Source organism: Sus scrofa, chromosome X (genome assembly GCF_000003025.6).
Source record: "Sus scrofa isolate TJ Tabasco breed Duroc chromosome X, Sscrofa11.1, whole genome shotgun sequence".
NCBI classification, from domain to species: Eukaryota; Metazoa; Chordata; class Mammalia; order Artiodactyla; family Suidae; genus Sus; species Sus scrofa.
Window position 1 is genome coordinate 12,183,404 of NC_010461.5, and position 576,716 is coordinate 12,760,119.

Below are 576,716 nucleotides of genomic sequence, written 5' to 3' on the forward strand. Positions count from 1 at the left end.
TGTCTGCCACACTTGCCTTCCTCACTTCTCACACATGTATCTCCTGAGACCACGCCCAGTAAACCTCCATGCAAATACCGTCTGAGAGTCCATGTCCACGGGAGGCAGGGATGTGACTCAGAAATTACAAGCTGTTAGACGAACTGTGGGAGACTGAACAGCAAATGTTCTTCCTATTAATACATGTATAATAATTATTACTAGAATTTAGGAAGACACGTAACCTATATGGAAGTAATAGCAAGTCTAAAAACTACAAGGTGTCTTCAAGCGGGAAACACACAAGAATAATTAGTTTCTAGGGCTGGAGAGCACATTAAACATAACAAAAAAATTAGGTTTACTATGTTCCACAGTGTGAGAATAAATCTCAGACCACAATCAGTCACTTAATCAAAAAGAGATGAGAAAGAGCACTTTATTAAATTAGCATAGATTGTACTTTCACAAATTGCAGAAATAATCAATGAATAGACTGTCCTATTAGAGACTGAGTCACAAAATATATATAAGCAACTGTTGGTATGATAACAGGATCAAATTCCACCTTGTATACCAACGATTTTTACCTGTCCCACTGACAATAATTACTTGTCGTTCTTGCTTATTTAGTCATCAACAGAGTGATATAAGTGATATTCAAAAAGGATCCATTGTCAACAATTTGGACTCCATTGTATAGGCATTCTCCAATGGAAAAATAGTTTTTCTTCAGTCTTCAAAGTATATATATATGCTGGCCTGACCTTATATCTGGAAATGCTTAAATACTAATGCATTTTAAAATCAACAACTACAAATAACTACAAACACCACATGAGTACACTCACGCAGTGTTGTCAGAGAAATATTTTAGAAAATTCTGGATAGTCAACAGCTTATGATTCCAATGGTCTTCATGAGTATAATTCATTGCCTTTCAATGTCATGCACATGCAAAATTTCTTAGAAAAGAAGAATGGTGAAACAAAATATATAATCTGCCCTTGACAAACTGGATGTTCAGCAGTTGCACAGAAATAAGTGTTGTGTTTCACGGGAAAGCAAAACAGTAGCCATTCAGAGAGGGGTGAGCCGCTCATCCTCTGTTCCAAAGGCATCATTAATGTGTCCTCCCTTCATGTCCAGGGGATCACAGGGGATGCCATTTTCAATTGTGACTGTGTTTTCACACTTATCTTCCGTATTTTCCATTTCAGACGGTCCTTCGTTCTTCCTAAGAGCACATAAAAAGAATGATTGGGATCTAGGAAGAGAAAGCATGGGCTTCTGTACAAACATGGAGATCAGGCAAGGGAGAAGGAACCTTAGAATAATGGAGAAAATGGATGACATTGTGCATTTTCAAATAAATTTCAAAGATTATAAAGAGGTGATGAGGTGAAAAGATGCTATTAAGATCAGAAGTCTGCATAGATCATATGTATATCATATACATATATATGTACATATATATAGATAGGTAGATCAGAACGAGTGCTCTTTGGAAGTGGAGGATAAATGTATAAGAATATGTATATGAATGAATATATAGGCATATTTATAGGAGTGAACATGTTTATATTCACACAGATATACACGTGTACATTCACACGCACAAACTGCATGAAAAATGTGAGGAACATGTATGGTAAACAGGAAAGTTAAAAAAATTAGCTCTAGGAAAATTTAACAAAAATTGAATTTTAAAAAGTAATAAATTCCTCTCACAAGATATGACAAATTAACGGTCTGCAAATTTTAAGTAAAAATCAGATGGAAATGAGTTTTCAAGAAGCAAACTCACATTACTTTGTAGAAAGGATATAACCATTGTAAACTGCAGATATCACTGCTTGGCTCTACTCATTACAAAATAGCTGCATTCATTTGTAAGTCGGGTTTTGGGAACTCAGAACAGATTTTACTAATTACATTACAACTCATAGCTATAACTCTAGGTCGTTTCAAAAAAACCTCTATATAACAGGATAAATGATTAAGTTATCCATTCGCAGATCCTTTGTAGACCCTGCTACCTCAACCCATGTGGTAACCAGACCCTTAACATTTCCTTGGAGTGTGGAAAGATGTAGCCTTGAATTCAAAGATTCTTCCTGTCTTTTGTGAAAGGCCAAGACACTGAGCCGATTGTGCTTGATATGATAGAGGTAGGGGGAGAAGAGATGTGAGTGCCTCTAGGCAAGCAGAGCCAAGAAGAGTGTGCCCTAGGATTATCCCAAGTTAGATGCTGGGGCACCATGGAGCCATGATGTTAGACATGAGGCTCCCAGACTTATCAAAGGTTCTCCTGTCCCAGAAATCTGTGGACACTCCAAAGAGGCAGAACTAAATTGATCCCAGGGCTAGGATGGTGGACATTGCTGTGGTAATCAGGATGGACTCCCACCACTATGAAAGTCCCTTAGAACCTCAGTGAGTCTCTAGTGAGTGAGGAGGTGGTGAAGATGCCCCAGTGATGATTAGAATTTCCTAGAGTCCTACATGAGAGTTCATTTCAAAGTGCTTTAAAGACTACGGTGAAGGAAGGCAGAGAATAGAGAGAGCTCATGCTTACAAAAGAATGAAAAGTAACATAGAAAGTATAACAAAAATAGAAGATCACCATATAATCATAATTGATTCTGATGAGGCTCATCGATGGATATGAAAGCAGTAAGATGGTTTGGGAACAGGATATTCAGAGGGTCTCAATATAACACCCCTACAAGCAATGTACTAATTATAAAGAGACATTTGTATTTTGTAAAGGGAGAAATCTGGTGAACATCACCAACAATAAGACAAACTTACAAGTGCCTCCAGATGTTATGCACGGAAAAGACATATATTTTTAAAATAAAATTCTGTGTTTTGTGTTCTTGTCCCACTCCATCACCAAATATTTTTTGACTTGAATCTCTCAGGAGGAACTTATCAGACAACTCCAAATTAAAGGATGTTTTGTGGAAGAGCTGAACTGGACTCAGTACAGAATAGGCATTCAACTAATGTGCTTAGAGCTGGATAGACAGACATGAGTGGCTGGCTAGCTAGTTAGACGAGCTAGAAAGATCACCAAATGTAGATCAATTACTGGTTGGCTGGATGATAAATTAATAGGTGGCTGGATGAATGGGTAGATGGATAGATGACTGGATGGTGGTTACTGATGGAACAAATAACTGGGTGAATGGATGGACTAATGCTGTAAAGAAAGTTACTCCGACAGTAGCCCAAGGTAGATTGTGAATGGGATTCCTCAAAAGAAAGAGAAAGAAAGACGGAAGGAAAGGAAAGGAAAGAAATATACACATGTGATATTTCTTATATCTCTTGCATAGTTATTTTTTCAAATGGATAGAGGAAGATACTTGTTTTCATAACTTAGGAATTAGGAGTTAGTATAGATTTTTTCAGGCTTCACTGACGGTTTATTAAGTAATTTCAAATATGCAGATTTCATTAAAAAAAGTAGCATTCCAATACTGTAGATCTCACTGTTATCACTTGAAAGTATTTTGCCATTGTACATGCCACTGTCAAATGTCACAATGTGTCACTACAGGCCCCATACTGGGAGTGGAAGTTGGGGGATTGTAGTCCCAGAGACCTAGGCAAGGATAGGCTGCTGTGTTTTTCCTGCCTCAGGGTGAAGATACTGCACTGTCCATTCTAAGCATTGGTGATCAATGACCAGTGACTGTTGGGTTGGGTGTGCAGTTTCCTGTGATGAGGTCATCCTCCAGCCAGGTGAAATCACCTACCAGAGGATTAGAATTCTTTGGCCCCTTCTCCTGTAGACAGGATTACCATCACTTTCCATGTTGTTCAGAAAGCAAAGGCAACTGACATTCTATAACCATCAAATACATCACTTCCATTCATAGTATGCAACATTCATTCAATAACTATGTTTGAGTGCCTACTGAGTTTTGGAAGAGACACTTTAGTTCTTGTCCTAAGGTGAAAAGAAAGGGCTCAATAAAAAAGAAAAACTTCAGGAGTTAACTCAAGCCTCAGTGGGTTAAGGATCTGCAGTTGTCACTACTGTGGCTCAGGTTCAATCCCTGGCCTAGGAACTTCTGAATGCGCAGGCATGGCCAAAAGAAGGAAAAAGAAAAACTTCAAATTTCATTCATCCTCCCTGCAATCTTTTTTTCCATAGGTTTTAAACAATCAAGTTTTACCCTGAAATCTGTGTACGTAAATATACAATCCATATTACAAGGATCTTAGTCGAGGGAGCATTCTGAGGTAGGTGGCAATGCAACAGCAGTCTTAGAAATAATGGTTACCAAGTGTTCATTTGCCAGTTCCTGCAATTTAAAAAAAATGTTTTTACTGAGTTAGGAGAAAATTACAGGAGTTCCCACTGTGGCACAGTAGAAACAAATCCTACTAGTATCCATGAGGATGTGGGTTCAATCCCTGGCCTCTGTCAGTGGGTTGGGGATCCAGTGTTGCCATGAGCTGTGGTGTAGGTCACAGACATGGCTTGGATCTGGTGTGGCCATGGCTGTGGCACAGGCCAGCAGCTGCAGCTCCAACTTGACCTCTAGCCTGGGAACCTCCATATGCCATGGGTGTGGCCCCAAAAAGAAAAAAAAAATATTGCGGAGAGCTGGACACTTGCAGATCATGGCAAGAAATCTTGCCTCCTCCTGCCCAATCACAAAGGAAAAAAAATAATCCAGCAGCCATCATAAAGGAATAGGGAAGAATGAACAAGGCAGATGCAAATCGATGAGGACAAGTTTCTCTCCTTTAGAAGGATTTCTCAACCAAAAAGAGCGAAATCACGGTGGAAATTTATCAAACCAAGCTATGGCCAAGGCAAATTAGGCACATGTGATTCTTCTGTGACCTTAGATCCAGTTGTTCAGAGTCTTGGCATTGCCGGCCTTTCACAAACTGCAGTGTCAGGAGCTTGCTGGTTGGTGGGCATGATAAGAAGCTCAAAGGTTATCTAATAGCAACGCAGCCCTTTGTCACATTTCATAGTGTGTCCTGTAATAAACTGATTCACTGCCTGTGCATTGCTCTAAGTATAATGAAACTTAACTATCTTTCCGGATCATTCTGACTTGAGGTTCTGCTAAAAACATGAATTCTTTTTCCTGAAAAATGAAATTAAGTGTGAATGACTTCTGCTGTTCTTGCATCATCAGGAGGCTCAGGAAGAGGGTTTTTCTTTTTAAGTGACTGAAACACCTGAAACTAGCTCCTAGAAGCCTTGAGAGTGGCTATTTCTCACAAATCCAGAGAGAATATGGACAAAAGAGGGGACAAATCAAGTACAGGTGTACCTCAGAGATATGGCAGGTTTGGTTCGACTGCACTAAAGCAAGCGACACAAATTTTTTGGTTTCCCAGTGCATATAAAAGTTCTGTTTACATTATACTGTAGTCTATTAAATGTGCAATAGCATTATGTCTAAAAAAATCACTGTACATGCCTTAATTTTAAAATATTTTAGAGGTTTTAAAATGCTAACCATCATCTGAGCCTTCAGTGAATTTTAACCTTTTTGTTAGTGGAGGGTCTTGCCTCAGTGTCAATGGCTGCTGACGAATCAGGGTGGCGGCTGCCGAAGGCTGGGGTAGCTGTCGCAATTTCTAAAAATAAGACAATGAAGTTTTCTGCTCTGATTGACTCTTTTTTCGTGACCCCTTTCTCTGTATATACTGTGCAATGCTGTTTGGATTTTACTCACTGTAGACCTTCTTTCAAAATTGGGAGTCAATCCTCCCAAATCCTGCCGCTGCTTTATCAACTAAGATTAAGTCATATCCTTTGCTGCCATTTCAATCATCTTCACAGCAGCTTCACCAGGAGTAGATTCCACCTCACGAAACCACTTTTTTGTTTCAACCATAAAAGCAATTTCTCATCTGTTAAGTTTTATCATGGGATTGCAGCAATACAGTCACATCTTCAGGCTCGATTTCTAATTCTAGTTCTCTTGCTTTTTCCATCACATCCACTGAAGCCTTGAACCCCAAGTCACCCATGAGGGTTGGAACCAACTTCTTCTAAACGCCTGTGAAATGTCGATATTTGCACCTCTACCCGTGAATCACAAATATTCTTAATGGCATCCAGAATGGTGAATCCTCTTCAGAAGGTTTTCAACAGACTTTGCCCAGGTCCATCAGAGGAACCACTGTCTATGGCACCATAGCCTTATGAAATGTATTTCTTAAATAATAAGACTTAAAAGTCTAAATTACTCCTTGATCCATGGGCTGAGAATGGATGTTGTGTTAGCAGGCATGAAGGCAACATTAGTCTTGTTACATAGCTCCATCAGAGCTCTCAGGTGACCAGGTGCACGGTCACCGGGCAGTAATATTTTGAAAGGAATCTTTTTTGGAACAGGAGGTCTCAACAGTGGGCTTAAAATATCCAGTGATCCATGTTGCAAACAGATATGCTGTCGTCCAGGCTTTGGTATTCCATTTGCAGAGCACAGGCAGAGTAGATTTAGCACAATTATTAAGGGCCCTGAGATTTTCAGAATGGTAAATGAGCACTGGCTTCAAGTTAAAGTCACCAACTGCATTAACCCCTAGCAAGAGCGTCAGCCTGTCCTTTGAAGACTGGAAGCCAGGCATTGACTTCTCTCCAGCTATGGACGTCCCAGATGGTAGCTTCTTCCAATATAAGACTGTTCTGTCTACATTGAAAATCTGTTATTTAGTGTAGCCACCTTCATGAATTATCCTCTGGTAACTTCCTTCAGCTTCTACCTTCGCACCTGCTGCTTCCCCTTGCGTTTTTATATCATGTACACAGCTTCTTTCCTCAAAACTCTGCTGGTTTCAAATTTTTCTTCTGCAGCTTCCTCACCTCTCTCAGCCTTCAAAGGATTGAAGAGAGTTACGGCCTTGCTCTGGATGAGGCCTTTGCTTAAGGGAATGCTTTAGCTGGTTTAATCTTCTATCCAGACCACTAAAACTTTCTCCACATCAGCAATAAAGCTGTTTCACTTTCTTATCATTTGTGTGTTCAGGGAAGAAGCACTTTCTATTTCCTTTGGGAATTCTCCCCTTGCATTCACAAGTGGGCTGTTCAGTGCAAGAGGCCTGGCTTTCATCCTGTCCCAGTTTTCAACGTGCGTTCCTCGCTAAGCTTAATCATTTCTAGCTTTTCATTTAAAGTGACAGACTTCTGTCTCTTCCTTTCACCCGAACACTTAGAGGCCATTGTAGGGTTATGAATTGGCCTGATTTCAATACTGCCGTGTCTCAGGGAAGAGGGAGAAAGATGGGGAATAGCAGGTTGGTGGAGCAGTCAGAACACACAATATTCATCATTAACTCTGCCATCTTATATGGGCGCGATCTGTGGAGCCCACGGTCCCCCCACTCCCCCCGCCAAATTCCAATAGTAACATCAGAGATCACTGATCACAGATCATCATGATACATATAACAATAGTGAGAAATAGTGCAAGACATAGTTTGAAATATTGCAAGAATTATCAAAATGTGACACAGAGACAGCAAGTCAGCAAATGTTGGGAAAATACTGCCAAAAGACTTGGTTGACACAGGGTTGCCACAAACTTTCAATTTATATATATAAAAAAAAATTACCTGCAAAGTACAATAAAGTGAAGTACAATAAGATGAGGTCTGCCTGTATCAGGGAGCCCACGCGCCTAGAGGGTGTTGAGGAACAGGGTTTGCTCAAGGTAAAGCAGTGACAGCTAAAGGCAGAAAGAGTATTTCTGCTCCCTTCAAACAAGATAGGGCTGAAAAGCCAAGGCCCAAGAAACAGCCAGAAAAACAACGAAGGACAGACAAATATGATTTCAAAACGGGAGAGAATTAATTATTGGGGAATTGGAACTGTCATCATAATCAGTATGGACGATTCCAGGGAGAAACAGCAGTGATGCTAGAAGGATTTTAGTGGATGTTGCAGCACAGTGAGCCTGGGGGGCTCGGGCATCAAGGACATCTGGTTTAAATCCAGGTACCGCTACTTTCTAACCATATGGCAACTGTGGACAGGTTCGTTTTTATTGGCCATGTTATAGCAAAAACAATGATAATTAGTATCTATGACAGTGTAGAAACCAGACTAAGGGCTTTGTACCTATCATCTCATCTAAATTCTATTGCAATACTATTCAGATTTTATTACTGTCCCTGTTGTTCAAATGAAGAAGCTGAGACTCAAATATGCAGAGCAACTTGTTTTCCACAATAGGACAAGACTGGTGAAAGGAAGGGACCTAGAACCCTATGCAGGCTTTGCTCAAAACACATATTTGGAGTTCCCATCGTGGCTCAGCAGTTAATGAACCTGACTAGTAGCCATGAGGACTAGGGTTCGATCCCTGGCGTTGCTCAGTGGGTTAAGGATCCGGCATTGCCGTGAGCTGTGGTGTAGGTCGCAGACATGGCTCGGATGTGCCGTTGCTGTGGCTGTGGCATAGGCTGGGAGCTGCAGCTCCAATTGGACCCCTAGCCCGGGAACCTCCATATGCCACAGGTATGGCCCTAAAAAGATAAAAACAAAAAGAACACATATGTGATTCCTATTGATGTATATGTTTTTTAATGATTTTTATTTCTTCCATTATAGTTGGTTTAGTGTTCTGTCAATATTCTACTGCACAGCAAAGTGACCCAGTCACACATATGTATGTACATTCTTTTTCTCGCATTGTCCTCCATCACGCGCCATCACAAGTGACTAGACAGAGTTCCCTGTGCTAGACAGCAGGATCTCATTGCTTATCCACTCCAAAGGTAATAGTGTGCAGAAGAACCACAAAGTGAACCAATTATTAGCTCTGACATTTCTGATTTCATTTACATTTCTATTTTCAAGATTATAATACTCATTTAGTTGAGACTTTATGAAAATGTAAAGTTTCAGCATATGGAAATGTTGCCTGAGTCCCAGTCCCTTCTGTTTACTGCTGACTTTATGGGAAGAGAAATACAACCAGAAATAAACCACATGAATTTACTAGTGACTCTGCTTAACAGTGAGCATTAGCTGGGGCTCTATGTCGTGCGTCCCTGACCTGGCCTTGTTATCAACGGCAGGATTACAACACCCTTGTAGGCAAGGACCGCACACGTTATGTATGTACATCTCTTCCGCAGTACCTTCTACAGCTACTATCACAGAACGGAGGGTCAATAACAGAGTAAGATATTTTATCTCTCCGGGCCTTGGCTTTCGGAGAGGTGGATTTAGATCATTGCTCAGGCCCCTTCCTAAAATCCTAACATTAGAACAATCTATTTATACAAGATTCATGAATCAATTCTAAGATATACATGCAATTCTGAAATTGCACTGTGACTCATCTTTTATAGCACAAAGCCCCAGGTTATACAGAATTAGCACTTTGTAACTGCTTTTTGATGATGACGCTTCTTTACAGGGACGCTGCGCTCTCCAGGGTTTAAAGCGCTTGCGCTTGTTCTCCAACTTTGTCTTCCCATCATCAGACCTTTTTAAGAAAATATCATCCTCATTTGCCACATGTGACTGGATCAAGGTCATTCAGTTAATACAGCCAGGGCCTGAGACTGCAACCCAAAGCCAAGAGGATGAATCCAGCACTCTTTCAGCTAAACCACGCAGCACAGCACCAAGGTCACCACCATGACCAGGGTCACATCACCCTCACCATTTCAACCATCACCGTCACCATCACTGTCCGCCATCGCAGTCATCATCGTCACCATGGTCATGAGGCTGACCAGGGAACTGAAATGTCTACTTCCAGGCTGGGCCTAGAGCAGATCCAGCACAGACCTAACAGTGAAGCATTTGTAGTTCATCTTAGTTGCCTTCCCACCTACTCCACTCCTTAATTGTTCCTCAAAAGATTAAAAAAAAAATCACTTTTCCAACTTTTTTCCTTCAACAAATCTCTCCTTTCCACAAACTGCTGTTCTTGACTAGATGGGAACAGAGAAGCAATCTTCTCAAATTATTTCGCAAGGAAGTGGCAGTCGTAATGGTGTGGTGAAACCCACTGGTACAGGCTTGCAAAAGGTGACTGTTAAATATTCAGAAACTTCAGACTGGGTGAGAAGTCGGCAAATGCTACAAATCGGGGTATTTTTTTTTTTTCAGAGAGCACTAGTTAGTCATTTCACTACAGTCATGGTCAACAGCAGATCTAATAAGATAATTTGCCTTTTAAAATAGGTGGGGTTTTTTGTTTGTTTGTTTTTTGTCTTTTTAGGGCAACACCCATGGCATCTGGAGGTTCCCAGGCTAGGGGTCAAATTGGAGCTATAGCCACCAGCCTACACCACAGCCATGGCCACGCCAGATCCTTAACCCAATGAGCAGGGCCAGGGATCGAAAGCACATCCTCACGAATACTAGTCAGGGACATGCCTGCTGAGCCATGACGGGAACCTCTAGGTGTTTGTTAACTAATAAAATCTCAAGCACCGAGCCACTGAACTTGAACCTTTTCTATAGTATGGTGGCAATATGTGGATGGAAAGAGATCATTTTTCAGCATTTCTTGATCACAGAATCAGGGTAAGCTCATCTTGGATAATCAAAATGGATAATACTAATCATTACTATTTTTTTCGTGCATACTAGATCCTAGGTACTTCATACACATTTAGCTCAGCCAATCCTACTGGAAGCCCTGTGAGACATTATCTCCCTATTACAGATGGAGAAACAGATCCATGGAAATTAGATGATTCAACCAAGGTCATTCAGCGAAAGGGTAAAGCTAGTATTTGAGTTCACCTAGTTTGGGCCCCAGGGACCACATACTTTCCACCCAGCGGTTCTGAATAATCAATGCAATGCTGTCATTGACACAGCTATCAAAATAGTTAAAGCTTTACTTGAGAAATGTCCTTAACAGTAAGTTTAAACATGCATATGTCTTCAATGACCCTGGAACTCCTCTGTAGAAGCAGAATGGTGATTTGGATGTGACCCTATGGTCCCTCGTGATCTTCAAGGTTTAAGATTTTGTATCACACAAACTAAGTTCATTATCACCTAAAGTATGGATCGGACTCTTGAGCAAATCTTTGGCTTCCTCAACACTAAAGGCTTTGGGGGGCAACACCAATCTTTTCCACCATTAGAAAAGGCTTTCATCACAATTATCAGGGCTCTCCTCACCTCAAACTGCACCCTCTCCTCACCTAGGAAGCAATACTTTGGCCAAGAGAAACTCACCACAGATTGTATCAAACGTAAAACCCAACAAATCAGTTTATCTTCAAAAGGTTGTCATAAGGTTGCTAATGACTGATGCTCTCCAGGTTTACAAAGGATTTGTCCATCTGTTTTCCTAGTTGGAGCATGAAATAAATTTGTGAAGGTGAGGTCGTGACAACAGCCTCACTTCTCCCAGGCAACAGATTATCATGCCACACACCCAATTATTATATTACTGCAGAATTTGCTCAGAAGGAAAGAGACAGCTCATCCCAGCACAAACCAACTGAAAGGCCAGCGACTGGTAGGATAATCAAATAACAGCAACAGCTAGCAGTTATCGAGTGCTCAATGCGTGCCAGGCACTACTTCAAGCACTCTATTAACCCCTTTGATCCCAGCAAATTAATTACTTCTAATACACCTCCCTGTCACTCTAGTGAAATCATCTATGCATAGGCAGCAAAGAAAAATTTAACTTGACTCCAGCACCACAAACCATATTCTCTTAAGCTTCATTTCCCTGACTCATTGCCTGTGCTTCCTGATATCCATACAGTTAATGGATTATATATAAGAGCAGAGTCTGGGCAATAAATACTTTGAATCTAAGCAGTCTATCTCAAGAGTCCATCCTTCTAACTCCCACACCATATCATTCTGGTGAGGAAATTGGGAAGCAAGGAGATGAGGTGAATTCACAAAGGTTACACTTGTTAGAAATCATAGAATCATAGCATTTCAGGATTAATATAAAACTTAAAGATATTAAACATAGGCATTTGGGGGGAGGACTAGATTAGCAGGTTGGGATTAATATATACACACACTACTCTATATCTATAAAGTAGATAACCAACAAGGACCTACTGTACAGCACAGGGAACTACATTCAATGTCCTATAATAACCTATAATGGAAAAGAATCTGAAAAAAGATACACGCACGCGCACACACACACACACACACACACACACACACACATATATCCATGCCCATATAGAAAGAGAGATATAACTGACTTTGCGGTACACCTAAAACTAACACAAGGTGATTGTAAATCTACTATACTTACACAAAAAAATATTAAAATAAACACAGGCATTCAAGTACTGCAGGAGAATATTTCTTAACAAAACCAGTTAATAATTTGACCCAAGTCTCTCAGCATTATGTGTCATGCCAGGATCAAGAAAATCAAGCAAGTCCAACTTGATCTTAGTCTTTGAGCTTAATCTGAGGACTAGCCATGAATCACACTTATTCTACTCCATTTCATTTAACATTTGTGAAAGAAATCACAGAGCCCCAAATTAGAAATGATTACCTCTGCTAGTAATTAGGGTGAAACATATGGAAAGTAGACAATCTCAGGAGAAACATTTAGCTGAACACACACTTGGCCAAACACAACCTGCATGTCCCACAAGGGTGGGCACCAACCCTTCTGAAAACCAGTGCATGTATCTGTGACCCCCCACTTACCAGAATTCATCCTCCTCAATATCAGAAGGGAAGGTTTAAAAGCATCAAAGGGTCTAGTGAAGGGGTAAGGACTCTCTCCACTTTCCCTCTGGATCAGAGGCACTTAGAAACAAAATTCTTTTCTCCTTTCATTGTGTGGAAGACTCTTATCTCTTCTCTACCTTAGTAACCCTGCCAATGGTCTGAAATTCTCTCTTGAAGCGATATCAATAATTTAGGCAGCAAAGTTTTCACGTGCCCCAGAATCCAGGTAAATGAACTTCCGGGGTAGGAATCTATATATAAGTAGTGAAATTGGAAGTTCTCAAATTAAGCAAATTAGACTAGCCTAGATATTCATTAAAACATATCTCCTTCAATTATATATCAACTATACTTCAATTTAAAAAATGCATCCCCTTCAGAGAAGTGCCTCGAGTGGTTTATAGCAGGGCAAAGGAATCTACATTTTCAACAAGTGTTCTAAGTGATTCTAATGCAGAGAGTTGATTCAAAGGGCACTTTGAAGAACATGGGTTATACAAAATCATAGGCACTAGACGGATGAGCATTCATCAAAGGGAGGGAATATGAAACTTCACAAAATTATCTGGTACAAGACGGCAGCTGCAGGCACTGGAAGACGCAGAGCAAGGCGGGGAGGCATGAAAAGAACTGGAGAACTATCCGCATTTGGAGGTGGATGACTACAAAAGATTAACTCTGCCTACCCAAAAAGTCTACTTAGGTCTGTATATCCAGTTTACAAAATCATAACACATATTAAAATCAACTCTAGATAAAAGATACTAATGGAAGGAGTTATAGTTAAGTAAGGGACAATGGACTCCAAAAAGTCTCTAATAACAAGCGTGTAAGTGACAGTTTGAAAATCACCAAGTTTTTCAGTTTCAGATATAAGGTATTATCTTCAGCTAGAGGAAAATCCTCTCCTAAATTTTCCAAGTTATGATGAGGAAGTAGGAAAACGCTCTTCAAATCACTCCCTTTAAATATCTTACCTTCTGCGCTCCCGGATTCCAGATAAAATCAACAGCATGGTTGCAACTACAGTGATGGAAAATATCACACCAAATATAATAATCCAGGTGGGCACAGATGGCTCAGTAGGTGGTGCAAGAGTGGAAGGAATCCTTAAAAATTCCAGAGTCTGGTCATTTAAAAAGAAGGCATTGTTGATCCGGTTCCTATTCATTCTAAAATACAATGATGTTTAAAAACAAAACAAGACAGGAGAAGCATTAGAAACAGAAGGTATAGTCCTATCTCCCCATGATTCTAACTATCTCTATAAAGAGAGCATCTCCCTAGCAGGAGACCTCAAGCTGAACAGACAGTCTGGTGAGGGCAATTGTGCTGTGGTTTTCTGTTCATAAATGGCAGCGCCGGCTGCCAAAGAGACACCTGTCTCTGCACTACTGCCCTCCATTGCTGTGACCCTCCTAGAAGTAACCAGTAGTCCTGAGCTTTGAGCTCTGCCCACCACACTGTACTCCTGAAAGGCAGCAGCTAGGATAAAATGACAGAACTCTATTTAAGGTGGTGTAGATGTATATAAATACCAACACCCCGAAAGATAAAATAATATGTAAAAAGTGGGGGGTAAACATGAGAAGAAAAGAAAACCAAGTGCAGATAAGAAAATATGAAGCCGGGGCAGCTGAAGAGCTGTGAATCCATCAATTTGATCTTTTTTTTTTTTCCATTCAATTTAACAAACATTTGCTGAAAACTTACTAAGTACCATATCATGTGACAGGTGCTGGAGATACAAAGTGAAATAAAAATACCCAAGGAGCTTACAGTCTAGAAGAATGGCCAATCAGTCCCTCCACAATCACAGGGCAGTAGTGAAAGCAGTAAATATGGCCTCGGTGAGAGCGGAGGGGTAAGTACACTACAGGAAGAAGTCAGGGCTGCTTTCCTAAGATGGTAACTTTCAAGCTGTGTTTTGAGGGACAAGTAGAAGTCCTTTAAACCAAAATGTGTAGTGAGCACAGGGACTGGAGACATGGTACAGTAGGACTGTTCCATCAACTGCCAGGTAGTTGCATATGGCTAAAGTACATAGTGCTTTAGGAGTCCAAAAGTCTAGAAAAAATGAAGGTAAATGCATTACTTTTCTGGGGGGAAAATTTGCATTCCTGGTGGTGGTGGCAACTGGGGAGGCAATTAAAAACTTTTTCAACAGAAACAAAATAAGTGATTTCTAACTGAAATGTGCAAATTAGGTAAGGAGAGTTCTTGGAGATACTGTTTAGCCTTTACTGAATTCACACCTGACAAGCTGACCTCATCCACCTCTAGAGCAGCACTGAAAAGCAGAAATACAATGTCAAGCTCACATGCGATATCCAATTTTCTAGGAGCTACATTAAGAAATATATGTAACAGGAGAAATTAATTTTAATAATATATGCTTTGCCCAATATACCCATGAAAATATAATTTCAACATGTAATCAATACCGAGTTGGTTCACATTTTATTTTGTGCTAAGTCCTTGAAATGTGGCATGTACTTTACACTCTGAGCATGTCTAATCTTGGACTACCTACATTTCAACATCTGGAGAACCACATGTGGCTGGTGGCTGCTATACTGGGCAATGCAGGTCTTCAATCTGAGAGTAACAGCTTGAACATCTGTGCAGACCAGCACCAGGCTATAAGGAAATACCTCCTTTAAGCAAATGAAAATCTGGGTGGAGGCATGATTTTTCATGAATGTAAAGGAGAATCCCAGCCAGGAAATCTACGGCTTGAAAATCCATGTGCTGGACCATCACACAATAGTGCTGTGCAAAGGGTTCCTAACCGTCTGAGCTAACATTTAAAATTAGGGTTTCTTAGTCACAGTACAACTGACATTTGGGGTTGAATAGTTCCTTGCTGTCCTGGACACAGTTGGATGTTGACCAGCAACCCGAACTTCCACACTTGATGCTGGTGGCCTCCTGTGCACAACCAGCACTGAACAACGAAGACGTCTCCAGATGCTGCCAAATGTCTCCGTGGAGGCAAAACTGCCCCTGGATGAGAACCACTGATCTATATCAATCTCTATTACAAACCAACAGAAGAGTATCTTTGACATATTAATAAGTCATTGTAAAGCAGAGAGCAAAGTCTCCGAATCTATGAAAAGAGCGGAATTAATCAACAAGTCGATTAATTAGTAGAATGCATATTTAGTGGTGATTACCTTATGGCCGTCTGTACTTCAGCAGCAGGAAGAGTGTGACTTTTTGAAGGATCTGTAACCACAAACCAGAATGACACTCGCTGGGTTACATTGCAAAGTAGGACTTGGGAAATACTGCAGATGACGACAAGAAAAAAAATACATTGTAAGCAAATAATACCAAATGGCATTAGATATTCCACTCTGGTGTTATTACCATATTAAAAGGTGTCTCAGCTACGAATGAAGTCATTTCTAGCAATATAAAGATACGTCTTATTAAGAACAAAATAATGTGGAGTTCCCGTTGTGGCGCAGTGGTTAACGAATCCGACTAGGAACCATGAGGTTGCGGGTTCGGTCCCTGCCCTTGCTCAGTGGCTTAACGATCCGGCATTGCTGTGAGCTGTGGTGTAGGTTGCAGACACGGCTCGGATCCCGCGTTGCTGTGGCTGTGGTGTAGGTCGGAGGCTACGGATCCGATTTGACCCCTAGCCTGGGAATCTCCATAGGCTGCTGGAGTGGCCCAAGAAATAGCAAAAAGACAAAAAAAAAAAAAAAGAATAAAATAATGTTAGAAAGTTGCTTTATTTAAAAATCATATACTTGGGATCATTCCTTAAATAAGGAATCTAATAAAAAAGAAACAACAAAGAGAATGACTCCGTAGAGATCACTGGGTATCTCATTCTCCATCACCTATGAGCTGACAGCATTCTCGATTTTTCAACACTTGGCCTCTCTCTGATACAGAAATCTTTTGTTTCCTCATCAAGAACTATTAGTTTTCTCCTCATTCAGCTTTTGACCACTCAGAACCCGACAAATATGCTGACCCCTACTTGCCTGCTCTCTTGGCCACAATTTCTGCACTTCTACCACTCCAATACTGGGGCCGGTCCAATAACAGACCTCCAGACTGGAGTGCAATTATAACATTTACCAACAGGCTTTAAACAGTTTTTGCAGGTACCTCCTTCCAATAGTAAATTGGAAATGTGCCTCACTCTAGTCTGTATACCTGAATCACCAGAGAAAAGCCAAGAAGGAAAAGGCATTAGTGTTCAGAAAAGAGACAATCTGTAAATCAATGCATTAAATATATGAAGATAGAAAATAGGAGAATCCACACTAAACCATGGTTGTCATGGCTAAAACATACATCCTGAATGGCTTTCACCGTGTCCTTCAGAATCAAATTGCGAAAAGTGACATTACCGACCAATCCAGAAGAATGAAACACGCAGATCTTTAGGAACACAGGCAAATGCACTCTTTTTCCTTAAATGAGCATTCAAGCGTACTACGCTCACTTTTACACTAATGAGAAAGACGCCCTTATTTTCTGTAATTTTCATGACTTGGCAGAAATGACTCCACTTTCCCCCTTTAAATGTGAAGTGCACGGGGGTCCCGTCCTGGCTCGGGGTAACAAACCCGACTGGCATCCATAAGGACGCGGGTTCACTCCCTGGCCTCACGCAGGGGGTTAAGGATTCTGCGTTGCCTGAGCTGTGGTGTAGGCCGCAGACGCGACCGGGATCCCACATTGCTGTGGCTGTGGAGCAGGCCGGCAGCTGCGCTCCCAAAAGACCCCTAGCTGGGAACTTCCATGCGCTGCGGGTGCGGCCCTAACCAAGAGAAGACCGGGGGGAAGAAAAGTGCACAAAGCCTAGGAGCGCCTAGGCCCCTCTGCCAGGAGCCAAGCGCCCGGGCCACAGGGGAGGCGGGCGGTCCCCGAGCTCAGAGGGCAGGGGTGCCCCGCGAGGCCGCGCGCGCGCGTGCGCAGGGCCTGAACCCTCAGGCCGCCCAGGCACCCACGCCCCTGCTTGCCGCCGAAGCCAACGGTCGCCTGGCCCGGTAGTGGCTTCTCCTCCGCCTGCCGACTTCGACTTCGACTTCGGGGAGCCCCGGACGCCCTAGTCCCGCCAAGCCCCCGCCAAGCCCCCGCCCCGCCGCCCGCGATCATGGGCAGCTACCTGAGCAGGTACCTGAGCAGGTACCGGGCAGGGCGCCTGGCCGAGGCCAGGGTCAGGCGGCCGCGCCCCGCCTGGCAGCGCCTGTGCCCAGGGTCCCCGCCACCTCCGAGGGCCAAGCCGGCCCGCCACAGCAGACTCCAGCCCAGGGACCTGGGCCCAGGCCTGCGCCTCCGCCCGCCCGGCAGGGACTCCGCCCGCGGCCCCGGGGCCTCGGGGCCCCAGGCCCAGCGGCGCGGCTGGCCCGGCAGGCCGCCCCTCCGCCCGTCCACGGGGCTGCGCCTGTGCAGCCCTCGCAGGGCTCTCCTCAAGGGCTTCATGTGGACCACCCGCACCCCCTGCCGCGTGGGCAGAACCGTCACCATCCACGTCGCCCCGCCGCTTCGCAGAGGCAGCTTCTACAGGTACCCGCCCAGGCAGGAGCGCCCGGACCCCTGTGCCCGGGAGACCGTGCTGGAGGCCCTCCGACGATGCCAGAAAGGGAAGAGGAGGTTCGACGGGCCTCTCTGGTTCGAGACCCCCGAGCCCAAGCGGAGGGGGCAGAGCCCGGCGCCCAGGCCCTCGGCCTTCCAGCCCGTGCGCAGAAATGCAGCGGCCCCCGCCTTCGTGCCCAGGCCCGGGCCTCTGACAAGCAGCCTCTGCTCCAGGGGCGACTGCCTGTGAGAGGCGCACACGGACCGGCCTGCCCCCCAGGCCTGCCTGAGCCTTCCTGTCTGCACACTGGGCAAGCCTCCCGACAGACGACAGACGACAGACGCGCCGCTGGACTCACCCTCCTGCCCCCGCACCCCTCCTGCCGGCCCTCCCCCAGAACGCCCTCGTCAGGAGGCCCTGCTTCTCCCCTCCGCCCCGATGATGGAGTTGAAAGGCTGCTCTGGTTTTATTTTATCGCAGCGATGACTTGTCCCACATTTATTAGGACAGTGACTGATGGGATGGGTGCCACGGGGAGAGCACTGACTTTACAACCCTTTGAAGAGAACTGACTTCTTGAACAAGTACTGAGTCCTCCCGTTCCTAACTGTGGTTTACCTGCCTTTTCACTTAGGTTGTCTTGAATTATTCTCAAAAATACCTGACGGTTTTCTGAATGTGTTCGTATTTCAAGTAATAGTAAAAATCGCCTTATGATCTTAGACTGTCAAGGCCTTTCTTTCCAAGATTCAAATCCTAGGATTCCCTCCACACCACAGTTTCTCCTCCCTGGCTCTCTTGGGGCCAGACAGTCCTGTGTGTTGGGCACAGACCCCTGCGTGGCAGGGTTTCCGCAGAACCCCTGGTCTCTAGGCTCCAGGTGTCAGGAGACACCCACGCTGAGAAAATAAAACCTGGCTCCAGTCACTGCCAGGTCACTGGGGGCTGGGGCGGGGGGGGCACAGCATGCCAGGGGTGGAGAACCGCTGAGGGACAGTGACCTCTGCTGGCAGAAACAGTCACGCCTGGTCTCCCAAAGCGGGCCTTTTTCAGACACAGAGATGACCCCCACGAGGTGCTGCATGGTTGGCAAAAACATTTCCCCCGTTCTGCAGAATGCGGTGGGGTGTGAATGACTCAGGTTTGGGCCTTATGAACAGTCAGACAATGCTTTTTTTCTTTTTGTCTTTTTAGGGTCGCACCCGCGGCATATGGAGGCTTCCGGGCTGGGGTGGAATCGCGGCTGTAGCCTCTGGCCTACACCACAGCCTCAGCAACGCCAGGTCCAAACCGCGTCTGTGACCTACACCACAGATCATGGCAACGCCGGATCCTTAACCCACTGAGAGAGGCCAGGGATCGAACCTGCGTCCTCGTGGATACTAGTTAGACTCGCTTCCTCTGAGCCATGACGGGAACTCCAGACAAGGCATTTCTGAAAAACAAGCTACTCGGTTCACGCCTTCAGGTTGGCAAAAATGACCAAGTTAAAGAACATCCAATGCCGGTAAAGGTGCAGAGAACTGGAATCCCAGGCAGGGCTTGGTGTTCTATGAATATCAACGACAGAAACAGAGACATGCTTACATTTTGTTCCGATACCGGCAACTGAACTAGTCACGAGCAAGCCCACTTCCTAAAGCAGCAAGGTTGGGGAAAGGGCCGGGGAAGCACAGCCCTGCTTCTGGGGACGGCGGCAAGGCAAAGGCTGCCTGAGAAGGCACCCTCGGGGGCTGGGCCTCCCTCCTTGTTCGGAGGATGCTCTGAGAAACTACCTGAGGTCTTGGCTTCCACAAGAGTAAGAAACTGAGGTCCAACGAGAGGTAAGGCCCAGGCGGTGGGGGGCCACTCCCACCACACTCACTGTGGGAGTATATCGCCCAGGGCACCAAGGGGCAACACGAGGGACAAGTGGGGGGTGGGCACTGTCTGCTTGTGTCCACTGTGGCCCCGTGGACAGGCCCCTGGTTTACGAGGCACCATGTGAAGCACGCGGCATTCGCTCACGGATGTTTGCCAAGAACGAACTGTGACCGGCCAACACGGCGAGCGATGGTTAGGAACCGAGTTCTGCTGCCAGGGCACTGAGATGCCACGACTCTGCCCCTACGTGACAGGCCTAGGAGGTCAGGGCTATTGAGACTCCTGAAGATGCAAACGACTGCGTTTGGAGTGGATAAGCAATGACACCCTGCGGTACAGCACAGGGAACCACATCTACTCACCTGGGATGCAGCAGGATGGAGGATGGTGTGAGATAAAGACTGTGCACGAGCGTGTAACCGGGTCACTTTGCTGTACAGCAGAAATTGACAGAACACGGCCAATCGGCGAGCATAGAAAGTTTTTTAAAAAGAGGCTCTTGAAGATCAAGGTCACGGTGGTAGCTCACCAGAAGATTCAAACCAAAGGGGAAGCCAAAAGTCCCGAGATGCCAGATCTGCCCACAGGACTCCACGCTCCATGTGAGGAGAGACCCAGGACAGTGGGGAGGGCAAAGGGCTTCTGGATTTCATGTGGGTGGTCCACAGCCCTTGTCGGGAGGGGCTCTAACCCCTGCCCTGATGAGAACTCCAGAGTCTCCAAGCTTAGGACACGCTTTCCACTTTATCAGCTGAGCATCACCTGGGAGCCCGTCAAACACTCTGTCCATCTGCAACACAAGACTCCTCTGGGCCCTGGGGCGTGGGGACGAGGCCCAAGCCTGCCCTGCAGCGTGTGCCCCCGCCTTCCTGAGAGAGAAACGGAGCTACCGAATCGGGCCTGCACTGCGATCACAGAAAGGGGAGGAAGGAAAGGAGGGAGACTGCTCCCCCAGAACTTTCTTTCCCCCAACCACAAAGAGCCAGACAACATCAAAACACAGAGAACTCTCTCGTATAAGAAGACTCCTGCATGTGGTGTACACAGAGGTAGCCAAGAGGAAATGTACATTAAGGAAAGCTGGGGCTGGTGCTACAGGCAGTACCGTGAAGACCGGATGGCACGGGTTTCAGGAGAAGATCTGGGACCCAAAGATGCCAATTCCTTCCATTCAGAGATTGTGTCCAACCAGTGTGACTTCTTCCATGCCCTTTCTTCCAAATATGACCACACCGAATGTCCTCTAAGGTTTGCACAAAGGGAAAAATCCACCAGCCAACAGCACTTATTGAGCTAAACATACCTGCGGCATATGGAGGTTCCCAGGCGAAGGGTGGAATTGGAGCTGTAGCCGCCAGCCTATACCAGAGCCACGGCAACACCAGATCTGAGCCACGTCTGCAACCTACACCACAGCTCGCGGCAACGCCGGATCCTCAACCCACTGAGCAAGGCCAGGGATGGAACCTGTGTCCTCATGGGTGCTAGTCAGCTTCATTTCCACTGAGCCACGACGGGAAACGCCTAGATCTTAAAAGTTCTCATCACAAGAACAAAATTCTATCACACCGTGTGGTAAGGGATGTTAACGAGACTCACTGTGGTGAGCATTTCACAATATATACGAATATCAAATTATTACACGGCACACCGGAAACTAAAATAGTGTCATCTGTCAAGTCTACCTCAAGAATAATAAACTGAGGGAGTTCCCTTCATGGCCCAGTGGTTAATGAACCCGACTAGTATCCATGAGGATGCGGGTTCGATGCCTGGCATCAATCAGTGGGTGAAGGATCCAGCGCTGCTGGGGCTGTGATGCAGGCCAGCAGTTGTAGCTCCCATTCGACCCCTGGCCTGGAAACTTCCACATGATGCAGGTGTGGCCCTGAAAAGCTAAAAAAAAAAGAAAGAAAGAAACGGAAATGCCATTAGCTGAGCTAAATAGAAAACCTACATTTTCAAGATTTTTAAATACAGATGGGTCTTGATGGACCTCTTTGCTGGACTAAAAAGTTTGTCTGACTGTTTCACAAGCCAATGACATTTAAACATACACAAATTGCTTCCATCAGCAAATCACTAACAAGGTGAAAGGGTCCACTCCTTTGCGCCAGTGTGGGGAGCCCGGTGCGAAGGCGATTGTCTAAGAACTGGCCCCGCTGCCATTTCTCGCCAACGGCCCCCGCCAGGACCAACTCCGTCCAAGCGGAGGGAAGAATCGGGCTCCTGTTTCCGGAATCAAAGGACTACACAGGAGCTGGGCTGCTCTTTTACAGGCACAAGACCGTTAATCCCCTCGCCAGGGCTACAACAGCATGCTGTTCTTTCGTAGGTCACAAGGCTTCTCCTTGAATGATCAGGCGGAGGGAGAAATCCCTTCCGTGACCTACATCGTTTTCCGCAGAAGGAGAAAAGCTACGCCTCAGCTACACGTCGACCTCTCTCGCTCAGGTTGATCAATTATCCCAAAAGACAATACTTGAGGAAAGCAGGCAGATACCTCTCCCAGCTTACCTGGAAAACAGACTACAGTTTAGCCCTGGGGAGAGAATCCTCTCAACATTTCGAGACTCCTGCGCTGCGATGCACGCGCTGGAACCCCTCCCCGCCCTGTCCTGGGGATGGCAGTGGACCCCGCGCCCCTCCCCGCAGGCCCCCGCCCGCTGCCTCCGCTCCTTCGACCTTCCCTTCCACTGCCCGAGGAGGCGGCTCTTGGTGACTGGACCCCTTCTGCTCTCCTCCAAGTCCTGCACGGGTGCGGCCAGGACCTCGCTTTAGAGAGAACACCCTCTGGCAGAGGCCATCCAGGTTACGCTGGATCGCGGGTATGCCCGCTGTAGGTTTCCAGTCATGCAGAGGAGACACCGCGCCCGGGTCCCTGGGTGAGATCACGTGGGACAGAGGAGACCCTCTAGCAAAGACTGGGGGAAAGGCGGCATGGAAACGGCATTAGTCGGCGCGCTGTCCATCACTTGACTATCTTTAGGGAGTTACTCTTGACACTTTCCATCCAGCACGGCTCAAGATCTTCAGGTTCTCTGCAACAGCCACAGAACAAGCAACGAGGAGGAAAAAACAAAGAAAGAAAAAGCTAATAACCTCCAAGATCTGGATCCCTGAAGCCTCCCTGGAAAGGGATATTTGCTATCGTGTCAGTGACAGCAAACAGCAACATTTGCTATTGTGTTAGTGTGTATTGTATTAGGGCTGCTGTGACAGCCTAAATCTGAAAGGCAGATTTTACATCTGATCCATTTGCCAAGCTAGTGGTGCCTTTCTATGACCTCGCACACTCGAGAGAGGCAGCCTGTCTGCAAAGGTGTTTTCCATCCCATCTTCACCGTGAGGTGCCCTTTCCCGTAGGGGAAACCTGTGGGCGTAAAGATGCAGCCACCGTGAGAGCAGCGCTCGGCGGATCGGGCCCAGCACTTGTAGAGCATCCTAAACACAGGCCCTTTCACGAGGCAGCCCTCACCACTCAGCCTCCTGACAGCAGTATTGCTGAGATTCATACTGCCTGAGCATTTACAGGAAAAAAATTGGTGATCCTCAATCTAATTTTGCACTTTTCAAATTTTGTAACTGACAGTGACAACAAAAGCCTCTATATATCTTATGCACCCAATTCCAATTAAAACGCCTTTGCAAATAAACCATATGATATCTTTATAGAATCCTCCAATGCCCAGTTTCCAGGAAAAAAAAATTTCAAAAGTGAAGTCCTCAAAATTAATCTGAACTGTTACTTATTTAAATTAACTTTTCCTAAGAATGGAAATGTTATTTAACATAATCATATTCAAGGTAAAATTTAGGCACTCATAGGAAATGATATTAAAATGAACACAGCATCAAGAACAAGAAGATGACAGCAGTTAAGGAACCCAACTAGTATCCATGAAGACGCCTGTTCGATCCCTGGCCTCGCTCACTGGGTTAAGGATCTGGTGTTGCCATGAACTGTGGTGTAGGTCACAGACACAGCTCAGATCTGGCATTGCTGTGGCTGTGGCAGAGGCCAGCGGCCACAGCTCCAACTGGATCCCTAGTCTGGGAACCTCCATGTGCTGTGGGTGTGGCCCTAATAAGACAAAAGACAAAAAAAAAAAAAAACAAGAAAATTAAAAGAGACTAGTTGAGGGGTTAGTATTGTGAGATGACCAGTAGCTTTTTTCCTTATATTTTTCTTTTTGTCTATTTTTTTGATTAGGGTACAATTGATATACAGTATTATATAAGCTTCTCTGTACAACATAGTGATTCAAAATTTTAAAGGCTATACTCCATTTATCGTTGTTATAGAATATTGGCTATATTTCCTATGCTGTACAATATATACTTGTAGCTTATTCATTTTATATATTGTATCTCTTACTCCCCTGCCCTTATCTTGCTCCTCCCCCTTCCCCCTCTCACCTGGTAACCCCTAGTTTGTTTTCTAGATCTGAATATGTTTCTTATTTGTTATATTCACTAGTTGGTTTTATTTTTTAGATCTGCCTATAAATTATAAAGTATTTATCTTTCTCTGTCTGATTTCTTTTACTAAGCATAACACCATCCAAGTCCATCCATGTTGCTATAGATGGCATTATGTCATTCTTTTTTATGGCTAAGTTATATTCTTAGGAGCAATTGTGTGTATACACTGTATCTTCTTGATCCATTCACCTGTTGACAGCACTTCAGATGCATCCATATCTTGGCTATTGTCAGTAGTGCTGCTAGGAACATAGAGGTGCATCATCTTTCCAAATTAGTGTTTTTGCTTTTCTTGTATATATGCCCAGGAGTGAAACTGCTGGGTCATATGATAGTTCTAGTTTTAGGTTTTTTTGAGAAACCTCCATACTGTTTTCCCCAGTGGCTGCATCAATTTACATCCCCAACAAGTGTACGAGGGTTCCCTTTTCTCCTTACATTTGTCCTTTTTGATTTCCTAGAAAGTAATCTTCTAATTTTTATTGGGAAAAAATGTTATTATAAATTGTTTTGGAAAGAAGGCTTCCGTTTAGGAGTTCCTGTTGTGGCTCAGTGGGTTATGAACCCTATTAGTATCCATGAGGATGCGGGTTTGATCCCTGGCCTTGCTCAGTGGGTTAAGGATCTGGTGTTGCTGTGACCTGTGGTGTAGGTCACAGACATGGCTCGGATCTGGCATTGCTGTGGCTGTGGTGTAGGACGGCAGCTATAGCTCTGATTCCACCCCTAGCCTGGGAACTTCCATAAGTGCTGCTCTTAAAAAAAAAAAAAGCTTCAGTTTAAAAGCGTTATGTTTTAGCAAATGCATCTTGTCTTAGAGTCTATAAAATAGGAATAGAATTCACTTAGGGCATAATTTTGTTTTACCTTACACCTCCTTCTTTTAATTTTTTGAATCATATGAATATATTACATAGTCTTTTTTTCTCTTTTTGGGCTGCCCCTCGGTGCATGGAGTTCCCAGGCCAGTGATCAGATCCAAGCTGCAGTTGTGAACTATGCAGTAACTGCAGCAACACCAGATCCTTTAACCTACTTTGCCAGTCTGGGAACTGAACCTGCGTCCTGGTGCTACAGAGACGCTGCCATTCCATTGCACCACAGCAAGAACTCATATATTATGTATTTTTAAACACATAGGGGCGTGTGTGTGTATTTGTGTGTACACACACAAATCCATGTATCATGTTTATTTTGCTCCTCCAAATCCTACTTTTCTGTTTTATCCCTTGTATTCACAGTCCATGCATAATACACTGTGGGTTTGAGGAAGACCGATAAATAGAAACTGTCTTTGCCAGATTCTGAATAAAATTAAGACAAAAGAATGAAGCGGACAGGAGACCAAAATAAAAGGCTGGTTGGAGGGTATGACTTTTATCAGCCGGCAAATTTCCTTCCTAATTAAAAAAAAAAATTCTCAGATGAGACAAATTCATCTATAGTGACCCAGGTAGCAGTGAAGTGAAGCAGGTATCAGCACATCCTAAAGTACTGTGCAAGACACTTAACACCTCAGGATTCTGCTCCTGCCAATCTTAACAGTCCACAGCTGTAGACAGGATGAACAGCTGGGCAGAGGTGTGGGCCTGCCCGAGCAGGACTGGATTCTGTACTCAGTGTGGGGAGCAGCACAGAAAAACACCTGCTGTCTGAGGGCAGGCCGGCTCCTCAAGAGAAGGGAAGCTATGCCCACTTTCTCCTTCCAGCTCACCGATCAGATGAGTCATTTCACCTCTCAAGGAGTGGAGTGAAGGAAGGGAGTAGAAAGAGAGCAGGAGCGTTACCCTAATCACAAATAAAGATGGAAGGAAACATCACAAATAAGGAAGATGCCTCTGGAAGAATGGATAAAGACGTCAAACTGTTAAAAATTGTACTAAAGCTTTTAGGAAAATAAAAAAAGGTGCTATGATAGATGCCAACCGTGGGAAAAACCTGTATACATTTATTTTCAAAATGAATCCTATGGACTTATTTATCCCCTTCCCCCCAAAATTCATATGTTGAAGCCCTAAGCTCAAACATGACTGAATTTGGAGATAGGGCCTATAGAGAGAGATTTACAGTTAAATGAGGCCATCATGGTGGGGCCCTAATGGGATTAGTGCTCTCATCTGAAAAAACACCAAAATGCGCACTCTCTTCCCTGCCACCTCCCCCTCAACAAAGGAGAGGTCATGTGAGCATACAAAGATTTGGTGGCACCTGCAAGTTGAAAGCAAAGGCCTCAGGATGAAACTTACCTTGTTAGCACCCTGATCTTCAACTTTCCAGTCTCCGGAACTGTGAGAAATAAACTTCTGCTATTTAAGCCACCCCATCTGTGGTATTTTGTTAGGGCAGCCAGAGCAGACCAACACGATGAGAAAAGAAATCTTTTCTTTCTATTTTATCTATCTATCCATCTATCTACAAGAGAAGGTATTTGGATAGACAGAAACACAGAATGCTTATGATATATAACTACGATTTCTTATATTTATCTTCATAGTGCCTAGTGAGCAGAGAGCTTTGTTAGGACGTGATATAACCTACAAGCTGAGCTAGATTATAAAGGATTAAAATGTAGATCTCTTAAAATTAGATCTGTAAATTATTTTCTTTTCCTTTTTTTTTCTTTTTTTTTTTCTTTTTAGGGTCACACCCACAGCATATGGAGGCTCCCAGGCTAGGGGTCAAATTGGAGCTGCAGCTGCCGGCCTACACCAGAGCCACAGCAACACGGGATCCAAGCCACGTCTGCGACCTACACCACAGCTCATGGCAACGCCGGATCCTTAACCCACTGAGCAAGGCCAGGGATCGAACCCACAACCTCATGGGTCCTAGTGGGGTTCGTTAACTGTTGAGCCATGAAGGGAACTCCAGATCTATAAATTATTTTCAAGATTGAGTTTTGAATTACTGTCTCAAATAATATTGCAAATAATCAATTGAGACTTTTCATGGTTTACTTACTCAGTTGTTTCTCTGTTGGGAACTTTTCTCATAGAGAAAGCCAGCATCGCTTTGAAGAGATATTCTTCATTTGTATCCCAGGCATACTGAAAGCAAAGTAAAACAGAGAATGTAAAGTGAAGAGGCATGGGGTAAAAATTGGTCCATTGGGTTCTAACTGTGGTCACAGTTGCGTTGGTGTGTGTGTGTCTGTCTGTCTGTCTGTCTGTCTCTCTCTCTCTTCCATCTTTTTCATATAATAAAGACTGGAAATCATGATCAATCCTGTCACCATGCTGTTCAGGATAGAGTTTCCTGGCTGTGCTAGCATTCCAAGCGTGGTGTATTTCCCACGGCGTTATCCTCTTGAAACCTGCATTATGAGTAGCCGGTCAACAGATAGGACATTTGGACATGCCATGCTAGACATAAATAGGTGGTTTCTTTTCTTCCTTTCTCTCTTCCCTTGTAAGCTGACTCCTCATCTCAGCTTCCTTTCCTTTATTAACACCAGCACAACTTTTCTTTTTATTTCCTTGGCTGAAAACTTGAGTGTATGTGCCTATCATGGGCTGAACTGTGCCCCCCACAAAGAAACTCATACATTAAAGTCCAAACATCCCAACACAGGGAGAAGACCGCCATCTAGAAGCCAGGGAGAGAGGCCTGGAACACATCCTTCCCTCACAGAACTCAGAAGGAACCAGACCTGCTGACACTTGGGTCTTGGATTTCTAGCCTCTGGAACCGAGAAAAAGTTAATGCCTGTGGTTTGAGCCACCCAATCTGTGGTACTGTGTTACAGCAGCAGCCCTCGCAAACTAAAGTGGATGACCCCACGTTTTAGGTGAGCAATCAAGTATAACTGGAGAAAAGCACAGGGTTTGTTGGCTTAACTCTACCTTCATTACCTGCTCCCACACTGCCCGGGGTCCCCTTAGGATTCTCCATCCGTTTTTTCTCTCTCATGGTTCACAATGACCATTTCAAACCTCCTTCAGCCCCCCCAAATCTCAGTGCTTTCGCTCACACCTCGCCCCTACTAGGTGCGCGTTTCGTGGGTCACAGGTGTATCTTGAGTCATCCCTTTAAACTCCCCCATCCTCCTGACGCCAAGAACAAAACTTCCTCCAGAGGAGCCCATCTTTTATCCCCATCTTCGCCAAAGGCCAGATCTGGTGTTTCTCCTCCAGTCAATGGCTGTTCCATCCACCTCTAGGAGGAATGCCCCCATTCTGGCTTTCGAAGGGTCCAAACAGCATGAGTCTCTCCCCCTCTTCCATGTTCACTGACTGTGAACTATGCTCGAGTCTCTCCCACTAAAACAACCGCACATCCAAATCCCTTTACCCATCCTCCTCCTTCGATCTCTGCTGTCTCCCTGCTGCCCTCACAGCCCCGATTCTTACAGAAGATGTCCACCCTTCCGTCTCGACGTGGTCACGGCCGCGTAATCTTCGCCGCCTCCACTATCCGCCTGCCAGCCCCACCACTGCACAGAGCGGCTCTCGCAAGTTACCCATGGCCTTCACGTTCTCAGCGCAGAGAGCATTTCTCAGTCTGCCCTCACTTGGCCTCTCAACACCATGTGATGCTCGTGAACACTCTGCTCATCTGAAAGCCCTTTCTTCCCCCCGGTGACACGGCCTTCTCCTGGTCTTCCTCACCCCTCTGCCTCCTTTGCCGGTTCGCTCCCTTCTCCGAGGCTCAAGTTTTCGAGAATCACAAAGCTCGAGGCCAGACCCTCTCCTCTGGTCACCCTCCACTCCCTCCCCCAGCACCGCCATCTCCTCCAGGGTTCCAGGGCCACCTCAGTGCAAGTGACGCAGGAATGTACATATCAAGCCAGCTGTGTCCTTGCCTCTTTGTCAATAATACCTCCAACTCAGTAAGTCCAAAATGAACGCCAACGTTTTCTTGTCTGTTCTTGGCTCCCTGACTCCGAAACGGGCCATCATCCATCCGGCTGCATAATTAGAAACAAGAGCTTCTCCTTGACGATCCCCCCCCCCGCCCCCGGTTCCTTGTCATCCCAACCCTGTGGCTCTCACATCCCTTCACTGCTCCAGCTCTCCAGCAACACACTGTACTCCGAACGGCCAGCCCCTCTCACCCACACGACTCGAGCACCTCCCAACTGGATCCTCCCCTCTCTCCTAGTGCCCTCGGGTCTGTCTTCCACACTGCGGCCTAGGTGTCTTCCCAACACGAAATCTACCATGACACCTCTTGCATAAAACTCCCCCTTGCTTCAAACTCCCCGACATGGGCCACACATTCCTTGGCCTGACTCCTCCTTTCTCTCGAAGCTCGTCAGGCGCCACGCTCCTCCTCGCTGCTCCCGTTCCAGACGCCCCCGCCTTCCTTCCACCCCTCGCTCTCCCCAGGTTTCCTCCTGTGATAAGGCTTTCCACGTGCTGTTGTTCCCTCTTTGCTTTTAACCCCCCGTGTACTTCTACTCGTACTTTAGACCTCACAGTAAATGCCAGTTCCTGAGGCCCTGATGAGGCCAAATCCCTCTGGACTTCTCTTTCCTGGTAATGCTTTCAAGGCTGCACATTTGCATTTGGCTCAGTGAATATTTAATGGACAGCCAACTGTCCCAGTACTGTAAGCTCCACAAGGGCATGGATAAGCCTGGATTTTGCTGCACTGCATCCAGTGCATCCCAGCATCCAGCATGCTGCCTGCCCTCAGAAGATGCTGGGATGAGCAACCCTACCCAATGGAAGAGACAGTGGATTCTGCAGTCACACTGCCTGGGTTCAGACCTCACCTCTACCCCTTGCTGACGTGAGATCTTGAGACGTTCACTTAGTGTCTTTGCACTTCAGTTTTCTCATCCATCTAAAGAGAATGGGAACACCTGTGCCCCCTTCCTCAAAGGGTTGTTATGAGGGCTAAATGAGAAGATGTGAACAAAGTGATGAGAAGGGCCCCAGAAAGAAAGCAAACTAAGTTCTCAATGAAAGCTCACTGTCGGAATGATTATTACTCATTAAGTGAACAAAATAATACACTGGTGGACTGGCCTACAAACCGAATACTTCTAAGTTTCTTTTAGCACTTTTATCATTTCTAGCCTGAGGCATCTTACTATCACCTTCTATCAGGGAAAATGTTCACAAACCACAGCAGAAAACTGAAATTAGAATTACACAAAGTCATCTTATCAATTCGACAGTCTTTACTGTTCCTAGAGCCACCGGAGCCCCATGACTATTTTTTTAACTTCAATTTCATATATTCAACAACATATATTTCATGTTGTTACTCTGATATTTGAGAAGAACTTTAGAAACTTCACATTAGAATCAGAAAAACTTTGTGCTCTCAAAGATCTTAGGTGGGTGACTCTTGCCCTCTTTTCCATGACGGTGACTGACAAAATTCAAACGACCACACAGTGAAGAGCAGAGCTGAACCCAGACCTGAGTGCCTGACTCAGGCCCCTGTGCGCCACTGTTCTGGGCTGAAACGCTCAGGCTCATGAAATTGTCTTGGGCAAGGCAGAACTTTAATCTATAGTATATGCTAGAGAATAATTTAAAGACTAGGCAAAATCAGCTTATTAACAATTTCTATTTTACTATGAATGTTCTTGCTTTAAGAAAATATCAGATTTGGAGTTTCCATCGTAGTGCGGTGGAAACGAGTATGACTAAGAACCATGAGGTTGCGGGTTCCATCCCTGGCCTCGCTCAGTGGGTTAAGGATCCGGCGTTGCCGTGAGCTGTGGTGCAGGTCGCAGACGCAGATGCGGCTGGGATCTGGCGTGGCTGTGGCTGTGGTGTAGGCCAGCAGCTGAGGCTCCGATTGGACCCCTAGCCTGGGAACCCTCACAGGCCGTGGGTGCGGCCCTCAAAAGACAAAAAAAAAGAAAACAAAAAGACAAAAAAAAATCAGATTTGAGGTCTATATAAGTTTAAGATAAGCAAACACAGAGGCTCATTATTAGAGAAAGGAGTGTTCTTAGCAAACAAGATGTTAAATGAACACGCAAGTTCTTCACTTACTGCTTTATCTCCCAGAGCTGTTCTGATACTAAGTCTCACTTTAAAAGCATTTTCGGCATCTGCCAGAGAGAAAAAAAGAGAGCAGGATGTGATAATAAAAATCTGCCAAAATGGAGCCTGATAGATCCTAATATTTAATGCAACTCAAAACAACAGAACAAAGAACGGCAATTAAACTGCCCCAAATACTCCTGAAAGTTGAACTGCAAGCATCTTAGACGGTTGAAATTTTTCCTTCAAACTCATAAAACATTCACAGCCTCAACTATCAAACCACAACACAATGGCAGATTTAGAAAAATAAAGAAGTCTTTCAGTCAAAGACGTGTCAATCATTTAGAAAACTATTGATCTGTTTTTAAGTTTCAAGGCTCACGTACCTGGTTGACAAAGTTCAGCACGAACAGAAGTCACCAGAAAAAAGAGCAGCCACAACATTCTTTCAGAGTGGAAAACACAAGGCAAGCAGAGGGAAAAAAAATTCCACCCTCCACTTAAAGCTACTTTAGCCATTCTGTGATCCGGATTAGAATAGCAAACAAGCAAGCCACCACCTGAAAGATTTAATGATTAACCGCCATCGTTTGGGTTAATACTTTGATAGAAACAGCCCATCTCCTGTCAGTTATTTACAAAAACCTGTTTGGAAACAGATTGTTAGTTGTCCTTTCCAAACTCTACCTACAAGAATGTTTTCTCTGCTGACTCAAAAGTAGTTATTCTCCCCCACCCCTTTTTCTGTTCTTGTTTGGCTAAATGCACAGGAGAAAGAAGGAGTCCTTTCTGGAGGTTTATCTTGGCATGAACTTCCCATCTCTTCAGGGCTGACATATCTGGCTTAGAGATAAACGACCTTAATTTGGAGAACAAACATCACTCCTTTCCACCTCTGGTGAACAAAGGACGACACCCTTTCAAGGCTGGCCGCATCTGACGCTCACCTCCGCAGGTAAATATCCAGGAGAGCTTCCAAGTCAAAGAGAATGGCTTTGGTCCGCCCTGAGGTCTGGCAGTGGAGTAAAACCAAAGGCAGTGACATAGAGCAGTGCCGCCCGAGGGGCCGTTCCTCTCCACGCTGTTCAGGACGTACCCGCTACGCACCGCACGCCAGCCGCTGGGCACAGGCGGCTGTCCAGTAGGTGATGCGGAGCTGGTGCTGCTGGAGACTGAATGTTGCTTAGCTTTATACGGAACGATGTGGCTGGAGACTACATTAGCCAGTGCAGCAGGAACGGTCAACAGGCGCTACCTCCTGCCACGACCCAGCTTTGCTGGATTATTTCTCTAATCCTCACAACAGCGCCACACGGTGGCTGTGTGTAATCCTGTTACAGACGAGGAAACCGAGGATCCAGGGTTTAAGGCCCTGGCGGCAACAGGAAGAGTGGAATGAGCGTCACCCGAACCCCATCTCCACCACACCGAACCCCACTGTGTCTCACGTCGTCCTTGGTCAAAACTGAAACTCTACCAGAACCTGAGATGCTCTGAGGACTGCCCTTCCCCTAGTGGCACTCTGCAGACGCCCATCAAGCCCCCTGCGGGTGGGTGTCAGGGCCTTGCTCTCTACCACACCACCCTTCCTGAATTCAGGCCCCAGATTCCACCTCTCTGCTTGTAAACCAAGCATGGAAAAATGAGGCGTTCCCCGGTGGCACAGTGGCTAAGGATTCAGCAGCTGTCACTGCTGTGGTGCAAGTTCAGTCCCTGGCTGGGGAACTTCTGCATGCTGGGGGACGTGGCCAAAAAATAAATAAATACCTAAGAGAGCCAGAATCAAAACATACATACACACACACATACATACGTACATAAAAAGAACGGAGAAACTAGATCCGGTGGCCCTCCTGCTGAAGAGAAAACCTGGATTTTTAAAGCAACAACGAGGAAAATATCAACAACCACACTTCTGCAACACAGCCTCTTATTTGAGAGGCTATCATTTCCCCCACCTAGTAAGGGTGACAGTCTATCACAGAGGACCCACTGCTGTCGTCTGACTCCACTTAGGGAAGCTTTTCCTCGCCGCCTGCCCCTTGGTTGCCAGGGCAGAGTCAGGAAAAGCCCTCCTCGAGGCAGAGGCGGCCACAAGTGAGGAGGCCAGCCATCCCAACAAGCTCGCTCTTAGGTGACATGGAAATTTCCTAGAAGGAAGCAAGCGCTCGCGTAACCAACTCCCGAAAACAAAGTCAGGCTAGGTGAAGTTATCTTAGGAAATGGTAGACTAGATAAAGGCATCATGGGGCGAAAAAAGCCGACAGGTAGAGATTGTGACAAAGCTGATTGTTGGCACCAAGGAAGAACGCTGTGTTAGAGAGAGGCATCTGATTCAGCTTTTCTTTAGCCTTAAAACTTCAGAAAAGTATCGAAAGTCTCTTGCTTTTGACTAGGACTAAAGACAATAAAAGAGTGAATTATAGTGTAAGCCACCCATTTGAAAAGAGACGAAAAATCGCTCTTTGGAATTGCGATTTCTCAATGTTTGTTATCCCATTTTGAAATACAATAGAAGAAAGAGCAATAGAAGTCCTGCAGAGAGCAGACAGAGGCAAAGAGAGAAAAGTACAAAATACCCGTAATACCACAGGCATGGGCAGCCAGTGTTAACAGCTTTTGAGAGTTGAACACTGCAAATCCATTATACTTCAATAAATAAATAAATAATGGGAAAATGAGGGGAAAATATTTTCGAAATGCACCTCCCTTAGCCCTGAATCTCCCTGTGTGTTCCCATGCCATGCTGCTTTGTCTCACTGCAGTGGCCCTATGAGAACAGCGAGACATCTTGGTGGGAATCCCAAGGACCCCTGTCTTCCTCGCCCTTCCTCACGCTGCTCCCTCGGCGGGGAGCTGCTGAGTCACCTTCAATTTGACGCGTCATGAGAGAAAAGTATCCATGTAGTCCTACTACTGAAAATTCCTTTTATCAATAACTGATGGTGGCAGTTCCCACCGGGGCACGGGTTCGATTCCTGGCCCAGTGTAGTGGGTTAAAGGACCCAGCATTGCCTCAGGTGTTGCATAGGCCACAGCTGCGGCTTGCATTCAATCCCTGGCCCAGGAACTTACATATGCCATGAGTGCTGCCATAAAGAAAAACTGGTAAACAATAAATTAATTGATGGTAAAATTTATCACCTGCCTTTTCAGTATCTATTAATTTGATTCTAAAGTTTTTACTATTTAGTGCATTGTATTAAAAAAATTTTTTACATTGATGATGTGACCCTTAGATGAGCTCAGTCTGATGTTTTTTACCACGCTTCTGCACTTAGCTGCTGTGTTTTTTCTTTAGGTTTTTAAACCCATTTTTGTAGAAGAATATTATTTAGGTTTCTGTCAAGTGCTCATTCTTTCTCCTGGCCTTTTTATTAACATCTTAAAAATGGTACAGAAAGATTTCTAACATTGCCTATGTTTACAATTACTTGAAAATGCAGAAGAAACAAAATATTCAGAGTTGAAGAATCAGAATCATACACAATTTGGGGAAGAGTTCTTTCAAAACTTTCATTTCTTATATTGTCATTAGTTGCAGGTTTCATATTTCTTTCTGAGTCCATATTTTCTGTTTATAATTTCCAGGAAAAGCATTCATTTCGTTAAGATTTTCCAGTTTTTTCTAGGACTTTATACAAGAGTTCCCATAAAATACTCCATTTTTATATTACCTATATATTTTTTAGTGTATATATTAATTTTTCTAATTTTTTTCATTGTTCTTTCCAGACGTTCATCCGTCTTTGCTGTCATTTGATCAACGAACAAGATCTTGGATTTAATTTTCAATTCCTTTCTTTGGCTTTCTGATTCATCCATCTCTTATTCTTATTCATCCATCTCTTATTCTTGCTGTCATTACACTGGTTTACTTGTTCTTTTTTATAACTCGTGAGTTGGCTAATCAGCTTATTTTTCATCTTTCTCAGTTAATATGAAAATATCTATTGCAATGAATTTTACTTAGGGTACTGTTCCTGCCCCCTGACATAAGTACAGATGTACAGTGATTTCATTCCTATTTTCTAAATAGCCTATAATTAGTTTTAACTTTTTTACCCCTGTATTTACTTAGAAAAAAAAATTTGTCTTTTTTTTTTTTTTTGTCTTTATGCATGTGCAATATATGGAAGTTCCCAGGCTAGGAGTCAAATCAGAGCTGCCGTCCTACGCCACAGCCACAGCCACACCAGATCCGAACCACGTCTGCGACCTATACCACAGCTCACAGCAATAGCAGATCCTTAACCCACTGAGTGAAGCCTGGGGTGGAATTTGCGTCCTCATGGACACTGGTTAGGTTCTTTACCACTGAGCCACAACAGGAACTCCCTGTTTAGAAAAGCTTTACTTGTCAGCAAAAGAAAAAGCAGCCAAAAACGGAACAATTAAACATACTGACTTTTATAGGTCCTACCAGGTGAATAGAAAAAGAAGATGTATAATGATTAAAAAAAAACATTGTCAATAATTTGACTTAAAATATGAAGACTCTTACAAGGTATGAGGCACTTGGAACGTGCTAAAAATGATTTAATAACTAAAGAGCTTGAGGGTTTAATAGTTGGAACACAGAACTAGATGCTATTGTTCTTGCCTCTCAATATACTGGGTTTTTTAAATTTCACTTTTCAAAATCCGACTCAAACTTTATTTTCATGTACAATATTAGGTATTAAACCTCCAGAGAATTCCTATCAAACTTGCTTCACATAATGCTTACATCAGCAACTCCACATATAGGAGCCTAATAACTTACTAGTAACAGGGGTGATGATGACAAATAGAGCCGTTTCAAACATTCTGAATATGCTTCTATTTACTCCCAGTGTTTAGAGTTTAGAGAACGCAGGTAAAAAGTTGAGACTACTACTGCCACGAGCCATGCAGAAGGCACTGAGTCTCCTGGGACCGGAAAGAGAAATTGATTTCTCCATGTCTTTCATACTCCACATCACTACTGGAAAGCAGTTTCTCGGCACATAACTATTGATCTGCTGCTCTGGAGGGTAAATTAAATATGAGAAAACACGTGCGTCATTCTTCTGATTCATGGAAGATGCCTTTTAAAGTTCATCAGAGTTGTAAACGCATGTGGGGAATAAGTGTGCTCCATTTACGTGCAATAAAACAAGAGCTAGTAGGGGCCAATGTCCCTTCTGAATTTTGACCCTCGCTATTCTGTTTCATTGTCACAAACGGGTATTTTGTAAACCTACAACATCTTGAATACCGTGAGCTTTTTCATTTGTCATCTTTAACCATCTTAACCATCCTTACAGGTCCATCTCAATGATCACCTACTTTGAGAAATCTTTCTTTTGTTTTTGTTATAGATTTTTAGCTGTTATTATTTGTTGTAGACTTGTCCAATCTCCTAACTTTTTATTCTCTCCTTATCCTGTGTTCCCATAGCATCTTGTTCACATCGGTACATGTATCTACTGCCAACATGATTTGCTTTGGGGTCCCACAAATTTTAAGGTGGGTTCCATTTGTACTTCTCATGGCCCATGAATACTTAATAATTTAACAAGACTGAACTGACTTATCTGAATCATAAAATGGCATTCTAAGGACCTCAAGACTGTATAAATGAAGTATTATAAGGTACATTGCCATTTTTTTGACATTCCCAGCCAGAGAAAAACAACTCCCAGTATTCTTCATAAACAATGAAGCCCGGGCTATGGAAAATTTTTGCCTCCACTCCCATACTTTGATGCCCTTTTTAAAATGAGGGGGAAAAAAAGTGAAGCTACAATACACGAAGGCTCATCAAATTTTGCAGGTTAATCAATAGCCATAACCATCATGAACCTTGTCTTTTTTTCCACAGGGTAACATTTTTCTGCTTCAGAGAAAGTTAATCACTACTGTTGGGAAATAAAAATTAATTCAGACAAACTGAGTTAGTGTAATTTTGCCAACTTTATATTCCTAAGGCAGAAATGTAAAGGATAGTTTTGTAAGCAGAATGCATGTGTGCCTGTCTGCGTGTCTCACCATGTGCATGAATACCAATACATTGCCATGAGTCCCACAGTGGGAACTCAACCATTACTCTTTATGACACTTGTTTCCTACTTAGTTCATAGCGTCACTATGATGAAGAATCGGGATTTCCCTTGGGGCCAAAAGTCAAGAAAAACTAGGCTTGTCAAAAACAAACACATTAACGTGGAGGGTGTTATGCTAAGTGAAATAAGCCAGACACAGAAAGATAAATACCATATGATCGCCCTTATATGTGGAATCTAAAAAACACACAAACAAGAACAAAAAACCTAACCCACACATACAGAGAACTGATTGGTGGTTGCCAGAGGCAAGCGGTGGGGGTGGGGGAAATGGGTGAAAGTAGTCAAAAGGTACAAACTTCCTGTTATAAAATAAATAAGTCATGAGGATGTTATATACAGAAAGGTGACTACAGTTAATGTGTTGTATGTTTGAAAGTGGCAAAGAGAGTAAATCTTAAAAGAGCTCATCACAAGAAAAAAGCTTGTAACTATGTGTGTGTGTTAACTATACTTACTATGGTGACCGTTTCACAATATATAAAAATATTGAATCATTATGTGTACCCCTGAAACCAATATAATGTAATATGTCAATTATATCTCAATTTTTTAAAAAAGAGACCAGCATTTACCAAGTCCTTTTCCATCTATAACCAACCCCCTTACCACATCTTCCCTTTCTAATCATTTCTTGTCGCATCCAAAACCAAGCTGAGGAATTTCAAGCTAAAGCTCCTTGAGGCATGTAAATCAATGAAACTGGAACACACCCTCCCGCCATGCACAAAAATAAACTCAAAATGGCTTAAGGACTCAAACATAAGATAAGACACCATCAAATTCGTAGAAGAGAACATAGGCAAGACATTCTCTGACATCAACCTTACAAATGTGTTTTTAGGTCTCCCAAGGCAACAGAAATAAAAGTAAAAATAAACCAATGGGACCTAATCAAATGGACAAGCTTTTGCACAGCAAAGGAAACCATAAAAAACAACAACAAAAAGACAACCTATGGAATGGGAGAAAATAGTTTCAAACGATGCAACAGACAAGGGCTTAATGTCTAAAATATACAAACAACTTATACAACTCAACAGCAAAAAAGCCAACAACCCAATGGAAAAATGGTCAAAAGATCTGAATAGACATTTCTTCAGAGAAGATATACAGACAGCCAACAAGCACATGAAAAAATGCTCAACAGCACTGATTATTAGAGAACTGCGAATCAAAACTACTATAAGGTACCACACCTCACATCTGTCAGAATGGCCATTGTTAATAAGTCCACAAGTAACAAATGCTGGAGAGGGTGTGGAGAAAAGGGAACCCTCCTACACTGTTGGTGGGAATATAAATTGGCACAACCTCTATGGAAAACAGGATGGAGGTACTTCAGAAAACTAAATCTAGAACTATGACCCAGCAATCCCATTCTTGGGCATATACCCAGAAAAAACTTTCTTTAAGAAAGATACATGCACCTGTATATTCACTGCAGCACTATTCACAACAGCCAAGACATGGAAACAACCCAAATGTCCATCGCCAGATGAATGGATTAAGAAGATGTGGTGTATATATACACAATGGAATACTACTCGGCCATAAAAAAGAACAAAATAATGCCAGCAACATGAATGGAGCTAGAGACTCATATGAAGTGAATTAAGTCAGAAAGAGAAAGACAAATACCATATGATATCACTCATATCCGGAATCTAATACACAGCACAAATGACCTTTCCACAGAAAAGAAACTCATGGACATGGAAAACAGATTTGTGGTTGTCAAGGGGGAGGGAGTGGGATGGACCAGGAATATGGGGTTCACACATGCAAACTATTGCCTTTGGAATGGATAAACAATGAGATCCTGCTGTATAGCACTGGGAACTCTATCTAATCACTTATGATGGAGCATGATAATATGACAAAAAGAATGTATACATGTATGTGTGACTGGGTCACCTTGCTGTACAGTAAGTAGAAAATTGACAGAACACTGTAAATCAGCTATGATGGAAAAAATTAAAATCATTAAACAAATTTTAAAAATAAAATAGAAAAAAACAAAAAAGTTTCCTTGGTAAATATTCTTTACTAATTCTGTCAGATTTAGCTACTATTTTCTAAGAGGGGAGGATTAAAGTATTATGGATTTTAAGGAAAAATTGTGAATTTGTCCCTGCGAGTCTGAACATGTTTGTTACATATTTGTTTTACATATTATATTTACATATTTTAGGCAATGTTTTTGGTACATACATGTTGACGCTTTTTCTTCTGTCGGATTGTTTATCAGTAGATAGTCTTTTTCTTTTAATGCTTATTCTTTTATTTGTCTGATATGAATATTAATATACCAGCTTTCTTTCAGTGAATATTTACTTTTTTTTCTTTTGCTTCATTTTTAACTTTTCCAGGAGTTTTTGTTTTGGCATTTCTTTTTTTGTGTTTGAGAATAAAGATGATTTAAAAAAAACAAAACTCCTTTAGGTTTGCTCTGTCACTGGAACACAGTACTCCATAAACAGGATTTCAATGAATAACTAAATGGCTCATGGAAAGGGCCCTTTCCCTAGGAGTGCCATTCAGAGACTTTTGGACAGGAAAAAAAAGCTGGTAATAATAACCTCCTCACATTTTTCCTGTGGACCCAGAATTGTAAATGAAGTAAAGAAGATTAATCTCGGAGCAAGGGGCAGAGATCTTAAGTGTGGTGTTGTTGTCTCCACAGGCCCTAGACTGCAGGAGGGCACTAGGTGCCTAGGAAAAGTCGTGTGAAGGCGACATCAGGAAGTAGAAGGGTGTGCTTACTGCGTGCAGCCAGCTAGCATTTAAAGTCAGCTGAGGAGCTGGTAGGAACACAGTTCCAGTTGGTCCTCAGTTATGTTTCCTATCTGGTTTCTGCTCCTAGAGATGTGGTGTTTGGAACTGGGAAAAATATGAAGAAAGACTGTTTTTAGACGGGGATCAGATATATGCAGGCTTGTTTCACTCTATAAATGGCTCTGACATCTAGCTCTGAGACCTGGGCGACTTAGTTCGGGAAATTCGTGGGCCCTGGCTGTTCCACTCCGGCTTCCCAGGACCAGGCTCCGCCTGCAGAGGGAGAGCAGGAGGCGTGGACCTGGCCAGTGTGCAACTACAAGTGGATGGTCTGAGAATGCGGTGAGCAGCCGTGACGGAAGTGTAGGGAAATGCGCACGCGCGGAGTGAGGGTGCCCAACAAGGATCTCAAGATCTTAAGGTGGGGTGTGCGCTGAGCGCTGGGATTGGCCAAGACAAAGGAGAGGAGAACTTAGAAGAGAAAAAATGGGGCCCAGGACTGAGGGGCGGGGCCTGGACACCGTGGGAAGGAGCGTCAGCGACGGCAAACGTCGAGAGGGGCGTGGCCTAGGCCGAGCCAAGCGGTAAGCCCTGAAATTGTGGGACTTAGGCCGTGAAGAGCGTGGCGCAGCTGCCCGTAAGGGCAAGGCAGATTCGGTCGAGATTGCGGGAGCGGGGAGCTCTGGCAGAGAACGGAGGAATTACCAGAGTGGAAAGCCAAGAGAGGGACACAAGGGAGGAGCTTGGGGTCTGCGCAAGGAGTGTGGCCCGGAGGATAAGGGGAAAGCGCAAGGAAGAAGGGTCCAGGGGCGTGGACGCCGATGGAAAGGCGGTCCCAGGGGTAGTGTAGGGGACGCGAGTGACGTAACAAAAAGGACGGCCCTGTGTAGGTGCAGCGTAAGAACGTACCTTGAACGTGGGGACGCGGCGCGTCCCTGGGGGTGTGGCTTTGCTGCACTCAGGGGGTTCGACAAAGATGGCCCAGCTCCAAGTAGGGATGGGCCTGAGCGGAGGCCAGGGGCGGGACCAAGTTAGCGCGCAGGCGCTTGAGTGGAGCGGGATGCCCGCAGCCATGGCAGCACAGACGTAGTTGGGGCGGAGGGCAGGCGCAGACCCGGACCCTGGCTCGTCGGAAAACAAGTTCGGGTTCCGACGCGGGGAGTTTTGCCGGAGCAGTACTTCAGGCTTTGTCAGGACGTGGGCCGGGCGAACGAAGGCGTGACGTGATTGCGTATATGACGTGTGACGTAAGGGGCGGGACGAGGGGCGTGTTCAATATGGCCGCGCACATTAGCCGCTTCTGGTAGCTAACAGAGGGGTTTACGGTCAGCTAAACATTCTGGTAAGGTCGGATCGCGATATGGAGCGTGGACAGCAGGGGAACCTAGCCTAGCAAAGAGAACAGGCACCCTCCTGCACACGACCAGGTGCTGCACTGGGCCCTGGAACGAGGACAGGTGTTGGTCCCGCCAGGATGTGGGGGAAGAGGCAGGGAATTGCTCCTTTCCTACTCTCAACCCTTTTCCTCCGCTATGAGGTCTTCAGAAAACCACACCGCGTCCGGGTTTTGTGCATTTAACGGTAGAGCAGCTGTTAGAGAATTTTGGAAGTGGGGGACTTGCGGTTTTAGAAACCGGGGCACAGCAAGCTGGCATTCACTACGATCTGCATTGTTGACCTTTTCCCTGGCTATGCCAAGGGCTACGGACGGACTCGCAACCAACCCCAGGGCAAGGGATCAGCGCCGTGTCGTGTGGACACATCTGAGCCTTCTCTCCTCCTCGGTTATTTTTCCTTTCCTTTTCCTTTTGTACCCCAGCCCAGAACTAGAGGGGGGAAGAACTTACAAAATAACGTTGTTAGTGGTTGTGATTCTTTCTGGCATGAATTAAAAAATAAAAGTTACAGCTTTGAGGATGCTGGGAAGTCGTTATTATTAATGTGTAGTTCCCTAGCATTTATTTTTGCTGAGGAAGCTTGAAAAATATGGGGAGATAATGAAGATGTGTACATTTTATTTTGGTTAGAACTCAATTCTTTGTCAACCACTGTAAACCCCATTGCTTTCTCTTTCTTCTTCATCCTTTTGCTGACAGTGTGGCCATCACTCTGCTGTTTGAAGGTCTTGCTGGAATAGGAGAGAAGTCAGAAATTTCTGGTGAAAGAAGCTGCTCCACACACTACCATAAGCTAACCCTGCACATCCGTCAGAGGGGTCTGTGTTCTCAGCCTGCACTGAGGACCGCAGTGCACCATAGTTCACCCTGATAAGGAACTACACTGTTCTTGAATATTTTGGAAATGAAAACTTTTCAACTTTATAAGGCTTTCCTACTTAGCTCAGAAATTGTAAATGCAATACCAGGTCTGAAATTCACATAAAGACCAAATGCAGCAAGGGCATCATTTCTGGGCCTGTACACACCTGCTCTGTTAGCCCTGGAGCAAGGTAAAACCCTCCACTCAGGGTTGAAACACAATAAATCTTGAGCAAATTTTGACTGAATATGAATATTGAGGAAATCTGATGGAAAGAGGGAAATGCTTTTCATATCATTGCAGCAGAGCAGTTAGTTGCAGCACACTAAGCAATTATAGAAATGGAACACTTGGCAGCCCCAGACTGGCATGAGACTCCCAGAGATGTGGGTGACAGTAGGGAGCTGAGCTTTCTCAGTCGAGATACAGAGCTATAACTTCTAATTTAAACTCCAGAGAATTGCAAAAAGTTGTCTTCTTTTCTAAATCAGAAGGTGAGAAAGTCAGTCTGATAAGAATAAAGGACTTTTTTTCCCTATGTAGTTGTAGAAATGAAAACAACCTTCAGTAGCTTTTGTTTGGGGTTTTTTTTTTTTTTTTTTTTTTTTTTGGTGTTCTGCATAAGTATAAGTGACTTAATTGGGTGGGGTTTAAGAGCCAAGGCATTTAACAAATGCACAATCTCTGAATGATTTTAAAAGGCTTTTAGGAGTTCCTGTCATGGCTCAGTGGTTAACGAATCCAACTGGGAACCGCGAGGTTTTGGTTCAATCCCTAGCCTCATCCAGTGGGTGAAGGATCCCGCGTTGCTGTGGCTGTGGTGTAGGCCAGCGGCTACAGCTCTGATTAGACCCCTAGCCTAGAAACCTCCATATGCCACGGATGCTGCCCTAGAAAACACACACACACAAAAAAAGTCTTTTAGAATCTATTCTTTCTGAAAAACTGTAAATAAGGAAAGTGTAAGTAAAATCCAAGGACATAAATAATCAGTGATAGCAAAGGGCACAGGGCAAAGAAAGATTACCTACCCTGGAACCCAGCCAGCACATGGTCACATCTTTCCTGTGCCTGTACTACAAAATACAACTTAATGAGAAAATGTAGTCTACATTCATACATTCCAGGATTCACCTGGAGCCTATTTAATAGTCAGTATTAGTATGTTTTGAATGCTAAATTTTATAATCCTAAGGACCCCAGGTAGGGAGTTAGGCCTAGAGGTGAGGACCCTCTGTGGGATCCACACAGCTCCTGGCGGTCCTCTACTGTGGCAGCCGGGTTTTACATACTGAGTGTTTGTGTCTTACCCCCATGCCCAGTCCATAGGTTGAGGCCCTAACCCGAGTGTCACAGTATTAGGAAGTCGTCTTTGTGAGGAGATTAGGGTTAGGTTATGAGTTTGTGCCCATGATGTGATTCGTGTCCATATATGGCACAGAGCAGAGCCAGCTCCCTCTCGGGCATGTGAGAAGGCAGCCCTCTGCACGTGGGAAGATACCTCTCACCAGGAGTCCGGTGGGCCAGAGCCCGGATCATGGACTTCCACCTTCCGGAACTGTGAGAAATAAATGTATTTAAGCCACCCACTCTGGGGTTTTGACAGCACAGCCCAAGTTAGCCAGGCCACCATGCATCTCCTCTCACTGAGTTCTTTGTGCGCGCTCTCTGGCAGAGTGATGCCTACAACACAAAACCAGGAACAACGGCGAGCTTGTCATCACATGTCCTTCATGTTGCAGTACTTGTCCCAGCACAGGGCTTGTGTGGAGCCGGCGATAAAGAGATCTGCCCCAGGCCTCCGTGGTGCCTTGCGGGGTAGTGATAGGCACTACTGCTTTCAGTGGACACACCGCGAGACTGTGCGCCCCCTTGCTCAGCATCGCTGGAAGTCACATGCTTTTTTTGTATCTAGACTCTTTGGGAAGGACGGTGTGAAGAAATAAAGTTCAAGTCCGTAAGTGACGTGTGTCTTGTCCCCTCCGTGACCCTTTTTGCACATCTGCACCCCAGTCAAGGCCAGATCGCTGAGAGGCCTCCTTTGGCAGGAGAAGGCAGACTCTGAGGAGGCACTAACGCCCGCTGAGAACTGGTTTGGTGTGTGTTTTCCTTCCCATACCACGTGCATTATTTGATTATTGAGATCCAATTCCCATAACATAACATCAGCCATTTTATTTTATTTTATTTGTCTTTTTGCCTTTTCTAGGGCCGTGCCCGTGGCATATGGAAGTTCCCAGGCCAGGGGTCGAGTCGGAGCTGTTGCCGCCGACCTACACCACAGCCACAGCAACGCCAGAGAGACCTGCATCTTCGACCTACAGCACAGCTCATGGCAACGCAGGATCTTTAACCCGGCGAGCGAGGCCAGGGATCGAACCCGCAACCCCATGGTTCCTAGTCGGACTCGTTAACCACTGAGCCACGCCGGGAACTCCAGCATTAGCCATTTTGAAGTGCACAATTCAGGGGCAGTTAGTACATTCACCCTGTCATGCAAGTCGCCTCCTCCATCTAGTTCTAAAACACCCCCCAAACCTGTACCCATTAATCAGTTGCTCCTCGTTTGCTTCTCCTCCAGCCCCTGGCAACCACCTGGCTTCCTGTCTCTACAGATTCCCCTATTCCGAGGATTTCCTATGACTGGAACCTTTTCTGTCTAGCTTCCTTCGCTTAGCATTATGGCTTGAATTCCTCACATTATAGCATGTCCCAGAACTTCATGCCTTTTTACGATCTACTTCCTCTACACATCACAACACGCAACCTAATGTCTAGTGCAAAGAAATGACAATAAATGTTGAAATGCAAGTGCACGCTGGCAGAATTCCCACCCTGTGAAACTAGGGTAGGTTCAAATTCAGGTAGGTTCCTTTCTCAGAACAGGCAGGACTCTGGGGGTGCTTCAGGTCTTACACGGAGGGATGGGAGACCCACCTCTTAAAGGACTAGCATTTAAAAGTGTTTCAGGCGTTCCTGTCATGGCTCAGCGGGTTAAGAACCCGATTAGTATCATGGGAATGCGGGTTCCCTCCCTGGCCTCGCTCAGTGGGTTAAGGATGTGGTGTCGCCAGGAAGGAGCTGTGGTGTAGGTGGCAGATGCTGTTCGGACCCCGTGTGTGGCTGTGGCGTAGGCTGGCGGCTGCAGCTCCAATTGGACCTCTAGCCTGGGAACACGCTGGCAGTCACTTCACGGTTCTGGGTTCCTGCGACTGGGATCGACGTCTGCTCCATCACCAAGGAATCCTCCTGGGCTCATTCCCTCACACTCATCCAGCAGCCATCACATGCCAGGCCCTGTGTCCCTAGGAGATGCAGCCACGCCTGACATAGGCATGGTCCCTACCACCATGGGGCTTCGGAGCTGGGGAGATGGACACTTAAGCTCATTCCTGATCAGTTATTTAACTCAACTGCCATAAGCACCAGGACCAAGAAGACGGCGCTGGGCTCAGCAAGACAGGGCCTGGGCAAGGGAGGCTTCTAGGAAGTGAGACTGGATGTGATCATGAAAGGGTGGATAGGAATTCCCAGGCACAGATGGAGGAAGAGTGGTTCAGGGAAGGAGGAGCAGCTGCAGGGAGCGTGGGGAGGTGGGAGAGCCGGGCTGCACATGGCAGGGGTGCAGTCGAGAGCCCAAAGCACACAGGGAGGGAGGCCACGTCAGTCTGTCGTCCTGGGATGACCAGTGAGGAACCAGAGCGGACAGACGATTGATTCTCGCCTCCCCTCCCCCATACTCATCATCTGAACGATGCTGTCTAATGGGCCGCCTCTCTTGTTTAGGGCTTTTCCTTCTCTGTCCTTTTGCCTCTAGGTCATTAGGTTCCTGCAAGGTGCTTGGGAGCTGATCAAGACTTCAAGCTAAAGATGGTGATGCTGAGTCGCCTGAGGGTCATTCTTCAAGCCTCTCCGTGCAGGGCACTGTGGAGAAGGTTCCAGATTCCGAGGTCCATGTCAGCGAGACCTTGCAGCCTCTACACCTGCACTTACAAAACCCGGAACCGAGACTGTGAGTACACGGCCGCCCTGGGACAGTGGAAGGCTGGTTGTTTCCTGACGGTGTCCTGGGTTGAGTGTTGGCACCTCTGATGTCAGTGGCATCCCAGACTGGGGTTGGAGGTCTTGAGAACTGTGACAAGAAGCCAAAATTTCTCTGTTTGTCTTCTACAACAAGCGTGCAAAGTTCTTTTGTCCCCCTAGCTTTACTGAGATAAACCCATATGGGATGCGGTAACAGCTTAGTAAGACGGACATCGTGATGATTTGATACACGCATATGTTGCAAAGTGATCATCACAATAAGGTGTGGAAAGCAGGTTCACTGACCAACTTTAACTTGTGAAACGGATGTCACACAGAAGTGGGTCAAGGGAGATGTCGCAGCTTCAGATACTTTGAACCTGACCTTTATTGTCTCTTTCTGTTAGCAACCATCTTTTTACTAAGGTCGATCCATAGACTGCAAGGCATTTCCATGAGTCTGAACATTCTGGAAGTTGCATACAAATGTGTGCAAATAGTTCAGTAGCTTCTTGCTGCGGACTAAGCCATCCTTCGTTACAAACCGTGGAAGGGTAACTTCTCGCTGACCAGCTTGCCTAGCGTGTAGGGCACTGGGAATGTTTCCTGGAATTTGGCCTCTGTCTGCCAGTGCCGAATTGAAATGCAGAGACAGAGTTTTGGGTAAAGGAGAAAAAAAAATAGCTTCATTGCTTTGCCAGACAAAGGAGGGTCACAGCAGGCTAATGCCTTAAAGACTCTGCCTCCCATTAGAAAGAACTGCAGGGAGTTTTATAGCAAGAAGGAGAGAAACAGGATTTCAGATAGGAATCAGGATTAAGACAAACACGCATTCATCTTTCTTCGGGGGAATCGTACTCATCAAAGCTGGAGTCCGGAGATCTCAGCATGATCACGATGGTGGGCTTCGGGGTCATTGCCTAGAATAACAGCACCTTCCAAAAGGGCACAGTGATCAGAGATCAGAACAAACTAGGAAAGTTCACCATGAAAAACATCATGTGCTAATCGTCTTTAACCCACAGGCAAGTATGATCAGGGTGCCTAATCTTTAACTCACGGGGGACTGTGCTTGGGACGCAGTTAAGACTCTAAGCTGTTCGGTTGTGAAGTACCCCTTTCAAAAAGAAGCTTTTCTCTCAGGGGTATGAGGCGCCTGCATCATGAACACAGCAGAGCAAGTGAGACAGCAGGTGGTCCTCCCTGAACCTTGGCTCTGCTGCCATGGGGGCGGGTCCTTCTGTGCCCTCGGGGCTGGACTGTGCACTGCAGATGCTGCATATCCTCCCTACAAGTCCCAGGACCTCCCTAAAAGTCCCCTGGGCGGTACAGTATCCCTGGTACGGAACCACTGAGTTGACAGGGGAGGATGATGGGTGTGGTAGCGGACACATGACTTGAGTGGCACCGTTAAGTATATCTGCCAAATAGCTATCTTCGCTATTTTCCACCGTTCACTGTGAATTCACACAGTTTTCAAATGTTGCTTTCTTTCCAGATTCCGGGTTTCTCAACTTTTCCTCCTTGAGTTTACGCTCTCTGACCCTATTTTCACATAAAAAAGGAATGTATTAGTAATTCTAACCTAGCTAAATCCATTGCCTTGACTGCATCATAAACATAGTTTTATTGTAAGTTTATTTTGTTTCCGCCAGCACTGACTGTGTTGTCGTTAAACCGAACTGGCCTGAGTCATAATAAATGTCTGGTTGTTGGGTGTGGCTTCCTACCAGCAGGCCCACATCCTACCCAGATGGGCTTATTCTCAACACTGGCACTTTGTGGTCTAAGGCTTAAAATGGAAAAAAAAAAAAAAAGTCATATTTATGTAGTTCTTAACAGCAAGGTTTTTTTAACAGAGAGTTGAAAGTTACGGGTCTGAGATCCAATGTGCTCCTGTCTTTAGGGTAGTGTCCTTTCAGCACTGACAAAAACACAACGGGGGAGCGGAGCAGGGATCAGGGGCTTCCCTTGATCAATCTCCCACATCAGATGTTCTTGTTTGTAGGCTTCTAAGCAAGACAGGAGACGGGTTCTGGCGTTTAGACCGTCCCTCCCTGTTTCACCGGCGAGAACACTTGGTCTTTGCTGCCCTGGACCACTGAGCATGTCCTGTTCGGATACCCTGGCCCCTCCTCTGTTAGGCGGTCAAGGCAATAGTCGCTGCTTCCGGAGGCGCAGAACCCCAGCAGAAGGCCCAGTGTGCCCTTGTGAACAGGAATGACCCGGTGGGTGGAGGGTTAGAGAGGAGACCGCGCAAAGCCCGGGGCCAGTGCCTGCGGCGCAGAGCGAAGCCGCGCTGGCAGCCACCCTGCTACCATGGCTGTTGTCCTCCTCACCATCGCTCCTGTTGTCCTGCGCTCAGCACCCCCTCAGACGTCTGACTGTTTCGAATGCCGGGTGAAGCAGAGTAAGGGGTGACTGAGGAGGTTGTTGGGGCGAGTTCCGGAGCAGCCTTTCACCGGGGCCTGTGCCCTGTGCTCAGCCTTCCCTCCCCACCCCAAGTAATCCCGAGTGCCAACTCCAACTGCCTCCTTTGTGCCTGGTCGCAAGTCTGGCCCTGGCTTGTAGGAAAGCGTAGGACGCAGGTCCGTTGAGCAGGTAAAGCAAACACACATTACATGAGGAAGGGGGGGGGGCGCTCAGTGATGTGAGCGAGGCTAGTGTGAGTTCTGAAGCAGGAAAGACCACAGGGGTTGGAGAAGATGTGGAGACCAGTTTGGGAAGATGGAGCAGAGAAGAGGGAGGGAGGAGGAGGAGAACAACCCAGAGGTGTGGTGTGACGGGTGGGGCGCAGCGGCCTAAAACCTAGGCTGGTGGTCATGGCAGGGCAAGGAAGAGACGAAGCTGAAAGATGCCTACGGGAAAGTAATGCGGTGCTGAGTAGGGAGCCGGGAAATAAAGATGAGAGGGGACTGGGCCCTTTCCAGTGACGCTCTTTAGCTCACACATTCAACTGGCAGGTGACGGAAGGGCAGCGCAATTCCAGACTGCGTATCAGTGGGGACGCAGGTCGTTGGGTGTACACGCGCAGGGGAGGAGAACCGACTTTCCCTCTGCTCTTCCGGGGTCTCGGCTCAGACCTCTGCAGTAAGACAGAGTAACAGGCGAAAGACAGATAGCACTCCCCTGGATAGGTCCTGTACACAGGGCAGAGCCCCAGGACACCTAACCCCCCAACGTGGCCCCGCGCGCCACCTGCAGTACCATCTCCGGCTCAAGACAAAGGACATGTGGGTGGGGAGGTGAGTTACCCGAGGTCACCAGGAAAAGCCCCGTGAACAGGGGGAGGCTGTTGTGCAGATCCGAGTCCTGAGATGGCCCCTGACGACCTTCTGGGGCTTTGGTCATCCTCCTCTCCCTGGAAGAGGGGAGGAGACACCCTCACAAAGGGAGCATTTCCCCTGTAAATGTAAATTTCCCTTCCCAAAGGGTCATTTCCACTCTCTTTCCCAAGCTTCCCCAAACGATCTGCTCTGAATCATCTTTGTGCCAAGCGGATGTATCTGGGGGTGGCAGAGTCGGCTCCCCCTCACCACCCTCCAATATGCCTCTCTGACATATGGATTATTTGAGGCAGTGCAGACACTGGAGACGCTCTGGAAACAGAGCATGAGGTCCTGGTCTGTTGTAGGCGACGCGGACGTTAGAAGGGAGGCCTGCACCAGGAGGCAGGCGAGCTGCTACCAGCATGAATTCCCTCTTCTCCCCTCTGAAGTCCCAGACCCAGTCCTGGTCCTCAGAGCAAGACGGCCCAGCTGCCTTTTGGGTCCCACATCTTGGTCGGGGCTCCAGTAAACAAGTAGGTGGTTCGTTTTGCTGTCTCCTGGTAATCTGTCATTTTTGATGGGGGCTGGGGTCTCAGCTAAGGACCTAGAGGCTGAGGGAAAATGATTTGTACTCCCCTACGGTGGTGTACTGTGATACTCTTCACACGCCTATAATTATGACTATACTTATGTAATAAATATTGGAAAGAGAAGATCGGAGTGCTAAGATTCAAAAAGAAGAAGAAAAGGACCATGTTACGGGACGGAAGTCAGAGAAAATTTTCCTGAGGAGATACGAGCCCAAATCTAAATGTAATAGTCAACCCTGAGCTCAGGGAGGGGAAACTGATATCCGAGGTGGCTGAGGAGCAGGAACTGGGCCACTAAGGCAGGAATGAGCTTTCCCTGTTTCAAGTGCTGAAAAGGACACCCCGGTGGTAGGAGCACCAAGTACATCAAGCCAGGAGCAGTCATGTAAAGGAGAAGCAGAACCAGCACCTCCTCACCATGCAAACTAAAGGGCTTTCATTAGTGACACTTGCCTAAGGACAGTGTGGTATCGCTCCCTTAAACCAGGGTTGATAGAAGCACTTTTTTTTTCTTTCCATTTTTGGCCGCCCCGGTATATGGAGTTCCCTGGCCAGTGCCCCACAGTGGGAGCTCCAAATCACTCTTCTATTATTGTCATTATTATTTTGCATTTTAGGGTTGCACCCATGGCATATGGAAGTTCCCAGGCTAGGGTGGAATCAGAGCCACAGCTGCTGGCCTACGCCACAGCCACAGCAATGCAGGATCCGAGCCAAGTCTGTGACCTATACCACAGCTCACACCAATGTGGATGCTTAACCCACTGCGCGGGGACAGGGATTGAACCTGTGTCCTCACAGATACTAGTCTGATTCATCTCCGCCGCAGCACAACAGGAACTCTCACACTTTTATTATGACAAGTATAGTTAGTTTAGTTGATTTACCATATTGTGCCAATTTCACAGATGGCCAGTAGGCACATGAAAAGATGCTTAACTTCACTATCAAAGAAATACAAATCAAAACTACAATGAGGAGTTCCCGTCATGCCGCAGCAGAAACGAATCTGACGAGGAACCATGAGGTTGTGGGTTCCATCCCTGGCCTCACTCAGTGGGTTAAGGATCCAGCATTGCTGTGAGTTGTGGTGTAGGTTGCAGACGCGGCTTGGATCTCACGTTGCTGTGGCTGTGCTCATGTGGTGTAGGCCGGCAGCTGTAGCTCCGATTAGACCCCTAGCCTGGGAACCTCCATATGCCGCAAGTGCGGCCGTAGAAAAAAAAAAAGACCAAAAAAAAAAAAAGAAAGTCTACAAATAACAAATGCTGCAGAGGGTGTGGGAGAGAGAGAAGCCTCCTACACTATTGATGGGAACGGAAGTTGATGCAATCACTATGGAAAACAGTATGGAGGTTCCCCAGAAAAGAAGACAGAATTACCACTCCCTTTATTTCATTTTCCCCACAGAAGGAAAAGCCGGAAACTTCCTGTTAGAACACTTAATCACCTTCCTACTTTGAGGGGAAGTATAAGCAACGATCAAAAAGACATTCCTGGAGTTCCCTGGTGGCGTAGCGGGTTAAGGACCTGGCATCACTGCTATGGCATGCATTTGATCCACATGGCTGGCTTGGGCACGTCCACATGCCATGGGCGCGGCCAAAAAAATAAAAGAAAGAAAGAAAGATTTCAATCCCTGTTTGGTTAACCTGGAGGAAGAGGAAGGGGGGGGGAGAGAACAAAAATGTGAGTTTATCTCTTGGCAAAAGCTGGCTTTGCTGTGGGACAGTGAGCAAAGGCCCCTTGGTGGGGGATGCTTTGCTTTCCTGAAGGAGGAGGGCTGCGGCAAAGGACGCCTGGAAGCTGACCTTGACAACTGAGGGGCCTCAACTCATGGTCATAAAAGAAACTGAAGGAACAGGCCCCGGTTCCTTGGGCTGGTGTTTGTGTGGCTGAGAGTGGATTCCAGGCATTTCCTGAATGGAGTGGGGACGACTAAGGGGGAGAGAGGGTATCGTCTTAGGGGTCTGCTCGTCATTCCCTTCTCCGCTTTGCTTCACGGGCGACCCTCGTGAGCTGGTTGTGAGGCGCATGCTCGACACCTCAGCCTGGGTCTCAGCATCGCAGAGGGGACAGTGTGGCCGGGTCTCTGGAGGCAGCTTTGAAACTGAATCAGGACTGTTCCAGGGGTTTCTTATTGGCAGTTGAGTCAGACTGTGATATTAAGGTACTGTACCAGGAGTTCCCGTCGTGGCGCAGTGGTGAACAAGTCCGACTAGGAACCATGAGGTTGCGGGTTCGGTCCCTGCCCTTGCTCAGTGGGTTAAGGATCCGGCGTTGCCGTGAGCTGTGGTGTCGGTCGCAGACGCGGCTCGGATCCCGCGTTGCTGTGGCTCTGGTGTAGGCCGGTGGCTACAGCTCCGATTCGACCCCTAGCCTGAGAACGTCCATATGCCGCGGGAGCGGCCCAAGAAATAGCTAAAAAGACCAAAAAAAAAAAAAAAATACTGTACCAGTTCAAATGGTGAGTCTGTTGTCGATTCTGAAACATTACATTCTTACTCTTCTCTAAGGAACGAGTTTTTTTATACTAAGTAAAACCTTTGGGTTCAGATCTCTCTAATCTACCTGAAAAAGTAATGTTCTTAAAAGAAGAATGCCCTGAGTCTGCAGAGACCGCGGTTTCTCCACTTTGGCATTACTGTGACATTTGGCAGTATTTGGCGTTCTCTGCACTTTAGGATGCTTAGCTGCATGCCTGGTTTCTGCCCACTAGATGTCAGGAGCACCCTCCTCCGGCCGTGGTAACTAACACAAAAGCAAAAACAAGAACAAAACCAACTCTAAACACTGCCCCACGTCTTCTAGGGGCAGAACTGCTCCCTTTGTTGACAACCACTGGTCTACTTTCGGGAGAGCGCGTGCCTATGTTTGCCCAAAGAAACGCAAAGCAAAACCAAGGTTAGCATTTTGAATGTCTAGCTTTCAGGAGCTACGCACCCAAGCAAAAGAAATGTCTCCTGTGTAGGAGGAAACCAGAGGCAAGCTTGCTTTGTAGAAAGAGTGGAGTGCCGGTGACCCTGCCACGCACAGGGGGGTTCGACTGAGCAGCAGCTGCCTTGGCACTTTCTCAAGTCCTCAGACTCATTCTGGGTGCTGGGCTGAGGTGCAGAGGGTCCCTGGTAATGCTTTATCCTTTTATTTTTCTTTGTACAGCCACACCCACGGCATACGGAAGTTCCCAGGCTAAGGGTGAAATGGGAGATGCAGCTGCGGACTCCGCCACAGCCAGGATAACACGGGATCCATGCCGCATCTGCGAAACACGCTGCAGCTTGCGCCAACGCCAGATCCTTAATGCACTGGATCGAACCTGCATCTTCACAGAGATAGCGTCTGGTCCCTAACCTGCTGAGCCATGATGGGAACTCCAGTAGTGATTTATCTGGATTCATACTCCATCTAGTTTTCCTCTTGGTCTGGGTGCCTCCCTTGGTCCACGCTGCTTCTAAAGGGCAGGGAGCTGGACCTGGCCACCCCAGTTCTACACGTGGGCCTGTCCATCATGCGTGGGTGTCTCAACAGCGCCCTCTGTATTATAAGAAGCTTGCTGAGATGTATCAGGGACTTGCCACAAACACCTGCTGCTTGACTCTTGGGTAGAAAAATCACCATCAGTGATGTCATCCGTGCCCGTGTGGGACAGAGAGTGTGTGGACACCTTAAAACACAAAGCCATAGCTATTCAGGTGACAGAAAGTACCGCAGGGACCTGAGCAACGCTAATATTCTACCCAGGCTTTGCAGGATGGCTGCCTAATCCTCACAGCTGCTCACACGGGACACAAACTCAGCATACACGCCTCCGTGGGGCCAGGTCGCCCCTGCGGTGGGGTTCCAGCTAGTGGGCCTCTGGGTGACAGGCGCAGTGTGCTTTCTCCTAGTGCACCCTCTCTGGGAGAGCGCGGACCTGGTCCCGGCGGGCGAGCGCCAGTCGCCCATCAACATCCGCTGGAGGGACAGTGTCTATGATCCTGGCTTAAAACCGCTCACCATCTCTTACGACCCGACCACCTGCCTCCACGTCTGGAATAACGGGTACTCGTTCCTCGTGGAATTTGAAGATTCTACAGATAAATCAGGTGAGAGACAGACCTGTGCGCTCATGTGGCGTTTAAGGGGCAGTCTGATGTCAGCACAGGCCACGTCACAAGGCCTCCATGGGAGCGTGGTCTGCTTTTGTCAGCAGTAGCCTGGGCTTCATTGGACTCACTTTTCCAATATCCCCTCTGGTTTCAATGAATGTTTTCTTCTAGTATAGGTAGTATTTTTTATTAGTGAGTATATATCTCTATATAACCGATTCTAAAAGTAATAAAGAAAGGCTGTGAAATTAAAAGTTTTGCTGTTAATTTCTTTTGTACATGTGTATTGCATATGTACAAATTTTTTCTACTTGCTGACTTTATAAGACATTTTTTATTTAGACAGTAACATTGCTTAATCAGATTGAACTGATGAGATTACACCTTTGAAATGGGGCACAAAGCATATTCATGTGTGCATGAGGTTACATCTTAACTAATTAACACTAGTGGTATGAAAGAAAAATGGAAACTCGTGTTCTGGTAATTCTGTTAAACAATGTTACCTAGTTTAAATGAAACAACATAAAAGCTACTTTTAAATACAAACATTATATTGCTTTTTTGTTTTTTTTGTCTTTCTGCTATTTCTTGGGCCTCTCCCGTGGCATATGGAGGTTCCCAGGCTAGGGGTCTAATCGGAGCTATAGCCACCGGCCTACGCCAGAGCCACAGCAACACGGGATCTGAGCCGTGTCTGCGACCTACACCACAGCTCACGGCAACGCCGAATCGTTAACCCACTGAGCAAGGCCAGGCACCGAACCTGCAACCTCATGGTTCCTAGTTGGATTCGTTAACCACTGCGCCACAACGGGAACTCCTAACTTCTTTTTTAATTGTGAAATACACATAACATGAAATTTACTTTCTCAGCGATTTTAAGTGTACAGTTCAGAAGCATTAAGCACATTCACTCTGTGTGCAACTGTCATCACCATCCATCTCCATAGCTCTTTTTATCTTGTGAAATTGAAACTCTGTACCCATTAAATAAGAACTTATTTTTCCTTTCTCCAGACCCTGGCGATGACCATTTTACTTTCCGTTTCTATGAATTTGACTATTAGGTGCTCCTATAAGTAGAATCATATAATATATACTTGTCTTTTTATGACTGGATGATTTAATTGAACATAATGTTTCAAGGTTCATCTATATTGTAACATGTGTTAGAATGTCCTTCCTTTGTAAAGCTGAATAATATTCCATTGTATGTGCAGTTAACCCTTAGCCAACACAGAGGTCGGGGCACCAACCCTCCACAAAGTTGAGAATCCAAGTATACCTTACAGCCAGCCCTCCGAATCCACAGTTCCTCCATATCCGTGGATTCAACCCGCTGCAGATCATGTAGTACTGGATTATCTACTTTGAAAATAACCCACGTTTAAGTGGACCTCCACAGTTCAAACCCGTGTTGTTCAAGGGTCAGCTGTATACACCACAATTTGTTTATCCCTTCATCTGTTCGTGGATATTTGAGATTCAACTGTCTTTTGGCTGTTGCAAATAATGCTGCTATGAACATGGGTATACAAACATCCTTTCAGGATGCCATTTTCAGTTCTTTTGGCTGTATACCCAGAGGCAGGATTGCTGGACCCTCCTTGGACCTTGTGGAGTGTATGAAAAATGTCTCCTGGAGTTCCCATTGTGGCTTAGCAGTAACAAATCCAACTAGTATCCATGAGGATGCAGGTTCGATTCCCTGGCCTCTCTCAATGGGTTAAGGATCTGGCAGTGCCATGAGCTACAATGTAGGTTGCAGATGCGGCTCAGATCTCATGTTGCTGTGGCTGTGGTGTAGGCCAGCAGCTACAACTCCAGTTCAGCCCCTAGCCTGGAAACTTCCATATGCTGCAGGTGGGGCCCTGAAAAGAAAAAAGTCTCTTTTCATTTGTATGCACGTTTCCTTCTGCTAGTATAAATAATATTTTCTGTTAAAACATATATCTCTGTCTATAGATGCTATAACTGATCTAGAAGGCAGGGCATGAAATTAAAACTTTGCTAGAAATTTATTTTCTGTGTGTGTTGAATATGTGCTAGTCTTCCTCTGCTTGATGACTTTGCAAATAAATTTTATGCTAAACAGAAATACTATTTAATTAGATTTTATTTTTATTTTATTTTATTTTTTTTGTCTTTTGTCTTTTTGTTGTTGTTGTTGTTGTTGCTATTTCTTGGGCCGCTCCCGCGGCATATGGAGGTTCCCAGGCTAGGGGTTGAATAGGAGCTGTAGCCACTGCCTACGCCAGAGCCACAGCAACGCGGGATCCAAGCTGCGTCTGCAACCTACACCACAGCTCACGGCAATGCCGGATCGTTAACCCACTGAGCAAGGGCAGGGACGGAACCCGCAACCTCATGGTTCCTAGTCGGATTTGTTAACCACTGCGCCACGACGGGAACTCCCTTAATTAGATTTTAAATGATAAAACTGTGATACAGCTTTAAACAACATGGGTTTGAAATGCTTAGGTCAACATACACACGGATTTTTTTTTTTTTTTTTGTCTTTTTTGTCGTTTTAGGGCTGCACCTGAGGCATACGGAAGTTCCCAGGCTAGAGGTCGAATCAGAGCTGTAGCCACCAGCCTACGCCAGAGCCACAGCAACACCCCATCTGAGCCACATCTGTGACCTACACCACAGCTCATGGCAACACCAGATCCTTAACCCACTGAGCAAGGCCAGGGATTGAACCTGCAACCTCATGGTTCCCAGTCAGATTTGTTTCCTCTGCACTACAATGGGAACTCTAACTTATACACAGATTTTTAAAAAAATAAACACATACTATAGTACTACACCAATCCCTGTTGGTTGAATCTGGAGATGCAGAACCGAGGATAAGGAGGGCCAACAGTAAAGTTAAATATGCTGATTTTTGACTGTGAGGTAGTCAGGACCCCTAACCCTTGCATTGTTCTCTGGTCACCTGTACAAAACAAAAAGCTAGTTAGGTAAGACTTTTTTTTTTTTTTTGGCCATGCCTATGACATGCAGAAGTTTCTGGGCCAGGGGTTGAACCTCCACCACCGCAGAAACCAGAGCCAGTGACAACACTGGGTCCTTAATACACTGAGCCACCAGGAAACTCTAGCAAAAGCCATTTTATATTTGTGGTCACCCAATAACATACATATATTTTGTCATTCATTAATTTATTCATTCATTCAACATTTACTGAGTGCCAACCATGTGCCAGACATTGCACTAAGTGCTAGGAATAATAACTCAATTCTTGACCTCCCAGAGTTCAAAATCTAGTGAGAGAAGCACACATCAAATTAGAATTATAAAGAAAGTATGATTTGACAAAGGATTTCTAAAGTGCTGTGGGACCACAGAGGAATCTATGATGATTTCACTAAGAAGGGGACATTTATGGTGGGTATTGAAGGATGAATAGGAGTTTGCCAAGGAGATTAGAAGGGCATTCCAGACTGAAGGAAAAATCATGTGCAAAAGCAGACGTTCAGAAAGTGGCCCAAAACCAACGTGGCCAGAATGAGAAGGTGTGTTGTGGGGAGAAGCAGGCATAGTGGTGATCATTGAAGCTTAGGAGGGTAGATGGAAAGCAGACTCATGAGACTGGTTTTGTTTTTTTCTTTTTGCCCACACCTACAGCATGTGGAAGTTCCTGGGTCAGGGATAGAACCCCCTACCACAGCAGCGACCCAAGCTGCAGTAGTGACAACACCAGATCCTTAATCTGCTGAGCCACAAGGGAACTCCTGGTTATTTTTAAACAAGAGAGTGTCATAGCATGACTTCATCTAAATAATAAATTGCTTCGTTTTTTGAGATTAACCCAGGCAACAGTGCAGGAACACAAGGTCTGATTGATCTACAAGGGAGACAGGTGGAAGCCTATATGAAGGCCATGGCAGTCAAAACAGAGAGAAAGCAAGTTCTAACAAGTACTTTTAAAATAAAAGCAGTAGGACTTGGAGATGGAGTCCTCTTCAAGTGAGGAGAAGGCAAGGTTAATCATGACCTTGAAGTGTCCATGTGGGAGGCTGGGGGGATGGTAATGCCTAAAAGTTCATGATTGATGGGCAAAGGACCATGTGCGGGGAACTATAGGAATCCCTTAAGGAAAGAAAATTTCGTCTTACAACTCTTCACCTAATTTAATTTTAAATGTTACATTAAAAATAGAGATACATTTTGAGTGGTTATCTCTCAAAAAAGAAATGGGTCTTCAACTCCTGTCCAATTCCCGTTAGAAGATCTATTTCTCTCAAGATAAATATCTTCTCTCCTTTTGATGCAAATGGATTTTGGATTTTAGTATTTCCTGCAAATCAAGATGGGAATGAAGAAATATTGATCCCTTCACTGAAATGTTACTCACTTTACTATATAGTTTAAAATTTTTTCCCCAGATAAATCCCCTTATTCCAAAGTAATAGCAACTGCTGCTCTTGCATAAGTTTCTTCTTATTCTTCATTTCTATCTCATTTTGCATCAGATTGTCATCTGTTTTTCTCAGTGACTTTATTTTAGGTGAGGAAACATGTTTAAATATTAGACTGAATAAAGCTGCTGATTTATTTTGGAGCAATCCTATATGGTCAGGCACTAATTCTTTCATGGTGTTTTAGCTGCACTTGGTGCATCAGAACTCAGTCCAACTCGAAAGCTTTGAACATGCAGCAACTAAAGGAAGATGGTTTGGCTATGGTAAGAATATTTTTAAAGGTAAAAAAATCTTTTAAAAAGTTTAAATGATGTGTTCTATTCGAAAATGAAAAGATGGAACATTAGAATGTTGTTATTTAAGAACACTGGAATCCTGGGAACTATATCTAGCCACTTATGATGGAGCATGATAATGTGAGAAAAAAGAATGTATACACATATGTGTAACTGGGTCACCATGCTGTCCAGTAGAAAATTGACAGAACACTGTAAACCAGCTATAATGAAAAAAATTAAAATCATTATATAAAAATTTTAAAAATAGAAAAAGAATACTGGAATCAATACATTGGTAAGATAAACAATGCTTAAAAAGATTGTAAAGAGGAGTTCCCGTCGTGGCTCAGTGGTTAACAAATCCAACTAGGAACCATGAGGTTGCGGGTTCGATCCCTGCCCTTGCTCAGTGGGTTAAGGATCTGGCGCTGCTGTGAGCTGTGGTGTAGGTTGCAGACATGGCTCGGATCCAGCATTGCTGTGGCTCTGGTGTAGGCCGGTGGCTGCAGCTCCGATTCAACCCCTAGCCTGGGAACCTCCATATGCCGCAGGAGCGGCCCAAGAAATAGCAAAAAGACAAAAATAAATAAATAAATAAATAAATAAATAAATAAAATTTTTAAAAAAGCAAACAATTATGGAAAATGATCAGGAAAGGAAATAATATCTATGAGTATGATGTGACTATACACTGGCTGAGTGCTTCATTTATCTCCCATTGAAGTCTCTGATGATGAACTATCATCTCTGTGTTTTAGATGAAGAAAGTGAAGCTCAACAAGGTTAAGTGCTTTCCTGCCAGGTCACGCAGCTAGCAACTGGAGGACTGGATTGGAAATCTGTGGGCTACACTCTGCACAATGCCTCTGAGCTCCCATAGGTTCTACAGGTATAGGCCTCCTGCAAACTCCCTGCTTTAGTCCACTCTGGAAGCTGTGTTTTAAGGGTACCTAGGTTTTATTTTAATCAGGTATGGTTAGACACACAGACATGAAAATGGCTATCAAAGGAGTTCCCATCATGGCTCAGTGGTTAACGAATCCGACTGGGAACCATAAAGTTGCGGGTTCAATCCCTGGCCTTGCTCAGTGGGTTAAGGATCTGGTGTTGCCATGAGCTGTGGTGTAGGTTGCAGATGTGGCTCGGATCTGGCATTGCTGTGGCTGTGGCATAAGCTGGTGGCTACAGCTCCGATTAGACCCCTAGCCTGGGAACCTCCATATGCCGTGGGAGCGGCCCAAGAAAAAAGGCAAAAAGACAAAAAAAAAAAAAAAAGGAAAATGGCTATCAAGAAGAATTTTCTTATACTTAAAAAGAGGATACATGGCATGACATGCAGGGCCACATGGGGAAGCACCAGGGGTGGTCCCAATGCAGGGGAAAACATGGATAGAACCTTTGCTGTGGTTTCGATGGGAAGGACTGGGTGAGGCAATATAGGCAGGCTCAGGCTTGGCCAGTTTGGATCATTTCAGCAGGCTCTGGGCATAGAAGCTTTTCCTAGTTGTCTGGTATGTGGTCCTGGGCTGATTAGGGCAGAGGGTCAGTGGCTCAGAATGTAAGAACCCTATAAGGGAGGTATTTGGGGTCTGAGCTCTGGATTGGTAGGTTTGCATATGAAAGGCATGCTCCCTGCTGTCTGTTATCTTCTGAAATTGACTGACCCTAGGAGAGGCAATCTCACTAGTGTCAGCAAGGCCTCAGCTATCAAAGCATCAAATATAGAAACTGGAAAACATGGTTATTACACTGAGGCTTGGGCTCTTCAGGACTCAAGGGTCTGAACCGAAAGCTGGGCCTTAGTGCACTCTGGCTTGCCCAGAGAGCTTCAGCCTTCAGAGCCGCTGCGGGCCAAGCACCAGTGAGACCCAGTGTAGGGAGGTGGATGGAGCAAGACACCTTTTCCTGCAGACTGGTTTCCAGCCTGTCAGCAAAGAGTCTGCTCATTTGTTTTGTATCTCCTTTCATTCAGTGATGTTTATAACATTCTACATCATCAATTTAAGTGCAGTTTCAATATGGTGGATTCTTTTTAGGTAATCACCATGTGTCTCTTTTAATTCACATTCTATTACAATTCTAGAGTAAGACGGCAATTGTTGTTAATATTTTCTCATTTATCGTTCTTTAGCTAGGCAAGCCATCATAAAGAGGTACAGATTGGTTGATACTGTGGCATCAATTATTCATAAGGTGATTTTTTTTCTAAATCACTTGCAATATAGTTTATGTCTCAATCAGAGTGGAGGCACTAACATGTCACTTCGAATTGGGAAATATATATATATATATACATATATATATATATATCGAATTGGGAAATATTGAAAGCTGCCCTTTAAGACCGCTTGCTATTTAGGATGCTTGTGTTGAGAGCCTCTCGCCTTGGGACACCCCGCAGGGGACAGAAGTGGTTCTGTTGGTGGCCACGGACCACTCTGTTTGGCTGCCCTGACACTGAGCACTCAGAGAGACTCAGGAACATAACGAGTCCCCTCCTCTACTCCTGACCCCGGCTCTGCCTTCTAGTCCTTGTGCAAACACTCAGGGCACCTTCTGGACTGGAGCTACCCTCCCACAGGCAGAGAGCAGAGAACAGTTTGATACAAACTTGCCTTGTCCAGCTTTACCCAACAACTACCCACATCCTTCAGGGCAGATACTTCTGTCCAGCCCCCAAGAGTAATCATTCACTATTGAGAATCCCAGAGGAGCTGCTCTCTGAAAGTATCTGTTCTTTCTCTTTTCTCTTCCCTTCCCCACCTCTGTCTCTCTCTCTGCCACCTCTTTCCCTCTCTTTCTCCATATTCTCTCTCTCTCTCTCTCTCTCCCCCTCCTTTTAGTCCAGGATCTTGTCTTCTAATTTGTGTTGCACGTTAGAAAGGAGAATTCTATTAGTCTCTCTTGAAAAAGAACAGCCTTCTTGTTCATGCACCAGCTATCACCTAATGCCTCCAAAAAAGTTCAGAGAAAACCACCTGCTGTAAGCGCACTAGAATGGAGGGAGACAATGTGTTTTGCTGTGTTCCCACTGAGGACTATCAGAAACACATCGCTGACTGCAGTAACAAAGCATGGGTGGGATTCTGTCCTAAGTCGCCCAGAAGTACCCGGAACTCTTCTGGACCACTGCTGGTCCCCAGGCTCCCCTAGAACTGTCAACTCATCATCTGATTCCTGAGTGGTTTTCACCATCAAACGATGACTCAATGGCCCCTTCTCTTGGGCAGGATACGCTTGTGGAATTTGGGTCATTCGACCCTTCCTGCCTGATGCCCACCTGCCCAGATTACTGGACCTATTCGGGGTCCCTGACTACCCCGCCACTCTCTGAGTCTGTCACCTGGATCATTAAGAAGCAGCCCATAGAGGTTGCTCATGATCAGGTACGTGCTTCCCACATTTCTGCATTGGGAAATTCTAGTCTGCCCCTTTATAACAAGGCTGGGCTCAAACTTTGGCATTGGTTTTTAACATCTTGTACTGCTTATTATATATGTTTACTAAAATGTGCTAACATTTTGTCTCAGTTTAGATATGGATTTGGAGATACTTCAAAGTAACCAGAGAGAGGAGTTAAAACATAGACAAACATAAGTTTTTACTTTAAATTCTTGACAATAACATATATTTTACTGTATATGCATTGTGTAGAATCACTATAAAAGGTAAGACACTTTTTTTATGGCTGCACCCACAGCATATGGAAGTTTCCAGGCCAGGAAATTAATTCAATCCACAGCTGCAACCTATACCAAGGTTGCAGGAATATCGGATCCTTAACCCACTGCGCCACAGCAGGAACTCTGTAAGACACTTTTAAATGGAATAATGAACACTGGAAATGGCTGTGTTCAAAACCCTTCAATTTCCTTAAGAGAATTTTACTGTAGAATCTCAGGCTAAAGACAGAACCCAACAATATCTCTACAAAAATTGTATTCTAAGAAGTTTTTACTTTAGCAACTAAGATTAACTAATGGTTAGTACTAACCATCAACAAAGAAAATCTTGTTTAATTCATAAACTAACTGGACTATAAGAATAACTGCTTTTACTTGTACATATTGGATTTTTATTGATTAAAAATTTTTCACTAGAACAAAAGCTTCCAAATTCTTTTTTATGAAGCCAAGATAATAATGAAACCAAATCTACTAAAGATTGGACCCGCCCCCCAAAGTAAACAATAGGCTAATATTACTAAAGAATATTTAGGAGAAAAAAGGAAGCTAAGTAAAATATTAGAAATAGAATCCAGGAGTCCCCTTTGTGACACAACAAAAACAAATCTGACTAGGAACCTTGAGGTTGCAGGTTCGATCCCTGGCCTCGCTCAGTGGGTTAAGGATCCGGTGCTGCCATGAGCTATGGCATAGGTTGCAGACGCAGTTCAGATCCCACATTGCTGTGGCTGTGGTGTAAGCCTGCAGCTGTAGCTCTGATTTGACCCCTAGCCTGGGAACCTGCATATGCCATGGGTGTGGCTCTAAAAAGAAAAAAAAAAAGTAAAGAAAGAAAAACAAAAACAATCCAGCAGTACATCAGAAGAAATATGCACCTTATCCAAGTAGAATTCTTTTCAGTAATGCAAGAATGGTTAAATATTAGGAATGATATTGTTATGATTAATGTATTTCATCCCATTAGTAAATCTAAAGGGAAACATATTTTCATTTTCGTAGCTTCCTAAAACACATTTGATAAAAATTCACCATCTATTTAAAAAATTTTATTTTGTTTGTCTTTCTAGGGCCGCACCCACGGCATATGGAGGTTCCCAGGCTAGGGGTCAAATCAGAGCTACAGCTGCAGGCTTACACCACAGCCACAGCAACGTGGGATCCGAGCTGAGTCTGTGACCTACACCCCAGCTCACAGCAATGCCGGATCCTTAACCCACTGAGCGAGGCCAGGGATCGAACCTGCAACCTCATAGTTCCCAGTCGGATTCATTTCCACTGCACCACGACGGGAACTCCGTATTTAAAAAAATTTTTTAATAAGACAGAAATTAAAGAATTCCCTAACCTGATAAAATACACTAGTATCAGCTCAAAAGTATGCCTTGTGTGGAAAGGGTATCTAGTAACTCCACTACCATTAGCATACTAAATTCTAAATTAAATTCAATTAAATTTTGGTAGTAGCCAATAAAGTTAGACCAAAAAACATAAAGGAAATTAGGAAAACAATTAGTGGAGTACCATATTAACTTATAGAAATGAATTCCTTTGACATACAAAAGTCACACATAGGTAGAAGATATAATGGAAGAAAGAACCCTACTTAGAATGGCAACTAAAAAACCAAAATACCTTGGCAGGAACTTAAAATGTTATCAAGAAAACTGTAAAACATTCCTAAGGGACACAATAAAACTTGAACTAATAAAATTTGTACCATGTTATTGAATAGGAAGACACCGTGAAGATGCCTTTGATATCAATTCTCCATAAGTAGTTATTCTCCATGAATTATTTATTCTCTATAAATTTTATGTGGTCCCTATACATATACCCACAGTTCTGTTGTGGGAGGCTGCCCTGTGCATAACAGAATGTCTAGCAGCATCCTTGGCCTCTACTCACTGGATGCCCCTCAAGTACTGACAGCCAAAAATGTCTCCAGACAGGAGTTCCCATTGTGGCTCAGTGGGTTAAGAACCCAACTAGTATCCATGAGGATGCAAGTTCAATCCCTGGCCTCCCTCAATGGGTTAAAGGATCTGGTGTTGTCATGAGCTGTGGTGTAGGTCACAGATGAGGCTTGGATCCCAAATTGCTGTGGATGTGGCATAGGCTGGCAGCTGCAGCTCTGATTCAACCCCTAGTCTGGGAACTTAAATATGCAGCAGTTGTGGCCCCAAAAAAAAGAAGGGAAAAAAATGTCTCCAGATATTCTCTAATATCCATGGCAAACTCACCCCCAGCTGAACACTGTTGATACATGCTAATCATCCAATATTAACTAACCAATGAAATCCTTTACCTTTTGGTGCATGAGAAAAAAGACATGTACAAAGTCTATGAAAATGTCTATCAAATAATCAACATGTTGATTTATTACCAGTAAAGGCATATGGGTGATTCACTTATAACTGCCTGTAGCTCACCAGCAGAAGACTGGTGAGCGGATGTGGTTTGTGGGAGAGTCTTTTTTCTTTTTTTTTTTTTTTTGGTCTTTTTGTCGTTTTAGGGCTACATCTGCGGCATATGGAGGTTCCCAGGCTAGGGGTCTAATCAGAGCTACAGCTGCCAGACACAGCCACAGCCACAGCCATGCCAGATCCAAGCCACGTCTGCAATCTACACCACAGCTCACGGCAATGCTGGATCCTTAACCCACTGAGCTAGGCCAGGGATCGAACCCGCAACCTCATGCTTCCTAGTCAGATTGGTTTCTGCTGTGCCATGAAGGGAACTCCTGTTGGAGGGTCTTTAGCCACAAACCAGATTGATATCCACTGGGTTACACTGCACATAGAATGTGAGAAATTCTGTCGACATTGAAAAGAAAAATACATTATAAGAAAGTGGCATTAGACTATTCAATCTTATGCTATTAACACTTTAAGAGATATGTTAGATATCTATGAAGAATCATTCTATCATGAAAAATGTTTTTTAATAATTATACTGTAGGACTTTCTCTATTTACAAATCATATACCTAGGGAATCACTTTGTGTGTGTGTGTGTGTGTGTGTGTGAGTGTGTGTGTGTGTTTTTAGGGCCACACCCACACCATATGGAGGTTCCCAGGCTAGGAGGCCAATCAGAGGTGTCGCTACTGGCCTATGCCACAGCTCATGGCAGTGCTGGATCCTTAACCCACTGATCGAGGCCAGGGGTCAAACCCGCAACCTCATGGATGCCAGTCGGGTTCCTTAACCTCTAAGTCAAGATAGGAATTCCAGGGATCACTCTTAAATAAGGAATCAGACTAAAACAACAATAACAACAGGAATTCATCAGTGAGTGAAGAGTGTTAGGGATCTCGCTCCCCACCACAGATCACATCCCAGGGTCCCAAAATATTGGGCCGCTGACCTCAGAAAACATCTGGTACTTCCTCATTAAACACTATCTCACCATTCAGCCGCCCACATATCAGATGTTGACAGACTCTGTTGGCTGCTCTTGGATGCACTGCATGCTTCTATTTCTATCTCCCATCCCAGCCATGGGCCTGGCCTAAAAGGTGCCTTCTGCGTATGCCTGTAGGGGCAATTTTCACGAGATTGATTCATATCACCCTGAACACACCACGAAACCTAACCACTATAAGCAATTATGCAACAGCCCTCGGACACTTCGTTTTTGAAGTCAGATGTTTTCAACTATTCATTATCAGTAGAAGTGGAAGAAGAGAAATGGAATTAGCGTTCAGACCGAACACAAACTATGTGTATGAACGAAGACTGAAAATTTTAGAAGTGTGTACACTGAATCAATGTTGTTGTGGTTAAAACATACATCCCGAATGGCTTTCACCGTGTCCTTCAGAATCAAATTGCGAAAAGTCAATCCAGAAGAATGAAACACGCAGATCTTTAGGAATACAAGCAAATGCACTCTTTTTCCTTAAATGAGCATTCAAGTGTACTACGCTCACTTTTACACTAATGAGAAAGACGCCCTTATTTCCTGTAATTTTCATGACTTGGCAGAAATGACTCCACTTTCCCCCTTTAAATGTGAAGTGCACGGGGGTCCCGTCCTGGCTCCGGGGTAACAAACCCGACTGGCATCCATAAGGACTCGGGTTCACTCCCTGGCCTCACGCAGGGGGTTAAGGATTCTGCGTTGCCTGAGCTGTGGTGTAGGCCGCAGACGCGACTGGGATCCCACATTGCTGTGGCTGTGGAGCAGGCCGGCAGCTGCGCTCCCAAAAGACCCCTAGCTGGGAACTTCCATGCGCTGCGGGTGCGGCCCTAACCAAGAGAAGACCGGGGGGAAGAAAAGTGCACAAAGCCTAGGAGCGCCTAGGCCCCTCTGCCAGGAGCCAAGCGCCCGGGCCACAGGGGAGGCGGGCGGTCCCCGAGCTCAGAGGGCAGGGGTGCCCCGCGAGGCCGCGCGCGCGCGTGCGCAGGGCCTGAACCCTCAGGCCGCCCAGGCACCCACGCCCCTGCTTGCCGCCGAAGCCAACGGTCGCCTGGCCCGGTAGTGGCTTCTCCTCCGCCTGCCGACTTCGACTTCGACTTCGGGGAGCCCCGGACGCCCTAGTCCCGCCAAGCCCCCGCCAAGCCCCCGCCCCGCCGCCCGCGATCATGGGCAGCTACCTGAGCAGGTACCTGAGCAGGTACCGGGCAGGGCGCCTGGCCGAGGCCAGGGTCAGGCGGCCGCGCCCCGCCTGGCAGCGCCTGTGCCCAGGGTCCCCGCCACCTCCGAGGGCCAAGCCGGCCCGCCACAGCAGACTCCAGCCCAGGGACCTGGGCCCAGGCCTGCGCCTCCGCCCGCCCGGCAGGGACTCCGCCCGCGGCCCCGGGGCCTCGGGGCCCCAGGCCCGGCGGCGCGGCTGGCCCGGCAGGCCGCCCCTCCGCCCGTCCACGGGGCTGCGCCTGTGCAGCCCTCGCAGGGCTCTCCTCAAGGGCTTCATGTGGACCACCCGCACCCCCTGCCGCGTGGGCAGAACCGTCACCATCCACGTCGCCCCGCCGCTTCGCAGAGGCAGCTTCTACAGGTACCCGCCCAGGCAGGAGCGCCCGGACCCCTGTGCCCGGGAGACCGTGCTGGAGGCCCTCCGACGATGCCAGAAAGGGAAGAGGAGGTTCGACGGGCCTCTCTGGTTCGAGACCCCCGAGCCCAAGCGGAGGGGGCAGAGCCCGGCGCCCAGGCCCTCGGCCTTCCAGCCCGTGCGCAGAAATGCAGCGGCCCCCGCCTTCGTGCCCAGGCCCGGGCCTCTGACAAGCAGCCTCTGCTCCAGGGGCGACTGCCTGTGAGAGGCGCACACGGACCGGCCTGCCCCCCAGGCCTGCCTGAGCCTTCCTGTCTGCACACTGGGCAAGCCTCCCGACAGACGACAGACGACAGACGCGCCGCTGGACTCACCCTCCTGCCCCCGCACCCCTCCTGCCGGCCCTCCCCCCAGAACGCCCTCGTCAGGAGGCCCTGCTTCTCCCCTCCGCCCCGATGATGGAGTTGAAAGGCTGCTCTGGTTTTATTTTATCGCAGCGATGACTTGTCCCACATTTATTAGGACAGTGACTGATGGGATGGGTGCCACGGGGAGAGCACTGACTTTACAACCCTTTGAAGAGAACTGACTTCTTGAACAAGTACTGAGTCCTCCCGTTCCTAACTGTGGTTTACCTGCCTTTTCACTTAGGTTGTCTTGAATTATTCTCAAAAATACCTGACGGTTTTCTGAATGTGTTCGTATTTCAAGTAATAGTAAAAATCGCCTTATGATCTTAGACTGTCAAGGCCTTTCTTTCCAAGATTCAAATCCTAGGATTCCCTCCACACCACAGTTTCTCCTCCCTGGCTCTCTTGGGGCCAGACAGTCCTGTGTGTTGGGCACAGACCCCTGCGTGGCAGGGTTTCCGCAGAACCCCTGGTCTCTAGGCTCCAGGTGTCAGGAGACACCCACGCTGAGAAAATAAAACCTGGCTCCAGTCACTGCCAGGTCACTGGGGGCTGGGGCGGGGGGGGCACAGCATGCCAGGGGTGGAGAACCGCTGAGGGACAGTGACCTCTGCTGGCAGAAACAGTCACGCCTGGTCTCCCAAAGCGGGCCTTTTTCAGACACAGAGATGACCCCCACGAGGTGCTGCATGGTTGGCAAAAACATTTCCCCCGTTCTGCAGAATGCGGTGGGGTGTGAATGACTCAGGTTTGGGCCTTATGAACAGTCAGACAATGCTTTTTTTCTTTTTGTCTTTTTAGGGTCGCACCCGCGGCATATGGAGGCTTCCGGGCTGGGGTGGAATCGCGGCTGTAGCCTCTGGCCTACACCACAGCCTCAGCAACGCCAGGTCCAAACCGCGTCTGTGACCTACACCACAGATCATGGCAACGCCGGATCCTTAACCCACTGAGAGAGGCCAGGGATCGAACCTGCGTCCTCGTGGATACTAGTTAGACTCGCTTCCTCTGAGCCATGACGGGAACTCCAGACAAGGCATTTCTGAAAAACAAGCTACTCGGTTCACGCCTTCAGGTTGGCAAAAATGACCAAGTTAAAGAACATCCAATGCCGGTAAAGGTGCAGAGAACTGGAATCCCAGGCAGGGCTTGGTGTTCTATGAATATCAACGACAGAAACAGAGACATGCTTACATTTTGTTCCGATACCGGCAACTGAACTAGTCACGAGCAAGCCCACTTCCTAAAGCAGCAAGGTTGGGGAAAGGGCCGGGGAAGCACAGCCCTGCTTCTGGGGACGGCGGCAAGGCAAAGGCTGCCTGAGAAGGCACCCTCGGGGGCTGGGCCTCCCTCCTTGTTCGGAGGATGCTCTGAGAAACTACCTGAGGTCTTGGCTTCCACAAGAGTAAGAAACTGAGGTCCAACGAGAGGTAAGGCCCAGGCGGTGGGGGGCCACTCCCACCACACTCACTGTGGGAGTATATCGCCCAGGGCACCAAGGGGCAACACGAGGGACAAGTGGGGGGTGGGCACTGTCTGCTTGTGTCCACTGTGGCCCCGTGGACAGGCCCCTGGTTTACGAGGCACCATGTGAAGCACGCGGCATTCGCTCACGGATGTTTGCCAAGAACGAACTGTGACCGGCCAACACGGCGAGCGATGGTTAGGAACCGAGTTCTGCTGCCAGGGCACTGAGATGCCACGACTCTGCCCCTACGTGACAGGCCTAGGAGGTCAGGGCTATTGAGACTCCTGAAGATGCAAACGACTGCGTTTGGAGTGGATAAGCAATGACACCCTGCGGTACAGCACAGGGAACCACATCTACTCACCTGGGATGCAGCAGGATGGAGGATGGTGTGAGATAAAGACTGTGCACGAGCGTGTAACCGGGTCACTTTGCTGTACAGCAGAAATTGACAGAACACGGCCAATCGGCGAGCATAGAAAGTTTTTTAAAAAGAGGCTCTTGAAGATCAAGGTCACGGTGGTAGCTCACCAGAAGATTCAAACCAAAGGGGAAGCCAAAAGTCCCGAGATGCCAGATCTGCCCACAGGACTCCACGCTCCATGTGAGGAGAGACCCAGGACAGTGGGGAGGGCAAAGGGCTTCTGGATTTCATGTGGGTGGTCCACAGCCCTTGTCGGGAGGGGCTCTAACCCCTGCCCTGATGAGAACTCCAGAGTCTCCAAGCTTAGGACACGCTTTCCACTTTATCAGCTGAGCATCACCTGGGAGCCCGTCAAACACTCTGTCCATCTGCAACACAAGACTCCTCTGGGCCCTGGGGCGTGGGGACGAGGCCCAAGCCTGCCCTGCAGCGTGTGCCCCCGCCTTCCTGAGAGAGAAACGGAGCAACTGAATCGGGCCTGCACTGCGATCACAGAAAGGGGAGGAAGGAAAGGAGGGAGACTGCTCCCCCAGAACTTTCTTTCCCCCAACCGCAAAGAGCCAGACAACATCAAAACACAGAGAACTCTCTCGTATAAGAAGACTCCTGCATGTGGTGTAGACAGAGGTAGCCAAGAGGAAATGTACATTAAGGAAAGCTGGGGCTGGTGCTACAGGCAGTACCGTGAAGACCGGATGGCACGGGTTTCAGGAGAAGATCTGGGACCCAAAGATGCCAATTCCTTCCATTCAGAGATTGTGTCCAACCAGTGTGACTTCTTCCATGCCCTTTCATCCAAATATGACCACACCGAATGTCCTCTAAGGTTTGCACAAAGGGAAAAATCCACCAGCCAACAGCACTTATTGAGCTAAACATACCTGCGGCATATGGAGGTTCCCAGGCGAAGGGTGGAATTGGAGCTGTAGCCGCCAGCCTATACCAGAGCCACGGCAACGCCAGATCTGAGCCACGTCTGCAACCTACACCACAGCTCACGGCAACGCCGGATCCTCAACCCACTGAGCAAGGCCAGGGATGGAACCTGTGTCCTCATGGGTGCTAGTCAGCTTCATTTCCACTGAGCCACGACGGGAAACGCCTAGATCTTAAAAGTTCTCATCACAAGAACAAAATTCTATCACACCGTGTGGTAAGGGATGTTAACGAGACTCACTGTGGTGAGCATTTCACAATATATACGAATATCAAATTATTACACGGCACACCGGAAACTAAAATAGTGTCATCTGTCAAGTCTACCTCAAGAATAATAAACTGAGGGAGTTCCCTTCATGGCCCAGTGGTTAATGAACCCGACTAGTATCCATGAGGATGCGGGTTCGATGCCTGGCATCAATCAGTGGGTGAAGGATCCAGCGCTGCTGGGGCTGTGATGCAGGCCAGCAGTTGTAGCTCCCATTCGACCCCTGGCCTGGAAACTTCCACATGATGCAGGTGTGGCCCTGAAAAGCTAAAAAAAAAAGAAAGAAAGAAACGGAAATGCCATTAGCTGAGCTAAATAGAAAACCTACATTTTCAAGATTTTTAAATACAGATGGGTCTTGATGGACCTCTTTGCTGGACTAAAAAGTTTGTCTGACTGTTTCACAAGCCAATGACATTTAAACATACACAAATTGCTTCCATCAGCAAATCACTAACAAGGTGAAAGGGTCCACTCCTTTGCGCCAGTGTGAGGAGCCCGGTGCGAAGGCGATTGTCTAAGAACTGGCCCCGCTGCCATTTCTCGCCAACGGCCCCCGCCAGGACCAACTCCGTCCAAGCGGAGGGAAGAATCGGGCTCCTGTTTCCGGAATCAAAGGACTACACAGGAGCTGGGCTGCTCTTTTACAGGCACAAGACCGTTAATCCCCTCGCCAGGGCTACAACAGCATGCTGTTCTTTCGTAGGTCACAAGGCTTCTCCTTGAATGATCAGGCGGAGGGAGAAATCCCTTCCGTGACCTACATCGTTTTCCGCAGAAGGAGAAAAGCTACGCCTCAGCTACACGTCGACCTCTCTCGCTCAGGTTGATCAATTATCCCAAAAGACAATACTTGAGGAAAGCAGGCAGATACCTTTCCCAGCTTACCTGGAAAACAGACTACAGTTTAGCCCTGGGGAGAGAATCCTCTCAACATTTCGAGACTCCTGCGCTGCGATGCACGCGCTGGAACCCCTCCCCGCCCTGTCCTGGGGATGGCAGTGGACCCCGCGCCCCTCCCCGCAGGCCCCCGCCCGCTGCCTCCGGCTCCTTCGACCTTCCCTTCCACTGCCCGAGGAGGCGGCTCTTGGTGACTGGACCCGTCCTGCTCTCCTCCAAGTCCTGCACGGGTGCGGCCAGGACCTCGCTTTAGAGAGAACACCCTCTGGCAGAGGCCATCCAGGTTACGCTGGACCGCGGGTATGCCCGCTGTAGGTTTCCAGTCATGCAGAGGAGACACCGCGCCCGGGTCCCTGGGTGAGATCACGTGGGACAGAGGAGACCCTCTAGCAAAGACTGGGGGAAAGGCAGCATGGAAACGGCAATAGTCGGCGCGCTGTCCATCACTTGACTATCTTTAGGGAGTTACTCTTGACACTTTCCATCCAGCACGGCTCAAGATCTTCAGGTTCTCTGCAACAGCCACAGAACAAGCAACGAGGAGGAAAAAACAAAGAAAGAAAAAGCTAATAACCTCCAAGATCTGGATCCCTGAAGCCTCCCTGGAAAGGGATATTTGCTATCGTGTCAGTGACAGCAAACAGCAACATTTGCTATTGTGTTAGTGTGTATTGTATTAGGGCTGCTGTGACAGCCTAAATCTGAAAGGCAGATTTTACATCTGATCCATTTGCCAAGCTAGTGGTGCCTTTCTATGACCTCGCACACTCGAGAGAGGCAGCCTGTCTGCAAAGGTGTTTTCCATCCCATCTTCACCGTGAGGTGCCCTTTCCCGTAGGGGAAACCTGTGGGCGTAAAGATGCAGCCACCGTGAGAGCAGCGCTCGGTGGATCGGGCCCAGCACTTGTAGAGCATCCTAAACACAGGCCCTTTCAGGAGGCAGCCCTCACCACTCAGCCTCCTGACAGCAGTATTCCTGGAACTCAAGCTGCCTGGCAGCAAGAACAGCAGGTCCCTCCATCTAGGGCATCCTGCCAAGAGCTAACTTCGACTGCCCAGAATATTTTTTCAATAGCAGGCTCCTTCTTGTTAATCCAGTCTTGGCTTAAATGTCATCTCTTCAGGGAGGCCTTCCCTTTACCACTCAACATAAGGAAGTCCCCATCCTACCCTAGTGTTATCAAGGTAGTTAGAGCTTTTCCTTCATAATTCATGTTTACTACCAATCGCGCCATTGGTCTAGAGACACCATGAAGACCATTTCCTGCAATGAGATCCTGCTACATTGCACTGCGAACTCTATCTAGTCACTTGTGATGGAGCAAGATGGAGGAAAATGTGAGAAAAAGAATGTATATACGTGTGACTGGGTCACTTTTCTGTACAGTAGAATATTGACAGGACACTGTAACCCAACTATCATGGAAAAAATAAAAATCATGTAAAAAAAGACCGTTTTCTAAGGACACTCGGTAGTCAACCATGTTGCCCAATTTGAGTTTGGGCAATTTTGTGTACCATAGGCCTAGCAATAGCTGTCAGCTCTGTCACTTGTGACCTACAAATTCTTGCTCCTTTTTCATGCAACTTTATACAAGTAATGGTGTCAGTATGGCCGACAGTAGTGGCCCCAGGGGATCATCTACTGGGAGTTTAGCCTATGATAATTTCCACCACTACCTTTCTCACAGCCACTCTTCAGTGAAAGGGGAGTTTGCTGTCAAAATGAAATTTCAAGACAAGTCCCTTATAAGCCTCCTCACCCATCAGTAGACAAAATATGAAGCCACCACTGTGTCTGAGGCATTCTCATTGACTGAAAACCAGAGGGAAACTCTCAGATGTCAGTAATGGCTATTTTGCTCAGAGGATGGATTTTTAAAATGAATGTACATTGCAGTTAGACAATTTTCTGAGCATGACATAAGAACTGGCTTTAGATAAGCTCCCTTGTATATTTAGGATAACAAAGGACAGGAGAAGACTGATTTGCTGAAATTAAAATAAATCTAAATATTCATTTTAGTGAATAATTTTAAGATCCTCTTTCCTCAAAGTGACTTTCATACACATAAGGAAAAACGAGTTAGAGTTTCATTCTGCTCTTGGTTTCCTTCCCTGCTTAAAGAGCTAAAGTATAGAGATTTCATGTCCATGAGCTTAAAAATCAAGAAAGACCACTGTTGTTCAGGGACCAACACAATGCTGTTCAGACAGGAAAGGCTTGCTGACAGAAGGCTGAGATGGGGATAAGGCTGCCCAAGAACGGGTGAAGACGATAAGTTCAGTGCAGCAGGTGAAACTGAAGATGCTCGCCAGCTCTCCTCACAGCATGAAAGTTCTTTTTAAGATGTTAGGTATAATTTGACCTGATTTCCTGTCCTTTCATTGCTTCCTCTTAATTCTAAAAGCAGGAGCTGGCTGGTGATAAGTAGGAGTTGAGTTTTGATTACAGAACAAAGCCTCAAGCTATTTAGATCAGAACAAGATTGACACAGTTCTAGATGAAGTATCCTGGCAATGGAACCATTTGTCTTGGGTAAGTGTTAAAACATTGAAAGCTTGGGAGTTCCCGTCGTGGCTCAGTGGTTAGTGAACCTGACTGGGATCCATGAGGATGCAGGTTCAATCCCTGGCCTCACTCAGTGGTTAAGGATCTGGCGTTGCTATGAACTGTGGTGTAGGCTGGCGGCTGCAGTTCCGATTCGACCCCTAGTCTGGGAACTTCCACATGCCATGGGTGCAGCCCCAGAAGACAAAAAGACCAAAAAAAAAAAAAAAAAAAAAAAAAAGATTGAAAACTTGTATATTGGATGTAATATATTTCTACTAGGGCATTCAAAATATTTCAGAGAGATAGGCTCCATTCATAAAAGGAATCAAAATATACAACTTAAGAGAGGATTAGGAAAGAGTTGCTAAAGCTAATTATATGTATACTCTATGACCTACAATTTCTCTTATTGGTAAATGCCTAGGAAAAAGAAAGTGAATGTTCCTGGAGGCTTAGCTGACTGCTATACATATATGTGACATATAATAGGTGCTCAATAAATCTGTGAAAGTGAATTGAACACATCTTTATATCTCACATGTGGCTTCACAGATCAAGCAATGCATACTAGTTGCATTACTTATCCATCAGTTTAGATTTCTACCCTATACTATAGGGTAAAAAGTATAAGCAAAATAAGTTTATTAACAATTTATATTTGAAGCCATTATTACTTTAATAAAACATCAGATTGAGGTCTTTGGAATAAGTAATTCAAGCTTAAGGTAACTCCGCAGAAAGGCCTCTTACCAAAGAAAGCACAGTGTCAGCAGAAAATAAAATTTAAATGAACATGTAGATGTTTCACTTACTGCTCTATCTCCCAAGGTGATTTTATACTAAGTTGGTTTTTTTTTTTTTTTTTTTTCGGTCTTTTTAGAGCTGTACCTGTGGCATATGGAGGTTCCCAGGCTAGGGCTCCAATTGGAGCTGCCAGCCTACACCACAGCCACAGCAACGCCAGATCTGAGCCGCGTCTGTAACCTACACCACAACCCATGGCAACGCTGGATCCTTAACCCACTGAGCGAGGCCAGGGATCAAATCTGCAGCCTCACGGTTCCTAGTCAAATTTGTTTCCACTGTGTCAGGACGGGAACTCCCAATATACTAAGTTCATTTTTAAAGTATTTTCTTGCAAAGGAAATGGTTTTGGTCTGCCATAAGGTCTGGGAGCTGTATGAAATCAAAGTAAATGATACAGAACAGTATGGTCCAATGTAATTTTCTGTAACGATGGGAATGTTCTCTACCTGTGCTGTCCAATATGACAGTCACTAGACATAGGTGGCTACTGAGCACTTGAAAGAGCAGCATAGGATGACAAAATGTGTCAAACAGAGCCTGATAAGTCCTAATACTTAATGCAACTGGAATGACCTGAAAACAGAGCTAAAAAAATATTCAGTCTCAAATAATCCCAAAAGGAAAGTTCCATTGTGGTGCAGTGAGTTAAGGATCCAGCGATGCCGCAGCTGTGGCATAGGTTCCAACTGCAGCGCAGTTTCCATCCCTGGCCCGGGAACTTCCACATGGAGCAGATGCAGCCAAATATATATATTCACAAAAGTTTAACCTCATTCATCATATGCTTTAAGAGGTTTTTCCCAAACTCATAAAATAGTCAGAGGCTTGACTTTCGAGCCCTGATACATGTAAATACAAATTTAGAATAACATGGAGTAAAGTCAAAGACTTGCCAATCACAACAGAAAACTTAATCTATGCTTAATTTCCAAAGTGACATACCTGATTCACAGAGTTCAAAATGATTAATAGTCACCAGGGAAAGAAGACCACAACATAGTTTCAGAATGGAAAACCAGAGGCAAACAGAAAAAGGAAAAAAGAAGAAGAAAACAAGCCCTGCCCTTCACTTAAAGCTGCCTTAGCCGTTCTGTGACCTGGATTAGTATATCAGGCAAAGAAGCAAGCCACCACCTGGAAAGTTTAGTGATTAACCGCCATCCTTTGGGTTAATACTTTGATAGAAACAGCCCATCTCCTGTCAGTTATTTACGAAAACCTGTTTGGAAACAGATTGTTAGTTGTCCTTTCCAAACTCTACCTACAAGAATGTTTTCTCTGCTGACTCAAAAGTAGTTATTCTCCCCCACCCCTTTTTCTGTTCTTGTTTGGCTAAATGCACAGGAGAAAGAAGGAGCCCTTTCTGGAGGTTTATCTTGGCATGAACTTCCCATTTCTTCAGGGCTGACATATCTGGCTTAGAGATAAACGACCTTAATTTGGAGAACAAACATCACTCCTTTCCACCTCTGGTGAACAAAGGACGACACCCTTTCAAGGCTGGCCGCATCTGACGCTCACCTCCGCAGGTAAATATCCAGGAGAGCTTCCAAGTCAAAGAGAATGGCTTTGGTCCGCCCTGAGGTCTGGCAGTGGAGTAAAACCAAAGGCAGTGACATAGAGCAGTGCCGCCCGAGGGACCGTTCCTCTCCACGCTGTTCAGGACGTACCCGCTACGCACCCCACGCCAGCCGCTGGGCACAGGCGGCTGTCCAGTAGGTGACGCGGAGCTGGTGCTGCTGGAGACTGAATGTTGCTTAGCTTTATACGGAACGATGTGGCTGGAGACTACATTAGCCAGTGCAGCAGGAACGGTCAACAGGCGCTACCTCCTGCCACGACCCAGCTTTGCTGGATTATTTCTCTAATCCTCACAACAGCGCCACACGGTGGCTGTGTGTAATCCTGTTACAGACGAGGAAACCGAGGATCCAGGGTTTAAGGCCCTGGCGGCAACAGGAAGAGTGGAATGAGCGTCACCCGAACCCCATCTCCACCACACCGAACCCCACTGTGTCTCACGTCGTCCTTGGTCAAAACTGAAACTCTACCAGAACCGGAGATGCTCTGAGGACTGCCCTTCCCCTAGTGGCACTCTGCAGACGCCCATCAAGCCCCCTGCGGGTGGGTGTCAGGGCCTTGCTCTCTACCACACCGCCCCTTCCTGAATTCAGGCCCCAGATTCCACCTCTCTGCTTGTAAACCAAGCATGGAAAAATGAGGCGTTCCCCGGTGGCACAGTGGCTAAGGATTCAGCAGCTGTCACTGCTGTGGTGCAAGTTCAGTCCCTGGCTGGGGAACTTCTGCATGCTGGGGGACGTGGCCAAAAAATAAATAAATACCTAAGAGAGCCAGAATCAAAACATACATACACACACACATACATACGTACATAAAAAGAACGGAGAAACTAGATCCGGTGGCCCTCCTGCTGAAGAGAAAACCTGGATTTTTAAAGCAACAACGAGGAAAATATCAACAACCACACTTCTGCAACACAGCCTCTTATTTGAGAGGCTATCATTTCCCCCACCTAGTAAGGGTGACAGTCTATCACAGAGGACCCACTGCTGTCGTCTGACTCCACTTAGGGAAGCTTTTCCTCGCCGCCTGCCCCTTGGTTGCCAGGGCAGAGTCAGGAAAAGCCCTCCTCGAGGCAGAGGCGGCCACAAGTGAGGAGGCCAGCCATCCCAACAAGCTCGCTCTTAGGTGACATGGAAATTTCCTAGAAGGAAGCAAGCGCTCGCGTAACTAACTCCCGAAAACAAAGTCAGGCTAGGTGAAGTTATCTTAGGAAATGGTAGACTAGATAAAGGCATCATGGGGCGAAAAAAGCCGACAGGTAGAGATTGTGACAAAGCTGATTGTTGGCACCAAGGAAGAACGCTGTGTTAGAGAGAGGCATCTGATTCAGCTTTTCTTTAGCCTTAAAACTTCATAAAAGTATTGAGAGTCTCTCTTTTGCTTTTACTTAGTCATTTATGTGACTAGGGCTGAAGACAGTAAAATGCTGTTTGTGTCAATGTAAGCCATTTTTTGAAAAGAGAAGAAAAGCTCCCCTCTTTTGAAGTATAATGTATAACTGAATCACCTTGCTTTACAGCAGAAATTAACAGAATATTGTAAATTTACTATACTTCAATTTCTTAAAAAAGGAAAAAAAAGAGAGGCTAAAAGAGAAAAGATGAAATCATCTGTATTTCCATCAGCATCAGTAACCATTATTAATATTTTCTAAATTTTTGGAACATCTTTCTTAACTTTGGATCTTCCTCTGTGTGTGTGTGTGTGTGTGTGTGTGCACACGCGCGCGCGCGCGCGTGTAAATACAGATAGATTTCTTCTTTAAAACAAAACTGGGAGTAGAATGGGGGTTTCCAGGAGGTAGGGGTGGGGGAATGGGGAGATGTAGTTTAAGGGTACAAAGTTGCAACTAGTAGATAAATAAGTTCTGGAGATCTAATGCACAATACTGGTTACTGTCAATAATACTGCTATAAACTTCAAAGTTGCTGAGAGATTAGATCTTAATTCTTCAAAAAAGAAATGATGATCATGTGATTATTGGGAGACATGTTTCTACAATATTTTCTTAGCCTCTTTGCTGAAAACTCCATCTTGTCCTGCTTTATCCTACCTTCCTGCTTTACTTTACCCCACCTTCCTGCTTGAAAAACAGTCACAGTGATGGTAAATGACTTAAGCTTAAGAACAAAGACCTAAAGGCATAATTCATAGGGTCTGCTGAATGAGGACAAAATGAGTTGGTCTAGGCACATCGGACCTGTGCAGACTGGCATGCCGTTTGCACAAGCACGATATGTCCTCTAAAGAATAAGAGAAAGAGGAACCTCGTGGACAAGTGGTTTACGAGCAGTCGTTAGCAGAATATGCATTAGCAAAGAGAACCAAGTTGCAAACCTAGGCACACCGGGTTGCCGCAAATAGGCATGCTGTTTGCACAGTGAGGATTCTCTGAAAGGCTATGCATAGATAGCTCACTCAAATGCTAATGATTGTTAAATACCTGAAGGTCAGAGTAAAAGCTTAACCATCTACCAGCTATGTGATTTTTAAAATAATAAAAGAACTTATAGAATAATAAAAAAAACCCCTAACATCCTCCACCTATAGCCCCCTCCTCACTTGACGTAATCCTCAAGAGCACAATAAAAGCAGTGTGGTTTCTTGAGGGGTGCTCTTGGTCCCTGAGTCCCTTGGTTCCCACCTTTACTTAAGATAAATGTCTCTGTGTTTTGTTTTATGTTAACTTTTTTCCTTTTTTCCGTACGTTTCACAGCACCCGTTCTTTGGCCCCATCCTGCTGAGCTGGTCTCAGCAGTGTGACAATATAGAGGTATTAGCTAATGTGACATTGTAGTATATAAATGTATCAAATCATCATATTGTACACCTTATACTTACAGGTTGTTATATGTTAACTATATCTCAAAAAAACCCTGGCATTATAATATTATAAAGTATTGTCACCTTCTTTCTTGAATTCAACTGTATTTTGAATGTATTTCGATATCATTAAATACTTCTCTTTAATATAATTTTTAATGATGGTCTAATACTGCATTCATTTTTTTGGATGTATCATACACTTTTAAATCTGACTTATTTTCCTTTTTTTAGTATAATAAAAATGCTGTAATAAATATTCTGGAGGCTAACAATTTTTTGCTTGTTTGTAATAATATCTTTGGCATAAATTTGTAAAATTTAGATTTTGAGATCAAACATTATGCAAAAATAAACTAATACTATAAATCAACTATACTCTTATTTTAAAATGATACAATTATGTGTAAAATAAGTGATCAACAAAGATATTTGTATAGTACAGAGAATTATAGATATTATCCTGTAATAACTTTTAATGGAGTATAAACTATAAAAATACTGAATCATTATACTGTACACCCCAACCTAATATAATCCTGTAAATCTACTATACTTCAATTTTTTTTATTACTCAAATGAATTTATTACATCTGTAGTTGTATAATGATCATAACAATCCAGTTTCACAGGATTTCCATCTCACAACCCAAGCACATCCCCCACCCCCCAAACTGTCTCCTCCAGAGACCATAAGTTTTTCAACGTCTGTAAGTCAGCATCTGTTCTGCAAAGAAGTTCAGTCTGTACTTTTTTTAGATTCCACATGTCAGTGATAGCATTTGATGTTGATGTCTCATTGTAGGCTGACTTCACTTAGCATGATAATTTCTAGGTCCATCCATGTTGCTGAAAATGCTGGTATTTTGTTCCTTTTAATGGCTGAGTAATATTCCATTATGTATATGTACCACATCTTCTTGATCCACTCCTCTGTAGATGGACATTGAAGTTGTTTCCATGTCTTGGCTATTGTAAACAGTGCTGCAATGAACATCGGAGTACATGTGTCTTTGCGAGTCATGGTTTTCTCTAGATAGATGCCCAGGAGTGGGATTGCTGGATCAAATGGGAGTTGTATTTTTAGTTTTCTGAGGCATCTCCATACTGTTTTCCACAGTGGTTGCACCAATTGACAATCCCACCAACAGTGTACTAGGGTTCCTTTTTCTCCACACCCTCTCCAGCACTTATTGTTTGTAAACTTTTTGATGATGGCCATTCTGGCTGGTGTAAGGTGGTACCTCACAGTGGTTTTGATTTGCATCTCTCTAATAATGAGTGATGTTGAACATCTTTTCATGTGTTTTATACTTCAATTTTTTGTTATACAAAAATGTAATGTTTTGATAAAATTTCCTTTCAAAAGTGTTATATCAGTGTACATATTTTTTGGCAATATATGCATGTTCATTTTCCAGTATCCTGAACTGGATATTATGATCCTCAAAACTCTTGACAAAAGAAATGCTGGAGTTCCCGTCGTGGCGCAGTGGTTAACGAATCTGACCAGGAACCATGAGGTTGCGGGTTCAGTCCCTGCCCTTGCTCAGTGGGTTAACGATCTGGCGTTGCCCTGAGCTGTGGTGTAGGTGTAGGCTCGGATCCCGAGTTGCTGTGGCTCTGCTGTAGGCCAGTGGCTACAGCTCCGATTAGACCCCTAGCCTGGGAACCTCCATATGCCGTGGGAGCGGCCCAAGAAATAGCAGAAAGACAAAAAAAACAAGAAAAAAAAAGAAATGCTAGAGCAGTATATAAATGCTGGTTTGATTTGCAATTCTTGTTTCATAGTAAAGATGAACATCTTACATGTTTTGCTTTTTGTCTTTTTTTTTTCCTAGGGCTGCACCTGTGGCATATGGAGGTTCCCAGGATAGGGGTTTAATAGGAGCTGTAGCCACCGGCCTACTCCAGAGCCTACGCCAGCACCCTACATCACAGCTCACGGCAGTGCCAGATCCTTAACCCACTGAGTGAGGCCAGGGGTTGAACCCGAAACCTCATGGTTCCTAGTTGGATTCGTTAACCACTGAGCCACAACGGGAAGTCTGAACATCATTCATGTTGAATGGCCACTTGTATTTCTTTTTTGTGAATTTCTTATTAGGTCCTTTGTCCTTTTTTCTTTTCTTTTTTTTACCTGAATGAGTTTACATTTCTTTTTTTTATTTTTATTTTTTTCATTGTAGTTGGTTTACAGTGTTCTGTCAATATCACAGCAATGTGACCCTGTCACACATACATATATACATTATTTTTCTCACATTATCCTCCGTCATGCTCCATCATAAGTGACTAGATACAGTTCCCAATGCTATACAGTGGGATCTCATTGCTTATCCATTCCAAAGGCAATAGTTTACATCTATTAACTTCAGATTCCCAGTGCATTCCACTCCCTCCCCCACCCCCTTGGCAACCACAAATCTGTTCTCCAAGTCCATGAGTTACTTTTCTGTGGAAAGGTTTATTTGTGCTATATATTAGATTCCAGATATAAGTGATATCATACGGTATTTGTCTTTCTCTTTCTGACTTGCTTCACTTCGTATGAAAGTCTCTAGTTCCATCCATGTTGCTGCAAATGGCATTATTTTGTCCTTTTTTATGGCTGAGTAGTATCCCATTGTGTATATATGCCACATCTTCTTAACATCCATTCATCTGGCGATGGACATTTAGCTTGTTTCCATGTCTTGGCTTTTGTGAATAGTACTGCAATGAACATACAATGCATGTGTCTTTAAAAAAATTTTTTTTTATTACTCAAATGAATTTATCACATCTGTAGTTGTATAATGATCATAACAATCCAGTTTCACAGGATTTCCATGCATGTGTCTTTTTCAAGGAGAGTTCTGTCTGGATAAGCCCCAAGAGTGGGATTCCTGGGTCATATGGCTTTGTCCTTTTTTCTGACAAAATGTTCTTTTTTCTCAAAATTTTTTGCAGGAATTTATATGTGCACAGATATTCTTTGTTAGTTGTTAATTCCCCTTTTCAACCTGATATATGCTTATTCTCTTGCATTTTCCTGGAAAGCAAGCCTATATTTCATATCATCTATACATGACTTAAAAGTTTCCCCTACTTTTCAACAGTAATAGCTAGCCGTTGATGCTCTTTTGTCTCACTGCAGCAGCCCTATGAGAACAGGGAGACATCTTGGTGGGAATTCCAGGGACCCCTGTCTTCCTCACCCTAACGGGAATGCCGCTCTTCCACTGGGGCTGGTGAGTCACTTTCAATTTGACGTGTCATGACATAAAAGTATCCGCGTATTCTTCGTTTACCGAAAATTCCTTGTATCAGTAACTGATGTTGAATTTTATTAGCAGCCTTTTCAGCATTTATTACCATGGCCACTGGGTTTCTACCACTTGCTGCATGATACTAATAAATCTCCTCACATTAATCCAACCCTTAGATAAACTCAGTTTGATTATATTTAACATGATACTGGACTTATTTTACTACTTTCCCCCTTGGATTTTCAGACCTATTTTCATAAGAACAATAGCATGTGAGTTCCTTTTCAGGTGCTAATCCTCAAAGAGCCTTTTTTTTTTTTAAATCATTAAAATATCACCTTGAAAATAATACAGAAATATTTCCAACATTTCCTATGTATAGAAATATTTTGAAACCAAAAGAAATAAAAACTTTACAGGTAAATAATACAGACCATGCATACATATTTGGGGTAAAGAGTTCTCTGAAAACTTTACATTAGATTTCATACTTTTTTCTTTTATTTATTTATTTTTTATTTTTTTATTTTATTTTTATTTTATTTATTTATTTTTTTGCTATTTCTTGGGCCGCTCCCGCGGCATATGGAGGTTCCCAGGCTAGGGGTCCAATCGGAGCTGTAGCCGCCGGCCTACACCACAGCCACAGCAACGCGGGATCCGAGCTGTGTCTGCAACCTACACCACAGCTCACGGCAACGCCAGATCGTCAACCCACTGAGCAAGGGCAGGGACCGAACCCGCAACCTCATGGTTCCTAGTCGGATTCGTTAACCACTGCGCCACAAAGGGAACTCCTAGATTTCATACTTTTTTCTGACTCCATTTAGGTTCCTTACAATTTCTAAGAAAATCATTTTATTCATTCATTTTCCAATAGCTCTCTTGAGCTTTATAGGAAATTTCCCACAAAATACCTTTATTTGTTACTATGTTCCCTACATATTTGCTAAAGAATACATTAAATTTTTTCTGATTTTTTTTCCATTAGACTTGCCAGAAGTTTTGCAGTTTTTTCAAAGAACATGCTCTTGGATTAACTTTTACTTCTATTCTGTTTTCTGATTTATCTGTCTTATTTACATTTATTAGGTCCTTCCTCTAATAACTATATTTGTTTTGCTGTTTTTTAATAATTCTTGAATTGACTAATAAGCTCATTTATTTTTAGTCTTAGTTAATAATGAAAACATCTCTGGCTATGAACTTTACTCTGAGTACTGCTCTGGCCACATGACACAAGAAGTGCATATGTACAGTGATTTCATAATGATTAATTTTCAAAATATTTATAATTATAGTGTTCATGTATTCTATAACCCAGTAATTACTTACAAAAGTGTTTTCTAAATTCCTAAGTCCTTTTCAGATTTAACTATAAGTATGCAAGCATATGTCATACTCAAAATAGTATTCTTATTAATCTCAAGTACATCAATTCATTTTTAATCTTAGAATTTATAAAAGGAAGTCTTACAACTGATCCATTACTATCCATAGATATTTCACTAAGGACATAAAATAAACATCTAACAATATTTTTAAAGGAGTTGTGAATAAACACTGAGCTATTAAATTTCCTTTGTTACATGGAGTTCCCGTCGTGGCGCAGTGGTTAATGAATCCGACTAGGAACCATGAGGTTGCGGGTTCGATCCCTGCCCTTGCTCAGTGGGTTAACGATCCGGCGTTGCCATGAGCTGTGGTGTAGGTTGCAGATGCGGCTCGGATCCTGCGTTGCTGTGGCTCTGGCATAGGCCGGTGGCTACAGCTCCGATTGGACCCCTAGCCTGGGAACCTCCATATGCCGCGGGAGCGGCCCAAGAAATAGCAACAACAACAACAACAACAACAAAATTTCCTTTGTTACAATAAAAGCATTATATGTGATTATTTCATCTTATTTTAAAGCAGATATATCATAATATAAAAGAGCTATGGAATGAAAAATTTCTTAATAAGATTTTTTTTTTTTGGTCTTTTCAGAGCCGCACCCGAGGCATATGGAGGTTCCCAGGCTAGGGGTCTAATCGGAGCTGTAGCCACCAGCCTACACCACAGCCACAGCAACGCCAGATCCGAGCCACGTTTGCGACCTACACTACAGCTCACGGCAATGCCAGATCCTTAATCCACTGAGCAAGGCCATGGATTGAACCCGCCACCTCATGGTTCCTAGTCGGATTCATTTCCCCTGTGCCAGGATGGGAACTCCAAGGTAATAAGATTTTTATATCGGGATAAAGCAAATCGCTATGAGGTGATGTGCTCATATGTTTGGATTCAACATCAGCAAAAGGAATTATTATGTGTGGCCCAAAATGACATGGTTCAAAATATCAACTTTCATAGATCCTGTCAGGTGACTAGAAAGACAAAATCTCAAGTGACATTTATGAAACACTGTCAATAACTCGACTTCAAATCTGAAGATACCACGTTACATATCACATAGAAAATACTAAAAATAATAAATTATTAAATGCCCTGATGAAGATCTCGGTAAAATAGGTGGGAAACAGAACTAGATACTAGAACTCTTGCCTCTTAATATAGTGTCTTTACTTTCTTCCCTTTTTCAAAAATCTTACACAAATTTTGTATTTGTTTTGATGTACAAGTTTAAGTAATGAACTTCCAGAGGACTCATATTTTATGTAACTTGCTTCATTCAATGCTTTATGTCAGCAACTCCACATATAGGAGCCTAATAACTTACTAGTAACAGGGGTGATGATGACAAATAGAGCCATTTCGAACATTCTGAATATGCTTCTATTTACTCCCAGTGTTTAGAGTTTAGAGAACGCAGGTAAAAAGTTGAGACTACTACTGCCACGAGCCATGCAGAAGGCACTGAGTCTCCTGGGACCGGAAAGAGAAATTGATTTCTCCATGTCTTTCATACTCCACATCACTACTGGAAAGCAGTTTCTCGGCACATAACTATTGATCTGCTGCTCTGGAGGGTAAATTAAATATGAGAAAACACGTGCGTCATTCTTCTGATTCATGGAAGATGCCTTTTAAAGTTCATCAGGGTTGTAAACGCATGTGGGGAATAAGTGTGCTCCATTTACGTGCAATAAAACAAGAGCTAGTAGGGGCCAATGTCCCTTCTGAATTTTGACCCTCATTATTCTATTTCATTGTCATAAACAAATTTGCTAAACCTAGAGCAACTAAATCTACTACAGTAAACTGTAAAACCATTTAAAATATGTTACTCTGTACATTTTTAATGATTTTTGGATAATGCATCTGGCTGTGATGCATTAAAAGAAATCAAATGAAGCCTTTAATCACTGAATATGGAAACCTTTGGTAAGAAAAAACTCTGAACTTTTTAAAATAGCGCCTCAAATACTTCAGCACTACTCATTTTCTAGACTAGAAGTTACAGATTTTTAATCAAATGTGACCCTTCATAGTTTAATTAGCATGAAATTGATTATCTATATAACAATTTCAAGAAGTTTGTAATAATCACCCAAATATTTTCAGAATAATTAGAGAGATAACAAAATGATTCTACTTGCTCTCAGCTATCAGCAGGTTCAGAAACATACGGAAGTGAAAGATTTTTGCCTCTGCGCAAACCTATTTTATTTATTTATTTATTTATTTTGTCTTTTTGCCTTTTCTAGGGCCGCTCCCGTGGCATATGGAGGTTCCCAGGCTAGGGGTCTAATTGGAGCTGTAGCCGCCAGCCTACACCACAGCCACAGCAGCGCTGGATCCGAGCCGCGTCTGCAACCTACACCACAGCTCAGGGCAATGCCAGATCCTTAACCCACTGAGCAAGGGCAGGGATCGAACCCACAACCTCATGGTTCCTAGTCGGATTCGTTAACAACTGCTCCACGATGGGAACTCCAAATCTATTATATTTTAATCCAGTGTTTCCCAGTCGGGGTGATTTTGTCCCCCAGAGAACATATGGCAATGTTTGGAGACACTTTCAGTTGTTACAATTGCAAGGGACAGGGACAGAGAGTTCCATGGCATCTAATGGTAGGTAGAGAACAGGAATGCTGCTAAACATCCTGCGATGAACAGGCCAGTCCCCTACAACAAAGAGTTATCCGGCCCCAAGTATCAATAGCGCCGAGTCTGAGGAACCCTATTTCCACCTAATGGTGCCACTTTCATGTGCAGATGCTTTTGAGTAATGACCGTGTGTTCCTTCCTAGTTTCCCAATATCAGAAACAGCAACTTAGGATTTAGTATAATGGAAGCAATTTTTTGCACTGACCTCTTGGTAAACTGGCATCATTCCTCAGCATGCCAATGGAAAACCTCCTACCTGTACAGAGTCAGTTTTCTCATTATCTGCTTAGGTACCAATGACCGGCTTCAGCCTTGACCGCTGTGTAGAAGCTGCTTCTTAGCGATGCACACTCCACCTTAGAGAGCTCTCAACTTGGACACGTCGTTCTTATGTGGAAAAGAATGCAGAGCAGAGTTTGCTTTTAGCCTTTTACACTGCTTGTGCAAGTGAGCTTGTACTTAAACTTGAGTCTTTCCTCTTTCTAAACTCTAATGAAGGCTCCTTTCCCTTCCATATTATCACCACAGCTTGATTTATCAATTTATGAATTTCCTCCATCTTTGTTTCGCTTTTTTAACCCTTATTCTTTTTATTTGGGGTTATTCCACGAACATAACTAATAAGGAGAAAGAAAGGACCAGTTAAAGGCCTAAATAATGCTTCTCTAAAAATTACCAGAGTTCCTGTTGCAGCTCAGTGGGTTAAGACCCCAAGATAGTATCCGTGAGGATGTGGGTTCAATCCCTGGCCTCACTCGGTGGGTGAAGTATCTGGCATTGCCGTGAGCTGTAGTGTAGGTCACAGATGCAGCTCAGATCTGGCGTTGCTGTGGCTGTGGTGTAGGCCAGCAGCTGCAGCTCTGATTCGACCCCTAGCCCAGGAACCTCCATATGCTGCAGGTGTAGCTGTAAAAAGAAAAAACAAAAACATAAAGATTACCATTTAACGAACTTATGGATACTGGTTAAAATGAGAGATCAGTCTAATATAGAAAAAATATGTAGTTTTTTCATCATATGTACTTATAATTTATCATTTGCTTTATATTCTGAATATACTATCATAATAAGCTCATTTATCTTATTAATATAGCTAATGAGAAAGTAGAATAGTTAAACCTATTATCCTTATTTCTAATTAAATCTCAATATCACTGTTACTATAAGTGATTAATTCTACCCTCCCTCATCTACTTTACCTGGCTTGCCTAATTAAAATTTCATTTTATTTTTCTGCTTAAGGCTTGTGGGAAAAGATCTTGTTTCAATTTTTAATATGAATTCTATACTTAGACTGTATCCTTTTTAAACATCCCCTTCTTGAATAAACATTTAACTATTAGTATTAAGTAACAAGACTGAAAATACCGTATAAGAAGGGATCACCTGTTGGGACCACTGGGATGGTTCCCATGCATGCTGTCTGAGGAGGCAGCCACCTCTCCCTCCTTGCGTCCCCACTGGTCCTGCAGGCCATCACTTTCCACAACATCCTCCAGTTTATTACCTTGGGGCTGGTTGAAAGTGCCTTTAACTTAAACGCATGTGCACTGCCAGCGTCCCTGTGCATCCCTCACACCATCTTGCACTTGCACCTAGTGCTTGGCCCTTGCATTTAGTAAGTACTCAGATAAAAACTAACCACCTCTACTGCAGGGCTGCTCTCACCTTTTGAGACGGACCACAGTTCGTCTGTGGGATGTGTATCCCTGCTTTCACTTGACTTTGGCTCCCTCTTGAAATTTTTCCTTTATGAAGCCAAGGACCCTCGCCTGGTGGCCTGTCCCAGGAATTCACCTGAGACGTGGGACATGACCATCCTCTTGTGCCTCATTTTCCTACAACATCTTTTTTTTTTTTGGCTGCACCCATGGCATATGGAAATTCCTGCAACATTTTTACAAAGGATATTAATCTAATTTTTACCTTTAAAAAAAGCACTCAACTAACTACATATTTCTTTTTTTTTTTTCTTGATTTTTTTTTCCTGATTTTTTTTTTTTTTTTTTTTTTGTCTTTTTGTTTTTTGTTGTTGTTGCTATTTCTTGGGCCGCTCCCGCGGCATATGGAGGTTCCCAGGCTAGGGGTTGAATCGGAGCTGTAGCCACCGGCCTACGCCAGAGCCACAGCAACGCGGGATCCGAGCCGCGTCTGCAACCTACACCACAGCTCACGGCAACGCCGGATCGTTAACCCACTGAGCAAGGGCAGGGACCGAACCCGCAACCTCATGGTTCCTAGTCGGATTCATTAACCACTGCGCCACGACGGGAACTCCCTAACTACATATTTCTGATGGAAGTTGGAGTTTGTGTAGCTTGGGATATATCAAATGGTTCTAAAAGATCTAGCTAGAAAATAAGAATACTGGATAATGGGATTTTTTTTTTTTTATGGCTGCACCTGAGGCATATGGAAGTTCCCAGGCACAGCAGCTGTGGCAGTGCTGGACCCTTTAACCCACTGCACTGGGCTGGGGATCAAACCCACACACACCTCTGCAGCGATCTGAGCCACTGCAGTTGGAGTCTTTTTTTTCCCTTTAGGGCCACACCTATGGCATGTGGAAGTTCCCAGGGTAGGGGTTGAATCGGAGCTGTAGCCACCGGCCTACGCCAGAGCCACAGCAACGCAGGATCCGAGCCGCATCTGCAACCTACACCACAGCTCACGGCAACGCCGGATCGTTAACCCACTGAGCACGGGCAGGGACCGAACCCGCAACCTCATGGTTCCTAGTCGGATTCGTTAACCACTGCGCCACGACGGGAACTCCCAAAGTTAGATTCTTAACCCACTGCACCACAATGGGAAGTCGCCCAAATTCTTAACAAGAGAAGAGTTAGGGGAGTTCCCATCATGGCTCAGCTTGGTGTTGCCGTGAGCTGTGGTGTAGGTTGCAGATGCGGCTCCAATCCCACATTACTATGGCTCTGGCGTAGGCCGGTGGCTGTAGCTGCGATTGACCCCTACCCTGGGACCCTCCATATGCTGCGGGTACAGCCCTAAAAAAGATAAATAATAATAATAACAATAATAATAATATAAGAGTTAGGGATTTCCTCTGTGGCTCAGCAGGTTAAGGACCCAGCATTGCTGCTGCAGCAGCTTGAGTTGTTGCTGTGGTATGGGTTTGATCTCTGGCCCAGGAACTTTCACATGCCTTGGGTGCAGTCAAAAAGAAAAAAAATAGGAGTTGGGGTCTTCTTATCACTTTTTATTTTAAGCAAGATATGAGCAGTGGCAACTTTTGTTAAATTTATTAAAGACTGGGTAACATATGATCTAAATCTAAGGAATGGACTTGCCATCAGGAAAACCTCATGGGTTAGTTGCATCTGGACATAGGACTCTTCACTTTGGCCTCATCCAAGTAAGCTGAGGACTAGCCCTTCTTGGAAAATTGCACTTAATGTTACTTAACAGTAGCAACCTCTAAGATTTTGTATCAAAGGAGATCTACATGCTTTATGCTTAAACAGTTCCTGTCACATAGCAGTCATTCAATAAATGCTAACTGTAATACTATTACCAATAAATCATATAACATGTTCATAGCTTGAGAAAAAAATAGAGCAAATGTTGATGAAGAGCAGAAATCAAAGGCAAATGATGCAAGAGAAAATTTCCAATCAGCATTTAAAATATCAAGGTAGAAGAACTGGGGGTAAAGATAAGAATACATGTAAGAAACCAGCCCAAAACATGACCCCCAACCAGCAGACTCCTGTTACAACACGCCAGATAGCGTACTTTTCCCTTCTTCCCAGCTGCTTCGAGCTTGGTTTCTTCAATAAGGGGAGGGAGCTATTAGTAATGCAAGAACTACTTTTCCACATGTGGGAGGAAATGTCCAGAGTTATGAACTAAGTACAGCACATAGAGGTAGGCTTCTCCTCACATAAACTGTCATGATGAAGCTTGACCTGTTCATCATATCCTTAAGCATTTACTACTTTAGGATTCAGTGCAAAGCAAATAGGCTCTCACCGAGCTTCCATTATTAACTGTCTGCCATGGTGTCTGGCACCAGCAGGTACTCTACACAAGTTAACTGCATCTGATCTGAAGCAAATATTCACTGAGCGTCAGCTATATGGTCAGCAGCACTGTAGCCAGGGATGATGAGTGTACTTGAGAAGTATGAAACGGACAGGGAAGGACAATATTATTTTCCACTTTAAAAAAAAAAATCTGTAAAGCAACAAAGGAAGACACAAAAATATGGTGCTATAGTGATTTTTGGAGCACTAGTGAAAATATCTGGAGGAGGTGATGTTCAGGCAGAGTCTTGTGCAAGAGACCAGCACTGGAGAGGAGAAAGAACCCAGACACAGAAAACCCTGTGTGGAGATGGGAAGGAGAATGTTTGGCATGTGCGTTGGTGATGGTTACAGCATGGCACCGTGCGGAGGTACTGGGGGAAGCTGGAGGGGGTTGTTGGGACCAGGTGATAAGTGCTTTGACAGACACTGCCAAGGAGCTTGGACTTCATCTGGTGCCACTGAAGGCCCAGTTAATGTTTGTGAGTTAGTAGAGACACACTCAGATATGCTTGTAGGAGTAGCCCAGTGCATGGTATGGGAGAGACTGTTGCCAAGATGCCAGCCATAAGTCCATCGTAAGGATTCAGGGAGGAAGTGGCGGTATATCAGTGATGACAGTGGCACTGGGTGTGTGGAGAAGTGGGGACAGATGCAAGAGACCTTTAGGAGGCAGAATCTCAGGGCCTCCTGGCACTGAGAACGGAGAGTGTGGATGTGAAGGACCGCATCGATGTCTAGCCTGATAAGGGAGTGGAAAGAAACACTGTTATTCTGTTTGCGGAATCAGGGAGGGAAAGGAGTGCGATCGGGGCACGCTGAGGTTGAGAGACCCCCAGGACAGTGAGAGGAAGGAGGCAGTTGACGTGCTCTCCTCTTCTGTTCCTGTGCTTCTGGAATCCATTCACCTGTTTCGAGTCAAAACTTGTTCCAGAGTCCCCTGGTTTAAGACCCTGTAGATCCGGTATTCCACCAGTGCCACCACTCCTCCCCGCTCCCATCCCAAGAAAGTCTTCTTTCTCAGGGATTTTTCAGTTGCTTCACTCTTGAAGTTTTATTTTTTTCCCCCAAATCTGTTAGTTCAGGAACTGCTTTCCAGATTACCTAGCACCCACCTCAACCCTCTTGGCTTCTTTTCTCACATCGCTCACAATTTGAAACTTTACAGAACAATGTAGAATCAGCAAATCTGAACGAAAGCTAATATTCCCTTTGGTCCAGGGTGTCACTTTTTACATGGAAACACTGAGGTCCAGAAAGGGTAGCATAAAGTCCATGTTCCCTATTATTTCCAAACTCTCCCTCTCCTGCTTCCCCCTTTTAAGTCATTTGTTCTACTAACTCCTGTCCCCTCTCTTCCTGCCTCCAGAGCCTCACTGCCGCCCCCTGGTGGTTGGAGGCACCAAGGGCTGCCAGTCCAACAGGCACACTGAAAACTCCCAGTCCTCAGTATTGTTCTACCTTCCTCGGCCTTGTCGGCATTTGCATTGACGACATTTCTATATTGAAATCAGCATTAGCACCCCAGGACCTATGTCAGAGAATCCAAACTCTTTGGCCTCTAAGACCCAAACCCAATAGTCAGATGCATCTACACTCTTGCCCCCTCCCCATCTCCTCTGAGCCCTTCTAGCAGCGAGTCCAGGCTACCTCTGTTCTTTGTGTGGCTTTATTTCCACCACCACCCCCTGGGGGGGCATATGGGAGTTCCCAGGTCAGGGATTGAATCCTAGCAGCATATGCAACCTAGGTCACAGCTGCAGCATTGCCAGATCCTTAACGCACTGTGCCAGACCGGGGATGAAATGGGTGCCTCCACAGAGACAAGCTGGATCATTAAGCCACTATGCCACAATCATACCATCCTGAATGCGTCCAATCTCAACTCTGTGTGGGTTTTTACATTATTTCCTTAACTTGCATACTGCGAGCTTTCATTTTTTACCTTTAAATGTTTTTAGCCATTCAGGGCTATCTCAATTATCAATTCCTTTGAGAAACTTTTCTTTCACTTTTTCTAAAAAAAAATTTTACAGCTGCACCTGAGGCACATGGAAGTTTCCGGGCCAGGGTGGAATTGGAGGGGCAGTTGTGGCCTAATCCACAGCCTCTGTGGATTAGGAGCCTCTGTAGATTAGAAGCCTCTGTGGATTAGATCTGGCAATACCAGATTGGAACTGCATCTGCAACCTACAGGGCAGCAACCACAGATCCTTAACCCACTGAGCCAGGCCAGGGATCAAACTCATATCCTCACAGAGACAATGGCAGGTCCTTAACCTGCTGAGCCCCAATGGGAACTCCTCTTTTACTTTTTTGATAAAGTTTTATAATTGTCCAATATATAACCTGTGTACTCTCTCCTCCTGTATTCTCAAAGTATTTTTGTTCACATTCCTACATGCAGCCTTTGCCAACATGATTTACTTTTATATGCTGCAAAACCGGAACTCTCTGGAGGGCAAGGAATATATTTGGTTCTTTTTTTTTTTTTCTTTTGCTTTCCTCATGGCCCATGAATATTTGATTGCTGAAGTGACTAATTCTTATCATAAACTGGATTTCTAAGATGCCCCAAACTCTTGGGAATGAAGAGTCTAGCGTTGCATTACATTTTTTTCTCATTTCTAGACAGAAAAGAAAAAACTTCCTAGACTGGAAAACATATTCTTTACAATACGATCTATCATAAACAAGGCTTTGGAATGTCTTTATCTTGATATTTTATGCCCTATTTTAAGAAGAGACAATCTTGAGAAACTAGGATAATCAAAGGCTCATCATATTTTGTAGGTTAACAGCCATAATCATTATGAACTTGACTTATTTTTCACAGGCTAACATTGTTTTATCTCCGTGAAAGTTAATCACTACTTCTTGGAAACAAAAACTAGACAATCTGAGTGAATGTAATTTTGCCAAGGTTATATTCCCAAAGTGGAAATCAAGTCCTCTTGTGGTTCAGTGGGTTAAGGATCTGGCATTGCCACTAGAGATGCCTGGGTCACTGCTGTGGTGCAGGTTCCATCCCTGGCACAGGAAATTCCAGATGCCTGGGGTGCAGGCCCCCCCAAAATAATAAAGTTGGAGTCTGAAGGACATTTTCCTAAAAAGGATGCAAATGTGCCTCTCTGTGTGTCTCACTAAAACCAATAAATTATAATGAGTGAATTAAATTAAAACCAATAAATTATAATGAATTAAAACCAATAAATTATGAGTCCCATGTAGTAAAAACAAGGCTATACTGAGTCTTCTGATAATTCTTCCTAGATGTTTAATTATTTACACTGCTTCGTGGATGTTATACTGAAAGTTTTTCACAGTGTTGGCACACAATGCTTGATTTTCTAGACCAAAATTTCTGCAACCATGCATGCAGTAGGATTTTCAGTATGTAATTGCCTATTGAGCTGCCTGTTGGATTTTAGCCAGGTGTTTGGTGCTACCCACACGTACTTCCTTTACCAGCTTTCATATAGGGATGGAGGGGGCATCAGGCCATGTACCACTTTGCTTAGATGCTCTCATTTTCATAACAGAACCTTAAACTACCCCTTCTTGATATAGGAAGCTTATGAATTAAGCACAATCTCAAAGTTTCTGCCCTTAAGTTTTGTCCAGCAACAGTGACCTTGTACATTCTGCCATATAATAGTTATCAACAGCCTATAATGAGAAACGTTGTTTTTGAAAGACTGTAAAAGACCTGCATGCAAGACCTCTATTCCTGCAAATCAGAAATGTGGACAGGTTGTTGCTTGCAGCCACTCACCCATCCTGCAATGTTAATCACAAAACTTTTTCTGAACAGGGACTTGGCCACAATCCCAGCAAAGTTATTCAGGCAGCTCCTATGAATGGATCAGAGCTGAAATGGGAATTGAAGGCTACTTGCTATCCTAGGGAACAGTAATCTCAATGCCACCCTGGATTAGGCCAGACCATTCAGGACCTGTATACTTTACTCTGTTGAACAGGAAAGTTTGGATAGGTCATAGCATTGGTTTCATGCATTGTGCTTTGTGGTTGCAGCTATGGTTTACATTGAGGGGAACTGTGTGTGATTTCTTATGACACTTATTTCCCACTTTCACTCACACCATCATCTTTGCGAGAAATTCAGATTTCTCTTGGTACTAAAAATAAAGAGAAACTGTACTTCTCAAAATCAATCAAACAAAACCTGTAGCTTTTGTCCTATACACACTGGAACACCTTTAAATGATTGTCCTTTTGTCTTCTGATGGGAATTCAGAAGCTTACAGTCAAATTTCTGACTCACATTTAACAAGGACATTTTCCTATGTGCTCACAAAAGAAGTTTCAAATCCAATGGCTTGCCTACTGATTTATCTTATCATTGGCTGCATCATTTTCTTGCTCTAAGTTCCCCTTTCCTTGATTCCTTCAACTATTTCTTTCATCCAGTATTGTCTATATTTTCATAAGTTGCCTCAAACATAAGCTATTGCTTAACTACATAAAATTAACGCAGTAGCTAACACAGTCTGTACTTGGTCTCATTTCTTGTTATTTTTTAAGGCAAAAATGAATGCCATTTGAAACATTTTGTATAAATGAAGCAAAATTTTCAGGGTCTAAGTAAGCTTAATAAAAGCATTCTATTGAAAATTGTTATTCTCTCTGTTCCTTCTAGCTTAACATTGTAAATGTTCTCACTATCTTCAAGGCAGAAATGGAATGAAGGGTAGGAAGGGAAGAGATGGGAACTAATATGTGATCTAAAATCTTTACTGCTGGCACATATGAAGAATTATATGTAGCAAATCTTGTTACTGTGGAGAGAAAAAAATGGAGTTCTCCACCGGAGTTAAAAGGGCGTATGTTTATTTTTTAGACAAGGACCATAGGTCCATAGCCTCATTTCATTATACAAATGCCACTGGATCAGGCTCTGAGGCCTGAGCCAGTTTCTCAGGAGACCTGGACACCCCCCACAGGCATCCCCCTGAGGTTCTAGGGAATGGGTCTCCCAGGTGGGAGAGCGAAGAGGGCATGCACAGCGGGGTGGGACTGAGACAGAGTGCACCTAGATTTCCTGGGAAGAGATGGGCATGACCATGCGGACTGCAAAAATGTGGTATGAGTAGAGAGCAGGGGGACAGCCCAGTCAAGAGGGGCACAGTGGGACATGAGGGACATGACCAGTGGGCAGGAATGGGGCCTGGCTATGGTGGGAGGGGAGTGACCACTGACAGGCACAGAAGCTAGACAGGGGAGCGGCCTTGGAGGGAAAGGAATGGTGGATACAGGAGGGAAGAGGGTTAGCAGTGAGTTGATTTGCCACGGCCCAGCTAGCAGGAGGGAGCACAACGGCTTGGGTTTTACTGAAGAGGCAGTCGAAAGGGGACTTGTTTATGACAGAGCAGAGGGGCAAGGCCCAAGGGGTAGAGGTGAGCTCACAGCTGAGCTTGGAGAACACAGCCTGGCCAAAATAAGAATGTATTAGGACTACCCCAAGCAATCTACGGATTCAATGCAATACTTGTCAAATTACCCATGAGATTTTTCACAGAACTACAACAAAAAACCCAAAATTTATATGGAACCATAAAAGACTCAGGATTGCCAAAGCAATCCTGAGGAACAAAAACCAAGCAGGAGGCAAAACTCTCCCAGCATTCAGACAATGTTATAAAGCTACAGTCATCAAGACAGTGTGGTACTGGTACCAAAACAGACATACAGACCAATGGAACAGAATAGAGTCCAGAAGTAAACCCAGACACCTCCAGTCAATTAATCTTCAACAAAGGAGGCAACAACATAAAATGGGGAAAAGACAGTCTTTTCAGCAAATGGTGCTGGGGAAACTGGACAGCTGCATGTAAATCAATGAAACTGGAACACACTCTCCTGCCATGCACAAAAATAAACTCAAAATGGCTTAAAGACTCAAACCTAAGACCAGACACCATCAAACTCCTAGAAGAGAACATAGGCAAAACGTTCTCTGACATTAACCTCACAAATGTGTTTTTAGGTCAGTCTCCCAAAGCAACAGAAATAAGAGCAAAAAGAAACCAATGCGGGAGTTCCTGTCATGGCGCAATGGTTAGCGAATCCGACTAGGAACCATGAGGTTGCGGGTTCGGTCCCTGCCCTTGCTCAGTGGGTTACCGGCGTTGCCGTGAGCTGTGGTGTAGGTTGCAGACACGGCTCGGATCCCGCGTTGCTGTGGCTCTGGCGTAGGCCGGTGGCTACAGCTCCGATTGGACCCCTAGCCTGGGAACCTCCATATGCCGCGGGAGCGGCCCAAGAAATAGCAACAACAACAACAACAACAAAGACAAAAGACAAAAAAAAAAAAAGACAAAAAAAAGAAACCAATGGGACCTAATCAAACTGACAAGCTTTTGCACAGCAAAGGAAACCACAAAAAAAAAAAAAAAAAAAAAAAAAAAAACAAACAAAAAGACAACCTATGGAATGGGAGAAAATAGTTTCAAATGATGCAACTGACAAGGGCTTAATGTCTAAAATATACAAACAACTTATACAACTCAACAGCAAAAAAGCCAACAACCCAATGGAAAAATGGGCAAAAGACCTGTACAGACATTTCTCCAAAGAAGCTATACAGACAGCCAACAAGCACATGAAAAAAATGCTCAACAGCACTGATTTTTAGAGACATGCAAATCAAAACTAGTATGAGATACCATCTCACACCAGTCAGAATGGCCATCATTAATAAGTCCACCAGTAACAAATGCTGGAGAGGGTGTGGAGAAAAGGGAACCCTCCTACACTGTTTGTGGGAATGGAAACTGGTACAACCACTATGGAAAACAGGATGGAGGTTCCTCAGAAAACTAAATATAGAACTACCTACCTTATGACCCAGCAATCCCACTCTTGGGCATATATCCAGACAATACTTACCTTGAAAAAGACACATGCACCTGTATGTTCATTGCAGTACTATTCACAAGAGCCAAGACGTGGAAACAACCTAAATGTCCATCGCCAGATGAATGGATGTTAAGAAGATGTGGCATATATACACAATGGGATACTACTCAGCCATAAAAAAGGACAAAATAATGCCATTTGCAGCAACATGGATGGAACTAGAGACTTTCATACGAAGTGAAGTAAGGCAGAAAGAGAAAGACAAATACCATATGATATGACATATCTGGAATCTAATATATGACACAAATGAACCTTTCCACAGAAAAGTAACTCATGGACTTGGAGAACAGACTTGTGGTTGCCAAGGGGGTGGGGGAAGGAGTGGGATGGACTGGGAGTGTGGGATTAATAGATGCAAACTAATGCATTTGGAAGAACTATATCTAGTCACTTGTGATGGAGCATGACAATGTGAGAAAAAGAATATGTATGACAGGATCACTTTGGCTGTACAGTTGAAACTGACAGACCACTGTAAACCAACTATAATGGAAAAAATAAAAAATCAAAAAATTTTAAAAAGGGTGTATCAGGAGATGGGAAGGGGTGAGGAGAGAACTTTGCCATTTAGTAGTAGGAGTGTGTCCTGAATAAGACCTGCAAGGCCAAGTGGAGCTGAGGGGTGTGGCTTTGAACTGAGGGGCCTTGTCATAAGGATTACAGAAATTTGTGGCAATAGCCAGAGGCCAGAGAGATTTGAGGCAGCCATGAAGGTGGGTGGCCCAGACAAAGTACAAGAGCATTTGGGAGGGATACTGCTATGAGTAAGAGGGTCAGGAGAAGCACAAGGGACCATTTACCTATACATCCCCTGCAATACCTTGCCTTTCCCACAATTTCTTTTCTCTCCCCAAAGTCTCTGCATCTCCCACAATTCTTTGTTCTCAACCACAGTCCTCCACTGTCATCCACAATCCTGCATTCCCTCCCACTCAATGCTCTCTTCTCTCCCTTTAGTGCTCCTTTCTCTCTCACAATTTCTGTTTCTTCCACATCTTTATTCCCACCCATAATCCCATATCTCTTGTAATTCATTTTTTAATGATCTTTTAGAAAAATTAAGGCATGACTGACATATTATTTTACTTTCAGGGACAGACATAATGATTTGATATTTGTATGTATTGTGAAATGATGGACACAATAAGTCTAGTTAACACCCATCCCCATATATAGGTACAAAATGTTTTTTTCTTGTGATAAGACCTACTCTCAGCAACTTTCAAATACATAATACAGTATTATTAACTATAGCCACCATGTTGTACATTACATCCACATGACTTAATTATTTATAATTGGAAGTTTGTACCTTTTGACCCTCTTTGCCCTTTTTGTCCACCCCCCCCCCCCAATGGCCTGCCTTCAGCAAACACTAGTCTTCTCTAGATCTATGAGACTGGGTTATTTGTTAGTTGGGGGTTTTTAGATTTCAAATATAAGTGAGATCATACAATATTTGTCTTTCTCTGACTTCTTTTACTTAGCATGATGCCTTCAAGATCCATTTATTTTGTTGAAAATGGCAAGATTTCATTCTTTTTATGGCTGAGTAGTATTCCATTGTGCATATATACACCACATTTTCTTTTTTTTTAATTATTGACTTTTTAAAATCAATTTTCTTTGGCTGTACCCATGACACATGGAAGTTCCTGGGTCAGGGAATGAACCCATGCCACAGCAGCAACCCAAGCCACTGCAATGACAACACCAGATCCTTAACCCACTGTGCCACAAGAGAACTCCTGTACCACATTTTCTTTATCCATTCATCCACTGATGGACACTTAGGTTGTTTCTATATCTTAGCTATTGTTAATAATGCTACAATGAACATGGGGGTGTATTTATCTTTTCAAATTAATCTTTTCATTTTCTTCAAATAAATACATAGAAGTGGAATTGCTGGATCATATGGTAGCTCTGTTTTTAATTTTTTGAGGAACCTCCATACTGTTTTTCTACAGTAGCTGCACCAATTTATATCCTCACATGAGTTCTATTTTCTCTACATCCCAGCCAACATTTGTTTGTTGTCTTTTTGACGACAGCCATGCTAACAAGTACAAGGTGATACCTCATTGTGGTTTCGATTTGCATGTCCCTGATGATTAGCAATGATAAGCATCTTTTCATGTACCAGTTGACCATTTGTTTATCTTCCCTGGGAAAATGTCTATTCAGAGCCTCTGCCCATTTTTTAATCACATATTTTTTTTGCTACTGAGTTACATGAGTTCTTGATGTATTTTGTATATTAATGCATTATCAGATATATGATTTGTCAATAATTTCTCCCAATCCGTAGGCTGCCTTTTCATTTTGTTGATGATTTCCTTTGCTGTGCAGAAGCTTTTTAGCTTGATGTAGTCCCACTTGTTTATTTTTGCTTTTGTTGCCTCTGCTTTTGGAGACAGATCTGAAAAATCATTGCCAACACCTATGTTAAGGCATTGACCACTATATTTTCTTCTGGTTGTTTCATGGTTTCATGTCTTACATTCAAGTCTTTAATCCATTTTGAATTAATTTTTGTGTATAGTATGAGACAGCAGTTCAGTATCATTCTTTGCATGTGAATGTCCAATTTTCCCAACACAATTATTGAAGACTGTCCCTTCCTCATTTTATATTCTTGGCTCCTTTGTTGTAAATTAATTGACCATATGTGTGTGGGTTTATTTCTGGGCCTTCTTCCTGTTCCACTGATCTATGTGTCTGCTTTTATGCCAATACCATACTGTTTTTTTAAATTTAATTTTTATTTTATATTGGAGTATCACTGATTTACAAAGTTGTGTTAGTTTCAGGTGTAGAGCAAAGTGATTCAGCTATCTATCTCTCTGTCTGTCCGTCTATCTATCTATCTATCTATCTATCTACATATCCATTCCTTTTCAGATTCTTTTCCCATTTATGTTATTACAGACTATTCAGTAGAATTCCTTGTAATATATAGTAGCATTATTCCATTGTAGATTATCTATTTTATATATAGTAGTGTGGTCCTTCTTGATTATCTATTTTATGTATTGTAGTATGTATATGTTAATGTCAAACTCCTAATTTATCCCTCCCCCATTTCTCCCCATACCATACTCTTTCAATTACTCTGTCTTTGTAATATAGTTTGCTGTCAGAGAGTGTGATGCCTCAAGCTTTGCTCTTTCTCAAGATTGTTTTGGGGGAGTTCTCATCATGGCTGAGCAGAAACAGATCTGACTAGCATCCATGAGGATGCAGGTTTGATCCCTGGCCCCCCTCAGGGGGTTAAGGATTCAGTGTTGCTGTGAGCTGTGGTGTGGTGTAGGTCACAGACACAGCTTGGATCTGGCACTGTTGTGGCCGTGGTGTAGGCCAGTGGCTACAGCTCTGATTCGACCCCTAACCTGAGAACCTCCATATGCTGCAGAGGTGGCCCTAAAAAGAAAAAAATAAAAAAAAAAGAAAAAAGATTGATTTGCGTATTTGGAGTCTTTTGTGGTTTCACACAAATTTTAGGATTATTCAACATCTGTGAAAAATGCCATTGGTATTTTGATAGGGATTCCACTGAATGTGTAGATTGCTTTGGATAGTATGAACATTGTAACAATTTTAATTCTTCCAATCCATGAGCACACTATCTTTTTATTTATTTGTGTCTTTACCCATTTCTTTCATCAGTGTTTTATAGTTTTCAATGTACTGGTATTTCACTTCCTTGCTTAAATTTATTCCTAAGTATTTTATTCTTTTTGATGTAACTGTAAATGGGAATGTTTTTCTGTATTTCTCTTTCTGATAGCTTGTTATTAGTGTATCAAAACACAACAGATTTTGTATATTGATTTCGTATCCAGCAACTTTATTGAATTCATTTATTAGTTTTGTTTGTTTGTTTGTTTGTTTTTGTCTTTTTTAGGGCCGCACCCACTGCATATGGAGGTTCCCAGGCTAGGAGTCTAATCGGAGTTGTTGCTGCCAGCCTGTGCCAGAGCCACAGCAACACAGGATCTGACCCGCATCTGCAACCTACACCACAGCCCACGGCAATGCTGGATCCTTAACCCAATGAGCAAGACCAGGGATCAAACCTGCAACCTCATGGTTCCTAGTCGGATTCATTTCCGCTGCACCATGATGGGAACTCGGAATTCATTTATTAGTTTTAATGGGGTTTTGGCCCTAACTTTCTTTTTTTGTTGTGTCCTTGCCTGGTTTTGGTATCAGGATAATACTAGCCTCATAAAATGAGTTTGGAAGTGTTCCCTTCTATGTTTTTGGAATAGGTTAAGGAAGACTGGTATAAATTTCTCCTTGAATGTTTGGTAAACTTTACCAATGAAGCCATCTTGTCCTGGACTTTTTTTTGTTGGGAGGTATTTGATTACTGATTCAATGTCCTTACCATTAAACAGTCAATTCAGATTTTCTCTTTCTTCATGATTCAGTCTTAGAAGGTTGGATGTATCTAGGAATTCAACCATTTCTTACAGGTTGTACAATTTGTTGGTATATAAATGTTTACCATAGTCTCTTACAATCCTTTGTATTTCTGTGGCATCATTTGTAATATCTCCTCTTTCACTTCTGCTTTGAGCCCTTTTTCTTTTTTCTTGGTAAGTCTAGAGCTAATGGTTTGTCAATTTTGTTTATCTTTTCAAAGAATCAGCTCTTAGTTTTAGTGACTGATTCTATTGTCTTTTTAGTTTACATTTCATTTATTTCACTCTGCTTTTTGCTATCTTCTTCCTCTACCAACTTTGGGCTTTGCTTTTTCTTCTTTTTCTACTTCCTTGAGGCATAAAGTTAGGTTGTTTATTTGAGATTTTTCTTATTTCTTGACATAAGCATTTATTGCTATGAGCTTCCTCTTTAGAACTGCTTTTACTATATCCCATAAGTTTACTGTATCCCATAAATTTTAATATGTTGTATCTCCATTTTCACTTATCTCAGGGTATTTTTTAATTTATCTTTTGATTTCTTCATTTACCCTTTGGTTGTTCTGTCCCCCAGTTTCCTAGTATCAGGTACTAAGAGGCTTAGTTATGACAGAGCATGAGGGTGGGGCCATGGGCAACCACTGCATGTGGCCCCAGGCACTGTGGAGCAGGAGGTAGTGTGGCCTGGGAGGGAGGAATATGATGCAATGAAGGTATGACCAGAATGTGAGGGGCACAGGCCCTGAGGACAAGACTGGGAGAAAAGTGAAGTGAATTGCCTTTCTCCCACAATTCCATTTTCTATCTCAAATTTTCTGACTCTCTGATAACTCCCCATACTATTCCACAAATACCTTTCCCCCCCAGAATCCTCTTGCTCTTCCACAATTCTGTTTTCTTGAACTATCCTCCTCTGTGCCCTCCCATAATGCTACTTCTTCCCCCACAGTCCTCCATATACCCCCACAGTCCACCTGCTCACCCACAATGCCCCATGTGTTCCCACAATCCTTGGTGCTCTGCCCAAACCCCCATGTTCTCCCATAATCCTGTGCTCTCCTACAACCCTCCAGTGCTTTCCCACAATACTCTCTCCCCCAGTCCTCCAGCTCACACAACCTTCCTACTCCCCCACAATTCCCCAAGCTTTCCCACAACCTTGTGCCCTCCCATAATCTTCTGCTGCTTTTCCATAACCCTCTCTCTCCCACAATGCTACCTCTTTCCCATAATCCTCTGAGATTTCCCACAATTCTCCATACTATCCCATGGTCCTATGCTTTCCCTCATCCTCTGTGCTATTCCATAATTCTGGGCTGTCCCACAATCCCCTGTGCTCTCCCACAATTCTGTTTTCTCTCATAATTCTTTTTTTTTTCCCAGAATACTCCATGCCCTCCCACAATCCTTCAATATCTCCCACAAGTCTCTATTCTCCCATAATTTCATGTCTCTTCTACAACTCTCCCTTGTGGATTGATAAGGGTCTTGGCTATAAGTGCCAGAGAATGGATATGGATAACTGGTGTGTGGCCCTAACAGGACGGGAATGCTGTATCGAGATGTGTGCTCATGCAGGAGCAAAACTGCCATGACCTAGAAGAGATGGTCATAGCAAGAGGGCATGGCCAGAAGGTGAGAAGCGATCCAGCAGGAAGGAGATGGGTAGAGTAGGGGTTAATTCTTTTTCTTGATCTCCAATAATACCTTGTTTTTACCACAATTCTGTTTTCTTCCACAATCCTCCTGCTCCTCCACAATTCCCCATGCTGTCCCACAGTGCTATGATTTCCTCACAATCCTTCCATTAGGTCTCCAAATTCTGTTTTCCAGAGTTCTCTGTTTTCTCCTAAAATGCTCCATTCTCTCCCACCATTACCTATCTCTCCCAGAATTCTCTCCCACAGTTTTACCTCTCCTCTAACTCTTTTTGACACCTAGATAGAGAACATGAGTATAATGCATCACAGAGTGGCCCTGAATGGAGAGTAAGGTGTCCAGGAAACATCTGGGGAAGTGGCCATAGAGGGAGAGGTAGGTTGTTAGTTTAAGTGGCATGGTAGTTTTGAAGGAGCAAAGATGGCAAAGCAGAAGAGGCAGGGCAAATGCAAAGGGAGAATTCTCAGTCTCTCCCACAATACCTTGCCTTTCCCACAATTCCTTCTCTCTCCCCAAATTCCCTGCTTCTTATCTATCTTTGTTCTCATCCACTATTGTCTGTCTTAACCCACAGTCCTCCATGCTGTCACACAACTGCTAGTTCTCTCCCACAATTCTCTCTCTTTCAGATCTTCTATTTCCTCCTATAATGCGCCTTTCCCAAAATTCCCTGTTCTCTCCCATAATTGTATGTTTCCCTCTTTGTGGTGCTTTAATAGTGGCCATGTTTATTAAGGTATGCAGGGGGTGTGGCTCTGGCAGTAGTTGCATAGTCACAGCACTGAGCAGAGGATTTAGCCTGCTGCAATAAAAGGGAAAAGGTCACGCCTAGATGAAATGTTAGAAGCTTGCCCAGGCTATTTGGCTAATGTGAAGTGCAAAGACTGTCTCAGAAAAGTAGGAATATGGGGTGTTCCTGCTGTGGTGCAGCGGGTTGAGGATCCAGCATTGCCACAGCTGTGGCATAGGCTGCAGCTGCAGCTCTGATTTGATCCCTGGCTTGGGATCTTCCATATGCTGAGGGTGCAGGCAAAAAAGAAAAAAGAGAAAAAAGAAAAAAAAATGTCAGCACATGGAAGGGAGGAGGGAGAGGAAGTGGCTCGGATAAGAAAAGTTTGATCAGACAGAGTGAAGGGGTGAGACTCTAGAGGGATGGGAATGGCCATGAAGGAGCCTAAGAGCAACCAAGGGAATGTCCTAAGACTGAGAGGCATGGCGGGCAGTATTTGGGACTGAGCTCAGGTGGCAAGGCCAAGGTAAGGCATAAGGGCCTATTCTCTGTCTTTCTCACAACATGTTGTGCATTAGGGTTCTCTAGAGAAACAGAATCAAAGGGAGATACACACATATACAGAGAGAGAGAGATTGAGATGGTGGAGGCTTGATAACTCCATAATCAGCAGGGAAGGCTGGCAGGCCAGAGACCCAGGGAAGAGTTGAGTTCAAACACAGTTGGTTGACAGAATTCCTCCAGGAGTGGTCAGTCTTTGTCCTATGAAGGCTTTCAGCTGATTGGATAAGGACCATCCACATTATGGAGGGTATTATGCTTTACTCAAAGTCCACTGATTTAAATGTTAATCTCATTGCCCCCCAAACTCCACCTTCACAGAAGCATCCAGAATAGTGTTTGACCAATGCTGAGCACTGAGCACTGTGGTCCAAGCTGACACATAAAATTAATCATCACACCTAGTCTCCCAAAATTCTTTGTCTCTCCCACAATTCTCTGTTCTTGCCCACAATCTTTCATTCCCTCCCAGAATTCCTTCCCCCCTCATTCTTTCCTATCCCAAAATTATTTTTCTTCCACAATTCTTCCTTTACTCACAAAATTCCTGATTCTCTCCTAGACTTCTCCATTCCCTTCTACAATTCCATTTTCTCCCACAATTTTCTGTCCTATCCCACAATTTCCCATTTTCTCCCACAATTCTTTCTCTCAAAAAACTGTCCATTCTCTCTCACAAGTTTCTGGTCTTTCACACAATTATTTATTATAGTAAGTGACTAAAAATCTTGTAACTTTAAATGTGATTTATACCTGTCTATGAGTTTTCTGAAGATGGAAAAATTATAAATTTGTAAGTTTTATGTAATATACTATATATTTCTCTCCTATATCAATGCTACTCAACATGTGTCCCAACAGTAGGTGCCAATTCTCACAGTATTAACAGTCTAGGATTAGGAGATGAACTTGCCCCAGAGGCGAAAACAACTCATTGCTTCCTTCATCAAGAAAGCCCTGGAGTTCCCGTGATGGCTCAGTGGTAACAAACTCAACTAGTATCCATGAGGACCTAGGTTCAATCCCTGGTCCTGTTCAATGGGCTAAGGATCTGGCATTGCCAAGAGCTGTGATGTAGGTCACAGACATGGCTTGGATCTGACATTGCTGTGGCTGTGATGTAGGCCAGCACTTCCAGCTCCAATTTGACCCCTAGCCCAGGAACTCCCATATGCTGCAGGTGTGGCCTTAAAAAAGACACACACACACACACACACACACACACAAAGGAAAGAAAGCCTTGTTATGAAAAAAAAAAAAAAAAGGCATCCTAACTAAACAATATGCTTAGTGACATATCAGATTTACTTTCTAGTTCAAGTTTTTTATCTCAGCTTGGACGACCAGTAACTAGCAATTCCTGGACTGGCACCTGAACAGTATTGCCTTTTTTGATTCTTTTTTCTTTTCTTTTTTTGTCTTTCTGCCATTTCTTGGGCCGTTCCCATGGCATATGGAGGTTCCCAGGTTAGGGGTCGAATCGGAGCTGTAGCCGCCGGCCTACACCAGAGCCACAGCAACTAGGGAACTGAGCTGCGTCTGCAACCTACACCACAGCTCACAGCAATGCCAGATCCTTAACCCACTGAGCAAGGCCAGGGATCAAACCCGCAACCTCATGGTTCTTGGATTCGTTAACCACTGCGCCATGACGGGAACGCCTGCCTTTTTTGATTTATATTCCAGTTCCTGGTATATAAATGAGCAGTCATTGAAGTAGTCAATAAGCAGGCGCTGAAGGGATTAAGGAATGAATAAATCTTCAACAACATCATTCCTTCAGCAATATTTACGGAGCACCCACCGATGTGCCAGGTACTATGTTAAGTGCTGGTGATACAAAGTTGAACAAACTTAGCAAAGTTTTTGCTCTCATGGGATTTCTACTCTAGTAAACAACTAACCAACAAACAAGGCAATATATAAACAGATAAATAATTTCAAACTGTGAGATATAACATGAAGAAAATGAGGTAGATTATGTGACCAAGACAAAGAGGTGGGGCTGCTTCTCAAAGTGTCTTTTATGGAACATTGGGTTTATATCTACTGGCAGATTGCTTCAAAGGCAGAGTCTCAGCCCAGAACCACTTAGTCAGAATCTGCATTATAATGTGATCTCCAGGTGATTCCCATACCCAGGACAGAGTGAGAGGCTCTGGATACAGCTTCAGATATAGTTGTCAAGAAAGACATCTCTAAAGAGATGGCGTTTTAGCTGAGAACTGAATGATGAGACAAAGCCAGCCATGTAAATCTAGGAAAAGAGTGGTCCAAACAATGGAAACAGCAAAGGAAAATGTTCTGAGATAGAATGGACAGAAGAAGATCAATGTGGGTGGGACAGAATGAGAGGAAGACCTTGGACTCCCTACTGTCAGATTTTTTTTTTTTTTTGTCTTTTTGCCATTTCTTGGGCCACTCCCGCGGCGTATGGCGTTTCCCAGGCTAGGAATCTAATCAGAGCTATAGCCACTGGCCTACACCAGAGCCACAGCAACGCGGGATCCGAGCCGTGTCTGCAACCTACACCACAGCTCATGGCAATGCCAGATCCTTAACCCACTGAGCAAGGCCAGGGACCAAACCCGCAACCTCATGGTTCCTAGTCGGATTCGTTAACCACTGCGCCACGACGGGAACTCCTACTGTCAGATATTTATCAAAACTCCTATTAACAAGAATTGTTGGAGTTCCTGTCGTGGCTCAATGGTTAACGAATCCGACTAGGAACCATGAGGTTGAGGGTTCGATCCCTGGCCTCAATCAGTGGGTTAAGGATCTGGCGTTGCCGTGAGCTGTGGTGTAGGTCACAGATGTGGCTTGGATTTGGCCTTGCTGTGGCTCTGGTGTAGGTCGGCAGCTACAGCTCTGATGAGACCCCTAGCCTGGGAACCTCCATATGCCATGGGAGCAGCCCTAGAAAAGGCAAAAAGACAAAAACAAACAAATGAAACAAAACAAAAAACAAGAATTGTTGATTTAGAGTGACTACACAAGAGCCCTGGATACAAGATCTCTTTTCTATAAGTCAGGGATACCAAATGAGGTTTTGTGTGCAGCCACTCATCCACTCAGCACCCATGACAGACAATGTTAATCAATCATAGAGCTTTTTCCTTCTGAGCCTAGACAAAACCACAAAAATCAACATAGTTATTCAAGCATCCACTGCAAATAGCTCAGAGTAGACACATGAGTTGAAACCTATGTGCCATTCTGGAGAAAGATTATCAAAATGCTACCCTGGATTAAGGCAGACCATTGAGGATCTATGTACCTGTATAAACAGAAAAGTGTTTGTTTGTTTGTCTTTTTTTTTTGCCATTTCTTGGGCCGCTCCCGCGGCATATGGAGGTTCCCAGGCTAGGGGTCGAATCGGAGCTGTAAACACCGGCCTATGCCAGAGCCACAGCAACGCTGGATCTGAGCCGCGTCTGCGACCTACACCACAGCTCACGGCAATGCCGGATCGTTAACCCACTGAGCAAGGGCAGGGATCGAACCCACAACCTTATGGTTCCTAGTCAGATTCGTTAACCACTGCGCCATGACGGGAACTTCCTAAACAGAAAAGTTTTGATGGCTCACAGAACTGATTTAATGCACTGTGCCAACTGTTTACATTGAGGGGACCCGTGTTTAACTCTTTATGATACTATTCCCCACTTAGGTCACTACATCATCTAAAGGAAGATACTAGATTTCTCCCAGGACTAAAATTCAAGAAAAACTGTTTCAAAAAATAAATAAATAAATAAAAGGTTGATTTTTATCTTACGAAGAACACTGGAAGACCTTAAAATGATAGCCATTTCCTCTTTTCTACTGCCATTCAAAAGCGTAGGGGCAAGTCTCTGGCCACCTTAAACAACCATTTTGTTTTTGGTTTTTTTTTGTCTTTTGTCTTTTTAGGGCCGCACCCGTGGCATATGGAGGTCCCCAAGCTAGGGGTCCAATCGGAGCTACAGCTGCCAGCCTACACCACAACCACAGCAACGCCAAATCCAAGCCACATCTGTGACCTACATCACAGCTCACAGCGACACTAGATCCTTAACCCACTGAGTGAGGCCAGGGATCGAACCTACAACTTCATGGTTCCTAGTTGGATTCGTTTCCGCTGAGCCACAACAGGAACTCCTTAATCATTTTGGATCTGATGGCCTATACACTTAAATGGTAATCTTATCACTAGCTGCAGTATTCTCCTTTCAATAAATTCCCCTTTTCCTGGCCCTATCAACTATTTTGTTTATCCAGCAACATCTATATTTTAGTAAGCTCCTTCAAACCATTTGTGGAAGGAGTTGAAGTAGAACTAATTGTATAAAAATCAACTCATTAGGAGTTCCCATCGTGGCGCAGTGGTTAACCGAATCCGACTAGGAACCATAAGGTTGCAGGTTCGGTCCCTGCCCTGGCTCAGTGGGTTAACAATCCGGCGTTGCCGTGAGCTGTGGTGTAGGTTGCAGACACAGCTTGGATCTCGCGTTGCTGTGGCTCTGGCATAGGCCGGTGTTTACAGCTCCAATTAGACCCCTAGCCTGGGAACCTCCATATGCCGTGGGAGGGGCCCAAGAAATGGCAATAAGACAAAAAAAAAAAAAATCAACTCATTAGATTGGGCCCCTACCCTGGGAACCTCCATATGCCGCAGGTGTGGCCCTAAAAAGACAAAAAAGTTCAAAAAAAAATCAACTCACTAATTTATACAGATTGTATTTGGACAAACTTCTGTGAGTTCATTTTTCAGGCAAAAATGACTGACAGTTGAAACATTTTATAAATGAGGCAGAATTCTTAGGGTCACGGTGAACTTCATAAAAGCATTATGTTGAAATGTTCTTTTCTCTGTGTTCCTTCTAGTGCAACATTTTGAATATTCCCACTGTCTTCAAGCCAAAAAAGATTGGAGGGTGGGAAAAGAAGACAAGATAACTTAATATGCTATCATAAAAACTTTATTGTTGGCATATGAAGAAATAAAAGCAGCAAATCTTACTGCTAAGAAGATAACTGCCATCTTTCTACACATGCCAAAAGGGTTTCAATGAAGAATTATTGAGAATTCATTGTGTAAAGAAGAGTACTAAGTGCAATAAAAGTGGCTTCCTATGTTTGCTATCCAAAAATATTCCTACTAATCAAATCAGGAAGACCTGTGATTACCAAATCCTTTTCTACCTATCAACCCTTGCCAAATCTTTCTCTTTCTCATGATTTCTTGTCACATCCCAACCCAAGTTGGGGCTGTAAGCTCCCTGAGGCTTGTCAGGTGAGCATGTACTCAATAAATATGACTTGAAATAATGAATCAGAGATTTCTGTACAGGGATAGGAAAGCTGGTTATAACCTCTATACATTTTCCTTGTGGACCCACGGTTAAAAGTGGAGAGAGTAAAGCTAGCAGAATAATGTCAGCGCACTGAGGGTGGCAATCAGAGTTTCAACTTTAAGTGTTTCAATTTAAGTCTCAAAGGGCCCTAGATGCAAAAGCTCAGGGGGAAGGTCATTAGCCAGAGACATCAGGAAATACAATAATTCTGCTTCCTCCATTCATCTGCCTAGCATTTAAGGTCCGATGAGCGATTAGAAGCAACACAGGTCCCCAGCTCTGGTTTAAAAGACATGAAAACTGGCTGGAAAAAGCACAGGCTCATATTTCCAGTTCAGAGGACATGAAACCTGAGTCAAAGAAACTCGGGTAAAGTGGACTTGAAAACTAGAGGGAAAAACACGGCTGAAACACCTACCCAGAGTCTGCGCTTCCCTGAACCACCCGCTCTCAGTATACCTAGTCTTGATGTTTGGAAATGGGAGAAACCTGAGGAAACTAATTTTTTAAACGAGGCTCTTAAGCCTGGGGTCTGATTTCACCAGAAAAAAACTTTGCCAGACCTCAGTTCCCAAGGCCCTGGAGAACTTCTGTAGAGACAAGGGGGGTGCCACCCACGCAACTTCGAATTCTGGCAACAAAGTTCCGCCGCAAGGTGGGAGCGTGATGTCCTAAGCAGGGCTTGAGGGACAGGACCAGAGCGGAACTTGGGGGCGAGGCCGGGGAGGGACACAGCTTTGGCACGAGGGGCGTGGCCATGCCAAAGCGCTGGGGCTCAGCCTGGAGGGGCGTGACTATTTCCTACGGGGCGTGGCCTGGAGGGGTACAGGCGAGGCGTGGTCTGGGCTGCGGGGCGTGACTACGATGGCCACTCGCTTCTGCTGCCGACGGGAGCAAGCCGCAAGGTTCGTGAGCTGGGGAGAGGCTCAGGTAAGGGCGACCAGCCGAGTGGAGTCGGGCCTATAGCGGGGCAGACGGGGTCTCAGGGCCGGGACAGCTGTTAAGTCTTGCGAGTAGCTGCGGGGGGAACGCAGAGGCGAGTAGGGCATCGCCTCCGCCTGCCCTCTCCCACCCGGCAGCCTTCTTCTACAGGGGGAGCCACCAACCAGATGGCTGCACCTCCTTTAGGATTATCTGCACTCGACGGGAAAACAGCCGTCTCAGGGAATTTTTGGGGTGCGTGAGGGCAGTTCCTTAAGAGGGAGTTTTGCTAGGGGTGGTTGGATTTGAACAACTCAACCAAGTCCAACCCGCTGTGAAATAGCAGGAGGCCAGAATAAGGGCTGCAGATATGCGAGTGCAGTTCCAAAAACCGAGGCGCAGCAAGGTGGGACTGACTTGGGTCCTAACCGTACTATTCTCCACACCCCCACCCCCCGCCCCCGCAACGCACGCAATAGGCCAGAGTCTGAGGATGGAGTCACCACCACCACCCTCAGGGCAGGGCATCCGCATCACAGCTGTGTCACGTGGACAACTCTGAGCCCTCTCCATTCCGCAATTCCCTCTAGCCTTTTTGTTTGGTGCCCCGCCCCAAAGCTAGAGGAGACGCTCCGAAGTACAAACACTGCTGATGCCTGTGAGTCTTTGTGGCATTCGGTGTTAAATGCTACTGCCTTGAGGTTGATGGCAACTTGTTAATATTAACGTAAGTGCCCTCCCCTCTGGTGTATTTTCACTGGGAAAGTTTGAGAAGATACAAGAAGTTAATGTGTACACCTTAATTTGGATAGAACTTGATCTCACTCAGCCACTGAAAACCACATTGCTTTCTGCTTCCCCTTTTCCTTCCTTTACTGCTAATCTGGCCATCTCTGCTCTGCTATTAAAAACCTTGACGGAATATGGAAAAGGAACTGCCAGATTTCTCTGGTGAGGGAAACTGCCCCAGACCTTACCCTCCTCTGCTCCTGTACATCCCTCAGAGCGATCTTGCAAATTTGGGGAATGGAAAACTTTTCCACTATCTAGGGCCTTCCTCCTTTACTTGGACAATTTTTACATAGTACCAGGACTGAAATTCATCAAAAGGCAGGGCACCATTCTCTCTGCCTGTACACACCTGCTCTGTTGTCCCTGGAACCAGGCAAGATGCTGTGACTGCTCACAGTCAGAACTCAATAAAGACTGAGTGAATTATGAATGAATATGAACATTTTGGAAATCTGATGGAAGGAGGGAAATACATTTCATATCATTGGCTGCACTGGGGTAGTTAACCACAGCACACAAAGCAGTTATTACAAATGGATGTTGAAACTTTTGGCAATCCCAGATTGGGATCCTGATCTCAAAGAAGTGGGTGAAAGGAAGAGATTCAGCTTTCTCAGTCAAGACATAGCGACATAACCTTTAATTTCCATTTCAGGGAACTGCAAGTCTTGCTTCCTTTGGAAATCAGGAGGTGAGAAAAGAAAGGGTTAATTCAATAAAAAATCAAGGAATTTTTAAAAATGTAATTGTAAACTTTAGAGTACTTTTTCTGTTTTGCATACACATAAATGGCCTAATCAGGCACAGTTCAAACTACTGTCATTTAATAAATATGCGATTTATGAATGATGCTTTAAAGGCTTTCAGAATCTTTTTTTTTCCTCACACATTTCCAAGTCTGCAACACAGCAGATAAGGGACATATTAGTAAGATCCAAGGACATACATAAATAATTACTGATTGCAAAGGCATATGGTACAGAATACTTAGCTCTTGGAGTTCCCGCTGTGGCACAGTGAGTTAAGAACCTGATTGCAGCAGCTCTGGTCACTGCAGAGATGTGGGTTTAGTCCCTGGCCTGGTACATTGGGCTAAAGGATCTGGTGGTGCAGCAACTGTGGCATAGGTTGCAGCTATGGCTCGGATCCAATCCTTGGCCTGGAAATTTTCATGTGCCACGGGTGTGGCCATTAAAAAAAAAAAAAGAAAAAGAAAACTTAGCTCTCCTGCCAGCCCCTTCGGCCCATGGTTCTATCTTTAAGAACAGACTTAAGTAAGGACAGATTTCCTGTGACAACCGGTATTATATGCTAGTAGTTCATTGTTATATATTATGTTTGTTAATGAAACACTTGTGGTTTCACTAGCTTGGGCTTTATATTTATAAGACCCACAGATAAATTTCAATAACACCTCTCAATAAATTCTAACTTTCGCTGTAACAGAGGGGACTGACCTTTGGCTTTGGCATAAATAATCCCATGTATTGTTACAGGTATTATACCCTAGCATTAGCTAAACTGAGCTTCTATCAGGATTTTCCCGGAACCGTCCATGCAGCTGAGCGTCCATGCTCTGTTCCTTCCTCAATTGCCTTTGACTGTTCCTTCTCCCTGTCTCAGCCTCCTCAGTCACACCATGTGGTTAGTCTCCCTCATACACCTGTTACTCCTGGGGGAGGAGGTCTTCCTTCTCCCTAGATTCACAACCTCTCCCGAGCACCAGAGCTGCCCTGCCTCCTCTCCCTAGACCTTTCTTCTCGCCCGCCTCCTTGGTACCACATATCCTATGGGATTAGCAGAAAGAGCACCATCTTTCCCTCTGCACCTATTCCTGTGCTGGGTCCTGTTTCTTTGTTCAGGGTCATCCTCATTCTGCCACAAGGTAGAATATTCTACCATATTCTCTCGCTTGGATTCTTGGAATTCCATTTCAAACTCCACGTGCCCAAATCTGAGCTCCTGATTCTCCCCCCAAAACTTTTTCCACACACAGGCTTCCCATCTCAGTTTATGGCAACTCCATCCTTGCAGTTGTTTAGGCCAAGAATCTTCCATTGACTCCATTCTTTCACATATTTCAGACTGTCTCCCCAAGGTATATCCAATACCCAACCATTTCTCACCACCTCCATTGTAACATCCGTAGTTCCAGCCCCTGGATTATCCTGAATGGGTTCCCTGCTTCTTCCTGCCTCCCGTCCCAATCAGTTTCCAACAGGACACCCTGAACGACCTTCAAAAAACATAAATCAGATTATGTCCCTCTTCTGCCCTAAACACTCCATAGTGTTCCCACAATAAAGAAGCTTTACAGTGGCCAAGGAGTCTGCTTGACTTGGCATCAACTTCCTCTGGACCTCATCTCCAACTACCTTACTTCTGGTTCACTCCACTCCTGCCACACTGGCCTCCTTATGGTCCCTTGAATGTGCCAGACGAACTACTACCTCAGGGTCTTTGCATAGGCATTTCCCTGTTTGGAATACCCTTTCTCCTAAGAGCCATATAACTAATTCCTTCACCTCCTTCAATCCTTTGCTCAAATTTCACCTTCTCAATAAGGCCTCTCCTGAGCAATTTATTTAAAAATGCAACACCCCCTTCATTTTGGCACTCCAAATTCACCTGAATCATGCTCTGCTTTTCCCTGAACATATTTTCATTGTCTACACGTGACTCAGGTATTGCATTGCTGTTTATTTTGTCTGTCTCCCACTACTAGAATGTAAACAAGGATGGGGGCTTTGTTTTATTCTCCTGATGAGCCTAGAACAGTGCCTTAGCAGTTAACAAATGTTTGATGCTCTGATAAATGAAAGACTAAGAGTGATGGACTGAATGAAGGATGGCTGAAGGACTCACGTCCCCACTGACATTCCTGGCTCCCCTCTTTGCCCACTTCAGTCCATCGTTGCTGAGCTGACAGTCATCAGAAACTGCCAGTGCTTCATTCTATACACATGGGATAACATCTGAAACTCTTCTAGTCTCCTGGAAACTTATATTCCCTGAATTAATCTCAAATCCCCATCCAGCCCCACCTTTCACTACATCCCCTGGGTATCTGCTTGACCAACACCTTAAAAAGTACTCAGAGAAGACTTGGGAGGATGGGAAGTTCAGATACATTTGGCTTTGTTACCAAAAAACGGGATTCGGGTGGAAGGGTTGGTCTAAAAACACAAAAGCTCATCTTCAGAGTCAGTGTCCTCCCTACAGTGAGATCAGCAGCATTCCAGGAGACAGAGGTACAGATCTCCAGGCCACGACATGCGGCCCACCACTGGGTGGCCAATGGGGAAGATGACCGAGAGTGAGGGTGATGTCAGGCCCTCTGGAGCTCTCATGGCCCCCGAGCCCTAGAGAGGCAGTTTGGAAGTGGGCAGGAGTCACTTCCTCTGGGCCAGGTGTCATCAGCCTCAGCACTGTGCACAGAAAGCATGACTGTAGAGTACAGGGCCATCCCCAAGGCCATGGCCCCAGCAGTCAGACCCAGGCTGCAGCGTCAGCTCAGCTTTGCCTCAATGCTTTCCTAAAGGCTCTCTGTGGAGCTCGACCAAAGATCAGTTACCCAACTTCTCTGGGTGCTGTGCTAATAGGCCTCAGACCCCCACAGAGCTCCTTGTGCAGGGCCAAGCACATGTCCACTTTTCTGTACAACTCCTTAGGTCACCAGGCATAACTTTGGCCTTGTCTTATCACAGTGTTCCCTTTGAAGGACAAACCAGCATTTCCCTTCTATTGAGTGTACCTTGCACTTGACACTGTCTTCCTGGGAAGACAATTACTAAGTCTCTTCTTCCATCTAGATTGTAAGCAAGAAATGAGTCCTTTCTTGCTTGCCTACCTCTTCCCCACACTGGAGTTGATAACTAAACAAACCCAAGGCTCTTCCCATTTCAACCCAAGTTGTCCTCTCTGACCTTGGCTCTTAAGTACCGCTGCCCTCTACCAAATGTCCTCACCATCCCTGATACTATCCCTGTCCATCTCTCTGCCTTTGCCCCTCCTGTTAAAATCGTCTCTCCCCAGAGTTCCTGCTGTGGCACAGTGGGTTAAGAATCTGAGTGCAGTAGCCTGGGTCGCTGCAGAGGTGCAGGTTCAATCCCCAGACTGGCACTGTGGGTTAAAGGATCCGGTGTTGCCACTGCTGCATCATAACAGGTCACAGCTGTGGCTCAAATTCAATCCCTGACCTGGGAATTCCATATGTCATGGGTGTGGCCAGAAAAAAAAATAGTCTCTCCACTATGACCCATGGTCAGATGCAACCCCCTTCTGAAACTCACAGCCTCTGCTCTCTCTGTTCTCCTTGAATTAACTTGGGGTTGTCATCACATCTGGCTTTGTTTAAGAAGTATTAGTTTAATTATGCTAAGTGAAATAAGCCAGATTCAGAGGAGAAATACTGCATGATTCCACATATGTGAAATATCTAGAATAGGCAAACACAAAGAGATAGAAAGTACAACAGAGGTTACTGGGGGCTGCAGTTAGGGAGAGATGGGTAGTTATTAAATGAGTACAGAATTTATTTTGGGAATGATGAAAAAGTTTTGGGTATAGACAGTGGTGATGGTTACAAAACACCGTGACTGTATTTAATGCCACTGAATTGTACACTTTAAAAAGGTTAAAAACAATAAATATATATATTACTATGATTAAAAAAGGTAATTAGGAGTTCCTGCTGCAGTGCAATGGGATCAGCAGCGTCACTGGAGCACTGGGATGCAGGCTTGATCCCCAGCCCAGCACAGTGGGTTAAGGATCCAGCGTCGCCATGGCTGTGGCATTCCATATGCCATGGGGCAGCCAAAAAAAAAAAGGTAACTGAAATAACAGAAAAGTTATTTTATTTCCATCTCAGTATAGAGTATTTTTTTAATTTTTAAGTTTTATTAAAGTATAGCTAATTGACAGGGCTGTGATAATTTCTGCTGTACAAGAAAGTGACCCAGTCATACACAGACACATATTCGTTCTCTCACAGAGAAGTTATTTGTTTAGTTTTTCTTTGTAGATTACAAGCTTGTGAGAATAAAGAGAAAACTTTATCATCTTTACCTAGCACAGTGCTGGCATGAGATAATCACTCATTATTGCTTCAATCTAGGAATGGAAATCAGTGGAAAGAAGCATAGAATTAAGATAAGGTCTTCCCATAGCTCTTAGCAATTTTTGAAATTTTACAAATCGACTGTATCAGAGAAAATCCTATTTAGTTGGAATTATTTGATACTGTCTTAAAAAGGAAAAAATTTGTACAGTGGAAAAATAAATAAATAAATAACATGCTGAATACTAGTGCAGTTGCAAAAAAAAAGAAGAAAGAAAAAAAATTGATAGTAAAAGTCACCCCAAACTGCTTTCTGTTTTTCTAGTTTTTATTCTTACATCAGGGGTAACATTTTAGCAAATTCAATTTGAGTAATAATAACTTTCATTTCTATAATACTTAACAGCATTTTCTGGGAGTTTTCCCAGACCTTGCACCATTTGAAGTCACAGAGTCAATTTCTTGAACAACTTTTTCTTGCTCCTCTGGTTCTGGATTTTTTTTAAGAATCCTTAATCTTTAGCATTTCAGTTCATATAATCCTTTTACCCTCTGAACTGCAGTGATAAATCATGCCATTTCATGCTAGACATAGTCTTTTAAGTTAGAAAGAAGCATAAAGTTCTGAACCCGAGCTCTCATCCAAGGTTAGAGGAAGGATCTCAAGAGAGAAGTGAAGTGTTTACATTTAGGGATGGGTAAGCACTGCAAAAGGATCCACTTACTAGACTTTGGTGCTATGTTTTGTTTGCTTTTTCTTTTTTTTTTTTTACTTAGGGCCACAGCCACAGCATATAGAGGTTCCCAGGCTGGGGGTCAAATCAATCGGAGCTGCAGCCTCCAGCCTACACCACAGGCACAGCAATGCCAGATCCGAGCCGCGCCTGTGCCCTACACCACAACTCACAGCAGGACCAGATCCTTAACCCGCTGAGCGAGGCCAGATATCAAACCCGCATCCTCATGGATACTAGTCGGATTCTTAACCCACTGAGCCACAGTGGGAACTCCAGTGCTATGTTTTTAATTTGGAAAAATGGATAGTTTTCATATAATGTCAATAAACTGTCACCAGAGGCTGTTTCATACAGGTAATTTTCATGGATAAGAAACTATGAATTTGGAGGATATTTTCCTATGGAAAATAAAATCATGAATAAGTTCCTAAGATGTCTAGGATTTGCTTCAAAATAATCCAGAGAGGGAAAGTGGGGATGGAGCATAAATAAAACTTGCTTGGCCACCAACAGATAATTGTTGAAATGAAGTATTAGGTATATAGGTGGTTTTATTACAGTATTTCCACTAGAAGTTTGAAGAAGTTTGTAGAAGTTTGAAGTTTTCCAAAATAAAAAAATTGTAATAGAATCACAGAAATCGATTCTTAATTGAGGTGGCCAACTGTCCATTTTCTCTAAGCCTACACAGATAATTCAGTTAATGAAGATATTTGAAAATGAGGTACTCCTATTTTACTCAAGGCACTATCAAGGTATCGTGAAAGTTCATTACCAGTCTTTATTTGAAATCCTGTCAGACTTCTGCATATCTTAAATAAAGTACATTTGGACATACCCACTTCCTTCCAAAAATGTATATATACAAAAACACACATAACACTATAAACGAAAGTGATTTCAACTTGGTTTGAGAATATCAAACACCTTCTAGCAACATAGACGCACTTTAGGTATTACTGCCCTAAACCCCCAGCTAGGGAGTTAGGTCTGCAGGGAGAAGCCACCCTGGGGTTCAGGAACCTCCTACTGGTCCCTGGTAATGCGGCGGCGGCCATCCCTTCCACTCCCTGTGTGCGCACTGGGAAAGTGACACGTACAGCAAAGGGCATGGCCCCAGTATAAAAGGCGGGCATGTCATCAGGCTGTGCTCCATGTGGCAGTACTTGTCCCAGCACAGGGCTTATGTGGAGCTGGCAATAAAGAGATCTGCCCCAGGCCTCCGTGGTGCCTTGCGGGGTAGTGACAGGCACTACTGCTTTCAGTGGACACACCGCGAGACCGTGCGCCCCCTTGCTCAGCATCGCTGGAAGTCACATGCTTTTTTTGTATCTAGACTCTTTGGGAAGGACGGTGTGAAGAAATAAAGTTCAAGTCCGTAAGTGACGTGTGTCTTGTCCCCTCCGTGTCCCTTTTTGCACATCTGCACCCCAGTCAAGGCCAGATCGCTGAGAGGCCTCCTTTGGCAGGAGAAGGCAGACTCTGAGGAGGCACTAACGCCCGCTGAGAACTGGTTTGGTGTGTGTTTTCCTTCCCATACCACGTGCATTATTTGATTATTGAGATCCAATTCCCATAACATAACATCAGCCATTTTATTTTATTTTATTTGTCTTTTTGCCTTTTCTAGGGCCGTGCCCGTGGCATATGGAAGTTCCCAGGCCAGGGGTCGAGTCGGAGCTGTTGCCGCCGACCTACACCACAGCCACAGCAACGCCAGAGAGACCTGCATCTTCGACCTACAGCACAGCTCATGGCAACGCAGGATCTTTAACCCGGCGAGCGAGGCCAGGGATCGAACCCGCAACCCCATGGTTCCTAGTCGGACTCGTTAACCACTGAGCCACGCCGGGAACTCCAGCATTAGCCATTTTGAAGTGCACAATTCAGGGGCAGTTAGTACATTCACCCTGTCATGCAAGTCGCCTCCTCCATCTAGTTCTAAAACACCCCCCAAACCTGTACCCATTAATCAGTTGCTCCTCGTTTGCTTCTCCTCCAGCCCCTGGCAACCACCTGGCTTCCTGTCTCTACAGATTCCCCTATTCCGAGGATTTCCTATGACTGGAACCTTTTCTGTCTAGCTTCCTTCGCTTAGCATTATGGCTTGAATTCCTCACATTATAGCATGTCCCAGAACTTCATGCCTTTTTACGATCTACTTCCTCTACACATCACAACACGCAACCTAATGTCTAGTGCAAAGAAATGACAATAAATGTTGAAATGCAAGTGCACGCTGGCAGAATTCCCACCCTGTGAAACTAGGGTAGGTTCAAATTCAGGTAGGTTCCTTTCTCAGAACAGGCAGGACTCTGGGGGTGCTTCAGGTCTTACACGGAGGGATGGGAGACCCACCTCTTAAAGGACTAGCATTTAAAAGTGTTTCAGGCGTTCCTGTCATGGCTCAGCGGGTTAAGAACCCGATTAGTATCATGGGAATGCGGGTTCCCTCCCTGGCCTCGCTCAGTGGGTTAAGGATGTGGTGTCGCCAGGAAGGAGCTGTGGTGTAGGTGGCAGATGCTGTTCGGACCCCGTGTGTGGCTGTGGCGTAGGCTGGCGGCTGCAGCTCCAATTGGACCTCTAGCCTGGGAACACGCTGGCAGTCACTTCACGGTTCTGGGTTCCTGCGACTGGGATCGACGTCTGCTCCATCACCAAGGAATCCTCCTGGGCTCATTCCCTCACACTCATCCAGCAGCCATCACATGCCAGGCCCTGTGTCCCTAGGAGATGCAGCCACGCCTGACATAGGCATGGTCCCTACCACCATGGGGCTTCGGAGCTGGGGAGATGGACACTTAAGCTCATTCCTGATCAGTTATTTAACTCAACTGCCATAAGCACCAGGACCAAGAAGACGGCGCTGGGCTCAGCAAGACAGGGCCTGGGCAAGGGAGGCTTCTAGGAAGTGAGACTGGATGTGATCATGAAAGGGTGGATAGGAATTCCCAGGCACAGATGGAGGAAGAGTGGTTCAGGGAAGGAGGAGCAGCTGCAGGGAGCGTGGGGAGGTGGGAGAGCCGGGCTGCACATGGCAGGGGTGCAGTCGAGAGCCCAAAGCACACAGGGAGGGAGGCCACGTCAGTCTGTCGTCCTGGGATGACCAGTGAGGAACCAGAGCGGACAGACGATTGATTCTCGCCTCCCCTCCCCCATACTCATCATCTGAACGATGCTGTCTAATGGGCCGCCTCTCTTGTTTAGGGCTTTTCCTTCTCTGTCCTTTTGCCTCTAGGTCATTAGGTTCCTGCAAGGTGCTTGGGAGCTGATCAAGACTTCAAGCTAAAGATGGTGATGCTGAGTCGCCTGAGGGTCATTCTTCAAGCCTCTCCGTGCAGGGCACTGTGGAGAAGGTTCCAGATTCCGAGGTCCATGTCAGCGAGACCTTGCAGCCTCTACACCTGCACTTACAAAACCCGGAACCGAGACTGTGAGTACACGGCCGCCCTGGGACAGTGGAAGGCTGGTTGTTTCCTGACGGTGTCCTGGGTTGAGTGTTGGCACCTCTGATGTCAGTGGCATCCCAGACTGGGGTTGGAGGTCTTGAGAACTGTGACAAGAAGCCAAAATTTCTCTGTTTGTCTTCTACAACAAGCGTGCAAAGTTCTTTTGTCCCCCTAGCTTTACTGAGATAAACCCATATGGGATGCGGTAACAGCTTAGTAAGACGGACATCGTGATGATTTGATACACGCATATGTTGCAAAGTGATCATCACAATAAGGTGTGGAAAGCAGGTTCACTGACCAACTTTAACTTGTGAAACGGATGTCACACAGAAGTGGGTCAAGGGAGATGTCGCAGCTTCAGATACTTTGAACCTGACCTTTATTGTCTCTTTCTGTTAGCAACCATCTTTTTACTAAGGTCGATCCATAGACTGCAAGGCATTTCCATGAGTCTGAACATTCTGGAAGTTGCATACAAATGTGTGCAAATAGTTCAGTAGCTTCTTGCTGCGGACTAAGCCATCCTTCGTTACAAACCGTGGAAGGGTAACTTCTCGCTGACCAGCTTGCCTAGCGTGTAGGGCACTGGGAATGTTTCCTGGAATTTGGCCTCTGTCTGCCAGTGCCGAATTGAAATGCAGAGACAGAGTTTTGGGTAAAGGAGAAAAAAAAATAGCTTCATTGCTTTGCCAGACAAAGGAGGGTCACAGCAGGCTAATGCCTTAAAGACTCTGCCTCCCATTAGAAAGAACTGCAGGGAGTTTTATAGCAAGAAGGAGAGAAACAGGATTTCAGATAGGAATCAGGATTAAGACAAACACGCATTCATCTTTCTTCGGGGGAATCGTACTCATCAAAGCTGGAGTCCGGAGATCTCAGCATGATCACGATGGTGGGCTTCGGGGTCATTGCCTAGAATAACAGCACCTTCCAAAAGGGCACAGTGATCAGAGATCAGAACAAACTAGGAAAGTTCACCATGAAAAACATCATGTGCTAATCGTCTTTAACCCACAGGCAAGTATGATCAGGGTGCCTAATCTTTAACTCACGGGGGACTGTGCTTGGGACGCAGTTAAGACTCTAAGCTGTTCGGTTGTGAAGTACCCCTTTCAAAAAGAAGCTTTTCTCTCAGGGGTATGAGGCGCCTGCATCATGAACACAGCAGAGCAAGTGAGACAGCAGGTGGTCCTCCCTGAACCTTGGCTCTGCTGCCATGGGGGCGGGTCCTTCTGTGCCCTCGGGGCTGGACTGTGCACTGCAGATGCTGCATATCCTCCCTACAAGTCCCAGGACCTCCCTAAAAGTCCCCTGGGCGGTACAGTATCCCTGGTACGGAACCACTGAGTTGACAGGGGAGGATGATGGGTGTGGTAGCGGACACATGACTTGAGTGGCACCGTTAAGTATATCTGCCAAATAGCTATCTTCGCTATTTTCCACCGTTCACTGTGAATTCACACAGTTTTCAAATGTTGCTTTCTTTCCAGATTCCGGGTTTCTCAACTTTTCCTCCTTGAGTTTACGCTCTCTGACCCTATTTTCACATAAAAAAGGAATGTATTAGTAATTCTAACCTAGCTAAATCCATTGCCTTGACTGCATCATAAACATAGTTTTATTGTAAGTTTATTTTGTTTCCGCCAGCACTGACTGTGTTGTCGTTAAACCGAACTGGCCTGAGTCATAATAAATGTCTGGTTGTTGGGTGTGGCTTCCTACCAGCAGGCCCACATCCTACCCAGATGGGCTTATTCTCAACACTGGCACTTTGTGGTCTAAGGCTTAAAATGGAAAAAAAAAAAAAAAGTCATATTTATGTAGTTCTTAACAGCAAGGTTTTTTTAACAGAGAGTTGAAAGTTACGGGTCTGAGATCCAATGTGCTCCTGTCTTTAGGGTAGTGTCCTTTCAGCACTGACAAAAACACAACGGGGGAGCGGAGCAGGGATCAGGGGCTTCCCTTGATCAATCTCCCACATCAGATGTTCTTGTTTGTAGGCTTCTAAGCAAGACAGGAGACGGGTTCTGGCGTTTAGACCGTCCCTCCCTGTTTCACCGGCGAGAACACTTGGTCTTTGCTGCCCTGGACCACTGAGCATGTCCTGTTCGGATACCCTGGCCCCTCCTCTGTTAGGCGGTCAAGGCAATAGTCGCTGCTTCCGGAGGCGCAGAACCCCAGCAGAAGGCCCAGTGTGCCCTTGTGAACAGGAATGACCCGGTGGGTGGAGGGTTAGAGAGGAGACCGCGCAAAGCCCGGGGCCAGTGCCTGCGGCGCAGAGCGAAGCCGCGCTGGCAGCCACCCTGCTACCATGGCTGTTGTCCTCCTCACCATCGCTCCTGTTGTCCTGCGCTCAGCACCCCCTCAGACGTCTGACTGTTTCGAATGCCGGGTGAAGCAGAGTAAGGGGTGACTGAGGAGGTTGTTGGGGCGAGTTCCGGAGCAGCCTTTCACCGGGGCCTGTGCCCTGTGCTCAGCCTTCCCTCCCCACCCCAAGTAATCCCGAGTGCCAACTCCAACTGCCTCCTTTGTGCCTGGTCGCAAGTCTGGCCCTGGCTTGTAGGAAAGCGTAGGACGCAGGTCCGTTGAGCAGGTAAAGCAAACACACATTACATGAGGAAGGGGGGGGGGCGCTCAGTGATGTGAGCGAGGCTAGTGTGAGTTCTGAAGCAGGAAAGACCACAGGGGTTGGAGAAGATGTGGAGACCAGTTTGGGAAGATGGAGCAGAGAAGAGGGAGGGAGGAGGAGGAGAACAACCCAGAGGTGTGGTGTGACGGGTGGGGCGCAGCGGCCTAAAACCTAGGCTGGTGGTCATGGCAGGGCAAGGAAGAGACGAAGCTGAAAGATGCCTACGGGAAAGTAATGCGGTGCTGAGTAGGGAGCCGGGAAATAAAGATGAGAGGGGACTGGGCCCTTTCCAGTGACGCTCTTTAGCTCACACATTCAACTGGCAGGTGACGGAAGGGCAGCGCAATTCCAGACTGCGTATCAGTGGGGACGCAGGTCGTTGGGTGTACACGCGCAGGGGAGGAGAACCGACTTTCCCTCTGCTCTTCCGGGGTCTCGGCTCAGACCTCTGCAGTAAGACAGAGTAACAGGCGAAAGACAGATAGCACTCCCCTGGATAGGTCCTGTACACAGGGCAGAGCCCCAGGACACCTAACCCCCCAACGTGGCCCCGCGCGCCACCTGCAGTACCATCTCCGGCTCAAGACAAAGGACATGTGGGTGGGGAGGTGAGTTACCCGAGGTCACCAGGAAAAGCCCCGTGAACAGGGGGAGGCTGTTGTGCAGATCCGAGTCCTGAGATGGCCCCTGACGACCTTCTGGGGCTTTGGTCATCCTCCTCTCCCTGGAAGAGGGGAGGAGACACCCTCACAAAGGGAGCATTTCCCCTGTAAATGTAAATTTCCCTTCCCAAAGGGTCATTTCCACTCTCTTTCCCAAGCTTCCCCAAACGATCTGCTCTGAATCATCTTTGTGCCAAGCGGATGTATCTGGGGGTGGCAGAGTCGGCTCCCCCTCACCACCCTCCAATATGCCTCTCTGACATATGGATTATTTGAGGCAGTGCAGACACTGGAGACGCTCTGGAAACAGAGCATGAGGTCCTGGTCTGTTGTAGGCGACGCGGACGTTAGAAGGGAGGCCTGCACCAGGAGGCAGGCGAGCTGCTACCAGCATGAATTCCCTCTTCTCCCCTCTGAAGTCCCAGACCCAGTCCTGGTCCTCAGAGCAAGACGGCCCAGCTGCCTTTTGGGTCCCACATCTTGGTCGGGGCTCCAGTAAACAAGTAGGTGGTTCGTTTTGCTGTCTCCTGGTAATCTGTCATTTTTGATGGGGGCTGGGGTCTCAGCTAAGGACCTAGAGGCTGAGGGAAAATGATTTGTACTCCCCTACGGTGGTGTACTGTGATACTCTTCACACGCCTATAATTATGACTATACTTATGTAATAAATATTGGAAAGAGAAGATCGGAGTGCTAAGATTCAAAAAGAAGAAGAAAAGGACCATGTTACGGGACGGAAGTCAGAGAAAATTTTCCTGAGGAGATACGAGCCCAAATCTAAATGTAATAGTCAACCCTGAGCTCAGGGAGGGGAAACTGATATCCGAGGTGGCTGAGGAGCAGGAACTGGGCCACTAAGGCAGGAATGAGCTTTCCCTGTTTCAAGTGCTGAAAAGGACACCCCGGTGGTAGGAGCACCAAGTACATCAAGCCAGGAGCAGTCATGTAAAGGAGAAGCAGAACCAGCACCTCCTCACCATGCAAACTAAAGGGCTTTCATTAGTGACACTTGCCTAAGGACAGTGTGGTATCGCTCCCTTAAACCAGGGTTGATAGAAGCACTTTTTTTTTCTTTCCATTTTTGGCCGCCCCGGTATATGGAGTTCCCTGGCCAGTGCCCCACAGTGGGAGCTCCAAATCACTCTTCTATTATTGTCATTATTATTTTGCATTTTAGGGTTGCACCCATGGCATATGGAAGTTCCCAGGCTAGGGTGGAATCAGAGCCACAGCTGCTGGCCTACGCCACAGCCACAGCAATGCAGGATCCGAGCCAAGTCTGTGACCTATACCACAGCTCACACCAATGTGGATGCTTAACCCACTGCGCGGGGACAGGGATTGAACCTGTGTCCTCACAGATACTAGTCTGATTCATCTCCGCCGCAGCACAACAGGAACTCTCACACTTTTATTATGACAAGTATAGTTAGTTTAGTTGATTTACCATATTGTGCCAATTTCACAGATGGCCAGTAGGCACATGAAAAGATGCTTAACTTCACTATCAAAGAAATACAAATCAAAACTACAATGAGGAGTTCCCGTCATGCCGCAGCAGAAACGAATCTGACGAGGAACCATGAGGTTGTGGGTTCCATCCCTGGCCTCACTCAGTGGGTTAAGGATCCAGCATTGCTGTGAGTTGTGGTGTAGGTTGCAGACGCGGCTTGGATCTCACGTTGCTGTGGCTGTGCTCATGTGGTGTAGGCCGGCAGCTGTAGCTCCGATTAGACCCCTAGCCTGGGAACCTCCATATGCCGCAAGTGCGGCCGTAGAAAAAAAAAAAGACCAAAAAAAAAAAAAGAAAGTCTACAAATAACAAATGCTGCAGAGGGTGTGGGAGAGAGAGAAGCCTCCTACACTATTGATGGGAACGGAAGTTGATGCAATCACTATGGAAAACAGTATGGAGGTTCCCCAGAAAAGAAGACAGAATTACCACTCCCTTTATTTCATTTTCCCCACAGAAGGAAAAGCCGGAAACTTCCTGTTAGAACACTTAATCACCTTCCTACTTTGAGGGGAAGTATAAGCAACGATCAAAAAGACATTCCTGGAGTTCCCTGGTGGCGTAGCGGGTTAAGGACCTGGCATCACTGCTATGGCATGCATTTGATCCACATGGCTGGCTTGGGCACGTCCACATGCCATGGGCGCGGCCAAAAAAATAAAAGAAAGAAAGAAAGATTTCAATCCCTGTTTGGTTAACCTGGAGGAAGAGGAAGGGGGGGGGAGAGAACAAAAATGTGAGTTTATCTCTTGGCAAAAGCTGGCTTTGCTGTGGGACAGTGAGCAAGGGCCCCTTGGTGGGGGATGCTTTGCTTTCCTGAAGGAGGAGGGCTGCGGCAAAGGACGCCTGGAAGCTGACCTTGACAACTGAGGGGCCTCAACTCATGGTCATAAAAGAAACTGAAGGAACAGGCCCCGGTTCCTTGGGCTGGTGTTTGTGTGGCTGAGAGTGGATTCCAGGCATTTCCTGAATGGAGTGGGGACGACTAAGGGGGAGAGAGGGTATCGTCTTAGGGGTCTGCTCGTCATTCCCTTCTCCGCTTTGCTTCACGGGCGACCCTCGTGAGCTGGTTGTGAGGCGCATGCTCGACACCTCAGCCTGGGTCTCAGCATCGCAGAGGGGACAGTGTGGCCGGGTCTCTGGAGGCAGCTTTGAAACTGAATCAGGACTGTTCCAGGGGTTTCTTATTGGCAGTTGAGTCAGACTGTGATATTAAGGTACTGTACCAGGAGTTCCCGTCGTGGCGCAGTGGTGAACAAGTCCGACTAGGAACCATGAGGTTGCGGGTTCGGTCCCTGCCCTTGCTCAGTGGGTTAAGGATCCGGCGTTGCCGTGAGCTGTGGTGTCGGTCGCAGACGCGGCTCGGATCCCGCGTTGCTGTGGCTCTGGTGTAGGCCGGTGGCTACAGCTCCGATTCGACCCCTAGCCTGAGAACGTCCATATGCCGCGGGAGCGGCCCAAGAAATAGCTAAAAAGACCAAAAAAAAAAAAAAATACTGTACCAGTTCAAATGGTGAGTCTGTTGTCGATTCTGAAACATTACATTCTTACTCTTCTCTAAGGAACGAGTTTTTTTATACTAAGTAAAACCTTTGGGTTCAGATCTCTCTAATCTACCTGAAAAAGTAATGTTCTTAAAAGAAGAATGCCCTGAGTCTGCAGAGACCGCGGTTTCTCCACTTTGGCATTACTGTGACATTTGGCAGTATTTGGCGTTCTCTGCACTTTAGGATGCTTAGCTGCATGCCTGGTTTCTGCCCACTAGATGTCAGGAGCACCCTCCTCCGGCCGTGGTAACTAACACAAAAGCAAAAACAAGAACAAAACCAACTCTAAACACTGCCCCACGTCTTCTAGGGGCAGAACTGCTCCCTTTGTTGACAACCACTGGTCTACTTTCGGGAGAGCGCGTGCCTATGTTTGCCCAAAGAAACGCAAAGCAAAACCAAGGTTAGCATTTTGAATGTCTAGCTTTCAGGAGCTACGCACCCAAGCAAAAGAAATGTCTCCTGTGTAGGAGGAAACCAGAGGCAAGCTTGCTTTGTAGAAAGAGTGGAGTGCCGGTGACCCTGCCACGCACAGGGGGGTTCGACTGAGCAGCAGCTGCCTTGGCACTTTCTCAAGTCCTCAGACTCATTCTGGGTGCTGGGCTGAGGTGCAGAGGGTCCCTGGTAATGCTTTATCCTTTTATTTTTCTTTGTACAGCCACACCCACGGCATACGGAAGTTCCCAGGCTAAGGGTGAAATGGGAGATGCAGCTGCGGACTCCGCCACAGCCAGGATAACACGGGATCCATGCCGCATCTGCGAAACACGCTGCAGCTTGTGCCAACGCCAGATCCTTAATGCACTGGATCGAACCTGCATCTTCACAGAGATAGCGTCTGGTCCCTAACCTGCTGAGCCATGATGGGAACTCCAGTAGTGATTTATCTGGATTCATACTCCATCTAGTTTTCCTCTTGGTCTGGGTGCCTCCCTTGGTCCACGCTGCTTCTAAAGGGCAGGGAGCTGGACCTGGCCACCCCAGTTCTACACGTGGGCCTGTCCATCATGCGTGGGTGTCTCAACAGCGCCCTCTGTATTATAAGAAGCTTGCTGAGATGTATCAGGGACTTGCCACAAACACCTGCTGCTTGACTCTTGGGTAGAAAAATCACCATCAGTGATGTCATCCGTGCCCGTGTGGGACAGAGAGTGTGTGGACACCTTAAAACACAAAGCCATAGCTATTCAGGTGACAGAAAGTACCGCAGGGACCTGAGCAACGCTAATATTCTACCCAGGCTTTGCAGGATGGCTGCCTAATCCTCACAGCTGCTCACACGGGACACAAACTCAGCATACACGCCTCCGTGGGGCCAGGTCGCCCCTGCGGTGGGGTTCCAGCTAGTGGGCCTCTGGGTGACAGGCGCAGTGTGCTTTCTCCTAGTGCACCCTCTCTGGGAGAGCGCGGACCTGGTCCCGGCGGGCGAGCGCCAGTCGCCCATCAACATCCGCTGGAGGGACAGTGTCTATGATCCTGGCTTAAAACCGCTCACCATCTCTTACGACCCGACCACCTGCCTCCACGTCTGGAATAACGGGTACTCGTTCCTCGTGGAATTTGAAGATTCTACAGATAAATCAGGTGAGAGACAGACCTGTGCGCTCATGTGGCGTTTAAGGGGCAGTCTGATGTCAGCACAGGCCACGTCACAAGGCCTCCATGGGAGCGTGGTCTGCTTTTGTCAGCAGTAGCCTGGGCTTCATTGGACTCACTTTTCCAATGTCCCCTCTGGTTTCAATGAATGTTTTCTTCTAGTATAGGTAGTATTTTTTATTAGTGAGTATATATCTCTATATAACCGATTCTAAAAGTAATAAAGAAAGGCTGTGAAATTAAAAGTTTTGCTGTTAATTTCTTTTGTACATGTGTATTGCATATGTACAAATTTTTTCTACTTGCTGACTTTATAAGACATTTTTTATTTAGACAGTAACATTGCTTAATCAGATTGAACTGATGAGATTACACCTTTGAAATGGGGCACAAAGCATATTCATGTGTGCATGAGGTTACATCTTAACTAATTAACACTAGTGGTATGAAAGAAAAATGGAAACTCGTGTTCTGGTAATTCTGTTAAACAATGTTACCTAGTTTAAATGAAACAACATAAAAGCTACTTTTAAATACAAACATTATATTGCTTTTTTGTTTGTTTGTTTGTTTGTTTGTTTGTTTGTCTTTCTGCTATTTCTTGGGCCTCTCCCGTGGCATATGGAGGTTCCCAGGCTAGGGGTCTAATCGGAGCTATAGCCACCGGCCTACGCCAGAGCCACAGCAACATGGGATCCGAGCCGCGTCTGCAACCGACAACACAGCTCACGGTAACGCTGGATCCTTAACCCACTGAGCAAGGGCAGGGATCGAACCCGCAACCTTATGGTTCCTAGTTGGATTCGTTAACCATTGCGCCACGACCGGAACTCCTATATTTCTTTTGAATGTTCTTTCAGCCTACCCGAATATAAACTAATGTGAATGATTTCAAGGTTCACCTGAAACTTTTAGTGTCTATTGAAAACCGAATGTGAATAATTCTATACGTGTTTCTTTTTTCTTTTTGTAAACTGAATTTGATAGTATCAAATAGTCCTAATTAGTCTAAAATAATTGTTTTTAAAAAATATTGTGTCTTGAGGAACGGTTTTCAACAAGTGCCAGTTTTGCTACCTCTTCCTCCCCAGGGACTAAGGACACTTGGTAACATATGCAGGCATTTTTGTCTGTCCCACCATGGTGGGGGGTGCTATTGGCATCTTGTGAGCCGAAGACAGGAATAGTGCAAAAGATACTGCAATGTACTGGACAGCTTTCACCATGAGTTATCTAGCCTCAAATGTCAATACAGCTAAGAATCATTTCAGCTAAGAAACTTGATTTCTTCTCATGAAGATGAAGAAATGCATCCATGAAAGTGTTAATGAAGTTAAACATGTAACTTAAAGTAAAAATAGGAAGTGTTTGTCCTACATTTATCCTAGCTCTAGGATTCTCAACTATATCTTGGTTTTATTTGCATTTTCCTAGTGATGCTATGGCCTAACTGCAAAGAGTCTGCTCCTCCAATAGGATTCCTCTCTCTCTGGTTCTCTGCCCCCTGGCACACTTCTCTGCTGTGATTCAGGAAGTGTTCCAGTCTGTCCTTAAGGGCTTAGGTGTTACTACATCCCCCATTTTCCTTTTTCTCCTCTCAAACCCTGAACATCTTACTTTCATATCTCAAACTAAAAAGAAATTACTTCTTCCCAGATTCATCGGTATCTTTCCTAATTGTTCTAAAGTCTTGAGTGTGCCTCCATGTCAACTGGAAGCCTGTAATAGGACATTGTGTATAAGGACTCAAGAAATCTCAACAGCAAGCTACATCCCTGTGTTCCAGCTGGCCATCTCACACCATAGTGAGCTCGACCTGTCTTTCTCTCACCTTCTCAAAGAGCTCTACCATGACCTCTGCCAGAACCAGACTAACAGGTACACCCAGTCTACAGAACACCAACTCTCATACCTTCACTCTGGATGCAGAGCAGTCCTCTCAGTTAATTAGTCTCAATCCTGTCTGGGTCCCTGGCAACCTTCTTTTTTTTTTCTTTTTCTTTTTTTTTTTTTTTTTTTTTTTGGCCATACCTGCAGCATGCGTAAGTTCCCGGCCAGCGATCAAATCTGTGTCACAGCAATGACAACACTAGATCTTAACCACTAGGCCACCAGGTAACTCCCAAACTTCTTTCTTTTCTTCTGAGGACCCCAAATAATGGTCAGCCTTCTATTCTCTTTGACAGTCTAGGGACTAGCCATTGCCAATATATTATTTCTTCATTGAGTTGGAAACCTTAGAAAGTTACTCAATGGAATTCTTAACAAAGTGAGTTAATCCTCAAGATCATTCAAGGCAAATAACTTTTTATTTTATTTTTTAGTCACTTTTTTTTCCTTTTGAACAACAGATTCAAGAATTCTTATCCATCCATCTGCCTGGGCAATCTCATATGGAAAACAAATGACTAACACTTCCCTCATAATTATTCTTTAGATACCTTCAAACACAACTACCTAAATCATTTCTTGATCTTACCTTCCCTAGGTTAGTCAGTCTCACATTATTTTTACAAAATATGCAAGAAAAAATTGTAGAGAGGTTGCTAATTTTCTACTTATTTTGTCAGGAAGGATCAAATAGCTCTTTTTCATTATGCTTTTTTTTTTTTTTTTTTTTTTGGCCATGCCTGTGACATGCAGAAGTTCCTGGGCCAGGGACAGAACCCATGCCACAGCAGCAACCTGAGTCACAGCAGTGACGACACCAGATCTTAACCCACTGAGCCACCAGGGAACTCCTCGTTATGCTTTAATAATTTTTTCTTTGAGATACCAGCAAACTTTTTTTTTTAAACAACTACACCTGTGGCATATGGAAGTTCCTGGGCCAGAGGTTGCGTCTGCGACCTACAGCGCGGCTTGCAGCAATGCCAGATCATTAACCCACTGAACCAGGCCAGGGATTGAACCCAAATCCTCACAGAGACAACGTCGGGTCCTTAACCCACTAAATCACAATGGGAACTCCAAGATTACCATTAATCTTTAATAAGTAACTAACTTTCTTTCTCTCTTTTTCCACATTTCAGTGACTGCCTCCTATTTCCCGCTTATTCTTCACTGCTATTTCTCCATGCTGTTACAAAACAATCAAAAGCATTCAAAGAGGAAGAAAGAGTAAATGAACATAAAATATAAAGAAAAAGGAAAAGAAAGACATCCTAGAAATAAAGAAAGGCAAGAAACAATTCTAATTCTAGAAAAGATCTAATAAACACCAAGGTCTATAAACTTCAAAAAAGTAGGAAATGATGCTACAGCGTGCTTTAAAAAGAATGGGGAACAAAGTATACAAGGAAAGAGGCCGAGGACGGCATGTGACAAAAACAAAACATAGCAAACTTTGTGGGATGTAGTTAAAGCAGTGACTAGCGGGAAATTTATAGATGAAAATGCCTATACTGGAGAAGAAAAGAGCAGAAATCCATGAAATCAAAAGTTAGTTCCTGGGGAGTTCCCACCATGGCACAGTGGGTTAAGAATCTGATTGTAGTCACTGGGGTCAATGCAAAGACATGGGCTCGATCCCTGGCCTGGTGCAATGGGTTAAGGATCCAGCATTGCCACAACTGTGATATAGACTGAGCCTCAGATTCAGTCCCTGGCCTGAGAATTTCCATATGTTATGCGTGCAGCCAAAAAAAAAAAAAAAAGTTATTGGGAAGAATCAGTAAAATTGACAGACCTTTAACTAGGTGGGCCATCAGAAAAAAGAGAGAAGACTCAAATTACTAAAATCAAGAATGAAAGAGGGCCATTACAACCTGTTTAACAGAAATGCAGAAGATAGTAAGAGAGGGGTGTGGGCATCTCAAACCACTGCCCTCTGCTGGGTACTGTTTTGTCATTTGGCTCCCTGAACAGGACAAGTTATTGATTTTAATGAATGCATGTGAGGGATACAGAATATTGTGAGGAAAGGCACTAAATTCTGCCTGGGCTGAGTCCCATGAGTGATCCCTATAATTTATCACCTCCTCTGAAATCAACCTCATCAGCCATGGCACCAGGCATTAAGGAGGAGAGATGAGTCCCGTTGCTCTCCTAATGGTGCATCCTGCCCCACCTTGTTTCACTTGCTTTACACTTATATGGCATCACCAATGAACCTAGTAAGAATGCTCTCACAAACGTTTTAAGGTCTCCTCTATTTTTTTTTTTTAACAGCCACACCTGCAGCATATGGAAGTTCCCAGGCTAGGGGCTGAATCAGAGCTGTAGCCACCAGCCTACACTGCAGCCATAGCAACACCGGATCCAAGCTGCATCTGCCACCTACACCACAGCTTACAGCAACACCAATCCTTAACCCTTTTAGGGAGGTAAGGGATTGAACCTGCTTCCTCACAGAAACAATGTCTGGTCCTTAACCCACTTAGCCACAATGGGAATGCCTCTCTGTAAACTTTTGGTCCTACATTTTAACTTCTTTGAAAGAGAACAACATAACGATTTTTAGCAAATTTACTGAGTGGCGCAACCATCACTAAATCCAATTTTAGAACATTTCCATCACCCCAAGTTTCCTACCCATTTCTTGCGTTTGCTTTTATTTGTATAGATCCTGTGTACTACCTTTCCCTTCATCAGCCCTTTCTCTGCTAGTCCCCTTGCCTCCACGTTCAAGGCAAAATAATGGGGTGAACATTATGTAGATTGCTTACTAGAAGCCTGATTCTTTTGTTTTATATACATGTTTTATATTTGTTATATAATTTTTTACAAGTTTAATTTTTCTCATCTTAAAGCACAGAAGGAACAAAGTATTAGCAGCCTCAAATAAATAAGTATGTATTTATTTGCTATATCTTATGACTGTAATACACTGTCTCCCTTCTGTGCCTGGTTTCTTGCCAACTCTATTTCCTCCCCTCATCCATGCATCTGCCCCGCCTGATGCCGCCCTTTTCCTCTTCCTTGCTCCTGCTGAGCTTATCAGCTTTGTTTCAATTAACAAACCCAACAGGCACTCTACAGTCCATTTCTTTAGTTCCTGGTTTCATGGAGGACCTACTAAGTAGCAGGCACTGTATAAAAAGGGGAGGAAGGGCTGATACCTGCCTTCAGGAGCTTACAGTGTGGTGGGGAGGCAGACTCTGGAAAAGAGGATGCTACTGAGGAGAGCTAAGTGCTGCGAGGGAAGTGCGGTCTGGTGGGAGAAGGCTTCCTGACAGAGGTGACACCTGGGCTCTCTGTGCAGAGGTGGAGGTGTGAAGTAGTGTGATGCTCATATAAGGTTTTTTTTTTTTTATTTTTTTTAATTTTTTTGCTATTTCTTGGGCCGCTCCCGCGGCATATGGAGGTTCCCAGGCTAGGGGTCCAATCGGAGCTGTAGCCACCGGCCTATGCCAGAGCCACAGCAATGCGGGATCCAAGCTGCATCTGCAACCTACACCACAGCTCACAGCAACGCCGGGTCGTTAACCCACTGAGCAAGGGCAGGGACCGAACCCGCAACCTCATGGTTCCTAGTCAGATTCGTTAACCACTGTGCCATGACGGGAACTCCTCATATAAGGTTTTACTCTGTGTAAAGTGCAAGAAGGAATTGGCAGACAAGGAAGTGCTGAGGTAGGCAAGAGCCAATTTGCAGAGGCTATAGACCATGCTGAGACACTGGGAATCTGGGTGCAGCTTAGCTGACTTCTTGTGCTCTGGGTCTCCCATGGGGCTGTGATCAAGGAGTAGCTGTGGTTAGGGGTCTTATCTCAAGGCTCCAAACTCACTCAAGGGGTTGTTGGCAGGATTCAGTTTCTCCCAGGGCCTCAGCTCCTTGCTGGCTGTTGACTAGAAGCCACCCTCACTTCCTTGCCAAGTGGGCCTTTCCAGATGGCAGCTCACAACATGGCCCCTGGCTTCATGACAGCAACTAAGCAAGAAGAGTCAGAGAGGGCAAGCAAGAGGAAATCCAGAGTCTTTTTGTAACCTAATCTCTAAAGTGAGATCCCATCACGTTTGCCCTTAGAAGCAAATCACAAGATCCAGTTCACACTCAGGGCAGGGTTTATACCAGGGTGTGAATAAGGGTGTGAATACAAGGAGAGAGGGAGCATTGACAGTCATCTTAGAAAATGTCAGCACTCCTGGTTAATGACATAAAGCGGGTTAATTCAAACTGAAGTGTTTTCCCAGCCAAGTGCATACTCTTAACTGCATCATACAGGAGACTACCACTTTGTCTCACCTCTCCCCTCTGGACAATTTATACAAGCATAGTGCCCAGCACATATAGAAATGTGATGATTTTTCTAGCTAGCAGGTGCCCAATTCAGATGCCTGGGCATCTAACATCTCTCTCAGGGGTCACAAATGCAGATGTACCTACAGTGCCAGAGAAGTCATGAAAATGAAAGTCTGGGAGAATCTGAGAAAAGTGGTGGTGGTAGCAATAGTGAAGAATTGGTGGGACCATCTAAAGGGGCAGCCATTTCTGCCATCTAGCCTCTTGTCGCCTGGTGGAAGCCTGTGCTCGATAAGGGCAGGGCATCTATTCTCAAGTTGGAAACATGGATTTTTATGTGAAATCAGCCAGCTTTAAATGGTGGCAATGAATTGAAAAATGTGTTTAGTATTGTGTGGATGAATCAAATCACACCTGAAGACCAGTTCTGCACCCCCACTTCCCTTGCAGCCACCCACGCGTGATATCTCCTCTCAGCCCTGCTCATCATCTTTGGAGGAGACACACAGTTAAATGTCCAGGAAATGGTGCCAGTGTTTTTCCAGGGATGGGAGGGAAACGCTGGCCCTCTCCTCTGCCCTGGTCACTTAATTTGGGACCAGAACTTCAATATCATCCAGTAGATTAGAAGGAATAATTGCCAAGGTCATGCTCGCAATACGTAGCTGGATATAAAAACAAGAATTTTCGGAAGATATTTTCTGGTTGTTTCAGTACAGTTCAGTACCATCCTCCTATTATTTTAGTGAATCATATGGTGTTATTCTCTGCACGTCCCCTGCTCCTCAAAGAAAAGTAGTTATTGGTGTCTTTGCTCATCTCTTACAAAACTCCTTTTTTCAAAAAAGGAAATTATGTAAAATATTTATGAAAGCCTGTAAGATAAATAGTAGACCACTGCATGACATAGCCAGTGCATTTGGTCCTTGAGATCACTGTACTCTATCATTTGCATACATAAAACTCAACTAATGAGGCAATAAACTCTAAGATCATTAAGACAGATGAGATGGAGGGTTTTCATGTTGTTGTATGGTTTAACCATGGACAGACATTACCAGGGTCTGATCAAATGGGAGAAATGAGGAACTAACATGCATTAGCAAATTCAAGCCAAAAAATTAGCGCAACCCAAAGCCTGAGGAAGGATGACTCTTAAAACACGTATCTGAATATTTTCCCTATAATGTATTATTTCATTAGCTCCAGAAAACTCTAGCGTAAACAAAAAGTATTTATTATCCAGCAGAGCGAGGCCAGTGGTAAAGAGTGTGGATGACTCACATTGTTCACTCTGTCCAAAGGGAGCTCGGTGATCATTTTTGACTTGCAAATTTCCTCTTCCATTTCAATACAAGGAAAAGAAATACTAGTATCTTCAAAAAGTGAAAAGCAAAGAATCAGTGCATTAAAAAGAGAGTATCTTTTGTACCCATATTTCAGTTTTATGAGATTGGGTTAGATAAATTCACTGAGAGAAATTTGCATTTTATCGTGCATAAAAAAACTGGGCAAAGTAAATATAGAATGTAAAACTAAGTCAAGAATTGGCCTTTAACAATTGTATGCAGCTTGGAGTGTAGTTAAATCTTGATGTCATTCAGAGTGCAGGTCTTGCCCTTATACATGTATTAACTGCATGGAAATCAAGTTTATAAACACTTGTATATAATACAGTGTGCTCCATTTACGACAGTTTATGTAGAAGCTCCATCCACGGATTCATCCTTTCCCCATTCCTCCATAACATGAAAAACTGTCCCCTGAATTGTTGGATGTGCCGTTTCAGTGATCGAGGGGGGACCCCTGGAACACAACTACCGATTAAAGCAGTTCCATTTTCATTGGGGGGCCATCGATGCCTGGGGCTCCGAGCATACCGTGGACAGCAAATGTTACCCAGCAGAGGTAAGCTGAGAAGTTTGGGCACAATGACATTGCTGGAGAAGAAGGGATAGTTCTGAGTTTCTAGTTCTAAGAAATTATCAGGAAGAATTGGGGAATTCCTATAAATGCTAAATAGCTCTTTCGGAGGCATATTTGATTATTCCCAGTTGATGCATGTAAAAATGATAACTGCCTTTATTTCAAATAATAGAGGAGAAATCAACCTTAAGATCCTGAAACAGGTTTTTTTTTAGAATCTAAGCTAGGCTCAAATGACAGCCAAAAGTAATAACCCAGGCAACAGAGCAGGGCCACCAGGCCAAACTAAACCAAGTGAAAGATGAGATGGTAGGAGCCTAAATGAAAGTGGTGGCAACAGAGATAAAGAGCACGATTTAACAAACATTTCTGAAATAAAAGCAACAGGACTTTGAGGCAGGATCCTCTTCAGGCAGAGAGAGGAAGTTAACCATGACCTTGAGGGTCTCACACAGAGGCTGAGTGAGGATTCATGAATGATGGACAAGGAATGATTTGCACAGAAATACAGAGAGCCAAAGGAAATAGAATTTCTTCCTAACAAACTTCTCCCTAATTTAGTTTTAAATGTTACCTTAAAAAGAAACATTTTAAGTGGTTATCCCTTGAATAAATTTTCTTCCAACTCCTAATTCACATAGGAAGAGAGAATCTATCTCTCTCAATATGAACATCTCTCTTTCAGATGCAAATGGATTTTGGATATGAGTTTTTCATGCAAATCAGGACGGGAATGGACAAATGTTACTCCCTTCCTGAAATCACTTGGAGATTATTTATATAAATACACACACACACACACACACACAAACTGTCCTGCGCCAGTAAATCCTTCTATTACAAAGTAATATTAATTACTGCTCCTGGAGTTCCCATTGTGGCTCAGCGGAAACGAATTTGACTAGCATCCTTGAGGACACAGGTTCAATCGCTGGCCTCACTCAGTGGGTTAAGGATCCGGTATTGCCACGGGCTGTGGTGTAGGTCGCAGATGTGGCTTGGATCTGGTGTTGCTGTGGCTGTGGCGTAGGCCAGTGGCCACAGCTCCCTTCGACCCCTAGCCTGGGAACCTCCATACGCTGAGGGTGCAGCCCTAAAAAGACAAAAGACAAAACAAAACAAACAAATAAATATTACTGTTTCTGCATATATTACTACCTGTTTCTATCTCATTTTACACCAGATTGTCATATGCTTTTCTCAGTGGCTTTATTTTGGAGGAAGCACAGTAAAATATCATACGTGAATAAGGCTGTCTGTTTTGAGAACAATACTACATGGTTATGTGTAAAACCATCTTTTAATGGTGTTTCAGCTGCACTTGGTGCATTGGAATGCGGTCAAATTTGAAAACTTTGAGGATGCAGCACAGGAAGAAAATGGTTTGGCTGTGATAGGAGTATTTTTAAAGGTAAAAAAATTCTTACTAGCTTTAAATGATGTGTTGTAGCCTACGATGAAAAGACACAGCACTGCAACATTAAGTTGTAAGAATACTGAGATAAAAATGTTTAAAATATAAGACTGTTATGAATATATTTCAAATGGTATAAAAATGTATCATCTAATAGAGTATTCACAAGCCACATGTGGCAAGTGAACACTTGAATGTGGCTACTTAAAAAAAGAGAGAGAGAAAGAAAGAAATGTGGCTATTTTGTGGAACAATTTTTAATTTTAATTAATTTAAATTTTAATTTAAGAACTCATGCTTCAATGGAGGATACCTTTGCCTGCAGGCACAATGACCCTGTCAGCAAACAGCCTGCTCATTTGTTCTGTGTCTAATTAAATTCAGTGATGTTTAAAACATTCTAAATTGCCAGTTTAAGCGAAGCTTAGGTAATGTGGCTGGTTTTTTATATAATCACCAGTAGTTAATTCACATTCTGTTACAGTTTCAAAAGTGAGATGTCAATTGTTTTTAATATTTTCTCATTTATCGTTTTTCAGCTAGGCAAACATCATAAAGAGGTACAGAAATTGGTGGATACTTTGCCATCAATTAAGCATAAGGTAATTTTCCCCCCTAAATCACTTGCAATATAGTTTATGTCTCAATCTCAGAGTGGAGGCACTAACATGGCACTTCGAATTGGGAAATATAATTCACCACAATGTAGTTCAGGTTCTTTTTGAAAGCTGCCCTTTAAGACCGCTTGCTATTTAGGATGCTTGTGTTGAGAGCCTCTCGCCTTGGGACACCCCGCAGGGGACAGAAGTGGTTCTGTTGGTGGCCACGGACCACTCTGTTTGGCTGCCCTGACACTGAGCACTCAGAGAGACTCAGGAACATAACGAGTCCCCTCCTCTACTCCTGACCCCGGCTCTGCCTTCTAGTCCTTGTGCAAACACTCAGGGCACCTTCTGGACTGGAGCTACCCTCCCACAGGCAGAGAGCAGAGAACAGTTTGATACAAACTTGCCTTGTCCAGCTTTACCCAACAACTACCCACATCCTTCAGGGCAGATACTTCTGTCCAGCCCCCAAGAGTAATCATTCACTATTGAGAATCCCAGAGGAGCTGCTCTCTGAAAGTATCTGTTCTTTCTCTTTTCTCTTCCCTTCCCCACCTCTGTCTCTCTCTCTGCCACCTCTTTCCCTCTCTTTCTCCATATTCTCTCTCTCTCTCTCTCTCTCCCCCTCCTTTTAGTCCAGGATCTTGTCTTCTAATTTGTGTTGCACGTTAGAAAGGAGAATTCTATTAGTCTCTCTTGAAAAAGAACAGCCTTCTTGTTCATGCACCAGCTATCACCTAATGCCTCCAAAAAAGTTCAGAGAAAACCACCTGCTGTAAGCGCACTAGAATGGAGGGAGACAATGTGTTTTGCTGTGTTCCCACTGAGGACTATCAGAAACACATCGCTGACTGCAGTAACAAAGCATGGGTGGGATTCTGTCCTAAGTCGCCCAGAAGTACCCGGAACTCTTCTGGACCACTGCTGGTCCCCAGGCTCCCCTAGAACTGTCAACTCATCATCTGATTCCTGAGTGGTTTTCACCATCAAACGATGACTCAATGGCCCCTTCTCTTGGGCAGGACACGCTTGTGGAATTTGGGTCATTCGACCCTTCCTGCCTGATGCCCACCTGCCCAGATTACTGGACCTATTCGGGGTCCCTGACTACCCCGCCACTCTCTGAGTCTGTCACCTGGATCATTAAGAAGCAGCCCATAGAGGTTGCTCATGATCAGGTACGTGCTTCCCACATTTCTGCATTGGGAAATTCTAGTCTGCCCCTTTATAACAAGGCTGGGCTCAAACTTTGGCATTGGTTTTTAACATCTTGTACTGCTTATTATATATGTTTATTAAAATGTGCTAACAGCTTGTGTTCATTTAGATATGAATTAGGAAATGTTCAAATTAACTACAGAGGAGAGTTAAAACTCAGGAAACAAGCGTTTTACTTCCACATTTGACAATGCTATATGTCTTTTGCATTGTATATTTTATATATAAATGTGAATCTGTATAAACAAGACTCTTTTAAGGGGAAGAATGAAGAATGAAAATGGATCTACTCTAAACCCTCTAAAATCCTTAAGGAAATTTTGCTATGGCACCTCAGGATGAAAACAGAACCTAACACTGTCTGTCCAGAAGTTTTAAGTCAGTTGTTTTGACTCTGGAGTCTGTTTTTTTTTCCTTACAAACTAAGTGGTGATTACTATGTTAATACACACATCCTGTTTAATTCATAATATAACTTCAATAATATTTGCTTATGTTTGCTTTATGGGATTTTATTAATTATAAAGCATTTTCACAAGAGCAAAAGCTTCTAAAACCTTTTTATGAAGTCAAGATAACTGATACCAACACACATCAAAGACTGAACCAAAAAAAAAAAATTACAGACTAGTATCTCTGAAGAATATATATTTTAAAAAACTAAAATAATACATTAGAAACAGAATCCAAGACAAAAAGACAAAAAAAAAAAAGAGAAACAAAATCCAGAAAGTATATTAGAAGAAATATATACTTTGTCCAAATTGTACTTATTCCAGTAATGTAAGGATGGTTCAATATTAGGAATGATAATAATACAATGATGAATTGATATGATATTTTTCTAAACAGAAAAATATTTTAAAAGTATAATCATTTCCATAGATTCTTTGAAAACAACAGCAAAATTCAACATTTAGGTTTTTTTAATTTTCAATAAAATGGGAATGTATGGAGACTTCCCTAAATTGATAAAGAATATTCATCTAGTTCTAAAGTAAACAGTATGCTTAATGTGGAAAAGATTATTACCATATTAAATGTTCTATTAAATTATATTCTGGAAGTAGTTAATATAATTAGACCAGAAAAGAAAAACTAAAGCAGAGAAACTAACAAATAAAAAAACCCTAGAGTTCCCGTTGTGGCGCAGTGGTTAACGAATCCGACTAGGAACCACGAGGTTGCGGGTTCGGTCCCTGCCCTTGCTCAGTGGGTTAACGATCCGGCGTTGCCGTGAGCTGTGGTGTAGGTTGCAGACGCGGCTCGGATCCCGAGTTGCTGTGGCTCTGGTGTAGGCCTGCGGCTACAGCTCCAATTCGACCCCTAGCCTGGGAATCTCCATATGCCGCAGGAGCGGCCCAAAGAAATAGCAAAAAGACCAAAAAAAAAAAAAAAAAACCTGTAGAAGTTCCCACTGTGGTGCCATGGGTTAAGGACCTGGCATTGCCATAGCTATGACACATATGGCAGCTGCAGCTTGGGTTCGATCCCTGGCCTAGGAACTTCCATATGCCACAACTGCAGCCAAAAAAAAAAAAAAAAGAAAGAAAAGAAAAAGAAAAAACTCTAGAAAAATAATTCAGTAACCAGAGTAGTACAATATTAATTTCTAGAAATCAGTACATTTGACATGTATATATCACACTCAGTTGAAAAAAACATAATGGAAGAAAGGAAGAAAGGACACTATAATGGAGACAAAAATACAAAATACCTTGAAATCAGCTTAACAGGAAAACTTAAAATATTCCTGAAGGATATAAAAGATGGAATTGATACAACTCACTCCGTGTTATTAAATAGGAAGACATAAAGATACCTTTTATGTCAATTCTCCTTAAGCTATTATTGTCCATGAATTATTTATTTTCCATAAATTTGATGTAAACCCAATAGGATTTTTATATAGATATGCTACTTCTAATCTCATGTGGAAAAAAAGAACAAGCATAAATATCCAGGGAAAATTGTGAAAGAGAAAATGAAAGATGATTAGATCAACAGAGTTATAAAGCCTCAATAATTACATAGTGTTGTACGCAAATAAAGATATCAGTCACAGGATGAAAACTGTAGATTCAGAAAAATGTCCAAGTACATATGAGAATTTAATTTACGATAAAGGGAGCAGCTCAGCTCAGTGGGGAGAAAAGATGAGAATATTCAGTAAGAGTGATAAGACAAGTCATTAGACATTTAGGGGGAAAAAGCTGGATCCACCTTTCAAGCCTTACACAAGAATATACTCCAGATATATTAAATGTTAAAAATACGGAGTTCCCGTCGTGGCGCAGTGGTTAACGAATCTGACTAGGAACCATGAGGTTGCGGGTTTGATCCCCGGCCTTGCTCAGTGGGTTAACGATCCGGCGTTGCCGTGAGCTGTGGTGTAGGTTGCAGACGCGGCTCGGATCCCGCGTTGCTGTGGCTCTGGCGTAGGCTGGTGGCTACAGCTCCGATTGACCCCTAGCCTGGGAACCTCCATATGCCGCAGGAGCGGCCCAAGAAATAGCAACAACAACAACAACAACAAAAAAGACAAAAGACAAAAAAAAAAAAAAAATACGGCCATAAAAGTACTAGGATAAACAAACGAAAACCTTTTTATACGTCCAAATGGAGGAGATTTTCTAACCTCATATCAAACCGGAAATCACAAAGATAGCAACTAGTACACTACAGCAAAAAAAAAAAAAAAAAAAAAAAAAAGAAAAAAGAAAAAATTCTGTATAATGAAAACCACCATGAACAAATGACAGAATACAGAGGTTGCCCATAAGCCTGAGCTTGGTGACCTATATATTTAGTCTACTACTATCCTTCATATTTGAAATTGAGGAGTTTCTGTTGTGGCTCAGCAGGTTATTAACCCGACTAGTATCCATGAGGATGTGGGTTCGACCCCTGGCCTCGCTCAGTGGGTTAAGGATCCAGCATTTCAGTGAGCTGTGGTGTAGGTCACAGATGCGGCTTGGATCATCCTGTTGCTGTGGCTGTGGTGTCGGCCAGCGGCTACAGCTCCAATTCGACCCCTAGCCTGGAAACTTCCATATGCTGCAGGTGCAGCCCTAAAAAAGCAAACTAAATAAATAAATAAAATTGACATAATATTGAAAGATAAATAAGTAAATCAGACGGTCTGAAGTCCATGTGAGGACATTTCCAAATGCAATTTCGACATAGAAAATTCAGTGAGAAAAAAACGTTAGCTATCATCAATAATCCTAGTTGCCTATAATGTTACAACTGGGTGTTAATCATTTTCCAGTAAATTCTTCTGGTCTTTTATTTATAAAGATACACATAAATCTTTTTGTTCTTTTATCTATATAAAGATACATAATTTTTTAAACAAAATGGAATCATTCTGTACATATCACTCTTGCTGCTTTTTACTTGGTGATGTGTGAAACATTTTATAGCTGATAAACATTATCTTCAATGTCATTTTTAATGGCTACATAATAGCCCATTTTATAGATCTAAGGTAATTTGTTATTGGTACTTGGGCTATTTCTAGTCTTTTGCAATTAGCTAAACTAAAAAAAAAAAAAACCTGAACTACTCAGACACATACCTAATTAATGAGAGTATATGTGTAATCTGCAAGTATGGTCACTGTGTCTGGTGCTTGTCTCTGAAGTCTTTAATCCAAACAAATATTCCCAAGCTTGCCTGCTGTGCTGATTTATTTGCAGCTACAGTGTGCTTGATTGAGTGAGGAAAAATGCTATGCAGAGATGTTCTGGCTTGAGGTCAAGCGTTTAGTAACATAGTTGCTCAGAAAGCCAAGGGGCTACTGAATGATGCTACTGCCACAATGGAAAGCAAGCTCTTGATTTTAGATCACTCCTTTTGTACTGAGCTGCACTGTTCAGTACATGAGCCGCTAGGCATGTGTGGGCATTTAAATTTAAATATAAATACAGTTAAATTGAAACTGAGTTAAAAAATTTGGTTCCTTCAAATCCGACTAGGAACCACCAGGTTGTGGGTTCGATCCCTGGCCTCGCTCAGTGAGTTGAGGATCCAGCGTTGCCATGAGCTGTGGTGTAGGTCACAGACAAGGCTCGGATCTGGCTTTGCTGTGGCTCTGGCATAGGCCAGCAGCTACAGCTCCGATTGGACCTCTAGCCTGGGAACCTCCATGTGCCGAGGGTGCAGCCCTAGAAAAGGCAAAAAGACCAAGAAAATTTAGTTCCTTAGCTGCACTAGCCACATTTCAAGTGCTCAGTTGCCATATGTGGCCTGTGGCTACTGTAATCCAACAGTACAATACTGTAATCAACATTTCCATCATCGAGGAAAATTTTATTGGACAGTGCTGTCAGGGGGCATTCCACTGCCTATTAAGACCTCCACTTGCATTGCCCTGTCTGCAATCACTGCATTGTTCACATTAATGATTCAGTTAAACTGTGAAAAAAACGAAACAGTTTTGGCACTGTAACTATATGCATCTCACCTTTTCTTTATTATCTGGCTATTTTGCCCATTTAAGGATGAAGCTCCCCAGAACCAAAGATGAAGTAACTCATCCTTGGCAAATGGCTAATACATGAGGGACAGGGCCTTTGACCCCCAGTCTTTGGATCCCGAGTGCCCCCTGGTTTCACCGTGTCTTGTTATTTCCTCACAGAGCACTTCTCCCCTGTCCAGCAGTGAAGGCATTGCTACTCAGAAATAAATTCTCCTTCTGTAGCCAATTTTAGACGAATGTTTCAGAGTTGTAAAAATGCAAGTAATTTATTCATTAAGTAAGGCTGTTTTTCTACTGAAATTATTTATGCTTTCTGTTTGCGTTTCTAGCTTGAGCAATTTCGGACTCTGCTCTTCACTTCCAAGGGGGAGACGGAGAAGAGAATGGTGGACAACTTCCGCCCCCTTCAGCCCCTGATGAATCGCACTGTCCGCTCATCCTTCCATCATGACTATGTGCTGAATATGCAAGCAAAACCCAAGCCGTCCACCAGCCAAGTGACCTCCTAAGACGACGTTATCTAGGCGGTATCTTGCTTAAAAACATACTAGCGCTTTAAAAATTAACTAGACTCTTCTAAATGCTTGCATTTAATGAATATCATAGATGTGCCTTTCTTGGTACAACAGTGCACCTTAGTATTTGAGGGAAGCTCCTTGGTAAACAAATTTTTACTTTTATTGATAATGATGTTTATCACTCAAGTACCAGCAAGAGACACAAGATTCTCTTATAGCAATATGCTGGTGATTTTAAGTCTTTTTTTATTTGTTTATTAGGGCTGCACCTGTGGAATATGGAAGTTTCCAGGCTAAGGGTCAAATCCGAGCTGCAGCTGCTGGCCAACACCACAGCCACAGCAACACCAGATCTGCGCTGCTTCTGGACCTACATACACCACAGCTCACAGCAATGCCGGAATCCTTAACCCACTGAGCAAGGCCAGGGGTTGAACTCGAATCCTCATGGATACTAGTCGGGTTTACTAACCGCTGAGCCACAAAAGGAACTCCGTCTTTTTTTTTTTTTTTTTGGCTGTGCTAATGGCATGTGGAAGTTCCCAGGCCTGGGATCAAACGTACACCACAGCAGTGAAAACTGAATCCTTAACCACTAGGCTACTAAGGAACTCCCGTAATGTCTTTTTAATGTCTGACATTTTTGAGCTATCTTTTTATGTTTATCAATTGGTGGTTCTATAGAGTTATAGTAGGAATGATATTTAACAACTGATAAGGCAGAGACACTGACTCTCCAAAATGTAGGCTTTTAACAAATGGTCACTGGGCCCAGACTGGTTCTTCTTGGCTGAAAAGTGGCCACAGTTTTAAGTATATTTTATTTTAAAACAGGAATGTGTAATCTTTTATAAGGCCTTCTTGATGGGTATATTTGCCTCTATCTTTAGTTGTCATTACTGGTACATGATATGAATACTTATTTACTATCAATTTATAATATAGAAGAATATTTTGTAATCTTCAGAAAACAAGGATTCATTTATATCCAGATAGCCTTTTGCACTTCTGAAGATTAGATGTTTTACTTAAAGGCTTGATCATATAGAAAGCTTATGCAGAACATTTTAAAGAAAATGGTTTAAGTGCCTAGAACTTAAATTTCTTTCATGAACTATTTACAGAAATATTTTTCCAAAGACTAGTAGTATAATAGTCTTAGGGTTTACAGTCTTATCTTGCATTGTTTGAACACTGTTTTGTAGAATGTGGCAATCTTTTCTACAGTGAAAAAGCTATCTTGACTTCTCTTTAAAACTGAACTCTATTTTATTTCATTAGTTGAGGTTCTGTGCAAGGCAGGTGATCAACATAAATCTCCCAATTCATACAGTGGTTTAGAAGACTTATGCTATAATAAGGAGTGAAACTTGTCAGATAGGCAAAAATCCAGATAATTCTACATATTCTAAGGAATCATACCACTGATGCCCTTGCTTGTAAATATCTGGAATATTTCGAATTGCCTATAAGCCTGTGTTCAAACTCAATATTTCATTTACTACTGTATTCCTTTCATTAATATGCCAGTCATCTGACCTGCAAGACAGGGCTGGATGAATATACTTAACACTACTGAACTGTACACCGAATTTTAATGTGTATTTTTATCACAATTAAAGAATAATAAATTCAGTAGGGAAAAAATAGGGTTAGAGTTGCACATCTAAGTTTGGGGGCATATCTCTGCTCTTTAAAAAGGGAGGGAGTGAAGGCATTGTTTCTAAATTGTATGCCTTCTCTGGAAAAGGGAAGCATGAATGCCCTAGGAAATGAATAAAATTCTTTAAAAGATTAATACAGGGGAAAAAGTTACGTTAACTTTATATAATTTATCTGTTATAAACCACAGTTATCTTTAAAAGGTAGGAACACAAGATATGCATTTTCCAAGGCACATAAGGCTTCCTTCCTAGGCCTCTTGCAAATTCCTAGTGCAAAATTCTACTGTAGTGAGTCTTCCAAACTGGAGTGAGAACCAATGCATAGAAGGCCTGATTTGCCCTCCATCTTAGAGATACAAAAGGTGTACTCATAGGGTGTGTTCGCATCTGCCACCCCTGATTAACTTACACCTGGCCTTCTGGTGTAGCTACTAACAGCGCCCAGTCTTTCACTCTCAGCCCTGTCCTGCTTTGCATGATAAATTCTTGGTCAGCTTCTCTGCCAAGGTTATGGAAACTGCCCTGGGGACGTGGTTTCTTCCAGGCCTTAGTCAGATTACCAAGGGGGTGGTGTCAATGCCCTGGCTACTGATACACCCTAAAGAGAAGCTTTTTAAGTCTTTTATGCCTCCCCTTTGGTTTTATTTGTGCCTTCCAAGATATAAAGGGGAAAAATGGGCTTAAGGTCTGTCGAAGGGCTTGACAAAGAATTTTGTATTAAATTGCTGCTCATCTTCATTAAAAAATACAATAAAACCTTTTCTTTATAATATTAATATTTGTCAAATGACTTTTTCTTCCTATTAGTTTTTGTGAGTATGTAAGATGTCTGTAAAATTAATGAGACAACATGAAGATCACAGAGTGACTTAGACTGGAAAACTCACAAGAGATTTACTAGAGAAGCAGGAATGGAAAGATCCCCCCACTCCTCCTTAACTCACCAATTCGCATGGAACCAGTGCACAATCTGCTGACATCACCAGAAGGGCAAGCTGCCAGCCCCTTTCTCCTTTTCCAGGGCTACATGGGTTAGGGTCAAGTTGGCTCTTCTAAAACCAGGGATCCACCTCAAAAACGTTTAAGATGTCTTTCCCTTGCTCACCAAGGGGGTCACATTCTTTAGCACAGGATTAGTAAAAATACAGTATTATAATCACTCTAGGTATTTCTCTTTTCACTAGACAACTCAACTTTTGATACCTATTCTACTTATTTTTTGTCATTTTAATTTAACTTTGTTAAGTTCTTTCATGTAAAATTTTATTGACCAAAATGGACACCGTTCAATTATGTGAATAAGCTCTAATTTTTACCATATAATTAGTACATATTAACAATATTGGCTACTTTACATATAAATAGTAATGCATTCTTGCTATTAGGAACTGAATGTTTTTGCCCCCCCCCCCAATTCATATGTTGAAACATAACCCCTCAATGTGATGCTATTAGAAGGTGGGGCCTTTGGGAGATAACTAGGGAATGAGGCTGAAGCCCTCACAACGGAGTTAATGCCCTTATAAAAAAGACCCCACAGAGCTCTCTCGGCCTTTCCACCATGTGAGGATGCAGAGAAAAGATGGCCATCGATGAACCAGGAAGGAGGTACTCACCAGACACCTGCTGACACCTGGATCTTGGACTTCCAAGCCTCTAGAACTGTGAGAAATAAACTGCTATTATTTATAAGCCATCCAATCTATGGCATATTGTTATGGCAGCCTGAAGAGACTAAGACAGTTATCCCTATGTACATTTTGATTCCTGCTTTTCAAATTCAACCTACTTGTCAAAAATGGTACTTTGGTTTGGATTCTAGGAGGGAATATAGACTCTGCCATCACTCTAGCAGTTGTGTTGCTTTGAGCTTATCACTAGACAAAAGAATCAATAAGAATATTGACTGAATAAAGGATAACTTTATTCACTAATAACTGAATAAGGACTGAATAAAAAATTGTATAAAGAATAACTACCACTGGATAGCTCTCTCCTCCAAAGAAAACTTTTAATCAGTTATAGAAATAGAGACTTGCTTTATTTTCATATTCATATGCATTCATAAATATCTTGCTATTTTAAGTTAGAACTGTACTCTGGAAAATTTATAAAGCCCTTGGCATGGCAATGAGTTTGGAGAGGAGTTGAGACCTCGCTGTATCTCCTTGAATAAATCTGGTGATTAATACTGAAATTAATGACAGGTGAGAAATAAAATGTTCTTTCTTGAGAATTTCTGCATTGACCATTCATTGAGTCCTTGTACCACTGTTCTATTAGAGCAAAAAAACAAAAAAACAAACAAAAAACAAAAAACCAAATTAAATGAAAGAGTCCCAATCTGGCAGAGCGTAGACATTTTTTTTTCTTGTTCTCCCTTTATGTTTACAATAAATGGAAAACTAATTTATGGATAATTCTTTGGTCATTTTATGATAACTAAGACTCATATAAGGTAATAGCATTATATATTATACCATTTATAAAAGTAAAATATTTTCTTTAATTTTTAAAGATAATCAGCTATTTTCTACTGACAATGTAAGATAAAAATTTAGGCATTTCCCAAAGAGGGGATAAACCAAAACACACATACTTGAGAATAGGTAGATGTATTTCAGGCACCAAGAGAAACAAAATATATGTTACATTGCAGAGTAAAGGTAAATTTGTTCTATTTATCAGAATATCAGAGTAGAATGTATCATTGCATTAAATTTTTACATATAGTATTTTTAGCTCATGATTTAGAGAATTCAAATGACGGTAACTGTAGTTTGGAAATGGAATTGGTTTTTAGAGTAACCTCTGTAATGAAATTAACTTGAGCAATTTAAGCTTGTTCATGAAAATGAATTCAGCGGTTAATTGTTGAAGATAAATACCTAACTCTTATCAAAGGAGATTCACATTCATTTCTAAATCATGATAGAATAAAATCTAAACCAGTACATTTTTAAAATTAGGAGTATTTTCCTAGATGACAGTCTTATTATTCTGACACAAAAGTCTGGTCTGATTCACAAGAAATGTTACAGCAAACCAAGCATTGACACTTTCACAATGGCAGCAATTTTCAGTGTAAGTCCTGGTCATAGGAATGAGCAAAATTGGAGATCTGCACAGCTGTGTTTTGTGCCACTCAGGGCATATTCTCTAGTTAGGGGATACAGCTGCCCAGTCTCCACCTTCAAGGAGATTAAGATTTAGTGCAAGATGCAGACTTATGAAGGCAAGAAAGTACAATATAGTGTGATAGTCATTATCAAAGGTGGAATACTCGTGCTAGGAGCAACTGCAAGACAAGTCCTTAGACTACTTTTGAGGGGATTGGGAAGTTTTCATGCTGCTGCCATTAATAACAGGTAATGTTTGGGGGACAGTAACTATTGCCAGGCATTATGCTAACATACAGCATTCCTCTGACTTTTACAGATGAGAAAACTGAAGACTAAACATTTGGAATTTACTTGAAATCAGAGAGCTAAGGCTTGAGCTTCCCAGTCCCACGCAACTCCAAAGTCTATGTCTCTAATTACGGATGACCTGAGCTGGACAAGGTCAGCTTGGAGGTGTGTTACTACAGCAAGTTGTCTTTGTAAGAGGGATTAGGGCAGAGTTTATGCAGAGTGTGGGCTTCTGGTGAATGTTTTCAAGGAGGCACTAGGAAAAATGGGTAGTTTAGAAATTGGGTACCTCAGTAATTTTGATTTGGAGGAGAGGAACAAAGGTAAACCAGGGAACTTACCCAATTATCAAAAGATTGGGGGAGTTCCCGTCGTGGCACAGTGGTTAACGAATCCGACTAGGAACCATGAGGTTGCGGGTTCGGTCCTTGCCCTTGCTCAGTGGGTTAAGGATCCGGCGTTGCCGTGAGCTGTGGTGTAGGTTGCCGCGTTGCTGTGGCTCTGGCGTAGGCCGGTGGCTGCACAGCGTTGCTGTGGCTCTGGCGTAGGCCGGTGGCTGCTGGCTGCAGCTCCGATTCAACTCCATATGCCGCGGGAGTGGCCCAAGAAATAGCAAAAAAAAAAAAAAAAAAAAGATTGGGGTTGTTAATCATGTTGCAGTTACAATGTGTCCTTCAGGGAAACATTTTTTCTTGGTCTTGTCTCCGACGTTGTATGTGTACGTCTAATTATTAGTAGGGTTAATTTTGCTTTCTCCACCCCTTACTCTCATTGCCCAGTTTAATCCTGTGTCACTTCTCACCTAGACTGCAATATTCCAGCTGTATCTTTTATATTGCAAACCAGAGTAACTTACCTAAAACACAAATATGACCACAACAAACCTTAAGGCTTCTTGGAATGGCCCTCCTCCATAACCTAGCCCCAGCCCTATGCCTACCGCTCACCTCTTCCTCTCTCCCTGCTACTCTCGAATTGCCCTTTATATTCGATGGCCAAAATTCTCGCAGTTCTGGCAGATTCCACACTCTCACCTCTCAGTGCCTTTGCTTATGCTGGCTTACCTGCAGTTCCATCCCCACCCCTCGTCGCCTGAGTAAAGACCGTCTGCCTTCAAAATTCAACTCAGGCGTCAGAAAGCTCTCCCTGAATCCCCAGGGGGACTATGTTAAATAAACTTAGTTGTCTATGAATTATCTAGTCTATGAATTGGTCCTTCTCTGCCTTTAGATTTCAAATTCCTAGCGAGCAGAGATGCTACTTTGTAGCCTCAGTTGTTAAATTCGGCGGCAGATGTAAAAGGAGCGGGGGCGGAGTGTGGAGCTTTGTCTGAGGCGTTGATAGGTGGAACCACGGAAGGAGGCAGAGCCTGGGACTGGAAAACTAGAGAGCAGCGTGTGTGGGAAGAGGCTTCGTGAATGGACAAGAGAAAATAGGAGGAGGTGTGACTTTAACTTCTTTGCCATAAGACACCTCATTTTGATGTGGAGAGAGGTAGTGATAACGCACTGGGGAAGCGCTAGGAGGAAAGAATTACTTACAGGGTAGAGGGGGGACACCAGATGATTTTTCGGGAAGGAGACATTTAGTTGTGCAGGGTTTCGGAAGACGAGGCACCTACCTCCGCTCCTCCGTCTTTGGTCAGCCCCGGCTGAGGCAAGTTCCCCGCCCCTCTCGCCTGAGAGGCCGCGCGGCGCTCGCGCCTGCGCGCTGCCGCGCGCGCAGGCCCTCCAGCCCGCCCCTTCCGGCTGGCACTTGGGGGGGCGTGGCGGCGCTGGCAAGATGGCGGCGCCCGAGACAGCGATGTTTCCTGAGAAACTAAGGTGAGCCGGGCTGGGGATGATGAGCTGGGAAAGGGCGGCCGAGCGGGCGGAGGCTGGCCATGAAGGATGTACAGGCAGGGAGGAAAAAGGAAGTAGGCCAAGCAAGCGAGCCACCGCGGCAGCTGGATCTCTGCCCAGGGCGTGCCCCGGACTGTCAGCGGGCGTTGGTGGGCTCGGGGAGGCGAGTAGGGGTACAGGCGGTGAAATGGTGAAGATCTGCCCTCTGGGCACGGGACGGCGAGGCGGTGGTAAAAGTATGTTCTCTAATTAAAACACGGGAAGCAAGATTTCATTCTCCAGCACCCAAACAAGTTCCTGTCACTGGGCACGGAGGAGAGGAACTCAGACAGTGCTGCAGGTGCGGCCACTGACGCCGCGGTGTGTTTCTGTCTTATTTCCCCAGCCACAAAAAGTACAGGGCCGCCTTGAAGAAGGAGAAACGGAAGAAACGTCGGCAAGAACTCGCTCGACTCAGAGACTCAGGTAACGGACTCATCCTGTTTTCTGTGAGTGAAATTGCTCCGCCTACTGCCGTCCTAACTTGAAACCCTAGTGTCAGAAGGAAGCCAAGTACAGTATCTTATAAAGAATTGCTGTGGTCACTATCTCCTCCAAAGTTATCTTAGATCCGTGTCAGAAACAATATTAAAGTACTAAAGAGGGGGGAAGAAGTCACAGTAAATCATCACCCAGTGGTTAACTGTATTTATGAAGTATTTAATATTACAGGTGCAGGCATCATTAATTACAGCAGCTAGCACAGCTCTTTCACATAGTAAATATTCGGTGAATGTCCTTTGTAAAACCAGAAGGAGTTGAGGTCTTTAGGCATTTTGCACGTTTTTTCTCAAACTTCACTAACTTAAGAGACCCGTTGTTGGAGTTTCCCTGTAGCACAACCGGGATCGGTGGCGTCTTGGGAGCGCTGGGACCAGGGTTCAATCCCCGGACTGGCACAGTGGATTAAGGATCCAGACATTGCTGCAGCTGCGGCTTAAGTCGCTACTGCGGCTAGGATCTGATCCCTGGCCTGGGAACTCCATATGCCACCGGGCGACCAAAAAAGAAAAAAAGAGAGAGGGAGAGACCCACTGTTGATGTTATGTAAATATATATGCATAAAACTAGTTATGAAACTTACTCGACTTATAAAACAATATACTTACAGATTACAAAACCAAGTGAAATCATGCATCCAGTAAAATTAAAATCCACGTTAATGTGGTGTTAAGGACGATGGGAAACATGCTCACAACATGAATTTGGTACCATGTGGATTTTGGAATGCCACTGCTACTGCTGTCCTGTAGTTATTTTTCAGTTTTTTTCCTATTAAAATATTGTTGGAATTCCTGGCATGGCTCAGCAGAAACGAATCTGACTAGTATTCATGAGGAGACAGGTTCCATCCCTGGCCTTGCTCAGTGGGTTAAGGATCCAGCATTGACGTGAGCTGGGGTGTGGGTCACAGACCCAGCTCAGATCCCGCCTTGCTGTGGCTGTGCATGTGGCGTAGGCTGGCAGCTACAGCTCCGATTCGACCTAGCCTGGGAACTTCCATATGCCTGGGGTGCAGCCCTGACAAAAAAATAATAATAATAAAAATACAATGAAATATACTGTGGAACTGTGCTGGCCATGGTGTCATTTGACCTTCACATGGCAAAATCGATCATTTGTGTGTTGTTTGTTTTTTTGTTTTGTGTTTTGTTTTTGTTTTTTGCTTTTTAGGGCTGCAGGTTCAGCATATGGAGGTTCTCAGGCTAGGGGTTGAATCAGAGCTATAGCCGCCAGCCTACACCACAGCCACAGCCACGCGGGATGGATGCGAGCTGTGTCTGCAGCCCACACTACAGCTCACAGCAAGGCCAGATCCCTAACCCACTGAGTGAGGTCAGGGATCCAACCCATGTCCTCATGGATACTAGTCGGGTTCCTTAACCACTGAGCCACAACCAGAACTCCTGCAAAGCGTGTTTGGAGTGAACCTTTGTGGAGGGGCAGATAGGTGTGTCCTTTAGCAGTTTAGTCAGTTGAAGGATGGAGCTCATTGATCTGCTTGTGATTACATGTGGCTAGTGGCAGATTCAAGACTAAGCACTTGTCTCTGGATGACTCCTCTTGCTTTTGCTTACTCCAACTCACAATTCTTTTTTTTTTTTTTTTGTCTTTTTGTCTTTTCTAGGGCCGCACCCTCGGCATATCGAGGTTCCCGTGCTAGGGGTCGAATTGGAGCTGTAGCCGCTGACCTATGCCACAGCCACAGCAACGCAGGATCCGAGCCGCATCTGCGGCCTACACCACAGTTCACGGCAACACCAGATCCCTAACCCACTGAGCAGGGCCAGGGATTGAACCCACAACCTCATGGTTCCTAGTCGGATTCGTTAACCACTGCGCCGCAACGGAAACTTCCCAACTCACAATTCTTTACTCAGTGGGTCTTCATGAGTACTGTGCCCTACCAAACACTGCTGTTTGTTATTGTATACATTGGATGGGCAGACATTTCCCAGAAGGGTAGAGAAGAGATATTCTGTAAGAAACGCTGTAAGAGTGAGTTGGCAAATGATTAGTAGAAATTTCTGGAGTATCAACCTCTCTATTATAGGAAGCCTCTATTATAGGAACCCACTTCTTGAAATAACCTGAAATGAGCTACCTTATCAGAAATTAAAGTAACACAAAGTATAAAAAAAGCAAGTTGCAAAACTGTAGCATGATTCCATATATGGTTACATTTATAGTAGAGTTAGATACACAGTTGACCCTGGAATAGCATGGGTTTTGAACTGCCAGGTCCACTTACATGTGGATTTTTTTCCAACAGTAAATGCTATAGTACTACATGATCTGCAGTCAGTTGAATCCCAGGATGCGAAACTGCAGACGTAGAGGAATTGGGGATCTGGAGAGCCTGCTTGCAGCTGCGTGAAGGGCCAGTGCCCCTCACTCCTGTGTTGTTCAAGGGTCAACTGTATGGTAATCATCTAGGACTGGATGAGCCTTGAGTTAGACCTATACCTAATATATGTCACAGACAGTATCTTTTTCCTTTTAGTCTGAGATCTTTTGTTATGTTTCCTTAAGATCACTTGTTTTCCTCCTCTTTTCCTTAAATTTAAATTCTGAGTAGAAGCGGATATAAATTTTTGTTATATTAAAAATTATTTTCCTTTGTTTTCATTTTGAAAATGTCCCAATGTGTAGAAAGTTGGAAAAAATGATACAGTAAACATCCACGAATCCTTCGCCTAGATTTGTCAGTTGTTACCATTTTGTCTTTCTCTCTTTCTATAGATAGATACATATGTATAAATATTTTCTGACCCCTTTGCATGTCAGTTGCCTATACATAGCCCTCACCCTTAAATACTTAAGCTCGCAGGTCTTAAGAATAAGGACCACAAGGCGTTAGTTACCATGGTGGCTCAACGGTAACAAACCCGACTAGTATCCATGAGGATGCAGGCTTTATCCCTGGCCTTGCTCAGTGGGTTAAGGATCCGGCATCGCCGTGAGCTGTGATGCAGGTCCCAGACACCGCTCAGATCTGACATTGCTGTGGTGTAGGCTGGCAAGTGCAGCTCTGATTTGAGCCTGGGAACCTCCATATGCCACAGATGCAGCCCTAAAATTAAAAAAAAAAAAAAAAAAGAATAAGGACCACAATACTAAACAATAAACAAGTAAAGGAACAGTAATTCAGTAATATGATATTCAGGTCATATTTTAAATTTCTCAAACCAAGATTTATTATTTTGAAAAGTTCAAGCCAGTTGTCCTATGGGATGCATTCTAGATTAGTCTGTCTTCTCCTGATGAGCTTCAGGTTACACTCTTCATTGCAAAGTACTCATAGTTGATACTGTATTACCTGTCCTTAGGGGCCTATAATGTCAAGTCCTTCTACTCCTAGTGATGTGAACTGTTGCAATGTGAAGTGTTGCCAATGAGTTGGCTCCATTGTAAAGGATGTCCCAGCTTTGTCATTAGCACTCATCTCTAGGCTGATATTTTGAGACAGTGTAAATAACCCCCCAGTTGTGCCTACAGGGGTTTTTGCAGACATGAGTACTTCTCTACTTAAGTCTTTGTACATTTTTTAGTTGCCATGTTCCTGTAAAGATAGATGTTCCCTCCCAGACGCCACCATCTTTTGGGGTATCACTATGGAGCCATCACTAATTTTTTTTAATTCAGTGTGTTACCTACTACCATTATGGTTCTTTTCCATATTCCATTTTAGGTGATCAGGACCATTTATTAGAAAGTTTTAAAAACAGATTTGTACCATAATTGTGAGGACGAAAATTGTGTATCATTTTTTTTCCTGAACTACTGATCAAGGTTTTATAATACACGGGCAGTTTAATAAAACATTGAAATTCCCTCAGGACTCTCACAGAAGGAGGAGGAAGAAGAGGCGGCGGTGGCGGCAGTGGATGCTTTTATTGAAGAGCAGCAACTGGAGGAAGAGAGGCTGTTAGAGATAGAGAGGTCAGCACTGATGGAGGCGCTTCCTGCGAACCCACTTATTTTACTTGAATTTTTAAGTCTTTACTAACTAGTATGAGTCTTCCTTATAAAATCTGCTACAAGATAGGTCTTAGAAACTACCCTGGATCAACTGTTTAAGCCTCTAGCTGATGGGCTGAAATGATAGCTTGTCTTTAAATATATATATATATATTTTTTTTTCACTCTTTTTGCTAATTGGTAAATGTTTTTGAAAAAAAAATACAAATAATTTAGAAGTATAAAAAGTGAAAGGGTGGAGTTCCCTTTGTGGCTCAGTGGTAATGAACCTAACTACTATTCATGAGGATGTGGGTTTGATCCCTGGCCCTGCTTAGTGGGTTAAGGATCCAGCATTGTGGTGAGCCGTGGTGTAGGCAGGTCACAGATGTGGCTTGGATCTGGCGATGCTGTGGCTGTGGTGTAGGCTGGCAGCTGTAGCTCCAATTTGACCCCTAGCATGGGAACTTCCATATGCTGCGAGTGCAGCCCTAAAAAGCAAAAAAAAAAAAAAAAAAAAAAAAAAGTGAAAGGGCTTCAATAAACCCAGCACACCCAAAGATAGCCATTGTTAAGAAAGTAAGGAGTTCCCATCATGGCTCAGCAGTAACGAATCTGACTAGCATCCATGAGGCCACAGGTTCGATCCCTGGCCTCACTCAGTTGGTCAAGGATCTGGCATTACCATGAGCTGTTGTGTAGGTTGCAGACACGGCTTGGATCTGGCATTGCTGTGGCCATGGTGTAGGCCAGCAGCTGCAGTTCTGATTCGACCACTAACCTGGAACTTGCATATGCCGTGGGTACAGCCCTAAAAGACCAAAAAAAAAAAAAAAAAGAAAGAAAGAAGGTATACGTCTATCGTGGGATCATATTTATACATATTTTTCTATAAATTGCTCTTTTTTATAAATATATAGGACATTTCACTATTGGTGCAGAGATCTAATTCAAGCATTTCAATGGCAACATAATATCCATTGTATGGATGTAGCATAATTTATTCTTTATTCATAATTTATACTTCTCTATTGATGGACATACAGGTTATATACTATTAAATAAGGTTCACTTTACCACATCCTATTAATGTACTATTACATTAATTTACACTCAGGCTTCTTACTGTTCTATAAAAAGTTGCATTGAATATTCATGTTTATATATCCTTGGTGATTGTCGTACTATTTCCTAAGGAAAATGCCTAGAGAAGCACATGTAAAATGTAGGTAGGCAGGTAGGTAGGGCATCCCATTTTGCAGCTTGCAGCAAATTCAACAGTAAAAAGGTGTGCATCTCTGCATAGTTTTTTTTTTTTTTTTTTTTGCTTTTTAGGGCTGCACCCGCAGCATATGGAGGTTCCCAGGCTAGGGGTTGAATTGGAGCTACAGCTGTTGGTCTACACCACAGCCACAGACAGCAACACCAGATCTGAACTACATCTGCCACCTACACTACAGCTCACGCCAGCAACTGACCCTTAACCCACTAAGCAAAGCCAGGGATTGAACCTGCATCCTCATGGATCCTAGTTGGATTGCTCACCGCTGAGCTACAAAGGGAACTCCATCTCTCCATACCTTCGCTCACACTAGGCTTTATCGATTCTTAAAACTGCTATAGTGAAAAGTTATACTTCATGGTTTTGAATGTACATTTCTTAATTAGTAGGATTGAGTATCTTTTTATGTATTATCTATTTGTAGATTGCTTAAGTCTTGCATCTTTCTCTTTTGGGATACAATTTTTTTTAGTTATGTAAACAGTGTTATTACTTGATTAAGGATATCAATCATTTAACTGTCATGTGTATGAAATATATTTTTCTTGCTTGTCCTCAGTCCTAACTTGACTTACAGCATTACTTACCATCATTTGATTTCCATGTTAGCAGCTTTCATCATGTTATCTGGCCTTGGTGTGTGACTTAAAAAGGCCTCCTCTGTCCCAAGATGACAAAAACATTCTGTTATTTTTTCTTTCAGTATTTTTCAGGGGATTTTTTTTTTAAGTGGTGCAGAATAATACAAATGTACCTGATGCTACTCAACTGTAATACTTAAATGGTTAAAATGATACATTTTATGGTATGTATATTTTCCCACAATAAAAATAAATAAATAATTTTTTTAAAGGAGAAAATAGCTTTATAGACATTCTCTAGCTATTTAGTGTGTTCACTGGAAATGTTGCTTTTCTTGTAATTATTCCTGTTACCTACCTAAACACATAAATAGGTGGAAATATAAAAATGCTGAAGAAAAAAAAAAGTAGTAATGATTGGGAACATGTAGTTGAATTTAGCCAGATTTGCATCCCAGTCCTGGCCCTGCTATTTACTAGCCATGTTCAAATTGTTGAATCTCTCTAAGTTTCAATTTCCTTTCCTTAAATATGGAAGTGGAATCATTCATAGTATCTACCACATAGAATTGGGAGGATTAAATGAAACTAGCAGGTGGTAAGTATAGAGTTTTTAACAAAGTGTAAGCAGATAGGAGGTGTTGTAATAATTCTGGTTGTTCTTATATTAGAGATTTCTGCTATGATGAAGATGATACATATATGGTATGAAATAGGGAAATAATTTTTTTTGGTTTCCATTTTACTTGACATGCTTCTTTTAAATCACATACACATGCCTTTGTGGTCTGTTAATTTTTTTTTAATTCCTATATGAGTTGCACTATACTTTATTGTTGAAAAGCAGGAAAATTCTGTGAAAATACTAGATAGCTTTACGTCCTTCTTAAAAGCAGATGTACAGTGTCAAAGGTAAACACAGCCGGACGTCGAAGTGGCAGAAACAGACTTTATTCAGTAACTCCTGACAGTATGAGGAGAGCTCAGCTCCATTTTGGTTCGTGCACAGGCAATTTAGGCCTTTAAAAGGCAGAGTGAGGAAAATGCACAGTACAAAGAGTTGGTCCCTATGCAGGTGTCTAGGTGGCCATGAGGGACAAAGTTAGGGCTCCATCCTCCCACAGGGACTGGGAGGCCGAGGCCTCATCCTTCTTCATGATCACCTCTTCCCAGGTATGGCTCTCAGGTCCTTGAGCGAGACCCTTACGCGGGGCAAGTGACACACAGTCACAACTATGAGCCCTTGATAGTGATGTTCTAAGAGAGGGAAGGCAGAGGCCTCTCGGGGGTTAGCTAGAGCCAACGTTCTGTTTTCCTGGCAGCATTGAGGTGTCTCAGGCCTGGTCATGTGTGCTGCGAGGGGGCGGGTGCTGAGGTCCCCTAGGGCAGCAGCCTTCTGCTGCTGGAGGCCGTGCTTGAGTTTGTGCAAGTCCCTTAGGGCACGGAGTTAACACAGTTGCGTGCCTAGACTTCCACAGTTCTCAGTATTATATCCAAGTTATTCAGTTTTAAACCTTGTAACATTTTACTTTTTTGTGGTCTTAAATACGTATACACTTTTGTTCAGCTTATATACAATTAGTATGGTTCTTAAAAGATACGTGAATCGGAGTTCTATATACTGTATACACACCCTCTAGCATACACAGGAACGCTGACGTATGCAATATGCCAGTCTCTACCGTGGCTAAAAGGTGTATTCCTGGAATCTGTAGTTGGACGTGGAATACTTTTTTCCCATAAAGTATTTGAAATTGTGGTTGGTTCCCCAAGCTAGACATAAAACCTTATTTAACTCCTAATGTAATATAGAACAATATCTCATATTTCATTTTCCTTTCATAGATTCAGTAGGGAAATGCAGTCTAGATTTAAAAAACCCAATTGAGAGTTTCCCATTGTGGCTCAGTGGTTAACGAATCCGACTAGGAACCAGGCGGTTGCGGGTTCGATCCCTGGCCTTGTTCAGTGGGTTAAGGATCCAGTGTCGCCATGAGCTGTGGTGTAGGTGGCGGACGCAGCTCGGATCTGCTGTGGCTGTGGCTGTGGTGTAGGCCAGCAGCTACAGCTCCGATTCGACCCCTAGCCTGGGAACCTCCATATGCCATGGGTGCAGCCCTAAAAAAAATTAAAAAAACCCGATTGGTTAGTAGACTTTTGAAATATAACCCATCTTTAAGTTGGAAACTTGTGACACCATTTTAAGATTGCTGTTTATAACTGGTCACTTTTAAAAATAAACTAGACACTAATTTGTTTTTATAACTCCTTGTCATCTTTTCTTAAAGCCTGCAGCTTGCGTTATTTTAAAGACACAATCATGATTAGTTTGCCTTCTCTCAGCAGTCTAGGTGCTCAGGGCAAACCACAGGAGTCTCTCAGCTGTAAAGAGTAGCAGTTCATGAGTTTATGGCAGGAGATGCCAGGTTTTCTTGGTGCTGCAATCCTGTGATTGGCACTTTCAAAATACACAGAACAGGAAGGGTAATACTTTCTAAATGTGAAATGCTGGATGTTGTTTTGAAACTTATTACTCACAGTATTGGGACCTAAACATCACTGTTGTCAACCTAGAGGAAAAGCTGGAGTGTCATCGATTTGCGTAAAGATATTGCAGATAGGAAATGTCCAAGTAGTGATTTTACACTGTTTCCCTCTGGGGGATAGTTGCTAAGATGTAGTGCCTTTCCAAGATCACTACGTGTATCTTTTGGTCTTCTTACCCTCACTTAACTACTTTCTAGAAAATATCTTTCATGACACTTGAATCATCCCCAAAATGTCATCTTGCTCTCATATCTGTGTGTGTCTGTATTTGTAGATTAGTGCCCATTCTTTTTATTTGATTACATCATTACATCAATAGGCAAAAATTACATGAGGAATGGTTGCTGCGGGAGCAGAAGGCACAGGAAGAATTCAGAATAAAGAAAGAAAAGGAAGAGGCAGCTAGAAAACGGCAGGAAGAACAAGAGGTATGGTATTAATCAGACACGTAGTTAACTAATTAGTTAACCAAAATGACTCTCTTTAAGAGAATCATGACATTAAGAGTCATGACTACCCTGAACTTTGAAAAACAGGTATTATCCGTTTTGCCAGTGTTAAAGTTTTTCATTTATTTGCCCCATATGTTAACTGCTTTAAAGCGAGTCTGAAAAAAATTATCCTTTTTTTTTCCTCTGCAAAGAGAAAGTTAAAGGAAGAATGGGAAGAACAGCAGAGAAAAGAGAGAGAAGAGGAACAGCAGAAGCTACAGGAGAAGAAAGAAAGAGAGGTGATTCCTGTCACAGGAGGATAAACGCACTGCGTATCCTCTTAGTGAGCGGATGTGGCGGGTGATGGGGTTGAAGAATAAGCTATAGACACAGCAGGGATTGGGCTTTGCTTTTTTCTTTAGAAAGAATCATGTTTTTAGTTTGTATATACACTAGCATTTCCTTATGATGTTCTTCTTTGGGTGTGTGCTATGGCAGATGCCTTAAATTAAGGTTTTTCTTCAACTCCACTTACCTTACTCTTTATACCAGGGATTGGCCAGCTTTTTCTGTAAGGGGCCGGAGAGGAAATATTTGAGGCTTTAATGGTCTGTACGGTCTCTGTTGAAAACATCCAACTCGGCCCATGTCCCATGAAAGCAGCCATAGGTAATACATAAATGAATGGTTGTGGCCATGTTCCACTCAAACCTTAATGTTTTATTTAATAAAAAAAAAAAAAAAAGGCAGCTGGCCCCTGCTTTATACTGCGTACCACTCTAGAGCAAATGGTGTTTTTCTGAAGTTTTGTTATGTATGGGTTGACTTAAACCTAGAGAATACTATTTTGTATAGTCTCCACCTTTAATTGGTTCATAAGAGATTTCACTGCTTTTGACATGTCATCAAGAACTAATTGAAAGAAATCAGAAACTCAAATATTGAGGAATTAGGAACTATTTTTTTTGCTATTAAATCTTGACTTCCTTTCTAACTTGGGCTCTAAAGGCACTTGTAGCTAACACATAGTTGCTCACCGAAAAAAGAATCTATATGGTATATGTATATGTCTTCTGTATCTTCCAGGATTCTTTTAAAAAATTGCTTTGGTCTATTTTGCTGCTGTTCCTTAACAGTGTATTTATTCCAAAGATATCACAGCTCATCTTTCCTTGACTGATTCATCAGGATGTATCTTTTCTGTGATATTGCTATGTTTGCATAGCATAAAACTGGGTAATCACCTGATCATGGGGAAAAATGCATTTGTTTACATCCTAGTCATGCTGGGGTAGAAGCAACCTTTGTTTTTTGTGTCTCAGGCCATCACTTAATTCCAGCCAGATTTTAAATGCACTTACTTGAGTACTGCATTCCAGATGAGGCAAGATGATGCTAGGTTTTCAGGGGGCAGGAAAATTATTTGGAGCTTATTATTTTTTTTTTTTAGACAGTAATAAACTCCCACTTTAACAGTGGAATGTTCTTCAACTGAGGTCTTTCTGGCACCAGATAAAAGTTAAGACTTTTGTTTCAAAGAGAGCCTGGGGAGACATGAAGGAGAAGCGGGTAAAATGAAGTCGAGTCTAAGCATATAATATCAAGGAATATGCCTTCTGTGTTTCTTCTCTGAGCTAGATAATTCTCTGGTGGTCAGAGATAGGACAGAAAAAAAGATCTGCACTCACTGAGTTTGGTTTCTAGATAAGGGGAGCTAGATGATAGGCAAGCAAAGAAGATCATTTTAAGTGCTCTAAGGTCATGTTATGTGGTATAAAGACATAAAGCAGAAGGTCACATGACAGAGGGATGGGGAGGAAGGTACTTCTTTCAGCTGCCCTCAGGGAAGACTTCTCCAAGGAGAAGCATGTGTGAGCTGACATCTCAGGGGGAAGGGCTCTGGGCAGAGGGAGGAGGCCTGAGCATGGAGCTGGAAGGAGGTCAGGGTCCCTGATGCCTAGAGACCAAAGGCGAGAGCGGCAGGGGTGGGGAGGAGGTCGGGAGGGCAGCAGGGTCAGATCCTGTAAGGCCTCCTGGGCCAGCGCGGGGGCGGATGGAGGCATTTCGATTTTACCTGAAGTGTCAGGGGAGGCCATTAAAGGGATTTTCTGCAGGTGGGTGACTTCATCTAATCTGCATCTTTAACAGCTCACTCTAATTTTTGTACAAAGAATGGAGGGTGGGGTAGAGAGTGGTAACCGAGGAGGCGAGAGTGGAGATAGGCTGACCGATTAGAAGGTTGCTGTTGCAGAGAGGACGTGATGGCCCTCTGGATGGCCACCTTGCCCAAGGCAAAGAAGTACACAGGTCTGCGGGCTTTGCGGCAGAGTCTGTGGAACTCTAGCCGGCGGGCTGAATGGACGGGGAGCAGAAAGAAGGGCAAAGGGATTCTAGCCATACCTTAAGGTTTTTAGTTTGAGCAAGTGAGCAGAAGGCAGTACCATTTACTGAGATGGAGCATCTAGGTGGCTCGGGGCAGGGGAGAGCAGAGTTCCACTTTGAGCAGTTAAGTTGCGGAGGACCCTGTGTGATCAGGTGGAGTTACTCAAATAAGCAGCCAGAGAAATCAGGCTTTTATGTGATGCTTTAAGGAGCTGGGGAAGAGAAGTCTGTGGAGCATAATTGAAAACTTATTTAAATGCCAAGAAGGTCAAACTTTCCCAGCATAATTGCAGAACTGACTTTGCCTTATCGGAAAGTTTGAAGTTTTTCATCAATCCCAGTTGCTTCTGTTCATGTCATCGTGTAGCATCTGTTACGTGTTTGTGATGTTTCAGCTAGCATCGTCTTTTATGCTATTCACTAATACCTCATCTTAAAAACTAGAATGTGGAATACACATTTAAATCTACTAACTGCTACTCTTATTGAATGTTAGAAGATTACATTTTGCAATGTGAGCTGTCAAGTGTCCTTGTTGACTAAAGCTTCTCAGCTGTATGTCTTTTGAACGCTTTTCAGAAGATCTGTGCTATAGAAAGCAAATTAGACCCTGAAGCCTTTGTGCATGGGTTTTAAAAAACTGTTACACATGAGATTCTTAACCAGCGAAACCAGATGTGACTTACCTGACTTCGAGGTTTTCATTAGTCCTATGTTTGCACCATTTGTAGGAAGCTGTGCAGAAGATGCTGGAGCAGGCTGAAAATGAGGTATTTTTCAAAACCTTCCATTAAGAATTTGAAACCAACGAACGTTTCTTTAAAAACAATACTTCCAGTAATGTAAATTTGGTGGTAAGCTATTAAATTGTGTCTGAATGCGGGAATTATCTCTGTGGCTCTGTGATTTGTGTGTATAGTGGCAACAACAGACGTTAATGGACGAACAACAGCAAAAACCACCCCTGTGGACTGGACTTGTAGTCCCTAAAGTGTGTGTGAGCAACATCACACACTCCCCCCGCAGGTGGATGGCTTAACTGGATTCAGAGTACCTTAGATTGTGCTCAAGGGGTGGGTGGGGTTAGTCCTAATAACTCCTTTGGTCCTTTTCAGAGTGGGTGGACAGGAGGGAGATCTCGTGACTGCTCCTGGTAGCTATAGTGATGCCCGGTGATGGGCCGTGACTGGGAGCCGGGAGAGATGCGCAACTCACATCTCACAGCAGTTGTTTGTCGAGTCTCGATTGTGTGATACAGCTGAAGCGTGTATATTCTTACATGAGTCTGTTTATTTTTGACCAAAATATTCGATACCTGTTGAACATTTACCTCTCCGTGAATTTTTACACCAAGTAAAGTCATGGTTATTTTCAACAGTTGGAAAACGGTGCCACATGGCAAAACCCAGAACCACCCACGGAATTAAGAATAATGGAGAAAGATCGAGCTAACTGTCCATTCTACAGTAAAACGGGAGCTTGCAGATTCGGAGATAGGTAACCGATTTTGCTTTCTCACGTCCGAGTTGAGTGACTCAGCATGGTGAGGTTTGTGAGTTCTCCCTGGGGGAGTGGCACGGGTGTGAGTTTGAAATGTTCACAGTCAGGCACCTGCTGCGTTCGTGCTGCTGATCTCGTTCCCCAGCTGACTGGCTCCTGCTCCCCCTGTGCCTCTTCCCTGGGTGGGCTTGTCCACTTCTCTGGCGAGGCTGCCTGTGCATTCCTTCCACAGCTGTCTGAAGACTTTTTGCTTTAGTTTCCCTCCTGTGCCTGTATTAGCCCCACATGGGACAACCGGGATAGAGAATCTCTTCCAAAAGACTGGCGCAGCCTGGCTTTAGTTTTTGAATGGCAAGCACTGGGCACAAAAGAGGCTTTAATAACTGGCATGTCCAAAGGGAAATCTGTGAAAGACAGGATCTGAGGGAGTAGAGGAAAAGTCTTTTTTTTTTTCCCTTCTTTTTTTGGCTGCTCGCGAGGCATGTAGAAATTCCAGGCCAGGGATTGAACCCATGCTACTGCAGTGACCCAAGCCACTGCAGTGACAACACCAGATCCTTAACCCGCTGTGCCACAAGGGAACTCATGTAGAGGAAAACTCTAATGCACATTCTCAGTCAGAGGGTGGGTTCCAAAACTAGCTTTAGCAGCTGTCACTGGGGGAGTTTCTTAAGCCCTCTGTGTCTTCGTTCCTTCATTTGTAAAATGGGGATTAAAAATAGTATCCCCCTTCTAAGGTGGTTGTGAGGCTGAAAAGAGTGAATGCAGGGAAAGCAGGTAGAACATGCCAGGCCCATGGCAAGTGCTGAGTGTTTGCTGATATTTTCATTTTGTTACTGTTGCCCTTATTCTCTGAGGCACTCTTGTTCCCTGCCTCTTTTGAATCAAGAATTTTAAAACGAGACATTCATATGAATAAAAACTAAGTGTTAATGTTTTCATTCATTTAGCAAATATTTAAATACCAACTACATGCCAGGCAGTGGTGATTTTTATAATTTGACTTGTTTACGTGAATAAACAACTTAAAGTAGATAAATAATTCATAATGGTGAATAAATCCATCCGAGGCAAAATCTATTACTTTTCATTCTGCAGAAAAAAAGGTCAAATTATATCTTGTATCCTATTCATCATAAAAAGGGATATGAATAGGCAAGTTCGTATGTATTTAATGAGAAACCGTATGTTGTAGCTCATGCTTAGTTTATTCATAAAATTATCCAGGCTATTTTATTTTCTTCTTTGAAAATATGAACCTTCTTTAGCTTTTTCTTTTTTAAAAAATTTTTAAATGATTTTATTTTTTCCATTATAGTTGGTTTACAGTGTTCTGTCAGTATTCTACTGCAAAGTGACCCAGTCACATATATATGTACATTCTTTTTCTCACATTATCCTCCATCACGCTCCATCATAAGTGACTAGATACAGTTCCCAGTGCTATACAGCAGGATCTCATTACTTATCCATTCCAAAGGCAATAGTTTGCATCTATGAACCTCAGATTCCCAGTCCATCCCACTCCCTCCCCCACCCCCTTGGCAACCACAAGTCTGTTCTCCAAGTCCATGAGTTACTTTTCTGTGGAAAGGTTCATTTGTGTCATATATTAGATTCCAGATATGTCATATCATATGGTATTTTTCTTTCTCTTTCTGACTTGCTTCACTTTGTATGAGAGTCTCTAGTTCCATCCATGTTGCTGCAAATGGCATTATTTTGTCCTTTTTTATGGCTGAGTAGTATCCCATTGTGTATATATGCCACATCTTCTTAACATCCATTCATCTGGCGATGGACATTTAGGTTGTTTCCATGTCTTGGCTCTTGTGAATAGTACTGCAATGAACATACAGGTGCATGTGTCTTTTTCAAGGTAAGTATTGTCTGGATATACGCCCAAGAGTGGGATTGCTGGGTCATAAGGTAGTTCTATATTTAGTTTTCTGAGGAACCGCCATCCTGTTTTCCGTAGTGGTTGTACCAATTTCCATTCCCACTAACTGCGTAGGAGGGTTCCCTTTTCTCCACACCCTCTCCAGCATTTGTTACTGGTGGACTTATTAATGATGGCCATTCTGACTGGTGTGAGATGGTATCTCATACTAGTTTTGATTTGCATGTCTCTAAAAATCAGTGCTGTTGAGCATTTTTTTCATGTGCTTGTTGGCTGTCTGTATAGCTTCTTTGGAGAAATGTCTGTACAGGTCTTTTGCCCATTTTTCCGTTGGGTTGTTGGCTTTTTTGCTGTTGAGTTGTATAAGTTGTTTGTATATTTTAGACATTAAGCCCTTGTCAGTTGCATCATTTGAAACTATTTTCTCCTATTCCATAGGTTGTCTTTTTTTTTTTTTTTTTTTTTTTGTGGTTTCCTTTGCTGTGCAAAAGCTTGTCAGTTTGATTAGGTCCCATTGGTTTCTTTTTGCTCTTATTTCTGTTGCCTTGGGAGTCTGACCCGAGAAAACATTCATAAGGTTGACATCACAGAATGTTTTGCCTATGTTCTCTTCTAGGAGTTTGATGGTGTCTGGTCTTAGGTTTGAGTCTTTAAGCCATTTTGAGTTTATTTTTGTGCATGGCGGGAGGGTGTGTTCCAGTTTCATTGATTTACGTGCCGCTGTCCAGTTTCCCCAGCATCATTTGCTGAAAAGACTGTCTTTTCCCCATTTTATGTTGTTGCCTCCTTTGTTGAAGATTAATTGACTGGAGGTGTCTGGGTTTACTTCTGAGTTCTCTATTCTGTTCCATTGGTCTGTATGTCTGTTTTGGTACCAGTACTACACTGTCTTGATGACTGTAGCTTTATAACATTGTCTGAATTCTGGGAGAGTTTTGCCTCCTGCTTGGTTTTTGTTCCTCAGGATTGCTTTGGCAATTCTGGGTCTTTTATGGTTCCACATAAACCTTTGAATTGTTTGTTGTAGTTCTGTGAAAAATGTCATGGGTAATTTAATAGGGATTGCATTGAATCTGTACATTGCTTTGGGTAATATGGCCATTTTTACAATATTAATTTTTCCAACCCAGGGGTGTGGAATATCTTTCCATTTCTTTGAATCCTCTTTAATTTCCTTGACTAATGTTTTATAGTTCTTAGCATATAAGTCTTTCACCTCCTTGGTCTCTTTTTTCTTTTTTAATTTAAGCCCTTACATCTTTTTACTTTTTGTTTTGGCCACGCCCTTAGCATGCAGTTCCTGGTTCAGGGATTGAACCCACACCGCAGTAGTGACCTAAGCCATGACGATGACAGTGCCAGATCCTTAACCTACTGGGGCACAAAGGATCTCCCATTTTACATTTTTTGAGAGCAGTTGTTCTTGACCTTGGATGCGCACTGGAATTGTCTAGATAGCTTGAATACAATTACACCCTACCTCAAATTGAGTAAATCAGAGTTTCTGAGACTTGAGCAGCCTGATTTTTACACTGTTCTCAGGTGTTTCTAATGTGCCCCAGGATTGAGAGCCACTCATGTAGGATTTGTCACTCCTTTTATATTTTATAGCTAGGATTGTATACACCCAGAATATCTATGAAAGGATTCACAGGCTCTGGTCAGTAGTGAAAGCCTCTCCCGGGGAGCTGAGAACTACAGAGGAGAGATACTTTATCCCCTTCCTATTCTTAGACGTGTTTCCCAACTGTATGTTTAATTTCCTCAACAAATAGTAATAACTGGTGTAAAACATCCTCCACCAAAGGAAAAACAGACAGTGGGTTACCTTTGAAAGACAGCCGAGACTCAGTATGAGTTCACATTTGCATGGGGTCGGGGGTTTGAACCAAATTGCATTTCAGGTTTCCTGGCTGCAGGATTCCTCACTTGTGATCTATCGCTCACATCCCCTTAACCGTTGAGACTTGTGGTCATCTGCTTCTGAGTGCCTCTTCTGTTGGGCCTCAGTGAGAGAAGGGGAGATGTCCTAAATGGTTTCAGGAAGCCAGGTGGCAGCACTTGTTTGTGACAACGTGCGAGAATGGACTGTCAGGCTCTCAAAATGCACCCGTCAGAGCTGCTGCAAGGAAATATTGACAGTGGTCAGCTTAGCATGTGAACATTCTTAACGTGTTCAGAGGCGTGTGACATTTCACCATCGCAACTATCCAAACAAAGTATGAGAGCCATTCGGGTATTTTCATTGTGCAAGTGATGAATTGTGAAATAAGATTCCATGAAACTAGCAGTTACAAACTTCAGCACCATCCCTCCAAACAAAGACACTGCTCCCCTCTTACAGAGAGCCCCAGTGACTTGCTCCAGATCACACAGCCGTTCTTTTCTGTCAGTCTGTCACTTCATGAAACATGTGCATGAGCTAAGCACTTCTTCAGGTGTTTTGTTTTTGTAATTAGTACACAGTTCAATTCTGGAACCCTTCTGGAGTTGACATTTCTTGGAGTCACAGCCTTGAGGGGTGTTCAGGTGTTTTTGTCCTAAAAGAACATAATCACTAATGAAAAGTAACATTTATTGATCAGAAGTTATTGATACCTCTCGTTTCCAGAATTGACTTAAAGAAGGCTCACCATCTACTGCACTAAGTTTAATAAAATGAAAGAAATTGGAGTTCCTGTCGTGGTGCAGTGGTTAACGAATCCGACTAAGAACCATGAGGTGGCGGGTTCGGTCCCTGGCCTCGCTCAGTGGGTTAAGGATCCAGCGTTGCCGTGAGCTGTGGTGCAGGCCGCAGACGCGGCTCGGATCCCGAGTTGCTGTGGCTCTGGTGTAGGCCGGTGGCTACAGCTGCAATTTGACCCCTGGTCTGGGAACCTCCATATGCCGCGGGAGCGGCCCAAGAAATGGCAAAAAGACAAAAAAATAAAAAATAAAATGAAAGAAATTGAAAGCAGGGAAAGGAGAGGAAAGGAAGTTATTGTGAATGCAGATTCATTTGGCTTTGGAGGTTTTACATCCCAGGCAGAAGCGAGCCATGCAGTTCTTGCCAAAAAGGAAGAATGAGTGCTATCTCTGGAAAGGCAAAGAGTTTCTAGGCGTCGGATTCTTAATGTTTTTCTGATGGAATACTGTATAAAAACACTGAGTAGGAAGGTGGACAGTACCTTTTTGTTTGCCTGACAGTTACATATGGAATTTTTCAAGATGATTTCTCACAAAGACCTTCAATAAATAATCACAGCCTGACGTTTGCATGTAACTTGATTCAGTGACAAACAAGGGTAGTAGGTGCCTGGAATATGTTCCCCTGAGAAGAGAAAAAGGTGCGTTTGGACACCCATGCCATTTATTGGCTGTCTTTCAGCTAAGGCAATGTCCCCCTACATAAGATTCTGTAGCAGTCTAACTTGCTTCAAGCATCTGAGTAATGGATAAATCGCATGGCCTACCCGAGGGGTTCAAAACATGGCTCACCTTTCGGACCAGGTAGGGAGTTACTTTGAAAACATGGGTTCCCCACTCTGTGAGGTCTGAACAGATGGTTTGGGGCAGGATCTGAGAAATTTCAGTTCTTCCCAGGTGATTCTGAGAATCACACCGGTTTGGTACCACATCTTTAGACTGTCATCCCAAATCTCTCTCGTCTTAGCTGACTTCATTGGGGCTGGCCTGAAATTCACTCAGTTTATATGGACGTTCCCCAGGCCAAGTAAGGATCTTCCGGGTGGGGGGATTTTGGCACTGTTCTGGAACTTACAAACGCTCATTTGACATCCTGGGTATCAGAGCCAAGTTCATTCAGATATAATAATCCCTTGTTAGATTGGTTTCTCATTTAATTCTTCTTTTTTTTTCTTTTTTCTTTTGCTTTTAGGGCCACATCTGCAGCATATGGAGGTTCCCAGGCTAGGGGTCTAATCAGAGCTACAGCTGCCGGCCTTTGCCACAGCCACAGCAATGCAGGATCTGAGCTGTGTCGAGACCTACACCACAGCCAGATCCTTAACCCATTGAGTGAGGCCAGGGATCGAACGCACAGCCTCACGGTTCCTAGTCAGATTCATTTCTGCTGTGCCATGATGGGAACTCCTCTCATTTAATTCTATATGTGCTTCATACTCATAAAATTCTGGTCCACTGCTAACACTGCCAGCTGCGTTGAATGCTCGTTCTTTTTTCTGCGAGTACCTGTTCTTGAGAAGGTGGATCTCATTACAAGGTCTCTGACTGAATAACGGGGGAGGGTCCTTTGAAAAATAGAAAATTTCACATTCATGAACACTGCACATTTCTGAGCTGGGCGCTGTGTGTTCAAGGCATTCTTTGTGCATTATCTCACTAGGCCTACAGCTGTGTGTTACCGACAATGGAAAGTGACCATAAGTTGAACATTTACTCCTTTCAGGGCCATTGTTTTTTCTAACACTGATCTTGTTTTTCAACTTTTTTCTTCCAAAGCTCCGGGGATTTTTTTCCTAAAAATTTTGTTTTAGCCCCTTTTTAAAAAATTAATTTTATTTTATTTTGTCTTTTAGGGCTGCACCCTCGGCATGTGGAGGTTCCCAGGCTACGGGTTGAATCAGAGCTATAGCCACTGGCCTACACCACAGCCACAGCAACACCAGATCCGAATCACGTCTGCAACCTACACCACAGCCACAGCAACACCAGATCCGAATCACGTCTGCAACCTACACCACAGCTCACAGCAACGCCGGATCCTTAACCCGCTGAGCAAGGCCAGGAATCAAACCTGCATCATCATGGATGCTAGTCAGATTTGTTTCCGCTGAGCTACAATGGGAATTCCACCACTTAAATTAAAAATCTAATCAGGAAGATTGTGGTGATTTGGAATTGTGAAATCTATTTTTCTCTATTTTATTTTATAAGGAAGTAATAAGGAATTAAACTCATATAAAAGATTTTTTAAAAAATTATTCACTTACAACCTGGTCTCATTTAAACTACAAAAAGAAAATTATTCCTGCTGTATAGCACAGGGAACTATATCTAGTCACTTGTGATGGAACATGATGGAGGATAATGTGAGAAAAAGAATGTATATATATGTATGTGTGACTGGGTCACTTTGCTGTACAGCAGAAATTGACAGAACGTTGTAAACGAACTATAATTAAAACATTTTTTTTTAAAAAAGAGAAAATTCCAGAGTTCCCGTCAGTGGCGCAGCGGTTAACGAATCCGACTAGGAACCATGAGGTTGTGGGTTCGGTCCCTGCCCTTGCTCAGTGGGTCAAGGTTCCGGCGTTGCCATGAGCTGTGGTGTAGGTCGCAGATGCGGCTCGGATCCGGCGTTGCTGTGGCTCTGGCGTAGGCCGGTGGCTACAGCTCCGATTGGACCCCTAGCCTGGGAACCTCCATATGCTGCGGGAGCGGCCCAAGAAATGGCAAAAAGACAAAAAAAAAGAAAAGAAAAGAAAAGAAAATTCCTCTTCACAATAGTTAACCTTCATTAAAACCCAACTCGACATTTAGCACATCATATAACCAACAGGCAGTAGACTATGGCTTAGCTCTGGAATCTTCTCTCCCCAGCCATGTGACGTGGGTACCTATGCTTCTCTAAGCTTCACTTCCCTTCTTTCAAAGTGAATTAAATACTAGTCTTAGCTGTCCTGGCAAGTTGGCAGGATCAGAGGAAAAAATATAAAAATGCCATGAACACTCTGGAATGCTCTCCATTTAGCTGAGACTCTCACAATACCCTGTTCTCTAAGTGCTGGGTTAGTTGGCAGTTGTATGGAACCAGGGTAGCACTGTTGTCACCTTCTCCTGAGCGCCCCCACCCCCTCCCCCGCCATGATGTCTGTGGGCCTGGCATCGGGGTATGTCACGCCCATGAGCTTCCTCTTTCCCTGTGCTGCCACATGTGAAAGGCCTCCTGAACCTCAGTAAAAGACAGCCGAATGGCATCTGAGCTTGGAAGTAATTCTCAGCTTTACATTTTAATGAGATCCAATAAATTGGTCAGCCTGAGAACAGTGTTGTTGAGTGTTGAAATTTAAAGTCTGAATGTGGCTTGTCATCTGGCACTTCTGTCAAAACAGCTGTATTTCTTGAGCCTTTTCATCTCAGAGTGTAAAGCCAGCTTTTTACGTGCGATTTTCCGCCACTGGACCACTCAAGTTTTTCCTTCATACGCAGGTGTTCACGTAAGCACAATTTCCCGGCATCAAGTCCCACCCTTCTTATTAAAAGCATGTTTACGACATTTGGAATGGAGCAGTGCAGAAGGGACGACTACGACCCCGACGCAAGCCTGGAGTACAGCGAGGAGGAAACCTACCAGCAGTTCCTGGACTTCTACGACGACGTGCTCCCGGAGTTCAAGAACGTGGGCAAAGTGGTCCAGTTCAAGGTGGGCATGCGCAGTGCGCGTGGCGGAGCGGACGGGTTCACTTCTCCCTGAAGCGCGGGGGTGGGAGGGGCGTTGAGAAAGTTGGGGCACAGGCCCTGGGCCTGGGTGGGGCGGAGCGTGATGGTGCGGCGCCCCCCACTGTTGGAAGGAAGGTTTACTCCCGTTTCTCTCCCTCTCCACCCTCCTCGTTGCCCAGAAGGTGGAGGTAGCACATGAAATCATGACCGGGTCCCAGCATGCCGGTTCCTGGGTTCTCAGGGGAAAGGATCTTTTCAGCCATTCCGTACCTTTATGGTCCAACTCTTTTTTTCCAGCTGCCACATTTTGTGCATAAGGTCCTCTGCCGATAGCTGTCCCAGCGTTCACTCAGAGGCTGGCGCCATGAGGAACGCGCTGCCTCCCTCCCCGCCACGGTCGGTCTCCCCTGAGCCCGGCCTGCGCAGTGGAACATTCCCCAACTTAACTCCACACACCGAGATTGTTGATTTGTCCTTGCTGTATTGTGTTGACCGTGCCTGCTTGCAACTTCCACCCAAGGTGCATGTCCTTCCTTCTGGGCTACCCAAGAACGTAAATCGTGATGCCCCCCCCCCACCCTTTTTTGGTCTTTTTAGGACCGCACCTGCGGCATATGGAGGTTCCCAGGCTAGGGGTCTAATCGGAGCTGTAGCCACCGGCCGACGCCACGGCCACAGCAACGCCAGATCTGAGCCGCATCTGCAACCTACACCACAGCTCGGGCCAACGCGGGATCCTTAACCCACTGAGTGAGGCCAGGGATTGAACCCGCAACCTCACGGTTCCTAGTCAGGTTTGTTTTCGCTGTGACACGACGGGATCTCCGCCTCCCCCTGCCCCCCCCCCTTTAATGTTGTCTTCTCTTAATAGTTTGGGATGCAGCATTGGGGGTAAAAGGCATTCAGATGACACAGAGTTATTTTTTAACATTCTTTAAAGCAAGAGTCAAGTCAGCTGTAATGACTTGCTCCCGGGCTTGAATCCTGACACAGGGAAGCCTTCTGCTGTCTGCAATTTGATCCGATCTGAACCTGAATGATTTCATTATGTTGGGATGGGGGAAATGGCCCATAATTTGGGAAAGATAGGAATAAAGCTCTGAAGTTTTTTTTTGTTTGTTTGTTTGTTTGTTTTTTTGCTGTTAGTTGGACATGACAGTGGGAATTGGAACAGCCAAGGAACAGAGCAACTGCTAACCAGCAGCACTCTTGAGATTCAAGGCCATCCTTTCTACTGATTTCAAGATTTTAAAAAATTCTTTGGCAGTTGCTCTTTTCCCTTTACCTTTTGTTTCTGTTGCGTGCACTTTCCTGTCTTCATACTGTTTCTCGCTGCAGCCAATAAACACTCAAGCGGAAGTGCCCAGCCACACGCATCTGGGTGCCCATGAGAAGCACTGCTGAGGAGTTGGTGTGCTGGCTAGTCCTGGGCTCTTGAACACGGCACTGTACCTCTTCGTACCTTGTCCTCATCCCGAAAGTACTCCATCAGTGTTCTTGTGGGGTCCCTACATCATACTGCTTCTGGGAAATTAGAGGTGGAGCTGCTTTCAAAACCTCAGACTGCTCAGTGGAAATCACCCCATTGTTGCGAGTGCAACCGGCCGCACTTGCTAACCACGGGGTGTTTTGCTTCCTTTTGTTGAGGATTCTGTCAGCCAAGTTCAGCTAATCACATTGGCAGTTATAAATGGAAAGCTGTTTAATAAATTTTCAGTAGAAAAATTTCCAAAATATCAAATTCACCATAGAAAATTAATAACAGGTCTTAGGAACTGTTGGCTTAAATGACCTCTAAAGTCCTTGGTGTGGCTGATTGGCCTCCTGAGGCCTTTCAGTCTTCCCTCTAAGAATGGTGTTATAAACTGTCAGTCGGTATGGCTCCTGCCTCTCGTGGGATGCTCTAATAAAAATACTCTGGAACAAAATTGTAAAAGTATAGATTTATTTTGAAAATGAAAGCTAAGTATTAGTATGAAAATTTGAGGACCTTTTTATACCATGACATAAAACCAAATCAGGTTTGTCATTGTCGAAGGCAAATGATCAGATATTCAACCTCACTAGTAATGGGACAGTGCATATTCGAATGAGATGTTATTCATACCCATCAGTTAAAAAAGTATGCATTCTAATACCAAGAGTGGGCGAGTTGTGTAAATTAATAAAACCACGTTAGAGAGCAGTTTGTCGATAATCTAGTAAGGTTAAAGGTACGTGTAGCCTATAAATCGGCATCCTACTTCCGGTCATGCAGGCTAGACGAAGTCCTACCATTCGGGCATGCTGACTGCAGTACTGTTTATTGATGAAAAATTGGAAGCACCTTGGATATTCCTCCTTAGCGGAGTGGATAAATAAATCTGATAATCTGATATATCCAGTATACAGCAGTTTAAAATGAGTCATTAAGTTTACATGATTACATCTTAAAAAAAAGGATGTGGGATAAATATTATTATCTAACAATAAATTTATAATAATTTTATTATATAAAATTTTAAAATGTACAAAGCCATACTGTACATTATTTATCAATGTGTACATGCTTCTTTGCATATGTATACATAAATAAGTATATACCCATATATGCATAATAGACATGTAATTTTTTGTATGTCTGTATATTATATATATTTTTTTATGGCACACATATGATATATGTGTATATGTATATCTGTGTGTATGTATGGCTATGCATATTTGTGTCTATGTAGATAGGAGTGTGTGTGTGGGTATTTAGAAGGGGGGGGATACGCCCAACGTCAGAATAGTGCTCACCTATGTGAGAGAGTAGGAAGAAGAATATCATGGAAGGGCTTCAGCTGTGTCTTTCATGTTTTACGTATTTAAATATTCTCATTCAAAAATGGGAAATGTGAGTCTTAAATCTGGGTGGTGTATGTATGGGCTGATTTGTAGTCTGTATTTTTTCTTTTTTCTTTTCTTTTCTTTCTTTTCTTTCTTTCTTTTTTTTTTTTTTTTTTTTTTGCCACACCCATGGCTTGTGGAAGTTCCTTATCCAGGCAGGGATCAAATCTGAGCCACAGCTGCATCCTGCGCCAAAGCTGCAGCAGTGCTTGATCCTTAACCCACTGCAGGAACTCCCTGTTTTGTTTTGTTTTAATGATGGAATTCTTCATTGCTCCTTAGGTCAGCTGCAACCTGGAACCTCATCTGAGGGGCAATGTGTATGTTCAGTATCAGTCGTAAGTATTCTGAACATAAGCATCTTCATGTTTTATCACAGGATGGTATCATCTTTATGTTGACAGCTGGGGTTTTTTTCACGAATGCATAACTTTCATATGCATGGTATTTTTAGAAATGTATGTTAAGAGCTGATCTAGAAATATAGAAGGGATTTGAAAATAATACGTTTGTATTTCATTCTTTGTATACTTACAGAGTTTTTCATCTTTTGCAATAGCTATTTTTTTTACTTATATAATTTTAATAATTAAAACACAAGCTGAAAAGGGATAACTAGAATAGAGAACAGAAAACTATAAATCGAGAAAGAGCCAGAAGTTGAAACCTCATATAATTTCAGTGCATTCGGCCTGTTAAGGGAGCAGTTAGTGTGTCATTTCTGCTGTCTTGCTGTCTGTGCCGTGCCATAGCTAACGGGTTAAATTAACCATTGTAATAAGAAGGACAGTGATCTGAGCTGAGAAACCACACGCTCTGGCAGTGGAAAACACTGCTGCATTTTTAATGGTCCAGTCTTTTGGTTCAGGAAGCTTTGACTCAAGCTGATTTCCTTGCATCACAACCTCTGGGAGGGTAGGAAAAAGAGTTCCTGAATAAATTGTGAGCTTCAGGAGCTTGAATGCGGTAATGAGGACTCCCTAGGGAGCTCAAAAGCACTGAATGTGGTGGACCTACAGTAAACAAATACGTGGGTTAAGGAAGAGTAGGATGAATCTACATATTAGAAAGTAGCTCTAAAGTGCATCCTTTCATTTGTGGTTTAAAGGGAAGAAGAATGCCAAGCAGCCCTCGCCCTGTTTAATGGACGGTGGTATGCAGGACGACAGCTTCAGTGCGAATTCTGCCCAGTGACCCGATGGAAAATGGCCATTTGCGGTAAAATTCAACTTAAGTTTTTCCCCCACTGTTCCACTGTCACACACAGATATTCCTATGGCGGGGGGTTGGGGGGGGACACCCAGTCTTTTAAAGGAGTGAAGCCTAACTTTTGCCTCGACTGGGGTAGATGAGCAGAGATGATTACATAAAATACACCGTAGACCTGTAATCAGCCTCGTGGGTCACTTTATGGATGAGGTGACAGAGGTCACGTTGTGGCGGTGACCACACTGGTGCTTGAAGTCCCGGGCTCAGCAGGAAGCCCGAGAACGTGGGCCCGCAGGACACCTTCTCTGTCGCCGGCTCAGAGCTGTTTTCCATTCCCTGGCTCTCCTCGCTTGAACTGCGTTCCGGTTGTTTTTCTCCTTTTCCATCTTTGTCCTCTAATGAATCTTCTGTCAGCTTTGCCACCTAAAACATTACCTATAATACTTCCTGCCTGATGGAAATGCATGCTTTTGTGCCGTAGAGATTGATTATAGCTGTAGAACCTGGTTGGGACACATTCAGTCAGACTGACTCATCTGACAGTGGCTGGAGAATCAGGAAATGAGTCAGTCCTTCGAGGCGCCAGCACTTTTGAAGGGCTCTTGCTTTTTTGATTTCCATCAGATGGGCTTCGCCGAGCGACCTGTTGTCAGGTGCCCAGGAAGCAGCGAGGGGCGCGGGCCATGCCTTGGGGGCGCACGTCTCTTACTTAGTCTTTGCTTTGCTTTATACTCGCCTGCTTAAAACCTCTTATTTAAAAATCTCTGACTTCCCGAGTCTGAATCTTTGGCAGCCTGGTCTTAATGGATGTCCTCCTCACGTAAAAACCGCTTATTTGAGGAGGGAAAACAAAGAATTTAGAATTCCTTGCTTTGGCAAACCAGAAGAACCATTTCACCTTATTCAGAGTCCTGGGGGCTGAAGGAGATGGGTGTTTTCTCCATGAAGGTGGTTGCCCTTGTCTGTTGCTAAGATTCCAGTGTGATTTCATTGATGTGCTTCTGAGTGTGACTTTGCTTCCCTCAAGGCAGGAAAGTACTTATTTCACTTATAATTTTTGAAATAACAGCTTTATTTTCCCTAGTAACTAATGATGTTGAGCACTTTTTTCATGTCCTTATTGGATTAATGGCCACAGTATACATCTTTGGAGAGATGTCTGTTCAGGTACTTTGCCCATTTTTCACCAAGTTATATGTCTTTTTATTACTGAGTTGTAAGAATTCTTGATATAGTACACAGAGAAGTCCCTCATCACACCCATGGTTTGCAAATATTCCTCCCATTTACGTGCACTTTGGTTGTGTCCTTTGAAGTACAAAAGTATTTAATTTTGATGAAGTCCAATTTATCTTTTTCTTTTTTTGCTTTCACTTTAGGGGATTTACTGCTTTTAAAAATGTTTGAAAATTCCCCAAGAGATCTCTAAATTATTAAAGGAGATTTCACCTTTGTCAAAAATCTCCCATATTTAAAACTCCTGGTAAATTAAAGTGTTAGCCCAATGTTTATCATCCTCTTGAAGTGTTAGAAAATACAGGGTCCTTTTCTTAAAATAAGCTCTTTCTTACGCCATTGATTTTGTCCTGCGCCACTGGGCTTCCCACGGCTGCTTCTTCAGTGTTAATTAGGGTTCTACATTGTCAATCCGCAGGATAGTAAAACCCTAGGAAAAATTATGTGGTTGCCATGTGGTGGGTTGCCCTCCACACCATAATCCAGTAGGGGAATAGGACATTTGGGTCAATGAATAGTTCTGATCTGTTACTTTTCCTGGTGCCCTTTGTTAGAAATTTGGGGAACCCAAACTATGACATCAGTGGGCTAAGGAGAAGATAGTCCTATCACATGGCCACATCAGAAATGTACCTTCTGGGAGTCCCCGTCGTGGTGCAGTGGAAACGAACCCGACTAGGAACCACTAGGTTGCGGGTTGGCTCCCTGGCCTCGCTCAGTGGGTTAAGGATCTGGTGTTGCCTTGAGCTGTGGTGTAGGTCGCAGACGCGGCTCGGATCCCGCGTTGCTGTGGCCGTGGTGTAGGCTGGCAGCTGTAGCTCTGATCAGACCCCTGGCCTGGGAACCTCCATATGCCGCGGGTGCGGCCCTTAAAAAAAAAAAAAAAAAAAGGTACCTTCTGAGAAGGATGAAGTGCCCGCAGCAAACGCCTTTTCCTCGCTGTGCCATTGCAGGTTTATTTGAAATACAGCAGTGCCCAAGAGGAAAACACTGCAACTTTCTTCATGTGTTCAGAAACCCCAACAATGAATTTTGGGAAGCGAATCGAGACATCTACCTGTCTCCAGATCGGACTGGCTCCTCCTTCGGGAAGAACTCGGAGAGGCGCGAGAGGCCAGGCCGCCACGAGTACAGCCGGCTGCGCAGGAGGCGGAGCCCCGGGCCGGCCCGCTCCTACAAAAGGAACGGGGAAGCCGAGAGGAAGCGGAGGGGTAGCCACGGGGCCAAGAAATCTCACAAACACAGGTCCAAAAGCCGGGAGAGGCACAGCTCCCGCAGCAGAGGAAGGAAAAGAGACCGCAGCCGGGGCCGGGGCAGCCGCAGCCGCAGCCGCAGCCGCCGGAGCCGCAGCCACAGCCGGAGCCGCAGCCAGAGTTCGTCGAGGTCCAGGAGTCGTGGCGGGAGGAGGTCAGGAAGCAGGGACAGAACGGCTTAGAGGCCCAAATCCGAATAAACAGTATGTTCTTCGGTGATTGTACATCTTATTTATTATGGCGGCTGCATACCTGGATAGAGGGCCCTCAGCGCAAAGGCGTTGCAAGTCTGGCAGAATCGTATGTAGTCTGGAACCCTATTTTGCAATACTTTTATATTCAGATAATCAGTGTGTTTAGTATAGAAAACCTAGAAAACACGAAAATGACTTTTAATCCTGACCCTTAAAGATAATCACTTAACACTGGAGCATTGTCTTTTATTTTTTCTCCTTGTGAGTGTGTATATTTTTTTTCCCCAAAAATCATATATGCCTGCAATTGAAGATGCCTTTTTTTCAACACCACTCTCTTTCATCAAACCCTGTTCTTGCTGTTTTTACTCACTGCGTAGTGTGGATCTATCAGTTAATTCAACCATATCCCAATTGTTGGGGTTTTAAGTTATTTTAAATTTTGCACTAATTAAAGAATCCTGTGGTATAAACAATCCTATGGTGAATTTCCATAAATACTCTCACACATTTCTGATCATTTCCTTTGGGTAAATTACATCGAGATGAATACTAAAGCATTTCCAAATTGCCCTCCATAGAGATAACAACAAATATTTATCAAATTTTGTTCCCACACCAAACTACTTTAATCTTTGCCAGTTTGATAAATTTCATGTTTAAGCATTCATTTCTGTAGATATTGTTTAAGCCAAACACTTTTTTCCCTGTATTTAATGGGCATTGAGTTTGGTTGTTGCTTTACTTCAAAACTCTCTATTTTAAAGTACTGAAGGGTACAGTCAGTTTTTACTCCTCCCTCCTACCCCATATTCGCAGTCCCTCCCCAGCTGGTTTTGCTTTAGTATTTTTTTTTCTTTTTTTCTTTCTTTCTTTTTTTTTTGACTGTGCCTGTGGCATCCACAAGTTCCCAGGCCAGGGATGAAACCCATGACACTGCAGTGACAAAACTGGATCCTTAATAGGGTGTTCATCTTCTTTATAGTGTGTTAAAGAGCACACTGCTATTGAATGTGCCTGGTATTAAAGGAATTCTGGTAAGAAAGAACGGTCATAGAAACTTGTTTAATATTTTTAAAGCTTAAGGCAAAATACCCTTAGATTTCAGATCATACAAAAGATGCTCTTGTACTTCCTTATATATATATTTTTTCTTGTAGTCTTTTTAGGGCCATACCTGTGGCACACGTAAGTTCCCAGGCTAGGGGTCAAATCAGAGCTGCAGTTGCTGACTTACGACACAGCCACAGCCACGCCGGATCTGCAACCTACACTACAGCTCATGGCAACCCACTGGGCGAGGCCAGGGATGGAACCCACATCCCCATGGATACTAGTCAGATTCGGAAATGCTGCACCACAACGGGAACCCCCGTGAGTATCTGCTGAAAATGAGTTCTTTAGTCTAAAAGAAAGGAAGTGTGTGGTCCGGAAAACATTTTACTTTAAAAATTGATTTTTTTTTTTCCTGGAAGTTCCCTGGTGGTCTAGTGCTTAGGACTCAGTGCTTTAGCCACCGAGGCCTGGGTTCAGTCCCTGGTCTGAGAGCTGAGATCCCACATCAAGCCACTGCACGCCATGGCCAAAGAAAAATTGATTTGTTGCAGACTTTAAATGCCTACTTTACCCTAAAAATGATTGAAATTTTCTGTAATTATCTACGAGACTCGCTAATGCTATATAATTCTCACTAAATTCAAAAATTTTACTTTCTCTCCTAAATACAGCCAAGGATATATGCAACTAAATGTGGCATTCGAAGCTGAATAGTCTTAGTAAATCATGGAGGAAAAGACAAGATAAATACCAGATTGTGCTCAAGGTAACAGAGATGGTAACTTTCCCCTCCAGTGTTAATGGGCAATGTGGGAGCGATGGAAGAAAGCCGTTTTTAAGGTCATTATCCTGATAAATGCCCATCTTAAAATTATGAATGTCTTAAACTTGTAATTTGATTACTACTTGTGATTCAAAAATTCCAACTCTTATGTTGCCAGCAGAAGCCCACAAGCCTATTTTCTGTGAATAGATAGCTGCATGTTGGAGGCCCTATATCTACATTTTTTTTCCTCCACACATACCCTTTTTAGCAGACTAGCAACTGCATTTGATAGTTGTTTCCTTATTCATTTTAAAATATCCTCATTTTCTTATAAAGATTTTTCCCAGAAATCAGAGTATACTAAAAAAAAAAAAAAAAAAAAAAAAAAAAAACCTTTTCAATAGGATTAAATGGGATTTTTATTAACATTTCCTCTCTGTAGTTGATAGCCCAGTCCCTTAACTAATCATAACCAAAGCTTTGATCTGCTACTTATATTAGGCAGTCCATTTTGGCAAGTGTACCAGCACCTACAATTCCGGGGGGGGGGGGGGACTCAGGTTGACTTGGCGTACCCTTGATTACCTGGAGTACTTTGACTTGTGCTCAATGAGAAAGAGTAGAAACGGAGTTTCCGTCATGGCTCAGTGGTTAAGGAATCCGACTAGGAACCATAAGGTTGCAGGTTTGATCCCTGGTCTTGCTCAGTGGGTTAAGGATCCGGCGTTGCCATGAGCTGTGGTGTAGGCCGCAGATGCTGCTTGGATCCTGTGTTGCAGGCTGTCAGCTACAGGTCCGATTAGACCCCTAGCCTGGGAACCTCCATGTGCTGTGGGTTCAGCCCTGGAAAAAGACAAAAAAGGACAAAAAAGGACAAAAAAAAAAAAAAAAAAAAGTAGAAACGTCAACTGCATCATGGTTTTTAAAGCGGCATTTATTGAAAATAAATGTGTAGATAAGCTCTCAGTAGCATGGACTCCACATTTTTTATGAGCCTGAAATACATGAAGACGCCTTAAATCTTCCACCATTTATCTCCTGTGTGCTTTTAACCACCACCACATTCAAGTGGAGGTGAATTTCCAACATTTTACCCAAAAATCGTTTTAAATTCTTCCTTCAGCGGCTCTTTATAGTTTGACAAGCTTTTGGAAAGAGACAGATACAAACACACTACAGTGGTGTACATTTAACATTTATTACAACTAACTGGCGATGTGATAATAAGACAGTGCTTGCGTGGCCTGAATATTGGTCACAATCACAACGAAGCTTAATCCAGCCCAGCAGATACAAATGAAAGTGTAAACTCTGAAGACATGTTTACATACGTAGAAGTATGTATAAAAGTGACACTGAAACAATTGTACAGCCTTAAAAAATATAGAGCCCACTAATACCATTTTACCTCATTCAGCTCACACTTTCATATTAAAGGTGGTGTCTTGTTTTTATATTTGACTTCTAATAAGCAGGCAGTGCCATGGAAGGGAAGGAAGCTGCCCAAAAGTTTGCTGCACTTCTAAGTGGAGGGAAGCAGTAGGGGAGTAAAAGAAATTTGGCTGTAACAAGCACCCCAGATGGAGTATTAGTGCTTTAAACAATGACTTATGCAACACTTCGTGAAGAGAGTAACACATTTTCCGTAGGATACTATTATTAAGAATCCCTGGTAAGTCAGTATTTCCATTTTATTTTGAGGGCATCAAAAATAATCTAACTAAGTAACTAAATGATTATGACCAAGAGTCAAAAAAATGTTCCTTGGCCCTAAAAATAATGTGCTTACTATTATGAAACAGCTGATCTGTTCCTCATCACAGATCTGGAATGCCTAAGAAATTCTTATTGTAAAACAGCATCATTCCAATTTAGGCTTTTGTGTTTCCCTTTGTTTTAAGGTATTTACTTTCTAATAATGGTCTTTGGTATAAATTTGGTTTTGTTTTTGTTTTTTAAGTTTCAACAGAGTGAAATTTTCATTCATTTGATATGTGACCTGTCACTTCCCTTTATTTGCATATATACTGAAATGCTGCACTACTTTTTGGTTTCCTATAACCAGACTTCACATAATTAAGGTTTTTTTTGCCAAAGACAGTAATTAATAAAGGTATAATGCCTGTGTCATTTTCATAGATACACATAATCAGATTAAGAGAAACAGACCTGTAAACTTTAAAATAGAAAAGTTAACTTTTTCTGCATTCATTCTAATTTATATTAATTCCCTTGTTATCACCTGATTAACCAAAGTTCCCTTTAAAAAAAAATTATGTAGGCCTGAATGAAGCAGCTTAGCAGAATAGTAATACTGATATGACATCATCTTACACCATTAGCTAATATGGACATGAAGGCAGTGACCATCTACAGTGTGTGAAATGCCACAAGAAGTCATCAACAGGGGAGGAGAGTTATGTCAGTCCAATTTCTTCAAGAACACTACGTGGGGTTTCAGCTTCCTGTGGAGGGAAAACGTGAGATTCTGGTAAGCAGATCCGTGGAGGCTTGAGAATGTGAAATTGACACAGAAAGGTGTGCAAGTTTCAGAGATGAAAGCTGACCACATGCAGTTCAGTGGTATGGGCCCTTCTATTTAGAGTCAGTGCTTATTTAGCAATTTGTGTCCCAAACATCAGAGACCACAGGAGGTTATTTTCAGCATGCATTAAATACCTACTGATTACCTATCGATGTGCTCGGCTCCAATGCTATAACACAAAAGGCATCAAACCCACTGGCAGTTTAGGAAGTCATTTCCACAAGAAAGCTAAGTTATCTTAGTGTTAAAACTAAATAAAGAGCAGGGAAACCCACCGAGTTCTCCCCATTCTTCACATATTTTTCTTTCCTCTGATTTTTTTTTTTTTTTTTAAAGTCGCATGTACTTACAGAAATGTCTTCCTCTCTGAGTTTCTACTCATTTTTGAACTTAACCATCCCCAGCAGCAAGGCGGAAGAAACTCACCTCCCTAGACCTCCCCAAAGCAACCAATGGCTTCAGTGGAAGCAATATATATAAATAATTCGCTGGCACAAAAGCGCCTTTTGTCCTGTCACAACCAATACTCATTTTTGTTTTTTTTTTTTGCTTTTTAGGGCCACACCCACGGCATATGGAGGTTCCCAGGCTAGGGGTCTAATTGAAGCTATAGCTGCCGGCCTACACCACAGCCACAGCCACACCAGATCCGAGCCGCATCTGCGACCTACACCACAGCTCACGGCAATGCCGGATCCTTAACCCACTGAGCGAGGTCAGGGATCAAACCTGAAACCTCATGGTTACTAGTCGGATTCATTTCTGCTGCGCCACAATGGGAACTCCCCAATACTCATTTTTGAATGTCAAAGGAGGGCCAAAGTCATACGAGAAAAAAAATTTTTAAATTTTCTGAAGTCTCTAATTTTGTACATCACAAGACAAAAAAGGACCAAGTAGATCAAATATCAAGCATTACAAGCAACAAGTTTGTGATTAAAAGGCACACAAGATCTTAACAGAGGACAACAAGTTTTGTATCCAAATAACTTACTTTTGCATCCTAATTATGGTACAGCACAAAATAAGGAAAAGAAAAATTAGTTAAACCATAAATCCATACATTAGATTTAATTGTATGTAAAGCACTACATGGAATAATCTTAATTATTTAAACTCTACGGTCTGTTTCCTTATTTGGGAAATAAGGATCACAGTACTTACCTTTATATGTAGAGGTTAAGAAAGATAAGGCTTAAGTGCCTGATTCACAGAAAGTGCTCAAAAAATGTTAGCTGATACGTTACACAACTGCAATCTAAAGAAGGTATTCTTACTACAAACCAACTCTATATAAAAGTTCATTTAATGACCCTTCAGTAACTGTTTGTGTATTAGTGAAAAATGGGTAAAAGTCAGCTATTGGTGAAAAAAGGTTTTTTTCCCCTGTCCCCTCAACACCTGGCCCTGCTTCCCAAATTAAACCTCAACCTAACGAGGCTACAGACTAAATATATATGGAGGATAAGAAAACACTGCCATTATAACCTGCTAAAATACAAAACCTAGGAAATTGTACAGCATGGGTAACTAACAAAAAAAGACAAGGGAGCGAAAAAGCAGGAGTTGTTAAAGATTATAAGAGATTTTTCTCTTAGGGATATATACTGAATTATTAAAGGTTAAATGATAGGATGTCTGGGGTTTGCTATAAAATACCCAGGGCAAGAACAGGGGGTAGGGTGGTGATTTAGGAAACTAGTACTGAGTTGATGGTTTTTGAAGCTGAGTGATGTGTATATGAGAGTTCCTTATATTATATTTGTATGTCTGTTTTCATGATATAGCTTTAAAAGAAAGTTTAATGGGGAGTTCCCACTGTGGCACAGCAAGAACAAGTCTGACTAGTATCCATGAGGATGTGGCTTCGATCCCTGGCCTCGATCAGTGGGTTGGGGATCAGGCATTGCCATAAGCTGCGGGGTAGGTCGCAGATGCAGCTCAGATCCCACATTGCTGTAGTGTGGTGTAGGCCAGCAGCTGCAGCTCAGACTCAGCCCCTAGCCTGGGAACGACCATATGCTGTGGGTGTGGGTGTGGCCCTAAAAAAAGAAGTTTAATGGAGGAGTCACCATCTTGGTTCAGTGGGTTAAGAAACCAACCAGTATTTGGAGAATGCAGGTTTGATCCCTGGTCTCGCTCAGTGGGTTAAGGATCCAGTGTTCCCTTGAGCTGTGGTGTTAAGTTGCAGATGCAGCTCAGAACTGGTGTTGCTGTGGCTGTGGTGTAGGCCGGCAGCTGCACCTCTGATTTGACCCCTAGCCTGGGAACTTCCATATGCTGCAGGTGTGGCCCTAAAAAGCAAAAACAAAACAAAACAACAAAACAAAACAAAAAAACCCCTGCCCTTTCTAAAAGGCCTAGTTTCAAAGAATTGTTTACATATTTTATTCCTTTGAGACAAATAGTACATTAGAGTTTTTAATCAATTATATTTATAACATAAAATTAATTTTCACACATTCACCCTGAAATTGTAGCTCAAAATTATCTAGAAAAACTATTAACTAAGTAGTCAAATTCATAGAAACAGAAAGTTGAAAGGCATTTACCAAGGGCTTAGGGGAGGGGAAGTGGGGAGCAGTTGTTCAAAATGGGTACATAGTTTCAGTTCTGCAAGATGAAAAACCTCTGGAAATCTGTTGCACAACAATGTGAATATATTTAACAATACTGAACTGTACAATTAAAAATGGTTAAGCTAGTAAATTTTTATCTTTTAACCACAATTAAAAAAAAACCACCTGGAAAAACTAAAATATGAAATATGTATCGAAAGGATGGAGAAGAAAAAAGTCATTCACATGAAACAAAGTACATGCAATACTTTTATTTTAGACATGCAAAGAAAGCTCTTTCAGAATCTACTACTTTAAAGCAAGAAGCTGTATACAGATAACAAAAGAAGCAACATCTTGTTACAGCTAGCACACGGCATTCAAAGCAAACAGGCATGAGACAATGCATATTTATGCAGCATTAAAACCAGATGAATGACATGTTGTAGGGCTGGGGGAGGAACAGAGGGAAAAAAATGGAAATGAAAGACCAATCTATGTTTCCCAATGCTTTCAATGTATAATGCTGCTAAATTTCTCATTTAATAGCCCATCTAGATGCTTCGAAATGTAATACAGTGGGAATGGTAAGAACAGAAATAACTAATTTGCATACCTGCCTAATACACACTTTCACAGGTCTTCTTTCAGTGTCAAATCAGTCTGAGCATCTTTTGAATTTATTGTTTAGTGATACCTTACTTAACTCAGGCTTTAAACTCTCTAGATATAAACAATGAATTATTTGGTAATTTCCTCTTTATAATAAAATGCTCCATGTTTTATTAAAAATATACACAAAAATGATCAATAGTAAAGGTTTTCATATTCATAAATATAAAACCATATTTAACAAATCATTATCTAAATGGAGCCTTAATTATAAAACCATAACTAGTAAAATATTAGTACTTAAACAATATTAGAATTTTAACTATATAAAATACACTCCATATTAATACTTTGAAAGGGTTGCTTACTACTGAACAATGCTACAGGAGAGATTTTTCTGACATAGCTTTCTGATAGATCTTAAAGGGATTGTTTGATATCACTGTATAGCACAAATGTGATTTAACAAATGTGGCATAACAAATTACTTAAAAACTGCGTGTTGTACCTGTTACTATGTAACAGTACAGATTTTACTTTCTTTTGTATTATTTCCAAATACTTTTATGTGATACATTAGAAAACATATGCTCATATAAACTGTATATATAATCACCCGAGATATAGTTTTCCCACCAACATTTGAAGACCAAACCACACTACTTATTATGGCACTGCTTATCTTGATCTAGCATTTCAGCTATATTTTCTTTGGTAAACATTTTAGTGACTGCTAGATAATCCTCTTACAAGAGTAATCAAAGATTCATAAATTCATAAACACCCAAGTTTAAGATGAAACATTACTCAAAATGGTCACAGGTCATATTTTTTAAAGAAGAAATTAAACGAGTTGCAAGCAGGAAAAACTGTATCAAGATCACATATAGAATGAAAATAAAACAGAAAAGAGGATGAGAACAGGAAAAATGTTACATTATAAAGGTATTGGCTCTGACATGTTCTATTATTATTATTATACGAGATAATCAGTCACCAAGCTGAGGATATTTTCTTTCATAAGCATATCAGCCTCTATTTCCTCTGTGAAATTCTGCATACACGATGAGTAGTCATTTAGTACACAGGGACATTAAAATATTCATGACGTGGCTACAAAAGAAATGCATATATTCTTACACACAGTATACAGACTGATATAGACACAATCAGATTTCCAGAATGTTTAGTGTACAGTAAAGAAAACTTACGTAAACTTAGAAATTAGGTTTTTAGAATTTTGGTTCATGGCTGAATATTTAACTTCTAAAATAATGCCCAGGAGTTCAGATTCATCTTTTATAACTTTACTATATATAATAATAACTGAAATAATGACCTATATCCTACAAAATCCTAAAGCACTGTATTTACTAATAAGTCATCCAGGCAAAACTGAGTTAACTCAAAATCCAGTTAGAATACTTCCTCCCACCAGTGTTCAAGTTCATCCGGATTTTATTACACAAAGCAAAGGAATTTAATCCCTTAATGAAAATCATTATACCCTAAAATGACCATGAACTCTTTTACAGATCCTAAAGGAAAATTTTTCCCAAGAAAAAGTGGAAAAACAGTTGCTCATTTGGTATTTTAAGTAGCAATGGAGGCTTTCAAAGGTTCATTTAGCTTAAAAAAAAGTTCAAATATGCCTTTGTGACTAAGGATATTACTTTTAAAATAACCCTCAAGATAAATTTTAAAGGACTCTCCAAATAGATCTCTTAAATGTCTATGCCTATAAACATATCTCAAAGGATGTTTCTCACATCCACTAGGTAATCTGAGGTGAGGTTTTAAACTGACCCTAGAGTGATCAATTTCTAGGGACTCCAAAAACTCCCTGAAACAAGAAGCAAAATTAGGAAGAACTTTTCCTGAGCAGAAGGCCCATGGCCCATCAGACTCTCAAAGGGATTATACCCTGCCAAAAAGCTTGAAACTCAAATTTAAGTTTAAAATTGCTTATATGAGTGCTTTTAAGATACCTTCAATTTAAAATTTATTCAACTTGGCACTTTGAAATGTTAGGCTACAAAGTCATATAAACTATTTCCATAAAATATGTAACATATCTTATATATAATAACAATTAAATACAAAGGCATTTGAGGAAAAAAGCCAGTCAGGTTTTAATCGTTAGATAATTCCTAAACAGTTTAAAGATACAATTGCCTTTCTTCCACTTAGAATACTGTGGAATGAAGCACCAAGCTAAAATAATATGAATAATAAGTCAAACCCTTAAATGCTTCATTTTCATGAGGGAATTTTATTTTTGAAAATATCAATGGTATTAATACTTTTTTGGCCAACGAACTCTGAACCTATTTCAGTATTCTCTATGTACAAAAATATAAGCCTCAGAGCAAAATTCCCTATGAACATATAAATGAAATAATTGGGACTATCTCTTGGGATTTAATGTAATCAAACTTTTCAGGTAATGCTAAAACATAACAAACTTGTCAAAATTATAGTTACAAACTGAATTTGTATATCCTACTACATTTTGATGCAAGTCAGTACTCCAGCTCGTATTCTAGTATGCTCTCTTACACACAATGAAACTCTTGCTGTGATATATATTCTCTGTTTTCTGCAAGGAGAACAAGAAAAGTGTAAGTCTATCAAATAACCTTTCACCTAAATAATACCAGTACTTTGAGCCTTTATATTACAGCTTTGCATCTATCTTTTTGTTTTTTCTCTTAATTTTTTATCATACCATGTAAAAACCAACCATTAAAGAAAAAGGTAGTTTCCCAAATAGCGCTCCTCCCCAGAGACTTACTCTAGCAGAAGAACTAATAATGCCAAAGGAGCAATTCTCAACTGTGACTGCCCCAGGCATTTCTGACAGACCTTTTACTACCTTTAGCAAAGAAAAGGGTTGATAAAGCCAAACTAGTCTTTATACCAATGATCCATATTACTGTGCTTAAACAAGAAATTAGCATCCAAGCAACTGTGAAGACTATTTCTTCAAAGGGAAAAAAATCTCTTCACCAGAAAAACATCCTTCAAGAAGAAAACAAACTAAAATGCATAAAAACAAATGTATTCTTTTACCACTTCTAAGTTGCTATGACATGTTTAAATAATTTCCCAGTTTACATTGCTAGGATCTGAAAACATCATGCTATAAATAAATGCCTTAATGACCACTTAACATTTAAAGTTGATCTTTAGATAAATGATAGATATGCCCATAATTAACCAAGTTATTTTTTTCTCTTATATACAGGGAAAACATTATAGTGGATTAAATATAACTCCAATATTCTGAGCCTTCATACCACCAGTACATCTTATGAGTCATGGAATAATTATATTAATTAAGAATTGGGGAGGATGAGAGTAAAAGTCTCTTATAACAGATTTTATAGTCCTGTGCAGAACTAGACCTACTGCCTTCTGCTACCCAGCAAAGTGAGTTTAATACACCGTGATTTAGTTGTGCAGGAATAAAGACCAGAATGAAAAGAGAAAAAAAACTTTAATCCAGTGGTATTATATAAATATAAACCAGAAGTTGCCCTTAGAATAGATTCTTTGAAGACCTATTTTTTTCAATAAAGATTAGATATTTATTCAGTATTTTCAATCTGAAATGGGCCTTCAATCCTGGGCAAATCACTGATTTGCTGCCCATTAAGTCTATTCCAAACCCTCAAGTTATCGTTTTCCTCAAGTTATCTACCTCTTCTTTCTCCTCAGTCCTCAGCAGGCTTTCCTCTAGATGAAGTTTCTCAAAACCAAGAAAATGACAACTTTTTCTATTTTGCTCATCCAACTCATGAGGAAAAAAATCGACAGCTTTAAGAGGAGGGAGAAGACTCATCTTACCCAAGACCAAAGCTTTTTTTTTGGGGGGGGGCATGCCTGTAGCATGAAGTTCCAAACCTGCACCACAGCAGTACCAGAGCCACAACAGTGACAACGCTGGATCCTTAACCCACTGAGTCTTTGGAATTGCAAGACAAAAGCTTTTGATTCCATTCCTATTCACCCTCCCAATATACCTTTTCTCTTTATTCTATTCATATTTTTCATCCTTTTCCGCATTAGCTCCTTCTCCTTAGTATACATGCATGTTCAGCTTTCCTCCATAATACAAATAATCTTTTTCTCAGTCCCCTACAAAAAAGACTAGATGTAGTGCAAAGTGTAGGACAAGAGAACAGAGAGGAATGAAGTTAAACCTGTTCTCAAAACCACTTACGTTCCTAAGAAAAGACAAATCCCTTTACCTTAAAAATTCCCAGACATTCACTACACTAAGCTGATGATGACTCAAAAGTAAAATGACCTGATAAACTACAATGAAAACTGGTAAGCAAGCAATTATCTGAAGGTTTAAGTCTTGTTGAGATGAGGAGTGCTTAAATAAACTCATGGTATGGATCCAGAGTTGTCCTGATTTTTCTTTCTAGTGAACAGTTTAAAGAGAAAATAACGTACATTTAATAAAAATTCATGTATAAAACAAGTTTAATTCCAAATTACTTCTCTACTCGTTTTTCTTGTAAAGGGATCTCACTTATTCCTTGCACTACAAAGTAGTATCCTTTGTCCTTCATGTTCTAGAATACAATGGTCCTTTTTATTGGCCCTCAATGAATACTATGACAAAGTCCTCACTCTCAATTCTGGAATTCTATTCCTTAAGCTAAAGACCAAAGGGCCAAGAGTATCCAAATACACTGAGCTCTATTTTTAGCAATGAATAGAGAAAAACTGCTATCTCTTTATAAGGTACCTTTTACACACATGGGTCTTGGTGTCTTATTTCAATGAGCATATATGAGACACTAGGAAAGTCCAGCGATTTTTTTTTTTTACACTAAGCTAGCAATGAGTGGCAAGAGCATTATAGTTGCTCCAGATGATTAGTATCTAAAATAGCCGAGAGCACACACTGCTTCACTTTACCTACTGAAACTTTCTTTTTAGCAAATTCTACTCTAGTTTCACCCAAAGAAGCAACACAATGTAGTTTTCCATTCTCACAGCAGCATTTTGTCACTTTTAGTAATTTATAAATTTAAAAAAAAAATTATACTTAAGGAGTTCCCGCCATGGCACAGCACAAACAAATCCGACTAGGAACCATGAGGTTGAGGGTTCACTTCCTGGCCTAGCTCAGTGGGTTAAGGATCTGGTGTTGCCATGAGCTGTGGTGTAGGTTGCAGACCCAGCTCGGACCTGGTGTTGCTGTGGCTGTGATGTAGGCCAGCAGCTGTGGCTCCGATTAGACCCCTAGCCTGGGAACCTCCATATGCCGCAGGTTTGGCCCTAAAAAGACAAAGGACAAAAACAAAAACAAAACAAAACAATTATATTTAAAAATAGGTGTTTTATACTTCTAGAAAACAGGAGGTAGGGAACCTCAAACACCTCCAGAGGTAACTGTTAATTTCCTACTCCTAGGTCTTTTCTTACATGATATACCTTGAGTATCTTTCCACATCATTACTAGAAATAGATCTCATTCCTTTTTTAGCCAGTTAATGGTTTCACGTATGGTTGTACTGTAATTTTATTCACCTATTTCCCACTGATGGACATTTGGTTAAGTTCCAATGGCTTACTTAATATTATATTGAGCATGTGTCTTGATGCACTTGTGTATTTCTGTTGGATAAAATTCTTTCAAGTACAACTAATGAGGTAAAAGGTGTACACGTTTACTAAACTAATCCTCCAAAAGGAACACAAGTTCAAGTCCTCATAAGCAGCACACAATTCTGCTTTGCCACTCCAAGAAACAAACCAAAGAAAAAGATCTGATATTTTAATTTACATTCCCTTAGTCAAAGGACCACTTGTTTTTTCTTTCATCTGTGGAATCTTATTCACATCTACTGTTATCTTACTCTACTGTGCTGTTGATCTATTTCTATTACATGTGTCTTAAAAATAATAATGATGGTAACTTAACAACATCTTACAAAACCCTACTCTAAAACCCATTAGTGATAAAATAGCAAGGACAAGTCACTTTCTCTGGCAGTTAATTGTACCTTTATTAACTTTTTTCTTTTTAGGGCCGAACCTATGGCATACTGGAGTTCCCAAGCTAGGGGTCGAATTGGAGCTACAACTGCCGGCCTATGCCAGAGCCACATCGACGTGAGATTGGATCCACGTCTGCGACCTACATCACAGCTCACAGCAACATCAGATACTTAACCCACTGAGCAAGGCCACGGATGGAACTGGGATCCTCATGGACACTAGCTGGTTCTTAATTGGCTAAGCCACAGTGGGAACTCCCTAATTGTTACTTTTTAAATAAAGAAGCAGAATAGTTCTTTATTTAAAACTATTTCTTGACAGTCAAGAAATAGACTGTCAAGAAATAGTTTTAACCACATTTTAGGGTAATTGTATTTGCCCTGGTCTTCTATTTAGATCATAACTTGAAAGCCCTTATATTTAATCAGGATTTTCAAAACATGCAAGATTCCTTGGAATCACTGAATTTCAAATATTCAAACTCTATCTTTACTAAGTAAATTCTTAGTAAAGGCTAATAGGGTATAAAAGAAAGGCAATAGTGTATAAAAGAAAAGTCTATATGTATAATATAAGTCTATATATGCAAATTCTGGTCATTTAAACTATTCATCTTAAGAAATTATCAAGTCTCTAAGGTGATGGGGAAACCAGCAGAAAATTCGAAAGTGTTCTAACTGCCTGCAGGGTATATACTCAATTCTGTTTCCAGGCAAAAACTCAATTACCTTAATAGATGTTAACAAATTTGGCTGTTGTTGAGGAAATTAAATTATAAAGTGATATCCCCTAAGCTTTGCTGTGGGTTATCTTCAGTTATCAAGTAAAAGTAATTTTGGTGAATCACAGAAGTGATCTCCATAGCCATTTACATATTCTTGAGCACATCTGTCTTTCTCGATTTTTAGTTGTTTTTTTTTTCCTTCCTACTTTTGATTCATTTTCAGCTAGTCATTTATAATATGGACTATATATTATGTTGAAAAGATGTAGCAGTCTGTAAATGTAAATGGAATCTATAAATGAAATTTTTATATATTCCGTGATGTTAAGTTAAATCAGGGTTTCTGACCCTAAACAAGACAGCCCACAGAATGGGAGAAAATCTTTGCAAATGAATCGACTGACAAGGAATTCATCTCCAAAATTTATAAACACCTTCTGCAGCTCCATACCCAAAAAACAAACAACCCCATCAAAAAATGGGCAGAAGATCTCAACAGACAGTTCTCCAAAGAAGACATATGGATGGCCGAGAAACACATGAAAAGATGTCCAACGTCACTCATTATTAGAGAAATGCAAATCAAAACCATGATGAAGTACCACCTTACACCAGCCAGAATGGCCATCATCCAAAAGTCTACAAACAATAAGTGCTGGAGAGGGTGTGGAGAAAAAGGAACCCCATGACACTGTTGGTGGGATTGTACATTGATGCAACCACTGTGGAAAACAGTACGGAGATGCCTCTAAAAACTAAACATAGAACTACCATTTGATCCAGCAATCCCACTCCTGGGCATCTATCTATCCAGAGAAAACCAGGACTCGCAAAGACACATGTACTCCGATGTTCCTTGCAGCACTCTTTTCAATAGCCAAGACATGGAAACAACCTAAATGTCCATCCACAGGGGAGTGGATCAAGAAGATGTGGTCCATATACACAGTGGAATGTTAGTCATTAAAAGGAACGAAATACCAGCATTTTTAGCAACATGGATGGACCTAGAAATGATTATGCTAAGTGAAGTCAGCCATACAATGAGACACCAACCTCAAATGCTTTCACTGACTTGTGGAATCTGAGAAAAGTACAGACTGAACTTCTTTGCAGAACAGATGCTGACTCACAGACATTGAAAAACTTATGGTCTCCGGAGGAGACAGTTTGAGGGGTGGGGGGATGTGCTTGGGTTGTGGGATGGAAATCCTGTGAAACTGGACTGTGATGAGCATTACACAACTACAGATGTGATAAATTCATTTGAGTAATTAAAAAAATAAATAAAATAAATAAAAATAAACCAGGGTTTCTGGACCTCAGCCCTGTTGACATTTGAGGCCAGATAATTTCTTATACTGGGAGGGCTGTCCTGGGCACTGTTGGATGTTTAACAGTCTTTGATCTTTACCTACTAGATGCCAGTAGCACTCCACGGCTAGTTGCAACAATCAAAAATGTATCCACATAGTGCCCAGTGTTCCCTGAGGAAACACAACTGCCCCACCTCACCCCCATCCCAGCTGAGAACCAGTTAATCTGGTTGGTGAGTAAGATTATGTTCCAGTGTGCTTGCCTGTATTTATTTGCTAATTTTTCTACAGTGGGAATTTTTATTTATTTATTTATTTATTTATTTATTTAAAAAGACAACAGAGAAAACACTGAAAGAAAATAAAAAAGAATGTGTCAGTAGGAGAAAAAAACAGCTCAAACTTTGAAATTTTTCAGAAAGCACTTGTTAGGCATTCCTGTCGTGGCTCAGCAGAAACAAATCTGACTAGTATCCATGAGGACTTGGGTTCGATCCCTGGCCTCACTCGGTGGGTTAAGGATCTGGCATTGCTGTGAGCTGTGGTGTAGGTTGCAGATGTGGCTTCGATCTTGAGTTGCTGTGGCTGTGGCGTAGGCCAAAGGCTACAGCTCTGACTGGACCCCTGGCCTGGGAACCTCCATATGCTGTGGTATGTCCCTAAAGACCAAAAAAAAAAAAAATAATAATAAAGAAAGAAACAAACAAAATCATCACCAATAGCTAGGAATATGCTTTTTGCAAGTCCCTGTGCAGGTCCCAATCCTAGGGCTCATGCCATCAGTTTTTTAGATCAGGATCAGCATTGGAAAAAAAAAAGAGTAGAAAAGAAAACACAAGATTATACAATAAGAAATAAGAGTAGGTATATATTATTTAGCTAAAAATTTTTTTGGTTTATACATGTGTAACTATTGTGATACATAAAAATGTACTTATTACTGTGGCTTCTTGTCAAATACTTTTGAAACTCAGATTTATAGTTACTGAACATTTTTATTTCAACTTATTACAAATAGCCCAGAGTAACAAGTTGGCTCAAAATGAATTAAAATGAAACAGCAAGGGGGAAATCCTCAAATTTCTGAAAAGTAGATGAAGAAAAAGAGCTCAAAAAAACACATAAACATATACCAAAATGATTACAACCTGAAAATCAGTGACCAAAGACAATGGTCAAATATGTTCTTATTAAGTGTAAAGTGAAAGGCAAGATTTGTTCTGCTTTCTGTTTTATCTGTAGCCATCCTTCTGTATTTTCCATTTCAAGTGTTAATATAACTAAACCTCATTTACCCAGGATTTGTTCTAGCAGATCCCAATTAAGTTTACCTATAAAAAATTAGAATATGCTGGTATAAAGGACTACAGTCTTGTTAACTTTTAACCCAATTGAAAAGAAAAGGTTTATTTAGGCGTAAAAGGTTTTTAATATCAATAGTTACAAAGGAATTACAGGAGTGTCATTAAAGCCAATCCTAAGAGGATTTTTATCAAAATGCTTCTTGCTATTACATTACTGTTATATATTTCAAAGTATCTGTTTTAAAACAATGTAAGATACTGAGTTTGGTATTCCTAATTAGCAAGATTTTAATTAAAAAACCCCCAAACTTATTAAAAGTATGTTATTAAATACTTCAATAAGTTCTTACTTAAAATGCTTTTAATTTACAAAAGATTCACTTTTAAACAAATCACTTTTTCTCCTAAGATTCTTACCTTTCCACTTTTATGCAGTCCAACAGATTTATTATTACTTCCACAAAGATGTTGTATAGTACTAAGATATAATCATGCAGCCCCAGCACTAAAACAAATCAATTTCAGCAGCACTAATTCTCCACAGAGCACCACTTTCTAGACGAGGCAAATTAACAACTGTAAATCCAATAAATCTATTCATAAAGTGGATCACCTCAAAGTAGAAGCAAATTCATGAGTGTAATGCTTGCTTTTGGTACTTCACTTATTTTTCATTTCTCAGATTACTTTGGTGAGATACAATACCAACAGCAAACAAGCTCAAAAGGAACCCCCCCAATTTCAAAATGATGCTGTTAGTATAAAAAAAAAGGTTGACACATCTCAAAGCGCTGATCAACACCATCATGCATCTACCGCTGAAGGTTAAAGCCCAATGCCCATTATTTAACTATTTGATCTTCACGGATCAAGCAAGGACTTGAAATCATCTCACGTGCAACAGTCTTTGCATAACACCCCATTTTATCCATGCCACAAAAATGGTAAATTTAGTAGTTACCAATAAATAAGTTGGGGGTCAAAGGGACTAAAGCCTTAGACTGCTCTTTATCATAAGATATCCTCAGACAAACCTCCCCATTCTTCATTTTGGCTCTATAAAATTAAGGAGCAGAGAAAAACTGGTAAGTGCCTGACTTTACAAAGAAAATGTACTCTATATTTCCTTTGTCATTATATGTATATGTAATGTTTACAAAATAAACCCAACTGTACCACTCTCTCATGCCCTCCCTCCAAAAAAATCTAGCTTAAAATAGGTATTTAATTGGTGCTGGGGAAAATGTTTCAAGTGTTGCAAAAACAAAAACAAAACAAAACAAAAAAGTCAATTTAGTAATGTCAGCATGTTGCACTTTAATAATTTAAGAATCAAGTTAAGTACCAGTGGCATGTTAATAAAACATGTTTTAAATTCCAACAGTCAAACATCAAAAATTGGATAATGGACCAATTTTTCTGGGCTTTACCCCCAAATCTAATTATGTATTCATACAACGGAATACCAAAAGGGATAAACATCGAGTTTGGTCTAGAAATGTCAAAACTAAACCCTCCTTTACCAAGCAATTAAATAAAATAAAAAAGATACCTTTATTATCTAATCATAATATTTGCTTTTTTAGTAATTATTATTCAAATACACATTTATGTTACATTCTCATTACTGAATATAAAATACTAACAGAAAATCTACTTTATCCATAGACTGTCTGTCCTGTTTGCCTATGACATTTACAAATTGGTCAAAAGGGAAATTTTAAAGAAATTTTTCTGAAGTAAATAAACATTAAGGATAGAGGTCAAAAGGAATAAAACCAAAATCATTTTGTGATTTGCATATATCTTTAAGCCAAGAGATATTTTCATTATAAATGCAAAGCCATCTTTGGTATTTAGAAATAATCAATTCAAATAAAAGACCTGACACCAAATAGAAAAAACAAAACAAAACAAAAAACACAATACATGAAAAACTAGATTAGAATCAATTAAGTACGATTTTACAAATTTAAGGCTACACTCAGATAAGTGTCTTTATAGCTATATTTATAATTTTGCAAGTAAAATCATTTCATGACTTAGACAAAGTGAATATTATACCCTAAATTATAAGACCAAAAAAGCTACTACAGATCCATTTTGATAAATCCAACAAGAAATGATTTTAAAAACATTATTTACAGCTCTATATTTGATTAATAAATTCCAACTTTTGATAATCTGGACAATCAAAATTTCCAGTCTGAAGAGTAAAAGGTGGCATCAGTTTTAGGAAAACTCTGTTCAATACAGAAAAACCTCCAGGAGAAGTATTTCTTTACTACACTACTGAGACATACAGAAGTTGGTATCTAAAACAGAATGTTTAAAATATACATACCGAGAAAATATATGAATGGGGGCTGGGGTGGATAGAGCACAGTGGTTAAGATTTCATAAAGCTCTGGAGTGCAGCAGATCTGGGTTTAGAATCCTGGTTTTGCCAAGTGCTACCTAGGAGCAGTCACTGGAACCTCACAGAGCCTCTACTTCATGTATTAAAAAGGCTCTCCTGACCCATTTTCAGGGCATCCTGATAATTAGCATAGGATGCCTCGCATTTAAGTGCTCAATAAGCATTAGCTGTCATTATAGTTCATTTTTGTTATCATGGTTCCAGACAAATCTTTGTTAGCAGTCGGTGGAATGCTTTTTCTCATCTTATTCTATCATCTATTTTATGAACACAATATTCAAATACTCTCCCAGAGACGTAAACTTCTATCATCTATCAACATATAAATGACTCTATTTTAGGAAACAAACATCTTGTCATCCTGGATTTCTTGTGATAGTATGTTGGTGAATAACCTGAATAAAGAGGTTAAGCTGTTAACCTGAACAGAGTAACCTGAAGCTTAAGTGCCCATACAGACTTTAGCTTGGCTTCATAAAGACCTTAGCCTCACTCTAAATTCAGAATGGACCAGCCACTTTCTGCCTCCTCAAGACTAAACTAAGATAAGTGGTTCACTTGGACCAATGAATAGAAAATGTCTTAATGCAGTATCAATTTTGTTTATGTATAAAACAATGTAAAGGTAATCACAGATGAGAAATAGGGCTAAAGCTCTCTTCTAAAGACAAGGAACTGTAATTAATAGCAGTCAATTTTTTTTTTTTTTCCCCTGAAACTAGGGTGAGCGGAGTTCCCTTCGTGGCATAGTGGAAATGAATCTGACCAAGAATCATGAGGTTGTGGGTTTGATCCCTGGCCTCGATCAGTGGGTTAAGGATCTGGCTTTGTTATGAGCTGTAGCGTGGGTTGCAGACAAAGCTCGGATCCTGCGTTGCTATGGCTGTGGTGTAGGCTGGCAGCTGTAGCTCCAATTTGACCCCTAGCCTGGGAACCTCCATATGCTGCGAATGCGGCCCTAAAAAGGAAAAAAAAAAAAAAAGAAGAAAAGAAAAGAAAGAAAGAAACTAGGGTGAGATGGGGTAAGGAGAATTTTGCATGGGATCATGGACATTCTTCTTTCTCCATTCCTACCTGCTCCAATTAAGATACAGATACCTACTTCAAAAAAGAAGGCATTATTTCTTATTAAAATACTTCGATAGGGGAGATACACACACATTCACCAATAAACATGTACCTGAAATAACTTTTTTACCTTCTAGTACATTACTCATATACATGCTATTAAGTTAATATAGCATATATGCTACACTGTAAAGTATACAGCGATTTCCCAGTAGAGCTTAAAAACAATCCAGACACGAGAAGGTATCAATGCCTTAAACATTAGTCTCCAGAAAAATCATATTAAAAGCTGAACTTACACAAATTTACAAATGTGTTGGGTTTTTTTTCCATAGCACAAGGAAGTTCCTGGGCCAGGGACTGAATCTGAGCTGCAGCTGCAACCTCTGTTACAGCTGTGGCAATGCCAGATCCTTTAAACCACCCCGCCAGGCCAAGGATTGAACCCATGTCTCCGCAGCAACCCGAGCCACTGCAGTCGGATTTTTAACCCACTGTGCCACAGGGGGAACTCCTACAAATGTTTTAAGGCAAATGTAATTAATCAGGAAATGATGATCTTGGAGGAGATACCAGGATCTGATAGATCGGAATACAGTTCCATAATAAATATAAAAGTGACCAAGGGAAGGAACATAAATGAAAAATTCCTAATTTCTGACCCTGTTTTGACTGAATTTTTAGAAAAGCCTGATTAAATCTCCCAATGACATGTCTGCAATCAATTAATAAACGACCATGGCAAACTGCACACACGGAAAGGGGGCTGTACTCATTTCACTACTGAACAGCAGATGGTATTAGGGCTGTCAACAAAATACTTCACTTTTGCAGGCACCTTAACCACTGTTTTGGTAACTCAAGATCATTAAATGAACAAAGCATGGTCTCATATTTTATATATGTATGGTCCAGATGATGTCATCACCGCTTCAAACAATCCCCACAACTGACCTAGTCAGTGACTGATGCAGAGGGGTTATGGAGGGCTCGCCACTCTCCTGATTGAGGCCAACATTTAAGAAGTTAAAATACAGAAGATCTACTCTGAGTTAAAGCCTCCTTTAATAATAAATTACCTTAATGAAACGTTACATTTTTTTTTTTACAATGACTAGCTCCTTCTCCTCATGCTAATGAACTTTCTATTTGATTAAAACCACAATTATTACTAAAGCATAATTCAACTTGGTACCTGAATTAAGGTATCATTAAGTTTTTAGGAAAAGGCCACCTAATCCATGAAACTTTTAACTTCAGAAATGGAAGATACAGAAGCATCAAATACACAATTAACCCAAGACAGCTGTGCCAATTAGAAAAGGAAGGGGGTTTAATCAATGGTTGGCAGAATATGGTTTGTTATTTAAGAGAAGTATAGAGAAGTAGAAGTACTTTTTAGTTTTGCTAACACAAAACTAGAGGATTCTACAAAAAGTGTAATTACAACACTATCATTTGCTTGGCTACATTTGCACTTAATGGACATGAGGTGAAAATATGAACCAACTTGGAATGAAAATGTCATAATCTCACAGTCAACTCCTGATTATCTATACTAATAATGAGAAAAGGGGTTATCTTAAATAATTCAGAACAATGGATAGAGAGTTCTCAAATTACTGTTACCTTTCCCATTTTAATCTGTGCTCTAAAGGTTTAGACTCTAGTGTTCTGGGGTTCAAAAATGGGCCACTATTAGGGTAGACCATCCATCCATAGATAACTGAGTTGATGTGACTGACACATATTCCAATCAATAAACTGACCACGGACAGTACATGCCAAGCATGCTTCAGGGTAATTTTGGAAATTGTAAAAATGAGGGAAGATGACTGAGACTTCCCTAGGAAGAGCAAAACATGCCAGTGTTTAGTCAAGAGAACCGTGAGTAGCTTACCTCCTGCAGTAGATCGGCCTGCTCAATTGCTTTAAGAACATTTTTCTTGGATGTTTCCTGAACTTCTCCGCCCAAAAGAAACTCATCCAAAATAAAATAAGCCTTCTCAAAATTAAAGATGATATCAAGTTCACACACCTGAAAAGCAAAAAAAAAAAAAAATATATATATATATACACACATAAACTGAAGAAAGCAATAGATACTTATCTATCAAGTAGTCAATAAAATCTGACCAAAATGAAGAAATCTTAATTCTTTCTAAAAATTGCAATCCTGCTAAGCATCACTGATTTAGTCAGCTTAATTTTCAAATCTCAAGGACTTGAAAAATACAATGCCTACAAGCTAAGAAAGACCACACTCTGAAAGCTCCTAGCAAGCTCAACTTAATAATTTTCTACTCAAACTAATCTTTTGAAATATGTATTTCTGGCTAATATGATTATAACTGCTAACCAAATCTAAATTCTATACTAAGCACTTCCAGTATATTAGTCTTTATAGTTGGACTCCTTTCTATTTCACTATTTTAAACCTCATTCTCACTAGCATAATTAAGTGAATAGGTCTGTGGGGTCAAGCAATTCTGGCAATTAACTGACTATGCACACTGACAAGAAATAGAGTTATTCCTTCCCTTTCCTGCACTTAGTTTCAAATAGAATCCCAAAGACAATCAAATAATAAACTTGTGACAGAAAAGGTTAAAAAAAATATACCATGGCGTTCAATTTCCTAAAACAAAATACTACTCACACTGCCAAAATACTTGTCAAGTAATTCCACATAACGATGAATTATTTCCAGGGTAATTAGTTCATTGTCCTGATCCTCAATAGCACAGCAAAAATACAGACTGGCATATCTGTAACAAAAAAAATTTACCATATAATCATCTTTAATAAAATATATTTTCATATCCTATTGTGAAAGACCCCAAGCTTATACAAGTTATTTCCTCTTATACAACAAATTGTTTCTCTCCTAGACTATAAAAGTAATAAATGCACAAAAGAGAAATTTTGAAAAGTACAGGCAAGCAAAAAAGAAAAAAAAAAAAATCTCACTATCTAGGAAATCAACTTATTTTTGCTCTTCTCCCATTCAGGCTCCTTTCTGTGAATATTCTAAAAAAGCTGACCCAGGTTGTTCTGAAGTTTACTTAAAACAAAATATACCAGGTGACTAATTCAAACTATAAGTAAACAAGGAAGAAGATAAACTCTTCAACTGAAGGACTTATTGAAGATATTGCCAATGTGAAGTCAATATTCTGGAACATTTTATGGAAGTGTAATATACAGACAGAGAAGACCACAAGTCATAAATGTACAGTTTGATGAGTTTTCAAAGTGAACCTACCTGTATACCAGCATCTGGATGAAGAAACAATTATTACTGAACCCCCGAAGCTTCTCATGCAGCCTCTCCAGGTCACAACCTCCCACCCCTAAGGGTAACTACTCTCTTAACTTCTAACAGCATAAAATTATTTTTCAAAGGAGGTTTATAGGATTGTGAAATAAACCTCAAGAAAAAAACAACAGTTCTAAGTAATCACAGAAATTAGAGAAAGACAACAGGGGAAATTGAGACACACCCTCAAATGTTCCACATTCCACTTTATTAAAGTTTAGGTTATTTACCCTTAAAGAAGTAATATGGTTGAAAACCCAATTCTCCAAATTAGGATTCTAGAGCATGGGAGAAGGTTATACTTGGCCTAAGGAAGCCAAAACTTACTAACACACAACTTTAAGGCATAAGGAACTATGACCTAACCAAGTCCTCTGAGGAGGATTCAGAGTATTTCAAATGGTTTAAATGTATTTAAGGCTTCTGAAAAGAAACAAAATAAAGACCTAAGACATTCTAAAGTCTCAGCTGCCACTGTAATTTTCACACTGAGGAGCATTTAAGAGAGTTTTAGAAAACACGATGGGCAATTACTACTCATAGCATTAATGTAAAATAATACACAAACACACACAGTCTCAGTTTTGAAATTCAATGAATTCCTGCTCTTCAGTATGAGAATTACTTGGATTTTCCTAATACTCTATTAATTTCAATATTATCAAAAACATTCCATCTTATTGGATCTTTCCAACAGGAAGCACCATCATCCTTGATTACGGAAGGAAAAAAAAAGACGTCACAGAGTACAGGGCCTGTTAAGTGGTTGTACTGAGACAAGAAATCTGATCTTCAGACCTAACTCCAGGCCTTTTTTCACTCTACTGTACTGAATCCCTTGTCATACACAGACTTTTTGCCATGTCCATTCTGTCCAACTGCTACGTTCACTATTTTATTTTATTTTTTTATTTTTTTGTCTTTTTGCCATTTCTTGGGCTGCTCCTGCGGCATATGGGAGGTTCCCAGGCTAGGGGTCTAATCGGAGCTGAAGCCACCAGCCTACGCCAGAGCCACAGCAACGCGGGATCCGAGCCACATCTGTGACCTACACCACAGCTCACGGCAACACCGGATCGTTAACCCACTGAGCAAGGGCAGGGATTGAACCCGCAACCTCATGGTTCCTAATCGGATTCGTTAACCACTGCGCCACGACGGGAACTCCCCACTAAGTTATTTTAAATGGTGGGTTTCCTGCAGTCTTAGAGAGAAGGCATTCAAACATGGTCATTTATCACCATAAAGGATGTAACAGGGCACCACCTCCAACTTTATTAACAAAGTGCTTCCTCTCCTTCTTAGCGCTATCCTGTTTTATCTCTTTAAAAGGCAATGGGACATTTCTGCTGCCAAGTAGGAGGGGGGAGGGAGTGGGATGGACTGGGAGTTTGGGCTTGTTAGATACAAACTACTACCTTTACAATGGATAAGCAGTGAGGTCCTACTGTACAGCACAGGGAACTATATCCAATTTCTTGGGATAGAACATGATGGAAGATAATATAAGAAAAGGAATGTATGTATGTATGACTGGGTCACTTTGCTGTATAGCAGAAATTGGAACAAAACTGTAAATCAACCATTCAACCATACTTTAATAAAAAAGATGTGCACCCCCACACCAAAAGAGGCAGATAAGGAAGTCCCCTTGTGGCACAGTGAGTTCAAGATCTGGCAGGTTGCAAAAAAAAAAAAAAAAAAAAAGAGAGAGAGAAAGATAAAAACCAGAGAGGACAATCTAACATGAACAGCGTATTAAATAATTTCATTAGAATTTACTAGCAGTTCCTGTAGTGGCTCAGCAGTAACAAACCTGACTAGTATCCAGGAGGAAATGGGTTCGATTCTTGGTCTTGCTCAGTGGGTTAAGGATCCGGTGCTGCCATGACCTGTGGTATAGGTAACAGACGTGGCTCGGATCTCGAGTTGCTGTGGCTGCGGTGTAGACCAGCAGCTACAACTCTGATTCAACCCCTAGTCTGGGAACCTCCATATGCCGCAGGTGCGGCCCTAAAAACACAAAAATAAACAACTGAAAAAAGAAATTTGTTAATAGTCAATGTTGGGTAAAATTCCTTTTACTTTTAATTTCAATTTCTTCCATGCTTTTAGGCAATCTAATGCTTTCACCATCTTTGCTCTTTATCCACAGCATTGCCTCTTTACTTCCAAATAAACAGCACTTAAACACTAGTCAAAGGTCCTAGACTGTATGAAACATTCAGAATTAATGTTTATTAATTAATGAACATATTAATTTAAATATCACCAGGACTGATTATGTCTAAGCACTGACATGATATTTTAAAAACCCTGCAACACTATCTAAATGTTTGCATTCACTCAGAATGCAAAGAGAACCATCAAATTAAATGAACTCTTCATTATAGGTGAATATCCAGTTATCAAGATTATAAGAAGGCTTCTCTTTCCAGAAAGCCTAAGAAAGAAAACAGAGGTATAGTAACAGGTAACATTCATTGGAGTCCTCACTCTGAATATAGCAATAAATGTTAGCTAAGGCCTTAGCATAATTTACCCTTTTAATCCTCACAAAACCCTCCCTTCCAGAAAGATATTGTTATTATCTGCATTTGCTGGAGACTCAGGATTAATTGAATAACCTTCCCAGGAACAGTGATTTGACTCTAGAGCCCAAGTTTTATATTAAAAACTATATAGCCCAGAACTATATTAAATAAAGTAATCCTGCACCTGGCAAAAATTAAAACACATTCAAAGCAATATTTCACATGCTCTGAAGAGGGAGAGAAATAAAAATTGTTATACTGATTTAGTAAAAGATTACCAGAAGGTGAAGTATACTATTTTTAGAACCAAGTGGTTTTTAAAAATTCAATAATGAGCTCATGTTGTTCTCTAAGTGCATATTTGTAAGTCTAAATCTGAAGTAAAATTATTAATAGACTAGTAAGAAAGGTATGTTTAGTTGTTTTTAGCAGAGTAGATTAAGGCTTACTCTAATTACTGGCACTCAGAGAACATCTGAAAGTGCCTATTCTTACATTCAAAACACATGACTTCTCCAGTTTGCTAAATATCAGCTGACTGTGGGTGAATGTAACCAAATGGTTCTCAGTATTCTCCTGGTGTGTCATTATAAATTCCTTTGTTAGTAAAGAGAATCAATGCAGTACTCTTGGACAAGTTCTTAAGCTAGTAATTTGTAGATGTGTATTTTTAAATTAATTTTAAGACTTTAATTCATAACATGCTGCACAAAACAGGAATCAAAAAAGCAGTGTTCTTTCTTCATGGGCTCTTCAAGATAATTTATTTTAGAGATGAAGAAACAAAAGCAAACTGACTTGTTCAAAGTCACTACACTAACTAATGGCACAAAGAAATAGAATTCAAGTCCCTAGATTTTCAGTCTACTTTTTCAGCTATATTAGCCTTACTCCCTCTCACCTCTCCCTCCCCAAGACAGGCAACTCTAATGAGAAAGGTTCAGGGAGAAAGAATGTGGATGTGGCAACCTGAAGGAGGCAGACATAAAGATCACTTGCTGATATGAATAGCAAAAGTGCTAGTTCAGAATTTCTCAGGGGCTAGCGGTAATTCTTATGCTTAAAAGCTCTTCTCTTCCAGCTGGACTAGGGGAAAAAACCCACTTGTTCATATCTACAAAATATATGTCCTCAAGTACCATAGATGACCTTTCTCGGTATGAAATGGGGAGATGCACAGGAGAACTGATTATAAATTCCAACTCTTGTACGTGGATTTTATTTCAGCAAAGCTGTTTTAAGTGTACCTTTATTTATAGGAGCTTGATGTAAGTATCAGAGTCAGGTTAGATGACTGCTCATAGCCTTTAAAAGAGTGGTGGTCCGACATGGTTGGGCTGAACGAACTCTGTGCACAGAACACTAATTAATGCTTTCTTTCCTTCTGTTTAACAGGCCATTTCCCTCAGCTGCAGGAATCTTGATTCGTGGGACTGATTCTCTTGCTGGTATTTTTCTCCTCCACATGGGGGACTCCTTCCCCTGTCTAGAAATAAGCTTAAGTCTCTCATGCCTCTCTCTCTCTCTTTTTTTTTTTTTTTTTTTTTTTTGCTTTTTAGGGCTGCACCTGCGGCACATCGAAGTTCCCAGGCTAGGGGTCCAATCGGAGCTACAGCTGCTGGCCTACGCCACAGCCACAGCCACTTGGGATCCGAGCCATGTCTGTAACCTACACTGCAGCTCACAGCAACACTGGATCCTTAATTAACCCACTGAGCGAGGCCAGGGATCAAACCCGCATCCTCACTGATACTAGTGGGGTTTGTTACTGCTGAGCCACGATGGGAATTCCTCTCATGGTATTTTTTACCTCTATCCCCCACTCCTGCTTATGCTTGGCTATTACCTCTTCAGTCCTTCATTGCAAAACAAAGACACTGTTTTAATGTCTGCACCTCTTCACACTTTACCCCATTTCTTTGAGAGTTCTGTCTCCACTATTACACTGAAAATGTTCTGACAAAGGGCATTTTGTGAAATGCTCACTGTAAAATCTAATAGATTCTTTATTTTACGCAACATTTGGCACTGGTGACCCTATTCTTGAAACTCTCTCCCCTTCCCCAATGTGGCTTACTTATCCTTTGTCTGCCACCTGAAGGCTGGTGATCTAAGACTTTATGCCTAATTCCCCAGCCCCACCTGCATGCCTATACCCACCCTGAGAAAACTAGGCATCTCCAAATGGAAGTAGCACAGGCCCCACAAAGTCAACCTTCTACCTCACCCCCATCAGGTGAACCAGAAAACAGTGGAATCACCGCACTCCTCCCCTTCTTCCACTGCCCTCCCAGCTTCCAGCAGGGACCAAGTCTTAGAAAACTTACCTCAGAACAGCTCTTTCCACCTGTGGAGCCCACAGCAGAGGTCTTCCTACTGGGCCTCAGGAAATGCAGTCTCCTAACAGATTCCTCAGGTGCCAGTCTCTGCCCGCCCCTACCCATTCTCCAATTGCAGATCTTTAAAGAAATGCAAATTTGCCTTTCCCTTCCCGGTTTTAAAAACCTTGCCTCCAGGCTTAAGATTTGAGTTCTGGCCCCCACAGCTGCCACTAGCAACTGCCCTTGGACTAATCACCTCTCCCAAATTCTCATTTTTTATAAAAACTCAAGTTTGACCAACAGCAGTGATTTTTCAATCGCAGGAACCACTCCTCGGCAGAGGGTGGAAGCCAAGTGAGCAGAGATACAGTCCTGATTTCACGTGAGTGCCTCCACTTTTATCGTTATCACTTTTATCATTTAAGGGTCTATCCTTGGGGAAACAGCTTTAAAAAAAAAAAATCGCCTAACTAGATTACTCTAAGACATTTCCTATTTCTAAAATGCTATGCTTTTTCTCAACAATACTAAGCCAAATACTGGATACAAATTCATCCCAAGATGACTAAATTCATTCTATTGTAAAGAGGGGTCTATGGTATTTAAAAAATTCTAGATGTTCTATAATCATGACTTTCTCTGCCATCTCCTCCACAACCCCCACCCATACTGGAGCAGAATAGAGGAAAACTGTGATAAAACCCAGACTTCTCTTTGACCCTCCCCGTAACCCCCCCATATTTAGTTCCCTGCCCATCCCCCACAGAGGAGAATTTTTTAATATGCAGGAACGTTCTTAAACTCAGGAAATTATTTGTAAAGGAACAGAAAAGGGGAAGAAACATAGTAATTATATTTCTTTAACTCGATTAGCTATCTTAAGAAATTTATTTTAAGGTATTAAAAAGTTTCAGATATTAATAAAGATGTATAGCATTTTTAAAAAAGCTTAGCATTTGAAGCCAATTTATGAGTCATTTTGCAACATCAAAATTCTAAAAAATCTGTTCTTGGCAAAATTACCTATCTACCAGATCTAATGACACCTCCACCAACAGCGACAAGTATACTTCAAATTAATAAGCACTGCGAACGAATAAATCCTGTGTATGTCCAGTTTTTAAAAATCTATGATTGAAATAATCTATGTATCCAAGGTGTTTACAAGTAAGAGATCCTAAAAGATTTCAAAGCATGTCAAATACCAGTCATTCCTTGAAAGATTTGTGGGGAGAAGTGTGTATGTGGGGGAGGGGGGCATGGATAGATGCTTATCTAAATTCAGAGAATTACTCACACAATTTAAAATACTGATCTTACTTTCTCCTGCAAAGAAATGCATTCATTGAATTTTCCTTCAAAGATGATCAAGCATGAATTATCATTTGTGCCTTTAGTTACATAATTCTTTTGAAAAGATTTCCATGATTTTAGCATTTTTGCCTGGGTAATCAATCAAAAGAACAGTTATTAAAAAAAAAACCTTAGGCCTATTTCATGCATATCTTTATTAATCATTATTTATAAATGTCACCTCTCAAGATCCTGCATTTTTCAAATTATAGATGATCTAACATATGATTCTATTTCACCTTTCTAATAAATAAAAATTATACCTTTTGTAAACAATCTTCAGATCTCGCCACTCAAGAAAGCTGCACATTTTAGGTTTCCGTGCTAAAACGGTTTGAACAAGTTCTCTTGTGATCTTTTTCTTCTCTTTGTCTGATAATGGGACATACCATTTCTGCAGTCGTAGCTTTCCCTGACGACTAAAAAGCAACATAAACTGCATCTGTTAAGATAAATAAAACGAAGATTACAGGCAATACTTTGAGTCTATAAAGTTAAGATTAAGATGACAAGTTGCACAGAGAAGCTTTGGGGGACAGGGCATTTAGCTAACAAATGATGAGTAGTCATCAATATTTCTATGCCATTTCAAACAGCAGGAAATTCTTGTAGAAAGATCTTCCCAGCAGATGCAAATCATCCCACCCCACCTTGTTTCAGGTAAGTTTGGAGGGTTGGGGGGAGAACAAACATAGGTGAAGTGAAAATTCTAAGAAAAAGAAAGAATTCTTGGAATTTAATAAACTATCGCGCACCTGAGCTATTGGAATGTATATGCATCAATAGAGATTGTTGACATCAACTGGTTTAGGTGTATTTTAAAGAAACAGATCTGCTATTTTTTTTTTACTCTAAACAGAACAGGCTATTCTAGCTCCAGACCGAATTACTAGTAGACAGATAGCTATCACTTAGAATGCTCTCTTCAGTTTACGCTTAGTTTAATCAAAACAAACGATCTAAAATATGAACCAAAGAAATCCCATAAGCACAATTTTTCTTAAGAAAAGCCTGACTCAAGTACCCCCTTTCACCTCATTTTAAAAATACCAATATAAATATACACTCAATAAAGTGAGTTAATATATTTTTACCTAAGAGAATATAAACCTTTAAAAAGCCAAAGTAAGAGCTACACACATTCAGAAATTACACAAAATTCATTTAAAAGGATAAAAAACAGCATCTACAGATGGTGCGGTTGCTGAACTCTAGCGTATTTTACACAAACTATTTTGTACACGTTTATTTGGAATTTGCAAATGTTGGTTAGTTTACATGTTTAATTTTCAAGAAAAGTTTCTTATAATTCAACTAGTCTTCTCAACTGCAAACAGATAAGCACTGTTTCTACAAAGGTAATTAATTTAAAGGTAGAATTCAGACATATTTTTTTCTTTTAACTGTTCTAAGTTCCTGCAATAGTGCAATTAAGATTCAGTCTGACTTACATTCACCGCACCGTACTCCATCCGAACATGCGGTGGGGGAATTTATACAATCGATTCCGAATAAAATGGGCCCCACATTTTGCTAACAAATTATCGTCGCTTTTTGTAATAATCCAAATGGGCATCAATAAGATATTTAGAAATTTACGATGTGACAATTTAACTTTATTAAAGTTAAAACTGGCTGATTATACCTCACTTAAAACGCATCAGTGGCACGAAATAAACGAATAATACTCGTGGTATCAAAGCGCCTCACACAGAAGTGCTGCTAAGATAGCGGCACTAGAAGGGGACAGCAAGTAAAGCATCAACTGGACCACGTTTCACGCAAACCCGTTAGCAGAACTTGGAAAAGAACAGACCCGGATTCCAGGATCTCGGGGACCAGGAGGGCTGGGGGTTTGCTTTCAAAAGGAGTATGGACTCAAGACAGTCTATGGTAGGGTCCTGTACCTCCCCCCCACCACCACTTTTTCGGACAAATAAATCATTCTCTCCTGAAAAATAAATTATATGTTAGCACGGGACGATACCCGGTCGCCAGGCACAAGTATTCCTTCCCTCTAGTTAAAAACCAACGCTTTGATCTTGCTGCAAATCACAGGGCGCCTCAATTCCTCGAGACTGGTATTAAAAACAATGGGCTCGGCCGCGGAGCGGGCTCGGGGCCAGCGTTACCCCGTCCGGCCGTCTCCGATGGCTCCCCGCCGCCCCACGGGACCGCACTCCATCACTGACCGAGCCGGGGCGAGGTGACAGGCAGGAGCGGGGCAGACAATGGCAACCGTCGCCGCGCAGGGGGCGCCAAGGGTCCTCGGTCGTCGCCGCCCCCGGCAGCCGACCTCTCCCGCAAATGCCCGGCAAAACTTGAGGTGATTCCCGAACCACAGGTGCTGCGGGGACGCCGCAGCGTCCGAGGCTGGCCCCCGCATCCCGGAGCGCGGCGCCGAGCGGAGAGGGGCGCGGACGCCAAAAGAAGTGAGTTTCGGGGCGCGGTGCCCCAGAGCGGGCCAGGCGGGTGGGCGCGGGCAGGGGTGGTCGGGGCGCTCGCGGGACGGCGGGGGTCTCGCCCGACCCTCCCTCCTCGCCCCCTGTCCCCGGCACTCCCGCTCGTCTCCCGGGACTTACGGCGGCCGCGGGCCGCGGGCGCGGCGGGGCTCGGCCGGCGGCGTCGGCGGCGGCGGCGGCGGCGGCGGCGGCGGCTGAGGGGAAGCCCCTGTCGCTGAGCTGAGGAAGAGAAGCCGTGTTGCTGTGGGGAGGGGACCCGGTTCGCAGAGGGAAGGCTTAAGAGGCGAGGGGAGGGCGAGCCGACAAACCCCGCCCCGGGGGCCGGACGAAGGAGGAGCCGGGGCTGCGGCGAGCGGAGGGGCGGGCTGGGCGGCGCGCTGGAAGCTGCTCGGCTGTCGCCAACGGCACTGGAGGCAGCTCAGGTGACCGCGCGGTCCCGGGAAGCCGATTGGCCGGGTCTCTACCAAGGGGTGGGGGGTGGGGGTCCGGACCGGAAGCCAGGCCACGTGACCCGGAAACGGCTATGGGCAGGGCGGGCGCGCCTGCGCACTCCTGAATGTGCCTCAGGGACGCGCGCGCGCTGCAGTCCCGGCAGTTTAGTGGTGAGAAGATAGTATTTCGCGGTGCCCTTTGTCGACCCTTCTCTGCGGGGCGGGGAAGGTCTGGGCCGCCGAGAGGCGTGTTCGAGCTACCACAACTCCTTGCTCTGAGAGGGTGGGACTGGGAGGTGTGCTGCCCGGTGATGTTGGTGAGGGGAGAGAGGGACTGCTGCAACTCTGGGGAAAACAAGTCGGCTCTTCCGTGGAGCTCGGGTACGCGTTCAGAGGGCTTTTTGCAATTACTTTGCTTCAAAATTGTCCGGAATCTGGCCCCTCCTCCCCATCACACTGCTACAGCCCTAGACACCTTTCGCCCCAAGCTGTGCGAGTGTCTCTTCCCTGGGCTTACCTCGCCCATCCTCAGTGCTGCGGACCTGAGGAGTTACTGTACGTTCTCCGCAGAAAAGCCCAGACAGCACCTCATCTTCAAGATTCCGCTTCCTTCACACGGAGTCACCCCCCTCCTCCCTCACAGCCGCCTGGGTTCCAGTTTAGCATTGCCGACGACTTGCTCTGCCTGGCATGCCCTTGCTCTCAAATGTCACATCTGTGAAGCTTCACTCTCAAACCCTGTAAGAATGAACCCTCTTTCGCCCATATGCCTATTAACCTATTTAGCACATCTTGAGTTTTATTCATTTTGCATTCCCCTGTGTCCATTAACTTTCTATTTAGCACATTTTGACTTTTATTCATTTTGCATCTCAACCTAGTTCACTGCCTGGTGTATAACCCCAGTAATAAACGCGAGTTGACTGGTGAGGACTGTAAAATGATAGATTTGTTAAGAGCCATAGTGCTGAGCATTTTATCTGGCACATAATGAATGTCCATATTTTTTTGAATGAAAGAATGGATGAATCATCTAGTCCGACTCATCTTTTACAGATGAGGAAAGGGGAGCCCCATGGGATTAAGTGACCTTGCTTGAACAGCCACGGGTTTCTCATGTCGAATGCTATTCATTATCCCAGTCACTGAGGTTCTTACAAAGGAAGCTAGAAAATTGCTTTTGTTAAGCTGTGCCCTTTATGCAGAGGTACCCAAACATAGTCACCAGAATTTTTTAACAGTCCAAAGGGAAAAAGAGATGCTAAGTTTTCATGAAGCTAAATTTAATCAGTTTAAAAGAATCTTTAATTAGGGGTAGTGCTCTTTTTGTGCGTGTGAAAATGTCTATAAAACTGAGGTAGTATATAATAGAGATTTGAGGGCATTTTTTAATGCCCTTCTTTAGCAAAATAAAAATGTGCAATACCTCCCCTTTTAAGCACTACTATGCTACTTGGAAAATTACTAAATGTGCTTATGCTTAATGTATACTGTAGTGTTAAATAAGTGGTCAACACAAAACAGAACTGGCTTTCTGGAGATCTTTAGGCCCCACCGCCCAAATTTCTCTCAGCACCTTGACCAATCATGGCTCAGAGGCACATCTCTTTTCTCCCTTACTACACAAAACAGATGCCATTAGCCAGTCAAGGATAGATCTATTGCTGTGCAATGAAAACTTGACCTTTGAATCCAAATGCTACTTTTCCCTTTTTTTTTTTCTGTACAAAACTCATATATCCTCAAAGGTGCCTGAGATAACTGGATAACTACCTCCAAGTTTAAGCTCATTGGTTATGCTCCTAATATTGGTCTATGGTTCTGAAAACGAGGATGAAGACAGGAGACTTGCTGATGACATATTGGCAATCTCTGGTGTTCCTAGCCAGGAAAAGGGGGGGGGAGGGAAAGGAATTATGGGAAAAATAATTAGCAGCTGAAAGCAGTTATTACATAATCTTGGCTGCTTATTAATTTAGCAGAAGGAATGGCTTATTAAATTCTAATAGCAACAGCACAACTGCAAACAACCTAGCAATTAACGGTGCAGGGCCCATTATTTTGTTAATATGTTCTCTTCTTTTGGCAAGTGTATAAGAACAAAATTTATAGAAGCAGATGGTCTTTTTCAGTAGATTATAGATGGTTTATTCCCCAGTCTTAGTATTGAGTGCTAATTGTGCATTCACCGTGAAAGACAAAAGAAGCACTGTTATTGTCTTTGTTGGTAGTTAACTGCTTGACTTTGATTCCCACAATTTCCACGATTTCTTTTTCATATAGCCAGTTCTTCTCACCTAGTATCTTCTTCATCTGTCATGTTAATAGGGTATCTTTTTTTAATCTACTGCTTTTATTATCTGGGTGGTCCTGATTTCTTGGTTGTTATTGATTGATGGTACAGAAATTATTTTTTATGAAAAACTAAAAATCAGATTTTATCCTTTTTTTTTGATACAGGAGACATTTATTACAAGACTGTTTCTCATGGAATAAGAACATGTAGTTTCATGGTGCAAGGCTGCCTGATGTTTCCCAGGTTTGAGTGGCCCTGGTAGAAAAAGGAAAATTCGACAAGGTCAGGAGAGAGAAGAACATATTTATCCTAAAATAAGAATGATGACCGTGTCCCACGTGTACAGAAGGGGAAGAAGAGCTGAGGTATTTCTGGTAACCTGCTTTTTATTTTATTTATGTTCTTATTGAGATTAATTGGCATATAACATTATATTAGTTTCAAGTGTACAACATGATTCAATAATTATATATGCTGCAAAATGATCACAGTAAGTCTACTTAAAATCAGTTTATTTTTTTTAAAAAAGGTGCCCAGCTTTTATTTGTGCTAAATGCAAGGGATGAGGATAAAATAGACATTCCGTCTTCTAACAATAAAATTTTGAGACTTTATATGTAATCTTTTATAAGTTTTCAAAACTTAAAAGTTTTAGGTTCCTTTTATTCATTTTTTTATTTTTTTTATTTTTATTTTTTGTCTTTTTGCTATTTCTTGGGCCGCCCCTGCGGCATATGGAGGTTCCCAGGCTAGGGGTCGAATCAGAGCTGCAGCCACCAGCCTACACCAGAGCCACAGCAATGTGGGATCTGAGCCGCGCCTGCAACCTACACCACAGCTCACGGCAACGCCGGATCGTTAACCCACTGAGCAAGGGCAGGGACCGAACCCGCAACCTCATGGTTCCTAGTCAGATTCGTTAACCACTGCGTCACAACGGGAACTCCTAGGTTCCTTTTAAATGTGTGATGGCCATATGCTTTTATGTCCTCTCCCTCTCAAAATGCCATTAAACGGAGGGAAAAAAAAGAGGAATATTTAAAGTATAGACCCACATGGACAATGAGGGAAGGGACATTAGCATGAGGATATCAACAAGGATGTCAGGGTACATCATTAAACATTGAAGATTGAAGTAAAATTTGTAGTAGGTTTATATTGAGAATATGGAGGACAGAAGTAAGGGGATGTTGAAATAATATTAAATCCTCATGCAGTAGCAGTAAGAAAATAGATAAGATCTAACATAAATCATAAATAGAGTTATTAGCATATTCTTTCAATACCAGGGAGTAAATTCCAGAAGCAATGATGACTTTCATTCCAGGGACCAATATTGAGGTAGAAAGTAATAAAGGTTATTATTAAATTTTATTTTAGTGTAGGTTTTCCTTAGACAATTTTTTAAAATACTGTAATGAAGTAGATAAAAACCCTTCTGTTAGTGCTAACACTGTATTATGGATTTGTACAGTGTTCCTTCAGCCAGTCTATACATTATTTAAAATTTATTAAATAAAAATGTCTTATGATGAAATTCAGTGCTGAATCAGTATAGAAGATCACAGTAAGTGTAAAAAAAAGATGCTTAGAATTTGCGAATTTGCATTTCCAAAGATAAAGTTGTTTCAAGAAAGACCGGCCTAAAATAATGAGGATTTGAGAACCAAATCATTTCTTATAGATAGAGCTGTCACTGCCAAAGTCCTGAACAATGAGCAAAAGACATATGCTCTTTCTTGAAGCCTGTTTCCATAGTTTTGAATAAAATGTAGGAAAACTACTCTTCTCCATTTAATTTTAGGTTAGAGCAGTGATTCTCAACCTGAGCAATTTTATCCCCCACCTGGGGACACTTGGCAGTGTCTGGAGACATTTGGGTAATCACAGTGGGGTGGGGGTTGAGTTGGTGATGCTGTTGCAATGTATCGCACAGCTTCCATCCCAAAGAATTAGCCAACCCAAGATGTCAATAGTGCTGAAGTGGAGAAACCCTGAGTTAGTCACTGAAAACGTTGCCACTCAGCAACGGAGATAATCCATAGACATTTCAAGAACTAGAATAAGCACTTATCTTCAGAGGGGTTTCTTTTCTATTGGGGGAGTTGGAATCATTCTTAATATTTGATAGGTAAAATCCTTAACTGCTGAAAAGACTGGCCACATACATGAGGAAGTCAGTATTTTTTAAAGTAACTAGAATGTACTATCCAAATGGGATTTTTTTTTTCAAAGTGATCCCAGAATATTAGTGGAAGTTATTTAGAACTGGGATGCAGGAGATGACTGTTCCATTCATTCATTCATTCATTAACATAAATGTTTATTATGTGTCTGCTCTGTGCTGGGCACTCTGGAAGGCAGTGGAGATACAAAGACAAGTAAAATGTTAACTCTGTCCTAAAGCCCCAATACCATTTCTCCTGACACAGAATTCCGTGTCTTTTGGCCACCCTAAGTAGTCAGAAGAGCTGTCACCAGTCAAACACTAATATATTTTCTTTCAGGAAACCCCTTGAGACGCTTCATAGAACCTTTGATTCTATAACTGATGTCTTTGGAAACTATTTGCCCTAATAACCTCCCAGAGGTCTTAACAATCTTTTCATTCTGTGAGTTTTCTACAACACTCTTAATTCAGAGCAGTATAAGAGAGAGATTCGATATGCTTTCAACAAAACAATTTCAAATAATTTTCTTTTAACGTTGTCCTTAAGATGAAATGTTTCAACAGTGATCTAACTCAACTAGACCAGTGCTTCTAGTTTTCTTTAGAAAACTCGTGAGAACACAAGATGGCTGGGCCCCATCCCCAGAGTTTCTGATTCAGCAATCTGAGGAGGTGAGGCTGAGAAGTGCATTTCTTTTTTTTTTTTTTTTAATAGTTGAAGTATAGTTGATTAACAATGTTTTGTTAGCTTCTGGTGTCTAGCAAAGTGATTTAGTTATCTATATCTATAGATATTCTTTTTCACACTCTGTTACATTATAGGTTATTACAAGGTATTGAATATAATTCCCTGTGCTATACAGTAGGTCCTTCTTGTTTATCTCTTAACATAGAGTAGTGTTATCTCTTAGTCCCAGACTCCTAATTTATCCCTCCCCTTGCCTCCTTTCCCCTTTGGTAACCATAAGTTTTCTATGCCTGTGAGTCTATTTTTGTTTTGTAAATAAATTCATTTGTATCATTTTTTAAGATTTCACATGTAAGTGATATCGTATATTTCTCTTTGTCTGAATTGTTTCACTTAGTATGACAGTCTATCTCTGGGTCCATCCATGTTGCTACAGATTGCATTATTTCGTTCCCTTTTATGACTGAGTAATATTCCATTGCATATACGGACCATATCTCTTTATTTCATCTGTTGATGGACATTTAGGTTGCTTCTATGTCTTAACTATTGTAAATAGTGCTGCTGTGAACATTGGGGTGCATTTATCTTTTTGGATTAGATTTTTTGTCTTTTCTGGATATATGCCCAGAAGTGGGATTTTTAGATCATATGGTAGTTCTATTTTTAGTTTTTGAAGGAACCTTCATACTGTTTTCCATAGTGGCTACACAGTAGTTTACATTCTCACCAACAGTGTAAGAGGGTTCCCTTTTCCTCACACCCTCTAGGATTTATTATTTCTAGACTTTTTGATGATGGTCAGTCTTCAGTGTTATGTGATATCTCATTGTAGTTTTGACTTCCATTTCTCTAATAATTAGTGATGTTGAGCATCTTTTTATGTGCCTCTTGGCTGTCTGTGTGTCTTTGGAGAAATGTCTGTGTAGGTTTTATGCCCATTTTTATTTTTTTTAATTTTTAATTTTTAATTTTTTTATTTTTTTACCTTTTCTAGGGCTGCACCCACGGCATGTGGAGGTTCCCAGGCTAGGGGTCTAATTGGAGCTGTAGCCACTGGCCTACGCCACAGCCATAGCAACGCAGGATCCGAGCCGAGTCTGCAACCGACACCACAGCTCACGGCAACGCCGGATCCTTAACCCACTGAGCAAGGCCAGAGATTGAACCTGCAACCTCATGGTTACTAGTCAGGTTCGTCATCCACTGAGCCACAATGGGAACGCCTATGCCCATTTTTTGATTGGGCTATTTGTTTTTTTGATTTGAGCTGTATGAGCTGCTTGTATATTTTGGAAATTAAGCTCTTGTCGGTCACATCATTTGCAAATATTTTTCCCAGTCTGTAACTTGTCTTTTTGTTTTGTTTATGGTTTCCTTGGCTGTGCAAAAGCTTATAAGTTTGATTAGGTCTTATTTGTTTATTTTTGCTTTTATTTCTTTTGCCTGGGAGTTGGACCTAAGAAAATGTTGCTGCGATTTACTTTATAGGGTATTTTACCTATCTTCTCTTCTAGGAGTTTTATGTGAGACTTGCATTTCTAACAAGTTCTCAGGTGTGGCTGATGCTGCTAGTCTTGGAGCCACACTTTGAAAACCACTGCTCTATACCAAAAAAAAGTTATGATATCTAACATGATAAAAGCCAGGATTGTGATAATTTTCCCAGACAAATGATCTAAAGGAAATTTGAGGTCTGAATATTTTTTATTGTTGACCTCATTAAGTCTGATAACGTTGGAAGAGTAATATTCCTAGTTATATGATCCTGAAACTAAATCTATATGCACAACCCACAGTGCCTACGATCATGGTGTGCCCTTACAAGCTAATGTGCTCTAAGAGTCTAAGCTACAAATTAGAGCACTTAGAGAAACTCGAAGGTTGCACCATTAAAAATCAGATGCTTACTTGATGAATACCACTACTCTAAAAATATTTTCCAACTCCTCATGCCAAGTAGGAATCACCTCTGAAACACTTTGTTGGCATTTACAGACATGGAGTGGAAAGGAGAGGGTTGAGAGGGACCAGCTAGACAGAATCAATATCCCTGGATAGGGCAGAAACCACTACGTAGTAATCACAATTTGCCCTTTTTCTTCCTTGGCACACAGCTAGACCCTGTTCCTCAGCTAGGTTCCTGTTCCTGCAGTTAGGTGTTCTCATGGGGCTGGGATCAGGCTATGAAATGTGGATGGAAGAAGTGATAACAGGCTGGGCCCAGAAAACCTTCTACAGGGAAGCCTCTTCCACCTTGCTCTTGCTCCATCGATGTGACCTTGGAAGTCAGGCTGTTAAGATGGCTGAGTCTCTGTCAACCTGGGTTCCTGAATAACTGCATGGAGCAACCACACAGACCACTACCAGCATCATCATTCCTACTACCAGTTGTACCTTTAAGTGAAAGAAAAATAACTCTGTATTAAGCTAGCAATTTTTCCTTTTTCTGGGTTCATCTCTTATAACTGTTAGCATAACTGGCCATTCTTGCAAGCTGTTACACACTTCATTACAAAGAGAAGGAGCCATGGTAATGGGGAGAGGGGAACATTTTCAAGTGGCTAGCTCTTTGTATCCATTCTAAACCTGCTTTTTACGCTCCTTCTTGTGTCTCCATTGACATTTAGAGAATCCTCATACAACCTGAGCCCAGAAGTTAAAACTACTCATCTGTCAAAGGGGCAGGAAACCTGATTTTAGGTTTTTCTTTAACTTTACATTCCTCTGGCCAAACCTAGTGTTTGTACCAGGCAATAGATAATGCAAAAATTTAAAAATCATGTGGCTGAAAGGCCCTCATCCTCATGGATACTAGTTAGATTTGGTTCCGCTGCGCCACAACAGGAACTCCTAAAGCACCATTTAGAATACATGACCATTTTAATTGAATGAGTTGAAAAACTTTTAGAAATAATGCACACATTTTAAATATAACAAATACATAAAAGAATAGATTTTTAAAGCTCTTTCACTCAAAAAGTTCATTTTACAAAGGGAAATTAAGCCCCAGAGAAGTAAGCAAATTGCTCAAGATTATACTGTCTTGTTAGTGGTAGATGAGGAACTAAGAGCCCTGTATTATCTCTAGGCAGTGTTTTCTCACCACAGTCCACTATCTGTTGCACATAAACTACTAGTCCATTATCTTTAGACAAAAACAAACAAACAAGTAAAGTGGAAAACCTTACACACACACACACACACACACACACACCCCGCCCCCCCCAATCATAAACTCTTCATTTCTTTTTCTTATCTCTCTGAAACAAATACTGACTCCACTAGCTGACTGAAACTCTTGCAGTCTCCAGGACTGAAATAGTATTTTACTCGTCTTTATATCATAGAATCTAATACAATACTTTGCATAGAGTAGATGCTCAAAATGTTAATTACTTTGAATTGGATGCCAAAAGAAAATTTAGTAAGCCTCTATATCATTGCTTCTTGAATGTTACCAGTTTTTTTCTGGTCCTCTCCACCTACCATAGCATAGGAAGTAATCGCCTCCTTTCCATCCCCACTAATATTGCTGTAGGTCAGACCAGCAAACAACTTTGTCTCAGCTACTTCCCACCATCTGATCCCATTACTACGATTCCTTTTGTGCATGGCCAACTGAGTATTTTTTCTGAAATATTAATGCAATAGAGATAGACTCTGCTTAAAGTGCTTCAGTTTCTTTATTACTTCAGTTTCTTTGCCTGAGTCTGGGCCAGGTACTCCCTGAGTACTTGGATAAAATAGAGAACAACCTAGATATATGGTATAAGGGCAGGGGGCACAGTTTATAACTGGCAGTCCCAGTACAGTGGGGTAAGTGTTTCAGAGCAGCAAGGGCAAAAGCCAAGGTGCTGTGAGAGCATGTAGGAGAGGGCCCAACCCGGAGTTTTGGTGATAGTGATAGGTGGTGGGGTCAGAGAAAGTTTCCTGGAGGAAACAGCCTTTAGGCCAAGATTGAAAAAAAAAAAGGCGGGGAGGGGGGTTGGGGGGAGTTAGCCAAGAGAAGACAGGGCAAGAGTGTTCTGCACTGGGAGAATAGCATGTACGAAAAGGAAGGGGTTAGTGTGCGACCATCTTAAGGACCTGAATAGAAGGTCTGTGTGGTCAGAGAGTACGTGGGTAAAGAAGAGTCTGCAGAGAATAGCAGGACCAGATTATATGGGACATTTTAAACAAAGTTAAAACATTTGGGCTTTATATAAGATACTGAGGGACATTGAAAGATTTTAAGCAAGGGCAGTGCCATTATTAGATTTGAGTTTTAAAGTTTCAGAGAAATCACTCTGGTTGAAATGTAGTTAATTGCAGAATATACTGTACTCTGAGTTTAGTTGCAGATAAAATTAATCATTCTAAGTAATGCAAACAGAAGCAGTCTAAAAATGATTGGAAGAGCAAAATCTAGGCTGAGTTTCCAGGAAAACGTTCCAGAATAACACCGCAGAACTTGACTATCAGGGAGCCAGCGTGTCTGCCATGATCAGTGAGCTGGAATACTAAGAAGCTGTCTCCATAACTGCTGGCTTCAAGCCTGTACCTCCTCTGCTGTGATTGAGAAATCAGGAATCTGCTGGCAACAAAGTGGGGGCCATGGGTCCTCGCTCTTTTCACTCATGTGGCTGGACTAGACACTGGACTCCTGCTACAACTGCCACCGAAAGCCAGATGCCTCCGTAACATGCTTACCCACAGAAAATAGCAGAGACGAGGCCCCCTTTTCATGATCTGTCACTTCCCCTTCCAAATCTTGCATAGGTGCACCTGGTTGTTGGAATCTTCATCACAACCGGAAACGTTGCTATGGAATGTAGCTTTTTGTTTTCTGGAAGGAATGAACACTATAAGGAAGTTGGAATGGATAGTGAGCCACCATGTCCACAGTAGGGGTGGCTAAGAGACCAATTGAGAAGCTGTTGAAGAATTCACATGAGAGGTGAAGGTAGCCTAACAAGGAATAAAAAGAAAGACGTCGACTGGAGAGAGTTTGGAGGTAGAATTGCTTTGATGTAGGGGCAGGGGAATGAGTGTAAAGTCAGGGTGTCCCTGAGGGAGGATCCCCTGAGAGATAGAACCTAGGAAGAAGGCACACTGGTAGTGAAATGATGAACTCATTTTTCATCCTCCAAAATCAGCTGTCTGTGGGGCCTCCAAGTAGGTAGTGGGAGTTGTTGATATAAGTCTGAAGGCTCAGTAGTGAGGTTAGGGCTGGATCTAGAGATCTGTGAGTCATCAGCATAGAGTTGGCAAATGAAGCTGAGTAGGAGGATGAGATCATTCTAGAAGAATGTATACATCTACATACATACATACATGTATATATATATATATATATATAAATTATTATTATTTTTTGTTTCTTAGGGCCACACCCACAGCATATGGAAATTCCCAGGCGAGGGGTCGAGTCAGACCTATAGCCGCTGGCCTATGCCACAGCCACAGCAATGCCAGATCTGAGTCATGTCTGCTACCTACACGACAGCTCATGGTAACGCCGGATCCCCGACCCACTGAACAAGGCCAGGGATCAAACCCACATCGTCATGGAAACTAGTCAGATTCATTTTCACTGCGCCACAGCGGAACTCCCTATGTATTTTAAAGTACAGTGAAAGACAGAATTATAAGGTGATTCCCACGATGTTATGTTAGGCTAAACTACTTGGCCAAAGGGAATTTGCAGATGTAGTTAAGGTTACAAATCAATTGATCTTAAAATAGAGATTATAAAACTAGGCCTACGTTAATCATATGGAACTCTTTAAAAGAAGAGATTTTTTTCTCCAGCTAATAGAAGAAGAAGTCAGAGAAATTGGAAGCATAAGAGGGATTTGGTGAGAGGGGGGTCTTCATTGGTGAGGTAGAGAGTGTGATGTGACAGGACCTGAGAGTAGCCTCTAGGAGGTGAGTGTGAACCCAGCAATAGCCAACCAAAGAAGGGACCTCAGTTCTATAACCACAAGGAATTGAATTCAAGGCTTTTAGTATATTTATAGAGTTGTGCAAACATCATCACAATCAATTTCAGAACATTTTCCCCACTCTAAAAAATAAACCCTACACCCCTTTGCCATCTCATCCAGTCTCCCCAACACCCTTCACCCCTGCCCCAGCCCCTGGCAGCCGCTGATCAGCTGTATCTAGATTTACCTATTCCTGCCATTCTATATAAATGGAAGCATATCATATGTGGTCCTTTGTGTCTGGCTTCCTTCACTTAACATAGTATTTTCAAGATTCATCCATGTTGTGGGAGGCATTGGGATTTCATTTCAGAGCACATTTATTTATTTATTTATCTTTGTCTTTTTGTGGCCGCACCCACAGCATATGGAAGCTCCCAGGCTAGATATCAAATTGGAGCTGTGGCTGCTGGCCTATGCCACAGCCAGAGCAACACCAGATCCTTAACCCACTGAGCAGGGTCAAAGATCAAACCTGCATCCTCATGGATACTAGTTGGATTTTTTACCACTGAGCCACAACAATGGGAACTCCTCAGAGCACAATTTTAATGGGTAGAAAGAACCTCAAAGGAGTTTAGGGGTGGATGCAAGGCAGACACTTCCCCTGTACACCCAAATCAGCTCTGGTCATTAGCATTCAGTGCTGAAAATGTTATAAGTATGTCCTTCTCTTGGGAGTATCTAAAATAAGTCAATATCAAATGCTAATGCTTTTTGCTTCTTCTCCTCCCCTCCCCCAGCAGTAAATATAACTGAAAGCCTTGCTTAATGACAAAAACTGAGTCAGTCATTGTTGCTTCATGTTAACTACTTGCCTAAGAAACACGCTCATCTTATAGAGGAGATGATGAGCAAAACTGGCAATGCCCTAATAAGCTCTAAATTAAGCATACATAATGTTGAACACAATATAAGAATCAGCAAAAAAAAATTTCTACTTATTGATCATTAGTGTTAATGAGAACAGCAGCAAGTGGCTCTATTCCTGTTCACTTAGAAAGTATAAAAACAAGGTAAGCAAACAATTAGGAAGGTTAATGCAAGGATTCAGTTTTCATCCTGATAATGGAATAATTTATTTTCTAGCCTATTGACCTTGGAAGCCCTCAACGGCTTTATTTTCTCTGGTCTTTGGCTAATTTTCAACCGTGTTAGTAACAGAAACTGCGAAAATGGGATCAGGGCCTACTAAAAGCAATAAAACCAAATGAATGCATCTACCTCCTGGAAATGTCAGTTACAAATAAGCAGAAAGCGCTGCTGTCTATATGAAGGAACTAGAGCCCCTTATTAATAACAGTGGAGGAAGTAATCCAAGAGACTAAATGTGCTGGTGAGAGGGGCTAAGGCTCTCTGAGGAGTTCAGGTTGTAAAAGACACGTAAAAACTTGGGAAGAAGGAGGTAGCAATCAAAGAGTAAAACCAAGAAACAGCACAGAGCTGTAATACTAATGCAAGAAAGACTAGCTGGAGAGAACTGAGACTTGCTGAAGGGTATTTGAATTTGAAGATTCAGTGCTGCAGTGGAGTCTCTTTTGTTTGCCCAATATCCCTCACTCCTTCGAAAAACAGTACTCCCTTTCTTTGGGGAAGCTTTCCTCTCCCCCTACCACCTTCACTCCCATTCCACAGATGCAGACTGAAAGAATGCAGGTCTTCAGATTGGGAGAAATCATATCTGAGAACATGAAAACAATTTTCCAAGGAGATCCTTGAAATATTATCTGCAATCTGTATTTCTCGTAGATTAGAAATAGAAGTGCTTCCTGGAGACAGGAGATGGGCACATGTCATGGTTTTCAAAAATGAGGAGAATGGAGGTGATACAAATGTTAACAGGGATTTCAAGATTGATTCTCCATTAAGAATATCAAATGCCTGGTGTGTGAACTCCCAGAGAGTAAAGAGGTAAGCCTTAAAGAAACCAGCACGAATTCACTAAGAGACAGCCTGACAGACAGGCCTTGGTGTCTTTTGTTATATGTTTATTAGACTAGTAGATGAAAGGAATCCCGTGGACATAGAGTTTCTGTGCTTCTGCAAGGCATTTTTCAAAGACTCTCATGGATCCTTGCTGAAAAAATAGAGAAACTGGATGGATGATAGGATAATTTAGCAGCATAATCATTCTATCCTGAGAGTGCTGATGAATGGATCTTTGTCAAATCTGGCAAATTTTGTCAAAGATCTCTTTGGAACAGGGTTGCTTTCCTAGCATGGTCCTTTTTAAGTAACCTGGATACAGGCTGAGTGGACCTGGTTATCAGTGTAGAGAAAATAAGAATCTGGGAGGCAGTTAGATGACAAAGCAGATTCCAAACTGGCATTGGCCCAGCAATGATGTATCAGCTAGTATCTTTTGGAAAAAGGCAGGATAAATGTGTAAATAAGTGCATAAATGTTCATCTCTATTACAATGAAATTTAAATAGGACAAGTTTTAGTGTTCTACCTCTGGGGCCCAAGTTAAGGATATAGGGAGAACTTGCTAAATAGCAGCATGTGGAAAAGAAGACTTGGGAATTTTAGTGGCCCGAAGCTAATAAGAGCCAAGAGCATGATAAGGCTATAAAATGAAAGAAAGAAAAAAAAAAAGAAAACCCACAGGGATCTTGGGCTGTTAAAATAGAAATATAGTATTCTGACTGTTCTATGCTTTTGATAATCAGTCTTACCATACTTTGATTTATTATGTTCAATTCTGGGAAACATATTTCATGAGGGATGTAGACCAACTTCAACTCCTTCATAGGAGTCATATCATATAGTGCTATAAATTATGACATATGAGCAACAGCCGAAATGAGTAAGGTTAGTTAGCTCAGGGAATAAAATACTTAGGGGCAAAAAAGATGGCTCTTTTACAGCATTGAAAGAGATGGGGCATAAGAGAAAATTCTGTTTAGTTCCAAGAGGAAAACAAGGATCAGTGGATGAAAGTTACTGGGGTGGTAGAGTTCAGATAGAATATAAACAAGTAACTACTAATAATTCGGAGTCTGGAATCAAAGTAGATGAGCTCTCAGTTGTTGGAAATGTTCAAACAAATGACATGGCAGAGGGGACTCCTCTACTATATGAAGGGCCGGACACTCAGAACCTTAAGGCTCTTTTCAATTTGGGGATCAAGTCTGCTGTTCTTTTGGGATTTGTGGGTGTGTGTTTGGTATTGTTTCTCTCCACCCTAAACAGAAATGAAATGTTTCCTGATTTATATGTCAGAGGTCTAGAATAGTCAGGCACAAATGGCGTAGAAGGCCAGTGTCTGGAATTTGCTTTGAATTTCCCCCATAATGCCTAACCCACAGGCACTCAATAAAGGGGCTCTTTTCTTTTCTTCTTAATTAATTAATTAATTTTGCTTTTTAGGGCCCCACCCTTGGCATATGGAGGTTCCCAGGCTAGGAGTCCAATCGAAGCTATAGCTGCCGGCCTAAGTCACAGCCATAGCCACATCAGATCAGAGCTGCGTCTACGACCTGCACCACAGCTCAGGGCGGCACCAGATCCTTAACCCACTGAGGGAGGCCAGGGATCGAACCTGCAAACTCATGGTTCCTAGTCGGGTTTGTTTCTGCTGCACTACGACGAAAACTCCTTAAGGTGCTCTTTTCTTGAAGCTCCCCTGTTTTTCAGGAAGATGCTTTCCTATTTTATATCTCATTTATATTCATGATTTCAAGAATTCAAGAATTGAGCCACTTTCTCTCCTTCAACTGCTTTCTTTTTGCTCGTGGATATCTCCTAATTTAAGAGTGAAGAATTGTGCGGTTTTTTGTGCTAAAGAAACTGCATCTCCCTACTATGATTTCCATCATTGCAAATTCACATTAAGTAAAAGTAGTTTCCTAATTCTCATCCTAGTTTCTTTCTAATAGGACTTTGATTTGGAAAATATTTAATGTTTGTCACAAAAACCTGGGAGAGCTTTTCAGGGCGCCATACAAAATGTAAAGCTTGCCCTTCAAGTCAGACAGACTCAGGCTTTAAATCATGGCTTTTCTGGGTTTCATAGTTAGCTTGCTTAATCTTTCAGAACCTCAGTTTCCTCATGTGTTAAATGAGGTTGATAATATTTATTTCATGGAATTATTTTGAAGATGAAATAAAATAAAATATGTCAATAACCTATCATTATGCTTACTACATAGCTGACATACCATGGAATGTCAATATTATTAATTCCTAACACAGTAACTTCCTCATAATCTTCAGTTCCCCTTAAAATAACAGATCAAATTTAATTTATCAGCACCGTATTATTTGTTTTTTAATTTTTAAATTTTTTATTAAAGTATAGTTGATTACAATGTTCTGTCAATTTCTACTGTACAACAAAGGGTAATATTTGTATTTAAAATATTTAGTGCCAGCTTTCCATTTCTTTTGCTAACTTAATCATTTAACTACATGTCCTAAATGACATAACTTTATAATTATTTATAGGTTTGTTAAAAAAAATTCGTGTGGTGATAACCAAGTCCAAGGCATGTGTTTAGAGTTCCCGTCGTGGCACAACAGAAACGAATCCGACTAGGAACCATGAGGTTGCGGGTTGGATCCCTGGCCTCGCTCAGTGGGTTAAGGATCTGGCGTTGCCGTGACCTGTGGTGTAGGTCGCAGACGAGGCTTGGATCTGGCATTGCTGTGGCTCTGGCGTAGGCCAGTAGCTGCAACTTGGATTAGACCCCTAGCCTGGGAACCTCCACATGCCTCGGATGCGGCCCTAAAAAGGACAAAAGACAAAAGACAAAAAAAAAAAAAAAAAATTAGCCTTGATGTTTTCTAGTACCTATTCTGTGTCTAGATCTGAAGCTCTAGTTTTCCCAAAATGCCTTGCCCAAAGCAAAGCAGTTGCAGGGTTCCTGCTTCTTCAGCCTGCCCTAACCAAGCCTAGGACACTGATTGTTTCCTTCTGTACTTTGCAGAAATTGGCCTCCTCTGTTTGATTTGAAGTCATGAGTTTGGATCACAGTGAGTGGTACACTCTGCTTAATGAATCATTAGTAGAACAGAGAAAAGAACAGACTCAATTACATGCTGAGTTGGTTAACCAGCCTTTCCTTGAACACTGCCCTGCTCCAACCTACGCTGAAACAGGGAGGCTTTTGTATAGCAACGACTCCCTCGCCAGTAGTTCTGTCTGTTGAACCTAAGACCCATATTCTACATTCTTGATTGATTTTAATCTGACTTGGCAGCTTTCTTAAGTACTGCAGCCATCTGCAAGCAGAAATAACGAGGGCTTTGTACAAACAGCATAGCTGCTGGGCTCCCGGCCTCCTTTCCCCCTTTCTGTCTTCTTGACCACATGCTCGCTCTATCACCTGCAGGTATCAGACTCTGCATAGGGGCCCTTTGGGGTCAGGCTCTTGGGGCTTGCTCAGGAGGTGATAAGCCCAAGAAGTAAGGGGAAAGAGAGCGGGAGACAGATAAATGATAAAACAAATAATCAGGTGGCGATAAGTGCTGCCCTTTCCTCTCCTGCATCTGCGCTCCAGACTCAGTGTATTAAAGTTCTGCGAATAAGCTCTGTTCTCTCCCACCTCAGTGCCTTTGAACACCTGTGGGAACCTTCCTCAGCCCTTTTCACCTCTTCAGTGAGGCCTCCTTGATCGTGGCCTCTCCTCTGACCTACTGTTGTCTGTCCCCTCCTACTAGTCCAGAGGCTGCTTACAAGCAGGGACTATGTCTCTTTATTTCCCGTAGTTCAGAGACTTAGCACAGTGCCTGACATATAAAAATTGCTCAATAATTCCTGGTTGATTGACTGAATGGGTCAGGGGAGAGTTGAAGGCCAATCTCGATTTATTACATAAATAATACTGAGCCCCCGTGATAACCCAGGAGAGCCAGACAACCAAAATATGAACACATAAATCTGTCAGGTGGTGAGGAATGCCAAGAGGTGAGGGGAAGAGAGTGACAGCAGGAGACACACAATAAGCAGATAAACAGGTCAGGAGGTGAAATAGCACAGGAGAGAAATGGCAAACAGGGGCCACGGGGGGTTGCTATTTCAGATAGACCCATTAGGGAAGGCCTCTCTGGCAAAGAGATATTTGCACATAGAGCTGAAGTCAGTGAAGGAATGAACCAGTGGAATCTAGGGGGTAAGCTTTCCAGGCAGAGAGAACAGAGAGTGCCAAATCTTAGAGCTCAGCATGAGGAAGCGGGCCATAGCTGACGTCAGGAACTGCAAGGAGACCATTGCGGCTGGAGTACACTGGAGAGTGGTGAGAGGCGAGATAGGAACAGCCAACAACACGCAAACAAAGGGTGCAGCATGGATTGGCTGTAAGTGAATGTGATAAACCATCAGAGAAAACTTACACATGAGACCCTGAATGTCTATGGTTGGAAAGTAGGAGAAAAGCCAGAGCAATGGAGGCCGTCTGTAAGGGGGTCCTAATTCAGCAAAAAAGGAGACAGCACCAAAAATAACAGCCTAGTTTACTTGATGTTACTCCCAGGTAATTGATTACAGTATTCAAAGCATGATTTGTAAGCACCCGCATTGGAAATTAGTGACCTGTAGGAGCTGGGGTGGTGGGGGTCACAGAGAACATCACATCAGTTACCAGATTTTCTTTTACTTGTACCTTCACTAGTAATATTAGGCCAGTTGATCAAAGTAATGTGGTACAAATAGCATACGGAGATTTGTACAAGGTATTTGGCAAGGCCTTGGTATCCTCATAGACAAGATGGACATATGTGCTCTGAATGGTCACCTTGTTAGATGACTTTGATCTTTTTTATTATTATTTCTTTTTCTTACTGCATAAAATACACATAATATAAAATTTATCATTTACTGTTTTGAAGTATACAATTCAGGGGTATTAAGTGTATTCGCTATGTATGGTGTGCAACTATCACCACTGTCTAGTTCCAGAACTTTTTCATCATCCCAGAAGGAAACCCCCATTCTTGTTCTTCATTCTCCCCTACACCAATTCCCAGGCAATCATTAATCTGCTTCCTGTATCTATGGATTTGCTTATTCTGGGTATTTCATATAAACGGAATCATGTAATAGGTGTTTTTTGTCTGTCTTCTTTCATCTAGCATAATGTTTTCAAAGTTCATCCGTGTTGTAGCCTGTATCAGTACTTCATTCCTTTTTTTTTTCTCTCTTTTTATTTATTTGTTTACTTATTTTCTTTTTTGGCTGCCCCGCTGCAAATGGAGTTCCCGGGCTAAGGATTGAACCTGTGACCTGGTGCTGCAGAAACAGTGTCAATCCCATTGCACCACAGGAACTCCTTTATTCCTTTTTTATAACTGAGTAATGTTCTATTATATGGATATACCAGATTTTGTTCACCCATTCGTCAGTTGATGGAAATTAGGGTTGTTTCCACCTTTTGGCTATTTTGAATAATAGTGCTCTGAACATTTGTGGACAACTTTTATTTGAACACCTGTTCTTAATTCTTTTGGGTATATACCTAGGCGTGGAATTGCTGGGCCATATGGTAATTCTGTGTTTAATCTTTTGAGGAACTACTGAATGTTTTCCGCAGCAGCTGCTCTTTCTATAGGAAGTGTTGGGGGCAGGGCACAATTGGAAGGACCAAAGGTTGGCTCAGGGTGGGGGTGGTAGCGGGAAGGGCTGTGCTCCTGTATTTCTAGAGGAGTTGGGAAGGGCACGAGGCATGAGATCAGGAGCACATCATCCGGCGTTAGGAGGGCTTGGGTTAATGGTCAGTGGAATGGCCCTGCTGAAGGGAGATCCCTCCTTATCCGGGATGTGAGGCATCTAGAATTTGCACACAGCGAATCCTCAGCTGAATACCTTGAGGTCCTTCCTGTGAGGTAGCCTGTCGCTATGCTCTCTGAGGAAAGGTCCAGGCCAGGCCAGCAGGTATCTATCTCTCTTGAAATGACAAACTGATCACATTTTCAGATGACACTCAGGTGGAAGAGATACCAAATTTAGAATCAGGATTTTGAAAGATTAAAGCAAGCCAGAGAGATGAATAAAACAACCAGGTGGTGTTTGTGATTTTTTTTTTAATCTTTTTTTTTTTTTTTGCAAGCAACAGCAGTGGATGAGATAGGTCAGTCATGGAAAAAACACAGCGATTTTGTAGACCAGTTGTTAACATATTAATATATATTTTTTAACCTGGGATTAATTTCAAGGATTTAATTTTTCCTTCAAAGGGCAACAAAACTAGAAAGAATAAATGCCTGCTTAAGAAAAAGCAACATGAAAATAGCTACTCCTGCTCTTAACAAGAACCCAGAGACTACCCAAGTAAACCTACCAAGGATGCACTGAAGGTGCTTGGATTTATTTCCAACATCCCATAACAGGTCAATGTTAAAATTTCAACACTATATCTCTTTCTAAATCAGCAAACTCAAAAATCACTGGTTACCAAACATTTTGCTTGGTGTACTGACCCCTCTCCTCCGTTAGGAGCAGCTTTGACGGAGGACCTTCCCCTCCAGGTGTCATACATAATGCAGTTAATGAATGGAGTAGGTACCGGAGGGTGGGAGTGGAGATAGAAGTACAATTTAGACACCAAATCAGAAACTGTATTTTTCCAGAGTCAACTTCTGCACCATCAATTTTTTAAAACCTCAAAATCCATCAAAATGCTTATATAATATTTTTCATCTTCAATATCATGAGAGTACCAAAGAACAAGCCAATTACTTTCTAAAAAATTTATGAAAAAGTAAATCATAGAATACCATTCAATTTTTAACTATGTATAATATTTATGAGTCCACAAATTGCAGATGAAAAATAAGAAAAAGGTGATAAAAATGATTTGTTTCCAACTGGGAAACATGCATTAGAAAATTCGAATCTGCTCTTGCAAAGTCTTGTTCACCAGATTTTCTCCTGGGGGCTTGGGCATAATACGTACAGATTTTCAGCTAAAGAATGCCTCCTGAGGCTTGAATTTTCACATCTGACTTAATTTTTTGACAGTTTTAGTTAATATCTGGCCAAGGACCTAACTCTTGGCCAGACCCAGAGGAAAAAAATCTACATAAAGTGAGGTAGGAATATCCATGCCCCCTGTCTAGTTCTGGTCACCACCATTTATAACATTTACCTGATTTAAACTTAAATCTTTTGTCTTGCACTGTTCCTTGAACATGCAAACAGCAGTCAAAGAAAGGGAGTTGATAAATAAAAAATCCATGAATATTATAATTTCCAAGTGTTGAAAGAAAGCTCATCTGAGCAGGCATGATTTTAAAGTAGTATTTGCTCTTTGAAAACACAAACAAGTATTCTATATTATGAGGTAGTGTTTGAACTTAACTGATTACTTAAAACTTTTCAGAATCACAAATTCATATATCAAAAATATGTCTACCCTAGCAAAGAGAAACACAAGAATTGTTCTGATACCCAGAGTAAAAATGTAAATACCTTTTCTGGAAAAGATGACATCTTCATGAACAACACACATAAAATTCAAGTCATTCTGGGTCTACTGGATGATTCTAAAACAGCCAAACTGAGTCTTACGTAGTCCTCAGGTAGGAAACCCACAAATTGCAGTCACCATTGATCTCGGTACAATCCATTTCAACACTTTTTTTCTCTTGAAGTTACTTGCAGACTAGAATGTTAATATTTGAGTATTTGGTAAGTTATAAAAATAAGTACAGATGAATTGGAGTTCCTGTTGTGGCTCAGTGGAAACGATTCTGACTAGCATCCACGAGGGCACAGGTTCTATCCCTGGCCTCGCTCAGTGGGTTAAGGATCGTGCGTTGCTGTGAGCTGAGGTGTAGGTCGCAGACAGTGGCTCGGATCCTGCGTTGCTGCGGCTGTGATGTAGGCCAGCAGCTACAGCTCCGATTCAACCCCTAGCCTGGGAATATCCGTTTGCTGTGGGTGTGGCCGTAAAAAGACCAAAAAAAAAAAAAAAAAAAAGGTACAGCTGAGGACAGTCATCCCAATAAACGTTTTTGGAATGCTGGTAACAAATAATCATCTCTTTTGGATAAAAATCTGCCTTAGAGAAGATGTGAATGTATTTTGAGTTTTTCCAAAAAGCTGATTTCTAGCTACAATCCAAAAACCAGTGGTAAAGATGAAAAGTTCCAAAGAAAAATGTTGAAAAGAGCGTTACATCTTCCCACTTCCTCAAAGCAAATGTTATATTAACTTAGCACAATGAAACAGGTGTCTATATGTATTTTTTACATTCTACCATTTTGCAGTCTATCCTAGGCCTGTAGTAATAATTAGCATCATGATCTGGAAAACTACTGTTGTTTCAATTCATATGTGAACATCTCCATATTATTATCAAGAATAAAAGTGTTAGACTACAGACCTAGCCCAACCCACTGGTCTCCCCATTCTGACATGGAATGTTCCAGTAGCAGTTGTTGGCTAAGACAGGAATTATTTATGTATTTGGGGAACTGTGACAATACCGGAGAAGGCCAAATATGCAGTCACTAGTGAATCCAGCTTCTCTTTGGAGGGCCAGTGGATTAAGAAAAAACTCTGGACGTTCAAGGCTTCATTTGTGAATGTTAGAGCTTAGACATTTTAGGAAATCTGTATTTTCTTGAAAGTAAACATAAACCTAAAAGTAAATATAAAACTAAAAGAACCTTACCTACATGCATAATGTGGTACCTCTCATATAAACTAACAATTTCTAATCTTGTTTTTAAGGAAATGCCTTAAAATTCCTTAAAATACAAATAATAGAAATCCAACCAACAGTAAAAAGGTCCAAATTGTAGAGAAAAGATTGCAATTCTACTAAAAAGGAGCCCTACTTTCTTGGAAAAAAAGTGCAAGGTGGCCAGCCCTGACTCAGCACAGATGGGACAATAATAGCTTAAATTGAGTTCTTCTACTGCAGGATTATCCATTTCGTTAGGGATTTAGACTCAGAGAGAGAGAGCTGTGCATTTTTGCTCATTCTTATTCTGAAAATAATAATATCTTTTCCTCGAGCCAGTCAATTTTATTTAAAATTTTCTATAGCTAAGACTGCTATAAGCTATAATACCCAGCAGAATCTTTGGCATGTTGCAAAGAAATGGCAAAGGTATATTACTTTTTATGGTGCAACCCCAATGATCACCCCCTTTCTGTCTCATTTTTACTTAAGTAATAGGAGGGCAGCAAAACATTGAATTTCTCTGTTAGCCCTAGTCTGTAACCCATGCTAAATTCTATTTATCTCAATGAAAAAAATTTCCACACCACACATTTTAACATATAATTTTGCATAATGAAACATGAATGTCTATTCATGATAAAAGTTAAAAAAAACCCACCTGGCATTGTTGCACTGATTGCTTGAACATTCACTGTATAAAACAATAGAATTATTTCTAATATTTGCTTGAATTGGCCATTTTTCTTGTGAAGAACCCACTGAGTCAAAGAAAGTCAGCAGAATGCGTGCATACAAAGAAAAGTTAATCTCTGCCTCTCTTTATTATGATAATGGTGTACTTTTCTCTCAAGAAATAAAAGAGAATTGTATCTATCCTCAAACCCCCTTGTGATGTTGTCAGGAAATATTCTCCTCCTTTAGTGATTAAAATGAGAGGGCTTGTGAAAGCTCTTTGTAAGCTGTAGGGTAATATTCATATATAAATTAATGTGTGTGTGTGTGTGTGTGTGTATATTAGTATATTGGCCTAATTTTTTTTTTTCTTTTCTGGCCACCCCATGACATATGGAGTTCCCCAGCGAGGGATCAGATCCAAGCCACAGTTGTGACCTAGGCCACAGCTGCAGCAGTGCTGGATCCTTTAACCCACTGTCCTAGTGGGGACTGAGCCTGCGTCCTGGAGCTGCCTATTGCCACAGCCGGAACTCCACCCTAATGCTTATCTAAATCTGAGGCTAAAGTGAAGCACCTGGAGGTTATTCTAGTCTGGTTCTCCCAAAGCAGACCCTGAGACTAGGATCCTGGTGCCAGGAGAAAACTGGGGAGGTGATCCCAGGAAGCATGAGTAAGGAGGTGGGGACCCTTGGACAGGAGAGGGAGGAAATTCCCCAAAAGAGTGAGTTGTGGGTAATTATAACTGTGCAGATGAGCAGATGAAGCTCAAGGGAACCTAGTAGCCTCCCAGTCATGCCGCTGTGGACCCGGAAGGAGAGATCTTTAGCCACAGGCTTCTGTCCCTCATTGGTTAAGGGCTGCCCCCGGGGATAATAAATCCCTGGCACTTCCTAGACACCCTGTGCATGACTGAGCCCGCTCCGCTCTAAAGGTGCTAGCAAAGCCCTCGGGCAGAGATATAGACACGGGTGGCTGCTGGAGGTGAGGAGCTGTCAGCAGGTACAAGACTGTCTTCCCCAGGCCAGACAAGGGCACACAGACAGGGCATTTGCAGTGTGTGCTGAAAAGGCAACCATCATACACAAGCTCAGAAGCAAAGTCAAGAGCTGGATTCTGGGATCTGATCTGTGCTGTCTGTCTTGGTCCCTGGCCTGTCATAAACACTTTGCATGGGTGAAGCATCCTAGGTGAAATCACCCTGAGTTTCCTTTAATACTGTGTATTGGTGCCACTATTAGCTATTTTTAGATGTTGAGATTGAAGTGCTGTCCAGCCTCATGAAATTTATTGATATGATTTGGGAGGCAGTACATTCTAGGACAATTTGTTCTAAGCCTGGTTTTTCATTAGAATCATCCAAGGAGCTTTGAAGGAAAATATTGGGCCTGACCCCCCATTTAAAATCCAGATCTCTAGGAGTGGGGCCAAAGTCTTGGGGGTGTGGTGTGTGTGTGTGTTGACTGTCTAGATAATTTTTACAACAGCCAAATTTGAAATCCCTGGTTAATGAAGAAAACATAGCTTTGGAAGAATTTTGAAATCGGATAGCCCTGGGTGGAGATTTCAGCCACTCCACTAAGCAGCTGCAGAGCGTTCTATGAGTAACACATCTTCTTTCGGCTTGGTTTCCTCATTTGTAAAACAGGGATGCTACATCTATCTCACAGACTCCTCTGAGAATTAAATGGATGCAAAAAAGCCCACTCTTGGGCCTGGCACATAGTCGGTGCTTAATAAATGTGTCAGTTCTCACCTTGCCAGGACTGTCAGACTTGCTTTAAAAAGTATTTTTCTGTCTCCATACATTGGAAAATGAAAATTAAGTTTTCACATGTAGGTGGAGAGGGTGGAGAGCTGTAAGAACAAATGGAGGAGGGTAGGATAGGATTGTTACACTGTCAGAAGTTAAGGAAAGAGAACATAACAAGAAAACAACTCGCTGAAAATGGAAACAAGAAAACCACTAATTGACTGAATACAGTTATGCAAAGGCATCTTCTGGAACAGATTTAGGATGGCATGAGATCTAGTCCCTGCCAGGATAAGTGGATACTGTAGGGTCAGGCCTTAGCTTCATGGAGTGTCTGCATGGAGTTGAAGTCCCAAGTAGAAATACCTTAAAGTTCAGGTAAAACGTTTACTAGGGAGCATTTATAACTCTAGGTTAGTCTAAGTACCTTCTTCTGGGTTTCTTGGGTTACCTTTAAATTAGCCTTCGATATTATATTCAGAGTAACTATTTGTGTGTTAACTAGAAGACAGTTTCTTTGGGGCAGGACTGCTTTCATTCATTGACAATACCAGTACACAATTGAAGTTCAACCATTATCAAACTAAACTCAGTCAAAATAGAGCCTAGATCAACATGGCAGACTTTGAGATTGTCTCTCCCAACAAATGGCAGCCTTAATCCCTTCCCCCTTTGCTTCAGGAATGCCGAGTTTGTCCACGTAGAGAGGAGTTTAACATCAGGAAAGAGAGTCTGCACCCATTTTGCTTCTATAAAGAATTCCAGTCTTGGAGTTCCCGTCACAGCGCAGGGGAAATGAATCTGACTAGGAACCATGAGGTTTCGGGTTTGATTCCTGGTCTTGCTCAGTGGGTTAAGGATCCGGCGTTGCTGCGAGCTGTGGTGTGTCACAGACGTGGCTCGGATCCTGTGTTGCTGTGGCTGTGGTGTAGGCTGGCAGTTGTAGCTCTGATTCGACCCCTAGCCTGGGAACCTACAAAAAAAAAAAAAAAAAAAAAAATCCAGTCTTAAAATAGTGATAGTGTTGGTTGCATAGGAAGGCAGAGCAAAGAGTCACAAATAAATGGAACTGGGACTCTTACTACTGAACTTTGTCAGTTATGTGAGCCAACTTTATTTAAGTTGGGGTTTCTGTACCTTGCAAGCCAATGTTTCCAAGTGGATTTGGGAAAGACAGGGTCAAAAGGCAATCTTTTGACCCGTGATGGCCAGATAAGAAAGGGCCTTGGGCCTAGAGCACTTCCTTACCAAGAGATAAAGGGCCCACACAGCCTGTGGCAGGCTTTCTGTCTTGTGTGGAATATCGATTCCTCTTTCACGCTCAGTGAACATTTCCTTCATTCTTTGGAAGTGTGTATGTCAAAAGCCCACAGTCATGCACCCAGCTTTCACCATTTCAGACTCCACGGGGGGGGGGGGGGTCAGGATCCTTCTGCAGCAGCACAGGAGGGCGTACACAGGCCAGTTCCCTGTGTTGGCTGCCTGAGGGACCTGCTGGCCCTGAGGGACTGACACCTACTATTGAAGCTTATTTTGCTCTGTCCTCTTTCTAAGTACCTCATCGTTCCATCTGGTGCTTGACTATGTTGTGTTTTCCTTGGCAACTCCGATATCAACACACAATGGGCAGAAGTGTTTGGAGTCCTCCTCTGGGGTTGGTAGTGGGTACACGGTGTTCAGCTTGATGGTTATATATAGTCATATTTTGCACAAAAGTATAGTGAATGCCTTATCTTTAGATAAGCAGGATGATGACTAAATTTCTTAGCATCAGTAGTTGTATAGTTGGAACTTTTCAAAACAGATGATAAAGCAAACAAAAAGGACGTTAGATAAAAAGGGATTTATTGAAAGCATCTTGGGATAATTCATTGTGCAGTTTGTCTCAGTGGGACAATGATGTGATTGGTGGAAAGATATCCATAGACACAGTTAAAGGAATATGTTTTCTCTGATGTCAAAAGATGCGGAAACTGAGCTGCACTCACGAAGCAGGAGACAAAGCAGCTTGCATCCTAATTCCGCTGAGATCCCTTTAAGGACAGTGAGCACAAAGTGAGAACTTTGCTTTTCTCTCCTCTTTGGGGTCTTTTTACTCTCTTAGCCCCTTTCATTCATACTGGAGAGAGCCCAGCTACCTGCTTGCCTGCTCAGCAGGTATAAGGAGTAGACACTAAGAATAAGTAGTAGAAGAATTAGGCACATCCTTGGCACAACATTGTAAATCAATGATAATTTAAAAATTAAAAAAAGGCACATTCCTCATTTGCCATAAAACTGGTGACATTAAAGGTCAGTTTATTACCAGTTTCTGGGTTTGAGCCTTCAGCCCTACCTGAGGTCCATGCCATACTTCTAGAATAGAGGCTAAACCAACAAACCAAGTCTTGGGGAATCAAGAAGCAGGGTGGCCCTGGGAACCTCAGGGACAAGATGTGGATCCCCCTCTCCTCAAGACTACCTCCCTCCCCATCTCAACCAGGATGTTGAAACCCTGGTTGATGGTGGCTCAAGGGCTCACATCCTCCTGGTATAGTTCCCTTAGGGCTGATGTGAAAATGTCCTGGGAAGGCCTCTGACAGAGCAAGCTCGGGCCATGTCTCCTCTCCTATGAATTCAGTTGTCTTAGCTCGAGTGGCTCTAACGTAGTATTATAGACTGAGTGGTTTAAGCCACATTTATTTCTCACAGTTCTAAAAGTTGGGAGGTCTGAGATTAGGGTGCCATCAAGGTCAGATTCTGGTGAGAGTCCTCTTCCTGGTGTACAGAAGGCTGCCTTCTTGCTGTGTCCTCACATAGCGCAGAGCAGAGAGAGGAAGCAAGCCCTCACCTCCTGTGGGAGCACCCATCCCATTCATGAGGACTCCATCTCCTGACCTAATCACCTCTGAAAGCCCCTGCCCCCCTATGCCCTCACCCTGGTGCTTAGGATTTCAACATAGGAATTTTCTGGGGCGGGGATACATTCAGTCCATAACATGGGTTAAGGAGAGGGGGCCATGTGTGCTTGAAGGAGGCTGTTATGACTGGCAGTGCCATTAAAACTACCTAGTTGGAGCAGCGAGGTTGAATCCTCCAAAAGAAAGAATGAGTCGTTCTCATAAGGCGGGGTGGTGGCCATGTAAGATAAGTAGATCCCACCACAACAGTAAATAGTAAAGCTTCAAAATGCAAATAACCTTCCCCACTAAATGCCACGCACTCTGTTTAGGAAGAGAAATCAACCCTAAGGGCCTTGGCTCTTAAAGAATAGTGCCCAACAGAGTTTTCTTTTTCTTTTTTTTTTCTAAATTTATTTTGTTAAAGTATAGTTGAGGAATTCCTGTCGTGGCTCAGCAGGTCACGAACCCAACTAGTTTCCATGAAGATGCAGGGTTTGATTCCTGGCCTCACTCAGTGTGTTAAAAGATCCAGTGTTGCCATGAGCAGTGGTGTTGGTCACAGACGCAGTTCGGATCTAGTGTTGCTGTGGCGTGGCACAGGCCAGCAGCTGCAGCTCCACTTCGACCCCTAGCCTGGGAACGTCGATGTGCCTCAGGTGCAGCCCTGAAAAAAAAAAAGGGTAGTTTGATTTACAATGTTGTATTAATTTCTGCTGAACATTCTTTTTCTTATTCTTTCCATTATGATTTCTCACAGGGTATTGAATATAGTTCCCTATGCTGTGCTACAGGACCTTGTTGTTTATCCTGGAAAACCCTGGTCTCTCTCTCTCTTTTTTGTCAATTTCTTTTTAAAAATTTTTTATTGGAATATAGTTGATTTACAGTGTTGTGTTGGTTTCAGGTATACAGCAAAGCAATTTGGTTATACATATACATGTATCTGTTCTTTTTCAGATTCTTTTCGCTTATAGATTATTACAGAATATTGAATAGAGTTCTCTGTGCTCTACAGTAGGTCCTCGTTAGTTATCTGTTTTATATATAGTAGTGTGTATATTTTTTCTTTGCTGTGCCCACAGCATATGGAAATTCCTGGGTCAGGGATCGAACCCAAACCACAGCAGCAGTTCTAGCTGCTGCAGTGACATCACCGGATCCTTAACCCACTGAACCACAAAGGAACTCCAGGTGTGTGTATTTTAATCTCAAACTCCTAATTTATCCTTGCCCTACCCAACATTTCCTCTTTGGTAACCATAAGTTTGTTTTCAAAATTTGTGAGTCTGTTCAGAGCTGTTTTTCTAATCATGTTCAGCCATGACAAATACTGCTGTGTTCCTATCCCTTCAAGAAAGCACTTTAGCACAGAGGGTGACTGTGTGGTTCTCCTTCTATAAAATGTCTAGACTAGGCAAATTCATAGAGACATTAGGTAGATTAGTGGTTGCCAGGGGCTGGGGGGAGGTGGAGGTGAGAGCTAAAGGGTATGGAGTTTCTTTTTGAGATGATGCGAATATTCTAAAATGATGGTGATGGTTGCATAACTTTGTGGATATACTAAGAACCATGGATTGTTTGTTTATTTATTTATTTATTTATTTTGTCTTTTTGTCTCTTTGCTGTTTCTTTGGGCCGCTCCCGTGGCATATGCAGGTTCCCAGGCTAGGGGTCTAATCGGAGCCGTAGCCACCGGCCTACACCAGGGCCACGGCAACGCGGGATCCGAGCCGCATCTGCAACCTACACCACAACTCATGGCAACGCCAGATCGTTAACCCACTGAGCAAGGGCAGGGACCGAACCCACAACCTCATGGTTCCTAGTCGGATTCGTTAACCACTGCGCCACGATGGGAACTCCGGATTGTTTACTTTAAATGGATGAATTATATGATATGTGAGTTATATTTTAAGCTATTAAAAAAAAATAGAGGGCCGAACGGTTTCCTCTTAAAGAGTCTTAGAAACTGGAAAAATAAGAAAAGCAGTCAGACACCCTAGCAGCAAACCAGACACACACTGGAGATAGTGGATGGGGATAAGGTCATGATTTAACTCAGAGCTGTTCAAGTGTGGGGCCCTCACCAGCAGCTGCATCTCCCAGGAGCTCCTTAAAAATGTGAATTCGTAGGTCATATCCCAAACTACCAGTCAGAATCCTTAGGCATCACTAAAGTTGAGGAAGTATTAATGTAACCTGTTCCCTTTTTTTCCGCACCCACAGGGTATGAAAGTTCCTGGGCCAGGGGTTGAACCCATGCCATAGCAGTGACCCAAGCTGCTTCAGTAACACCACTGGATCCTTAACCCACTGCACCGTAAGAGAGCTCATGTTGCTTTTTAATGAATAAGAACTCCTTCCCTAACAGTGTGCAAGGTGCTTTCTAAACTGCAGGCCCAACAAGACTTAAAAGCAGCAATAAGGTAGTTTATAAAAATGTTACTCAGACAAAGGAACCTTAATTCTGTACTTTGCAGATAACGATACCAACATAGCAGGGCTTATTAGCAACCAATGGTTATTTGCAGAGAAGGTGGTTATTTGCAGAAAGCTACTGAAGCAGTTAACCAGACTGATGTGCCCCGAAACTGCACATATTTTCTCCATGACCTGCCAGAGAGATACCTCTATCATTTTTCTCCAGTGAAGATGCTGAAATTGGTGCGAATGCAATGAAAGCTGAGATGCAGGTAGAAATTCAGAGATAGTTTTGTCATCTTGAAAGCCAATTACTTGCTCCGGTGCCACATTTCCAGATCCAAGGTTTGAGGACAAATTTATCTCCTGTGATCATGTGAAGCATTGTAAGTGCTGCACACATATTAGAAATAAAAAACCAGAGCAAGAAAAACAATCTTAAGGCTGCTCCTGAAAAATATTCAGAAATAATCTTTAAACCATGTACAAAGCTCAGGTAGTGAGCCTGCTTCAGTGAAATTGCAGCGTCACCATCCACCTAACCTTGGACAACAGGAGGTAAATTTTGACCTTGGTCAGTTACTATTAGAAAAGAAACTTAATAAATTGGTAACAACGTCACTAGGAGCAGAACTCTGTGCTGGCGGTACTGGCCAAAAACATGGTACCCTGTTCTGACTTCACTTGAAAGTGAATATCCATTTGGTACAAAATTGCAAAGGTTGGTGCAGTGGTTGAAAGAGCATTCCAGCAGTTTTCTTAGCCTAGATGTTTCTGTAGCTCCAATAAACTGTCATGCTTTATTATTTTTTCTTTTTTTCTTAATGAATTTTATTACATTTATAGGTGTACAACCATCAGCACAACCAAATTAAACTGTCACACTTTAAAAAGCGACTACTATAACTGTTAATAACAAAATTGTAATATTTTAAACTGAAATTTTATACATGGATGTTCATTTTAGGATAGAGTATTTGGTTCTGGCCTTGCTTGGGCCATTGGGCATGTGGTTGAAATGTGTATTTTGTGTCTCCCTGCTTTACAATGGACAAAACTTAAAATTAACATTGGATATCCTGGTTCTTAAAACAATTCCTTGGCCCCCTCTACAGCTCCGTATCCGCTTGTGTCCTTGTTAAGCTCTCTCTCTCTTCTTGCCCTTCTCTGCTTTGTTCCTCTTAGGAGACAAATAGAAATTGTTTCTATTGGAGTTTCCATCATGGCATAATGGAAAGGAATCTGACTAGTATCCATGAAGATGGGGGTTCAATCCCTCACCTCGCTCGTTGGGTTAAGGGTCTGGCTTTGCTGCAAACTGTGGTGTAGGTCGCAGACGAGGCTTGGATCTGGTGTTGCTGTGGCTGTGGTATAGGCCGGCGGCTACAGCTCCAGTCCAACCCTTAGCCTAGGAACCTCCATATGCCACAGGTGCAGCCCTAAAAAGCAAAGAAGAAAAGAAATTGCTTCCATTTTCTTAGAGGGGCAATTCAGCCCTCTCCCACCTCTGCTTCCAAATTTACCTAGGGCCTGTCTTCTCATAGCTAAGGTCTTGTAGTAAGCACTGAAACCTAGGGCACCACTTCCCCAGACTCTTACAGAGACCAAAGTACATATTAGCAAATACGTAATACAACATAATATAGTATATGTATAATATATGTGATATGCAAACAATACAAGATAATAAATATAAGATACTAAACACAAGAAACTAAAAAAAAATAAACTAAATAAAAATTAATATTAAGCTAACATCGGAGTTCTTGTTGTGGCCCAGTGATAATGAACCTGACTAGTATCCATGAGAATGTGGATTCGATCCCTGGCCTCATTCAGTGGGTTAAGGATCCGGCGTTGCCATGAGCTGTGGTGTAGGTCACAGACGCAGCTTGGATCTGGCATTGATGAGGCTGTGGTGTAGGCCGGCAGCTGTAGCTCCGATTTGACTCCTAGCCTGGGAACTTCATATGCCATGGGTGCAGCCCTAAGAAAAAAAAAAAAAACAACCTAATATTAAAATAAATAAAAATAGGGAAGTTCCCGACATGCCTCAGTGGAAGCAAATCTAACTAGCATCCATGAGAATGCAGGTTTGATTCCTGGCCTCTCAGTGGGTTAAGGATCCGGTGTTGCTGTGAGCTGTGGTGTAAGTCACAGACGTGGCTCGGATCTGGCATTGCTGTGGCTGTGGTGTAGGCCGGGAGCTGTAGCTCCGATTCGACCCCTAGTCTGGAAACCTCCATATGCCATGGGTGCAGCCCTAAAAAGACAAAAATAAATAAATAAAGCAGTTCACAGAACACCGGAAACAGTGCCCTCTAAAAAATACATAAATAAATATTAAATATAAAACTCTTACAGAGACAAAAATACATATTAGCAAATACATAGTATAGAATATGTATAATATATTTGATATGCAAATAATACAAGATACTAAATTTTAAACCAAATAAAAATTTCCAATTTTTCTGTAAATCTAAATTTATTCCAAAGAATTAAAAATTATTTTAATAATGGATGGAAGAATAATGTGTTGGAGAAAGAAAACAATATTGACAGCAAGACCCCTCCATATCAATATAGAAGAAAAAAGACACATGACACAGGTAGTCCAGACAGGAGACTACAGATTAGGGCAAAGTTTATAGACAGCGGAGCAGAAGAAAGAACAATGTTTTCTCTTATCTTCCAGAAAGACAAAAGACTGTGCCTTCTATATGTCTCCTACCCATCCCTTGAGAGAGCCTTTAGCTCATTCCAAAAGTACACATATTTGCACATCTAGAGATTCCTTGGTCCTGGCCTTGGAGATAACTCTGTTGTAAAAACTGGAGACTGGGCTTAATCCCTAGAGAGATTTTTCTCTGTTCCAAAGGTTAGAGTAAGGGCTCAGATTCACTCTGTCCCTGTGTTTTAGGAAGCACTCTGAGAAAAGAGGTGGGTGGGAAAATGGTCTTTTTGTAAGCAAAGGAAATAATTTTATTTGCTTTTGCAATACCCAGTATGGAAGACGTGCAGCAAGGAGAACTGGTATTCTGCTGGTGAGGATGTGAATTGGTAAGCCCCTTTGGAAAATAATTTGGCATCATCTGGAAAAATGAAGATCCACCTGCCCCATAGCCTTATTGCTGCTCTCTAATCTCATCTGTGTGCACCAAGAGACATTAAAAAATGACACAGAAGTATTCACAATAGCAGCAAACTGGAAACAACTCAACAGTTCATTGACAGAATAAGGAATAAGTAAATGGTAATATAGTCACACAATGGAGTATGGTAGTACAGTGGTCATGATTATACTAGAAGTTCACCTGTCAATGTGGCTGAGTCTCACAAATGCACTAATGAGTAAAAGAAGTCACAGAATATAGCATATAGAGTATGAAAACACAGCTATGACACTCGAAAGCAAGCAACTCTAAACAAATATTCTTTAGGGGTATGTGTATGTATGTGTATATATATACACATATGGTAAAACTCTTAAGAAAACCAAGGGGGTAATAAAAAGGAAAAGTAATTACCAGAATTCAAGATAGTGATTACTACTGGGAGAGAATGGAGTTTAGATAGGGGCTTTGAAAACATTGGTAACATTATTCTTAGACTTGAGTGGTAGATACATAGATATTTGTTTTATTATTCTGTATACATTATAATAGGTAGTATAATCTTTTAAAATATGAAGTAACTCATGATAGATCGTTTGCTTTAATGGATGGTAGAAACAATAAAAAGCTAAGGGAGAGATTAGCTCTGGCAGGATTTCCAAAGCAGAACCCTTCAGGAGGAGCTGAGACTTCAGCCAGGCCTTTGAAGGGAGGAATCACGTGATTTTTCAAAAGTGGAAATGAATGTTAGCGTTCACTTGCCCTGCCCCTTCCTTTTGCAGATGAAGAAATAGAGATATAGGGAAGTATCTTTCAAAATGAAAAAATTTAGTATATTTTCTACACTGTCAGACTAATTGCAAGGTGGAAAATTTGAGTGAAAAGCTTTTTTGAGAAGAGCATTTTAGAAGTTGAACACCATAGCCCTACAAATGTCAGGCTGTGGTTCTCTTTTTCTCAGTTTTGCATGCCTCTCTGCTCAGTAGTGTTCCCAGGCCTATTCAGGGGGCCCCCAAAGGGTCGTTCAGCTATTACTGATCAGGTGTGACAGGCAGCTTCCTCTTTTGCCCCAACTCCCCCAACTGGAAGGTGCTTCCTGGGGCTTATTAGATTATATCTGGGGTAGAGGACAGTGCCAGAAGAACATCCTGTCCGCAGCCTCTTAGAGTCCTAGGTCATCAGCCCAACACATCTAGAGAGTGCTAGCAGTGGTATGTATTATTTGCTTCATCTTTAAAGAGCTACCTTACTTCATCATAGATGCACACAACTACTCAGTAACAGAATTATATAAAATCCCCTCTCCCACCCCTGACTTTTTTTTTCATGAGAGAGGAAATGGTTCCACAGAAAAGAAATGCATGGACTTGGAGAACAGACTTGTGGTTGCCAAGGGGGCGAGGAAGGGAGTGGGATGGACTAGGAGCTTGGAGTTAATAAATGCAAACAATTGCATTTGGAGGGGATAAGCAATGAGATCCTGCAGTATAGCACAGGGAACTATGTCTAGTCATTTGTGATGGAACATGATGGAGGATAATGTGAGAAAAAGAATGTATATATATATATGTGTGTGTGTGTGTGTGTGTGTGTGTGACTGAGTCACTTTACAGTAGAAAATTGACAGAACACTAAAGCAACTATAATGGAAAAAATAAAAGTCATTTAGAAATAAATAAAAGAAGACATAAAGACTCAGAAAAGTTAACTCGTTGACGGTCACACCTTCAAAAATGACATTGTCAAATTCCAACTCAGAGTTGCCTGGCTGCAAAGTATGTGCTGTTTTCAGTATACCCCACTGACTGTGAACTATGTTATCTTTTCTTCAACAACAACAACAAAAAGTGATTTATTTGCGACACAACCCAGTTCCCATCACTTTAGTGCAGCGTAGGAATAGAAAAGAGTCACAGTAACTACTTAACCTTGTTTTCCCCCTGCCATGAATTAGCAATTTATTTGTAATTATTTATGATATTAGTACTTAATTGGGAATAAACTTGCCAGGTTAAACTGTGCAGTATTTGGGACATGTTTATACAGAAATGTATTTGTTATGTGAAATCCTGATTTAACTTGGCATCTCCTTTTTTTTTTTAGGGCTGTCCCCGAGGCATATGGACATTCCCAGACTAGGGGTCTATTTGGAGCTACAGCTGCTGGCCTACACCACAGCCACAGTGACACGGGGTCCAAGCCGCGTCTGCGACCTACACCACAGGTCATGGCAATGACGGATCCTTAACCCACCGAGCAAGGCCAGGGATTGAGCCCTCATCTTCATGGATTCTAGTCAGGTTCATTACCACTGAGGCACAACAGGAACTCCATGCATCTTCTATTTTTAATTTGCTAAATCCAGCAATTCTAGCTCAACATCTTTGAGTAAATACTTTATTACGTCTAGTGAGGCTTTCCCCCTCATGAGGTAAGTAGAAACCCATGGGCTACGTTGGCTACTGCACAAAGACCTTACAGAAGTCTTCTTAAGTCTTAACTGGAGGTGGTTTTGCCCCTTACAGATATTTGGCAATGAGTGGCAACATATTCAGTTGTCCTCACTGGAGGAGGGCCTGCTACTGGCCCTTTGCGGGTAAAAGCCAGGGATGCTGTTAAATACCCTACAGGGCACTGGACAGCCCCATAACAAATAATTATCTGCTTCAAAATGTTGGTAGTGCCAAGGTTGAGAAACCTTGCTTTAAAGAATCACTCATCTAAGGTAGTAAAAATCCAGAAATTTATATATAATGCTAAAAAAATAATGCCAAGCTGTTTATTTATCTGAACCAGTTAACTCATAATTATGAGTGCTGGTGGCAGTGGGAGTTGACTCAAATTTTTACATACTTTAGCATGTATTAAAATAGACTTGTGGTATCAGTACTCTTAGCTATGTTTTTTGAATAATTTTTTACATATTTTTTATTATTATTTTTACAAATAAAATGCTTCGTCTGAATAATAATCAAATCCAGTTGTAAACCATAGAAATGAAGAAATATGTGAGGGTAGATGAATTTTTACTACAGAACTCAATTTTTTGATAATTTTAAGGAGCAATGATACACACTATTTGTTAACAAAAATTTTTAATTAAACTTCAAACCCTTGTACTAGAAACTAAGTAGAGATACAATAGGTATAAAAGAACTATGCTTCTTGGAACTTTTCTATCTGATCTATAGAAGACATTCATTTCCCAATCCAGTAAGTAGCGTGTGAACCAGTTTAAGGTCATTAAGTCTTTTAGAACTACTTCCAAAATGAGATCAACGTGGGCTAGAATTTTCAGGGACAAGGCAGGATTTTTGAGCAACTACATAACAATTTTGGCCCATTCTTTTCTCTTAACGCTGATAAATATTGTAAACTCACTTCTCTTGCCCTGTCCTGACTCCAAAATACACATGCAATTATGTATACAGTTTCAAAGTTTTCACTGACCCCCTGAAGCCTATGTACAAACTCCAAAAAGTGTCCCCAACCTTGGTGGAAAAAAGCCTTGTTCTTTTAGAGAATTAGATATGATTAGACTGGTGAAGTAAAAAATAGGTTTCTAAAGATAAGAAAGCAGCCAAAAATGGCCAAGCACCTCCTATACTAGTTGGTACATATTGAACAATGCTCTTGATTTGTACTAGGGGCCAGGTTAGAATTAAGGTGGTCTTCAAAAGCAGTCTCCATATTAATAGATTGAAATATCTGATGGTCAGAACTGGTTGAATGTTGGCAGTTTCACGTGGCTGGACTTGAGGTATGCCACATGGTGAGATGGTACATAATGAAATGCACTCTATTCCAATCTATGCTTCGTATCATTTAGAACTTTGGTTGGTCCCCAGAGTTGCCGTAGCTATTTGTCCTGAGGTAGCACTTCTGCTGAGTGGTTGGAAGACGGCTTTAACTTTTTGTTTTAATAACCAGTGGAAGTTGGGGAACTTGTCTTTTAGCTATTCACTGTGCCAGTCCTTTTCTCCTTTTCTGTTTCATTTCACTGATGTTGGCACTGTAGAGCTTGGACCCCCAGGTACACAAAATGTGCCCAAGTCTTGAAGAGCAAGTAAATCAACCAGTAAAGATAATTTTAACTACAATTTGTAGCTGTTAAAATTTTATCTAGATTTATCTCCAGGCCCTAAAGTGAAGAAGGAACAGTGTATTCTAAGTTTATTTCTTGTCAAGAGCCCCTAGAGATGGGGGACATAAGAGACTCTTGTTCAATATTCTTGAAAGTGAATATTAGTTGTATTTTGGTGTGCTAGATTTAGAAAAAGAAACTTCTTTGTTTAACAAAAAGACTAAAGACAACATATACTAAAATGATTTGAATTTTACAGATGATACCCTACTAATATTTTTAGTTTAGCACCATCTGTTTATCTGAAATTAAATTTCTGACAAATGGTCATGCCAGGAGATGCTGTTTTTATTTTTATGTGCAGCTGAAACACAGAATAATAAAAATCTGCTTGAGTTGAAGAAATATGTTCATAAAATGTTTCTTTTTTAATCTGAGTTGGCTGAGAAAATGACTTTTTAATCTAGTGGCAGCTGCTTTCATTTGGCTGGTGTTCAGTCTAAATAGTTTATGTTGGAGACAGATCATTTGTTTTATATTCGGATGCAGTATAACAAACAGTGCCTTTTGAGCTATGAGGAGGACCCAGATATCACAAACATCTTATTTTACCTATTAGCCTACCTTTCTAATTATTTCTTGTTTCTTTGACAACACAAGTGGCATGCAGTAGGTTTGTAAATTAAAAGCGCAAGTGGCAAATTGCATACCACCCAGTTGCTGTGTTATTTTTATTCGACTCTAAGAAAGTCACATCCTACACATTAATTGGCATTTGTTTACAGGAGGGGAAAATGATGGCTTTTGAAAATATGACTCAGTGGAAACACTTCTCGTCACACTGGCTTGCAAATAGAATCACTGCACTCCCTTTGGGTACTATGGGTGATTCCACTGGGAGCCCAGTTCTTCCCAACAGAGTGTTAATTAAAGAGAGCCACCTCTTGGCACCTCTCTTGCTGCAGCTACACTTCAAAATCCTCCAGCCGCCTCTTTAATCAACAGCATGTGTTCGATGTCTACTTTTAGTGTGAGGCACTGTAGCTACCGCTCTGATTTCAAAGGCAGTGGCAAGGACGGGGTTTTATTACATTACTTCAAAGTCAGGGCACCTAAACCTACGTTAGCAATGCCATTTATGTCTACCATTGACTTGGAATGATCAAACTTCCCGACTCAAATGTGAATTTCGTAGAATAGAGAGAGCTTGCCTTTTTGTCTTTCCACCCCAGCACCTAGTGTATAGGTCTCCTTACGTGTATCTAATAACCTACTTTTCTTTCTGGGCGGTAATAAATTAATTTTGTGTGCTCACATCTCAATACTGAAAAAACAGGAGTTCTCATGTAGTGGTTAAGGATCTGGCACTGCCACTGCAATGGCTCAGGTCGCTGGTGTGGCATGGGTTCGATCCCTGGCCTGGGAACTTCCATGTGCTATGAACGTAGCCAAAAAAAAAAAAAAAAAAAAAACAAGAAACTGAAAAAACAATGCATTATTTTGAAATACAGAGGAGGCTAGTCTTCAGTGATAAACTTATTACTCAAAAAAGTAAAATATACATTTAAGAAAATTGGTATATATTTGTCAGGTCAGGCTGCCATAATAAAACACCATGGTGGCTCAAACAACAATAATTAATTTCTCACAGTTCTGGAGGGTGGGAAGTCCAAGATCAAGGTGCCGGGTGATTTGGATCCTCGTAAGCCCTGTCTTCCTAGCTTGCTAATGGTAACCTTCTGTAGTTTTCTTGCTGTGTCCTCACAGGGGAGAGTGAAAGAAATCTCCTTCTTCTAAGGCCACAGTCCTATAGGATTAGAGCTCCATCCTTATAACCTCATTTAACCTTAGTGATCTCCTAAAAACACTATCTACAAATCAAGTCAGTTTGGTGCTTAGGACTTCAACATATGAATTTTTGGGGTGACACAATCCAGTCCATAGCAATTGGGCTGGATTAAAAGTGGCACTTAAAACTTTACCACTCTCGAATTACCATTTAAAAAAACTTAAAAAATTTGTTTTTCTTTTTACGGCTGCCCTGGTGGCATATGGAAGTTCCCGTGTTGAGGTTGAATCAGAGCTGCAATTTCTGGCCTATGCCACAGCCACAGCAACACCAGATCTGAGCTGCATCTGTGACCTATGCCTCAGCTTGTAGCAATGTCAGATCCTTAACCCACTGAGCGAGGCAAGGGATGGAATCTGCATCCTCATGGAGACGATGTTGGGTCCTTAACCTGCTGAGCCACTACGGGAACTCTAAACAATTTGGTACTAATATTACCTTTTAATTTCATATTTCAAAAATAAGGCAGTTTTGGAGTTCCCCGATGGCCTACGTGGTTAAGGATCTGGTGTTGTCATTGCAGTGGTCTGATTCACTGCTGTGGTTCAGGTTCAATTTCTTGCCCAGGAATTTCTGCATGCCTTGAGCACAGCAAAAAAAAGGTCGGGTTTTAGAATTTTATTTAAAGTTTGAAAATACACCAAACTAGTCTTTGGAGTATTAAGACTCAGGAGAGCCATTCCTGGGAAGGGGGAGGATATAATGACTGAAAGAGGGCACATAGGGAACTTCCCTGGTGCTGCAGTGCTCCATTTCCTGTTTGGGTGCTGATTCAAAAGATGTGATCAGTTTGTGAATACTTGCTGAGCTGTTCATCCATAATGATTTGTGCACTTTCCTGTATGTGTGTCAACCAAAAGCTAAAGCACAAAAGAAAAATAAATCTGAATGATGCATTTACTGCTGGAGATAAACTACACAATTATCCCATTTTATCCCAACCTAAAGAGTAGAGAAGCTACTCCTTCTTTGTCTTTTCGAGTTCAAAAAGTCACTAGAGGTTAAAATCTAATAAGTCGGAGCGTACAAAGACTAGCCTTGTGTAAGGTGGATATAATATTATCTTCCCACCAGCACCAGCAGAACTGCAGGCACAGTGCACATTTCTGCCTGACATTGCTTGATGCTGTTTTTTTCCACCTGTCAGTTCGGCAGCTGGAGGCTAAAGAGCAGGGTTTCCAGGGAGAGGAAGAAAGCTTTCTGGGGAAGGGGCATTGTGGGCTCCAGATCACGGGCCATAGCCAAGGTCCTCTCGGGAGTGGTGGCAGTTTTAAACAGGTTGTAAACCAACATTGTCATTTTGTTTCAGAAACTTCCAGCTGTCCTAGGAAGAGGCTTTGGATCTGTGCAAGTGCCAGAGCCAGCTTTCCTAGATAAAGTGTGGAAGTGAAGAGTCCAATGTACGTTTTTAACCCTGGATATCAGTGTCCCTACAAGTGTCACTCTCACACCTCCAAGTTGGAGCTTGTCTTCTGGAAAGACAGTAGCAGTTAAGGAGTTTGTACCCCGTGACCTTTTAGACCAGGCAGTGGCCACTTTGCAGAGACCTTCCAGGTTTACAAATAGGTTACTGCTCGAACCCAAGGACCGTGCTTCACTGTCCCCAGCTCTCACATTCAGTATTTGTTTCACATTGTGCTTTTAACTTCCTCCAGGACGTTAACAGCAGAAGCCAGACGAACGTTTTCAAAACCTTTTACATTTGTGGAGCTGACTGTGCCACACAGGCAAATGGAAATTTCTTTGTTCCAGGAGGGCTGGCTCTGTCAACAACCTTGGTGTTCTTGTATTGTCTGTCATGTGTAAAACAAGTACATTTACCTCCACTTACCTCTTCTGATTGTTGAAATGTAATTTTTAAAAATAACTGCATAAAGTGCTTTCACAGTAAACTTTGGAGCTCTTAGTTGTCATTTCTTTGCGGAAATGTTCCGATGTGGAAAGAAATGATTTTTAAGTTGCTCAAGGTGTTGCAAAGTTCTGACTTGGTGTCTGTGGGTTGTGTGTGTACTGGTAACAGGGCTATGTATCTCTTGGTGCTTTACAAGTTAAAAGACTCTAGACATGCATGATCACAGTAGTTTCTAGGTGTTGGTCAGTTTCCAAGCCTTTGGGGATAGAGGTTTTTTTCCTCCACCACCTTCGACCACCAGCATCGGATCACCCAGGAGCTTGTTAGAAATGCAGAGTCTGGGGCCCCACCTTAAATCCAGTCTATCATAGCAGAATCTGCATTTTAACAGGCTTTCCAGTGACTCCTACATACATGCCAATGAATCAGCAAGGAGGCAGTGGCAGGAACTGAGAGGTCCCTCTTCTCCAAACATCTCCCACCAAGCCAGTACTGCTATTATTTAGGATGAATTTCTTGAGTTCAAGCCACTTGTGAAAAAAATCCCTGACCTGTGTAGCTCAGTAAGTCCTTTTCAGTTCAAAGCCTCCACCTGAATCCATCCCCTTGGGCCTTTCCAACTCGACAGATGGTGGAGAGCAGGTTGACTGAGGAGTGAGGGTGGGAGGAGGGAAGTGGAGTAGAAAATGCCAGGCCTTTTCCTTGATGGAAGAAAGCAGTCTGACTCCATGGGCACCCCGGAGTAGTGCTGCAGGGGTGGCAGGAAGCAACAAAGTAGTGATGACAAAGCAGTGGGCTTCACAGTGGTAAATGACTGGGGGGATTCCTAAGCTTATTTATTGGACAATAACAATCAGCTGGGGAGGGGGGTCTTCTTAAAGCCTGCAGGTTCCCCAGAGGCAGGGAATTGTGAAATATTCACCCTGGTTTATGCTTTGTTCACCCTGGGCTTATGGCATCTGAATCTCTAGGGGAGAAATAGCTGTATTTTTAACAAGGGCCTCAGGTATTCACATCCACAGCCATCACTGAATGAATGGACAGCTTGGATCCTGTGCCTGGTGCCCTATAAATATTATTATTTTCAGAGCTCACCAAAAGCCGACAAAATCTTACAGCATTTTACTAACTACCTTTCGTAACAGAGAAATTCAGTAGCTTGCCCAGGGTCACGCAGTCAGTGGGCAGCAGATGGAGGATTCCACCCCAATCCGTATGACTCCAAAGCCTTTGTTCTTTCTATACTCTGTCCTAGATAACCTTCTACGAAGCCACTGTGGCGCAAAGGTTATTCTACCCAGGACACCCTCTGGTTGCCCCAATCCCACTTTTGGGGGGGTGGTGGTGGCAGTTTTTGCACAGGTTCCATAACTTGACCTAATATTATGACATAAACATTCGGGTTTGGGTGAAGTGTTCAAGGAACTCACACTGATGAACTAGCAAGAACACCTCCTCCTTCCTCCTCTCCAGCTGCAGTTAATAACTCCATACTGGTTATTCTGGTCCCAGAGTGATGAAAAGCAGGGCTCTCTTGGGTAAATGAGAATTTCTGGTTGCCTTGGTATCAAAGCAGTTTCCAAAAGTGATGGAAGCAGGCACATATTGCTCCTGCCCTCTGAAACCTTATTTTGTTTGAAGAAATCCCTAGAAAGAAAACACGCTAATTTAATACAGCAATGTTAAATAGTGATAGTAGCAAGAATGGGGCACCATCTGGTACATTTGAATAATTGTCAAGGTTGGCTTTTCTTTAAATGCTGCTTATTGCTCAGTCCACCCATCTTCAGTTACTAGAGCTAGAAGTCATCTGGTGGTGATGTGTTAGTATTACAAGAGTGTACTTGCATATTAAATTGCTCAACTTGGTTTCAGTTTGGGAATTCAAATGCAACATTTGACCTTCATCTCTATTTAATCTCCTGGGGTTTTTTGTTGTTGTTTTTTGTTTTGGTCTTTTGTCTTTTTAGGGCTATACCCATGGCATATGGAGGTTTCCAGGCTAGGGGTTGAATCGGAACTACAGCTTCCTGCCTACACCACAGCCACCGCAACCCAGGATCAGAGCTGCATCTGCGACCTACACCACAGCTCGTGGCAACCCCAGATCCTTAACCCACTGAGCGAGGCCAGGGATCGAACCCACAACCTCATGGTTCCTAGTCAGATTCATTTCTGCTGCGCAACAACGGGAACTCCTAATCTCCTGTTATTGGTTATAGCCCTCATTATAGATTTGTTTCAGAAGCTTTTCTGATTCTGTTGTCCAGGACAGTGGTCTCCCATGCAGGGTGTGTAAACCCCCAAATGATCCACTGGGATGTGGAAAACAAATATTTCCTTTCTCATTACAATTTTTATTTTATATGTATCTTATAATGTATATAACATCATGAAATAGTAAGTAGAACATGTATAAAATTTGTAAATAAACGCATATATTGGGGGGCAAAGTACATGATTAAAAAATTCTGGCCCTTTGCGATACTGGCTCAAAAAAGTTTATAGAATTTTCATGTAGTTAAATCAACTCTTCCTACCAGCATCATGTTTTCTGCTTACTTGATAAGAGTGCCTTCATGCTTGTCAACTCCTTCTGTTTATCTTATGTAGAATCAAGCTAAACGTTCCAGTGTTTATACAAGGATAAGGCATATTTTATTGCTCTTAGGAAGTTTACTGTCTGGGATGGAGATGTTGATAATGGTAGTGATTTTGGAGGACGTTGCAAGGGTAATGGGGGTGATGATGATGGCCAAGTAAGAGAAAAACGAAAGCCTTGTTTATGGTTGACATTAAAGCGAAATTGGAGTTAACTGCTGCTTCTTCCTACTACCTGGTAGTGTGACATCGTTCCTTAGCAGCGATGCTCTTCCTTGCTTGTTCATCTTGCTTCCAGTGCAGCTTAAAAATACTTTTTAGTCATCTTCGGCTTGTACCCTAATCCTCAGCTCCCTGGGATTTAAGCCTTGGGAACAGGAGGTTTTCCTAGGCCCCTGCCACTCTTCCGTATTTTGGTCCTCGTTGCTCCACAAGCTGTGAAAGCTGTGAGTCATGGCTTGCATATGGTGGGATTCCCTCCCTTCCCCTCGATCCACATGCCTGGCCAGCCATCTGCTGCCACTCTCAAGGTTATGGAGCAAGAGATGACACGGGGAAGGGAAGGAAAACACCAGGAAAATGAACAGTTTTAGAAATAAAACTGAAAAAAAGTATATATTTTCTTATTATAAAAGCAGTTTGTAGGAGAATCAGAAAATGAAGCCTAAAAACAAATCAAACAAAACACAGTCTCCCTCAGAGCATTGTTAATTACTCTGACCATCTCCATGTTTGTTTTGCCAAACCTGTCTCCTATATCTACCTATGTAGCTGGCTATCAAACAAAATGGGATCATTACCACATTATTTTGTAACTGTTTTTTTAAACTGAGTTTTGAGCATCTTGCCATGTCCATGAATATACCCCCTGCCACTAGCATTTTTAATGTGTAACGGATATCTTCTGTGCAAGGCATTATTCCAATTGCTGCAGTTTATATACAAAAATAGCCAAGATCATCTCTGCCCTCATGTGGGTAACATAATTTTTTTCCATATGTAATATTTAGGTCATTTCCATATTTTTGCTTTTATAAGCAATGCTGTGATGAATCTCCTTGTGGTTAAATCTATGCATATACTCATAATTTTTCACTGATTACATTGCCTACTCTGTTTGCCCTTCTGGGTTTACTCCCCATCCTTCTTTGTCTTGCTCTGTGGCTCACATCATTAGGCTCATTTACCCTCTGCTTGAGAAGCACACGCAGGACATGGAGGGAGGGTAGTGGAAAGAAATGGGTGATATATTCTGGCTCCCACCCTCCATCCTTGTGGATTGTCCTGAGCTCCATTCTTGTATTGATGATGGCTTCTGTGCCTGGGCACCCCTCTCCCAAGGCTCAGTTCCCAGGGAGTTGCTCACCCCAAGGCACTGCACTACTCTTTGTTGGTTTACCTTAAGCTTGCCCTAGAGAGTTCTTCATTAAACTCTTCTTACTTACCCCATGGGAATATGCTGTACAGGTAGAAAATTTGTCTCTTCTTCCCTTCTAGGTTCTTTGGCTGGTATAGGAATCAAATTGACACATGACAGATTAACAGGGGAAAACAAATTTAATTTTTTGAGTAAAGGAGCACCATTAAAAAAGAGAGAGAGAGAAAGACACCCAAGGGTAAGTCAGGCAATTGAAGCCTATATCCCCTCCTGAGCTAAGGAATGGGATAGGAGCCCCAGGCTTCAAAAGGGAGGTGGGTCATTCACAGGATGATAAGAAGAGCAGATGTTTGGTAATTAGATGTTTGCCCTGCCATACAGATAGGTCATTCAGATAAAAACTTATCTCTGATGCAAGCTCTTTTTCTGGGCTAGGCTCCCTATCTAAATTCTTTTAGGTAGTTAAGAGAGAGGTAAAAGTTTTTCTTGAATCTACTGGGTCTTGATTGCCTCCAGCTCAAAACAATTCGCACGCCAAAGTGGCAGATTTGGGGATAGCCTATTTTGCTCCCCTGCCATCTGTTTCCTAGCAGGGCCCTGGATGGTAAAAGCATGCTCCTATTCCTAGCGTATTCTACTTCCCTAACTGCTTACCTATGTTAAGTATCTAGGATGGATCATGTGAAAGGTCAAGAACTTCCTTTTCTTTCTTTCTTTTTGGTCTTTCTAGGCCACACCCACAGCATATGGAGGTTCCCAGGCTAGGGGTCAAATCGGAGCTGTAGCTGCTGGCCTATACCACAGCCACAGCAATGCCAGATCTGAGCTGCTTCTGCAACCTACACCACAGCTGACGGCAACACCAGATCCTTAACCCACTGAGGAAGGCCGGGGATTGAACCTGCGTCTTCATGGATGCTAGTCAGATTTGTTAACCACTGAGCCATGATGGGAACTCCACATTCTTTTTTGACCTAAGACCTAAATACCACTGACCATTGAGCAGCCATTTCTGTCTCCCAGACTTCCATAACTGCCATAGGGATCCCTCCAGCTATGCCTAAGGCATTTTGGCAGGGAGTGCAGAAAGGAACCAAGAGGACTCTTCAGCCCTCCAGTTTGGAAGTTTGATTGCAGGGTCTGTGCTACCTTCATTTTGTTCTTGATGCCTGAAATCCTTGCTGGAGTCACAGTGAGTTGGGAAATGTCGTATGACTATTTCCTAACCTTCTAAACACCTGAGCTCATAGCAAAATTTGTTTAATTCTTTCTCCACTTTAGACTTAAGTGGTATTACAATATTCTTATTAAATAGCCAGAACTATATTTTTAGAGCTTCTAGCTTGAATTTGAGTCACCTGATACTATCTCTTCCGCGATTCTGTCTTTTCTGTGAATCGGTAGAAATGTATTTTCTTAAAAGTTTACATCCAGTTTTACCTTTCTTGCTTTTTGGATTTTTAGTTAATACTATCTCTTTCTTCAAAGGTTCTTTCTACTTCTGTTAATTTAGTTGATTGTTCTCAGTTGTTCAGAATTGTCGTGTCATTTCCTTTATCTACCTTCTGTTCAATGACATTACTAGCAAGACGAGTCCAAGAATGATCAAATGCTCTTCTTTTTAGTGAGATGAAACTTTTTTATGTGTACGTATTTGGGGTTCCCGTATTGTTGCTGTGCTCTAGGCCTCTGCTCTTTGGTGCTTTACCTTGTTCTAAAATTTCAGTTCCCAGAGGTGGGCACTTAGAAGGACTTTCAGACTCAGAAAGATCTAGAGTTCAATCTCATCAATTATTGTTTTGTCACTTAAAGGCTTCTGTCTTTACTGGGTCTCAAGTTTCCTGGCTTACCTTGCAAGGTTGTCAGGAGAAGGAAATGAGATGACCCCTATGGAAATAATCTAGTATTGCAAGTGGAGGTGTGGTTTCTCAGACTAAGTCTCTTTCTCCTCCATCCCTCCCCCCCTCCTCCCACTTCTGTTCCCTCCTTTTGCCCCCTCCCCCTCCTCATACCCTCCTCCTCCCCTTCCCTCTTCTGTTTCCCTTTCCTCTCCCCATTTCATTCACATTCCCCCTTCCAACTTACCCTTTCTCCCCTTCACTTCCCTTCTGTGCTCTTCTCCTCCCATCCCCCATTCCTCTCCATTTTTTCTACTTGTGAGACAGACCTGAGTGTAAGAAGGATTAAAAATCATTTCTCCTTAAAAACAGACCGTAAAAGTGCAGGGAATTATATTCTGAAAGAAAACTAATTATAAATCCAGGCCCCAAAAGGCTTTTCCAATACTTCTAAGTTCTCTCATGAGCTCTGTCCTTGTAGCATCAAGGACAGAAAGAATGATGGGAAGTTCCTGATAATGGTCATTATTTTCCCAGTCTTTGAAAAATGCCTGTCCAGTGTTCCAGACTGGAGATTTGTTGTGGTGAATAAGATAAACTCTTAAAGTGGTTACATCATATGTCAAATGGTCTTATCTGCTGGAAGGGCGCTGGCGGGCTAACATGAGGCAGTTCAGTAATTCTGAGATGTTTGGAGTTGGGTTGGAAGGATGATCCTGGGTTTCAGCAAAGTGCTGTATCAGCCGATAAGGGCTACTCTAAAGGCGAGCTGGAGAAATACACTGGGAGTCCTTTGCACCAGGATTCAGACTTCCCTTGGACCCCCTTTCTCAATTCTTACATATTCTTAGCTTTTAAGGAGAATCGATTGGTCTTAAGATCTTTTAAGAATTTGTTTCTCAATATTATGATAGAAAGTATATTTGTATCTTAAATTTTTATCACACATTTTATGTATGTAAAATAAGAAATGTAATATATAATATATATGTAAATTATAAAGAATATTAAAGTATAAGCACACAGGGCCTGAAACATTAATATCTGGGCTCTCCTCCATGATTTCTACTTCTCCCTCAAAAATAACTGCTCTTCTGAATTTTGCATTCCTGCTCATCAAAAACAAAACACTTTTACCATATATAGCTGTATTCCTAAACAGCTTGCATAGTTTTGTTTGTTTTTGTGCTGTATAAAAATGGCATCATGATATATGTAGTGTTTTTTCTCTCCAAGTTTCTAACATTCTTCATTTCATCTGTATTGTTGTCTGTAGCTGAAGTTCATTCATTTTTACTACTGTTTCTGTATTGCATTTGTTGAACATACCACAATTCATTTATCCATTGTCCTATCTATGCACATTTCACTTATTTATTGTTTCCAGGTGGTTTTTTTTAATAGTCTCGTTAGCATAGATGAGAAATATACTAATAAGAATTTTTAGTATTCTTTTGTCAGATTGTCATAAACACTAGGTTGATTTGTATAGTGTCCCTTTGAGCTTTTTCTCTTTTATTATTGACATTTATCACCTAAAGAAACTTAGATGCAGGGATCCGTGAGGATGCAGTTTTGATTCCCTGGCCTCGCTCAGTGGGTTAAGGATCCAGTGTTGCCATGAGCTGTGGTGTAGGTCACAGACCTGGCTTGGATCTGGCGTTGCTGTGGCTGTGGTGTAGGCCGGCAGCTGCAGCTCCAATCGACCCCTAGCCTGGAAACTTCCATATGCCTTGGTGTGACCCTAAAAAAGACAAAGAAAAAAAAAAAAGAAAAAGCCAAAAAGAAACTTAGATGCAGGGGGAAAAAAAATGATTTCCTCATACTCTTTTGTCACTGATGCTATTTCCACTGCTATTAATTTCAAGAACCAGTTAAGTCCTCTCTTCATTCTTCTTGTCTGAACAAAGAAGAGCCCTTTCCATTCTGACACCAGAACTAGAAAGATATTTATTTTGATCTCACCAAGCTTATGATCGGAGACATTGTGTCATGGTGAAAATAAAATAATTTAAGCTCATGAAGCAGACAGATTGGGTTTTAAAATGCTGGCATGGACACTTGTAGCAGAGGTAGTCTTGTACAAATTACCTTATTCTCCCAATCCCCATTTCCTTCTCAATAGGGTGGAGATAGCAGTGCCTTCCTCACAAGATGGCTTGCTGATTATGTCAGGTAGGGTGTTTGAAAGGCCTAATCATCACATGATAAAACAAGGAATAGAGGAGGCTCAGAGCCTGACCAATGGGGCTCATGATCTCAGCCTAAAAACCCGCATAGATGAAATAGAAAGAGGTCAGTTTTGGCTTGTGCAATTTCTAATCCTTCTGTGGATAGTTCTGGCTCAGAACAGAGGGATGGCGAGGTCCTGTGTTGATGGTAATGTAATGTTTTGGCTTTGCTTAGGGTATCAGCTTTTTCTTCCCAAACCTATCTCGTGGATTGTTTTAACAGTTCTGTCATTAGTAGCATAAAATTCCTTTGTACTTTGTTTGACTGGCAAAGAAACAAAAACTAATCAGTGTCTAATAATTAAGGATTTCCTCTGAAGAAAAATTTAAGCTATTTAATGGGAGTTAATGTTAATTTGCTAATTAATGTTAAAGCCATTGAATAAAGCATTTAAATCCAAGTATTGGGCTGGAGCTCCAAAGAGAATGTGACCTAGTCTGTCTTGTTTCCCACTCTGTCCCCAATGCTTAGCAGAGTGACTGTACATAATGCTTGCTAATAAATATTTGATGAGTGAATGAATAAGTGAAAGGACTACTTCTTTTGTCTTACGGCAAAGATCATATTTTTCTCTTGTTCCAAATCTTGAATAATGGCACCTTGAGATACTGTATGTGTTCATCAACAAGTAGGCATTGCCCTTTTGGAGCATTTATCTTTGAAATATAAGTATTCTTGGGAGTGTTGACTTAAAAAATGAAGACTGTAGCCCAGGAGGCAACATTTCAGACAGCTCTGAAATACTTCTGCAAAGAAGGGAAGATGTTAGTATATATGTGATTGTGGTGAAGGGGGAGGTACCTGCAACCAAGCACACATTTTGCAGAAGGTTGCTGCTAGTCTCGTGAAGGTTACTGTGAGTCAAGAGCAGATGCCACCATGAAGGATTTTGGTGTTTTTCTAGATATGAGAAGATGCAAGAATTGAGCTCATGAAATCTTCTCCTGAAAATGTCTGACTCTCTGAAGACCTATTCTGTCATTTTTCCAAGAGCACAGAGGGCCTCACTTCTGATCCCCACCCTGAGCTCCTTTCAGGGGGTGCTGAGGGTCAGCAGCTGCAGTGGCTCTTGATTCAATCTGTGTAGAGGCAGATGGCAGGTGCCAATCTCCCCTTTACAGGAGTAACATTATGATGCTAAAGAACTAATGGAAACGGCGAATTTGGCTAACTCTTAGGCTCATCCTCAGTCTGAGGGCTCAGAGAGGCGACTTGGGGAAGGGAACTAGAAAGCACTAAGACCTTCATGAATTAGTTTAACTGGAAGCTTGCCTGCCACTTGCTGCTACTCATAGGGAGAAGGAAGGAGACTGACAGAATGGGGACAGGAGAGTAGTATGGACCTCTGTGAGTGAAAGGAGTCCTGAGTGGAGGGTATCTGAGCAACCTGAAGAGAAACTAGAGGGTACACCCTGCATGAAAAAGTAGAGGGACAGGTAGACAAACCATGTCTGCATACTCCCCCCACCTTTTAAGAACTATAGTTGATTTATACTGTTGTGCCAGTTTCTGCTGTACAGTAAAGTGACCCAGGCATACATATCACATACCCTTTTTCTGGGGGGGAGGCAAATGGAGTTATGGTATCCTGCTATATAGATCACAGAGGTCTCAAGGTAAAGAGTAATAGCCTTCCTTCATTCATTCATTCGTTTATTCAACAAACAGGCAGTGAATTCCTTCATTGTTCCAGGCATTCTTCTAGGGGCTTGGGATACATGAGTCAAGAAAACAGAGATCACTGTCCTCATGGAGCTTATATTCTAGTAGGGAGAGACAGACAGTAAGCAAAAGATACAATAAATAAGCAAACCATATAATATGTTAGAAAGTGCTACTAGAAACAGAAAAAAAATGTAGAGCAGGAAAATAGACACTGGGTGTGGGAGGAAAAGGGGAGTCACTGGAGAATTTTGAGCAGAGAAAGCAACATGATCTGATGTGTGGAGGTGGCAAAATTTCCCCTTCTTCCCTTATAGGTTCTTCGGCTGGTCTAATAATTTAATTGATGAAAAACAGATTAACATATGGGAACCCCAAGGATATGAGAACCAAGGGCAAGTTGGACAGTTGAGGCTTATATCCCATCAATTATGACAAAATAATCCACATGCCAAAGTGGCATCTTTTTGGGATCATGTATTCTGCTTCACCTCACATATTATAGAAATTTCCATCCCTCTGGTTGATAGAGTATGTGTGTGGCAGGGACAAGTTTAAGCAGGGAAACCTGTTGGAGGGTATTACAGTTACCAAGGCATAAGGCCAGGTGCTTGGACCAGCATGGTACCAGTGAGGTATTAAGAGATCAGAGTGTGGATATATTTTTAATATAAAACCACTAGGATTTCTTGACAAATTGGATATAGGGTGACAGAAAATGAAGGAGCTTGAGAATGTGTCAAGATTTTTTGGTTGAGCAATTGAAAGGCATGTGTTGCCATTGCCTGAGGTGGGAAAAGCTGCTGGTGAAACTACACAACTCAGATTGGGATGTGAACCCACTGTCTTTTAATTAAAATCACATACATGGAGAATTCCCGTCGTGGCACAGTGAAATCGAATCTGACTAGGAACCATGAGGTTTCGGGTTTGATCCCTGGCCTTGCTCAGTGGATTAAGGATCTGACGTTGCCGTGAGCTGTGGTGTAGGTCGCAGACAAAGCTCAGATCCTGCGTTGCTGTGGCTGTGGTGTAGGCTGGCAGCTGTAGCTCCCATTCGACCCCTAGCCTGGGAACCTCCATATTGCACAGGTGCGGCCCTAAAAAGACAAAAAGACAAAATCAAATCAAATCAAATCAAATCACATACACGGTTCTCAGTACAGAAGGAAATCAGCAAGAGGCAAAGTGATAGGAAAGAAGGAGATTTATTGAGAGAGACAGAGTATGAACTGTCTCATAAGGAGAGAGCACCCTGGGAGATACACATTCCATAGACAGAATGTGGTCCATCTCAAAAGGCCAGAGAGCAGCCCTCAAATATGGGGTAGGGAGTTTTTATAGGCTGGGTAATTTCACAGGCTAATGGAGGATTATTCTGACTATGTCAAGGAATGGGTGAGGATTTCTGGGAACTGGGCCACCACCCACTTTTTGGCTTTTTATGGCCTCTCAGAACTGTCATGGCACCTGTGGGCATGTCGTTTAGATGCTAATGTATTAATTACAGTGAGCATATAATGAGGCTCAAGGTCCACTGGAAGTTGAATCTTCTCCTATCTTGGACCTAGCTGGTTTTAACCAGGCCAGTTTATGTCATATCCTCAACCGCTATGTCTTTCTTTTAAAGGTTGTGCCCTGACTCCTTCCCCCCTGTTTCACTGGTGGAGAAGGTTTGGGGGAAAAAGATTTGGAAATGTTGAATTTGAGATGCCTGTCACATGGAATTGTTGAGTTTAGAGTTGGATGTAGATGCCTGGAGTCTGGATAGAAGTATGGGCTGGAGACGTAATTGGAGGAATTAAAAGCATTTGATAGAAAATAAAGCCTTGAGATAGGCTGAGATCATACAAAGAGTGGCAGATAGGGAAGAAAAAGAGCCAGGATTTTCCCTGGAGCATTACAGGGAAAGAAGGAGAACCCAGCAAAGAGACTGAGAAGGTCCAACCAGTGAGATGAGAAAACCAAGAGAGGGTGGGTCCTGGAAACCAAGTGAAGAAGTGTGTATCAAGGAGCAGGGATTATTGACTATGCAAAATGTTGCTGTTAGGTCAGAGTAAGAGAAGACCCAGTCATAAATTCAACAATGTGAAGATCATTACTGAACTGTGAACTGTGGAGAGCAGCTTCAGTGAAATGTTGGGGTGAAAGGCATAACTGACATGGATTTAAGGGAGAATGGGAGGAGAGGGATTGAAGATGGCAAGAATAGAGAACTATTTTGAGGAAAGACCTACCTTCCTGGAAAGTTATTTGACATATTTTTCAAAATAAATAATTACCTTATTTTAATTATTACAATTTAAAAATTAAGTAACATGCAGTCTTCCTATATATATATATTTTAAAGAATGCTCTCTGACTCAATAATTCTAAGAATTTTTTTTGTTGTTATTCGTTCTTTAAGAAAAAATAATCAGAGATTTGCACTAAAGCCTAGATCTCTAAATATAAGGGTGCACATGGCCTCCCCATGTGACTTGGGCTTCCTCACAATATGGTGGAGGGTTTTCCAGGGCAAGAGATCCTGGTGAGAGCTGCAAGCTAGGATCACCTAGGGGGATTTTTTAAAATGTCTGCCTTCAACTCCCAGCGATTCTAATTTCATTGGTCTGGACTAGATCCAGGTATCGATATTTTTGTACCCTCCCCAGATGATTTTGTATGGTCAGGGTTAAGAACCACTGCTCTCATGAAGAGCACACGAAACAAAGAGATTTGGCTTCCCAGGCATCTGCTGCCAACAGTACTTGCTGTGCCATCTCTTGTATTCCAGAGGTTCCACTCATGTCATGTGACATTCAGGAGCCTGCCAAAGAAATTAGATGAGGAAAATGCTCGAAGCAGTCAGGTAACTAATTGCAGTCATTACAGAGCTCCACAGCTCTCCTCTGGCTGTTTCAAAATGACGGTGGATGGGCCCATAGCCCATGTGTTTTACTAGGATATCCTGGCAAGGTTTAAAGGCTGAGTGGAAGAGCTAGACTGGGACTCCTGGTTGCCCTGTTCTAGAGGTGGCAGTCAGATCAGTCAAATGCCAAGTGGAATTTTGCCCATCATTCCTGAAGATATAATCTCTGTATCTGACAAATGCCCCTATTTTACTATTTGATCAGCAGCTAAAAGAAGCAGATAAAGATGAATGTTAGCTGGGGCTCATCCAAGTACTCCCAGTAGACACCACAAGGAATTAAGTTCCTGTTACTTTTTAACCTGACACAAGATGTCACCATTGCTCCTGTGCTTTTAGCAATAAAAGTATAAAGTTAAACAGCAGCGAGTTTGACTCCCTGATTCTCCAAGTTTTTTTTCCCCCCCTCCCAGGGAGATGAGTGAGTGTGTTCTGTTGATGAGGTTCATTAATCTATAGTCCATTCTACCCATCAAAGTTAAGGTATTTGTATATAAACACTTATTTAATTTTTTCCCTTTACACCAGATATAGATCAAATTTAATATCTCTTAGCGAATACTCTACAAAGGAACTTTGGCAGAGGTGACTGTAAAGCAAGATAAGCTGACGTTTTTATAGGATAACTGGAGAATTGCAGATTATGTTTTTGTTCGCTTTCACTGCTACTGACAGTGTTGAAGTGATCGCCTGTAACTATGCTTAGTTTGATGCTAAAGTGGGAAAAAGGTATGGACGTTATCCCAGGGTACCAATGGCTAAGAAGTGGGGTGGGTAAAAGATCATCGGAGGACTAAAACATCATTGGAAGTGTTGCCGAGATAAAGAAAGCCATATTGATAGGCTTACACACAGCGCTGTGCATGATTGCAAGGAATACTTTGCAAAGTCACTTGGAGGTTAAGATGGCGAACTCAGAGTAGAGCTGAGTGAAGTGTAGAATTTGGGGAGTGGAGTTGAATTTCTGGGAATAGTAAGAGAGGCTGGAACTAGTAAGCATCCTAATACTCTGCCATTCTCAATACTGCCTCTCTAAATAAACACTAAACATCAGTAAAGGATAGCCATTTGAAGAGGTGCCTAATTATTACTTTGCTCTTGGCTTTCACACCAAAATATTAATATCAGTTGATTCAGGCTTGTGGAATTACGGTGATTCATTTCTTTATATTCCATTTTTCTATGAGCATATAACTAGAAAAAAAAAAAAAAGACCTCAAAACAATGCATACTCTACACTTAGGATATGCTTCCAACAAGTATATTCTTGAAAAGGCAAAACTATGGAGACAGTTAAAAAAAAAATCAGGTGTTGTGATGGTTGAGGGAGGGATGAATAGGCAAAGCACAGAGGATTTTTAGGGCAGTGAAAATACTCAGGATGATACTGTGATGGTGGTTACATATCATTGTACATTTGCCCAAACCCAAAGAAGATAACAGCACCAGGAGTGAACTGAAATATAAACTATGGACTTTGGGTGATTCTGACATGTCAATATTGGTTCATCAATGGGAAAGGCTGTGCATGTGTTGAGGCCAGGGGTATGGGAAATCTGTGTACCTTCTCGAATTTGCTGTGAAGCTGTAACTACCATAAAAAATGTCTTTAAAAACCCATGATTCCAGAGATTTTTAAAGAAGAGAGGTGTATAATTTACATTGTTATCATTTTAATAAATTATCATTATTATTTAAAGTTAAGCAAATATTATCTTCTACTTTTTAGTCAATTTAGATGCAGATGCAGCTAAAGCTTGGGATTAGTCACGCTCCTGTGAGGAAGTACATGACACATTCAATTTGGGTAGTTGGAAGAGAATTCTAATGAAGAGACTGTTTCCAAAGATGTGGGCAGAGTGGAGGGAAACCAGAAGGGAGAGTACAGTAGCCCAGGATAGATGGGTGGGGCTGTTACTGCCATTAGGCCTAGAGAGCAAACAGAGAGAGAGCTTTATGGACCACCCAACTGGATTTGTGACCACATGTCCTTCTCTCTCCTAGCTCTGTCATATAGCCAGTTCAACTAGGACTGTTAGTGGGGTCCATGTGAATCAACTTCCCAGGACACTCAAAGAGAAGAGCAGGGCAAAGGGTAGATCTGAGGGGGAAAGGGAAGATGTACAGCTATGATTTTTATCAAAAATTAATTTTATCACAAGATTCTACAGATTCATATGGTTCTACAAGGTTTTTCAAACAAAATGAACCACCTCTTTCTTCATCCTTCTGCTTCCTCATTGCCTGCTTTTAAGAATCCACCGCTTTTGATTCCGAAATTAACAATTTTTTTCTGGAATTTATCCCCTTATTTTGAATCATCACTGGTATTTGTAATTTTTTTCCAATTTGATATTATTTATTGATTTCTCTCTACTGAAGGTGAGGAATTAACTCTCTTACCCTCACTGCCCCTTCCTATTTCACACTGAGTTCCAAAACACGCATGCTTACTCTATCCCATTCTACACTACAGTTATACCAAATTTTTAAAAAACTGGATCAGAATTTAGTTTTCATGTTATGATTTCATAACTGCTATGCATAAATGAACAACATAGTATATACAATTATTACATTTCTTTTGGAGGCCCTCATATGTGAGTATCTGTTACCAACCAAATACTAAACATGTTAATACTTCTCAGAGATCATTCCCTTATCTGGAAATTAAGTGAGTGGCTGCTGGCGTTCTCAGAGCCAAGCAGGAGATAGGTTGGGAGTATATCACTATTTGGGATGTAATAACCCTGAATTAATTCTTGGTTTTAGTACAGTACTTCTACCCTCAGCTATGGCTATTTTTCAGCCTTTCACCACTCAGCCTTCAGAAGTACTTGGGTGCTGCCATTTTCTGAGCATTCCTGGGACTCTACAGCTCAAATTGGCTTTTTCTTGTCACTGCTCCCTGGCCCTGAATACTTGTAGATACTCAAATTCTAGCTTTATGCTAAGTCAGTTACCACTTAGCCCTCTGCTTTCCAGCTTTTAAAATTGTATGGCCATCTCTCATTTACTCTTTTTCTGACCTTATGGCCTTCCTAAAAAATCTTTTTTTTGGCCATGTTTAATCAGAAATCTTCCAGTCCTCTTTTTATTTTGTATCTAGAATGGAATGAGTGGTCAGGAGAAACTTAAGTAGCTTGGGGTTGTTCTACTTCTCAGGGTCATTTCTCTCTCAAGCAGTTGCCTGCTGGTGATCTTAGGAAGCCCCATTTGCCCTTATAAACTTTCTTTCTTCTTTACTCTATTGTCCTTTCTCAGACATATGGCCCATTACAGCCATTAACTTACTCCCCATTACATCATCAAGTCTAGTTCCTTTATTCCTAAGAAGACTAGAGCCTTGCACATGATCAAGGTTGAAATGAATCAATTTCTGCTCTATTTATAGAAATGGGGTGACGTATCTCCCAAGGTATACATAGAACAATGGGTGTTGACAAGATTTTTCTGTAACCATGGATACTCTGTAATTATTCCTGAAGCATACTCATTATTTATCTGTATCTGAATTTTAACAAACATGATTCTTTCTGCTAACCCAGATTTTCCAATGAAAGCATAGCAGCCATTATTATCTTCTTCTCATGAGTCAGGCTCCATCTTTCAAGTTCGAATTCAGTCATATACTTTGAGAGGACTGAGTCACTCATGATTCTTGGATAATGGTTGAAAATTCATGATGAAAATAATAATGGCAACAATGATGATGATGACCATGTAATAAGAACCAGTAGTCTAACAGTCTTGTTTCTTAAAATAACTCTAATGTGAGAAAGTGTTATCATTAATCTCTGCTTTTTACATGAGGAGACTTGAGCCTCAGAAAGTTCCACTTACTGCTCAAGATCCCACTGTTAATAAGTAACTGAGATTCATAATTTTGCTGCCATCGAACATTTGCTAGATGCTTAACCATGTCTCAGGCACTGAGGATGCTGTGATGAACTATATACAGTCTCTGACCTCAGGTTGCTCACAGATTGGGAAACAAGTGAATAAATGAACAAGTAAACAAACACTTGGGAATATGCACTGGGGCCGGGGGCGGGGATGGGGATGAGGGAGACATAAAAAAAAAATTGCCAAATTGCATGCTGATTTCCATGAGCCATACGGAAGGATCAGAGAGGGAAAGCTTTGAGATTATATCAGTTAGGTCATTTTAATAAAAGGGTAGTTAGGAAAACACCTGACACTGGATCCATCAGCTATCTATGGTCATTTACTCGGATATACCATTTGGGAGAATATCTGCAAAAATCATTGGACAATATAGCTTTATGCTCTTTAGGATTGTTTTCAAAGTATGTGAATTCCATGATGGATCTGTCTAGAATAAGTAATACGGTATAACTAGTTTAGTGAATATTTCATTTAATGTACTTAAACTGGTTGACCACTCAGCAATTCACTTAATTTCACACTCTATTTCCTCATTTTTAATATAGTACACCATAGGCATTTCAAGTATAACAAATTTTTTTAAAATTTCTGAATGTGTAATAAACCTCATATTTTTCTTAAGTATTTTCTTTCCTCTGGGTTGTTGCATCCCCTGAGTTAGCCATACTCTATTTATAATGATACATTTGAATATAGCCAAAAGCTATCATATCACTAAATTTCAAATAACCAAAACTCATCTTGAAAAACATTCTGGAATGTCTTTCTGATGCCAGAAGGTGGATTTAAATTATTCATGTTGTTAAGATACATGTTAAAGCCACTGGTTTTGAATAAAATTCCAGCTCTCTCTCTTTTTACTATTTCCACCTTTCTGTAGAATTAAATACATAATATTTAATATGTTAAATTAATGTTGTATTAAAAAATAAAGTCCCCAAAATGCCTAGGCTCACTTAAAAACTACATGCTTAGGGAGGTATTCTCCATACTCTTCCAGATGTGGAAGTACACTGGGTTTGATTTCCATATGGTTTTATGATTTCCCTGGAGTGGGTCAGGGTGCCATGGGAGCTATGACAAAAATGGAAGGAGGGATGGGGTAGTTCTGTCATTTGAAGGAATAGAAGGAAGCAGTATTCAGGGGGGAGGCCTTCCATTGGGATAGTGAGTATTTGTCCAATGCTTCCAAGTACTGAAGGGAAAAGGAGGTGTGAAAATTAAATCTGCTGCCAGAAACTCTTGAAAACCAACCTCGAGGTTGGAATGGACCTATGTGCATTGCTGAACAAGGACATGCCTCTTGTTCTTTCCCACTTGGGAGTTTGTATCTAGTTCCAGCTCTCATCTACCACAAAGAAGCATTACTCATGTGAGTGCTCCTACAATTGCTTGCAGAGACATAACATTGGCCTTCACTGATAATTGTAGCCATAAAGCATTTGCCTTTTCCATCAAAGAATAAAAGATAATGTTCAAGATCTTCATTATCCTGTATTCTGCATTAAAATTTCTTTCCTCTGGAAAATGCCTGCCTCCAAATCACTGGCTGATTTGAAATTCATAAGAATTTTGTTATGATAGAAATGTTAAATTGGACAAAAGTGTTCAGAATAGCTTGTTTTTTCTCACTTGTATTTTCATGGCAGAGGATATACATTTTTTTTTCCTACAAGGAATATTTGTAGTAATTTTACCTAAGAATCCTACATGCTAATTGTATTAGACAGACTATATCTCTAGCATTGTCATTCCATTAGAGATTTTGCAATAAATCTTAATGATACATGCAAATACACCAATCTAATGGTCCATTATAAAAGAAATGACTGACTGTTACCATTTGTTTCCAGGAATTATCTTATTTCTCAACTCCTGCTGGTAAAAATTTCCAGGAGGCAGGGAACTCAATATATATATATTTTTTAACAGCAAGGCAGATCAGAGTGAAAAGGGAAGACTAAGAAAAAGTATCGCTCTTTTCTTGGATCTGCATTAAAATTTTATAAACTTTCATAACCTGGCATACTTTTCAGCTTTTTGATTTGAAAACCACCTAAAAGTAGTTATATGTTGATATTTTTCTTTTATTTACCTTGCTTTGGCACATGTTTGTTTATTTGTTTTCAGGCTAAATCCCATTTATTTCACTTAACAAAAGAGATCTTGTGATCTCCGGCATTGAAACCCACAGGTCTAATATACAAAACTAGGGTTTTTTTTTTTTTTTTTTTTTTTTTTTTTGGTCACCCCTGTGGCATGCAGAAGTTCCCAGGCCATAGATTGAACCCACACCATAGCAGTGACCCAAGCCACAGTAGTTGGGTCCTTAACCCACTGAGCCACCAGGGAACTCTGTCCCTTCATCTAATGCTGGACATTTAGGTTGCTTCCAGGTCTTGGCTATTATAAATATTGCCGCTATTAACACTGGGTTTGTGTATCTTTTCAAATTAGTTTTTGTCTTTTCTGGTTGTGTGCCCAGGAGTGAGATTGTTGAATCATATGGCAACTCTATTTATAGTTTTTTAAGGAACCTCCATACTGTTTTTCCACAGTGGCTACACCAGTTTACATTCCCACCAGTGGTGTGGGGGTGTTCCCTTTTCTCCACACCCTCTCCAGCATTTATTGTCTGTAGACTTTTTGATGATGGCCATTCTGACTGGTGTGAAGTGTTACCTCATTGTAGTTTTGATTTGCGTTTCACTAATAATTAGTGATCTTGAACATCTTTTCAGGTGCATGTTGGCCATCTGTGTGTTTTTGGAGAAATATCAGTTTAGGTCTTAGGCCCATTTTTTTGATTGGATTGTTTGCTTCTTTTGATTTTGAGCTGTTTGTATATTTTGGAAATAAAGCCCTTGTTGGTTACATTATTTGCAAATATTTTCTCCCATTCTGTAGGTTGTCTTTTTGTTTTGTTTATGATTTCCTTTGCTATGCAAAAACTTTTAAGTTTAATTAGGTTCCATTTGTTTATTTTTGCTTTTATTTCCCTTACCCTAGGAGAAGAATCAAAAAAAAAATATTGCTGCAATTTATGTGAAAGAGTATTCTGCTTATGTTTTCCTCTAAGAGTTTTATTTTATTTTTGTCCTTTTGCCATTTCTTGGGCCGCTCCCACAGCATATGGAGGTTCCCAGGCCAGGGGTCGAATTGGAGCTGTTGCCACTGGCCTACGCGAGAGCCACAGCAACTTGGGATCCTAGCCGAGTCTGAGACCTACACCACAGCTCACGGCAACGCTGGGTCCTTAACCCACTGAGCAAAGGCAGGAATCGAACCCGCAACCTCATGGTTCCTAGTCGGATTCGTTAACCACTGTGCCACGACGGGAACTCCCCTCTAAGAGTTTTAAAGAAACCGGTCTTAGATTTAGGTATTTAATCCATTTTGAGTGTTTTTTTGGTATATGGTTTTAGAGAATGTTTGAACTACATATGTTCTTTTAAATGTAGCTGTCCAGTTTTCATAGTACTACTTACTAAAGACACTATATTTTCTCCATTGTATATTCTTGCCTCCTTTGTCATAGATTAATTGACCACAGGTGCATGGTTTTATATCTGGGCTTTCTTTCTTTCTTTTTTTTTTTTTTTTTTTTTTTTTGATTTTTTGTCCTTTTTTAGGGCCACGCTTGTGGCATATGGAGGTTCCCAGGCTGGGGTCTAATTGGAGCTGTTGCTGCCGGCCTACACCAGAGCTGTAGCAATGCCAGATCCAAGCTGTGTCTGTGACCTACACCACAGCTCACAGCAATGCTAGATCCTTAACCCAGTGAGCAAGGCCAGGGATCGAACCTGCAACCTCATGGTTCCTATTCGGATTCATTTCTGCTGCACCGCTATGGGAATTCCTGGGCTTTCTATTTTGTTCCATTTATCTTCGTGTCTGTTTTTTTTGTGCCACTGCCATACTGTTTGATTACTGTAGCTTTATAGTATCGTCTGAAGCCAGGGAGCCTGATTCATCCTGCTCTGTTGTTCTTTCTCAAGATTATTTTGGCTATTTGGGGTCTTTTGTGTTGGCATACAAATTTAAAATTTTTTGTTCCAGTTCTGTGAAAATTGCCATTGGTCATTTGATAGGGATTGCATTGAAGATTGCATCTGTAGATTGCCTTGGGTAGCATGGTCATTTTAATAGTATTCATTCTTTCAGTCCAAGAACACTGTATATCTTTCTATCTGTTTGCGTTGTCTTCAGTTTCTTTCACCAGTGTCTTGTGGTTTCTAGAATACAGCTCTTTTGCCCCTTGAGGTAGGTTTATTCCTAGTATTTTATTCTTTTTGATGCAGTGGTAAATGGGGTTGTTTCCTTAATTTCTCTTTCTGGTATTGTGATGTGCGTGTGTAGAAATACAGCAGATTTCTGTATATTAATTTTTTATTCTGCAACTTTACCAAATTCATTGATGAGTTCTACTAGTTTTCTGGTAGTGACTTTAGGATTTCTACGTATAGTATCACATCCTCTGCAAATAGTGACAGTTTTACTTCTTCTTTTCCAATTTGGAGTCCTTTTATTTCTTTTTCTTCGCTGATTGCCATAGCTAGAACTTTCAAAACTATGTTGAATAAAAGTGATGAGAGTGGGCATTCTTGTCTTGTTCCTGATCTTAGAGGGAATGCTCTCAACTTTTCACAGTTGAGTGTAATGTTAGTTGTGGGTTTGTCATATAAGGCCTTCATCATGTTGAGGTAGGTTCCCTCTGTGCCCACTTTCTGGAGAGTTTTTATCATAAATGGATATTGAATTTTATCAAAAGCTTTTTCTTCATCTATTGAGATGATCCTGTGTTTATTTATTTATTTTTTAATGGCCACTCCTGTGGCATATGGAAGTTCCAGACGCAGCTGTGGCAATGCCCTTTTAACCTTCTGCGCTGGGCTGGGGATCAAACCTGGGCCTCTGCAGTGACCCAAGCCACTGCAGCTGGATTCTTAATGCACTGCACCACAGTGAGAACTCCTGATCCTATGGTTTTTATTCTTCAGTTTGTTAATGTGGTATATTACATTGATTGATTTGCAGGTATTGAAAAATATTTGCATCCCTGGGATAAATTTCCACTTGACTGTGGTGTATGATCCTTTTAATTTATTATTGGAGGCAGTTTGCTAGTATTTTGTTGAGGTTTTTTGCATCTATGTTCATCAGTGATATTGGCCTGTATGTAATTTTCTTTCTTTTTTGTGTGTGTGGTATCTTTGTATAGTTTTGGTATCAGGGTGATGGTGGCCTCGTAGAATGAGTTTGAAAGTGTTCCTCCCTCTGCAGTTTTTTGGAATAGTTTCAGGAGGAGGATAGATGTTAACTCTTCTCTAAATGGTAGAGTTCACCTGTGAAGCCATCTGGTTCTGGACTTCTGCTTTTTGGGAGTTTTTAAATTACTGATTCAATTTTAGTACTGATAATTGGTCTTTAGCTATTTTCAATTTCTTCCTGCTTCAGTGTTGGAAGATTGTACTTTTCTAAGAATTTGGCCATTTTTTCTAGATTGTCCATTTTACTGTCATACAGTTGCAGTTGCTCATAGTAGTCTCTTATGGTCCTTTTTATTTCTGTGGTGTTGGTTGTAACTTTTCCTTTTTCATTCTGATTTTATTGATTTGAGCCCTGTCCCTTCCCCTTTTTCTTGATGGATCTGGCTAAAGGTTTATCAATTTTGTTTATCTTTTCAAATAACCAGCTTTTAGTTTCATTGATCTTTTCTATTATTTTTTCAGTCTGTTTCATTTATTTCTGCTCTGATCTTTATATTTTTAATTCTACTAACTTTGGATTTTGTTTGTTCTTCTTTCTCTAGTTCCTTTAGGTGTAAGATTATGTTGTTTACTTGAGACTTTTCTTATTTCCTGAGGTAAGAATTTATTGCTATAAAGTTCCCTCTTAGAACTGCTTTTGCTGCATTCCATAGGTTTTGGATTGTCATGATTTTGTTTTCATTTGTCTCTAGGTTTTTTTTTTTTAATTTCCTCTGATTTTTTTCAGTGATTCCTCGGTTGTTCAGTAGCTTATTGTTTAACCTCCATGTGTTTGTGTTTTTTGCAGTTTTTTCTTATAGTTGATTTCTAGTCTCATAGCATTATGGTCAGAAATGAGCTTTGGTGTTCTTTTTAATACCTTTCAGGGTAGAGCTATTTATAAACCCAGTATAAAAAAACCAGAGAGGTGTAGGTAAAAATCAGATCACAGGGGAAAAAATACTTTTGAAAGGATTTCCTCTTTTTAGGAAAGCAGTGGAATCATCTCCTTTTGCTTCTAGGCTACTGAGTCATCTTCCAACTGAAAGATCTCAGCTCCTTTTTTGCTAGATATAATTTGATGTGTACATACATTATAAGAGTTTAGTTGAGAGTCAGTTATGATAGCAACTTATGAATTGCTGGGCTGCATTCATGTCTTATTCATCTGTTCAGTCTCCAGACCTAGCATAACATAGAACCTCAGTTCGAACTCTGTTTATCAAATTGAATCCAATAAGCCAAACCAATAACCCAACCTCTTATCATTGTCTTTATCCCTAGTAGCTGTGATAACATATGGCAGGCAGGATGGCTCTATTGGTGGAAAGTAATACATAGCCACTCAAAGAAATATACACTAAGGAGTTCTCACTGTGTCTCAGCAGGTTTAGAAACCAACATAATGTCCCTGAGGATGTGAATTTGATTCCTGGCCTCATTCAATGGGTTAAGGATCCAGCGTTGCCACGAGCTGCAGCATAGGTCCCAGATTCGGCTCAGATCTGACATTGCTGTGGCTGAAGTGTAGGCTGGCAGCTGCAGCTCTGATTTGACCCCTAGCCTGGGAACTTCCATATGTCATAGGTGTGGCCCTTAAAAAAAAGAGAGAGAAATATGCACTAAGGATAAGAATGGGGGTTGGAGAGCACATTAGAAAAATCAATAAATTTCATGCTGGTTCCAGTGTACCACATTGGAAGGACCACAGACAGAAAGGCTGGAGTTGTATTGGTTAGGTCATGGTAATAAAGGTAGTTTGGAAAGCACCTGACACTACCTACACAAGCTATTTATGGTCGTTCCAGTTTATCTACTTGAATTTAATATTTGGGAGAATATCTGTAGAAGGCATTGATCCACATAAGTATAGCAAAGGAAGGGCCATGCTGTCTCTGATTCCCTCTGATTGTCCTCTGTCAGTAAGCTGGCTCTTTTGACTATTCCATAAACATGGCCAAAAGCTGTCTGTCCCTATCATTTCTAAATTTACATCTCCTTTGTTCAAATAACCAGTAGAGATAGCTTTGTGATTTTGATCCCGGATCCCGAGTCTCAGAAGAGAGTAATGAGTCTGCTTACCTTGGTTAGTTTCTTTCCCTGACCCAGTATTCAAGGATTAAGGCATACATTATGTAGTTAGAAATATGACTCAGGAACCACTCTTGTCTGGAGAGCAGTTCTCAGAGAGGAGAGCTGATGGGGTGGGCAGATAGCCTAGAAGGCCTCTAATACAATGAAAAAAAAAAAAAAAAAAGAAAGAAAAAGAAAATCTACTTTTCCTCAAAAAGGAATGAAAGTACAAAATGAATAGGTTATATGGACAAGGCAACCAATAAACAATATTTGAAAATTTATAGAAGGCAATTAAGTTGGATCAGTGGCTATCATAAATAAAATCCATCCATCTAGTAGCACAGGAAAAACCTCAGCAAGCCTTTTTATGAGACTGACGTGCTATCTCCTGCGCTAACGAGGCAATTTCACCAGCCTTTTTAAATTAAAATTTTCTTTTCAGCGCTCAACCTGAGAAATGACTGTGAAGAAGAATACCTGCCCAGTATTCATACCCCTTCTTCTGTTAACACATTTGGGGCATTTTTCTGCACAGCTAAAAGAATACATTTCTCAGCCTCCTGTGTGGCAATATATTGCCAATGACTTGTAGCTGAAATTGTCTGCTCAGAGTGGTATTTCCCAGGAATAGTTGGTTTTGTTTGCTTTGTTTTGCTTTTTAAAGGGGCACATAGCTAGTGTATGTCCTTTATGCTTTTCACTTCTTCCCCTTCATCCTAACTGGAATACAAACATGATGACTGGGCCCCAGTATCCATTATGGAACATGAGGTGACAGTGAGGATAGTAGTCACACTCTAAGAAATATAATAGGTGGCTGGGCCCAGGATGATACCTTGGAGCTATTATACTATCACTGCACTGCTTGACTACAGACTTCTTTTATATAGGAGAGAAATAAACCTCCATCTTGGTTAAACCATTTTTTAAATCTCCAGTCCCCATAACAAGCAGCTGAATGTAAATCCTGACTTGGTTAATGAGCCTTTGTTCAGTGGGGGAGAATTATGTGATTGACTGATGGTAAGTGATAAAAACAAAATTTATGACAAGACCCATCATAGGGTTCTGGTCCTGATCCTTTTGTTTTCATAGTGGCTAAAGCATATTAAAACAAAATGGTATTTTTTCTTTCTCTTTCTGACTTACTTCACTTAGTATGAGACTCTCTAGTTGCATCCTTGTGGCTACAAATGGCATTCTATGGCTGAGTAGTATTCCATTGTGCATATCTACCACATCTTCTTTTTTTTGGTTTGAGATCTCAAGTAAGATTTATTGACCAGGAGAAAACCACATCTTCTTAATCCGTTCATCTGTCAATAGACATATGGGTTGTTGTCATGTCTTCATTATTGTGAATAGTGCTGCAGTGAAAATAGGGGTGCATATATCTTTTTGAATGAATGTTTTGTCTGGATATATACCCTTATATGTGGAATCAGGAATATTGCACAAATGATCCTTTCTACAAAACAGCAACAGATCATGGACGTGGAAAGTAGATTTGTGGTTTCTGGGTGGAGGGGGGAGGGATTGGAATGAACGGGGAGTTTGGGGTTGGTAGATGCAAACTATTACATTTGGAGTGGATAAGCAATGGGGTCCTACTGTACAGCACAGGAAACTGTCCAGTCGCTTGGGGTAGAACATGATGCAAGATAGTATGAAAAAAGAGGAATGTATGTATATGTATATTCATGACCGGGTCACTTTGCTGTACAGCAGAAATTGAAGAAACATTGTAAATCGACTGTAATAAAAAATTTCAAAAAATCATATACAGATAAAATGGATAAACTCATGTCACCTTTATTTTATTTATTTATTTATTTGCTTTTTTATGGCTGCACCTGCGGCAGATCGAAGTTCCGGGATCCGAGCTGCATCTGTGACCTACACCACAGCTCATGGCAACGCTGGATCCCCAACCCACTTAGCAAGGCCAGGGATCAAACCTGCATCCTGGTGGGTACTGGTTGGATTCCTTTATGCTGAGCCACAATGGGAACTCCCTCGTGTCACCTTTAAAAGAACACTCTGTAGTATAGGTGATGAGGATGTGCTTTGAAGAGCTGCAGGGAGTGTAGTTGACTGATGTCCCTTGCTCCTGGGTTCTGAAATACATCTCCAAGTTCAAGCCAAGGCCTTGTTCAAGGGCTGTTCACAGCCAATGAGGTATGGCAGGTTTTTTTCTGGAAAGTCATAGGATTCCTCCAGTGGCCAATTTTAGCTTGAGGATTTCCTGATGGACTTGCTAAACCTTCCTTAGAATACATGGCAGCACACTGCCGCCCAACTTTCTCTCCCTCTCTTCTTCACTCTGGGTCACACTTGCATCACGGCCTCATGACCCTTTAATTTTTTTGACTCGTTCTCCATTTTCCTTCACAGGCATTTCTCTTAGTAAAATCCTTGTATTTTTAATGCTGTCTTGGCATCTCCTTCTGTTAGAATATGGACTAATATGCTCATTTGAAGAAGCTAAACATTTTCTCTACTCTTGCAGCCATTCTATTTTTCAGGCCCAATATATGCAAGGATAGATGATTTTGGGGCAAAAAAGTCCATGGAACATCAGGCTCTTACTTCTCCTTTTCTCTTGTCTTTAAAATGAAGAAAAAATGGGGGAAAAGAAATCAATCACCTATAGCAAAATTTTAGTGGAGGCTTTTGATAGTGTGCTGTGCTCAGAAGCCTGAGATACAGAGAAGAATGAGTGATAAGATAATGTAGTCTCTCTTCTGCTAGCTCCTAATTTGGTTTGGAATATGAGACATTGCACAGGGCTCTGCCCTACACACTGTTCACAAAGCAAGGCAGACCTAACTCTGCCTTCTTTAATGAGTGGGAGGTAAGAGGGTGCAGGATTACATGGGAGGCTTTTAGAGGCCGGGACCAGAAGTGGGGTATATAACTTCCTGCCTACATTCCATTGGCCAGGAATCTGTCACATGGGAGTCTGGGAAATGTACTCTGCCTGGGAACCAAGGAAGATATAGAAATGGGTTTGGGGAACGGTTAGCTAGTTCCTTCCCCAGCCACTTACAAGAAGAACAATAGAGCCTTGGTTTCCTCAACAAGGGGCATTTCTTTTCACACTGTCGTTTCCATAACATGCTCTCTCTTTATCAATACTCTGGCTGCATCACTTTGCTAGTAAAGCATACATTTTTTTTTTTTTTGTCTTTTTGCTATTTCTTGGGCTGCTCCCGCGGCATATGGAGGTTCCCAGGCTAGGGGTCTAATCGGAGCTGTAGCCGCCGGCCTATGCCAGAGCCACAGCAACGCGAGATCCGAGCCGCGTCTGCAACCTACACCACAGCTCACGGCAACGCTGGATCGTTAACCCACTGAGCAAGGGCAGGGACCGAACCCGCAACCTCACGGTTCCTAGTCGGATTTGTTAACCACTGCGCCACTACGGGAACTCCTAAAGCATACATTTTTAAGGGGATATAGAATATAATAAAATATTGTATCATAGTTAAACTGTCTTAACACCACTTAATTTACTTGGAGATTTGTTATGCAATCAAGTATTCCCAGACTATCTTGAACAGATTGCAAAGCTGCCTGATCAAAATTCTCATTTCTTATTTATAGGCAAATTATAGTTCAGATCCAGATGTTGAACCAGGGAACAGGTAGGAAATTTTATCTTGTGCTTCAGAGGCATATCAAATGAAAATACGAATTGTATTTTCTTTTAAAAGGCACAAATAGATGGATATGAATTGGACCCTAAATGAAAATATATTCAGGATCTAATCAGATGTCTATCAATTTGGATACAGAAAGTCTATTTTGTAAATTTGAAATAAAACCATTTCAATATGATAATAATTTATGAAATAAAACCATTTCAATATGATTATAATAATAAAATTGTTAGACATTTTGTTTTTATCAGTGCATCAACCAAATCAACCCTTTACTTTGACTCTTGCCAATTTCGGGGGGTGGAGAGGGCAAAGGAACATATATAAAATGTTCCAAAATGACATTTCATTTAACATCTGCCTAGACTGTTAATATATATTTTTCTAACTTGCATTAGTTATTTGGCAATTCCAGCTGCCTGGTAACAGTTGTAGGATATCAGTTTCTCCAGCTAACTACTGCATGAGACCACACAAAATCAGAATTACATTTAAAAATGACATTTGAAGAAGGATAGCAGAGTAACCAAAACCATCATTTTTTAGTTTGTTTCCACCAATACCCGCAGTTAAAGAAATTTTCTTGCCAGTAACACTATGAATTCAGCACTTTAAATTCAGGAAGGATCTTAAAGGTCAACTGGTCCAACCTTTTCATTTCACAGTTGAGAGAACTGAATTTCAAAAAAGCTGAAGGTTACATAACTAATGAGTTTCATGGCCATGTTTAGAAGCCAAGTCCATCCATTCATTCATCTATCCATCCAACTATCCAGTCAACAAATATGTATTAAGTGCCCACTGTCCAGACACTTGTGTGATGCTGAGGATACACTGGTGAACCAAACCAGACATAGTTTCTTTCTTGTAGAAAAGACAAATACTAATCAAATGGTTATAGTAATATAAATACACTACACTATATATGGAGAGCATGTGACAGGGGCTGACTTTTTCTGGTAGGTGGGGATGGCAAAGAAACCTTCTTTTATGCCAGGCAGTTTACACTTAGAAATGAAATTTGAGTGTGCATTAACCAAGCAAAGAGGAGAGAGAATGCACCACGGAAATCCATGTGCTGTGATAGAAGTAAGAATAGCATGTTGGTGAGCTTGAAATAGGCCAGTAGAGCTGGAGTGCAGGGAGCAAGTGAGAACATGATTCAAGAGGGTGCTAAAAGATGGGTAGAGGCTATAGAAAGAGACTATCTCTTGTCCTAGGCAGTTGGCGTGAGGATGTGAGGTTTGGACTTGAGCTGCCATTTTGCTGCAGCAAGGGGTAGGCCAAGGGATGAGCTTGAAAGCCCTGAGGATGGTGCCAGCACCATGAAAGGCTGAGAAGAAACTACATAGTGATAAACCAGGTTCTTGGTGGCACTGCATGACCTACAGGGTCCAGTCTCACATGAATAAAGAAATAGTGTGGTACCATTCGTTGTGGTTTTGATGATTTAAATGTTTAAAGTGGATTTTTTGTCACTTGTAGCCAAAACTCTTTCCCTCAGATAGAGAGTCAGCCAAATTAAAATGGCAACCACTGTGTACTTGTTGAGATGTTTGTCATTTTTTTTTAGTAATTAATGAATATTTGCTGACTTGAATGCTTATTACTTCTATCATTGTGTGGATGTGTGGAATGCTTTCTATGTCTCTTTAAATCCTACTCATCCTCAAAGCACAGATTAACCTCCCTTCCTTTCAGGATGCTGAACAATTACCTTTTCAACAGCTTCTGTCCTTCTTGTTGGTCTATTAATAGTATAACTCAGTCAACATGACCTTGTATTTTAATTTAATTTTTAATGAACAAGTCCCTCTGACCCATTTTTTTAGTTGAAATACAGTTACTTTAAAATATTGTGTTTCATGTGTACAGCAAAGTGATTCAGTCGTGTGTGTGTGTGTATGTATGTGTGTGTGTATAGATGTAGATGTATATTCTTTTTCAGATTCTTTCCCATCATAGGTTATTATAAGATATTGACCTGTGCTATACAGTAGATTCTTGTTGTTTATGTATTTTATATATAGTAGTGCGTATCTGTTAATCACACATTCTTAATTTATCCCTCTTCTCCCCCTTTCCCCTTTGGTAACCAATAAGTTTGTTTTCTATGTGTGTGAATATATTTCCACTTTGTAAATAAGTTCATTTGTATCATTAAAAACATTTTTTTTAATTTTTTATTTATTTATTTTTTTAATTTTTTTGCTTTTTAGGGCCACACCTGCAGCATATGGCGATTCCCAGGATAGGGTCGAATGCCACAGCCACAGCAATCTGGGATCCAAGCAGTGTCTGTGAACTACACCACAGCTCACAGCAATGCCGGATCCTTAACCCACTGCGCGAGGCCAGGGTTCGAACCCACAACCTCATGGTAACTAGTTGTATTCATTTCTGCTGCGCCACAATGGAAACTCCATGTATCCTTTTTTTTAGATCCCACATGTAAGTAATATCATGTGATATTTGTCTTTCTCTTTCTGATTTATTTCACTTAGTATAATAATCTCTAGTTGCATTCATGTTGCTTCTAATGGCATTATTCCATTCTTTTTATGGCCGAGTAGTATTCCATTGTATATATGTACCACATCTTCTTTATCCATTTACCTGTCAGTGGAGATTTAGGTTGTTTCCATGTCTTGGCTGTTATGAATAGTGCTGCCATGAACATAAGGGTGCATGTATCTTTTTGAATGAATGTTTTGTCTGGATATATGCCCAGGAGTGAGATTGCTGGATCACATGGCAGTTCTTTCTTTAGTTTTCCGAGGAACCTCCATACTGTTCCATAGTGGTTGTACCAATTTACATTCCCACCAACAGTGTAGGAGGGTTCCCTTTTCTCCACACTCTTAGAACTTTGAATATATCTTGCCACTCTATTCAGGCATGTATTGTTTCTATAGAGAAATCAGGTGATAGCCCTGTGGGGGTTCCCTCATAATTAATTCTTTGTTTTTCTCTTGCTGCCCTTAAAATCCTCTTCCTATCTTTAACTTTTGCCATTTTTATTATAATATGTCTTGGTGTAGGTCTCTTGTTTGGGGCCTTCTGCTGTTCTTGTATATGGATATCTGTTTCCTTCTTTAGATTTGGAAAGTTTTCAGCCATAGTTTTTTCAAATACATTTTTAAACCCCTTTTCTTTTTTTCTCCTTCTGGAATCCCTATTATGCATAGTTTGGCATGCTTTATATTATCCCATAGATTTCTTTCTTTCTTTTTTTTTTTTTTTTTTTGTCTTTTGTCTTTATAGGGCCGTACCCATGGTGTATGGAATTTCCCATGTTCTGGGTCAAATCAGAGCTACAGCTGCCAGCCTACACTGTAGCCACAGCAATGCCAGATCTGAGCTGTGTCTGCAACCTACACCACAGCTCATGGTAACGCCGGATCCTCAACCCACTGAGCTAGGCCAGGGATTGAACCTGCAACCTCATGGTTCCTAGTCGGATTCGTTTCTGCTGTACCACAGCGGAGCTCCCCATAGATTTCTGATATTGCTTTCTTTCTTTTTTTTTTTTTTTTTTAATTTGGCTTTCTGTCTGCTGTCCTGATTAGGTGATTTCTGTTATTCTATCTCTCAAGTCACTTATTCATTCCTTTGCATTATTCATTCTGCCATTCAATGCCTTTAGCTCAGGTTTGTCTCTGCAAATGAATTTTCTAATTTTTCCTGGCTCCTTATATTTTCTAGTTTCTTTTTAAAGTAATTTGCATTACTGTTGATAGCTGTTCTTAATTCCTTCAGTATTTTCATTACCTCCATTCTGAACTCCGTGTCTGTAGAGTGCAGAGGTCTGTTTCATTGTTCCTTCAGGGGAATTCTCTTGGTCTTTTAACTGAGGGTGGTTCCTCTGCTTCTTCATTTTATTTATATTTCTCTTACTCTGTGAATTTAGGAGAAACATTTATCTACCACAGTCTTGGAAAGCTATTTATATGCAGGAGCATCCCTATGCAGTTTGTGTGTGTTTAATATTTTTGGCACAAGGGCTGCTTTTGGTTTGGATGCTTGCTGTTTCTTTTCTCAGTGTTTGCAGGCCATTATCGCCTTTGATAGAGGGTGTGCAGTTGTATGGTCTATGCATGCTTCCAGGGAGGTGGGGGCAGTGGGTAGCACCTGTAGGCGGTGCCTGGTTGCAGGGCCCTTGGCAGTGTTAGAGACCCATGGGGAAGTGAGAGTGGCAGGCTGCTCCGGGATACAGGGCCCTTGGCAGTGGCAGCGACCCTCATGGAGATGGGGGTGGTGTCCAGAGCTCTTAGCAATGGCAACAGTGGGGCATGTGTGCTCCCAGGGAGGTAACGGGTGGCACTTGGTTGCAGGGCCCTCTGAGGCAATGACCCCTGAGGTGACTGGGGCCACAGGCAGTGCCTGTTCAAGGGACCTTTAGTGGTGGTGGTCCGTGCCCAGCTCTGGAGTCCAAGATGGGTGTGGCGGTTTGCACCTGCCCCCATAGTCCAAGCAAGAGGCTCCCTGTGGCTGAGAGCCCACGAATCTGTAGAGAAACAAGCTCCTATGACACTCCCACCCCCCTCTTCTTGCCCTCCGCAACAATGGAGGCTTGCGTTTCTGGTGGTCCCAGGCGTCCTCCTGCACTCCCTCGACTGTGGCACACCACTCCCCAGCCCCCTCAGGCTGTTTTCACACAGCCAGTCTCAGTCCTCTCCCTGAAACTGACCTCTGGGCTTTAGTGCCCAGACCCCACTGGAGTGTCTCACACTGTGGTTGAGCAATGGTACTGATCATCTGTGTGGCTCTCTCTGCTTTGCCCTCCTCAGACCGGCTGCTGAGCTCTTCTCGGAGGCTTTGAAGCTCCCCTTCCAACCCTGCTGATCGCCCTGTCAGTTAGGTGGCCTCCCAGGGTGCAATTCCTTTGTTTCACAGCCCCCTCTCTGGAGTGCTCATTCCATCCTGATTCCTTTTTCTCTCTTCTCTCTCTCTTTCTCCGCCCTCACTCCCCCACCCCCAGCCTTTTATTCTACCCAGTTATATGGAGGGTTTCTTGCCTTTTTTGGAAATCTGAGGTGTTCTGCCACAGTTCTGTAGATGTTCTGTGAGAATTGTTTTTCATGTAGATGGGGTTTTCTTTAAATGTGTTTTTGGGAGAAGGTGAGCGCCATGTCCTATTCCTCCACCATCTTGATCCCACCTACTTTTCTCATTTTCATATATGAAAATTGGCAAGTTTAACAAAACAATGGAGAAGTTAAAAAACTAAGAATTCTTACAAGCCCTAGTAACAAGGGTCTGTTTTACTTGCCTTCTCTTTACTCCACTGGTGATATATGGATCTCCACCCTGGAGTTATGGAAATGTCCTAGCATATAGCATCCACCACTGGAGAGATGAGATGGACAGTGGTTTATTAGTCACCTATACTCACAGTCTGGCACAGGAGGATACCACATGCCATGTAGGGGTACATGGGCATTGTACTCAGAAGCAGAGTGAACAACCAGGGGCTATGAGAGGCAGGATTCGTGATATTGAGAGAGGTGTACTCTGGCTCTTGTGGGAGGATGTGATTTGCTTGTGTGAATACTTTCGAGGGGTGCTTGGTCCCTGCGATAAGGAGAGATGTTTAGCTAGAGAACCTTTGATGCAGAGTGGAGAGAGGAGCTTGCATTTAGGCCATTTGAGACCCTACCAATTTTACCAGATGTCAAGGCAGCACATAATATTAATTTTAGGCCTTCGCCACAGGGTCTCTAGTTTTTTTAAAAAAAATCTAAATAGGGCTAGTCTACCTCTTTCTGGCTCCTGGTTTGTCTCTTCAATGTTAGTTGGGAATAGACTCACCCAAGTAATTTTCTTTCTTTTCAGGTTTTATGTCTCCACTTTCCTCTGTAAGCCTTTGGGGTGGACTCTATAAAAGGTTCTTTGGTTTTGTGCTTGCCCTAAACTTGCATGATTAAGCAATAACAATGAAACTGGATCAACTATTTATTCCTTCCTTAGGATGGGTTCCTAGAAGCAGAGCCTGAGGCAGAAAGTGGAGTACACTGAAGTAGTGCTCTTCAGGAAGAACCCTTGAAGGAGGGAGAGAAGCAGGAAGGGGAGGGGGTAGGGCGGCTGAGCTAAGAAGTAGTCTCCCTTCCTTAAAGAGAAGCTCTGAGATACAAACCACACCTTGGAGTTACCCCTGCTTTGAGAGGAAGAGTCTCTTTTGTACCTCCCTGTCAGTCAGTCATTTGCTATAGGCCATGGGGTGGGGTAACTTCCTGGAGCACATGGCTACCATCAGTCCAGGGCACTTCTGCAGAGAAGGAGGCATCTGGAGTAGTCAACAATCTCCCCAGCTGGGGGATGGGTATTCTGGCCTGGTAAATGGGATCTGGTACCAATTGAGTCTACTGCATATACTTCATCTCTATTAACCTCTTCAACAACCCTAAGAGGCAGATAATATAATTACTCCATTTTTCAGATGAGAAAACTTAAGCATAGAAAAAGCCTGGCTAAAGTGAAGTCAGTATTCCATCCCAGACAGCCTGGTGCCCATTTTCAGAGCATTGCTGGGTAAACATGCCTGAGAATTCCAAAGTCTCTTCTAGCTCTTCATTTTATGCTTTACGTTTTATTCAATTCATGAAGTATGCATTGATCACCAATATTGTGTAGAGTTGCCTTGTGGGAGTATTTTGCTGAAGGCCCCAGTACACTGCATCCTTCTCCACTGGAGGCTTTGATGTTGAAAGACCTTTGGGCCCATTCTGTCCAACAATTCAAATTATATAATTAACTAGGTATACCTTGTCAGATTCAGCCTCAACCTGTCTGATGAGTTTGTCCTTCTTAAATCATTCATGTGAGTTATCTGCTCATAAAATATGTCATTTAATGAGGGAATCTGACAGTGGCTCTTCATTTAAGTCAGTAATTAAGGATATTGTGGATAGGAACATTATTTCAGCTGCCAGTATTGTACCTTTTTATCCTTAAGCAAATAGCTTGAAAGAAAGAGGCAGATGACTAAAGATATCTCTGAATAAAAATGGGCAGTTAGCCTTCCTGGGTTTTTGGTACAAAAGGGAAAGAAATACCTCTGAGTTCTCTGTGAAAGAGGACAATTCATCTTCCTAGGACTTTACCTTTTATTTAAAAAAAAAAAAAAAAAAAAAAGGGACAGGCTTCCACCTCTGGGGAGATACAGAAGATTTCTAGGTAGGTTGAGTTTGAGCCATAAATTAAAAAAAAATTATTTATTTTTAAAATAGATAATATATCACAAGGTTTAAAATTCAAGAATATTATAGTAAAAAATCACCCTCCCATATCCTGCTGGTGCCCTGTTTCCTTTCCCAAAGGCAACCTGTGTTTTTGGTTTCTTGTTTATATTTTCAGAGGTGTTTTATGAATATTGAAGCAGGTACATATAAATATTTCCTAAGATCTTTGAAAATAGTTTCCTAAGACTGCTGAAACAAATTACCAGAGGCTTAAGACACAGAAATGTATTCTTTCACAGTTCTGGCATCTAAAAGGCCAAAAATCATGGGGTCAGCTGGGCCATTCTTTCTCTTTAAGCTCTTAGGAATAACCTCTGCCACTTCCTAGTTTCAGGTGGTTTCTCGCAATCCTGGGCATTCTTTGGCTTGTGGGTACATCACTTCAACATCTGCCTCTGTTGTCACGTGGCATTTTCCTTGTATGTTTCTGTGTCCAAATTTCCCTCAAGGACATTCTTCACAGAACTAGAACAAAATATTTTAAAATTTGTATGGAAATGCAAAAGACCCTGAATTGCCAAACAGTATTGAAAAAGAAAAACAGAACCGGAGGAATCAGGCTCCCTGACCTCAAACTACACTACAAAGCTACAGTTATAAAAACAGTATGGTAATGACACAAAACCAGAAATATAGATCAATGGAACAGGATAGAAAGCCCAGAAATAAACCCAAGCATCTATGGTCAGTTAATCTATGACAGAGGAGGCAAGAACATACAGTGGAAAAAAAGATAGTCTTTTCAATAAGTGGTGCTGGGAAAACTGGACAGCTACATGTAAAAGAATGAAATTAGAACACTCTCTAACACCATACACAAAAATAAACTCAAAATAGATTAAATACGTAAATGTAAAGCTAGATGGTATAAAACTCCTAGAGGAAAACATAGGCAGAATGCTCTTTGACATAAATCACAGCAATATCTTGTTTGATCCACCTCCTAGGATAAGGACAATAAAAACAAAAATAAACTAATGGGAACTAATTAAACTCAAAAACTTTTGTACAGCAAAGGAAACCATTAAAAAAACAAAAAGACATGGAGTTCCCATCATGGCTCAGCAGAAACGAGTCTGATTAATATCCATGAGGATGTGGGGTCAATCCCTGGCCTTGCTCAGTGGGTTAAGGATCCGGCTTTGCTGTGAGCTCTGGTGTAGGTCACAGATATGGCTCTGATCCCATGTTGCTGTGGCTGTGGTGTAGGCTGGCAGCTACAGCTCTGATTCGACCCCTAGCCTGGGAACTTCCATATGCTGTGGGTGGGGCCCTAAAAAAAACAAAAACAAACAAAAAAAAGACAAACCAAAGAATGAGAGAAATTCTTTGCAAATGATGCAACTGACAAGGGCCTAATCTCCAAAATATATGAACAGCTCATACAATTAAAAAAACAAAAAAATAAACAACCCCATCAAAAAATGGGCAGCAGGGGAGTTCCTGTCGTGGCTCAGTGGCTAATGAACCCAACTAGTATCCATGAGGACATGGAGGATCCTTGCTCAGTGGGTTAAGGATCCGGTGTTGCCGTGAGCTGTGGTGTAGGTTGCAGACTGGCTTGGATCCTGAGTTGCTGTGGCTGTGGCCAGCAGCTACAGCTCTGATTCGACCCCTAGCCTGGGAACTTCCATATGCCTCGGGTGCAGTCCTTAAAAAAAGACAAATGACAAAAAAAAAAAAAAAAAGGGGCAGAAGACCTAAATAGACATTTTTCCAAAGAAGACATATAGATGGCCAACAGGCACATAAAGAAATGCTCAACATTACTAATTATTAGAGAAATGCAAATCAAAACTGCAATAGGGTACTACCTCACACTGGTCAGAATGGCCATCATTCAGAAGTCAACAAATAACAAATGTTAGAGAAGATGTGGAGAAAAAGGAACCCTCCTATACTGTTGGTGGGCGTGTAAGTTGGTACAACCACTATGGAAAACAATATGGAGGTTCCTCAGAAAACTAAATATAGAACTACCATATGATCTAGAAATTCCACTCCTGGGCATATATCTGGACAAAACTTTCATTCAGAAAGATACATGCACCCCTATGTTCACGGCAGCACTCTTCACAGTAGCCAAGACATGGAAACAACCTAAATGTCCATTGACAGATGAATGGATGAAAAAGATGTAGTAAATATATACAATGGAATACTACTCAGCTCCAAAAAAGGACAAAATAATGCCATTTGCAGCAATATGGATGCAGCTAGAGATTCTCATACTAAATGAAGTAAGTCGGAATGAGAAAGACAAATACCATATGATATCACTTATATATATAATCTAAAATATGGCGCAAATGATCCTATCTACAAAATAGAAACAGACCACGGACAACAGACTTGTGGTTGCCTGAGATGGGGAGAGGGGGAGGAAGTGGGATGGAAGGGGAGTTTGGGGTCGGTAGATGCAAGCTATTACGTTTAGAATGGATAGGCAGTTAGGACCTACTGTACAGCACAGGGAACTATGTCTAATCTCTTGGGGTAGAATATGGTGGAAGTATGAGAAACAGAGTATGAGAAAAAGAGTGTGTATATATATGTATGACCGGGTCACTTTGCTGTACAGCAGAAATTGACACAACACTGTAAACCAACTATAATATAAAAAAAAAGAATACCAGTCACAGGGTTAGGCCACTTTAACCTAGTATGACCGCATTTTAACTTAACTACATCTGGCAAGACCCTATTTCCAAATAAGATCACATTCACAGGTACTGGGAGTTAGGACTTGAGCATATGTTTTTAGGGGACATAATTCTACCTAGTTCAATCCATAATGTTGTAATTTCAAATCTTAAAGCAGGCTTTATAGAGAGGTAGAGTTCAATTTACCGTTGGGATATGGAATGGAGTTGAGAATTCTATTGTTTGGGGGAAAACAAATAGCCAAATGGATCTTTCTCTTTTGTAGACATGAAGCAACAATAAATGGAGTTTTCTAAGCCTGCTGTAACATAATGAAAACCAAATAGTTCTGGATGAAAATGAGAGAAGTTATCCGTGTAGTGAAAACTGTTTACATTGGTGAGTTTTTTCCCAACCTTTTTTTTTTTTTCTGACTGTTGCCTTTAATAAGAAAATCATCATGACTGAGAACATACACATATTTGAGATATATATATATGAATAGATATAACTGAAAAAAGGTCTTTGTGAAGCAACATGTGTGTTTATTATTTGAAATGAATTTGAATCTCTTCCAGTCTGCGTTTTTTCATTAATTTTTTCTCTAGACCACTAATGTGTTGCCAGCTGCAGTATGAATAACACTTTTTGGTGATATGTTCTTCCCAAGGAAGTGGTTTATAGATTTCACTGCCTGCATGTTATTGCTTGTACTCATGGAGATGTTTTTGCATGGCAGAAATAAAGTGGAAGATTGATCTTCGCCTCCCCAGGAGGAATGAAAGGCTGTGAAAGGGAGATGATCCCAGCTAATCACCTTGGCTCAATGTAGCTTGGACTGTGGGTGCTGTACATGCCTGTTACTCAATTTTATGTTGGTCAGGTTAGGACAAATGTGTTCCAGTGTCTTCTTGGAAGATCCTGAAACTGAAACCAGGTTGGGTTACATCTTTAAGGGAAAAAGAAGTATCTCTGGGACACTCCAGGGAGAAGAGACAGCTCAAGGATGTTTTTGTTGGTGGAGGAGAAAGGAGGTGGGAAAGGGAGAGTGAAGTTAACTCTTTCAAACAGTGGTGAGGCCAGGGCTGTTGGCACAGATGCTCTTCAGAGACTAGTTGTCAGCTTTGTTACACGTCGTTGTAATGGATGCTGTTGGTGCCCACCCACATCCCTTTTAAGGACCCCAGTGCCATCCCTCAGCAGCTATGAGTGTTGCCTGTCCATCCCTGCCTCTTTCTCTGGAGATTTGCCCTTGGCAGAATGGGAGTCTCTTCATTTGGGAGGTTTCATTGCCTCACTCCCCAAGTGGCTATGGCCAGTGATAGATTGACATGGGATCCAAAAGACTGGCCCTTTTGCCTTCAAGGTGGTACTGTCCTCTGGTACAATTTGTACTCCAGAATTCCCTCCCTGTGGGATCAGGTTGAAGCTGAATTCCCAATGAAAGCCTATGATTACTTCACTCCTTCCCCTGCCCCATCCTGCTTCCATCATTCCTCTTCTCTCGCCCATAAGAAATCACATGCCTAAGAATTCTCATCTCAGGTTCCAGTTCTAGGGAATCTAACCTAAGACAGTTACTTCTGTGTTGTAACTTCCTCATCTAGTAATTTTATCATTACTTAATATTATGTTCTTATTACTACAAGCTGAAGCCTTGTATTTCATTTCAGAAATTAGGGAAGCTGACCCAGGCCATGCTTTGGGTGAAGCAATACAAAGGGGTGATGCAGGAATGCAAGGGAAGTGAATCCTGGGTGTGGACAGTGACCAGCAGCAGGGTCATGAGTGGCCCCATGGGTGGAGGAGAGGAGTGCTTCCAATCAGGAGGGGACTGACTCAGCTGGAAACAACCAAGGCAATTCCTAGAAAATGTAAACTTTCCCTTTTATTTGTGGAGAGGAGTCAAGCAAAGCCTGGACCCACTGACAAATCTGATGGGACTTAACACTGTTGGAATTTAGGGACCAGGAATGAATTGATCTCATCTTGTCTGTATAGGCTCTTGGCATAGTCTCATTTCCAAGTGCTACTGTAGCAAATGACCACAAACTTAGTGACTTAAAACAAATTTATTATAATTGTGGAGGTCAGAAGTCTGAAATGGGTTTGCAGGACTGCATACCTTCTGAATGTTCTAGCAGATAATCTGTTTCCTTGCCTTTTCTGACTTCTAGAGGCCACCTGCAATTCCTTGGCTCATGGCCTTCCTCTTTCTTCAAAGCCAGCAGTGTAGCATCCTCACATCTCTGTCTGTCTGTCTGTCTCTCTGTTCCTCAGCTTCTGCTATCAAATCACCTAACTCCTCTTGCGTCCCTTTTATAAGTACTCTTGTGAAAACATTGGGCATACCCAGATCATCCAGGATAATCTCTCCATCTCAAGATCCTTAATTTTTTTTTTTCTTTTTGGCTGCATGCACGGCATGTGGACGTTCTGGGGCTAGGGATCGAACCCACACCACAGCAGTAACCAAAGCCACAGCAGTGGCAATGCCAGATGTTTAACCCACTGAGCTACCAGGAAACTCCTCAAGATCCTTAATTTAATAACATCTAAAAAAAAAAAAAACCAAAAAACTCTTTTGTTACGCAAGGTAACACATACACAAGTTCTTTTTCTTTTATGGAGGTTCCCAGGCCAGGGGTCGAATTGGAGCTGAAGCTGCCAGCCTATGCTACAGCCACAGCAACATGGCATCTGAGTTGCGTCTGCAACCTATGCCATAGCTCACAGCGACACTGTGTCCTTAATTCACTCAGCGAGGCCAGGAATCGAACCACATCCTCATGGATACTAGTCGGCTTTGTAACCCACTGAGCCACAATGGGAACTCCTATACACAGGTTCTTGATATTAGGTCATGGACATTTTTGGGGAAGGACACTGTTCAGCATACCACAGTTAGGGAGGCCTGGACACAAAAATTCTATTTGCTTCATGTTCAATACCTAGAATCAATTTTGATGACTTTATGTCTGCCCTTACCCCTCACTCTTTTAGCACAAGAGTTAGTCTCTGTCAGGGCTTGGAGCTGGACCAGGGTAGAGCCCTGCCTCCATTACTAGGGCCACAGGTCTGTGTCATACAGGCTCCAGAGTACAGGGGCCATGTGGTTTGGCTGTGCCTAGCCCTGGACAAGGCTTTCTCCTGAGATGATTGGACAAGGGCATAATGAGTGGCGTCTCCACTAAGTCTATCTAGCACCACTCTTTGACTAGATCTTTTGGGAATTTACTAAAGCCAAAAAGGAAAGGATGAACTGACCATCTTTATGGCACGTTGGCCATTAAGAGTGTCTGTGTTTAGCGGACTGAAAGTTTATATCCACTAGGGAGGTGAGGGGATTTAGAGAATCACCACCAGTCCCACTCTAGCCTCACTTTTAGTCTCTTGCTTCCCTGGTTTGTCATGTATTATACTTCTTTACAATTTTTCCAACATCAAAATCAGGAGCAGAGCTCCGGACACAGTCTGTAGTCAATGCAAATGAATCCCAGAACTACTTTTTAGTAAGATGCGAGGGTAAAGCGTCATATGCGTATTTCTCCATTGAATAAAAATTCCTTTGTGGGCAGCAGCTTGTGATTAAGGTTAGCCAATGGAGGAATGGTGTCAGTGAGTCCTGTCATTTGATATCCGTAATTTTTCCTTTGCATTCCTCAAATTGCTATTAAAGGTCATGGAGAGTGAAGTTGGCGAGGCATTATTTTTCCCAATAAAATGTATCCGACTGAAAATTTTCCCATTTTCTGTCTTCACTTTGCTGTCATGATATGAAAGAAGTAATTCGACCCCTCAGCAAAGGACGCATGGTGTCTTCTGTCCCTCATACCTTGAGTTCATGCATTTGAGTCTTCTCTTTTGTTAATCTCCCTGATCTTCTCGCCCTCTCCCTCAATCTTGTTCAGATTTTTCATCCACTGTATTACTTATATCCTTCATTCTAGTGCTTCTTACCTGAACAGGAGACTGTTCAACAAGTGGATAGTTTGGTAAGAACTAAAGCTGGAAAGCTAGGCTACTCTCCTTTTAAGATAGTTGCAGGATCTTAAAAAATATTTTGAGTTGCTTGCCATCTAACTTCTAAAATCCACCAGCTATTTTCCCAGAATATTGCTTTGAGTCATATGATCTTTATGACAATTCATTATTCCTAATATAATGCAGAAAAAGAGATCTTGATTAAAGGTCAAAATCACACACGCTACCTAGTCGCTTTTCACAATTTGAGATGTGAAACTATGAACTTGATGAATTCTAGCTATCATTGGCATGCTTCAGAAAACCAAGTGGCTGCTTCATGGATGTTTTCTTCCGTCTTTAATATTTCTTGCTAGCTGACTGGGACAGTTTTGTACAAGGCAAGATTATCCTTTCTTAATATGTTTCCTTCAATCCCCAAGAATATAAATGAGTTGCTGATTAGGGCTCTGAAGCATATAGGATTCCATATCACTCTAATGCATTTCTGAAATTTGAGCTATTTATTTTGTCAGCTCACTGTTTTCCCAGTGCCAGGAAGAAATCTAGCAAGACTGGAAACCCTGTGATAGTCTTCCCTTGGATATTGTTGTGGAGAGGACAGAATAGAACCAAACCAACTTGCCTTCACCAATAATAATAATAATAATAATAATAATAATAAAGAAATAAGATTTTTTTTAAGCTCTACAAACTCTATAATGTGCTGTTAGGGGAAATAAGCAAAATCATTTCAGAACTTGCCTAAAGTATATGACAGGCATTTTAAGATTTTTATTTTTTCTATTATAGTTGATTTACAATGTATGACAGGCATTTTAAAAAGCATTAGGCAGAGGATTTTACAGGTACATTTGAATTGACTGAACTTTTATTCAGGACAGTTAATAAGTATGAGACAAATAAAAAAATCCTTTCACCACTGAAGCCCATTGTCCTAACAGAAACATTTTAGTTGACAACCCACAAATAAGAATGCAACGTTAAAAGTTTCTTTAAAAATAACAGAGATAAGTGTATTATTCAATAGCTTTTTAAACATTTTAAACATTTTATTATGAAAATTTCAATCATACACAGTGAGAACAATATACTAAATTCCCAAATTCCATCACCCAGTGTCAACAATTATCATTTTACCAATATTTCATCTTTTTTCAAAAATAAGAACTACTCGAGTCATATCTTAAAAATTCCTATTCATTTCCTTGCCTAGTCATTTCTATTCCTTATGGACCTTAAGGCATCTCATCTTACTTTCAGTAGATTTTCTGTCTCCTACTTCCCTGAGAAGGTAGGCTGTTCCCTTTGAGATCTGCCATTTCCCCTTTTCTCCACTTCAGAATGTCTTAGAATTCTGTTCCATTTCCCCCATCTTCTCCTCCAGTTTTCTCAGAAAAATAGCATTTCTCCATGTGAAATTAAACTGCTGAGTATTTAATCATATCTGTCTCCTCCAGAATCTTGTCCTATTAATTTTTCTCCCCTACTTTCTACCTTTAGTCTCTTCCTCTTGTCTGCAATACCTTTGCCAGTAAACATGCTCACATTTTTCTCCAAACTCAAAAGGCACAACAACTGGGAACATCTTTTGAACTTTCTACCCAGACTGACTCTGAGTCAAACCTTCCCTTTTGTGGTTATTCTTTTTTCCACCTAGAGTCTGCTTGAAATCTGGGAAAATCCTTGATTTCTTCTTGTTCTTCCTCCAGCCAGATTTCAAGAATCCATATTTCTTCATTGACTTTTCATCTGCCTCAGAGTAAGAAGCTGTATTTTCCAAAGATGGCCCCGAAAATGTCTCCCATCCCATATGCTCTTCTTAAGTGTGACCTTGACACTCCTGCTATTGGGTGGTATGGTCTATGTCCCTTCCCCTTGATCTTGGTGAAATTGTGATCACCGTGACCATTAAAACATGGCAAAAGTGACACTATGTGACTTCCGGGATAGGTTGTAAACATGCCTTGCACTTTCCTCTTGCTCTCTTAGAGCCCAGCCATCATGCTGTTAGGAAGCTCCAACTTGCCCACCTGGAGAGACCAAATGGAGAGGTCATGTATAAGAGTCTAGCCAATAGCTGGCCTCATCCACCAGACACGTGAATGAGGAAGCCTTCAAGATGACTATAGCCACCAGCCACTGGGTCACTTCAAAACTTTCCAGCTGAGGTCCCAGACATTGTAGAGCAGAGACAAGCTATCCGCATAATGCACTGTTCAAATCCTGACCTATAGAATCTGTGAACATAATACACTTGCATAATGTGCAAGTTTTTGGTTGATTTCACCCAGCCATAGCCGGGGAATACCCAGCCTCTCCTTCCTCACGGTGTTAGCTCTAGTTCACACACACACAGCCTCTTGGCCAGATTTCTGGACTAGGCTTTGTCTTTAGGGATCTCACTGTTGAATTCAGTGCTGCCTCTATGTCTTACCTGAACAGAGTGCTCTCCTATTTTTGAAATACTTTTATGTCACATTTTTCATTTGCCTCCAAACCCTGGGGAATGGGTGTGGCCAACGACAAGAACCATTTCACAGGTAAGGAAATGAGATTTAAGTAAAGAGAGGTTTAAATGACCCTTAAAGTAGCTTGTAGGACTGGAACTAGAAGTGTAAGAAACTGTAAGAGGGGACTTACTCTAGAATGTAGAGTTTCTCAGACACATTTTCCCATAGAATCCTTTCACCTACAAGCATTTGAAGGACACCAGTTTTCCAAGGAACACAGTTTGGGAAATACCCTTCTAGTCCAATTTCTTCTTTTTATAGATCAAGCTCGAGAGATTTCATTTCCAAGAGATAATTAATGAAAAGTTACAAAAGGGACAAACTGGAGTGTAGAATTTTTCTGCCAAGTCTTTATAGCTTGCTGTATGTGGTGAGGTTTTTTCTTTTCTTTCTTTTTTTTTTTTTTTTTGTATGCTTGTACCTTTATAGTGTTTCTGTCAGCCTGGATCTTGGTGTCTCAGATGAGGGAGGAAAAGATGTATTTGGAAGTGTCAGTGCCTTTTAGCCAAAGGCCACTGGAAGCACACTTGATTAAGTAAGTTGGGTTTACTACTCACTACAGGGAAGCATGGGGTCCCTCAGTAAAAGGGTGTTAAGACATCTTATAGGATTTAGGATCCAGAGGGGTGAGTTATGGAGAGTCTAAGGAAGCAGGAGATTGGTCTAAATGGGATGCTGTCAGAAAGTGAGGACAGTATTATTTTGTAGGTGACACAGTGACCTTGTTTTTGCTTGTGCTTAAAATTATGAAGTGGGAGTTCCCGTCGTGATGCAGCAGTTAATGAAATCCGACTAGGAACCATGGAGTTGCAGGGTTCGATCCCTGATCTAGCTCAGTGGGTTAAGGATCCAGTGTTGCCGTGAACTGTGGTGTAGGTCGCAGACGTGTCTCGGATCTGGTGTTGCTGTGGCTATGGCACAGGCTGGCAGCTGTAGCTCTGATTCATCCCCTAGCCTGGGAACCTCCATATGCTGCAGGTATGGCCCTAAAAAGCAAAACAAATAAAAAATAATAAATAAATAAATAAAATTATGAAATGGTCTTGTTTCTTTTCATTTTATCATGGTCTCAGAGTAACCTTGTTTGAGGCTGATAATCTGTGAGTTTATGGCCTAGCCATGAGTGTCAAACAAGCTTGAGAAATATTGAGGTTTAATTGTGAACATCAGATTCATTCTGAATATCAGAGGTTGCTTTTTTTATTTTTCAGAGGTCATTATTCTTAATCATCTCAGGTATTAAAGAGCAAATCAGATCTTTTTGTCTGGGGCCAAAACTCATCCAAGGGAGTCTGACCTTATTTGGGAAGTAGTCTTTACTGCCAGAACATAGGAGGCAAAGCAAAGAAACCTCATAAGCAGTTGGCCAAGAGACTCGGAGTGGTATCAGATTCTTATTGCATATCATCTTAAGTAGAGTAAAAGAGATTGTTGGAAAAAACCCAACAACCCTTATGACCAATGTCTTTTAGACTTTTGAACCTTTCAATCACTGCTCTATTAGAAGGAACATCCTCCTGATTTGGGCCAAGAGCACTTAAGAGGCACACTCACCAAATTGCATTAGAATGGAGAAATAACATTTGTGAACTCAAAACCAGGCTCATAAAGCAACATTTGACCATTTCATGCACCTGGATGGTGTTATATTTAGGACTATAATTCAGACCCCTGACCCTCGAATCAGTGCTGTTAAATTCCCAGTGCCCTGCACATATACATAGGAGTTGACATTATTCACCACGGCATCTAGAGCCAATTATTTCTGTCCCTTTATGGCTCTTGATAGGTATGTTTTCCATGGAAATGGTTAATCATATTTTAAATTGTTACTTCAGAACTCAAAAGATCTGATAATCATTCCCATATTTTGATGATACACCCCCAGTGTTTTTGAAGGATAATGACTGCAGAACAGAAGTGAGCATTTTCTCTTTACAGCAGTGTAGCTCATGATTAATTGATCGTCGTCTCTTATTAGTGAGATTATCTTTGATCCTGCTAACTGAAAATGAGACTATTTTCCTAAGCACAGAATAAAAGCAATATTAAACTGTTTAGTCTTTGTCTGCTTAAGGGCCAAACATTATTTAAGTGAGTTTATAGGAACAATTAATCAAAAAGTTTAAACAACTAATTTTTAAAAAATGATTTGCTGGCCACACCAACTGAGGAACCCTCTTAACAGATTGGCTTTCTCAATATCACAGAAGTAATTTTAGTGAGGTTGAGGGAGCAGAAGGGAAGGGACTGGGAGATAGAATGAATGTATCAGCATCATAATCATAATGTAAACATGATGCTCATACATAATTATTACTACTTAGAAGTCTTACGAAGTGTAATTTTATTCCCACTTTACAGATAAGGACATCAGGGCTATAAAATGTTATGAAATTCATCCAAAGTAAGTGGTATAACCAAGATATAAATGCACATTTTTAGATTTTAAATCCTATTCTAGGTCCAGCGTTCTTTTTGCTGTATCATTTGGCCTCATAATTTACTTAATGTCAAAATATGAGAAATCCTAGAATATGAACAGGTGAGGAGGCAAATGCCCAGAATCAGTATAATTTGCCATCACAGCTCTGGATAGGATTGTTATACTCATATTTTAAAGACACTATAAGTTGTAGAGTTGATAGATTGGTAAATGTTCTTATAGATGGGAACTTCCTAAATCTTTTTTAAAAATTCTTTTCCATTATGGTTTATTATGGGATATCAAATATAGTTCCCTATGCTATAAAATAGGACCTTGTTGTTTATACATTCTATATGTAATAGTTTGCATCTGCTAATCCCAACCTCCTAATCCAACTGTCCCCCCAACCCTCTGCCCCTTGGCAACCACATGTCTGTTCTTTATATCTGTAAGTCTGTTTCTGTTTTGTAGATAAGTTCATTTCTGTCATACTTTAGATTCCACATATAAGTGATATCACTGGTATTTGTCTGTCTCTGACTTACTTCACCTAGTATGGTATCTCTAGGTCTATCCATGTGGCTGCAAATGGCATTATTTCATTCTTCTTTATGGCTGAGTAATATTCCATTGTATATATGTACTGCATCATCTTTATCCATTCATCTATCGATGGACATTTAGGTTGCAGCCATGTCTTGGCTATTGTAAACAGTACTATGAACATTGAGGTGCATGTATCTTTTCAAATTAGAGATTTCATCTTTTCTAGATATATGCCCAGAAGTGGGATTGCTGGATCATATGCCAACTCTGTTTTTTAGTTTTTTAAGAAATCTTCACACTGTTCTCCATAGTAGCTGCGCCAGTTTACATTCCCACCAACAGTACAGGAGGGTTCCCTTTTCTCCCTGCCCTCTCCGGCATTTGTTATTTGTATACTTTTTAATAATAATTCTGATGAATATGAGGTGGTACCTCATTGTAGTTTTGATTTTCACTTCTCTAATAATTAGAGATGTTTAGCATTTTTTTCATGTGCCTTTTGGTCATATATATGTCTTCTTTGGCAAAGCGTCTATGTAGGTCTTCTGCTGAGGTACAGTGTTCTTTGAATTGAGTGATTGGATATTGTGAAGCAATACGTAGTGAATAGTTATTATTTTGGATTCTACATATTCCTGTAAGAGTGTGCACAACTATGGGATACTTAAGTAGATAGTTTTAGAAACAAAGAATCCATGTGTTTCTCAATTATTTCTTCCTATTGCAATGCTATATGTCTTTATCCTGCTTAGCAGCAGCAAAAGGTATTATACAAGAGCACAGTTTGTTATGCTGTGATAGAGACGTGACCTAGTGTGTAAAGGATGCTGCTGTGCCTTGTCTTTTTATAAATTTATAGCCTAGACATCAGCTTCGAGGCAACAGAATGAAAATGTCTAAATTAAGGGTCAGCAAACTCTTTCTGTAAAGGGTCAGATAGGAAATATTTTAAGCTTTGTGAGTCACATGGGCTTTTTTAGCAGCTTCTCAGCTCAGCTGTTGTAGACCTAAGGTACTCATGGGCAATACAAACCCAAAAAGGCATGGCTGTGTTCTGTTAACATTTTATTAATGGATGAAATTCAAATTCCATCTAATCTTCACACTTCATGAAATATTCGTCTTTTAATTCTTTTTCAACCATTAACAATTGTTAAAAAAAAAGACAGAAAGAAACCACTCCTCACTCACAGGTAGTACAGAAGCATATAGCTGGCTGGACTTGGCTTGTGGGCCGCAGTTTATAGACTCCTGTCCTCATTAGCCCAGAAGGGGCTGTAAGGGATTTGTACTGGACAAAGATGTGGGCTTGACTGGGAGAAGGAAGAGGATGTTAGGATGAGAACATACCTGACCTCAGGTTTAGAGGGGACAGAGGTGAAAACTCTTCTTCAGAGTGGGCCGACGCCTCTTCCCCGTCACTGTAATGAATGATGCCTGTTGCCTTGCAGGGTTGTTGTTCTGAACAGAGTCACTCACAATGACTCACCGGCTTCAACAAAGCTGGGGGAGATTTTCTGCCTTTTATTCCAAAGGAGTAATTGGCCCACCTGCATCTCTTAAATTAAGATTTCCAGAGCTCGGGCCTTTAAGCCTCTTAACATGGTTTACTTCTTATACCTTGTACCAGCATAGAAGAATAGCTGCTTTTCTCATCTTTTTTTTTTTTTTTTTTTTTTTTTTGTAAAACCCTGTTCCAAATGTACAAGGTACTTTATTCACATGATGTTTCATGGCTATTTCCAGGCCTCTGATCACAGAAACACAAAAAGTTATAGAAAATTTAAATGGCACCCTGCTAAGTGTTGTGGGCAGCATTTGACAAGACATAGATAATCTGAAGTTTCAGAGATGTAATTTGAATTTCTTTCTGCATCCTCCCTCCCTTTCCCCCCTCTTTTTATTAAGAAATAAATTAATATAGGAAAATTCATTCTTTTTGATATACAGGTCAATGAAATTTGACAAATGCATGTAACCATCGTGACATATTGTATCTGATTTGTAACTACCATGAGAAACAAGCTATAGAATATTTCCATTAACTCTTAAAGTTCCCTGGTGCCCTTTTGTAATTATCCTCTCCCCTGAGTCCAAACTCTTATAAACACTGATCTGGTTCCTGAGCCTGTCCCAGGATGTCATGTAAATAGAATTATATAGGATGTAGCCATTGGGGTCTGGCTTCTTTCAGTTAGCACAGTGCATTTGAGATTCATCTTATGTCGTTGCATGTATCAGTAGTTTGTTCCATTTTATTGCTAAGTAGGTTTCATCGTATGTGTGTACCAGTTTGTTTCTATTTTCACCATTGGAGGATATTTGGGTTGTTTTTGCTTTTCAGTTTTTACTATTCCAATTGGTATATAGTAGTATCTCATTGTGCTTTAATTTGCATATTTAAATAATCGACAGTGTTGAGCATCTTTTTATATGCTTATTTGCCACTCATAGTGAACTGTCTGCTCAAATTCTTCCACATTTTTTATTGAGTAGTTTGTCTTCTTGCTATTGAGTTTTGAGAGTTTTTTTTTTTTTTAAGATTTTTTTTTTTTTGTCTTTTTGCTATTTCTTTGGGCCACACCCGCGGCATATGGAGGTTCCCAGGCTAGGGGTCGAATCGGAGCTGTAGCCACTGGCCTACGCCAGAGCCACAGCAACTCGGGATCCGAGCCACGTCTGCAACCTACACCACAGCTCACAGCAACACCAAATCATTAACCCACTGAGCAAGGGCAGGGGTCGAACCCACAATCTCATGGTTCCTAGTCAGATTCGTTAACCACTGCTCCACGACGGGAACTCCCGAGAGTTTTTTTTTTAAATACTCTGAGGACAAGTCCTTTACAGATATGTGTTTTAGAAATATTTTCTACAGATCAGTGGCTTTTCATTTTCTTAACAGTATTTTTTGCAAAGCAAAATAATTTAATTTTGGTGAAGTTCAGTGACCTTCCCCCCCCCGCCACCCCCGGTAGCAAGAAGCATGCATAGTACCTAAATCTCTTCTCCAATAAAAGGAACCCAGATTTGCTGTACACCTGAAATGAACACAACATTCTAGGTCATCTATGCTCCAATAAAATTTATTTTAAAAACATTTAAAACAATTTTTTAGAAAGAAACCCTGATTCCTTAGAGAAATACTGATTCCAACACTATGGCAGGGAAGATTAAGGAAGAGCTTGAAACATCATGTGGTATCAGAAAGTAAAAGTGGTTTAAAAAAAAAAAAGTCATGGGGATGTGTCAAAAGACAGGAGAGTCAACTTGAAGGTACTGTCCATGGCCAAATCCGGGAAAATAGCAGTAAAACAAAGAGTAATAGGAGTGGATTCTAACCTATAGAATAAGATAAATATCCATGAATTCATACTGATATAAATAAATGAGTAAAATAATAAATGAAGGAGGCAGAAAGGTTCTTTTTAAATAGAATTTCAATAATAAATATAGAAAGAATGACGTTAATAGAAAATCACCATTTGGCAAAAGCTATTCTAATAATTGTTTTAGGCAAGAATTATTAGTGGATGAAAGTTTGACTTATTTGGCAGAAATAAGATATTTGCAGAGTTCCCCTTGTGCAGCAGCAACGAATCTGACTAGGAACCATGAGGTTGTAGGTTCGATCCCTGGCTTCGCTTAGTGGGTTAAGGATCTGGCATTATCGTGAGCTGTGGTGTAGGTTGGCAGCTGTAGATCCGATTGGACCAGTAGCCTGGGAACTGCCATATGCTGCAAGTGTGGCCCTAAAAAGCACCAAAAAAAAAAAAAAAAAAAAAAAAAGAAAGAAAAGATATTTGCATAGCTTAAATGTATCTGCCCCAAATATTTAGTAATTACAAAGGGAAAAATAGGAGTTTTACAGTGGAGAAACCTGGCAGACACCACCCTAACCAAGCTAACCTAATTATTAATGGGGTTAATTGACATCATGTGCCTCCTGATAGGATGCACTGAGAAGAGCACAGCATCACATCTGTGGTTTTCTTGCCAAAAATGCATAACCTGAATTTAACCGTGAAGAGCCATCATTCAGACTCAAATTAAGGAACATTATATAACTGGCCAGCCCTTTCCAAAGGTGTCAAAACCATGAAAAGCAAAGAAAGGTCGGCAAACCATCTAGGATAGGAGAAGACTAAAGAGTCATGACAACTAAATGTAATGCAGAATCCTGGATGGGATCCTGGGCCAGAAAAGGGACATTAGTGGGACAACAACAATATAATGAGATCTGAAGAAAGCCTATGGTTTAGTTAATAGTATTGTACCAATGTTAAATTCTTAGTTTTGACAAATGTACCGTGGTTAAGTAGGATATAATATTGGGGAACCATACGAAAGGTATAGGAGGACCCTCTGTGTTATTTTTGCAACTTTTTGTAAATCTAGAATTATTTAACAATTCAAATAAAAACCGTCAGTGGAAAAATAAGCCAAATCTTTAAAAATAGCCACATGTAGGAGTAAGGAGGAAACCAGGTAGAAGAGATAGGGGTAGAAAAATGGGCTTTCTCATTGACTGTGCTTGGCAGATTTGACTTTGGAGTCATGTAAATATTTCACAAAAATTTAAAAGCATTTCCTGAAAGTCCAAACTAAAATAAAACAAACAAATCTAAAGGTAGAGTATGTTAGTGGCAAAAGTACAGAGAGAAGAAATATTTCAAATGACTTTAAACCATACTCATTTGACTATTTCTAGTGAGATATGCCCTATGGACAAAAATAGCTGAAAATCTCAGTTGTATCTCATAGGCCACAACTGGGTCATATAGCAACCCAAAGCTGCAAAGAAATATGGGCAGGCATTTGGCTTTCCAGTCGCTGTAGGTAAGGTAGCCAGGGAGAATGGGGCTGGGGACAGCTTCAGAATAGCCAATGAGCAGTACCAGCCATCACTGTCTCTGCAGCCACCTCCTCTCTGTTTCTGCTTACCTTAGATTGGGGTACGAAAATCTTTTCCTAATAGCAGATAAAATGGTGGTGGCAGCAATGCTTCTGCCTCAAGTATTCTGCCAACTTGCTGAGGTTGGGGTTGCTGCCTTGGCAGAGTTGAGCAGCAAATCTGGAACCATCTGTTCTCTAGCCAATGGAGGAGAAATTCCAAGTCTGTTATCACCAAGTACTAATCTCTCATCTCCAGGCTAACAGTGGAACAGTGCTTCCATCATTTATTTTTATGCTGAAGAAAATGGTAACCATGCCTAGAGGCTCTTGCATTTTGTAACAAGACTTGTGATTTTAAAAGAAAGAGTAATGGAAGCCTACAGTCTGGAAAGATGCACGATGTGTAAATTCAGTCATCATTATGCAAATGCATATACACATAATAAATCCAGAGATGGCTGACTATATTTTAAAAATATTATAGGCCAATTATTTTGACATCCTACAGGAGGTAGATAAATTGTGAAATACATGTTATAGTATACAGAGTAGCTTGTTAACAAGATGTCTTTTGCTGGAAAATATTTTAGCAGAGAAACCATCCATCAGCCCATTTCCAGCTTTGTTCTCCTCCTTTGACTTCACAGACAAATTTAGTAGCATGAAAAAAAAAGGAGTGAGGGGAAGAAGCCTGTGTGTTTGGGTTAGAGACTTGTGGTAGTTTCGTAAACTTTGTCTCATTTGATACTTAAAACAAGTCCGTGAAATAGTTGAACCATAGCTCATTTCCCCATTTTATAGATAGACAAACTGAGGCTCTTAGAGTTTTTATAATTTGCTTACGGTCAAGTAGGAGGCAGATTCAGACTGGAACTTTATATCTGACTAGTGTCTTTTACCCCATAACACTTCCACCTTTCTTTCACGCTCTTCACTGCAAATGGAGCTGGTTTGGGATACTCCAGCACCTTCAGATGAGTGACCAAGGGCACATGGGGGCTCCAAGATTATTGGTGCCAGGTCAAGAGGCCAAGTACAATGCTAAAAGTAAAAAGTACATTTTTAGCTAACATCTGGGTGAAAAAAAACATTAATTGGACAACAGCCAAATCTTCCAAGGCCTCTGCTGTCACTACCAATGTTTCACCAGGTGGCTGTGGGGACAGCATTTCTACATTCAAAAATGCATGTTAATGGCAAAGTGTCAGAGCGTCAGCATAGTGAGAGGTGACATAAAACAAATCGCATCTCCTATCTGTGCCTCTGAGTGGACTATTTCTCAGGCTCCTACGTTGTTCTACTATTCCATAATTTTTTGCATGGATTTGCAGTGCAGATGAGCAGATGAGAAAGTTCTAAACCAGGGGGATGTTAAGAGGTCAGCTGTTATGCCATAGATTTCTTTCCGGACATTTGGACCTCACCTACTGAGTTTAAAGACAGACAGGAGAATTCTCAATTCCAATAGCAGTTGCAAAGTGCAGAAAAGCTGAATTAATGAAGATAATAGCCTTGCTAGGAATTTTAAATGATGCTCTTAGTGCTTTCTCTGTTATCCTCTCAGAAGTGTTACGGGTGGTTTTATAAGAGCAAAGGATGATGTGGCAAAATCTGTTACCTAAGAACAAAGCTGGGTGTGAGTAGAAACAATGCTCTAGCAGATAGGGTAGCCTGATGGCAGTGGTTCTCAATTCGGGCCACATCAAAGAAGCACTTGGGAGATTTTGTTTGTTTGTTTGTTTGTTTGTTTGTCTTTTTTTTTTTGTCTTTTTGTCTTTTTTGTTGTTGTTGTTGTTGTTGCTATTTCTTGGGCCGCTCCCGCGGCATATGGAGGTTCCCAGGCTAGGGGTTGAATCGGAGCTGTAGCCACCGGCCTACGCCAGAGCCACAGCAACGTGGGATCCGAGCTGCGTCTGCAACCTACACCACAGCTCACGGCAACGCTGGATCGTTAACCCACTGAGCAAGGGCAGGGACCGAACCCGCAACCTCATGGTTCCTAGTCGGATTCGTTAACCACTGCGCCACGATGGGAACTCTGGGAGATTTTTTAATATTTGTAATTGAGGTTTCAAACAAACACAAAATACACACACAGCAAAAACCTTAAGTGTACAACATAATGAGTTTTTATATATGCATCCCTTTGTGTTGTTATTCAGGTCAAGATACAGCTCATTCCTGGAACCTCAGAAGAACACCTCTCATTCAGCGTGCCCCTCCAAGGGTTATCACTCTTCTGTCCTCCATCCCTGTAAATGAGTCCTGCCTATTTTTGAATTTAATGTAAATAGAATCACAGAGTAGATACTCTTGTATCTGGCTTCTTTCACTTCATTATGACTGAGATTCATCCATGCTGTTGTGTGTATCAGATGTTTGCTCTTTTCTATTGCTGTGTTGTATCCATGGCATGAATCGATTACATTTATTTGCCCATTCTTCCATAAAGTTGGACTTCCATGTCCACAGGTTCCACATTTACAGATTCAACTGACCACAGAGCAAAAAATATTTTTTAAAAATTCCAGAAAGTTCCAAAAAACAAAACTTGAGTTTGCTGTGTGCCATCAACTATTTTTCTGGCATTTACCTTGTATTAGGTATTATAAGTAATCTAGAGTGGATTTAAAGTATATGGGAGGATGTGCACAGGCTATATGCAAATTCTACCCCATTTTATATGATGAACTTGAGCATCCACAGAATTTGGTAACTGCAAGGGGTCCTGGGACCAATCTTCTGCAGTTTCAAGGGGCTACTGTATATGAACACTTAGGTTGGTTCCAGTTTTTTACTGCTATGAATGAAGCTGCTATGAACATTCTCATGCATTGTCTTCTGATGGACATGAGCACTCATTTCAGTCGAGTGTATACCACAGAGTGGATTTTCTGGTTGGTAGGGCAGATGTATGTTTATTCTATAAGAAACTACTAAACAGTACTCCAAAGTGGTTGTACCCCAATTAATTCTCTCAGAATCTCCGGGAGTGGGGCCCTATCATTCAGATGCTTGATTGGTGGTTCTGATGCCCAGTGAGAATGAGAACCTCTGCAGCCCGACTTAATGCCCACGTGTATATCTTTGTGATCATTTCAGTCTCAAAGAGACAGTCCATTTATTGGCCAAAATAGGGAATCATTCCTTATTCATAGATCTGAGAAGGATCTGAGATTCATCCTCTGCTGTTGGCCTCCTGTTCTTTTCTTTTGTTATACTCCTCAGGGGTCACATCAGCTGCCTTGTTCCTCCCCAAGTCCCCAAACACAGGAAAGGAAGGCTTTGTCCTATGCAAATGGTATTTTATGCATCAGGAAATATGAAGTCTGAGGATGGGCCAGAGAGCTCTTTCAGGGCTCCTGACAGCATCTTATCGCATGAGTAACCATACTTTTACTTCTCCTGATGCAGAAATTCACCTCCTCTTAGCATTTCTCTACCTAGTTATGGTGAGGGACTGTCATTGTCTTTTTTATCTGTGGTGCTTGGAATTGACTTTGCTTAAAAGAGTTAACAAGCAACATGACCTATTTAGTTACGGTTCATCTGAATTAATAAGAACAGCTAATATTTATTTAGAAGTTACTGTGGGCAAGGGATCCTGCTATGTGCTATGCATGAATTACCTTTCAAAATAAACCAGTGAGCTCAGGAGCTTTTATCAAGCCCATTTACAGATGAAGAAACTAAGGTTTTTGAGAGCTTAAGTACTTGTCCAAGTTCATGTGCTGATATATTTTGGAGCTGGAATTCAAACCTTTGCATTTTGACTTGAGAGATGGAACTCTTTCTCACTAATTGTGCTACCTCTACTTAACCAATCTGAGGTTTAGGTTTTGAGAGCTGTTTATGGCTTGAAATATGAAAAACAGACTGTACACCTCTTTGAGTTACCGATCTCTTGGAAAGAAGATGCCAAATAATGGTAGTATGTTGAATAATGGAACAGCGTGGAATGGATGAGGGGCCAAACTTGGCCTTTACATCTCCTTAAAAAGAGTTGCTGCTTAGGCAGCTAATTTTTCAGGAGAGAGGAAGAAGGCAAAAGGGAGCAGAAAAAGCAATTGCCAAGTCGCACAACTTTCCTTCTCATTCTCCCTTCCATGTAGATGATCTTATCCACAAGTTGTCAATAGGGACAACTCTAGAATTTTTATCCAGAATTCTGAGCCACTCCAACTGCTCATTTGATCCCTCCACTCGAATGTCTCACATGCACCTCAAATGTAACATTGACCAAAGTGGAAGTTTTGACTCCCTCTTTTCTTCCCCCACAATCTGTTCCTCTTACACTATTCTTTACTCAGCAGTACCCCCTCCATCCATCATTACTTAGGCCTCAAACTAGAGCAACCTTGTTACTCCCCTTTTCCTCCTCCCACCTAACACCGCCACTGTGTCCTGTTGATCCTGGCTATAAAATATATCCCAACTGCCTGTGCTTGAGTCCTAGTTTTCTCACTGGGGACAAGTTTCTTAAACTCTCTCTTCCTTAGTTTGCTTATCTGTAAAATGATGCTAATAGTACCTACCGGATAGGTTGTTGCAAAGAAAGTTAGCAACAATGATTCTTCTTCTCTCTCTCTCCCTCCACCCCCCCCCCCCGTACCACACACTAGTCCAAGTGACAATTCTCTCTTCCTTGGATTTCTGTAACCATCTCCTAACTAGTTTCCCCACAACTATTGGTGTTCTTTGGCCCTATCATTTAAAGCAGTGGTTCTTGGAGTTCTCCACCATGCCTGCCTCAAGCAAGTACCTTACCTGCCCACCCTTGGCTAGCCATCCTGCATCTAAACCCCTGCCTCCGTCTAGTGCTGGAGGACTTCGTCTCTGTGGGGCTGCCAGTCCCTGCCACTGAGCCCTCACTACCCACACTTAGTGGGAGTATGAACAGACCAGAGCTAGAGCTTGCTTCTCTTGCTTCTCAGAGTGCTCTGTGTCTCCCTCCAGGCTGGGGTTAATTTCCTGGGCCCCATAAGGAAATTTCCATGCTTTTGTTTCTACTTGAAGTCACTAGGAGTTTCATTTAAGAATGGCTGAAAAGCACATTTCTTCTGCTACCTCAACCCAGGTGTGCATGCATGCAAAGGATAGCTTGATGAATCATTCTAGAACTATTTGGGTCTCATTGAAGACATTTTATTTTGGTCACAAATTACTATGTCACAGTCAGTTTGGACTGCTATAGCAGAATACCATAGACTGTATATGTTAGACAAAAATATTTATTTCCCACAATTCTGGAGGCCAGAAGCCCAAAATCAGCATGCCGGCACAGTTGGGTTCTTGGTGAGGGCCCTCTTCCTGGCTTACAAATGACTGCCTTCTTGCTTTCTCTGTCCTTACATGATAGAGAGGGAGAGAGAGAACGCTCTTATAAAGGGCATCAGTCTCATGGGGGCTCCACCCCCATGACCTTATCTAAACCTACATTCCTCCCAAAGGCCTTCACTTCCAAATAGCATCATATTGTGCATTAGGGCTTCAGCATAAGAACTTTGGGGGGGGGCACATTGAGTCCGCAGCACATAGCATCAACATTTCTGGCCAGTATTAGTGCTGCTCACCAGCTATGTATCCCTAAATGGAATTCCATGGGACAAATTCCTTTAGCTTCTCTGGGTTCTAGATTCTTGACCCCTAGAGCACTTCTAATGCTGCATTCTGCTTGATGATAGCTCCCCTGTTCCCCAGACAGGTAGAAGGTGAACCTACATGTTCTGATCACCTGGAGCCCACCTCCTGCTCTGGAAGATTAATGGAGCTTGAGATGCCCACCCACACAGACACAGCTGCACAGCTTGAGCAAATGTGGGGCTCTTGCCACTATGTTCTCATGTCCAGGCTAGACTGCCACAGGGTCCCCTCCATCTCCATTGCTGAATTCATGTTGGTCATCCTGATTCTGTCCTGAGCTAACCAGAGTTCAAGGCTTCTCTGCCATTTTGTTTTTTTAAATTTTTGTTCATTTATTTTTTTTAACTTCCATATGGGCTGGTTAGCCTGGGGATTTAATCCAGCTCTCATAGAGGAGGACTCTCTCTCTCTCTCTTTTTTTTTTTTTTTGGCCACACCCTTGGCAAATGGAGGTTCCTGGGCCAGGGATCAAATCTGAGCTGCACCTGAGACCTACACCACAGCTGTGGCAATGCTGGATCCTTAATCCACTGTGCCAGGCCAGGGATCGAACCTATGCCACTGCAGAGACAATGCTGGATCCTTAACCTGCTGTGCCACAGTGGGAACTCTGAGGACTCTAAACTGTCTTCTGAATAACTTTCCATTAGTTATCTCAAAGGTATGAGCTTTGCCTTTTGCTCTAACTTTCCCCGGTGTTTGGCCACCTTCCAAATTCTCTGGTAAGGATCAGGCTTTCTGGGTCTTCTCACCATTTTAAGCTTCCCTAGGAATTTTGGTGAGTAAACTTTCCTTTGTCACATCCTTTGGGCTGAAAGACAGTGTAGAAGGCGACATCACCTTTTAGCTCAGATATCAAGTCTTTCTGAAAATCCGTGACTTGTGCCAAACTACCGATGACATCACTTCCAAAGTATACATCCCCCCCCCACATTTTAATATGTGTGAAACTGAGATGTGTATTATGCCTGATAGGTCATGATTTAATTGTGCATTTTTCTTTCTTAGTGGTATAGAAAATAGTAGTGTGTCTTAGAGTTAAGGACATCTTAGATTGGCTGAACTATATAGTAACATGAGCATTATACTTAGAAAATGTTTTCTTGAGTCACAAACAAAGGGTAGATGCCTGAGGCTGTTTAGGGATGAACTATAGGAAAAGGTTAGGGGACTAGGGAGAAGCAATAGTATTTGCAAGTCACCTGGGGTGGGAAGGGAATGGCCTATCAAGAAACCTAATGTGGTTTAGTGAGGCAGAAGTGTAGAGAGCAAAGAGGATAATGAGCCACTCTAAATGGATGCGAGGATTGCACAGAAATGTTTATGGAAAGTGCTTGGGACTTACAGGCACTATAAATGGTACTTGGCTTTTGTTTATTTTTTCTGAACAAACAAATGAGAAAATTTATATTTCATCAGTTCTTGGGCATTTAGTTTTTAACACCTCTGAAATCGGGATGCTCTTATAGGCTAGTTTAATTGATAGCATTTTCTGTCATAAATGGCATCTTAGAGTTGATGAAACACGGTATGTGAAATCATTTGCTAAAACTGACCCACTGTCCTTTTGTTCCTAAGTTCTTAACCTGAATTCCTGATCTCCCACAAATTCTCATCTGTCCATTTGGAACTTTTTTTTTTTAAACTGTTTTTCCTAATCCAGGCTTAGATTATGGGTCACATGGCCTGATCCCGTTATACCTAAACCCTTGATGTCCATGAGGTCCTGTGGAGCTGATCTGAATATCAGCTCTCGAAACCTGTGTAAAAAGGAACAGCTGGGCGTTTGAAAGAATGAAATCTCATACAAGTGTTTTTTTAAAAAATAATTTTTTCTTCAAATTCCAGTCTTTAAAAATGTGTCCATCTAAACAGTATTTATTTGAGCACCTACTCTCTGCTAGGCCAAAGGTTGGTAATCTATGGTCTGCAAGCCAAATCAAGACCAATGCCTGTTTTTGTAAATAAGGATTTATTAGAACATAGTTGTGCCCACTTATTTACATGTGGTGTATAGCTGCTTTGGGACTATAAACAGTAGAGTTGAATAGTTGCAACAGAGATTGTATGACTTGCAAAGCCAAAATATTTACACCTGGCTCTTATAGGGCCAATTTATCTTCCTGAGGGATCAAGAAGGGCCTTATCTTAAATGAACAACCAAAGAAAACCATAAGAAAAAGGTTTCATTTTGTATTGAAAAGCACACATATAACCCAGGAGGACAGGGGCTTTGTATGTCTATGAATGTATGAATGTATATATGTATGACTGTTACAGTGCTTGGCAGAGTAAGTGCTTGCGGTATAATCAAGATGACTTCTTTCCTTTTTTTTTTTTTTTGGTTGTTGTTGTTTTAGAGCCGCACCCCTGGCATATAGAAGTTCCCAGGCTAAGGGTTGAATCAGAGTTCCCGCTGCCGGCCTAAGCCACGGCGACAGCAACATGGGATCAGAGCCATGTTTGCCACCTATACTACAGCTCACAGCAATGCTGGATCCTTAACCCACTGAGCAAGGCCAGGGATTGAACCTGCATCCTTGTGAATGCCACTCGGGTTCATTAACCGCTGAGCCATGATGGGAACTCCAAGACGGCTTCTTTCTTTGTGACTCCTCCCACTGAGAGGTAGAATCTGCTTCTTCTCCCCTTGATTTAGGTCCAGGCTTAGTGACTTGCTTAATCAATAAATTGTGGTAGAAGTGATGTTCTGGAACTCTAAGGCTAGGAAATAATGTACCTTGTATCTTTCTAAGCCTCTTGGAATGCTTACCTTGAGGGAAACCTGCCAACTTGTAAGAATTCTGACTGTTCCGAGGCTACCATGTTGGAGAGGCCAGGTACAGGGCCTCTAGTCAACAGTCTCAGCTGAGTCTAGTGTTGCAGCCATCCCTGCCAGACATGTGAAAGAAGCCGTCTTGGACCCTCCAGAGCAGCCCCTCCACCAGGTGAATACCACTGAGCAAAGGAGTCATTTAGCTGAGTTCTGCCCAAATTCCTGATTCATAAACTCATGAGATATAAAAAAAATGGTTGTTGTCCTTTTAAGCCGCTAAATTTTGGGGTGCTTTGTTACTGAGAAGTAGATAGTCAGAACAATGCTCAATAAATATTTATGACTTTGTTTGCTTTACAAAGCTAGGAAAATATAGAATCAGGGCTAGAACCCAAGTCTCTTAATTCACAGTGTCTGTGGTATTTTTATGTCCACTGATGGTTGCCCAAGGTTAGCAGGGTAATCTGCTTCCTCTTAGACCTCTTCCAGTCTCTCCACAAGTCTGACTCAGTTAGAGGCCAAGTAGGCATCTGAGTAGCTTTGTGAAAGGTGCTATCTAAAGACTGTGTTTCTGGGCCAGATGCTGGGAAGCATGTGGCACTGGAGAGAACTTTACAACACACTGGGGCCTTGGATGCACCTTGAGGTTTTGAGGGGCCCCTCAGAAGGTTTCAGTAGGTCTGCATAATCCCAGATATGGTACATTTATATAGGAGCCAAAACACAATAATGAAGTTCACTTTCTCTGGAAAGACTGCTAGGTTTGAACCTCACATCTTCCACTTCCTAGTTCGGAGGCCTTGGGTGAATTACTAAACAGTTGAATTTCACTTCCCTCCTCTGTAAAGTGGTGATAACATCAACACATAGGTCGTTATGAAGATTAAATTCATACAAAATGACCAGAAGATTTATAGAACTTAGTAAACTCCCTTATAAAGAGAGTCATTCTTATAGTAGTGGTATTAAAGCTCCAACTTCCATCAGTTTTCTTTTTTTTTAACTCTTTTTTTTTTCTTTTAGGGCCGCACCTGTGGCATATGGAGGTTCCCAGGCTAGAGGTCAAATCGGAGCTGTAGCCACCGGCCTACACCACAGCTACAGCAACGTGGGATCGGAGCCACGTCTGCGACCTACACCACAGCTCACGGCAATGCCAGATCCTTAACCCACTGAGCAAGGCCAGGGATCGAACCCGCAACCTCATGGTTCCTTGTTGGATTCGTTAACCACTGCGCCACGACGGGAACTCCTCCATCAATTTTCAAACTCTCACCTAGAGTTTTTTCAAGCACATGATACATCCACTTGTTCCACAGGTACTAATGTATTGGCATATGTTTTTATTTATGGATTCATTGAAATGATTCATGTATAGTCACTCATCTTTGGTGTGTTGTTACATTGTGCTTATATGCTTTCTTTACATTCTTGACACACTGAACATCTGTACTTTATCATCTCATTCAAGGCATTGTAATCCTTACGGTGAATTTGTTTTAAAACTGCATCATTGGGGAGTTCCTGTCATGGCCCAGCAGTTAACGAACCCGACTAACATCCATGAGGATGCAGTTTTGATTCCTGGCCTCACTCAGTAGGTTTAGGATCCGATGTTGCCATGAGCTGCGGTGTAGGTTGCAGACACGGCCCAGGTCCAGCATTGCTGTGGCTGTGGTGTAGGCCAGTGGCCACAGCTCTGATTCGACCCCTAGCCTGGGAACCTCCATGTGCCAAGGATACAGCTCTAAAACAACAACAACAACAAAACAAACCTACATCATTGGCCTTCCAATTTATTCAGTTCTTATGCATACTTTGAAAGCTCTAAAGAGCAGACACATCTGAAATATGTTCATCTATCCCCAGGTTTTCCGGATCTACCCGTTTTGTACTCTCAGTAGCTCAGTGGACAAGGGAAATAGTCTGTCTTCATTGAATGGCACTGTGGAGTGGAGCTCCACTTTGTGACTTTGAGGGGAGTTCCTGTCGTGGCTCAGCAGAAACGAACCTGACTAGTATTCATGAGGACACAGATTCAATCCCTGGCCTTGCTCAGTGGGTTAAGGATCCGGCGTTGCCGTGAGCTGTGGTGTAGGTCACAGATGTGGGTCATATCTGGTGTTACTGTGGCTGTGGTGTAGACCAGCAGCTGCAGCTCCAATTTTACCCCTAGCCTGAGAACTCCCATATGCCATGGGTGTTGCCCTTAAAAAAAAAAAAAAGAGAACTTAGAGGAATGACTTAGACTTAAGGGGAACCTAGAGGAAGGCCTCACATGCTGCAGCCTCTGAGGAGCTCTCAGGGTGGTGGGCCTGCAGCTGCACAAAGGAAGGGCCTGAAGAGAAGAGTATAAAAGGAAGGGGTGGTTCCCTGTGGCAGTGAGCTGCTTGCCTAACATTGCAGGTGTTCCCCTAGGTTTCCCAGCCACCTTTGCGGTTAGGTTGAAATTGAGTTATGACCAATAGAATGTGGGCAGCAGTGAAGCGTGCCACTCCAGGCCTAGCCATAAGGGTCTCTGCGTCCCCTCTCAACTCTTTCTTCTCCTGTTGCAGTGACCCTAGAAATCTTATGTTGAGATCATGGCGTGACAAGACTGTGGCCCCTCCATCAGCCTGAATTCCTGAGTTACTTTCTGGGGCAGAACCCCATGAACCAGTGCTGGATATGAAGTTTGAGGAAAAAAATCTATCTTTTTTTGAGTCAGGACACCGAGATCAGGAGTTAGTTGGTTACTTAGCCTGACTACCAGAGCTGTGATGACCCAGATACTCAGCTGGAGTAGAACACTAGTTATGGTGTGAATGGGAAATTAACCCACCAGAGAATAACATCTCGGAGTTTCCGTCATGGCGCAGTGGAAACGAATCTGACTAGGAACTATGAGATTGCAGATTCGATCCCGGGCCTCACTCAATGGGTTAAGGATCTGGCATGGCTGTGGTTGTGGTGTAGGCCGGCAGCTGTAGCTCCGATTTGACCCCTAGCCTGGGAACCTCCATGTGCTGCGGGTGCGGCCCTAAAAAGCAAAAAAAAAAAAAAAAAAAAAAAAAAAAGAGAGAATAACATCTCATTTCCTCAGTTCCCGTCAATACAAGAGTCTTGGGCTCTTCTTGGATAAACTGGTTTGAACATGTCACGTCCCTTCCTAAAATTTTTTTGATAGATTTATTTGTATTGCCTCAAGAATCAAGTTCACACTCTTTAGCCTAGCAATTCAACAGCTGCTGAAGTCTGCATTTAATTTACGGATCCAATTTTTCCCTTTTAATGTCTCCCTAAGTCCTTTTTAGAAAGCATTCACCCCCAACCAAATTGGTACTACTAGTTGTTCTTATTATACCTCATGTTTAAGCCCACACGTATGCTTTTAACATAATAGCTGTATTAATTGAGCTCTATGTTGAAATTTTACATCTTTTTTTTTTGTCTTTTCTAGGGCTGCACCCATGGCATATGGAGGTTCCCAGGCTAGGGGTCCAATTGGAGCTGTAGCTGCCAGGCCTACACCACAGCCACAGCAATGCGGGATCCGAGCCACATCTGCAACCTACACCACAGCTCACAGCAACGCCGGATCCTTAACCCACTGAGTAAGGCCAGGGATTGAACCCGCAACCTCGTGGTTCCTAGTTGGGCTCGTTAACCACTGAGCCATGATGGGAACTCCCAGGGGAATTAGTATTACTCCCACTTCACACATTAGGAAATTGAGGCATCAGAGCATTGAAGTAACACACTCAACTCACACATCTAGGCAGTGGCTTCAAAGCCAGATCTGTCTAACTCCCGAGCCCATATTCTTTCCTCTGTACCTCACTGCTTCCTTGGCTCCACATGTTTCCCTTCCCTGGAATCCCATCTCTCAGAAGTTTCTTTGTAGTTATGTTCTGTCTTTCCTACAAGTTCATGTCCACTATGAGGCCCTGTCCACCTTGCCCAGCAATTGAGGATGACTTCCTCCTCTGTAGTCACTCTACACAGATGCTTTGTGCCTCCCGTTTTACACTTGGCTTCTTATAATTTGTGCCTTCAGCATAATACCTTATATAACATATACCCTCAAACATCTACAGCTGGGATTGGTTTAAGGGGGAACTTAAGACCTTTGGCTGCAACTTGAAAAGCTAAGTTAGATCAAGAAGAAGGAAGAGTGAGGAGTTCCCGTTGTGGCACAGCGGAAACGAATCTGACTAGGAACCATGAAGGTTTGATCCCTGGCCTTGCTCAGTGGGTTAAGGATCTGGCGTTGCCATGAGCTCTGGTGTAGGTCGAAGATGAGGCTCGGATCTTATGTTGCTGTGGTGTAGCCTGGCAGCTGTATCTCTGATTGGACCCGTAGCCTGCGAACCTCCATAGGCCGTGGGTGCGGCCCTAAAAAGCAAAAAAAAAAAAAAAAAAAAGGAGCAGTGAAAGATGGTTCTATTTTGTTTCTTATTCTCAGGCTTCTGTGAAATAGCAAAGAATCAAAATTTGTTGGAAGACTAAAATAGGTACTGGGGAGGGTTTAAACCCCCAAATCCCTGGTGCCAAGGTCCGCAAGTGTTTGAAGGAATGTAGGTGATCATAGAAGTGTGGTCCAGCAACCTGAGTTGTTAGCCCAGCAGGCAGAGCATTGGTACAAAAAAGTCAAAGTCTTAGATGTCATTTCTAGGAGGACACATGAGCTTTGCTCTGGTCCTTGTATTCTGTGTTTCAGTGAAGCCTGGCCAGGCTTGGTTACTAAACTCATTTGAGTTATTTTGTCCCACTCATTGAGCTCCTGGACACAATGGGGAGTGAATGGGTGATGCATGAATCAGACTGATCCACCTCCCCTAGTTGGTTAACAAAGCATGGCTTAAAACATGTGGCTACTAGGACAGAAGGATTATTTTGACCAGTTCCCAGGGAAGGAGCCAAAGTAGACCACATATGAGGCCTGGAAAATGGCTGAATTGCTTTCCCCAAAGGATGAGGGCTTCTGAAATATGTCATATGGGAAGAGGGGTAGGCTGTGGGTGTTGGGCAACATATGGGCATGGTACAATCTTTGCTCTCCACTCTAGGTATAAAATTCAATTGTGTATTATTCTAGCAGGCAGCTAAAGTCTTCCACACTCTAGTCTTGCCAACTCATCCCAATGAAATGTGAATTGTTGAGTGAATCACATGCTTTGAGGCTCTGGGTGGTAGAAGTGGAGGTGGGGAAGAGGAAGGCACAGGAAATGTCATTTCTTTAACAGCGTGCTAACTTGATGATGCCTCTCAGGTCTAGCTTATCAGCAACCACTCTAAATTGACCGTGATTTTATCCTTGCCTCTCCTTGTAAAGGTTTCTTTTTCAGAATTTTCAGCCAACAGCTTCCAAACTGTCATTTACAATTTACAGAAGGACAGAAGGTAGAATAGTTGTCAGCAAGCAGCATAATTGTGTGCCAGGAAATGACATGGCAAAAAGTCTAGCCTGGCAAGTGCTAGACGGCTCTTTCCCTATCTTCTAGCTTCAGGCAGAAGCAGAACTATAATATGTGCTGATCTTTTTGTGACTTATTTACACTTGGAGTTAAGATTACTAAGAGGTATTTGGTCTGGAGATCAGGCAGAGATTTATTTTTTAAAAAGCAAAGCAATGGAGAAATAGGAACTTGGAAAGTAGAATGTTATGTATATTATGTTATGCATCTTGTGCTATGGTTGCTGTAGTATGCTATGTTATACTATGTTATGTTATGAAATGCTATTGTGTATTCCAGTGGATTTTTTTTTTTTAATGGCCGTACCCATGGCATAAGTAAGTTCCCAGGCCAGGGACTGAATACGAGCCATAGCTGCAACTGCAGCTGTGACAACGTTCAATCCTTTAACCCACTGTACTGGGCCAGGATCGAACCAATGCCTCCACAGCGACCAGAGCTGCTGCAGTCGGATTTTTAACCTACTGTGCCACCGCAGGAACTCCTCCAGTGGTTCTTAATGTGTCACCCCTGCTGCAGCCTGCAGCCGGTGCAGCCAGAGCTGCATTACCTGGGCATTTGTTAGACTTGTCATTTCCTGTGAGCTATCCAAGATCTACTGAATCAGAAACTCTGGGGCTAGAGCCAGCAGTCTGAATTTTAATAAATCATCCAGGTGATTCTGATCTCTGCTCTAGTTTGAGAACCACTGGTGTATAATAGATGGCAAGAAATCCTGCCTTGTTTTACTTGTTTATCAGTTACAAATACAATTAGCTGCAAAAACAAAAACCAAAAAACCCCAGAAAACCTAGCAAATATTCGCTATATAATTAAGAAATAATTTTATTATTCTTGCAAAATAGGAAATACTCCTGGTGTCTAGGCATCCAGGCTCCTTCTACCTTCTTATTTTCCCACTCTTAGCAAGTGGCTTTGTCACCAGAATTGCAACATGGCTGCTGTGGTCCAGTTACTTCTGTGTTCCAGGCAGGAAGAAGGGGGAAGAACAAAGGGCTTCTCCTATTTTTATTCAGGTAAAATTAACTCTGCTCAGTGATTTCAGCCTTATTTTGTGGCTAGAACTATGCGATATGGCCAACTCTAACCCTGGAAGTTAAATCAACTTTAGCTTTTCAGTCTTTATGATAGAGAAAGTCAACAGAAAAGGGATGGAGATGAGAATAGTTTGGGGAGGCCAGCCCATACCAGGTCTTTCAACTTGCAACTTGTAGCTAATCCTTTTGCTGCTTCCTTTCATTCTTTTTCTTATTGTTTTTCCTTCTTCCTTTCTTTCTTTTCTTTTCTTTCTTTCTTTCTTTTTCTTTCTTTCTTTCTTTCTTTCTTTTTTTTTTTTGCTGAAATTCTTGGGGGTAGGTCATGATGGAAAAAGTATCTTTTTGTTTGTTTGTTTGTTTTGTTTTTTTGCCTTTTCTAGGGCTGCTTCCCGCGGCATGTGGAGGTTCCCAGGCTAGGGGTTGAATTGGAGCTGTAGCCACCGGCCTACGCCAGAGCCATAGCAACGCGGGATCCAAGCCTCGTCTGCGACCTACACCACAGCTCACGGCAACGCCAGATCCTTAACCCACTGAGCAAGGCCAGGGATCAAACCCGCAACCTCATGGTTACTTGTCGGATTTGTTAACCACTGTGCCACAACGGGAGCTCCAAAAAAGTATTGTCTTAATGTTTTCTTTTTTCTTTTTCTTTTCTTTCTTTCTTTTTCTTTTTTTTTTTATTTTTTTTTGACCACACCTTCGGCATATGGAAGCTCCCAGGCTAGGGATTGAATCTGAGCTGCAGCTGCCAGCCTACGCCACAGCCACAGCAACACCAGATCCGAGCCACATCTGCGACCTACACCACAGCTCATGGCAATGCCAGATCCTTAACCCACTGAGCCAGGCCAGGGATTGAACCTGCATCTTCATGGATACTAGTCAGGTTCTTAACCTGCTGAGCCATGATGGCAACTCTCTAATCTTAATGTTAATAGGAAAACAGGACCAACAAATTGTATTTCCATTTACAGTTTAATTCTGAAATCTAATTCTTGTTAAGGAAAACTCAGATTTCATGTTTGTGCAGTTATTTTATATTAGGTTAAAGGTTTGGCTGAGTTTGCCTTTTTGAGATTTATTTAATGTAAGATTTGTAAAATAGGACCAAATAAGAAATAATGTGAAATACTGGACAACTACACATATTTGGGCTAATTATAGTGGAGAGTCTGAAAATTTGCATATTTCAAGATATGCATCTATTATTTCTTTAAAATGTAAACAATAATTAGAATTAGGCTCCAGGACTGTCACATATAATTTCTTTTTATTGTAATGTGTGATAATTGACTTATTTATAGTAAGAGTTATTTCCAAATTAGTATAGCAGTGTTAAAGCTATTTATTTCTCAACAAAGCCATTCCTCTTATGTTTTAAATGGTAAAATTTCCCAGACTCTGTTCAAAATATTACCAATTTTGATTTAATGCAGTGCGATATATGAGCTATTGTTGGACTCATTGAGGTTGCCATGGTAATTAATCATCCAGCTGGCAGGAAGAAGCTGAGAACCAGAGAAGATCAATGTGACTAGGGTACAAGAAACTAAATGTTGTCAGAACCCGGGTCAAAACAGAGATGGCAGGACACCAAGTCCTATGTTCTTTTCACATTCTCTGTCTCTAGCTTCCAAAGTTCTAGATTTCGCTCTTCAATGAATGTCTGTAATTAAAACAGCCTCTTAGGACTTTCTTTTCTTAATCCCCGTCCTCTAGGTCAGGGGTTGGCAAATTACAGCCAACGGGCCAAATCTGGCCCATCACCTGTTTTGGTAGGGTTCATGAGCTAAGAATGTTTTTTATATTTTTAAATGTTTGGAAAAAATGTCATGACATGTGAAAAGTATATGAAATTCAAATTTCATTCCCATAAATAAAGTTTTTTTGAAATACAACCATGCTCACTTGTTTAACATGTTGTCTGTGGCTGCTTTCATGCTGCAACAGCAGAATGGAGTAGTTGCAGAAGAGACAGTGTGGCCTGCAAAGCCTAAAATACTTACTATCTGACCCTTTACAGAAGCAGCTTCTGATACTGCTCTGGATCAATCCTGATCAAGGAGACCTTTGGTCATAGAGGGAAAGGGAAGCCCTCTTGTCTGAAATGCTAACTTAGGAACCTCTGGTCAAGTCTTTCCTGCTTTCCTGCCATTTTTCATAGGAAATTCTCTTTCTACAATTTTGAGTCTTGATTGGACAGAAAAGGTGGGAAGTATGCTATCCAAGATAGTAGATGCTAGCATGTGTAGCTAACAATCACTTGAAATGTGGCTAGTGCAAACTGAGATGTGCCGTGAGTGTAAAGTATGTACCAGATTTTGAAGAATTAGTACAAAAAAAGAATATAAAATCTCTCATTAATATTTTTATTTATTTATTTATTTTGCTTTTTAGGGCGGCACCCAAGGCATATGGAAGGTCCCAGGTCCAATCGGAGCTACAGCTGCCGGCCTACACCACAGCCACAGCAACGTGGGATCCTTAATCCACTGAGCGAGGCCAGGGAATCGAACACCAGTCCTCATGTATACTAGTCGGGTTTGTTAACCATTGAGCCATGATGAGAACGCCAATATTTTTATATTGATTACATGTTGAAATAATGATGCTTAGGATATATTGGATTAAATAAAATATTTGCCTTCTTATTACTTGTTATTGTGGCTACTGGAAAAATTAAAATTATACTTATGCCTCCTGTTATATTCCTTTGCACAGTATCTGTTTTGAATCCTTTCGCTTCTCTTTTTTTCCCTAGTAAATATGATTTTCTTTCTTCTTTTTTGGGGGGTCAAATTTGCATTTAATTTTTTCCAGCTTTATTGGGATATAATTGACAAATAACACTGTGTAAGTTTAAGGTGTACAATGTGATGATTTGGTACATGTATATTTTGTGAAATGAGGTTGGCTAATACATCCGTCATCTCACATATAGTTACCATTTTGTGTGTGTGTGAGAGAGAATTTGAAATCTACTGTCTTTGTAAATTTCAAGTACACAATACAGTATTGTTAACTATAGTCACCAACCTTGGTGACTATATGTATGTTAGATTTCCAAAACTTATTCATCGTATAACTGAGCCAGTTTTCTATTAGCAAATCTCTTCTGAGTCACTAGAAACACCGTAACAGGTGCTTTATCAGGGTTTACCACCTTCTTGTTTTCTCCATTAACTGCTTCTGCCGCTGTGTACAGTAAATTTTCATCTTAAACCAGTCTGGTAGAACAGTTTAATGACAGACAAGTATGTCCAAATTTGTTGGGTCACCAGTAAAATTAATTATTTACTGCTATACCAGTTATTGGAAAAAATGTTATTTTTCTAAATGTGTTAATATTTTACAGCAGTTAAAAATAAAAACACATTTTTATTAACATGAAATTTCCCACTGGTACTTTTATATTTTGCAAACTTTATAAATTACAGCATAGAAACAAATGCAGGTTAGAGGTTTCTTTTTACAGACTTCAACGTGGCAATTTAAAGGTAAAAGATTAATAGCAAAAATTCAGAATTGACTGCAAGTTCCTGGAGGATGTCATTTCACCTTGCTGTTATACTTTCAAATTGCAATTGGGGTAACGTGCTGATTCTTATTTGATTTTTTTAAAAAATAAACTTTATTTTTTGAGGTCATCTTAGGTTCACAGCAAAAAAAAAGCAGAAGACACAGAGATCCCATAAAGCCCCTGCTCAGCCTCGAAATATGCAGAGCCTCCTCCGTTGTCAACACTCTCCGGAGCGGTGCATTTGTTGTAACTGATGAACCTACATTGACACATCATAATCACCCAAAGTCTATAGTTTACATTAGGCTTCACTCTTGGTTTGGTACATACTATGAATCTGGGCAAATGTATAATGACACATATCTACCATTACGGTATCAAACAGCGTAGTTTCACTGCCCCAAAATACTCTATGCTCCACATATTCATCCTCTTATTTGGTTTTTAAATCTGCACAACTCTTTTTAACAGTTTCATTTCCATTTAGCCATCTTTTAAAATTTTTAGTTTTTCTTTTTTATCCATTATTCTTTTTTTGTCTTCTTAGTTTATCCATTATTCTTGTGTGTAATTTAAAGTCATGTACTTTCCAAGAGTTATTATGACTAAATATCAGTTCCCAGATCCTCTTGCCAACCCCTAATTGACAGCTTTTCCTTCTTTAGAGGCAAAATTTTCAACTTCTTAGCTTTTAATTTTTTGGTGTTTATATCTTTAACATGCTTATATTGGTACTTTTTTTTAATTTGTGGGAATTATCCAATTATTTTTTACTATCCTAAATCAAGTCTTAGCTCCTTCAAATGTGTGCATATATATACATATATGTATTTCAATCACTTTGCTGTACACCAGAAACTAACACAACATTGTAAATCAGCTATACTTTAATAAAAAATAAACTTAATCTCTTCACCCCCACCACAAGCATGAACATTCCTATATACCTATTTTCCCTGTAAAATATCATTATAATTTTATTTTGCACAATAATTTCACTGTATAAATGCTGTTCATAGCTGAGCTAAGTCAAACCACTGATAAGACATAACTAAAGAATTAGGAAATTGGAATATAGATTTAAATATTTTCCCAGAATTCAGCTCACATAGATAAAGAGAAGAGAAGCTGTGAAATACCGGTTAAAAGAAAGTGGAGGATAGAATAAGAACACTCAACATATACTAATGTGATTTTTAGAAGGAGAAAATTTAAAGAATAAGGAGGAATTGAGTGTCAGATAATGCAGATGAAGAAAGAACAATCAAATGACTAGCAGGAACATTTAAAAAATCGTACCTCTATCTACTGAGACTAAAAAGTGAAGTAAAGATTTTTCCCAACAACATCTGAGAGAGGTGCCATTTACAAACCCTTAATGTTGCTTCTCTAAGAAGGAAACCAAACTTATGAAGAAGAATCAGTATCTAAGAAGCCATATTGAACACAGAAATTGGCAAACATGTTGGTAATTTTAACTCACCAATGGCTGTCTAAAAATAACTTCACAATAGTCAAAGCAATGGAGGGGGTAGGGTTAAAAATAAAGTGGAGTTAAATATTATATGACCTGCCATGGAACCCTGGGGCTATATCTATGGAGTCACCTGGTTTTTCTTTTTCTATACTTTTACATTCCACCTTTCTATGTCCTTTAGTTACAGTGCTGCTGCCACCACCAGCAAGTACACTAAGTCTTTTCCAGACAGTTTTCAGAAAATGGTATTTCTTGTACGAACAGAAAATAAACTTTTTCAATTTTATCTTCTAGAATTAGGAATGCTTAGCCCACCTACTGGAAACATCCCTCTAACGTGTTATTTGAAGTAATAATGTAATTTGCATGTTCTGTGAAGGATTATCAAATAATCTTAATTATTTTTGAGTCTGTGATTTTATTATTAAAAGGACTGTCACAAGTCAGAGCTCTCTGTGACAACCATTAAAGATCCTTGAACAGAAAGAATATCATCCATCAAATTTACAATTCATCACTTGATATTTTTTTGTCTTTTTAGGGCCGCACCCGTGGCATATGGAGGTTCTCAGGCTAGGGGTCAAATTGGAGCTGCAGCTGCCAGCCAATGCCACAGCCACAGCAATGCGGGATCTGAGCTGCATCTGCAACCTACACCACAGCTCACGGCAACACTGGATCCTTAACCCACTGAGTGAGGCCAAGGATCAAACCTGCATCCTCATGGGTACTAGTCAGATTCATTTCCACTGAGTCACGACAGGAACTCCCCATCACTTGTTTTTAACAAAAGATTTATTACTCTAAAACCTACTGGCTTAAAACAGCAAACATCCATTATTTCATAGTTATTACGAGTTGAGAATTTGAGAGCATCTTAGCTGTGTATTTCTGGCTCAGCGTCTCTCATAAGTTTCAATCAAGATAGCAGCTGGGACTGCAGTCATCTGAGGGCTTGACTGCGGCTGGAAGATTCACTTCCAAGATGGTCTATCCACATGGTCTTTGGCAGGAGGCCTCAGTTCCTTGTCACATGGGCCTCTCCAGTTGCTACTTAGGTGTCATGATGGCATGGAGGCTGAATTACCCTAGAGTAAGTGATCCAAGAGCAAGCAAGACAGAAGCTGCAGTGTCTTTGTGACCCAGACTTTCAATGTCATACTCTATCATTTCTGTAATATTAATTATAAAGGTCAGCGCTGGAGTTCCCATTGTGGTGCAGTGGAAATGAATCTGACTAGTAACCATGAGGTTGTAGTTTCGATCCCTGGCCTCGCTCAGTAGGTTAAGGATCTGGCGTTGTCGTGAGCTGTGGTGTAGGTCACAGATGTGGCTCAGATCCTGTGTTGCTGTGGCTGTGGTGCAGACAGGCAGCTGCAGCTCCGATTTGACCCCTAGTCTGGGAACCTCCATAGGCTGCGGATGCAGCCCTAAAAAGCAAAAAAAAAAAAAAAAAAAAAAGGTCAGCCCTATCCAGTGTATGAGGAGACTATATGAGGGAATGAATTAGGAGATGGGGATTACTAAGGGATCATATTGGAGATTGTTGATCATATTCTCAGATATAGATATCAAACTAGCATTTAGAAAGGATAGAAGCAACATTTTTAGGAAATAAAAGAATTTGTAATTTTATCACTATTTCCATTTTCTCTATCTTCTGTAATGACGTTTCTTATTTAAATTAGCATTTTGGAGTTCCTGTTGTGGCGCAATGGAAACGAATCTGACTAGGAACCAAGAGGTTGCAGGTTCAATCCCTGGCCTAGCTCAGTGGATTAAGGATCCGGCGTTGCCATGAGCCGTGGTGTAGGTCGAAGACACGGCTTGAATCTGGCATTGCTGTGGCTGTGGTGTAGGCCGGCGGCAACAGGTCTGATTAGACCCCTAGCCTAGGAACCTCCATGTGTCACAAGTATGGCCCTCAGATGCAAAATAAATAAATAAATAAATAAGCAAGTATTTTGATTCTCTTTAATTCCTACCTTTTCTAGATTTACTAAGCCTGAAACTCAAAAGTTATGAAAACTGATGAAATTTAGAGGCTTGTCCACTCTTATTGTGTAGAAATATTGAGGAATGATGGTCACTGTGGCATGAATGTATAACTTGATAAGTATATGTGTGTCTTATTTGAAGTGAAAACTATCTTCCACCTACAATAATTATCTTCATTTTATATATAGCTTTTCCAAAAGACAGAGGTTATTGCTTTTGTCAAAATTTTAGCTGTTTCAATGTGATTGAGGCCACATTAAGCACAAGGAAAATGTTTCTTTTTAAAAAAATGTACTCGTGATTTTCTAATCTGAAACTTTCCTGTAGTTCAATGAAATTAATGCCTTTAACATTTTTCAACCATACTAGAACCATAGTAGAAAGCGCTTTTATAATATTTTTAAGGGAATGTTACATGAAAACCTGCCTATAACTGGCTAAATGGAGATATTAGAGCCCTTTCCAAAGGGCTGCTTCCATGGGGTGATATAAGCTTTGAAAAGTGGATGCAATTTTATGAAGTTGGTGGCTATGATGCATTAAAATCTAGGACGTCTGCATTTCAATTCAAATTAAGTTCTTAAAAGTAATGCTCTGTACTTATAGCTGCATTATTTTAATAAAGCTTCAGGGATAGTTATTTTAAAATCACCATTATCTTATGTTTAAATGAAAATCACAAAAGCTAGATTTAGAACTTCAGAGCTAAAAGTATGGAAGTTGCTGAAGTCTATTTCATATAATCTTTAAAGTGATTTGAATTAAAGAAATAGCTGCCATCACCAACCCTCACTCCAGATAATCTTGTATGGGTCCCTCTTTCTTTTTTTTTTTTTTTTTTTTTTTTGTCTTTTTTTTTGTTATTTCTTGGGCTGCTCCCGAGGCATATGGAGGTTCCCAGGCTAGGGGTCGAATTGGAGCTGCAGCTGCCAGCCTACACCACAGCCACAGCAACTCGGGATCCCAGCTGCATCTGTGACCTACACCACAGCTCACTGCAATGCTCGCTGAGCGAGGCCAGAGATGGAACCGATATCCTCATGGATATTCATCAGGTTCGTTACCTCTGAGCCATGACAGGAACTCCTATTTTTAAAATTTATTTTTCATTGAAGCATAGCTGATTTACAATATTGTGCCAATTCCTGCTGCATAGCAAAGTGACCCAGTCATACACACACACACACACACACACACACACACACACACACACATATACACACATTCCTTTTCTTATATTATTTTTCATCATGGTCTATCCCAAGAGATTGGATATAGTTTCCTGTGCTTTACAGTAGGACCTCATTCCTTATCCATTCTAAATATAATAGTTTGCATCTACCAACCCCAAACTCCCCATCTATCCCACTTCCTCCCTCTTCCCCTCTGGCGACCACAAGTCTGTTTGCTCTGTCCACGATCTGTTTCTGTTTTGTAGATAGGATCATTTGTGCCATACTTTAGATTCCATATATAAGTGATATCATATGGTATTTGTCTCCTTTCTGACTTACTTCACTTAGTATGAGAATCTCTAGTTCCATCCATGTTGCTTCAAATGGCATTATTTCGTTCTTTTTTATGGCCGAATAGTATTCCATTGTATATATGTACCACATGTTCTTTATCCATTTATCTGTCAATGGATATTTAGGTTGTTTCCATGTCTTAGCTATTGTGAATAGTGCTGCCATGAACATAGGGGTGCATGTATCTTTTTGAATGAATGTTTTGTCTGGGTATATGCCCAGGAGTGAGATTGCTGGATCATATGGTAGTTCTATTTTTAGTTTTCTGAGGAATCTCCATACTGTCTTCCATAGTGGATGTACCAATTTACATTTGAGAGGGCATTGTTTCTTGAAAGTTACTCCTTTGCACATTTCGTATCTCACATGTCCCTAAGGTCTTATCCGTGTACGAACTGAGTTCATCCCTTGACTCCTGAATTGAAACCTGCCAGTTGCTGAAGTGGCAGGATCTTCTCATAACTTCCTAAAAGCAGGCTGGTGAGGTAAAGCATGTCCCACAGGAAATCAGAGCTGATGTCTTTGAATTTTCCATCCTTTTAGCAGCAGGACTGACCCAAAGCTCAGCTGCTATGCTGAGAGCCAGCGAGGGAGTGGACATCACTGGCAACCCATGCCTGCTGATCTCCATTATCTTCCTTGGGACTTTGGAGGGGCTGTTGGAAATGCTTACCTCTTTCTGATGGTAGGACTAAGCACACAGGATTTGATCTCAGGTCTGTTCGCAGTTGTTTTTGTCACCACTTGGAGAGAACTCTAAGAAAATAAAACCAACGTAGAAGAAGAAAGGACCAAAAATGGAATGAGGCTTTTTTCTGGACTCTTAGCAGATGACTCAAGTCTGTGCCCATTCTGCCTTCTTGTGTCTAAGTAAATTTGAAGTTGGGTTTTGGTCACTTGGAACCCCCAAAATCTCTATCACAGCAGCAATTATGTGATGAGAGTATTGTTTGTAAAAACAAATGGTATCTCTTGAATTTTCAACCGTTAGTGAGGGAATTTGTGTTTTTCACTGGGTGGTAGCTGAGAGAAACTCACAGATTTCCAAAGTAAATCCTTGGTATGGCGTTTTGAGGTGCTTCACAAAGAATGCAAATGAGATTATACATACAAATTGGAAAAACACAGACAGTGGAGTAAGCAAAGACTAATAGTAATATAAAGAGATTCAGACTGGCTCAATAGCTGAATTAAGATCAAAAGGAAAGCTAGTGAATTTAGTCCCCAGATGCTCTGAGGCAAGAATGAATAGGAGAGATTGTTTCTGTTAAAGGAATTTCAAGAGAGCCATCTGGAGAAATAAGAGCAGGGGATAAAATTGGGCCAGTTGCCTGGGTCAGTTTTAGGATGTGAATTGTAGGATGGGGGCTGGTAGGGATGGTGGGCAGTTGTCCTATGCCTTTGTTCTACATCCTATTGTGCTATGACTTGGGACACTAAGTCACAAGACTGCGAGCTACCAGGACAGATAAAGATTTAAGAACCAGATTGAAATATAAGGAAATTTTAAGTTCTGAGCCTGGAGTTGGTTTATGTGTCATGGAGCAACGTCTCCTTATTTATGGTCTCTGCTCATATGCTTGAGCCAGTGATGTGGTGAAGCCCTTGGGACAAACAGGAAAAGCTTCTGTGTGTGTGTGTGTACACACCATTTTATCAGAGCACAAGGGCTGTCTATAGTGTACTTTAATTCTTATTCTCTTTGTCTTTTGGAAGGCATTTTGGTGAATTGAGAGGGAGAGACAGAAGCTGATTTCTGGGCTCATGCTGTACACATTGGGCAGTGTTTTGCAGAAGCAGCACAGAGAGGAGAAAGCCATGTCTTCACTGCCAACGTGATGAAAATACTCTAAATTTGAATTTAGAGAATTCACAAATGTTTCTCTCCCCACTCCTGCTTCACCTCTGAAGCAAATGCTGACAAGTGTCTCTCCCCAGTTCCATTTCTAGATATAAAATAGCACTTTTTGTGACTTTTTCCTCCTTCGAATCTACCTTGATACTTAGGGAAGAGAGAGAAGATCAAAGGGAGGCAAAAAAGATAAAATTCATGACACTCCTTCTCCAGGCCCTTGAAGGAAAAGGAGATGTTTATTTTTATTTTCTTGAATAATTGAGATTTTATTGGTTGTTTTGAGGATCAGTATACAGACATTTCAATTTGTACATAATTCTTAACATATATACCAAAAATCTAAAAAATCATCTAGCTGTGATTCTTTTCTCAACAGTTATTCCAGTGACCTTACAACTTAAAATTTGGAGGCAAATTTCCCTTAACAGAATAGCAAGTACCAGTATCTTCAAATGTTGATATGCTGTTATATCATAAGTCCCACTAATTCACAGTTTAATGTCACATACACCACATACTCAAATTTTCAATCTTTTACAGCACATTAACAAAATAACTAGGAAAACGGGACTACCACGACCAAAGATGTTACAGAATGGACAAAATTCTTTTCTTTTTTTTTTTTTTTTGTCTTTTGTCTTTTGTTGTTGTTGTTGCTATTTCTTGGGCCGCTCCCGCGGCATATGGAGGTTCCCAGGCTAGGGGTCAAATCGGAGCTGTAGCCACTGGCCTACGCCAGAGCCACAGCAACGCAGGATCCGAGCCGCGTCTGCAACCTACACCACAGCTCACGGCAACGCCGGATCGTTAACCCACTGAGCAAGGGCAGGGACCGAACCCGCAACCTCATGGTTCCTAGTCGGATTCGTTAACCACTGCGCCACGACGGGAACTCCCAGAATGGACAAAATTCTGACAAGAAGAGCCAAGATCAAGGAATGGTTTGCTTTAGGCAACAGTTCTATCAAAAACAACATGGAAAGAGAAGGAATTTAAAGTGTTCAAGACATTAAATGCACAACTGACTCCAAATGGCCATTTAGTATGCTTTGTATTATAGGATATAAAAGCTCCCCCATCTATGGAATGTTAAGCTGACACCCAAGACAGTCGAAGCCTCCCATATTCAATATCCCAGTGTTTTCTGGTTGTACCAAAAAATAAACAACAACCAGCAAACGATTTCACCTCTTTTTTAAAAAAAGCATTTACACTTAAAAAATGGGATGAGGTGGGACTCCCTCTTTCTTAAAAATGTTTCTAGAGCCACTAAAAAATGTACATTTACAAAATAGTTGATAAAAATATTCTGGATTGTACAGGCAGGGAGACAGGGACCACTGACAGGACTGGGCGTGTGGTGTCAATCAGACGTGGTTTCTTTCCTGCTGCATCAGAGCCTGGGCTCTCCTCGTTTTTAGTTTCTCCGTTTTCTGCAGGTAAATCTTCTTTAGTCTCTTGATTAGTCACTTCAGCCTGTTTTCCCTTTTGCTCCCCTTTCCCTTTTGTTTTTACTTTTTGGTCTGAAGATTTATCCTTTCCTGCCACCTTTTTTGGCTTCGTTTCCACTTTTGCGGGAGCAGGTTTAGCTGGCAGTCTCCTCTTGGGCTCCTCCCTCAGCAGAGCTGACCTTCCTCCTGGGCATCGTGGTGGTGGGGCAGTCGTGTGCCAGGTGCCTGAGGGCCATGGTGCACTGTTGAGAGCCGCCTCGAAGCTGGGCTGCCTGGCCCTTGCCTCTCCTCCCTCAGTGGTGGGAGCAGTCAAAAAGGAGATTTTTAAACCAGGCTTTTGAATAATAGAAGGTCTGATGGCTGATATGGACAAAACAGAGAATAGGGAGTTTCCATTGTGGCTCAGTGGGTTAAGAACCTGGCCTAGTGTCCATGAGGATGTGGACTCAATCCCAGGCCTTGCTCAGTGGGTTAAGGATCCGGTGTTTCTGCAAGCTGCGGCATAGGTCGCAGATGTGGCTCAAATCTGTTGTTGCTGTGCCTGTTGAGTAGGCCGGCAACTGCAGCTCTTACTCGACCCCTAGCCTGGGAACCTCCGTATGCCGCAGGTGCAGCCCTAAAAAGAAAAAAAACAAAAACAAAACAAAACAAAACAGAGAGTAAGATAATCCCCGGGAAAAAAAGCAGGGAAACTGAATCCTGAAGCCTAACTGCATTTCGAAGCACCCAGTGCTGCATGAGAGAGAGTGTCAGGCAAGGGCTTCGGATTATTTGGGTGGCAAGTTCTCATCCTCTGTCTCTCCCCTCAACCACACTTCCTAACATCCAAATTACTCAGAGTCCCATTTAGCGTTGGAATGTAAATTAGAGCAGTATATAACTGGAATTATTTTCCATTCCCAGCCTCAAACTTTGCTTTGGTGTCTGAGAGAAGCCAGGGATTCACAGACTAGAATATATTTACATACAAAAGCATTCATCAGTGTTTGTGCTCTGCCTCAAGATGTAACTAGGAAATCCTGTATTTAAGAATATGTATCTAATAAATCCAGTGTCATCTAGGGAAACAAGACCTGTTATTAGGCTGATGCACTGCTGGCCATTCATTTTCCTGGTCAAGACCTTGAGGCCTGGAACTTAAGGTTTAGCTCTGAAACAAGCAGCCCTCTCTCCTTGGAAACCTTCCCCCCCTTCTGTTGCTAAGTCCTCCAGCCCTGTTCAAGCACTGTGCATAATAGCTTCTTGTGAGGAAATGACATTTAGAGCTCTCTCAATCTGTCAGCTTAATACCAACGTTTTTAAAATCACATGTTATATTAGTGAGGCCTTCTCTTTCCTTAAGTCTCAATCTTTCTGCTTCCAAGGTTGAAAATATGCTTAAGAAACAATTTAAAATTGACGCCAGTGTTTGTACAATTATTTCCTATCTAACAGTATTGATTTTCCATATTGAAAATGACTTTTTTAGTCGGCAAAATATAACATTAAAAAATAGCTGTGAATGGAGTTCCTGTCGTGGCTCAGTGGTTAACAAATCCGACTAGGAACCATGAGGTTGTGGGTTCGATCCCTGGCCTTGCTCAGTGGGTTAAGGATCTGGCGTTGCCCTGAGCTGTGGTGTAGGCTGCAGATGCAGCTCGGATCCCGCGTTGGTGTGGCTGTGGTGTAGGCCGGCGGCTACAGCTCCGATTGGACCCCTGGCCTGGGAACCTCCATATGCCACGGGAACGGCCCAAGAAATGGCAAAAAAGACCAAAAAAAAAAAAAGATACCAATCATATTGACGGACTTGCTTATCATGCCTCTTTTCCCTAAAGTGTTCCTTTCCAAGTGGGTTAGTAGTGAAAGTAGATAATTATTTATTGAGTGGACTCTTGCATTTTCACTTTCTTTTAAGTGCCTGGCACATAGTAGATGCTCAATAAATAACTGTTAAATGTTTGAATGAGTTTATGAGTGCCCGATAAATCACCTCTACCTAATTATTTAACATTGAGCTCCAGATCAATATACAAGTATTGTGCTTTTTGGAAAAAAACCACTTTTAATTATCTTGAAGGTTTATCAACATTTCTATGTATATATTTTTAATTTTAATTTAAAAATGGTTTTATTGTGGAATATTCCAAACCTACCACAAAATTGGAATAATTTTATGGTAACTATTTATATACCATCACCCAGATCCTACCATTTATATTTTACTAGACTTGTTTTACTCCTATATCAACTCATCTTACTTTTTGATGCATTTCAAAGTAAATTGAAGACATCTGTACACTCTCTCCATAGACTTCAGCATTCATATTACCAATGAGTTGAGTATTCACCTAAAGTTTTTCTTTTGATGCAAAATTTACATACAATGAAATGCACACATCTTAAATGTACATTCACTGAGTTTTGATGCAGACAAACCTCCATGAAGATATAGAACATTGCCATCACTTCAGAAAGTATCTTTATGCCCTTTCCCAGGCAAACGCTCCACCCTTGATACTCTCTTCCCTACCAGGAAAGCACTGTCTTTCTTATTTTCCACCATTGGTGAGCTTCACCTGTTCTAGAACTTTATATGAATGGAATCATACAATATGTATCCTTTTGTGGACGGCTTCTTTCACTCCGTATAATGTTTGAGAGTCGTGCATATTTTAGCGTGTATTAGTAGCTCAGTCCTTCTGTTGCTGAGTTGTATTCTTATCTGACTATATCATAGTTTGCTTATCCATTCTCTTTTAAAGAAACACCTAGGCTGTTTCTAATTTTGACTATTAAAAAGAAAGCTGCCATGAACATTTATGTGTAAATCTTTTTTTTTTATTACTCAAATGAATTTATCACATCTGTAGTTGTATAATGATCATAACAATCTGATTTCACAGGATTTCCATCCCACAGCCCAAGCACATCCCCCCACCCCCCAAACTGTCTCCTCCAGAGACCATAAGTTTTTCAATGTCTGTGAGTCAGCATCTGTTCTGCAAAGAAGTTCCGTCTGTCCTTTTTTCAGATTCCACATGTCAGTGAAAGCATTGGATGTTGGTGTCTCATTGTCTGGCTGACTTCACTTAGCATGATAGTTTCTAGGTCCATCCTATGTGTAAGTCTTTCTGTGGACATATACTTTCATTTCTCTTATGTAATACCTAGAAGGAATTGCTGGATCATAGGGTACGTGCATGTTTAGTTTTATGAGAAACTGCCAAACCTTTTGCCAAATGCATTTAACACTTTTACTATCATACAAACAATGTGTGAGAGTTCCCATTGCCCCAAGTCCTTGCCAACATTTGGTACTGTCGGTCTTTTTAATTTTAGCCATATTGGTGGATGTATAGTATTTCATTGTGTTTTTAACTTGCATTTCCATAATGACGAGTGATGTCAGGTACTTTTTCATGTGCATTTTAGCCATTAGTACCCTCTTTTATGGAGTGCCTATTTAAATACTTTTTCCATTTAAAAAATATTTTAGGGAGGTCTTGCTGTGGTGCACTGTGATCTGTGATGTCTCTGCAGCGACAGGACACAGGTTCAATCCCCAACCTGGCACAGTGGGTTAAAGGATCCGGCATTGCTACAAGGGTGGCTGGGATCTGATCCCTGGCCTGGGAACCCCATATGCTTGCAGGGCAGCCAAACAAGAACAAAAGAAAGAAAGATAAAAGAAAAGGAAAAATATTTTTGGTTTTTTAATTATTAATTTTTAGGCATTCTTTACATATTAAATTAATAATTTTTATATATGGTGTGAGATGGGGGCTGATGTTACTTTTTCCCCCTTCGATATGGAGATCTAATTACTGCAGGAGCATTTGTTGAAAGGACTCTTCTTTTCCTTTGGGATTCATTTGGTGCCATTATAAGAAATCAGAGGATCGTATAATTGGGAGTCAATTTCTAGGCTGTATTCAGTTCCATTGATCTATTTGTCCATCATTATGCCAGTACTACACTGCTTTGATAATGTTAGTTTAATTATCACTGTCATGATAATTTTCATGAAGTCTGGTTTAAGTTCTTAACTTTGCTCTTTCTCTCTCTTTCTCTCTCTCTTTTTTCCCCTCTTTTTAGGACCACACTGGCAGCATATGGAGGTTCCCAGGCTAGGGGTCAAATTGGATTTGCAGCTGCCAGCTTAGGCCACAGCCACAGCAATGCAGAATCCCAGCTGCATCTGGCAATTACACCACAACTCACAGCAGTGCTCGATCCTTAACCCACTGAGAGAGGCCAGGGATCGAACCCACATCCTTGTCGATTCTGTGTTGGGTCTTAACTTGCTGAGCCGCAATGGAAACTTCTGTTCTTTTTTTCATAGTTGTTTTGGCTATTCTATGGCCCTTGATTTTTTTCTTGTAATTCTAGACTTAATGTGTTAATTTTTACAAAAGAATTCTGCTATGAGATTGATTGGAATTGCATTGTATCTATAGATTAATTTTGAGAAAACTGACATCTTGATAGAACTGCATCTTCTAATCTATAAAATGATTTATCTCAACATTTATTTAGATCTTTAACTTCTCTCAATGATGTTTTATATTTTTTATTTTTATATGTATTTTTTATTTTTTAATTTTTTGCCATAGCCATGGCACATGGAAGTTCCTGGGCTAGGGACCAAACATGTGCCACAGTAGCGACCTGAGCTGCAGCAGTGACAACATGTGGATCCTTAACCCACTGTGCCACAAGAGAACTCTGACAATGTTTTATGTTTTTTAATGCAGCGATCTTAGAAGTCTTTTGTTGGATTTATTATGTTACATTGTTTTATGTGACATATTACATCATATGTAACATAATATGCTATATGTTAGATGTTTACATGATTTTTGATACTATAGATGGAATCAATTTTAAAATTTCATTTTCTAATTGTTTGTGACACTAATTGATTTTTCAATTAACGTTGCTATCCTACGACTTTGCTAAATTCCCTTATTAGTTCTTTAGACTTTTATGTACCATAGTCATGTCATCAGCAAATATAGACAATTTTACTTTTTCCTTTCCAATCTTTCTGCCTTTTATTTCTTTTAACTTTAAAATTTTGCCTTATTGAGTTGGCTAAGACCTCCTGTACAATATTGAATAGAAGTGATGACAGTCGGGCAACCTTACCTTATCCTGGTCTTCAGGAAAAAAAAAAAAATTAAAATTAAATAAATAAAAAAATTCAGACTTCCACAATTAAATATAAAGTTTCAGGTTTTTAAAAGATGTTCTTTATCGTGTTAAGTTCCCTTTTATTCCTAGTTTTCTAAGAGTTTATATGATGAGTGGGTGTTGAATTTTTTTCTGTATCTATTCAAATTATCATATAGTTTTTCTCTTTTATTCTGTTAATAAGGTGAGTTACCTTGATTAATCTTTCAATGTTAAACACCTTTGCATTCCTGAGATAAACCCTACTTGGTTATCATGTATTATCCTTTTGATATATTGTTGGATTTCATTTGCTAATTTTGTTAAGGATTTTTTTTTTGCATCTGTGTTCATGAATGTTATTGGTTTAAAAACTTCTTTTGTGGACTGTTTTTATCATGTATTAGAATTAGGGTGATGCTGACCACACAGAAGGAATTAAGCAGTGTTCTCTAATCCTTTATTTCCTGAAAGAGTTTTGCTAAGATTGATATGATTTCTTCCATAAGCATGTGATAGAATTTACAAGTGAAACCATCTGAGTCTCGTCTGGGATTTCCTTTCTAAAAACTTTTTGCTTTTTTGGGGTTGCAGCATATGGAAGTTCCCAGGCTAGGGGTCAAATCAGAGCTACAGCTGCTGGCCTATGTCACAGCCATAGCACCACGGGATCTGAACTATGTCTGAGACCTACATCACAGCTCAAGGCAACGCTATCCTTAACCCACTGAGTGAGGCCAGGGATCAAAGCCATGTCCTCGTGGACACTAGTTGGGTTCATTTCCACTGTGCCCTCTAAAAACTTGTAAACTATGAATTTATTTTTTTTTTCTTTTTCAACCACACCTGTGGCATATGGAATTTCCTAGGACAGGGATCAAATCCAAGCTGCAGCTGCGACCTATGCCACAGCTGTGGCAACACTGGATCCTTAACCCACTGTGCTGGGCCAGGGATTGAATCCACACCTCTACAGAGACATCATCAGAACCTTAACCCACTGTGTCTCAACAGGAACTCCCTGAGTTTAATTTTTTAAATAGATACAGGGTTATTCTCTTTCACACCCTATATCCAATCTATCAGAAAATTCTATTGGCTTTACCTTCAAAATCTATGCAGGATCTCACTTCTTCTTATATCACCTCCTTGGCTACCATCTTGGATCAAGTATCCGTGGTCTTTCTGGATTATTGTGAGAACTGCCTTGCCGAATGTTTTGTTTCTGCCCTTATAGACTATTCTCAATGCAGCAGCTAGTGTGCTGCTTAATGTAGGTCAGATTATATCACTCCACAAGACCACCTTCCACATTAAAAGTCAAATTCTTACAGTAATTTACCCTATCACCTCTCATTCTTCTGCTTTTCTCACTCTTTTCCACACTGGCCTTCTCCCTGTTCCTGGAGCAAGCCAAGCATACTTTGCCCCAGAGTCTTTCTACATGCTTTCCCTCCTCTACTCAGCACACTTCCCTCCCAGATATGCACGAGTCTTGCTCCTTCATGGTCTTCAAATCTTTGTGCAGCTGTCCTCTTCTAAATGGAGCTACTCTACCCAACTAACTTAAAATCCCCAGTGCTTCCTGGCACTCCCTGCCCTTCATCCTTTTCTTGTTCTCTACATGCTTATGACTTGCTAATGTGCTATACCATTTACTTGTTTTGTTTATTGTTGTTCTCTCCTTTCTATAAGCTCTATGTGAGCTTAGATTTTTGTTCATTTTTATGTACCATTGCATCCAAGAATCTAAAACAGTGCCTGGCACATAGAAGCTACTCAATAAATATTTGTGTAAAGAATAAATTGTGCTCCCAGACTTACAACCTTATCTAAATCACAGTATTTCCAAGAGAGAAAAACTAATATGTGAAAGGTTTCCAAAATCAGCTTTCATGATAGTACCTTTTCCCTAATACCTTTAGCTTTCCTTAGATTTTATTTGAGTTGGGATCTTTTGTAAATAAATGATATCATATAATGGTGGTTTCTTATCCTTGTTGGCAACAGTCTCACAGGAATTATCCTCAGGAGCAATGCCTTATTTTACAATAGTTGACAGGATTGAGAGACTAGGTTGCTAAATGAAAGTTCTTTGTTATCAATCCCACAACCCCTTCCCCACACTACAGTATTTTTCAATATAGAACATCCCAACATAAGTCTTACCACCTTTCTCATTTAACAAAAATGTATACAAGGTAAGAAATAGAGATGTCCTACTGTTAGTTCACAGTGATTTGAGTAGATGAAGTTTGCAAGCACCAATATTTTAAACTATCTTTTTGGTGCCCTTGAAGTTTTACACTCTGGAAGAAGGAATAATAATAAGATTTGGGAATTCAAAGAAATAGGCCTCCCTTTGAAACATGGAAAAGAATGCTTATGAAAGGAGAAGTAGGAAAGGAAACCAGATATAATGCATATCTCAGGCAGATTGCTTGCAGGAGAGATGGCTTATGTATGGAAGTTGAGTTGAAATTGTTTTCCTCAAAACTATTTATGTCCATGTACCCCTTGGAAAGGCTTTGCATAACCCCAGTTTGAAGACTGATACTGTAGTTTTAACTCCATTCTTCTGCAGCTTTGGTTGTCTTAACATCATTTTCATAGACAGGGGTTGGTGGAGGAGACAGGTTATTTATAATATAGATTTTTAGTAGCTGGTAGATTTGCTTAAGATTTTCTTTGAATCTGAAATAATGAATATAGATAGAGCCCAAGTTTTAAGGATAATTGTAAAATGTTCTTACAAGTGTGACTTGTCTCCACTTGGAGAGCTGCTTTGTCATCCCTTACAGGGTCTTCTGTGGGCTACAGAACGTTCCTTGTGACTGATGGAAAATTGTAGTTTCTTCTAACTGCATTATAACCCAGAATACTGGAAGCTCTAAAAGAATTTGATTATAAGCTTTTAAGTCAAAGCTTTCATTTCTTTTCTTTCTTTCTTTTTTTTCCTTGTATTTTGTCCTTTGTCGTTTTTTAGGGCCGCACCCGTGGCGTATGGAGATTCCCAGGCTAGGGGTCTAATCGGAGATGTTGCTGCCGGCCTACACCACAGCCATAGCAATGCCAGATCCGAGCTGCATCTGCAACCTACATCACAGCTCACGGAAACGCCGGACCCTTAACCCACTGAGCAAGGCCAGGGATCGAACCCACAACCTTGTGGTTCCTAGTTGGATTCATTTCCGCTGAGCCACGACGGGAACTCCAAAGCTTTCATTTCTTTATAAATTTATCTGGAAACCTTCCACGTAAAAAGGGAATCATATTGTACATGTCTTTACAGGTGTATTTTTCCTGGTAGGTCATAGTATTAGCTATCTATTAACAATTACCCCAAAACTTATTGGTCTAAAACAAGAATCAGTTATCATTCCACAGTTTCTGTGGGTCAGAAATAGTTTAGCTGGATGGGTTTGTCTCAGTTTCAGTGAAGACATGAACTGTAATCATCAAGGCTTGACTAGAGCAGGAGGCTCTACTTCCAAAGTCATGAAATGACTGTAGGAAGGAGGCCTCTCAGTTCCTTGCTGCTGTTGGTGGGAAGTCCCAGTTTCTTGCCATATGGGCCACTTCATGGGGCTGCTTGTGTATCTACACAGCACGGCTCATCTCTTCCCCTGGAGAGGGTCATCAGAGGAAAAAAGCAAGGAGGAACGCACAATGCCTTTTATATCCTAATCTCAGGTGTCATAGACGGTCACTTCTACCATTCTATTCATTAGAAGCAAGTCACTAAATATAGCCCACATTTAAGGGGAGAAGAATTAGGTTCCACTCTTTGAAGGAAGGAGTATCAAATGATTTGTGGACACATTTTAATATCACCACAGCCGTATATTTTGGTCAAAAGTAGGTTGCTCTTCTTTGACTTAGGCTTTCCATATTAGGTAAAGCCAGGACAGAAATATACCTCTGTTTTCCAGAGGAAGCTCAGATACAGTGAATGACAGGCCCACTTACACAGTTAGAAAATGATGATCTGGGATTAGCTCAGGTTTCCTAGCTGAAGTAATTCCTTTTACTGTTTTATAGTAGTTTTCAACCCAAATTAGTCTTTCTGTTAATAACTCACCAGTGCATGATTGAAAAAATGACAATGTAGTGATACATTATGTATTTCTTATGCTTATTTGAACACCGCTAAAATATTTCATTGGGATAATATCCCCATTAACCAAGTAAGAAACAGATTCTTATGTAAGGAACCATTTCCATGGAAATGATTTTCAGTTGTTTAGAGCATTTTTCAAAATATTTGATGTGTTCGTCGAAAATGGTACATTGGGAAATAAAAGTTTGTTTTGTTTCCTTTTAATGGCTTGAACTTTTTTTGGATTAATTCAACAAAGATTTTTCAGTTAACAAGTTTGTAGGTAAGAGTCGGTAGAATAATAATGTGAGTACTCTTTACTGTCTTTTGAATATCATTACTCTATTTTAAAAGGTCAGGCATTGTTACAGGTGCTGATAATTTGGGTTCTTGTTAGCAGGAAAGGAAAATAGCTGATGTAATTATTTCTCAGCTGTTCACAAAATAGTTGAAATTTGATTTCAGAGATTCAGTAGTATACAGATTTTTCTGTTTGTAAACAGTGGTTATATTGGCCTTAGAAAAGATCTTTTTTGAATAGATAATACTGCCTTGTATCACCAGCAAATTTTCTGATTCTATCCTTTAAAAATAATGGCCTGCTAGGAACGTCGTAAAACCACTCAGTGCATGCTCCCAGCGAAGGCTCCCAATGTTTGTCATTGGTTTTGTTATAATGGCTCAAAAAGGGAGTTATTCTTTTTGGTCATGCATTTGGTTCTTTATCCTAGACATATGACTATAAACAGCATACTTCTTCTATGACATGTCCTCCAAATTATAACATTGTCAACCAGTCTTCTAAAATAAAAAATCCCTTTGCTAATGGGAGAAGCTCTTGGGGGAGGCACTTTATTGAGCTCTCAGGCCATAAAGTACAAGTATCTTTATGTCTCTTGGTTTCTCCTGAGTTTTCTATCCTATTAGTCACCTTATAGAGTGTTATAAAAGAATTGTAGTTGCTCCTCAACTGCATCTCTTATGACATATTACAAGATGAGTTTGTCTCTGGCAGGAAGAGGATGCAACAATAGCACCTAATTTATCAGCACTGATAGGTGTGTGGTCTTTGGAGAAGCCTGAGTTGGAGGGAGAGGAGGAGCAGGACCTTATTGCTGAGGCTTATGTTTAGAACGGTGCTTGTTAGTTCCAGTGCAGTACCTGGGCACCCTGTGAGGAGATAAGTACTCTGTCTGATTGTTCTCACTCCAAATTTGCTACCCTTTGTTAAGGGCAGGGCTGATGGAATAAGGATTGGATGTAGAAAGAACGACCCAAGAGAGGCAGGAAACAGCAGCATATTAGAAGGCAAGGGGGATGGACTGGCAAGGCCCATTTCTGGGCCCCAGGTTTAGACTGTGGTGACAGTCAGACTGCTGATTTTTGAGGAGGCAGGGAGTGTCTGTTATTATTTTAAAATAATATTTGTTGGAATTCCCGTCATGGCGCAATGGTTAACGAATCCAACTAGGAACCATGAGGTTGTGGGTTCGATCCCTGGCCTTGCTCAGTGGGTTAAGGATCTGGCGTTGCCGTGAGCTGTGGTGTAGGTCCCAGATGCAGCTCAGATCCTGCGTTGCTGTGGCTCTGGCGTAGGCCAGTGGCTGCAGCTCCGATTCGACCCCTAGCCTGGGAACCTCCATATGCCGTGGGAGCGGCCCTAGAAAAGGAAAAAAGACAAAATAATAATAATAATAATAATAATATAATAATAATAATGTTTGTTCTTCACAAACTACAGATAAATAATAAGAAGAAAACAACCAAACAAGAAGGGTCATATTCTCACTGCTCAGAGAATCCACATTAACATTTAAAATGTACCAAAATTAACATATGGTCATGTTCAGTAAATATAACTAAAACAAAAAGATGCAAATTAATAATGTGGACATCTTTTCTTGCTCACCTTTCCAACCCCTTCCACTTTTCCGAAGGTGACTACTGTTAACAGTTTCTTAGTATTCCTTAAGAAAGAGTAAAAACCTCTTTAGGACTGAAGAAGTAGAAATCAGCTCAGACTGAAAGGAAGAAAAAGGAACCCTTCTATCATTAAAGCCGGGGGACAGACAAATGAAATCAGATGCAGAATTAACAGAAAACATTCCTTTTCCCATGATTGTGCAGCAGCTGCAAAATGCTGTAATGGTCCCCTCTTTGAGCGGCTCCTGCTTTCTTACTGATGCTGCCCCAAAGCCCCACTTTGCTACATTCATCTATTATCAAGAGACCCAATCTCACTAAAGTCCCCTCATCTCAAGACAGCGCTCAGTCTCTGAATGCTGCCTTGGGAAAGCAACCAACCTGGAACTGATTGCCACTCCCTTAAACTCTCCTCAGAATCCTTTAGTAAGAACTCAAACCCTAAAAAAAGATGTTTGCACTGTTCTCCTGGAGGGCCTTTCCTCACTGCATCAAGACGATAAATCTGAACTTGTCATACTACTAGCTTATCCTTGGTGGTCTTTGGCTGTTTAGGCTTTAACATAACAAATTTTCCATTCATCTACCTGCTTTCAATTTAAAAAGTGACTTGCTTTATACACTGATTTGCATAGGTCTTTATTGTTTTTGTTTGTTTGTTTGTCTTTTTAGGTCCACTCTCACGGCATATGGAGGTTCCCAGGCTAGGGATCAAATCGGGGCTGTATCTGGCAACCTGCTCCACAGCCACAGCAATGTGGGATCTAAGCTGTGCCTGCGACCTACATCACAGCTCATGGCAATGCTGGATCCTTAAGCCACTGAGCGAGGCCAGGGATTGAACCCACGTCCTCATGGACACTAGTCAGGTTCATTAACCACTGAGCCATGATGGGAACTCCTGCCTTTATTGTTTAATGATATATCTTAAAATGGAGACCCATTTATATCAAAACATAAACATCTACTACTGCAAAGGTTCTGAGAATGGCATTACGGTACTAAGGATGTACCACAGTTTGTTTAAATATACGTCCCCTGTTGACACACATTTTACATGCCCCTAGGTTTTTGCATTGCAAAGAAAGTTACAAGTGGCATCTTTAAACAATCACTGAACCTTTGTGGTTGAACTTCCTAGCATCTGCTCACAAGTTACACCTTCTCAATGGTACCCTGCTTCTTGAATTCCCATTGTGGCTCAGTGGGTTAAGAACCCGACTAGTGTCCATGAGGATGCAGGTTTGATTCCTGGCCTCACTCAGTGGGTTAAAGCATCTGGCATTGCCACGATCTGTGGTATATAGGTTGCAGATGTGTCTTGGATCTGGTGTTGCTGTGGCATAGGCCGGCAGCTCCCATTTGGCCCCTCGCCTGGGAACTTCCATATGCTGCAGGTGCAGCCCTAAAAAGACCAAAAAAAAAAAGAAAAAATGGTACCTACCTTTTCTGTCTGAGGAAGATAGCCCATCCTTATCTCTGGGGATTGATTCTGATTTTTTTTAAGTCAGGTAACAAAGTCAGAAGTGTGCCTGTGCCTTGATTTAGTCCAATTAGGCTAAACATAAGCATGCATTGTTGCTTGGAATATTGACACTAGAGTGCTTTCTATATCCTACAATATCTGTAGCCCCAATTGGGACTGATAATCACTTAATGACCACTATGGAAAGCATCCGTGAGATAAAATTAACCCTGGAAATCAGAGAGGAGAGGAGAGGAGAGAATCTTATAATATTGTTGAGCTGCTAAATTACTCAACCCTGAAGTCCATCCTAGGCAGATGCTCTTGGTTCCCTACCTGTATCCTCTTGTCTTTACCACTTCAGCGCACGCTGGACTGACCAACAATTGTCAGTACTGAATCCTTTGCCTGAGGGCTTTCTCTTGCTGCTGGAGTCCCTTTTGCTGTCTCCTTAGCAGAATGGAATGAATGTCCCTTAGGGACAGCTCTCAACCAGTGACTCTTGGTATAGATACCTCTCTGCTCTAGGGTGGATTACCTTTGAGGTACATGTTTTACACTGGCTCTCAGGGTTTCCCTAGTGGAATTAACCTCTGGTTGTCCATAGAGGAAACTAGCTTAATACTGTACCCTATGCCAGCTCCCTTCCTGTCCCTGATACCTTTCCATTCCTCTGTTAGCACTTCCTTCACCTCCAAAAAACAGCCCAAACAGTGAACCATCTTATTCCTGAGCTTTCCAAGTCTGTGAGCCAACAAGTCCTTTTTATTGTTTAAGCCGGATCGCATTGATTTTCTGTTACCTGATAGAAAAGGGTTCCTTTTTGTCTTATTGGGATATAGTTGATTTACAATGTTGTATTCGTTTCAGGTGTACAGTAAAGTGGATCAGTTTTACACACACACGCACATATGTATATATCCGCTCTTTTTTCCCGTATAAGTTATTACAGAACATTGAGTAGTCCTCCCTGTGCTGTATAGTAGGTCCTTGTTGGTTATCTACTTTACATATAGTAGTGTGTATGTATTAATCCCATCCTCCCAGTTGGAAAGCGTTCTAAATGATACATGTCTTTGGGGGCATAGCTGAGGAGTCAGTTTTGTGAACATGCCTGAGTGGTGAGTATTTGGGGACAAAAGGTACACACATTTTACATTTGGATAGATATTGTCCTCCAGAATGCTTCTACCAATTTGCAAGAGATTTATCTCTTTAAAAATAATCCTGGGAGTTCCCGTCGTGGCGCAGTGGTTAACGAATCCGACTAGGAACCATGAGGTTGCAGGTTCCATCCCTGCCCTTGCTCAGTGGGTTAACGATCTGGCGTTGCCGTGAGCTGAGGTGTAGGTCACAGACGCGGCTCGGATCCCCCGTTGCTGTGGCTCTGGCGTAGGCTGGTGGCTGCAGCTCCGATTAGACCCCTAGCCTGGAAACCTCCATATGCCGCGGGAGCGGCCCAAGAAATAGCAAAAAGACAAAAAAATAAAAAAATTAAAAAAATAAAAATAATCCTTACTTTAGTTACCCAGGTCTTTCTCTTTTCTTTAAAAAATTGCCCAATGGTACTGAACACTAAAGTGAATTTGAATAACCTGAAGCTTTGTAGGATCGTCATAATCTGTTCCAGGAACTGCTACCCAATCGATTCTTTTCTGTAGCAATCCAACAGAGAAACATTGTTTTCCCTTTTTATGGAGTTTCTCATTTGTTTGCCATCAGTGCAACTCTGTGTGAATTATTTCCCTGTTAATATCTTAGGTTTTACAGCTAATTATTGATTCAGCATTGTAGCTGTGTTGAATTGGATGATTGATTGATTTCACATGGGGTGAGCAAGTTGCATTATACAGCAGCATCTTAAATTCTCTTGTAGGCCAAGTTGTTTTCCCCCTTGGATCCAGCAATGTTATCATGAAACATATTCATAGAGATATCTTCCCCACTGACATATTGGGTTTCTTTTTTCTTTTTTTTCTTTTTGTTGCTTTTTTAGGGCTACCCTAGAGGCATATGGAAGTTCCAGGCTAGGGGTCGAATTGGACCTACAGCTGCTGGCCTATGCTGCAGCCACAGCAAAGCCGTGTCCATGACCTATACCCCAGCTCACGGCAATGCCGGATCCTTAACCCACTGATTGAGGCCTGGGATTGAACCTGCATGTCCATGAATCCTAGTCAGGTTCGTTAACCACTGAGTCACAAGGGAACTCCATATTGGGTTTCTTAAAGGTTTTTGTTTACCACTCTATTACCGATAATCTAAATACTGTTTTATATAAGCAAATTGTAATAATACCTGATGTCTTTGAGCTAAAAGTAGCTAGGCCTCAACCTTTTTGATAACAGAGGACTTAATCTGCTATGAGTATACATTCCTTTAGACCATTTAGAACACGCCGCCTCAGCTGACCCTCAGAGCTCTGGAAAGAGTGAAGTACTATCTTCCCTCTCTCATCTTTTCTGTCCCTTTTAAAAGTGTTTCTTTCTCTTGTGGTGCAGCAGGTTAAGGATCTGGCGTTGTCACTGCAGCAGCTTGAGTCACTGCTGTGGCATGGGTTCAGTCCCTGGCCTAGGAAGGCCCACATGCCACAGGTGCGGCCGATAAACAAACAAAAGTGTTCCTTTCTCAGAGCTAACCTTTGGCATACTTTGTATTAGCGATTTGCCCTGCTCCTCTTTCTCCCCGTGAAATGCCATCGACGATTTCGGTGAGATTAAGGGTAGAGATGAAAGTTTTAGCACTTTTAATTTAAGAACACTACTGGGAAAAAGAGACAAAAGATTTATTCTCTGGGCCAGGATATACTCTCTTTTGTTCTTTCAATTATTGAGAAAAGGGTGGGGAAATCTCTACGTATAATTATGGATTTGTCTGTTTCTCCTTATACTTCTATCAGTTTTTAAATTTAGATTGTCATGTCCTATTATTGAATTGGACTCTTTATGAAATGACCCTCTTTACCTTATTAATTTATTTACTCTTAAATCTACTTTGCCATATATTAATATAGCAACTCCTGCTTTATTTAATTTATTTATTTATGTATTTTTTGGTCTTTTTGCCTTTTCTAGGGCCACACCCTCGGTATATGGAGGTTCCCAAGCTAGGGGTCTAATCGGAGCTGTAGCCGCCAGCCTACGCCACAGCCAGATCGTTAACCCACTGAGCAAGGCCAGGGATTGAACCTGCAACCTCATGGTTCCTAGTCTGATTCGTTAACCACTGAGCCACGACGGGCACTCCCCTGCTTTATTTTAGATTAGAATAGCATATCTTTTCTCATCATTTTTAACCTACTTGAGCCTTTATGTTTAAAGTGTATTTCTCAAATATATCGTAGAGTTGGTCTTGTTTTTTGTTCTCCAGTCTGGCAATTTCCACTTTGAGTGTTTAAACCATTTACATTTGTTTTTTGTTTGTTTGTTTGTTTTGTTTTTTCTTTTTACAGCCACACCTGTGGCATGTGGAAGTTCCCAGGCTAGGGGTCAAATAGAAGCTAGAGCTGCAGCTGCCAGCCTACACCACAGCCACAGAAACACCAGCCCGAGCTGTGCCTGTGACCTACACCACAGCTGATGGCAACACTGGATCCTTAATCCACTGAGCGAGGCCAGAGATTGAACCCACCTCTTCATGGGTACTAGTTGGGTTTTTAACCCACTGAGCCACAACAGTAACTCCCTCATCTTAATGTTAATAGGAAAATAGGACCAAGAAATTGTCTTTTCATTTACACTTTGATTCTGAAATCTAATTCTTATTAAGCAAAATTCACATTTCATGTTTGAGCACTTATTTTTATTTATTTATTTATTTGTCTTTTTGCCATTTCTTGGGCCGCTCCTGCAGCATATGGAGGTTCCCAGGCTAGGGGTTGAATTGGAGCTGTAGCCACCGGCCTACGCCAGAGCCACAGCAACGTCAGATCCTTAACCTACTGAGTGAGGCCAGGGATTGAACCCGCAACCTCATGGTTCCTAGTCGGATTTGTTAACTCCTGAGCACTTATTTTACATTAGGTTAAAAATTTGGCTGAGTTTGCTTTTTTGAGATTTATTTAATGGAAGATTTGTAAATCCACAATAGGAACTGCCTAAACCATTTACATTTAATGTTTTATTAGTGATTTATTGCTGCAGAACAATATCACCATAAACTTAGCAGCTTGAAAAAACACACATTTATTATCTCACTATTTCTGTGAATCAGGAATTCAGGCACAACCTAGCTGAGTCCTCTGCTACAGAGTATCTCACAAGGTTGCAATCAAAGTGTCAGGCAGGGCTAGAGTCTCATCTGAGGCTCTGCCGAGGAGGAATCTATTTCTAAGCTAATGTGGTTGTGGGTAAGATTCAGTTCCTTACATACTGTCAGAATGAAAGCCACCTTTAGTTCCTTGCCATGTGGACTTCTTCATGTGGGAGTTTACTTCAAGCTAGCAAGGGAAATAGTCAATAGAGAGAATCTGTTTGCAAGATGGAAATTATAATCTTATATAGCAATCATGGAGGTGATATCCTATATTCTAGTAGTAGAAGCAAGTAACAAGAGAAGATTACACAGGAGTTTGAATACAAAGAGACAGGGATAACTGGGGGCCATCTTTCCACCACTTATGATATGATTATAGATACAGTTGGGTTTATATCTACCATCTTTCTATTTATTTTCTATTTTTCCCATCTGTTGCTTCTTTTTCCTCTTTTTCTTCTTTTGATTAATTGAGTGATTTTTATGATTCCATTTTATCTCTTTTATGACCTTTAAAACTTTTTTTGTGTTATTGTAGCAGTGACTTTGCAATTTATAATATATATCTTTAACTTAACCACAGTCTACTTCCAAGTGCTATTGTACTACTTCCCATATAGTATAAAGACCTTGTTACAGTATACCCTTTCTCCCCTCCTGACTCCTGTGCTGTTGTCTTCATATATTTTACTTCTGCATTTGTTATAAACCCTCAAATACATTTTTATTATTTTTGCTTTAAGTGGCTGATTATCTTTTAAAGAGGCTTATGTAATGAGAAAATGTCTTTAAATTTACTCATATAATTATCATTTCCAGTGCTCTTCTTTTGTGTAGATCAAGATTTTCACCTATTATAAATTTTCTTCTTTAATATTTCTTGTATATAGGTGTGCTTGTGATAAACTCTTTCATCTTTTGTATACCTGAAAAAAGACTTTATTTTGCCTCCATTTTTTAAAAGATATGTTTGCCGGGTATAGAATTCTACTTGACACTTTTTCTTTTAGTGCTTTAGAGATATTGCTCCACTGTCCTCTGGCTGGCATAGTTGATGATAAGAAATCTTTTGTCATCATTATCTTTGTTCCTCTGTACTTAATATGTATTTTTTCCTCTGGCAGCTTGTAATATTTTCTTGTAATCAGTGGTTTTTAATAATTGATTATGACTTGTCTTATTGTGGTTTTATTCATATTTCTTACACTTTGGGTTTGTTCAGCTTCTTGATCCTTTGGGCTTATAGTCTTCACCAATTTGAAAAATTTTGTCAGAGTTCCTGTCATGGCTCAGTGGAAACAAATCTGACTGGTATCCATGAGGATGCAGGTTTGATCCCTGGCCTTGCTCAGTGGGTTAAGGATCCGGCGTTGCTGTGAGCTGTGGTGAAGGTTGCAAATGTGGCTCGGATCTTGTGTTGCTGTGGCTGTGGTGTAGGCTGGTGGCTACAGTTCTAATTCAACCCCTAGCCTGGGAACCTCCATATGCTGTGAGTATGGCCCTAAAAAGACCAAAAATAAATAAATAAATAAAATTAAAAAATAAAAATTTTGTCCATTATTTTTTCAGGTATATTTTCTCTCTTCCACATTCCTCTTTCTCTTTTGAAGATGATAATTACATATATATTTGTCCATATGGGGTTTCACAGACCACTGATGCTCTGTTCTTGGGTGTTTCATTTTGGATTGTTCCTCTTGCTAAGTATTTAAGTTTACTAATATTTTCTTTGCAGTATGTAACCTGCCATGAATTCCAATGAGTGTATTTTTCATCTCAGTGTAATTTTCATCTTTAGGAGTTTAAACTGGGTCTTTTTCAAATCTTTCATGTCTCTATTTAACATGTTTAATCTTTCCTCTATATTTCGAGCTTATGAAATACAGTTACAAGCACTTTTTAAATTCTTGCATTTGTGTCATTTCTGAGTCAATTTTAAGTGATCGATTTTTTTTTTTTTTCTAATTTGGGGTCATTTTTCTGCTTCTTTGTACGCCAGGTATTTTTTTTTTTTTTTAACCAGATGTCAAGCATTGTGAATTTTACCTTGTAAGGTGCTGTATATTTTTAGATACTATATATATTCTTGAGCTTTCTTCTGGGTACAGTTAAGTTACTTAGAAATAGTTTGATACTTTTGAGTTTTGCTTTTAAGTATTATTAGATGAGATCAGAGTGTTGTATAGTCTAGTGCTATTTTTGCCTCATGACTAAGACAAAACTCTTTAGTATTCTACTCAATGCCCTATGAATTATAAGCTCTCTACCCAGCCTGCTAGGAATGGGCACCATTCTTTGCCCTCTGTCTTCTCCAGGGATTTCTCCCTTTAAACTTCTCTGGTGTTCTTTCCCTCATTTGCATGTGCTGACTCATACTCAGTTGAATATTCAAGGGGCACCCTCTGCAGATCTCTAGTGTTCTCTTTCTTATAGCCTTCTCCTCTTTGGTATTCTGCCTTGATAACTCTTACTACCTTGGCCTCTCAGCTCTATGTTCTTAGCTCAGGAGTCAGTGAGAATGGTCCTGGATTCCTTTCTCATGCAGTAAGCTGAGGAAATCATAGGGTTCGTTTCTCTTATTTAAGATCATTATCTTCTGTTGCCTAATGATAACATCATGAAGGCCATTTTTTGTCCATTTTGTCCATTTTTTCTTTTGGAAAGAAAGCAAATCTGGTACCTGTTGTTCTGTCTTAGCCAGGAATGGACACATCCTCCACATCATCTTTCATTTTTAATCCTCTACATGTAGTCTGTGTCCAATTAGTAGTTGAGCTGACTTTAATATGGCTTGTATTCTTGAGCAAAGGGTGTTAAGTCTGCCTTAAGTTGGATGCTTCAGAAGAAGACCCTGAGACTTGGATTCTTTTGCAGGTGCTCTACTGAGGAAGTGTTCTCAGGAAAAGAGGATTGAGAGGAGTGGGACAGGACAAAGGAAGGAGTCAAAACATGTGATCTCAACCGGAGACTGTTTTAGCCTGATCCTGTGGGGGCGCTCTAGAGCACAAATTGTTCTGCAAAGTTGATTCCACCTTTAGACACATGTGAGGATGAGAGGACTTTTCTGCATCCTTGTCACTAAGTTAATGGAAATAAGCTGCCTCTTGCAAGGAATGACCTGCCTAGTGACATAACTTCCAATCAGACCGTGACAGTTTTCTAGAGAAGGAAACAGTAGCAAGCCATTAACAGCTGACACTCACAGCATCCGGGGGTTGGATATCTGGCTGAGTAAAGGGATCTGGACATAACAATATTCCCTATATTGTTTGACGAGGTTTTGTCCCCAAAATGCCTTGTACTCAGCAGGCACTATATATTTTAGTGCCTTAAAATATAGAACTACTGCAGTATCACATCTTCAAGGAATAAATTATTTCATATGGATAATTTTCTAGGTATTAAACACTGCACTTTTAAAAACTTTTGCATGAGAATGTTTTTAAAGTGTATCATATATTTTCCTTATATCGTGCAGACGATAACGTCAGAATGGTCTTTCCATAGTGACTCAAGGTGATCATTTAGGAATCTCAAATGCTTTGCTGGGGTGAAAATCAGCAGAATTTTCCTTTCTAAATCTTTGTGTCACTATTGGGAACCATTGTATAAGGCAGCATGCTGGGCTGTCAGATATTAGCTGTCATCGCTCTTAATAGTACATTAGGTTCTTGAAAGTTTCTTCAACTTCAAATCTCTGAGGTCTGAGAAGTCTGATGATCAAAGATGTCAGGTTTGTGAGAAAATAAGCTGCAAGTTATGTCCTGAGGGCCTCTCCTAGAGTGGATTATAAGGCTTTAGTACTTTGGCAATCAACAGATGATGTATCAGGTGATAAAACCTGCTGGTGCTTGGTTCTCATTTGTGGCCTTGCTCTGCATCCTGAGATGCTCTAAACTTCAGCACCTATGGGAATACTGTATTCAGAGTCTATCCATTATTAAACTTATGCTTGATTTTTCAGATGAGAGAAAGAGTTGATTTGACAAAGTTCATCCTTATAGGCATTAAGGAATTGAAGAAAAGATGAAATGTGTTTTTCACTAATTTTCTGACTTAGAACCTTAGAAGTCATTTGTTGTTTTTACAGTCTGAGATTAGGGAAGGTTTTAAAGTAGTGAAGGATTAGAATAGATTGTAAGAAAATGAGATTAAGTTTGCATTTCAGTATTTCATGACCTCTAAGACCTTTTTTCTTTTTTTCCAAAATGGCAGTGAATTCAGTGGTGTTTCTGCGTGGTAAGCAGGGGGCTTATTTATGCCTCTGCCTTAAATTGAAGCTGAAAATAGAAAGTATCCTGATGCCTGATAGCAGGAACTGTTTTTCTTCATAATGGTCTTCCTGCTCAGGAACTGAGAGGAATGCGAGCTGAGGGATGAGCAGAGTGATGGGCTGGAGCCTGCTTCAGGAGAGCCATTTTGTATGTGTCTCTTTCCACCTCTACCTTTGCTGACATCCTATTGATAGCTTGAAGTTAACCATGGTGGGAATATTTACATGATAGAAGTTGGCAAATACTATAAAGCAGGCTTTTTTTTTTAAAACCCAGAGAGCCAGTTGTTCAACATTTTGCAGTGCATCACTGATCTTTAGACCATTGACCTTAGCCACAAGCACCAAGTAATGCTTTACTTAAGATGACCTTTTTTTTTTTTTTTTTTAATTGAGATGTAATTGAAACGTAACCCCGTATTAGTTTCAGGTGTACAATGTGATGATTTGGTACTTGCATATATTGTAATATGTTCACCACAGCATCTAGTTAACATCCATCGCCATACATCGTTACAGACTTTTTTCTTGTGATGAGAACCTTTAAGATGTACTGTCTTAACAACTTTCAAATGTGCACTGTAGTATTCTTAACCATAGTCACCATGCTCTACATGACATCCTCATGAGAGACTTATTTTAAAATTGGCAATTTGTACCTTTTGACCCCCTTCATCCATTTCACCCACATCATTCTCCCAACTTCTGGCAACCACCAATCTGTTCTTTGTGCTTATGAGCTCAGATTTTGGGTTTTGTTTTGTTTTTTTTCTGTTTACATTTTTGTTTTGTTTTTTTTTTTTGCCACACCTGTGGCATACAGAAGTTCCTGAGACAGGGATCAAACCTGAGCCACAGCAGTGACACAAGCCATAGCAGTGACAACGCCAGATCCTTAACCCACTGAGTCACATAGGAACTCCTAGGTTTTGTTTGTTTCTTTTTTTTTTTTATTCCTCACATAAGTGAGATCATGTGCTATTTATCTTTCTTTCTGTGACTTATTTCACTTAGCATAATGCCTTCAAAGTCCATCTACATCATTGCAAATGTTGCAAATGGCAAGATTTCCTTCTTCTTCTTCTTCTTCTTCTTCTTCATGGCTGCACCTATGGCATATGGAAGTTCCTGGGCTAGGGGTTGAACTGGAGCTGCAGCTGCAGGCCTCTGCCACAGCTACAGGAACACTGGATCTGAGCCGCACCTGTGACTTACGTTGTAGCTTGTGGCAATGCTGGATGCTTAACCCACTGAGCAAAGCCAGGGATTGAACCTGCATCCTCACGGACCTGTCGGGTTCTTAATCTGCTGAGCCACAACAGGAACTCCTACAGCATATTTTCTTTATCCATTCATCATTGATGGACAGTTAGATTGTTTCCATGTCTTGGCCCTTGTAAATAATGCAGTAGTAAACATAGGAGTGCATATATCTTTTTTGTTTGCTTTGGGTAAATACCTAGAAGTGGAATTCCAAGATCATATGGTAGCTCTATTTTTAAGTTTTTGAGGAACCTCCACAGTGTTTTCCATGGTGGCTGCACCAATTTACATTCCCACCAATAATGCACAAGGGTTTTCTTTCTGCCATACCCTCACTAACACTTGTTATTTCTTTTCTTTTTGATAACAGCCATGTTAACAGGTGTGAGGTTCATTTTTTCCAGATATATGCCCAGGAGTGGGATTGCTGGGTTATGTGGTAGCTCTGTTTTTAGCTTTTTAAGGAACCTCTATACTGTTCTCCATAGTGAGTGCACCAATTTACATTCCCCCCAACATTGTGGGAGGGCTCCCTTTTCTCCACACCCTCTATAGCACTGGTTATTTGTAGGCTTTGTGATGATGGCCATTCTGGGTTTGTGGGTTTGATTTACATTTCCCTTATGCTTAGCAGTGTTGAGAATCTTTTCATGTACCTATTAGCCATCTAAATATCTTCTTTGGAAAAAATGTCTATTTAGATCCTCTGTCCATTGTAAAATCAGGTTGTTATTTTCATTGCTATTGAGTTTTGAGAGTTCTTTATATATTCTGGATATTAACCCCTTACCAGATATATGGTTTGCAAAGATTTTTCTTCTATTCTATAGGTTGCCTTTTCATTTTGTGGATGGTTTCCTTTGAGATGCAGAAACTTTTTAGTTTAATGTAGTCCCACTTGTTTATTTTATTTTATTTTTGTCATCTTTATAGGTCCGCACCCACGGCATATGGAGGTTCCCAGGCTAGGGGTCTAATCAGGGCTGTTGCCACTGGCCTACGGCACAGCCATAGCAACACCAGATCCGAGGCACATCTGCAACCTATACCGCAGCTCATGGCAACGCCAGATCCTTAACCCACTGAGTGAGGCCAGGGATCGAACCCGCAACCTCATGGTTCCTAGTCAAATTCGCTTCTGCTGTATCATGATGGGAACTCCAGTCCCACTTGTTTGTTTTTGATTTTGCTGCTCAAGGCGACCTTCTTGAATAAAGAAAACAAATTAGACTCAGATGAACTTAGAGTATTTAAATTGCTAAAATGGGAGTTCCCATCGTGGCGCAGTGGTTAACGAATCCGACTAGGAACCATGAGGTTGCGGGTTTGGTCCCTGCCCTTGCTCAATGGGTTAACGATCCAGCGTTGCCGTGAGCTGTGGTGTAGGTCGCAGACTCGGCTCGGATCCCGCGTTGCTGTGGCTGTGGCGTAGGCCAGTGGCTACAGCTCCGATTAGACCCCTAGCCTGGGAACCTCCATATGCCGTGGGAGCGGCCCAAGAAATAGCAACAACAGCAGCAACAACAACAAAAGACAAAAAAATAAATAAATAAATAAATTGCTAAAATGTTTCTGTTTTTCTGTAAGGAGAGACAATATTAGCAAATCCAAACCCTGTATTCATTTATTTGTAACCAAAAGGAAATTGAGGCTCATAAATAAGTAGAAAGCAACCTTCCCCGATCATGCATGTATTGTCTAAAGAGCAGGGTTTGGACTAGAACCAGGACTCTTGACTCTTTGACCAGAGAGTTTTTAAAAATTATTTTAAATAGTACATATTATTATTAATAATATAAAGCTAATGTTCCAAGATGAAATAATAGTTAATAAGAAATATATTAACAATCAATTGTATTAATAGTTAATGTATATAATTAATAATTTAATACCTGGTGTGTTCTAAGCACAGAGCTGGCAATGTACAGTATTATCTCACTTAACCCCTACCACAATCATGTGCATTATAATCCCCATTTTATCAGAGAAGAATCAAAGATCAGAGAGACTGTGTAACTTATATGACTTCACACAGCTAGGAGGTAGCAGAAGCAGGGAAGCTATATTCATCTTTAACTTGAGAGTAGTCCTTCTTGCCCTGTCCCTTGTTTTGAAAGCCTCCTCTGCTCCATTTGCCAGATTGCTTTTATAAATGTGACATTAGCAAGCTGAGATTGCACCCCAGTAGGGGGGGCGGGAACACATTTATTTACTTCAAAAATGCTTTGGAAAATTAAAGAGCTAAGCACAATAATGAGACTTTTCTCTTAAACTGTAGTGCTTCTTTCTGGTGTTCTCCCCATCTTCTTATGGAGACCTGTACAGGGAAACAGCCTGCCATTCACAGCAGTTAACTTTGTGCCTTTGCAGTGCTCCCTTGAGTCTGAAATTCCTGCTGTGTCACATCGGATTGGTCCTGCTGGGAAAATTTACTGATCAAGCCTGAGTTCTCCTCTGATAACCCACCATTTATCAATTTGGTTAATGTGTGTCTTACTCATTTAAGTGCTCTACTAGAGGGAAATTTGGCACAGCTTCTGTTTGCCTTTCAGGAAAGCGAGTTTTCTTTTTTGTTAAATTTTGCCCACAGGTATATTCTTGTGTGTGTGTGTGCTTGTGTGTTCAATATCCTAGGTTATAACAGAAATTCTTCTTTGAAGCAAAAGTAATTCTTCTTGAACACAGTGTAACCTTAAACCCTCATAGCGTATATGAACATATTTTTAAAACTGAGAAATGCACCTCAATGAGCTAACCGATTAATTTTTAATTTAGGATGTTTTCTTAAAAGATAAAATATTCTGCATCTTTTCAGTGAAGTAATAGTTTCAGAATGTGTTCCTAAATTGCACTGTCAATTCAAGTATGGCAGTAGTTCAAATAGGCTTTAATAAAAAGATGAAAAGACTTGGAAGTGTGTGTTCCCATTAGGGGCATGGGGCTGGAAGGGCTATAAATGAAGAGTGTCTCAGTGTAAAGTCTTGGAATCCAAGATGAAATGCTGACTAGAGTTCTCATGTGATGCTGTACTGGATAAACACAGGCACGCATGTATTTGGGAAGGTGAGTGCAGCTATATTCATCTCTAACCTGAGAGTAGTCCTTCTTTCCCTGTCCGGGTTGTCTTGGTAGGCTCAACATGCAGCCAGAGTAGGACTATTCAGTGAGTTCTAGGGGTGGAGGATGGGATATGGCTTCTGAACAGTTCAGTTCTGAGCTGACCAGAAGCATGGTGTGATAACCAGAGGCCCAAGCAGATGTTCTTCTTATTCAAAGACTTATTCTGGCAATCTATAACTACATGTCAAAATGCTCCACAGATGTTCCCTCTGCGTCACAGTGGGTTAAGAATCTGACTGCAGCAGCTCAGGTTCCTTTGGAGGCATGGGTTTGATCCTTGGCTCAGTGCAGTGGCTTAAAGGATCTGGTGTTGCCACAGTTGCAGCATAGGTTGCAGCTGTGGCTTGGATTCAGTCACTGACCCGGGAATTTCCATATCCTGTGGGTGCAGCCATAAAAACAAACAAACAAAAAAAACCCCGACAACAATGCCTTACAACAAGGCTTAAAAAGATAACAATTGAAGTAGAGCTACCATATTATCTAGCAATTCCACTCCTGGGTATATATCTGGACAAAACTATAATTCAAAAAGATACATATATCCCTATGTCCCTATGTTCATTACAGCACTATTCACAATAGCCAAGACATGGAAACAACCTAAATGTCCATCAGCAGATGAATGGATTAAGAAGATGGGGTATAGGCAGTTCCTATCGTGGCTCAGTGGTAATGAACCAACTAGTATCCATGAGGACGTGAGTTCTTGCTCGGTGGGTTAAGGATCCAGCATTGTCATGAACTGTGGTGTAGGTTGCAAACGCAGCTTGGATCCCGCATTGCTGTGGCTGTGGTGTAGGCCGGCAGCTATAGCTCTGATTTGACCCCTAGCCTGGGAACTTCCATATGCTGTGGGTGCATCCCTAAAAAAGACAAAAAAATTTTTTAAAAAGAAGATGTGGTGCATATATGCAGTGGAATACTACTCAGCCATAAAAAAGAATTAAATAATGCCATTTGCAGCAAAGTGGATGCAACTAGAGATTCTCATACTAAGTGAATTAAGTCAGAAAGAGAAAGACAAATACCATATCATATGTGGAATTTAAAATATGGCACAAATGAACCTATCTACAAAACAGAAACAGACTCACAGGCATAGAGAACAAATTTGTGGTTGCCAAGAGCGAGGGGGAGCAAAAGGGATTGACTGGGAGTTTGGGGTTAGTATATGCAAACTGTTACATTTAGAATGGATAAGCAATAAGGCCCTACTCTACAGCACAAGGAACTATATCCAATCTCCTGGGATAGACCATGATAAGGAAGATAATATTTTAAAGAAGAATGTATATATATGTATGTAGGACTGAGTCACTTTGCTGGTACAGTAGAAATTGGCAAAACATTGTAAATCAACTATACTTTAATTAAAAAAAAGATATCAATCACTTATTTTGCTTACTAGTGTGGGGGTTGACTGGGCTTAGCCAGGTGGCTTCTCTTGGGATCTACCCCATGGTTTCAGTCATACTAGCTGATGTTGGGGCCATCTCAGACTCTGCTTCACTCTTATGTCTGGTGCTGGTGCTGGGGAAATCCAAAGAGCTGGGGGCTGGAACAGATGGCAATACCTGGGACATCTCTGTCTATGCATGGCCTCTCCATATGGCCTCTCCAATGTGGTGTCTACAGGCAGCCAGATTTATTAGATGGTGGATGAAGGTCCTCCAAGAAGTTGCCCCAAGAGATAACATTTAAAAGTTGACACACACATAATCATGTACCTAAATGGCAAATATTATGTTCATCCAAAGAAATTTTGAGTTTAAAATTCCAAGCAAGCAGATTGCAGGTAAAATACATTATTTTCTTTATAGTAGAGTGTATCTAAGACTGATCTGTGGCACTGGAGAGTGTGAGGTGTGCAGAGGTGTGCCTGTGTGTGCGTGCGTGTGTGTGTGTGTGTGTGTGTGTGTGTGTTTGGCATAAAAACAATCTTATGATTCCCAGAATCCCTCTGAGGTTCCCCTTGCTCCTGGCTAGAGAGAAGAGAGAGAAGAATTCACAAGAGCCTATCTCTCTCCACCTCCAGCTTCTTTGTTTTTGTGTGGTTCTGTATCACCACTGACCCTCCATCAGAGAACATGTCTGACTATCAAGTTGCATGGCAGTAATCAGGCATAGCATAGATGAGGCTTTGCATTTTACTTGGTTCTAACCATGCTTAAGTGGCTCAGCCTTTAATGCTTATGAACTTAGTTCAACTCAAACACTGGAAGGTATCTTGTTCATTGCTAATTGGCTATAAAATGTAATTACATAAAAGCAAAATACATGTTGGGAATCAAGCAAGGATACCTTGACCTAAATGTATTTCATTCGGAGGATCGGAAGGCTTTTTTTCAGAATTTAACCCTTATAATATCTGATTAAAGATTAATTGTATATCCATCTTTACAAGCTTGCTTTATTTACTCATCTTTAGTCTCCGTTGGTTTGTGTAGTTTTAAAAGCACCTTCAGCGCTGTTCTTTGAGCTTTCTTTGTGGTAATTGTTAATTGAGAGAAGTCAGGGCATAAGTATTTAAGAAATGAAATTATATAGCCATTAATTTGTGAGGTTCCTGATTAGCTTCTCATTCAGGGAGCTTAATGTTCATTTGAGAACCGTAAATAAAGGAGAGATGACAAGTCCAGTTTTATGAACCAAGGCACTGGCTATAACCACTTAAGGAAAATACCCTAAGTATGTTTTCTGATTGTGTTGATCCAGTTGTGTGAATCACTCTCATTTGTTTTTGCTTTTCCATAACAAGAATAATGGGCCACACATTTCTTGTAGAGAATAGTTGACTTATTAAGAGTTATGTTTAGTGCTATTTGACCAAAGGAAATATTTGGGGAAATTTATTTAAATAATTCCTTTAGTTTGTTCCATCCTCTTGTCCTGATGTCTTCTTCCTGTTCCTCTTTATGATGACGGTAAATCCTTGAAGACTCTACTTAGGTCCTGAGGGGCCCCTCCACTCCTCAAATTTGATTAGTTGCCTTGTCTCAGCGGACATAGGCTTGCAGTGCACACATTCTTTTATGGTTTCTATAATTTTAAATAAAAGCAAGTGATTTTATGTTCAGACGTCTTTTGCCACACTAGATACTAGTGTTTTCTGAGGACAGGAACATTCTTATTTAACAGTGTAACCTCTATACTGAAAGAAAATTGTACATGCTAAGGAGAAATTGTGTCGCAAATTCATGGCACATGGTATGCAGCCAGTAAACGTTTGTGGATGCATGTGTACAAATATTCTGAATTTTTAACTGGTGCTTTTCATAATCCCAAATCAATGTGAAATTTACTTGATAAAGTGGGATATGAACCATTTCGATAAGTGGAAAACAGTTTTGAATCTGAAAGAATAATTTGCTAATACATATTGCAAACCATATTTATGCTTGATAATAAACCAAACTGTGCATTTTGCTATTGTTGAGTTTTATCATCTGTGGACCCTAGCTGATTGATAAATAATGTACTAGTTTTCTAGGTCTCTGTAACAAATAGCCCCAACACTTTGAAGTTTAAAGCAGCATAGATTTAGAACAAATTACCCAAAACTTAATGGCTTACAATAACACACATTTATGATCTCACAATTTCTGTAGGTCAGGAGTCCGGACGAGGTTTAGTAGGATCCTCTGCTTCAGGCTCTCTCACAGGTGGCGGTCATCTCAAAGACTGACCGGGCAGGATCCACTTCCAAGTTCACACTCATGTAGTTGTTGGCAGGATTCAGTTCCTCGCAAGTTGTTGGACTGGGGCCTCAGTTCCTCATGAGCTGTTGGCAGGAGGCCTCCCTCAGTTCCTTGCCACGTGGGCCAGACCATAGAGCCTCTCACACATGGCAGCTGGCCTCATCGGGGGAGCAAGCCAGAGGGCAGGAGAGGGTGCCAGCAAGAGAGAGTGTGCTAGCGAGACACGGTCACAATGTTTTGTAGCCTAATCCTGAAAGGGACACATCATCACTTTTGACATATTCCATTTGTTAAAAGCACACCGCTAGGTCCAGCCTCCACTCAAGGGGAGAGGTTACACAAGAGCATGAATGCCAGAGCAAAGGAATCATTGGGGGCTGTATCATAGCCTGCCTAGCACAAATAATGAGAAATTAAGAAAATTACAAAATGTATCTCGCAATGTTAAGAAGTCCACATATGAAGCATACCAGTGTCATTGAACCATGAATAGAATGGACGTATAGGAAAGACAGAGTTTAAGCCCAGTTTCTTTAATGCTTAATTATTTAACCCATAAGCATCCATTGGCTTTTTATTTGGTGCCAAGCATCGCAATACACTCACAGCACCCCAGAAAAGAATAAAAGTGTCTTAATAATAGAGGAGCTTAAAGATTAGTGAAAGAAATAAGAATGGAGAAAAAAATTACTATGGAAAATTTCATAATATAAGTACGTTGTTAGTGCTTTTGGAGTATAGTGGTGGAGTAGGTGTCAGAAAAATTGACTGGGAGTTGCTGAAAGTTGCCCACGGAAGTGAGTGATGAGGAAGAATTCCCGAAGCAGAGAATGTTGCCTATTTGGGATTTCTGAAATCAAGATTTTGCTGATCATATAAATACACTGAAAAATCATTAAGTGGTTAAAAGAGAAGTTATTTTAACTGTCCCCAAGTCTCAAGCTCAATGACAAGGGAAGAAGAAGAGGTTCCATTCCCAGAATGAGTAGAGATGACTGAGAAAAGGTCATCTTTGGAAGCTGTTCTTGTCTTCTCAGAGATGAGTTGAGCCGGATTTATCTCACTAGTCCTTGATGAAACTTGGGAACATGCACATTTTGTCATTAGGAGCACAGGTGAAGCCCTTCTTCTCCTTTGTGGTATTTCTCTAATCCCAGAAACTCAAGTCGATTCCGGGTGGCCTCTGGCCACATCAGACTCCATCAGACAGCCCTGGATGGACAGCGTCCCCACAATGCTCCCCTGGAGATGTTTTCTTCCTCTCACCCATGAGAACTACTTCATCCGTTTCCTCTCCAGAGGAGACTGTAAGAGGAGGCTTGAGGTCAGCATCCAGGCCAAGAGAGAATGCCTGTGTCTCTGCCTCCTGATTTTAAGGCCAGAATCTAAGGCAGCACTAGAAATTATCGATTGTAATGTGGGGAGGGAGGTATGCTTGACAATACATTCTAATTATATAATTTTGCTTAATTGTCTTATTTTTTGCTTTTGCTGTCACTTCAATTACATTTTCATAAATATACCTCCTTTCTTGTGATGAGAACATGTATTTATTTCTGAGTTGAGTTGTTTTTGGCATCATTCAATTTCAAATTCTTCAAAATAATGACTATGGGATGCTATTACCTAATGATGGATGCATTCTCTACTCTGTCTCCTATTTAGGTGTTTTTTTTTTTTTTTTTTTTTTTTTTAATGTTAGGTTGTCTTTTAAAAATTCTGTTGCTAGGAGAGAAACTGTAGTTTTCTCCTCTGTGGAGAGACTGACAGAGCTGATGTGTGAACCTAAAACCTGTGTTCTTTTTACCAAGCCAAGCAAAAGATCCAGTAGATGAAATTACTGTCTGGAATCTTGGAGAAATCTGCAATGTCAGGAAAGCTGCTGGGCAGTGAGATCTGAGCAAACTGTCTTTCTCCTTTCCAATAAGGAGGAGCATTCTTCAAACTATAGGTTGATTAGCTTGCCATCAATTCTTGGAATGAGCAGATGATTAAGAGGAGCGAGGAAAACAGAAAGGGGAGTGACATTGACTTTCTGATCCTTTACACACCCATAGCTGCTAATACTCTTTTCTGTAGCTTTTCAATTTGCTTTTTATGACATGAGATCCAGGATTGCCTTGCCCACTCAAGGGTCTTAAAGACCCTCTTCCCTGTTGACCACAGGGCAGTTCTAAGAAAGCATTTTACTTTCTTTTTTAATATAAAAGAAAGCCTTAAATCTCAATGTTTGGAGAACCAGGATGGGTTATCCCTGGTCTTTGATTGGAAAAAAAAAAAAAATTCCTTTCTTTTTTCCTATAATGCAGTTTTTCTCAGTGACATAGTCTGGTTTTAAAATTCTGAACCACAACAGGTGCATATGAAATTAGACTATAATTATGTGCTTATATATCTGTCTCTCCTACTAAATTGGGAACTCCCTGAAGGTTGGAGTCCTGTGTCATTTGTCTGTGTATGCTATGCATGTTAACAGTGCCTGGCACTTAGCAAATTATAACAAATGCTTGTCCACATAAAGTCATTCATTTGTTCAGATTTTTCAGTCTCCCTGAACTTTACCTTCCTTATCTTTATTAGTATAACAGTACAAAAAGCACCCAGCAAATTGTCAGATACACAGAGGCTACTCAATAAATAAAGTGACATTCCTTCCCCCTCCTTAGAGATGCAGTCCATCAAATCTGAAGAGGTTGATAGTATGTAGAGCAGTTAAATGTTCTGGGACCACGTTCTCATCTGTTCTAAACTCAGCTTTAAGTTTACCAGCCTCTACATTCCTCTCCTTGGCAGGAGAATAGAAGGAAAAGGCATCCTGCTTTCTTTGACATGAACATGATTTGTGCACAGACTGGAAGCCTTGTTCCTCTTGCTGGCTGAACATAGCTGTAAATAACCTTCCAGACACAATTTATTCTGGTCCAGGCTTCTTTTTCATTCATCCTTGGTTAAACATCCTGCCTTTTAATTTTTGTATATGACTTTTTGCATATCTGTTATTTGAATGACTTTATCATTCATTTTCCACTTTGATCAGGAGAGCTCAGAAACATTTAATGTTTACAAAATGGGAACATGATTAAATGTCACATGTCACTAATATAGTGAAATTAGTACATGTGATTTGAAATCTTATCAATGCATTAAAGAATTTAAAGAACTTCATTTTGGCCTTTTTTTTTTTTTTTTAGGGCCACACCTACAGCACATGGAAGTTCCCAGGCTAGGGGTCAAATCAGAGCTGTATCTGCTGGCCTATGCCACAGCCACAGCAGTGAGGGATCTGAGCCACATCTGTGACCTACACCACAGCTCATGTCAGTGCTGGATCCTCCACCCACTGAGTGAGGCCAGGGATTGAACCTACATCATTATGGATACTAGTCAGAATCGTTTCTGCCATGCTGCAACAGGAACTCCCATTTTGGCCCTATTTTTAAAAGAAGCCAAGATTATTAATAAAACATCTGTGGAAAGTTTTTTTTTTTTTAATGGTTCTGCGTATCAGGATGCTGAGGACCTAAATCTTGAACTTGATTAAAGAGACTTAGGTCCCTAGTTCCCTATCTGCAGGTCTGAAGATCCCCAAACTCTAACAAGGTAAAGTTTCTTTGTAACTTGTTTGGGAATAAAATTTGAGCTGAACTAAAGAGTGGTTATTTATGGTCTCTGTCCTACTTTGTGTGAGTATTCATGTTTTATGGCAGAAATATCAATGTTTACTTACTATGTGCTGACCCGGACCCTACTGCACATATGATTTAATATATAGTTTATGTTTTCTATGACCATCTTAAAATCTGAAAAATATGAGTTTTAAAATCTATTTAGTCCCAAGAGTTACTTTAGGTGAAGGGATCATGGCCCTGTAGTTACCAGACTTGCTCCCTGGGGTTTGGTATAGGTATATAAATACTTATGTGGGAATTCCCTTTGTGGCACGGCAGAAACGAATCCAACTAGTATCCATGAGGATGAGGGTTTGAATCCTGGCTTCACCTAGTGGGTTAAGGATCTGGCGTTGCCATGATCTGTGGTGTAGGTCACCAATGCGGCTTGGATCCCATGTTGCTATGGCTGTGGTGTAGGCTGGCAGCTGTAGCTCCAATTCGACCCCTAGCCTGGGAACTTCCATTTGCTGAGTGTGTGGCCCTAAAAAGCAAAAATAAATGAATAAATAAATAAATACTTATGTGGAATTAAGTTCCATCGTCTTTGATTTTAATGGTTTCAAAGAATGTTCAAAAATATTTTATGGATGAAATAATGTAATGTCAAAATAACATGAAAGAGAGAAAGTGGGTGTCAAGAACTTTGAAGAGTCTTAGATTTTTATCCTACTTAGAAGCTCACAAATTAGTCTGCCCAGTTTCATGGGTGCTGGTAGAAGCATCCTTGGGTCAGAGAAAAAGGACTTTATTATTCACCAGGCAGCAAGCAGCATAAATTTCGTGTTCACATCAGATCCCTCTTGCTTTCCAAGTGCCATGGGGCAATGTGAAGTGGCCCATGTGGTTATCGTGCAACTGGTAGGTTTGCATCACAGCTGAGGACCCCTGAGCTTAGGGAACCTGAAGCTTTTATAATGAGCACTAAGCAAACCTGCCTGACCTTGCACTGGAGACATTATCTCTTGTTATACTCGTCAGTAAACAAATTCGCCCTCTGGTCTGAAGAGAGACTCTTATCTTTATTGTTCATTGCTGTTCACTAAAAGATAATTCATAACAAGGCAGTTAGCACCTCTGTTCATGAGATAGTCAGAAACACAAGAGACACACAGAGAATAGTCTCCCAATGGTAGTGATGGTGGTGGGGGGAGATGAAACAAAATTAACTGAGTTGATAACTATTAAAACTGGGTGATGGCTATATTGAGGTACAGTCTGCTTTTGTATTTTTTGAAATTTTCCATAAATAAGTTAAAAAATAGTAGCTACCATAAGTAAAGTTCTGTGTGACTCTCCACGTAAATCACAATTGAACTCTTCACTCTTAACTCTTCACTGTCTTACATGTCCAGTTCCCTGAGCCAATGTCCAAGGTCTATTCTGTATATGTTCTTGGAAGCTAAGTATATTATTGGTCTGCTAGAGTAATAACAAGTTCAGTATGATTAACTCAAATCTCTACAGGTTAAATAACCACCAACTGTGAAAGTTATGACTATTGGGGAATGCTAGAAAATTATGTCTCAGGAGTTCCCGTCATGGCGCAGTGGAAACAAATCTGACTAGGAACCATGAGGTTGCTGATTCAATCCCTGGCCTTGCTCAGCAGGTTAAGGATCTGGCGTTGCAGTGAGCTGGGGTGTAGGTCGCAGACGTGGCCTGGATCCTGCATTGCTGTGTCGGTGGTTCATGGAGGTCGCAGACTCGGCTCAGAACCCGCGTTGCTGTGGCTGTGGGGTAGGCCGCCAGCAGCTGTAGCTCTGATTCGACCCCTAGCCTGGGAATTTCCATATGTCGTGAGTGTGGCCCTAAAAAGCAAAAAAGAAAGCAAAGAAAATTATATCTTAGTGTTTAATTTTTTGGGAGCACAACATACATATCACATATGCATACTTATACACATCACAATACACATATCACATTATCAGTGAGATGGAGGCAAAGGAGACTTCATTTATCTGCAAGGCCTTTTATTCACATGAATAGTAATTAGACTGTCAAAAAGGAAATCTTAATAATGCTAAGTGTTTTTAACAAATAATGTTTTAAAATATATATAATTTAATGAAATATAAATATATTCCTGCTCTAAATACAGAGGTGTTTAGACTAAAAAGTGGATGTCTTATTTCCCACAGGCCAAGTACCACCCCCTCTCTTTAATCTTCCATTTGCCTCCAGAGAGGTAATTACTGTTAAAACTTTTGGTGTGTATTCTTCTAGGATAGTGTCTGTTAATTTACATATATTCATATGTAGAAGTATGAATATAGTTTAGAAAATAAAATGGGATTATACTGTGCATACTTTTATATATCCTTCTTTTTTCACTTAAAAAATCCTTGGATATATTTCACTTTCCAGTATATATGAAACTATTTCCAGTTTTAAAACTGTTACACAGCATTCCATAGAATGGATGTATCATATTTGAAATATCCAATCTAAGCTCATTTGTCACTGCTGCTAAGAATTTTTCATAGTTATTATGAACCCATATCACGGTTACATTCTGTACCAAGTAAGCTTCACGGATCAGTTCCTGCCCCCTGGGTCTAAAATCTAAGACAACTTCGCCACAGACATGTAGTGAGAGGACAATCTCTGTATCTGTGCCAAGAATTTTGAGACTTTTTTTTTTTTTTATTGTGAGGCTTATTTTGAATTCTCTTTAAAATTGAGAAGAAAGGGAGCTTAATGAGGAATAGGGTATTTACATAGTCTCACAGTAGCTCCTCACTGATTGCTTATCAGTTACAAAAGGAAAATCTGTACAGTGAAGGAACCAGACTTTAACCAAATGACTAAAATCAGTCTCACCAGTAAGACCAAAAGGCCATCATGTGCTCCTGGATATGAGATCTGAGAAAGACGCATCACTCCTGTGGTGTTCCAGCCAACCATGCATCACTCGAATCAAATCATGAGAAAACGTTAGATAAACCCATATCAAGGGTCATTCTATAAGATAACTGGCCCATACTCTTAAAAAATAATGGAGTAAAAATATTGATGCAAGACAAAAAAATAAATAAAAGGCTTAGGAACTGTTCCAGATTGATGGAGACTAAATATACTTGCCGTCTAAAAGCAACGTGTAATCCTGGACTGGATACTGGACTAAGAAAAAGAAATGCTTTGAAGTACATTGTTGGAAGAATCAGTAAAATTGGAACACAAACTATAGATTAGATAAAAATACTGCATCAATGCTCAGTTTTCTAATTTCAACAACTGCACTGTGGTTATGTAAGGTTATATGTTAGGAATATATTAGGATATTTAGGAAATCCACACTGAAGGATTAAGGGGTGAATGTGCCTGCTATCTGCAAAAGGTTCAGGAAAAAAGAAGTGTGTGTGTAGAGGGGAGGGAGAGAGAGAGAATATGATAAAGCAAATGTGACAAATTACTGAAAGTAGTGAGTGTGGGTATGGATAATGGATACATGGAAGTTCTTTTTACTATTTTTGCAACTTTTCTCTAAATTTTAAATGATTTCAAACTAAAATTGAAGAACATGTTTGGGTTTCAAACATGTGTGAGTGTGCAAGAACCTGGAGTGAATAAGTCATGTATTCAAGTGATGGTCACGTTACCTGTTCAACCTCTTGCCTGCCTGGAGTGAGCTCTGGCTAAGACTTTAGGGAATGGTTCCTATTCAAGGGATTTTCCAGAGATGTTTCATTTATCTCACAATTAGGAACTGCCAAAACACTTCGGTTTCAGAAATAAAAATACCTGAATAGCTGTTAATTTTCGAAGACAGGAGAGGAACTTGTATTTTAAAGGGCCAATTATTTTATTTATTTATTTATTTTTGTCTTTTTAGGGCTGTTCCCACGGCATATGGAGGTTCCCAGGCTAGGGGTCCAATCAGAGCTACAGCTGTCGGCCTACACCACAGCCACAGCAGTGAGCAATCTGAGCCACATCTGTGACCTACACCACAGCTCTCGGCAACGCTGGATCCTTAAGCCACTGAGCGAGGCCAGGGATCAAATCTGCGTCCTCATGAATAGTGGTTGGGTTTGTTACTGCTGAGCCAGGACAGGAATTCCCCAGTTGTTGTTTTAATAAAACATTGTCTTGCCTCAACCTGTTATACTAATTCTTTGACTGGGGCATTTCACTAAGCTATGCCTATGCAGATAAACTTGCTCTCACTTTTAATCCTTTACTTTTTGTAATACTGGTTGAATTAGTGAACTACGGGTCACGACTTAAAGTTTAGAGATGCATAAAAACATAGAAGTTATTTTATGGAGTTCCCTTCGTGGCTCAGCGGTTAAGGAACCTGACTAGGATCCACGAGGATGTGCGTTCAATCCCTGGCCTTGCTCATTGGGTTAAGGATCCCACGTTGCTAAGGCTGTGGCGTAAGCCAGCAGCTGTAGCTCTCATTCGACCCCTAGCCTGGGAACCTCCATATGCCGAGAGTGCGGCCCTAAAAAGCAAAAAAAACCCAAAACATAGAAGTTATTTCAACAGATCAACACTCATCTGTCTCTGAATTGCTTCAAAGAACTGGCAGTGGCAATTATTTTTAACAGCTTTATTGAGATATAATTAAAATGCATACATTTTACCCATTTAAAATGTAAATTTTAGTGGTTCTTAATATGTTCACAGAGTGCAGCCACCACAATCTAATTTCAGAACATTTTCATCACCCCAAAAAGAAACCCAGTGCCCATTAGCAGTCACTCCCCACCTCCTCCCCTCAGTCCCTGACAACTGCTAAGCTATTTTCTGTGCATATGGATTTGCTTATTCTCAACATGTCATATAAATGGAATCATACAATATATGTTCTTTTGTGTATGGTTTCTTTCACTTAGCATCATGTGTGCAAGGCTCATCCATTCTGTACCTTGTACTTCATTTCTGTTTATTAACAAACAATATTGTATCCTATGGATATGCCATCCTTCTTCCATCATTTGTTTATCTGTGCATCATTTGTCTGTCTATTCGTGGTCATTAGAGTTGTTTCTACTTTTTAGCAATTAGGAATAGTGTTGCTATGAACATTTGTGGGGATGTATGTTTTAATCTCTCTTGCATATATATATCTAGGGTGGAATTGCTGAGTCATGCAGTCATTCTGTGTTTAACATTTCAAGGAACTACCATATTGTTTTCTAAAGTGGCTGCACCATTGCACATTTCCAACAACAATATATAAGAGTTCCAATTTCTTCAGTTGTTATTGTTTGGGGTTTTTTTTGTTTGTTTTTTGGTCTTTTTAGGGCCGAGCTTGCAGCATATGGAGGTTCCCAGCCTAGGGGTTGAATTGGAGCTACAGCTGCCTGTCTACACTATAGCCACAGCAATGCCAGATCCCAGCTGCATCTGTGACCTACACCACAGCTCATGGCAGTGCTGTATCCTTAACCCACTGAGCAAGGCCAGGGATCGAACCCTCATCCTCATGGATACTAGTCAGGTTCATTAACTGCTTAGCCACGACAGTAACTCTTGTTATTGTCTGTTGTTTTATTATAACTGTCCTGAAAGGTATTAAGTGGAATTTCATTGTACTTTGGATTTGCATGTCCTTAGTGACTAATGATGATGAACATATTTTCATGTGCTTATTGGCCATTTTTGTATCTTCTTTGGAGAAATGTCTATTTAGATGTTTTGCCAATTTCAAAATTGGGTTATTTATCCTTTTTATAAATGAGTTACAAGGTTTCTTTGTATATTCCAAATACAAGTTCCTCATTGGATATAAAGTTGGAAGTATCATTGGGCTGCTTTTTTTTCAGTTAAAAAAATCTCTTCGATATATTTCAATTTCAGTATGTATTAGCAAGTCTCAGTTTTTAAAAAACTGTTGAACAGTATTCCATTTTTGAAATATCCCTTAATAATTGTCACCTGAATGAGGTCTTCTGTTTCTGTATTTTTATAGGACATATTCTCAATTATACTCTTTTCTTTTCCACATTTTGGGGTTATTAGTCAAATCTCCACTACTAGATTTATGCTCTCTAGGGTTGAGGAACATGTATTCTGCATCTTTTTAGATGTGTGTGTGATTTTCTCACCATAGCCCTTAGCATATACCTCTATGCTAGTTGGTGTGTTTAGAGCAGATGATTCTCACTAGCTTAATGTAAACTCTGAACAGAACAGACTCTTTCCCTTTGAGTCTTGTTTAGGATGCTACAGAATATAAAATATTAGTGTTGGAAGGGTCCCAGTAGAACTCAAAGTATAGTCCACAGCCTGATGCCCATTGACAGTCTCTTACTGGACCATGACAATGAGTACAGAAATGTAAGTGTTCAGAAACTTTTGTTATATTCAATATTGCTGTGAAAGCCAAGCACATGATATTGTATTATACAAAAATACGAGACCACAATCGACAGGAAATTTTAAAAGATTCTTCAGGAGTTCCTGTCGTGGCGCAGTGGTTAACGAATCCGACTAGGAACCATGAGGTTGCCGGTTCGGTTCGATCCCTGGCCTTGCTCAGTGGGTCGACGATCCAGCGTTGCCGTGAGCTGTGGTGTAGGTCACAGATGCGGCTTGGATCCCGCGTTGCAGTGGCTCTGGTGTAGACTGGTGGCTACAGCTCTGATTATACCCCTAGCCTGGGAACCTCCATATGCCGTGGGAGCATCCCTAGAAAAGGTTAAAAAAAAAAAAATTGAGAAATACTCCTGTAGTCTAATCTTTCACCCACAGCAAAAATCTCTTCTCTAGCCAATCAACTAGAATTTAGTCTAGTTTATTAATTCAAAGAAAATTAATTCGGCCCCTACTGTTTAAGCTTGCAGATCCATATCCTGATTTTTCACTTACTAGGTGTGTGAACATGGGGAGGGTCTTTAATCTCTCTGGGCCTTTGTTTCCCAATTTCCACCTCTACAAAATGGGAAATATAAGAGTGTCTGTTCTCATAGGTTTGCTTTGAAGAAGAGATGAACATATACCTGGTATTAGAACAGGCCCTGGTACATGATAATCATTCAGTAAAAATGTTAGTGAAGTTAACAATGATGCTGACGAACTAATCCAGGTAGAAGTTAATGGTTTGATTTAAGGTAGTATCAATGGGAAAGGAGAAGATTAGATGAATCTGGCAAGGATTTGTGGACTGATGGACTAGGGAGAGCCAGTAAGGATGAGGGTGGGGCCATCCTGCCAACCATTCTCTGAAATGGAGAACCTGCAGGAAAGAGGTTTCGAGGGTAGTGGGCTGAGGTGAGGGATTATGAGTTCAAATTTGGCTACATTGAGTTTCAGTTGACTCTAGGGTTTTCCAGTAAAGCCATTCAGTTGGTCTTTGGAGAGAGAGAACATGGATTTCAGAAGAGAGTGAGCTACATTAGAAGTAAGGTCTCACAATGTGTAAATGGCAGTTAGAACCACAAGGGTCACTCATATAACAAAGAATATGCAGAGAATGAGAACAGAGTAAACCCCAGGCAGAGCCTGCTGGAGCATCAGTGAGCATTGGTGTGCATCAGATGTGAGGGAGACCACAAAGGAAGTTTAGAAGAGTGGCCAGAGGAATCAGAGAGGTGGCAAGAGAGTGTAATGTCAGAGAAACCAAGGAAAGAGGTGATTTCAAAAAGGAGGATGTGGTCAACAGCGTCATGTAAGAGAAATTGCAAAGGGCATTTATCCATAGTGACATTACAAAGATCAGTTTGTGTGGCTTGGTGGGGGCAGGAGTCAGACTAGGTGGACTGACGGGAGTGAAGGTTATGGAGAGCAGATCACAGGGGCGTACCACTCTCTCAAAAAGTCAGGCTTCAAAGAGGATGAGAGAAAGAGGTGGTAGCTTGGTGGAACATGAGGCCGAGGAAGTTTCCTTTGTGTATGTGATGGGAGCATTGCATGATCACCAAAGAGAAGATGAAGATGTGTAAAGATAAAAATGAGAAAGCACATTATTAATGGAGGTGGGAAAGGAATCAAGAGCATCCGGGGATAAGATTAGCCTTAAATATGAATTCCCTTCCCCATAAGTAATTTCCTTTGTGTACAACTCTAAATATTAGATATATGTATTTCTTATACTGAAGGGAAATGTGTTTTCTTGTAACTTTCATCTGTAAGTCTTATTTCTGCCTCCTCAACTCTTACACATTGCAGTTCTGTTTCCTCTTCAATTTCTTTTATAAACATCCATCGTTCCTTCAAGCATTTTTCATATGATTTGATTTCAGTGTTTCATTAGAGCAATGGTCAGCTTAAAATGTCAACATAGAGCTGCCAAAAAATTTTCCAGATATGATTTGGCATGTGCAGTATCAAGCCCACTGTTTATATTTTCTTTCTTGATCTAGTCACTATGTTTTTGTTTTTTTGTGGGTTTTTTTTTTTTTTTAAGCTTTTTAGGGCTGCACATGCAGCTTATGGAAGTTCCCAGGCTAGGGGCTGAACTGGAGCTACAGCTGCCAGCCACAGCCACAGCCACAGCCACAGCCACAGCCACACCAGATCCAACCTGCGTCTGTGACCTACACCACAGCTCACGGCAACGCTGGATCCTTAACCCACTGAGCAAGGCCAGGGATCGAACCCGCATCCTCATGGTTCCTAGTTGGATTCGTTTCCACTGCACCATGACGGGAATTCCCAAGCCATTATGTATTTTTTATTGCTCTATAAATTGCATTTTGAGGTTTCAAAAAATTACATTTTACAAACATTATTTATTGTACTTATAAACAGTTAAACCCCCCAGGTCTTTCTTTAGGAACCAGTTTTAAGCCAGCCCTTCTATGTTAAAAGCTAAATATAGGTCTCTAGTTTCTTTTTCTTTTCTATTTTTGGCCTTTTTAGGGCCGCACCCACGGCGTATGGAGGTTCCCAGGCTAGGGATCCAATCAGAGCTGAAGCCACTGGCCTACAGCAGAGGCCAGTGGCTTGGAATCCAAGCCACGTCTTCAACCTACACCACAGCAACTTGGAATCCAAGCCGCGTCTTCAACCTACACCACAGCTCACGGCAACGCTGGATCATTAACCCACTAAGCAAGGCCAGGGATCAAACCCTCATCGTCATGCATACCATTCAGATTTGTTAACTGCTGAGCCACAGTGGGAACTCCCAGGGCTCTAGTTTCTTTTTGCTATTTTTGACTTATTCCAAGCTGGCATCCTATTGGATAGAATATGGACTCCGACATCCAACATCTTTACTCTCTTTCCCGGTCAGTGCTGTCAGCTTAAACATTCACAGGCTTGTTCTGGGAGGCAGAATTCTCAGGTTATTCCCATAATTCTCTCATAGAATCCACACCTTGGGGTAGTCCTCTCTTGAATGTGGGTAGAACCTATGACTTGTTTGAAACCAAGAGAATATGGCAAAGGTGGAGGAATTTTGCAGACATAATAAAGGTCCCTAAGGAGTTGACTTTGAGTCATCAACAGGGAAAACATCCAGAGTGGGCTTGACCTAATCGGGGAACCCTTTAAAAGAAGGTCCAGATCTTCACTGAAGGAAGAGACTTTAAACAGGCCCAGCCTTGAGGAAGCAAATGGCCATATTGTGAACAACCTATGAAAAGGGGTGGCCTCTAGGAGTTGAGAGGCTCAGTCCTCGAACCATAAGGACCCAAATTCTGCCAATAACCAGAACGAACCTGGAAGAAGTCCTTGAGTCCCAGAGGCGATCACTGTCCTTAACAATACCTTGATTGCTGAGGACCCAGCTAAGGACCCATGAAAACCGTTGGATAACAAATGTATGTTGTTCTAAGCCATTTCGTTCGTGGTAATTTGTTATGCATCATGGAAAATGAATGCACCTGTCTTCAGCATTACCATTCGTGTATTGGGTAAGAGAGCTGGACTGCACAGGGTGAGAGCACTCTCCGGCAGACCCCTTTCTCTGCTCCTCGCCTGTGGCTTCCATAGCATCGCTAATGCTCCTTGCCTAGCCAGGTTAATGGACTTTACTTGGTGAGAGGTAGAAAACATCACCACAGTGGGCACATATCGACTTCTGGGTCAGAAGAAAATTGCCTCCATGAAAATAGAGGACACATTGAAAACCAGTACTGTTCATGTTGTTTACTATTGCAGTACTTATTAACGGCTCTGCTGATTCATTCTGTGACAAAGCATCTGAATCAGGCATTAGTGGATCATCTTTGTTGTTGTGAGAGAGCCATTTGCCTCAGGATAAAGAATGTCTGTTAATATTCTGGGCACACTTGAGACTTTTGACTAAGAGGCCAACCCTGCCCTCTCATTAGTACTTTGTGGGTGTCAAGACCTTCATTAAAATTCCACTTCCTTTAATGTGGTCACCTTGGCATGTTTTCTGAATGACCTTAGTGGCTTAGGGAGGATTGTTTTTTCCAAATAATAGGCAAGGATGAAGAAAGTAATTGGATTTGGCATACTTTGTAGCATCTCATTGGATTGCTTTTAGAAGAGCTCTTAAAGAAAGGCTTTATTTAAATCTGGGCAAAGAGGAAAATTTGGCTGGAAGAGCTGATGAGCTTTGGTGAGATTCAGTGACTAATGCTTCACATCAACACCAGGCTTCCATGCAGAGGGTTATTATGAAATCGGTGTGCGTAGACTCCCTAATGCCCAGAGAGGAGAAGAAGGCAAAGCCAGCTCACCCCACTTAGAAAGTTAGTAGGAATATAGTGAGAATCCAGGAGGCTGAATGCATTGTTGTTGTTTTTACATTCTTTTTCTAAAAAAATATTATTTTCCATCATGGTCTATCCCATGTTTTCTGTGTTGTTGATGGATAAGTGAGCAGAAAACTTCAGTTTCCAGAATGCTTTTGGATCTCAGAGATATCCTCAGGCAGCAGCTATGGACCTCATCTAAAGCAGGCTTTCTTAACATCAACACTGCTGACATATGGGGCAGAAAAATTATTTGTTTTGTGTGTGTGTGTGTGTGTGTGTGTGTGTGTCTGGGGCACTGTTCTGTGCAGTGTAAGATGTTCAGCAGCATCTTTGACCTCTGTTCACTAGATGCCCACAGTACCCTCCTCACCCCCCACCTCTTACAACCGACAACCAAAAATGCCTTCAGACTTTGTCAGATGTCCCCTGGGGGAAAAATCATTTCCAGTTGAGAACCACTGCTTTAAAATAAGCACACACCCTTAGTTTTTTGCCCAGTGTTCCTTGTTTCTTGTGATGGTTAAATTTTCTAAAGTCAGTTTAACTAAGAGACTCACCTAGAACCAGCAACAGAACCTGCATAACCAAGAACAAACTTTTTCTATTTAAAGCCCTTAAAATAGTAAAGTGATTTGTTATTGCAGCAAAACCTGGCTTATTCTATCTGAAACAATATCCCAAATTCCACAACCCAGATAAAATTAAACATTTTCTTCAAGGATATTTTAAGCATCTGATTTTATAGTTAGAATCAGGTTTTATATTTTAACTTTTACCACTAAACACATTATGAAAAGATATTTCTTTACTATCGAATGCCTCCAGCACATCACTTTTTTTTCTTCTTAGCACTTGACACTTCGTGAAATTATCTTTATTCATTTGCCAATTTACTTGGCTTTTGCTGTTTTCTCCTTTGGAATGTAGGTTCAACGAGGGCAGGAATCTTTTTTATCTTGTTTCCTTTTGTTTTCCCAAGTATCTGAAAGATGGTTGGCATATAACAGGAGTTTAGTACATATTTGTTGAAAAAACAATGAATTAATAGTCCAAATTAATTTATGTAAGTTATCCATTGGCTGGGCATTTTCATTGTTTTTGTTTTTTCCTTTTGAAGACCATACTTTTACAGAAATCTTTTTGTTTGTTTCTCATTACTTTGCTAAGGAGAAATTCCTAAAAGTGGAACTAATTATGACATCAAAAGACCTGAATAATTTTAAGGCTCCTGATTCTTATTGCTCAACTACCTCTCAAAAAAGTTGTATCAATATTTGCAACAGTGTGTGAGAGTACTAAGTGCATGTCTATTGACTGTGTGTTTTTTGAGACATTAGGAATATATTTTATAAATCATTGCTCATAATCTTTTCCCTTTTTTACATTCTTTTTGAATGTCAATTTGTCTAATGACTTGGGAATTCACATCTACTACATAAACAAACAAACAAACAAACAAACAAATAAAGTCACGTTGAAAATCCAGAAGGAAGTGAGCAACTCTGGTTTCTCATTCTAATTTCTTGCTCTCCTACTGGAACCATCCCCACAATTTCCAGTCTAATTTCAACCTTCTTATAGGAGAAATGTGATCAAGAGCATGGTTGCTCAAGAGTAGGCTACCACACAAAAATACAGGGATTGAATTGTCATTGAACCAATTTGTTTCTGCCTCAGAAACAAATAATTGGGAAGAGCCTCAGTTATCAACAAATAAAATACTTTAAATGGAAAGAAAGCTGTTAAAAAATTGGAAAGCAAGATCTGAAATTTCATCAATTTGCCCATGGATATTCAGCTAATTATTTGCTGTGGGAGGTAATTTTAAACCCTTCAAAGCCCTGTGCATGTTTAAAAGGATCCTCCTCTAGAGGAGGATGAAGCACCCGTGTTCTAACTGAGGAAGACAGCCTGGCTAAGCTAGCAAATGGAAGTAAGAGGTCGAATCCATTTACACAACTTAGTTCCTGCTGTTCATTCTGTGTGCCCAAGCTTCCTCATAGTAATGAAATTATCTTCAAGTGAAAGACCAAGACTTGGGAAAGAAATTGAGCACGGAAAATCAATACTACGTTTCAGTGGTTCCTGACCAGAACATTAAGCTCCTTTTTATAGCACACAGAGAGACAGATCCAAGTGATTCAGTCCTGTCTCCCTGGTTGGTGGGCAGCATCATAAACAATATTAGATTCTGGTTTTTTTAAAAACTATAAAAATAGTCGAGTCTGTGTTGTTAGCTATTTTTTTCAATGGTGTCAATACTGACTTGAGATTTTCATCTTTAGTTGAGTTGGCATTTTAATTAGGTATTAACTTTCTCTGTGAAAATGAAGATGAAAGGAATTATGTGGGCTGCAGCCTTTTGAAAGGAGAACACTTGTCAATAACATCAGAGAATGCTGGCAGTGAGGAAGGTCAGAAATGATTCCCTAATCTTTTCTCAGGGGGTGTGCTTTGAATCTGATGTTGTTAAATATATAAATGAGAAATTAATGTAATATAGTTTGGAAAAGCTTTTTATTTCAGTCAGTTTTGTAAGAGTATGATTTTGATCTTTTTTTTCTTCCCCCAAATTCATAAAGATCAATTTTATAACTTGTACATATCTATATGTAAATAATTATTATGTGGCACACATTGTGCCAAGTCACAGAAGTTGTCAGTTGGATGACTTACAGGCCTACTGTGTGAAGAACTAAGAAATATTTTTGTTGGGTTTCGTTCTCCAGACCTGTTGCTGGCTAGAGCACTGATCAATTACACCACTGAACTGGTACATTGGTCCAAGGCAAGAAAAATTACTGAAACTGAACTCCTCATCTTTCCCTTCAAACCTTTTTCTCCTCATTTACTCTCAGTTTTGAGAGACACATCACCCCCCAGCTGACTTGATTGTCAGCTTATTAGCTTTCTCTCTCATGTGCTAGAATCTGCTCCCCACTTTGCTTTGCCTGACTCACTGAAGTACCACCTCCTCTCAGAAGAGTCCTTGACTCTGCCTCTTCTTCTTTTCATACCAGTGCCAGCCAGTCTGGGTTATATATCTGCCATATATGTTCCCATAGATCCCAGTACATGTTTCTCATGACAGGGCCCTTGCCACTGTGTTTTATTGGTTTCTCTATCTGGAAAGAGGCCATTTTCACATGACATAAAACTAGGAAATGATAAGTGTTTGGAAGGTAAATGGGTAAAGGGATGTGGTAAGAGGTAGTGAACCCAGGTTTTCCAGCTGCCCCAAGGTCATTGCATACGTGAGTATATACACATCCTCTTAATTAATTAATTAGTTATCTCTGCTATATGCACTAAGCATTCTCTTCATGCTGAACATTTTCTATATACCAAATGGGAAACATAGCAGTGAACAAGGCGGAAAAAGTCCATATCCTCTTGAACTTGCATTCTAGCAAGGACAGACAGACAATGAAGGGTTTTAAGCCAACTTCACCACCACCACTGCAGTTTTGAAGATAAAAGAAAACCAAGGAAGTCCCCTTGTGGCACAATGGATTAAGGATCCAGCATTGCCACAGCTGTGGCACAGGCCACAACTGCGGTGCAGGTTCAGTCCCTAGCCCAGGAACTTCCATATGCCACAGGCACAGCCAAAAAAAAAGACAGACAACTGAGATCTGTTATCTGCTTTAAACTCTTATCGGAACCATTAAACTTTTATTCATGTCAGAAAACTGTAAATAAGAACAAAAAAAAAAAAAAAAAAAAAGTAGTTCCTGTCGTGGTGCCGCGGAAGTGAATCTGACTAGGAACCATGAGGTTGTGGGTTCGATCCCTGGCTTCGCTCAGTTGGTTAAGGATCCGGCATTGCCGTGAGCTGTGGTGTAGGTCACAGATGCAGCTCGCATCTGGCATGGCTGTGACTCTGGCGTAGGCCGGCAGCAGCAGCTTGGATTAGACCCCTAGCCTGGGAACCTCCATATGCCGCAAGTGTGGCCCTAAAAAGGACAAAAGACAAAAAAAGAAAAAGAAAAAAAAGAAAACTTTGTAAATAGGTAGACTTTTCTAAGCTGTCACATAATTAAGAAACTTTATAATCAACAATATAGTAATATTAGAAATTCATGAGAAGGGGTTTTCCTGTTGTGGCTCAGCAAGTTAAAAACATGACCGATATCCATGAGGACCCAGGTTTGATACCTGGCCTCACTCAGTGGGTTAAGGATCTGGCATTGCCACAAGCTGCAGAGTAGGTAGCAGATGTAGCTCGGATCTGGCATTGCTGTGGCTGTGGTATAGGCCAGTAGAGCTGCAGCTCTGATTTGACCCCTATCCTGGGAACTTCCATATGCCATGGGTGCAGCCCTAAAAAATTTTTTTTTAAATAAATAAATTCATAAGAAGGAAAACAGCCATATTATAGAAGGTAATGACAAGTGTTAGGCAGAAAAAAAGGCAAGAAGAGATGGACACTGAGTGGGCAGCTGGTGGCTGTTTTTGATGAGATGGTCAGAAACAACATCTTTTGGGACATGATGCTTGGCACTTGCAGAGACCAGGATGGAGATGGGATAGGCGGAGGGTGGCCAGAGCAGAACGAGGGAGAGTCAGAGAGAAGGGCATGGGCCAGTTATATAAAACAGTTCAGCCTTTGGAAGGAGTTTGAATTTTATTCTGAGTATAACAGGGAAAGCCATTGGAGGATAATGAGTAGGAGAGTGACATGGTTTGATTTGGTTTTACAGAGTTCTCAAAGGTTGCTCTGTGGAGAACAGACAAGGGGGCTGTAGGGAGAGAAAGTAGAAAAGCAGTTAGGAGGCTCTGGAGTTAGAGGAGAGTTGATGAACTTGGATAATGATGTTGGCAGTGGCAGCAGTGAGAAGTCGTCGAATGTGGAATCTCCTTTGAGGGTAGAGGAGCCATGACTTGAATAACTGATTGTGAGGATAAGGAAAACAGTGGGGCCAATTATGGCTGACTCCAAGGATTTCATTTGAACAGCTAGATGTTAGAAGTGGTTATTTATACACACACACACACACACACACACACCATGAGCCCACTGACTTAAATGAAACTATTTATTAAAGAATTTAAATACTATTATACATAAAGGCTTCAATAAAAGTAAAAATCCTCAAGCCCCTTGGCTTTTATTTTATGAAACAGAAGTATCTAAAGAAAATATTGGTCCTTAGACCTTTATTTTATTTTAATTTAACCTTTTTCTATCATAGATGAAGGAATGGAGAGAGGTTCAGAGGCTCATTCTAGGTCACAATGTCACTATTTTCTTTTTGTGTCTATTTAAAATAATAATTTAAGTCAGCATGAGAAAGCAACTCGGGAATTGTTTTAAAATAGTGACTTAATAGTTTAAAATTTTTCTCAATACATATGCACATACTTTTAAAAAAAGATGTCCATAGCTCCAGGCCTGCTTAGGTTGCACATTCAATTTCACTTACTCTCCAAAAAAAAGAGTAAAATTTGAACAGTTATACTTGGTTTAAATTCCACTTTATCTTCTACTTTTAGTTATTCTATATGGAAATAATCTACTGAATTGCTTTAAAATTGCATATAAACTTTTCTTCTATAAAATACTTTTAGCATTAAGTTTATAATTTTCAACACACAGATGGAACAAAAGTGCCTTAATAGATTTCTTTCCTCAGAGATGAAGATAAAAGAAGGAAACTTAAACTATGAGTATTTTTTTTACTACTTTGAGCAACATATAGTCTTTTTAATAATTCTTTTCCTTGTCATTCAGCACACATTATCATACTGAACAGTCTTTTATGTTTTTTTCTCATGAATTTCTAATATTACTGTATTCTTTAATGTGAAGTTTATTAATTGTATAATTGTTTAGAAAAGTCTACCTTGGATGTCAGCATCATGGCAGTGTGAGGTGCTCTCTTTGTCTCTCCTTCAATTTACAACTAGTAAAATATCCATAACTCAACAAAGGTTTCTCTGCCCAAAACACTAGGACACTGGAGAGATCCACACATCTTTACCTTTGAAGGTGGGTGGATTTGAACACATAGAGGAGGCAGAACTGGGGGAACAGAGGAGGCAGTGCTTGCAATCCTGTCACCCATCCACCCCCCCACTTCCTCTAACCGTAGTGGCTGAGCTGCAGCTCCAGAGAACCTGTAGCAGCAAGGGAGGCAGCACACTTGACTTTGGCCTCCTGGCCATAGTGGTACCCATAGTCACAGGGAACTGGGCAGCAGCAGTGGGAAGTCTCATGAACCAGGCAACCCCAGAAGTAGTGGAGACACCTGTCATCCTAGTGCCCCTAGTAGCAGTGCCAGTGACAGCATTGGTGCCAGCAGCAGCAAGGCACCAGTAACCCTGGAGGCATAAGCAACAATGAGTGTACCAGTGACAACTTTGGCAGAGGTGGTGGAGGGTGGATAGTGCAGAGACTCAAATTTAGCCAGAGGTGGCTCAGGTAAGAGAAAACAAAAACTTGTGCTATAGCACCATCTACTGAAATACAAAAGAAAGGCCTGTAATGACCAACCTTTTGAATTATTAGAATTGAAGTAAACAAAGTCTAAATGAGAAAGGTGTTCACTACTTCAAATATGCCAGCAAAGAAACAACTCATCGAACACTATGAAAAACCACAGTAACATTGTTTCACAAAAAGAAAATGACAGTTTTCCAGAAACCAAATTTAAAGTTCCAGAAAATTGTCATCTATCTGATGGAAAATTCAAAGTAACAGTCATGAAGAAATTCAGCCCGTTATGAGAAAACTCAGAAATGTGGTTCACTTCACTAAGGAATAAAATTAATGAACAGAAAAAATACTTTACCAAGAGAGACTGAAACTCTAACAAAGAATCAGACAGAAATTCTGGAGCCAAAGAACTCAATAAATGAGATGAGGAATGCATTTAGCATTGGAAATAGAGCAGACTATATGGAAGAGAGAATCAGCAAGCTTGAAGATGGAAATTTAGAAGTGACTCAGGTAGGGAGTTCCCGTCGTGGCACAGTGGTTATCAAATCTGACTAGTAACCATGAGGTTGCAGGTTCGATCCCTGGCCTCACTCAGTGGGTTAAGGATCTGGCATTGCTCTGAGCTGTGGTATAGGTCGCAGACGTGGCTCGGATCTCATGTTGCTGTGGCTCTGGCATAGGCCAGCAGCTCTGATTAGACCCCCTAGCCTAGGAACCTCCATGTGCCATGGGAGCAGCCCTAGAAAAGGCAAAAAAGACAAAAAAAAAGAAGAAGAAAAAGAAAAAAAAAGAAATGACCCAGGTAGGAGTTCCCATTGTGGCTCAGCAGTTAACGAGTCTGACTAGCATCCATGAGGCTGCAGGTTTGATCCCTGGCCTTGCTCAGTGGGTTAAGGATCCTGCATTGCTGTGAGCTGTGGTGTAGGTTGCAGACGTGGCTCGGATTCTGTGTTGCTGTGGCTGTGGTGTAGGCCAGCAGTTACAGCTCTGATTCAACCCCTAGCCTGGGAACCTCCATATGCCACAAGTGCAGCCCTAAAAAGCTAAAGAAAAAAAAAAAGACTCAGGTAGAAGGTGAGAGAACTCAGATTTTTTTTTTTTTTTTTTTTTTTGTCTTTTTGCTATTTCTTGGGCCGCTCACGCGGCATATGGAGGTTCCCAGGCTAGGGGTCCAATCGGAGCTGTAGCCACCGGCCTACGCAAGAGCCACAGCAACTCGGGATCCGAGCCGCATCTGCAACCTACACCACAGCTCACGGCAACTCCGGATCCTTAACCCACTGAGCAAGGGCAGGGACCAAACCCGTAACCTCATGGTTCCTAGTCGGATTCATTAACCACTGCGCCATGACGGGAACTCCAGATTTTTTTTTTTTTTTTTTTTTTTTTTTAAGTGAAGAAGCACTGTAAGAACTATCCGATCCATTAGGAAAGGCAACATAATATCCTTCTGGGATACCTGTCCTTCTCAAACACTTCCAAAAAATTGGAGAGATGGGAACACTTCCTAAATCATTTTACAAGGCTAACATTATCCTGATACCAAAACCAGGTATAGACAACACAAAAAAAGAAAATTATAGGCCAGTATTGAGGCAGAATAATAATTCAGGTAGTTAGTATAGGAACATGGGCTTCAATATATTCCCTGATTAATGTCCATGGTTTAAGATTTGTAAAAATAAATCTAGACAAACAGGACTTGCTTGTTGGAAGATTAACTATTGAGAATACATTTGTTTTACATCAAGGTGGACATTAAGCCCTGAACTATACATTTCATTGTTAGCAAAAGAATGTAAAGAGTGGCAACTCCCAGTCTAGGGGAAAGAAGAACAAAGTGGCCATAAAACTTATGGGGCGTATCCAGCTCTAAGACCCCTATTGGATGAGGCCTTATATAGGTGACTGGACAAAGCCTGTGGGAAAAAGGAAGGATGTCTGGACCCCGCGTTGGTACCTCCATCCTTAAGAAATAAAAACCTCCATAGAACAACAGGAAGGAGAGGACTCTTCCTCCCTCCCCCACTGTCTGTGCTGGGAGCTATTTGCTTGCCTGTAATAAAGTCTTTTGCTTGCTGCCTGTGTGAGTGTGTTTTTGAAGTTCATTCTTTGGGTCTGTGAACAAGAACCCAGATTCCAGTAACAGTATCACTAATGAACATATACGCAAAACTCTTCAACAAAATATTAGCAAACTGAACACAGCAATATATTAAAAGGATCATACACTATAACCAAGTGAGATTTATTTCAGGGGTGCAAGAATGGTTCAGCGTGACATGCCACATTAACAGAATGGAGGATCAAAATCATATGATTATCTAAATAGATGCAGAAAGCGTTTGATAAGATCCAACACCCATTTATTTTAAAAACTCTCAAAAGATGAGTATAGAAAGAATGTACCTCAGGATAATGAAGGCCATATATGACAAATCCACAACCAACTTCATACACTGTGGTGAAAAACTGAAAGTGCTTTCTCCAAGATCAGAAACAAGACAGGGATGCCCACTTTTATCACTTTTATTCGGAATAGTATTGGAAGTCCTAGCCAGAACAATTAGGCAAGAAAAAGAAATAAAAGGCATCCAGATTGCATAGGAAGAAACAAAACTGTCACTCTTTGTGGATGGCGTGATTGTATATATAGAAAACCCTAGGATTTCCCACTGTGGAACAATGGGATCAGTGGCATCTCTGCAGTGCTAGGATGCAGGTTTGATCCCTGGCCCTGTGCAGGGGTTAAAGTATCCAGTGTTGCCACAGCTGCAGCATAGGTTGCAACTGTGGCTCAGATCCCTGGTCTGGGAATTCCATATGCTGTGGGGCAGCCAAAAGAGAAAAAAAGAAAGAAAACCCCAAAGAGTCTGCAAAAAAAAAACAAAAAAAAAAAAACAAAAACAAAAAAAACTGTTAGAAATAATAAACAAATATTTGAATTTTCAGGGTACAAAATTAATATACAAAAAAGTGTTGCATTTCTATATACTAACAAAAAACTATCAGAAAGAGAGATTAAGAAAACAATCCCATTTATAATTGCATCAAAAAGAATAAAATACCTAGGAATAAGTTTAACAAAGGGAGTGAAAGACCTATACACTGAAAACTATAAGACTTTGTTTAAGAAATTTAAAAAGACACAATAAATAGAAAGATATTCCATGTTCGTGAATTGGAAGAATTAACATTGTTAAAATGTCCATATTATGTAAAAAAATCTACAGATTCAATGTAATCCCTATCAAAACCTCAACATTTTTCACAAAAATAGAACAAAAAAATCCTAAAATTTGTATGGAACTTGAAAAGACCCTGAATAGCCAAAGCAATCCTGAGAAAAAAGAAGAAAACAAAGTTTCAACTCCCTGGTATCAAATTATACTACAAAGCTATAGTAACCAAAACAGCATGGTATTGGCAGAAAAACAGACATGCAGATCAATGGAACAGAATTGAGAGCCTAGAAATAAATACAAATATATATAGACAACTAATTTATGACAAAAGAGTCAAGAACATATGACAGAGAAAGAAAAGTCTCTTCAATAAATGATGTTGGGAAGACTGGACAGCCACATGCAAAAGAATGATACTAGACCACTGTCTTCTACCACACACAAAATTAACTGAAAAAATGGATTAAATACTTGAATGTAAGACCTGAAACCTTAAAACTGCTAGAGGAAAGCATGGGCAGTATGCTCTTTTACATTGGCCTTAGCAATGTCATTTTGGGTATGTCTCCTCAGGTAAAGGAAACAAAAGCAAAAATAAGTGCAACTGCATCAAATTAAAAAGCTGAACAGCAAAGGAAACTGTTAACAGAATGAAAAGATAACTCATGGAATGGGAAAATATTTTTGCAAATCATATATCCATTGAGGGGTTAATATCCAAAATATGTAAAGAAATTATACAATTCAATGGCAAAAAAAAATAAACAACTCAGTTAAAAATGGGCAGAGGGGGGAGTTCCCGTCGTGGTGCAGTGGTTAACGAATCCGACTAGGATCCATGAGGATGCGGGTTTGATCCCTGGCCTCGCTCAGTGGGTTAAGGATCTGGCGTTGCCGTGAGCTGTGGTGTAGGTCCCAGACACGGCTCGGATCTGGTGTTGCTGTGGCTCTAGCACAGGCCAGCAGCAATAGCTCTGATTAGACCCCTAGCCTGGGAACCTCCATGTGCCGCGAGTGCAGCCCTAAAAAGAAAAGACAAAAAAAAAATTTTTTTTTCTTATTCCAATTATCTAAAGAAAATGAAAACACTAATTCAAGAAGATCTATGCATCCCTAGGTTCATTGCAGCATTATTTACAGTAGCTAAGATAGGGAAACAATTTGAGTGCCCATCAAAGGATGAGTGAATAAAGAAGATGTGTTTTATAGATAGATGGATAGACAAAGAGTCAATGAAGTACTACTCAGCTATTAAAAAGATGAAGTCTTGCATTTGCAACAACATAGATGGATCTCGAGGGTATTACATTAAGTGAAATAAGTCAGATGGAGAAAGAGAAGAACTGTATGATTTCACTCATGTGTAGAGTATAGAAAGAACAAAATTAATGAACAAATAAGACAAAAACAAAAACACAGATAACAAGAGGACAGATTGGTGATTACCAGAAAGGAGGGGGATGGGAAGAGGATGAATCAAATTTATAATGAGGAATGGAAACCTGGACTTTTGGTGGTGAGTGTGCTGTCGTGTATATAGAAGTTGAATTATAATGTTATAAACATGAAACTTCTGTGTTATAAACCAGTGTTACATCGATTTTTAAAAGTCCACCCCTTCATAATGTTTCCTACCATGAATAAAAGTTTAGTGATTCAAGGAAATAATACATTGTAAAATGGCAGCCGTGATAGGTGAGGTTGATTTGAAAAATCTTCAAGGTTCTTTCTCATTTGAGGAAACTGTGAGTCTCATCTCTATGACATTTGGGTTATCCTTCTAAACTAGACTACAATATTATTTGGCACTAAAATTTAAATGTCTTGACCTTATGTAAGGCCTTATATCTTAAATCGTGGCCATTAGGGAGATGCCTCTCTCCCAAATTAATACAATTCATATTGTATCGAATCACAGTATAAGTGTTCAATCCTCATTTCTCTAGGATTAAGAGGTGCTAGTGGAGGGAGTTTTGGTGGAGAGATAAAGAACTGCACTAAACAGTTCACTATCTTGTTTAGTTTCATATTAAACCAAAATGATGTTTTGCAGTGAGTCAAGTCATTAAAAATGCAACTAAAAACACAGTTATTTGCAATTTTAATACATTGACCAGAATATAGAGTTTGCTAATAGGACATGTGGGATCCTAATCCTAAGTGAAGAGGAATCAGCTGGTTCTGGGAACTAAGAAAAATCTGGACACACAGAGGGCAAGTCAGTGAACCCACAGGGCAAGAACCACCATGATGAAGAAGCATAATTTGGATACCGTCCTCTAGGGCACGGTGACTGAGAAAAGCCACCTGCCTGCTTCATAAGTCACAGTTGACAAGTTAGGCAGCTGTGATATTTACTCTTTTGATGGACCATTCCTTGACGCTGCCTTACATGTGCTACCAACTTCTCTACCCCAAACTGGCCATTCTAATAAAAAACTAACTCAATCATCCTCAGAGCCTCTACCAACATATAAAAATTTATCTAAGTAAATCCTCTTCAATTCGGAAAGAGGGAGATAAATGTACCATGTTAACCATCTTTTCTTCTGAGATGTCTTCTCTTATTAATAAGCTTGTCATTCCTGTCCAAAGCTCAGCCCCCACTGTTCTTAGACAGATAATCACTTTTGTTGCCCAAATCAGAACAAGTATATTTTCAAGATAAAGCCATTTAACAATAGGAAATCCCTGTTCTTTGTTATTCTGAATTTTTTTCAGATTGCTTATTTCATGAGTCCTCATACCCACTTACATTTTATTTGTCCCTACTAAAATCATCTCATTCTCTTTTGGTTTTAACTGTGGTGTCCTTGACCCACAATCCCATCCAGAACACACCCCCAGCTTTCTCCCCCTCAACACACATCCCTAAACATAGATTATTCAACATCCCCCCTCACTCAGACAAGGCTGCCATCTAGACTCTAGAGACAAGACTACAAGCATAGGAATAAAGGGCCCACTTTTGCATCTGTTTTGGGGCTAGGCTCAGAGGAGGCAGTTTACCATAGTCTTACCTTTATGTTAAAATCTTCTTTAGTAGCCTCTGATTGCTCATATACAAACTGGAATTTTTTTACACCCAACTCCTTTCATAGACTCAACTGGACCACCTGTTTGCAGCTTTTACCACATGGTCTGTCTTCCTTCACTTGGGCCTTATCCTTTTATATAACTATTCCAAACTAGTAATTTTTTTTTTTTTTTGTCTTTTTGCCATTTCTTGGGCCGCTCCTGCTGCATATGGAGGTTCCCAGGCTAGGGGTCCAATCGGAGCTGTAGCTGCCAGCCTACGCCAGAGCCACAGCAACGCGGGATCTGAGCCGCGTCTGCAACCTACACCACAGCTCACGGCAATGCCGGATCCCCAACCCAGTGAGCAAGGGCAGGGATCGAACCCGCAACCTCATGGTTCCTAGTCGGATTCGTTAACCACTGTGCCACGATGGGAACTCCTAGTAATTATTTTTAAAAACAACTGCATATATGAAATACATGAGTTTTCTGAGAATACTGTAGTTTCAATTTCTGACTTGGAAGAAACATGGGGACCATTTTAATTTTTAAAAAATCCTTTATAAGTCACTAGTTTACTGTGTTATTTTATCCTAATGACTAATAAAGATTTTTGCATTATTGATTAGATATACAGGTATTTAATGGTATTTCAAATCAGCCCTTAATAAATATACTTAAAGCAATGATCTTGAAGGTCACCTTGGGATTTGTGTGTCTACCTAAAAGTTATGAATATCCAGGAAGCTGCTTGGCTTCCCTAAGGCACTTCTAGGGGACTGGTAAATGGAACATAGGAACTAGAGGTCAAATGGGAGGTAATTTCCATCTTAGGAACAATCTTAGGAACAAAAAAGAAAACCAAGTACAAATGGGAGAAAATCAAAGGACTCATTCCCAGCTCCAAGCAAGAAGGTGGAACAGGTGACATCTAGGATTGATGGAGTTGGATTCTCTGTAAAAATTCTTTGTTTAAACTACATTTTGCTTTAAACCTGGGCCCTTTTGTTGTTGTTGTTGTTATGATTTTTGATCTGCGTTTGATCAGAATTCTTTAAGGTTTCCAAGCTAAGACTCATGGAATTTTGAAGCTGGAGGGAACTTTGAGAGTATGTGTTAGGCAGAGCTATACCTTTGTGCTTTCATTCATCACTAGAAGTGGGGAGAGGCATATCAAAAACTTTAAGATTATACTGTATGTTTAAAAAGGAGTTCAAAATCTATCTGATTTTTATTTCAGTATCCTAGATCTCTGAATCCTGTCCTCCAATGTCTTAAACACAGTTTCTGTGAACACAAGCTCATTCCCTGGCTTTCCATTCCTTCTCTAATACACAACCACTACCACCACCTCCCACCACCACCCCTGTTGCTTCATGGAGGATGTGAAATTTGAGCCAGAACAGACTCTGAAAGATAGCAAGGGTTTTGATAGTTTAAAGGCAAAAGAAGATTGCACAGGCAGAGATGGCTACTTGTCACTCAGTATTCAATCTCCCCTTTTAAATGAATAGAATCTGCCTCCTGTTTAGCCAATCACATGGCCTGTGGAATAAAGACTACATTTCTCCCATCCTCCCTGGTTGTTAGATGTGGTCATATGATTAAGTTCCAACCAATGAGATGGCCAGAAAGGTAGAAACAGGCAACCCATCCATAAAAGGAAGGAGGTGTGCCCTTATCCACTCCCCTGTCTCCCTTCCTTGATCTTATTGATTAGAATGTGATTATGTGTCAGATCCTCTTAGACCATGAAGATAAGGACAACATAAAGTGTTGGAGCAGATAGCTAGAAGGGCCATAGTTGTTGGTGCCCTCGTGGAGTAGACCCGCCACACTATCCCTGAACATCCTGCTTTGGACTATTTCATGAGAAAGAAAGAAACTCCTATTGCGTCAGCCACTACATGCAGCCAAACCTATCTAGTACTGAATACAAGCATTTTAAGAATAAGGGGTAATGGGGAGTTCCCACTGTGGTGCAGTGGGTTAAGAATCCTACCACAGTGGCTCCAGTCACTGCAGAGGAGTGGGTTCAACTCCCTACCTGGCAGAGTGGGTTAAAGGATACGGCGTTGCCACAGCTGTGGTATGGGTCACAGCTGCGGCCCGAGTTCATTCTCTGGCCTGAGAACTTCTATATGCTGTGAGTGCAGCCATAAAAATAAGAAATAAAAATAAATAGATGAAAGAATAGGGGATAATATGAGCAAAAACTTAGAACTGTGAAAACAGGGGCCTGGTAAAAAGAAGAGTGAGAATTCTGGTTCTAAATTCCTCTTCCATACTTCATGTATGTAATTACCCACGGTGGTTTCTCAGCAATCCAGATGTCCTCAGGCCCTTCTCCCATTAAAAACCTTTCTGTGACTTCTCACTTCACAGCATGGATTCTAAAAAAGGCGGGGGGGGGGGGGGGATGGATCTTCCTCCAGAGGAGAGCACGACGGTACCCAAAGGCAAAATCACTCTGGATGACGGAAGAAACTCTCATAAATAAATAGAGAATGACAATTATGATAGTTGGGGAAAATAATAGTTTTGAGAATTGTAAAAATCCCACTCTAGATATTTGAGTTTGAATACCTGAAGACAATGTGTGCATTCCTAGCTTTCTCCTTCTAAGCACACTGGTTTTCATTTGATGGCCTGCTTGGCTGTCTTCTATACTTCTTTATATCAGAATAGCTTCACTGCTATTAATCTTGATTTTGTCAAGATGATTGCATGGCTGTTAGATGCCGGGCACTGTCCTAGGTCCTGTGGAGTACTGTGGTGAGCCAAAAGGGCATCGTCCTGCCATCACAGAGGGGCATGACAAGCATTAAACAAATAATCGCACAATCACTTAACTGATTTCAAGTAGCATGAGTGCTCCAAAGGAGAAGTTATGAGAGCATAGCTAATTCTCACTTTTACTTTTCCATTCTCAAATGACAAGTTCTGTAGTGTCCTCTTATACCTCTTCAGAAACCTTATTTGGAAACCGTGGTTATCGTAATGAGAGACCTTCCAGCTCATCTGGGTTCTCTCTTTCTACAAACCCCATCTCTTGCACAACATACAGGATTTGGATACCTGCTCACTTCAGAGAAGTTTTGGATTATTTTTGGAAGGCAAGATGTAAAGCCCCTAATCTGTGGAACAGAACATTAAAAAAAAAAAAAAAAAAAGTTGGCTTCGTTGGAGGTCTCATTGCAAAAGGACAGAAGGACAGACCTCTGTCCCACTCATCTTTATAAATAATCAACCCACTTAGATTAGACTAATGACAAGAATTTTGATGAGTCTTAGTGTATATTTATTAATTTCTAACTTGACCTTAATCTCATCAGTAGCTTTTAAAAATATATACAGTACCTCACCAAACATTCTTAAAATCTTCAGAAAACAGAAAGTCAATCAGGGACAGCTAGAAAACACAGTGTTCTCGAAGTAATAAAATAAAACTAAAGCAAATATAAAAACCAACCAGTGAAAATATACCAGACATTACATTTAAGCAGCTCTCAGACAAACAGTTTTGGATGGACAATTTTTATAAGATCATCTTCATAATAGTCGTATTCCATGGATCACTAAGAGTTCGATCTTAAAATTCTGTTAAAGCCCAAACCAAAAGCCTGTTCTTTCTTAAATGAGAATTCATAGTGCAATTGCAATTGGGGTACTAGCTCAGTCCACCAGACACAGCAGCCTGCAATTTTACCTTCGTATAATTCAGAAATCATCCTTTAGCATTGTAAATAATTCCCAGCCATGCTTGGTTGTAATAATTCTCATGCATTCCTAGAAAACATCCAGAATCTCTTCAAAGGAAAACGAAACTGGAAAATCATTGAGTTCTGATCCACTAACACATGTACTCAGTTCCATTTTTGTCTGGATCCAAGATGTGAAGATTGTTTGCATGAAAATAAAGTCCCATGTCAAAGTTCTATACCTTTATCCCTAAGTGACATTCATGTTAATGGACACTGTCACCTCAGGGAGAAAGTAAGTTTGTTTCCCATTCAAGAGATTATAAGCTCTTATCTTTTCCCCTCCTGCCTCTGTCCCCCTTCCCCTTCCCTCACTCTCAGCTGATGATATCTCCTACTTAAGTGAGAAAACTGAAGTCATTAGGAGGAAAAGGAGGAAAATTATTTTTTCCGTATTTTCCATTTTTCGTCCTGCTGCCATGTAAGTTATATGCCTTCTATCAGAGGTGCTCTGGCTCTGTCCCTAAGGACTCTGTTTCTACCATTATCCTTCCTCTTTCTGACATCATTTTTTTCTTCACTGGATTTCTACTTTAAGCATACAAACCCACTCTAGTATCCCCAGTTTCCCCCAAGTTAAAAATTTCTCAACCCTATGTCTTGTCTTCCTTGATTCCTCATTCCTGGCATTTTTATTGTTAAGAACTGTCTCTGTGTGCTGTTTTCGCCTCCTCACCTCCCATTATCTCCTCAGCATACTCCCAACTGGCTTCCAAACCCACCACCCCACTGGAACTGCTATTGTCAATGTTGCCATTGATTATAATTCGTGAATCCACTCATCATTGTTTGGTCTTCTTTTGCCTAGATCTCTCAGTGGCATTTTATTTTTTATTTTATTTTTATTTATTTATTTTGCTTTTTAGGGGTGTACCCACGGCATGTGGAAGTTCCCAGGCTAGGGGTCGAATCGGAGCTGCAGCTGCCAGTCTACACTACAGCCACAGCAACACCAGATCTGAGCTGCATCTGCGACCTATGCCACAGGTCACGACAACACTGGATCCCCAACCCACTCAGCGAGGCCAGGGATCAAACTAGCATCCTCGTGGATACTAGTTGGGTTTGTAACCTGCTGAGCCACCACGGGAACTCCTGTCAGTGGCATTTTAAAGACTTGAATCCTTCTCTATTCTAGAAATATTTGGGGGAGTTCCTGTTGTGGCTCAGGGGGTTAAAGACCTGATGTTGTCTCTGAGAGGATGTGGGTTCGATTCCTGGCCTGGCCCAGTGGGTTAAGGATCTGGCTTTGCCACAATTTCCTGGGATAGATCGTGATGGAAGACAATATAAGAAAGGCATTCTTGTCATGGCTCAGTGGTAATGAACCCAGCTAATATCTATGAGAATGCAGGTTCAATCCCTGGCCTCACTCAGTGGGTTAAGGATCTGGCATTGCCATGAGCTGTGGTGTAGGTCACAGATGTGACTCAGATCTAATGTTGCCGTGACTGTGGTGTAGGTTGCAGCTGCAGCTCCAGTTTGATCCCTGGCCTGGGAACTTCTATATGCCACAGGTGAGGCCGTTAAAAAAAAAGAAAAAAGAAACATTTTCTCTTTGGCTCCTATGAACTGACTGCAATGATTCTCCAAATATATTCCCTGGACCAGCAGCAACAGTATCATTTGGGAACTTGTTAGAAATGAAAATTCTTTATTTTATTTATCTATCTTTGTCTTTTGTCTTTTTAGGGCCTCACCTGCAGCATATGGAGGTTCCCAGGCTAGGGGTTGAATCGGAGCTATAGCTGCTGGCCTACGCCACAGCCACAGCAGTGCAGCATCCGAGCTGAATCTGCGACCTACACCACAGCTCATGACAACGCCAGATCCTTAACCCACTGAGCAAGTCCAGAGATTGAATCCGCAACCTTATGGTTCCTAGTCGGATTTGTTTCTGCTGCTCCATGACAGGAACTCCCAGAAATGAAAATTCTTGAACCTTAACTGAAATCAACAGAATCAGAAACTCTAGGGATGGAGCCCAACAATCTGTGTTTTAACAAGCTCTATAGGTGATTCTGATCCAAGATAAAGTTTGAGAATCACTACTCTCTTGATTTTCTTCCTATCTCAATGATAGTTCCTTCTCAGTTCTTTTTCTTTCTTTCTTTTTGGTTGTATCTGTTAGCTTTTGCTGCCTAACAATACACCCTCAAAACTTGGCCACTTAAAACTACCACCATCTGTTTAGCTTATAGATTTTCCCAGTTGCTTTATTTTCTTACGTTGGGGTCCCCAGAAGTAGGCTGTGAGGCAATAATGTGGGTATAAGTGGGTTTTTTGGGAGAATCCCAGGAAGCACTGGCAGGAGCATAGGGCATGAGGTAGGAATAGAAGGAGCCTAGTATGAGATATGTAAGGAGCAGGTTATTCCTGGGCAACTGGGCTCTATCCCCCAGGCTCTAAGGTGTTACCCATCCCAGGGTGAAGAAGTTGGGATGATTATCCGCTAACTCGCATTTTCCACTGGTTGGAGACTGCCTCACACAGCGGTAACTCCCTCTGAACTCCCCCACCTATCTGGTATGAGGGCCAAGCTTGCTTTCATGGATAGAGAAGGCCCTGAAGCAAAAAGTCTAGGTAGTTGCACAAAGAGACCATCTGCATAGGATGATGACCAATGGATGTGGGTGGAGTACCACAACACCTGCCTCGGGAATCCCTGTTTGGGACTCACCTGGTCTCAAACCCTCACATGCTGAGGCAGAGTGACTGTCTCTCTTCTCTGCCTTCTTGTGCTCCTAAGTGCATTTTACTAAGTTCCTGTTCCCTTGTCTGCTCCTTTGGACTTCTCCCTGAAAAGTAGTGATGGGGAGTTCTCTTATGGCACAGAAGGTTAAGGACCCAGTGTAGTCACTGCTATGGCTTGGGTTGCTGCTTTGGTACAGGTTCGATCCCTGGCCCAGGAACTTCCACATGCTGAGGGCCAAAAAAAAAGTAGCTATGGGTTTCAGAATACACCACCACAAGATACGGCACCTTGGCATACTGAATAAGCTGAAGGAATGTGAGAAATGGCAGGTGCAAAAAGGACTTCCCCTTCTACTCTGAAGCAGGTCATGAGACCCTCGGGTGAGACGTGCCATCCCATTACCTGAAGGAAAAGGGCATCCTTATCTGTGAAGATGGAGAGACACCAAAAGGCATCTGAAGGGAGAGGCCTTGCTAGTTTCCCGCAGTTGACTACCCTTAGTTCATATCCTTTTGTCCTATCACATTTTCCCACAACTTTCTACTCTTCATCAAACCTAGTATTAAAACCCTTAAGTTTAACCATTTCTTCTGGTCTTCATTTCCTTGTGAAGGCTCTCATGCATGTCATGTAAAACTTCCATTAAGTAAATTTGTATGCTCTTCTCTTGTTAATCTATCTTTGTCAGTCCAATTTACAGGGCCCCAGCCAGAGAGCGTAGGAGGACAGTAAGGACAGCAATTTTCCCTCCTCTGCAGCAGATTACACATACTCATTTTTTCACCCTCTCTCCCTATCTCAGTGGCTGGTACAGAGATGATACTTAGTATATGTTGACTGGATGTGAGTGGGTGCCTTATCTTTTTTTTTTTTTTTCTTTTTTTTTTTTTACTGTATTATCTCATTTACGTGGTTTTTTTTTTGTTGTTGTTGTTGTGGTTGTTTTTTTCCTTATCTTTTTCTCCTTTAAAAGACCTCACACATAGAGGAAACAAAACAAAATATGCATTCAGTTGTATTAAAGAGGCCTTGTGATCGATGTGAGTATAAATTGGACCATTATTAACTTCAAACTAATTCCACTATGTTAGAAATAATGTCTGAAATATTTTTTAAAATCCCTTTAAAAATAACTTTATCTGAAAAATTGCATTAAGTGAATATACCCAAGGTGACTTTCATTTAAGTTTTCAGAAAAGCAAATATTTTGCTTTCCATATTCTGTTCTTCCTTATAACAGAAAAGCAATATTTTATGAGACTTTCCTTTTTCAATGTGGAGACTTGGTTGTGTGATTTAAATTCTTTATGTGGTTGCCTTATTTTAAAAATCACGAGAAAGTTTAAATATAAATAAAGCATTTTTTGGGAAATTTTATAATTAAAGTTAATTTAAAATCACAGAAAGCGCCATCTATCATGCCATGTTCCTTCTTTCAAAACATTTTTTGTGGTCTTCCGACGGTAAGTTTTTTTTTTGTTTAGTTCTCTTATTTTTAATGAGGCACATTTTGTTGATTGAAAGGAACTCCAGTAGTGTACTGAACTTTGAAGGAAAATGCAATCAGTGTCATGCTGAAGGAGTTATGTTGGGTAGAAAATAAAATTTTCCATGGATAAGCAGGTGTTCTTCGTGGGAAGAAAGGTAACATTCTACATTCTTCCATTTGAAAAGTGGAAAATGGGCCGATATTTGTATTTAGATACTGTTCTCTCCAACAGAAAGAATGCCTGGCTGGATGACAGAAGACCTGTGTTCTGATCTTGGCCTTTTTTTCCCCCCTGCAAACCTTGGGAATTGTCTGGATACAGAATTCCCCAGGGCCCAAGCTTTCTCTCCTGTAATATGAAGGGATGAAAGAGAGTTCTCAGTCAGTGTTGAACGTTTGTAGTTCTGTGCTTCTGTACCATCACTACAGCTCTAACATCTATGTGAAAATACCAAGCTGTATTACATCTTTACGAATACCCTCAGCTTTCCTCTTTAAAAAAGTGAAATTTGGTTGTGTTTGTAAAAAAACAAAAAATGACAGCACTGGATAAATGGTTTCATACCGCTGTTGACAAACTAGCTGAATGTGGTTTGCCCTCAGGAACAATCATTCTTTGATAGTCTGGAGGATGGAAGATGTATAAGGACTCAGGTGGCTGCTATTCTCATCTGCCCCTGATCCTTTGGCATTCTCCTTATGGTTCAGCATTCTCTTCCCCATGGGGAATTTCTCCTCCCAGCTCCGTGTCTCTATATTCTAGTGGGGTTTTTGATCACAGTTTCTTGTCCCTTTGCCACAGCAATGGGGATTTGACACAGTGGCCACAGTAATTGGTCCAGGGGATAGATGTGTGACCCAAGTTAGACCGATTAGAGTTTTCTATAGAATTTTCTAGAGTCACGTGTATGTGCATGGGGGATGACTCTTTCTCTTGGATTTTGTGTTGAGACGTATGCCAGGAACGGTTGAAAAGTGCTTAACTTACCATATACAGCAAGATTGCTTCTGGCAGGAGAGAAAAGAGGCCAATACACAAGTAGAAGCAGAGATTAGTGGAGATGAGGGCTAGATGGAAAACCAGAGGGCACTGAGATCCCCGTGCTAGTCCCTGACTCCGGACTTCTTGTAGACTCTTCTCATTTGCCAGTTGGGACACGTTCCTTCTCATTTCATCATCCCTGGTTCTTTGACTTTGGAACGCCTAGTGCTTGCTTTACATCCCCCGATTCTGACAGCCCACCTTGCCGTTGTCTTCTTCATCTCCTATTCAGTTCCGTGAACTCTCCTCAGTGCTTTCTTAGCGAGGTGAGCTAATAAATCCCTTTCTTGGTTTAAGATAGTTTGAAATGGATTTTAATTTTTTTGATAACAGAAGGGATCTTGTCTGATACCCAGTGTGAGTGTAAAAATGGTCTTGAGACAACTGAAACTGAAGCAAATACATTTTTATGAGCCGCAATCAGGAGCGTAGTTTGTTTAGCCACCGTTACATAGCTACTCATATGCTCATGAAATTACCTCATCACTGTGTCTAGGAAATAAAGGGTATTGCTGCGGTGGGGGCAGGAGAGGGGCTTTGTTACTAGAATGATCCATCAATAGGTGGCTGTTGATGTTGTTGAAATCCATAATGCCTTAAGTTCCGGGGTCTTTTTATGTCATCTTATGAATGCAAATAGAATGTGCAATTATCTGTGTAGCCTTTCAAAATTCCCTTACGGTTTTCTCTGTATCCATCAAATGGAACTATTCCACCCACTCCTTCTGGACTTCCAGACTCTTCTCATTTGCCTCATGGGAGCTGTTGCTCATCTTCTCATCATCCCGCATTCCTGAGCTCTTGCTTTTGGTACCCTGGCTTTGACAACCTATTTCCGACATATTTCCCTAGCCTGACTCTGGCACTTACCTCCCCCACTAGCCTCATAGTAGGTAAGGGACGTCTCCCTTTCCATTAGCCATCACACTAGAGGAAGGACATCGGACAGTGGGAGGCATGGTGTCTTACTGGGCAGGACTTTGCTGGCCTAAATCAAAGCTACTTATCAGACCCAAGAACTTTCTCTGGCCTTCAGGAAAATATTAGATAATCCTTAAAATAATTTCGTGAGACCATTTACCTCCTCTCTTCCACTGTCTCTTTGCCCAAGAACCAAGCCTGGCTTCTGTTCCTTCTGCTTCCTTTATTTTTCTCTTCCCATGCTAATGCTGACCTCTCTGGCCTGTAAATGTTGCTAGAATTCAGCCTTTGCCTGTGCCAAATTGAAATGCAGAGACCGAGTTTGGGGTAAAGGAGAAAAAAATAGCTTTATTGCTTTGCCAGGCAAAGGAGGGTCACAGCAGGCTGATGCCTTAAAGACTGTGCCCCCCTGCCCCCTGGAAAGAATTGCGAGGAGCGTTATAGTAAAAAGGAGAAAAACAGGTTTTCAGAGAGCAGTCAGGATTGGAATGAACATGCATTCTTCTTCTTCCTTTTTTTTTTTTTTTTGGTCTTTTTAGAGCCACACCTGTGACATATGGAGGTCCACAGGCTAGGGATCCAATTAGAGCTATAGCCACTGTCCCATATGTCACAGCCGTAGGAATGTCAGATCTGAGCCACATCTGTGACCCACACCACAGCTCACGGCAATGCCGGATCCCCAACCCACTGAGCAAGGCCAGGGATAGAACCGGTATCCTCATGGTTGCTAGTCAGATTCTTTCCCACTGAGCTATGACGGGATCTCCACATTCTTCTTTCTTTGGGGAAATCTTAGTCATCAAAGCTGGAGTCGGGAGACCTCACTATGGTCACGACGGTGGTCTTCTGGGTTATTGCCTAGAATAACAGCACTTGCGAGAAGGGCACAGTGATCAGAGATTAGAACAAACTAGGAAGGTTCCTGAAGAACGTCATGGGCTCATCCTCTTTAACCCACAGGCAAGTATGCTCAGGGTGTCTAATCTTTAGCTTAGGGGTGACTGCATTTAGGGTGCAATTAAGTCAGGGAGAAGAACAAGGAAGGGCTCTAAACTGTTCGGTTTTCGAGTATTCATTTCTAAAAGAAGCCTGAGGAATACCACTTTTGTCTTAGGTGTGCAAGCTCCTCTGTCATTATGTGTATCCCTTGAGAGGGAACCAGGATCCTGCCCCAAGGCTGTGCCGCTGTTGCTTGACGGCTCCTGCCTTGTCCCTGCGTCCCCTCCCTCCCCTGGTCAGCAAGTGTCTGAAGCTGTCCCTAGGAACTCAGGGGAGGCCATGAGGCTGAATGAGGCCCACTTCCTAAGAACAAGAAATGGGGGACAGAGAAAGAGTCTTGTGACCAGGAGCCCATAGGGCCCATAGGGCCAGAATATAAATGGACAGATAGGTGGAAAGATAAACAATGATGGAAAAATTAGAGAGAAAGTGAGCCTGTCTGTAAAATGCTTCCATGTAAAACATAGCGTCTTCTACTTGGGGATGGCTCCTGATTATGAGATGATTCTTAATTGTGAAGTTTTTTGTTTTTTTCCCATGTGGAAACTTCTTTAGGGGAGTTATAAAAACTGAATAAAGATCTCAAACACTTCAGCAGGGTTGAAAGATCAGAAATTGGCCTTTCAGTTTTCTCTGAGGTAAAAAGAAAACTGAAAATGAACAAACCAAAAAGCCCCCTTAGCTGCAGAACTATGTGGTAAGGGGGTGGGTTGCAAATGAATTCGTTCAGATGTGAATCCATTGATCTACTGATTTTTTTTTTAATAGCCTTTTCACTTTCAAAACAGAGGGTAGTAATATGAGATTGTCATGTTAGTTCTTTTTATCTTTCAAATCTTCTGCGAGGCTCTCTCCTACCTTTTCCTGAGTTAAGCAGAACAAGGCCCATCTGAGGGCTGCGACTATGCAGTCTTTGGAAACCCACTGGGCCACCCAGTCTCCTAAAGCTTCCTCTCAAGTTTGAGTATATTGCTCATTAGTGAAGGGGAACAAAACACACCACCCCCAAAATATGCCCATTGACAAAGGATTAGCTTAAACTGGTCATTGTTAAGAAAGAGCAGACACAAGAGAAGCTCTGAAAACGGAGTAGAACTTAACACTTCGTAAGAGGCAAGTGCTATTATAAAATGGGAAATCTCCATTTGTAAGGGTGTCTCCCTCTCTGCACCAGGAAGAGAAAGATAACTCCAAATCTCTAGGCCCTAAGAAGGCAAGGACTTAAATCTGCATAACAACCCGACCCTTGTTTGCTGTGCTTTTCCTGGTACCCTCTTCAACTGGTCTCCTGGTGTCCCCCAACAAATTCTTTTGTCTGTAATTGGAGATGTTGCTCCGGGTGGCAGCTTGGGCCATTTCCAGGAGTTACTCAGTTTTCCTGGATCTCCGCACGTACACAGGGGGTATAGGTGTTATTAAACTTCCGTTTGTTTTTCTCCTTTTATTCTGTTGTTTTATCACGGGGACATCTCAGCCAAGAACCTAGAAGGGTGGAGGGAAAATTATTTTTCCCCCACCACATAAGCAAAAAAAAAAAAAAAAAAAAAAAAAAAAAATTTAAAATTCTTTAAACATTGGCTAGATTCCCAGCAAGTAATATATAGAATCCTAAAAGGAGACACCCAGAAGGATCAGCAAGCCAATTAAGGACATTTCAAAATGAAGGTTTGAAAAAATCTGTGTGAGAAAATAACATGAATATTTGAGTATGGAGAATTCTCATACTCAAACTGTAGTAATTTAAGGAACTAACTTTATGGGTACTCTGAAACATGCAGAACACGTCACTTCAAAGTTGTTTTGCATGCTCATAATTCGTCTGTATCATGGCTCGAGAAAGCAGTTATGAAATTTCCAACTGGGATCCCCATGGCTCCAGCAGTTGTTCCTGGGAACAACTTTTGATTTTCCGTCTTAATGATGCTGATGATATGATGAGGGAAAGAACCTTTTCCTCTCCTTGACACTTCAGAAAATATTTTTGCTCTTCTAGCATATTTTTTTTATAGTTTATCTTCTTATTTTTATAGCTTATCTTTCAGAAAAGAATTTTTGAGGCTTTTTCAAAATTAAGAACCAATCTAATATTAAGGGAAATGTTATTAAAAGTAAAAAATAACTTCTCACAAATCACCATAGTAACAAAGCAATCCGGTTCACCTCTGTGAATTTCATATTTATACAGACATATTTTACATAGAACTTCAGAATGTACATGAAATTTGCATATCTGCCCTTTTCTCTTAACCTTCTATGGTAAATTTTAAAAATAATATATATATATATATATACTTAAAATGCAGATCTATAATGAACATTTTTAAATCTCTTGAGACATTTTAGATATTCATAATTTTTGCTCTTCTAGATATGTTCAAGCAGAAGCTCAGAAAGATCTGGAGCCAGGCCACATGGGGGGGGAGCTGGGATCCAGCATCCTTGATATTCCTACTGAACTGGCCCTGGCGCTCACCTGCATTTTTCTCCTGAATAGTTTAGACAATGTCTTTCTACCTCTTTGTGGTCATCCACAATAATTTTGTACAGGTCACTGCCAACAGATCACGGCCAGGTAAATGTAAAATATTCACTACATTATAGTGGTTTCCAAAGGTCTGAAGGCCTTCCCAAAGGCTTCCACTAGACGGGGTGGGGTTGAAACTGACAGCACAATGGCCTGAACCTAACCAGAACACAGATTGGGACTTGAACCCACGTGCTGGGACTCGAACCCAGCCTAAAGTCAGATTGGGACTTAAACCCATGGTTTTAAATTCGAGTCACTCAGCCAGTGTCTGGACTCACTGAGGTTCAGGTTCTTCCTGCCTCCGCGCAGAAGGAATTCAATGAGAGACAAAGTGATAGGCAAGAAATAGATTTATTAGGATAGGACACTTGTGAGAGATGCAAGCAGGCAGGGAAGGAGGATCTGGTGGGCTACAGTTTTATCCTCTGAGGGGAGTGGGGATTGGAAAAGCCCGCCTCTTCCTTATTGGGAGAAGCAGTTCCTCCTCTGTATCAGGTAAGGTGTGTATTCAAATCAGCCCAAAGGGGATCCTCAGACTCCTGCCCTTGGTCTGAATCTGAATGCAGACCTCATCTGATCCCCCAGCCAACGACCTGAGGCAATTCTCCACTAGTCCAGCAAGGCTGCCTTGTACTGATGGCTTCTTTGAGCAAATTATTAACTGACAGTGATCTCCCAAAGTCCCCTAAGTTTCCCTCTCTATCTGTGGTCCCTTACTGGGACTTCTACAATTCCCTGTGCCGACTCCATCCCTATCAGGGTGAGTGGCTGGGGCTCTGAATTCCTACCCCAGCTCCAACCAGAGCAGTTTTGTTTTACTGGGGCCTAGTATTAAAGAAAAGATTGAATACCACTGGACTAGATCAGTGAGGTGCACCGCGGTACCAGGTGCACACACGTGGGCCTCACTGAAGTGTGTGCGATGATTCAGAAGCCTCGGTGGTGAGTTAGAGTGTGCTTCACAGAGACAAGCTCGCAGCTGAGAGGGACATGGTCTTTCTTGAAGACCCATGGCCACGAGCAGATCTTACGTCTCTGAGGTGTAGAGCATCCACCCAGGCTCTGAGTTGCAGAGGGAGCATGCTCACTCGTACCCCATTTTTGCTTTCCTCCAAGCTATTCTCCAAAGTGCAGCCAGACAGATCTTATTGCAGACAGGACACAACAGCTCATATAACAAGAGTCACAAAGAACTAGTTCTAATTCCAAATTATCTTGTGTAAATTTTGGGAAGTCCCTTCTAGGCTCTTGCTGCTCCTACCTGACGGGACCCGAGAAGAGGAGTCTGGTTTTTAAAAAAAAAAAAAAAAAAAAAAAATTACCTTAACCAGCTTGGTCAGAGGTGAGGTCATGGGATCTCAGCTGCAGTCTTTTGCGAGGAAGTGGTTTTTCCTCTTCTAACTTGGGTCCATTGGTTAGAGGCCTACAAATAAATAGATTCACAAGAGAAAAGACAGATTTTATTTATATGTGCTTGTGGGGGTTGCTCAGTAATGAGTAATTTGAAGGGAAGAGCCGGAGATAAAGTTTGTGAATCAATTTAACAAAAGATGGTGATTGTTTAGGGCTTCAGTGAGAAAGTATGCAAGGGTCTGTTAGGCTTTTTGATGCTAACAAACAGCTGAATTCACATTTCCTAGTTCTAAGGATCAGTCATTTCCCAATCAGGAAACTCCCTCGGAGGGGGGCAGCTGTATTTTGGGGAGGCTCTGCTTAAGTTTAATAATGTTTCTTTCCGTGGCTTCTGATTGCCCAGATGTTTTCAGTTTAAAGTAATTTTCATACCACTTTGGTGGGTTATTTATCCCTTCAGTATCTAAGAGTTCATAAAACACTGTTGAAAAAGAAGATTCATATATCGAAGTTGTTCCAAGAATACTTGAAAGTTCCCAGTAACTGAATCAAGTAACAAAAAATTAATTCCCCTTTAATATCAACAAACATTGAGACAAAACTGGTTTATCTGTTTTAAAAGAATTGATTTGACTTTGGAGCAAAAGTATATCATTTTCAAAATTACCCAGTCAGCAAAGTCACTAACTCTTGTATCAGCTTAGTACATTAGCATTTAATTTAAAGGAGTATTATGTAAATCAAAAAGCAGCTCGAAATTTATCAATACTGGTAGGGATGGAGTAGGATAGTTACACAGGTAGTTGTAGGTCCCAGTAGGGGACCACAGATAGAGAGGGAAACTGAGGGAACTTTGGGAGACCATTGTGAGTTAATAATTGCTCAAGAAAGCCATCAGAACAAAGCAGGTTTGCTTAACTTTAAAACCATGAATAAAAGCATGAGATATGCCTCACGTCATTAAGTGAAAGACAAAATGAGCTGCATTCAATAAGCAATGAGATCCTGCTGTATAGCACAGGGAACTATATCTAGTCACCTGTGATGGGACACGATGGAGGATAAGGTGAGAAAAAGAATGTATATGTGTGTGTGTGTGTGTGTGTGTGACTGGATCACTTTGCGGTACAGTAGAAATTGACAGAACATTGTAAATCAACTATAATAGAAAAAAATAAAAATCTTTAAAAAAAAATGATCTGCATTCAAGTTCAGCAAGACAAAGACCCTTAGGACCAAAGATAGGAGTTTGAGGGAAAGAGGACATTCCAAAGCAGGAGACCCTCATTATACAGAAACCTGAGATGATTCAACATTTTTAGCATATGCTGCCACCCTTCTGTCGATTTGAATAAATGCTATGACAGTCCTAGTTTGACCTCAGAGGGTCAAATACTCTCTTGCCCGATACAAAGAAGAAGGAGCTAGTAATGTAAGCCTGATGTCTACTGGAAGAACAAGGAAGGTGATCTTTTCACCTTTCCACTTTCCTCGGGTTATAAAACTGTAGCCCACCTAATCCTCAGGGCAGAGCTTCTTTGCCTGCCTGCTCGTATCTCTCACTACTGTCCTATTTTAATAAATCTACTTCTTGCCTATCGCTTTGTCTCTCGCTGAATTCCTTCTGTGCTGAGGCACAAAGAACCTGAACCTCAGTAAATCCAGACGCCAGGCAAGTGATTATAATTTAAAAACCTTGCATTCAAATCCCAAACTGGTTTCTGGCTAGGTTCAAGTCCTAAGTGTTGTCAGTGTCAATATCAATAAAGCATTCTTTCACATCTTTCTTGTATCCACATTTTGAGTGTCCAATAGCCACATGTGACTAGTGGTGATCATACTGAACAGGGCAGTTCTAGACACACAAGTCTTTCAGTTCCTCTGAGGCTCTAGACTCTCCTCGCCTCAAAGCCTTCTTACATGCTCTTTCTTCCTTCTAAAAAATCCTCAACTCTCTCCTGTGCGTACTCTAACTCTTTCTTCACATGGGGTAAATATATATTCTTAGAGAGGCTTTCCGGGAGTTCCCTGGTGGTGCAGAGGTTTAAGGACCTGGCATTGTCACTGCAGTAGCTCGGGTCGCTCATGTGGCGCGGGTTCGATCCCTGCCCCAGGAACTTCCGCAAACTGTGGGCTCAGCCAAAAAGAAAAAGAAAAAAAAAAGGAGAGGCTTTCCCTGACTGCCAGATCTATCTGGAGACCCTTTGCTCTCCTTTCTCAGGGTGCTGTGCATTTTCTCCCCAATCCTTGCCACAGTGACAAATAATGTCCTCAAAGTGGGATATGTCATTTAACATCATCACACTGCAATCTATGTCTGTTTTGCTTATCACTGAATATCCTGCGCCTTGCACAGTGCTCGGTACAAGTAGAAACTAAGTAAGTAGCTGTTTAACAAATAAATCAGAGAAGAGAAAAGACCGGATAATATAAAAGGTAGCAAAGAACATAAGGTTTTTGAGAACTTTACCTCCTGCTCTGCAAAATGAAGTTGCAAATCATATGATTTATGGAATTTGGCCACCCATGTATGTTGACAATGAAGAGTGATATTGGAATGGATTTTTGCAATCTACTGGGATGACTTGGGATAAATCGGGCAAGGTTGACATGTAAAATGTGGTGACGGCAATAAAACCACCACATAATCACTCTTTTATTTCGTGCCTTGAGAATGAAGGATGCAGATTAGCTGATCTATAAGAATCGTCCATTGTGTTTGCCTGATCTCTTTGACATGAGTTAAGGGAATGTAGGAGCGGAAAATGTTTTCCTCCACCCTCTTCGTGTCCCTGGCTGGGTCTGAAAATTAGACTGCCAGAGATAACAAGAGAAAAACATATGTATGTATTTAATATAAGTTTTACATGACCTGGAGGCTTCATCAGGAAATTAAGACTCAAAGAAGGTTAAACCTGAGTGTTTCATGCTAGGTTTGATTAAGACTGGGAAGTCATAGAAAGATATGACAGGCCAAAGGGCATGAGCTAAGTACAGTAAACTGGGCAAAACTTAGCATGGCCTGTTCATTCAGATTACCCTTTGTCCCTTCGTCTTCAGAGACAAGGAGTCTCCTTTCCTTTGGGTATAGAGAGGGCATCTCTCACGTGGGGTTTTTGTGATCTGCTTCAGGAGAAGATCAGAAAATTCTTTCTGTATATACTGATTCTCAAATTCCTCTAGCTTAAAATATTCAATATGCCAAAGTGCCATATTTTGGGGGTAGCATGTCCTGAAACCCATAAGGAACCAGATAAGGAGTTCCCGTCATGGCGCAGTGGTTAACGAATCCGACTAGGAACCATGAGGTTGCGGGTTCAGTCCCTGCCCTTGCTCAGTGGGTTAACGATCTGGCGTTGCTGTGAGCTGTGGTGTAGGTTGCAGACGCGGCTCGGATCCCGCGTTGCTGTGGCTCTGGCGTAGGCCAAGGGCTACAGCTCCGATTTGAACCCTGCCCTGGGAACCTCCATATGCCGTGGGAGTGGCCCAAAGAAATAGCAAAAAGAAAAAAAAAAAAAAAGAACCAGACTAGAAATAAGTTATAATCTTACATTGATAATAAGAGACTAAAAACCATTTGCTATTTAATTGTAACAAAAACAATTACCTTATAACCTAACAATTACTTGTAACCACACCCATGACAAGAAATAGAACATTAAAAATATCATCAAGAAAGTGAAAAGCCAACTTACAGAATGATAAAAATATTTTCGAATAATTTATCTTCTAAGGAATGTGTATATAGAATATGTAAGTAATGCATATGACTAAATAATAAAAAGACAGCACAAATACAATATGGGCAAAGGATTTGTTTGACATTTCTCCAAAGAAGATATATAAATGGCCAATAAGCACATAAAAGATGCTCAACATCATTAGTCATTAAGGAAGTATAGATCACAACACAATGAAATATTACTCCATTCCCACTAGGATGGCTATAATCAAAAAAGTGGACAACAGCAAGTGTTGGTGAGGATGTGGAGAATTTGTAACCCTCATATATTGATGGTGGGAATGTAGCCACTTTGGAAAAAAGTTTGAGAGTTCCTCAAAAATTTAACATAAGTTACTGTATGAGTCAGCAATCCCACTCCTAGGTATTGATCTAAGTGAAAGGAAAACATATGTCCACAAAACACTTGTACGTGAGTGTTCACAGTAGCATTATTAATAATAACCAATACGTGGAAACATCCCAAATGTTTATTATCTGATGATTAGGCAAATAAAATATGGTATATGCATAGAATAGAATATTATTCAGCAATAAAAAGAAACAAAGTGCTACGACGTGAACAAACCTTAACAACCTTGACAGCATGATGCTAAGTGGAAGAAGCCAGTCACAGAAGATCACATATCATATGATTCCATTTATATGAAATGCCCAGAATAGGCAAATTCATAGCGATACAAAGTAGATTAGTGGGTGCTTAGAGCTGAGAGGGGAGGGGTGTTTGGGAATGTTAGCTAGCAGGTTCCGGATTTCTTTTAGGGGTGAAGAAAATGTTTTAAAGTGAAATTGTGGTGATGGTTGCACAACCCATGAATATGCTCAAAAACCCTGAATTATACACGTAACATATGTGACTTGTATGGTATGTAAATTATATCTCAATAAAACTGCTAAACGAGAAAAAAAAAAAAAGAACATTGTCAACATCCAAGAAGCTCCTCTGTCTTCGATGAGATTCTCTGGAAACAGAACCTGAGATGGTGATTCTGTGCAAGGGGTTTCCTGAGGGAGTACTCTTAGGAGAAGGTAAGGAAAGCAGCACAAAACTACGTGTGATCTCAGCTGAGGGCCAGCCTTAGCCTGACGGGCGAGGGGCTCTGAAACATGAATAGTACCACGGTGTGGTTCCATATGGAAGCAAAGGAGTTGGCTTTTTAAAAATATCTTTGTCAGTCAACAAACAGTCCTTGGCTGTAAGGTGTGTGTGTGTGTGTGTGTGTGTGTGAGAGAGAGAGAGAGAGAGAGAGAGAGAGAGAGAGAGAGAGATTTCCTGCATACCGTCAGCTTTCTTTTGACCAAAGCCAGTTCTAGAAGCGGGCAGCTGTGACCTCTCAGCAGCTGATAATCACATCTGGAGCACGATGCCTCAGCCAGTAGTGAGGATCTGAGCAGGGCACCAACAGTGACCATTCCATCCCCTCCTCCGTTGTTATATGCTGGATACGCTGCAATTTCTCCCTTCAGCTGGCTTGTCACTTCAGCACACAATTTATGAGCAATCTGATTTATCTCAGTGTTTTATCTCTTAGAAAACTCTGTGCTTCACACTGGGGCTATTATTTGCCTGTTCTGTGTCAAACAGTGTATTAGATAAACTCCAGTCTTCTATGAAAATGAATAGCACAGCCTTATTTACTAAGTGTCGACATAGGTGATTTCAGACATAATTTCCTCCAAGAAAACCAAGAAAGCCATAAGAACAGAGAACATAAAAGTAGGAAAGAAACAAAGAACTTTCTCCTAGAAGAATAAATACTGACTCCATGTCTCCAGCTTCCCTCATCTGTGTCCCTCGTGACAGTATTTCTGTGGCAGTAGGAGTGTTAACCAGGAAACTTGGGCTCATAAGAAGCCAGGAGGGTTTTTTTCTTTTCAGCTGCCCTTTGGCATATGGAGTTCCCAGGCCAGAGATCAGATCCGAGCCACGGTTGGTTGTGACCTGTGCCACAGCTGTGGCAATGTCGGATCCTTTAACCCACTGTGCCGTGCCAGGGATCGAACCCGTGTCCTGGCACTGCAGAGATGCTGCCAATCCTGTTGCACCACAGTAGGAACTCCCGAAGAAGGTTTTTTGATGCTGAACTGGCCAGTGTCCCTGAGCTCATGACTAAGCCCCAAGAGAGAATTAGCTCCAGGAAAGTAGAAAAAAGAAAAGAAAAAAAAAAAAAAAGGTTTTATTTAAGCTTAAGGAGAAAACCAAGGTTAAAGTGTATTAATTCTCTACTGCTGCATAATGAAGTACCACAAATATTTTCACTTAATGCACACGTATTAAGTCACAGTTTCTGTGGGTCAGTAGTCCAGGCCCTACTTAGCTGGGTCCTCTGCTCAGAGTCCCAGTAAGCTACCATCATGGTGTCAGCTGGCACTGCAGTCCCATCTGGAGTGGGGGTCCTCTTCCAAGCTCACGTATTGTTGGCAGAATTCAGGTCTTTGTGGTTGTAAGGCTGAAGGCGTCAGCTTCCTGTTGGCTGTCAGCTGGAGCCTGCCTTGAGTTCCTCGAGGCCTCCCACGGTTCCCTGCCGCATGGCCCTCTCCATAGGCGGTTCCCAACATGACTGCTTCAAGGCCAGCAGGAGAGCCTCTGTCTCTCCAGTCTGCTAGCGTGGAGTCTTATGTAACATGAAGCAGTCAGGAGTGACATCCCAGCACACTTGCTATATTCGCTTGGTTAGAAGCAAGTGACAGTTCTCACTCACACTCAGTGGAGGGTGGGAGCAGTTATATAAGGGGGTGACTCACTGGGAGTCACCTTAGGATGTGTTGGCCACAAATGAAAACTATCGTTAAGTGTCTTCAGTTGATTTAAAACTTTCTCTAAGTATCTATTATCTTAAAAATAATGTAATCATTATGTTTTGCTTTTAAAAAACTTTTTTTTGGTAAAAATAATTGAATTCTTATCTTACTCTGAATACTCATGAGCTGCTGGGAGGTCCTACATGGTCTAGCTTCCTGATACATGCCACTTCTGCCTGAAAGGGCTCTTATATCAGATGACAGCATGTGTCAGGGAAGTTTTCCTCTACGCTTCTGGCTTCTTCCAGCTGGTCTAAGAATTGCTGTGAGATAGATTAACAAGAGAAAATCAAACAGAAGTGTAATAACGTGTATACATGGGAGAGACCCAGGAAGACTGAGGCACTTGCCAAAAAGGTGGAAGTTTCACCTTAAATACCGTCTTCAACTGAAGACAAGAGAGAATGTTTGGGACCTCAGAGGGGAGTAAGGCAATGGAGTGGGAGACGGCAAAGCACATGTTGAGTAAACAGGTGTTTGCTGGGCCCTGCAGAGACACCGGGACCCAGAGAGGAATTTTAACAAAGCGACTTTGCTAGGTTCTTCTCTGTCCACACACCTAGTTCATACTATCATTACCCATGCTGATAGCTCCTTTCCTGTTCCAGGTCCTTCGTCTGCATTCTTTAGGCAGCTAGGGAGAAGGTCAAAGTTCTTTCTCCATCTTCGGGGCCTTGATTGTTTTCAGCTCAAAATAATATGCATGCCAAAGAGCCTTTTTGGTGGTGGCCAGTTTTGCCCCCCTACAATGCCATAATTCCAGGCACATAACAGGTATTCAATAAATATAGAGTGACTCAGTGAACAAATACATGAAAAGGAGTATTTTGCATGCATACAGAAAATACCTGGCTTTTTTTTTAGTCCCAAAGAGCAATATCCTAAGTGTGTGATCTCAGCCTAGCTTCCCTGCTTATGGAGGACCCAGGAGGAAACCAGTAGCCTCTTGAGTACCAAAATGACAGTAGCACCAAAAGATATATCTTGGCTACAGTTTATGGCACACACAATAGGATTTAAGGCCAGCTACTCACTCTTCTAAAAAAATTAAGTCATATTGGGTTTGCAAGATCATACACAATACAGGTACCAGAGTATTACCTCTCTGAATTACCATTTCTTGGAAACCCTGTATGGTTCTATCAGGTTGATCACAGACGTAACGTGATGTGCACATATGTGTACAGTTGCCCTGAGACCAACCCAAAGCAGAGATGAGCTTCTTAGGCCCGTGAGTACATTTCCAAGTTATTACTCAAGGCAAAACATATTTGAACTCAATTAATTCTCAACTCTTACTTAAGATAAAAGTATTTTATCTTAAAAGTATCATCTGACTCTTCTGGTGATAATAGCCAAGGGTTTTTTCATTCATAGTATCTCACTTTGAGTGAAACGGAATAATGGAGCATTCAGCTATCAGTTCTGATGAGTTACTCCTTGGTAAGAGCACATTGTATGCCCATAATTATGATGGTTAATTGTATGCGTCAGTTTGACAGGCCAGCCACAGGGTCCCCAAAGATTTGGTTAAACATTATTCTGGATGTGTCTGTGGTGGTTTTTCTGGATGAGATTAACAATTAAATGGGCAGACTGACTAAAGCAGATTATACTGGGCCTCATCCAATCAGTTGAAGATCTGAAGAGAACCAAGAGGCCGACTCTCCTGCAAGAGGGAACTCCTGCCTGAGTGTTTTGAGCTGAGTGCTCTTTTCCAGACTCCAGACTTGAACAGAAACATAAGCTCTTTTTGGGTCTTGAGTCTGCCAGATTTCCGACCAGAATTTACAGCATCAGCTTTCCTGGGCCTCAGATCTTTGGACTCAGACTAGAACTACACATTGGTTCTCATGGTCTCCAGTTTTCTGACTACAGACATGGAGATTTCTTAACACCCATAATCATATAACCATAAGCATATATATATATATATTTATGTGTATATGTATAATTTTTATACATAACCATTATATATGTAAATCAGTTATAAACATTATACATTATAACAGTTATATGCATATATAAAATTCCTATTGGTTCTATTTCTCTGAAGAGCCTTGACTAATATAATCATATAATGCTGATGGGATTTATTGCAGCTTAAAATATGCTAACGAATGTGTCTGGTAATTATTTACTTTTCTCAGATATAGACTCCTATAAAATCTTTCCCTCCCTCCTAAATTACATTCCAGTGGCTGTTCCAGATTTTTCAATGCCTCTCAGGTCCCCAAATTAATTTTCCTCAAGCTTGGACAATGATCCAGGTTCCAATTTCTACAAACTCCACATCTTGGCCCACCTGGCACCTGTTGTCGCAAGGTCACAGTGCCTGTCCGCTAGCCCTTTCCATACAGTTCGCGCTTGCGCTTGCCTTCTCTCTCTCTTCTAGTAACTCCTCTTGTTATTTCAGCCTGATGAGGAGGAACTGGGACCAGCTGTTGCTACAGCAGCCCTTGTGTGATTTTCCTGTTCTTTACTCACATCTTCTTATATAGTAGCTCTCTTTTTAAAATTTTTTATTTTGAAATAAAGACTCATAAGAACTTGCAAAAATAGTACAGAGAGGTTCTGTGTACCTTCATCCAGCTTCCCCTGAAGCCAACAGTTTATGTACAGAAGAGTACCAAAATAAAGAAATTTACATTGGTACAATACTATTGACTAGACTCTAGGCCCAACTCAGATTTTGTCAGTTTTCACATTCACTCATTTTTTTTTTTTTGTGCATAGTCATATACAATTTTATGACATCTGTAGATTCATGTAATCATCATTGCAATCAAGAGATGAATGACTCCATTTGTATACAGTCTGTTTATTAAATTCTTCTCAAATTTGAGCATGACTTCCTCTTTTCTGCCAGCATCCCTACTGTGATGGAACCACAAAAGATTTTCAACATTCTGAGAGTGGAAAGGATCTTTCCTTCCATTTCTGGGTGAAGCCAAGAAGGCAGCCCGCCTCTGCGAGGAAGGGGCGCAGTGTGGCAGCTGCCAAGTGAAAATGGCAAAGAATATCTGAGATAGTTTGCAGAGCGTTAGGCAAGATATTATTCTGAAGGTTTTATTTCGTGGCAGTTGTTCTGAAGCCTAACAGTATCGAAATCACCCAGAGAGCATTAAAAATCAATCAAACAAAAAACAAAACAGAAACAGAGACTTGGACTCTTCTCTTCAGAGATTCTGATTGATTTTGTCCAGGGTGGAGTCTAAGAATTGAAACTTTTTTTTTTTTTTAAATGTCTATATGATGGAAAAAACTTTATTTTTCCTGTCAGATTTTTAGGATTATTGCTTTTCCTCTTCACATACCTTCTACATGTAAACATCTTCTCGGTTGCAATTAAATCTATTTTCTTATTTTGTTAGTCAACGTAAAGCTTCTTCACTATTAAAATCATCATAATGCCAACCGAAACATTTCTAATCAAGTTCCTTTGGAGTGACTGGACCAGAAGGGTAGCAATCTTCTCCTTACCTTCAAAATGATACATTTCTTGAACACCAGCCATCTGGGACTGACTTCTCACAACTCTCTGTACAATAGCCTTATCTTCAAATATTATTTGGAAAAAGTTGTGATTTTTTTCTTCTTATGGCAGCTATATGTCACATTATGATAGACAATACACTGAGCCATTTATAGATTATCATGTGCAATCCTTTAGTTTGGCAATAATTTAGCAGTTTATTTTAAATTTTATATTTATTTACTTATTTATGGCCACTCACACAGTATGAGGAAGGTCCCATGCTAGGGATCAAACCCATGCCACAGCAGTGACCTGAGCCACAGCAGTGACAATACCAGATCCTCAATCCCCTGAGCCAGCAGGGAACTCTGATAATTTAGCAGTTTAGCAGGTGCAATAATCTAACTTCAAGAACTTGGATTTTGAAGAAAGAATAAGAGTAACAAGTAAGCCAACATCAAATATTTTATTGGACCCAAATCAGGCTTTTGAAGGTATTTATATTTTACCAATAATTTCTACTTGCTATCTGCCATCATCAATATCATCATCTTTCCTTTTTTCTATATAATTCTTAAAAAATAACAGTTTTAACAAGTCCTTTTTCATTTAATCTTAAACTGCACTACAAAAATGACCATTTTACACAAAGCAACAAAAGCCCAAGGAAGTTCAAATACATATACATTTCACTAGTTACATTATCTTACACACACACACACACACATGCATATATTACGTATATATAATATATTGATAATGTAACTAGTAACCATGTTAGGAGGTCATTGACTGCAACTGCCCACCTTGGCCAGACATGATAATAGCCACTTGCATGAGCTGTCTCACGGCAGGAGATAGGGATACATTGTGCTGCCCTGAAGACTAACTGGGAGGAATTGGGAGGGACCAGTAGGAGGGTGGAGCCAACTGACTTCCTGGAATCCTTGTGGTGGAATGCACCTTGGCTGAGAGATGCGTGTGCCACCAAAAAGGACCCCGAGTCTTTTCAAATATGGGCCAGTAAGCAGATCGGCCAGAGAAACTAACCACATTCTCATAAAACTGAGACTGTGAACCACATGATGGAGAAGTTCCCTTGGGTTCCCTTAGCCTGCTGCTCTCTATCCAGGTGCCCCTTCCAAATAAAGTATTTTGCTTTGTAAGTATGTGGGTTTCCTCAGACAATTCATGTCTAAGTGTGAGACAAGAGTCCATTCTTGGGCCTTAGGAAGAGTCCCCCTTCCTGAAACAAGTATGTTGTGTTTCAATACCATGATATCCAATTTTAAGTAGAGACGGTTATTCACACTCAGTGTTAGCTTTTCAGTATCTATTATTATTATTATTATTATCCTGAATATGTATACAAAGTTCCTGAGGCTGAGCAGATTATTACTTACAGTAATAAGCAAATTTACTTATTACTGTAAGTGAATAATAACTGTGTGATTCCTCTGTGTCCCAATTTTTGTCACCACTGCAGGGGTACAGTGAAAACCAGATGTCATCCTACACATAATAGAGTCTGTATTGCAGGTAAGGGACCAAGTGAAAAAATATTGGATTTATGTATGAAAGTCTCCTATCCTCTTCAGAAGACAGTCTTTTTAAAAATCTTAGAGGAAAGATGCTGGGTCCTCACCCTTTAGAAAGCAAATAAATCCCTTCAGAGAAGATCTAAGACTTGTGCCTCCAACTTTACAAGCCAGGGAATGAATTCTTTTCCCAGGTCACATCCTCTTTTGAAATAACAAATACAGATCCCTGAGAAAGAAAATACATCTACCTTTCTTACTGGCTAGTGAGTTATAAATTAACTTCTAAGATTTCTCTTTTAGTCTAGTTCCGGTTTCAGTAAGATTTGCCAAAAAAAGTCCTACTTGGAATTCTTTTTGGCTCTGTTGGTTAAGGATCCAATGTTGTCACTGCTGTGGTTTGAGTCTGCTCTGGCACAGATTCGATCTCTAGCCCAGGAACTTCCACATGTTGTGGTTGGGGCCAAAAAGGAAACATGTCTTAGCTGTGCATAAACATAAACACATTTTGTAAATAGCTTAATACTGTCACTGAACACAAATCCCTGTGCCCAATGCACAATGATGTCAAACAAATGAAAACATCAGTTTGGAGCAGAGAAAGGTTTTTTTGCAGGACCAAACAAGGAGAATGGATGGCTTGTAGTCAACCCTCCAAATTTCCCACTGATTTTCAGGGAAAGGTTTTTATGGGCAAAATTTGAAGTGGGCTGCAGGGTGTATGACTTTCTTCTGATTGGTTGGTGGTGAGGTAATAAGGCAGTGTTCCAGGAATCTGTGTTCAGACTTAAGTTACTATCCTCCCCCTGGGTGAGCACCTTGGTTCCTATGCAATATCCTATGGGTATTGTTATTTTTTTAATTTAATTGTACAGTGGCATTATTTAATTATAATTATCATAAATTCCTTGATGGAGAGGAGATCAGAGTCAGATCTAAGACGACTTCAGCATTCCAAGAATGTCAAATGACCCCCTTCATGGTGAATTATGCACTTATTTACTGTGAGATATATTTCTTCTCCAGAGATTCCTTGTTTGTGTATCAATTGTAGATTTTTGGTTTGCAGTTATTCTGAAGTTTTGATATAAGAGTCTATATGTATATGAGATTGTTTTAAGTTGTGGAAAGGGTCTTTCCTTCCATTTCTGGGTGAAGCCAAGAAGGCAGCCCGCCTCTGCGAGGAAGGGGCGCAGTGTGGCAGCTGCCAAGTGAAAATAGCGGTTGGGCCCCTCTTGGCAAAGAATATCTGAGATAGTTTGCAGAGCATTAGGCAAGATATTCTGAAGGTTTTATTTTGTGGCAGTTGTTCTGAAGCCTAACAGTATCGAAATCACCCAGAGAGCATTAAAAATCAATCAAACAAAAAACAAAACAGAAACAGAGACTTGGACTCTTCTCTTCAGAGATTCTGATTGATTTTGTCCAGGGTGGAGTCTAAGGATTGAAACTTTTTACAAGTTCCTTGGGTGATTCTAATGTGTAGCCGAGGTTGCAAACCACTGTTTTATGACATCTGGGCTTTGTATCTTAATTAGAAAAGCCATTCCTACTCAAGATTATACTTTTAAAAAAGGTAATTTGAACTTTCCTGTGTATTTACTTTTATTTTTATTAAATTAAAATCTTTAATACATCTTGAACTGAGTTTTGTTTTAGGGAATGAGACTAAATTCAAAAAACCCAGACAGGTTTTTTGTTGTTCTGATATAATTTGTTGAATAATCCATATTCTCTGTTTGGACATGTAATGTTGCTCCTATTTTTTACTAAATCCTCGAATTGTTTTACTCTATATTTCTGTATTTTTGTACATTGATCTTTCTTTTGAGTGCCTGAATCAAATAATTTTCATTATGGTCATTTTATCATGCTTTAATTTCTGATAGTGGAGACAATTGATATTTTTAAGATACTGACACGTTCCATTGAACAAATAGATACACCTTTAAGTTGATTCCAATTCTTTGTGCTCTGCAGTGGAGTTTTAAAATTTTCTTCACATAGATTCTATACTACAAATACATTAAAAAAGATTTGAAAATATTGAATCACTATACTGTACATCTGAAACTAATATAACATTGTAAATCAACTATACTTAAATTAAAAAAAAAGATTTTTAAAGAAATGGATCAGCTCCCCTTATAACTAAAATTAATTTTGAGGTAGAGGCAAAAAAAAAAAAAAAAAAGCCATGTAACTTACCCTTGAGCTAAATGATAAAAATGAGCGTTTGACTTGTGTAATTTCTTATGGAAATAGAACACTTCTTTAGTATATCTGGTCTGATTAGCAAATGTGTGCTACTTTATCAAGAATTCTGGTATATTATACACAGAGTAGTAATTTTCAAAACCTAAAACTTAATAAAATACTAAGCATTAACCAATAAAACAAAAGAAAAATTTTTGAAGTCTCAGAAGCTGCAGGATGTATTATAATGACATGGATGCACACTATAGATGCCAATGGGAAGTTTAGATGAGAAAATGCCAGATATAAATGACTTTTCAGAAAGCAGAGACTCCCCACAAAGACTCAGGATGAAAGTTTCTCTTTTTTACTGAAAGATAAAAGTCCTAGAACAGAAGTAGCTAACCATAAGATACCAAGAACCTTGGATTTCTAAAATAAATGATGGGATGTATCCATATCAAGACTTGAACGTTCCAGTATCTTCTAAAATTTTAAACTTCAGAATTGACTGATTAGAATCAATTTGCAAGGAGCCCAAAGTATACAAAAAGAATTTCTAAGAGTTCCTATCATGGCTCAGTGGAAACGAATCTGACTAGCATCCACGAGGACAGAGGTTCGATCCCTGGCCTCGTTCAGTGGGTTAAGGATCTGGCATTGCTGTGGCTGTGGTGTAGGCGGAGGGCTATAGCTCCAATTCAACCTCTAGCCTGGGAACCTCCATATGCCGTGTGTGCGGCCCTAAAAAGACAAATAAATAAATAAAAAATAAATTCTAGACTGATTGTGGTTCAGTTAAAGGCTTTTAATCATTTAAATGGACATTATTTGTGATTTCACAAGGAGTTAGCTTTTTTTTTTTTTGTCTCTTTCTTTTTTTTTTTGTCTTTTTAGGGCCGCACCCGTGGCATATGGAGGTTCCCAGGCAACACCGGAGCCTTAACCCACTGGGTGAAGCCAGGAATCAAACCTGCGTCTTCATGGACGCTAGTCAGATTTGTTTCCACTGATCCACGACGGGAACTCCAGAGTCAGCATTTTTAAGGAAAGTGGTAAAAATTTTGGAATTGAAAGAAGGAAAATACCCACATAAACTTTAGAAATGCTATTTGGATATACATATGGCAAACAGTAGGAATATTATAAATTACAAAGAAACAACCATGACTAAGCAATGCTTTTTATGTAACTTAGGAAAAATGGAAATATTCACAGCTACCATGTGTGTGTATATATGAGTGCATATATGCATATGTTTGTGCATTTATACCTATGTATATACAAGTATATGATATCTATAATTAAGTTAGAGCATTATTTTCTTTTCTTTGAGACATAATTAGGCAGGGGTGAATCTTAGGGTGACATTTCTGGGACTACATCACTAGCAAATATTAGCCTACCAGACTGTGGAAACTTAACTTTAAACAACTTTTATGTTGAGTAAAACACTATTGAAGTCATATTGTTTTGTCTTGATTTGTAAGCTACTTACAAAAAATGGGGTCACTTGTATCTAAATATGCTTTCTTCAAAAGAGGACTGAGAGTTCCCTGGAGGCCTGGCAGTTAAGGACTCAGCATTGTCACTGCTGTGGCTCTGGTCAGTGCTCTGGTGCGGGCTCGATCCCTGTCCTAGGATCGTCCACATGCCACATGCATGGCCAAAAAAAGAGAGAGAGAGAGAAGTGTTTTATCCCCGTGGAAAGTAAGACGGAGTAGCCCTTCCCTTAAAAAAAAAAAAATGCAGTTGTGTGTTTACTTTTGAATACCTAATTGCAGAGTGCTGGAAACTGGCCACTATGGTTTGGAAATCAAAGGCTGACCACTGAGATCTTGGGCACAGCTCTTAGGAGATACCTTTGTCCCACCAGCAGCTTCCTTTCTTCTTCTAAGATAGAATCGGTCATTGTTCACACTTGTTTTCTGGCCATTAACAATCAACTGACCTTCCTCTGTGTGTAAGTGTCGGGGGAGTACTCACACGTTCCAACCAACACACTTTTTGTCTTCTATGTGACTAGCTTGGTAAATTCCTAGGAAGTGTTTAATTTAGTACTTTGATAGTTTGTCTTTGCATTTTGACCACAAAATAACTAAGCTGTTTATAACTATGCAAATAGTATATAATTATGACTTAGTTTTAAATTCTCAATACCATCATCACACTAAAAAATATTTATTAAGATTACCTTTATGGATCAAGTCTTTTTATATTTCCAGTAAGAGGACAGAAATACCCTTTAACATTTATAGTTTAGTATCCGTAACTCTGCTGTTTCATTTCTGCCAATTTGGTGGGGGGGAGTCCATAAACCTAACATAATTTAAAGAGCTTTCCTCCTTTAATTTTTCTTTAGGCAAACCAGACTGAAGAGATGAAAGAATATAAGGGAGTTCCCTTATGGCTCAGTGAGTTAAAGATCCTGCATTGCTATTGCTGTGTCTCTAGTTATAGCTATGGCACAAGTTTGATCCCTGGCCTGGGAGCTTATGTATACTGTGGGCATGGCCAAAAAATAAAGAATAGAGGAAACATTTCTGTGGGACCATACATAGAAATAAAGGTCATTTAAGTGTTGTTATTGTCAAACGTTTTGTGTGGCTTGAAGATATTATAAATGTGAAATAGAAAGTTAATTTTTCTTCCTGGTGTAGAGAGCAGGTCTAGCTACATAATTTGTGAAAATGCGGGTCCTCCTGTTCAAAAATTTTTAAGAATTTGGAGTTCCCACTGTGGCACAGCAGGTAAGGATCCAGCATTGCCGTAGCTGTGGTGCAGGTCACAGCTGTGGCTCGGATTCAATCCCTGGCCCAGGAATTTCCATATGCTATGGGCGTGGCCAGAAAGGAAAAAAAAAATTAAACATTTCAGAATTTCGGAGTTCCCATTGTGTTGCAGCAGAAACGAATCCGACTAGTATCCATGAGCTCGTGGGTTTGGTCCCTGGCCTCGCTCGCTGGGTCGGGGATCTGGTGTTGTCATGAGCTGTGGTGTAGGCCGCAGAAATGGTTCAGATCCCATGTTGCTGTGGCTGTGGTGTAGGCTGGCAGCTGCAGCTTCGATTCAACCCCTAGCCTGGAAACTTCCATGTGCCTCGGGTGCGGCCCTAAAAAGACAAAAAAAAAAAAAAAAATTAGCAATTTCAAGACAGCAACAACAAAACATTAAGCCAACGAAGGGGAACAGAATTTGCCACCCCAAAAAATATGCCTCTTTGGCATAAGAATCATCTTCATCTGGTTACAACAGAGACAGTAGAAACTCTGAAACCAAGTAGAAATTACCCATGTCCATAATCTGTCTCTCTTTTCTAGAGTCATTTGTAGCATATTTTAGATTCCACATATAAATGATATCTTGTGGTATTTGTGTTTCTCTTTCTGATTTAACTTCACTTAGTATGAGAATCTCTAGTTGCATCCATGTTGCTGCAAATAGCCTTATTTTGTTCTTTTTATGGCTGAGTAGTATTCCATTGTGTGTATGTACCACATTCATATGTCTGTGGACATTTAGGTTGTCTCTTTTTCTTTTCTTTTTTTTGTCTTTTGGGAGGGGGCCATACCCATGGTACACGGAGGTTCCCAGGCTAGGGGTTGAATCTGAGCTCAGCCACTGGCCTACACTGGAGCCACAGCAACACAGGATCCGAGCTGTGTCTGTGACCCACACCACACTCATGCTGGATCCTCAACCCACTGAGCGAGGCCAGGGATCAAACCTGCGTCCTCATGGATGCTAGTCGTGTTCGTTAACTGCTGAGCCACGATGACAACTCCCATTTAGGTTGTTTCCATGTCTTGGCTATTGTGGGGAAATCTCCATTTGTAAGGGTGTCTGCCTCTCTATCAGGAAGAGAAAGATGACTCCAAATTTCAAGAAATTCTTTTCAATGGAGAAGGTAGGAACTTAAATCTATGTACAACCTTACCCTTCTTTTTTTTTTGGCTTTTTTGGGCCATACCTGTGGCATATGGAAGTTCTCAGGCTAGGGGTCAAATCAGAGCTGTAGCTGTCAGCTTACACCACCACCACAGTAATGCATGATCCAAGCTGCATCTGCAACCTACACTACAGCTCATGGCAACGCCTGATCCTTAACCCACTGAGTGAGGCCAGGGATTGAACCTTCACCCTCACGGATACTAGTCGGGTTCATAACCCCCTGAGCCACAGCAGGAATTCCAGCCTTCCTTCTTTACTGTGCTTTGCCTGATAATCTCCCATAACTGCCTCCCCCACCCCCAACATCTTTTGTCTTTAGCTGGAGGTGGTATTGAAGGTGGTGCTTTGGGCCATTTTGGGAGTTACTCAGTTTTCCTGGAGGTGTACATGTTACTAAACTTCCATTTGTTTTTCTCCTCTTAGTCTGTCTTTTATTACAGGGGGGTCTAAGCCAAGAATCTAGAAGGGTTGTCCCAGACGCAGCTCGGATCTGGTGTTGCTGTGGCTGTGGCGTAGGCCGGCAGCTACAGCTCTGACTCCTAGCCTGGGACCGTCCATATGCTGTGGGTGTGGCCCTAAAAGCAAACAAACAAACAAAACCCCCAAACAAAAAAAAGAACCTAGAAGGGTAGAAGGAAACTTATTCCCCCACCCCGCCCCATGCCAAGCATGGAGTCCCTCTCCTTTTTTTTTTAATTAAAGTATAGTTGATTTACAATATTGTGTTAGTTTCAGATGCAGAGCATAGTGATTGGGGCTTTTTGGAGATTATATTCCATTATAGGTTATTACAAGATATCGGGTATAATTCCCTGTGCTATATAGTAAATCCTTGTTGCTTATCTGTTCTGTGTATAGTAGTTTGTGTCTGATGATCCCATACTAAGCACAGAGTCCTTCTAAGCATAGCGATCTGTCTGCATAGCTCTACAGACTCCAAAAATGGAAATAGTCCAGGAATGGTCTGAATAGACTTTGATAAAACTCATGGTTACAAGACTGTGAACAAAGACCAGCATTGTGTAGAATGATTTGTGAATATTTAACAGGCTTCTCAGACAGATAAAAGCACATCAAATACTTACCTCCAGAGGCGGGTCACAAGACTGGAACGAAGCAAATGCAACAATAGAAACATTCAGAAATGGTAAAAGCAGGTTATATTTTTATATCATTTAGTAGTTCATTTGCATTCACATATGCTGTTTAATGCTTACAAGAGGCGAAATAGGATAGAAGAAGTAAGTTGCCCAAGAGTTAACGAACTGCTTGCAGAACCAGTTATAAAGATCTCCTTATTCTATAGATCAGGGATAGACAAACTACAGCCATGGGCCAGATCCAGCCTTCTGCCTGTTTTTATAAATTGCTTGTTTATCCCCTGAGGTGTGCTTTTGCAGTCAAGTTGAATATACTTTTCCTTTATGAGTACTTGATCATTAGAAGGTGCCAATTGATGGACATTTAAATTTTTTACCAATTTTTAAAGTTATAAATTATGCTATAGTAACTATTCTTAAGAAGCAACTTTTTTGGGGGGTCTTTTTTAGGGCCACACACACAGCATATGGAAGTTCCCAGGCTAGGGGTTGAATCAGAGCTGCAGCTGCCACAGCAAGGCCAGATCCGAGCCGAGTCTGTGACCTACACCACAGCTCACAGCAATGCTGGATCCTTAACGCACTGAGCAAGGCCAGGGATTGAAGCCACATCCTCATGGATACTAGTCGGGTTTGTTACTGCTGAGCCACAGTGGGAACTCCTTAAACAGCAAATTTTAACGCTGTTAGGTTCCTAATTCCCCCATAGAGTGTTTCCTGAAGAGGAATGTATGTGTCAAATAATATGCACTTTATCAATGTTGAGTAGTACAAGTTGATGAAGTTGTACAGTTTGGCACAGTTCTGCTAGGTGGCCATAGAGAAGGAGTTCACCAGGTCGCCCCACCAGCAGTGTATGAGAATCCGTGTGCTTCTGCATCCTGCCTTCCCCGGGTGTTATCCTGCTGCTTTATTGTTGCCAGTGATTGTCCAACCATAGACCACTGTTGTTGATTTGCACTTCTCTGGTTGTTAGTGGCTATATCTCTTCATATTTCTTGTTGGCCCTTTGGCTTTTGATTTCTGTAAATTGCCTGTATACCATTAAGCTTGCTGCCTTTTTAAAATTTATTTTTAGCAGTTTATTGAAAATGTTGGATATTCTTTGCTTGTCCCTTTTAGACATTGCACATATCTTCTCCGCTTCTGTCATTTGTTCATTGTGTTATCCGTGCTGCTTTTCATTTTCATTCGGATTCCCTTAAATCAAATTTATCATATTGTTTTGCTTTATGATTTATGCTTTTGAGGTTTTATTTAAGGAGCTCTCCACTCATAATTTGCAAAGTTATCATTCTACTTTTTCATCTCTTAAGTTTGTAGTTTAACATTTCCTATTTGTTCATCTCCATGTATTAGTACAATTTTATTTTCTTCATTAGTGAACCGTTTTCCCCTGAACATCATATATTAACAACTTTTCTTTTCCCCTTTACATATGGTGCCATCTTTACGGTATATTAAATTTACCTTAGAAATTGAACTACACCCACAGTTTTGACCCCTTTTAGTATCTTGATCCCTTATACTTTTTGTATCTCTAATCTTCATCCTTCCTTCAAGTTTCAGACTTGTGTGTATACCCTGCCTTCTGGCTATTTCCCCTGTAGGTTTTATCTTGGCTGCCTGCTGCTCAAAAGTCAGTGTCAGTAGAAAGGAAAGATGTTTTAATCAGAAAGGGCAGCAATCTGGGGAGTAGATGGACTCATGTCCTGAGACCAACTCCAAAGATTCTGCTCAGCCATGACAGTTTTTAAAGGAAAAAAAGAGGAACAATTTCAGTGAATCATCGAGGCAGGAGGTTGGATTCTGCATCATTCTCCATTGAGTGCACACTGGCTGACTCTCTCTTCGTGTTATCTTGCCCATGTGATCTACCTGTAGGATTGCCAGGGGAGGTGCTGGGGGTAGAAAGCGTCTCATTAACTCTTCATTCATACTTCTTTTAATCTAGGGAAAGAACCAACACATTAGGCAGAGCATGGCATACTCTCAGGAGAGCATAAGTCAGGAGTTCAGTTAAATTGCCTAGGTTAAATTGCATTCCTATATTTAGGTTCTTTTAAGGTTACAAGGGAACAGAAATGGGCAAACAAGAAAGGGGCAAAAAGAGCTGCTTTCACAGTACTACAAACTCAAAGTATTATGAAATAAACTCATTATCATCTGGACTGCAAACCTGCTCCTGCATTCTCTGTTTCACTGGATGACATCACCATTACCCATCATCCATTCTGGTTGACAGCCTTGATTCTTCCATTACTCAGGTCCTCAACATCCCATTGTTGGGGAGGAAGAAAATTTCCTCTGCCTTTCTAGGTTCTTCTGACTGGTCTAAGAATTAACTTGACATGAGAGAGATGGAACAGGGGAAAATCAAAAGTTTAATAATATTTATACATGGGAGACAGGCAGGAAAACCAGTTGACTTGCCAAAATGGCCAAAAACCTTCACCTTAAATACCATCTTCAGCTGAAGACAAAAGAGAATGTTGTGGGTGGGGGGTTAGGACTTCCAAGTGGAGGGGGGCAATTCACATGGATATGGAAAAGCAAATGTTTGTAAATAAACATTTGCTGAGCTGGGTGGAGATAAGGGGACAGGGAGTGGACTCTGATCACTGAGTTTCCCCCACCACACCTAGCCCATATTCTTCACAGATATCTCTGGTGATAGCTCTATTCCTGTAATAGGGACTATCTAAATTCTTTGTGCAGTTAATGGAAAAGCTGGTTTCCTCTTGAGTCTTTTGGTCTTTGATTGTTTTCCACTTAAAATAATCTGTATGCTAAAGACACATTTTAGGGTGGTCAGTTCTGCTCCCCTATACCATGAATCACCACATCCTGCTGCTTTTATTTCTTGATCCCACATTTTCCTCTCTAAATCTATGATGACTGCCCTAGTTCAGGCCCTGATCATCTCTTGCCTGGACTACAAATGCATCCTAATTAACCTCCCTGCCTCCAATCCACCCTTTATTTTGCTTACAGATGAGCATTCTAAGAGGAAAATGTGGCCATGCCACTCCCCCGCTTAAAGCCTTAAATGGTCCCCTATAACCATCCAGAAAAGTCCCAACTCATTAACCTGGCTTTCATAGTGGTCCTTGATCTAGTCCTTGCCTATTACTTCAGCCTGTTTTTGTTTCTCTTTGCCTTACTTTTTTTTTTTTTAATTGAAGTGTAGTTGATTAACAATATGGTGTTAGTTTCTGGTGTACAGCTAAGTGATTCAGCCATATATATACATATATACTTTTTCATATTCTTTTCCATTATCATTTATTACAGGATATTGAACATAGTTCCCTGTGCTATACACTAGGACCTTATTGCTCATCTATACCTTATATTTTACATTCCAGCAACAAGTTATTTATAATTTTCTCCACATGCCTCTGCACTGAATTTTACTTCTATGTCTTTATTCTACCTGTTCCCTCTCCTTTGCCTATCAACACTTAATGATCTTTCAGAAACCTTCTCTAACCATCCCCTTCCCCCACTTGGCTCTAGAGTCTCCTTTGGCCTCCTGCTGCTTCCTGAACTTATCTCAGTCATTAACTTACTACCTGTAATAGCAACTTTGGTGTATGTATCTTCATATAAAGCATAACTGAACCCCCACGGGCAATACCTTAGCTCTGACTTTCCTCATTTCTGAACTTTATTACTTAATGGCTTCCTAATTTTTCCTCCTATCTCCAGTTTCAGTTTTCATTCCCAAATTATACCCCTGTAATGGATTGAATACTGTGCCTTATTCAACATGGGGACAGTGACCTTATTCGGAAATAGGTTTAAGATTCTTCGATATCAGGAGTTCCCGTCGTGGCGCAGTGGTTAACGAATCCGACTAGGAACCATGAGGTTGCGGGTTCGGTCCCTGCCCTTGCTCAGTGGGTTAACGATCCGGCGTTGCCGTGAGCTGTGGTGTAGGTTGCAGACGCGGCTCGGATCCCGCGTTGCTGTGGCTCTGGCGTAGGCCGGTGGCTACAGCTCCGATTCAACCCCTAGCCTGGGAACCTCCATATGCCGCTGGAGCGGCCCAAGAAATAGCAACAACAACAACAACAACAACAAAACAACAACAAAAAAGACAAAAAAAAAAAAAAAAAAGATTCTTCGATATCATACTAGATTTGAAACGGGCCCTAAATCTAATGACTGATGTCCTTATAAGAAGAGGAAAAGACACAGAAACACAGAGGTGGAGACAATAGAAGAAAGAGGTAGATTGGAGTGCTGTGTTTATAAGGAACAGAAGGAACCCCCAAGAGCTGGAAGAAGTATGGAAGAATTCTCTCCTTTAGCCATTGGAGTAAGTGTGGGCCTGCTGACCCCTTGGTTTTGGACTTGTGACCTCAAGAATTCTGAGAGAATAAGTTTTTGTTGTTATAATTCACCAGATTTGTGTTCATTTGTTATGGCAGCCCTATGGAATTAATACAACTCTCAAAACATGCAGAACTGATCCATCTTGCCTGCTTGCTTGCTTTCCTACCTTTTATTTTTTCTTTGTTGTGTGTATTTGTTCATTTTTAATTATAGCAAGTTTAAAACATATAAAAAAAGACAACATGTGTAATAAACCGGTGTACCCACTGCCCCAGCTTCAACAATTATCACCTCATTGCCAATCTTGTTTTATGTCTACTTCCATCAATTTCCCCATCTCCTGCCTTATTTTAAAGCAGATTACAGATATTATATCATTTCATCTATAAATAATTCAGAGTATATCTCTAAAAAGCAAAGACTTTTCTTTGTCAAGTGAAGCATTCACATAAAGGGTGCTCTTTCCAAGATGAAAGTTTCCAGTTATTCCTCGCTTAAAAGACTTAATCTCTCTTCCAGTACAAAAGGCAATCTTAATTTGACATTCAAGGAGTCTTTATTTTTATTTTTCTTCTTCTTCTTTTTTTTTTTTTTTTTTTTTTTTTTGCTTTTTAGGGCTCCACCAGTGGCATATGGGGGTTCCCAAGCTAGGGGTCTAATCGGAGCTGTTGCTGCCGGCCTACGCCAGAGCCACAGCAACGCCAGATCCAAGCCACGTCTGCAACCTACATCACAACTCACTGCAACACCAGATCCTTAACCCACTGAGCGAGGCCAGGGACTGAACCTGCAGCCTCATGGTTCCTAGTCAGATTCATTTCCACTGTGTCACAATGGTGGAACTCCTCCATTGATTTTTATTTTTAAATCTGAAATGGCCCTGTTTATCTTTCCAGCTTCATTGTCTAACATTCTCCCTGTTCACCATATGTTTTGGATATACCAAGCTGTTTGATGAAACCATAAAATATTACCATATTTGTAGATCAAACTCAGGTAAACATTGGCAGTTTCATAATGCCCAACCTAATATAATGGACAATCAGGCTCTTTCTTCCTTTCCACCTGCTTCACTGGACACACATTTTGGGCTTTGAATTTATCACAGAGTAATGTAACTGTTTACTTGCCTGTCTCTCCACCTAGCAGGTAACCTCCTTGAAGGCAAGGATAGTGGCTTTCCTTTTGTGTGTCTCCGGATTTCTGGCACAAGATCAGTACTCAGTAAATATGGTTAAATAACTCAGTGGCTCTGTCTACTTCAGTCTTCCATAGGTGTATTTTTTCTGCAGGCAATCTCTGAAGTCACATAATTCTGAAACTTCTCCTTGACCTCTTCTTTCTATCATTATTAAAAGTGTAATATAGCATGTTACATTTTTTTTGTCTCATTTATTTATTTATTTTTGTCTTTTTGCCATTTCTTGGGCCTCTCCCGTGGCATATGGAGATTCCCAGGCTAGGGGTTAAATCAGAGCTGTAGCTGCTGGCCTACGCCACAGCCACAGCAACATGGGATCCAAGCCGCGTCTGCGACCTACACCACAGCTCACGGCAACGCCAGATCGTTAACCCACTGAGCAACGGCAGGGACCGAACCAGCAACCTCATGGTTCCTAGTTGGATTTGTTAACCACTGCGCCACGACGGAAACTCCACATTTTTTTTTTTTTTAATTCAAAATGAAACCTCCTGGAGTTCCCGTTGTGACACAGTGGAAACGAATCTGACTAGGAACCATGAGGTTGCAGGTTCGGTCCCTGGCCTTGCTCAGTGGGTTAAGGATCCAGCGTTGCCATGAGCTGTGGTGTAGGTCACAGACGTGGCTTGGATCTGGTGTTGCTGTGGCTATGGCGTAGGCCAGCGGCTACAGCTCCGATTCGACCCCTAGCCTGGGAACCTCCATGCGGCCCTAGAAAAGACAAAAATAACAAACAAACAAGCAAACAAAAAAAGAACCCCCCAAAAAAACAAACAAACAAAAAACCCCAAAATGAAACCTCCTGATAAGATCTTGGGTATGCTACTTTTCTCTCCAGTGCTGGGGTCAACCAGTCCTGCAGTAGGGCGGTGACAATATGTTCTGTGCTAGGGCCTAAAATCTTCAGTTACTAAATTAGACTAGATAAGGAAAAGTGAGGTCAAATTAGGTAAAAAGTTAATAATTCTCCTGGTATTCATTTGGTAGTATACAGGAGAAAAAAAATCCAATTTGTGTTTAATTCCCCCTTTAAAAGTTACTAGAAATACCTAGAGAATCCTAAAGACTCTACCAGAAAACTGTTAGAGCTTATCCACGAATTTGGCAAAGTTGCAGGATACAAAATCAATACACAGAAATCGACAGTGTTTCTATATACTAACAATGAAAAAGCAGAAAAGGAAATTAGGGAAGCAATCCCTTTTACCATCGCATCCAAAAGAATAAAATACCTAGGAGTAAACCTACCTAAAGAAACAAAGGACCTGTACTCTGAAAACTACAAGCCACTGATGAAAGAAATCAAAGATGACACAAATAGATGGAAAGATATACCATTCTCGTGGATTGGAAGAGTTAATATTATCAAAATGACTATACTACCCAAGGCAATCTACAGATTCAATGCAATCCCTATCAAATTACCAAGGACATTTTTCACAGAAGTTGAACAAAATATTTTGAAGTTTGTTTGGAAGCACAAAAGACCCAGAATAGCCAAAGACATCCTGAAAAGGAAAAATGGAGCTGGAGGAATCAGGCTCACTCCCTGACTTCAGACTCTACTACAAAGCAACAGTCGTCAAAACTGCATGGTACTGGCACAAAGACAGACATATAGATCAGTGGAACAGGATAGAAAGCCCAGAATTAAACCCATGTACTTACAGCCAACTAATCTATGACAAAGGAAGCAAGAATATACAATGGAGAAAGGACAGCTTGTTCAATAAGTGGTGCTGGGAAAACTGGACAGCCACATGGAAAAGAATGAAATTAGAACACTCCCTAACACCACACACAAAAATAAACTCCAAATGGATTAAAGACCTAGATATAAGACCAGACACTATCAAACTCCTAGAGGAAAACATAGGCCAAACACTCTCTGACATAAACGACAGCAACATCTTCTCAGATCCACCTCTTAGAGTATTGACAATAAAAAGAAAAATAAACAAATGGGGCCTACTCAAACTACAAAGTTTATGCATAGCAAAGGAAACCCTAAACAACACAAAAAGACAACCCACAGAATGGGAGAAAATCTTTGCAAGTGATTCGACGGACAAGGGATTAATCTCCAAAATTTATAAACAACTTCTGCAGCTCCATACCAAAAAAACAAACAACCCCATCCAAAAATGGGCAGAAGATCTAAACAGACAATTCTCCAAAGGAGACATACAGATGGCCGAGAAACACATGAAAAGATGTTCAACATCACTCATTATTAGAGAAATACAAATCAAAACCACCATGAGGTATCACTTTACACCAGCCAGAATGGCCATCATCCAAAAGTCCACAAACAATAAGTGCTGGAGAGGGTGTGGAGAAAAAGGAACCCTAGTACACTGTTGGTGGGATTGCCAATTGGTGCAACCACTGTGGAAAGCAGTATGGAGATTCCTCAGAAAACTAAACATAGAACTACCATTTGATCCAGCAATCCCACTCCTAGGCATCTCTCCAGAGAAAACCACGACTCACAAAGACACAAGTACTCCAGTGTTCATTGCAGCACTATTTACAATAGCCAAGACATGGAAACAACCTAAATGTTCATCGACAGAGGAATGGATCCAGAAGATGTGGTACATATACACAATGGAATATTACTCAGCCATCAAAAAGAATGAAATACCAGCATTTTTAGCAACATGGATGGACCTAGAATTATCATGCTAAGTGAAGTCAGCCAGACAATGAGACACCAACCTCAAATGCTTTCACTGACTTGTGGAATCTGAAAAAAGGAGAGACGGAACTTCTTTGCAGAACAGATGCTGACTCACAGACATTGAAAAACTTATGGTCTCCGGAGGAGACAGTTTGGGGGGTGGGGGGATGTGCTTGGGCTGTGGGATGGAAATCCTGTTAAATCAGATTGTTATGATTATTATACAACTACAGATGTGATAAATTCATTTGAGTAATAAAAAAATGAAAAAAAAGTTACTAGAAAGCTAAGCTTTCAATGATGTCAAATAAATTGTCTCTGAGTTAATCCATTTGTTTTAGCAAACCACCCTAAAACTCAGAGGTTTAAAACAACTACTATATTTTGATGATAATTTTATAGGTCAGGGATTCAGAAAGGGCTTAGCTAGACAGCTCCTTTATGCTCCTTGTGTCCCAAACTGAGGCAGGGGGCAGGGGGTGGGGGGCAGGGAAGGGGGCTGGAGGGTAGAGAGTCCTCTTCCAAGAGAGCTTCTTCGTCTGATTCCCTGGGACTTACTGGGCTCTTTCTCTAAGTAGTATTTCTTCCCTTGTGGGGGATGGATCTCTTCACGTGGTTTGGGATTATCAGAGCGTGATGGGCTCAGGGTGGTCATACGTCTTACATGGCAGCTGACTTCTAAGAGACAAAGCAGAAGCTTCTTGGCCTCTTAAAGGCATCATTTCAGCTGTATTCTGTTATTCTGGTGGTCACGCAGTTCCAGCCCAGCTCAGATCCAGGGGGTGGTAAAATAGACTCTCCTTCTAGCTAGGAAAGAATGTGTGTCCATTTTAACTTTGATGCATCCTCTGCCAGTTATCGTTTGGACATATGAGGCCTGAATCACATTTCTGGAGCCATCATGAGTCCCTGATGAGTCACTGCTGAGCTTTATATCTGTTGGCTGTGTAATTATCTTATCCTGGCTTAAGATCCTCATTGAGTTTACACAAATAGTGAGCATTTTAAAAACAGTAACTCTGAAAGTTATATCACCTTTTATTTGGTTGGAAATGCCAGTGTTTTTTATCTTGCAAAAACTTTTTTTTTGGTCTTTTTGCCATTTCTTGGGCCGCTCCCACAGCATATGGAGGTTCCCAGGCTAGGGGTCGAATTGGAGCCATAGCCTCCAGCCTACACCACAACCACAGCAACGCGGGATCCGAGCCACGTCTGCAACCTACACCATAGCTGACGGCAACGCCAGATCCTTCACCAGCTAAGTGAGGCCAGGGATCGAACCCACAACCTCATGGTTCCTAGTCGGATTCGTTAACCACTGAGCCACGATGGGAACTCCAATCTTCCAAAAACTTTTTTTCCTCTCCCAGGACACCAAAATATTCACTAGAAAAAGGCTAGAAGATAACTATTTAGATAGAAGTTTTGATTTAAGAATTAGTGTGATGAAATCCTGCAAAAAGCAAAATTCAGCATAAACCAGGTTCTTTCTTGGGCCACGTGCCACAGATATTTTATATATATATATATATATATATATATATATATATGTATTTCTTTTAACCCAGGGGTACCATGAGACGCTATGATACGTCTGTTTCATCTGTGAGTTATCTCAATATATACCTTAGGTCTTTTACTTGAAGCTAAGACAAGTCCCTGTTTACTTCAATACCTGGGAGATGGAGGGTGAGCCATGATGCCTGCCTACTGTTCTGATATTTAACACTTAGGATATTATTTAATATTTAAAAAACAGTTTCTATTCCTATTTATTTTTTTGACAACTGCAATCTCCTCATAGGCTCATTTCCTCAAGTTAGTCCAAGTGATTGTAGCAGCATGCCTCAGTTTTAGGAATTATAGACCACAGAGGGAAGAATAGGGTTAAAACTTTCAACACCCAATTATATATATATATATCATGTTTGTCATTTTTGTTTTTGTTTCATTTATTTTATAGTCCACTAGGCTTTAGTAAATCAGTATCTCCTTCTACCTCAGAGGAAAAGTAGGATTTTTTTTTCCTATTTTTTCATTTTGCCACCATATTTTTATTTAATATAATGGATGTACTACCCTCAAAGTGAAGACATCCAACCAGGTTTGGGTCGCTCTAAAGTTAATTTCATTTGCTAATTTCATGAAAGCTTTCATGACATACCTTGAGGCAGTTGGAGAAAAATAGAGATTTGAAAACCCGGGACTAAGAATCTATTAAGTCTACTTATTAGATCAGGCAAAGGTTTCTCTTAGAAAGTTTTATAGATCATTTGGCTTTTCTTGGAGGGAGCAAACGGACACAGACTGCTCCTCTGACCCCAGCCAGCTCACAGGCACATCTGTGTGTCTTTATCACAAATGGGACCAAGTAACTGTTTGACAGGACAATACCAATACATATGTTGGTGCTGAATTAGTAGCGTGACAGTCAAAAACAAAGAATTGCATCTTTTGTAGGGGCTCTCGTTAGCTGTCTTGGATATTTGTGGCATAATAAGAAGGGCCTTAGCGACCAAACAACCTCACATAGGGTAATTTTGGTAAAACGTGAGATACAAATAATCCCTTAACAAAAGACAAGCAACACCAGGTGTTTGTCAGTAGTAACATGAAATTATACATAACTTCCTATTGGGATTCTTTGCTTGTACTCAAGTTAAACGCTCTCTTTAGAACCTTTGTGTTTTATGTGTGTCGAGGGGGAAGTCACAGTCTTTGGCAAGAAGGAGGATCTCCTACCGCAATATGCCAGCTGTAAAGGGAAACGGGAAAGAAAGCTAGGGAAAACAGAGAACCCAGGGGAGAAGTAGATGCATTTCTAATGAGTCTGAAAAATGAGTCAGTCTTGATTTGCTGATTGATTTTTTTTTTTTTTTTTTGCCTTTTCTAGGGCCGATCCCACGGCATATGGAGGTTCCCAGGCTAGGGGGTCCAATCAGAGCTGTAGCCACTGGCCTACACCACAGCCACAGCAACACCGGACGTGAGCCGCGTCTGCAACCTACACCACAGCTCACGGCAACGCCGGATCCTTTACCCACTGAGCAAGGCCAGGAATCGAACCCCAAACCTCATGGTTCCTAGTCGGATTTGTTAACCATTGAACTATGATGGGAACTCTGTGATGGAGACATTTTAAAATTCAGGTATCTGAAGAAGATTTTGGCCCTGAGAATATCACATTGATAGATGTAGAAAGCATTTTTTTTTAATTGGTTGGCTGCCCCTGCAGCATGTGGAAGTTCCAGGGCCAGCGCTCAAACCAGAGCCATAGCAATGACAACGCTGCATCGTTATGCTGTAGGCCACAAAAGGAGTCAGTAGAAAGCATTTTAAACAGCCAAACCTGTGTATTGGGAAAAAAGAATAACTTGATAAATACCGCGACTATTTCTATACACTTCACATTTTGCTAGAATATTTTGCTTGTTTGACACAATTAAATGTTAAATTGAATCTAGATAAATTTGTAGAACTGGAAATTATTTTGGTTTCTATCACCCTACTTTCCCCAATATTTTATAAGAGCTATACCTGTTAGAACCTATTTCACTGCATGTGACAGTTGGCTTTTAGCAGCAGTTGGGGAAGAAAAGAACTCATGAAGAAAGCTGTCGAAGCAACCCTTACAAAGGAAACAAAAGATCAATAGTGGCGGCAGAGCAACAGAACAACTATGCAGGGTGTCTGAGGACACGAGCTTTTATAATACACAGTTAAGGGGCTCACAGGGGCATCCAGCTATGCAAGTCATTATGTGTCATTAAGTCTGTTGCTTGATGAGATGATGCCACAGTGAGGTTTATGAAAAAAAGGGCCCTAAAAGGAAAAGGGCAGAATCGAGCTGGTATAGGAGGCAGAAATCTTCAGGAGGAAAAAAAAGGAGGACCTGTCCAAGGTGGCAAGACACAGCCCATCAATCTTGTCCCTGTTAAGTTGCTTAATGAGATAGATCCAGCTGGCCATTTTGTGACTTTCATGACATCGTTTTGGTGGGATGTTATCCAAATCGGGATAATTTGCATTCCTGGGAAATAGTATCTCCTGTGGCTGACTGGCCATTTTCAGTCAGCACGGTGAATGGATGACCCCCTGGGAAAAGTGAATTACTGTAGGGAAATACTCAGCCCTCTTTACTGAACACTTGTCCTCAGAAGCTTTTCTGTTCTTGAACTTTAAAGGCACATGCTCTGGTACATGCCAGCGCTGCTGTGCTGGAACCAAAGCAAATGAACTATGCCTGCGCCCAACGCATGCCAGTTGCCTTCCTTGGTGTAGTTTTGCTTTAGATGTGTGAACAAAGTGTTTGACTGATGGCCTTTGGAAACCCTTTCTCCTTGCCTGAAGAGGCGCTGCTAATCTAGTCTTGCATTTCTGTCTCCATTTCTTTATTTTATATCCTGTTTTTTAAGTAACTTGAGCACTGTTCTACATGCTTTACAAATATGTGCTCATTTAGTCCTTAGAAGGACCTTTAGATAGGGTATATAATTATCCCCATTTTGCAGATGGGGAAACTGAAGCACAGAGAGGTAAGTAACTTGCTCAAGGTCACACAACTAGTAAGTCGTGAAGCCAGGATTTGAGCTCAGGAAGTCTAGTTCCAGAATCCGAGCCTAACCACGGTGTCCACTGCCCTTCGCTTTTCTCTTCATTCCTTTACTCTCTCTTTCGCCCCATGCTTGATTGCGATGTCCTGCCTTTATTATTTTCGCTGGAGCAATTTCGTCAGCACGGTGGCTCTTGACTTCTGGGCAGACTGTGGGGGTAGAGGTGGGCCGCGTGAGAGGCGGGGAGACGGGGCACCGTCCGCTGGAAGCCCTGGATGAGCACGGTCACCAGGGAGCCGACACCATCACGGCAGCTTTTCTCTTCTTCTCTTGCCATACCGTACCTTGGCATGCGCAGGTTCCTAGGCCAGAGAGGGACTTGCACCACAGCAGTAACCAGAGCCACGGCAATGACAACTCCAGATCTTTAACCCACTGAGCCATCAGGGAACTCCCAGCTTTTCTTTCATAGGTTTCTCTTCAATGTGGAGTCAGAGGCCTGGGTTCAGATCCTAGTGCCACGACTTCCTGACCCTAGGACCTTGCCTTTGTTGCTTATGTCGTCATTTCACAGCCTCCTCTTCTACAAAATGGAGATTGATTGTAGTGCTTACCCCACAGGATTGTCGTGGGAATTGCAGGACACATAATAATTGCTCGGTGAAGATTAGCTAGGCCTGTGATTATTGCGATGGCTCTATCAATTTGAGGCAAGATTTGTCATGTAAGACTCAAGCATCAGAGAGTAGGTTGTGTTTAGCTTTCAGCTGAGGCCACTCTCAGGCCAAATTTTCTAGAAAAAGTTGGCATCAGATGGTGGTTTCTTGATAAAGGGAAGTGAAAGCCATGTAATCTTTTTTTTTTTTTTTTTTTCTTTTTAGGGCTGCACCTGCAACATATGGAGGTTCCCAGGTTAGGGGTCAAATCAGAGCTGTAGCCGCTGGCCTACACCACAGCCACAGCAACGCCAGATCTAAGCCGGGTCTGTAACCTATACCACAACTCATAGCAACACTGGATCCTTAACCCACTGATGGAGGCCAGGGATCAAACCTGTGTTCTCATGGATATTAGTCAGATTTGTTTCCATTGAGCCACGACAGGAACTCCAAGCCATGTAATCTTAAGAGAGGGAATACTCTGCTTCTGTTATTTTAATTCTGAAAGGTCTCTCTCTGACATGTTGATTTGGGGAATAAGAAATAATATTTGAAATTGGCATTGCAAAATGAATCTCAAAAATGCCTGACACATAGCAGGTACTTGACAGATGTTACCTTCTGCTTATGTCGTATAACCCGCACCCCCTGCTTGTCACTCATTTCTCACACCCCCAAACCTTGGTTCTAGTAAAGCCACAGTCACTGCATTCCTGTTGTCACTCTGTGCCTTTGCCCCCCTTATTATTCCTGCATGGAATGCCCTCAACGCCTCTTTCCAAGCTTTCAAGTCCTACACATACCGCAAGGGCCACGTCAAGTATGGTGTCCTCCATGAAGTCTTCTGAGCCATACAAGCCTGCTTAGGTTTGAAGGTGAATTGAGAGAAGGTACTGTGTAAGCCAGAACCAACTGCACAGGCTTCCTTAGCCCCCAAGATTACTTGTCCTTCCAGAAAGAACAGATGATAAGACATCAGCGGTGAACTCAGAGGAACTTAAGGCAGAGTGACTCAAAAATAGATTGTGGGAATTCCTGTTGTGGCGCAGAGGAAACAAATCCGACTAGGAACCATGAGGTTGCGGGTTCCATCCCTGGCCTTGCTCAGTGGGTTAAGGATCCAGTGTTGCCATGAGCTGTGGTGTAGGTTGCAGACACGGCTTGGATTTGGCGTTGCTGTGGCTGTGGTGTAGACCAGAGGCTATAGCTCCGATTAGACCCTGGCCTGGGAACCTCCATATGCTGTGGGTGTGTCCCTGAAAAGACTAAAAGCCAAATAAATAAATAAAATGAAATAAACCCCAGGAACTGACATTGGGACAGTGCGTATATATATTGTTCTATGCCATTTTATCACCTGTGTCCGACTTGTAACCACCACTGTAATCGGGATTTATGAGTCACCCCTACTCCGTCCTCCCCTCTACTCCTTAACCCTGGTAGCCGCTGGAGCTTCCCATCTCTCTAACTTTGTCATTTTCCGAATTTGTTTACATAGAGTTACACAGCCTGTGACCTTTTGAGTTTTTCTTTTTTCTTCACTCGGCATAGTGCCCTTGACGTCTATCCAAGTTGCTGTGCATCTAAGCAGTATTCTGTGCTGGGGCTGTACCACAGTCTGTCCAGCCATTCGCCTGTTGAGAGACATTTTGGTTGTGTCTAGTTGTTGAGTGTGACAAGTAAAGCTACCGCGAGCATCTGTGTACAGGTTCTTGTGTGTACGCACGTTTTCATTTCCCTGGGATAAATGCCCAGGAGAGTGATTGTTGGGTTGTGTGCTGAGTGTCTATCTGGTTTTTAAAGAAGCCACCAAGTTGTTTTCCAAAATGGCTCTACCGTTTTATCCTCCCGCCAGCAGTGTATGAGAGATTCGGTTTCTCCACATCCTCACCAGCACTTGGTATTGTCCTGTTTTTAAAATTTAGCTCTTCTAATAGGTGTGTAGTGCCATCCCACTGTGGCGTTCATTTGCATTTCTCTGCTAGCTAGAACATCTTTTCATGTGTGTATTTACCATCATATATCCTCTTTGGTGACATGTCTCTTCATCTCCTTTGCTCATTTTCTGATTGAATTGCTTTTTTTTTTTTTTTTTTTTTTTTTTTTTTTGGTCTTTTTTCCTTTCCTAGGGCCGCTCCCATGGCATATGGAGGTTCCCAGGCTAGGGGTCTAATTGGAGCTGTAGCCACTGGCCTCCGCCACAGCCACAGCAACATGGGATCCAAGCCGAGTCTGTGACCTACACCACAGCTCATGGCAATGATGGATCCTTAACCCACTGAGCAAGGCCAGGGATCGAACCTGCAACCTCATGGTTCCTAGTCGGATTCGGTAACCACTGAGCCACGACGGGAACTCCCCTAAAGACTCTTGACTCTTGTTTTTCGGCACCCTTCAGGCGTTGGAATTAGTGCCAGGGGAGAGGAGGAGAGAGCTTAGGAGTAGACTGGGATTTGGTTCCAACACCAAACTTGATGATGGAGTCACAGGCTGGGAGTGAATTTACCTGACACCATCCAGAATAAAGTGATTGTCAGAAATTAGGCTGGGCATCCACAATCATGATCCAAGTAGGTTCTGCAAAGGCTATTTTTGCTCATGGGAGTTTGGAAGACCATGAAACCAAAATTCCATGCCTGTTGCCAATCAAATACTTTTTTAGATATAAAATTTGTGCGAAAAAATTATCTAAAACTTGGAAATAAGGCACAAGGATGACTGCCTGTCCTTTCGGTGATGTTCAGGAGCTTTTTCTAACAGGCCCAGCCAAGGATTCTTTAATACTAGAGGGAAACACTTTCTTTTGATTCACTCTTTGCTCTTGGTTAGGGCCCAGACTCTGACATGTTATATGATAACTTGAAACTTTTTTTGTCTGGTTGAGATGTAAAATAATTTCTTTCCAGTAAAATAGATAACCCCAAAAGTTACATTTTTGTAGCTCTGTAGGACATTAAGTATTTCTACATTGAATTTAGTAATCTCATTCCCGCATTCCTTCTCCCAGTTGCTGTATTTACTCAGTCTCTCACATTAGCCTTTGAGGCAGCTTATCTTCTGATTAATGAGAGAAATGAGTTAGTGATAGGCGCTGACTTTATATCTGTATGAGAGCCACGTTTTTAACATTTAAAACAGTATACTTTGATACATGCTCATCTGAAAGTCAAAATCTTTATGGAGAAGTACTGAGACCTTTGAGAAAAAACATGAAAAATAAAACTCAATGTGAAAGTCTCTTTCTTCTTTTAGCAAATTCGGAAGAATCAGAGGTACATAGCCAGAGCACCTAGTCGCGAATGACAGACAGTAGGTCTAGACAGTGCTGTTGCGGATGATGCCAGTGTGAGCATCGGGAAGAACTAGGACTGAGATGAGGTGCGACAAAGAGCTGATCCGCCAGCCAGATGCTCCCCCCCTCCCACCCCGCTTTAGTTTGGGTTCATTTAACTTTAAAGTCTGTGTCAGTTTTGAATTTAAAATAAGCTATTACCTGACAATTCTTCTAACTTAACAGAAGCCCAGAAAAATAGATTAAGATGAAAATGCCATAGCTCTTTTATTTTGCCTTCAGTTAGAACTGGTAATTTTCAAGAGTCCTCTTGATTCTTTCATTTATTGTCGTGTATCCACGGGCATGGGAAAAGGTTAAAAACTTGCTTTGAGATGCTGCTTTTTTTTTTTTTTTTTTTTTAGCTTCGAGAGATCTGACAATTTTCAGTTCTATTTTCCCTTGCAAACCTTTGAAAGAGACATTGGTGTTCCCCATAATTGAGATGTGGTGGGATTTGGGGCCTGGGGTCAGTATCACGTAGTGGTGGAAAGTTCAGGCTTACTGCGTATACAGTCTGGGCTCAAATCCCAGCCCTACTGTTCCCTAGAAATGCTCCAATTACTGAACTCCTCTAAGCATCAGTTGCTTCAGCCACAGAGTAGGGATAGTAATAGAACTTATCAACCAGAGTCCTTCTTAGGTGCTTGGCATAGTGACTGGCAAATAGTAAACCTTCAGTAAGTGGGAGCTATTATTATTGTGATAGGAAACATGTAAATGTGCAAATCTTTCCCGTTTGTACATGGCTCACTTCTGGGGTGTCTGTTTAACCATTTCCCCTCTTTCTCCTCCTTACCCATTAGCACTGTAGTGAGAAATTAATAGGAGTGTAACATTCATTTGTATGTATCTAATAAAGTTTGTTTCTCTTTTATTGGAAAACAAAACAAAAATCAGAAAGGTCAGACATTTCATATTTCTGAAGGAGAGGATTGATTAGATTGCATTATTTCCCAGAAGCGTATTCATTTTTTTCCCCCTTGTGGATGACAGTGTTCCCTCTGCCCCCTTCATGAGATTATTTGCTTTTGTTCCGGACCTTCAAGTCCAGCCACAGGGAGGAGGTTACTGCACTCTCTTCATTCCTGCTCTGGCAGTCTGGGTGTAACCTAACGCTGTAGCATTGTATGAGACAGGAAAGAAACATCCACGTCAGTCACGATTTGAGCTGTGTTCCCAACCCTGGTTTCATCTAGTGTGACAGCCTAATTATAAGGCTTCCTACACAAGCTCCATAGGCAGCCACGATCCTCCGCCTGCTTTCTCGCTCTGACGTGTGTCTCTTGTCTTGGAGTGAAGTTCTTTGCTGGCATACCATTCATAGAACATGTTTCTATTGAGATTAATCTTTCACGGGTCTCTGGGTGATTTCCCCCCAAATGTCCTCCAGCTGTCTAAGATAACCTGCTCACAATGACAAGTCCAGGGGTTGTGGGCGGGATATAGAGGAGGAATTCTAAAGATGCTGGAGAAACAGTTAATGCTTAGTGTAAATATCAATTACGGTAAGATGAACAGCTGGGTGAGAGCATTTAGGCTTGTCAAGCCTTCGTGTGAGAAGTCCTAGCTGGTGAGGGCAAAAAGTTTAGTTAACTGCAAGCCCCAAAGGAGTTGGCAGTGTGATCCAGTGGGGATGCCTGAAGATGGAACAGACTGGGCTGTGGTTTTGTGTTTCCTCTGGATGAATCTTAGCATTCATCCACTTGAGCTGTCGTCTGGAATTTTCTGGCATTGAAATAGAGGAGATAAAGGTGAAATGATTTTCAAGATCCCTTCCAACTATAAGTTTGGATGCAGTTCTTTTTCTTTTTCTCAGTATGTTTGAAGTCATTTACCTCAAATGAAGTATAAAGATAGTAAGTGTTGTGTTTGATGAGTTTTAATAAAGTTATACACCCATGTAACTCCCTCCCCATTCAAGGTAGAACATTTCCATCACCTCATAAGGTTCTTTGTAATCCTGCACAACATCCCCTCTCCATAGATACTCACCATTCTGATTTCTGTTACAACAGTTTCCAGAACCTTATATAAATGGAACTATATAGTGTATACTCATTTATACCTGGCCTCTTTCACTTAACAACTTAATGTTTTGAGTTCCGTCCATGTTGTTGTGTGTCAGTGGTTCATCCTGTTTTAGGTTGAACAGCTCAGCTATGTTCCACCATATGCATAGACCATAATTTCTTTTTGCTTGTTTTCTTTTTTTTTTGCTTCTCAGGGCCACATCCGTGGCACATGGGAGTTCCCAGGCTAGGGGTAGAATCAGCCTGGACCACAGCCACAGCAACGTGGGATCCGAGCCACATCTGCAACCTACACCATAGCTCATGGCAACACCTGATCCCCAACCCACTGAGCAAGGCCAGGGATCGAACCCGTGTCCTCATGGATACTAGTTGGGTTTGTTTCCTCTGCGCCACAGCCAGAGCTCCCATAATATCTTTATTCATTCTCTTACTGATAGACATTTGAGTTGTTGTTTGACTATGAATAAAGCAGAATAATATTCTTGTGCAGTTCTTTCAGTGAATGTAAGATTTGGTTCCTCTTGAGTAAACTACCTAGGAGTGGCATTGCTTGACTATAGCATTGTTGGATTTTTCACTTTATAAGGAGCTGCTAAAAACTTTTGCCAAGTAACAGTACTATTTAAGACTCCCACCAGCCATATATGAGAGTTCCACATGCTCCACACTCCAGCCACTCGGCTTTTCTTTGCATCATATGCATTCATTTCCCTTGGGTGTGTTCCTAAGGAAACTAAAGAGAGATGATCACCGTTACTCGCAAAGGTTCACTTGAAAAGTAAGCCTAAGCTAATAGGATGACCAGAAACAGCAAGCAGTGACACACTAGTCTTGACCTTTGACCAAGGATTGGCATAGATCATGTGATTTTTTAATAATTAAGGGAGGGGAAATGTGCTTCTTTATCATTTCCTCATAACTCCTTAGAATGGCCAGAAAGCTCTCTTTTCTGGTGTTTTTATATTAAGAACTTTGACAATTTGTCCTGTCAGGATAGGACAGTTTGTCCTCATATCAGGAAGAAAGTAGTAATTTGCTCATCCGTCCGATTTTGAGGTATTTCTGGAAAAAGAATCCCTGGCAAACTGGTGGTTGGTATTAGGGGGAATAAAAATGTATGGTTGGACAAAGTATCATGAATCTAGTACATATGGAAGAAAATGCTGGGTAGGGTAGCTCTTTTCTCTCTCTCTCTTTTTTTTTTTCTTAATTTGTCCCTTCCTTCCTTCCTTTGCCACACCCATGGCACATGGAGCTTCCTGGGCCAGGGATCAAACCCATGCCACAGCAACGACCCAAGCCACTGCAGTGACTACACCGGATCCTTAACGCACTGAGCCACAAGGGAAGTCTATCTTTTCGCCTCCTTTCCCCTGCCTGCACCCATATTCCCTGTGGTAATCACTAGTTTCTTCTCCGTTTCTGTGAATCTTTTTCTGTTTGGTTATATTTGTTTGTTTTGTTTTTTAGATTCCATATATTAATGAAAACACACAATTCACAAGGGTTCCCTTTTCTACACATCCTCACCAACACTTATTATTTTTGTATTTTTGACATAGCCATTCTGACAGATGTTGGGTGAGATCTCATGGCTTTGATTTGCATATTGTTTATTATTAGGGTTGTTGAGCATCTTTTCATGTGCCTGCCAGCTTTCTGTGTGTCTTCTTTGGAAAAATGCCTATTCAGGTCCTCTGTCCATTTGTTTGTTTTCTTTTCTTTTCTTTTTTTTGTCTTTTTAGGGCCACACCCATGGCATATGGAGGTTCCCAGGCTAGGGGTCTAATTGGAGCTACAGCTGCTGGCCTATGCCACAGCCACACAGGTTTTTTCTTGATAATGAATTCTTTATATGTTTTTGGATTAACCCCTTATTGGATGTATCATTTGCAAATATCTTCTCTCATTCAGTAGGTTGCCTTTTTGTTTTGTTGTTTTGTTGATGGTTTCCTTTTTTTTTTCCTGTGCAAAAGTTTTTTTTTAATTTGATTAGGTCCTGTTTGTTTATTTTTGCTTTTGTTGTAGGGTGGCTCTCTTATATTGTGAGTGAAGAAGTATTTTGCATGATAGATTAATCATTTGCCATCATTTATTAAGTGCTTACTATATGCCAGGCACTGGACGAAGCATTTTCATAGACTAATTATTTTCATTTTTGAAATTACCTTACAAAGTAGGCAACATTAATTTCCTAGTGTTATGAAAGAGGAAAGTGAAGTTCATAGAGATTATTTAAATATCTTATCCAAAGACACAACTATTATATAGTAGAGCTGTGTAGTAACTCTACTTTTTGAACCCAACAGTGCCATGGCTGAGCTACACTTTGATAAAGTTAAACTGGATGGTCACATGTAAAAGAGTGTGTGTGTGTATGTGTGTGTTTGTGTATGATATGATGACCGGAGTCTTTCAAACATAAAAATAAATTTCATTAGGATAAAATTCCATGGGAGAAGTGAAATGGAAATATGAGATTAAGGAGGAAAAGAAATATTATAAAATGTCTTTCTATATTAAAAAAACAAATGATGGTAGGTATCAAATGGTATTTAGATTCTGTTGGATATATTTAAATAAATGATGTATCTGCTCTAATTTAAAGTGTCCATATTTATAATGCATTAGTAATTCTAACCTTTATAAATGTTTAAACTTATGATGAAAAATGGGTGAGGAAGTTACATGGGTTTTCAAACTTCTTTTAAGTGACAGGGCAGTTAAATTTTCAATATTAAGACTTGTGAAAAGTAGGCGTCCTGACTACTTAGCTCAGTGCCCAGAATATACAAATTCTCAGTCTCTGTCTGGGGAATGAAAGTGCAAGGAAAATGATGCATTGTGAGAGGCTCTGCATACAAGGCCTAGGGCTACAGAGAAGCCTTTATTAGGACCAGTGCACAGAACTTTCCAGCCTTCCAGCTTCATTTCCTTTGCTCAGAAAATAGCATTCTAGAAAGGATACCTGATGCCAATAGCCTGAAAAAATTTTAATGAAGATAATATTGTGATCATGGTATTTTATAGCTGAGAAACCCTCTGTAGACATGAGTTCATTGTAACTCTGGATGGGGAGTATAGCCTTTCCTTTCTTTTCTTTCTTTTTTTTTTTTTAGGTATAATTCACATAGACCATTATATTAGTTTCAGGTATACAGTGTAATGATTTGATGCTTGTGTATATTGTGAAATGATCACCACAAGAAATCTAGTTACCGTCTATCACCATCCACAGTTACAGAATTTTTTTCTTTTTTAAGATCCACTCTTTCAGCAACTTTTATATATACAATACAGTATTATTAACTATAGTCACTGTGCTGTACTCAGGGTTTATTTATATTGTAATTGGAAGTTTGTGTGAATTGACTGCCTTCACCCATTTTGCCCACCTACCAATTCCCACCTTTGGCAACCAACCAATGTGTTCTCTATATCTTTGGGTTTGTGAGATCATATAAGTGAGATCATACTGTATTTGTCCTTCTCTGTCTGACTTACTTCACTTAGCATAGTGCCCTCAGGATCCACCTATGGTGGCAAATGGCAAGGTCCCCCCCCCCTTTTTTTTTGCCATTTCTAGGGCCGCTCCCATGGCATATGGAGGTTCCCAGGCTAGAGGTCTAATCGGAGCTGTTAGCCACCGGCCTACACCAGAGCCACAGCAACGCGGGATCCGAGCCGCGTCTGCAACCTACACCACAGCTCACGGCAACGCCAGATCCTTAACCCACCTAGCAAGGCCAGGGATTGAACCCACAACCCCATGGTTCCTAGTCGGATTCGTTAACTGCTGAGCCATGACGGGAACTCCAAGGTTTCCCCTTTTTATGGCTGAATAATTTCTCTTTGTATTTACATACCACGTCTTTATCCATCCATTCATCATTGGACACTTAGGTTGCTTGTGCATCTTGGTTATTGTAAATAATGCTGAAGTGAACATGGAGATGCAGATATCTTTTTGAGTTAGTGTTTTGGTTTTCTTTAGATAAATACACAGAAGTGGAACTGCTGGATCATATGGTAGTTTTATTTCCATTTCCTTTCTTGTGGTTCCCATTGGCTATGGGCTTTCATCAAGTTGACTTCTCTACCTTGAACAATGGGATAAAACTCAGTGGCTTGCACAGTTAGGTGAACGTAAAGATAGGGAAGGGCGGGAGAGAAAGGCCCTTTCCAGCTCAAGTATTCTTTACTCTCAAAACTGTTATAGTGGGCAGCATAGGGTCATTGATTTCTATCCATACTGGGGACAAGTGGAATTTCTCTGTGGTTCATCCATCCATCCATTCATTCAATAAACACATATTAAATGATCACTTTGGGCAAAATCTTGAGATAGAGAGGTAAATAATACTCACAGGGACACTTTGGAAGGGGGAAACAGATCGGAAAGTAGGTAAGTGGGAGGAGCCTGTTTTCACGTTACAGCCTCCTCGCCCTGAGATAAATGCTTTGCCATTTTCCTCAGGAGGGAGACCACAGGGTCAGAGTCTTCCCTTTCCTCACCTGCCCACGTGAATCATGAAGGGCCTCAGCGTTGGCTAAAGGATGTGCTGTCCAAACATTTAAGCCCAGGAGTGGGATAACACTCAGTGGAATTAATATGACCTGGGCTTCTAGGCTTTTTCCATTTGCATTCAAAGATGAGCAAGTCTAATGTGGAATATGTGTGGGCAAAGGTGAGTTTGGGGCTTTGCAAGATTGAAGGAAGGATTCAAATACTATCCCAGGTGGACGAAAGGAACTAGCTTGCCTTATCTTCATAGAGGCCATATAATTGGGGTCAACAGTTATAAGGGGAGAGCATAATCCATCTGCCAGTGTTGCACATCTGTTTAGTGGGCAGTTTGAATCTTAATGATGTTTAAACTGGCTCAGGCAATTCTGCCTCCCAGTTCATGCCTATTATCTCTGTGTAGCTATTAACAGCATGCCCTTTTGCTCTCAAAAGTGTCCTAAGTTAGAAGACAAATTATATGGCCATGGTAGTAACTCAGGAAGGAAAAGTAACTCAGGAAGGGAAAGTCAGGCCCATCTGCATTCCCATGGAGAAGTATGACCAAAATATGTTTGTTATTAAAATCTTTCACATTAACATTTTGGTGGCATGGAAAGTTGTAAGTCTGCTGGAAAGAACACATTTCAACAAACATTGTTTCTGCAGGGCTTGTGTTAAGGTATCAGAGAAATGAATAGAACAGAGGCCTACTCTGGAAGACATTATGGAGTGGCAGAGGTGACACGTAAAGAATAATGTGAGTTGGCACAACATTGTAAATCAACTATACTTTTTTTTTTTTTTGTCTTTTTAGGGCCACACCCATGGTATATGGAAGTTCCCAGGTCAGGGGTTGAGTCAGAGCTGCAACCGCAGGTCTACACCACAGCCACAGCAACACCAACGCCAGATCCGAGCTGTGTCTGTCACATACAATGTGGCAATTTTGTGCTCACGGCAATGCCGGATCCTTAATCCACTGAGCGAGGCCAGGGACTGAACCCGTGTCCTCATGGATACTAGCTGGGTTCATTACCACTGAGCCACAAAGGGAACTCCCAACTATACTTTAATAGAAATAATAAAAGAATGATGGCTTCCACTAAATGCTTACATCCCTGGAACTAAAATGCTGGGGTAGGCAGGGACCTGGACCAATCTTACCACCTCACTTCACAGATGAGGATGTCTTTGCCTGGGTTCACATAGCCTTTAGGTGCGGAAATGGGGGCTTTGCCTGGGCCTGTCCTTGTTCGTTCCTATTATCCTGGCGTAAGTACTAATAACATCCTCTTTCAAGCTCAAGAGGGTCCTGATTGAGATGATAAATGCTATGGTCCCCCTACTGTAGGGAGCGAGCAGTATCTCTTGACTCTGACAAGTGCTTCTCCACTGCGGCACTCTTGACCTCTGGTGCTGGATAACTCTTCATTGTTGGTAGGCTGTGTCCTGTGCATTTAAGGATGTTTAGCAGTATCCTACTCAAGGCCAATAGCAGCTTCCCTCCCAGTCGCACATTAAAACTGCCTCCAGACATTGCCAAATGTCCCCTGGGAGGCATAATCCCCCAGGTTGAGAACATCTGCCCTAGACAATGACCTTAACAATGGTCAGCCAGACTTCACCAGGCTCACAAAACTCTAAAATGTAACCCACCGAGAATACTTTCACTTGCTTCTTTTTGTGAACTCTTAATATGACAACCTCAAGAAAACCATTTAAAGCAAATGCTTTAATGGAAAATATTTCATAAAGCTCTCAAACAGAATTATTGTTTCTCATGTAAATTAATATTTTCTGTGAGCGGAATATCCTCCTACACAAAGGGTATTGAATCTGAAATGCTGATGCACAAGTGCACAATAGCAAATCATATAGATTGCTATTTTAATGTGTTGCCCAAATGGAAAAAAAGAAAAAGAAAAAGAAAAGAAAGAGAAGAGAAGATAGTAAAATTATTTTTTGGAACCTACTTTTATTTTAGGGCTGCATCCTCGGCATATGGAGGTTCCCAGGCTAGGGGTCGAATCAGAGCTGTAGCTGCTGGCCTACGCCAGAGCCACAGCAACGCAGGATCCGAGCCTCATCTGTGACCTACACCACAGCTCATGGCAATGCCGGATTCTTAACCCACTGAGCGAGGCCAGGGATTGAAACTGTATTCTCATGGATGCTAGTCAGATTTGTTTCCTCTGGGCTACGATGGAAACTCTTTGGAACCCACTTTTAAAGCAGTATTTCTGGAAATATATATATATATATATGTAGGAAGAGACGGTGCCAGCTAAAACTGTGAAATTGGTGTTCTTCTCATACACCCCACTTTCAACACTTCCTTCTCCTATATTCTCTCCAACTTGGCATTATTATATTAAATTTTGCTATAGTGAAAAAGACTCACCTCTTCTCAAACAAGAATAACTTATTTATTCCAGCAATATATACTAAGTGGCTCCATGTTGGCTTGCTCCAGTACTAGAGATGCATTGGCCATCACTGGTCACTGCTCTTGAGGTGCCCAAGGCCTAATGGGAACTCATTCACACCCATTCAGGTGGACATCAGTGATAACACTTAGCACATGCTCGGTCTCCAGTTGAGTGTGCATCAGCACCACCCAAAGGGATGGTTTCTGACTCAGTAGTTCTGGGCCCAGACAAGTTCCGCAGTGATGCTGATATTGCTGGTCTGGAAAGCACACTTTGAGAACCACCGGTTTCATTTCAAGGATATTTAGGCTTCATCAGGACTTCCGAGCACCCAGACAGGATGGTAACCTGGCTTATTCGACTTCCTCTTCCCCTGGTCTCCCCTGCTGTCATTGCCCATTTCCTTCCTCTTTTCATTTTCCATTTCACTTCATGCTCCCTTAACCCTCCTTTACCAAGCGTTGCTTTTAAGGAAGAATTTCATATAAACATTAGCATGGCATTAAGACAATGTCTTGCCTTTTCTAGGGTAATTAACATTAGGACATATCCCTGCTTATGAAATGGGACACAATGTCTGTGTCAACTTTTTAAGAGTGATTTAGGCAAATATACTCCATAGGAATCCTTCCTGCACTGGACCTATTTGTATAGGTGTTTCACACACATCAAGGAGTCTCTGCCATATGACACACAAACACCAAACAAATAGCCATCTGGATAAAGAGAGTGTGATTCTTAAGGCACCTGCAAGCTCTTATCTTTTTTGATGATTTAGGCAAATCCAGGTTCTGGGTAAACCTTGCTGAAATGTCAGGATTGTCCTCTCTATTATTTAGATGCTAATGACACCTAGAAGACCCCACCACCAGCACCAGCACCATTTTCTTCATACCTATCAGTTGATGAGAAAGCAAGACATGTATCCACACTCTTACTTACTGGAATTGTGAAAATTAATCTAAACATGGAAATATGTGCAGAATGAAAAATCTTAAATGACCACTTGACTTAAGGACTATTATTAAAGTTAAGTCCACTCACATTCCAAGTAATCACTAGATATTGATAATAGGAAGAAATACTTCCTTTTAAAAATTTTGATGGTTTCTTTGTTCATCCCCAAATTACTGGGGTTAATCTTTGATAATAAAAGGAATGAACCCATGATTACTTCTGATGTGTGAAATCGAAGGAAATTCAACACGAACACTCAACCTACCAATGAATTTGTAACAGGTCATGCGTCTATTCATCTGGGTTAATGTCATGTGCAGTTAATGACTGAATAGTCTAATTGTTCTTGATCTAGTTAACTTTTTAGCTGAGTGGTGGGAACTGAATCCTAATTAGAGCAGTGAGTGAAAATAGCATATGTGTAAATGTTATAACCAGTGAATTTAAGGAATAAGAAAGAAAGAAAAAAGCCAATGCTTTTATCTCTAGAAAAAGGTACAGGCAGAAACTGTCTTACCCTCTCCCAATGCCCTACCTCCGCTGTAATGAGGAGCAAAGAGGAGCTTTGGTGATGAGGGTACAGGGAGGGAAAGAAAAAGAGAATTTCTACCTGGCCTAGAAATTATGTTTCAGGAAAGATATTTGTGTATTACTCTGCATTTCCCCTTCATATTTTAAAAAGCCCTTCCCATCCATCCTCTTAGCATCTGACCATTCTAGAAGCCTGGTAGCTAATGATGATGCACTTAGCAGCCTGATGAAAGTACTACTAGGCACAGTTTCTGGGCATATTACTGGTAGTCTTATCAGACTCTGAAACTGTTTGCAAAGCTACCAAATTTTTAAAGAGGGTTGAACTGTTCAATCAGAATGAGTTGAAGAATCCTAGAACGATAATGATAATAATATCAGCTGCAGATTATAAGACTCCACAGTGTATTCCTTTTTTGATAAGTACCTTTTACCCCTTAGGTTGCTCAGAGTATTACACTGAAGCATTGTGATTCATGGTGAGGCTGAAAGCATAGTGGGTATACCAATTAGGAATGTATTTGGCTGCAAGTAACAGGCAAAATGTGACATTCTTTTCAAACATGGTTTATTATCTTTACAGGAGCCCTGCAAGGTAGCTTTTTTTTTTTCTTTTCCTCCAATAAGCCCAGAGTAGTCAAGTAACTTGCCCAAGGACACAACCTTATAGTAGAAGCTTTGCCTGGTGTTTTTCAAATCATTAAAGTTAGAACATTGTTTGAGAATATCAACCCTTCTAAATCAATACAGAAGACTCAGAATTAATTTTTATGTGGCTTGATCAAAAGCTCAGATGGGCAAGTTCCTAAGTGGAACAGAGGCCCAGGGACAAGGTCATTGTTTAGTCAGGGGGTACCCATGGGACATGTATTTTCTACTTATTACAAATGGCTACCTGGTGATAAGGATGGCTTAGAGATAGGGGTTGGGGGTACATGAATCACGTGTATCCCCTTATGGCAGATACCATAGATTGTCTCAACACCCCTTTGCAATAGCTTTCACCCTTGCCTTTTTTGTTACAAATGCTATATAGAGCTTGAAGCCTTCTTTTCTTTCTTTCTTTCTTTCTTTCTTTCTTTCTTTCTTTCTTTCTTTCTTTCTTTCTTTCTTTCTTTCTTTTGCTTTTTAGGGCCACACCCACAGCATATGGAGGTTCCCAGGCTAGGGGTTGAATTGGAGCTACAGCTGCTGGGCCTACACCACAGCCACAGCAACACCAGATCCTAGCCACGTCTGTGACCTACACCACAGCTCACAGCAATGCCGGATATTTAACCCACTGAGCAAGGCCAGGGGGATCGAACATGTAACCTCATAGTTCCTAGTTGGATTCGCTTCCGCTGCACCATCATGGGAACTCCGAAACCTTATTTTCTACTGAGATATAGACATCTACTGAGGCTGGTTCTGGGAAAGTTTTGCTTTCTGAACCTAAGAAGAGACTGTCAGCTGCCATGGTCCTCTGTCTTTAATCCCTGCCTGGAATGTAGGCTGGGCATATAAAGCTGTACCAGCCATCGTAGAACCAAGAAGACAAAAGCCAGTGTACTAACAACCATGGAGCAGGAAGAGATAAAGAGTTGGATCTTTGTTGATATCGTCTGCCCAAGGTTGCCTGCCTTTGAACTTCTTATCACATGATAAAAAAGAACTCCTATTTGTTTCAGCAACTTTAAGTTGAGTTTCATGTTATTTACTGTTGGATGCATTCCCAGTTTACATCCCTTCCATGTGATAAGCCTCACCATCCCCCAAAATGTTTGAATATAGTAGCCTAAGGAACCAAAGGGAAAAAAATATTGTACCTGTCAGAAAAATGATAGAAAGTGAAGGCTTGTAATACATGTAATCAACTTTGCAAATTGTGAAACATAAGTCATGCTTCCAAATTGTGAAACCTAAGTTTCTATTTGTCTACAGCAGTATAAGAATAATGAATGTGGAGTTCCCGTCATGGCTTAGCAGAGACAAATCTGCTAGTATCCATGAGGACACAGGTTTGATCCCTGGCCTCACTCAGCGGTTTAAGGATCCGGCGTTGCCATGAGCTGTGGTGTAGGTCGCAGATGCGTCTCGGATCTGGCATTGCTGTGGCTGTGGCTGTGGCTGGTGGCTACAGCTCCAATTCAACCCCTAGCCTGGAACCCTCCATATGCCATGGTTGTGGTCCTAAAAAGATAAAAAAAAAGAATAGTGAATGTATAGAAACAAAGAGAAAAAACAACCTGTAGGTTAGACTTTCATTCAGCACATATTCATTCCTTCCCATCTCACATCCCCAAAGCTCCATGGGGGAAGTGTATTTTCCTTTCACATTGATGTTAGACTTGGCTATGTGAGTTGCTGTGGTCAATGGGTTGTGGACAGAAGTGACAGCGTTAAGAGATATCAGGTGTTTCTGCTCTACACTCTGAAACGTCTGTCATAGCCATGAGAAGAGCACATCTCAAGGACTCTGCTGGTCTAAAGAGGATGAGCGATGTGTGGAAGAGAGATGATCTGAACCCATAGCTTAGAGCCACGCCCAGCCAAGATCAGACAAACTCTAACTGTCCCCAGAATGTATGAGTTAGAAGTAATATTTGGGAGTTCCCACTGTGATGCAGTGCATTGAGAATCCGACTGCAACAGCTCAGATCACTGCAGAGGCACAGGTTTGATCCCTGACCTGGTGCAGTGGATTAGCGGATCCAACAGCTTCTAGCACGGATCATGGCTACAGCTCTGATTCAGTCCCTGGTCCAGGAACTCCCATGTGCCATGGGTGAAGCCATTAAAAAAAAAAAGAAAGAAAGAAAGAAAGAAAGTAAATACTTGTTTCTGTACATCCCTAGGTTTTGAGGGGGTTTGCTATGCAGCATTAGTTTGACAATGGCTAACTGATACACAACCCTGACAGCATAATCTCACAAGATTACCTAGAGTTATTTTAATTTTTTGAAACAAATATTAGCATTGTGATGACATATTGTAACATTCTAAGTGGAACCCAATATATTAGTAAATAAAAAGTCAACATTTACAAGACATTTTTAAAAGTAAATTTTATTGGATTATAGATGACTTACAATGTTGTGTTAGTTTGAAGTTTATAGCAAAGCCCATCAGCCATACATGTACAAATATATCCATTCTTTTTCAGATTCCTTCCCCATATAGGCTCTCACAGAGTACTGACTATATTTCCCCAAGCTACATAGTAGGTCCTTGTTAGCATTCAACTTTGTATGGAGTAGTGTGTGTATGCTAATCCCAAACCCCCAGTCCCTCCGTCCCCCCAGTGTTTCTCCTTTGTTAAACTTAAGTTTGGCTTCAATATCTTGGAGTCTGTTTGTATTTTTCAATATTTTTGAGTCTATTTGTATTTTGTGAATAAGTTCTTTTGTATCATTTTTATTAGATTCTACTTATTAGTGATCTCGTATAAAATATTTGTACAGACATATTCTTATCCATTAAATTAAGTATTTATTTATAATCCCATTATTTCAGGAATTAGGCATCTCCCTACATTTAGCCAGTTAAAGTAGGCTTTCTGTCTCTTCCTAACCAAAACTTTAGCCTTAATCTTTATTCTTTTGATCTGATCTGTTGGTTATGCTATAATTAATAGTACCTACTCTTTAAGTTTTTGTTTAACTAGATCAAAAAAAGCCTCTCTTATAAAACAAACAAGAACAGGCTATGGAACAGAGAAATGTTTTCTTTGTTTGAAAGTAATATTTGTTCTAAATTCTATTAGTTATCAACTGCTCTGTAACAAATTACCTCAAAACTTAGAGGCTTAACACAACCATAAACAATAAGCAGTTTCAGTACATTGGCAATTCAGGAGTGGTTTGCTGGGTGGATTTTGAGCCATGGTCTCTCATGAGGTTGCAGTCAAGATGTCATGCAAAAATGTAGTTCTCTCATGGCTTCACAGGGGCTGGAGGATCCCCCTCCGTGGGGGCTTCCTCATGAAGCTCTTGCCTCACGGACCTTGCCGTAGGGCTGCTGACTATCCTCATGACATGACAGCCAGTTTCCTCAGAGCATGTAATCTCAGAGAGCCAAGTCTTTTATGACCTAGTTTGAAAAAAAAATCACACTCTTTCAGTTCCGCAGTACCCTATCGGTTGCACAAATCAGATCTATTAAGTGTGGGAGAGGACTTACAGGCAGGCTGAGAATACCACCAAGCGGGATGGATCATCGGGAGCCGTCTTGGAGGCTGGCTACCACACCCTCTCATGTCCATTTTCAACACACTCTCCCTCAGACTGCTCCATGTGTCTTCTCCAAATGGATTTACAGTTTAAAGCAGTGGTTCTCAGCCCCCTTCCCGGGGACATTTGGCAATGTCCAGAGACGTTTTCGGTTGTCCCAGATCGGGAGGGGAGTACTCCTGGTATCTAGTGAGTAGAAGCAAGGGGTGCTGTTAAACACACTGTGAATGCAAAGGACATTCTCCCCACAACAAAGACTTATTCAGCACAAGATGTCAGCGATGGTAAGGCAAGGAAACCCTGCACTTAAACTATTAGTCTGCTAAAATTTTAAATACTTTCCCCATACAGATCCTTCAATATATCATATAAACACTGCTTTTCATTTTCAGTCAAGTATAATCAGATTAAGCAAAATCTAGTTATTACAGTGCATGATCAAATTGCTGGTACACAACCAAAAGGGAGTGAGCAGGAGAAATGAATTTGGCTAAGAAACACACACACAAACACACACATGTACACATACCCACACAGATTCATACAGACCTCCCCAGAAGAGCTGGATTAGGGGAAGGGCTTTCCCTTTTGTGTGATATACTTGCTGAATTTGCAAAAACAGCACCAAATAATTGCTATTTTATTGAGAACTGCCTGCCAACAACTAGAAACAGCCCTAGCTGGGTGACACTATGAATTCTGAAAAAAATCAATTGGGGATTTTAAAGACAAGCAGAAGAAGAATGAGAAAGTAAATTCAATAGAGTTTTATTGACAATTTATAGCCTATAGAGCTTTTTCTGTAACTCTTGACAAGTTTTGCATCTGAGGTTTATTTGAGTGCTTAAAAGGAGCTGAGATAATATGTCCACAACACTGTAGCTGGTTCTGTCAGAGACTGATCTCTTCCTTTCTTAGAAGTTGAGGAGTGATTATGACAACAACTGCTAGGTTTGAGGACAGCCTCAAGACTCTGTGCTCTCCAGCAATTAGGGAGATAAAGAAGATCAGCCTGAGCTCTAATCTTCCTTGAACAAACCGTAAAGAATTGAATTGGCTTCTGGGAAATGTTCAGAGCCACTGGGACAATGAGAAAAATTCAGATTATACCAGATCCCCCTGAGTGTCTCTAGGCTAGGACATGGGTAATCATTATTCAAAAAAAGGAAAAATGTTACTATATCTCTGCTTTGAAAGTTCCACTAGTTGATGAATATATATGCTTATACTCTTAAACTTGTTTTTGAAAAATATGACTTCATAAATAACTATAATATATATATAGTGATACATATTCTCCCCCCCACCCATACACACGCACACACACACACACACATGATTTTTTTCTTTTCCATATGGGAAGCCATGGGAAACATTGGGAGGGGAGGAATGAAATAATTCTCAGAGATTGGGGACCCTAAAAAGAGGGAAAATCATTATTTCATTCACCAGTTTGGCATCTGCTTGAGCAGCAGAGGGTTGGGGATTGAGAATGGTGAGAGAGAGAAAGACAGAGAAAATTCCCTTATATGGAAACAGGATCTTTGCAGATGTGATTGAGCTAAGGATCTTGACAGTATTACTGGACTGAAATCAAATTATTAGTAGTGTGAGACTCTAGGGCTGGTCCATTCCTTGCCTCTTCCAGCTTCTGGTGACTGCAGGCTTCCTTGTTTTGTGGTTCTATCACTCTACCCTCTGCTTCTGTGGTCATATTACCTTCACTGCTTTCATCTGTCAAATCTCCCTCTACCCTCTTCTTATAGGGATGCGTTTGATTGCGTTTGTGCCCAACTTGAGAGTCTTGGATAATCTCTTCATCTCAAGATCCTTAATTTAATCACATTTGCAAAGGTCTTTTTTTTTTCACTTAAGTAATATTTATAAGATTTCAGAGATTGGGACCTGATATATTTGGAGGTGATGGTATTTTTCAGCCTATCATACCTAATATCTTATTTTCCACCCCTAGTCCTTCCAGGGTTCAGTCCTACACCCTCCTTATCTACACACACACACACACACACACACACACACACACACACACACACCTCTTTCTCTTTCTCTCTCTGCCTCTTCTTCTTTCTTTCTTGATAGAGTTTGATGACCCAAATCTTTAGCCTTCATTAGCCTAGAGAGCTCAGCTCTGTGTGTGCCCTCCATCTATAGTAGCTGTACTGGTGGTAGAATGCAGCAAAGAAGAGGAAGAAGAACTCAGGAGAAAGTTAACTTTCCATATTGAAAGAAAGTGAATACTGTTATTGTGCTGTGTGAAGAAATTATATGGTATAGTTGAGAAGTTGTTATAAAAATGAGTAGAGATATCTTACTAGGGCGGAGGCTTATGATTGCTGGTCCCCAAAAGTAAGCCTTGATTCAGCCCTTTAGGCTGGAATTCTGTAAGCCAAAATATAAATGTTTCCCAGGAGTCTAAAAGATGCTGACCTTTCTTCCCTCATACCTACCTGTCCAAGAGACATACTTATTTCCACTCAGTAAAGAAACCAGGAGCTCTTTCTGAAACTTTTACGTTGAAAGTCAAAAATTAAATATATACTTTTTACCTGAGGCTCACTTCTGCACTTTTCATGTGGCTCTTTAACTATCGTTGAAAGACTTTCTGTTGCCCAGTGAATGTCATTAAATATAGAACTGAAAATCCAGCCACAGGAGCAGCACTTCTGAAATCAGTATGCTTTAGAAGTACAAGAAAAGATAAAGAAAAATATTCAGCTACATAGAAATGAAGGGGAGTTTATTTTAGAAAAAAAAAAGGTTAAAGTAGAAGAGATATGAGGTTATTTAGTAAACTTATTCAATTTACTGATGAGGAAATGAGGCCCAGAAAGATAACAAGATGTAACAGTCAGCTATTGCTACATAACAAATAACTGCAGACTCTTAGCAGCTTACAACAAGCATGTGTTTAGGTCATGCACCTCTGAGCATTTGCTGATTTGGGATTTGGCTGATCCAAGTTTTTGTGCCTAGGGCAGTTCTGTTTCACATTCTAGGTCCTTGGGCGTGCTCCAGATGACCCTTATTTTCCTTGTACCAGTGGCCAAACTGGAGTAGGTTTTTCTTATGGTGATAGTGGAGGCACAAGAGAGCAAGTGAATGTACACAAGGCCTTTTAAGATCTAAACTTGGAACCAAAAAACTGCCATTTCTACCCAAATGTCATTGGCCAAAGAAAGTTACATGGCCAAGCCCAAAGTCAAAGGGCAGAGAAATACCTTCTGCCCACAGTGAGGCCCTGCCAAGGATATAGATTGAGAATAAGGTGAAGAATTAGGGCCAGTCATTTACTCACCCATGCAAAATTTGCCTAAGGTCAAAAAGCTACAGAATGCCTCAATTAGGACCAGAATTCTACAACACTGCACCACTGGTTATGTTTATTTTATCTAGAGTTTTCTATTTTCCATCCACATAATTAAAAGCCGTTCATAGATTTTTATAATTATTATCTGCAAAGGCGTATGACACAGTGATACATGTTAAACATGATTCTGTTTTCATTCAATATCAATCCAGGTTTCTCCTGCCTGTGGGTACTAATAAAATGGTTGCAATAAAAAGTCCGGGTTTCACTGATTTTGCGAAATCCCATTCTGTTGGCTTGTGAGATGGCTTCTTATCTTCTTCCCCTTGAACACCTCAAGAATATCTGCTACTTGGTGCTGCTCACTGCTGCAGTTAGTCCCTCTGGGAGGGCATTCATGTCCTGGGTGCCTCAGAACTGGGAACCCTCGAGTTGCCCAAGCGACATTGTGTTCCCGGCAGCTTCCTTCACAGTCCTCAGCAGAGCTATAGCACAGTGCAGCCTGGACCTGCCCATTCAGAATGTCTCCTGAACGCGGGTTCCTAAGTTTTTCTTGTTATCTGATCCCTCCAGAGAGTTCAGACATGAATACACAGGGCCAGGCCAGGGACCTAAGTGCGTAACATCATTTCTGACCCTTCCCGAGGTGAGAAAGCAGTTTCCTTTTCCTTCAACCAATGATATAATCAGTTTATAGTTATAAATTCACCAGGTGTATTTAAACCATGGTTAAGGCTTAAACTAAGACCATCTCCATATATGTTGCTCGATAGGCACTCTTAGATTAACATAAAAAATATTGTTACCCAAAATGGAATTCAGCGAAGGTGTAAGTCGGTCATTCCCATTAGGAAAGAGAAATTAATGGTGAAGAGGCAATTTTAGTGACTTGCTTTGTACCTCTTTTATTTTTTTTCCCCTTGGAAATTATTGTTTGATATTTGTAATGGCTTCTGAAATGCAATTTATAGGAAATTTCTTAGTTTCATGGGGGCATAGCTAGTTGAATTGGAACATGGTAAACCCATTCAGTTTCGCTGAGAATGCAGTAAGAAACTATGTCTTTCTGCTAAATGTTTGTGTATATTCCCAAAGGCCATTTGTTCCCTGCTGAGATAAACTCTCAACAAGGCCTTAAAGATGTAGATGAAATGAGGATTTCAACTTCAGCTTCCCTTTTCAGTTGAGAAACCTGTTCTTGTTTCCTTTGTTTAGAAAACAAATGGAAAGCCCATGTTAGCAAATGCTTTCCTCCTTAGGTACTGCTTGGCCATGAGGGATCTGGCTGAGCCCTTCTCAAATATTAAATCAAAAAAGGCTTCTGAGACCTCTCTGTCCTGATGCTGTACTTTTATGCTGAACTCTCTTGAAAATTACTCTCTTCTCTATATATTCACCAACCAAAGAGATAAAAACAAAAAATGCGTTTATTTTCCAAATATAAAATTATATTAAATATGCTTTTACAAACTATACCTGCCTCCCAGGTATTCTTTTTTTTTTTCTTTTTTTTTTTGTCTTTTGTCTTTTGTCTTTTTAGGGCCGCGCCCATGGCATATGGATGTTCCCAGGCTAGGGATTGAATTGGAGCTGTAGCTGCTGGCCCATGCCAGAGTCACAGCAACACAGGATCTGAGCTGTGTCTATGATCTACACCACAGCTCATAGCAACCCGGATCCCTGACCTACTGAGTGAGGCCAGGGATCAAACCTGTGTCCTCATGGATACTAGTCAGGTTTGTTGCTGCTGAGCCAAGATGGGAGGGAACTCTGCCTCCCAGCTATTCTGATTCACCCTCATAGAAAGGCACTGCCCTCCCACAAATCATTTTTGTAGTATTGTTCTACGAGATTCGACCAGTGAAAAAAGACATGCCTCACCCATGTCTAATCGGGCCAATTATCATTTTAGTGAGCAGATTTGATTTCTAGCTGCTAAAATCTCATCTTTTTTCCTGAGTATTTTCTCTGGCTTCACAGTGAAGCCTTTTTTTTTCCCCCATTCCTATGGCTGGCCAAAATTGCCAAGAAATCAACACCCCCATCCGCATGAGCGGTCCATAGCTAGTGTCAGATGGGTAATGGTGTGTGAATATCCCCAGCTCTCTTGCCCCTCGAGTAGGACAGTTCAGAGCCATGTGTTGCACACTGGTTCCTAGACTTCCTACTGTGATCGCGCTCCAGTTACCCACTGGGGAAAGTAGCTTCATAACTTTTATTTATAACGTCCCTTTTATTCACTCCTTCCCTTCCCTCACACACTTCCCTACTCACCCCAGAATTTTTGGAATTATCTCACAAATAAATTATTTGCACCGAAAGTCATGTCTTGGGATCTGCTTCAGGAAAAGTTAAACAAGTCAGATAAGACCAAGAAAGACATCACATCCTGATAATAGCATTGAGGAGGAAACTCTGGATAGTAGGACTACAAAGATATGTAGGATTATGGCCCCTTATGTTGTTTAGAGTCAAGTGAGGAAAGATAAGCTGAAGCAGGTAAGCACAAGGTCTTTTGATATATATTAATAGAGGGGCTGCATAGGGTTTAAGACTAATTTCATCACTTTCAAGCCCTGTGACCTCAGTTTCATCATATGAAAATTGGGGATGATAGTAGTAATAATCCCATATCAAGGATTACATGAAATATGTATAACATGCCTAGGCCTGTTCCTGGCAAATAATCATGGATGAATATTAAATTCTCAAGTCATGGAGTTCCTGTTGCGGCTCAGCAGGTTAAGAATCCAACGTCGTCTCTGTGAAGATGCAGCTTCAATCCCTGGCCTCGCTCAGTGGGTTAAGGATCTGGCCTTGCTATGAGCTGCTGCACAGGTCACAGATATGGCTCAGACCTGATGTTGCTGCGGCTATGGCGTAGGCCTGCAGCTGCAGCTCTGATTCGACCCCTGACCCTGGCCCAGGAACTTCCATATGCTGCAGGTGCAGCCATAAATACATAAAATTTCAAGTCATGTGCTGAGGTACCCTTGGGCACTGCAGGAAATTCACAAGGGTGAGGCAGGATATTTAATTATTTAATTAATCTATCTATTTCTGACTTTACTGAGGAATAATTGACAAACAAAATTGTGTACAACGTGATGATTTGATATACGGCTATATTGTGGAGTGATTACCAAGGTCATGATGATTGGAGCTCCCGTCATGGTGCAGCAGAAACGAATCCGACTAGGAACCATGAGGTTGCGGGTTTGATCCCTGGCCTCTCTCCGTGGGTTAAGGATCTGGCGTTGCAGATGCGGCTCAGATCGGCCTAGGCCGGCAGCAACAGCTCTGATTCGACCCCTAGCCTGGGAACCTCCATATGCCGAAGATGTGGCCATAAAAGGACAAAAGACAAAAAAAACATTTGTCTCTACAAATGTCAACTACACAATACCGTGTTATTCACTTTAGTCACCATGTTGTACATTAGATCCTTAGAACTTATTCAGCTTATAACCGATCTTTATCTCCCCATTTCCCCCGCCTCTCAGCTCCTTGCAACCACCTTCTAGTCTCTATACTCTGTTTCTATGAGTTCAGCCTTTTTTTTTAAGATTCCTGCATATAAGTGATACTATACAGTATTTGTCTTTCTCTGTCTGACTTATTTCACTTAGCATAATATTGCCCAAGTTTATTCATGTGGTCACAAATAACAGGGTTCCTTTCTGTTTTTTGGCTAATATTTATAAATATATATATATGTTTTTCTTTTTTTAATTACTCAGTGAATTATATTACATTTATACTTGTACAACAATCATCACAACCCTATTTTATAGCATTTCCATCCCAAACCCCTAGCACATCCCCCTACCCCCCAACCTGTATCATTTGGAAAACCTAAGATTTTCCATACATATATATATTTTTTATTACTTTTTTTTCTTTATCTATTCATCCATCAAAGAGCATTTAGGTTGTTTCCATGGCTTGACTACTGTGAACAATGCTGCAGTGAACACGGGAGCACAGCTATCGCTTTGAAGTACTGATTTCCTTCCTCTGGATATACCCAGGAGTGGGATTAGCAGGATATTTTAAATTTTTGAGGAAAGCACAGAGCTATGTAACATCTTTTGTACGCTATGCAAACTAATAGCTTGATGTAGTCCGCGGTTTCAACATTGGGTCTGGTGACATAACTTTTGATAGCATGATATTTTTTGAAGCTGGGTGGCCAGCAGTTGCTGTGGTAAAAAGCAAAACCAAGTGAGAATCACTATAAAACAGGAAATGAGGGGGTGGTGGCCAATCTGATTCCAAGGTTTGAGAAAATGTACAGTGCCCAGCAGGTGCACCAGTCTCACTGGGAAGTACTTGTGGTTGTTTAAGAAGGAAATTCTACAATATATATTTTTTATTTCCATGCATTATTTTTTTTCAGACAGCTACTACGTTGTTAGGATACAAATATTCAATAAATTATTTGGCTTTACTTAATAAATGGAATTATTAGGTATTTCTTTTCTTTTCTTTGGCTGTACCCATAGCATGTGGAAATTCCTGGGCCAGGGATCCAACTTGTGCCACAGCAGCAACCTGAGCTGATGCAGTGACAACACCAGACCCTTAATCCACTGTGTCACAGCGGGAATTCCTGTTAGGTATTTCTTTTGGCCTAGGGATCTCCTGAAAAAATTACAGAGACACAGACTGCTGTGAACCGAGAGCATTTTAGAACCTCTGGTTTATTATATTTTGTCTATTAAATAGCTAATCGAAAATTGAAATTGATTAAAAATGTTGGCATATGCAACTTTGACTATATCAGCCTACTACTTTAAAATCTCAGTGTCTTCGTGTGCCCACCAAGAAAACACATTTCCTAGACCATTACTGCAGGCCTTTCATGATCCACACCCCCCCGCCACCCCGCCCCGGCAACATACCTTTTAGGTTTAACCTTCTATCACCATCGTCCGGCTAACACAAAATACTCATACTCACCATTTCCAGAGTTCCAGCTTGCCCTCTCTACCAACCTCTTTCCCCCAAAGGCACTCTCCCTTCTATTTATAGTATCCTACCAATTCTTCAAGAATCTTCAGAATTCAAAGTCAATTCTGTCTCTTCCATTGAAGAAGTTTCTCTTTCTCTTCTGTCAGATGTAAGTCGTCATGCTTTGAAAAATCTATAGACTTAATACACAATTCCCGGGAACATTTATCTCATATCTGCTCTTTTCTTTCCTCTATTAAATGGAAAGTTTCTATTTCTTCTGTGCGTTTATATGCACTGCGCTCTTACTCCCTTGAGTGTGTTCGTGGAATGGATGGGTGAATAGAAGGAAGGATGCATAGGTGGATGAATGGCTGCATAATACATTAATGGATGGAGAAAAAGAAGCAGCATGGATGGAGGATGGATAAATAATAGATGGATGGGTAGATGAAGTAGTACATGGCTGAGTGAATAAATGTTACAGCTGTTAAAAAACCCACTTTTCCTAATATTTTAGTCTCTCATCGTCATAAATTACCCAGGGGTTACATTCAATTAACAATCCTTTTACCATTCCATGCCTTATTAGAACTCTAACATCCCTTATCATCATATCATAAATTAGAACAAAATATCTCCTACTCACCAATGAGATTGACTTCTCCCAGTCAAATGTACACTTCAACATTCTTATCAAATCATTTGATGGGTGTGTCCAAAAAATAAGTATAGTGACTATAACATGTATTTTTCATTATATATATTTCATACTGTATAATTAGATAAAGGCAGTGTGTTTATAGATAAAACTCAAGTCTTCCCATAAAAGATGAGAATTAGTTGATTTTATACAAATACGGTTCAAGAGAGTATAATGAAGCTAACAGTGAATATCAAGCACAAAATTTGACAAAATTTGAAAGGGAACTGTACTTATTATTATTGTTTTTTGTTTGTTTGTTTGTTTTACGGCTGCACCTGTGGCGTATGGAAGTTCCCAAGCTGGGGTCGAATCAGAGCTACAGCTGAGGCCTATGCCACAGCCACAGCAACACTGGATCCAAGCCACATCTGTGACCCACACCGCAGCTCATGGCAACGCTGGATCCTTAACCCACTGAGCCAGGCCAGGGATTGAAGCCACATCCTCATGGATACTATGTTAGGTTCTTAACCTGCTGAGCCACAATAGGAACTCTCAGGAACTGTGTTTATTGAGGATTGCTGTGTGTTATTTAATTCTCACAACTACCTTGTGGGTTAGAGATTACCTAATAGGGTTGAAAATCCAGAGAGAAGAAAGCATTTAGCATAGTGCCTGGCACATGCTGAGGATTCAGCAGATGCTAGTTGCAACTTCGGTTCCATATCTGTGTTCTCACATGCAGATACTCTTGAACTCTTGAAGGGACGGACAGATCCAGGTTACACCCAGCAGCTGCTAAGTCTAAGTAGAAACTTCACTCCTGCTTTTTATATTTCTGCCTTTCTGAGAAAGGGTAAAGAAGTATTTTTCTTCCAGAGCACAGTTTGTGATGTTTCTGGATTGCCTAGTAACAAAAGCATCTCTTCACTCTTTTTCTGATCTGATTGTTTTCAACTCAACGGTGTTTTTTTTTTTTTTTTTTTTTTTTTTGTCTTTTGTCTTTTTTTGTTGTTATTGTTGCTATTTCTTGGGCCGCTCCCACGGCATATGGAGGTTCCCAGGCTAGGGGTCGAATCGGAGCTGTAGCCACCGGCCTACGCCAGAGCCACAGCAACGCAGGATCCGAGCCGCGTCTGCAACCTACACCACAGCTCACGGCAACGCCGGATCCTTAACCCACTGAGCAAGGGCAGGGACCGAACCCGCAACCTCATGGTTCCTAGTCGGATTCGTTAACCACTGCGCCACGACGGGAACTCCTCAACGGTGTTTTTAATTGAAGGTTTTAAAAAATTGTTAATTGAGCTCTGCTCCCCTGACCATTTGGAGTCACTGAGTCCCAAACAAAACTCTCTAGAAGCCCATAAACATTGTTTGTTATAACCTACTCAGAGTTGTTAACTTTCCAGTCTTTTTTTTCTTGGATGCTTGGCAACCAGGCTGTCTTGGCTGTAGACACGATGAGACATCTCCCTTAGGTCAGCATGGCAGCCGGGGGCTGCTGATGGCGGGGAGGTCTGGCCAATCACTTCTCCAAAGCAGGGTTCCCACACTCTCAGGCTTTGGATGAAAGAAACAGTGTGTTTGGGGAGTTGATTCCAATGGTACAGAACCCAAAGAGCAAGACTTGTCAGTCATAATCATTAAAAGGAGAGTTTACAAATGAAGGAAGAGGAGTGGATGTTTTTAATGACTGAAGTGAGGTCTTTCGAATCCCAGCAGAAAAGCTGAAGCCAGTGATTTTGAGAGGTAGCATCCTCACACTTGGCAGAGGGACGCAGAAGTGGAATTAGGACGCTGAGTAGGGTGTGTGAGAGGGGCATGCAAAACAATGCATCGAGCCTTGCTCTGAGCCTATGAGTAGCCTCTTTCCCAGGAGATCAGAAATGCGGGCTTGTTCACTGTTCTTAAGAGTCACCCCAAAGCCTAGCAGTGTCTTCAGCAAAATGGTGCATAATTTGCTTCATGTTTTCATGGGAATGTTTTGTCTTATTTCTTGAAAAAGGAAGCACAGTTGAGGTCCTGTCACCATTGGGAACCAGTGAGTTTCTTCTCTCGACATCTTCAATTACTTTGATATGAAATAAATAGGACTGTAGACATAGAGAGGAACTGAGCATCCTGTTTATTTCCCTAGAGACAAAACCCCCAAAACCAGAAAAACCAAAAACACACAGGACACCGCTGCCGAGAAAGAAATAGGAACCACAGCTGCTGGACTCTCTGTGGTTTTTTTCCACTAGTTTTTCAGCTCCCTGATTATCCCTAATTTCTACTTCCTTGTGTTTCAGCACGCTTTCCCCCTCTTGCCTGTTTGTCCATTTCACCTTCCAGGAGAACTCCAAGGTATGACTCTCTCTACTTCTACCCTTCGTCCCCTGAGAAGCGTGTGGACTAGTGGTTAAGCACCCAGTGACCAGAACATACCTATTAACCGTGTAAATTCCGGCCAGTTGCTTCCCCTCCCTGTACCTCATTTCCTCATCTGTACAAGGGATGTAAGTAGTCCTGTATCATAGGGTGGTTGTAATGGGAACCATAGAGGGAATACATATAAAATATTTGGATTCAGTGTTGGTCCTTTATTATCGTATCCTCTGTGCTCGCTCTTCCCATTGGTCCTGTACTATTCACTATCTGGCAATTTAAAAGGATGCGAAAACTTGCTAAGAGAAATAGAAAGCTGAATGCTGGTGGTAGCTTTCGGGCGGCGGCGGTGGGGGGGAGGGAATGGAGTGTTTAGTTGTCCCTGAAGTATAAGAGGGGGTCCTCTCTAGAATTTTTGTGTAAAAGTCTGGAACAGCCGTTTGAACTCATGTAACTCATATAGGAAAATAAGACTATAAGCCAAGCCATTTCTACTTTCTCTGACTCCATGATAAAGAGCCTGGGTTTTAGCACACCTAGTCTTTTAAAAAGCAATCTGGACTAACAATTGATCTCACATTTTTTTACTTTTGTAGGACACAGCAGAATTTAAAATACACGAATGTAGCTGTGGAAAGGAATGAGAAAGAGAGGGTAGTTAGAAAAAGAAAAAAAAAAAAAAGGCAAAACAGTCCATTTTCCTGCTGCATCTAGGAGGCATTTTCCTAGGCTGACAATCCAGTAGCCGCTCTGAAATCAGTCTCATCTTGAGTCATGTGTTCTCCCTGGCACTTTAATCTTGGATCTCTGGATTGATGTGGAATAGAGGAAATGCGTATCTGAATGGCCAGAATGATGCTGCTGGCCTTCTGGCAAGCTCCACTCGACACCATCCAGCCAAGGTCTCAACGATACATGTGTAGTTACTTGTTTGGCCATATTTATTATGTTAGTAATACATTATGGTTTTGATACTATTAAAAGTAGTGGAGAATTTAAACATATACAAAATACACACACGCATTACATGAATCCCCGATACCTTCACCCTTCTCCAGTAATTATCAACTTGGCCATTCATATTTCACTTCTGTCCCTCCTCACATCTCCATTTTCCATATGATTTGGAAGCAAATCCTGGCTGTCCTACCATTTCGCCCACAACTATTTCAGTAAGTTTCTCTGAAACAAAGGTTGGCAAACTCTGGCCCATGGACCTACCTCCCGTATTACCAATAAACTTTATTGAGACACCACCCCACCCACTCCTTCACCTATTTTCCATTGGCTGCTTTCCCAGAGACTCCGTGGTCCTCAAAGCCTAAAATATTACTATTTGGCCCTTTTATAAAAAGATGGCTCCCCCTCCTCTAAAAGGTAAGGACCTCTAAATGGCTATGATGCCATTTTCACATCTCAGAAATTAACAATATACGAAGTAACTTAAAATTGTTGAGAAGTCTTTACCTCTGAAATGTCCTCGTATTTATTATCTCACTTGAATCTCGAGCCAACTCTCTCAGGTGAAGATGGGAAACCTCACTGCCATCTAACTCCCTTTTATATACGAAGAAAGGTGTAAGCACAGGGAGTCTTAAAGTGACTTTATTAAGGGCAGGCAGCTAATAAGCAGTTTGAGTAAGATCTTGCCTCTGATATATTGTGGTCCGGCCAGGGGAAGCTTGAAGTCTGCAATATGTGAATGGTAAATTCCCTGTGTATTTCTTAGTTGTTCCATTTTGAGAGTATTTGACTTGAAGAATCTGGTACGGGATATATATTTCAGACATGACTTGAAGTTAATTTAAGGTGAGCCTCCTTGAAGCAGTAAAAATAACAGAGTTTTTCTACTGAGTCAGAGTTCCCATGGAACCACTCTGAGTTTGAAGTGCTGTAGTGGCATCTAGAGAAAAATCTCTGGGTAATCCTGTTTCCTAGCATTTTCCTTGCAGAAGAACCGGTGTGTTACTTCACAGGCTGAAGAAAAAGAGTCAAGTGTGAGGTGTGGCAATCCACTTTAGTTTCATGAGCACTCAGAGTCTGGGGCCGCATCCCAGCCTTTTTTGTCCCTTAAAGCCAGCTGGGTGCCATATAAAAGCCAGACTTTCTGATGAGAAACCTGATGGCATTTTTGTCGGTTTGCCCATGAGGTAGTACTTCACCTTTGGGAAGAAAAACCAAGAGAGCATATCAAAGTGGGAAATGGTCTCAAAAAGTCCAACCAGACTTTGGAAACTGTAAGAAAATTAGTTTCCATTTTCACATGACCTGAAACTTTCCATGCAATTCAAGATCATCACCAAAACAGTGTCCAGATTGTTTAAAAGGAAAGCATGTTTGTGTTTATAAACTTGCTGTCTTTAAAGAAATTGCAAATGCTGTCCTAGTTAGGCAAATATCTCCTCAAGGGTAGGGACCATTGCTTGTTAATTTTTGTATTTCTAGGGTCTAGAACTGAGTCTGGTAGGGAACGGTACTTAATATAAGTAGTTATGAGTGGTTACATGATGTCAACATAATTACTTTGGGTGTGAACGCAATCATATTTCTGGAATTTATCCCCCTCCCCCCAGTCAGTGGGAACCCCAGCCGAAACCACCTTAACCAGAGATCAAGATTAGCATGACCACTGATCAATCATATGGATGTCACGTAGTCTGCGTTGGCCGAGTAATGGCCTCCAATGATATCCAGGTCCTAATCCCTGGAACCTGTGGCTACATTATATGGAAAAACTTATGTGGCAAAAGGGACTTTGCAGATGCCCTTGAGATAGGGAGGCTATTCTGGATTCTCTGGGTGGGTTTGGTGTAATCACAAGAGTCCTTATAGGAGAGAAGCAAAGAAAGCTTTGCCTATGGAAGAGGAGAAGGCAATATGATGACAGACGTAGAGACTGGAGAGACGTGGCCACCAGCCAAGGAATGACTGGAGCCTCTAGAGCCTTCAGAAGGAGCCAGGCTTGCCAGCACCTTGATTTTAGCCCTGTAAAACTTATTTCAGACTTTTGTCCTTTAGAATTGTAAAAGAATAAATTACTGTTGTTCTAAGCCACTAAATTCACAGTAATTTGTTACAGCAGTAACTAATGCATACCTCCTGAGAAGATGTGATGAGAAGAGCACCTCTTTGGTTTTTCTCCCCAAAATCCACATCCCCAGTCTCATAATGAAAGATGTCAGACAAACCCAAATAGAGAGATATTCTACAGAATTCCCGACCAGTACACTTTAAAAGTGTCAAGGTCATGGCAGACAGGCAAGTCAGAAACCGTTACGGATAAGAGGAGATTAAGGAATCATGTGCTTAAGTGCAGTGTGTTATCTTAGATTGGGTCCTGGAACAGAAAATGACAGTAAAAGAAAAACTGGTGAAATCTTAATAAAGTCTGTAGTTTAGATAACAGTATTGTGCCCATGCTAATTTCTTAGTTTTGTAGATACTAATTGAGGAAGTTGGAAGAAGGGTACCTGGGAACTTTTTTCCTATCAGTTGCAGCTTTTTTATAAACCTAAAGATATTTCAAAATAAAATGTTTAAAAAGGAATTCATCCCAACCACATGTTGTCTTGTCAGACATCTTCTGGTGAAAGCAGACATAATACAGGGATGCATTTCAGGGAATCTGGAGTCTCACTGATCAGATTCTCCCAGGAGAGAAGAGCTGGGAAGAGAGATGGCTGAGGACAGAGGGGAAGGTGCCATTCACTGTGTGTTACCTTAGGTGCCATTGGATGATACTAATGCCTTAAGTTATCCTGAAGCGTAGGCCAGGGGAAAATGCCCCTGTAGTTTATGGAGGGGGAATCCATGGCACAGAACAGTTTAGTGGAAAATAATGATCCCTGAATTGATTCCACTTGCCCAAGCTCACTGAGCAGATGGGGAAATGGGATATAAATTGTCTAATTTCCAGGTATATAGTGACAGGGCAAGAAAGCTCAGCTCGTTTATAATATTTAAAAATACATATATTTTATCCAGATTAGAAACTTGGGGGTTATGGATTTCTATCTCCATAACTTTTCTGGATTTGACCATGCTTTCTTTTCCTTCACTCTCTAACCACTCAAGTTCAGTTACCATAAAGCAGTGGATTAAAGCCAAACATGTTTATTAACTCACAGTCTCTGCGGGTCAGGAATTTGAGAGTGTTTTGACTGGATGAGTCTGGCTTAGAGTATCTCTGGAGATTGTAGTCCAGATGTTGGCTGGGGTTGTAGTCATCTGAAGGCTTGACTCTTGACTGGGGCCAGAGGATCCGTTTCCAAAATGACTTACTCACATAGCTGTGGACAGGAGGCCTCGGTTCATCAGCCTGTGGATCTGTCCATAGAGTGACTTGCATGTTCTCCTGACATGTGGCTGACTTCTTTCAGTGCTAAGAGGTAAGCTAAGAGACAGTGCGTGGAAGGAGCTACAGTGTCCTTAGCCTTGTGATCTTGGAAGATGTGTGCCATTGCCGCTGCCCCATTCTGTTTCTTAGAAGCCAGTCACTTGGTGCAGCTCACATGCAAGGGGAGGGAAATTCATCTCTACCTCTTGAAATAGAGTACCAAGAACTGGTGGAATATTTTAAAACCACCATTTGAGATGTTGTTTGACTGAGAGTCTGGTCTTCCAGTCCAGGGCTTCTTTGGGCATCGACCTGTCCTTCTGCAGCTTTGTGTGGCTCAAAATCAAACTCGATTCTGTCTTTCAGAAGACCCCCCCCCCACCCCGCCCCATCTCTCGGAAGTTTCCAAGCCCCATGAAAAGTCACAGAATGTTAAGAAAAAAATAAGGGAACTTGAAGTGATCCCGGCATTACAGGATCTGGATATAGTCACCTGTCTCTTTTGTTCCTGCTGCAGCACTAAAATTTGACATCTCTGATTCTTCTCAAGCAAGGGTTGCTGCAGTCTTTTCAGCAGCTTCTCCGTGGTGCTGCCACAAATAGAATATTGAAATCATGTTTGGTCCCCACTGACTTTCAGCACATGACCCTTTCCTCAAAGCCTAGCTTCACTTGATTCTCAGCGATATCTCTATACGTTTAAACCATTGTCATTTGGCATCCTGGTTCTCAGCCAGTTGTCTTATTTACCTCTCTGCGCTCGTTTCCATTGGCTTCCTTCCTTTCCCTTGTTCATGTAGTGAACTCAGTACACCTGAACCCAGATTCAGCATTTCCCTCCAGAGTGCCCGCCCTCTTGCTCTTGCTGTTTATTCTGAGTCACAAACCTTAAAAAAAAAAAAAAAAAAAAAAATTACTGTCGAGCGTCTCCATTGCTTGTATTCTCTATATTTATAATGTGATTCTGGCCCTTATCTTATGGCAAAAAGAGCTTATCTGCCATGCAGTCTGGGAAAATTCCCAGCCATTTCCAGGGATGTCAAAAAAAGCCGCAATTCAGGGATTCTTCATTCACTTTGGAATTCATCTGGTTGCTGGTTTCATTCTGAACTTGAGATTTCAGTTTCCTCTCTGGCCCCAGCTCCTGCTCTGGCTTCTTAACTTTTTCTGCCAGAGCTTCCTGACGCCTAGATGGGCACTTTTCAGACATTAACCATGCAAGTGAATCCCTGGAGAGCTTGTTAAAATGCAGATTATGATTCAGGAGGTCTGGGATGGTGCCTGAGTTTCTGCATTTCTGACGAGCTCTACAGTACTCCCCATGCTGGGGGCTCAAGGACCACACTTTGGGTATCAAGGGCCCCTAGCAACAATCTCCTAAATGCGCTTTCTTGCTCACCTGATCCCTCTGCAGAAGGGACAGCGCAAGGACTGTCACGTTGCCATGATCTCTGGGTCGCGCACTGCCTGCATTACTGGTCCCCAGCACTACAGAGGGCTGGAATCCCTTTGGATCCTCATGAAAATGACTGATTCTTGGCTTCCATCCCTGGAGATCTGATTCAGTAGATCTGGGGTATGGCTGCAGAATCTTTATTTTCAAGAAGCTTCTCCAGGAAATCTTAGCGGTTTTGTTTGATTGTTTGTTTTTAAAGAACCAGTGTTTTATAAATTCAAGTCCAACCAGAAACCGTAAATGTAAAGTCTTCCCCGGCAGATCCAATCTCCTTTTTGTCTCATTTATTACTTCTCTCCACAGCTTTGTTCCAGGCACACTGTGTTTCAAACAGACCCAAAGCATCCCCTTCTCTTGACTCTGGCTCCACCTGCAAATTCTACCCACTCTATAATTAATTTAGCTTTTCCGTGGATGTTCACTGTCAGTCTACCAAGAATGCCAGCTACTGGAAAAGATCCAGTGCTAGGCACATGGCTGGTGGGAGGAGACTTTGCCTCTATTCTCTTTGGTCCTGTTGAGTCAACTCATCCTCCCAAGTTCTACCAAATAATCGTGCCCCGCCCCCCCAGCTTTCTAGAAGAATGGAAAATGTGACTCTGTTGACTGAAACAGAAGTGACACTCCTGCCCTGACACATAAGAAAGGATGCTGAGTCACACTCCAATTCTATTCGGAAATCGGAGTCCCTGAGGAAGGGGACCTTGCGTTATGTTTGTTCTATGCCATTTTCCTAAGTCAAAGGCACCTCATGCTCACCATTAAATAAAAAGCTAAGCAAATGTCTAAGTGTGTTTGGTGATCTGCCGGAAGGTGACACATAATGGTAAGGGTGGAAAGAGTCATTGTACCTAATTAGTTGACGTGATATCAGAATTCTCTAATTACCTTTTTATTTATTTATTTTTTTTACAAGAGCAGATAGGTTTTAATCATTTCATCCAGTAAATATTTCGGGGGGGAGGAGGGCTCCAGACAACCACATATCCGCATATGCTGAAAAACAAACACTTTGGTGGCCATGGTGTGGGGGTATGGGCTCAGGGAGCAGGGACAGGTGTCAGGCAGAGACCTGACAGGTACTGGTTGCACTGACCCAGGTGGCTCTACTAGGACTACAGCTTTTTTTTTTTTTTTTCTTTTTTCTTTTCTTTCTTTTTTTTGGCTACACTCGCGCCATGTGGAAGTTCCTGGGCAGGGAACCTGCGCCACAGCTGTAACCACAGCCACAACAGTGACAATACCAGATCCTTAAAACCCACTGAGCCGCCAGGGAACTCCAGGGCTATGGCTTCTGAAGCCTCAAATTTGTTCAAGCTCCACTTCCTGTCCTCCCGCCCCCCTCCCCAATGCCAGCTCTTGCTGCCTGCCTTGCCCTGTTCAAGAGGATGGTATTTCTGGTGGGATGGTCTCAGCCCTCCCCTGGAGAGTGATGCCCACATGGAGGCTTTTCATGAAAACCTGTTTAAAGGCTGCAGAGTCCACGAGAGCAGAACACCGCTCATCTTATTCAGTGGTACCCTGAGCACCAGATGCAATGCCTGCCCTAATTAACTTTTTAAAATATCCTTGCTCCCAGAAAATATTAGGTGTTGAACGGTCAGTATATCGTCACTCCTAAAATACCATCAGAACAGTCTATAGTGCTGTGGGACATGTAACACCAACACCAGCCATGAGCAATCACCCCTTTCAGCATCAGTGTAACTTACGTGGAAGAAACACTAAGAGCCCACTTGAATTTAAAAGATGAGGTTGATTCAACACACAGGGTATCTAAAGAAATAAGGGAAACATCCGAGAGTCCTCTTTGTGAACCCAAAACATGCCTTCTAGACCACACTTCTTAAGAAGCATACAAGAGCCGTCGCAGACCCAGCCAAACCTGCCTCAAGCTGCATTTAACACCGCTCTCTCCCACCTTCCCTCTTCCAATCTGTATGGCCTTTGTGCACTTGAAGCTGTCCCTGCTCAATGCCGAGCCCTTTCCCTTATGCTTCCATCCTAGATGCATACTGTTTTCTCTCTTCAAAGGATTCTGTCAAACACTTACAAAACCTTTAAGATCCAATGTCACCTTCTCTGGAGAAAAGGTAGTTACTTTATTCTAGGGACAAGATGGGGTCTAAATGCTGCAGCTGTTTTTTGTTTTTGTTTTTGTTTTTTCTTTTTTGGTAAGCCAGAGTTTATTTCTATTTAAATGATACTCAAGGAACTTTCAGAGGGTTAAAAGGCCCAAAGATACCTGGGTTTAATATAATATTATCGCCAGGCTATTGCTGCGTCTGTTTTGAAATCCTCAGGACAACCCTGGGCAGTTCAATGCTTCGCTAATTCCTCTAGTCCAAGAGTGGTGAATTTCTCTGGGATTTGGTCTAATTCATACAAGCCCAGGCCGACCTCATGGTGCAACGGTAGCGCATCTGACACCATGCAAGACTGTTCCTCCAGGACTGATGACAAAAACTGTGCCAGAAGCAATCACTGTCATTGAGAGGAAGAAAGGTAGATGATCAGAGAAGAAAGCCAACACAAAAAGCAATTTCAAGAAGGAGAATTATTAATCTGGTATGGAAAGAACAGAAGCCTTTGCAGAATCTATGCGAAAACCCTTCTCGTGTTGTTCTTTGAAACCAAGTCCTCTGGCTCTGAGCTTGAGTAGCTGGGATCAGGAGGGGTCTTCTAATAACATGTATCTTCACGTTCTTTTCCTCAGGCTCTTGCACACTGTCTGGAAACTGGCAGATGTTCAATAAATGTCTTTCAAGTAAATGGAGGGCTTGCTGATTCACATGTGATAGGACCTTTTGTCTATTGACCGGAGGTCAGTTGCTCTTCTGACTTTATTGGGCTTTTCCAAAGTAAAATCACAAAAACTCTCTCTCATCACAACAATAAGCATAGTAATAGCAGTTGATATTAATTGAGTGCTTACTATGTGCCAAATACTATGAAGTCTTAACATGGCCAATTTCATTGAACTTCATTTAACAAATTATCCCCACTTTACCCGTGAGGAGCTTGAAGCTTAAGACACCAAGTTAACTTGGCTAAGTAATTTGCCAAGGGAGTGAATAAGGGAGCCAGGACTTAAGCACAGAGTCCCTGTGTTAAGCTCTACAGCTAGCTACTCCTCAACACCACTAGGCTGATAGTTATTAACTCATTACTGGCGGTACTGATCTCCACTGAGAAGCTCTTCCCCCTCCAGGCATGTAGCATCAGATTTACTGCTGGCCGAGGGGAGCACGAGCTCCTGGATTTATGGAAGGAGCATGGCGGCCGCCTCGCCCCAGTGGTGTAATCTGCTGTTGGAAATTTCCATGACAGCACACTTGGAGGCTTTCTTGGTGGGCCCTGGCATGGTGATGAGTGCAAGTTTCTTTATTCCTTATGGATCCTGAAAAACCAGACTTTCAGTGGCTATGCCTGCTAGTAACTGGCTTCCTGCGATGGATCTGGAAGAGCTGGCTCCTTGTAAGTCTTGAAGATTCACACTTGATAGTTTTATACATTGTTGCTGAAGGTCTAAGCTCAGATCTAAGGTACCTCCTCAAATAAGCCTTTCCTGGTCCCTGTCAAGTTAAAGTGCTTTCTTTCCACTCCCTCATTCCTAGTTTTCTGTCTGTAACTCCTTTCCAGTTCATTTCCCACTCAGAGCTTAGGAGGAAACTTGCTCTAAAACCTGGCAAGCATTAATTAAAAATTGTAAATAGCTGCATCAAAATGCCAATTCATGTACTTTTTTGTATAGTGAGAGAATACCCATTCTTCTGGAAAAGACTATGGATCTGTGAGAGATCAGCTGGCTGTTGATTTTATTTCTCTCTGGTAGAGGGAACAAGAATGGCCTGACAAATCCGCAGGACCGAGCGCATGTGCCCTCTGCCTCTGGTTTTCCTAGCTGTCAGGTGCTGAAGGTTTAAGCAGGAGCCCTGTGCTTATTTGCCCACAGTTGCAGTCCCCGTTCGGATAGGCAGGGGGAAGGCTGAGTGGGCCCACGCACACGTGGACGCCCTGGGCATCTGTGTGCATTTAATCCGGAGACAGACCTCATTTCGTAGCAACCTTAACATGTCATTCGAATGTACTGGAAAAGAGGAGAAAAGGGAAGGTGAGTCCCCTCTGGACCCGGAGCCTCGTCTCAGAAAGATTTCCCGTGCTTTGCAGAGGGCCGGAACCCTTAGGAAATACCTGCCAGGGGTTATCCACTAAAGCTGCCCGCTAGCACCGGCAGACTGCAGGGGATTCTCATCGAGGCAGAGCAGGCGGCCGGGCAGTGATTGAAGTGTCCAGCAGGGGGCTGGCATTCTCTGTCTATAAGTAGCCCTGCTTCCTTTCAGAGCCTCAGCTCAGCAGAGCTGCCGTTTGCTGGCGAAGCCGCTGACGTGCAAAGCACTCCTGCCTATAGCATTTGAGGCTTTCTCGGTGCAATTTTTTTCTACCCACTTTAAACCTTCAGGTTCTCACTACCAAGAAAGACACGGGGAATGCCGTGTGGCAATAGCAGGGCCAAAGTTCTTAGTAAACTGCAGCCGGGGAGACTCAGATGAGAATGGAGGTAGAAAGAGTTGGTCCAGAGTGGGTTTGATTCGAAGCCCCTTGGGGGCTGAGTTTTTGTGGTTGTTTTCTTGTGAACTTATTGAATTTAGAGATGTATTGCATTGGTCACATGAAGACCAGGGCAGCACCAGCGTCAAAATAGTGACAGACAGTCTGAATGCCATCGTAGCTGTGTACTCAGAGTCTTTTTATTAGAGAGGCTAAAGAGCCCGGCATAGATTTTCATCCTCTTCTTCACCCAACTGCACAACCAAAAGTTCAGAAACGGCCTCTCAGGACACGTTTTAGGTGAGACCGAATCTGGAGGATGGCTCTGAATGACTGTTTGCCTCTGAACTTGGAAGCGGACCGTTTCGTGCACTGCCACATCTCTAATCTCAGTGTGGATCTCCCCACGAACGACGACTGGTTCCACCCCGGGGTCTTCTATGTCATCCCTGCCATTTATGGGGTCATCATTCTGATAGGCCTCGTTGGCAACATCACCCTGATCAAGATCTTCTGTACGGTGAAGTCCATGCGCAACGTGCCCAATCTCTTCATCTCCAGCCTGGCTTTGGGGGACCTGCTCCTCCTGGTGACCTGTGCTCCCGTGGATGCCAGCAGGTATCTGGCCGACAGGTGGCTGTTCGGCAGGATTGGCTGCAAGCTGATTCCCTTTATCCAGCTTACCTCGGTGGGGGTGTCTGTCTTCACGCTCACGGCTCTCTCCGCAGACAGGTAAGCCCTGGAGGAAAGTGGGGTTCCCTCGGATGGTGGGAGCTGCCTCGGTAAATGAGCTCCCAGGTTGGGACAGACGGGGCTGTTTGTGTCAGGGGAAGTTCTCCTCCAACTCCGCTTCAGGAGTTGTTTCTGTTCCGAGGGATTACTTCCTGCGCTGGACATACTGGTTTAAGAAAGGAAACTCAGTGAGTGGGTGGTGGGGAAAAAAAAAGATCTCTGAGCATAAGATTGAGGGGCATTTTTCTGGGGACAATGGATTTAGCCTTGCCTTTTCCTCCCTGCAAAATTAATTGACTGGTGAGAAAAAAAAAAAAAAAAAAAAAACCCACACCTAATAGAGTTTAACCCCCAGGCAGATGTTTCTTAGAAGTCATTCAAAGGCTTTGGAGAACCAGCAACAAGTCCCACTCCATTTCTTCTTCAAACATTCTTTCAGAAAGAACCAAGAGGAGAAAATAAGCGGCATTTCCTTGAAATCCATTTTCCTCAGACAGTTTAACTTTTCTCACAGCTGATTTTGTATTTGACTCTCTGGAACGGAACAATTTGTATGCTGATTTTTCTAAGTATCTCTTAGGTGAAATCAAGCATTCTTTGGATTTTTTTTTCCTTAAGCAATGTCCATTTTCAAGGTTGATTTCCAATTTTAATATTTATAGTGATGTTCTTCCAGAGGCCATTAGGGGTTTTTTTTGTGGGTGGGGGGGGAGGGAGTCCAGTAACATTTATTCCTGGGAAATATACATATTGGTGAACTGCATTTCTTGTGAGAACGTGTTGCTTAAAAATTCACATTTATTCCTCTGTAAACATTCCTACTCATTCTTTGGGCATTTCTCAAGCATCTGTCATGTAAAAAACATTTGCTTGAATTAGCCAGTCAGCAGCTGTCTGCAGGTTGGTCACGTAAATTGCTGAACCTATCTTACGTACTTCCGAGCTCTAGAACTTGAACACAGTAACGAATAGGCTCCATATATGTTGTAGACGTTGTGGTCCCATTAAGAAAAACTGATGCAATGATTCAGAGACTCTCAATTTTTATTTTAAAATCAACTGCATGTTATGCTTCTAAAGATACATAGGGATTTGAGAGTGCACCGGGCAAGGCATAGAAGCAGCTCTTGAACATTTATACTCAGAAGAAAATGTCCCACATTTTAATACACATGGAGCTGGGTTCTCGCTTTGTGGAGGAACAAACAGTCCCCAGGTGATCGGGCTTCGTGGAGTAGTGGACAAATAAAGATAGTGTTATCAGTATTTGTAGACATGTGTTTATACTCAGCTGCCTGAAGTCCACTGCTCAGCACACACAACTTTTTCACGGACTGAAAAATAATAGCCCAGGAATGAGGGTTGCCCATGGCACCAACTAGGCAGGGTTTCTCGCTTCCTTCCACTCACCTCCAGCTTGCTTGAACCCTGAACATATGCCCACCAGGGCCTGATGGCCGCAGGCAGTCTCACTGGGGAGGCAGGGCAGGCAGACTGTGGAGCTGGCTGCTGGTCTGTGGCTGGTTACCAGTGGCCAAGAGCGCCTCGGGATGAGGGTCATTTTCGTGATGGGGAGATGAGATTTTGGTTTCCGGGTTGGCGAGTGCAGTGGTACAGGTGGTGTTTCCTGTCCTGGTGGAGTGGGGTGGGGAGGGGGGGCAGGAAAGTGAGGGCATGTCACGGAAAGATGCAGCTGCAGGGAGCTCTTCTCCCAAGTTTCAGAGCAGACCAAATTTACCATCAGCAGAAAGGCTCTCTCAAAAGCCAGGCTGTACCCTTTGGCAGCTCTGATGTGTTCTCAGTAAGTTTATAACGCCTGTATGTCTTTCCCCAAGTTCAGGAATGGCTGTAAGCTTCCATATAACTAACTTTTTTGTGTTTTGCTGAGGCTTAAAATTCTTGATGGGGGAGTTCCTGTTGTGGTACAGCGGAAATGAATCTGACTGTTACCCATGAGGATGCAGGTTCAAACCCTTGCCATGTTCAGTGGGTCGGGGACCCAGCATTGCCGTGAGCTGGGATGTAGGTTGCAGACTCAGCTCAGATCCTGTGTTGCTGTGGCTGTGGTGTAGGCCGGCAGTTACAGCTCTGATTCAACCCCTAGCCTGGGAACTTCCGTATGCTGCAGGAGTGCCCTAAAAAGAATTTGATGGGTTACCAGAATCACAAGTAGTGCTTCTAACCAATTTCAGCAAGAAAAGGTCCTGAGCTAGTTACAATATCTAAGACTGTACCTATGTATTTATCTTTAAAAGCTCTTGGAGTCTTATAACAACCTCATGAGGTTGGCAGTTTCTTCTCAACAAGGTATAATTTATATACAGTAAACTGAACAAGTATACAGCTCAATATATTTTTTGCATATTCTTTTTTTTTTTTTTTTTTGTCTTTTTGCTATTTCTTGGGCCGCTCCCACGGCATATGGAGGTTCCCAAGCTAGGGGCCGAATCGGAGCTGCAGCCACCGGCCTACGCCAGAGCCACAGCAACGCGGGATCCAAGCTGCGTCTGCAACCTACACCACAGCTCACGGCAACGCTGGATCTTTAACCCACTGAGCAAGGGCAGGGATCGAACCCGAAACCTCATGGTTCCTAGTCGGATTCATTAACCACTGCGCGACGACGGGAACTCCTATTTTTTGCATATTCTATCTAACAACATAACCACCACCCCAGTAGAGATATAGAACAGTTACAATACCCCAGGTGTTTCTTTTATGTCCCTTTCTGGTTAATACCCACTCCTATGTGAGACAGTCACTATTCTGAGTTCAGTTATCATGTATTATTTTGGCCAGTTCTCTCATCTCATAAAAATGGAATCCTACCTCTTATGCTTACCATTATGTCCGGGATAGTCATCCATGTTGGAGCACATAGCAATAGTTTATTCTTTTTCATTGTTGTGTAGTATTCCATTGTACAAATATACCTCAGTTTATTTATGCATTTTAATACTGATGGACATTGGATTATTTTCAGTTTGGGGTTAATAATAATCTGCTCTGGATATGCTTATTCATGCCTTATTCATAATTGCTTCTCTTAGGTGTATGCCTGGGTGAGGAATTGCTGGATCATAGTGGGCAGGTATTTAGTAAGTATGGTCAAAGAGTTTTCCACAGTGGTAGTCTGTGTCTGATCTGTAGTCTGTATCACCTTAAAAGGGTAAACCAGAAGACCCTTCAAACTGGGTGATCATCGCAATCACTGGAGAGCTTAACATATACAGTTTCTTAGCCCCCATCCTAAATCTACTGAGTCAGGAGAGACGGTAATCATTCATGTGGCTCCTAGGAGGTTGAGCAGCAATGCAGGTATTCATCCAGGCCTCCTTTTCTGCAGTCTTTCCCTTCCCCAGGTAAACTTGAGTCTTTGTTAATATGAAAAGAATATTATTTTTCTAGAAAAGTTTCTACTGCTGACACTGAAGGGAGACTTCAGGGCAGCCCTAGAAACCAGAATTCTGGGTTTCACACCACTAACCAATTGCAGATTATTAGCATTCAAGCCCCTACACTATTGGTCCCAACTCCCCGTACACGCCCACCCCTGGGCTTTCTTCCCCGCCTTGCACACACTGATGAGTTCCCAGCTCTGCTTCCTTGCTTATGGTGTGTCACGCCCACTCTCCAGAATGCTTTCTCCTTTCCTAAATACAAGACTCTTCTCCCCATCCCATCATCGCACGTGATGTATGGGAGTGGAATGAGCCCTGCGATTTGGGCTTTTTTTTTTCCCGCCATTGCTACCCATGTAAGGGAGTTGGACCAAGTCACTTAATTCTCTGATGTTATTGAACTACCTATAAAGTGAGTTAAGTTATTTCCAAGGTCCGTTTGCATTTTAAACTCTCATGATTTTTATCTGTCATCTTGCCCATCATTCAGATTCTGGCTCAAGCCTCCTCCTTAAAGCCCTAAGTCGGACAATTCCAGCCCAAATTTTCTGACCCTCTTCTAAACATGAGGCTTATTGTCTGAGACATGAATTATCTTGTGACATCTTTCATCTTGCTGTTTTGAAGTATTTCACTCATTTGTCTTTTTGAATATATAGTCGCTGATATATTCATTACTTTGACTTTTCAAGTAGATTATTAAAAATGTTGAAGGCAGAGATCTCTTATGTATTCTCATATCGTACAGTCAGTGCCTCAGATGGTTTCTTGTATCAAATGGGTGACCAGTAAATATTGATTAATTAAAATTATGGTGAATCACTTGAAAGCATACTCTTAAAGAATATATCACATGGTCACCTGCCTCTTACTTGTTTCTCTCTCTTAAGCTCCATTATTTGGGCAAATGAGAGAAAAGCTGTTCTTTGTGAGTCAGTAAATAGATTTGGGGTGTGTGTGAGATGGATAGATGGAGGGATAGATGAAATGACAGGTGGATGGATGGGAGGATGGACAGATGGTTGGATAGAGAGATGAATGTTTGGGATGGATGGATATATTTTTTACATACTTGCCTTTCCTACTAGATGCCCATCTCTGTATTAAGTGCTTCAGTATTATGTAAATTGAATTTAAGACCTAACAGGAAAAAGATAAGGAGAGTTTGTGTTTTCTTTTTCAGTGTAAGTGTAAGGTATAAAGCTGGATTTAATGTTAATAGCATATTATGCCCACGTTATATTGTATCTGCTTCGGTACTTAGTTTTATTTCTGCTAGAACAGAGCTGAGAGAATAAATCCTAAGGACAAATGCGTATAGCAGTTCCACTGCAATGTAGTCTTTCTTTGACTTCATGGAAAAGACTGGTCCTAAGTTTTCCCCTCCCTTGTGATTTGGAAGGTGTAAAGAAACAGGAAAGTATTATATTAATGCAACCTTCTGGATGTATAGATTCTTTTCATTCATTGCAATCAGTTTATGAGACAATGTGCTTTTCAGCCTTTCCTGACATCTAGAGCTGCGGGGTCCAACATGGGAGCCACTAACCACATGTGGTTTATTTAAATTTAGATTTAATTTAAATAAAACTAAAAATTCAGTTTCCTAGTCACACCAGCCACATGTCCAGTGCTCAGTGCCACATGAGATTCTACTGGACAGAGCAGGTAGAGAACATTTCCATCACAGCAGAAAGTTCTGTTGGTCAGCTGGCAAGGGAGTTTGCTCTGTACCTTGGGGTCCAAATCTCTTTCCCAGGGTCGGTGCCAGCTGCTCTCTTTCATTGAGGGTATCAGGAATTCCTCACATAGGCAAATATCAAATGCCTCCCAGCTGCACAGACTCTTCCTGTCTGTAGAATATCTTGTATTGGAAGATACTCAAAGATGAAGAAGGAGGAAAAAAAAAAAAAGATGAAGAAGGAGGAGGACAGGCAACTCGGTACAACTATGAGTCACTGGCTTGGGGAATTCAGGCATCCTATTAATGAGCTTTTTGAGACTTTCTGAAGAATGTAAGAAGTGTTCACTTCCTGGGTCTGCGTTACGGACTTCTGTCTGATCCTTCTATCTGCCAGCCTTTTTACCTTCCTCTCTCAAAACTTGCCAGAACAAACACTGCTGTAGCTAAACTCTTCCTGTCTCCCATACGTGTCACCTGACTTCTCCCCTCTCTGACTTTCCGTCCCTTCCCCGATGCAGGGCTTTCCCCTCCTTCTCTCCAGATCCTACCAGCCTTTCAAGGCACAATTGCAGCCTTTCTCATCTATGAAGCATGCCCCGAGCGTTTATTTTCATTGATATTTTCCCCCTTCCCACGATGTTTTTGCCTGTATTATTCATTAAATACCGAATCTCTCCTACCTTGTATCAGTAGATCCTTTTTAGAGATGTGTTTTCTACTTCCTTGATCATACGGGAAGCTCCACAGGGTCTGTACCTGCTACAACACGCAGGCCCACCTTACATCTAGTAAGAGGACAGTAGCTATGGCTTGGTTGATATTTGAGCAGTGACAAAATGATCAAGTCTAGCAACTACAAGTGGAAGTCTTCTTCAAGTTCAAACTCTCATAAATGATTCTGAGACTCAATTTCCAACATTAGGGAAGGGGGTTTCCCATATATCCAACAAGCAATTCTCCGACACCAGCTAGAGGTCTGGGAATTCAACTCAATTCTGACACTATCAACCCAGGGATAGCATTGGATCCCCCAGGTTAAGGGCTCAGTCCTGCGAGATTGCACCTCCCCTCCCCTACTTCGGATGCCAGTCACCAGCCTGTGCTTCTGACCAACTGGCTAAAAATCACAGGGTCACATGACCCCCTCTCCCCAGGTTCCATTGATTTGCTAGAGTGCCTCAAGGAACTCAGAAAAATGTGTTACTTATTAAATCACCAGCTTATTGTAAAAGGATACAATACTTTTACCCTCAGTAACAGCCAGGTGGGAGAGATGCAGAGGGCAAGGTAAGGGGAAAGGGAGCTTCCATGCCCTCTCTAGGTGCCACTCTCCTTGTATCTCACGTGTTCACCAACCCAGAAGCTCTCCAAACCCAGTCTTTGTGGGTTTTTGTGGAGGCTTCATTACACAGTCAAGATTGATTAAACCATTGGCCATTCTTTGATGACTGACTTGACCTCCAGCCCCTTCCTCCTCCCCAGAGGGGGGTTTCAGTCCCAACCCTCTAATCAAGGGATTGAGTCACTTGGTGTAAGCCATAGACTGGACTAAGACCAAATATGGATGAGAGATATATTTTGGTCATTTGAAGGACCAAATAAATATTTCTTACAAATCACAATATCTCACCTTGTTTGACACAGAGACGGAAAGAGGTGATGGAATTTGGCCTTGTCACAACAAATTCAGAGTAGAGGCACACTAGAACTCTGCTTTTCTCAGTCCAAGTCCTAGTTCCTTCATGGGAACTGAACACTTGTCTTTGGAAACCATCAAAACAGAGTCTGATCCATTTTCCTTCTCTGGACAGTGGGAGCTACTGATCCCAAACTCTGCTCTTCTGAGTGAAGATACCCTGATTGATTCCAAGGTTGTCTCCTTCTAAGGGGATAACCCAGTGATTCCAGAGGTTCCTCTACTTCACCGATTCCAAGGAGACTGGCCCTTTCTCATAGGAGAGGACAATTTAATTTCTTATAAAGCATCTTGCCCAGAAAGTCTCTCTTTTGGAGGGGTTTGCATGAGCCACCAGTCTATAACTTCTCCAGGGTATGATTTTTCTGAAGCATATGTTGCCTGTCTAGAAGGAAACTGAACCCGTGTCTCCCCACAGTGATGGGTCTGTCGTAGCTGCTGGCAGACGCCACCGGGAGTGCTCAGAGAAAGGGCAGGTGCAATGGAAGTGGGGTTTCCCAGCAAGACTCTTTGAACTGGAGTGCTGCAGAGAGAAGGACAGCAAAGAACTCTGACCTTGTCTCTCACACATTATCTTTTAAAGTGGTAGACTTTTATGTGATTAATTATCCTTTCTGGCAACTTAAAAACATGGAGGTAAAAAAAAATACACATACTTAATCATGAAGCATAGAGCATAGACTGAAAGGGCTCCCTGGTGAGGTTTTGTGAACTGTGCTTGTCAATACTATCCTTTGAAAATAAGCTAAATTTGCATTTTTGCACTTGTAAATCCTCCTGGTGTGTGGGATTTGCATAAATTCTCTCTTAATTAAAACACGTGTTTTGCAGAATAAAAGAAAAAATTTCTCCATTCCTTTTTCTACTTCCCAGTAACATATCAAGGGGTCTTGTTTATTACAGTCATCTTTGAAATTCTGGTTATTAAATATTGGATTAGCATCTGATATTTGCTGCTACTTGAAATGATTTGATTTGTCTAGGAACCCCTACGAGGCTGCTGGTTCATTTTATATATTAAGTGTCACCTTCTGTAGGAAGTCTTCACTGGCTACTCAGTCTAAAGGAATGACCAACACCATACCGTCATCTAGTTTCTTCTTTCGGGTTGATCGAGGTATGACTTAGAGACAGTAAACTTGTAGGTGTGCATTTCTCTGAATTTTGACAAACTTATGCAGTCATGTAACCACCACCGCAATTAAGATATAGAACACTGCCCACAGCCCCCCAATTCTCTCATGTCCCTTTGGAGTCTAGCCTCTTCCTCCACCCTTCTTCCACATCCCAACTTTCTTTAGTTTATAACCTCCATGACACACTAAGTTAATTGTACAGAAAATAAAGCTCCTGGCAGCCAGTGTTCTTTTCCGAAATATCATGTGAATGAGATCATACAGTGTGTAGTTTTTGAGTCTGGCTTCTCTCACCTCATGTTGTTGCACATATCAGTAGTCTGTTGCTTTCTATTGCCGAGTAGTAGCCCATCACATGGCTAGACTACAGTTTGTTTATACATTCTTTGGTTAATGGGTGTTAGGATGGTTTTCGGTTTGGGGTGAGATTTCTATGAGTTAAGCTATCATAAACACTTGTATACAGGTTTTTTATGGGTGTATGTCTTCATTTCTCCTGGGTAAATATCATCCACTATTCTTTCCTGTTCATTTGATGTTTTTTTACTTGCTTACTCTTTGTCTCCTACCTCTAGAATACAAGCTCCCAAATAAGTGGGAAACTCTGGCATTCGTTAGCATATACTCTGATGCTAGGACAGTCCCTTACCTGTGGTAGATGCCTGATAAATGTTTGTTGAATACATGAATAGATGGATGCATGAAGGAGGGACTAAAGAAATGAATGAATTCTAGCAGGTTCTACTATCCATGTTGCTGCAAATGACAAAATTTCATTCTTATTCATGGCTGAGTAGTATTACACACACACACACACGAACACATATTACATCTTCTTTATCCATCTATCTGTGTGGATAGGCACTTAGGTTGCCTCTATATCTTAGCAACTGTAAATAATGCTTCTGTGAACATCGGGGTATATGTGTCCTTTCAAATTAGTGATTTTGTTTTTTTCAGCTTTATACCCAGGAAAGGCTTGCTGGATCATATGGTGGTTCTATTTGTAGTTTGTTAAGGAACCTCCGTATTGTTTTCCGTAGTGACTGCACCAATTTACATTCCCACCATCAGAGGACGAGGCTTCCCTTTTCTCCATATCCTTGCCAACTTTTATTTGTGTTCTTTTCAGTCACTCTAATAGGTGTGAGGTGATATTTCATTGTGGTTTTGATTTGCATTTCTCTGATGCTTAGCAGTGTTGAGCATCTTTTCATGTGCCTGTTGGGTGATACCTTTTTTTATAGAAAAATTAGAAAGACAACTTAGTCTTTTAGGATAGCTCATTCAAATAGACTTACTTTTGGTTTTTGGCCACACCCACAGCATGTGGAAGTTCCCAGGCAAGGGGTAAAATCCACGCCACAGCAACAACCAATACCAGATCCTTAACCTGCTGAGCCACCAAGAAACTCCCAAATTGACTTATTATTAATGAGAGGGTAGAAAAGTTTCTTTCAGCTTCATAACTCATTATTGGTAATTTCATGTAAGTGTTTAGGATTATTATCAAATGTTTAGGATTATCTGAGAAAGCCACTGTCAAGGTTCTTTCCTATATGGGCTGTAAAATTTCATAGCATTTCAAGTTTTCTTGTGCCTTGAACAATCTTAAATGCTCGTTTAATTGATGATATCCATTAACCTATTTGCCATGGATATCTTTGCATTATTTTAAGTTACTTTCATCAGTGTTGGTATTTTGTGGATTTGCATAACATGAGTGACTTCACACAAACACATTTGCTCTTTGTAATTCAGCTATAGGTTTCTGCCATTTAAACACGGACGTTCTGATAAACTTGATTTTGCTGAAGTATTTGGGTTTAAATCTCCCCTTTGTTTTTTGTTGGTCTCACTTGTTTCATAATCCTTTCCCCCTCTTGCCTTATTTTAAATTGATCAACATTTAAATTATTCTATTCTTCCCCCCACCCCCAGCATGAATTTGTCAATTACACAAACTCGTAATATCCTTTTAAGGGCTACCCTAGTGTTTACAACATGTATCCTTGACTTATTAAATTTTACTATAAATTAGAATTTTCCTACTTCCCAGACAAGGGTAACAGGGCACTTTAACTTCATCCTAATTCCCTCTTGCCTTTTTTGGCGGGGAGGGTGTTATCATAATTCTATATTTCAACTGTCTCCATGTTGTAAGGCCTACAAGACATTATGTTAATTATTTTTATACACTTATGTTTACTTACATATTTACCTTTAGATTTATTCCTATATTCACCTTTTCTTGCTCTCTATTCCTTCCTGTATCTCTGTGACATCATCTGAGATCATTTTACTTCTGCCCAAAGAATGCCTTTCAGTATTTCACCTAGTATAAGTCTAATGGGGATACATTTTCTTGTTTCTTTTGTCTGAAAAATGTCTTTATTTGATGTAATTTTGGGAGGATATTGTCACAGAGTATAGAATTCTAGGCTGGCCATTCTTGTCTTTCCCACTTTGAAGTTGCCATTCATTGACTTTTGACTTCCCCTGTGAAGCCAGATGTCAGTTTCATTGTAGCACCTTTAAATTTATTGATTTTCTTCTCTTTGACCGATTTTAAGATGTTTTTCTTTATCTTTGGTTTACAACAACATCACTGTGATGCACTTAGGTGTGGTTTTCTCTTCATTTTTTCCTGCTTGAGATTCATAGCTTTTTTCTTAAATCTGTGGATTGCAGATTTTAGCCACATTTGGGAAGCTTTCAACCATTACAACTTCAAAAATTGCTTCTGTCCCATTCTCTTTCTCCTCTACCTATAAGTAGAATAGCTATAGGTTAACTTAAAGCTTTTCAAGGTTTTTTTTTTTTCCCTTTTGGTTGTTTTTGCTTTTATTGAGGCAGGCAGTTTTGTACTTGGGTCAGGCCTCTGTGACTGGGAACTACTTTAAACACAATTTCATTTCACCATTTTACCCATTTACTTCTATTACCTTTTCTGTATTTTCCATCCTTTTTTCTCACTGTATTTCAGTCTGGCCATTTTCAGCTCACGGATTCTCTCTTCAGCTATGTCTACTCTGCCTCTGAAGTTTCCATCCATTTAATTGCAGATACTGTATATTGCAGTTTTAGAATTGCCTTTTGGTTCCATCTTGTCACCTAATTTCTTGAATCAGTCCCAATATACTGTAAAATCCCTCTTTGGTAACTCTAACATGTGGAACCTCTATAAATTTCTTTCTGTTACATAATTCTTCTATTGTTTTTTAACCATTTTGCTTTCTCTTCTAGTATATGAGGCAATTTTTGTTTGACTATCTGGTTTTGTATATGAAGACTTATAGGTAGTTTGGAACTCTGGACGGTATTATCTTCCAGAAAAGATTAGCTTTTGCTTCTTATGGGCAGGTAGGAGGTGGCATTGTACCTGACCCAGTCAGGCATTGAGCAGATTGGGGGCCGGGCTTTGAGCTTTGCGAGAATTGGTCTATTTCTGGTTCACCCTTATTACTAGGATGTACCCCTTTGGGCATCTCCACTGTAAGCCTGGGGTGTTTACCTGGGCTTCTTTCCCTGGTGGGCCCTGGACTCCATATTACTCCCCTTCATCCTGAAACTGCTCGAAGCTCTTCTCAGCTCTCAGTTCGTGCTGCTAGAAATTTAGGAAATGCCTTAAGGGGAAAACGATGCTGATTAACAGCTTCATCTCTTTGCACTTCCCTTCTCTCCAGGATTTTGACCCCTCTGATCCTTACTGCCTTGGTATTTCTCTGATGTTTTCAAAGGGATTTTCTAGCTTTTCATTACAGAAGAGTTGGTCAGTAATGAGCTAGGCTGCCATTATCGGAAGTGAAAACTCCTACACCACCTCTCTGAAAGACATGCTCCACTGCCCCCTAAGAGGTCCACATCCCAGTTCCTCTAAAGAAAAGGACAGAACTACCGAGTCAGACCTGTGGCACCAGCATTCAGAGTCTCAAATTAAATCAGCAATTTAGATTTAGAGAAATGAGCTCTGGCTAACCTCAAAGTGAGTAAGTCAGGAATCTCAGCTGAGGCCTGCATCAGGGGACACTGCCAAGTATTACAGGTACCTGAAAGCCTCTGGGATCTTTCAACTAGGCCAGGACGCTGAGCCCCAATAAGCACGAGCGAGAGCCGACGTTTAGTTCTGCACTGATTGATAGCAGCTGAAATTTCGTGGTAAGGACAGAGCCAAAATGTTGCTAAGGTACACTTCTTTAAATTTCACTTCCTTATTACTTTTTCTTTTTTTGTATTGTTCTCACACCAATTGGCCAATAGCGATAGTGAAAGGTTACATAGGAAAGAAATAGGAAATGTGAAATGCAGCACATAAAGAAATTCACTTCCAGTGTGAAAAGAACTGTGACAATAATATGTCCATGTGACTCACTTATTTCTATGCTGTCTACTTATACATAGAATAACTACAGGTCAACTTTAAGCTTTTCAAAGTTTTTTTTCCCTTTGGTTGTGCTTGTTTTTATGGTCAGGCAATTTTATACCAGGGTCAGACCTCTGTTATGAGAACTGCTTTAAACCCAATTTTAAAACAATATAAAATTATGTAAAAACAAAATTACAGTAGTTTCTCCATGAGAACATATGGGAAATGCTTATTTGTCTTAACGTAAGTGGTAATCAAACAGATTTTTTAAAGAATTTCCTGGAGTTCACATTGTGGCTCAGTGGTTAATGAATCTGACTGGCATTCATGAAGAAGCAGGTTTGATCCCTGGCCTCGCTCAGTGGGTTAACGATCCGGCGTTGCCGTGAGCTGTGGTGTAGGTTGCAGACGCGGCTCAGATCCCGCATTGCTGTGGCTGTGGTGTAGGCCAGTGGCTATAGCTCTGATTCGACCCCTAGCCTGGGAACCTCCATATGCCGCAGGTGGGGCCCTGAAAAGCAAAAAAAAAAAAAAAAAAATTCCTTATTATCTTTTCATTTCCCCTCCCACTTTGAATAATTGGAAACATCACAGAAGAGCAGAAAGATCAGAATTTGGCATCTTTTCCTTCCTAGATTGTCAGCACGAGGTGAAATTGAAAGCTAAAATGATGGCTTCAGGACTATATACATATGCTACAGGATGAAGATAAATGTAGTCAATATTTAGTTTTAAGCATTCTTCACTTGTGCTTTAAATAGCCTGTGAATCTGAAGTGCTGCAGACAAATATAACTGACTTGCAGATCTGATTCTAGTCTTGGTTCTCAACTAACCAGCTGTGGCACCTCTGTGGGCACCAGTTCCCTCTTCTTTAAGTTAAGGAAATGGGACTTGCAGACACCTAAGTTTTGGATTCCATAATTATATATAAAGCAGGTTTGTAATCAAGCATGTCCTCATATGTCTGTACCCTGATGGCAGACTTCATCTACCGGCCTGGTATCTTCTGCTCTGAGTGCTCCACAAAGAGGAATATACCTGTGCGAGTATCATTCCCTTGTTCTTTAAGGGCTTCACCTGGGTAGCTTATTCCCTCAACCAGATTTTAAATCCGTAATGGCTGGGAACTTTGATATCCAGAGTGTCAAGCAGAGCCTGAGATACTAAACTAGTATTTAAATGTGCTGATAAATTGACTAAGCATCCTAAGCCATGAGTGTTTAATACTGGAAGACCAGCAGCAGAGCTTAGTGGCCTGTCATCTGCACTGTCACAAATTAATAAGCCTAACAGGCAGTGCTATGTGAAATGAGAGACAGGCTTTCCTCCATCCAAAGAAGGAACAAGCAGCTTCAGTGTGGACAGGCAGAGAACAATGGAAACGTGAGCCCTGGTCACACGTTCAGTGCACATTGGCCAGGATGCTTTTTCTGCAAAGTGCCATATAGTGAATATTTTCAGCTTCGTGGACCACGAGGTCCCTGTTGCAACTACTCAACTCCGCCGCTGTAGTGCACAAGCAGCCATAGACACCATGTAAGCAAGGGGTCATGGCTGAATTTCAGTAAAACCTTATTTATGGACACTGAAGTGTGAATTTCATGTAATTCTCACACGCCACGAAATCTTCTTCTGATTTTTTCCCCCAACAATTTAAAATGTCAAAACCACTCTTAGCTCATGGGCTGTATGAAAATAGGCAGAAGGCCAGGTTTGGCTGGCGGGCCGTAGTTTGCTATTCTTGATGTAGTGGTGTGTGCACACTTGCTGAGGTGGTCATTTAGCAGAGAGAGTCCTATTTAAATGGAGTGGAACCTGGGGGGAATCTATGACCCCTGTTCAGTGAGCCAGGACGGACTTCCTAGGGGATATCATAAATACAGATCATTCGGCTGTGTGATGCTTTATGGCACATCAATCATAGGAGGCACATTAGCTTTTGGATCATCGAAAAGTTGAGAGTCAAGGCAGCGTCCTTAAGCCATGTGTCTTCCCCTGGGTCCTCTGTGACACGAACAGTTGTTTAAATGAAGAAAATGAGAGTTTTAAACCCAGGCTTAGGTCGATTCCAGTTCTCATGGGAGGTTGGCATGGGGCAGGCCTTCCTCTTGGGGAAGTGAAGATAGACATCAACGCTGTGCTTCTCACTACCTCCTCCTCATGGTCCACCATCACGCACCACCGCCTCCTGTAAAGTCTTTTCATGATAGGCTCATGTAAGCAAGCCACCTTAAAATTGCTAAAAAGGGAAATTGTGCTCATGGAGAATCATTTCCTCAATACCCCCAGGGGTTCTTCTGGGCTTGAGACGGTTAGAGAAATCGGAAGTGTTTGAGTCACAGGAGATCTCTTGGGAAAAGCCTAATACGATGGTGTCCAGAGTGATTTAGGAGGAGCGTCTGGCTGGGAGCATGGCTTGAGCATCCTCAGCCCATTTCCTTATCTGAAAGTAAGACGTTTAAGGATAGACAAATGGGGTGCACAATTCTACATTTTTTTTGGTTCTAATTATATATTTGTTCAATAAATAAAGCAGGCAAAAAATGAACAAACGACCCAACCCTTAAGAAACTGAGAGTTGGAATTCCCGCTGTGGTGCAGTGAGTTAAGAATCTAATTGCAGCAGCTTGGTTTGCTGTGAAGGTGAGGGTTTGATCCCTGGCCAGGGGCAGTGGGTTAAAGGATCTGGCATTGCTGCAACTGTGGCTCAGATTGAATCCCACGAAGAGAACTTTCGCATGCTGTGGGTGCAGCCATTAAAAAGGGAAAGGAAGGAAGGAAGGAAACACAGTCCTGTAACCCAGGGTAAATGAGCCTTTATAGTTTCCAAGATGGAATGAAAAAAAAAATGTCAGAGTGTCCAGGGCTTATGCCTCTCTTGACTGCCTCTGTACCTAGTACAGGGCCATGCAAAAGTAAGTGCTTAAGATATGGGGTTTTTTTGTTTTGTTTTGTTTTTTGCCATACCCATGGTATTTAGAAGTTCCCGGGCCAGGAATCGAACTGGTGCCACAGCAACCACCCAAGCCCCTGCAGCAACTACTCCAGATCCTTAACCTGCTGGGCCACAGAGGAATTAAAAGTGCTAGTGTTTGAGGAGTGGGGATGCTTTGTTTCATTTACCCAGGATGCACTGTGCTGGAGCTAATCCTAGGAGGCATCTGTGAAAGCAAGGACATTGCACTCTAATGACCGCCGTGGCTCCTTGGAGTTAAGTGGACATGGTGCCCAGAAAGGCCAGTTGACATCTGCAGAGTGCCACCTGCTGGCTAGAGGGGTCATGGGTATCTTGAGGAGGAACCACTTAGGCTAAAGATCCTTTAAAAAGATACAAAATTGTATGATCTGGATTCTGTACAAAAGAGAAAGGGAAAATTGGAAGAAAATATATCAAAATATCACTTGTAAAACTTATGGATTTTTTTTTCTTCTTTTTTTTAAAGAATTGTCTCTCTAAAATTTTGCAATGAGCTGTTAACACTTTTATGTTGAATTCTTCAACTGAAAAAAGTTATTCAAATGAACAAACTGCCTATAGACCAATCTTCCTTGACAGTGTCTTTGCTGACTCAAAGCAAACTTTTCCAACTGGTTCTTAAAATACCCCCAAAGTTTCCCTTCTTCTCTTCCTTCCTCCTTTCCTTCCTCCCTTCCTTACTTCCTTCATTCCTTTCTTAATTTTATTGTGGCAAAAAAATACATAAAATAAAATTTACCATTTTAATAATTTTAAAGCTTACAATTTAGTGACATTAAGTGTTTTCCCATTGTTGTACATTTGTCACCACCATCCATCTCCAGAATTTTTTCATCTTCCAAATCTGAAACTCCATACTTATTAAATAATAACTCTCCTTTCTTTCATTTTATTTTTCTCTTATTTCTTCAATTTATTACATTTTGAAGATTCACATTTAATAGAGCGCTGTTCATAGTGAGGATAGGTTAAAAAGCATTGAATTCGATTTAAGAGATGTCTGAATTTGAGCCCTGATTCTTCTGATTGTCAACTGTGTGACTCTGGGCAAATTATTCTCAGTTTTCCGATCTGTAAAAAGGAGATAAGTGTATTTATTTTAATATGTCATAGGACTATTATAATTTTATAATGGTAAATAATGCATTGATTTATTTATGAAATATTAGTTTTCCCAGTCAAAAGAATGGATGTACCATCAGCATATTGTCATTTACATTCATAAAGGAGCCAGGAAGGTGTGGCTGAAATCTCTACCAATTGATGTTCTAGTGGACAGTCACTTGAAAAATGTTGGGAGCTGTACCAGACACACAATAAGTGCTAAGATTTCATTAAAAAGAAACTGAGAGTAATTCTCACTGTGGCTCAGCAGTAATGAACCTGACTAGTATTCATGAGGATGCAGGTTCAATTCCTGGCCTCACTCAGTGGATTAAGGATCTGGCGTTGCTGTGAGCTGTGGTGTTGGTCACAGACGCAGCTTGGATACTATGTTGCTGTGGCTGTGGTGAAGTCTGGCAGTTATAGCTCTGATTTGACCCCTAGCCTGGACACTTCCATATGCGGCACCTGTGGCCCTAAAAATAAAATAAAGTAAAATAAAATAAGGATGCATTATGGAGGCTTACCCTGTTACTGAGTCCACATCAGAGGATTCCTTGTTACTTGTAGCTTAGGCAGCAGAAGTGGGGGTCCCACCATGTACAAGTTTCAACCATGACCATACTCTTCCCTGCACTTTCAGAAGAAGGAAGAGCATTATAGACATGGGTTTGTGCATGATCCAGTTTTAACTAACCTCCCCAAATGGACAAGTGGCTTAAAATATTTCTGCAGGAGATGGGATTAAGATGGTGGAATAGAAGGACTGGAGCTCAACTTCTCTCCTAAAAACAACAAAATTTACAACCAAATACTGAGCAGTCTTCAACCAAATGGACCAGAAACCTTAAAAAAGATATCCTACTCCAGAAGACAAAGAGGAGGCCACATCAAGAGGTAGGAGGGGCAATTACACAATATAAGCAACCCCATATGTCCGGGTAGGAAGCCCCACAGACTGGAAACTAACTGGTTCACAGAGACTCACCTACAGGAGTGAGAGTTCTGAGCCCCACATCAAACTCCCACGTGTGGGGACCTGGCACTGGGAGAAAGAGCCCCAGAGCATCTGGCATTGAAGGCCAGTGTGGGTTGTCCACAGGAGCTCCACAGGACTCGGGGAAACAGAGACCCCATTCTTAAAAGGCGCACACAAACTTTCATGTGCACTGGGTCCCAGGGCAAAGCAAAGTCTCCATGGGAATCTGGGTCAAACCTGACTGCAGTTCTTGGAGGATCTCCTGGGAAAACTGGGGTGAATGTGGCTTGTTGTGAGGGAAGGACATTGAAAGCAAAGCTCTTGGGAATATTCATCAGCATGCCTTTCTCTGGAGGTGGCCATTTTGGGAAAATCTGCCCCCCCCCTCCCCGGTCAGTCATCAGTCAGCACTGAGAAGCCCCAGGGCAAACAACAATCCAGGTGGGATCACAGCCCCACCCCTCAGTAAACAGGCTGCCTAAAGACCCCCCCAGGCACACAGCCAACCCAATCTCACCCAGAGACAAAGCCCTACCCACTAGAGGAATAGGAATCAGCTTCACCTACCAGTGGGCAGGCATCAGTCTCTCCCATCAGGAAGCCTACAGCAAGCCCCCTGTACCAACTTCAGCAACAAGGGGGACAGACACCAGAAGTAAGAGGCTACAACCCTATTATCTGTAAAAAGGTCACCACACCAAAAACATATAAAAATGAAAAGACAGAGAACTATAACTCAGATGAGGGAGAAAGAAAAAAACCCAGAAAAACAACTAAGTGGTCAGGAGATTCTCAGCCTCCAGGAAAAAGACTTTAGACTGTTGATGCTGAAGATGATGCAAGACATTGGAAATAAACTGGAGGCAAAGATGGATAATTTTTTTTTTTTTTTTTTTTTTTTTTTGTCATTTGTTGTTGCTATTTCTTGGGCCGCTCCCGCGGCATATGGAGGTTCCCAGGCTAGGGGTCGAATCGGAGCTGTAGCCACCGGCCTATGCCAGAGCCACAGCCACGCGGGATCCGAGCCGCGTCTGCAACCTACACCACAGCTCAGGGCAACGCCAGATCGTTAACCCACTGAGCAAGGGCAGGGACCGAACCCGCAACCTCATGGTTCCTAGTCGGATTCGTTAACCACTGCACCACGACGGGAACTCCAAAGATGGATAATTTAAAGGAAATACCAAGCAAAGAGATACGAGATATAAAACTTAAACAAGAAGAGATGAAAAATACAACAACTGAAATAAAAATTCACTAGAAGCAGCCAACAGCAGAATATAGGAGGCAGAAGAACGAATAAGTGAGGTGGAGAACAGATTAGTGGAAATTATGGATGTGGAACAGAAAAGAGAAGAAAGATTGAAAAGCAATAAAGAGAATCTCAGAGAACTTTGGGACGGCATTAAACACACCAACATCCATATTATAGGGGTGCCAGAAGGAGAAGAGAGAAAGAAGGGGACAGAAAAAATATTCGAAGAGATAATAGCCGAAAATTTCCCTAACATGGAAAAGGAACCACTCACTCAAATCCAGGAAGCACAATGAATACCATATAAAATAAACCCAAGGAGGAATACCCCAAGACACATATTAATCAAACTGACCAAAATTAAAGACAAAGAGAAAATATTGAAAGCAGCTAGGGAAAAGAAACAAACAACATACAAGGGAACCCCAATAAGGTTATCAGCAGACTTTTCAGCAGAAACTCTGCAGGCCAGAAGGGAATGGCGTGATATACTTAACGTGATGAAAGGAAGATTACTTTACCTAGCAAGGCTCTTATTCAGATTTGAAGGAGAAATCAAAAGCTTCACAGATAAGCAAAAGCTAAGAGAATTCAGCAACACTAAATCAGCTTTACAACAAATACTAAAGGAATATCTCTAGGCAGAAAAGAAAAGGCTGCAAGCAGAAACAAAAATACCACAAAATGACAAGGCTCACCAGTAAAGGTGTACATACAGTAAAGATATGAAATCATCCACGCACAATTATGCCACCAAAATCAGAAATCGTGAGAAGAGGAGGGCACAAATGCAGAACACTGGAGATGGACTTGCAATTAAGAGACCAACAACTTAAAACAATCTCATATATATATATATATATATATATATATATATATATATATACACACTCTTATATCAAAACTTCAGAGTAACTGCAAACCAAAAATCTACCACAAAAACAAATCTATCTACAAAAACAAATAAGAAAAATCAACTCAAATACAACACTAAAGATACTCATCGAACAAGAAGAGGAGAGAACAAGAGAAGGGAAGAAAAAAGAGCAACAAAAACAAAGCCAAAACAATTAATAAAATGGCAATAAAAACATACATAACAATAATTACCTTAAATGTTAATGGACTAAATGCTCCAACTAAAAGACATAGACTGGCTGAATGGATACAAAAACAAGACCCATATATATGCTGTCTTCAAGAGACCCACTTCACTTCTAGGGACACATACAAATTGAAAGTGTGAGGATGGAAGAAAATATTCCATGCAAACAGGAATCAAAAGAAAGCTGGAGTAGCAATACTCATATCAGACAAAATAGACTTTAAAATGAAGAATATTTTAAGGGACAAGGAAGGTCACTACCTAATGATCAAAGGATCAATCCGAGAAGAAGATAGAACAATTTTAAATATCTACACACCCAACATAGGTTCACCACAATACATAAGGCAAGTGCTAACAACCTTCAAAGGAGAAATCGACAATAACACAATAATAGTGGGGGACTTTAACGCCCCACTTACAGCAATGGATAGATCATCCAAACAGAAAATCAATAAGGAAACACAGGCCCTGAATGAAGCATTAGAACAGATGGACTTAATAGTTATTTATAGGACATTCCATCCAAAAGCAACAGAATACACATTCTTCTCAAGTGCACATGGAACATTCTCAAAGATTGATCACATCCTGGGCTACAAATCCAACTTTGGTAACTAAGAAAATTGAAATCATATCAAGCATCTTTTCCGACCACAATGCTATACGACTGGAAATCAACAAGAAAAAATTTGCAAAAAATACAAACAAGTGGAGACTAAACAACATGCTACTAAACAACCAATGGGTCACTGAAGAAATCAAAGAGGAAATTAAAAAATACCTAGAAGCAAATGACAACAAAGATAAGACACTCCAAAACCTACAGGATGCAGCAAAAGCTGTTCTAAGAGGAAAGTTTATAGCAATACAAGCCCACCTCAGGAAAAAGAAAAAGCTCAAATAAACAAACTAACTTTACATCTAAAGCAGCTAGAGATAGAACAGACAAGACCTGGAGTTCCCGTCGTAGCGCAGTGGTTAACGAATCCGACTAGGAACCATGAGGTTGCGGGTTCAATCCCTGGCCTTGCTCAGTGGGTTAAAGGATCTGGCGTTGCCGTGGGCTGTGGTGTAGGTTGCAGACACAGCTTGGATCCTGCGTTACTGTGGCTCTGGCGTAGGCCGGTGGCTACAGCTCCGATTCGACCCCTAGCCTGGGAACCTCCATATGCCGCGGGAGCAGCCCAAGAAATGGCAAAAAGACAAAAAAAAAAAAAAAAAAAAAAGAACAGACAAGACCTAAAGTTAGCAGAAGGAAAGAATTCATCATAAAGATCAGGGCAGAAATCAATGAAATAGAAACAAAGAAAACCATAGAAAAGATCAATGAGACAAAAAGCTGGTTCTTTGAAAAGATCAACAAAATTGATAAGCCCTTAGCCTGACTTATCAAGCAAAAAAGAGAGATGACTCAAATCAATAAAATTAAAAATGAAAAAGGAGGAGTAACAACGGACATCACAGAAATACAAAGGATCCTAAGAGACTACTATATGCAACTATATGCCAATAAAATGGAACACCTAGAAGAAATGGACAAATTCTTAGAAAAGTACAATCTTCTAAGACTAAACCAAGATGAAATAGAAAATATGAATGGACCAGTCACAAGTAATGAAATTGAAACTGTGATTTAAAAACTTCCAACAACAAAAGTCCAGGACCAGATGGCTTCACAGGCAAATTCTATCAAACATTCAGAGAAGAGGTAACACCTCTCCTTCTGAAACTATTCCAAAAAATCACAGAGGAATGGATACTCCCAAACTCATTCTATGAGGCCACCATCACCCTGATACAAAAACCAGACAAAGATACCACAAAAAAAGAAAATTACGGGCCAGTTTCACTGATGAACATCAATGCCAAAATCCTCAACAAAATACTAGCAAACCGCATCCAACAATACATTAAAAGGATTGTACATCATGATCAAGTGGGATTTATCCCAGGGATGCAAGGGTTCTTCAATATCCACAATTCAATCAGTGTGACACACCACATTAACAAACTGAAGAATAAAAACCATATGATCCTCTCAATAGACGCGGAAAAAGCCTTTGAGAAAATCCAACACCCATTTCTGATAAAAATCCTTCAGAAAGTGGGCATAGAGGTAACCTACCTCAACATAATAAAGACCACATATGACAAACCCACAGCTAACATCTTTCTCAGTGGTGAAAAGCTGAAAGAATTCCTGCTGAGATCAGGAACAAGACAAGGATGTCCGCTCTTGCCACTACTATTCGACATAGTTTTGGAAGTCCTAACCACAGCAATCAGAGAAGTAAAAGAAATAAAAGGAATCCAGATTGGAAAGGAAGAAGTAAAACTATCAATATTTGCAGATGACATGATACTATACCTAGAGAATCCTAAAGATGCTACCAGAAAACTGTTAGAGCTCATCCATGAATTTGGCAAAGTCGCAGGATACAAAATTAATATACAGAAATCGATGGCATTTCTATACACTAACAATGAAAGATCAGAAAGGGAAATTAGGGAAGTAATCCCATTTACCATCACATCCAAAAGAATAAAATACCAAGGGTAAATAACCTACCTAAAAGAATAAAATAACCTACCTAAAGAGACAAAAGACCTGTACTCTGAAAACTATAAGACACTGATGAAAGAAATCAAAGATGACACAAATAGATGGAAAGGCATACCATGCTTTTGGATTGGAAGGGTCAATATTATCAAAATGACTATACTACCCAAGGCAATCTACAGATTCAATGCAATCCCTATCAAATTACCAAGGACATTTTTCACAGAACTCGAACAAAATATTTTAAAGTTTGTTTGGAAGTCCCAAAGACCCAGAATAACCAAAGACTTCCTGAGAAAGAAAAATGGAGCTGGAGGAATCAAGCTCCCTGACTTCAGACTATACTACAAAGCAACAGTCATCAAAACCATACAGAAAGACAGAAAGACAGAAATAGAGATCAGTGGAACAGGAGAGAAAGCCCAGAATTAAACCCATGCACCTACAGCCAACTCATCTATGACAAAGGAGGCAAGAATATACAATGGAGAAAAGACAGCTTGTTCAATAAGTGGTGCTGGGAAAACTGGACAGCCACATGGAAAAGAATGAAATTAGAACACTCCCTAACACCATACACAAAAATAAACTCCCAATGGATTAAAGACCTAGATATAAGACCAGATACTATAAAACTCTTAGAGGAAAACAGGCCAAACACTCTCCGACATATATGACAGCAACATCTTTTCAGATTCACCTCTTAGAGTAATGACAGTACAAACAAAAATAAACAAATGGGACTTAATTACACTTAAAAGTTTCTGCACAGCAAAGGAAGCCCTAAACAAAATGAAATGACAACCCACAGAATGGGAGAAAATATTTGCAAATGAAGCAACTAACAAGGGATTCATCTCCAAAATTTATAAACACCTCTTACCACTCAATACCAAAAAAAACAAACAACCCCATCCAAAAATGGGCAGAAGATCTAAACAGACAATTCTCCAAAGAAGACATACAGATGGCCAAAAAACACATGAAAAGATGTTCAACATCACTCATTATTAGAGAAATGCAAATCAAAACCATGATGAGGTACCACCTGACACCAGCCAGAATGGCCATCATCCAAAAGTCCACAAACAATAAGTGCTGGAGAGGGTGTGGAGAAAAAGGAACCCTAGTACACTGTTCCTACTGTGGGAATGTAAATTGGTGCAACCACTGTGGAAAACAGTGTGGAGATGCCTCAGAAAACTAAAAATAGAACTACCATTTGATCCAGCAATCCCACTCCCAGGCATCTATCCAGAGAAAATCACGACTCACAAAGACACATGTACTCGGATGTTCATTGCAGCACTCTTTTCAATAGCCAAGACATGGAAACAACCTAAATGTCTCTTGACAGAGGAGTGGATCAAGAAGATGTGGTACATAGACACAATGGAATATTACTCAGCCATTAAAAGGAACAAAATACTGGCATTTTTAGCAACATGGATGGACCTAGAAACTATCATGCTAAGTGAAGTCAGCCATACAATGAGGCACCAACATCAAATGCTGGTAATATCACTGACATGTGGAATCTGAAAAAGGATGCAATGAACTTCTTGGCAGAACAGATACTGACTCACAGACTTTGAAAAACTTATGGTTTCCAAAGGAGACAGTTTGGGGGTTGGGGGGATGCGCTGGGCTTGTGGGATGGAAATCCTATAAAATTGGATTGTGATGATCATTGTACAACTGTAAATGTAATAAATTCATTGAGTAATAAATAAAATAAAATGTTAAGAACACTAATGGAAAAAGCAGACAACACATAAGAACGGGTGGATAATGTAAGTAGAGAGATGGAAAGTCTAAGAAAGAATCAAAAGGAAGTGCTAGACATCAGAAACACTATAAAAGAAATGAAGAATACTTGGATGGGCTCATCAGTAGACTTCACAGAACCAAGGAAAGAATCAGCTAGCTTAAAAATGTCAATAAAAACTTCCCAAACTGAAATGCCAGGAGAAAAAAGAATGAGAAAAAAACAGAAGGGAACAGAATATTCAAGAACTGTGGGACAATTGCAAAAAGTAACATATATTAATAGGAATACCAGAAGAAGAAAAGAGAAAGGAGCAGAAGAAACATTTTGAAAAGTAATGGCTGAGGAGTTCCCATCGTGATGCAGCAGAAACAAATCCGACTAGGAACCATGAGGTTGCGGGTTCAATCCCTGGCCTTGTTCAGTGGGTTGAGGATCTGGCGTTGTCGTGAGCTGTGGTGTAGGTCGCAGGCATGGCTCGGATCTGGCATTGCTGTGGCTCTGGCGAAGTCCGGCAGCAGCAGCTCCAATTAGACCCCTAGCCTGGGAACCTCCATATGCTGTAGGTAAGCCCCTAAAAAAACAAAAGAAAAAAAAAATAGTAATGGCTGAGAATTTTCCAAAATTAATGACAGACACCAAAGCACAGATCCAGGAAGCTCAGACCATACCAAGAAGAAAAACTGCTTTGAATATCATATTCAAGATGCAGAAAAAACAAAGACAAAGAGGAAAATCTGGAAAGAAGCCAGAGGGAAAAAAGTAACTTACCTATGAAGGAACAAGGATAAGGATGACAATAGACTTCATAAATGCAAGCAAGAAGAGAGTGGAGTGAACATTTGATGTGTTTGAAGAAAAAAAAAACCTTCACCAACCTAGACTCCTATATCCAAAAATTTACCCTTCAAAAATGAAGTATAAATACTTTCTTAGACAAAAACTGAGGAAATCTGTCACCAGCAGACCTGCTTTACTAGATGTGAAATTCTAGTAAAGCAGGTCTGCTGGTGACATGTTAAGTTCTTCAGAGATAAGGAAAAGGATATAGGTCAGAAACTAAAATTTACAAAAAGAAAGGAAGAGTGTCACAGAAGGAATAAATGAAGGAAAAATGAAATATTTATTTTTCCTATGCTTAAAAAATATATTTCTGCAAAAACAAAATAGCAAAACAAAACCCACAGATTGTAGGTGATAATAAAATTGCAAGTCCAGAAGAACAATATGAACATGCCAGAGAAGACGTTTCCCCCATTCCTGGTAGAAGTGCTGACTAGCTATGACACATTCAATCCCATCAAAAATATAGCTGTAATCAAGTTGTCCAACGAAAAAGGGGTTTACTGATAATAAAATCTGCAACACATTATTTAAAAATTATAATTTTTATTGTTATATCATCTTTTTAGAATTCTATATTTTAGCATATATTTCTCCCCAACCTCTTCATGAACTGCTGTGTGATACCCACCCACATTCCACAATGAACATTTCCTAGATTTTGTTCTCATTTTTGTTTTGCTTTATTTTGCTGAACTCTGAAAAATAAGGTACAAACATCCTGACCTTTCTCTCCTAAGTATATCAATGTGTATTTCCTAAGAACAAAGATACTCTTCTACTTAACCCAATGCCATTATCATACCTGATGAAATTGGCAGTAATTCCTTAACATCATCAAATATGTAATCCATAATCAAATTTCTTGCATCATTCCCAAAATACCTTTTATAGCTTTTTTTTTTTTTTTTCCTAAATCCAGGATCAGATGAAGGCATATGCCTTGTGTTTGGTTGCTATAGCTCTCTCTTTTTCCCAGTTTTATTGTGATATAATTAACACTTAACATTGTATAAGTTTAAGGTATATATAACATATTGATTTGACATATGTATATGTTGTGAAAAAGATGACTTGTTATATCTCTTTAATCTCCTTTAAGGTAGAGTAGTAGCGCCCCTATATTCTTCTAAACCAATGATGCAGGCTGTTTCAATGAGTCCCTGCCAATTATCTTATAGAATGTGGCAGAATTGGATTTGTCTGATTGTTTCACCATAGTAGAGTCAGGGTGAAAATTGGGGAATACTGAGTAGGCAGTGCTATGTCCTCCTCATTGCGTTGCATCTGGAGGCATGTGATTGCAGATTGTCCCATTACTGGTTGTGCAAAGTCTTATCAGGGCTACATTGTGAACTTCCTGGGCCCTTTGCACTTTTATCTCCCTGGGACCCTTTCTCCATAAAAAATATTTTAAAATTACATTTTATAATTGTATTGGTACGAAGATACATATAATCCAAGATGGATTGTGTTCATTTTTTTTGTTCTGATTTTAAAAGACATTAAAACATTTTCCTGAGCCCCTAAAGGTATCATGGGCCCTAGCCCTTGTGCCTGCTTCGCCTAAGGGAGAAATTCACCCTAGGTTTGACCACTTGATTAGAGGGGTGACCTTCGGATCTCCCCAATGTAAAGGGTCATTTTCCCTTTGTAGTTAGATGGTAATCTTTGGGGAGACTCTTTGAGACTATGTGAATGTCTTGTTCCCCTAAAACCTCCCCCTCAGTGGTTTTATCATTTTTGCCTGAATCGCTTACTACATTGAAGGTTGCAGGAATTATCTCCTGTTCAGGGGTGAAACTACTGAGGTGCAAAGAGTCCGCAATTTGTTCAGGATCCTAAAACTAGTGGGTAGAATAACCGTTAGGAACTAGGTCTCTCTGCTCCCACGTTCACATTAGAGCCCAGAGGAAACTGAAGTATATTAAAAACGAGTGAAAAAGAGCTTTGGTGTTATTTTTGCCCAGAAAGAAGAACAGAAAAGGATGACAATAATGTGTTACGTACTTAAAGATAACGGTTCAATGGGCAGCGAGGACCAGCAAGCTCTCCATTTGCAGAGTAATAGTTCAAAGGAGAGAAGACTCCATTGCTCTGGATTATAGTCATTTTACAAACCAGCTTATAATTGCCTCACATTTCTTCAGAAAAGTTTTTGATGTTATTCTCCAGAGAAAATAAAGCCAGTGTTTAATAGTCTTGTCAAATCGTATTAGGTATTAGGATTCTAATTTAAATGCCGACAATGTGTCAATTACCCTAGAGACCATTTAGTTCATTTCATTTTCTCTCTACCTCACTCCTCTCCAGGTAGTGTGCTTTAGCATTGTAATGGAGGTTTAAAAATATTGTTGTTCAGCAATTCCTACCGACTTCAGTAGGTAATTATGAACAAATAAGGGCTGAAATGCTGGATCCTTAAAAATAAACAGACTTCCTGTGTTGGAATAGAAGACATACCTTTCTGTGGGCAAAGGTTTCCAACCCTGGGTGTGGGAGCCAGCTGCTTCTACTTGCCAGGAATCCCTCTGACACATTAATCTTGCGCGGAAAACATTTTTGACCTTTCTAATGTTTGCATAAGAAAAGTGAAGCACAGATGTTTTCAAAAGCGGGAAGCAGTTGTCTTCAGCCCCATATTATCAGAGGAGTGAATTTTTCAGAATGATTCTTACTAAGTGTGTGAAAGTGAATTTGCTGGCACTTGTTTGTGAGAGGTTGAAAATAAAAGACATGTCTGCAAATCACATATTATTCATCAATTCATTAGCAAGTTTTTGCTGAGCTTCTACTTTGAAATAAGTGGTATGCAAAACAGGGGACCGAAAACATTTTTAGTGACACACAAAGAAGAGAAGAGAGATGTAAGCTTCTGACCTTAGGAATTCATGAGTAAGTCAGACAGAAAAGACATGGCATGGAAAGCTAGCAAAAAATACAAGACAGTGCATGAAAAGTGTAAAACAAGAGTAAAATTAGGCAGGTTGGGAGAAGAAATGGAAATTATTGAGGCCTACATTGGTCAGGAAACCTTCAGGATGATTATAAGCTGGAATTTGGAAAGATTAGATTCAGAGGAAAGGAGACTCTGGGAATGGGCATGAAGAAAGGAGGGAAGCAGGAAAGTGATGGAGAATTAAGGAACAGGGCGTAAACTAGTTTGTGTCTTGAGCACGACTGAGAGTTGACAGCTCATTCTTTCAGGGAGCAGCAAGTGGGGGTTGATCTTTGTGAAATGATCCTGGAAATAAAATCTAATGACAGAATTAACTGACCATGATGTCTAATTGCTCTAGATAAGGCTCTTTTGTTGGCAAAGAATGGCCTCCACTCAAATTTACCCAAGTGAAAAGGGAAGGGGAGAATTGTAAGATTATAACAGGACACCTCTTGTACATTCAAAAGTAATTCAAGGGCTGGGAACCCAGGACCCTCTGTTATGATTTAGGGCCACCTCATCTCAGCTTCTTCTTTTATGTCTGCCTCATTCTTTCTCTTTCTCCCAGTCTACTACTACCTACTTTGCTTATTCATCCTGCATGAATCTCTTCCTCTACATCATAATCTTTTATTTCCAACATTTATGATTGACTAACTACATCCTCTCAGTTTTTTAGTTTAAATGCTTAAGAGAAAGAGAGACTCTTTGGTAGCTGGCCAGACAGTTTATTGGCTGGTTTATATTACTGGATATCCACTCTGATCCAACCAGCCATCACTCCTAAAGGAGAACCACTCAGTGGGATCTCCCTTCATTGGGAACTCCAGGCAGAGCAGTCCAACCTAGAAGATATAGACTGATATGTCCCATGCTCTACGGAACCATTAGGCTTCCAGGAGCCTTTGGGTATGTTTCATACACATTTGGGAAATAGCTGGTCTGTTTCTCTTTGTCCATGAAGGATTTACCCAAAGCTTTCTTTTGAAAGAGCTGGGGTATCCTGAAAAGACTCAGTCCTAAATCGAATATTGACTCTATCACCTCTGAAACCATCTGGGCTTCAATTGGTCACCTGCACAATGGGGATAATAGCACCTGCCTGTTGGAGTTGTCTGGAACATAAATGAGATCATGTAGATGCTCTTCTCTGCTTGGCACAGGGCAAGAGCTTAGTAAATGGGATTTCTTTAATTTCTTTGATGTTTTATGAATATTCCATAACAGAAAATTACTTGCAGTGCATTTTATTTACTTTTTAATGATATAAATGATATATGAATATATCTGAATATTTTGAGGCAAACCCTAGATATTATATTATTTCACTGGTAAATATTTTAGAGTGTGTTTTTCTTTTTCCTTTTATGGCTGCACCTGCAGGGAGAGCCACGGGTCTAATCCGAGCTACAACTGCATCCTATGCCACAGCCATGGCAACACCAAATCCAAGCCACATCTGTGGCCTGTGCCACAGCTTGCAACAATGCCGGATTCTTAACCCACCGAGCGAGGCCAGGGGTTGAACCTAAATCCTCACAGAGTTGTTGGATCCTTAATCTGCTGAGCCACAACGGTACCTACTAGGGTGTGTTTTTAATAAGTAAGGTTTTTAAAAAATCTACACAGAACCACAATACCGCTATCATACCCAATACATTAAAAATAATTCCCTGATATCACCAGTACTAAATCTGTGTTTGATTTTCTTCAGTGGTGTCAAAATTATATCTTTTTATGCTTGTTTGGTTTTAGTCAAAATCCAAAAGGAGTCTGCACAATGCACTTGATTAATATCATTTGGTCTGTAACCATTCTTTCTGCTTTCTGATGCCATATATTTGTTTAAAAAATGGAGTCACCATTCCTGTAGAATTTTCAATTCAAGATTTGACTGATTGCATCATCTAGCAGGTTCTTCTATCCCCACATCTTGAAAACTGGCACATAGATCTAGAGGCTTATTTAGATTTAGATTCAAATTATTTTTTCTGGCAAAACTATAAAAAAATGTTTTACACTACCTTTTATGTTTTAAAAGTTGTGAATGTGAAATCACAGCTAAGTAGTTCCCATGGCATTTTGCACTGAGGAATACCAGATTCCCACAAGAGAAGGAGGTAAGCCATTCGCTCTGCTTTCTGCTATATGCGTGAGTAAATCACCTGTGCTTAGAGAGTTAATGTACTTGGGACTGCTCTCTGCCAGGAAATGCAGCTGGAAGTCATAACTGCTACCACTTTACCTCTGATTTATCAGGGAGTGCTTTAGTCAGGCACATCTTGGTTTTGGTTTTGGTTTTGGGTGGGTTTTTTTTTTTTTTTCTTTTTAGGGCTGCACCGGTGGCACATGGATGTTCCCAGGCTAGGGGTCGAATCTGCTGCCAGCCTACACCACAGCCACAGCAATGTGGGATCTGAGCTATGTCTGTGACCTACACCACAGCTCACAGCAACTCCAGATCCTTAACCCACTGAGCGAGGCCAGGGATCGAACCTACGTCCTCATGGATGCTAGTCAGGCTTGTTACCAATGAGCCACAATGGGAACTTCCGAAGAATACCCCACTTTTTTTGTTTTGTTTCATTTTGTTTTAGGGCCGCACCTGCAGCAGATGGATGTTCCCAGGCTAGGGGTCAAATCAGAGCTGCCAGCCATAGCCACAGCCACAGCCATAGCAGTGTGGGATCCAAGCTGCATCTTTTACCTGCACCACAGCTTATGGCAAGGAATTATTTTAATTAAAGGTATATGAATAGCTGGACTTCCCTGGTGGCTCACTGGGTCAAGGATCTGGCATTGTCACTCCTGTGGCAAAGGTTCAGTCCCTGGCCCAGGAACTTCTGCATGCTGCAGGTGCGGCCAAAAAAAGCAAAAAAGGTATGTGAATATCTTCAGCCAAAGATGTGCATGATGGGGAGTTCCTGTTGTAGCGCAGCACAAACAAATCCAACTAGAATTCTTGAGGATGCATGTTTGATCCCTGGCCTCGCTCAGTGGGTTAGGGATCTGGCGTTGCCACGAGCTGCGGCATAGGTTGTGGATGCGGCTATGGTGTAGGCTGGCAGCTATAGTCTCTATTTGACCCCTAGCCTGCAAACTTCCGTATGCCACAGATGTGGCCCTAAAAAGCAAAATAAATAAGTAAATAAACAAATAAAATGAACTAATACAAATGATGGGTGGAAAAGCAAACCCAGGCACACCGAAGCAGGGCAATGGTGTTGTGCTGCAGTGTTGGGGCTGTCTGACGAGTAGTAGCCTTCTCGTCCCTGCCTGAAGTGGGAACAGGGAGCTAGATAGAGAAATAAGACGGATGATGATAAGAAATACTTGCTCCTGTATCTGATAAAGCCGTTCGGAGAATGTGATCTAGGTCCACAGCAATAACGAACTTGTAGACTCTGGTTTCCTCTATTAGATGTGCCATGCTGCTATTCAGGGACTGTTAGATAAGCACAGGCCTCTGAGCTCCATGCCCATGCCGGGTTCTTTTCCCTAAACTCACCACTTGATAACTCACTCCCCCTTCCCCGGAAGGAGGCAGAAAGTGAGTGAGGCGTCGCAGTGCAGCCAAGAGTGCTAGTCAATGGAGGTTGAATCAACATGGAGACAAGTGGAAATAACTGTTCCTCTCTCCCAGAAGTCCATGATATACACACGTATCAGAGGCAGAACCCATATCAACACAGTATTTTTAGCAATGAACACTCTCGCATGTAGGTGGTCCCAGCTCTTATCCATTTCCACACTGCAGCAGCTCATGCACAATCCAACAGATGTGTGTGCCGTGTATGCACATCACAGTGCTGGCAGATACCAAGATAGGAAAAGGTACAGTCTTGACCCACCCGAGGCTCATCCTCTAGTGGATTCTCAGACAAGCTGACCCAGAGCAGGCTTGCAGCCCAGGGTGCTAGGCATTGTACAGGGAGTTGTAGCAGACGTGGCCATGCCCTGCTCACACCTCCCTTGAAGAAAAGACTCACTGTCCAGCTGTGGCAACTGTGGTTCCCTGACCGCCCCCCGATGTCACTTTCTTCTGGGACCGCTCTACCCTTGAAGCGGGGGTCGTGCTCTTCTTGGGCAGTTCCCGCCTGGTGACAGAACCAGGTAGCAACTGAGATCACAGTCTTTTGGGGTGGCCCCAGCCAATAACCAAGCAAGGTGGTGGTACAAGGGCTTGGCCATTTCTACCAAGGCGGGACACCTGCACTGGGCGGTCTTTGCTCCTGAGCTTCCCATTGGGCTGGTGTCGGGTGACCAGCTGTCCCAGGCACTGGGACTGAGAAATTTCCCACGACATGGGACTTCGCATGCTGAAACGGGGAAATGGTCAGGCAAACTAGGATGGTTGTCAACTTCTCTGGTGTTGACCTCGCTCTGCCCAGTCCTGCTTGCTCCCCTTCCCCCACAGGTATTACATAACAGTAAACTGTCTGTCCTCCAGGCTTCATCTCACTGTCTGCTTCCCAGAGCGCTGGGCCCAAGACAGAGGCATGTGTAGCACAGAAACCGAGAGAGACCTAAATACTTCAAGAGAAGATTGAGGCTGAAAGAGAGTAGGAGGGCAGAGAAAGACGAATTTGATCGTTACAGGGATGCTTCTGTGTGTAACTTTTTTGACAGATTATTCGTTCTGCATCCTTTGAAAAAGAAAAGAGGCATATGTGAATACTCCTTGACTAAAGGTTTCCTAAACTTCATTCGAACACTCGAAATGAAGGCTTGGCAAGAAAAAGAAAGATCCAACCTTCTTGTTCCTGTGTCCTTTGTTAAACATGCTTTATTATTCATGTCTATGATTTAAGAAGAAAAATAAAAGGAGTCTCAGCTTTTCTGAGAAGTATTCTTAAAAACAAGAGAGAATGTGGGCAGAGTGTTACTGCTGGCGAAAGGGGACAGCATCTTTCAGGGCTTCAGGATAAGGTGAGCGAGGCACTCGGGGCACAGCATTTAAGGAGGCGCTGACTCTGAGTTCAGAGTCGGCACTCGCATAAACCTGGGAGTGAGCATCTCCTGATGTGCTGCACCCGTGGCACCCGGCTTGCCACCCCCTGGGCCTGTGTGCTGCAGCTGTAATAATATCAGGCAACTTAAGCAGACCCTTCCCTCTTTCCTGCCCCAGGTACAAAGCCATTGTGCGGCCAATGGATATCCAGGCCTCTCATGCCCTGATGAAGATCTGCCTCAAAGCCGCCCTGATCTGGATCATCTCCATGCTCCTGGCCATCCCAGAGGCTGTGTTTTCTGACCTTCATCCCTTCCACGAGGAAAGCACCAACCAGACCTTCATTAGCTGTGCCCCGTACCCGCACTCGAATGAGCTGCACCCCAAAATCCACTCCATGGCGTCCTTCCTGGTCTTCTACATCATCCCGCTGGCCATCATCTCTGTTTACTACTACTTCATTGCCAAAAATCTGATCCAGAGCGCTTACAATCTACCCGTGGAAGGGAATATACATGTCAAGAAACAGGTGGGTACCAAGGGCGTGTCATTTCCTCCTTGGGGATTCGATCCCTTGCATTTCTTGTGGACTCCACTGACAAGTGCAGTGATGAGGTGGTCATGTGGCTTGATTCTGCAATTAGAAGAGGTGGGCCGTCTCTGGTCAGGGGGTAAATGGAAACTCCTAACCACAGAAGACCAGGAATTAAGGTGTTCTTAAGTATCTTTTCTCTTACTAAAGCCCTAGGCTAGTGAGGTGTTGAGCACCTGAAAGATCTGTCTTTTTTTTTTTTTTTTTTTTTTTTTGGCTTTTTAGGGCTACACCCACAACATATGGAGGTTCCCAGGCTAGGGGTCGAATTAGAACTCTAGCCACCAGCCTACGCCACAGCCACAGCAATGCCAGATCCAAGCCGCGTCTGTGACCTACACCACAGCTCACGGCAACACCGGATCCTTAACCCACTGATGGAGGCCAGGGATCGAACCTGTGTCCTCATGGATGCTAGTCAGATTCGTTTCTGCTGAGCCACAATGGGAACTCCAAGCACCTGAAAGATTTGGAGTATGGATTTCTTTTTGAGAAAAATCTAAAAACATGTTGTTTTTTTTTTAAAATAAAATATTGAGGCTCAGAGGGACATGACTTCTTTAAACTCCAATCACAGTGTTTGGCTAGGAAACCACATGTGGTATATACACCACATGCGATAAAGCAGGGGACAGGAAAACGAGGCTGGTTGAAGAAAAGGAAGTAGTTTGATTCAGATGGGTTCACGTTGATTTGAGTTCAAGTCTAGGCTTCCTGACTTACTCATTTACCCTCTGTGAGCGTCAGTTTCTTATCCATGAAGTAGGGTAATGACCCCTACATTGTAAGGCTGTTGCAGGATTACAAGAGAGCATGCGTACCCCCAGATTGCCCAAATGCAGGATGCCCTCTGTATGTATTAGTCTCCCTGCCCCTTCCCCCTGTCACCCCCATAATTTCACCCTTGGGGTGTAAATGGTAGAAACCAGTGGTTCTGGCTCTCTCCTTTTGGTCAGTTTTTGCCTTCTAGTCCCAGTGTAGATCCTGTGATATTTATGATGGAAAAGCCGGAAGACTCTCGCCCCTTTAAAATGTGTATCTGACTCAGGTGGAGGCTTCACCCGCTAAAGTTCTTTTTTTTTTTTTTTTGGCCTCGATGATGCGTGGACAGTGGCAGTTCTCAGTGCAACTGTTTCCCTTCTTGAAAGACCTCTCGGTAACGAACACCCATTGTACCCCAGATTCTTTCATGAGAATGACATTTCCGTTGCAGTAGGGAGGGGGCTGGGAACAAAGGGAAGTGCTCAGCTCGCTTTGTCTGAGACCCTTCCTACATAACACAGGCCAGAAATAACTTGAGAGGGGAAAAAAAAAAAAATAAGAGGTAGTTATCTTGGTCTTGCCAATGAGGAAGCACGAAGCTGGCTGCTTTTTTAAGCATCAGAGGGAAGAAGAAATGATTAACTGTGGAGCCAAGAAAGACATGAAGTCATACGGCCGCTCACTGCACCAATGCCCTCCGGAGGAAAGAGAGGGCACTTACCCGAATGTCATTGTGCAAGCCACTCAAGCATGTAATCAACTTGGTTTAAAGATCTGTCCTCAGCGGCGCGTCCTAACTGTACTCTACTCATCGATTTCTGCTTCCCGGCTTTTCCCTTGGTGTGTGTTTCTGACTTGTTTTCTCTTTCGGTCTGTTTCTGTGGCTTTGTTCCCTGTGTTCCTCTCCTGTCCTCTCTCTCCTATTGAACTCATTACCTGTGGTCTCGTGAGCCCATCTGTTTCCCTAATTCGCTTTCCCTGTCTTCCTCGCTCCTCAAATCTTGGTCGCCTCCTCGCCCCACACTGTCCCTCATCCCTCTGTCTCGCTGCATGTGACTCTCTCCTCAGATCGAATCCCGGAAGCGCCTCGCCAAGACAGTGCTGGTGTTCGTGGCTCTCTTTGCCTTCTGCTGGCTCCCCAACCATGTCATCTACCTGTACCGCTCCTACCACTACTCCGAGGTGGACACCTCCATGCTCCACTTTGTCACCAGCATCTGTGCCCGCCTCCTGGCCTTCACCAACTCCTGCGTGAACCCCTTTGCCCTCTACCTGCTGAGCAAGAGTTTCAGGAAACAGTTCAACACCCAGCTCCTCTGCTGCCGGCCCGGCCTGATGACCCGGTCTCACAGCACCGCCAGAAGCACCACCTGCATGACTTCCTTCAAGAGCACCAACCCCTCCGTGGCCACCTTCAGCCTCATCAACGGAAACATCTGTCACGAGGGGTATGTCTAGACTGACCCTTGACTGTGCCCCCTAGGGACCCCTGGTTTTGCTCAATGGCAGGTAAAGAACCCTGACACCTGTTGTCTCTATATCCTCCCGAGACCCTTTGGCAGGCTCCTGAGTGATGGAGGTGGGTGGGGGCGAGGCCCACACGGGTCACTACTATGTGTCAAAGGGCCATCAAGGCTTACGTTTTGCATTTCAGTTTGTGAATGCTGCTTTTGATGTAGAGCGAACTTTCCCTTTTCTAGAAAAGGGGAAAAAATAGGAGATCATTATTTTAAGCATTAAACTCTGATGTACAGATGCGCTCAACTAAGTCAGAGTAACTGTAGGAACAGCTCAATGTATATAGCAGAGAAATTGTACATTGAATGTCCACATTGTGAAGCACTTCTCCTTGTCATTTCTTTAGGCAGAAGCCAGTGCTTTACGAATATGATTTGAGTCATTTTTCAGGAATATTTATAATCACAAAGCAAGGAACTATTATTTACACATATACCATGAGAAGTCCACTCTTGGAGAGTATCAGAGCTGCAGCTGTCGGTCTGCGCCACAGCCGCAGCCACGCCACATCTGAGCTGTGTCTGCAACCTGCAGCACGGCTCATGGCAATGCCGGATACTCAGCCCACTGAGCAAGGCCAGGGATCGAACCCGGGTCCTCATGGATACTAGTCAGGTTCGTAACCCGCTGAACCACAGTGGGAACTCTGAAAGGGATCCTTTTTGAGTAGAAATAGAAACATGTTTACATGTAGTGTCTGCTTCACCAAAAGCCTGTGGCAGCTTTTGTCAGTCATACGTGTTTCTGTCTGAATATGCTGAAGAAAGTTGCAGGGGTCTTAGCTTTAAGAACCGATTGAAAGACAGCTACAGGTACATTCGTTCTACCTGATGAAGAGTATTTATGAAACAGCCCATGTGCAGAAAAATACTGCACTTACATCTTTCTCATTTTATGAATAAAAGGATTTGACTCTGTTACTTTAGAAACCCAGAATCAAGATTTTCTTGCCTCAAGGACAGGCCAGTTCTGACAGATTGCAAATATATTAACCCACTTTCAGATAAATCAAAATTCCACAAATGCGCCCCCATGTGTAGCCCTCACATACGAAGACCGTTTTAGGTCCGATTTTCTCTATCCAGGAGACAGAACAGTCAGCTCGCTTTTCCACGTAGCGCAATTTAAAAGATTTTTGTTTCTCAATACAAGGAAGCACTCACTGTCTGCAGTTCTAGAAGCTGGGACCAAGACCTTTGCCAAAATCTGTATTTATAATTATATTGGCTAGGGTGAACCTCTGCACTTCTCTTTTCTACGTGCACTAATACAGTGTACACACGTGCTCTCCCAGTGTGCCATAATTACTTGGGACAGTTTGAAAAGAAGATAGGCAGTGAAGCTGGAAGAACCAAGATGTTTGGCTTGACATCCCAGCTCTATCTCTAGCAGTTTCTCTAAATATAGATGGCTATCATTTTTTTTTTTAATCTCTGGAATGAGAAGACAGTCCTTTCTCTTGCCAAGGTCCTCTGAGTCCCATCATTGTTTCTGTCTCTGGCTCTTAAGCTTTTATGTAGCCCCCTGGTCGCAGTGGTCCCACTTCTGCCACCTTTGCAACAACTCCTCTTGAGGAATCCTTCACCCACCATTCTACACGCATGTTCCCAGCAGCAGAATGGAAGGAGACAGACTGTTCTATCAGTTGGAATAATTTATATGAATGGTGTCCCATGAGCTTGTTAGGTTTTGTAAGTTGAGATGAAAGAGACGGAAGAAGACATATTGCTCAATCTCCTCATTGTACAAAGGGCTCTTCCTATTCACCCTTCTTCAACCTCCATGCACCTGTTATCTTGAACTACTGCACCACGGTTTTACCCTTGGCTTTCTGCAAAACTCTTGAGTATAAGTGACTCAATACCTAGTTAGTTGCTGAGGTATATAGCATTCTGGGTTTCTAGCATGACTAGTTCAAGCATCTTCCATCTGCCTGCTTCCCAAGACATTTTGGGAGTAAGACTTATCTTAATGCCTCCTTTCGTTAGCATCATGGCATAGGCTGTGTCTGGCCTCCTTTCTAGCTTTGAGATAAATGGGAGATTGATGTCTATGTCTAGCTGGGTGTCCTTAGGCAAATCTTTATCACCTTTTTCAGACTCTTAAATGAAGGGTTGGAGGAGGCCTTTGCCAATCAATAATTTAGGATTGGTCAAATTGTTTTGCGAATCTACTGATGGATTGACTCAAACCTTCTTTCTGGGATGAACTTAGCCAGATCCTTCTCTAGGGAAGTCAAATTTTTATTTCACCTCCAGAACCTAAAATCACAGTGAGAGAGACCTGAGCCCCCATGAGGTATCACCTCTCTGCTAGGGCAGAGGGTGGCCGAGGCTGGAGCTAAGACATTTCATGCCTGGCTTCCAAAGATAATCATGTTTAGTGCTTATGTCTTTGGTGAGGACAAAAAAAATCAATTTTGGCTGTGGAAAACCATCTGTGTTTATTCAATTGACAGGCACTACCTTTCAATCTATCTTCAATTGAACCTCCCTGAGGCAGGCAGCTCAACAGTGATAGATTAAGCAATAAACGAACAGTCTTTCCAGCCACGGCTGCTGCTGGCACAGAAGGTGCAGCTGCCGTCAGGAGGGATCTTCCGCAGCAAGGTGATCCTCCCTGAGAGGTACAGACAGGACCCCGCCGTGTTGTTGATGCTATGATTCCCCAGAAATGTGGGTGGCTAAGCCCTGTTCTTTGCGCTGCCCTCACTCCCCCACCGAGCCTAGCCTTCTGCTTTGTTATCAAGCCCTGGATTTCCCGTTTTGCCCCACAGACCATTTGGCTTCACTTTAAAGGATGGAGAAGCCTTCAGTAAATACTTCACAAGCTGCTTTCCACGAACCAAGTTCAGCTTGTTATGAAAATGTACTCACTGAATAGAAATAAATGACTTTGCCCACAGGACATGGGCACACTTGAGTTAGAAAGTCTTTGTTTGTGCCCAAAGTAGCCATTGGTTTTTGGTTTCAGTCTATTCATGCACCAGGTGGCTTCTAGTAATAGTGATTAGCTTTGTTTGGGGACTGCAGGTTGAATGACATTCTCAGTCTGTGGACTGCAAGGTGGCTAAGTCACTTTTCCCAGGAGCCAGATAAAAATGATGGCCTTGGGAAGCTGAATGTATGAGAGTTGAATGATTGTACATACCGTGTTGTGGTGAGATGGGGGGATGCAAACTTTCTTGCCATTTATGCCCTTCACACCCACACCAGGAAGGAGCCATCATTAAAAAGTAGCTTAGAATTAACCCCGGGCTGCTGGGGGAATGGAGCATATTTGGGACATTTGTCTAATTTTTGGCTGAATTTTCATTAATTTGGATTAATAGCTAAAAACAAAGGAATGACTCATTCTCCTGGGACCAGGCTTTGTGTGTGAGCTATTCAACGAAACCAAGCCCTAACAAGCTCTGCTTCATTCTCTATCCAGATGGCCTTTTCTCTTGGTCCCCCACCTCGACAATCAACACCCCCCAACACACACACATAAACACTTAACACAAACACGCCAAGTTTAGTATCAAGCAATCCCTTTCCATGACTTTGGCCTTCAAAGACACCCTTTTTTTCGGCGAGGGCTAAGCATTAACTCCAGCAATCAACAAATCACACGCTGAGAACCAGCTGTTCTCATGTGAAACTTCACATTAGAAAGGCATTCGGTGGAATTTGCCTACATTTTTTTAAAAAGTTTAAGAACTGCTCAGTTAAAATAATACATATCCACAGTTAATTAAAAAGATGCTTTGCATTGACTTGGTTCATGGTCTGTAAAGCATTTTTAACTTCTGGCCTCACCTGATCCCAGCTTTCCCTGCTGCCAAAGAGCTGCTTTACATCCTTTACTGTGGAAGTTTGTAAATGACATCGAGTGGTGACCAGGCGCTATGAGATTAAAAGGCCCGTGGAACTGTGAGGCCTAAACTTGAAAATGCTTCACATTGGACCGGATGTGAGGTACAGAAAGGTGATTTCATGTGGTTTGGCATAACCTGATCTCATTCATTGTCACGGCTTGGTCTGTGCTAGTGAAGAACGGTGCCGATTGTCGCTGCCCCGTTGACGGGGCTGTCTCTTGCCCCGCAAGGGAGCCTGTTTAACTTGTCACAAGGGAGTGAATGAATGATGTTGTTGGTGGCCCCAGCATATTATCGGGATCAGCATTCCCCCATCTGAACCGAGTTCTGTGGCTCTGGAAGCGCTGCAAAGAAGAGGCCACCACCCCCAGAGACCGCCGATGTGCCGCGTGCCGTGAGGAGCATTCAGAAGAGGAAGCTGAGGCTCAGGGAGCTCAGCTCACACCCCCAAGCCACATGGCACAGCTGCACGGGAGCGTTCACGTGCTTCCACTGCTCAGCATCGCTTCTCCAGTCCAGCCCACGTGAGAAAGTCAGCCCTAAGTCCCTCGCGGACCATCCTGTTCCCTCCTCGAGATTTTGTCCAGAGGTCTGGATTAGTGATAAAGTCAAAGACGACACACAAAGGGCATCAGAGATGTTTCAAAGCACGTAAGGCCTCGCTGCAGGCAGGTGCTGGCATGCAGCACACAGCACGTGAGCAAGGAGGTCCCTTTGTGCATGTCCCCCCGAGACACCGGAGGCCCCGGGCAGAATGGCCCACCTGGGTCTGTGGCTGACTGAGGAGGAAAAGTCCGGGCGAAGGGCATGTCCAGAGGGAGGCCCCAGTGGAGAGTAGTCCGTCCCGGCATCCTTTAAATCAGGATGATTTGGAGAAAAGGTATCAGGGAGAGGTGGCACTACCCCCTGCTCTGCTTCCCCTGCAGAAGAGTAAGCTACCACAGTGGATGCTTTCTGGAGCCTGGAGACACCAGCTGCAGGAACAGCCCCTGGTAGACGACCAGCTCCTAGACTCAGGGGCAAGTCCTGGGCTCAGGTACAGACTGAGGTGTCTGAGGGCCTGGCCCTGAGCACCCTGTTTTAATCCCAGATGCCACCAACTCTCTGCCCTCTCTGAGCTCACGTTCTAGAAGATATGATTATTTTCCTTTTTTTTCCCCCAAATTTAATTCATTCCCAGAGCCACATAACGCCGTGGAAGGACTCACATAATTTTATGGTCTTTTAAAAGGATCATTTTAATGGATAGTAAAACCTTACACATTCCACACCTCATTAATTCCCAGACAAGCTTGAAAATTTTGGTATAATCTGGGATTTCAGTGTTCAAAGTACGTTTTTATGAATCCAGATTTTTCATTGCTTCGCTTCAATTTGAGCTGTTGATATTCATGTATCAATATTAACCATGTACAACATAAAGAAAGTAAAACTGATTTTCTTTTTAAAAAACGTGTTTCTGTAATTTGGGCTTAACTAATTCAAACACGACCTTTTTGCATCTGAGTTAGCAGGATTTGGGGGTAATAAAATTTGTTGAAATGGTCAATTTGGTGAGTTGTAAAAATACTTGGCACAGACTTCTTCAATGTCATTTTCTGTTTTGTTTTAAATGTTAGACTCATATTTTGTAAATTATAATTGTACTTGTTACTATTAGCTGTAAATATTTATTGCATTAAAAATGTGCTCTGTATTAAATAACGCAGAACAAGTTCCAGGTGTGGTACTTAGTATAAATAATGTCATGGCTTGGCTTTGCCTAGACTCCTTAGAGTAATGAATTATTTATAAGAAATTCACAATAATAATATGAATGATTCAGATCCTTTTAAATGTGCAAAACTTAACTGTGTGACCATGTAAAATTCTTTCTATGAAGCGTGTTCATTGATTGTACTCTTATTTTTCAAGAAATGTTGCCAGTGCTTCTGTCAGGTTGTGCCTGGTCTGTACGGCATTAAGTCAAATCCTGTGTAGTGAGCTGAATATTCAGGTCACGGAAGATTAGAAATGTGTTTTATTTCGTAATATAATAAAGTGTACTTTATGAAATGAACAGATGCATGAATGCAGTGTTCAATAAAAACGTGGCTGTTGCATGAATGTGGTCTGTGGCTATGTGCCCTGTAGTTCCTTGGTTCCAGAACCATCCACATCAGAATCACCCAGGTTGCTTGTTGCAAAATGCCTGTTCCCCAGTTCAACCCCTACTGTCTCTGGAACATCTGAGGGTGTGGCCAAAAATCTGCCTTTTTTTTCTTTTTTTTCTTTTTTTGTCTTTTAGGCTCGCACTGGTGGCATATGGAGGTTCCCAGGCTAGGGTTCGAATTGGAGCTAGAGCCACTGGCCTATGCCGCAGCCACAGCCAATGCCAGATCCGAGCCGTGTCTGCGACCTACACCATGGCTCACGGCAACCCCGGATCCTTAACCCCCTGAGCGAGGCCAGGGATCAACCCTGCATCCTCATGGACGCTAGTCAGGTTTGTTTCTGCTGAGCCATGACAGGAACTCCAAAATCTGCATTTTAAAGCACTAGAAGATTCCTAGGAACACGAGAATTTTGTTTTATTAAACTTTTAAAATATATATATTTAACTTTTGAATAAGTAAGCCATTCTCGTGATTCAAAATTGAAAGCACAGAAAGGTACTGAGTGAAAAGATACTAGGCTGCCGCGGTCCCCTGTCTTCAACATCCATTGCCACTTCCCTCCAAAGGGCAGCCATTGTTAGCAGTTTCTTACATGTGTATACCATTATTTATGCATATGCAAGTAAATACAGATATTGTCTGTATCCCACCACCACCTTACAGAAATGGTAGCATATTATATGCATTGTTTTCCTCCTTGCTTGGTTCACTACACACTGTATCTTAGAGATCTTTCCATACCATTATGTAAAGTTCTTGCTCATTCTTTTTTATATCTGCATAGTGTCTCCTGATTTATTTATCCAGTCTGCCACAGATGAACATCTAGGCTGTTTCCAATATTTTGCTATTATAAACATTGCTGCAACGAACAATTGCATGTATAAGTTCATGCACGAGCAAGTGTTCCTAGAGAAAAAAAATCCTAAACGTGGAACTGGGGGACCGAAGACCATATACCTCAATAATTTTGACAGTTATTCCACATTTCTCTCTTTAGGGCTCGAATACCAAAGTTTGAGAGCCTCTGCTTTCTGGGATAATCCTAATCATCCGAGAGCAGGAAAGCAGCAAAGAGACGACACAACAACTGGCTGTCAATGGGAGCTGTCCATGCTCCCTGCGCCCTAGGTGAGAAGGGGTAACAGGCATGCCCAGCGGATACAGTCAGCACATTCCCAGAGGGGCACACTGCCAGCCAGGCCAAGGGGGCTCCAGAGTGTGGGGGTGCTTGTAGCCACCACCCCGGGGTCATCTTGGGAGTCAGCTCTCTGTTCCCCAGATGTAGCACCACTTCTCCTGCCAGGCACCCCACCCCCCTAACATACACCATATACATACAGTCGGCAGTTAAATTGTCAACGCTCCCTGAAAGGGTCAGTGCTTTAAACAGCTAAAAGTGATCATTCATGATTGAGCCTGAACTAGACCCTGTATCTCTAGCTTTCCTGGGTTCGATGGGACGATGGGGCAACTCAAATCTTTGAGGCACCCGGGACATAGACCTCCAAACTGATACTTAAGAATCATCCATGTTAATTGCTCAGAGCCCCAGCCAAAGCCCAGGTGATTTTTCCTCTTAGAAACTCTGAACTTTCTCTTTGTAAGCACGCTGCTACCATGTCAGAAAAGAAAGCTTTATTAAGGCACAGATTGTAGTACTGAGAATTTAATATTCCCTTAGAGTCATGGATTATTAGAGTTGGAAGACACCCCAGAGAATGCCCAGACCAAACCCCACATTTCGCAAACGAGGAAGTTAAGGGAAAGTGTCATGATTTGCGTTTGCACACAGTCATCAGGCTTTGTGAAAATGAAAACGAGTTGGCTCAGAATTGCTCAGGCCCTCCTGCGAGAGGGAAGGTGAATCACGCAGGACCATCTTGTAACACACCAGGCGGGAACTTTCCTGTTTACTGGGTTCTACAGGAATAAACAATGGCTTCTAAGACAAGAGAGATGGCGTAACAGCAAGAAAACGACACAAAGGCAGGAGTCCTGTCCCTTGAGCATGCACTGAACTATGTTCAGAACATAAACATGAACTTCTAAAAGCACAGCCCCCTTCCCAGAGCCAAGTTCAAGGAGGTCAAGCATTTTGCTCCAGATCACTTGTCAAGTCTGACATCTCCCCCGTGTATTTCCCAGTGGCTCTCCCACCTCGAGGGCTCCTCAGAGGGACCAGGCTAGCTCTGACTCACCAGTGTGCACGCATCCACTCTTGTGAAGGTCTCTACGCTATGGCTACTTTGGGTATCGTCCGTGGGTCAGCAGTGTCGCCATCATCTGGTAGCTATTTGAAAAATCCAGACTCATGCCTGGCCTCACACCTAGGGTATGGGAATTTTAGCACCTCCCTGAGCGAATCCTATGCATATTCAATTTGTGACCAACCACGGGCGGTTGTGTGTGAAGAAATCCAGATTGGGTTTGACACTTTTTCTACGCCATCTGGTGATGTCTACATATTTCCCTAAAGCTTCTGGGTTGAGGGCCTTGGAATCCCTTTCCTTATGTGGCCTGTGTTCACATTTTTAGTCGTTTGGACCTAACTTTGTCTCTCCTGAGTGGCCAGGTCCCCCAGTGTCCCATCCCTGCTCTTTAAGAACTGGGAGTATATGAGTTCAGGACATCAGTCCTGCAGGACTGACCACCCTTATGGACCTATAGTCATCTTAGAACTCCCCACAGAGTTGACTGTTTTTCCTTCCTGTGGTATGCAAATGAGGTCAACCAGCAGTGGCCATTGTCTGTGGTACTCAAGTCATTCCTTGCCTGGAAAGACCAATTTTACCTGCTAGCAACTAATGGGACATGCCACACTTCCCAAGTTCCCATGAGAAACCTTCATCCAAAAGAAGAAAAGCTGTATCTGCTTGTTGCTTAATGTTTCTTTGAAAGAACTGAGAGCTATCTGTCCATGAATGCCACCTCAAAGAAGGTATTGCGTTTCTGATTAGATCCTACTGTTTCAGTTTTATCTAGGTCAAAATAGGTTGTTAAAAGTCCAGTGTACCCACCTTCCCAGAAGCAGAATCCTGATGGCTGGCAAAACCTTCTGCGGTGTTCCTTTAAAGCAGGGAGTGCAGTTCTGTGTGAACAAATGAAAAAGAAAAACATCTCACAGGCCAAGAGCTAAAACCATTTGGGTTCTATCAATACTGTGACAAGAAAGAAGCGGCATTGCCCCTGTTCTGGTCTCTAGGTCTCTTGAAGTTTCTTGAAGTTTCTGCCTTGTTGCACATTTTAAGAGAACATAGAAAGGGGTGACTCCAAATCATGCAGATGCCTAGTAATGAAGACCAGCCCCCTTTTGATGCCAGCTGATGATTTATATTTAAAACCAAATCGCTCTCTCTCGAGATCCTTCACCTCTTTTTGTGTCCCCTTTGACTTTTAATAGCCATCACAACTACCCCAGTCATTGAGACTCAAAACCTTACCATCATCTCTGGCTCCATCCATTCAGCATCACCCACATCCAACTAGCCCCCAGCCTCAGCAAATGACCATCCAAAAGGTCTCAGGTAGAAGCCATTTTCCTAAGGCTCTACTCATCCAGTGCAAAAATACTTTTCACCCACAGGTCAACAGCTGCTGGGCTGACCAAGTGCCTCCCGCAGCCTCAACGTCTGCTCCAGGACCCTGTATTTTCCATGACCCAGAAACTAGAGGATCAGGCTCCCAGAGCAGGGGGTCTCTGGGGCTGGATAGTGGCGGCCATTCTGATGGGTTTGGTACCCAGGTCATGCCCAAGATGTTAGAATTTTGACCCTCAGCCCTGAATCTGCCCAGCCACATGTCACTGCCCTAGGTAAGATATGCTCCTTGTTTTGCTTAAACGCTAACAAATAGTTCCTAAGAGGCTCTTATTTATTATCGATGTCTCACATTTCTTCTCAATTCTTCTTCCTTATGTGCGCCTCTGATCATGTTGCTCTCATGCCCATGTTCTGTTACTGTTTCTTTTCCCAGGGCAAAATCCCACGTCTCTGGCCTGAATGGCAACTCCCTACTTCCCAAGCTTATCTCCCATGTGCTCCCCTTCCCCCTGCACCTAGAGAGTTCTTCCATCCACACCTTGCTCCTGAGTGGTCCCTGGCACCTCCTTAGCCTTATGCTTGCCAGCCTGGGCTGCCCTTAGAATCACCAGGGGAGCTTGACAAAATCCTGATGATGCCCCGCCCCAGAACAGCCGAGTCAGAATCTCTAGGAGGGAAGAACGAGGCATCTGCATTCCAGACTCCCCAAGTGATCACGCTGATCAGACGAGGTTGAGGACGGCTCTCTTGGATCCACTCCATTCCTCAAAGCTCAGCTCCCACGTCTTCTCGCTGAGAAGCCCTCCTGCTGTCCTGTGCTCCCACAGCCCTTTCTCTGTGGGTTCCAGCCTTTACCATATCCTGCTTTGAATTACATTTACTTATGTGAATGCTGGTCTCTCCTGGTAGATCAGGGATTGGCAAACATTTTCTGCAAAAACAGGCAGCGAGCTCGATTCGGCCAGAAAGCCGTTGTTGCTGGCCCCTGTGTGAGACTAACAGTGCTTGAGGGGCAGGAGTCTTTTCTTCCTTCCTTCTTTCTCCCCCCCCCCCTTTCTCCTCCTCCTTCTCCCCCTCTACCTCTATCCCAAGTGTCCATGGCAGTGCCTGAATCAATGAGAGAAACAAACAAAAATCCTCTGTGCAGCTCTATGTGGTCAGTCTCTCGAAACCACAGCCTAGAGCATGAGCAGGCAAATCGAATCAGAAAGAGTCAGAGTTTGGAGTTCCTGTCTCGGCTCAGCGGAAACGAATCTGACCAGCATCCATGAGGACGCAGGTTGGATCCCTGGCCTCGCTCAGTGGGTTAAGGATCTGGCATTGCCATGAGCTATGGTGTAGGTCGAAGACGCAGCTTGGATCTGGCGTTGCTGTGGCTGTGATGTAGGCCAGCAGCTGTAGCTCTGATTCGACCCCCAGCCTGGGAACCTCCATATGTCATGGGGGCGGCCCTAAAAGGACACACACACACAAAAGAGTCAGAGTTCACCCATTCTGCTTTTTAGGCAAATATTAATATTTACCTTACTTATTCTCTATATAACTGTCAAACAAACAATTCTATCTGCAGTGCGCAGAGTCGCTCACTGACAGTGAGAATGCATTTCCCATGCCAGGGCTAACTTCCAGCTGCACATGGACTCTCTCCTACTGTGCTGTGAGCTGGAGAGCATCTCGAGATGGTTAGTAAGGTGCAAGCATCTGCAGAGAGGTCAGTGTCTATAAGAGGCAGCTGTCCAATTTGGAAACCCAGACTGGAAAAGTAATCTGATTAGCAGTACCAACTAATATTGAGCTAATCCCCCCCCTTATTAAAAAATCAAAACAAAACAAAACAAAAAAACCTATGCTCCCTCTAGACACAAGTGAAAGGAACCAGGGCACCCTGGTCTGTGAGAGCCCCTTAAAATGGGTGGCCACATTTCTTATATGGTGTCATAGTTCACTCAGCCTACTCTAACAAAAATACCATTGACAGGTAGTTTATAAACAACAGAAATTTGTTTCTCACAGTTCTGGAGGCTGAGAAGTCCAAGATCAAGGTGCCTGCAGATTCCATGTCTGGGGAGAGAGCCCGCTTCCTGGTTCAGAGGCAGGGCCTTCTTGCTATGTCCTCACACAGTGGAGGGGACAGGGAGCTTCCTTGGGCTACTTTTATAAGGGACTCCACCCTCGTGACCTAGTTACCTCCCAGTGCCCCCCCCCCCAATAACATCACCTTGGAGGCTAGGATTTCAACATATGAATTTGGATGGGGTGGGGTGACAGAAACCTTTGTCCACTGCAAAGGAGTTCTTTTTTTTTTTTTTTTTTTTTTTTTTTTGTCTTTTTAGGGCCACACTTGCAGCATATGGAAGTTCCCAGGCTGGGGGTCGAATAGAAGCTACAGCTGCTGGCCTACACCACAGCCACAGCAACTCCAGATCCAAGCTGTATCTGTGACCTGCACCACAGCTCACGGCAATGCTGGATCTTTAACCCACTGAGTGATGCCAGGGATCCAAACTGCATCCTCATGGATACTGTTTGGGTTCATCACCATTGAGCCAACAAGGGAACTCCCCGGAGTTCATTTTAATTAGGAAATGTGCTGGTGAAAGATGTGCAAAGTCAAAAGTAAACTTTCTCATGCACACTCCCCGAGTGTGCATTTAAAATAAAACTACTCTCAAAATAAAAAAAAATAAAATAAAAAGTAAATACAAAAAAAAAGAATAAAATAAAACTACTCTCACACTATCCCACTCATCCCAGCCTTGCACCTCTTAATTCCCTTTTCTTCTCCCTACTCCAAAATGTATCTCAGGCAGTAAGAAGAACGACTGTGTACAAACTACTGGACTGGAATACACAGCCAGAACCAAAAGGATACCAAAATAAATGAGTATGGATAAAGAAAAAAAAAGCATAATATCTGGTGACCGCACGATCATTTACATATGCAATGTCAGATTACCTCAAAACAACGAAAGCTCATAAAATCTTGAAGCTCTGCCCTTTCCCTGTAGAGTTAATATGTTAGAACTGAAGTTACATAAGAGGCTAAGTGTGCCTGGTAAAGAGAGGGAACAGGTCAGTTGGCTTTTTCTCTGACACCATGACACCTGTTCTGGGCCTCTTGCCTTGAGCTATGGCTTCCTCATCTCATAACTCCAGGACAGAGGACAATTTTTGGCAAAGTTTACAGCAAGAGAAATTGCTTAAGAGTTTGCAGGGATGTGGCATCTCCCAGGAAGCCTTTAATGAAGAAGCCAGGAGCCAAAATGAGGACCCCCATGTAGGAGGACTGGGGAGACCAACAGCCCAGAATATAGATAATCCACGAAGGCCAGCCTATGCTCTGAGACCTACAAGATCCAGGCCAGCCTGTGAGGCTGAGCAGCCCCTCACTTACCCTTCAGGAACCCCAGGATCAGGAGGGCCTTGATCTAAGAGGGGTGACCTTGGGTCAGTAGAGGGAGGAGGGTGAGCCTCTGAACAGACATAAGGGTGAGAATCCAGCATGAGGAACGAGGGAAGGACTCAGCCAGAACAGTGGGGTCCCATACAGCCCTGCCCTGGCTGTCCCCTATGGAGGTCTGGGACAGCCATGACTGGATTTGGGTCACCCTGACTTCCAACTCCGTGGTTCCAGGAAGGCGAGGCTCTTGATTGGAGGGGAGCAGCCCCAGGTCAGCTGAAGTGGCATCCCAAGAACAGGTCTGACACCACAGTGCTTGGGGTCAAGGTGCGGACAGTGAATGTGGAGTGGGGAAACCATCCCCCCAGAACATAGCAGGCCCCACAAGTCTCCTCCTCTCACCCCAGATGGCCTCCCTGGGAGGCCCAAGAAAGAGTGGTCAGGTCAGGGGGAGGAGCCCCCGGTTTCCACCAAGAGGGTCACAGGTTCAAGCAGAATCAAGGTTAGCACTCAGTGACATGAGGAGACCCCAACCAGCAGAGAGGGATTGGAGAATCTTGGGCTAAGTAGAGGCTCCAGTTTTGCAGAGGGGGGAGTTTTATCCCCACTTGATGCCCCAGTTAGGACCCCAAGTACTAATGAGATGATTTTTCCCCAAAGAAGGGCACTTCCCAGAGTCCCACCACTGTTTTTGGCCTTGGGAGACCTGAGGCAGGTGCAACCAGATGTGTCAAACCCAACATCCTAGGGATTCATGGAAGTGAGGACCTTGGTTGGAGGCTGATGGACCCAGGTCAGTAGAGGGGGGAGTCCCGGGCTTTGATACACATAGGTGGGGCCCCAAACAGTCCTTCCCCAGCTGTTAGCCCTCAGAGTCCCCATACAGCATTGAATGGAGGTGGTTCACCCTGATTTTCTCCTCGGGGAATCCCAAACGGGGTGGAGGGGGGGCTTGGTCTGCTGGGTATGGACTCAGGAAAGTGGAAGGTAGGTAAAATATCTTAGTATCCTTTGGCCCTTAGGTTCTCCAAGGATCAAGAACTCTTAATCATAATACTAGCAGGGAAAAACAGAAGCTTGACAAGATCAGGAGTGCCTTTCTTTTCTAGGGTAAGATTAATAAACACCGTTAGAAATCTCAAGATATCAATGCATTGAGGTTATGCAGAGGGATTTTGACATCTCTCTTTTTTTAAACCTTGAAATCTATATTGCATATAGAAAAGGATAATTATGTGACCACCTGTGTTCCCACACATAGCTTAAAAAATAGAACATGGGAGTTCCCATATGGCTCAGTGGTAATGAACCCAACTAGTATCCATGAGGATACGGGTTTGATCCCTGGCCTTGCTCAGTGGGTTAAGGATCCTGAGTTGCTGTGGCTGTGGCTTAGGCCAGCGACTGCAACTCCAATTTAACCCCTAGCCTGGGAACTTCCATATGCTGCAGGTGCAGCCCTAAAAAGCCAAAAAAAAAAAAAAAAAAAAAAGCAGCACACAGCCAGTACCTCAACAACCCCCAGTGGCCCTTCCCCATCGTCAGACCCCTTCCCACCGGCTATGGATTGAATGACTCTGCCCTCCAAAATGCATGTGTTGAAGCCCAGGTGTCATGGTGTTTGGAGGTGGGGCCTTTGGGGGAAGTAATTAGGTCTTGGGGGTGGAGCCCTGATGAAGGCTCCTTAAGAGAAGAGGAAGAGCACTAACCTCTCTCCATTTTGTGAGGACCAACGAGAATTCAGCCATCAACAAGCCAGAAAGAGGGCCCCCACCAAGAACCAAATCTGCTTCCACCTTGATCTTGGACCTCCAGAACTGTGGGAATTAAATGTTTGTCGTTGAAGTGCCCTAGTCCAAGGTAATTTGTTATACCCTACCCCAGAGGTAACTACTACTCGTGTTACTTGTTTTCTTTGCTTTTCTCCAACTTTGAATGTATCCCTGAACGATCTAATCCTTCATCAGTTTTGCCTGCTTTGGAACTTTATACAAATGGCACTCCGTTGGAGGTAATCACCTGGGACATGCTTTCTTGCCTCTACTGTGTTTGTGATATTCACCTGGATCGGAGTATGTGCTTCTAGTTTGTTCATTCTCATAGCTGTACCTCATTCTGTTTTGGGCCAGTCTCAGCCTATCAATAACCAATGCTGTGGTTGGACTGGCCCTTGTGGTTCTTATTATGATTATAAGATGCCCTTCAGCAATAACCACCAGGAAACTCTGAAAAAATAAAGGTCTATTACTTAGAAGATCTGGAAATTACACAGCACACCTGGAGTCACACAACAAGGTCATGGGTAGAGAGAGAGGGAGGGAGAGAAAACACTGGCCTGGGGTTGTATTTTTATTAGGGTCAAGATGGGAACCCTGGGGTTTTGAGGGCTCAGTCTTTATTGCTGATTTCCAAACCTAAGAGGGGGGAATTTAAAGCACATGAAGAAAAAAAAAAAAAAAAAAAAAAAAAAAAAAGGCAGCCCAAACAGGTCCGTTTTTGAAATCAACCAAGATCTTTAAACCACGGGAACATGGGGAGCAGTGGGGGGCTGGGCCCTTATCGAGGCCTGTGGCTGGTCATGAGTCTGAGGTAGTCCTCTTTGGGGTGAGCCTATCAAAGCCTCAGGCAGGCCCTTGCAGTATAAAAAGTCAAGCCAACTGTCAGGGCCTAAACTGCGCCGTCCGTCGTCTAGCTATGCCACCATGGATTTATCTCCTTCACTTGGGTTAATACTTGAGTTGTTTCATGCTGCCATGAATATTTGTGTAGATGTCCTCTGGTTCACCTGTGCAAAAGTGTTTCTCTGTGAGTTTCGTGTTTGGTAGTGGCATTACTGGTCGTGCGCAAGTTCAACTTGACTAGCCTAACTCTTTCCAAAGTGGTAGTATTCATTGTCACCACAGGGGACATGTCGGTCTCTGTTTTTCACCAGTGTTTGGTAGTTTTCCGCTCTTGAATGTTGGGTTCCTTCGCTGTGTGATGATGTCTCATTGGGGCTTTAGTGTGCATTTCTCTCTTTGCTAATGAGGTTGGTGGCCTTTCTAGATACTCATTTCTCACTTGGATATTCTCTCATGAAATGTCTGTTGAAATTCTGTCCTCACTTTTCAGGTAGGTTATTTCCTTATTGATTTTTATATGAGTTCTTTATATATTCTGGATATAATCCTCACACAGTTAATATGTTCTATAAATATCATCTGACACTATAGGACTTGTGTTTTCTTTCTTTTTCTTTTTTCTCTTTTTTGCCATTTCTTGGGCCGCTCCCGCGGCATTTGGAGGTTCCCAGGCTAGGGGTCGAATCGGAGCTGTAGCCACCGGCCTACACCAGAGCCACAGCAACGCGGGATCCGAGCCGCATCTGCGACCCACAGCACAGCTCACAGCAATGCCAGAACCTTAACCCACTCAGTGAAGACAGGGATCGAACCCGAAACCTCATGGTTCCTAATCGGATTCCTTAACCACTGAACCACGATGGGAACTCCAGGACTTGTTTTTTCATCATTTTTATGGTGAGTTTTAAAGAAGTCTTTGATTTTAAGGAATTCTCTCCAGTCAATCATTGCCTTCCTTAAAATGTTGTGGGTTTTACGTCTTGTTGAAGAAATCCTGCCCTACTTTGATGATAAAATATTCTCTTGTTTGTTCTTCTGAAGCTTTGTTATTTTACGTTTTGTGTTATTTCTTTAATTCAACTGGCATGAATCTTTGAGAAAGTTGTGAAAATGTAACTTTTCTATTTTATCCATATTGAGTATCAGTGAAAAATTCATCCTCTCCGCAATGATGTGTGCTTCCGGTCATGTACTAAGAGTTCATATATTAGTGTATATAGGGGTTCTGTGTTGTTTCATTTGTTTATTGTTTATCCTTGAGCCAACATACATTGTTTTAATCATTTATAGCTTTATAAGAATCGTGGTATCTAGGAGGTAAGTCCTTCCATTTTATTCTTCTTCAAAAGTTTCTTTTTACTTCTTTGGCCTTTATACTCTTTGACATAAATTTTATTTTAATTTCGTTTTAATATTGAACTTGCTTTTGTTGGAAGTAGATCACTCTAAGTTGTTAATTTTTTTCCAAATGATTTTTATTTTTTCCGTTACAGCTGGTTGCACATAAATTTTAGAGTTGGTCTGTCAATTCCCAAAATTGTGGGAGTTTTGATTGCCATGAAGTGTAACTATAGATCCGTTTGAGACTTTATGCCTTGACAATACTGAGTCTTCTAATCCATGTCTATGGTATATTTCTCTAATAATTTGTCTTCTTGAGTACTTTTCATTAACATTTTATACTTTACTCCACAGTATTTGTTAGACTTAGAAGCACTTTTTTTTCTTGAGCTATAGTTGATTTACAATGTAGTGTTAATTTCTGCCTTACAGCAAATGATTCAGTTGTACAAATACACATATCCATTGTTTTTCAGATTCTCTTGCCATTTAGGTTATCGTAGAATATTGAGTGAGTCCCCTGTGCTATACAGCAGGTCACGTTGACCATCCACTCCACATATAAAGCTGCGTGTATGCAAAATTATACATGCATACATATGTATTTTTTATTCTTTTCCATTATGGTTTATCATGAGCCATTGAATAGGGTTCTCTGTGCTGTCCAGAAGGACCTCGTTGTATATCCCTTCCGTGTGAAATGGCTTACATCTGCTAATCCCAACCTTCCACTCCATCTCTCCCAACCTCCTCCCCTTTGCCAACCACAAGTCTGTTCTCCTTGTCTGTGAGTCTGTTTCTGTTTTGTAGATGAGTTCATTTGTTTCATATTTTAGATGCCAGATATACGTGACAGAACATGGTATTTGTCTTTCTCTTTCTGACTGACTTCACTTAGGATAATGATCTCTAGTTCTATCCATGTGGCTGCAAATGGCATTATTTTAATCTGTTATGGCTGAGTGGTATTCCATGATATATATGTATGTACTACATTTTCTGTGTCCATTTATCCGTTGATGGACATTTAGGACAATAGTGCTGCTATGAACATAGGGGTACATGTATCTTTTTGAATTACAGTTTGGTTCGGATATATGCCCAGGAGAGGGATTGCTGGATCACATGGTAGTTCCTTCTTTAGTTTTCTGAGGTACCTCCATACTGTTCTCCATGGTCGTTGCACCAATTTATATTCCCACTAACAGTGTAGGAGGGTTCCCTTTTCCCCACACCCTCTCCAGCATTTGTTACTTGTTGTCTTGTTAATGATGGCCATTCTGACTGGTGTGAGTCGGTACCTTGTTGTAGTTTTGATGTGCATTTCTGTAATAATTAGCAATGTTGAGCATCTTTTTGTGTGACTATTGGCCATCCGTACATCTTCTTTGGAGAAATGTCTAGTTAGGTCTTCTGCCCATTTTTCAATTGGGTTGTTTGTGTTTTTTATTTGTTATTGAGTTGTAGGAGCTGTTTGTGTATTTTGAAAATTAAGCCCTTGTCGCTCATTTCGTTTGCAAATATTTTCTCCCATTTTGTAGGTTGTCATTTTGTTTTGTTTATGATTTCCTTCACTATCAAAAATCTTGTAAGTTTGATTAGGTCCCATGTGTTCTTTTTTGTTTTTATTTCTATCGCCTTGTGATACTGACCTAAGAAAACATTGGTATGATTTATGTCAAAGAGGCACATGTATTTTTGATGTTATTGTACATCCCATTCCCTCCCAAATTTTTAAGTGATAAAAAGAAATATTTTATGTATACATATATAATCAAGTAATCTTATTAAATTCTCTTACTACTTTTCATTTATATGTACATGGTTTAGCCTTTTTAAAAAAACATAATCACATGCCCTGTAAGTAATGATATTTTGTAATGTAATGATATTTTTTTTCTTCCTTTGCAATTTTTCCTTATGTTTCTTTCTTTCTTTTTTGTCTTTTGAGGGCTGCAACTGCAGTATATGGAGGTTCCCAGGCTAGGGGTTGAATCAGAGCTGTGACTGCTGGCAGCCTACGCTACAGCCACAGCAATACAGGGTCAGAGCCATGTCTGTGACCTACACCACAGCTCACAGCAACGTCAGATCCTTAACCCACTGAGTGAAGCCAGGGATCGAACCTGTGTCCTCATGGATACTAGTCAGATGAGTTTCTGCTGAGCCACAATAGGAAATCCTTATGTTTCTTTGTCATGCCCTACAGCACTGACCAGAACATCAACATGATCTTTAATGAAAGTGATGAAGGGCCCTCACCTTGTATCTGAACATCGGAGGGAAGGCTTTCAGGATGTCTCCATTGACTATGATGTTTGCTGTAGCTTTTTGTATTAGCTTAAGTGATATAAAAATTGATGACATTTGACCGTTTCATACATTTTAACATCATAGGTGCTCTTAGCAGGTTAAGGTAGTTTCCTCCTATTCTGATGAGTTTTTAAAGGTTTGAGATAATTTTTTATAATACGGATGATGCTTTTTTTTTCTTTTAAATGCTTTTCCTGCATCTTCTGAGTTAGGATATTTGCATGTTTTCTTGTTAGTGATTGATTTCTAAATACTAAAACAATCTTTTATTTCTGGATTAAACTCTTGTTTAATATTTTACTTCTTGTAAAAAAGGATCAAACATGCATCCTCATGGATACCAGTCGGGTTTGTTACTGCTGAGCCATGATGGGAACTCCTCTTGTGACTTTATTAAACTACGTGTTCAAATGTTACCTGTGCCGGTTTGCTCTCTCTTTGCCATGTGTAATTCTGATTAGATGTATGTTACTGTTCTCATGCTATTATTTTACATTTTATCCTCTTTCACATTTTCTTTGTGTTTGTCTTTCTCTGATGCATTCTGGTTAATTCCTTCAGATAAATTTTCCAGTTTATTAGTTTTTTCTACAACTATGTGTGATTTCTATTGAAGTCCTCTTTTGAGTTATTCACTTTTAGCTTCTATAAGCTCTGTTTCAAATCTTCATGGCCATTTTTCATAACTTCTTGCCCCTGCATGTATTTTTTAAATTATTCATAATTTATTTAAATATAGTAATCATTAGCTATTTTATATTCTGTGGGTAATAAGTAAGATCTTCATAAGTCTGTTTCTCTTTGCTCTTATTTTTTTCTGCTAATTCTCACCCATGGTACCATACTTTCTTGGATTTTTTCCCCATGATTTCTTTTGCTTTTTGCTTATATTCCTTAATTTTATTTGCTGGAATCCTTGGAGACTTGAAATAAAATTCCTAGTATAGAGAGAATTGGCTTTTGCTTTCATCTACCAGTTGTGGGTAATTATGAAACCTGTCTAAAACAAGTAGATTATTGGTTTCAAGTTTTGTTGCACACCCAAGAAATAAGAATTTGAGCTGCCTAGGCTCTAAAGGGGTAGCTTAAAATTACATCTTCCTGAGGGCAACTCTTCCCTCTCAGTGCAAAGATGTAGAGAGCAATTCTCATTGCAGTCCCCTGAGCCGATAGCCCTTTGGGTTCCCAGTGTTAGAGCACAGCCTTCTGTTAGACTCATCCTCTTAGGCAGGCTCTTGATTTCTTCTCCTATACATATGCCACACAGCAGTGTGATGCTAAAGTTCAAGTTCACATCAGTTTGGCCAACACTCTCAATGTCAAATGCTTCAGTTTGCTACTTACTTCCCAATGTCAATGCTTCAGTTTGCTACTTACTTCCCAGGGTTCCCATCTCTAATCAATCTATTACCTATGTGTTCCTTTCTTTCTTGCCTGCTATCGGCTTTTTTAATAATTTTTTTAATCCAGTATTTTAAATTGTTGTCTACAGGGGAGTCAGTCTAGAAACTTTGCCTATTCTATTACTGGAAACTAAAGTCCAAAGGCATTATTTTATGCATAATTACTTTGCAACTGGTTACACTTCTATTGTAACACCTATCAAGAAGTGAATAAGGAGTTCCTGTCGTGGCTTAGTGGTTAACGAATCCGACTAGGAACCATGAGGTTGTGGGTTCGATCCCTGACCTTTCTCAGTGGGTTAAAGATCTGGCGTTGCTGTGAGCTGTGGTGTAGGCCAGCAGCTGTAGCTCCAATTAGACCCCTAGCCTGGGAACCTCCATGTGCTGTGGGTGTGGCCCTAGAAAAGACAAAAAAAAAAAAAAAAAAAAAAGAAAGAAGTGAATGGCTATAATTAGCAACCCTCAGGCTAAAACCAACTTATTTCCCCCAGGAAGCAGAGACAGAGAAACAGAAAGAATCATCTGTATTCTGAAACTTAAGAAAAATGGTATCTTGCTCCATCCTGGCCCATCTCATATAGGAATAATGAAGATCACAGCATTGATGTGGCATAGGGGTCCCTATGGAATCCCTACTGTTTCCTTATTCTCTTCCCCAAATAATATTAAGCAGTACAGAAAGCCCTCTGGTTCCATGTGTCTTTCGTTTTCATATTCAACTAAGAGCAGATCAAAAATATTCAAACCACACAGCGAATTCCAGAAAAGCAAAACTTGAATTTGCCCCACACTGTCAACTATTTACATACCCCAACAAACTATTTACATAGTATTTTCATAGCATTAGGTAGTACGAGTAATCTAGAGATGACTTAAAGTATATGGGAGGATGAGTGTAGGTTATACGCAAATACTACACTATTTTACATAGGGCTTGAGCATCCGTGGATTTTGGTATCTCTGGAGATCCTAGAACCAATTCCCCTTGGATACAGAGGGATGAATGTATTCAGATTGTTCCCATCATAACTTAAGGCTTTTACTTGTGAGATTTCTTCTCTCCCCAACCCATGTCCAGCTGTATCTGAACTGGAAGGTTCTGTGGTTCTCAGACAGGGTGATTTTGTCCCCGCCCCGGGCACATTGGACAAAGTTTGAAGGCAGTTTTGGTTGTCACAACTCAGGGTGGAGGTGAGGGGTGCTACTGGGATCTAGTGGGTATAGGCCTGGGATCCCATTAAACAGCCCCCTGCCCCCACAAAGAATTAACCTGCTCCAAATGTGTATAGAGCTGAGCTTGAGACATGCTGGGAATTGATGAACCCAGAGGGTTTTGCCCACGAGAGGATGAATTCCTCAGAGTGTAGGTGGCAGGAAATGCAAGCTACATCATCAGCCAAATATAATTCCATTGCCTCACGAGAGAATGGTCTGATCTTTACGTCCTTCTCTAGTGTAAAAATGATGACACTGTAGCAAGCTGGCACCACCTCTGGGCTGAGGGAAACTGTTCACAGAAATAGTGAAGCAGTAGATGTTTCATTCACTGCAGTGCACATGAACTGTCTTTAAGGACATGCACACAGTGGAACTTCGTTAAGTACGAGAAAAAAAGTCCCAATCTCCAGTCCCAATCATTCATTGTATATGGAGTGTTAAGACAAGTCAAAGGCAATCCAGGACAATTTAAACTCCCACAGGAGGGCATTTGACCAAGGGTCTCCCAGGACAGCCACGGAGTAATTTAAATGAAATCTGACGACTACAGTTGCTGAGTCAGCTTATATCACCAACCATTTCAGTGGCTTCCATTTAGGAGACTGCTTTTCCCTCAGAAAATAAATAAATAAATAAATAACTCACTAGCACTTGAAAGAGAAAGATGGCTGTGGCTGTGGCCTCAGCCGGCGGCTGCAGCTCCAATGAGACCCCTAGCCTGGGAACCTCCACATGCCACGGGTGTGGCCCTAAAAAAAGACCAGAAAAAAAGGAAAAGAGATTATCTTCAAGCTGATTCAATGGCATTTTAATATTGATAAGTAACCTAGGCCACAACATATAAAAATTTCAATGATTCTGTACCAAATAATACTGTAATGGCCGACTTGCTAAAGTCATTAATGACAAGGGGTGAAATAATTTCTAGAACATCTGAATCAGTCAGGGCTCAACCGAGAAGCAGAAACACAATGCATGCCGTAAAGGGGTTATTACAGGGTTTATTGTGGGGAGGGTGGAGCAGTTCGTGTACAGCTGTTTTCTCTGCATCTGGTGTTGAGCTGGAAGTCACTGGAGTTCAGCCAGACCAGCAATTGGAGATGAGCTGGGCTTAGATGAGAGCAAAGACAGACCAGAAGCTGCATCTGCCTCTTACTACCTCCAGCTCCAGGGCCATGGATAACCTTCCACAGAAGCCGGCTTTGCCATGGCACTGCACCTGTCCTTGTCCTAGAGAAACCTAAGGAGGGAGGTGTCAGGGGCTAGGTGAGCCATATGTCCAGGTACTGCCCCTGACTGCCAAGGTGAACTAGCAGACAAGTGACACTTTGCCTGGTCCTCCACAGCTGGGTTGTAAATAGAGCTGCTAAACCTAGTTGCTGCTTAACTTCTAAACTTCTAAATCTCGCGCAACTTTTTCTCTTGTGGCCAACCTTAGCATCCAGGGAAGTGAATAATGGGACGCACAGTACAAGGACAGCACAAATACCCTGCTTTCCAAAGGAGAAGCAAATACACATAGATAAGCATTTCCCACCATGAAATGAGTGGATGACATTGTGAGAGGCTGGGAGTAGCTTTGGGAATGTGGATGTTAGAGCAAGAATTCCAGAGGATGATAAATAAAGACAAAGTGACCCTGGGAGACTTTCTCAGGGAACTCTCTATCCAAGACGATGTGAACTGTGGAAGAGGCCATGGGCATCTCGTTTAAGCTGGCAGCTAGAACTATGATTGGAACTGGGCAACTGGGGGTGCTGGGGAGCTAGTTTTTAGACACTAGGACATTTGATGCTACCTTATCAATGTGGAGTGTGAAAAAATTGTTTGAAAGACTAAGTAAGTTGGAGATTAGAAAGCTAAATCAAAAGAAAATGACATACAGTACTTTTTATAGAGAAGGCATTTGATAAATTCAACAGAAATTTAGGATTTTAATGGAGTTCCCATTGTGGCTCAGTGGTTAACAAATCCGACTAGAAACCATGAGGTGGTGAGTTCGATCCCTGGCCTCGCTCCGTGGGTTAAGTGTCCGGTGTTGCCATGAGCTGTGGTGTAGGTCGCAGACATGGTTCGGATCCCGTGTTGCTGTGGCTGTGGTGTAGGCCAGCGGCTACAGCTCTGATTAGACCTCTAGCCTGGGAACCTCCATATGCCACGGGAGCAGCCCTAGAAAAGGCAAAAAGACAAAAAAAAAAAAAAAAAAAAGGATTTTAAGTGAACTATTAACAAAATGATAGAAGCATTTGCCATTAACCACAGCAAGACAAAGATAGGTTTTAGTACCATTATCATTTCTTCAAATTTTTAGCCAAAACATTTAGACTAGAGAAAGAAATCAAAAGGCATAAAAATCGGGAAGGAGAAGGTAAAGTTATTATTACTCATGAATAAAATTATATATATTATATATATAATACATTGCTGGAAAACCGAACAGAATGAACTAAAAAGCTGTTCAAATGATAGGTAATTTTAGTACATTTCTGGTGATAAAATCAATACACAGAAAACAATAGCTTTCATACAAACAAAAAACAACCAAATTACAAGGTATACTCACCCTACTCAAGCAGTTGTGACATGAACTGTATATTCTGCAGCAGTGAAAATATCTGTTATCTGACCCTTAATAGAAAGGGTTTGTTAACTCCTATTCTAGCAGATGAGGAAACACTAGAAAACAAAACATAACAATGCCAGACAAAACTGTCTTTGCCCTCATGGAACATATATACCAATGGATTCTAGCGGGTAAAAGCCACCTATTAGACACAAAAAAATCTAAAAGCCTAAATACCTTTAGAAAGTGTATGAAGCGTAAAACAAAATTTCTTTATTAAAGCTACTCTAAGTACTGCCTCGCAGAGAAAGTATCTGATCAATTTTCTAATTCCTTTCAGTCCTTAAGGAAATACTACTTCTCTATGATTAATCTCCGTGTGAAATAATTAATTACTTTGTATCAAAAGCCGATTTCTATTAATGCTACTTATCTTAAGCTAATCTCTTAAATTGATTCCAGTAATATATCCTGAATTTCAAGTTTGCCACCCGTTGTTTGAAAGTGTACTTCTATCTTGTGTTTCTTAGGTCCTTTCCTCAATGAAGCAAAATCAAGGCACTCATAATATGCGTGATGTTTATAGTAATAGAATTTAAATATTTCCATTTTGCTCCAACAGATGAGATTTAATCTATGAGCAGAGTTTCACAGTTTGGATGCTGTTGACATTCTGGACCAGATCTTTTGCTTTGTTGTGGGGCTTGTCCTGTGCATTGTATGTTGTTTGGCAGCATCCCTGGCCTCCACCCGCTAGTAACTGCTGGTGCCCTTCAGTGAAGACAAACAAAAATGTCTCCAGACATTGCCAGATGGGCAAAATCCCAATTAAATTCAGCCTATCGTGTTTTCCTATTACTTTTTTATTGTTGTGTTTTTTTTTTTTTTTGAAAGGTTCAGTCATAGCCTTTGGTATTAGATAGATACCAGTTTGAGAGGTTGTCCAAGGAAAACCTTTGCACTAATATTTTCAAACCATAGCATTTTATAGAAGCAACCAAAGACAAGGTTACAGCTATGCACAGTTACTGACCTGACAAGTACAAGCTAAGTAAGTCCTTTTATTAATACTGATGCTGTCAACCTGAATAAAATCCTTGTTCTTTATTTGAGAGCATCATCGTAAAGCTATTTGCTATTAAATTAACTATAGTGGAAAATCACTTCCAAATAGTTGGTGGCCTAAAGACCTCTGAAAATTCATTCCTACATAAAAGGTTTGATCAACACTATAAATCAATGAGACCTAACATACAGCTATAGAACACTCTATCCAACAAGAGCAAAATACACATTCATGTCAAGTGCACATGGAACATTCTATAGGACAGGCCATGTATTGGGCCACAAAAACACATTTCAGTAAATTTAAAAAGAATTGAAGTCATATAAAGTATATTCTCCAACCACAATGGAAGAAAATTAGAAATCAGTAAGAGAAAAAAATTGAGAAAATTCTCAAGTATGTGGAAATTAAACATACTCTCCTAAATAACCAATAGTCAAAGAAAAAAATCATAAAGGAAATTAGAAAATAAATGAGAATACAATATACCAAAACTTGTGAGATATAGCAAAAGTAGTACTCAGAGAGTAGGACAGGAAAAGAATCTCAAATTAATAATGTAGTATAATTGTCCATGTTTGGGAACTACCAAAAAGAATAGCAAAGTAAACCCAAAGCAAGCAGAAGGAAGGAAATCATGCAGATTAGAGCAGGAATAAATGAAACACAGCATATATATATATATATATGAGAAAATTGGGAGTTCCCATTGTGGTGCAGTGGAAATGAATCCGATTAGTATCCGTGAGGATACAGGTTCAATCCCTGGCCTTGCTCAGTGCGTTGGGGATCTGGCGTTGCCATGAGCTGTGGTGTAGGTCACAGACTCAGCTCAGACCCTGTGTTGCTGTCGTTGTGGTGTAGGCTGGCAACTGTAGCTTTGATTCAACCCCTAGCCTGGGAACTTCCATATGCCATGGGTGCGGCCCTAAAAAGCGAAAAAAGAAAAAAGAAAAAAAAAAGAAAATTGACGAAAGCACATATGGATTATTTGAAAAAAAAGTCAAGAATTGACAAACTTTTAGCTATACTGACCAAGAAAATGGAGAACACTCAAATAACTAAAATCAGTAATGAAAGAAGGGGCTTTATTACTAACCTTGTAGAAATAGAATCATAAGGGAATCCTGAGACACTGTATATTAACATATTAGATAACCTAGATGATCAAATTCCAAAAAAACAAAAACAACCAAAACTGACTCGAACCAATGGAAAATTTAGTAGACGTCTAAGAGATGGAAATAGTAATAAAGTCTCTACAAAGAAAAGCTCGAGCTCAAATGTCTTCACTAGTGAATATTACCAAACATTTAAAGAAAATTCATGCCAATCCTTCACAAATTTTTCCACACAATAAGGAAAGAACACTTTACAACTCATTCTATGAGGCTGTGATACCAAAACCAGACAAATACATCTGAATAAAAGAAAAACTGCAGATGCATATCTCAAACGCCATAGTGGAAAAATCTCAGCAAAGCACTAGCAAACGAAGTCCAGCAGCATATTAAAGGGATTATATGCCATAATCAAGTGCAATCTGCCCCAGGGGTGAAAGCTTGGTTTAAGTGAAAATCAATTTAATATATCGATAGAATGAAGGACAACCACCACATGATCATCTCAATCAATGTTCATAAAGCATTTGGCAAAATCCAACACTTCTCTAATAAAGCCACTCAATAAACTAGCAGTAGAATAGAATGAAAGTCATACTTAATGGAAAAAGACTGAATGGTTTCTCCTTAGGATCAGGAACAATACAAGGATGTCTATTCTTGCCACTTCTAGTCAACCTTGTGCTGGAGGTCTTAGCCAGAGCAGTTAAGAAAAATAAAGGCATCAAGATTAGAAAGGAAAAAGTAAAACTGTCTCTATTAGTATATGACCTGATTTGTATACAGAAAATCTTAAGGAACCCACAAAAGAACTATTAGAACTAATAAATGAGTTCAGGAAGGTTGCTGAATACAAGATCAATACACAAACTCAATAATTGTATTTTTATACAACTAGTAATGAATAATCCCAAAATGAAATGAAGACAGCAGTTTCATTTATATAGCATCAAAACCCCAAAATACTTGGGACTAAATTTAGCAAAAGAAATAGCAAGACTCACTGGACACTGACTACTACAAAACATCATTGAAAGAATTTAAAGACCTAAATAAATGGAAATACTATGTTCATGAATTGGAAGATTTAATGTTTTTAAGATGACAACACTCCCCAAATTAACCTACAAATTCAACACATTCCTATCAAAACCCCTGCTGCCTCTTTTGAAGAAATTGATAGACTGATTCTAAAATTCCTGTGGAAATACACAAGAACCCTGTGATCGCCTCTCCCCAGAAACTCCAACATGAAGATGCAGATATCCTTATTTTCAAAATTCCTGCAAAGGGACCCATTCTTTTTTCCTTGTTTTGTTGCTAAAATCAGCTCCCTGGACTGAAGAGTTAGCAGACATCTTAAAGCTATGATTGTTTTGCATTTAAAATTGCAAGGTTGCCACAGTTATTAGTTTTTTTCCCTTCTTCAGAAATCAATGCCCATGGCAGGCGTTTATAGCATATGTTTGCTCTGTTCCTATGTCCCTGAAGCAGGAACATAGATAAGGATTAGCTGTTCCATGATGGCTCCCTTTTAGGGTGCCTCACAGAGGGCCTGGGCTTGGGCTTCTTGGCAGCAACCCAGGGACTAAACAAGGCTGAAGCCAACACCACCCTCCCTTCAGTCAGGTCGTTCCTTAGGCTATGTGAGTGCATTGGAGTCCAGGGCGGAAGAGGGCCTGATTTAAAACACAAAACAAAAAGCTGTAGTAGTTAGATTAATTACATATTCTGGGCATCTTTGTAATTGGTGATTTTGTAAAATAGGACAACCTCTCTTTCCTACCAGTGTAGTGGTTCAGAGAACAAAAATTAAAAGCCAACTCTTAAAAAAAAAAAAAGAATAAAGAAAAAGAAAAGAAAAAAATTAAATTTAAAAAAAGGAAAAACAGAAAGCCACTTCTTTTTTCAGCTCTGCATTTTCTGGTTCCTCAACCTCACTCTGTATTAATGGAATGATTTGAGTATTTGTCTAAAAGTTCGTCACCCAGGAAAAAGAATAATATACCCACTTGGCAAACCCAGAGGGCCAGATAGAGCAGGTCATTCCACTCCTGCAAAGACTTCTTCTGATAAACGCAAATATCTAAAGGGCACAGACCTTAGCTTTGGTGGGTCAATGACTAATTCTAATTTTGAGAAAGGAAGCCTTCTCGATGATTGGGTTCTCAGTCTTGTAAGATCTAGGACAGCAACTTCTCCAAGATTATTTTTCTTTTTTTGGTGGGGGGATGCTTTACAATATTTATCCAAGACTCTTAGTCCCCATAATCTATAGGAAAGAAATAAGGTGGTTAATGTAACAAGATTGGTAGGTGTGAGGGTTGTGATTAGGCACACCTGGGTTCGAATCCTTGACCCACCACTTAATAGCTGGGCGACCTTGGATGCTTTACTTAACCTCTCTGTGTCATGTTTCCTTTATCTGTTGACAAATCGTGATGATGACCCCTAATTTGCAAGGTTGTTGTAAGATTTGAAAATGACATTGAGAGGCACAACTTAACTAGTCTCAAGAAATGGGAAGACAAGTCTTGTAATTTTGTAACCTTGTAATGCAGATTCCATGTTATACCAATACATTTGTGAAAAATCACCAGTCCCATGGCTCCATCTCTAACCAAAACCCCACTTGAATGTGTTTGGTATCTCTCCTTTGGCATATATGCATCTTCGCAAAGTAAAAACAATTTATGTTTAAATTTATACAATGGTATTGTCTTACAGATGTCATCTATTTCTTTTTCTCGGTGAGAATACGTTTTTAAGATCTCTGCACAGCGCGATTGCTTTTAATTCCAGAATAGCATGCATTTGATTTGTCTGTGTCCCCATTCATGGACAGCTAGTTTGCCTCCAACACCTTGTTTTCCCAAACAAAGCTCCAATGGGCAAGCTTATTCAGATGCCATCACGGAGCTGCATGAGGGTGTATCTACATTCTATACAAAGGAGTGGGAGTTTCAGTTCTTAGGTCATATTAATAATTTCACTTAGAATCCCACTATTATTGCCCTCAATAGCTATACCAGTCTAAAACCCTACTTACTGGTAGTCCATGAGTTTTTCTGTTTCCTCACTTCTTCACAAACACTTAACGTTTTATGACAGTTTTTTGGCCATAAAACGAGGACAAGGTGTCTTGCTGTTTTACTTGGCATTTTTCTGGTTGCCGGAGAGATGAAGCATCTTTTCTTATTCTTGTTTGCCCATTTAGAATTTGTTTCTGGAGCTTATCTTTTCATATAATTTGCCCACTTTCCTATGTCTCTTGCCTTTTTCTTGTTGATTTCCCTGATTCCCCTGTATATTGTAGATCTTAATCCTTTGACTCTAGTTTTCGATGTTCCAAAAACCTCCCACTAAGCCACTCACATTCTAAAAAGGTCTTTAGTACTGATGTAAACAAAGAATAACATCTCTCAACTAGCCAATACTTTTTTAAGCAATTGGAAACATCCATTTACTAGGAGAAAATCATATGGAAAGTGTGTGACGGTGAGATTGCAAAATGAAGACTTTCAGCCCATGTTTCCTTAAACTAATCTTGAACGACCTCCAGGTTTTGTGAAAAATCAAATACCTTGTCTAGATGCAAACATGACTCTAAAGCACAATGAGGAAAATATTCATATTTCCACGTTGTGTTGACTTTGACAAAGAGAAGAAGTCTGTCTAAGAATGATGTTAAATTCTCTCTTAAAAATCTATTCTTTGACTTGTCCATATGTTTATTTCATATATAAGTTTTAAACACAGTGTTTATGGTTCATGTTATCCAATAATAAAATTAATAGATGTGATTTTTTGTAGATTTTTAATAGAACTTTTTCAGATGAAGGGGTTCCTTTTTCCCTTCTGTTTTTTTTCTGGTAGATTTACACTGTTATTATAATATTATGTTTTTCTTTGTTCCTAGCAATGCTTTTAAATTAAATTCCACTTTAAATATTGCTATCACTACCGAAATTTTAATTTGATTAATATTAATCTGACTTATTTTCTCCTAGATTTTTATTATAAACCTTTATGTTTGGTTTGATTTTAGGAGTTTCTTTTATAAATTAAAGGTAGCAGCTTTTGTTGTTGGTTTTAATCCAATCTGATGGTCTATGTCTTATAAATTGATATGAATTAAACTCCTTTAAATTTATTTTTATTATTTTGTATTTGGACTTGACTTTTTATATTTTTTAGAGGTCACCCATAGACTTTTAAAAGCATAACTAAAGAGTTCCCTTATGGCACAGCAGGTTAAGGCTCTGGCCTTGCTGCAGATCACTGCCGTGGTGCAGGTTCGGTCTCTGGCTCAGGAACGTCTGTATGCCATGGGTGCAGCCAAAAAAAAATTTAAGTATAAATTTTTCTAAGCCAAAGTTACTCACCTTTACTTATCCTTCTTCCTAAGGCAAAGATTTTAACAGACTCTATGCATTGAACAGCACCTACAATTTTATTGTTGTTTTGAGATTTAGTTTCACTCTTGTTTATAAAAATGATGAGGGTGTTTTTTGCAGTTCGATAATGATTTTTATTTTTTCCATGATAGCTGGTTTACAGTGTTCTGTCAATTTTCTACTATACAGCAAGGTGACCCAGTTACACATAAATGTATACATTCTTTTTTCTCACATTATTGTGCTCCGTCATAAGTGACTAGATATAGTTCCCAGTGCTACACAGCAGGATCCCATGCACACTATTGACTTTGGAATGGATAAGCAAAATGATTACTTTTTAAGTCATTAATTCATCTGACTGACATATTTGAGCAACTTATTTTTTCTTTATTAATTAACACGTCTTAAGTGCACTCACTTCTCTTCTTGCCAAAGTATATACTTTATTATTTCTTTCAGTAAGGGCCTATGAGTCATAAATTTAGCCTTTGTAAATCTGAAAATATTTTTATTTTTCCCTTATTCTTGAATACAAATTTGTATGCACATAAATTTCTAGCTTGAATATATTACTCCACAGTATTCTTGCAAATATTGTTAATGAGAAGCCTACTCTCTTTCTAATTGTTCTGTTATGTCTGTCATTTCTATTTGGTAGCTTTTAAGATATTTTCTCTTCATCCTTGCTATTTTCTCTTCATCCTTGCAATGTGCCTGCGGGTGGGGTGTAATTTTATTTGTCCTGCTCAGTTTCAAAGTGAACTTTGTTCTGCAGATTCTAGTCTTCGTTCAGTTATGGAAAATTTTCATCCGTATTTCCTTAAAATATTGCTTCTTCAATTCCCCCACCCCTTTTTTTTTTTTCTCATGGCACCTGTGTTATACCTATGTATGCTCAGTCTTTCTACAATCATACCTGCTCTTTTATATTTGGTATCTGGATCAGTATGCTAGATTCTGGATGAATTATTCAAGACTGTTTTCCAATTCACAAATTATCTATTCAAATGTGTCTAGCTTTTAGTTTATCTTATCTACTGAGGAACTGTCCTATCCTATTTTTAATTCCAGTAACTATATTTTTCTTTTTTTTCTTTTTCCTTTTTTTGGGAGGTGGGGGGGGTGCACCTGCGGCATATGGAAGTTTCTAAGCTAGGGGTCTAGTCAGAGCTACAGCTGTTAGCCTACACCACAGCTCATGGCAACGCTGGATCCTTAACCCACTGAGTGAGGCCAGAGATCGAACCTGCATGGTTCCTAGTCGGATTTGTTTCTGCTGTGCCACAATGGGAACTCCCAGTAACTATATTTTTCATTCTAAGTTTTCTATTTGGTTTCTTTCATATGTATTGACTCTTATTCTTTTAGGTTGGGTTTGTTTTGTAATTTCCTGTTTACCTTATGAAAATTTATTTTTTAACTTGCCATCTTAGGCATATTTATGAGCAAAGCTTTTTAAAGCTGTTCTCTTATTTCAGTGTCTTTTTGAGTGAGTTTGTGTTTTGATCGATGATTTTATCAACTGTCTGTCTCAGCATACAGTTTATTCACTTTCTTTGGAATTTTAGTTTCCAAGATCATTTTGAGACTTAGAGAAGAACTTTTTTTCTCTCCTCTTGCTGCTTTCCAGCAGATTTTAGTACCTCTGCCTTTGGGCTGATGATAAAAAAAAAAAAACCAGGAGTTATTTGGAGGTGCCAGGTCTCAGTCTTGTGACGATGGGGCATCTCAGATCCAGTCAGAATGAGCCTGGGGACATCTTGGCTCCATTCGGGTGTGAAGGCTGCCTGCGTCCTCTCTCCCCTCACAGGCCCACCTATGAAGCGCAGCCAATAAATTGCAGCCCCTGGTTGCAGTGAACAGCAGGTCTTTACAGCTGCCTTTGCCCTTTACTACGTTTTCTCCTGCCTCTCTAGGCAAACAGAAGGAGAGGATGCTTGGCACCTGTCTCTAAAAGGTGGCTGAACTTTGTTCATTGCCTGGGTAATGTTTAGCATGTACAGCAGGGCTGCAGTAAAGGCAGAGAAGCAGCCAGTCTATCCAGATGGGGAACTTTAGGAGTCAGGCTTTTAAAACCCAAGAGGGAATTTTCCTTGAAAATGAATCTAACTGATTTTATGGTGGGTTATTGGGCCAGAGATGACATAGAAAGATTTTAAGCATAACCGCTTTCCTTTGGGGGATATATCAAGGGCTTAGTAAATGAACCTGCTTTCAGGAATGTCAGAACATGAGAAAATATTCTCAAGACCGAAAGTAGGATGAGGCCAGAGGAAGAGAGCACAGAGAGAGAGAGAGATGGGGGGAGAAAATCAAGGAGAGGCAAAGAGGGAAGCAGATGGAAAAACCAAGTAGAGACAAGGGCAGGAGGAAAAGAAGGGGAGAGACAGAAAAAGCAGACAGAGGCAGAGGAGAGATGAGGCCGGGAGAAAAGAGCCAAAGGAAAGAAGAAAAAAGGAATGCAGCGTGAGAGAGCCAAAGGCAGCCAGGAGGGGGAAAAGCTTGCAAAAAATATCCTGTATAGGTTGAAGGGATTCCATGTGCTTGCTTTTAAAAAAGAAAACAGGAGTTTCTGTTGTGGCTCAGTGGTAATGAACCCTCCTAGTGTAAGCGAGAATGCGGGTTCGATCCCCGACCTCTCTGAGTGGGTTAAGGATCCTGGCATTGCCCTGAGCTGTGGTGTAGGTCACAGATGCCGCTTGGATCCAGTGTTGCTGTAGCTGTGGTGTAGACCGGCAGCTGCAGCTCTGATTTGACCCCTAGCCTGGAAACCTCCATATGCTGTGGGTGTGGCCCTAAAAAAGAAAAAAGAAAGAAAGAAAGAAAAGAGAAGAAAAGGAAAGGAAAAGAAAAGAAAAGAAAAGAAAAGAAAACGTGGCCCCAAGCACAGGAGTAGATGTGCCCTATTTGCTGAGTCTGGGGAGGGGATAACCCGGAAGAGAGGAAGTAGTAGAAATGACGCATCTTCCTGTCCCTAGAATGACCCCCTCCAAGCCTGAGACAGAAGGCTGCTCTCCATGGGCTGTTGCCCGGCACAGCCAAGGAGCATTCCCATCGTCTCTGGTCCCTTCTCGCAGCCAGGCTCATCTGACTGTCTCTTCAATAACCCATCCATCCACAGCCTTAGATTAGTTGTCATCCTAAGTAACACTAATCGCCCTTCGGCTGAGAGCATGTGTGAGGCATTGATTGATGACACGGCGCTCTTTTCCACTTGAGCGGCGGCCCCATAGGTCTTGGCTGACGCACACATCCCTCCCCTGGTGGCAGGTGGGGTGATTCCAGTGACTGCGAAGAAGGTGAGCCCTCAGCAGCAAACTGGTAGTTGGGTTAATAGATTGACCCACAAGAGATGAACCCCATCCCAGTGACTGATCTGCCCCCTTTGCAAGAGCACGGTCAGCTATCAGCATGAAGCCCAATATTTGCTTTTCTCCAAGAGTGCTTCCATTTATCCAAACCTGTCTTTTCTTGGGTTTCCCCCAGAAGCAGAATTCTGAGCAAAGCCTATGAGAGCAAGTAGTGTATTTGGGAGGTGCAGATAGCACTGGTGGGAGAGTGGGGAGATGGGGCAAGAGAGAGAAGGCAGCCGACAAAGCATGCGTTATCAAGCCAGCTTCCACAGAGGAGGACTGGAGCTTAAGCCTACAGGGGAACTCTGAGAAATGATATAAAACCCGTGCCCCAGGGTGCTTAACCAAAGGAGTGTGGGAACAGGGTATGTACACACTAACTCTGGTCAGTCCTTCGCTGCTCCTGAATGGCATTTTTTTTTTTTTTTTTTTTAATGCCGCCCCATGGCATATGGAGTTCTCAGGCCAGGGATTGGATCTGAGCTGCCGTTGCAGCCTACACCACACCTGCAGCAGAGCCAAATCATTAGCCCACTGTGCGGGGCTGGGAATTGAACCTGAGTCCCAGCACTCCAGAGACGTTGCTGTTGCTGCTACATCACAGCGGGAACTCCTGGATGGCGTTCTTTCCTGGGAATTCCAGCCTGTCCTGTGTATGAGCAGAGCGGCCTTCAGCCTAAGGAAATAGTGACACTGGCAGGTGGAAGTGAGCTGGAGGAGGCTAAGTGGTGAGGCTTGAGGGGTGTGTGGGGGCACCTACAACACTTGGCCAAAGCCTTAGTGGGGACATAGAGGCTTGCCTCCTTTGCTGGCCTCCTCTGAGAGAGGCTGCCCATGTCTAAAGTTTCATAACATTGGCTCATTGACAAGTAGTCTGGCGGCCTCCATTTGATGTACACTTGAATTTGTCCCAGCACCGAGGTTCAGTTGCAGCTCTTTACTTGCTATACGACCAAGCAGGGGAAGAATGTTCAACCTCGCCAAGTCCCAGGTTTGTTTGTTTTTTGTTTTTTGTTTTTCATCTGTCCAGGGGAAATCATCATACCTGGCTCACCTCCCGCACAGGAATTGAAATGAGATTCCAAATGAAAATACGATGATAAGCATCGCGTGTCTACAAACGTCTCCTATGAAGGACCAGATAGTAGAGATCTTAGGCTTCATGGGCCATGTGGTCTCTGTTGTAACTGCTCACCTCTGCTGTTGTGGCAGAACAATCTCGATGATAAGTAAGCAAATGAGCATGGCTGTGTTCCAGTAAAACTTGATTTACAAAACAAGCAGTGGGCTAGGTTTGACCCACCAACCCTAGAGCTGTGGTTGGCTGACCTCTTATAGACAAGAAAGGCCTTCGTAAACGGTGGTGTGTTTCCCACTTCCAGCCTTGTTTCTTCCTCACTCCGTAAGTCACTGCAAGTGGAGTTCAGTCCCCTCCTTCATTCAGCCCCATGTACTGAGCACCTCTTCTTGGAAAGGCGTTACCCTGGCCCTGGGGATTCTATGCTGATAAAACACACTAGCTGTGCCCAACACCCAGGAGGGGGAGCCTCATCCTATTCTCCTACCAATCTGGACCACTGGAAAGCCCTCCCTTTGGGTCAACAAATGACAACTGCAATGGCAACTCTCCCAGAGCCTGGCAGCTGGCGGCAGAGATGGCTTTTCTAAAGAAACAAGCTTCTGGGCCCCCTCTTGCAGTTGCCCCTTCCAAGGCCCTGGAAGGGGTGTGAGCAATGATTCCTGTGGTCCTCTGGTTTCGTCAGTTGCACGCATGCCAAAACTATTTTAATCAAGATAACTATCTTTGTCCGCTCTGGAATCTTCCATCACACGTCCCTTGTATTAGGTAGTTTCTCTGATCCTCCCCTTTGAGAAAGCACAGTAAACTAATGAACAGTCCTTCTAAACTATTTTTAATGAAAAACATTATCACTGTTTGGACTTCAGAGTTATGGTTTATTGGAACTGCTTTAAAACAGGCCCCCATGGGAGAAGCAGTCATTAGCATTCGTTAAATAATGATTCACGGAGGCTCTTGGGTGTCTCTATGGGTCAGAGCACTGTTGGGGAGGGCTGGTATTGGTGGTTATGATTACTTCTGGTTCGAGAACTAGTGGGAAATGTAAAATGACAAGGGGGCTTTCATATTCCTTAATGAAGCAAACTACCTAAGCTTAGGGAAACAGCTTGGGAAAATCCAAACAAAATTTATCAGCACTAAGATTTGGAAATTTACAAAGCCACTTTTAGCACTCTGCATGTTTATATTCATCTCTGGGCTAACGTGGACCCTGTAATTGGATAGCATTTGCCCATTCAAGTACTGGTATGCATGTATGATACAGACACATATGTATTTGAGTGTGTGTACACACACACACACACACACACACACACACACAACTACGTAAGTGTACTTGACATCTGTGTAAAACTTTCTAAAAACAAAAATTCAAATATTAGGAATAGGCAACAGCATTGCATTTCCAAATATAGGCTGATAGTATAAACAATGACTACTATTTTTTGAAAGCTTATCATGTGCCAAGCACCATGCAGGCCCTTTAAATCCACAAAATTCCACAAAGTAGGTTCAGTTATCACTGTTTCTGTTATTCAGATGAAGAAACTAAAGCACAAAATATTATGGAACTTTCCCGAGGTCAACTTGTAAGTGATGGAGTTAAGATTTAAAATCAGCCATTTCTGACTTCAGAACCTGATTTGAACTACCACATGGTTGCTTTAAGTGTAATGTCCTGTTAAAAGGACAAGGTCCTGGCAAAACTGCCTAGAGCTTTGGGCATGTAGCTGCTTACCAAGCCTCTGCCGGGAGTTGACATTCTCATGTCTGGGCTGGGGCAAAGGTTCAGGCACAGATAGCAGTTTCTCCTGGAGTAAACACTGGGGAGCAGTTCCAAGACTGACTCTCACTCTGCCTTTCTCTTAGACTTTTCTCCCTTATGGTGATTATCCAAGGGCGGGTCTACCTGTCCTTCTCCAGCTTCTGGGAGCCTCAACTTCTAGCAAGGATGTCTGTACTCTCAGACCTACTGAAGATTGGTACCTCATACTCCTCCCCTGGGCATCTTTGTCTAGAACAGACACAGAGTCTATATGAGGTTTTTCTATGAGGTAGACAAGTTTGAATTGTTCCTGCTTCTAGTCACAAAGAGCTCAGGCTAAAAATGATTGTAAATCAAGAAGTCTCGCCAAACAACCCACAGAATGGGAGAAAATCTTTGCCAACGATGCAACAGACAAGAGCCTAATCTCCAAAATACACAAACTCATGCAACTCAACAACAACCACAAAAAAACAAACAACCCAACTGAAAAATAGGCAGAAGACCTAAATAGACATTTCTCCAAAGAAGACATACAGTTGGCCAACAGGCACATGAAAAAAATGCTCAACATCACTAACTATTAGAGGAATGCAAATCAAAACTATAGTGATGTACCACCTCACACCAGTCAGAATGGCCGTCTTTAATATGACAATAAATAATAAATGCTGGAGAGGGTGTGGAGAAAAAGGTATCTTCCTCCACTGTTGGTGGGGATATATACTGGTACAGCTGCTATGGAAAACAGTGTGGAGGTTCCTCAGGAAACTAAATATAGAACTACCATATGACCCAGCAACTCTACTGCTGGACTTATATCCAGACAAAACTTTCCTTGAAAAAGATACATGTACCCCTATGTTCATAGCAGCACTATTCACAATAGCCAAGACATGGAAACAACCTAAATGTCCATCGACAAATGAATGGATTAAGATGTGGTACATATATACAATGGAATATTACTCAGTCATAAAAAAGGACAAACTAATGCCATTTATAGCAACATGGATGGAGCTAGAGACTTTCAAACTAAGTGAAGTAAGCCCGAAAGAAAAAGACAAATACCATATGATATCACTTACTTGTGGAATCTAAAATGTGGAGGAAATCCTATCTAAAAATAAACAAACAGAAATAGAGCATGGCCAAGAAGACCATCTCATTAAGTGGCAGGTAATGGACTTTTGGTAATAACCCATATGCAGGTTATACACAAGGTGCAATTTTTCTTGGTCTTCATGTTGTTTTAGCAATTCCACTCAATTTCTTTATACTTCCGTTAATGTCCTCCAGCTAAAGACCACCAGAAGCGCATCTGTATTCAGAGTTGGCTGTATTGACTTACTACAGTGAGAGTGAATGTGCCTGTTGGGGAACCATAGAGCATCTCAGTAAGAGGGGGTTAGAAAGGGTTTATTGTAGTATTTGGACTTGTAGCAGGTGACTTGGAGCAAAGTTTGGGAAATAGGAATTTTGGGGGGACTAGGTGCTATCAGGAAATGGGGATAACTCTTTGACTTGGTACTTCAGTAAGTCTTATCTAAAGAAGGGGAGGCTAGCATGAGGCTTTAGCTGTCGTTGGTGAAGCAGTGGCAATCCCTTACATGAGCCAAGATAAGGGGATGTTTGGTCATTTTTGTGGTTTGAACAAAGTTTACGCATTCATCTGTGGTCAGACAAGATTACAGGGTAGTTTTGGTTTTTTTCTTGATCTGCCATGGTCTCAGAATGGGTTGGTGGGGTGCTGGTGTTAGTGAGATTGTCTGTGTTGCCAGCAGAGCACCGTGGCCTTGCTCCAAGCAGCACCAAGGCTTAGCTGACAGTTCCAGGCCAAGTTCTGCCATTAGTGGCGCTTGGCTCTTTCTCAGTTTTCTTACTCTTAAACACTGCTGTTCCTGAGTCTCACCTTTGGGATGAATGCTCCCAGGCCCACCTCTCCTGCATGTAGACCTCACAGGGAAAGCCAAGACATCTTGAAGATGCTAACAGTGGGCCTTCGGCCTTCCTAAAGGTCTTTCCACATTGCCGCAGAAAACACAGATACCATGTTTTCCTTTTCTTAATTTTCCATTTCCTTATAACACTGAAATAATTCCATCTGTAGCCATACCTAGAACAGACCAGAAGGTGATGTACCAAGGCTGTGGTCTAGTTAAAGTAGATTAAGGAACGAGAAATAAGGGATCCACTCTACTTCAATAATAAATAAATAGGGAGAAATCAGTGCACCCAATTTCTACAGTTAAAAAAAAAAATGAAAAGTAAGGATCAGCGTACGCAACAGTTCAAAGGTCACGTGATGGCACACATCAACAATAGTTAAGAAAAGCACAGATTAATCTGTGTCATAGCAGTGATTATAGCCAAGTGACAGGGGAGAATGCAGAAGATGGCTTGGGATGGGTCTCAGAGTGACTTTTTGGCTTTGGAAGCACTTGATCACTTGCCATTCCCTTCGATAGTCAAGGGGACCCTCCTCCCACCTCTTAACTTGAGCTTTGCATCCGCTTCAGCCTTTTCATCCTCTTGATTGTTACCTCCTCCCATAACTGTATCCCCCCAGGAGCCAAGTAGCCTGATTTCCTATGACACAGAAGCTTCCAAATGCCCTTCTCTGCTGGAGAATAAAAAATGTCCAACCCAGACACACTTTGTTTATCTTCCCTGGGCTGCTAATCATAACAGTTGCCGTCTTGATACTCTCAGATAGATAACTGAAGCTGTTGGCCAGTAGGAGCTAGATTTGTGTTTCAGACGCTAGAGTGTTTTCTCTCTGCACTGTTCATATCCTCTGTCGAGTTTTACCCACATGAAAAACATTCACTAGAACTGCAAGTGGTCAGCTTGTTCCAATTTCTGTTATCACATATTAATTTCCAAGTTCTCCAACTTTATATAAATGAGATGATGCGATGCAATATGTGTTCTTTATGTTTCCTTTCATTTATCATATTGGTGAGACTCATCCATGTCACTGCTTGTATCAGTAGTAAATTTTGTATTGCTCAGTAGTAGCCTATTGTATGACTATACCACAATTTGCTTATCTAGTCTCTTGATGGATATTCGTGTTATTTCTAATTGGAGGCTATTATCGATAACAGCATTATAAATACTCTTATATAAGGCTTTTTTCATGGACCTATGTTTTCAATCCTCTTAAGTAAATACCTAAAAGTAGAAATTTGGGATCATAGGGTGAATGAATGTTTAACTTTCTAGGAAACTGACAAATAGATTTCCAAAACGATTGCACTCTGTTACACTCTCATCAACAATGAGACTTCTGATTGCTCTACATCCTCACCAACATTTTATGTTGTCACTCTTTGAACTTTTAGTCATTCTAGTGAGTTCTATATCTTTAACGTTTTCTGATTGTCCATATCAGTAAGAAAGCTGGATTCAATTCTTATATATTTTTGCTACTATTTTTATATTTTTTAATTCTTAGGATTTATGAATGGAACGAGAAAAGGTACAGATTTTTTTCTTTAAAATGGTACAAAAAATACTAACTATAAAAGACAAGACTGATAAACTGGACTTCAGTAAAATTAAGAACTTCCATTTATCAAGGCACCATTAAGATAATAAAAAGGCAAGCCATAGATAGGAAGAAATTTTACATATACAAAAGATGACTCATATCCAGAATATATAAAGAACTCCTGCAAATCAGTACAAAAAAAAAAAAGTCAAACGACTAACTTCTAAAATGGGAGAAGATTTGAAAAGGCATTTTACAAAGAGACTCTTCAAATGGGCCATTAGCATATGGAAACATGCTCGGTTTTTGGGGGCAAACTTAAACCACAATGAGATACTACCAAACACTCAGTAGAATGTCCCAAATCAGCAAGATTGATAATACAAAGTGGTGGTAGTGAAGTAAGAACTAGAAAAGCAACCATCTGGCTGGAAAGGCTGCTACGTGCCTGTCAGCAGCTTTGCTTGCCCCATACCACCCTTCTTGTAGCATCTATGTGTCTTAGGTCTTTGCTAGCAGCCCTGCTAACCGTGCTCCAAGCATTGCTGATCAGTTTCGCTTTTGTAATCTTGCTTGCTCGGCTCCTTAGGCAGGAACTCCGTAGGCTCAGGGAAGGGGGAGGGCCAGGACTGCTTGCACGGGAAACCTTGAGACCCGGAAGTCTGTATTATATAAAAGTTACCCAGAACAAAGACCAGGTGCTCCGACTCTGGAGGCGACTCCTCTGAGCCCACCCTAGTGCTGAATAAACCTTGCTCTTCCGCATCTCCAAGTGCCGTTTGTCTCTTCCCACTGCCACGGTATCTACAACAGTAGCAAGGATGTGGAGCAGTTGAACTTTCATATGCATTATTGCTGGGAGTGTAAATTGGCAAAGTCATTTTGGAACACTGATAGAATCCACTTCAGCCGAACAGGCATCTGTTATATGAACCAACAATTCAACTCCTAGGTATAGAACCAAAAAACGTGAGTGCATGTATGTTCCAAAGATAGGCCAGTTTTTTCATAGTATCCTTATTCGTGTAGTCCAGACTGGAAACAACTCAAATGCCTATCAACACATAAATTGTGTTATATTCATACCATAGACTACAACGCAGCAATAAGAAGAGAAGGAACTACAGCAGGACACAGTGACATGGGATGGCTCTCACAGACTTAATGATGAGTGAAAGAAGTCAGACCCCGAATAGTACGGAGTGTGTAAGTTCCTTTGTATGAATTTCATTCATAGGCAAAGCTCATTACTCTGATAGCTGTCAATGGATACTGGTTGTCTCTGGAAGAGGTATTGATGGGAAGGTGTGTAGGCAGCTTTCCACGGCGCTGGAAATATTCTGTATCTGGACCTGCATCATGAAAATTCATCAACTTGTACCCTTATGATTGGTGCACTTTATTGAATGTATGTTACCCTTCAATAACTTTTAAAAACATCAAAAGTTACAGTAGACATATTTGAGAACTAAAAAACAAGTAGTAATTAGCCTGTTAAACATATGTACTCCTCAGAATGCTTATGTTATTAGTGCCCCTCAAAATAACAGTTATTTGTTGCCTTAACCGAGGGAAATGTCCTGAATGGATGCTGTCTAGTTTGTAAACCATTGTTCAGTTAACTGGTTCTTGGGATCTTTGCAAGATGGCCTATTAGCTCTGATATGTCATGACCTCGTTTGGAAGGATTGGAAGCTCTTAAACGCCATTAACATTCCAATACTGGATTGTAACCACCCCACCACCACCCAATCAATTCATATTTTTCTTGTCACTTGGTTTCACTAATGTAAATTTGGCAAAAATTACCTTATAAGCCAGGCTTATGAGCTGTAACCACAATAGTAAGATGGCACAGCTGTGAGAAATTGACAACCTACCCAAGCATCCTGGCCAGAAAGTATGGTTTGCGACAGCACGATCTGATGGTGGTTCAGGGGGGCATGTGTGTATGTGAATGTGCCGTGTGTGTTTCCATAGTCGGGCTTGAGGCAGTATGTTTTCCTTTTATCATCAATGTTTCACAATTTAAAAAAGAGTTGCTGCAGTCTTAGGAGCAAAAAGACTTGTCAAAACTTTATGCAAGTTTCTTAGTTATCACTGGCTATACTTTGCCTTACAGTACATTAGTACTAATGCAAAAAACCACACATTGATTTGGGGGTGAGGTGGTAGTGGGAAGAAATTGGAACAAAAATCTTGTTGGAGTAGCAAGAAACCCTTTGGAGGGACTAAAATGCCAACAGGGGATTATGACTTAAAAATTACAATAATACTCCTATTGAGACATGCAACCGTAGTAACAACATGAGACTGTGAATAAGTTACAGTTTTCCATAGAGGAAAGGCTAAAGGCAAGATCAATTCCACATGCATAATGATTTCAAAATAGCTTTTTTCTAATGTAAATTTTCTTACCACTAAGGCAGCTAATTCTGCCCTTATTAGAGGGTTCACTCAAGTTTACTGGGTAAATCTTTCTTTCGGAGTAAATGTGATATTAAGCAAAGCAGATTCTATACATAATCGATAAGCTCAGGTATTTGTGCAGAATAATGTAAGGTCTGATGATGACATATTCATTAGCTAAGTACAAATCCTCCTCCACTTGAGAAACACGTTCTCCTTGGACTTCTGAACAGCTGCCATGCAGCGCTTTTTTTCCTTGGGATGTCTGACTGCAGAACGCAGTGTTGGCATGATTGGCTGGGGGACAAAAATTCCAAAGTGAATTGTCTCCCTTGGGAATCACATCCATATCCCAGACTTTCCCAGTGGAGTAGCCAGCCATGCATGGGAAGTCTCAGTTCTGGTGACTCTGCCATGGGCATGCTAAGTGAGCCCTCTCATAGCTCATCTAATACATAGAAGCAAGACTACTGCTCAGCAAGACAGAAAAATGGACTTTGTCACATGCTGACTTTAAACAGCTGGGCAAAACTTTTTTTTTTTTTTTTTTCAAAAATGTTCAAAGGTGGAGGATTTTGTAGGAAAAAACACTCTCCCAGTACCCCTCAGAACATCCCTCAAACTCATAAAAGGAACATGTCAAGTCACTAAGGGTGCCTCCCTGGACTGGCCATCACCGCTTACTGTGGAATGAGTAAGTCTGATTTTATAGTATGTTTGCTTTCAGGAGATTTTCAATTTCAATTCATAGCTTTTGCTGTTTTGCTGGTATGTTTTCAAGAGGTATTTGAGGAGTTCCCGTCGTGGCGCAGTGGTTAACAAATCCGACTAGGAACCATGAGGTTGTGCGTTCGATCCCTGGCCTTGCTCAGTGGGTTAAGGATCTGGCGTTGCCGTGAACTCTGGCGTAGGCCAGGGATACAGCTCTGATTAGACCCCTAGCCTGGGAAACTCCATATGCCACAGGAACAGCCCTAGAAAAGTCAAAAAGACAAAAAAAAAAAAAAAAAAAAAGCTATTTGAAGAAAGTTTCACTTGTGGGACTTTGGGGTAAAGTAACACCTGTTACACAGTGTCAAACAGTGAATGGCTGTCTAAAGTTTTTAATAAATTTACTTCTGCTACACAGTGTTAAGCTTACAAGTGGAGGGATTCATTTCGACCATCTGACAGCCCAAAGGCAATATTTTCTCAAGTGGGAATGTGACACTGATGTTCAAAGTAGACTCATACTTCAGTCCACAGATCCAAAGGAACTATCACTGCCTTATCTATATATATAAAATATATGTATAAACACTTCTTTCTGTCATGTATATTGTACTTCAACTAAATTTTTGACTCCAAATTCCCATTCCAACAGGCTAATAGATTAGTAAGTAATTCCCCATCTTCTCCATAATGTATCAGGCTTTTTATGTCTTGGGAAAGAAATATTGACTGGAGGCAAGGGGTGAGAAGGACTCAGAATGACCATCTGATCTTCAGTTGTGGTCCTTGAAGGCTCCCGCAGAACCAGCCCCTGTCTCCGACAGCATTACCATTGGGACAGAGACATTGTTATGTACTTTCATCTGTAAGATACACCATCGAGCCAGTTGCTTTTGAGGTCTTGCCAGCAGGAAAACTAGGAAGTAGTTTGTAGATACAAGCTATTCCGTGATCCGTGGCTTCCCTTTCTCGTCCAATTTCCCAATCCTAGGGAAATTAATTTCTAGTCCAGGAGGGAGAAGAACTTCTCTTCCTTCTACTTTTCTGAAATCCTGAATGTCCTTAAAAATGAACGAATGAATGAAGAAGTGAATGATGTTTCATAAGCCCTGTTTGCTCGTAAGTCTATCTTGTACCACAGAGCAAGTTCACTCTGTCATCTCTACTCTGCTATGACTTTAATCTAAACCTTACAGGACACTTATATTTATTACCAAATTTAGCCTTTTATGCCAGGAATTGTGAGGGCCACAAAAGAGGCAACGACAGCATTGTCGCCCCCAAGGAACGTCCTGTCTAGTTAGAGACAGGGCTTAGACCCACATGCCGTTAGAGAGCAGCACAAGGCAAGGAGAAAAGGAAAATTCTCCCTGTGGGGGAGCACCAAGCACAAAGGTCACTGGCAAACTATGGTAGACAGCAAACACTACAAGGAAACAAAGGATCCTGAGCCAGATCACAGATGTCTTTGGTAGGCAGAAAGGAGAGGGGAGAAAAAGCCTTTGGTTAAAAAAAAACCCCAAACATTTCTCACCTCCCTTGCTCTATCTTAGCTCTATAACCAGGGATAACCCAAAATTGAAAAGATACTCAGTAATACCTTATCAATTGCTAGATTAAGATATATAGGTCTTGGAGTTTCCACTGTGGCACAACCAGATCAGCAGTGTTGCTGCAGCACCAGGAAGCGGGTTCAAGCCCCAGCCCGGCACAGTGTGCTAGAAGGATCACATGTTGCCACAGCTGCTGTATAGGTCGCAAGTGCAGCTTGGATCTGATTATGCAACAGAGCACCCAAAAAAAGAAAAAAAAATACATAAATCTGCAATGAGGCAACATGGATCCAGTCTCAGCTTTGCCACTAACCAGCTGTGGTAGGAAAAGCCATTTCCCTTTTCTTGGCCTCAGTTTTCTCAATCAGAAAGTGAGACTAATGACAACCAACAGAGTAATAATGACAACCAACAGAGTACTACTATATAGCACAGGTAACTATTCAGTATTTTATAACAACCTATAAAGGAAAAGAATCTAAATAAGAATTTTACACACACACACACCCATAACTGAGTCAGTTTACTGTACACCTAAAACTAACATTATATTGTGAACAACTATACTTTAAAAAAAAAAAGGAAGAAAGAAAATGAGGAGACTAGATTTTAAAATACTCAATTCTCTTTGGGCTCTAAAAGTGTAACATTAATTATCACCCAAACTTAAGAATCAAGTTGCAAAAGATTTTCTGGAAGAAACGAAGCCCGAAGGGGTTTTTTAAAGAAATATATCAAGGAGCAAAGATGAAAAAAGGATCAATGGATCTTCATTTAATTGCAAGGGTAACTCATTAACGAAATTACACTGTAGGCCAAAATTTGTACTCTGAGCAAAAGTAGGAAACTGAAAACACATGGATTCCTAGTTGCAGAGGAGCCTTTTGAGTGTATGAGGCTCACTTCCCCATTCTCACTTCAGAGGAAATAGGATCTCAGTGATGGGAATTGTCTTCTGTGACTTGCGCTCTAAGCTAGGAAGTCAACGGGGTAACAGCAGAAGTTTCAACTTAGCTAAAATAAATGGGAAAGTTTGAAACCAATGGAATGTCTTCATTACTGAAATCAATTAAAACCTTCTCATGGAGTGTCATTTAGATAATTCGCTGCTCAGTATACTTTTTTGGAGTGGGAGGGGGCAAAATGTCATAGTTTGAAAAATCTGTCAATAGAACAAATAGTTGAGCTATTTTTCTTATTGTTCAGATTCCTATCTTACTATAGCGTCTGAGGGACGGATCATGTATTTGTACTCCTTCCTAGATTTTTATCTCATTGTGCACCATTTTTTTTTTATCAGTAAGAAAAAAGAGAAAGGCTAAGAAGGAAGTGGAAGGGAATTCCCGTCGTGACTCAGTGGTTAATGAATCCAACTAGGAACCATGAGGTTGCAGGTTTGATCCCTGGCCTTGCTCAGTGGGTTAAGGATCCGGCGTTGCCGTGAGCTGTGGCATAGGTTGCAGACGCGGCTCAGATCCCGCGTTGCTGTGGCTCTGGCGTAGGCCGGTGGCTACAGCTCCGATTCGACCCCTAGCCTGGGAACCTCCACATGCCTTGGGAGTGGCCCAAGAAATGGCAAAAAGACAAAAAGACAAAAAAAAAAAAAAAGAAGGACGTGGAAGCATTTTAGACCTATCAGAGGTAATCCTTGGATTTGTTCCTCTGTATGGACAGTGCTGGCAACATCAGAAAGTTGAGGTACAGTCACTTAGGGTGAGCCTGTCTTGACCCTCCACACCATCCAGGAAGTTTGTCATGAAAAGATGACCCGGAACTATGAGACTGTCTTTCTCAGGAATTTACAGTGGGAGGTTTGGAATTTATCAGCCGTTGAGAGGATGCATATAGGAAATGTCAGAAGGTAGGATCTGGATCGTGAGAGACCACGGCGAATTAAAATCGTGGGAAGGGGGAGTTCCCCCTGTGGCACAGTGGGTGAAGAATCCAACTGCAGTGGCTCCGGTCACTTTGGAGACTATGGTTCAATCCCTGGCCCAGCACCGGGGGTTAAAGGATCTGGCATTGCTGCAGCTGTGGCTTGGATTCCATCCCTGGCCTGGGAACATCCATGGCGGCACATGTGGCCCTAAGAAAATTAAGAGAAAAAAAAAAAGTGTGAAAGTGGAAACTAAGTAAAAGGTATGTGTGGAGGGGGAAACAGAAGGCGGAGGAGAAAGGAGCAGACTCTCAGAGCAGGACAGCAAGGCCACAACCAAGGTGCCTCAGTGTAAAGGAGTGAGTTCCCGGAGTCACCTGTCAGCTCCCACTGGAGCTCAGAACACCTGGATCCTAACTGCAGGTGACCGCTTTCCCTGCAAGACCCTCCTGCATGAAGCCAAAACACCTTCATCAATGCATGAAAGAATAGTAAATGCCCTATCCTCATATGCAATGAATAAATCCTGGAAACGGGTTATCCTTAATAACATCCTGTCAACTCCAGCGGCAACCCAGTCAAATCACCTCATTTTGCAAGTGAGAAAACTAAGGGCCAAACAGCAGAATAACATGGCCAGTGCCGCACCACAGCCACAGCAATGCAGGATCCAAGCCGCGTCTGCAACCTACACCACAGCTCACGGCAACGCCGGATCGTTAACCCACTGAGCCAGGGCAGGGATCGAACCCTCATCCTCATGGATACTTGTTGGTTTTGTAACCCACTGAGCCACAGTGGGAACTCCCTTGTGAGGCCCTTCTTTGAGTGTAAACAATACTTAGTGGTTTGCTCCTGGTAAATAGAATATGACAAAAGTGATGCAGTGTCCCTTTGGCGATTAGGTTATAACAGACTGTGGCTTCTAGCTTGCTTTTACTGTCTCCCTTCCTCTTCTTGCTCCCTCACTCCGATGAAGCCAGTTGCCATGTTGTGAGCGGCCCTATGGCGAGGCCTGGGGGACAGGGAACTGGGGGGCAGCCTCTGGTCAACAACCATGGAGGAACTGAGGCCCTCAGTCCAACAGCCCATGAAGTGCTGAATTCCACCAACAACTGTGAGTGAGTTTGGAAGCCATCAAGCCTCAGTCTCAGTCAGTACTTTGCGCTTTTGACCCTTGAGAGACTCTGAGTCAAAAGACCCAGCTACGCCACGCCCATATTTCTGACTCACAGAAATTAGGAGGCGACAAGTGTTTGTTGTATTAAGCTGCTCCAGTGCGGGGTAATTTGTCAGGCAGTGCTAGATAGGTGATCCATCCCCAATGCCCAGATCAGTGCTTTTTGCTGCTGCCTGCAGAGTCAACAGGGGCCCTGGGCCTGCTCGTCTCCACCCACAGGAAAGCTCTGCCTGTGATTAGTCTTTGATCCCAACACCAAGTGATTTCACTGCTGACCTGGGCAAGGAGACAATATTAAAATGACAGTGGACCAAGTAAAGCTCGGGTGCGAGAGAAGAACAAACAGAAACAACAGAGACTTGCTGTTTCTAAAGTGACTGCAGATTTCTGCGATCTGGAGACCCAAGTCTCGAATTATCTACAGCTGCCCCTTAAACATTTCATCAGTAAATGCACAGCAACAATCTGGTTCCTGGTCGTGTTCGCAATGAAAACAAACACGCTTGATTGATTGTTCCCTCCAGTAGAATGAATTATCCACGTTCTTTGTCAGTGTGGGCAAACATGCGTGCGTGTGTGCACAGGGAATATGCACATCTTTCTCGTGCAGTAGAGAGACTTATAAAAAACTAAGATTTGAATTCCTTTTGCAAAGACCGATGGCTACCACCAGCACAGTATAATTTAAGTGAATGAAAATTGCTCAGGGAGGATAATTGTATCATTTTTTATTCATCCGTTTATTCCTTCAGTTACTCCCTTGCTTGTTCACCAAATACTTGTTCACCAAATACTTACTATGCATCTATATGTATCAGGCAGTGTTCCAGTCCAGGAGATCCAAAAAATGAAAAAGTTAGGACTTCCCGTGGTAGCTCAGTGGTAACGAACCCCTCTAGTATCGATGAGGATGTGAGTTCGATCCCTGGCCCCGCTCAGTGGGTTAAGGATCCGGCATTGCCGTGACCTGTGGTGTAGGTCTCAGACATGGCTCGGATCCCATGTTGCTGTGGCTGTGGGGTAGGCCGGCAGCTGCAGCTCTGATTCAACCCCTAGCCTGGGAACCTCAGTATGCTGCGGGTGCGGCCCTAAAAAGACAAAAAAAAAAAAAAAGATTAATTCCCCGCTCCCCCTCCATTGGATGCCGGTAGCAACCCTCTCCTCACTCTCAGAGTTGAAGTAGCCAAAAATGTCTTCACACATTGCCACGTGTCTCCTGACACTCAAAACCACCCGCAGTTAAGAACCACTGAACTAGACTTTTGGGGCCAAGGAAAAAGCCACCCACATACTAAGTGTTTAAAAATTTCACATACTAAACTTATCAAGAAAAAAATAGCTCTGGAGTTCCCGTTGTGGCTGACTGGTTAACAAATCTGACTAGGAACCATGAGGTTGCAGGTTCGGTCCCTGGCCTTGCTCAATGGGTTAAAGGATCTGGCGTTGCCATGAGCTGTGGTGTAGGTTGCAGATGCGGCTCAGATCCCGCGTTGCTGTGGCTCTGGCGTAGGCCGGTGGCTACAGCTCCGATTAGACCCCTAGCCTGGGGACCTCCATATGCCATGGGAGCGGCCCTAGAAAAGGCAAAAAGACAAAAAAAGAAAAAAAAAAAGAAAAAGATAGCTCTTAGCATCTCTTACATCAAATACGTCAATATTACTCTTTTATGGTAGTGATACTACACAAAGGTCCAGGTTTTATATAAAAATAAATCTTTAAGCAAGTTTAGAGTTGATTGTGACCTCACTTGTATAAAATTCTGAAATGTTATCCCAAAGCTGCTCACCTCTGTTAGTCTACTTAAAACTTAACCCGCCAACCTCAGCCTGCCTGGCTTATTACACTAGAAACTCTTAATGATTATAACTGCATGCATTCTTGTATTATCTCTTTTTACTTTATCAAGAATAATTGTGGGGGGTAGGAAACTTCCAAGTATTAACTTTAAAGAGTTAATGTGATATTCAGTGATCTCATAGGGAGGTTTGTCTTCAGAGACAGGCCCTTTCATATGAATTTTCTTTTGTTTGCAAGATAGTGAATTTTATACTGTGTATTTTACACAATTAAAACAATGACTGTAGACAAATATATGATATCACTTAGATGTGGAATCCAAGGGAAAAAAATGATACAAATGAACTCATCTGCACAACAGAAACAGACCCACAGACATAGGAAACAGACGCGATTAACCAAGGGGAAAGTGGGGAGAGGGATCGATTAGGAGTTTGCGATTGAAATATATACACTAACTACTACATACAAAACAGATAACCAGTGTCGACCAAAAAATACACAACCTGGAGTTCCCAGCATGGCACAGCGGAAACAAATCCCACTAGGAACCATGAGGTTGCAGGTTTGATCCCTGGCCTTGCTCAGTGGGTTAAGGATCCGGCGTTGCCATGAGCTGTGGTATAGGTTGCAGATGCGGCTCGGATCCCGTGTTTCTGTGGCTCTGGCGTACGCCGGTGGCTACAGCTCCGATTTGACCCCTAGCCTGGGAACCTCCACATGCCTCACAAAAAGACAAAAAAAAAAAAAAAAAAGGTCAGAGAGCAGGAACAAAGGAGGCCTGGGCTCTCTGAAGTCCTTCCTTTGCCATGCACCTCTGCTCTCAGGGCCGGGATCCTGGGTGTTCTCAGCTTGCTCTCCCCCTTGGAGAGGACTGCATTCAGATGACCATGCCATTCTTTATCTTTAACTACAGACTGGGCAGAAAACCACCAAAGGAGGAGAAGGGGGACTCGCAGGATGTGATAAAGGGGTGTGTGTGTCGGGGGAGGTGAGGGGGCTGCAGCACACACATATTTTACAAAAGTTTGTTGCTGATCTCCTGAAGGTTACTACAGGTCACGAGGAGCAGACATCACCAGGAAGGATTTTAGTGTTTTTCTTTCTTTCTTTTTTTTTTTTTTTTTTTTTTTTTTTTGTCTTTTTAGAGCCGCACCCACAGGATATGCAGGTTCCCAGACTAGGGGTCTAATTGGAGCTGTAGCCACCGGCCTACATCACAGCCACAGCAACGCCAGACCTGAGCAGCATCTGTGACCTACACCACAGCTCACGGCAACGCCGGATCCTTAACCCACTGAGCAAGGCCAGGGATCGAACCTGCAACCTCGTGGTTCCTAGTCGGATTCCTTTTCTGCTGCGCCACGACGGGAACTCCTTTAGTGTTTTTCTAGATATGAGGAGATGCAAGAATTGGGCACATAAAATCTTCTCCTAAAAATATCTGACTATCTAAAGACCTGTTCTTCCAGTTTTCCCAGCGCACAGAGGGCCTCCCTCCTGGTCTCCACCCTGAGCTCCCCTCAGCGGGGGCTGTGGCTTGGTAGCTGCAGTGGCTCAGGTTCTGCTCCTTGTAGAGGCTGATGGCAAGGGCCAACCTTCAGTTCATACCAGCAAGGACGTTCTGTTTTGATTTAACCTATGTCGTCGATAACTTTGGTTGTTCTTGAATACCTCTCTTCTGGGCGTTCTCAATCTTGACGTTGTAGGAGCCCAGTTACATCTAGTTAGAAGAGGCATAGGACCGCAGGAAGGCCCAAATGACCAAATCAAGCTAATTTAATTCCCCTTTGTTTATAGTGTAGGGGAGGAAAAATAATTTTCCCTCTACCCTCCTATGTTCTTGACCGAGATCCCTCTGTAAGAAAAAGACATGTTAAGACAAATAGAAGGTTAATAACAGATGCAGCTCCGTATACAAGAGAGAGACCCAGGAAAACTGAATAACTCCCAGAAATGGCCCAAGCCACCACCATTTAATACCTTTTCTTTTCTTTTTTCTTTTTTCTTTTTTTTTTTTTTTTTTTTGTCTTTTTGCCTTTTCTAGGGGGGCTTCCTGCGGCACATGGAGGTTCCCAGGCTAGGGGTCGAATCAGAGCTGTAGCCACCAGCCTACACCACAGCCACAGCAACGCGGGATCCGAGCCGCATCTGCAAGCTACACCACAGCTCACGGTAACGCCGGATCCTTAACCCACTGAGCAAGGCCGGGGATCAAACCTGCAACCTCGTGGTTCCTAGTCGGATTCGTTAAGCACTGTGCCACAACGGGAACTCCTTCAATACCTTTCTTTGGTTAGAGACAAAAGAAAGATGTTGTGGGTGGGAGATGAGGACGCCAGTAATGGGCGGTGACCAGGAAAAGCACACTCAAGGAGAATAAAACTGTTCTGTAGATTGAAGTCAGTGCCTTCTCCCTGCTAAGTGCTTCTAGAGATTAATTCTCCTTCTCTTCTGGGTACCTAGAGGGAGACACCCTTACAAATGTAGATTTGCCTGAGACAGGTAAATGTCTCTAACAAAAGGGTAACTTTTAATCAGTTTTCCGAGCTTCTCCTTTGTCTATTTCTTGCAAACAGCCCACTCAAGGAGTTCCCCTGGTGGCACAGCGGGTTAAAGATCTGGTGTTGTCACTGCTGTGGCCTGGTTTGATCCCTGCCCCAGAACCTCACATGCCATGGGTGTGGCCAAAAAGAAACAAACAAGGAAGCAAACAAAACCCCAACCAGCTCAAGATAATCCTAAGCCCAAGGGGTGTATTTAGGGGTGTCATATTCTGCTTCCCTTCAAAATGAACATGTTTTTTTTTTTTAATGGTGAAGTTTTAGAATTCTGATATCAAATGCAGGCAGGCTTTTCCTCTCCAGAAAAATTGGGAGTTACTCCGCTACACATAAAAAGTCCAATTTAAGACTTAAGGAAAACTTGGTCTTAAAAACAAAAGTGAGCACTTATTTAGCGCAGATGACTCTGCATGAAACAGAGACAGGTAGTGGGAGTACAAAGATGAGAAGCTAAACCACAAAGTTGTGTGTAGCACATGGCGAAGGAGAAAACAAATGGCCTAGGAGAACATCCTGGTGACCTTGGCACACCCTTCCGTGGTACTTGAGCCTGTTAGCATTAGGCATGTGGTGGCCAGTCTTTCGGGACTGTCTCGATGTAATCCCAAGAAACTTCAAAATTTTTAAGAAGCTGGAAACATCTTCTTTGGATCACATATTCATTAGCGAGGTTATTTCTTCCTTAAATCCAGGCCTCTTAAGTATATCTCTTCTTTCGTTAATTCATTCCCTGAAAGTCCCTGCTGCCAAGAGAAAAGCCATTAAAATTTTAAAATCTTTTACTACTCCATTAATTGTAATGAGAATTATAATGCCTTCCATCCCACTCCAAGATACCCAAACACAATTTCACAGATGGAAATATATATCAATTCAATGACAAAAACAACTTTACATAAGTAACAAACAACAATTTGTATGTAAAATGAAGATTTATTCGTATCTGTTCTCAATGACATTTTCTCAATATAAACACTATGGTGCCAAATAAAATTAGTAGGTACAGTTTTGTCTGGAATTTTAATGCTGAAAATTTGCTTCTAAAGGAGTTTTCATTTATTGATGTTTTGGTCTTTAAAAAGTCATTCTGAAAGGAAAGAAAAGAAAAAGAAATTGTCTGAATAGGAGTTCCCTTTGTGGCTCAGTAGTAACAAACCCGACTAGTATCCATGAGGATGCGTTTGAATCCCTGGTCTCCCTCAGTGGGTTAAGGATCCGGCATTGCCATAAGCTGCGGTGTAGGTCCCAGACGCAGCTTGGTTCTGGCCTTGCCGAATTGTGTTGTAACTGTTGCTGAAATTCGGCCTTTGTCTGCTGGTGCCAAATTGAAATGCAAAGACAGAGTTTTGGATAAAGGAGAAAAAAACAGCTTTATTGCTTTGCCAGGCGAAGGAGGGTCACAGCAGGCTGATGCCCTAAAGACTGTGCCCCTCCCCTTGCAAAGAATTGGGAGGCGTTTTATAGCAAAAAGGAGACGACCAGGCTTTCAGATAGGAATCGGGATTGGGAGAAACATGCATTCTTCTCTCGTTGGGGGCCTCTTAGTCATCAGAGCTGGAGTCGGGAGACCTCAGCTTGATCACGACGGTGGTCTTCTGGGTTACTGACTAGAGTAACAGCACTTGCGAGAAGGGCACAGTGATCAGAGAGGAGAACCAACTCGGAAGGTTCCTGGACAACGTCATGGGCGCATCCTCTTTAACCCACAGGCGATTATGCTCAGGGTGCCTGATCTTCAGCTGAGGGGTGACTGCGTTTAGGGTGCCATTAAGTCAGAGGGAAGAACAAGGAAGCACTCTAAACTGCTCAATTTTAAAGTATTCATTTTGGAGTTCCCATTGTGGTGCAGCGGAAACCAATCCGACTAGGAACCATGAGGTTGTGGGTTCGATCCCTGGCCTCACTCAGTGGGTTAGGGATCTGGTGTTGCTGTGGCGTAGGCTGGTGCCTATAGCTCAGATTAGACCCCTAGCCTGGGAACCTCCATATGCCGTGGATGCAGCCCTAAAAAAAAAAAAGATGGTATTCATTTCTAAAAGAAGCCTGAGGAATACCGCTTTTGTCTTAGGTGTGCAAGCTCCTCTGTCATTATGTGTATCCCTTGAGAGGGAACCAGGCTCCTGCCCCAAGGCTGTGCCGCTGTTGCTTGACGGCTCCTGCCTCATCCCTGCGTCCCCTCCCTCCCCTGGTCAGCAAGTGTCTGAAGCTGTCCCTAGGAACTCAGGGGAGGCCATGAAGGCTGAATGAGGCCCATTTCCTAAGAACAAGAAATGGGGGACACAGGAAGGCTCTTACACCCAGGAGCCCCACAGGGCCGTGCTAGGTTTCATACCTGAAGAAAGGCTACTATGGTGCCAGGTCTCAACTGACCAGTCCTTGATGTGCCGTAAGCCTGCGCATTGTCTTCCGCATTTATGATCACATAGGCGTCACATCAGTGCCTCTAGCAGGTCACGTAAGAGGATCCACATCTTCAGCCCATGGCCACCATCTGTGGGGGAGGGAGTCGCATGTGCATTGCAATGCCTGAGACGTGATTTTGACCTTGCACTCCACACTTGACCTGATGATCTGCTACTTAAGAACAACCAAACAACATGAAAGGTTAACTCCACAACTATACTCGGCCTCCTGTGGAGTCTTCACAGGTATGATTAAAAAATCATCCTAAGTAATTATCCTATTCAGCAAATCAAGGTAATTCACAATCATGCCTCTGACAATTTTTCAGCAGAAGTTCAGACACCAGGTAAAAAGGGATCAGTTTCGAGTTGAAACTGTTAAGGCAACTTGAAAATCAGCTCCAAGGACAGCTTACTTCCCTGATAGATACGCTATTACCTAAGAGTCCCCTCAGACATATTTTGTAACAGTTACTGTTCTTTCTTCTTCACCAACTCTCTTCTATGCACTGAGTGCCTTCTATAAATGGACATAGTGCAAAGTATTTGACAGTTAGAGGACCTGGATTTTTCCAGGCTTTGCCACTGAATTTAAGATGTCATCAATTTTAAGCTACACCATTATTGATTTAATAAGAAAAAATGGTTCAAATTAAATTATGATATAGCGCTTCCTAATTACTTTGCAATTTTATTGTATAATTTTTGAGAGAACTTTTAAAAAATTAAATTGTAGTTGATTTACAGTGTTGTGCCAATTTCTGCTGTACAGAAAACTACTCAGTTGTACCTAAGTGCACATTTTTTAAATATTCTTTTCCTTCATGGTCTATCCCAGAAGATTGGATATAGTTCCCTGTGCTGTACAGTAGAACCCCATTGTTTATCCATTCTAAATGTAACCATTTGCATCTACTAACCCCAAACTGAAATAACTTTTTGTGTATTTATTTTGTTTATTTTAAATTAAAATTTTTTTTTTTTTAGGGCCACACCCGTGGCATATGGAAATTCCCAGGCCAGGGGTTGAATCGGAGCTATAGCTGCCAGCCACAGCCACAGCCACAGCCATGCCAGATATGAGCCATGTCTGTGACCTACACCACAGCTCATGGCAATGCCAGATCCTTAACCCACTGATCAGGGCCAGGGATCAGACTCTCGTCCTCGTGGACACTAGTCGGCTTCATTAACCACTGAGCCACGATGGGAACTCATAAACATAAAATTAAGAATACTTTGCACTGATTTAATTCCTAAGGATTTTTTCAAATTCATTGTCTAACTTTTTGTTCTTTCTTTTTTAAAGTTGATATATAGTTGTACAATGTGTTAGTTTCAGGTGTACAGCAAAGGGAGTCAGTTTTATGTATTTATAGTTATATATATTCTTTTTCAGATTTTTTTCCATTATAGGTTATTAAAAGCGTTGAACATAGCTCCCCACGCTGTACAGTAGGTCCCTATTGGTTATCAATTTTATGCATAGTGGTGTGTCTCTGTTAATCCCATATTTCTAATTTACCCCTCCTCCCCCTTTCCCCTTTGGAACCATAAGTTCGTTTTCAAGATCTATGAGTCTATTTCCATTTTGTAAATAAGTTCATTTATATCATCTTTCTTTTTAGATTCCACATATAAGTCATAACATATGATACTTGTCTTTCTCTGACTTACGTAATATGACAAGCTCTAAGTTTATCCATGTTGCTGCAAATGGCATTACTTCATCCCTTTTTATGGTAGAGTAATACTCCATTTTGTATATATACCACTTTTGTGTGTGTGTCTTTTCGCCTTTTCGAGGGCCACATCTGTGGCATATGGAGGTTCCCAGGCTAGGGGTCGAATCGGAGCTGTAGCCACCGGCCTACGCCAGAGCCACAGCAACACAGGATCTGAGCCGCATCTGCGACCTACACCACAGTTCATGGAAACGCCAGATCCTTAACCCACTGAGCAAGGCCAGGGATCAAACCTGCAATCTCATGGTTCCTAGTCGGATTCGTTAACCACTGAGCCACGACGGGAACTCCACATACCACATTTTTATCCATTCATCTGTCAGCGGACACTTCGATTGCTTCTGTGTCCTGGCTGTTGTACGTAGTGCTGCTATGAACACTGGCGTGCAACTGTTGTCGAACTGTTTTGAATTACTTTTCAACACAGAATTTCCATGTCCATGTTTGTTTTTGTATCTATGTTGTGCCATAGAATACACATGATCTTGTCTTGTGTGCCAGTGAGTGTTCTATGAACACAGCATTTCTTAAGGTGATACGTCACTATTATCTTTGAGATTTTATTTCAAACTGTCAGCTTGGAAGAAAAGTCTACAAATGCTGATGTTGTACAGTCTTGCTTGGTGAGATAGAGGTAAAGCTTTCTGCCTAAACGTGAATAACAAAATGGAACGGTTTCCTCTGCCAATGATGATCTTCTTTTCCTAGATCCCATAAAGCATTTGCTCATTGCATTGAGGGAAACTGTGAAATTGTCATCTTCTTTCAGTGACAGCTATTTGGTTCCCTAATATCATACTTACACCCCGATGCTGTTTTTCTGCCACTCTGCATTCATAATATCTTAGGGTCTCAGTACCAAATCATAGAATAATCCGTGGAAGATATTTTCAATGCCAGTTAAATTTACCATGTGTGGTAATAACCGTGTATTTAAGTCCATTGAATTGACAATGACATACGCACCATGGTGGAGCCGATGCCATAAATAACTGCGTGGCCATGACCACCCACCTGGCTGCCAATGATTTGAAGACCTCACCAAGCATTAGAAACAGCTCAGTTTCAGAAATGTTAAAATGGAGAGGTGAGCGTGCATCTTAGAATTGATGAAAGACATAGATTGCAAATAAAATGTGTCTGGGTTATTTCACGTAAGCCTCAAGCCCAATGTTCCCCCTTGTCTCTATGTGGGACCTTTAACGATTGCAGAATGAGACTGAAGAGAAATTAGAGGGATTCTACCCACATTTTGCATCATTTACTATCCAATGTGGCTGCGTTTGCTAAGAACTGCTGCCTCTGTAAGGCAGCAAGAATTTCAATCCAACTCAGTCCCAAATGTAGTTTCGGAAGCCTGATTTGAAGAGAAACATCTCATTTCAGAACTCTTTTCTCCTGGTTCCCTTCCTTTATTACAAGAGCACATCAAGGGAGCCCTTCTTGATGTGCAGAGAAAACCCTTGAAATATGACTTAATAACATCAGAAATGACTCAAAATGATTCTTTAGGATTATGTGCCTTTTAATAGGAAATTCCAAAAGTGAGAATGAAGCCTTCAGGACCCAGAAGAATTTAATTTCCCAGAAAGGATGTGTACAGGGTGATGGTTGTGTTGGGAGAGGTTTTCTAGCACAGCTCGTATTCTGCTTGTCCATGAGGCGGGCAGAGCTGTCTAACCAGCGCGAGGTCCTCAGTGATTTGCTGAAGTTCTTCTTACTTTGGAATTGAAAGGAGCAAGCAAGCCTTTCTGGGATGTCTGCCAGAAGGCTGAGAATATCACTGTCAGGCCAGGTGTCCAAATGTCCCTGGCATCGGTTTCTTACCTTTAAAGTAATATGGTCAGATAGCGTGATCTCTCACATGCGTTCCTGCTCTTCCATTTTCTGATTCTGGGGCGCAATGCAGGGGGAAAGGTACTGGGAGAGAAAAAGGGTTCTTGAGTTCTGGGCCCAAATCGGCCAGCACTTAGGTAACCTAGTGCAGGTCCCTGCGCCTCTCTAAACCTCAACTGCAGAAGGAGAAGACTGGAGAGAACGTGTCCAGAATCCTCTCTGGGCCCATGTTCTGTTTCTGAGCTTCATTTATAAGTGACCACATCATTTCTGCTCTTTGGAAAACATTGTTCGGAGATGCGTCTCAAAATGAGCCCAATCCAGAAAGGAGAGGCTAGGAAAAGAGTAAACAGATACGTGGAAAACAATTTTAGATTGTTAAGATAAGTATTAGAGAAAGGGAAACTTTAGAAGTCTAAAAGAGAGGTTCTGGACCTAAAATAATATAAAGAAAATACACAATTTTATTGTGAAAACTTTTTTTTTTCTTTTAGGGCCGCACCTGTGGCATATGGAGGTTCCCAGGCTAGAGGTCGAATCAGAGCTGTAGCCGCTGGCCTACACCACAGCCACAGCAACGCTGGATCCGAGCCTCGTCTGCGACTTACACCACAGCTCACGGCAGCGCCGGATCCTTAACCCACTGAGCAAGGCCAGGGTTGAGTCTGCATCCTCATGCATCCTAGTCCGGCTGGTTACTGCTGAGCCACCATGGGAACTTCCAATTGTGAAAGCATCCTTGGAGGGAAAATAAATGACTCTACCACTCGTAGAAGGGAAGGTTAACAGTGTGCTTAACTATGAAAAGCTACGTCGAAAGCCCCATATGGCAGAGTGGTGATGAGTTGGAAGAAGTGATAGCTGATACAGAGCAGCTGGCTTAGAGGGAGAGGTGCCCAGGCAGACAGAGAAGTGACAAGAGGCTCTTTTCACATAGCTCTGGTCACAAGTGCAGGGACCCCTGTACTCCTAGGGGCACCATGAGAAGCCCGGCCAAAATCTTCAGTCCCCGATTAGAGATGGCCATGGCCGGCAGCTGTGGTGAAATCAACGATCCTGTTTGAAATACCATGCCAAAATTTCTAGCCAGCATCCTCGAAAGGGGCTCATATCTCTATAGTAAAGATATTAAGAGAGTTCTTGGAAACCAAGAGGTAAACAGAAAAGAATTGCACTTGGCCGAAGAATGTGTTCACGCTTGCGGATGGTTCTTTGCGGTGAAATGAAAGTAACACCAACAGAATAATTAATGTAAGAAAGGACAGAGTCCTTCACCGTTCGTCAGTTATATATGAGAGTGTGATATGTGCTCTGACCCCAAACGGAAGAAAAAAAGATAGGAACATAAAATTAACTTATGATATTTGCAGCCCGGCAAGTAGAGGCTGTATTTTGATTATCTGTTTTCTCTCTTCACCCATAAATTCACCCTTTGAACAACAACCAGCTCACCTACAAGGCAATCTTCTTCTGATTAGTTTTCACCTTGTTCCCCCAAAGCCACATCAACAAGGTACCAGTTTAGATGATGAATCCAGGCCTATTGGCCTAGCTGCATCATATAAAAAGCTTCACCCTGAAGGAGCTACATGGATGCCAAAAGCTAAAAAAAAAAAAAAAAAAAAAGCAATTCCTGGGTTTAAGTTTTTTCTTTTAAAGATCAGTTTCAAAATCCAGGAATATTCCTCATGTTTTTCCTATTCTGCTGTGGTCCTGAAATGGTGGCTCATTCTCTAGCTCATTAGACAACTGGGCTAAACTTTCAGAACAACCAGAAAATGGCCCCAAAGTTTGAGTAACAATGCATTTAAAAATATGTATTGAGAAGTTCCCATCGTGGTTCAGCAGAAACAAACCTGACTAGGATCCATGAGGACGCAGGTTCAATCCCTGGCCTCGCTCAATGGGTTAAGGAGCCGGCGTTGCCGTGAGCTGTGGTGTAAGTCAAAGATGCAGCTTGGATCTGGCGTGGCTGTGGCGTAGGCCAGAGGCTACAGCTCTGATTAGACCCCTAGCATGGGAACCTCCATATGCCATGGATGCAGCCCTAAAAACACCAAAAAAAAAAAGTATTGAGCTCTTGTTATATTCCAGGCATGGGCACAGGGGACTGGAGGAAAACGGGATGTCTTCGTCATTCTTGTAAAAATGTAACAAATGGCTTCAAAAATCTCAGTAGTTTGCTGCAATGAACATTTATTTTATGCTGGTGGGTTTCGAAGTTGGGTGTCATTTCAATGATCACAACTTGGGTAGGTCAAACTCCACGTAACGCTACTGTCTGCTCCACATTGTAGGTCTCAGTCAGAAGAAGCAGTGACTCTCTGGGCCATGCTTTTCTCACGGAGGGGAGCAGCTCAAAAGAGCCAGTTGCCAACTCACCCCTCTCAACTCCAGTTTCACCCTTCAGTACGTTTTTCTCGGTAGTAGACTGGACTCTTTCACCATTTGGCCTTTACAGTGAGTGTGTCCTTTGCAGTAAACTTTGTCAGTAGAGGGACATTTTCAGGAGGGAGGAGGCTCCTTTTTCTGGATCTAGGTTTGTTTTTTTTTTACTTTTTCTTACATAGTGCATATGCGTTGGAACATCAAGTGGGGCTCTGTCCTAGCTGTTAACTCAGTGCACCATCACTGTCGGATCGCACAGCCTGGCCCAGGCCCAGGCCCAGGCCCAGGGACCTACATGGCAGGACTCTCCTAGTGTGGACACTTGTGCACTCTAGGCCTCATATTGGCAGTGGTGCCCCGCTCTCTCTCGCTCTCTCTCTCTCGCCTTGGCTCCCTTGTACCCCTGAGCATATTTCCTACAGCCTTCTGAGCAAAGATACTGTGTATCACAGGCTGTGTACCACCTTGCCAGTGAGTGAGCTCCAGGTGCCCTGACTTGGCTCTGTGCTTCTGCCCATCAGCCTCTGCTCACTTGTGCCCCCAGAGAGTTGTTTCCTGATACGTGGTGATTGTGGACCAGCTCTGGTCAGGGGAAGCCAGGAAACTTCTCCACCAGCCACTGGGCTGCAGCCATACCCTCTCCGATAAGATCTAAACCTACTCTTGGGAAGCAGCCTTCTTGCAAGTTAGTCCTTCTCATCCTTGGGGTATGCTTTAGGGTCCCCTTTGTCTATGTCTCTCACGGTTTAATAATGCATTATACTACACTTGCTCTCTTCAAACCATTATGCTTCCTCATTGGATCCGGATAGGCTGTGCTTTGTAACGCTTCAGTTCAGAACCAGTACCTTGTCACTTCTGTCCATGTTTCATTGGTCAGATCAAATCGGATGGCCAAACTCAAGTTAACGAGCCAAGGATATAGTCTTCATTATTCCGGCAGGAGCTCCTGCCAAGTTGCAGGGCCACACGCATGGGTGTAATTCTATTCCAGGGAGTTACCAAGGGATTGGAAACAATAATCCAACTTGCCGTTTGGAACCTGCCTCATGGAGCACATTGGGGAAGAAAGATGTTAAGAAATTCCTGGAAAAATAAGAGCAATTCAAGGAGAATACAGAGCACTGGGGGGAAATTGAATCTGTGGTATCACAACAGCTCAGACCGCACATCAGTTTCTTTAGCTTCAGCTGCAAAAACCTTGAGTGTTCACCATGCATGGGATGCCAGGTATCAGACTGCGAGCAGGATTTAAATGTCGAATTTGAGGTTTACCTGCTTGGGCTCTCTTTTGTGGGGGCGCGGGGGTGCTTCCTTGGACTTTCCAGCAGCCTTGAGTTCTGTCCTTTGGTTGCCCAGGTCAGAGAGAAAGCAGGTAAAGAAAGCAGCACGCTGTAATCATAGCCTGCCCTTGTGCCAGCCACAAAAGTTGGGAACTTGCCATGTGACAGTCATTTCTTGCAAATTTGAATGCCTATACAAAATCTGCCTATCTTGGTTTATTCTCTGGATCATTCATGTAGTTGTTTTTGTAATTTGTACAGAGTTTATAGTTGTTAATCCACAAGAGATGAGGTCTGTTAGGAGTTTAGGCCCAACATATGAGAAATGAAACTCAGGTACTGATAGTCAAACATGAATTTAAAAAGCACTTGCCTCAAAGAGCGCCAAGCCTAATAGACAAAGCCTACAAATAAATGAGTAACTTCTAACACCCGATTATAAAGTGTAGCATAGGACATATAGTCAAGGCATAGGGTTGACCAGAAAAAAAAAAAAAAATGAAGAAAGCTTTGGAGGGGAAACATCTGATCTGATGGGGAGTCAGGAAGAGCCATGGAGGAAGAGCAAGGCTGTGCAGGAGAAAGGGATGGGAGAGGCAGAAGGGATCCAAACCATGACCTGACACTTATATAGCATTTCCCACATTTCAAATTATAATCATATCCATTATCTCGCTTGATTTTTAATGAACGCAGTGAAGTCAGACTATTGTGCCAAGAGAAATATTTTCCATCTTCTCGAAATGAATCTAAGCTTAGATTATTTCTCAATATAGAACAAGACTTTAAAACTGTCTTTTATGCGAGAAAAAGAATGTATGTATTAGCCCCAAGTGGGAATGGAGAAGAATAATATTCTATCCATTCAAATTGCTCCTAAGCGTTAATCAAATGTGACGCCGGCTCCCAGGATATTATGTGCAGCCTCGTGTCATCCTTGTTTTTAACAGAGAAATGTTACTGTTTTAAAATTCTGCTAAAACTCCTCTGAGAGCAATATTTCCTTGACTTTGTGTTTTTGTTTCTCTCTCTAGAAGAAATTTACAATGATACTGTCTTACAGTCTTGTTTACACACACACACACACACACACACACACACACACACACACACACACAAATACATGTTCCTCATTCTGCACAAACTGAACCCAGGAGTCCTCTTGTGGCATCGCGGGTTAAGGATCTGGCTTTGTCACTGCAGTGACTTGGGTTACTGTCATGATGTGGGTCCAATCCCTGGCCCGGGAATTTCCACATGCATGAGTGCAGCCAAAGAAACCCCCCCAAAAACAAAACAAAAAAAAATTGAACCCATATTTTAAGTGTCACTTCAAGGCCTACTCTTCTGCTCCTTTCCATCCTTTTCTGGAACTCCCACCTCTAATATTCTGCAGTAGCTCCTCATCCTGGATGTGAACCATGATTAGCCAGAGGGCTCCATCAAAATAAAATTTTTTCTGGGCCTTGCTTGAAATTTAGAGTCTCTGGGTACTAGGTCTGCATTTTGACATTCTCCAGGTGATTTTAATGTAGCCTAGCACACATCAACTAGCAACTGTTAATTAATAAGCGTCACATGGAGTTCCCGTCCTGGTGCAGTGGAAACGAATCTGACTAGTATCCATGAGGTTACGGGTTCGATCCCTGGCCTCTCTCATTTGGGTTAAGGATCTAGCGTTACCGTGAGCT

General features: G+C 41.8%; 6 protein-coding genes, 5 long non-coding RNA genes and 1 pseudogene across 28 annotated transcripts; 7 read left to right on the forward strand and 5 right to left on the reverse strand.

The window, feature by feature from the left end:
• Nucleotides 390–32,071, reverse strand: TMEM27 (transmembrane protein 27). 2 transcript variants are annotated; one of them, XM_021080139.1, is made up of 6 exons: nt 31,903–32,071; nt 31,523–31,581; nt 27,528–27,613; nt 15,850–15,963; nt 13,648–13,842; nt 390–1,216 (listed from the first exon to the last, which is right to left on the reverse strand). In XM_021080139.1, exons 1-6 carry the CDS (start codon nt 32,033–32,035, stop codon nt 1,060–1,062), a joined length of 744 nt encoding a protein of 247 aa, XP_020935798.1. In that variant the 5' UTR covers nt 32,036–32,071; the 3' UTR covers nt 390–1,059. The 2 variants fall into 2 exon arrangements, with proteins under 2 accessions (XP_020935798.1, XP_020935799.1); XM_021080140.1 differs by lacking the exons at nt 31,523–31,581; nt 31,903–32,071 and adding an exon at nt 29,385–29,483.
• On the forward strand, nt 40,619–63,651 carry LOC100621626 (carbonic anhydrase 5B, mitochondrial). 7 transcript variants are annotated; one of them, XR_002340663.1, is made up of 6 exons: nt 40,722–40,964; nt 46,457–46,651; nt 54,409–54,606; nt 59,227–59,305; nt 60,079–60,209; nt 62,551–63,651. XR_002340663.1 is itself a non-coding variant. In XM_003360235.4 (5 exons), the coding sequence occupies exons 2-4, from the start codon at nt 46,510–46,512 to the stop codon at nt 59,268–59,270; spliced, it is 384 nt and encodes a 127-aa protein (XP_003360283.2). In that variant the 5' UTR covers nt 40,722–40,964; nt 46,457–46,509; the 3' UTR covers nt 59,271–59,305; nt 60,079–60,354. The 7 variants fall into 7 exon arrangements, 5 of the variants coding, with proteins under 5 accessions (XP_020935800.1, XP_003360283.2, XP_020935803.1 ...); XM_003360235.4 differs by lacking the exon at nt 62,551–63,651 and having other exon boundaries at nt 60,079–60,354; XR_002340664.1 differs by lacking the exon at nt 59,227–59,305 and having other exon boundaries at nt 40,727–40,964; nt 62,551–63,650.
• Nucleotides 46,658–52,157, forward strand: LOC110257734. The gene is made up of 2 exons (XR_002340668.1): nt 46,658–50,464; nt 51,932–52,157. It is a non-coding gene; the product is annotated as an uncharacterized LOC110257734 (long non-coding RNA).
• Nucleotides 82,855–153,181, reverse strand: LOC106506903. Of its 3 annotated transcripts, XR_001302555.2 has the most exons (5): nt 153,056–153,161; nt 149,721–149,766; nt 87,683–87,864; nt 86,146–86,388; nt 82,855–82,890 (listed from the first exon to the last, which is right to left on the reverse strand). It is a non-coding gene; the product is annotated as an uncharacterized LOC106506903 (long non-coding RNA). The 3 variants fall into 3 exon arrangements; XR_002340666.1 differs by lacking the exon at nt 82,855–82,890 and having other exon boundaries at nt 85,577–86,388; nt 153,136–153,181; XR_002340665.1 differs by lacking the exon at nt 82,855–82,890 and having other exon boundaries at nt 85,577–86,388.
• Nucleotides 111,990–148,880, forward strand: CA5B (carbonic anhydrase 5B). Of its 2 annotated transcripts, none has more exons than XM_005673450.3 (8): nt 111,990–112,111; nt 121,932–122,126; nt 129,883–130,080; nt 138,066–138,184; nt 139,518–139,613; nt 140,156–140,218; nt 141,244–141,399; nt 146,252–148,880. In XM_005673450.3, exons 2-8 carry the CDS (start codon nt 121,985–121,987, stop codon nt 146,429–146,431), a joined length of 954 nt encoding a protein of 317 aa, XP_005673507.1. In that variant the 5' UTR covers nt 111,990–112,111; nt 121,932–121,984; the 3' UTR covers nt 146,432–148,880. The 2 variants fall into 2 exon arrangements, with proteins under 2 accessions (XP_005673507.1, XP_020935797.1); XM_021080138.1 differs by lacking the exon at nt 111,990–112,111 and adding an exon at nt 113,555–113,585.
• On the forward strand, nt 122,133–127,632 carry LOC110257733. Its single transcript, XR_002340667.1, has 2 exons — nt 122,133–125,939; nt 127,407–127,632. It is a non-coding gene; the product is annotated as an uncharacterized LOC110257733 (long non-coding RNA).
• Nucleotides 153,232–181,668, forward strand: ZRSR2 (zinc finger CCCH-type, RNA binding motif and serine/arginine rich 2). The gene is made up of 11 exons (XM_001926794.6): nt 153,232–153,337; nt 153,741–153,820; nt 157,735–157,837; nt 162,585–162,693; nt 162,909–162,995; nt 165,810–165,848; nt 166,457–166,575; nt 174,650–174,863; nt 178,034–178,089; nt 178,860–178,969; nt 181,150–181,668. Exons 1-11 carry the CDS (start codon nt 153,297–153,299, stop codon nt 181,629–181,631), a joined length of 1,440 nt encoding a protein of 479 aa, XP_001926829.4. The 5' UTR covers nt 153,232–153,296; the 3' UTR covers nt 181,632–181,668.
• On the reverse strand, nt 184,382–214,269 carry AP1S2 (adaptor related protein complex 1 sigma 2 subunit). Of its 6 annotated transcripts, XR_002340567.1 has the most exons (7): nt 214,142–214,251; nt 211,823–212,001; nt 204,692–204,800; nt 203,933–204,070; nt 199,507–199,601; nt 187,005–187,013; nt 185,799–185,930 (listed from the first exon to the last, which is right to left on the reverse strand). XR_002340567.1 is itself a non-coding variant. In XM_005673453.2 (6 exons), exons 2-6 carry the CDS (start codon nt 211,999–212,001, stop codon nt 185,883–185,885), a joined length of 483 nt encoding a protein of 160 aa, XP_005673510.1. In that variant the 5' UTR covers nt 214,142–214,261; the 3' UTR covers nt 184,382–185,882. The 6 variants fall into 6 exon arrangements, 4 of the variants coding, with proteins under 4 accessions (XP_005673510.1, XP_003135001.2, XP_005673513.1 ...); XM_005673453.2 differs by lacking the exon at nt 199,507–199,601 and having other exon boundaries at nt 184,382–185,930; nt 214,142–214,261; XR_002340566.1 differs by lacking the exon at nt 187,005–187,013.
• Nucleotides 214,554–312,694, forward strand: LOC106506905. 2 transcript variants are annotated; one of them, XR_001302558.2, is made up of 4 exons: nt 214,554–214,833; nt 216,913–217,113; nt 292,523–292,635; nt 308,766–312,694. It is a non-coding gene; the product is annotated as an uncharacterized LOC106506905 (long non-coding RNA). The 2 variants fall into 2 exon arrangements; XR_002340863.1 differs by lacking the exon at nt 308,766–312,694 and having other exon boundaries at nt 214,557–214,833; nt 292,523–299,591.
• Nucleotides 332,678–333,833, reverse strand: LOC110257852 (annotated as a pseudogene).
• On the forward strand, nt 470,656–528,014 carry GRPR (gastrin releasing peptide receptor). Of its 2 annotated transcripts, XR_001302557.2 has the most exons (7): nt 470,656–476,940; nt 509,889–510,240; nt 512,134–512,513; nt 519,599–519,729; nt 522,185–522,412; nt 526,201–526,333; nt 526,563–528,014. XR_001302557.2 is itself a non-coding variant. In NM_001315640.1 (3 exons), the coding sequence occupies exons 1-3, from the start codon at nt 476,528–476,530 to the stop codon at nt 512,521–512,523; spliced, it is 1,155 nt and encodes a 384-aa protein (NP_001302569.1). In that variant the 5' UTR covers nt 476,373–476,527; the 3' UTR covers nt 512,524–512,700. The 2 variants fall into 2 exon arrangements, 1 of the variants encoding a protein (NP_001302569.1); NM_001315640.1 differs by lacking the exons at nt 519,599–519,729; nt 522,185–522,412; nt 526,201–526,333; nt 526,563–528,014 and having other exon boundaries at nt 476,373–476,940; nt 512,134–512,700.
• LOC106506906 lies at nt 489,727–506,207 on the reverse strand. Its single transcript, XR_001302559.2, has 3 exons — nt 504,283–506,207; nt 493,834–493,942; nt 489,727–493,273 (listed from the first exon to the last, which is right to left on the reverse strand). It is a non-coding gene; the product is annotated as an uncharacterized LOC106506906 (long non-coding RNA).

Excerpts from the sequence above, each read along its gene's own strand:
- TMEM27 (XM_021080139.1), bottom strand. The coding sequence starts at position 32,035 with ATGGCTAAAGTAGCTTTAAGTGGAGGGTGGAATTTTTTTTCCCTCTGC. Across the intron at positions 13,843-15,849 it reads GAAGTACAGACGGCCATAAG|AATGAATAGGAACCGGATCA; the intron begins GTAATCACCACT and ends ATTGTATTTTAG. Across the intron at positions 1,217-13,647 it reads GGAATCCGGGAGCGCAGAAG|GAAGAACGAAGGACCGTCTG; the intron begins GTAAGATATTTA and ends ATGTGCTCTTAG.
- LOC100621626 (XM_021080141.1), top strand. The coding sequence starts at position 46,510 with ATGGTGATGCTGAGTCGCCTGAGGGTCATTCTTCAAGCCTCTCCGTGC. Across the intron at positions 46,652-54,408 it reads CAAAACCCGGAACCGAGACT|TGCACCCTCTCTGGGAGAGC; the intron begins GTGAGTACACGG and ends GCTTTCTCCTAG.
- CA5B (XM_005673450.3), top strand. The coding sequence starts at position 121,985 with ATGGTGATGCTGAGTCGCCTGAGGGTCATTCTTCAAGCCTCTCCGTGC. Across the intron at positions 138,185-139,517 it reads GCAAATGTTACCCAGCAGAG|CTGCACTTGGTGCATTGGAA; the intron begins GTAAGCTGAGAA and ends ATGGTGTTTCAG. Across the intron at positions 140,219-141,243 it reads TGCCATCAATTAAGCATAAG|GACACGCTTGTGGAATTTGG; the intron begins GTAATTTTCCCC and ends TCTCTTGGGCAG.
- ZRSR2 (XM_001926794.6), top strand. The coding sequence starts at position 153,297 with ATGGCGGCGCCCGAGACAGCGATGTTTCCTGAGAAACTAAG. Across the intron at positions 153,338-153,740 it reads ATGTTTCCTGAGAAACTAAG|CCACAAAAAGTACAGGGCCG; the intron begins GTGAGCCGGGCT and ends TTATTTCCCCAG. Across the intron at positions 162,694-162,908 it reads AACGGCAGGAAGAACAAGAG|AGAAAGTTAAAGGAAGAATG; the intron begins GTATGGTATTAA and ends TCCTCTGCAAAG.
- AP1S2 (XM_005673453.2), bottom strand. The coding sequence starts at position 212,001 with ATGCAGTTTATGTTGCTTTTTAGTCGTCAGGGAAAGCTACGACTGCAG. Across the intron at positions 204,801-211,822 it reads CTGAAGATTGTTTACAAAAG|ATATGCCAGTCTGTATTTTT; the intron begins GTATAATTTTTA and ends TTTTTGTTACAG. Across the intron at positions 204,071-204,691 it reads TTGACAAGTATTTTGGCAGT|GTGTGTGAACTTGATATCAT; the intron begins GTGAGTAGTATT and ends TTTGCTTTTCAG.
- GRPR (NM_001315640.1), top strand. The coding sequence starts at position 476,528 with ATGGCTCTGAATGACTGTTTGCCTCTGAACTTGGAAGCGGACCGTTTC. Across the intron at positions 476,941-509,888 it reads ACGGCTCTCTCCGCAGACAG|GTACAAAGCCATTGTGCGGC; the intron begins GTAAGCCCTGGA and ends TTCCTGCCCCAG. Across the intron at positions 510,241-512,133 it reads ATATACATGTCAAGAAACAG|ATCGAATCCCGGAAGCGCCT; the intron begins GTGGGTACCAAG and ends CTCTCTCCTCAG.